Source organism: Anabas testudineus, chromosome 7 (assembly GCF_900324465.2).
Source record: "Anabas testudineus chromosome 7, fAnaTes1.2, whole genome shotgun sequence".
NCBI lineage: Eukaryota > Metazoa > Chordata > Actinopteri > Anabantiformes > Anabantidae > Anabas > Anabas testudineus.
Genome location: NC_046616.1, coordinates 18,453,575 through 18,972,860, shown reverse-complemented (window position 1 = coordinate 18,972,860; position 519,286 = coordinate 18,453,575). Strand labels below are relative to the sequence as shown.

At 40.4% G+C, this 519,286-nt stretch overlaps 16 protein-coding genes across 38 annotated transcripts; 6 read left to right on the top strand and 10 right to left on the bottom strand.

The window, feature by feature from the left end:
- Positions 1 to 5,365: 5,365 nt before the first annotated feature.
- On the bottom strand, positions 5,366 to 11,582 carry zgc:66479 (uncharacterized protein LOC327541 homolog). 2 transcript variants are annotated; one of them, XM_026366942.1, is made up of 5 exons: positions 11,018 to 11,582; positions 9,497 to 9,984; positions 9,022 to 9,184; positions 7,423 to 8,167; positions 5,366 to 7,328 (listed from the first exon to the last, which is right to left on the bottom strand). In XM_026366942.1, coding segments are annotated over exons 1-5 (1,680 nt in total). In that variant the 5' UTR covers positions 11,300 to 11,582; the 3' UTR covers positions 5,366 to 7,326. The 2 variants fall into 2 exon arrangements, with proteins under 2 accessions (XP_026222727.1, XP_026222728.1); XM_026366943.1 differs by having other exon boundaries at positions 9,497 to 9,981.
- A 972-nt stretch (positions 11,583 to 12,554) lies between these two features.
- Positions 12,555 to 28,379, bottom strand: LOC113167203 (immunoglobulin-like and fibronectin type III domain-containing protein 1). The gene is made up of 26 exons (XM_026367623.1): positions 28,376 to 28,379; positions 25,712 to 25,771; positions 23,082 to 23,204; positions 22,806 to 22,945; positions 22,560 to 22,659; positions 22,370 to 22,412; positions 22,089 to 22,260; positions 21,634 to 21,781; positions 20,867 to 21,139; positions 20,314 to 20,739; positions 19,726 to 19,842; positions 19,258 to 19,386; positions 19,135 to 19,173; positions 18,888 to 19,004; positions 18,497 to 18,621; positions 16,807 to 16,948; positions 16,402 to 16,695; positions 15,477 to 15,773; positions 14,669 to 14,848; positions 14,446 to 14,574; positions 14,045 to 14,353; positions 13,821 to 13,906; positions 13,514 to 13,706; positions 13,131 to 13,427; positions 12,716 to 13,042; positions 12,555 to 12,614 (listed from the first exon to the last, which is right to left on the bottom strand). Exons 1-26 carry the CDS (start codon positions 28,377 to 28,379, stop codon positions 12,610 to 12,612), a joined length of 4,275 nt encoding a protein of 1,424 aa, XP_026223408.1. The 3' UTR covers positions 12,555 to 12,609.
- A 34,407-nt stretch (positions 28,380 to 62,786) lies between these two features.
- Positions 62,787 to 164,694, bottom strand: LOC113167544 (metabotropic glutamate receptor 4). Its single transcript, XM_026368250.1, is given in 11 exon segments — positions 62,787 to 63,610; positions 66,926 to 67,172; positions 71,909 to 72,241; positions 72,243 to 72,845; positions 74,558 to 74,694; positions 79,921 to 80,121; positions 87,981 to 88,121; positions 88,579 to 88,733; positions 91,301 to 91,436; positions 113,447 to 113,663; positions 163,836 to 164,694. Coding segments are annotated over 11 exon segments (2,775 nt in total). The 5' UTR covers positions 164,391 to 164,694; the 3' UTR covers positions 62,787 to 63,560.
- A 58,252-nt stretch (positions 164,695 to 222,946) lies between these two features.
- On the top strand, positions 222,947 to 229,619 carry hmga1a (high mobility group AT-hook 1a). 2 transcript variants are annotated; one of them, XM_026368364.1, is made up of 5 exons: positions 222,947 to 223,082; positions 224,148 to 224,266; positions 225,214 to 225,294; positions 226,276 to 226,332; positions 227,178 to 229,619. In XM_026368364.1, exons 2-5 carry the CDS (start codon positions 224,168 to 224,170, stop codon positions 227,259 to 227,261), a joined length of 321 nt encoding a protein of 106 aa, XP_026224149.1. In that variant the 5' UTR covers positions 222,947 to 223,082; positions 224,148 to 224,167; the 3' UTR covers positions 227,262 to 229,619. The 2 variants fall into 2 exon arrangements, with proteins under 2 accessions (XP_026224149.1, XP_026224150.1); XM_026368365.1 differs by lacking the exon at positions 222,947 to 223,082 and adding an exon at positions 223,221 to 223,340.
- On the bottom strand, positions 228,036 to 233,495 carry smim29 (small integral membrane protein 29). The gene is made up of 5 exons (XM_026368366.1): positions 233,416 to 233,495; positions 232,613 to 232,914; positions 232,463 to 232,488; positions 232,253 to 232,355; positions 228,036 to 231,245 (listed from the first exon to the last, which is right to left on the bottom strand). Exons 2-5 carry the CDS (start codon positions 232,718 to 232,720, stop codon positions 231,177 to 231,179), a joined length of 306 nt encoding a protein of 101 aa, XP_026224151.1. The 5' UTR covers positions 232,721 to 232,914; positions 233,416 to 233,495; the 3' UTR covers positions 228,036 to 231,176.
- A 7,559-nt stretch (positions 233,496 to 241,054) lies between these two features.
- On the top strand, positions 241,055 to 266,873 carry LOC113166878 (protein kinase C and casein kinase substrate in neurons protein 1). Of its 4 annotated transcripts, none has more exons than XM_026367065.1 (11): positions 241,055 to 241,190; positions 247,378 to 247,448; positions 257,723 to 257,852; positions 260,334 to 260,490; positions 260,683 to 260,918; positions 261,088 to 261,243; positions 262,143 to 262,318; positions 263,228 to 263,348; positions 263,469 to 263,575; positions 263,737 to 263,933; positions 264,931 to 266,873. In XM_026367065.1, exons 3-11 carry the CDS (start codon positions 257,793 to 257,795, stop codon positions 265,038 to 265,040), a joined length of 1,320 nt encoding a protein of 439 aa, XP_026222850.1. In that variant the 5' UTR covers positions 241,055 to 241,190; positions 247,378 to 247,448; positions 257,723 to 257,792; the 3' UTR covers positions 265,041 to 266,873. The 4 variants fall into 4 exon arrangements, with proteins under 4 accessions (XP_026222850.1, XP_026222855.1, XP_026222851.1 ...); XM_026367066.1 differs by lacking the exon at positions 241,055 to 241,190 and adding an exon at positions 241,213 to 241,368 and having other exon boundaries at positions 264,931 to 265,040; XM_026367070.1 differs by lacking the exon at positions 257,723 to 257,852 and having other exon boundaries at positions 241,130 to 241,190.
- Positions 266,874 to 267,915: 1,042 nt separating this feature from the next.
- LOC113167713 (SAM pointed domain-containing Ets transcription factor) lies at positions 267,916 to 275,059 on the bottom strand. 2 transcript variants are annotated; one of them, XM_026368525.1, is made up of 6 exons: positions 274,861 to 275,059; positions 271,419 to 271,845; positions 269,385 to 269,582; positions 269,178 to 269,222; positions 268,906 to 269,043; positions 267,916 to 268,654 (listed from the first exon to the last, which is right to left on the bottom strand). In XM_026368525.1, the coding sequence occupies exons 2-6, from the start codon at positions 271,825 to 271,827 to the stop codon at positions 268,476 to 268,478; spliced, it is 969 nt and encodes a 322-aa protein (XP_026224310.1). In that variant the 5' UTR covers positions 271,828 to 271,845; positions 274,861 to 275,059; the 3' UTR covers positions 267,916 to 268,475. The 2 variants fall into 2 exon arrangements, with proteins under 2 accessions (XP_026224310.1, XP_026224311.1); XM_026368526.1 differs by having other exon boundaries at positions 268,906 to 269,040.
- Positions 275,060 to 277,030: 1,971 nt separating this feature from the next.
- LOC113167714 (inflammation and lipid regulator with UBA-like and NBR1-like domains) lies at positions 277,031 to 283,358 on the bottom strand. Its single transcript, XM_026368527.1, has 5 exons — positions 283,102 to 283,358; positions 281,510 to 281,664; positions 281,206 to 281,403; positions 280,186 to 280,514; positions 277,031 to 279,241 (listed from the first exon to the last, which is right to left on the bottom strand). The coding sequence occupies exons 1-5, from the start codon at positions 283,257 to 283,259 to the stop codon at positions 279,206 to 279,208; spliced, it is 876 nt and encodes a 291-aa protein (XP_026224312.1). The 5' UTR covers positions 283,260 to 283,358; the 3' UTR covers positions 277,031 to 279,205.
- A 711-nt stretch (positions 283,359 to 284,069) lies between these two features.
- uhrf1bp1 (UHRF1 binding protein 1) lies at positions 284,070 to 302,475 on the top strand. The gene is made up of 21 exons (XM_026367413.1): positions 284,070 to 284,289; positions 286,353 to 286,515; positions 288,368 to 288,406; positions 288,624 to 288,715; positions 288,823 to 289,012; positions 289,355 to 289,495; positions 289,635 to 289,805; positions 291,383 to 291,563; positions 291,679 to 291,765; positions 292,435 to 292,605; positions 293,099 to 293,223; positions 294,387 to 294,528; positions 294,908 to 295,101; positions 295,206 to 296,428; positions 296,562 to 296,746; positions 296,828 to 296,967; positions 297,135 to 297,285; positions 297,678 to 297,943; positions 298,228 to 298,336; positions 298,508 to 298,599; positions 299,145 to 302,475. Exons 1-21 carry the CDS (start codon positions 284,246 to 284,248, stop codon positions 299,259 to 299,261), a joined length of 4,023 nt encoding a protein of 1,340 aa, XP_026223198.1. The 5' UTR covers positions 284,070 to 284,245; the 3' UTR covers positions 299,262 to 302,475.
- Positions 302,476 to 302,516: 41 nt separating this feature from the next.
- On the bottom strand, positions 302,517 to 305,223 carry taf11 (TAF11 RNA polymerase II, TATA box binding protein (TBP)-associated factor). Of its 2 annotated transcripts, none has more exons than XM_026367428.1 (6): positions 305,112 to 305,223; positions 304,035 to 304,207; positions 303,523 to 303,653; positions 303,339 to 303,426; positions 303,142 to 303,238; positions 302,517 to 303,005 (listed from the first exon to the last, which is right to left on the bottom strand). In XM_026367428.1, exons 2-6 carry the CDS (start codon positions 304,200 to 304,202, stop codon positions 302,875 to 302,877), a joined length of 615 nt encoding a protein of 204 aa, XP_026223213.1. In that variant the 5' UTR covers positions 304,203 to 304,207; positions 305,112 to 305,223; the 3' UTR covers positions 302,517 to 302,874. The 2 variants fall into 2 exon arrangements, with proteins under 2 accessions (XP_026223213.1, XP_026223212.1); XM_026367427.1 differs by lacking the exon at positions 305,112 to 305,223 and adding an exon at positions 304,435 to 304,969.
- Positions 305,224 to 305,402: 179 nt separating this feature from the next.
- LOC113167063 (ankyrin repeat and SAM domain-containing protein 1A) lies at positions 305,403 to 357,011 on the top strand. 10 transcript variants are annotated; one of them, XM_026367424.1, is made up of 29 exons: positions 305,403 to 305,942; positions 316,035 to 316,115; positions 316,219 to 316,375; positions 317,408 to 317,470; positions 325,464 to 325,760; positions 326,448 to 326,523; positions 326,640 to 326,741; positions 326,836 to 326,919; positions 327,057 to 327,226; positions 327,488 to 327,550; positions 327,911 to 328,040; positions 328,775 to 328,818; positions 329,446 to 329,533; positions 332,683 to 333,176; positions 339,503 to 339,546; positions 340,530 to 340,542; positions 340,834 to 340,903; positions 343,726 to 343,841; positions 349,004 to 349,102; positions 349,541 to 349,687; positions 350,059 to 350,166; positions 350,341 to 350,511; positions 350,604 to 350,741; positions 350,830 to 350,901; positions 351,012 to 351,098; positions 351,625 to 351,762; positions 352,813 to 352,995; positions 353,332 to 353,430; positions 354,087 to 355,418. In XM_026367424.1, exons 1-29 carry the CDS (start codon positions 305,755 to 305,757, stop codon positions 354,201 to 354,203), a joined length of 3,639 nt encoding a protein of 1,212 aa, XP_026223209.1. In that variant the 5' UTR covers positions 305,403 to 305,754; the 3' UTR covers positions 354,204 to 355,418. The 10 variants fall into 10 exon arrangements, with proteins under 10 accessions (XP_026223209.1, XP_026223202.1, XP_026223201.1 ...); XM_026367418.1 differs by lacking the exons at positions 340,530 to 340,542; positions 353,332 to 353,430 and adding an exon at positions 355,450 to 357,011 and having other exon boundaries at positions 305,408 to 305,942; positions 339,503 to 339,559; positions 354,087 to 354,181; XM_026367417.1 differs by lacking the exons at positions 340,530 to 340,542; positions 353,332 to 353,430 and having other exon boundaries at positions 305,406 to 305,942; positions 327,488 to 327,538; positions 339,503 to 339,559; positions 354,087 to 355,417.
- Positions 357,012 to 358,420: 1,409 nt separating this feature from the next.
- LOC113167064 (specifically androgen-regulated gene protein-like) lies at positions 358,421 to 365,115 on the top strand. 2 transcript variants are annotated; one of them, XM_026367425.2, is made up of 4 exons: positions 358,421 to 358,629; positions 362,053 to 362,240; positions 362,749 to 362,911; positions 363,289 to 365,115. In XM_026367425.2, exons 2-4 carry the CDS (start codon positions 362,136 to 362,138, stop codon positions 364,794 to 364,796), a joined length of 1,776 nt encoding a protein of 591 aa, XP_026223210.1. In that variant the 5' UTR covers positions 358,421 to 358,629; positions 362,053 to 362,135; the 3' UTR covers positions 364,797 to 365,115. The 2 variants fall into 2 exon arrangements, with proteins under 2 accessions (XP_026223210.1, XP_026223211.1); XM_026367426.2 differs by having other exon boundaries at positions 358,421 to 362,240.
- An 8,012-nt stretch (positions 365,116 to 373,127) lies between these two features.
- scube3 (signal peptide, CUB domain, EGF-like 3) lies at positions 373,128 to 436,320 on the top strand. Of its 2 annotated transcripts, XM_026369006.1 has the most exons (23): positions 373,128 to 373,516; positions 388,325 to 388,447; positions 391,363 to 391,488; positions 399,260 to 399,394; positions 409,397 to 409,543; positions 410,752 to 410,868; positions 415,356 to 415,403; positions 419,696 to 419,812; positions 421,242 to 421,364; positions 425,407 to 425,523; positions 429,043 to 429,165; positions 429,303 to 429,419; positions 429,531 to 429,626; positions 429,762 to 429,878; positions 430,269 to 430,430; positions 430,542 to 430,745; positions 431,242 to 431,403; positions 431,501 to 431,668; positions 431,748 to 431,909; positions 431,993 to 432,190; positions 432,310 to 432,462; positions 433,152 to 433,231; positions 433,492 to 436,320. In XM_026369006.1, exons 1-23 carry the CDS (start codon positions 373,417 to 373,419, stop codon positions 433,642 to 433,644), a joined length of 3,048 nt encoding a protein of 1,015 aa, XP_026224791.1. In that variant the 5' UTR covers positions 373,128 to 373,416; the 3' UTR covers positions 433,645 to 436,320. The 2 variants fall into 2 exon arrangements, with proteins under 2 accessions (XP_026224791.1, XP_026224792.1); XM_026369007.1 differs by lacking the exon at positions 415,356 to 415,403.
- A 6-nt stretch (positions 436,321 to 436,326) lies between these two features.
- LOC113167993 (C4b-binding protein alpha chain-like) lies at positions 436,327 to 440,455 on the bottom strand. 2 transcript variants are annotated; one of them, XM_026369010.1, is made up of 11 exons: positions 440,335 to 440,455; positions 440,007 to 440,204; positions 439,124 to 439,223; positions 438,970 to 439,043; positions 438,311 to 438,535; positions 438,007 to 438,201; positions 437,362 to 437,458; positions 437,206 to 437,279; positions 436,939 to 437,118; positions 436,652 to 436,837; positions 436,327 to 436,568 (listed from the first exon to the last, which is right to left on the bottom strand). In XM_026369010.1, exons 1-11 carry the CDS (start codon positions 440,387 to 440,389, stop codon positions 436,522 to 436,524), a joined length of 1,431 nt encoding a protein of 476 aa, XP_026224795.1. In that variant the 5' UTR covers positions 440,390 to 440,455; the 3' UTR covers positions 436,327 to 436,521. The 2 variants fall into 2 exon arrangements, with proteins under 2 accessions (XP_026224795.1, XP_026224796.1); XM_026369011.1 differs by having other exon boundaries at positions 438,007 to 438,198.
- A 2,765-nt stretch (positions 440,456 to 443,220) lies between these two features.
- LOC113167992 (6-phosphofructo-2-kinase/fructose-2,6-bisphosphatase 2-like) lies at positions 443,221 to 453,491 on the bottom strand. Of its 2 annotated transcripts, none has more exons than XM_026369008.1 (17): positions 453,353 to 453,491; positions 452,146 to 452,325; positions 451,205 to 451,330; positions 450,779 to 450,875; positions 450,557 to 450,623; positions 450,401 to 450,475; positions 450,246 to 450,302; positions 450,007 to 450,131; positions 449,116 to 449,323; positions 448,344 to 448,490; positions 448,154 to 448,258; positions 447,905 to 448,034; positions 446,925 to 446,987; positions 446,772 to 446,836; positions 445,454 to 445,654; positions 444,868 to 444,935; positions 443,221 to 444,775 (listed from the first exon to the last, which is right to left on the bottom strand). In XM_026369008.1, exons 2-16 carry the CDS (start codon positions 452,234 to 452,236, stop codon positions 444,873 to 444,875), a joined length of 1,620 nt encoding a protein of 539 aa, XP_026224793.1. In that variant the 5' UTR covers positions 452,237 to 452,325; positions 453,353 to 453,491; the 3' UTR covers positions 443,221 to 444,775; positions 444,868 to 444,872. The 2 variants fall into 2 exon arrangements, with proteins under 2 accessions (XP_026224793.1, XP_026224794.1); XM_026369009.1 differs by having other exon boundaries at positions 443,221 to 444,777; positions 444,872 to 444,935.
- A 2,849-nt stretch (positions 453,492 to 456,340) lies between these two features.
- dlgap4a (discs, large (Drosophila) homolog-associated protein 4a) lies at positions 456,341 to 478,679 on the bottom strand. 3 transcript variants are annotated; one of them, XM_026368409.1, is made up of 11 exons: positions 477,426 to 478,679; positions 476,804 to 477,039; positions 476,330 to 476,407; positions 475,596 to 475,743; positions 474,280 to 474,526; positions 463,372 to 463,799; positions 463,186 to 463,283; positions 462,046 to 462,479; positions 460,000 to 460,091; positions 459,437 to 459,589; positions 456,341 to 458,741 (listed from the first exon to the last, which is right to left on the bottom strand). In XM_026368409.1, the coding sequence occupies exons 1-11, from the start codon at positions 478,629 to 478,631 to the stop codon at positions 458,517 to 458,519; spliced, it is 3,345 nt and encodes a 1,114-aa protein (XP_026224194.1). In that variant the 5' UTR covers positions 478,632 to 478,679; the 3' UTR covers positions 456,341 to 458,516. The 3 variants fall into 3 exon arrangements, with proteins under 3 accessions (XP_026224194.1, XP_026224192.1, XP_026224193.1); XM_026368407.1 differs by lacking the exon at positions 476,330 to 476,407 and having other exon boundaries at positions 477,414 to 478,678; XM_026368408.1 differs by lacking the exon at positions 476,330 to 476,407 and having other exon boundaries at positions 477,426 to 478,678.
- Positions 478,680 to 519,286: the final 40,607 nt, after the last annotated feature.

Genomic DNA, 519,286 nt, shown 5'->3' with positions numbered 1-519,286 from the left:
GTCATCAGACTTCATCAGTGTGATTACTAGAGGCCTTTGCAGATTGTGAGGGGAGGACAGTCTCATTCTGTTACCTTTAGCAAAGCCAGACTAGTCGTCTCCCCAGGTCAAGTCCTTAGCTGTGTATGTGATGCATTGAGGCCGCTCTGTGCAGATGTCTATGGGGTGCCAAGCAGAGCAAGGGTCCACAAAAAAAAAAATCAAATTTAAATTGAAAAATTCAACACAGAGTGCACAGTGCAATACCCTTGGTTTATTGCTGCAGTGCCATTTTGACTTTTATGCTAAACTTCCCAAAATGCCTGCTGGCTGCAACTCCATGTTTACCACACAGAAATGAGAAAGTAGCATCAATCTTCTCATAAACCTCTTGGCAAGAAGGAAGCGCACTTCCTAAATGTCAAACTATTCCTTTAAACAACCCCCCTCTGCACCGGTGGGCTTATTACTATCTTCCTTTTATAGTGAGGTTCGCAGCACCTCTCTGTTCCTAAACTCACTCATCCCTGCTCCGAGCAAACAGACGGAAAGATAGGACTGAAAAAAGGTGAAGTAAGAAAAAATACTGAGTAAAAGAAATGATTCTTTGGCAAAGACCTTTTAAAGACACGATCTGGGTTTCATTTTAGTGCCAGTGAGCAACCATCCGCACCTAGTGTTGATGTAGAGGTGCATTTATTTGCATCTTGAGCTCTTATTAAGTAGATGTAGAGAGCTGTTTTGTGTTTGTGCATCAGAGATTCACTGTGTGGGCTTTTATGACAAGTGGTTTGAGATAGAAGTTCCAAAAATCTGAATTGGCTACAGTAACCATCTTATATATACAGTATATTTATAATCCAGCCTTCTTCAAAGACCATCTGTGGAGAATAGGACTTGGTAACAGTGAACAACGCTGGCGCTGGTGTTGGAGATTTTTATTAAGAGTTGATCCCAGCTGGAGTTCCCCCAGTCTGATCCTCAGCTTTAGTTTTAGGACTTTCCATATGGGATATTAAACTCATATATTGTGGTAAACACATAACTGGCTATTGAAGTGTTGCAGTAATGTGGATGAGCAGGTCGAACTACCAGCAGCATCCTGCTACTTCATGTAATGAATAAAGTGAACTGAAGTAGAAAAACTGGATGCGAAAGCAGTCTTGCTAAAACGATCTGTGTTTGTTCATTCGCTCTTTTAGTAATATCATCAATAACCATCCCCACTAATCTTAGGAGATGCTGAATTTCTGACTCGCTCTGCACCTGTCGTCTTTTCTCCACTGCTGAAGGGAAATGTGAAAAATCTGTTGTGATCATCACGGAGTCACACAGAGGTCGGCTGTAGTGATGGGCAGCCTGTCGTGCTTCTGATGAAATCTCGCTGCTTGGTATGATTATCACAGACCGATATAGGTTGCTCAGTAACTCTAAGAGACTCTCAGGTTACTCAGACATCTCTGTTTCAGATTCCACCGTGGGGGACAGCTGAACTGCTGAATTGGAGTCAGCTCACCGCTTTCCATTCATGCTGCCACACAAGTACGACATCTGTAATCATCTTTAATGTTGTAAAACTCACCTGTCATTAGTTAATAATCTCTCTGTCGTAAACAAATGAGTGATATAAACAACATCAGTAGCAGATTGCACCCAGTAAGTTATTGAAGTTAGGGATGAGGTTCAGGATCGGGTCCATAGGTAGTTTCAGTATCAGTTTAGAAGGTGAAAGAAAAACAGGTCAATCCCTCTGAATCCAAGGCTAAAAGAGCAAAGCACAGAGCGTCTCGGTTTTGCCCAATATGGTATGGAATGCTGAGACACCTCAGCCATGTGATGTGAAGAAGCAAAGCGACTCAGAGGGATCGGGGAGGGTTGGGTCGGCCTCCTACGCTGCCTTTCACTGAGATATTAACCAGCCCAGCTAGTTAAAAGAACCTCTGAAGACACATTTCACATCTACGATTGCAGCACATCTCAAAATGTTGCATCAGAGCGGGACTGGCTTTGAGGGACTCGTAGCTTTCGGGTGAAGCAGAAGTAGAATGTGAAACAATGGTGCTAATGAACTTTGATTTATACACAGCAGTGAAATGTTAGTGGCAGCTGTGAAGTCTTTACTGTTGACATGCATTTTTCATAATAAAAAAAATCTAGTACATCCTAGTTGTGCTTATACAAAGAAATCTTGGAATTTTAAACAACAGTTAACATCAAGTGACCTGTAAACACTAAGTTATGGGTCAAACTCGGCTTGAAAAACAAGTTAGAAAATCCTTTGGCTCCATCTAGTGGCACTAAGGGAAACAGTGAGACTATCACCAACTGTGCATGTTCTTGTTTTCCACATACCTCTGATGCCATGTACTTTGAACCTTCGCCATCACAGCAGCGTCGTAGCTGTTGTTGCTCTGTGGCAGAGTTCACCTGCGCTGTGTCCTCGATGGGGTTTTGATTTTCATCTCTCTGCCACCTCTCACCAACTGCACATACAGTATGGGATCAGTACAGTACAGAGTACTCCTTGATTATCACAGATAATGTTAATCCTAAATATCCCCAGTCCTCTTTAACAGCTGAAAAGAGGCCTAAATTCAACCACAAGAAAACATAAGAAATAAAATGCTTCTCTTACCTCTGAACGAGTTGTTGTAGTAGGGCAGGCCACGGGATCCAGCAGCAGGCGAAAATGAAAAGCTGGATACTGGAGACTCTGTGAGCGTTTCTAACCAGGGTTCAATGTTTCCCTGCTGCGCACGCATAAGATAAAAATACAACATACAGATAAACCACAAAAACCCTCCAAAGCCATGTTTCAGTTCCTAAATTCATGTATGAATAAATCTCTGTCCAGAACACCTCGTCGAGTTTGCTCCACTTTGGCCTGGTCTCTGTTTCTGTGCACTCTTTCGGGCTGATCTTCACTCTCCTCTCGTCTGTCAAGCCTTTCTTCAGACAGAGCCTGTCATCCAGAGTGAGTCCTTCCTCTGTCTGTCTGTCTTGAGGCGACAGGCTGTTCGTCCTCTGTGCCTCTTTCAAGTCTGTCAGAGTCACTCCCTACGAGAAGGACATACAGCTTCATATCTGCCAGCATGTACCGAACGACACAATTAATATTTATTTACTTTGCTTCTTACCTGTGTTGACCTGCGGGTCTGTCGGGCATGACGGGACTTCGCTTTCCTCTGAGACTCTGCCTCCTCATCTCTGACAGGGGTCAGATACAACCTGGGTAAAATATATAGGACAAATGCAGCAATCAGAAACAAGCAGTCTCAAAAGTGTAAGACAGTAAGACAGCACTGAATGTGTAGATTTGTGTTGGAAAGCAGCTGGACCCACTTTTCAACAGTTTGTATTTTGACCACTAGAGAAACTTTGTTGTCCTGTAACTGTACAGTGACAGGCTGGTTCTCCCAAAAGCTTATTTTCCCAAGGGAAACTATATAGAACAGGACATTCATGTGTCTATCCAACTATACTCCCACTGAAATATCTGTCTTTCTGGCAGTTGCTGCTGCTTAATACAGCATATTAATAAAGTGAATTCATTAAATGCGAAACACTTCCAGTATGTTGGCCGACTGTGTGGGAAAAAGGTCCAAAATCAATTTCCCGTGCTTCTTGCTGTGTATCTTTAATTGGGAGCTCGTGTCAAATCAGAAGGCGTAACATCCAGTTTCTTCCTGCATTATTTTCCAGTCTGTTATCAGACTCTTGAAAGAAAGACAACAAATGAAGTGAGAAGCTCTGAAGTGCAGCGTGCATTGTGACTTTAAGATTTGAGCACAATATCCGCCAGTGGACCAGGCAGAAAGGGCTGAACAAGCATCCGAGGGGAGGCTTATGTTTTACTCAGAGCTGCCCCCCCATCCACTTCCCCCCTCGCCTTCAGCTATAGGCTTTTTACTGCTATTGATCTCTCACTTGTGTCATCACCATGATGCCTTACTGAGAGTCAGCGGGCTGGTCAGCAGCACACTTTGCAATATGGACTCCATGACTGTGCACAGTCCTGAAGACTGAGACCAGAAACTACACCACACAATGATCCACCACACACATGCTTAAAGGTTCTATTAACTAAGTAAGGAATACAAAACAACAACTGATGTCTATATGTCACCCACCCACAATTAGACAACAATGAAACCTCCACCTCACATACAACAAAATACTGCTTTCAAGCTACAGAAGAAAATGTTATAAGAAAAAAATATAATATAAACTAATTCCTAAGAATAATCTTTAGCCTTTAGCCAGTAATTCCAAATGCACATAAAGCAGCTAATCAAGTAGATCAAAGACCCGAAGTAACAACCTCAAAGCTCATATTACATCCATTCAAAAAGGCCTGCAGCACCTGCACAGAGCATGGTTACTACATTAAGATGACAAACACAAAGACTTAGAGCTCCACCGCACAGAAAATAGGTGAAATAAGAATTCACACACAGCCTAATGACTGCTTGGCTCTGAAACCTACCTGGGAACAAATGCTTGCATGGTCCCTGTAGAAGGTCAGAAACCGAGGCACTGAGCCACTGCAGCAGTGATGAGAGCGAGAGGCTGGACGAAACGATTCTGTAGAGTGCAGAGGGAGACAGAGAGAGAGAGAGAGAGAGAGAGAGAGACCTCCTGTCTGTCTCAGTGATGCACACGCCATCAGTTTACACTTTCTGTAGACACACTTGAGTTCAGCTGCAAAAACACACAAGATGCAAACACATTTCTACTAATGCGAGAGCAACCAAATAATTATTTTGCTACATTATTTATAGGACTGCACCCAGTGTTGCTGCAGATGAATATAATTCTGGCCAAATAACAATAAAGGGATTGAATTATCTTTCTATTTGCAGAAGCCCTGATCGGTTAACTGATCCTTGTTCTGGGAGTATATTGCAGAATAAAATGCAATATGGGGATGATCATTTTCATCACTGACTCACACACAAACTCAGTCTACTTCAGCACGCTCCAGGCAAAAGAGCACCTCAATGTGTCATCTGATTGATGAATATCCACCTAAATGTCTTTAAAGTTATTTCTTTGTTGAACTGATTTGAAATCTGTATTGGTTGTAACACTGCATGTTTTAGAGTAATTATTACAATAAATACATGTCTAGTTGTTAAAGGTAACCACACACTGCACAGTGTTTTCCCATCACACTATAAAGGATGATGCTGACAACTTCCTGTATTTTTTGTTACTGTCAATCACCATAAAGAAAACTAGACACGACTTGGGGCTCATGTGTTCCTATAGAACGGATGTACATCTTTTAAAAGTGGTGACACTCACATTTCAAACCTCAGGAAACAGGAATAAACTGCAACCACTGAAGCACAGAATCAAGAATAGAAAAGTGAAAGAACCAGGTTTTATTTTATAAATATGAGAGAAGTGTCACACTGACAGTAACCAATGCCTTGACAAGACAGTACATTTTGTAAAAGTGAGCTTTAGTAAAAAAACAACGTACAGTGATGTCCAAAAGGCTTATTATACTCCCTCATCAGAAATATATGGCTTCATAGGCTCATAACAATATATGTGTGTATTTAATGTGTGTACTGTATGTCACAACCTGAACTCAGCAGCAGTTCAGGATGTTCAGCCTTATCTGAGGATTCACATTACATCAGTTCTCTTCAAAGCATTTCAAAGACATTTCTCTCTGTTGGTTTCTTATATTGCCAGACATGTTCGGCAGGATTGAGGTCAGGTGACTGTAGAATCAAGAAACAGCTACAAAACTAACTGCGAGTTGTCTGAATTAGCTGGGTTCAAACACTCAAACTACAACTCATTTGTAGTTTGTGCAATCTGTTAAAATCAGATGTCTGTTGCTGCTTTGGGTTAGAATCACTTGATTTATTCAGTCTAGTTTGATTATTGCTGCAGAAGAGTTTGTTATTCATCAAGAAAACTCTAATAACTACAAACTATTGTTTTCAGTTCATGCATAGAATACATGTGGTTATTTGTTACAGCACCAGAGGATCAGAACTAAATAGAGGCTTTTTTAATAAAACGTATCAAAGTGGTAGAACAGTGCTGATCTAACCATGCCAGGTGGTGCTTTCACGCTTTGACACCTCACTGTACAGCATCTACAATACGACAGGTGTGCTCTGCCTGGCTGGAATTGTTATCAGATTAAAAAGTGCAAAAAGACAAAGAGCAAAACTACATAATGCAAACCCTCAGCATCACTGGAAAAATACACTTAAAAAAGACACCTTCATTTATTGCTAATTTTACATTGAAGATTTGATTTTATTAAACATATGCACTCACTGGCCACACACCTCATGACTGCAGAGATGGGAGAATCTGCCAGCACAGCGACCTGAGCGGCTCTCATCAACCAGACGTTTGTGATCGAGCAGCCACACAGCCTGCTTGGAGTTTGCCAAAAGGTCTCTGAGAGACTGAGGGACACGATTCTCCGGGCTGGGAAATGTTCTCCGAGGACACTGCTCCACCACCTGGCTAATAACTTCCCTACAGCGAAGTGAAGGCATGTGGCTCAAAGACAAGACAAAACTTGTAGAGACCTCTTTAAAGTACTGAATGAATGATCTCAATACATTTTGAAATGTGAGGTATACATTTTTGTGACTGAGATAATTGTCTCCCTCCAGTACCTTTTCTCTACGTTTATTAAATCTACAACAGAGTATAGTGCAAAGAATGAAGGTGTCTGTGTACATAGTAAAAAATCCTACCAACTACAGTTTGTCCTATACTTCAAAACATACACCAGTTATTCCTGTTTCTCACCTAAGATATGATTTTTTCTCTTCTGCTTACTCTTTGGTTGGCTGTTTTTCTTGTGTACACAACAGGGATACGACTGTCCTACTATTTCTTTTCCTTTTTTAACATCACCTAAACTCAGCATACATTTCAGCCAGTGACAAAAAGAAACACGTTTTAATGCCACCATGACATTCATTATGGCTTCAGGTGCATTGATAAACACATCACAGGCTTTTAGTTTTCCAGTTTAGTACAGGACCTGACCTAAAAAATAAAGTAAATTATGAAGAGTAGAAGATGCTCTGTAGAAAGAAAGTCATTCTTTTATGGATTAAGGCTTTTGAGGTTACTATTGGCAGCTAAAACCTGAATTACTTATTTCTAAACCGAACCAGTTTTCTCACATTTTGAGATTGAATTCACCTGATTACATCTGCCTTTCAAAGAGCAGTCACAGAATTAATACAGCGCTCACAAAGTATAATGCCTTTCTACAGTATTTGTCATGTAGGCAGTGACTTTCTCCTTGGAGGATGTGTCTGGTGCAGAAAAAAAATCCTTTTCTGGTGACATCAACTCTGCAAAACAAAAAAGAAAATATTAGTAGGAATAAAAATTGATTAAGTTGTTTCCGCTGCTGTGATGTTCATTCACCCTTTGTTTATCACTTACAATCGTCCTCTGGTGAAGCATCAGTTTCTGTAGGCTCCTCTTCTTCCTGCCATTCTGTTTCACCTTCCTCAACACCAAGTTCGTCTTCCAGCAGAGGCTCCTCCTTATCTTCCTCAGATGCATTCTCCTCCTCTTCTTTGTGGTTGTTTTCTTCAGGGAGCGACTCCTCCTCGACGTTTTCTCCTTCAGGTGCCTCCTCCTCCTCCTCCTCCTCCTCCTCCTCTGGTTGGCCGTCTTCTTCTACCTCCTCTGCGTCGTGGCTCTCCACCTCAAGTGGTGACTCCTCCTCAACTTGCTCTCCTTCAGATGCCATCTCCTCCTCTGGTTGGGTCTCCTCTTCTGCCTCCTGTGTTTCCAGTAGCTCCTCTTCTGCTTTGTGGCTCTCCTCTTCAAGCGGCGACTCCTCCTCATCTTCCTCTCCTTCAGACTCCTCCTCCTCAGATACCTCTTCTTCTGTCTGCGCCGTGTCCACTTCCTCGTTTTCTGACGAGGCAATCGACTGATCATTTTCTGCGTGATCCTCCTTTACTGCTTCCACCTCCTCCACAGGAGCAGCTTCTTCTCCCACAGTGTCTTCCTGTTTGATGGGAGCTTCATCCTCTTCTGCCTCTTCTTGCTCGTTTTCCTCTCCCACATCAGTAGCAAGTGTCTCTTCTTCAGTTGATGCAGCTGCTGCGTCCTGATCTGTGGGAGTGTCATCTGTCTGTTGCACAGGCTCACCAAGAGTTTCTGTTTCCCCCACCAGCTGAGACAAGAAATACAATGAAATGCATTAGGTCATACGAGACTGGAGTCTGGACTCTAAATCATTTACTGGTCCTGTTTTAATTTATGGGATGTATTCTGACAGAATATAAGGATTTGAATCAGGGTATGATCATTTTCATATAAACTGAAAGTTAATCCATCAGAGAATCCATGCCAAGCTATTAGCTCCTTTTAATTAATGAGATGAAAATCTCATTATGGTTCCCTACGGGCACACGGTGAACAGAAATAGTTATATAGGTACGTGTGCACTGGAAGTGTGTGCACGTGTGTTAAGGCATGTGGGTTCTGTCATACAGTAAATGTACTGTGTGATTACAAACACCCAGAAAGGTACATCCAAGTGTTAAGAGTCTTTGTCCTACATATCTGATATGGAAATATGTTTCAGTGTAGTTCAGCTCTGTGTGTGTGTGTGTGTGTGTGTGTGTGTGTGTGTGTGTGTGTTCACTGATTGAAGTAGGGTTTGTGCTGTGGCCACTGTCAGACAGTTGGACAAAGACTCGACCAATCAGAGCATTGTAGGTTTAAGGGATTAAGGATGTCAATGTCGTTTTCCTGCAAAGCCTGCTCACACAGTTGTCCGCGTTGTTTTGAGTCCAAGTGCAGGAATAACAGCTCTTAACTTGACTTTGATCAATGTGAAAAAGCTAACTGCTCCTAGCAGCTGCAGCTTTCATGTCATTCTGCCATTGGCGGGACAAGTATGTCACTCACTACTGAAGAGCGAGGGAGAAACACTACAGAGTAACTGTTGGGATGAATGAATGTAGTGAAACTAAATGAGAACTCAGTTTGATAACCGGGCACAAGGTGACGTGTGTTAATTACCTGCGTAACCTGCTTCTGTATGTTCTCCAGCTGAGCCTTGAGCTCAGAGTGAAGACTGTGGGCTGCTGAGTTCTGTTCCTGCAGACTCTGACGCACCGTATCAAGCTGCTCCTCAAGGCCGGCCTGGAGAAGACCCTGGGACTGTTCCTTCTCAAGCAACTCCCTGAGAGACAGAGTGAGAGTTTCAGAAATGATCCCTCTCAAAGTACGGTTTCTGTGATTACTAAGTAGATGTTACTTCATGACGTTACTTTCTTTAAATATGACAAAAGGCCAGAGAAACACATTTGCATTATTTATATGAGCTTCATAGAGTGCAGAACGTACATGCAAAGCTCCAAACCCTGAGGTGATTCCACAATCTGTGGCCTAACGTAACACAGAGACAGCCAGAAGCAGCCGACAGCGAACAAAACGTTATGGGTCAGAAGAAGTGAGACATTTTCTCCACTGCAGCTTTTTTTGGGACACCCACCTGACAGTGGCCACCTCCAGTGTGTTGGCCTCCAGCTGGCTCTGATATGTGTCCAGCTGCTTCTTCAGCCTCAGCACCCCTGCGGTCTGTCCATCCAGAGTGGCGCTCAGTGCGGCGAGCTGCCCATCTCTCTCCTCCAGCTTGGATTGTGCTTCTCCCAGGTTCCCTGTTAAGACGTCAACCTTCCGGGATAGTTCGCCACTCACTGTGGCCAGACGCTCCAACTGAATCCGAACATCGTCAAACTCTTCGCTCTTTCCCCTCAGCATGGTCTGGAGCTGGCTCACTTGCTCCAGAGACACGGTGGCTTGCTGCATCTCTGCCAGGCGGGCTTTCATCTCCGTGTGGAGCGACAGCACCTGAGCAGGGAGGTCAGACGTCTTGAGCTGCTCGGCCGTAGCCAGGGCCATGCTCACCTGTTTCTGAGCCAGTGCAGAAGACTCTTCCAGGGCATTTAAACGGCTCTCCAGGTTCTCCGAATTGTGCTGCTGCAACAAGACACACAGGAGTGACGCTGAGTCCAGAAGTTAAATGAACTAAATACTGCAGTGGAATTAAGTTGCACATGGAAATAAAGGAACATCCCTCCTCTAACATTCATCTTGCAACTGCTGCGGCTAATTTAACGCACGAGTCACAAAAACTGTTCGCACAGGAAATACTTCCCCAACAAGACTGAGCTGGCAGAATTCATAGCGAGCAGTTCTCATGCAAAGTTTTTTTTTTTTTTCCTCCACATTAAATCGCCTCAACGGAAGGAGCTGCAGGAGACAGGGAAGGAGTGAGAGGAGTGGATCGGTTTAGGTTGAGTACTTTTAAAATCTTGCCCGTCTCCTTAGAACGGCCTTATCTGAACGTAGCCCGAGGCAGCAACAAGCCTCATTTTTGCCTGAACATAACAGGGTCAGTTCCTTCATGTGGATACATAAAGCTATAAATCGGACTCGTTCTTAAAGTGACCAGACACACTTTACAAACAACTACACTCTATGGTGTCGTTTCATTACTTTCTGCTCTCCTACAGCCTATGCGATGGCCTCTGAAGAGCCTCTGAACTGGTGTTCAGTATCAAAATCACAGGCTATATTTAGCCTTGGCACACCACTGTCTTGTTTATTATTATTTCCACAGCATCCTCTGCACAGTTCTGGGACCTTTTTCCCTTGACTCCTTTTTTAAACACACGTGTGTCACAGATTCCTTTTTTTTTTTTAATAATGACATTTTCTGCATTTGAGCAGCAAAAGTCAAAGCTGCTGCAATTGTAGGTCACGAATAATCCCCATTACAAACGTCAGCAGCTGTGTGCATGATAGAAATAGCAACGTTTTGTGTTCACTCCAGTGAGGCTCTTGGCATTTTGAAATCTGATAGAGGCCTGCAGTCCTCAACCTTCCTTACTTGACACTGGCAATGTGCACTTCTGACATGTGGTGAGGCCTTTTCTTACTGAGTGCATGTGTTTGTATGAACTATCATGTGCAGATGGGTCCTGGGCTGCTCATTCTATGGATTTCTTACCTTTCCACCGGACTGTCGCAGTTCTTCGTGGGCAGTCTGCAGCTTCACCATCTTCATCTGCATGCCCGTGAGGTTGTCTGTTAAGTAGGTTAAAGTTTGGTGCTGCTGGAAACAGAACCATGCGCCCGTCGCACCTCCAATTCCAATCACTAGAAATAAAACCAGTACGAGCGCGGGGTTCCTCCCCCCCGAGCGGGCTTGAGACTCAGTAGCTTCATTTTTGTCGAAAAAGTTCTCCTCCTGTTTGTGGTTGCTTTTCCCTTTCCGATGCTTGGCAGTCATGTTTTTTTCTTTTTTTTTTTAGCCAAAGGACAAAATGTTCTCGTCAGGCGCAGAGGTGATATTCACGGAGCCTCTGGTTCCAAAGCCCGGACCGTGGCGTGAGCGCTGATTGACTTCAGATGGCTGCTGTGAGTGGCGGCTCGGCACGGCACGGCTCGGCCTGGTTTCAATCGCCGGACGCTAAAGTCCAGAGAGGCTGCAGCGGGTTCTTGATGAAGAGGTAGAGCAGGAGATGAAAAGGGAGGCGTGGACCGTAGGTAGTGCGTGCGTCCATTCAGGAAGAGCCAGGAGGAGTGTGTGTGTGTGTGGGGGTGGGGGGGGGGACGGGCTCGGGCTCCATGTGCGCTGCGGTCATCTAACGGAGAGACTGCTCGTCCGGTGGAGGGCAGCTGTGCGCCGTCCTGCTGCTGCTGCTGACCCAGGGCGGCGGTCGCGTTTTCTCCTCCCAGGCTACACTGGATTAAAGTGGGGTGACTTCACTGGGCTGGTGTTATGAATTTATAATGAGCTTATCAATAAATGAACGCTTCCTACTGTAGTGGAGCGTCACTGTCCTCCAGTGGCGTGCGTAAAGTTTCCATTTTAGGTCACAGCTGTTCCATTATCCATTTAACTTGTACATTTACACTTCCTCTCTCCCTCTATACCATCAAACATCCCAGACTTGAAGTGTGAGGTTGCATTTCTGGATGCAGCAGCAGCCTGTGTTAAGTAACATTGGTATTCCAGGGTAGTCCCAAGCCCATGCAGCTATAGGGCCCACTCATCATGGCTGCAGGACGGTTTCTCAAAGGTCATCAACATTCAGCAGTGGTTTCTGACCTTGGCCTTAAGGCACTGAGATTTCCCGGAGTCTCTGCAACTTTTCTCAATACAATGTACTGTAAAAAAAAAGAGATTCCTTGCAATCTTGCATTCAATTTTATCTTTATCTTAGCTTTTGAACAGTGGTACTTGAATATTTCATATATTTTCATATTTTGCCTCTGTCACAACCTTTTAAAGCCTGTTGCAAGCATCAAACTCTAAATTTGCTTATATGAACCCATTTCTATTACATTTTAGAAAAACTCCAAAGCTTTATGGGGTTTGTATATTACGACAAACTCATTTTCAAACCTTGCAAGAACATTTTATTTGTGAAATAATAGTATTTTTTTTTATCCAGTAGCAGTTCAATATTTTATCTTTTTCTTATTGCAACTGTTTTATTACATCCAAGCAGCACAACCACAGCAATTTAAACATCCTGTATGAGATATCTAAGCATTAATATAAATATAGCTTGAAGTGTGGTGTCCTTAGTTTCTTCATTCTGCAGAAGAAAAATAAAAAACAAATAATAAAAGATTTTTTGTCCTCACCTGATGTTTTTTTTTTTTTTTTAATGAATGTGCATCTGTGTTTCTCTCTCACCTCTGACATTAAGGACAGTGGAGCACTCAGCTCGTCCCAGGGCGTTCTCTGCGGTGACGAAATACTCTCCCATGTCCCTGAGGCCCACGCGGAGGATTAACATGGTGCACACTCCACAGGTGTTGGAGATGTAGTAATTGGTGTTAGTGTTTAAACTGATGTGATTTCGATACCAGGTGATACGAGGTCTGGGATTTCCCTGCACTGCGCAGCTCATATAGCACTCATAGCCTTTGGGTGCAGTGTGAACCTTCAAAGGTACAATGAAGGTTGGAGCACACCTCAAATCACAGTCCTCTCTGGTGGCTACATTTACCACAAACTTGTCTACAAGAGAGGAAACACAGGAAGATTATATGATTCCTAAATAAGTGACTATTTGGTCTTTGTGCTCATTTGAGATGCACAGTCATACCTCTCTTCTTCTCCACCCCCCAGGTTGGTGACTCAGAGGGCGCAGATATGCCCATGTCATTTTTGGCATAGACTCGGAAATGATATTCCCTCCCATGCATGATATTACAGACTGTAAACTTGTTATTGAAGAGTCTGTCAGCCACTGTGGTCCATGTCTGTTTGGTAGAGTCCAGTTTGGACACCGTGTAGTGGAGGCGGTCATCGCGCTTCTCATCAGGAGAAGGTTCCCAGATTACTGTCACTGTGCCGGGCACGTTCTCCTCCAGTTCTACAGGTCCAGGAGGTTTGGGATCATCTGTAAAGTCAGTCAGTTTTAGTGTCCTCAGAACCATTAACAGATGTGTGTGAAATTACAGAAGCAAGTCCTTCTTTTTCTTTTACCTGTGACCCTGACCTCTGTGCTGAATGTCTCCTGTCCGGCAAGATTCTTCACCAAAATGGAGTAGATGCCAGAATCAGAGCGCTCAGAGGAGGGGATCAATAGCTGAGACGAGCCATCAGAGTTACTTATCGTAACTCTCTTTGTCACCGGCATGTTGTCCTTTAGCCAAATAATATCTGGCCGCGGAGATGCCTGGTAAAAAGTAATAATTTGAGTATTTGAGGCGTCGTGTCTTAGAAATGTTTGTGCTTTTTTCTGCTACAGTTTGACAAAACACGGGGTTGTCTGAGCAAGTACTAATCTCACCTCAAAATTCATTCTGATCCTGACAGAGTTTCCTGCCCTCACCACCATGAAACTCTTCTTCTTGTGGTTTGTGAACTTTGGCCTCACTAACGTAATGGACAAAAACAAGTATAATAGAGAAATTGATTATGTTGTATGAGACTAAACATTTTAACCATTAAATGATGCCATTCTTCTAAATGTCCAGCAACCAACAACATATTCTCTCTGAAGCGATGACATACCAGGTGAGGGCATAGCAATGACATATTTGTCCAGCTCCTCCGGCGCGCTCTCTCCTCCATCATTAGTTGCAATCACTCTCACCCAATACGTGTTCATGGACTTGAGGCCTTTCACACTGAAGGTTGTAGTGATGACAGGAGTGCTATTACAGCGGGTCCATTCAATACTATCTGACTGCAGGATTTCAATGAAATATCCTTTTGCTTCGTCCTGTATGTCAGGCTTCTCCTCAGGTTTGGTCCAAGTCAAGACCAAGTGGCTGTAGGATGTTTCTGTCACCTTCAGTCCTGTAACTTTACCAGGAGGCTCTGGGGTAAAAATGAAGTAAGTCTTAACACTAAAAATCTTGAATCTAGTGTATAAAGTTGAACGTAGCATGAAAAATAGTTGCAACACTTACTCTTGGGATCCCGTGCAACAACAAACTCTGAGGGGTTGCTGAATTCACCAGCTCCAGAGAGGTTTATTGCAGTAACTCTGAATTCATATTCCATACCAGCCACGACATCCTTTACTGCATATTTGTTCTCTGGAGGTAATTTTAGAGAAAGAGCAACAACAAAACATCACTATTATGGTCGACAGTGCTGGTTGTTTTAATGAAGGTACACATAAATGCAGACCTTTTATTAGTTCATCCATGGCATTGACAACAGTCCAGAGGTTACTTCCCTTTTTGCGTCTCTCCAAAATATAGCCCAGGATACGTGACCCTCCTTTGTTGTTTGGTGGAGCCCAGGACATGTGGATGCAATCATCATAGGCATTAACCACCTTTGGAGGTGCTGGTGGGCCAGGAAAAGCTGAAGAATGCATTAAAAAAACATATTAATGATAAGGACTACACTTGTAGAGAGATTGACCTTCACTTGTGTACTGCAGTTTGAGACTCTATTGCAATTTAGATTGCTAATCTATACATGAATTAGTTAATTAATTAATTTCTTATTCCTCACATGCTCTGTGAAAAGGGGTGTGTAAGATTGGACAGGAGAGGGTAGGCTGATGACGTACAGCAGGGGGCAGCAGTCAAATATACATTATTTCACAGAACAGAAAGAAAAGCACAGATGTAAAAAATAAAGTGAGGTTGTTCAATAGAGAACTGCAAATGATTGTTAAATAAAGGAGCTTGATCTTGTTGTTACTGATGTTTGTCCTTTTGTGTATTGCCCCTTCATAACACTCGATTTATTCCAGATCCAGACAATTTGGTAACAATTTGTGGTTGTACATAGAAAAGAAGAAGAAGGAGCTGGAACAGGACAGTAGATAAACAGTGTGGTTTATCTACCCAGTTCATTTATCGATTAGTGTTCCCCAACTACAGTAACACTGAATGCTTGATAAGTCGAGTTCATCCTGGTATTCATCCTCTTTATTTATGTTGTATATTGGTTGGAAACACTGAAACTGTAAAGTTTGGCTCACCTAATGTACCAGCCTGCATTTCATCAGTCTCCATCGCTTCACTTGTACCCTCTGCAGTCACTGCTCTGATCCGGTAACAGTATTTGCGGCCATGGTCGATGTCTGTATCATGGTAGCTGGGCACACCTTGGGTTTCTCCTATCTTCTTCCAGGTGTTTCGTCCCACTTGCTGACGCTCCAGTGTGTACTTAATCACCGGTGAGCCCCCGTCATCCTTTGGTGGCCTCCACTTAAAATCAATACATGTAGCTGAGTTCTCTATCACCTCTGCAGGACCCAGGGGTGGAGTGGGTTTATCTGCAACATCCCAAAATTATGCATAAAGTTTGAAAAAAATGTCTTAACTGCATATAAGTGACAGCTGCATTTGTAAACATGTTACCCCTCTGAGGCTGGCAGTGATGGCAGACGTTTGCATGCAATAACTTTTGTCAGTCTCTGAAGTGTATTTTTATAACCTGTCACATTATCACTACCTGCCTCAAGATGAACACAAATAATACACCGTTCTTCTAGATTTAGAAATATAAAAATGTGACAGCTGCATTTTAAAAAAAAACACAAACAAACAAAAAAATCTAATCTGTCTAGGCACAGATGGGCTGAATGAAATGTGAAGCGCTCTTTTCCTAGTAGACAGCAGGCTGGCCTGGTTTATAGCATTAAATGAATGAGCTAGAATCACTGAAGGACATTGCTGTTTGCTGATCTTGAGAGCTTAGACTACTGTAGAATGTATTACTATAGAGCCCACTGCACAAACCACATCGTTTTAATTTTATAAAGATAAGATAAGATTTGTTGTGAAGGAGAAAGTTGGGTTGTTAAGTCTTACACTTTTTTTATTGTTGTGATATGCATATATAGAGCTTAAGAAATCTTTGTGATACTATATCTTCCAAGTTCTGCTTGTTCATTCACTCACCCAGCACAATTAGGTGGGAAATTGCTTCAGTGAAGCCATGTTCGTTCTTGAGCTTGACCTTGATCTCGCCTGTGTCCTTCCTCTGGCACCTGGTCAGGAGCAAGCGGCTGTGACTTGCAGATGTCTCTATCTTTACATTGTTGTTGTCTTGGAGCTGTTCTCCCTCTCTGTACCACTGAATCCTAATAGGTTTATGGCCAAGAAAATGGAGTCTAAAGATGGCGTTGTGTCCAACTTTAACTGTCACAGGCTCACTGAAAGAGCTGAGGTATTCAGGGTCAAACCTGGGGGGATCTAAACAAAAGGAAATCATTTTAATGAAGGAATATATTCAGCTGTGGTCTGTCCTGATACATTTTATCCTGCATTGTATCAAATATCATTATTGTTATCAAATTCTCAAACCTTTGATGTTGACCATTGCTTCCGTTTTACGACCGTCTGCTTCAAAACGGTATTTCCCAGTGTGCTCTTCTTCACACTTGATTATGACTAATTTATGGATTGCACCATCTTTAATGATAAGGAAGTTGTCATCGGGGTGTATCTGATAGAAAAGGGGACGGCCAGATGAAAATGAATTATGCAAAAACAAAGCTAAGTCACTGAAATCAAAAACACTGAACCTAATCAGGGATATTGCCGTATGTGGATTTCTGGGTTCTTTCATCCATCAGACCTGTTTTACTCAGTTGAAATGAACTCTCTGGTGTGTCAGATCTGATTCCTGTGTTTTGTAGTGTGGAAACAAAAAAGGCCAACCTGTCATTTGAGCATACACTTCAAATCTAAACTACTATTAAATCCATGTGTTGGTGGTGAACTAAACACATAATTGTTTTCTGTTTGTTAAACATAATAAAGTGAAAAGAAGATAGAGTAAATCACAGGTGTGTTGAACTAGTGCTTCTTTTCTTTCATTTAAAATTCTGGCCAAAAATGAACCACCAAATACTTCTTCCAGTGTTTTTAAGAGTTTAGTCTAATTCACACTGAAAGGTACAGTACATGGCCTCGGGTACATAGCTTGTGTGGTAAAGTTTAGGTTGCTTTAGGAAGTGCAGATAATGATTTGAATTTATATTTATGTTATATATTTATACTTTATTCTGGACTAAATACTGAAGTGCTTCCTTGTGAACTTTATCCAGAAACTAGGGCAATAAGGTTAATGTTGGTGTAACCGAGGTTATTATTTTAGAGCTCTGAATTTCACAGTGTTCCTAAACGCATCATGAACAGGTTAGCACTAGATGCTCTCTGGAGTACTGCAGTGGACCACATAAGTCAGACAGGTGTGTGAGCAGAAAAAACATCGTTCACAGTTAGAAAAGTCAAGTAGGACATTCTTGACTGGACATTTGCTGCACTAGAGTTAATAGAGCTGGAGCTGCCGGTGAGAAGAGTTACTGAATGTAACTGAATTGAAAGAGACGAGAGAGAAAAACACCGAAGGGCGGTCCTCTCAATTAAGAGGATTATCCAGGTGAGTTAGCTTCAAACTAGCTGGTTAGCACAGGTAACTTTATTCTAGTAGAGCTAAAGTGTGTGTTTTGTTCTTTCGAATACATTTCAGAGTAAAACCAGTCAGGATATGAGAACATTTGTGTTAGACGAAGTGTTTGTAATGATTAATAAACTCATTAGCCGCTAGGTTCTGCTGGCTAATTGAGGCCTACAAGCTAAGTGACTGCTACATGTTTAGCAGCTACTTTAACTCTGGTAAAACATGTAACATCTCTTTTATGTGTCAGAATTGTTATATGTGATGTAAAAATGGTTAAAGTAGATGTGTTGTTGTAAATTTGGTGTAGAAAAGGAAACATGACAGCTGTGTTTTATGTATATGTATATATATTTAATTGTAGTATTGTATATTATTTAAAGGCTGTTGGAGGCTGAAGTAAGGTTTTTGACTGTTTGATAACTGTTCTGCACACTTTTGTGCAGGCTGGTTTTTTATTTTGAGGGACAATTCTTCTGCTGTCGTGGAGCTGCAGTCTCATCTGGACTCCAAGGTCATCACTCCAAGGCGGTGGTAGGAATCAAATTAAAAGACACTCACTTCCAGGGAAATTCACCCTTTTATTCTAACCTTTTTTCCATCTCTGAACCAGGTTCCATTGCAGTCTTCACCGCTCAGCTTACATGTTAACTCAGCAGTCTCATCAATGATGGCACTGACATCAGATAATCCACAGATGAACTGGACACCTGGATCTAACATACACAACATTGTACAGTCAGAGCGATCTTTGATAGTGACTAACTTGCAACTCATATTATAGCCAAAAACAAATCTGTGTCACCATGTTGGGAAGAATACGTCAAAAAGTGCAATTATATTAAATGACCGCTATCTTTTTAAATGGTTGGAACAAATTGGTCCGTCACTCAGTTACTGGATCAATGGGAAGATAATTCAATTCAATTTTCCTAATTAATTCAGTCTTCTTACTGGAGTGACTTGCTGTCATGGCACTTACCAGTTACCAGATCTTCTATTAGTGGACCTTGCCTTTTACGCCTTGTGTGTGTGGCAGGGCCAGTGACATCTTCAGTCTCATTGCACTCAACGTGGTCTTTGGAACATTTGTTTTCATCTTCATCAGATTAACAAACAGAACAAAATCCTAGTTTTAGCTACAGAGTTAATAAAATTAGTTCAGTCTCAAAAGGAGCACAGAGTAGATGCATATCTAAGTGACTTAATAGTTCATAACACATGCATACTTGAGAGATAAGCCAGAGCTCCTATTTCTGCCTCTATGTCTACAAGAACATACATGTTTGACAAAAGAATAAAAAACATCATTAACCATCAATGCAGCAATGCACCACTAGTGGTCTCATTACCTTTATCTGCTGTAACATTGACCTGCTGTTGGTTTTGCTTTGAGCAACTTTGATGTTTGACCTGGCCAGTAAAGTCATTGCTTCCATCACTGTCACTAGCTTCATTGGCACTTTCTTGTTCATGTGGATCTGTTAGAGCAACATAATTTAGGTTATACACACTGCACACAGTGAATATACCAAACATTATTTCAATATAGCTTTCTTTAATAAAATTAACGAATTTTATACATAATAAAAACTAGAACATTGTGTTTGTATGCCTCCTCTAACCAGTGACATTATAGTTTAAACAAAAGTCTTTCCAGACTCCATCAGTGAGTTGAATTGTACCATATAATTGTATGTACCATTTTTTTCTGTTTCCACTGTCAGTACTGTAGAGTATATGCGGGATGGCTTGTACAACGGCAGCTGTAGCACACTGCTTCAGTGCAAAATATACACTAGAATACTTTTGCTTCTTACCATTCAAACAATGTGTTCTTTTGGCCTTCTTTGTGTGCCTGGAGCGCCTGCCAGACGCCGTGGAGGTTTTTTCCTCACAATCAGTCACTTCCTCACCAGCACTTGCATTGCCAGACGCTGCATAGACACAACACACACAAACAAAAACTAATAATGTAAATAAGTATTTATGTTAACCGAGGAATAACGTCTACATGTTATCTCACCAATTACTGGTCTTTCTGGACCATGAGTTTATGTATGAGATCATACAATAAATACATAAATGAATTCTAGTGTTAATTAAAATAAAATATTCTTTGATAATATTAATAATTCTTTTAAATAATACATTCATGTCTACCTGTAGGGGGAGTTTGCATTTGCCAGAGACGCACTCTGTCCTATCTGTTGTTAATGAGACATCAGGCGATCAAGTTTGTCAAGTTGTTCTGTCTGTACTGTCTGTATCTAACTTCACCACTTCAGTAACTTAACAAGTTAAGTGTCTGCAAGTCTGCATATTTTGATCACAACCACAAATTGGGAACACAAACTACTCACTGGAGTGTTGACGGTGTAAATGTGTTTCCTACAGATTGACTTTACCTGTTACCTTGTCAGAATCCACTTGATCAGATTTGCTGTGTTTCTTGTTCTGGGAGTTATCTGTGTTCACTGGTACTGTGTCGTCTCCTCGTGACTTTTTAATAATTGCTGTTTCCTGGCTCCCCACCTGCTCAGATATGGCACCGGATTTTGCTGCCTCAAAATTCTCTTTTACTGATCCAGCATTTCTATCCGGTCCAGTGACGGGAGTTTTTTCACCATCTCTTCCACCAGCGGTTAACGTCTTCTCTTCATTCAGTTGTCCTGTTTCGTGCTTTGCTTTTACAGCTGCTAAAATCTTCTCCATCTCTTTCTGGTTTTTTATTTGTTGCTCTCTGGCCACTTTCTCAAGGTCGATCTGTTCTCGACCTGCCATGGTAGTTTTGCGAAGTTTCTTCTTACCAGCATATGTGGGGTCGCTCTCAGCTTACATGTAAAACACAACATGTGTTACTTGAATCACATTTACATATGTAAAACATTATTCATACATTAGGACTATTGTTAATCATTAACAAATTCATATTTTCTGCACTGTACTGTTAAGTATTACCTTCAACAACTAGCCAGGCACCACAAGATGTAATGCCAGCTACAGCTGAATAGATGCCTTTATCCAACTGTTTGCAGTCCTTGATCAGTAGCCTGTGGATCAGTTTGTGGTCTGACACAGTAATGCTGTATTTTTCTCCATCCTCCAAGACTCTGCCCTTTCCCATCCATGTCATTTTGGGCAGTGGGTGTGTCAGGACACACTCAAAAAGGGCATCTTCTCCTTCTTGGACTTTAATCTCCTGAATTTTGATAACAAAGTCCACATTGGAAACTAAAAGAAGCATGCATGAGAAGAATAAATGTTAGGTGTGCATGCATTGTTAAACCCACCACATAGGGTGTGTATCACATTAGGAATGGAAAAAAGTAAACACACATTCCTGAAAACTACAATATGCAACTTTTGGGAATTAGCATGAGACTTGAAATCAGTCCACCCAGATCATCAAATATTGATGCAGTGCCAAAACCCATGGGAATATCTCTGTACAGCTTTCAGTGTGTGCTGTGACTATGTGTCATGCGAGATCATGACAGCACCTCTCAACATTAAGACAAGTGATGGATCATTTCTCTAAAAGTAATATTTAAAAAAAAGTTCCATAGTGTAGCTTTAAATCATGTTAACCTTTTTTCCCATAAGCCAGGAAAGGAATTTAAATTTGAGAACTGTACAGTATGGAACTTTTCATTCAGTATTGAGATTGGACACATTTAATTAATGATTTTTTAATTTTCAGTTTGAGTTTCTATTCATGAACTTACGTTTAAATTCGGTCAGAATGTCGTTGACCTCTTTGGCATCAACCTGATTCATCCCTTTGTCCTTCTGTGACAAGCCTTTGATACTAAAATCATTCATCCCCCCAAGACTGTGTTTCTCATTTGCATTTTCATAGGGAATCGCACCATTCTGTAAGGTACACAAGAGAAGTTACAAACAAAATAAAACTTTGAAACTGCTTAGAAACAAAAGCAAACAAAAGGATAACAAATTTCACACAGAATTTGGACATGTCAGAAAGTAAATATAGTGCACTATGCAAATAGGAAGTGACTGGACATAACCATTCTCATACATCGCAGCTGAAGAGGTCTTAATCGGTTTCACTGCGATTGGGTAAATATTTAGATGGAACGTCGGCATGAACATGGCAAATGTTTTCAGTGAAAATGACAGATTCAAGTGACAAATTCACCATAGCTTGTTGTTGTCATACCTTACTCTTACTTTGCATTCTCTCCTTCCTCTTCTCTTCCAGTTTCTTGAGAATCGAATTTAAGTCTCCAACTCCATATTCAGTACAGATGCGCTCATAGTCTTTCCTGTCAGCATTCAGCATCGCATCCCAGAATTTTTCTTCAGTCTGTCCATCTGCTCTGTCAGTTTTACTAAAGAGATTACAGTATTGAGAAGTATTTTCTGGCTGTTATAATAAAATAAAATACACCCAAGAAATGTATGGATAGGTATTTTAACACATTTTTAATATCTGCTTACCTTTTCCTCAACAATTTTCTAAAATCTGATGGATTTGTTGAAGCTGAAATCAAATTCAATTCAGGCTTTTGAATGTTACACGGTAGTTGTAGATATGGGAAAACTATCAAAGTCACTAAAGATGAAAAGCACAATCAAGACACGTTCAGAATCCAGTTTAGAAATGTGCTGAGCACAAACAAATCCTTACCATCAGTCACATTCAGTGATGCTGTGCAGACAGCTTTGCCATATTCGTTCACAGCACAGCACTTGTATATATCTATTTCATCAGCAGATACTCTATAAATCTAGAAATACAAACATGCACACTTTGAATAGATTCAAACAACACATGGAACAATTCAATCATACCAATTTTACATCATTTTCAATGTAAAAGGATGAGAATGAAGAAGAATCATGTATTTTTACAGCATGTGAACTCATCATTCACCTCTAATACGAACTCCCCGGTTGATTCATCATATTTACTCAAAAATTTGTCCTTATTGGAAATATTTCCTTTAGCTCGCCTCCATGACACCTCTGGTTTTGGATCACCCTTAACCACGGCCTTAAAAACTGCTGATTTCCCTATTGAACATATGGAAAGCATTGCAGATTTATTATAATAGTTCAATTCATAATTGTATAGCACTCATAAGGAGTGCTGTAAAATTGAAACCTTTATTCCTTCTGTGACAGTTCATTGTCATACGATGAAACCCACCTTCCTCGATGGTTACTGGCATCGGTTTGCACTGGAAATCTGGGGTGCTTTTCCCTTCTGGTATGTTTATCACATACTGCGTGATAATCACTCCAGGAGTATTAGATCTTCTGCGGATGGCCGCTAAATCCCAAAAAACAAAACAAAAACAACAAGAACAAAACACAGCATCATTCGATTATGAGCATGGCAAAGTACTTTACAACACAAAAATAAACCAAGTGCATTAAGCTACAGATAAGTGCAAACACATGTTCAGACACAGAATTGCTGCTTTTGCTAAGATTCAATAGGTAAATAATTTTTTTATTTTTATTTTTTTGCTACCAGCAGAGGTCAGGAATATCAAGCTTATTGGTGGTAATGCTTCATAAACTCTCCTCCAAAAGTATTGGAACAATGAGGCCAGTTCCTTTATTTTTGCTGTAGACTGAAAACATTTGGGTTTGACATCAATAGTTGAATATGAGACAGAATATCAACGTTTTAGCTTTTATTTCCATACAACCATACAACATACGTCCGATATGCAACTTAGAAGATAGCACCTTTGGATTGAACCCACCCATTCTTCATGTTGGCAGAGCCATTGGAACATGTGACTGACAGGTGTGTTTTGTTGTCCAGGTGTGTCCTAATTGTCCCTATGTCCCTAAAATTAGCACTGAATGTCTACGCTCAGTTTCAGATTTGGGTTTTCCCTGTTTAGATTGCATTTTATGTTAATAACTGTATCCAACTTGAAAACCTGAGAGCTGTCAATTGGAAAGGAAACAAACAATTACAACAACAAGCTGTGAGAAGATGGAAAATCAATCAGCGCCATTGTAGAAACATTCTCCATAGGCAGTACAACCATTTAATAAATGCAGTCTGAACAGGCGAACCCCAAATCTGAAACTGGCCGTAGACATTCAGTGCTAATTTTAATAATCAATGTATTAGGACACACCTGGACAACAAAACACACCTGTCAGTCACATGTTCCAATGGCTCTGCCGACATGAAAAGTGGGTGGGTTCAATCCAAAGGTGCTATCTTCTAAGCTGAGTGTTGGATCCAGACATAATAAAACAGATAATAAAAGCTGAAATGTTGATCTTTTTTCTCACGTTCATCTTTTGATGTCAAACCCAAACGTTCTCAGTCTACAGTAAATATAAAAGAAATTGTCTCACTGTTCCACCTCTTTAAGTGTTTCTGTAGTTTTGCAGAGAAAATAATGCAAAACAATCCTGTGAATGCTGTTGAGCATCCACAGGATTGTTTTCCTAATCTTTCTTATATATTATTATTCCTCCGTACGTTTTTCGGCGCGTAACTACTTCAGCATACTTTGAGCTACAGAAATCATTCAGACGGCTGAAGAGTCCACTTGGATCTCTCGCTCCTGTGACCACAATTTTCAGTCCTCAAACGTCAAATTCTCACTAGTGGTTCATTAAAGTCTTGGCTCTCATGTGGTTTAGTTTTTATGACCATATCTGTTGTAGTTTTGCTGATAAAAGCCTGTTTGTAAAAGCTCCAAATCAGTTTTCACAGTGAAAATCTTGGCGGTTCAAGTTTCCCGCCTCTCCCCTACAGTCTCCGTGGCAACAGCTGTGTCGGGTCACGTGACCAGGGCTGTTTATAAATCAGCGTCAGACACTTGTACAGGCTCGTGTGTAGTTAGCCTGTTTATGCTAGCGGCTCTTTGCTAACCTGCTTCAGTTTCTTCTACTCTTTTTAACTAAACATTTAACTTTACCTTTAACTGTTTAGATAAATTCAGCTATGTTTTATTAACTTCAACAAATCTATTTCAGCTTTTTTTAAGTTAACATTCAGCTGTTTTATCTTCTTCTTCATATGTTTATCTCTGTTAAAACACTTCCTGTTTCTCTTCATCAACTTTCAGCAGTTCTTCATGAATCGATTCAGCGTTTCAGCATTCACAGTGTATTTTCTTCAGGAAATGCTTTATCTAGTTATAAGTTGTTGCTGTTGTGGCACCTGCATGAATGTGCACAGATGCTCTCTCTTTGGAGATGTTCATATGGAGTCTTTTACTCCTGGAGTATTGGCTGAAGTGTGTTATTACCAACGTTGTTATGAACCGTCAACACAATGAATATATTTTCTGTAAGTCATCTAATTGATTAGTATATGAATTGTTTTAGCTCCTGTACACTCATTCAGTAGTTGAATGAACTGCACACATTTTCACTCAGGCATTTCAAACAGCAGTGCATAAAATCCACGCTGATCCTCTTCCTACCTGCTTTACTGCTGAACATTTTCTTATCAAGCTTTAGATGCGCAAAGATAGAGGATCACACGCAAGTCGATGAAGAGCAACATTAATCCAGGGATTAATGATTATTGTGACAAGGACAGAAATAGGAGAACCAGCACCCTGTCAAACATGTAGCTGAGGGCAACAAGGTATTAAATAGATAATTCAGGTTATCAACACAAAGCTTTGACAGGTCACAAGCGGGCACAGTATTCAATAATACCTAATGTATTATTCAGTATTTATTCCATTATTCATACTAATGGATATAATTTAACATTGTCTTCACACAGTACTGGATACCTCCAATTGTTCTCTGTTTGTCTAGCAGAAAATAACAGAGTTTTCATTTTACCTGTCTTGTTCCCAGACACCTCATTAAAATGTTGAATATATTGATGGACGAGGGAGAAATCTGCAAAAAGAAATGACACGGGATCAGTTAGATGTACTAGTAAGTGCATGATATAGATAGATGGATATGGAGTACATGTCCAGCAGAGGCTGTTTATTAGTTACCTTGGTGAAATTGCAAACTTTATTTTATATGTGCATATCATCCAAAATAGAGAATGTGAGAGAAAGACTGTCAGTAGTAATTCACAGAGGACCTGAAATAAACAATGGGCAGAGAAGCTGGAAGTGGAAAAGGAAAGCTCACAGAGGCCTGAATAAACTTGAGCCCTGAGAAGGTCACATTAAAGGGCATCAGCCTTAATCCATGGTTGTTTTCTTCTCATCCTGCGTTTATCACTGAAGCCTGAGAGCGATGAGCTTTAAATTGGCTGTTGACGTGCCTGTGAGTTGGGTAAACTGCCATGAATTTTATAAGCTAATAGAGATACTATAAAATGTGAAGTTTGCATATTATTACATTTTACAGATGTTGAGTTTATAATTTCTTTAACAAAAAACAAAACAAAGTTTGAGCTGACGGCATTAAAAATACGCCACCGAGATGTTTTAACACTTTAAGAAGCCTAGGCATATTTAAGCCTGCCGTAACTTTTGTGGCTATTTGGTGACAAAGGAAACAAGTTGTGAAAACAGCATTGACAAAAATTGAATTATTACACATAATCAGAATTAATAGAGCAGTTTTCTGTAGTCTCAGCACTAGTCAGACATTCATTGATTATTAACAAAAGATGCAAACATTTTACAAACTTTAATTTTCCATATCAAAGCTACAATTAGTGTAATGTTAAAACCTTGACAGCACTTAAAGTTTCTAAGTTACTAAATTGCTTTAAAGCTAATATCTGATATAGCAGTCTGCTGGTATATAGTGTACAACATTGATTGCTTTTCTACCCTGTATTTGTTTGCTTCAGTAATATGTTATGTTTTGACACGAATAGTAGCAGCAGCTCATTTTCTGCCACTTTAGGTGATGAATTAACCCGCACAGTTTATTGTATACAATACAGTAATTACATTGGATTGCTCATGTCGAAGGCTAATGTAGACTTTACAGGTAATTAAAGATAATAATCATTGCAGATAATAGGGTATATATTAATGCCTTGTGTAATCATTCCAGTTTTTTTCTTTTTAATAAAACAGTACCACAGAGCCTAGTTTTCTTTGATTACACAGAGGATTGTGTGATTCATTGTTTTTTAAGTACAAATACATGCAATGTATCAATAACTTTTTAAATGCGACCATTAAAAAAATTACGAACACTAACAAACTATATGTTTTAACATAGTGTTGGATATTTTGGCAGGGAAAAACAGGTGTATGTTGTATTGCAAGATCTGATATTTTAGTGGACAAGAATACTGAAATTCAGTATTTTTTATATACTAAAATTCTGTATTTTTGATCCTAAAAGAGTTGCATTCTTAAACATCTTTGTTATAGTATGATGGGCTAAAACTGACATTTTGTCAAATGAAATGTTTACAGCATTACAGCATTTATCCAGACCATTGTGTCCAAAACAGCCTCCTGTTGTAGTTTTTATTTAATGATAAAACAAACATTATCTCATGAAAATAAAAACTGTCTGCAAAATCAATTGCAATCTTTATGCTAGAAATATTTCAGGATTATTAAGTGTTGATAATGGCAAGAACTCAGATTTAAACACTCGCACAGTGAAAATACTCTTACTGATTACTTGATATACAGGCTCATAGGAGGCATTGCTGGTGGCTCAACGGGTAGATTATTGGCCTTAGATACAGAAGGTTTGGGGTTCAAAACCCTGTCAGAGACACCAGGTGTGTCCTTGAGCAAGATGCTCCCTGGGCGCTGTATGTAGCTGCCCACTGCTCCCCCCAGGGGACCAATTTCATCTGTAACATGTAAATGCGACAAATAAAGGCTGTTTCTTCTCTTCTTCTTCTACTATGATATGGTAACAGCAAATCAAATTTTTACTCTTTAGAGTCATATGATAAAGTTGTGCAAATGTAAAATAAAAGTAATAAAGCTTGCTTTAATTAAATTTATTATTATCTTATTGTTTAGGAACTGTTCATTGCATGAATGTAGACTGAAAATAATAAAATGGTGCAATACCATAATCTCTCAAGTTTCAAAACTAACTGTGTTTGCTACTGTGTGCTGTTTTGTGACATATAATCTTTGCAATAGATGAACACCAGGGAACATTGTTGAGCCCATAATTATAAATTAGGAGGAGGTAAAAACGTGACATTTAAAAAAACAGAGGAATTTGAATACTGTACTGTGTCTGCTGGGGGTCCTTGACCTGTTCCACATTTTGGCACGATGTAAAAGGATGACCTGCAAATAAAATGGGAATATAATCATTAGGACAAATCATACAATGTTTCTTTGCATTATAAATAAATATGTATTTGTACATACATTTATATGTATTTATTTCTACAGTGTAAGAACATTAGATATTTTTTATAGAATAAAAGAATATACATGTATTAAAATCACGTCATGGTGGTAGATAGTATATAATTTAACCTGGAAAAGGCCAAGATTCACTATTAGGAAAAACTGGATTGGCAATGCTCTGTTTTGACTTTACCCATGCTGCTTGAGAACCAGAATAGACAGAATGTGATAGAAAACTTTTTGTGTACCCATCAGTTTCCTTCAAATACTCTGTAAACCACTGATCACACAAAATCTTGCTATTGTGCCATCAGCTAGAGCTGTCAACTATCTATCCACCCACCCATCCATACATAGATATATACACCTAACCAGGGTTGTTGTACCTACCAATGCTTTCAGGCTTATGTTTGGAGCAGAGTCAAAAGGTTAACCTTTTACGTTGATTATGACTTAGAGGTTGTCCGTTCCTGGGCGTTACATGCAGTGTACATACATCAATTTATGTATAGAATCAATGTACCTCCTGTGTGAGGAAGGGGTACAGTTGATTAAATCAGTTTCTGTCATTTAAAAGATTAAGTTTAGCAGATATTCAGTTCTTTGTTCTCTGAAGCTGGCATCAAATTTATTCGTAAAGGTCGGTGATAGTTTGTGTCTATGTATAAAAAAATTTCTTTCAAGATTCTTTACATTAAGATATTCAATACAGATCTTAGGCTTAAAAACCTATATATTGAGATACTGAAAGCTAGACACATGTTGAGAGTTGGACAGTTCCCAAGATATAGTTAGCTGCAATCCTACTATAATGTAATTAGTAGTTATTCTGAAAGAACTGCAGACTATTTATTGCTGCTCTGAGATTCTTAGAAGTCACATGCTCAAAATGTATCTGATGTCAAGCCACCTTGTGTTTTATCAGCTTGAGAATAGAACTTTTCATACACCACCAAACCTACAGTGCAGAAAATCAACTCTTTGATCTGGTTTTCCTTCCAGTGCAATTCTTTGTTCGCCCTTAAGCACCCTGTAAACTCTCCAGTTCTACTTCTGTCATTTCATAAACTGTAATCCATCTTGATCTCATAAAGAAGTGCAGGGCTAACCCACTGTCAGGATGTACCCTTGGTCATACACAGACACAAACAAAGAGTGGTTTACCTGCTTACAGCTTTGTCTTCACTCCCACTGCGTCTCTGAGACTTGTTTATCCGTCTGCTATAAACTTGCTGCCTCCTGGGTTTTGTTGAAGATTAAAAATCCTTTGGAAAGACCCGTTTGATTTTGCTGCCTGCACGTTTGTTCCTAGACAGTGACTGTAAAGGAGAGACTTCTTCTATTTAGGCAGATGGCTGTTCAAAGCAGGTGGGTTATTATTAAGGGGGAGTGGGCTGGGGGTTTGGGGGGCACTGGATGAGGTAAGGAGGGATGAATAGCCAGAGGAGGAAAGGAAGGGCTACCAATGTCAAGTTAGTGGTGGCATTGGCTTTCCTCTCACTGCAATATTCTCAGTCTCACTGGTGACTGGCAGGTAACCTGGCAAAGACGGAGATCTGTCTGGACAATGAAACTGATAAAAGAATGTGTTTGGGAGTCATACTCTCATTGAAATTCAAGGTGATATGAAATATTCACTGATAATGGATTGAACCTCACCCCATAAGTGTAGATGCCATGTTGTTAACAAGGTAGTCAGCCTGTCCCCTTGTCTGTAGTGCACTTCTCAAATTACCAAACATTGCATAATCAAGGTTATGGCATTTCTGTGGTACTCTTCATCATGCCTTTGAGGCGGTTGTGACTTTGGAGATCAAATGGAAAAACCAGACATTGATGCGAGGTCAATTACCAGAAAATCCATTACATAACTTATGTGTATGTTCTTGCTTTAAAATGTGTAATGTATATCTCTTGTAATGCATAAGCAAACATTGACTTTGGCAAAGTTTGTTTTTGCAGTTGCTAATATAATTTCCTTAGGAGAAGTAACTATGTTTAATTCCTGTTATATTCTCACCATGGAAACCTGTTTTTTTTTTTTTTGCCAGTATGGCTCCTTAAATGTCTGTCAGCCTGTTGGTTCACTGGTCCACTGGGTTACCACTTTATCTCAGAAACTACTGTACTAAGGAATTGCTGAATGGTGATGATTGCCATTAGGCATGTTACATACATTGATAGTAACCAGAAGCTGATTTGTAATAACATTGGCATCTTTTTATCTAGCGCCAGCAAAAACATTTCCACACTAACAATATGTTCATGACTGAATACCTGCTAAACTAATACCCAAACTTTCTTGGTAATCTGTACTTTAAGATAAGTGAACAACATAGTACTTGGCGAGCTACTCTACAACTAAAGAGTAGTAGTTCCGAGTACTTTGTAAAAACAAATATATATTTTTTTAAATAGCAATAATCAGTAATCACTGTACGACTGAGATAATATATTAATATTTAGTTTTATTACTTGTTTAATTATATGAATTACTACTCAACACATTATGCAGTTAGCATGATAACTCATACAAGCATACACCAATCTAAATGATAGCATCTCACTATGCTAATAAGACAAAGTATAGCTTAGGCTGATAAATAATAGGGAAATATGGGCTTCCAGCATGTCGGATATACAGGACAGCCAGAGAATCTACTAGCACTAGATCCAGATGGTGCCAGTGTCCTGTCATGCTTGTCCTTCCACATGCAGTACCTGTAATACATCTCAATTGGCTCTTGAGCATGCCTGAGCTCACATAAACCAGCTGGATTAGGAATTAAACCCCCTCAGCCTGTCCTCCTTATATTGATGAAATGTCATGCTGCATAGCTTTCATTCCAGTCATGGGGAACCACAGAAAGCCACCACCAAGGTGCTAACTAGACAGCCTTGCCTGCTTCTCTGTAGTATGGATTGCTCTTCTGAGGGAAACCTCAACACTACATCAGCTGAGGCCCTGCCAGTCACACTTCAATAAGAAAAAACGTATCTAGACAAGTGATCAGGGTTTTCGAGTGGCTGTAACTCAAAGTGGCAAGATTAAAAAAAAAAAAAAAAAGTCAGTGGTATCAATGTAAAACTGACCCATAATTCCACACTAGAGGAAAAAAAAGTTCAAATAAACAATGTTTGTTCTTGCATTCTTTGAACGCCTCACCAGAGCTGTTCGTGCAGCAGTGACTGCAGCATTAATAAAGTATCTATAATTGATTGCAATTACCCTACCATCATCATATGTTTTTTTTTCAGCCTTGTCGAAGGTTAAGGATGGTAGCTCTCTCACCATATGCCCTTACTGTGCTGTGACAGCTTTCAGCTCTCATTTTAAGAGAATAGTGTGCCATGGCCCACTGTCCCGGGAACCATTGAGGATCTAAGTGAGTTTAAGTTGATTCTGTGCTGCCTTAAGTTTTTGGTCAGATTTCATTTGCAGCTAGACTAACCATGTACTGCACACTTTCTTTCATATGCTGTAGTTGGTTGTAACGTTAGCCGTACATGCTACCAACTAAACTCGTCTAAAACTCTGTATGTTTAAGTGTGGTGTATGAGCCCATGACAGGAATATTTGACTGCTTCTTCATATTGGAAATTAGTGAAAATAAGGCTTCATTAATTATTACTAATCCATAATAATAATAATAATCTCACATTGGATCTTGATGAACAAATTATTCCAGCTGTGTTCAAAGTCACACTGAAAACCAATTTCAAAAGTTTAAATCTCAGGCTCACTGAAGATCTCTTCTTGAAGAAACTCATAATATAACTTAGAAATGTGGATGAGCCCCACATGCCTGTATACACTCAAGCAATGGCTGGGCATTCCTATGATTCCTTATGAGTTGGTGTGGGGTTCGGGGGGGATCTCCTCCCAGACCTGGATCACAGCATCACAGCTGCTCTACAGTCTGTGGTGGTACTTGGTGGTGTTTGATGCACTAATACATAGTGTCCCATCCATCCATTATTCCCTAATTACTGTTCCTGCTAAGGACTGCAGGAATGCTGGAACCAATCCCAGTTTTTATTGGGCGAGTGACAGGGTACATCCTGCACTGGAAGCCAGCCTATCACAGGGCTGACATATAGAGACAGATAACCTTTACACCTAGGGGCAATTCAGAGTCACCAGTTAGCTTAACTGCATATATTTGGACTGTGAGAGGAAGCTAGAGTACCCAAAGAAAAACCCCTGCAGGCAAGCATGGGGAGGGCATGCAAACTCAGTAGCCTGCTAGAGGTCATTTTATAGTGCTTTTGGAGTGATCCTCTTACTCCTCCTTGCACAAATGAGCAGATACTGTTCATGCTGCTGGGATTTGGCTCTTCTACAGCCCTGTCCACTTGGTGTAATGGCTGGTGTGCTGGTATTTCCTGCATGCTCTTGAGACTGTGCTAGGTGACACAACACATTTTCTTGCAACTGCACATATGGATAGGCTATCTTAGAGTGACTGGACTACCCGTGTCACCTGACTGAGCTGCAGGTTCTGTGTCATACTATCAGTAGTAATAAGGTCACTGGCAAAGACAACATTTGAGAAGAATCAGTTAGGAAGGATGAGTAAAGAACATTTGTCTGTGTCCACAACATGCATAACCATTCTTTTTTTTTAGTTAGATGTTATACTGTGATGATTAAGTGTTCCCTTCATTTTTTGAGCAGTGCAGATTTTTGCACAACATAATTGTCACATGTAAACAATTTATATTTTTGCTGGATTTATACGTAGGCAGCAGATTTTCTCCTTTTCATACATCATAATGTTCTATTAAGTTATGGACTTTTGCAATATCTGTGACATTTGTAACAAGAGCGTATAGTAGATAACTCTAGATTACACACAAAGAAATCATGCTTACATCAGGTTTATCCCATTTTTTTTATTTCAGACTGAGTTCTCATTCTGTAAATGATTAGTGTGATCTGACATGTTTTTCAGATTTCATTCCTATGGAGCATGTCTGCTCAGAGAGCTGTGATAGCTTTAACATATCCGGTTCCTGTCATATTGCAGTGCTGATTGTCGATCAATGGCTATAAATCACACCAAGCTCATATATATGAAAGCAACAAAGGTGCTGTGATTCTGGCACTTGTGATTCTGGCACGCATTTGTTTTATTGACATCTGCCCATAAGGGAATTGCAACATGGGGTGCTATATATTGCCATTTTAGGCATTTTCTAAGGAAGGTGCTGGGTGTGCCATGTATTCTGGGCTTCAGACCAGAGCATCTGAGGCATCTTTGCTCAGTAATGAAAAGCTATTTTTGATGAGATTACTAACAACAAGGGTGTCTGGTGTCCACAACAGAAAAGGCTGAACACTGCTTTGATTTGAACAGCTAGTGGAGCTGAAATCAGGACACAAACAGTTTTCTATGCCCTAGTATGAAATAATGCAACAATTGACACTGAGGTTTTTATCAAAGTCTGAATTTGACATGTACTAGAAATGTGTATCTTCAGTATGCCATTGATTATGATTTTTTTTAAATAAAATAAATTTTGGAATGATTTAAAAAAATAAACTCAAGGATCAGCATGAATTTGTATATTGGACTTACAAAGTGAGGACATTTTTGCCGGTCCTCACAATCAGAAGGGTGTTGAAAGAGCAATTGCATGGTAAAGACTATGTTTTAGGGTTAGAATAAGGTTTTGGTAAAGTTTAGGGTGAAGCAGTTAGTGGTGATGGTTAGGGTTAGGGTAGGGCAGTACATGTGAGAAATTAAAAATTGTAACAGAGTAGATTAGCGTGGCCTACGTGCTAGTAGGGGGCTAGGGAATGCATAATGTCAATGAGTGTCCTCACAATGACTGCCATACAAAGTGTGTGTGTGTACCCTGCTTTGCCCACTGACAGCTGAGAGAGGCTCCAGCACTCCCATGACCCTTAAGATGACAAGTGGTCAGGATAATGGGTGGATAATGGATGGATTTGTGGGCTCCCAGAATGTCCTGGAGTGGTTGGATGGCTGCTAAATTGCTTAAAAACTATGCAATGCAATTCCCTGAAGTTATGCATGAAAGCAGTGGTAAACTGTTTTGGTATACATGGACTGTTGCGGATCTAAAACTTGAAGCTTGAAATAGTTAAAACTGAAGACACCCAAGATAAATTGTGAAAGATTGAGCCACTCTCTCTCTTTATTAATTGGTAATAATCATTTATATGTAATCCCATCATAAGAATAGCTAAATGCTAAAAAGCTACATGTACACAAAGAACTAAAAGACACAATAAAATCCAAAATTTTAGGCAAGTTCTGTACTGTATTCAACACATTCAAAGTGGTGGTGAGAGAACTCATTAACATGCAATATTGTGAGATGTGAGGAATAAAAGGCCTCCATCTCTCAGACTGGGTAGCTCCCTGCCACGAATTGCATTCTAAATCCTCATCATATCTTCCTGGTGGCCCATCTCCATCCTCATTACTCACAGCTCCAGAGACTCTAAGCTTGATTAATTTTACTCACTGACAAATAATCTGTGTGCTTTAAATGCTCAAGCTCTGGCACTCTGATTATTGCCTGTATGCTCCCTCGGTATATACTTAAGAGCTGACCAATCACAACGAAACGGTACATACTGGGTACCTGAGAGCTTATATTGAATGGCACTCAATGCAATTCCCCTTTGCAAAAAAAAGGATTTGTCTAAGAGGTGGCCCTACCCCTCATACAGCTAGGATTAACACCATGCCACAGTGATATCAAAGAGCGTGAGATTGATATAAACATGGCAGAGTCTTTGGATACCATACTGAGCTCATAGTCTCACCACACAGAGTCTGGATTGTCACTGTATTGCTAAACATTATTTTTTTTCCGTCTGCAGCTGCCTCTGCACAAATTACTTTCTACAAGTAGAACATGCTACAAAAATAACTTAATAAAATCTTGCACCTGCCTCCATGCACAATCTGTGTTGAGACCACCTAAATACAGTGGTGCAAATGATAGTACCATCTCTTTTAATTCTACTTTTTGTGTGTGTGTGTGTGTGTGTTGATTGCTGATCATAGAAGGTCTTATTATTAGGCACATACAACCTGTGTTATTATTAAACAAAAATGGGTTGAAAAATTTTTCAAATGGGTTCAGATTGGGACTTCGACTGGGCCATTTCAAAACCTGGATTCTTTTATTTTTTAGCCATTATGAAAACTCATCCACACAAACCGTACTTGTTCAATCTTCTTCTAATTATGTACTGAACATGCTCTGTGAGGTCTGTAAGGTCTGAGATGTACAGTGCATCCAAACTGTACAATCGAGAGGGAAGGGCATCAAACACAATGGTCACTCTGAGAGAACTCCAGTGTTTCTCTGTGGAAAGAGGAGAACCTTCCTGCAGTACTCTGCCAATCAGATCTGTACTGTATGGTGGAGTGGCCAGACGGAAACCTCTCCTCAGTAACAGGCACTTGACAGCTGAAGTTTGCCAAAAGGAACCTGAAGGACTTTGGGAATATCCCTGAGTGGCTCAGCCAGAGCCCAGACTTGAACCCGATTGAACATCTCTGGAGAGATCTGAAAATGGCTGTGCACCAACGCTCCCTATCCAACCTGATGGAGCTTGAGAGATACTGCAAAGAAGAATAGGAGACACTGCCCAAAAGCAGGTGTTCCAAGCTTGTAGCATTATACTCAAAAAGACTTGAGGCTGTAATTGGTGTAAAAGGTGCTTCAACAAGGTCTTGAGCAAAGGCTGTTAACACATATGTACATGTTTTTTTTTTTCTTTTTCTTTTATAAATTTGCAAAGATTTCAAAGAAACGTCCTTTATGTTGTGATTATGGGGAATTTTTTGTAGAATTTTGAGGAAAATAATGAATTTAATCTATTTTGGAAAAAAGCTGTAACATGACAGAAGTTATGTGAATATTTTTATTGATGTGATGTAGTCCTTTTTTATTTTTAATTTTTATTGTACTTCTGAACTGTGCTGACCGTGGGATGTGAACATGCTGGAAAATCCACTCCTGGGAAGACCCATTGCTATGCTCGCTCTATATCTTGCCATGTAAATCCGGGTTGGGCTTTTTTCTGTGTACATTCCACAAGATGGCAGTAGACTTCCTTCATTTGCATTGATAGTGACATTTAAACCAGTGTTTCCTTTTCAGAGTGCAAAATGTAAATCAGTACTTTCTTTTAATTTTTTTAAACATTGAATTCTGAGGAAGATTTATTTATGTAGTTATCAAACAATGCCACATATGATATTTTTGACATTACAGTTTATGATCAGTGGACTTTTCTTTTTTTGAGTGGAGTTTATTGCATCAACAGGTGAAACTGAAAATAAATGGAATTGGGCCACTGCTAGAAAAAGGTAATAAATCTCATAAAATTTGTTTTATCTATTTGAGAATTCAATAATTTTTGCTGAATGAGAATGGCACTGTATGATGATACAGCAAGTCTTAGTAAGATAAAGTGAAAATGACTGAGTAATGTGAGCCATTCTTTAATTGTTACCCAACAACTGTTAATTTGTAAATGGATGAATACCTTAAAACCACCTTAATGTCACACATAATTTGAATCCATCACAAAACTACTTTTAAGGGTCAGTAACAACAACTAACTAAATACTCATGAGAACTGAGCAAATGATGTAAGCGTAAATGCTCCTGCACATACCTGGTAAGAGTATGTATGAAATGTCAGTCACATTCTTTAAAATCTGTCTACATGGGAAACTTTTGTCATTTGTCAAGAGGACTGGCCTCCATTGGCTTACCTGAGTCCTCATTGTTGCATCTGTTGCTGTCTCAATGCTAATATCTTTCTGAGGGAGCAACTCAAAACTTGTCAGCTAAAGTAAAATCACATTTATTCTCTCCCGTTCTCAGCACTCAGCAACTTTCTGTGGAGAGGTGTTTGCCCTTTGTGTTCATTTGAAACCCCAGTCTGTCTTCTGTCCCTGCTGTTGTATGAGACATCTGTACAGCATTTATGACCCAGAGTGGTCAACATTTTTATTTTAAGCATTTGACTGTTTCTTAGACATAACAAGAGAGTTGATGGCTCATGGAAAATGGACATTTATGCACTTTGAAAATCATATTTTTTTTATCTATACATTATTAATTATACAATTATTAAATACGTAATTATACTAATATTATCTTGCAACCCAAGGTAACACCATCTCTTAAGATGGAACATCTTTTAGATGTTATTTATCATAAAGACTATAACATATTCATTTTCTTTTTTATTGAGATATACAGTGTGTGTGTGTATATAATTAATATACTGTATTACATGGTGGTGTAGTTGCTACTAGTGTTGCCTCACAGCTTCCTCTCACAATCCAAAGACATGTAGTTAGATTAACTGTGAATAGTTGTCTGTCACTATATGGTAGGCGGGGGGGTTGCTAGAAGGAGGTAACTGATGCAGTGACATTTACGATTCCTATAAAAACTGGAAGATGAGGGTTTCAAAATACTGCTCAAAGTAGTTGATCTGACCAGTCACAAATATTTTTCCAAAAATAGTCATTCCACTCTTAAGTACTGTAAATATTTTTACATTTGTGGTTGTAACGTGGCAAAATGTGGAAAAGTTCTGGGGGCATGAAAACCTGCAAATACAGTATAGTTCTTGTATTGTAATAACAATAAGCATGGCCAATAGTAGAGTTTAGTTTTTTTTGCTCTGAGCATTAAAAGTTTGAGTTGTGATCAAACTAGTGATATTGTTGCTGGTAATGTCTGGTGTCTGTGGCTCTACGCCTCAGCAAGTCCTCGTCCATCAACCACCAGAACACGCTTCAGAGAGACTATGATACTTAACCATCCACTTAACAAGATGGCACAGCAGCAGCAATTTAGAAAGGGGGGATGAGAGTGCCTATCAGTCTTTGAACTACTGCTCAACTGCATTGCAGCAGAAGACCCACTTAATACAGAATGTGGCTGAAGCCATATGATATTATGAGGCCATAGGTTGAACATCTAAAAGCTCTACTGGCGGATCTATATTGTAGTTACTGCAATATACATTACATTTTTAACGTGCAGGTACACAATAAGAAATAAGAAAATCACAGATTGTGCATCAGTTTCTTTTGATTCATTGTTTATTAGTCATACTTTAATGAAAAGGAGAAGAAAAGTGACCTGGAAAATTGCACTACCGCCAACCCCATCCCCCACCAACTGTATGCTTTAGAGACCACATTTGAAATGTCGAACTAAAGGTCATAGTAAAGTAACGTAGGTGATTGCAAATTGATTTTTTTTTTCAAATCAATTTCTTCATTTATCACATAGGTGAGCTACAGCCACCCTGCCATTATAGTCTATGTTCCCTTTTATCTTGCAGTTTTTGATTTACCATGGAATTATTTTTGACACAATTCAGCACTTTTCAGTTATCACAATGTACAGAAGGTTAGATTGAAAAACAATGAATCTGACAAGGACACACCTCAGGACAAATTGACATCCGTATTGTCTTCATTTTTTTTTTGTCTGCCAAAATACCAAACCAGTGAAACAAAACAGTTTCACCAGTACCATCACCACCTTTCCCCTGCTCATCTGTTCCTGTCATGGGTCACAAGGACTGAACCGATCTAACACTTTCTAATCAAGCGGTCACCCTTTATCATCTCCTACTGACAGCTTTAAGTAGCTATAAATAAGCGTGGGCCAAGCTTCTCATTTGTCATGTGAGGCCTTGCTTGCTGTATATCTCCCCCTTTAGAGACCATAGCTCTTCTTTACAGCTCCTGCCTTAAGTAGGCAATGCTGCGGAATGACAGCAACAAATAATCCTGTGATAATAATGGGCCTTTCCTCCTCAGTGATGATGAAAGAAACCCCTCATAAAAATACCCTTTTAAGCTCTCATTTTATTAAACAACAGAGCCTCCATTAGCATCACTGTATTTATTTTGTTGTGGGTCGCTGTGGAAAATTTCCAGCCTGCCAGGACAGAAAAAAAAAAAGTAATTACATTTAATCTGTCACTCTGCCTTACTGGAGACATTTCTTATGAGTACAGATTCTCTTTTTTTCCTCAAAGTTTCTTACTCTGATAGGTAAATTAAAAAATGTAGCCTCTCATAAGTAATGACCAACAAAATGGTATTTGGATGATAATAATACTAAACGGGTCAAGTCCAGATAAAAAGCATGTCATTCCATTATTTATGGACCTAACTTCAATCAGCTTGCCATACTTTGCACCATAGGATTGTGTGTTTTTTGTGTAATGGAATTTAGGGACCAGCCGTTAGACATGATCAGTGAGAAGGTCCAAGATGTTGCCTCTGTGGTCATGCATCCTCAAACAAAGTGTCATACAATGGTTCAATGTATTTTAATTCCTTGTGTGGAGTTTGTCTATTCTGAAATACTGTGAAATGATTATGGGTTAAAATTATGATTATTGATTATTGAGCTTTACTCATCTCACATAATATATGGTAATGCTGTGATGAAACACAGAGCGTTAACTGTGTGTCGTACGGAGCGACAAGCTGAAACTGACCCAGCCGGTGGATAGTGTGATACAATGCACATCAGAAAAAGAGTCAAGTACGAAAAGTGGCAAAATTCTTAATTTTACTAAACTCATAAGTCAGATGTCAGAGAACATCTGGGCATGTTGTGGTTTTGTTTGTTTGTTTGTTTGTTTGTTTGTTTGTTTGTTTAAATGGCATGATTATGAGAAACCGGCTCATGTATTGTTACATGGCTACATGTTATTGATATGTGAATGAAATGCAGGCAACTTTCAATAGGAAAGATTTTGCACAATATTAAACTACATGTGACATTGTAGTGATGGTGTGTGGCCTGAAACCAACTCATCAGCTTTAGATTTTCTTTTTTTTACCACTACTGTCTGTGTTTTGTGCTTGATAGAGTTCCTGATCAATATTAATTACTTAGCGACAGCTGGCAGTGGAAGATTGCATGTGGTCTGGATACATACACATTTCATGCTGGAGCCAGAAACGCAAATTACATTACTGTTACAAAAGTGATGCTGCTTTTAGCATCACTGTTACTTGTTTGGACCTCTGCTCTAAAGATATTGTTTACTTTGAAAATGTGACCTGTATATTGTGGACACAATGAGCACGATCATTGGGGGCGGCAGTGACCTGACTCCCACTGATACGTACTTAAAAACATGACACTGAACCGCCAGATTGTTCAAAATAAGCACTGGTCACAAGCCTGGCAAAGGGTGGCAACGTGTAAAAACCTTTGTCAAATCGATGTGTGGATCAGCCGACCTCCTGTGGCTACTCTTAACAGAATAAGCCGAAATAGAAGTATAACACAAACTGCATCACATTAATCATGTAAGTGGGGTGTGGGATAGTACAACCTCATGTTTAGGTAAAGTGGCAAAGGCTGCCATGACGAGGAAGTCATCCGTCATACCCTGGAGCTCCACTGCACCATTGGCGCCATCTTTTATGTTTATTGCTTGCCACGGACTCTGCATACTGTATGCTAGATACATTGCTTTGTATGATAACACACACACACACACACACACACACATTTCTTCGCATATTTCTCCAGCAACTATCAGAAACTAAAACTGGAAAAAAAAAAAAAGAGGAGAAAAAATGCAGAAAAATTTAATATTGAGGACTTCAAAAACCCCACACTTCCTCATAGCCTACCAGGAGTAACTGTTTGTTTTTTTATATTTTCGTCAATATATTTAATATTTCTTGCTGTATTTATGAAAGAGAGGCTTTCTACTAATACAATAATATATTACCTAAGTAAATAAAGGCCCATGCTGATAAATATGCCCTTTAGATCTGTTTATGTGGCAGAACATATAGTTCTAGGATTTGACTTTTGTTATTAATCACAAGTATAATAAGAAAGAAAATCTAATCATGAAGGATTGTGATTAATGTAAAAGCTCTTTCCCTTGTGTATTTTTTTTCTCAGTGGTTGATTTGATGTATTTTTGTGGGCATGCTCTTGAAGGCATGCAGCAGTCCTTGTGAGGTTGTCTGATGTTTGATAAAATGTGTGTACATATGAAATTATGCCTGTTCTAGTGTTTGAGTCAACTCTTGTACCACGTTTTGTACGTTTTAGTCTTTCTGACATGCTTTTTGCGTCCTGTGGATAGTATGTGGCCTGTTAGTGTGCATTATTAGTGATGCTACCTTGATTTACCTTGAAAAAGATCATTAGTGTTTGACGTTGATCCCAACATATCACATTAGTAAACAGTGGAAAATTGGTTTGCGCCCCTGTTTTTCTTATTTTTGCGCTACATCAGCCAGACAGAAACTAGATATTGTGCATTAACTCAAGCTGTCCTTTTGAATTTAACGTTGAGTTAAGTGAACAAATTGATCACTTTAAAACACAACATATCAAATATCAAATAAAGAGAAGCCACATTTCCCTAAATGAGAAAAGAGAAAGCCGGGTATTTAGTTAGAATTATAAAATTGTGACCCTTTCCACTGGGTACAAAGGAGAAAGTAGCAGTTTGCAGAAGGAGCTTGTCAGACACTGGCTCTTTGGAGATGAGCCATGGCTGTGCCGATGTGATCACTGATAATCACTGCACAGTGCATGCTGGTTAGCTTTCTGTCCAACTTGATTCTGACTTAATGTTACAAAAAATAAGGAATGATAACCTCACACAAGACACTATATTTGCTCCCCACTGACTGCAGTACAACAGTGACACTTTTCATGTCATGTTATGAAACCTGTGCTGTATGTGATTAAATAAAAAACAAAACAGCTAATTTGAGCTCATCAAGATCATATGTGCTCTGGATGTCTGAACACCTTAAGACTTATTTCTTTAAAACAAAAAAACAAAGCATTTCAAACTGGAGAACTGATTATAATTAAACATTTATACTGTGTATTGAGAGAATAGATAATTGGGTATAGTTTGTTCGTGTTGGATGTTAATGAAACTGCCGCCTTCGAACACAAAACGGTTGATTTACTATAACTGCCTGCATATATTTAGTTGCTACAGTACCACATACAGATTACTTTGTACCACAGTGTGCAATATATTCCCTGGCTTTGATTGCTCTATTCCCCTGGGAGGTTTGTTTTTGTGCAGGATGCCTTCCTAACTGGACCGACAGGCTAGGAAGTATGGAAGTAAATGAGTAATAAGTTGAGTGGGTGGGTGAACTGTGATCTTCAATATCTTGGCAAGAGGAGAGTCTAATATAACTGCAGACTTTCCTCTGAGAAAGGGTGTTTTACACCTGATATCAAAATCTTAAAGGCAAACCATGGAGGTCTCCTGTTGTGTTAACATACAGTAGACACTGTTGGTTGTTACTAAATTACTGATCAGTAGATTATGATAGAACGTAACAGAACACTAAGTGTGAGTCAGTGGTTCATAGTAAAATTCAAAAAGTCCTCCTCACATTTAATAGATAGCATGTTGGATTTCTGCAGCGGAGCTTAAATGAATTCTGATTGCACTTCACATTCTGGCAGACAAATGCCCCCCCCCCCCCAATCTGTGGGTCAGGTGAATACATCCTTCAGAATAAATCGACAGAAATGATATGCTCCTGCCAGTCAGTGAGAGCACTTCAGAAGCACCAGGGGAATGTGTTTTGTGGCCTCCCTGTCACTTAAAGTGGATGCCTCCTCTAAAGCCCATTTACCTCTTATCTTGGTGTGATGGGTTTGACTGCAGACCTAGCTTCAGCAGATTCAGTTAGTTAACTTACTTGCTGGAGCTTGATGTTGACTTATATTTATGTTGTCAAACCTAATGTAGCTGATGTTGAAGCAACACAATGATAAGAGTCAAATTCATCAAGGAATACTCTTCAATTACCTTAAATTTAGAGTTGCACCAAAATGTCTTAAGTAATTTACCAATACTATACCAAAAAATTAAAGTGATTCTAAATGAATCAAGTAAGTGTCAGTGATTATCTTACATTACTGAGAAGGGACACTTTCGACACCTACATATATTACCATGAAATGGTCTCATAAGGTTTTTTTAAATTAATACCAACACTTGCTGGACATCTTTACACAATTATTAGACTCTATGAGATTTTTCAAGGGGTACGGTGAAACAACTTATGGTTGTGATGAAGGTTATAACTAATTTAATGGGAAACAAATCAGTGTGCATTAAAGTGGGAGCTTTACAGACGTGTGGTAAACGAACTTCCTTTAACTATATAAATAAAGAGATCAGTTTGGAACTCATTGGACCCTCAGTTGTTAAGTTAATAGATCAATTGCCACCTGTGCTGCAGAAGTTAAAGTGCAAACAACTTTGAAGATATTAAGCTTGCTTTATCTGTCAGTGAATATCAATTAAATAAATTGCAGATATTTTTCATGCACTCTGCACTTAGTGATACATGAAGGTGAATTTGTTCTTGCCACTGCTACAGGTCACAGAATATGGTGTTAACGGCTCTAGGTTTGTGGTGATAAGGATTAGTTTTAGGTTAAAGATAAAAAAGGCAGATTAAATATAGGTTTGGAGTATTTTACTTGGAACATGAAACCTAGTGGCACCACCTCGGAACCTATTCCTAATAAGCTCTAATGACTTTGACATACATTTATTTGTTTGTACTAGCTTTTGTGAAGGTTGCTTAAAAAAAAACTAAATCGCCATTATACTGCACTGCATTCAGTCAACTTGAAACAATGTTCATTTTAGATTTCTATTTCACAGGGAGGTGGGATATTATGTTGTTTTGACCAGTGGCAAGTATCTAGCTCACTCAAGATAAGACTTAAATGGTGCCAAGAGGTAAATTCACTTACACGTTTGTAAAAAGCTGAAACTTGTAGTGAACGACAGCAAAATTTAGGTTTTGAATGAAGGGTGGTGACTAATAGTATTTTTACACTGTGGTACTGCTACTGATCTACTCTATACACTATAGCCCTTTTGAGACATGGCATGTGTAACATTGTTGTCTTCATCAGTGGGTTGAAGTGATGACTTTCTGTTGTTCCCTCTGTCCATAACATCCATTACATTATTTTAGTTTTGTCATCAATCCTGTGTGTTTGATTAAAAACACTCTGAGTTCCTTTTTCCCTTTTTCAGTGCAACAAATTAACTGATGTGCGCACTGCGAGGAGTTTTGAATTTCACATCAAGTGCAGAATTAAATTCTTTCAAAGCCTGCATGTCACATAATCTGGCTGACATACAAATCTCAATGAATAGATTTATGAGGGCCTTTACTGTTTTGTTTTTTTTGTATTGACTGGAACTGGACATTTCCTCTGATATTTCTTTGCGTTAGATGATTACTGCTGCTGGACACTGACTTTCTTTCTTTTCACTCTGCATCAACAATGTTTCCTCTGATAGTGACTTCAAAAATTAATCACATTTGTTAGGATTTGCATTTCAATTTCAAGTCAGAAAAAGATGGCTTAAGCGACCCAACTGTCCATTTTATTTGTAGCCTTTATATTTAACAATTTATTTGAAACAGTCGGATTGTTCACATGTTTTCTCACTGACTTTCTGACCTCACTTTTTCACTTTTTTCACTTTCTCACTTGAGAGAGCCTAAGTTAATTTTAGTTTTAGGTAATATCCCTGGTGCCTACGTGTTATTGTGACTGCAGGCAGTTTAGACTTGTGATGCTCTCTCACACACAGACACCAATTCTTACTTCCTACTGTTGTTTCACGTGTATGTAGGGTAGTGATAAAAACAAAACACACAAAAAAGAAAAGAAAAGTAATAAGGGCCTATTAGCAATTTACACTGGTTTGCTTAGTTATAAAACAAAGTTGCACTGTCTTCAAAAATGATTCTGTTTTTTCCATACTACTTTAGAAGTGTTGCTGTTTTAGAAGTGTTTGCTCATCTGTTGTGACAATGCAATACACAAAATTCCTACTTGAGATGTCGGCATTCATGTTGCTAATCCTGTTTTTCCGGTTCAAATTAATTTATTCAGAGACTATGATCTTTTGATCCCACCCAGTGTGTCTGATTTTGCAGAAATGCAATAGATTTGTTAAATAAATGTAGCCACATTATTGTTTTGTAAAAGACAAACAAACAAACAAATAAAAACCTGACAATAACAGCCCTTGGTAAAGTGTCTTAAATTGATGGATCACTGTTTTTCCCACTCTACATAGATATTTTAAGAAGTAGGGATCATGGTCAGTCCATCAACAGACAGCAACCAGAAACACTATTTCTATCTGCATTCTGGCTGTATAATGTAATGAAAGGGAACTTGGATGCGTCTGTGCAGCAGATTATGTCTGCTGAGTAAACCTGCAACAAGTGCAGTGTGAACAGAAAAGCTCAGAATAAAACAGCCCAATTCAACTTGTGATAAAACACCACCTCTAAATAATTGAGGAGCTTCACATTGAGTAAGACCACTTTGGCAATCCGACTTTAAATATTTAGTTTGATATTTTTAAGTTTTGGTATATTCTCTCACTTGAATTAAACTACATCCTGCCTCATTTGCATTGAAATAATAAAAAAAAAAGTCTTACTACATGAATAGATGCTTTTAATTTGATGTGTTTGTTGTCACATTTGAGACCATTATAGTGGTAAAATAACTTAAAACAATGCATAGGCTTGAAAGTTAGAAATGCTTGTCCTCCATCACAGTCTTCTTAGTAGCATTTAAACCTTTGCAGGAAAGTGCTTTGAAATTCCAAGCCATCATATCACTAAAAAATGATTGAAAGCAATATCTCTGTAATTTTTCAATATGTGAATACATTTCTGCTGATTGAACAGCTATTAAATTATATTGAATTAACCTTCTACAGTAGACACAAACTAGAAGGTGGCTGTTTTAATTTAATTTAAGTGAAAGTTCCATACCTGTAAAAATAAAGCTGATCAAATGCCAATCCTTATGTGCTGTACTTTTTTAAATTTATATTTTGGGGCATTGTGCCTTTATTTGATAGTATTAGTAAGGAGGCATAAAATGTGCAAACTGCCAGTTGCCGTCTGTTTGTTTTGGCACAAGAACACAAGAAATTGTATTCTTGCTGGATTTGCAGTTTTGTCTCCTGCCAGAACTTCAGATCAACTAGTCGTTGAGTGTGTTGCTTATACTCGTTCGTAAGATGTGTGCCAGCTTGGTGGACGCTAGTTTTCATGTCTCTTAACTTGATTGTGCACTCGGAAGCTGTAGTATTTTGGTAAAATTTAAGAACTTGAGAACATTTGTGGAAAATGAATCAAAACAGTGTTTGTAACAAGAAAGATACCTGCAAAGAAATAGAAGCACATCAGTGGTTCCAAACATTGACGTTTTGGCATCAAAATATTTTCGATGTTTTTCCCAGAGCTTTATGTATTTACTCCTGCTTCTGTGCAAGTATCCTACTGGATCTCTCTTGATTGTTGTCTAAGTTTAAAAAGGCGTCTTGCGCAGTTGATTGACTTTGAATCAGGAGATAGAGTCGTTGCCTTTTTCCCTAATTGTGAAATAGGTAGAAAAGCATTAAGCACTGTACAAGGCTGGTCCTAAATATTTGAGTGTCCATTAAATAGGTAATAGGTAATTAATCAGTTTTCACTTTTGATATTCAGAAATTCTTTTGAAACTATGTAACCATTAATCATTGTATCATTAAAACGTAGAGATGCATTTCAACTTGGGTGCCAAACACCTCACTCTCACACCCTGGCCTCTAAAGGGAAGCCAGAATGCTTAAGGCTCAAGCTGCGTGGGAACACAACAATTACAAGACAAAGGTAGAGTACCAAATATGCCATTTGATCTGGGACAATCATGGTGGCACAACTCACATGAATAAAAATAGAGCAGTATTTGAAATAAACAACAAAAGTCTACTCTGACCCACTTGCATGGTGAAAGCAGAACAGTGATCACTAGCCTAAACTGGAATTTGCAGCCAAACATTGCCTTTGCATTGCAGAAGCTGGCACTGTCAGAGTGCATTTTTTTCAAAGGCTGCCACATTGTGAACAAGAAGTGTGCTTTACCGGTAATGTGGACACGCTACTCTTCCTAGGAGAAAGTAGGAAGACTGTAGAGGACAAGCTTTGGTTTATTTGGTTAGTGGAAAGAATTGTTTGTTAAAATGTGTGTGCTGCTGTTATATCTGCCACCAACCTTGTTTTGTTTTCCTGTGTGTAAGGCTATTCATTAATTTCTATTCAGTCTGACTGTGTATTGAAATGTGCATGCAGCTATTATAACAGTGCCAAGTGGGGTACCTACCTAGATTTATTTATTACAGCTAATTTTGTTTAGTATAAACCCTTCAGCCACCCTGAAGTGCTGGAGTCCTAAAAACAGTGTTCGGGATAGCCCCAGTACTTTAACAGCAATTATTGTAGTAGTTATGTCCAGTATATACAATATTCATAATTCTAGTTATTTATATTAGTAATATTAGGATAATTATTAATATTGTACTGCTATTACTTTTTATTGATTAAAAAAAAACAATACTTTTTGTTATAGCCTTGGATTTTACCTGTGAAGACTGCAGTTGTTGTTCAACAAAATAAATCAAAATGAAAAACAGAAAGCTGTTGATGGGAGAAAAAAACATTGTGAATGTGAGGAAAGAAGGAAAATAATCATATTGCAGAAAATATTTGACATAGACAACACAGCAAATTAGATTGTACTGTAAATTGTTAATTTCTGATTTACAGTAATTCATGGTGGGGATCACTTAACAGAATCACTTTGGTAGCATACAGAACTATTTGTCTGCTAATTTACAGAGAAATCTTTCAAAAATAAATGAGGAGCTTAATCATACAACAAGGCAGTGATCAGTGATTCTGCCAGTGAAAGGCTTCAGAATGGCCAAATGTCTAAACCCAGCTCAACATACATTTCACCTTCTGATGATGAGGCTGAAGGGAAAAACCTCCCAGAATAAACAATCCCTGTAGTATAGCACACAGGCTATAAGCTGCACATGTGCACACTGCCTCTGACACATGGCTAGCTCACTTTGCCTTCAACTCACCCTCTACACCGTTCCTGATGTGTGCAATGGAAATTTGTTTGTCCACATTTTCCGCTTACAGCAAACTTATCATCTTATTCACATTCCAACATAGGTTAAGTAACCAGATAACACCGGTACGTAAAGGCACTGAATGCATTTTTTTTTTTTTCGTGTCTCTAAAATACTGCTCTGTTTCCATTCACATTAGCTGTGCCACGTGATAGGTCCGTTTTCTAAGGTCTTAAACTTTACATTGTAAAGTTGAGATAACTTTTGCTGTTATTTGGCACTATATAAATGTATTGAATTAATGGCATATTCGTTTCCACCCTAACTGTGGTGAGTGGGAGGAAAGTCAGGCTTTCAAGCTGAAAAAGATGTGTTGAATGTATTTCAACATTTTTGGAGCACAATTATAGTTAAATTATTACTGGGGTCTTACATTTAGTTGGAAAAAAATCAAATATCATAATTAAGAACTGGATATGTGGACAGGTACCTGCTTCATTGTTTAACTGAGATTCTTGAAAGACCCATAGCCAATAATTTATGTGTAATAATTAATCTTGTGAATACTTGTGAAATAACTCCTAGCTGAGGAATTGTGTCAGTTCTTTATAATAAAAATAAGTCCATATTGTGTATTGTAGTGTATAATTTGTTAACACACACCAAACAGCAAGGGCCATTCTAGATAATGTTACTGACATTTGTAATGAAAAATCTTTATTTTTTGGCACTGGACAGTTCTTAACCCAGTTTTTGTAGTTTAGTCTCCTTAGATGTTTTCTTTGCTTGATTCATGCCAATAATGTGAACCTTCTGAAACATCTTTCTCCATGACCACAGGATGTGTCTTCATACATGGTTGTTTAAGAAATGAGAAGCTACTCACTGCATCAGTTAGACTTAAATAACTTGTTACTTACAACAACTTGCTTAATTTTGTTTTACATTCTTCCAGTCCTACAACACAGACTGTATCAAATCTTTTTATTCTCATCGTCTTCTTAGAATTGTTCAATTTTTTCCAAGTAAAATCAACTTTTCATTGATAAGTTTAATCTAAAACATACTGTGTCATGTCAATATGTGTGCTCTTTATGAGCCTGTTTAACTATGAATTATTAAGTCATGTGAAATCAAATCAACATCATAATAATATTGAATTGTTACAAGACATATCCAACAGCATGTACGTCAGTCAAAATGCTGCATTGTTGAGCTCATTTTAGATGTTTAACAAATTATTTGCCAAAGCCTTTTTACATGCTCCAGTTTTGTTTCTTGACAGTTCACAAACAGTTTTTGGCTTAATACCCAAAATAGTGTGCTGTGATAAAAACGTATTATGAATAGAATAGCTTTAAGGCAAAGCCCCCTGTGTTAGGAAATGTCTCTGTGCTCTGAGAATGAGGTCAGCCCAGATATGAGGGCTGCATCATGTCAATGTGCTAACCAGGTAGAACACAGTAATATTGTTAAGGTTACTCAGGGTTGTTAGGGTTGTTACTTGGCAGTCATAAGGAGCTCTGTGATGTTCTTCTTTCTTGTTTACCTTTCCTCCTTTCTTCTCCACACTTTCACAGCAGAGAGTAAATGGTTATTCATCCCAGACCAAATTCTCAGATGTATCACTAGATGTCAGAATGATAGGAACTATCATTGTTAATGTGGTGTTAAGGCCATAAAATATAGGCACATTTTACATATTTAATGCATAATACATGACATGTTGTCATTGATTGTGGAAAAAGTGTATGTAAATAAATGTAAAAGGTTTTTTCTATTAGTGTTTGCCAAAATAAAGCTCCATTGAAATGTGATATTCAATATCAAATAAATTGCAGGAAGTCCTCCCATGAGCTTTCCTAAATGACTAAATCTACAGAGAGTTGGAGCAGATGGTTTATAGCTAAACAGAGATATCACAGCATGAATATACAACCATTTTATTGGGGCTGCCGAAATGATAGTAAGGGGAGGAGAGCTGTATTGTTCAGCCAGACCAAAGGACAAGAAGTCCAGAGAGCCAGTTTTTCATCCTGTCTTGTGGCACTGTGCACCAGCAGGTTCATAATAGCTCTGCTTAATGAGGGCTATGATATACCTCCACCACTTTATTGGCAGGACTTGGATCCTTTCCCTGTGCGGAAAAGCATTATTCACAATAAAAGAAGGGGTGTCTCCAAACAAACCTAATGCACTGCATATGTAAGGGCCGAAGAAAGTTACCACATATATGAAAATAGCAACATGAAATTCAATTTACTCTGCCCTTCTTATATACCGTGAAATGAAAAAAAAAAAAAAGTAAGGTGCTGGGTGGGCTGCTGAGTGGCTCATTTGGCTTGGAATAAATAATCTGACCATGCCATGCATAAAATCATACAAATATCACAGTGAAGGCAAGTGGTCTGTAATATGTTCACAAATGTGTTTCAGATTACTTTTCTGTATGAACTCATAAGACACACATTCACAAAGTTAAAGAAGAGAAACACATCTCAGTGTGCATGTTAGTGATGGTTTACTCAACCTACAGTCCTTTATACAGAAATGCATTTTAAAGTTCACGTGGAAGAGATGAGGCGTCATCAGTCTTGGAGACAACAAGTTAAGGAAAAAAACAAAGGGTGACATTTGTATTAAAAATGTGATAATGGCCAGTTTGGGTCCACTGGCATAAATTAATATTTTCTTTATTGATTGTCCAAATAAGCCATGTGTACGGCTATTTTCAGCTGATTCTACAGCAGGTTCCTATGCTTTTGTACGCTTAGCTTTACTTGGACTTGTGTGTCTTAATTTCTTGCTGTGCTGTCTTAAGCCCCAGGTGGCAGTCCTCTTGTGTGCCATTGTGGGATGTATTTGATTTTACATCATGTGGTGAGACATTTCATCTTTTCATCTTTCCTGGAGTTCAGGGCCAAGACAGGCTTTGCAAACACACACTAATCCACCAGAAGCTACACAACACACTCCAAAGCTTCCTGATCTTTCATTTCCTTTCTGAACAACAATAAATATGATTTTTTCTTCTGATGACAGATGAGGCCTTCCGGAAAAGACTGAAATCCACTTTCTATTTCTTTTGTTCAGGTTCTTTTTTAATTCATTGCTAATTAACATGCTGTCTATAATCAGGTAAGTGTGTACAGCTTGACAATTGTCTTACATTAATTAAATGTTTCACACAAGTGCTTGTGTCATGTGTTGATGACCTCATCTTTGTTTACTATCGACTGAAAGTTTTCTCTGCTGAGTTAGAATAAAGATTTAGACATTAGACTGCATCTGATGGTATTATGCCATTAATATTAACTGCAGATATCCTATACTGTTCCTACACTGCAGCCCTGCTGTGCTCTTAGGTGACTAAGATAAATCATCAGATAAACCCGAGTCTGACTGCTTTTTTAAATCTGGAATTGTGATTTAGACACAAAACTGTGGCAATTCAGTTTTTAACTATTTAACTAAGAGCAGTTTCTAATTAGGAGACTCTAAAATGTCTCATTTCCTGTGTGAAGAGTTATGTTGCCACTGGCAGTGATTTCTTCTGCTTTTATTAACTGCTTAAAAGGATTAGGTTGTAGCTTATCAGCATGAAATTAGAAGATCAGATCTCTTAAGGTTTGCTTTTGTCACTGTGTGTAATTTCAGTATGCGGAGCTACTACACATGCATGAATGATGAGTATATACACAAAAAACGCACAGTTCTGGGAATAGATTTATGCCGACCCAGCAGAGAAGATTCTTGTCATGGTAATTCTTGTCAGCATAAGAAAGGTCAGTCACTGTGTTCTGTGTTGACACAGTATGGTGATTATGGCAGCTTTACTCCAACTGCAAAAATGCACTGACGATTAATCTCCTGGGTAGGTTTGTATTCTTCTGATAGATATGTCAGTATAGCACAGACAGGACAGGTGGCAGACAGAAATGCAAACTGTTCCACTGGATGAAGGCCATGCAACTTAAATACAAGCTGTTGCGTGCTGACAGTGAATAACTGCTTCATATACAGAAACATTATTGTGGCAAACAGCAACACCGCAGGAGGAATTTTGGCCATAGGCACTTTTTCATTTTTCTTTTTGTTTCCATTTTTATTTCTCGGCGTATTCATTTCCTATAATCATTTCATTTGCTCTCAAATGAAAAAGCGCACTTTTGCTGATGAAAGTTTGGGCCATTCACTGCTCCCCTTGGTAAGTGAATTACTTACCACAAAGACAAATGGGCAGCCATGGCAGCAGATGCTCTGCTGAGGAATGGTATAGTGTTATTGGATGTTTATTGGAACAAGAGTAAAAGAGCGAGAGATTGAAAGGCGAGGGCACTCCGAGTAATTCTACACAGTACTGCTTTTTAATTTTCATTCCAATGCAATTCACCAAGCAGTAGTGATCAATAGCTGATTTCCCTGACAATGAGTTCACATCAAAGCATTGTTGAACTTGACACATCATAAAGGCATCACGAGGAATTATGTTTCGGGGGAGAAGAAGAATGTTGATTGGAAAAAAAAACACTTGAATGTATTGCCCAGCTGTATTGAGACTGCAAGATTGCCAAAAACCTTCTGTTACATTTTTGCTGGATTATTTTTCTTTGTTTTTTCCCCCCTCTCACTCTGAAGAGTCAAGACCCACATTTCATGGGAAAATGAGGAATGATAAACATAAATGCTTAGATTAACTTGTTACTGTAAATGCAGTATTTCTTATTTTTTCATCATTAAACATTAGATGCCGGGAAAGTGACAAATTGAGGCACTAGGGTTATTTCATTAGACAGATGATAGAGGATGTTAATTCCAGTGTCTGCCATTATGAAAAATATCATCCAATTTCCCAATGTAATTACTCGCATCTAAATCTACTTGAACAAAACAGCCCTCATATTTGTAAATTTCAGTATTTGTACTTTTCTTCTATTGTCATATGACGTGACTCATTATTTTAGCAAATGAAAAACAGAGGAGCTATCTATACCCTCTTAATAAAATTTAAATGTAGTACTGATGAAAAGTAAAACAAAGTTAGCTTCAGGACTTTTTTGACTTAGACAACTTGTGTTTCATAGGAGTAAGATTCAGGGGAATGCGGTCTCTAATCAACACTGCACTCACCGTACACTTGATCCCTTTGGATGTATTCAAGACACATTGATGAAGGTCAAGTTGCCATTTTGTTTCAGCGTGAATGGGAGGAACTGGGGATTGAACCCTGTGATTAGTGGATGAGTTGTTCCTATATTAAGTCTCTATATTAAATCATTTCAACAGTAACATAATCCACCTTACTTATTATTCAGGTGTTTTTTTCTTTCTTTTTGTACAACATACTACATTATTATGATGGCTGGTTACCACAGAAATTACTATTCAGCCAGAGCACAGACTCATTTCTATGTGGGTGAATTTTTATACAACTTGGAAAAACTTTAATCAACCAAACCCCTTAGATGTTAGATAGAAAATGGCTGCCTTACAATGGCTTAGATTGTGTAGTGGAAGGTTGTCAGTGACATGACGTGATAGCAGAAGCTTGCTGACGAATGGGGCAAAGTGTGATGTTTAAATTTGAACAGGACAGTTTTCCGCTCTATATCCATCCTTTGTACAGTATATACCACCTGAGGTTGTCTGGTAGAGCCGGGTTTTCTATGACATCTCAAGCAATATGGACGCACCACAACCTTCATGCTGTGATCCAAATGGTTGGAGGCTGCTCATTAATATAGACAGGGTTTTTATAAGCATGTCGGTCGGCTAAATTATTCAGAGGGTTCAGGGAAACGTATGGGCTGGCCTCCTCAGAATCACAGCTAAGTGCACATGCAAACGCATTTTGTGGGGTAGGTGCGGCGGAGGAAGGACAGAGAATCTGGTGTGTGGAGGAAGATTAACGGTACAGAGTCATGACAGTACTAAATCATGAGCTGCAGTAATGTCACCATGGTAGTAACAAGCATACAGGATAGACACGCACACAGACACACACACATCAAGTAACTACTACTTGTAATATGAAAAAGACAGACAAAATGTATGTGTACATGTGCTGCATACAGATCATTTGAATGTATAAAGACTATATATAGCATACTGTATGTTGTATACTGGCTGGTTTAACATGAGATACTGTAAATGTGTATGGTTGATATAAAAGGACAGAACAAACAGCTGTGGAGCTTAAAATATCAGTGAGAATATTTCAGAACTCCTGTGCGGACGTTTGATTGGCTGATGATTGATTATTTTCTTGCAGGTGACAGCCTACTGCACATGTGCAAACACAGACACCAGCGTGTGTCTATAAACGACTTTTCATCCATGTGCCATCAACAGAAATGCACAGACGGTAGCTTACACACACATATGTTCATACTTGGAGATGAATGAGGGGCTTCATCATGCGGTCAGGTCCATTAAGTCATCCTGTCGGTGTGGGCATGCTGTCATTACTGTGCAAGGACTGATGGTAATGTACACATGACTTTGTCCTTGTGTGTGAAAGGGGGTTTGATAATATTTCATCAAATTTGGATCATGTTAAAATACTTTGATTAAATCAGAATCAAATATAGAATATTGAATCTTTTTGGGTGGTAGTCGGCTTGGAGATTATGCTGTTATGCAAGGGTGTAGGGTTTTGCACCATTTATTTATCCCTGCCCTGTGACATCCATTAACCTGTCCTGACTCATTTTTTTATGTTAGGGGGAAATTGTATTTGGACTGACAGCTATGCTACAGCTGCAGATGCTGCAGAAGCTAAAGTGAAAGCAACAAAATGGAAAGAAAATTTGTTGTACTTCAATATTCAGCTAATACAAACTGAATAACTATTAGATTTTTCTGCATTTAACGTCACCTCTAGGAGAAACTACTACAGCTACTTAACATCGTGCCACTATTTGTTGTGGGCGTCCTTCTGCAAGTAATGCACTTTGCATATATTTCATTTACTTTTATATCCACAAGAGACAGTTTTATTAGGAGCTGGCAGTAGCATGTGTTTGGATATGTCCTCATGTTTTGCAGATTGCTTCAGTGTCAGAGTAACGTTTGGGACAAACTCACTGAAAATACTCTAAATACCATATGTAAAAAAGCCCTGACTAACTTTTCTAGACAACTCATTAAATGAGTTCTGGTGGTAGATGACCATACAATTCCTCAAATGACCTATACTGTTTTTGTTTTTACTATGTATGACTTTAAGTTCACAGATTCCATATTATCACTTCAACTGCTGATATAATATCCACCTTTAAAGACAGATGAGGAGCTTTACTTTGTTGATGTTTGTGTCTGCAATTTTAAAGAGGCAGCCCACTGTGGTGTTGATGGAATATTTATCTTTCCTCAATGGGGTTCATTATGCTGTTATGCAGTTTAAGATTATTTGAGGTCCTGGAAAAGGTTGCCATTATGCACAATGATTTTCTTCCCGGGTGATATAAATGTTTGTACTAGATATGCTCTCATTTGAATTTCAATTATCAGATCCTAGTGTAGAGACTATTTCTATCAGATTGTTTGATTGAGCATGTCCATAAACTCTTCAACCTGCTCGGAATAATCACGGTACAGTTGTTGTAGAAACAAAATGCATGCAAAAATACATCATGTTATCTTAAGATACACAAGAGCTTTAAACATTCATAAAGATGCAGACTGAGGCCCTTGTTCAAACAAAGTGAACAACCTCTTCTTGCGCTGGGGCAGGCATTTTGGGATATGCATAAACTACTAATGGCTTCACGATGAGCAGCTTGAGTAGCTCTTTATTTTTATGTTTTTTGTGGTGGTGCTGATGGTTTACCCTTAACTGTGCCCTCAAAAATTTCAGGTTACAGCTACTGTTTTAACTACATAGATACACACACACACACACACACACACACAGTACTGCTTCTTGATTTCATGTTATGTGATTTAATCAAAGCAAACACTGTGAATGGCCATCAGTAATAGCTCTGTGCTGTAGCATGGCACGTTTCAAACTGGAGCCTGCTGATCCATGACACATGTGTTGTATTGCCTTCAGGTGCCTTAGGAGATTTGATGCAATATTCTGGATCTCAGTACAGTGTTTTCACTGACATTTCTGTTACAGACACATTAAATGTTAGATTCCAGATGCTGATCATTATTCTCATAATTTCGGATACGCTGTTGACAGAATCACTAAAGGATAATCATGGTCAGATGAGTGATGTGCCATAACATTGTTTATGTTCATGTTCATGTTCATCATTCTTAGGGTTCTGACCAAAATAGGAAAACATCACTTTGCTCTGTCACATTGGAATGAAACACTGTTTGCACCTCTCCTTCCAAATACCAAACAGATGGTCATTTCACTAGCAGAAAGAAGACTGATCAATATAGGACAGGAATCTAATTGTAATAATAATAAAAAAAATGGATGATGTTAAAGAATTACATTCTGCTAATAACATCAATAACATATTCATTATTTCCATTAAAATCATTATTTCGAACTCTGACAACGTCAGCATGTCCTGTTCTTTTGCTATATTTCCTATTCAGACTAATTTCATGTGTGTTTCCTTGGAAAACAATAAAATATCTAAGTTATCCCAAACTTTTAAGCGGTAGTATATGTATGTACAAAATGTGTACACACTGGCAAAAATAAGATATATTAATTATGTTGGAGACATTTCAGAATGATTTAATAAAAAAAATAAAATGATACAAAAAATAAAACTGGAAAATAAATTTAACAGGTGTATTTTGGAACATGTAAATAGATATGGAAACTATATGAACATTAAACATTCATCAGAAAATAGGGCCTTGCATGTCAAAGGGCTAGTTCCAACTGGCCTAGTTTTATTTTCTTTGTCATTAGAGGTTTACAGCCTTCTAGCTCCATCACTGAGAGTAAACCCCTGTCAGTTCCAGCGTTAGTTGACAGAAGCTACATCAGTCATACCGAGTGAGACACATGCGCGCACAGTTCAGATTAATGGAACGCCACATTCAGCTGTTGGGACAACCTGAGAATATGTGGAAGAAAAGGGGACAACAAGGGGACAGTCCAAGAATTTTTGACCCCGTTTGTACATCACACTTTACTTTATGATGCACCAGATTCCAACATGAGTATATTAAGTCTACACTCACTACAGCCAGGGCATCTGAGTATGTGTCTTTTCCACATTCGGAAAGAAACAAACACCTCCACCACATTTTCTCCTGAGGAAAAAATAAAATACCCACTCGGTTGTTAGAGCAGCTGAGTGAAAATATTAAACTAATATTTCAAATGTGGAAACCTTTATTTTTTTGTTTTCAGTGTGTATTCCCTAAATGATCTAATGAACAGTACTTATTCATTTGCACAATGGGAGTGTCAGCGTGGTAATAGTACATTTAATGGGGAAATATTGAAAAGATGTGGCATTTTCTTGGTAATTTGTGGGAAATGATAGGGCGAACAATGCATCCTGGGCTTATAGACCATACATAAAATATGGATTAGGAAATTCCACTTTTAGATATTGCAGTGTTCACTGTGTGAGCAGCCTAGTGTAGCTACAGTGGCAACTAGGGGTAACAGAGGTTTAGAAACCATTTGGAAACACTCCAGCAGTCCCTATATTCATTTTTTACATAAATGGCAACTAAACATTTACCATAACTAACTAATCCAAATATAAAGTCTACTAATTTGACCACCTCTCACAGTTTTTCATTCAGTGATTGTAACTGACTCAGGCACGATCGTTAACATGGTATGTCACTTCACAACAAGTGGTTGTAGATGGCAGGCGGGTCGTAACCCCCATCTCTGTCGAGGGCAGGCCGCTCATGTGGGTGGCTGTACTGCAAAGGAAATTCAATGATTTGGAAAATTTCTTATATCCATCCCTCAACGTGTTTTTCAGTTCAGGTGTTTTTTTTCTCTCTCTTTAAGTCGTTGCTGACCAGAATATTGATTCACTATTAACTGGACTTTCCAGATACAGGTGTTTTTATACTACAGTCATTGAAACTCATTCACCGCACTCAGCTGATCTCCATTTAACAAACTGATGATTAATGTTATGAGAGTAGAGCATGAAAATAAAGTCAGCTGCAATGTTACAATAACACTGTTTTAACCATGTTTGAGGCAGTTCTAAAATAAATGCAAATTCTGAATCACATGAAGATTCAAACAGAGGAGTCATGAGTAGGCATGTCAGTAGCTGGTGAGCTTTAACTATTTCCCTTTGTCTGAATATTGGTCCCCGAACCTTTTGGTAAAGCTGTGTGAGAAAAACACCTCTTTGCCTTCAAAGCATATATTATTGGTTAAATTGTTATGACTGATGACAAATGACCTCTTACAGATTCCTAATGAATGTGCACATATACCCAATGGTGGTTATCAGACAGCACACAGACAGCATGAGGAAGAGCTAAGAGTTATATTTATAATTTGGGCTACCTTTTTCTAAAGACGTCTTGCATCATCAGCGCTTGGGGGGCCCTCTTGCAGTCACTGTGACTCTGCACCTGCTTGACAAGAAAATCAGTTTCCTGTGGTGGGAATTTACTACAGCTGAGTTCATCCTGAGCCATGAAAAAAAATGACAATATGCCATGCCAATGATGTAAAGTATTAAAAGAGATAGATGTTGCAAATTTAGCCTCGCTGACAATTAGTTCCAGCCACCAAATATGGTTTCCCAAAAAAAAAAAAGCATTTATGTAGCCTTGAAAGTGATTTACACACCACAATTAATCATGTCTTTAAAATTATTGGACATGACCTCTAGAAAGAGATAAAAAAAAAGTAAAGTAAATGGTTTACTGACAGATATTTATTTTCCTACCAGATTGTCTGATCTGCTGTATGGGTGTGGTCTGGTTTAATACAATGTACAGTCAATTTTACAGTTTCCTGTGTGACCTAAGACACAATATGCGTCTTTACAATTAACTAAACAATAATCTTTCCCTAACAGTAACCAAAATGCTGTGTAAACCTAACCCTAACCAGACAGATGGATGAATGGACAATCACTCTGGTTCGTCTCTGGTTTGATAATCTAGGTCAGTGTTATTCTTAAGAGACAGGTTTGCACTGGGACACATTCAATAGCAAATGGTCCCATGGTAGCAACTAACACAGTATTTTTTGTATAATAAATTTACTTAGACCATAAAACTTCATATTTGCAAAACTCTGATTTCCTAGCCGAGCTTAAAAAGTAGAGAAGTCAATCTTGTTTATTCTCTTTATGCTCAAGTACTTAGACAGAAGCCTCCCTTGAGTAGAAGACATATAAATTGCTTACACTTTGTCAATAAGTATTTAAAGGACTATGTGACAAAAATGCAACATGTTACCTGTTTGTTTAGAACCCCAAACACTTTGTCTGGTACAACAGGTACTACACATCACCTGTCTAATAGTATCCCTACAATGGACAACTTTAATCATTTCTGAGTGAGATTACCTTTAATAGATGCACTGCACAGCTGTTCATTGGGCAGTGTCCCACTGCCACTGTGCCTGTCAGAAGAAGACAATACAGACACATGGATTTAGTATAAACCACTGTTTTGTTGATTATTCAGGGCCGGTGATTCACTTCACCTAGGTGGCAATTTTCACCCTGCACTAAATTATCCATAAAAATTTTAAGTAGCTGAGTTTTTTTATTTATTTTATTTCTCTTAATTGTGTAAGCTTTGACTGATAGTGTGCTATTTTATGTTGCAGATATAGCAGATTGTATAGATCAGAATTAAACCATGTTCACGTTGTGGACCCCCTGATTATTGGTGATACTGTATACTTTATATTAGTCATTCTGTGCTATATTTGTCCAGTGATCATGTTTCATTATTGCCTCTGCATAGGACTTCATGTGTTAAGACGTCCGAGCTAAACTGTACCCTAGGTCTTGCCCATGTGACTTTCCAGTGTAGTATTTTTGACTGATGGCAAAATCCATTTTCATCCAGCTCCTGGACAGGTTCCCCTCCTGGCAAATCACACAATTTTATGATTGAGCAGTGAAAATTATGGGATGGAAAATTCTGATTCTTTCAGGAGATATAAAGAAAGCATTCTGGGCTCAGGGTCCCTGTGAGATGTTGTATGTATGATCTGAATGTGACTTCACAATTTTTAGAAATCATGTTGATAAATTAAACGCCAGTCTGAAGGGTACACACATAGTGTGACCTAAATGTGTAATTCTATAGAAGCCGAAACATAAACATTATTCTTTTATAATAGATTTGGTCTGCACATTCCTAGTTATTTAGGTATTTCTTTAACTACAGTGATTATTAATTATTCATGCAGTACATTACATTTATGACTTTATATATTGTGGAAAATGATCAAATCTGAAATATTTTATGTGGCTAAAGTGTTTCAAATCTGGGAGATCACATTTTAGAAACTAATATCTTGTGGTAGTTTCTATGAAATATACATTGACAAGCACACAGCATGCCTGTGCCTCACATACAGTGTCAATTTCAGGATTACAGTGGTGGATTATAGATAATGAAATTAATACTACTAATAATTAGTATTTGGTCTTTATGTGGAAAAAAAATTCTTTGCTCTTTTGCTAATATTAAGGTCATTTTAAAAAAATGAACTGCTTATGAAACATGCTAGTAACGAAGAAGCATCAACAAATCATTAGCAAAACAGTCTTTTATTAGAAATATCTTGTATAAAAATGAACATGCTCTACACATTTTAATTTTTTTCTATAGATAATTCATAAATATCCAGGCACTGTAATTCTTTTTTATCTTTCTTTTTTATAATAATTCAGTACATAAAGCAGACATAATCAATCCATTTTAATAACGTACATTAACTTGCCATTTAATTTCAGTCAGCACGTACATATTCTATTTTGTAACACAGACAAAGTGTTTTAGAAAAATAAAAAGGAGGAGTTTGTGGCAAAAAAGCAGTAAATGATCATATTCACGAACACAAACAATCTCACAAACGATACTTTATCAAATGATGAGAAAACAACATTTGCGGCAACACCTTAGACGTTTGTTGAAGCTGAGAGAATCTTCAATTAAACCAAAATGTCAGTTATTTATAATCCTCTGCAGTAGTTTTCCTTCTGGACATTAAACCTCTCTCTCAAATTGTTCACGTGTTCTGATTTTTCGACATGCAACATACAGATTTTTGCATTGCTGAGGATAACATTAAATGAGACAAATTCCAGAGTTACTGTTTATGACGAATCCTTTTTAACGACTGGAGACGTAGGAAATGTAGGTCGCACACGTAATTATAAATTTTACATTTAGTCCTTTCTGTATGTTTGAACAAAGTCACTTGAAAGGTAATGGATGAAAACACAAACATGAAGGATCCATGGAAAGGATCACAGGAGTAGTATAATGGCTATGAGGCACAGAATGAAGGCACTGGCCCTTACTTATCAAGGAGCTATACGTCCTCCTGTTTGATGTCAAAATGAAAGGTTGTCAGTGTTATTTTTGTGTGGAGTCATTGTCATCATTTACTATACTGTAATAATGGATTGCTGACAGGCTTCAAAACAAAACAAAACAAAACAAAAAATGAACTGCATATACTAAATGTAACTGTAGACTTTAGTGTTGATTCTCAGCTGGATCCACATTATGTGTCAGTCTGCATGGGCTTGTGGAGATTACCTAAATATAACATAAGCCATACTGAGCCTGTTGAAGGGCAGCACACTGCTTAGGAAATGCTGTGCATGTCATCCACCTAATTATCTTTGAACATTTTTGGTGTTCCATGAAACTGAGCTTGCAACTTCTCCAAATGGGTCTTCATGCTGAGTAGCTACATGAGCCTAATTTTCTACCCAAAATACTATTAAAATGCTCATTAATCATTTCTACTGCAGCCTCAAATTTCAGGGCACAGAAGAGGAAAAAAAATATACGAAGAAAACTTTTTGCAAGACGCATCCTAACCCTAACCCATATTACAGGTCGTCTCCGTGTTATAAAATTCTCCAATCATCCACATCATAATTAAACATTAAAGTGATGTGTGATTAAACATACTGATGTGGTTATTTATTCCTTCCTTTGTTCAAGTCTACTCTTTGTTTAAAGACAATAAACTATAGCAGCAGTGATATTATTGCTCCACTGCAATATAAATTAAATATGTATTTTTAAAAGGTCAAAGTTCCACATCCAACACAGAAACACACAATACATGAATGTGTAATATGGAGACAACTTTGGCATAATTGCATAATTAAGAGCTGCACCAGAGCTGCACCTTTAATATTGACTGGGTTGAAAGTTAAACAGATTTTAGAGCATTTGGGATTTCTGTACACTGATTCAACTGCTTGGCTTTTGCGAAGGCTCCAACAAGCGCATGATAAGTAAGGGCCAATAAATCTTGAATGTTTAAAGTATGCGTCGTCAAGTCTCGAAGTCCTGGCTGACATTTATGGAGTGTGGTGTAAACCATAAAGGTACGGCTCCCTGTGTGTTTATTCAGCAGAGGGTAACCCAGCGGGTAATGATCCAAAATGACATCTCCACTGTCAGTGACGACCATGACAAATGTTGCATTCCATTGACGTTGACAACACAGCACAGTACACGTGATGCTCCCACAAGCATGCTCTGGGACTGTACACTAGGTTTGCCAAGATGATGGCATCATTATTATTATGAAACATTTATTTAAAAAAAGAGGGGGTGGGGGGGCATAAAAAAAACTGGGATGACCCACTGCTTGATTTTCAGTTAGCTCATGTAGGAATACGTAATGTACTGTGGTAAGGCATGTACAATTTGAAGAATACTGCAGCTTTCAACAATAATACCTGTAACCAAAAAAAATAATGACTTCGACTGCATTATAGTTAAGCAAGATCAGAACAATTTTCCCCTCGTTTTTGTTGAATCGAGACAAACTGTTCAGCCTCAGAGAGAACTGAAACTGTGTGCTATACACTTCAGAAGGAAAACATACTGTAGGCTCCAGGTGGTTCACTCAACCTGCATCTAGGAACATCACTGTTCAATGCTCGCTCATGCCTCAGAAAGGGTGGGAAGAGGAAAATTAACTGTCCAATCTCCCAAACATCTCACATCCTCCTGCTGCAAATCTACTAATTTCTCTACTAAATTTGGCGTTCAAGCCTTTACCTGATTCTCTAGAAAAATATGACATCCTTTCTCTTTACCGAGTGACAAATTCCCATCTTTCCACCCCCGGTCCTCTCTGCTGTAGCAGCTTGGAAGTCCTCCAGATTTTCCCAGAATCAGGTGATTTCTCCTCAGACAGACCGTTGCTCCGCTTCCCTCGTCTGTGTCTGTTTTAGATGGCATGGTTACTGTAGCTTATGTATGTCTGCTTGGAGGCCAACGCTGTCAGAGAAGGTGTGGGAGACAGAAGGAAACGGTTATAAAGGCAAAGCATGACATTTTAATGGGCGTGAAACTGTAGTCTTTCAAAGCTCACGGAGTCCAAATTAATAGGAGGTTCTATTTATGGATGGTTTCTTTACATGAGTGCAGATGGAAGCAATCATAATAGCAGGGTGTTATCATATAAAACTGTATTTGCAGGAATAGCATTGCCCTGATCATCGCATTTAAATGGAATTGAATAGATTTTTCTTTTTTCTTTTTTTTATTTACCAAGTTACTGTTCTGTCAACAGTGAAAGAAGTCACACAACCTGTCAGATGTCAAAATTACATCTTCAAATGGACTAATTTGTCCTTCCAACCCCATGTTTGAGCGACACGAATATTAAACAGAGAAAGCCTCACACTTGAAATGCTGGAACCATAGAATATTTGACGTCTTTCCTCAAGAAATTGGCTTTTTTTTTTAATTTGCTGCCAATTGACTAATCAAGTCCTGAAATCGATTATACACAAAAAAACTGTTAATAGCTGCCAGTGAATCACTGATTATACAGTAAATAGTAACATTGCAGATATTTTAACCACATATCACCAGTGAAATACTCGTCGAAACAATGATGCAGTCAGAATCAGTGGCTGCAGCATTGGTCATTACAGTACCTGCTATTACAGCATTCATGACAGTAAAGAAATCTCTGCATTAATGTTTTCCTCACAGCTGACTATTTAAAGTCACCGAGCAGATCACAGCATTGGTATAAATAGTAATCATTCAAGTGCAAGTCTTTCACCACATGCAAAGACCTGACATTTCTCTGTGCACCAAGCAAAGCATGCAGCAGTCAGTGTATTATTGTTGTGTATTGTCAAAGGGATTAGATGTAAGATGCTCTCAAGACAGTCTGTGATCTGTCTCGGCACTTAAGGTGTTGCCACATGTTATGGAATTTCATATCAACTGCGAATAAAACACATGAGAAAGGTGACCACAGGGTAAACAACAGTGACCGGTAACAAGCCCAAACTGCTGGCCAAACATAACCGCCAAGGGATACAGTACCTGCGTATATGCGTGCAGTCATGCCAGCCTGCACGCACGTCTGCGCGCAAACGCCAGTGTGCCCTGTGTGTCACTTTTTGAAATAAAATTGATCCTCAGCAAGCATGCTTAGTGGCGGTAAGCACACTACCAATCTGCCAATCTGCCCACGGCAACCCTGGCTGATTGAATATGTCAGAGGGGATGAATCCAATCAGAAGACAGCTGAAAGCCAGCGTTGGGGCAAAAGTGCTGCAGAGGAGAGATGTGTAATGTTTGTATATATTTGTCAGTGCAGTGTTGGGCGTGTGGATGGGGGCGGTATTCTCGCCATTTCATCCAAAGCATCTCTTCCAACAGAAGCATTGATAAATGAACCTTATTTGAATATTTATGTGCTGTGAGGCCAAGATAAAGAATAGATGGTCTAGAAAGAATTGGAGTTGGCAGACCCATCTGTCTTTTCCTGTTCACTCTTATTGTTGTTGTTGTCCCATTACCACAAATTCCTCCTTTTGTCAACAGGGAAACAAATTACAGGGGACACATGGCTATCGCTTGTCTCCTTCATTCAGGCAGAGTGGTGTCATCTTCCTACATCTTCCCACACATTTTACCATGCTGATTGGCCATTTTACAGCACCGCACGACAGTATTGTTTATCCAAGTTAATGTGTGTTGGTCAAGGGTGGATTTGTGAGGGCGTGTTGACTGTCTTGTGCCGTTCAGGGTGCTGTATTGTAGCCAGGGGCAGCCAGGATGCTTTGTGCATAGTATATTCAGGCACGGGTGTTGTAGTGAACATTAACAGAAATGAACCGGAACAAAATTGTTCATAGATGATAAAAGGACAAAATCATTGTCTAATCATTTTACCTGAGAGTCTAAAGTCCCTCAAAAGGCTCCCCTCCCTCAACACAGTCTGACACATAAGCACAAAGAGCAGTTGTTAGATTCACAGTTCAAAGCAGAGGGTGACAATCAGCACCTATAAATGGGTTTTATAATAGGATAATATATAACAACATCAGTCTGTGGACTAAAGGCACATGTCTAAGTGTGGGGACAGGCCTTTTAGTTCTAATACCTATCTTACTATACAGTTCAGCTTGTCAGAGTATAAAATCAGGACTTTGCGTAATCAGAATATGTGGGGTTACGTGATTGGATTTAAGTCGCCCCCACACAGGGACTGCCTACTGATACTCTTTATCTTGGTGATTGAAATGTCCTCCTCTCCGACACTGAGCTAGTGTGCCAGTGTTTTTTGTCCCTTTCAAAATCAGAATTGTGTGGGCACCCTGTCACACCTCTCAGTTTGGTGAGAGTTAGTGAGAATGGAACTGTGCTTCTCCCCCATGTATTCAAAATGCACGATTACCCTGGTGAACCAAGGATATTTGTTTTGTTGCATATTTTATTCTCAGTATTGAACACAACTGCATTTAAAATATAATTGAACCCTTCTTGATTTAAGAAAGTATATATGTTGTAAACAAGCTTTAGTTTGGGCTTTCATTGGGCATTCATATAATGTGCCTAAAATAAAAACACAAAACAACATTAGACAATTCTGATCTTTCATTTCTTTATTGAGAACAACCATAAAAACCTCATAGTGCTACTGGAAAAAGTATTCAAACCCTTGGAATAATGACCTCAAACTTTTTTTAAATGTGTGCGAGTCCACAATAAAATGACTTCAGAAAAAACGAAATCCACCTTTTTGAGTGGCCAGGTCAGAGCCCAGACCTCAACCCAATAGAGAAGCTATGAAACAGCTTTAAGAGAGTCACACATACGAGACGTCTAAAGATTATGACAGAGATAAAACAGTTCTGCAGGAAGGATGGGTTAAAATTCATCCTGAACAATGTGCAGGTCTGATTAACAGCACTACAGGGTTGTTCCCAGACATGAAAGATCAGATTTGGTTTGTGGTATTATTTTAAGTACATCATATTTGTTAATACTCTTGACTTAGATGAAGATCAGATCACAGTTAATGAGAAATGAATGCAGAAAACCACGAAATTTCACATACTTTTTCTTGCCACTGTAACTCATTTCCTGAACTGCTGAAGTGCAAAATAACACTGCAATCAATTATGTTCACCTAAAAGGATTCATTACCTTCAAGTAGACATGTATTCTATAACTGCCATAGTTTTACACAGCAACAGCTCATTACATCCGCATTAAAATCCCCTCTTGTTTAACGTCTTATTTCATCTTTTCTCTCTTTATTGTTTCATCAGGCCTGATACCAACCTTGTGTTTCAAGACTTTCACAGAGTTCAGACTTGGCCTCTCCGTTGGGCCTCAGGCCGCCTTTAGGGTTGAACTTGTTGGACATAGTGGCTGCAGTGACCACAGCCTTCAGGCTACGCTTGCGCTTCGGTACGTTCTGCTCTGGATGGAAGAGAATAACGTAGACCTTGGGCATGTAGAGCATTCCCAGAGAGACCGAAGCACTGAGATTTACGGAGATGGTCAGGGTTGTGGTCTGGATATACATCTGTGTTAAGAAGGGGACAGTGGAGACAAAAACAGAATTATTACTGAGTTAGGAACATCATTGAGTGGAGTTTTAGAATAATGGCATTTGTGGCTAGCAGAAGTTAACATTTTGTGTAAATCACCGCTTGAGTTAAGTTTGCACAGCACACAGTAGTCAATTATCCTCACATAACACGACATGGTGTTGACTTACAGCACCCTTTATTCATATTTTGTGTTTTTGTCTGCCGGGGTTTGAACTCCTGAGCTCTGCTTCCATTGCTGTTTGTCTGTTTATGACATACAGTACAACCAATGGCGCTGCTCCCTCGATGGCTGTCTATTTAATCTGCATATAGATGTTTTCACCCTTAGGTTTTACACAATAGCATAAGGATTGTGTATTCTTTGAAGCCAGTGACAGCTGCAACTCACAGCTGGGTAGCACATTTTGCTAGAGGCAACAACTGCAGAGCAGAGAGAAACATCCTACAGCGTATTACAAGTGCCTGCCAGTGATTTTTCATTTATGATAATCATCCTAGAGCACATAGAGTCCATCTCTAATTTGCTGATGAAGGGAATGTGATGAGTCAGTGCAGGGGCTGCAGAAAACATTGTAGCTACATTGTTTGATATTGACATTGAAATATAATATTATTTGTGCATTAATTAAATGTGCACAGACCGAATACAGAAAATAAAATAGAAGCGGGCTCACTTTAAGTTAAAGTTGCAGTCTCATGAAGAAAAAATTAAAACCAAAATAAAGAATTGTTTCAAGGTTAGTCTCTTCACAGTACTCTTTAGGTAAATGTTAATATTAAACACTATTCTGTGTATTGTGTAGGTGTATCATTTCAAATTGCATATTTTCTGTAGGAGTTTTCAGTTGCATCCTTTTAGCTCTCTTCTGTTCAGGTAGGACATTGTTTTGTAAGGCACTCCGAAAGTTCAATTAGAAAAGTGAAGTTGTACAAAATGAACCAAATATATAACCTGACTGTCATATATGTTGATGTAATAAACAACTACAAGGGCTTGCACAAATTAAACCCTCTGAATACCATGTCGGTTGAGAAGAAAAAAGATGTTACAAAATGGAAGTGATAGGGCATTGTATTGCACCACACTGCAAGCACCACATGAGCATTTCTTGGTGATAGAGGGGGAGTGTTGTAATCTCCTGAGAAGATTACACATGGCCTGGGGTGAGTACGGAACAATATTGCTGACCCTCTGGAGTACAGAGTGGAGTCACTCTGTGAGGAGAGCCAAGACCCTTGTCCACTTCCATCCGCCCCGGTGACATGAATTTTCCCTGACACACCGGTATGATTGCCAATCTGTTCCATCGGCACAGGGAAGAACAGGGCTGGGTACAGAAACCTCAGTTTCTGCCATAGTGGGTTGAACTATTATGAAGTTTCTTTGAAGCAAGACTATTACTTTTGGAATTAGGCATCAAATCTGTTCCGGACGACTGACAGAGCTCTCTCTGCCTATACACAAAACCTATACACATTCTTCTTAGTGTTTTCAAATCATACCTACAAATGTTGGCTTAATGTTCCTAATAAAGTCATGTGTATTCTCTATTTTTTTATTGAAAAGATTTGACATGCCACTGAAGAAAAGCAAACATGTAAAGAGTGAAATTAATAAACTGCGTGTGGCTACATTGATTTTAAGGTCCTGGTATTCTGCAGGCTGTTTCACTGTCACACTGTGACACTGTGTCACTAATGTGATATGATGTGTGAATTATTATTAGTCACACATGTGCTTTTCTTACTATGACTATGTCAAAATCTAATCAAAATAACAGCCGATGTTTTGGCTTGTGACGAGGGGAAAGCTCAGGTGTATTAAATAACTTTATATATGACTACATTTCACTTAGACAGTTCCAGGGTGCTAATATTTTGCATACTGCCTCAGTGGCACGGCTTGCTGGGGCTTTTAAATGAACTGAAATTCATGTCAACTCTGCTAGTTTGCCAGCAGGTTTGCTTTTATGCCTCAGCTTCTCGTCTTTGTCTCTGCTCTCTGTGTTGGTGTTCGACCGAGGGCAGGGCTCAGCTCCTCCACAGTGGACAACAGAGAGGCAGTGGAGGAGAGCATGACATTGGGTGAAGTGAAACATATTAGCTGACAACAACTGTGCTTGTTATTGTACATGCAATGACTGCTTTGCAAGCAGGAGCAATATATCAAGATCCCTGTTAAAAAAAATAATTTCCCAAAAAGTGATATGCTCAGCTTTATGTGCAGCCTTATAATTTCCACCAGTATATGTTAACCCTAGAGAGCTTGTTAAGCTAATAGCTGACTGCAATCAAGCAACTAAAAGAAAAGCTACTGTATGGAGCCTGTTCAGCCTAATTTGCCTCATATCTTGCTACTGAGCTAGTTTGTATGGACTTCCTGTTTACTTCCCAGTTTACCCATTTTTACTTTTTTATTTAGAAATGGAAAATCAAGATGCTGAGTTACAGTAAACGCTGACATTGTTACAAGTTGTCACAAATAAGTCAGTGTATAGGAAATGCTGTAATTCTGTCCTGAATTGATTTACAATTTTTAATAAGCATTTGTAATTTTTCAATTACATTTCGTAAAACAACAAATGGGAATATGAAATCCTAATCACACTCATTGCTACTGCTGATGCTCTCACTAGCTCAGTGTGCAAAACATTCATCATTCAAACTTATTATCACATATCACATATTCTTACTTTAAGCCACTTTCTTATTATTAACATTTTAAAAATGTAGGTATCTATGTAAATGTAGGAGACTGATTCACCTGAAAATAAATGTAATAGAGCTCTGATATATAAATGGGATTGGAAATTGAATAAGTATTTTAGTAAAACACAGATAGTTGCATTTTCCTGGACTATGGACTAATATTTAATGACATATAGAAAGCACTTAATAAATAAGGTACTTTGAGTACAAAGTGCTTTTGGGTTTGATTGAATCCTTGTCAGATTCGTTAGATTTGATTGTCCTTGTTAGAGTGATCATATGATCATATCTCGGCTGCTTGTGTCATCTGGGGCTATATTTACATGTATGGGGTTCTTGAGCTGTGGGCCACACTTTAGACACGTGTACATGCCTCCTCATAACTTGAGTGACGCTATGTTAAACCAGCTGACAGAATATTCATTTCGGCCTGTTGTGTCCTGCCAACAACTTAAAAAGAGTTTGACAATCTTATAGTATTCGGCAGCAGCCCTCCTGCCTGTTCCTGCTAAAGGGATTTGACCAAAACTACAGAGTCAAACAAACATGTGTGACAAATAGGATCTAATGAATTCTAGAGTTGCAGCGTTGTGAGTTGTTCTGCTGTGTTTTCTGTGCTGTTAAAGCAAACAGGAGTTAAAGCATGACCAAAACCTCAGCATTTTGTTCTTCATTCTTTTCTTCCTGAACCTCCTGACACATTTTTGTAACTTTGTAGGCAAGTTGATACTCAAATCAACTCAACAAAAAAAGGTAGATCAGTGTTCCAGATGTTGTATTGTGTTTATCCAATGTTAATGAGCAGCAGTACTAGTATTTGTACAATGCAGGAATGATACTCACTAGTAATTGATTTACTACGACTATATATTTTTTCAAGCTGTTAGACCATTTGAATATACCGTGCCCTTTTTTGGTGGTATAAATATCCCTAACAATTATTGAAAAATCAGAATATGATATATGATAAATGTACGTGTGCAATCACTCTAGGTTGTTACAAGATTTATATGGACAGGGAACAGGAACAAATATTGATGGGAACATAGAAACGAGTGAGGAAGTCAACCTTTACCACCAATAGAACTAGCAGCCACACTCACATCAAAGCCTCTCGTGTGAACATTAACATCAAACCCCCAGTGGCAGTTGCTCCTGTGTACCTTTTCAGTCATTACTCCACATGGTAGGGGATCACAACGAAGCAGGGACACAGTCTGTGCAATTTCATGTTTTTTAGCGAAAGACCTGATGCCAGTTAGAGCTGTGGAATAAGTGTGTTTCTAATGAAAGTGGTTGTGTGTTGCCTCAGCTTTGCACAGAAGACAGAGGAAATGTGGAAGAACAGCTTTACAGACTGCCACTGCAGCTGACATGTAGTCTAGCCACATGGTACAGGTTTACACGAGTGTAGCAAGCATAAAGATTACCATGTTGGTTGGAAAGAGTATCAAATTATTGATTACCATTCCCATATAGTGCATCTAAAATAAATAGTTTGGCCGTTTGAAGATAGTGTGCATCTGTGCTGAGGAACCTCAAAATTAGTATTTGTAAGAGGTAATTTGTGACTCACTTTAGTTTGACAAAAACAGCCACAGTAATGTTATGTGTCTTCACAAACACACATTATCTTTGTCTGTGTGCGTGAATGTGGAGTGATGGACTCCTCTGTATACCCATCAAATGAAGCTGAATCAAAAACACACGTAGAAACACAATTAAAGAAAACATATCCAATCTAGCTTGAGATGCTGATTCTGTGCGGCAAACATGAGGGCATTTTGTTCAAATTGGGGTGAGCACGAAATGAACCCCAAATGAAAAACATGCACAAGTGAATGTAATTGACTTGTTTCCATTACCATTAATTGACTCGCTCCAAGTACAATTGGTGAAAGCTTAGTGAGTGCATTATCATCTGTGGGCAGATCCAAAATAATTGAAAGAATGAGGTACACTTTTTATACTTCCAACACATTTCAAATGGAACATTTACCTTTTCTGCTGATTGTGAGGTCCCAAAGAAGATGGGGATGAAGGCCAGCCAAACAATGCAGGTGGTGTACATAGTGAAGCCAATGGGCTTGGCCTCGTTGAATGTCTCAGGAACTCCTCTGGTCTTGATGGCATAAACTGTGCAAGTGACCATCAGCAGCATGCTGTAACCCAGCAGACAGATGAGGGACAGGTCTGATATATCGCATTTCAGAACACCACGGGCCATTTCGGGATTGGTTGTACGCTGGTCCTCATAGTTGATGATTGCCTGTGATGGGTCAACTCCAAACCAGATGCACACTCCAAGGAGCTGCACTGATATCAGGCTGAACTGTGATGACTAACTGGGAGGCTGGGGAGATGAATCGAGGTGCACTGACCGACATCTTGCCCTGCTCAAAAATCCTGTAGATCCGATTAGTCTTGGTGAGAAGTGCTGCATAGCTTATACTCATACCTAGGCCCAGGAAAATCCTTCGCAGTGAGCATACGACCACGTCAGGAGTGGAGATCATGAGGAATGTCGTAGCATAGCACAGAAAGATGCCCGTCAGCAGCACATAGCTCAGTTCTCTACCTGATGCCTTAACAATGGGTGTATCATTGTAGCGGATAAAGGTGACAACCACTAGCAGAGTTGCCATGATGCCCAGGACAGCGATGAGAACAGGGAATACTGCCCACGGGGAGCTCCACTCTAACTTCACAATAGGAATGGGGACGCAACCAGTGTGGTTATCATTAGGTCGCAAATCAAAGCGGCACATCTTGCAGGTGAACGTATCTGCCTGATACTGGTAACCATCGCAGTTCTCACAGTGCCAACAACATGGAATTCCCTTCACTATCTTCTTGCGCTGGCCAGGACGGCAGGGGTGGCTGCAAATAGAGGTGGGCACTTCTTGTGTTCCACCAGGCCACTGCATCTCATTGATCTGGAGGTAAAAGTATAAGAGAGAAGAAGAATTCAGTTACTCTGTTTTATTGCACCAAGACAAGTTCATATTCTTACTTTTAAACTACTAGCTTTTAGGTGCTCGTATAGCAAAAGCATTAACACAATTTCCTACATATTGTTTCACTAGTAACAGACTGAACAACGCTCTACATAATGCATGAGGACACAATTCAATTAACACTTGAAAGATTTGTTTACACACTGAACTGCATTGCAGAGAACTGTAAATGGGATATTTACCACATGAAAGCAGTATTTGTTTTTTTTAAGTCAAGTAATCGTTGTGTAAACTCATTGAATTTTAACTCGTCAGGAAATTACTTTGCTGTTTAATTACGTCCAAGGAGTGTTACACTTACTCAAGCAAAGATAAGTAAATAGACTGTAGCTTCCTGGTACAGTATAGTACTGGAATGATAGTATAATGCAGTATCATGTCCCTGTGCTGTTACGTGGATGTAAATTATTTTTATTACAAGGCAGTTTGCTTAGCACAGTCTTTATTAAGCAAAATAGGCTGTGGAAAGGGATCAGGAATATTCAATTATTCAAATAAACATCTGGATGGTTTAGATGATTAGTTTTCTGTCAGAAAAATCTCAGTAAGGCATTCTTGATTGTCCTTGGGGGTCTCTGTGAAGCTGGTAAGTCTGTGTGCAGCAGTAGCTCAGGACCATAATGTCTACAACAATCTAATATAACTACCGTATGTGCATCGACCAAATAAGAACACCTGGGGGGCTCGTGTATAAATAATGCATGCACATTATTCATTTCAAAGTTTGGCATTTAAAACACAGGATTTTGTATGTTAAAAGATGCAACACTGCAGATTCTGTGCTTCACGTACCTCTTCACGTATGTTAAAGAGGTAACTGTAACTTGGTGATGGCAAATGTCAAATTAAGTTTAAAGTGGAAAGATATATATAATAGTATTCAAGTACATCCATTTGTAGATTGTTTGTCTAGATAGTCTTCTTGTGCAGAACAAACTAAAAAAGTTTGATTGGTTTTTATTAGAAGCTCTAGTCCACGCCTACAAACTAATTTTCTTAAGGCTCCAGGTATGCTAGCATCTCACTACAGTTAGTTTTTTTGAATTATTCCACACGGTTCACATACTTTTTCCTCTATTGCTGTGAGGTTTTTATGGTTGATTTCAATAAAGACATGGAAGATCTGAATTTTTTTGTGTTATTATTTTAGGCACATCATATTTGTTAATGCTCTTGACTTAGCTGAAGATCAGATCACTTTTTATGACAAATTAATGCAGAAAACCCTCAAATTCCATCACATACTTTTTCTTGCCACTGAATATATAAGTAATATTCTAAGTGCTGTAAAAGTCACATGGCTGCCTGTTAAGGGACTGCTTTGGCAATGAACAAGTGTAATAAACTAAGAGACAAAGCATATTTTAGGATGGTGTCAATGTGCTTGCAGTTTGTCTTGTAAATAACCAGACTCGATGTTCGAACATTTCGCTTTCCAGTTGGTGAAGTTGCAGATTGTAATTTCCTTTCCATATGGTTTCTGTACTTTGTTGTTGAAACTAAATGAGTTGAATTAGTGTCCAAATACAGGATGTCTGATGATGAATCACTTGGCTGACTCTCAAGAACTCATATTGCGCATGCTAATGTAGCATATAATCTTCCAGACATATTTTAACTGATACTCATACGTCTAAGTGGAGCTGATCTGTCCAGTGGCCGATGATCTTGTATTCTGTTGTGTTATTCATGATCTGGTATTGGTAGATTTCATAGCGACCGGGAGCATCTCCATTCACGTTGAAAACCACCGGGGTTCCAGCAATTCCTGAAGAGAAATAGACATACACATAAATTATTTTATAATGAAAGAAGGCAACTTATTGTTGAAATCCACTGTTGAACAGAATTATACAAACTCAAGCTTTTATTTTCATAATGTGTTGAGAAGAAATGAGGCTGCAAGGGAACTTCAAGTCTGTGCCATTATAGTGTTAATGATGGGAGCAAAATCAGTGTTGACAGCCATGTTGTCCTGGTCCTTTGAGGAAGGCCAGGGCTGCTGTCTGTTCATGTTCCCATATCATTTCACACTCCTTCATTCCTCTTATTGCCCCATTGCTTGTTATCCGCAAAGTTTCCACTCGGTGTGCTAACGAATGACAGCACTGATTTTTATTACCACTTTGAGGTCTCTCTCACCCCTCTGCCTCCCATTTCTGCCCGTTTCTCCAGCTTCACAACTTGTTATAAAACTGTGGTGTGAAGGACTGAGGATTCACAGATTTTGTGATGAGAGCCCACCACAGAGCAAAGAGCTATTTATAGTATCCCCATTTCTGTTTGCTCCTGCTAAATATGCTTTCACTGCATGGATATGATCCCTTAATACTCAGCAATTCTATAGGATGTAAAAATAGCCTTGGTCAACTTCGAGATTAAAAGTTTTTTTGGATTACCCATAGTCAATTTTTGGATGTTGTGTACCATAGAGTCTAGAACTCCTGCATTTTAGGAGATAGTTGCTCATGTCCTAAAAGTATTGTCTGAAATAAAAATAACAAACAATTACAGTATTTACCTGAGTGGTTTGTTTCCAATAATAGGTCCCAGTATCGATTACTGATTGTTGTTTGAACTTGTGAGTCAGAGTTGGAAACCTGTGATTCAGGCTTTCAGATGAGACCTTTTTTCTTCTTTATGTAAATGTGTGTCAGAGTTCTGATCAAAAGGATTTCATTTTATTAGCAGCATCCTGCTTCATTATCTAGACGGCATGTCCAAGTAAGCAAGGTAGTCATACGCAATTATGAAAATGTTCTTGCTCATCTCTGTAGTTTTCATGCATAACCAGCAAATATTAACAAATTGCCTCTTTAATAACTAATTTAGATGTTTTAGTAAAACACTGCACAAGACACTGTAAGTTCGTTTACTACTATCAGCTGTAGTTCTGCTTAGCTGCACCAAAAATGAAGTGTTTCCAGTCAAATTGTCTGTTAATTTAACACAATTGTGCCATGATGAATTCATTAGTTGTGCATGAGACTACTTGTCAAAGCCTTGAGTAATAAACAAAGTGTACTTCGGAGATGACAGAGGAAATATGTAAAGACACTGTATTATTACTAATATGCAATTAAAAATCAGAAGAATACGTACAACAAATTAAGTTATGATAATGACTGTACTTTGTTTTTTTGCTTTTCAGAAATTAACAATAGTTACTACTGTGTATCTCTTCCCAGCGCCAGCTACTTCAGCTTCCCCCCCACAGTTCAAAGATAAGCAGTCAGGCTAATTGGTGACTTCAAATTGCTCTTATGGGTGAATGTGAGTGCGACTTGTTCTCTGTCTCTGTATGTCAGCCCTGTGATAGACTGGTGACATGACCAGAGTGTACTCTGCCTCTCACCCAAAGACAGCTAGGATTGGCTCCAGTATTCTACAATCCTTAACAGAAAAAGTGATATTTTACTAATTGATAATGCATTAGAACAAAACAGTAATTTCCAGTATGTCATAGGTACTGTTAATAAAAAAAGACCCTTCAACTCCATTAAAAAGCCATTAGTCAGAGTTATCCATTTGTAACTAATTTCTTTACAGATGTAAATAACCAATCAATACAAAGGTATAAATAATAATCAAAATAGGATTTAGTTTTTTGGTGCTGAACTTGATGTGGAGGTGGCTTTAGTACAGGAATTGGTGGCAAACTCTATTTGCTACCATCCTACAAACAATACATTAAAAAAAGGCAAAATGAAAGAAATCATTTTAAAAATATAGAGATTCAGAGTTGTCAGAGACATTTATTTATTTTTGGAGATAGAACTTTATACTGTATGCATTTAATCTCTGAGTTGGACATTTGGAAGGACCTGTCCTGGGGTTGATTAACTTTTCAGCTTTTCCTTTTATGACTAAATGCAACCTTGCATGACATGCAACCAGACACCCATTGTAAAACATCTGCCTTGCCAAAAACTTAATAACTGCTATGTTTGAATCACTCTAGCATATACAGCAATCAGCTACAACAAGAAAACCACCCTGGTGGTTGCACTGTGTCCTGACACCTGCAATGTGCTTTGTAAAACAAAATGAGCTCATTTAAAAAGACATTAAGTACCAGTGAGTATCCTGATGCAGCAGTAATTCCCTGCAGCATCACTGGGATTACATTTTCAATCCCATAATAGCTGATAACTATCTGCCACAATAACATCAACAGTGACCTCTCGATAGTATGGATAGCACAATTTTACCAGTAGAGGAAGTCCTGAATCCCTGACGTTTTAATAGGAAGTCTGTCCTCTACTCTGAATCTACCACGTCCTGAATGTTGCTGTGTAGCCACGTTTTCATTTCACTTTGCACAGTCCATCATACTCACACTCCAATCTCCAGTAGTTCCTGGAGACTGTAGCTGAATTTCACGGCATAAAAAGTGCTTTTCTTTTTTAACAAATTACGGCAGTTGTGGAAATTTAGTCCGCAAGAGGCTGCTGCGTCTACTCTTCTACAATAACTGGTCAGGTTTCCTATTTCCTTTAGTCAGCATGGATGCCTATAGACTATTTCCCTATAGACATTTCTGTTATTTTCCTACAAAGCTTTTAAATGCTCGGTGGTGAAGCAAGCCATTATTCTGGTAAAATATAGCATTGATTTTTTTCAGTTATCCCTGTTGTAAACCTAGTGAGATAATTTAATACCAACAATGTACAGGTGCATAAGGTATTGAAGTATAATTTTTAAAATGCAGATGAATGTATTACTGCACTACTAACAACTATGACTTCAGCATATAACTCATATATAACCCAAAATATTTTCTTTTCTTTTTTTTCTTTTTTTTACTATGCAAGCAGGACTGACCTGCTTGCAAACTTCTGCGAATCCCTTTCAGTATACATTAGGCATGAAAAACTAACTGCTGCAAAACTGAGTCACGTTAACCTTTATCATCCACAAAAATAAAGGTTATGTTGACTACATAAAAAAAGAAAAACAGCTCATCCATACTTAAATCTTATTTTGATACTGTGTTGTATCACCTCTCTAATACTGCTTGGCATAAATATCAAACCAAACCAATGCTGAAGGCACGCTATTACTCAAGGAGTAGCCACCAACATTTATCCATGTTGGTGCCAAACTCCTGCGGAGACTGTAGACTGCTATGTAACTTTAATTATTAACAAGTCCAGTATGTCATCCATACTAGGAATCACATTCCAAACTGGCACCTACACGCTTTCCTGGTCTGACAACCTTATCTTAATGTCAGTACTATATTACTGACTGTTGCTGCTGCATATAATCAATGTTCTGATTTCCCTCATATGTCCTGTTACAAACAGCGGTGATTTAGTTCTATTATTTCTATATTATTTTATATGTTGTGGCTAAAGTTGTAGCTGTGCTGTAATGCACGCCTAATCTGCACCACAGGATAGAGACCACACTTTCTAACTTTAGCTAAAGGTTAGTACAATGATTTGCTTAATAGTATTAAACTTCACCTTTATAATGAATACTTGGTTAAGGCTGGGAAAGTTGCAGTTAGAAAAATCTAATCTTGGCTGTTGTTAGGATGTAGGAAGCAAACAGCTACCTCACGTGTGTACCTGTAAGTCACATGCTTCATTGATCCATCCACCCATCCATCCATCCATGCATCCATCCATGCATCCCAACATCTTCTCTACAAGATTTTAGGTCTGAATAACAGTGTGCTTATTCTGATTTAAATCGCATGGTACTCATATTGGTAAATAAGCTCTGGATTCTGCAGGCGAGTGCATTCCCTCATGCAGAAGTTCTTCTGTTCTTCTAATTTACTGTAAATTATTCCTGGCATGTACTTGCTGTGCCCCTCACCTAAAGATCCCACTGTATAATCTTCATACAGATAAATGTATCCTTTACTGTGTAATCATCTGCGCGGGTGGATTGGGTCTGAGACTGTGCCAAACCACTCTTGTTGCATTATACTTGATTGCATGAACACTCTGACCCTGTACACATCTGACATGCAATTAGCGCAAGTAACTATGAACGCTGACCTAAGTTAGACCCTGTTTCGCTTACATTTTTATTATGTCTTCATAAAACATTGGAATAAATTTGTGCACACGTCGCTTTCATGACCTCATCATGTATGCATGTTTTCTTGTACGTGTAGGCCTATAATTAATCCTAAAAGTTTCAAAGAGCTTACAGTACTTTGTGTTGCTTTTGAAGAGTAATGCACACGTTCATAGTGTAAATAATACTTCTTTTCTAACTTGAAGTTTATACAAACTTTAGCTGGATATTTTATTATGTTCATTTTCTTTAGCACTTTTTTCAATATGATTTCCTTATCTCTGTTTTTTGAGTCGGCCCCGTGCCCCCTACACAGAAGAACCCAGAATTACTACAACTACTTTATTGGAGATCAACCAACCACATCAACACATGTGCAGATAGGTTAGCCCCTGGCTCAACCTCTGTCCTCCATGATGCCACTCAACTATGTACATCTCCTCGCCCCATCGACTCTTTCAGTTTTAACTTGGCGGTTTGTGAACTTCAAGCCGAGATGTGTTGGAATGGGCAATTTAATGCAGAAAAGGCAGAAAATCTCGTAGAGCAGCTCATTAACTATTGTAAAACGTATTGTTCTGTCTCTGATTGTCAGAGACCCTCCTACAGATGCTGGAAGTAATTTACATTACATTCTGATAATTGCAGATCACTGTATAGTCACACAGCCTCTGCATGAGCATGTTGGTGAACTCGAAAATAGGACATGACAGTTGCTTCAGATAGCACCTCACAGATGAAATGACAGATATCCAAGCAAGCAAGTACTGTACAAAATGAAATAATTTCTTATGATGCCAAATACAGTATGTGTTTCAGAATACGGAGTGGAACTGATGGTAAAAGTATTTTCTGGTTCTTGTTGTCTTTTAATAACTATAGTGAAATCAGTTAATGATAGTTTGTTCTTTATACGTGGTATACATCAGCGTTTCTGAGTGAAAATAGAAATACAAACCAGTGAAGTTGACATTGCGGATGTACTTGAGTAGCAGTGTCCCGTTAATGGTGTCCATCTTGGAGCAGAGGCCAACTTTTCCAGGACAGAGATCTTTGTGCATGTTGTGCAGAGCATGAGCCATGGCATAAACAGCATCAATCACAAACTGGACCTTCCCTTCCTGTTCGTAGGAAGAATCTTTCCCGATCCGCTCATGGTCTAAAAGAAAACATTAACACAGGAATTACAAGTCAAGAAAATGATGCTCTGCATGGGGCTAACGTATTGAATTCATTTAAACTAAAGAAAAAAAAACTTGATAAGAACAGAATAATTCATTTGGTTTAGCTTGAAGTATGTTCCCCTGCTGTGTTTTACTGGCTGAGTCACTAGAATATTTTCAAAGAATTACATAATATTCTGAACAAAAAGGTGCTCTCCAATCAATCACAAACGTATGAATGAAACAATGATTGCTTGATGTGTAAAATGGAGCAAATGATAGCCTTTCAAGAAGCCTGATTACTCTATTATGAATCAATCTTCTTTCTCACGATGTTTAATTTATTTAGAGATTGGCGTTGAATTGTGCATGTTAACCACAGATTTTATGCTGTTTCCTCTAGACATCAATCACAGAATCTCCTTCCACAAAGTCCAAATGGCTGCACGCGCAGCCTTTCTCATTATGTTCTGTCGATCACTGATTAGAGCCACTCCAGGTTTTTTCAGCAACACTCTTCTGGCTCCTGTATCCAAGTCTTTCGTCAGTACAGCTAACAGCCTTTGCAGTAATGCATAGCAGCTTGCAAACATCTACGATTATTTAAACAGGGTTAAACCAAGCAAAACACACGTGAAATATATGATTTCCTAGTGTTTATCCCCATAAAGTCATGTGGCGCCTCGCACCCATTAATCAAGAGCACAGAGCATGAAAGAGCTGTGTTGGAGGAGTGGAAGACACTGTTAGACGGGCCTTATCATTCCAGAGCATTAATGTAATTACTTATGACAGGTGTATATTCTAGGCGGGGTTGTTCTTATGCTTTGAAAAAGTGTTAATCACTAAGCAGGTTTCAATTAGCGGCTTAATCCGTCTGTTGGCCAGTGCCCTAGGTTGAGTGACAGCGGGATACCATTACTGCTTTAAACAATGTACGAAACTGCTACAAGTTTGAACCTTTTAAAAGTAGAAATATCCTTTGAAAGCCTGCTGCAGCGTGTTTGTTTAGTTGTGTTCAAGCCTAATAGAAGTGCAGTATAAAATGCAGTAAATAAAGTAAAGACCTGTTAATAACTGCACAATGTCACTTGTGTTATCAGCTAATAGGAGGCACTGATGGAGGGAACGCCTTGTTTACATAGTTATGGATTACATTATGTACGTACTTGTAAATAAAGCTATCTGTGCCCACCTGTGCCAAAGTTACTTTTATTGTCATTATTTTCCCAAAATAGCAAAATGGGTGACAAACTCGCATAGATCTCCCACCTTGTTCTTTCCTGGGTTTTAGTGCTGCTACAGCTGTGATGAAGAGAGCTGAGTAAACACAGACAGTCCAAATATGCTTTAACCATCTTTTACTTACAACCCATTTGAACACTGCCTTTCTTTCCCTGCAGTGCTCTGCTCATTTCCCTCCATGAATGCAAGAGGATTGCAGACTGATTCGTAGAACCTGAAATGAGTTGTCTCCAGCCTTCAGTGTGACAGAAAAGTGTTTTGAGAGACACTTAACGCTTTTAAAAGCGTGTGAATTACAAGCGCTGCAAATGAATCCCCCAGAGGAAATATGATATATTTTGTAATCAGAGACGTGCAAGACAAGTGATGGTTGACGGCACAGATAACATTTGGCGCTTTTTTATTCATAGTGACAATGTCTTAAGAGCTTATTAAAATCAAACCAAAAATACTGACAGCCTGTAATGGACGTTCATTTGCATCGTCTTGGTAGACAGTCTGTCAGTCTGCTTCCCAGTGCTTTGAAGGTTCATGCACTTTTTACAATAATTAAATCCCTTGATTTTGAACTCTGCTCAGCTTGTGGCGTGTGTGTTTGGAAATTGGGGCGATTTGCACTACATCACCCTATTTTGTATGCACCGCCAAAGAATGGCATAAAATATTAACTCTGAATTAAAACTCATGTTAATGACACACAACGTAGAAAAGCAGAAACCTGACCATAATCAATTTGCTGCCCTGATGGGTGTGTTTAGAGGATGTTATTACTGAAGAGCTCTTACTGCTTTGTAATAATTATGCATAAATATATCATTTATACATGCTTACTGTCATCAGGGGAGCAGTATTTTGCCTGTGGGCCTTTTTCATTTTAGTCGTCTAACTGCTGTTAACACTGCTGCTTTGTCCTTTTTACTGCATCGTTCACATAAGTTTGTGGCAAGATGAGAGCAACACAGCACGGTGTAAACAGTGCACACTGGTCAGATAAGAAAGGATCGAGCCGTTGATAAAGGGGAATCATGCCTTGTTTGCACGTGTTGTAAGACGTCCACTGCAGCCATTTCTTATCTCAGCAGAGACACTTGGCTTTAACAAGTGCTAGATTTAAACAGAGAGTTTTTGTTTGCATTATCTATATGCTCCCTCAGTATTTGCTTGCTTAGAGGAGGCAATTTAACATCAGTGACAAGGCTCTGAATGTTTAAGGAGCTCGAATATTGCCAGTTATTCTATAAATGTGTGCTACTGGCAAAGTGGAGCTGGTAGTCTGTCTCTTTAGTGGCTGTCACAGCTTTTCTCCTCTTTAATGTATCTCTCTTTCAACCAGTCTTTCTTCCTCTCTCTCTCTCTCTTTCTTTTACACAAATACACAGACTCTGAGCTCATTAATAGCCCAGTTTGTCAGTGGATTGCACTGCCATGGAGATCCGAGTTGCACATTTGGGTTTTTCTTTAATTCAGCATTTTTTCTGTGTTTAGCATTGACTTCTCTTCCTGAAAGCAAGGTTTGCCACCAATGGGGCAATGGGGTAGCATTAGGATTGTAGTTTGTGATGTGTGTATATTGGTGTTTCATTGTGCATTTTACCAGTCCCCATCTTTTCCACGTTGCATTACCACTTTTAGGACATGTGAGGCGGCTTGCAGACCAGGAAAGATGGATGGAATGAAGAAAACTGTTTGTTTGAGATGGATTCTTTCATCTACCAAAACTTGTTATTGATATCGTGGCTATTTCCCAAATATATTTACAATAAATAGAAAATGCACAAATGACTGTGGAGAATCAGTGGAGAAATATAACAAACACAGATTCCACACAGGCATACTGCATGATACAGTTGAGCAATTAACATTTAGGTATGCGCTGTGGTGTGTTTCAATGTGACATGCAGGCCCAGTTGATCATGACTTTGCATCGAGGTTTGTTGTTGGGTGACAGGAACGTCATTCACAAAGACTGCTCAGGTGGCTGGTGTTTTAAGAGGCACAACGGATTAAGATAACATCTCCATTTAGATTTATGGGTAAGACATAATAAAACTGAACTCCAGGATGTTTTTTGTCAACGAGTAGATTAATTCTTGCTGTCATCTATCGGGGAAGTAAAATAACAAAATAATCTTTGGTCATTTTGATATGACAGTTAATTAATTAGCTTTTTTTCCCATTTAGTGATAACTGTATAATTTAAGTAATAGCATAAATAATTTCCTAACTATATTCTTCACAGATGTCAAATTTGTATGTATAAGCTTGGATCTCTTAGTTCTTGTGGGTGGATAAATCTTAGTGTTTTTGATGTTTAGTTTTTTACAGATATTATGTTGCCATAACTCTTTGAAAAAACTCCACATATCCATATTTAGACACACACTATGTTTAAACCATTCCTTCGTTTTAAGCACGGCTTCACTTGCTGATAGATTAGGAGAATACAACTAGTAACTGGATGTTAAAATGTGCTAAAGTAAGATTGGCCGATGTGAATAAAGATAAAACCGTGCTACTGAGTCTCTTTTTCTGAGCTCTAGGAGCTTCCATCAAAGGTAAACCTTGTGATTCTGAAAGAACGCGAACATGATGCACTAAGCTCCAGGTCACACTGTATGCTCCTCCTTGCAGTATTGGAGGCAAATTGTTTCTTTTTTGCTCATCTTTCATTCTAGATAAAGAGGTGCAAAAAAAATTATTTCATTACTCATACACTGTGATTTCCGTTTTTGTGTGGCTAAAAATGTTTAGAAATGCTTTCTGTTCAACTAATGTCCTTAGATGATTGCTCAGACTGGGTGGTTATTTTCATGGTCAGGCATATCTCATTTTGATCTACCGTAGTGGGTCACTGTAGGGGAGGTAACAATGTACACGGCCCACATTTCATAATAATGAATCATACAGTGTTCACAATTCAATGTAGCCACAATATTTTTAAGACATTAGAAAAAAAGTGCAGATCCTTGTTATCCTGTAGACATTTAGCATGTAGAGTAACCATGTTGTGACAGATCATTCTTCTTTCTTATTATGCCACATTACCATGATTCCAATTATTTCCACTTCAGCTCATTGAACAAAAAATGATACTGTATCAGAAAATATTCAATAATAAGTGTTAATAAAAGAGCACTAAGAGTCAGTGCAGTGGCTCTTTGGTTAAATGTGCTGTAGGTTTCTAAAATAATCTCCGGATGTAGCCTTAGTGAGAGGTGTGACAAACTTTGGTTGACAACCGTTACAAAACCCCGCCATTTCCTTACTCAGATAAAGAAGAGTGGGCATCATCACCGAGGTGACAAAAATAGACCACACTGCTTCTCATTACTGCTTCCAGAGATATGGTCAGTCAGATGAAGTGAACTTGTTTTTGCAGCTGGGCAGCAGATGAGTTACAGCCTTCATTGTCAGAAATGCCTATATACTGTATGAGAGTAGTGAAACTTGTTTTATCCTTTGTCCAAGCTTTGACATGTGTATCATATCTTGAGAGAGTCAAAGGCCTGTCAAACATTGCTTAATCGCACTTGATGTTTTCTAGTGTCCTTGATGTTTTCAGTAAGCAATGGACATCAGCCAATTGAGCAGGCACAGAGGCATGTACTCTTGTCTGGTAGCCTTGATGACTCATGTCTGCAGGGATGCAAAGGAAGAGAGTGACTCAAGCCAGTTTTGCTTCACTCAGACTGTGAACTTCAACATGTGCTGAGATGACGTCAGCAAGAAGCATTGCACCTGCAGAGGCTGTTACCTTGGCCAACAGCCCAGTTAGACAGAAAACGTTAATTATAGGAAACACTGCATGACATAGTGGGACTCTTGGCAAATGACTCTACTGACTACTCGACTTTCTAATATATTAATACTGTATATTAGAAACTGAAATGTTATCTATCTGAATGTTATGTTATGTTTGGAAAACTTGGTGATATACAAGAAAAGCAATACTCTACTGTTCTTACTAGGGACATTTGAGGACTGGAGTTTGTCTGCTCCCTGCATAGTAATAATGACTGATGTGTCTGTCGATCCACATCATTTCTGACCAATGCAATTCTGATGAGAAAGAAAATCTCATGGTTCTGTGCAATGTCTTTCCATTATTACCAATTTGTCTGTCTTTTCACCATCTCAGGTCCTATACCAGCCAGTTCTTGTTCATTCTGCTCTGCAAAACAGAATCATTCTTTATGGTTCAGTAGTGTGAAACTGTGATGTGCATTGAATGATCCAGGCAGATCAGATACTTAGCCTAAGTGTTATTGGATTCTACACAGCAAACATTTTAGATTAGAAGCAGTAAGTAACTTCTGAAGTCCTTATCAGGTCTGCTGTAATTAGTTCCTGTAACCCATTGTTTCTGGGGTTTGCACATATTCTGAACGAAACTTTTTTTTAAAAATCTGTTGTTTGCAATGACTGCATCAAGCCTGTGACCCATCACCAAACTGAGCTTAGACATTCTGTGCTATTTATTATTTGAATAATCAATGTAATAGGACATGTCTGGTCATTAAAACACACCTGTCAGTCACATGTTCCAATACTTTTCAAACAAAAAGTTCTATCTATTAAGTTGTGTATCGGATCCAGAAAAAAACAGAAAATAAGTGTTGATCTTTTGTCTCATATTTATCTTTTGATGTCAAACACAAATGTTTTCAGTCTACCACTGTAATTTTAAATTACATGTGATGCAGAAACAGAAAGTTTGACTGGGACAAAAATAATAAGGTGAGTCATGAGGAAACAATCCATTAGTTTCACAGTATGTATAAAGTCACCTGTTAATATAAAGTGTAGTTATACCTAACATTTTTTATGTTTATATATTCAGTTGATGCAGCTACCTTTTGTTTTAAAAGATGTAAAGAATTACAGAGGCAGCGTTTAGTGTGCTTTGTTGCATTCATACAAAGTAGTAAAACAACCTGTTGTTTAGGGGTGACAGAGTAGAGTGTAAACCTTAGCCTCTGGGGCAGCAAATACAATCACGCTGGTGTGAGAGCAGCAGTGGGATATGAATTATACATATGTACTCTGTGTTGTTTTCCTGCACTCTTGTGTCTGAGTCCTAGTAGATGACCTGCTACCCCCCTACTGTTATGGTACATAAATCAGTTGCTTGTGACTTGTACTGTGTGATTAAAAGCTTTGATATCACACAAATAGAATAATTACATGCCCATCTAATCATGTTAGTACTTCAAGAAGATCATTTTCCATTCCCTCCTGGCTGTTTGGTTATTATTAGGAGCTGAGTGTTATCAGCTTATTTTCTATACAGTAAATGTGTACACATAACTGTTTACATGTGGGCTTTAGGTTTAAGTGAGTTCTACGCAATACAGCATTAGTATGACTAACAAACACCAAATGTAGGGGTGCATAGTTGTGCTCACAAATGAAAAAAATGAGAAGGATGGTGATTTGACATTACTAGCAAAAGGCTCTGAGGGACTTGACTGCCTGTACAAATGGCCTGTGTACCAGAGGTTACTTAAGATAAAATGCCTATTGGCTGGATAGTGTAGTGGTAACATCACTGCCCTCCATGCAGGAGACCAGGGTTTAAATCCTGGATGTGGCCCACCTCCAACAGGGGTCCTTAGGTAAGGTTCTTACTCACCCCATAAATTAGTTTAGAGTAGTGTGTGTCAAATATGGAATATGGTGATAATCATGCTGGTTCTTGTTTTGCCTCTAATGAAAGTGCAGTCAGAAATGTTGGACTCTTCTTAAACTTTGCTCAATTAAAGAAGAAAAGAGGTATGTTTATGTGCGGTCCTTCTGCCTATGCTTTTTTATCATAATCCTTCAAAAATCCTACTAATATTGTAGTGACAAGATTAGCAAGAGTGCTTGCTTCGCTGCTCCAGGCAGATACAAGGCTCAATGCATAGCAACACGTTGGTTTCATGGCAACATGTTTTCAGTGTCTGATGCTGATGGGGCATCAAGGGAAATTCTGTGACTTTCAAGTGTTGCATCTAATACTGCTTTGTGTATTCTCATTTAAATTCAAATACTGTACATCTAGTGTGCCTGACCATCCTATACTGTAGGCTGGTGGACATTTTTCAGTAACAGACAACCGTCAACTTTTCCAGTGCTGAATTTTCCATATATTATATATATATATTATTTTCCAATAAATATAGATGTATGAACAATGAACTGGCTATAAATGGTTCAGATGCCCTCTTAAAGCCAGTCAGTCTGGAGTACCTGAAAAGCAGTGTTGCACTGCACAGCTGGGTGGAAGATAGGCCTGCAGAATCTACTGGTTTTAATGACTGAAAGCTTGTTTCTAATGGGCTGATTTGATTTACTATTGATTATGTTTTGGCACATGTGGCGGCATGCTAATGTTGCAAACCAAGCAAGCCAATAAATGCTGCTTTCTCTGAGACATAACTGGAGATTATTATTCTTCACTTATCTACAGCCATTACATTTAACCTAAAGAAGTGTGATTGTTTTGTCTTTGATGAAAAATTCACCTACGCATACCAAGTACACACACACAGCAGGCCCAATCAATACTATGTCATGCACTGCTTTCCACTTGACCAGGTGCATTCTTTACTGTTAAATGTAGACTCACTTGTGCATTTTCTGATACCAGATCCTTTCTTCACAGCGTGCCGACTGAGCTTGCATTGGAAGTTATTCTCCCAAAACTCTGCAAACCAGATATTCCTCCTGTTGTTCTCTAACGTCCGGCTGATGAAGTAGCGATCGAAACCTAAAACAAATAAGGGACAGATGCTGTTAAAATTTAGGGTTTAAGGTTTTGCATTTTACAGTTACAGTTTTTTATTTTAAAGTTGTGCTCTGTCAGGTTAAAGCTACAGTATGCAGCTTCAGCTAGTGCTGCTACCCAGCCCTCCCTGTTCCGCAGTGCTGTGCTAAAATCTGCTAATGCTCAACCACACTCTCCCCAACACTTTATGCTTTTAAAAAAAAAAAAAAAAAAAACTCCTGGAAACTTGACACGTAAAACATTAACATAAGGAAGAAATGCAATAAATATTTTTTTAAAAGTGCATATAGGTACGATACAGTCAGAAATGATTTAAATTCTTAACAGTAAGTTTGGTAAATGTGGTAGGAAGATGTGATTAGTGGAAACATATTAATTGTTGTGACAGTTAGGAAGCACATTTTTAACTCTACATTCTGTAAGGTAAAGTTACGAATACCTTTGATAGACTGTCGTTTGGGTAGTATGGTGACAGCACCTTCTGCCATTTCCTCCTGGTTCAGGATTGGGGCGATTTTGGACCCCCAACTGTCTGAACCTACCCAGATGAAGTGTCCTGTTTGATTGGCCTTCTTGGCTGCTTGGAGGAGCCGTCTATGGGATAAAGAAAGGGAGCAATGCACAAATGCACTATTTAATGTTATGTTGTCACTATAGTCCATATATTTTTATACAGTTTATGCACAATTCAGAGGCAAGTCACCTATTAAAAGTTATTCCCATTTAAATACACCCTTAAGAGGAATTGTAGCTGCCATTCAGCTGACTCCATGCCTAGAATTTTCTGTTCTGAGTCCAGGCAAAGTTGCACTGAGGTACTGTAGTAGAATTGAAAAACCGCCATAGAAACTCTGTCCATTTCCAGTATAGTGGAGTTCTCCCAGGCTGTGGCAGAATGACACCCTTGCCACATTTGTCCAGGCTTGTTGCCAGTGGAAGTAAGTTTGGGGAGTCGTAAAAAACTACCATCAAGCTCTGCTGCAGCAGCAGAGCTACATCAAGAAAGCTTGAGCACAGCAACATAAAATTTAAACACAGCAACCTGCCATGTGAAACTATGCCAATCTTTTTATGGCCCCAATAGATGCTACAGCAAAAAAATAAATAAATACCAAGCATCGTGTTGTACACAACATCAGCTATTTACATGGCAGATACGACTATATTGCATAGGACTTTGTAGATGCATTAAGAACAACAATGTATTCTTGTAGAATGATTTGTACTGTTTTGTAAAACTTGAAGTCGGCAAACAGTGAGTCATCCAACTAACTTTGTGACTTTTTACCTTAGTTTTATGACCAGAAGGATTTGTGCTTGGTAATGGTAATGAGTTTCCCTAAAGTCTGGCTTGGAGAAAAGTATGTGCCCCATGTAGGAAAAATGAAGAATTACTTTTTCTCACTGTCAGAAGATTACATAAGAGAGACATGACTAGACAGGCTGACAACCTAGATATAAAAATAATACAATGGTGTTGTGTCAGGGTCTTGGATAGATGTCTGTATTTCCCTTCAACATTGACAGACTGGGCTCAGTTTCCAGCTCGCATTTAGTTCTTTATTGTGAGTAAAAGTGTATACTGTATGCTACACTTAAATATTGCTATAATATAATTTAAGATGGAAGATATTAACTGTGAAGGCTCTAAATGTTTCTTTTATTTTGTGTTAATCTGCCACAACTCAACCAATAACATTTCCAGATGATGCAAAGGTCACAATTAGGTGTTATTATAACTTAGGTGGAGGAATTACATGTTCACATAATTAAAGTACAAAACAAACAATTACATTTTTAACTTTAATTAAGTCTATTAAAATGTCTTTTAATTGTATTTATTTATTTATTTCGTATTAGTCTTCATCTCTCTAAATGTCAGCAAATCACAGGTTTTCCTTCCTGCAGAGCAAACACAATAACCTAGAAAGTAAACACAAACCTTCTGGCTGGATTATGAAAGGCTAACCCAAAAACAATAATTGCCTTATTCTCTATAACACTGAGATGAGGCAGTATTTTTTATATAATTGGTTAAATATAACATTAAGGACTCAAACAAAATGAGTCATTTTCAGATAAATGTATATGTGGCCAGACGTTGGTTCTTATTAGGCTGCTGCCAGCTAACACCGGTGAGGTTTAAGGATAGAGCAGGCATGCAGGGTTGAAATCCCTCTGGCTTTTCTGTAATTACTACATATCCAGACTATTACACATTATCAACACTGGATTAAGTCAATGAGCAGGGGGACCCTGGCCCTGGTCATCAGCAAGAGACGGCCCCAAATCACTGCCCACTTCCACTTGGAACACACTGACCTACTAACTGGTTGCTTGGAAACATTGTCCTTTACAAAGCCACAACAGGGCCTTGTCTGTTGAGTCAGCCTCCAGCTAATTAATTAATTGTTAATGCAAACTATCAACCTTAATTGTAAATAAGAAATTAGATTTAAAAACATGCATGTTCCCACAGGAAAAACAGGGACATTGTTCATACTTTTCGTAGTATAGCTAGATACACACAGCTGACTAGATGCCACACACAACCTCAACATAAAAATAACCACAGGAAACACAATCACAGTGACCTACGTCACATAATTTCTGTTGAAGACATACAGATGTTCTGATACATTTTAAATAAAATGTAGAAAAGTGTTCATTCTGTACAATTTTGGAATAACCATGACCTGGATGACTCTTCACAGATGTTGCACAGGCATCAAAAGGAAATCCTTAAGTCCAGCTACCTCATAAATGTAATCAAAGTACAGTATTTATAGTAAATACCCAGTTTCTTTTTTATCACTAGCAGTTATATCACTAGCCAACACCGTTTTCCAATGTTCTGCTACTTCATTTTCTGAAATATACAGTATGTGACAATGTCTTTGTTAAGCTTGAGGATATGTGAAGTAAATGTACACCCAAATATAAACATATTTGCCATTAGTTACTTCTCTCATGAGGCATTTGTGACAGTTTAACATTAGCTTTAAAGGCACTCTGATGTTGTGGTCTCCTGAAAGCTTTTCTGTTTACAATTAAGGGACTTAAAAAGCAGGTAAATATCAGTAAGGCAGTATCCAAGCATGGCTGAAAAAAAAGTCCGGTTAGTGGTTAATTAACAGTCAATATGATTCTACTGCACCCACCTGATGTCATCCTCATTGGCAAAGATAATGACTACTCGGGCATTCGGATTCTCACTCAGTCTGCGAATGATCTTGTCAAACTCTCCAGCTCGTGGTTCTCGTGGTATTTTCACTGACTGTGAAATGCACAGACCACCTGATTGGAAGACAAGAACAGAAACATTTTCATATTAAATAGATATAAGATTAATAATGAAAAAAAGCTGTTTCTTCTATAAAATTTGCAACAGATCTCATTAGCAGATATTTTAATTTAGCTGCATATTAGTGATACTAGTAACTCTTAATCAAAACTATATAGTAATAGCTACAGAAGACTTTTTTTTCTATAACCTCTGCAGCACTTTTAAATGTGTAAAAGTATAATAATTCACAGCACGAGGGATGCAAAGTTAAAAAATAATAATTTCTTGGTCCATGAGGGGCAACTTTGAGACATGGAGACCCATCAGTTCAGTGAGGCCAAGGGTATTTGGAAGTATTGCAGTAAGTATTACTAGTACGTTTTGTAATTAATAACGGGTTAAATTAGGTTACAAGTCTTTTTTCTTATTGTACAAGTTGTTTGCTTTGGGTTAAGTATATAAACTATTACTAAATTGTTTTGCCTTAATGATGAATAATCTTTGGAAGAGAGGCAGAATGAATTTACAATTTAATCAGTCAATGAATGAAGTGCTGGTAAACCTGTAGTATAGACCAGCGTAACTAATTACTTAAGGTTAGCTTGTCAGGCAGTGGGCAGCTGAAATGCTACGCTCATAGTAATTCCCTACAGACCCGATTAAAGAATCCTCACTCTCTTTGAGATTCTCTCTAGAGAACACAAGTACAAAGTCAGCAGGGGACGGCCCCTGGGTACCAAAAAGCTAAGACTTTTTAATTCCCAATGGAGCATTTCAGGATAACCATTTTGTCACTGTGCCAAAATGCCACAGAGAATATGTGCATGCTAATGAATTCCTCTTTCATGACCCAGTACAAAGCCAGCCCGATGAACAATCAATGCAGCAATAATACCCTCTAGTTCAGTTCATGGCAGCCAGGCTCACACCATAAAACAAAGCCTGGCCACAGCTCAGATAATAATAGGTGAGGAAAGTGGATATATGAGTGAAGAAAGAGGGGTGCCACTGAATGAAACCTTATATTAGGCTGCTTTGGATACAAAAATGTACTTCCGGTTAAGTCAGTGAGAGGCTTCAATGACCTGCACTTTTAGATTACACGCACAGGGTTTCTTGTGCTTTTCAACTTAGTAACTTTTCCCCTAGAAAGGCTCTGTGTGTGTGTTTTCTGTGGTCATGCATGTGACAGCTAAAGCACAGTTCTGGCGTATGCGTTCACTTGGCTGGTTAATGGATTAGGAGTTCTCCACTGGAAGAAAATACTAATTCCTTTGCGTGTTGTTGTTGTGCACTGTTGGGGGATGTTTTCTTTCTGCTCTCACGAGGGACTCATGAAACTCTTAGTTTACACGTTTTGCCACTGCTAAAAGTAAAACTAGACATAGTTAACACAGATTTCCTAATTAAAGAAAATGCATTCGCAAACTTTCCAATAATGGTAGCAAATAACGAATAAACCAAAATAAGGTGAAAAAACAGGATTTCTAATAAAAAAAACTATTAGGAGGCAAAAGTTGAAGGGTGTGCGTGCTAATTGTGGGAATTGACATGAAGCACAAGCACGAGTCCAGTTCCAAAATAACAAGACAGAGATGAAGTATCTCTCTGCACAGCTTCATGAACCTGTGTGTGCATAAAACTGTATGTATTTGCATTCTGTAGCTGTGATTTTGGATGTGCTAGTGGAACTTTTCAAGGTTTAGAACAAGTAAAATTAAATATATGCAAGTAAAGCATTTCACAGTTGCCAATATTTTTGTAACTTTCTACACTCTGCGTGCTTCTGATTGTTGAGTCATTGATTAAACTGAAGCAGAGGTTTATCTTTCTAGCTCTCTGTGTCATTACACTTACAGTACCCATACAGGCACAGGGGAAATTTAGCGGCGGCACAGCAGCAACACTCTGCTCTCAGAGACTCTATCAATCATTAGATTCTAGGTCTTTGCCTCAATGGTATTTCAGCCCCCCATTCCCTCAACATCTGCTGCAGGTATGTGGAAGCAGAGCACTTTCTTCTCTTCTCACATCGCTGGCAGCAGGCTGCGGCATTGCCTAACCCTCTGGAGATAATAGGGAGAGGGCCAGGGGATGTGAACCCTACCCCTGTAAGATGAAGCACATTCAGCAAAGCCCTCCAAGTGCCTGGTTTTGTACCTCACTTTGTAGTAGGATAGACACGGCAGTTTGTTTTATTGGTAACACCAACCATTCATCCACTGCATCTGTCCATCCATTCCTCTTACAGTATAGGATAATCACATAAGGTGCCCACTCTCTATCGGCTTCAAGCATGATTTCTTCCCAGAAAGTTGTTCACATGCCAAAATGTCTTTCTTGTGTGGATTCAAAAGTACCAATCTGTTCCAAAATATCAGTTTCATTAACTAATTGGCTTTTAATTGGTCTTAGTAATTATAGGGGGTGCCCATTACATATTCTGTATTAATTGTAGCTAATAAAACAAGTCTTCCTAGATTAAATTTTATTATTGAACTAGGTGCAATCAGGGAGATCCTCCACTCACTCCTTCTTGTCTGACTTCCCCCACACTCAGTCTGACCACTGTCTCGTGCCTGTAATGTTACTTTGTAAACACAGGACCACACAGTGAGAGACAATTGCAAAGCAATTAATTACAGGATCAGGCCTGAAGAACCCCTTTATGATTTGTGTCTCGAGAGAAACACAGGATTATCTGTTGATTAATTATAGTTATACATTCAAATTACACGAAATGATCTCTGTAGACAAACAATCAGTGGCTTGTGCAAAACTAAACTGAACAACTGTTGTGCTTTATTCCAGGCAAGTTAAACATGTAGCAATCATTTAATCTCCGCATTTAGCAAAGTGATTTTCCTTATGACCTGTTGCATTGTACCACAATTCCCAAATTCTACCTGTATATTAAAGTATGGAAGTGCAAAGTCATATAATAAAGTGCAGCAGCCCATATTTTGCAGCAACTGCTGAAAACTTCTCGTGAAGTTCACGTGACGTTCTCTACTCATTCTGTACTACTCTTCACATCTGAGCCATGTCTAAAAACCCTGTCTCAAAATATCTATTGCTGAGGAGACCGCAGGCCTTCTCTCGTGTTTTCCATTGTCAGCCCTAATCTCTGCTTTTCTAATAGTTCAGAACACTAATATTCCTTCTCGTTTGACACCCGTGGGAAAGACAGTGCTGCCATAAACATTAAATATTTCCTGACACTGTTCCTGATTGCAATACAGCTTCTTTGCTTAAAGTGCAGTAGTGCAGAAGCACACAAAATACTCCCAAGTGGGCATTGTGGTGAAGGTGGAGATATAAAAATAGCCCGTTTATTGGGATGCCCTTTGTGGAAATACTGAAGCAGTCTTAATTTGTAGCTGGAGAACGTCGAATGCCTTAAAAATACAGAGAACTAAATCTAAACTTATGTGGCTTCTGCAGTACTGATAGTCTGTCATTTGCCATTGCTAAACACTTGAACAACTGACACTTCAACACTAAATTAAAACATCATCAAGCTGCAGCTTCTGTTTCACAGTAGCAAATTGTTAAGCAACAGAAAGAATCAGTTAATAATTAGAAAGCCTGCATGAGCCACACAGAACCGTGAATTCCCATCATCTCTTTTGAACAGCAGTGTTGTTCCATCAGTACATTGATAGTTATGTCTGGCTGCTGACCAGTGGTCTGATGTTGAGAGTGACAATGTTCACCCTCAGTAGTGGGATCACATTATAAGGTACACAGGTGAGCTCAAAGTGATGAAAAATATCAGGAAATAAATGTATGGGTATCCACTAAATACTTTAGGGACACTCCACAGTGAGTCTGCTGCAACTAAAATGATTTACAGAAATCAGTTGATCACAGGCTTTTAATAAACTGGCAACCTGTCCAGTGTTTTGTGCTTTTAGCCCAGTGCATGATGATACATGATCAGGCCCCCGACAGAGAGAAAAAAAAAGGTTGGATGGATTGACTTTGGGAAGAAAATCAATAGTACAGGTAAAATAATGTCTGTCCCAGGTAACAAAATGTTAGATGCTAGATTATCTGCAGGAGGTACAGTGGTGAGAAAAAGTATGTGAAAGCTAATAGGAATCAGGTGTTAGCGTACCTGAAAGATAATTATTTTGAAGGTGTGGACTACAGCTACTTTGACTGACAAAAAAACAATCAAACATTTTTAGTTTGCTTTGCACAAGAAGAATATGTGAGCCATGCCTCACAAGAAGGAGTTTTCAGAGGATGTATGATCAAAAATAATTGATTTACATAAAACTTAGTTTTATGTAAATTAGTTACACTGTGTTTTCAAAGACTTTCACCAGTCACTAACAGTTAGGTGACAATCTATAAATGGAGACACTTTGGGCCTGTGGCTACTCTAGCAAGAAGTGGGCGGTCAGCCAAAATGACCCCAAGAGCACAACAAACACTCATTAATGAGGTAAAGAAACAACCCAGAGTGACAGACAAAGATTTGAAGGCATCATTGAAACTGGCTAACATCTGTGTTCATGAGTCTACAGTAGGTAAAACACTGAACAAGCAGGGTGTCTATGACAGGACACCATGAAGGAAGCTGCTGCTGACTAAAAAGGAAATTGCTAAATGTTCTTTTGTTTACTAAGATTGAAATATTTGGAAAGAACACTACATCTGGCATAAAAAAGGCACAGTGGTTGGGAAGAAGATGAATTCCCAAGCGTATCAAAAACTTCTTCAGGATAATGTGAGAATGTACGTCAGCTGAAACTAGAGAAGTTGGGTGACGTAACAGGACAATGACCCAAAACACACAACAGAATGACTTTAGAGAAACAAAATCCACTTTTTGTAGTGGCCAAGTCAGAGCCCAGACTTCAACCCAAAAGAGATGCTATAGAACGACTTGAAAAGAGCAACAAACGAGATGTCCAAAGAATAAGACAGAGCTAAAGCAGTTCTGCAGGAAGAATGAACGAAATTCCTCCTGAACAATGTGCAGGTCTGATCCACAGCTACAGGAAGCAGCTGGTTATTGCTGCCAAGGGTAGGATTCCAAGGGTTCAAATACTTTTTCCACTAGCCCTATGAGGTTTTTATGGTTGTTTCCAATAAAGATATGAAATACTAGAATTTTTGTGTTGTATGTATTTGTGTTATTATTTTAGGCACATTATATTTATTGATACTTTTGATGAAGCTCACAGATCACATTTTATGACAAATTAATGCAGAAAACCATGAAGTTCACATGCTTTTTCTTGTCACTGTATGGTCGGTTTTTCCTCCTTTTATCAGACATACCTGTGAATGAGTTGGTGTGAACTACTAGCAGGCAAAATACTGAAAGAGTGCACTGAAATCATTAGGAAAACTGACTTTGGTTCAGTGCCCTGTTCCAGCAACCACCTGCTAAAGTGTCCAGGAGCAAGACACTAAATCCCCCATAGTCCCATGGGCTCTGTTCTGTAGCTGGCACTGTGCTCTCACCTCACTGTGTTGGGCTGAGGGGATAAAAGGGAACACATTTCTCCTCAGGGGATCAATTACAATGTAACAGGGCATTATAATTATTACTAATGCTGAGCCACAAAGATAACCCAAACTACCAAATTTCATCTAGGCCTCATGTTCCTCCTGCTTTCAACATGATGGAAACACAATACAAATGAACAAGCTACCAACAAACTAGTTGGTAGAGATTCAATTTTATTTGAACTGAACATGAATCGTTGAAATAGATAGGAGAAGAGGAATGTCCCCAATTCCCTCTATGTATTTTTAACAGTTTGTCTCAATTATGCCAAATATTTGAGTCAACTTTCACATATGCTTACCTAATTTGATCAAATAGGTCTTCGCACAGCAAATGGAAATTGTGTATCTACTGTGTATCTTCATTTAAAATTTATTTCTAACACATGGTGTATTTTCTGCACATCCTCAACAACCTTATCAGTGACTTGCTGAGTCTACAGGTTAATACTGGAGAGCAGATTTGTGCATCGTGGTGAGATGGGTTCACCGCTGTGTACTGCTGGGAAGATGAGACTGAACTGTGGTTTAAAGAGAGTCAGGTTTCTCCTGTTGGATATCACTGAGCAGCATACAGTCACATTCTCTCTTGTTGGCTTTGCTCTGCTAGTGTAAATAAATATCTGTACTGGAGAGTAGGGAAAGCTTAAAAAGGCTTAAATTATGGAGGGAAATGTTTTAATATTTCAATGTACAGTAACTTACTGTGTTCAGTCCGTCTTGAGAATTTGAATTTATGGCTTTTTATTGTGCTGGCTTTGAATTTTAGTGTGTTTTTTTCACTGTATTCTGTGCTGTCTGTCTCAATATCTACATAATAATTATAGTTTCAGTTGAAATTAGTATAATAAAAAGTAACAATCATACAGCACAAATTAATCAACCTACAAAATATCGCCTTTCATTTGGGTTTAAACCAAATACTATATTAAGGCATGTATTTTCTTTAACGTGTAATGAAAGCAATTAGTGTAGATAGCATGGAAAAACTCCATGGCTCTTTGTTTATTTTATTTTTTCTAACACTAACTGTGTGTTTCCTCTGTAGCCTGGATTTGCTGTGTTGTTGAAAGTGATGCTGCTGAATATTTGGTTTTCAAAGGAGCACTAGATGAAACAAAATGATAGGAAGCAATTTTCCAGCTTGCTGTGCAGTCTTTTATAATAGGTTTCAAATGTACTCATGGGGAGATGCTCTGATGTAAATAAGAAAGACTTCTGCATGGTGATGTGTGAAATAAGATTGGATTAAAGAAGACTGTGATTACTGTGATGCGTCTACTTATCATTATTTCAAGACAAATGCCACTCTAGGCCAGGCCTGTATGTTAGGATGAAATTAGGTCATGTGTGAATTGATACGAATGACAAATATTTATAGAACTACTCTAAGTAGTGTATTGTATATTTAGTTGAACCTCCAACCTTCAAAACATGTAACATAACAAAGCACTGACAAATAATCCTGGTTGTAATCATTAATATGAAAGGCCTAAAGCAGTCCTCAATCAAAACTGTGTTTAAACCTATATGTCATGAATCCAGGACTCAGGCTGTTCAAAGACGACATATTATTATATCTTTATGTAAAGTTTATGCTGCAGAGCACAGGGGAAGACAAGTCACTGACTCATTAGAAATTACATTTTTTATGTAGTCCCCATCAGTACAGTAGTTTCAAGCTGACTTAAGCACAATATCCGGGATATGAAACACATTTAGACATAGGGAACATAGGTTTATACACAACACAGTTAGCATTAAGGACTGCTCTAAAGCATGTTACATGACATGGGGTCCTTCTAACTGAGTCTGTGTTTTTTTTGTTAAAATTTCCTAGAACCATTAAATTTTACAAAGACACACCATCGCTGGTATATATTTAGTGAACAGTTTTTGCACTTTATGACAGTTTGATACTGTCATAATGAGCTGTAGTCGCAGATAAACTAAAAAAAAAAATCTAAAACTGACGTTGTGCAGCATCTCATTTTTTAAAAGCCCAAATAGTCCCGTACAACTGATTTACTGTTCCTCTGACACCAAAGATTCCCTGGTGTCATGTTCTATTGTTGCAGAGGCCACTGTGCAAATTAGGATACAAGGTAGCATGTCAAGTTGATGCTTCCTCTGCTCAGACCTACTGGACAAGAACATTTTTGAATGCAGGTGATTATCCAGTGGCACACCTGGTACTGTTTTGAAAAATGTATTTCCTTAAGAGCTGAGGCAATTAATTTGAGACTGATAACTTGCTATGTTTACAAAGGGGAGTTCCAAAAGTCCACTAGCATTAATGAAAATACAGTATAACTCCCCAGTTTTTTGTCCTTATTTATACTTCCTCTGAATAATTGCTAGCTTCAGTGTATTTCTTTTGGGGGGTGAGGGTCCCATTGATCAAAAGGTTAATCCCAGAAGCAGCAGGGAGTAACCTTTATTTTTTAACTAGACCACTTCCGGTCTGACTTAGTTGACGGGTTTTGTACTGCTTAAAAAATTTAATGAAAATAACCAAGAAAAAGAACCAAGAGCACTTCTTTGTTGGCATCAGAGAAATTAACTTGTGGACACACACCACATTATGGTCGAAAATTCAAAATGTAATTTAAAAACTATATGAGAAAGAGAGAGGGTACTGGAGCTGGAACTCCGATCGTATAATCAATCTTAAAAAACGTAGAAATGAAGCAAGTACAGTGCCACAGAAGTTTCTGATCTCTGGACTAGCTGTTAAATTGAGTGTTTTGAAGTGCAAGGGTCTAATCTTAGGTCTGTGTAACCAAACAAAATCCACTCCTGCTCATATTGATGACTCTTCCAACAATCTCTGAAAGTATATATATAAGTCCACAACAGGACACAAGTATTGTTGCACTCTGGCCTCAAAGTTGATGGATCAACTGAAAGTATTTGTTGGCATGGCTATTTTTCTTAAGCCAAATGGCAACAGATCCTCGTATGGCGTCTGTCAGCAAATCTGCTCTGATGTCAGCATGCTGTACTGTAGGTCCCAGAGGGAAATTGACCCACACCCTATTTATCCCTATAAGGGATGCAGGAAAAACTCCTAGAGGGTAAGAGGGCAGCAGCAACGTATCATTTTAGTTTGTACATTATTATTCATCCCACATTTGTCTCACTGTGGAGCCACTGCATGCTGTAATCATGCCGTGCTTCATCTGAAATGCATTTTTATTGAAAAACAAACATGTTTATTATATAAATTGATAGACTGTAATGAGCAAACACAATGTGTGATTGAAACACAGGACTAATATTTGCTGATATTACGCTGCCGTACACCTGTATAGATATTTTATTTAAACAGTTCTGAGCTGTGGGAGTCATTTACAACATTAAAAATGTCTACACTGTATTTCACTATGTAAATATATACATACATACAGCCAAACATTGATTCTGCTTATTGCCTACTATGACATACATTAAAATGATTATTTTAAGTGCAAATGATCTGTGTGTCCATCCAACACTCCCCTTTTTTTTCAGTAGCTGTGTTGTTCTGAACTATGTTAACACAATGTTTTCTTAAAATGTGTCAATTTGACCTGTTGATGCATCATTTTAATAATAAATTCTATATTCTACAGTAAAATTGAGCAATTTTGCCAAACAGTTTTTGAGATGTTGTTTATTCAGTTGCCACATCTTGAATAACAAATCCACTATACATGACAAAATGTTCTGGGGCAACTGTAAATTAGATTTAAAAATGACTGAATGAATTCTCATTGCAAATAATTTATAAATCAAAAGCAGACCTCTAAGCACTGTGAAATGAGCTTTTCTGCACTGTGGTGAAATAATTCACCTGACAAAACATTTTCTCTTAACAAGGAGAATTCACATAGCGAGGCTCTTGAGATGAAAATGTTAAACCTTAGCGTGAGAGTGTAAAGTGTGTACTGCTTGCTCTCATGAGGCACAGTAAACATTAATGGTGCTGTCTAATCAAGTGTTGGCAAGGCTGAAGAGCTTGCAGCAGCAACAGCAGGCCTTGAGGGTACACGTTCTCACATTGTCAAGGAGCTGCTGAAAACATCACCGCAACTGCACTTGATGTTAGACATCCCTTGGCACATCACAATAGTTTCTTTTTGTTTTTGTATTTAAGTGTTATCATGCCATTGAATAATGAGTTATCAGTCATTGTCATGCCCATAGCTATGGTTTGGTAAGTCACATACTATCGACTGACATAGTTCCTATAATTGAGATGTGTGGGGAGATTGGAGCCAACCATGTATTATTAAATTACATAGTGGAGTTTGATAATTACCTAGCATGTAGACCAGGTACCTACTAGTACACAGTTTTTCCACACACTTCGGATATGTAATAGAGTCTATAAAGTGAAAGTGACAGAAATCAAGTAGTGCTGCAACAGTTATATTGAAAGCCAAAGAGCTTGTGATTTGCCTTTTTTTCCAGTGTTTGCTGTTTTATATCAAGTTTTATATCACCTGTCCGAATTTAAAAGTGCATGCAAAGAGCACACTACATGTTTACTAGCACAGTGCATGCTAGGCCAACACTGCTTACTGTAAATGTATTTTTGGGAGTATATATGAGTGCTGTTCTGTATGGCTGCAAAACTGCTGGTGTGCAATTTTAATGACATAAGTAATCGTTGCACAGGTTGGCACCTGTACACACACACACACACACACACACACACACACACAAACTACAAAACAAAGGAAGTGGAAATTAAAAAAAAAAAGAATATTGCACTTTTTTGATTTGTTGAGTCCTGAAGCAGGAGGAGCAGCTGTTAAAGCCCTTTGAAGGATTTTGACATGTTGGGCTAGGGAGACACAAACTCCTCCTTTTGGTCCTCTCTTCTTTTTTTATTAATTCTTTTTTTTTTTCTTTATAGGAGAAAGTAATTAGGCACAAATCAGCAACAAAATGTACCCTCAGGTTCCAAGTGATTAAAAAGTGTAATTAAAGAAAAGGAAAGGTGATGTAACACAGGGGTAAATATGTCACGCCCCAACTTTTTTAGGTGCGCTGCAGGCATAAAGTTCAAAATGATCTTATATTTACAAAATACCATAAGTTGCTCAGTGAAAACTAATTGTCAGTTAAATAAAAGGTCAAACTAATTAACAAATCATAGAGACTAGTTTTTATAGAATTTTAGGAAAAAGGCCCAACTTTTTTTGAAATTGGGTTTTTATAAAAAAAAATGTTTCTACACTGAAAATTTTGATTTTAAAATTGTGCATCTAACAGGTGCTTAAAGTTAGGCAATCAAAACTGGAAAATTATCTGGGCTTGCAAGTAGAAGTAGCATTTCAATCACTTAATTCAAGTGTATGTAACAGAATACCTGTCTACCCATACTTGTTTCCAAAGTGTGCCAGGTTCACAGCTACCTAGAGGTTAACCCAGTTCATGATAAAATGTCTTCACCTTTAATATTGTCTCTGGCAGCCCCCAGGACAGCATCATACAAAGGCCAAACTAGCCACAACTCCAAGATTCAGCAAAGAATAATCCTCTAATGAATTCTCACTTTTGTACTGAAACAGTAATAAATGCCTCTGCCAAGGTTAAATATTCACAGGAAGCACTGGCATTACTTTATTAACTTAACAGTATACAAACACATGTCTTACTTGCTCATTTTGCAGATTATCTAGCCTCCTAATCACATTTCATCACAAAAATTAATCCAATGTAATGGAAACAAAGGATTAGACAGGATAACTCAAAAGAGTTAAAATGTGTGTTCTAAGTGATATGGTGTCATGTAGTTCTGGCAAATCTTTGGCATGATAGATATAAAGCACCTTATGCAAATAGAAGATCTATGTCAGGTTTTGACAATTATTCTCCCTCTGCACACATACCTAAGCTAAAACCCTTCACAGATTTTCAAAATGTGGGGATGTTCCCGGTGGTTGAAAGTCGAATAAGTAGCTACAAAAGTGTAGTTGGGACAGTTTAAAGACATTAAATGATTTGTGAAGTGGTCAAACAAGGTAATGAAAAGTGGGTGCACAGACTGCTAAATGGATAGACTAGCATATTAGTATAACTGGAGTGAAATTACAAAAAGGATAGGAAAGTACATCAAAATGAAATTTTTCTTCTCATATTTTTTAAAGACATAACAAATGCTAAATATGTATTATCCATTGAGCATTTCCACATAGTTAACTGCTCTCCTGATAGGTTGCCTTAAAGTAGAATAAATAACGTCAGCTAGTGAACAGTGTTGGTACTGGGTAAAGTACCTCGATACAGGTGGATGCACAGTCAAAGTAAATTTCCCTAATGTCTCTCTTAACCCTCAGAAGCCTAACACAACATTCATCAGGACTCAATGAGGCCTGAAGCAGGAGGAGCAGCTGTTTAAGCCCTGACAGGGATTTCCTGTGTTTGACATGTTGAGCCAGAGGGACATGAACTCCTCCTTTCCTTCTGTCCTCTCATTTTCTTTATTCATTCCCTCTTCCTTTCTTTCTTTCTGACAAAGTATGATAAGAGTAATTAGACACTGTATTTATTGAATGTTCATTTTTTTTGTAATCATGGCTTAGTAAATAATGACATGAAGTCAATCAGTTATACAGCTGTAAATACACAGTTAACTGTGCCATAGCTTGGGTGAGCATTCCTATGTTATATGACCTGCAGCGTGTGTTATATCATGTTGTCGTAAATGCTGGGTCTCATGACAAGCAATACCATTCCCGAGCCCTAGCCTGCAGAACCTTTAAACTGAACTAGCATCCTTTAAAACAGTCTTACCTTCAAGTCAGTCTCATACCTACATATTATCTATAGAGGCTAATGTATGTGACTATCCACACTGTTATGGATGGTGGCTTCATTTAAATGCCATGACCCATTCAACACTACAGCTGCTCACTCTTCTTATCTAGCTCCACGGGTTCTAAGGGCACGGTAAGTCCCAGTGATTACTTACAGTACTATGGTGAGCCACCGAAGTCTATTTTGTGCCACCATTGTTCCACAGAAACTATTAGTTATATCAGAAAATGACCTTTGTGTGAACAAGTGCACCATGAACATCTTCTTTAATTCTGTTGTTACCCGAATATAGAGCAGGTATTGGGCAAATCTGCATTGTATTTGGTTGAGCTGAAGTTGCTGACTCAGCTGGCTTGTAAGCTGTTTCTTTCCAGCTCAGCTCACCAATGGTCACAGCCTACAATGAATGCCAAGTAATTCATTTAAGTCACTACAGGATTAATTACCTGTCTTACAAACTAACATAACATGGTGTCAAACTAAGTTTGTGTGCTAGTGCAGTCCTATCAGGTTATATGAGTTGACCTGTGACACCACTATACTGCTTTGTCCTTCTTACTGGATTACCTTCAAAAATATGAGAACTTTGTGGTTTGTTTGTTTTCTACTTCGACTTTTTGAGTTTGCTCCACACAAGAAGAAGACACTTATGTGAGCCGTGTCTCGCCAAAAGAAGCTTTCAGAGGATCTATGATTAAGAACTGATGATTTACATAAAGCTGAAAAAAGTTATTTTAAAGTAATTTTAAAGACAGTCGCAAGTCTACAATCCACAAATGGAGACACTTTGGGACTGTGGCTTCTCTACCAAGAAGTGGGTCAAAATGACCCCAAGAGCACAACAAACACTCATCAGCGAGGTCAAGAAACAAACCAGAGTCAAAGCCAAATATCTGGAGGCATCATTGAATGTGGCAACATAACAGTTATTAATTCTAAGGGTTCACATACTTTTCCACTTGCACTATCAAGTTTATGAGAAGTTCAAGTTTATGGTTGTTCTAAATAAAGACATGAAAGATCAGAATTTTATTTTGTATTTTTACTTTAGGTACATTATATTTGTTAATATTCTTGCCTTAGATGAAGATCAGATCATGTTTTATGATAAAAAAAAATGCAGAAAATCACAAACTTTCTTGCCACTGTATATTATATATCATAATCTCACTTACTTACTAAGTAATATCCTGTTTGTATTGCTCATATAAAACATTTCAAAATATTACTGAGAACCTCTCCAGACAACATTTTCCTCTTGCCGTTTCAGGTTAATGAGTATTCAAATCATTCCTCTTGACATTTCCCTCATGACAAAGGGTGCAGCACGCAACTCTCATTTCTAACATTTGCATAATCTCCCTGTCATCCCCATGCTGGTATGTGCTGTCTTTGCCTTTCTCCTTCTACTGCTTCAACTGTCATCTAAGAAAAAAAAAACCTGATTAATTACAATTTAAAATTATGCACCTGGGTAATCTTACATGGCAATATCTGCATGTCAGTGTCCACATCTGGGTAAAGGAAAGCACGACATTTTAAATTGTTATACAGACATTTAAGGTTTCTTTTTATAGATCTACTCAATGTAAATTTTTCTAATACTTTCATTTCAAAGAGTGTCACCACCTGACTCCATAAAATCCACTAAATTTAATCACATAAGGGATATAATAGGAATAAAATGTGTACAATTTCCACTGAAAAGGAAAGGTGAGACCAAAATGACACACAGCGTCAACCTTCATTACTGCAGAGAACCACAGACTCTCTAATAAGGACACTGGGTGCACAGAAGCTTTTCAGGGAGAAACACAAACAGAAATCTACTGAGGGAGCACAGACTTGTGCATCAAGGACAGTTTTTCAAGGGTAGCAACCAAAAGACACCATACCGAAAAACAGTTTTATCCCTCTTCTGCGTGTAATCATCTTCCATAATGACACTCCAGCCTTAATCCCAAGGGGAGGTCTGATAGATGTTATACACTGGGAAAGAACTAAATAAAAATACAGCCTTTAGAAAACAGTTCTGTGTCTTGAAGATGGAATGTTTCAGTGACAGTCAAACAACTGCAATGAAACGATGTCTGACGTATTGCCATTTGATAAACTGTCATGATGATGACATTATTCAGCATGCCTACATTCAGGGGCTGACACACTTGGGAGACCATGCAAAAAGGGTCTTTATGTAAAGCTTGCATGGTCTTGCATTAAACATTCATGCCTCCCTTTCCTTTCCTGCCTCTTCATCGCTGAGACTTCTTTTGGCTCTGTTGTGTCCTTTCCCACTGAAAACAAACCAGTGAATAGGCAAGAATTGTCCTCTTCTGACTATACTAAAATTTGTGATTTGTGAATATACTGTGTTTGGTAAGACTAACTGAATGACCTCCTTAAACATTGTGAAATAACCACACAATACCCCTTACACTGTACAATAAATTATGCAGTGGTTACAAGATGGTACAAGAGTATAGTAGGAGCTGTTAGCTTTGGCTGTGGCTTTCATGCCTAATGGATGGTCAGCTGACTAGTCCCTGAATATCTCAGCAACGCACACCATGGAATTTAGAGATAAGATGAATCCTAATTATTTCAGTGCTTTAGTTTTTGATTATACAACACAACAGTTCCACATCAAGGTAGGTTTGATGCGGGTGTTCATGTTCCCCAGAGGATGCATCCTAATGACTTTGCTGATCTGCTGACCTTTCTGCTCTAACCATCTGTACCAGCGGTAATTTATACTGAGTGCACGTTTGGTGGCCAACGTGCACTTCACACGGTAGCTAAGACACCATGTTATTATAACGTAACATATGGTTGCTACTCCTTTAAATATACAGCTGCAGTCATTTCAGCTTAACGGGAAAAACAAATAGCAAGACTACAAGCAAACAAAACCAAATGAGCAGTTGTAAGACAGTTAAATATGATATGTATACAACACCTTAAGTAAGTAAAAACTTGTTTTTTTCCTCTTGGCAGATTTCATGTCCTCATTGTAACTGCAGGAGGCCTGCTTTTTTATTCATAGTATATAAGATTATTTCTTATCAAGGACACATTTGAGTTGAGGTTGGCAAAACAAGTCCAGTGGAAAACTTAGCTGAAAAAAAGTGCATCATGATTTAACTTTAAAAAAAAACGAACTGATATGTTCTCATTTGTCTCCACTGAAGAGCTTTTTTCATAAAGCTGTTCTCGTTGTTTACAGGTGTGAAAGGAGCGAACACCTGACAGTGAATGTGCATCACAGCATTCGTGTACGGAAACCAGTTCCTGAAAGAACAGCAAACTTGCAGAAGACCTTCTATCAGAAACACCATCTGGACTATCCTCAACACCACAGAGTTCTCTTGAGTTTGAACATTTATGCAACAAGTGTGCTGTTTTTCAACTGTACAAAACTATTATTCTTGATTTTCTTGATTCTTTGTTGTCTTAATGTTTTCTCACCCTTTTCAGCTTGAGTTCAGCTCTTACAGAAACACTAAAGGTTATTTGCAACCTCCTCTGAGATATCGACTGCCCCAGTGTCAAACTGTTTCCGCTTCATGGTACCGATACTCAGGTGCAGCCAGTCAGATCACATGCTGTGTGATTTTTCCAGTTTAATTCTGTTTCCACTTGAAAGCCCACTGGGCTGGGATCAAATGATATCAGATTCTCTTGCCAGAGGGGTCTTGTGTCATCTTACATCTATTGCAACACTTCAGCAACTACACCACCACCCCAACCCTCCCTGAAAAACCCTACATACCCACATACCAATGGCAAGTATATTGAATTTGCCATATTGCAATCTGCACCATTTTTCCAGAAATCAAATGACCATACAGTAAAACTATATGCCTCTTTGAATGAACACACCACTGAAGTACATTTAGTCTTTTAGTCTCCCACACTGTGGGAGAAATTTGAATGTTTATCATCCAGCGAGCTTAAACAGAGGCATTCAACTGCAGGGCTCTGTGAGGCCAAAGATCACATTAAAAATGAAATAATATCATTTATAAGTTTAAAACTAGCTAGAGACTCACCAGATATATAGCAGTGTCATCGCACTGCAGTGTGCTGGGATAAAGTAGGTTATAGATCCTTACAAACATGGACTGAGGGCTAACACATCAGTCTTTATAGTGGTAGAAATATAAAAATATTCTCAAAGATAAATTCCTCTAAGTTTAACTGAGATTGAATTTTTCCCATGTATGGTGCAAAAATTATAATGATGTAATATACGGTATATTGTATGTATTTAAAGAGGATAAAACTCTGTGGTATCTCACACCACTCTTAATACAAAGGGCCCCATTTTCCTAAAACCATTTATGTCATTAAGGAATAAGACTAACACTGAGGAAAATTGCATAAGAAATACATTTCCATGAATGCATGCATTTCATCTGCAGGGTGAAAGGAGCTCCTGTTCACTATCTTCCATCAGGCAAAATATCTGTTCAAATGTTGATTTAGATGCTCGATCTGTTCGATGAACCTTACATTCAGTAATGATCTGTGTCTGTCATCTAATGTTACTGGGTTTTATACTGAATTAATTCACTCCACAGCATGGCAAGCAAGGCCAACTAGTGGGACTAGTTGGTTATCTGCCTGTGTTGCTGTGATATCGCACATAGGTGTTTTGCTTTCCAATGATGCAGGTATCACACCAATTAAGTATAAAGATTATTTCTGTTGATACTGTAGCTCTCAAAATGACACACAATTATGCATTTAAAGGATTTATGCATGAACACACATTTTATTTGAATAAAAGAAAGATTTAAGTGACCTTAGCAGAGAAGTTACAGTTTGTTTTTAAGATGTTGATATTGCTATTGATATGCTGTTTTCTATCTGTGGCAGAAATTCAAAAGCTGGTAAGCTGGTTAAATAAACCTAGAGAGTTATCTTTGCCCACTGCAGCATACACAAATCTGCCATTCAAAGCTAAAATCAACTTTCATCCGCACAGAGCAGCACAGCAAAAGCAGGGCAACTGTGACATTAGGTGGGTGCGACTGCTGCTCAGTATGGCCTTTGGCTGGTTAATGAGATAGAACATTTGGCCAGTTCGGATCTGGCTGTTTTATTATGTGAGCAGACAACTGCAGAACCCATTTAGCAGCCAAATACCTGTGGGTTTGATTTTGACAGAGCTGCCTGCTTGTCCCGTGTGTCTCTCTTGTATAATCAATCAAAGCCTGAACTAGAGGAAAGACATGGGAATCAAACAACACTTCACCCTATAGAAAACAGATGTAGAAATGTTTTGCAAAAAAATCGCTCGTCGTGAGATTTAAATGACTGTAGATGGTCTAACTCGACAGTTATTTTGTCAAAAATTCTCATTGCAGCGTTTGTCTCTAAGCAATGATTTTGCTTGCGTGGTTGACAGTTTTTGCCTGACATGCTGTTTGTTACTGGCAGGTGGTTAAATCAAGTGACAGTGAAATTTGAGAAGGTGTTCAAAAAGCACGACTTGGGTCAAAATGTGTTTCCTCTATCGTGCTCACTAGAGTTTTCTGAACACATACAGTACAAATGGCTTGTAGGAACCCCATCAAATGTCTTTTAAACCAGATGTTTGATGTTCTGTGCTGAGATAAACCTAGAACTGCTCTGTCTAAAGTGCATGTTTGTCTTGACACCTCTTTAGTCGAAGTGACATTTGATAAATGTCCTTCAAACCTGGCAGAAATTAGACTCTAGTAATTACCTTAATTAAACTGAGGCATCACTCAGATGGTTGCTTTCGAACTACTATTGTGCTACTGCATAATTATTTATTTCGTCTACATCAGCAGACAATAAGAAAATATTTTAAACTTACTGTTTTAAAATATAGGTTTTGAAGATTAAAAGAAAATTGGCGAGTTTGCATTTTAGTCATTTGATTTAGTTTGTGTTACAGCAAATGAAATATAGTGTGGGTGTGTATATACAGTGGCTTGTAAAAGTATTCATACCCCTGGAACTTTTCCACATTTTCTCACATTATGACCACAAACATAAATATATTTTACTGGAATGTTATGTGAAAGACCAACACAAAGTTGCCTACAATTGTGAAGTAGAAAGAAAATTATACATGAGTTTATTTATTTTTTACAAATAAAAAACTGAAAAGTGCAGTGTGCAAAAGTATTCAGTGCCCCTGAGTCAACACTTTGTGGAACCCCCTTTTGCTGCAATTACAGCTGCAAGTCTTTTGGGGTATGTCTCCACCAGCTTTGCACATCTAGAGACTGAAATCTTTGTCCATTCTACTTTTACAAGCTGTACATAAACAGTGGCAAGAAAAAAATGTGAACTTTTTAGAATTTCATGGTTTTAACCATTCATTTGTAATAAAATGTGACCTGATCTATTAACAAATGTAATGTGCCTAAAATACTAACAAAAACAAAATTCTAATCTTTCATGCCTCAACTGAAATCAACCATAAAAACCTCACAGTGATTGTGGAAAAAGTATGTGAACCCTTTAAATAATGAGTCCAACAAAGCTTTGACAGTGCTTATGTGAGCCATGCCTCCCTAAAAGAAGCTTTCAGAAAATCAGTGATCAAAAACTTAACATAAAGGTGGAAAGGGTTACAAAGTGATGTCAAAGACTTCAGAAATTCAGAAAGTCTACAGTTAGGCAAACAATCTGCAAATGTGCATCAGCTGAAATTAGAAGTTGGGTGATGCAACAGGACAATAAACGAAAACACAGAAGTGTCCACAACAGAATGGTATGAGAATAAACAAAATGTGCCTTTTGAAGTGGCCCAGACCTCAACCCAACAAAGATGCTATGGAACAGCTGGAAGAGAGCCACACTCATAAGACATCCACATATTATGACTGAACTAAAGAAGTTCTGCAGGAAGAATGAGCTAAAATTCCTCCTGAATGATGTGCAGGTCTGATCCACAGTTACAGGAAGCGCCTGGTTGAGGTTATTGCTGCCAAGGTGGGGTCAACCAGTTATTAATTCCAATGGTCCACATACTATTTCCACTATCACTATGAGGGTTTTATTCTAAATAAAGACATAAAAGATCTGATTTGATCTGATTTGTTGTTGTCATTGTATATATACATTTTATGATAAAGTAATGCACAAAAAACATGACATTCCAAAAGGTTCACATACTTTTTCTTGCCACTGTACAGCTCATCACTCTGGGGTTTCACTTGAGTGTTTGCTTTCTTTATGCCATATATGCTACAGAATATTAGTATATTACAAAGCTGTATTTTTCTACCACACTGGCAACAGCTCTTGTGGATGTACCTGCACAGATACTGCTGCTCCAGAGTTTCGTTTTTTTGTAGCAGTTTCCTCAGCCGTTTGATACCCTACAGTACGCAGGTGTGAAATTCTAACTGTAACACAACACATCATTAGACAAAGCTGTTTTAAATTTAGCCTGAAAGGTCTAAGTTAGAGAACATAGCATCGTAAATCTGTGTACAGTTTTCTGAAGGACAACAAAAAGCTTTGGATTATAATTTTATTTGCAGTGTGTTAAGTTCAATGTCAACACAACTCGCTGTCCAAACCATCATGCTAAGTGATCATGAGATTGCCCGGATGCTTAGAAAACCTTTTTAATTACCCCAGGTGGAATATTGAATTGTGATGTGATATCAACAAATGCACTCTAGCACAACCCCTCCGCTCCTCCCAGAAAGTACAAGATCTCTGTAGCTGAAAGTTGAAAAAGTTTGCAGGGCTTTAAGCATTTATGACTCAGTGAGGACTTGATGTAGTGAAATGCTGCGCTGGGTGTGGGTAGGAATTGGGGGCACCTTCAGGGATTCTTCACCCAGCTCAAAGTGAGACATTTTGAGCATAAGAAAACAGCAAATGCAGAAACATCTGTGTGTTTCTGTGAGTTCAGAGCAAAAAAAAAAAGAGTCAATAAAAAAATGCACAAGGTTGTGTTTACATTTGTTTATCACTAAAAAGCATTATATATTCCCTGCCCTTAAGGACTAGCAAAATGTTTGCATATTTTTCCTTTCTGACAGAAGTCTTTTATTTTGACATTTTGAAAGCTCACTTCTTGGTACATTACAGTCACCAACTTAATAATTTTTGTTCCACCTTTCAGATACTTACCTCTGTGTAAACTGTTTTATTTTCATAAAGCAAAGGTTCAGAAATTGCCAGAAGTAGAGGGAATCACATCGACACCAACAAACAGACTTTTAATATCAGATCTTAGGAAAGAGATTCAGTTGAGAGGAACTTGGCAAACACCCATTTAAATGATAACTCCAACCTCTACATGTACATGATATAAAACCAATGCTATCTTCAACAAACACAGAGGTGTTTTTCTCTTTCTGTCTCTCTCATATCAAAATATAGAAATGATTTATGCAAAGTTAGAGCTTAATGTGTTTAAAGTAGAAAAATGCATTAACATGGGTTTTTGAGTTGTGGGATTTTACATTTTTTTATGGACTGTAATTAGCATAGCTGCAAATAAGCAGCTGATCTGTGAAGACTGGGGGCCTCTGCACGAGTAATCTGCTGCTGGTGCCTCTCCAGTACAACTGATGATGGGCAGCAGCTTAGAGCTGGCCGGGAAAAAAGGGACGCAGTGGCACAGAGAGTACTGGACATGTCGGTAGTGATTACATTCTGCTTCAGAAAGGGTCAGAGGTCAGGCTGAGCATGTGCTGCCAGCTTCCTGCACCAAACTGACTGTACAATGCCATTTTCTCCAGTTGTGCTCTGGGCTACCTCTGCAGCCTTACTTTCACACTGCCACAACTTATCAATATTTGAGAATGTAACACCCTCAATGCATCTACTGTATGCACCTATGTAGTCGGTACTGTAGCACCTGCTCCTCAGAGCTTGACGCTTGCTTCGAAGTGAGATCTCAGTAACTGTAACAGTAAACTGTAACAGTTGCTTAGCATTATGTTTTGTACATATAACAGACTGTCAAATAATGATGTAGGACGAAAACAGCACAGACAGATGTCTACTCATTTTGTCATGTTGCAAATGTAATTGCTAATATGATTTAATACAAAAATTGCCACAGTGGCTCATGGTCCACACATTATTTTGGCAAGTAAGGCATCTAGGTTTTACACTGCATGCCCTGGACAGCATGGGGGTTCAGTGTTTTTCCTAGGGACACTTTAACATACGGCCAGTCTGGAATCAGGCCACAGACCACCTACTGTAGAGTGGACGGGCGACCACTCTAAGTGTCCCACAGCTTCGCCCACAAATACAAAACTTGGTGATGAACACTCATACTCATTTTATTCAAGTGTAAGTGAAGGTTTATGTTTAACATAAAACAAGTAAGATCCTTGAGCAACAAATAGACCAACCACGCTGCTTTCTAAATAACAGCTCTCAGGTTAAATTCAAATGCAGCATTAAGCATAATCACGAAGCACTGGAGATGTCTGTATTTCCCACTATGTATTATTTACATAATGAGGTTGCTTATTATACTGTATGGTTTTGTTTTGTTTCTGTCTTTTGTTTTTTTTTAAGATTCACATTAGAGAACCTGAATCATCATTACTCATAGGGAAACACTTTCAGTTTCAGTTCACAACATGAGAGCCATACAGCGAGACAGACTGTTACATCAGTCTAAATAAACTCTAGGACACTTTCAGTAAATGTCAGATGGAAGACTCACCATCCTCTCGAGACTTTTGGATAAATGCATCCACCCCACTTTCTCCATAGTTTCCCTCTGAGGCTACAGTAGAGACATAGTTCCAGCGCATGGCTTTGACAATGTCCACCATGGCCTGGGCCTGGTAGGTGTCTGGAGGCACCACCCGGGAGAAGAAGTCATAGCGGGTGTTGTCACTGAGCTCTGGAGCTGTGGAGGCATAGCTCACTTGAGGGATCTGTAAGAGAGGAAGACAGAGAAATGTTATTACACTTAATGAAATGTGTTAATTATACATGTTGTGTGTAAATTAATATCATATACTGTGGGAATGTTCTTCACTGTTTCACGTGCAAATACTTGATTATAATATGACACCTAACATCTGCTGAAATCTCTTAACTGCTGCTTGGTGATTTTGCTGTTGCTTTAAATAGTCCTGATCGTCACAGGCTTAGCTACAGTTCTTTATGAGAAGTATTTTCCTCACCAGTCAACCTGCACTAATCTGTTCATGAATTCACACTTCTCTCTGTGTAACATAATGTGAGATGTGTTCGGTGTTGGAAAACAACATGACTGTGTCACACTATAAATGTAATAGAGCTTAGAACAGAAGTAGAGCACAATGCATTTAGGTCAAATGTTGGTTACTTCGATGGTAACTGAAAGTCAGTCAAACTTGCTGAACTGCCTGGAATTGCTTCAGATAATCTCGAGTTAGTCATTGAATGAAACTACAGTATACTTCTGGTAAACCTGTTTTAAAACGCTGAGATGTAGAAACAGCTAAAGCTGCCGAGTCCAATTTTCAGAGTTCTGCTTGTGTTCACAAGCAGCTGTTGGAAAAAGATTTAACTCTGTCTGTTCTTAGTTTCACCGTAGAAGTCTTTTCAGAAGCTGTCTCTAGCAGAAAACCCTTAGTTGGTGTAAGCTCAACTTTTGCTTGCGCAAGTTGTTTCAGATTTATGTCTGTCAATGCCTCTGTGATCATGCCATAGCTTCGACGCTGCACAGTTTGGAAGTTAACTGACCAGATTTGATGGCATTCAGTAATGTGTTTCATGGTTTAACTTCAAATACGGACACCCTTTTTTCGCTGATGTATACATTTTTGTCCTCATCGCTGATAGATTTGAGCAGATGTACATGAGTAGTGCGGTTTGACTACATCAGTGTCAGTAAGTGAAAATCTTCTAATGTGCATGAACCAGCCCAGTATTATCGTAGAGTCGTCTTGTCCTTAGGCCACCCCTGCCTTTAAGAGGTTTTACTCCAAGAAATCATTTGAATGATAATGCACAGCGGAGGACTGAGTCTACTGCGATATTATTATAAACACATAAAGATGATTAATACTATTTTCCATTTGACAAATACTCTCACCCTTGTGCATCCCTGCTAACCTAGAAAGGAGTGCAGATAAAGGTGTAAGACAAAAAACACAAGGGTAGTATGTATATTTGAGCGTGCTTTGTAGTGTACCTGCCAACAGTCCTACTTTACCAATATTTGCTCCACTAACTGCAGACAAACTGCTGCGGAGGTGATATTGTCCCTTTTCTCTCTCCTTCACTTCACACAGCGGAGGCTTTTGATGTGGTCAGCTGGAGCGCTGCACTGAACCTACTGCTTCTGTTCTCCCTGCTTGTCGCTGCAGCCCGTGTCAGAAGCACAGCTGTTCAATCTGTATCCATGACCTACAGCTCCTAACAACTCATGCGCTGCCACGCTGGCTTTCTTTTGGCCACAAGAAGTCACTTGGTAAAGGCAGAGCCAGGATCAGCGAGAATAGGACTTGGATTAATGTTGTAGATGTGGCCTTGTGCCTGTTATTGTAGTATTTTTGCCCTGTTTAATATATATATATATATATATATATATATAGGAGAGTAGCTAGTGATTTGTGATGTGACAAACATGCCAATAAAAGGCAGCCTTGTTAACCTGATTCTCTTTCAAAGAAGAGAAGAGCCAGAAAAGGAAAATCCATGTCTGCAGTAGAGGACCATTTTGTATGTCAGTCTCTTTGACTGTCCCAGGCCGTCACATTGCTCACACAGCCTCACTGCATCTGAAGCCTTGTTTTGAGCTGGAATAGCTTGTGCACTGCCGCATGAACTGCGAGCACTGAATGACATCCATGTTGGAGGTTGACATGCTCCTGTGGGATGCTCTTAGAGACACAGACCTTGACGGAGTCTGTGGCATGTGTTGAGTCTGCACCCTGCGGGCCGGTGGCGGTCAGCTGACTTGCTGACTTAACACCCAGCACTAGCAGGAGGCTAATGTACACCTGACCCCTGAAGTTTGCTCACTTTTTGTCGTCTTTGACAGCAGACTTAACTTTTCTTTCACTTGCATCTGTGTTTCTCTCCTACATGCAATGTAAGTGTGAACCTGCTTTATTTTTCCCTCACACTCCTTTGACGTCATGAGGCGGGATCTCGCAATCTGAAATTAAAGTGTTGAGCAAAGGTGTTTGGTAGGTGTTAATAAAGTCTAATTTTAGTTCAGTTCAATGTTCTTGCACACAGCAGCGCAGGGAACATTCGGCTTTTAGCTGTGCACCTACAGTTCACTCCTCAGTTTCTGTGTCAGAGTGATAGGTGTGTTTGCATTTGTTAATTTTGCAAATGCAATGTGTTCTTTGGAATAAAAGGTGATAACATGTATAAATTGACACTGTGTCACCTATCAGATTTATTTAAGCTTACTGACTGAACAGTGTCTGAGGAAATACATTAAAATTGGATTGGAAAAATTTTTTGGTAGCCAGAAAAAACTAGTAGTGATTTCAACAATATCTAACTGATGGTACACCCCTGATTTTAAATGCACCTCTTTTTTATGTTTGAAATTTTGCTGCCGTCATGTATTGTGGTGCTGCCATGAGGTGTCTAGTCTTATATCTGCCAAATAAGTGGGATCTGCAGTGAAGCTACCCTGTGTTGTATTTTTCACCTGAGGGATTTTCGCTGCTGTAACAATCACACAATTTCAGCATTCTGTCAAGAACCGGGACAGGCAGAGCTTATCATGTTTGTGTCTGCGAGATTTCCTGGCCGCTGGACTACAGCAATAGTCCTAAACAGTGTGCTTTCTCTAATAGTACAGTCACTTCTTAGCAATTGACTCAAGAAATTAAATTCCTCCTCTGATCTCCCTTTAGAGAATCAAAAGAAACAGGGATTGGGAAGAAAAATAAAGACGTGATGTGAAAAGAGAATGTGCCATATGCAAGAATATCTTGGCAGGGGTTTGACGTATGAAAACTGCACTGTGAGGCTAAATCCAGGATGGCTCACTGTACAAGCAGCCACATTCAGTGGTAAAGACCTTTGGTTGTTTGAAATGATGTTCTCATTGCTCCTTTGTGTGTGTACTCTTAACATCTGTTCAGCCGTCGACTAAAGCAGCTGAGCTTCCTCTCCTCTGATGTGAGCGCTTTGTGACCCAGTCACTTCACACAGATCGTACCAATGCAGTGTGTTTCTCCCTCATGTTTATAGAGCTGCTTTTCTCTGCACACCCCCAACCCCAACACTATCCATTTAATTTCTAATGGACTTGGGAAATATGCTTAATTGCTGTGATGTGAGTCTCAAGCAGATTTCTGATGCAGATTTAATGTTCAGATCACTTGCTTTAAATAACTGTGCCTTTTTAAAAATTCAATGAGCTCATTTGGCACTGCATCAGTGCGGGAGTAATGATGCTCATTAGAACTGTACAGAAATATTATACATCTGTACTGTTTGCTTAGGAAGAAAAATCAAAAGTGTAAGTCAGGACAGGGAAATGTTTCAGTAAATACTGCAAATATATTCGAAGTATATTTTTAATCTGTGAAAACAGAAAAAGTTTTTCATGAACTAAGTCATGTTAATCTAACTGAGAGTTACGCACAACTTGCTGTTTGTGAGGGATGATATTTCGTCTAAAATAATAATTACCCCTGACATTATCCAAATATAATAACTCGGTGTTCTGTTAACCCCTTTCCCAAACTGTAACGATCCACTTACAACTTACAAATTGAGTGAACAGGTGATTCCCCCGAGCCCTTCACCTGTAAGTCTCCCTGGATGAAAGCTGTACAAGTCACCCCATTAATGCTGCTGTAGCTTCTAATTGACAGTGTTATGCCTGTTTCTTTATGTAGTTACACATGCTCTCGCTGGAGCCCTGCGGAGCCAAACGGCAGCACCTTCAGGCACACTGTGTAGTCTTCACCGTTCAATTAAGCAGCAGCTGAAAATAACAGTCGATTTTGTCCAAGGTGAGGCCTCCAGTCAGTCAGTCAGTCAGTCAGTCAGTCAGTCGCTGTAGTGTCCACTTTCATTCTCACCCAGGAAAGTCACACAGGGCTCTTCCTGGCATACTGATTGATCAAACCATTGTGTTGTTGAGAATAGTTATGTGCTCCCTTATATCAGCCACTCAACAGTTTCGGTGTTCTTGTCATTAAGACACCTCACTTTGCCAAGTTAAAAAAAAAAAAAACGGGGGTGTTTTCTCTACAGCTTGGCTTGACGCTGTGACTAGCTGCAGAACCAATCTGCTGAGTCATAAAGCATGTTGAGACCTCTCCACCCATTGTTACTCAGATCAATATTGTGAGAATAAAGTGAACAATGCAAGCTCCACACACACACACACACACACACACACACACACACACACTTTGGCCAGAGACTAAAGTCTGATCTTCCTTTCTGCGAGATACAGCTGGAACTTATTTTGTGTTTTTCAAGATTTTTCTACTTTTGTCAGGCAATATTGCTTTTGACCTACCACATAATGTACAGTGCAGTACAGCCATTTAACTGCAAAGAGGATCAGGGCGCTGAACAGATGCTGGGACCCTATATTTGCTGAATTATACAGAATAAACAAAGCTTTCAGCCTTGTTTGTGGGTATTTGCTCTTTAAAATATGAATCAGCATGTGAATAGCTTTATAGTATAATGGTATTCCAGTGAGTCAGACAAAGATGTGTTAATCTTTGCTGTCAGCATTTGGATTTCTACAATATAATTATTGATCAGTAACAAGCCAACTGTAGTGCATGGCATGAAATATCCAGGCTGTAGCCACTGATCCTGACTGGATTACATCTAGCAGTGACAGATTGCCATCTCACAGCACTTGTTCTGGAGAGGCCATCATAAATTGCAATTAATGAAATATTGATAACTATTATATGATATTTGTTAAAATATGCTTATTAAAATAGTGATCCGAATCAACAGAAAGGTAACTGGCACAAGAGCCAACTGACCCTCCCTGCAGTCATCAGGGCAGCTGGCTAGCAGCTCAGTGTCAGGGGGTCTACATACCTCAACTTTTGGTTTTTCTTGCAAGATTTAATCCGTTATAGTATCTGTATACTCTAAAGCCCTGGACAGTTAGAAAGTGTCAGACATTACTGTCCACAAAATGCACTTATTGTTCTCAAAGGATGGAAGCAAAACAGAGACATTAAGAGCCGTGTTAAAACTCTTTGGCGCTGCTCCCAGCTCCAGTTCAGGGAGAATCCACTGACAACTCTCCCAAAGCTTGACAGCTCTATACATGAAAAATGGAAATGCATGTCTGAAGGAGTTTCTCTCCTGTTTTCTCAAAAGTGCACGATATTTACTACCAGTCTATTATACTATAGTATCTAACAATATTCTGTACAGTACATCAGTATAAAAACGTGTAGAAGTCTTCATATGCAGTATAGGCTACTGTATATTAAACATGTATTAGAAAGTGAATGGTGAATAAGGTTGTGATTTTGGTCACTATGCCTTTGAAACACACCTTTACGTGAAGTTGATGTACCTGCACATGCAGTATGTAGAGGAAAATGAGAACACGTTGGGATTTGGATTCAAAAATAAATTATGAAAGTATTTGTATAAATGCATTTGAAATTACAAAGCAAGTTTTTTTTTCCTGCTAAAAACCTTTGTGAGCAAGCTTATCGCTAACAGTTTTATGTCTTTGATGCAGCAAAGTCTTTGAAACCAAGTTTGACGTTGAACTTTAATATTCAACTTTTATATTACAAAACGTAGTTCATAGGAACCCAGGCATGCAAACATAGTATCAAACAGAGCCAGGATTAAAGGAGGAATGGACTGCTGCTCTTTATGTAGTAAGACAGTCCAGCCTGACAAGCCAAAAAAAAAAAAAAAAACTCGGATCCAACAAGCCACTCTCATAGGCGGCTTTCTTATGTGTTTCATAAATATAACAAGGAAAACTAAAAATAATGTGCTCCATCTCATTGCCTCATTCTGCCTTTGGCACCAATGCTATTTAGATCTGTAAGTGTGACAGTCATGTTTGCATGGCACGAGGTTATGGCAGATGTTACTAGATTCTCTATGTTAAATAAAAAAACATTCTTATTTATAAAGACTTTTCTGAATTCTCTCACATGCTCAATGCGTTGGGATTCAAGCAAGATGTTTTTGTGAATTGATAGTAAAGCAGGAAAAAAGTTCACATAGAGAATGATCCATTATTAAATAAGACACAGTTTTACAGGACATTTTTCATTTCCTGTTTTCCCTTTCAGCTTTACATTAATGTAAATTGCTTCCCTGTGCTTTTCTTGCTTTTATCACATCATGAGTAACTATATGTTTTTCCCTTGCCTTCATTCCTGTGTGAATTATGTATGCTATAATGAATTTGGAAGTAGTCGAAAGCTGTATTTTACATTTAAAAAGCACTATAAAGAAAATATGTGCTGTGGTTCAGTTAATAACTGTCAAGATCGTTTCAGGCACAGATTAGTCTCTGTGAACAAAAGTAAAAGGGAAGCAGAGTGTATGGCTTTAAATATGAGTTGAAATGTTTTACTGCACATTATAAGCCTCTGAATCCAAATTTTAAAAAGCATTTTGTGCAGTTTCATTATCAGTAATTGTTGTTTTTCACTGTTTATTTTACGGATTATTGTCCCTGAATTAAAAGTTAAATTTGTTTATTTCCATGTGAGAGTACAGTATGAGGTAACTGATTAATGAAGTCATGTTGGGTATGCTCCACTTCTTTTTTCAACCACCCAAACAACAGCTTCACTGATTTCACTGTGAAACATCCCCGGGTCTCTTCCACTCCAGCGTTCCAGCACTTGATTTACAAGTTTTGCACTTCTGAAAGCCCAGGGTGAGATATGATGTACAAGCCAGTTTACACCACTGTTTTTGTCATTGTTCGTTTATTCAGTTGTACACTCATACACATACACACACCGATCGTGGTGCAGAACAGTAGCCAGGAGCCATTTCTGCAGTGTTACATTTTGCATAAATCCTTGTATCTCTGGAAAAAGAGAACAGACAGGCAATACTAGGTAAGAATTTGTTTCCTGTTCTTCCAGGGGTGGTCTGTTCCATTTCATTTTCAACCTTTTGTCACATATAGGCAGTTTGTTTTTCACCCTTTGCCTTAGTGGAAAACTAAACAAAGCTAAATTGAGTATGTTGTGGGCCCTGACACTTAACTGGTCTGGAGAATTCTCTATAATGTGTCTTACATAGGCTGGTTATTCTGTTTGTTAAGCTGTGGTAATCATTAATTTGAGCAGTGGCAACTGTGATTAATTATCTCATTACAAATTGAATCATTACTTGTGTTAAACATGCAAATGATCTCAACTAAAGGTCGAGAATATTTGTGATTAATGAGTCCCTGCATAAACAACAATGTACCTGTTTACCATGAATGTTTGAAAGGAAGTTGTATAAAGTACAATTAATAGTTAAGTTATGTTATTGAATATCAGTAAGCCTGACTGGCATTTGGGAGAGTCGTGGGAGATGATTAATAAATGTTAAATATAACAAAACGCCTGGATGTAACAGGATGGACATCAACTATTGTATTCAGCATCCATGAATTGGTGCCCTTCTCGCTCTCCCCCTATACGCAACAGACATTTGCTACTGCAACAGTTCGAAAGGCCTTGATGAAGGTAAAATGAGGAACATTTTAGTCGTGTCTTGGGATATGAATGAAAGATTTAATATTTCTGAGGAACATTCAAAATGAGGACTCCATGTACGAATACTTTATTCATCAATTTAAGCCAATCTTAAAAGTGTCTCAGACATCCTGAGATCACTGGTCCACAAAGCGTCAATAGTACACTCTAGTAAGTAAACCCTGCCAGGGTGGTCTGACGGTGCTACACCAGAAGCAGCTGGGAATTGGACCGATGACGCTGCAGCAGTGACTGTTGTGTGTTTTTTTCCTCTAGGCCAGTTCTTTCTATAATGATATGCCTGGTTCATTCTTCTGTATGACTGATTTATGACCTAAAACAAATCCAGTCCAGGCCAGTTCATTAAAGCTTATGCATTTGGGCTTCTAGTTGGTCGGCAGCAGACGTAAACATTATATGCAGGCACAAACATTTCTTGACAGACAGCCGTGATACAGGTAAAAACTGATAGCAGACTGAGAAGATGGAGCTAATTAAAAATAATGAGTTCACAACAAATCAGATTTTCCTGAGCGTATACCATAAACTGATGGGAAATATCATGTTGAAAATAAAGAAATGTGTCTCCTGCACATTCAGGCTCATTCACAGGGTTTCATGTTTTTAATGCAGCTTATTTAACCAGTACCACGATAAGCATGACGTCTAATCTGAACTATTTTTTCTCTTACTCTTTTTGTTGATAGAATGCAGGAGATACTTTATGTGTCTAACTTTCCACATAGTGCCGGCTAAGGGCAAAATAACCTGGTTAGTTTAGTTGTGACTGTAAACTAATCAAGGAACCCATAGTGGCACTGTGCAGTAGACATCTTTCTATGTCAAAAAACATGTTCCAATATTACAAATAATCATTCACAGGGTATTTTTTCCTATCATGTCTCTGCGTGTGTTGACACAGTGTGTCAGAAGGGAGGAAATTATTATATATGAGCTACTGTAACTCTTGTCATAATTTAGATTTGATAAGTGCTGGGTTCATCTTGGAGTGAATGAATACTTTTGGAAAAAAGAAGAAAATTCCTCTCCCTGTTCTGCGATTGGTAGGAGAATGGGTGGAAACTCACTCAAGGGGCTCTATTGTCCAGCAGTTCTATGTTGTCTAAGAGGATCTTAAGATGAACAGAACAGGTTGCTTAGAGGAGTGCTTGAAGCAAACAACATGGAAAGTAAAGTGTATTGATTACCACCTAGAATGACAGTGAAGGGTGTTTTCCTTTAACTTGTGAAGGTAGATAGAGTTTGAGGTAGAAGCATTGCACAGAGAAACACCACAAAGGGTTTTTGATTCTATTCTACATACAAGATGAATTTCTACAACACTGGTCAATTAATCCCTGGGAGGAAAGGGCACTCTCTGTGTTTAGTGTCTTATAAAGCATATTCTGTTTCTACTTGGTTGTCTTTGTAATTACTTGTGGTTCATAGCTTTAAAATGGTTATTTCACGTGAATTGCAGCCACCATGCATTTATGGTATGTGGTTTGGAGCTCATCTTTTAAATCTTTTAAATGTTTTGGTAGTTTTGCTATTGTATAATGTACTTATGTATATAGTTAGTATATTGTTTTGAATGTTGAATGCTGTCCATTGCAGGACAAATTCCTAACATAATGGAAATAAAGATGCAATAAAGTGACTTGACTTTTCATGATCTCATTTCTATGGGTGTAGCAAACACTGCTTGCAAATACTGTTTTAACGGACATGTTCAATAGTAATGCAGTCAGTCTTATAAATTTATTTAATGTAGAAATTAATAACTTCTGATACGTCGACCGATAGTAATAAGTTAAAGAAATACACTATGGCAGATACTGTCCAACATTTTTTTTCTCCACTAATACATCTGTTAACATGAGATGATGGACTCCATAAATAACTTAGAATTCCATTTTGTCTTTAGTAAAGTGACAACATTTATCTTATCTAGAGTGGATAAAACATCACAATCTAAAGTGACTGGGAATTCAGATAAGTATTCCCTGCAGGTGGACCACAGGGAGCCACTTCCAAAATTAGACTTCATCAGCTCCATTTACAGGCGGTATGTCCCAAATCTTTTCACCACTTCTCCTTCCTTCATTCCCTCGCCATTAGACATCCTGCTTCAGGAATCAAGTCAGGCGAGACAAAGTAGGGAGAGAGAGAGAGAGAGAGAGAGAGAGAGACTGTGGTAACTTACTGTAGCTGCTTTAGCATGAAAGAGGAGATGTCAATTAATGATGACTGTGCTTCTAAGGAGCCTCGGAAAGAAACATTTTATTGAGTATATATTAAGGTAAGTTCCCAGCAACTTTCAAGCCACTCAACCATGAAAGTTAAAGTGGAAACTTATAACTTATATGGAAATGCATTTCAACAAAAATAACACCTTGTTGCAACTAAAATATTCCCAGGATTTCTTAATGCAGTATTTATTATTTTGGGTACTTTGTCCTGATTACACATGGTTGTTGATGGATACATGTACTGTAGACCCTCCGGTGTGTCATTTTTATAGATATAGTCTTTAGATCATTTAATATTACACTGTTATAGAATCAGGTATGTGAAAATGTCAACAAGCTGAAGAGGAATGTGAAAGAATCACATTGGTTTTGATCAAAAGTTGCCATTCACGATTGGACTTTACTGACTGATTCTCTATAAAAATGTGTCATAATGGAATTATAAGAAATCTACACAAAGAGAATCAGTATGGTAACATGGCTGCTCAAAATAACTGGATGTCTGAGGGGGTGTTAATCCACATGTGAGTGGATGATCTTTTCATCATCTTTTATGCACACAGTGGGGAAACTGTGCTAGGCTTAGGTTAGCCTATGTGGGTTAGGGAGACACACCCTGTAGAGGTTGCCTATGAAGTTCGTTTTGGAGTCAAGTGCTATTAAAGCTATAAAATTTTCAATATCTGTACAGCCTTAAATAAACTTCCATTCAGTCCACTTATGGTACATTTATAACATCGCTGCCAGCCGCCCCTTTGCTTCGGCGCTGCTACTTCAAAGTGATTTTCATTGCAAATTTAAGCTCTATCTTGCTTGTTCCCAACCTCTTATACCCGTGACCCCCACCCCAACCACCACAACAGGTCAAACTAAACTCCTACTGCACCCACGCTCACTGATTCGAGCCTTAACAGGCAGTACTGAGGTCAGATATAACAGATGAGGGGTCCTATATTTTCTGTGTTGATCTCATCATAAATGGATGTGAAAGACATGCCGTGTGCTCCAACTTTTACTTAAAGAGAACAAGCAATGCACTGTAGGCATGATCTAATCCTAATCATATAAATGTGAAAACACTTACTCCAGGCAACTTCCTGCATGTTTAATCATTATATTAATTGTGTTTGTTTTGCACGGCAGTAACCTAAAACCTTTTGCAATTTGGGAGTTTTCTCAAGAGAATGTTTTTCTCTGCTGGGTGAATTCATTAAGTGAACATATTTCTAGACAATATGGGCCTTTTTTACATTTTGAATGTGTCTTCATAGGAATTTGTAGGGAATTGTAGTGCAAAAAGATGAAATAAATCTTAATCCATGACACTGTTTAAATTTAAATAATCTGTGTTAACAAACCTTAACTAACAGAGGTCTTCATGGGCCTAAAACTTGAGACCTGACCCAAACTGACCCGTGAAAAGCCAACCCAGACCCAACACCAATAAATTCATTTTCAAAAAGGAGCAGACCTGATCCAAGCACCGCCGGACCCGACCCAAATATAATGAGGCCCGATCCAAAGTGCAGTAAACCTGAATAGACCTGAACAGAGAGTGGAGACAAACACTAGCAGCACTGAGACACTATCAATTAATTAACCAGCAGCCGTGGTGGAGAAGAGCAGCTTTATAGCCTAATAATGGTAACACAGTGCTACATGCAGGCACGGGTCCATTCAGTACCTGGACATATTGAGGCACAGAACCAAGACCTGAGAGACCCAACCTGACCTGATTACACTGAGGAGAGTTTGGTCCTTATTCAGGACCCCAGTTGGGTCTCAGGTCTTCAGAACCAAATCCTCTATTAGCTACTACCCAGACCACAGTGTTATTTTAACAATAGTAACTATTATATGCTTATGATGTCATTCCACTTTTCCCTGTCCTTTGTTAACATATAAACCAGGTTCCTGTGAAATCCTCCAGAGATGCCGAACAGATGAACTAGAAGTCTATTGATTCAAATGGCTTCTCTGGTGTTTCTGGCAGTTTCTTCTTCCTTAAATGTCAGTTTAAAGACAGTTTTATGGCTGCATGGAAGTTACCCATCCTCACTTATCATTTTACCCACTCTACTGTGCAATATTACAGTAGTATTGGATCTTTGACGACTTTATTTTCTTATTATATCGATTTCTTTATGATTGTGTGAGCACAAATTACTTCGTCCTGTAATACTCCCATGATTTTATTTATTGAATAGTAAATTACATTTTTTTATGTTGTGTTCAGTTTGTATATGTACTATAAATGCTACGTGTAAGGAACTTTAAATTCATGATGTAGTTCTTATCTGAACATCAGAATTATACATTCAAAATTATGATCAAAATGAATATACAGCAATTGCAGCTTTAAATCGTCTTGAGTAATTCTCTACAAGGTTGATACCAGTCTTCCTCACAGGGTCGGAATATTTTCTGAAGCCACTGTATGTTAAGAGTCACCATCATCTGACACCTGACCTAATTTCTCTGCTCCTGTGTTTCCCACACATATACGGGTCACCCAAGTATATTGGGCCATTGGGCCAACGCTATCTGTAATCTATTAACAAAATGACTGTGCCTGTAAGTTACTTGTTTTCTGCTTAAAATGTCAAACATTGCATAAACTGCATGCACCAACATACAGGTATCAGCTCCATGTTTTGCTGATTGGCTACTGGTTAAGGAAATTACTTAAAATGTGCAGTCTTACTGAGAAATATTATGATGTTGGCAACAAACTACGGCTAAGGTTAGGGCTAAGCAACTAAAATACATGCCGTGGCACACTGCTTCCTCCATTGTCACTGCAACGTATAATGCAGTAATGGTTATGGTTGTGTTTTCTTTAACTAAGGTTCATATTAAAATGTTATTCTCCAGCAAAATCCTAATTGCTGCTCGAATTCTTTCAGTGTTCCCCCAACGAGCAGCCTCCTCTTAGCCAAATCTAACTGTTCAGCCATTAGCTATAAATAGTCAGCTTCTTGACATAAGTGTGCCTGGCCTGGGAACTGCCTACTAAAACCACACTGTCCAAAAACAAACTCTGACTTTGTGTTTATCTTCTCCTTCTCTGCCTTTTGAATGAACATCTGTGTTGTTCACATCATGTCTAATCTCTGTAGATTAAAAGAGTAGGATGATTAGTGTTTTCCTTTTGGTGTTTTTCTGTGACAGCTCTTTGTTGCTGGTAATGAACAGAAGCAGTATGTACTCACTATCTACTGTTACAGTAAGGAAAGCCAACATCACTGGCCTCAGACACTTGAAAACGTAAAACGAAACATGATTAATTTTCTTTCTGTCATGCAGATAACATAACAAACCATGATGAGCATTTCTGTTTATAACTCAGCATGTTATGGCAGGATACTGGTTGCTGCTTTTCTATTAGTAATTAAATAACAACCAACCACCACCCAAGTGATTATACAATAATATATATTATAATGTTAACCATTAGACACTCCCGAAATACAGAAATGCAACAGCTAATGTTAAGTAAGTCTTATGCACGCATCATTTGAATGGGAAACGATAGGTCATCTAACTTTGGTCCTAGTTTCTATAGTCATTTGAGCTATAATAGGCTAATCAGGTGTTTTTAAAAGAGTCCTGTTGCATAAACGTCAACAAAAACGAGGTAAAAAGAAGGATAGTTGATGTTAATACACAACACAGCAGGCGGCAAGCCCTTTACAGAGTGTTTATGTCATGTTCAGGTTCATACCTGATTACTGCAATTAACAGACTATTGTCTAATCAAAGGATAACACATACAGCCAAAGAGAAACACACTGTTCAGAATGTGAGGACAGGAACAAATCCATGTTAAATTCTTATATATGCACCACTATTTATCTGAAAGACTGTTTTATCTGTGTGTTCTTTTACTGATAGTACTGCTCTGCATTAAGCAAACTCACAAAAATCTGATAACTGCAGTGCAAAAATCAAGACAGCTGACTGAACACAGTCGGTCATTGTGGGGAATAGAAAAAATATCAGACAAATACAGTAAAGCTTATATTTATGTGCAGAATGATCAATATTGAATACAGTAAATCAACAATGAAATGGATCTAACATACTCCCAGCTGCTTTGAACAAAGAACCATTGACCAGTGGCCAGTGTATATATTCAGGTTATTGTGTTATAGCTATATAATTTATCGTTCAGCATCAACAAAGCAGTTGCTGTATCTCAGATTAATTCTGGGCACTGGCAAATTGTATAAAACTAGCAACGTTAAATGCGAGGATCAGATATTACTGCTGTTGGGCAGGGAAATACTTTTTTGTGTTCTTTATACGCTCCTCTGAAACTTGCAAATACCAACAAATGATCTACCTTTCTACAGATGAACCCTTCACACCTCCGGGGTTTTTCAATTCAGGCAAAACACACTGGCTCAGCAAAAATCATCCGAGATATGGCTGTAAATAAGAAAGTGATGCAGAAACATGGAGGAGGGGTGAGTTGTGATGGGCAGGCACAACCCTCTACTTACAAGACAGTTCATTAAACACCTTTCACAGCCACCATGGCAATGCGCCCGGAATGACAAGCACAATATAAGTTCATGCAGGTCAAGGGGCCAACCTACTATAGAAGTCCACTGATAAATGCTGACACAGGAGCAGAGTGTGAACAGCCACAAACAAAGCAACTTGGGGTTATCGGAGTCACTTACTGCACTACATTTATCAAGTGACCACTTTATCGCCACTGGAAACCATCTGTTCCTCCACCTCCTCCCTAGAACTTATCACTGATCAATTGAGTTGAAGGACAACAATTAAGGAGCATATTATGAGTATCCATTGTGGAGTGTTGTGGGCAGTGTGCTTTAGCCACTGAGATAAGTTTGGCTTTCCATTTTCCACAGCAGGATCCAAAATGTTGACACATTGTGAACACTATCATGGGATAATTTCAATTTGTCTGAAGCGAAAACATAAAAATAAGAGGGTCATCTGTCTTATGCACTCCTTACAGCGTTCATCACGACGTGGTAATTAATTGACCTCTTTCTAATGAGAATTCACATGACTGTAATTTCTAGTGTAGCAAATGTAGCCGTATAGATAAGCCGTCTGCAAATGTTGATGGACTTTTTGTGGGGCATACCACTGACAGAGAGGCAAATTAATGACCTCCCAGGAGAGAAGGACTGGTGTATGGGGAGGCTTATAAATAGAGCGATGGCGTGATGGAACGTCTGTGATAGCTGTGTGCGACTCCCTCTGATTCTAGACAGCCCACCAAGAGTGGAAAAAAACAACACATCCTCTGCTTTGGCTGAAGCAAATACTCCATATATTTCTATAGCAGTAGTTAAAACTTAGTCTTCCTTAAAAACCTTAAGGTTACAAAATAGTCTTATACTGGTCCTCCTCAAAATTGCTTTCAGACTCTTTGGCGACACATGTCAGTGGTAGATATCTGTCTTTATTATCTTTTATTAGTTTTGGCCAGGTTCTGTTTATTAGCAACCCCAATTTTGGGCAAAGTCCACACTTCACACAGCTCAGTTTGCATTTAAATGAACTACACTTTTACACATTAGTAAAAGCTCATGAGAAAGAATTCCAGCCTGAGCAATTTTAGCCTCGTGACAAATCAATATACTTCATATTAGAGGATGGAGACATGGGGACTGGCGGTTAATAGGAATATGAAGTAAGTCTCTTTAAGTACCTTTGTACCCTGTGTGCTCAACAGGACTAAGTGGTCCCTGAAGAAAGGTTATCACATTAACTTTTCTGTACCTCCTTTGATGGGTAATAGCTTAAAAGCTTTTAGCAATATCTTCCAACCATTATTAACAGGTGTTGGTCAAGGTCCCGGCATTCATTAAAAAAAATCCAGTTGCTATATCCCCTTTCTAATATTCAATTAGTCATCAGGATGACTAGAAACAAATCGTCGGGCTTCATGAACTGAAGTAACTGTTTTAATTAGGGGAAAAGAACATTTAAAAAGGCTGCTTTAAACAAATGGGATTATTTTTCTCCTGTGTTGATGTTTCGCTGAATTTGTTGTTTTCTTCCTCTGCATTCAGATCCAAGAAAGCTCTTCTTACTCTGCTTCTAGATTCACCGATCTGTCCTTATTTGAGTTGAAGCAGCACACTGGAAATTAGAGTCAAGTTAGAGCAGGAGTCAGCGATTGATATGAAATAGGTGTCACTTATTTCATTTCTGGGTGTCAGGGAGCAAAATGGGTTTGTCTTTGGTGTATGTTCTTTGCTATGCAGTAGCTATTTTTCTCTGTGGTTGTGTCACATAAAAGTATCTGTATTACAGCAAATAATTACTTTCAGTCTAACATGTAGCAACACGCTAGTGGACACTGAGCTCTCTAGAGGTTTGTGAGATGTTGGTGGAGCTTGTTAATCGGAATACCTGCAATGTAGCAGAAGTAGTAAGTAACTAAGTACATTACTCAAGTACTATACTTACAGTAAACACAGTTACTAGATTATTTCTAGTAACTGTGTTTCTACTTTTACTTTCACTTCACTACATTCATTTTCACATCATTTGTTACCACTTACTTTTTGCACCTTTACCGACTGATGTTTTTGTTCTACAGTTTGTAGTTAACAACACATCTTAGTCATAATTTTCACCTTTGTCAAACAAATCTGGACTAGACTTCTACATTTGTGTTATGAAAATGATCAAATGTAATATTATTTCAAATACACTGTTTTGTAGATGAATACTTTTGCTTTTTTACGTTCAGTTTCATTCAGAGGTTGTATCATAATACTTTTACTTGAGTAGAAAAAATCAAGGGTACTTGTACTTGTGGAGTATTTTTCTGTGCAAGTACTTGTACTTTTACTTGAGCAGTACGTTTGTGTAGTTTATATACTAGTGCAATGCAGCATGAGGAGGTTTGAAACAGTTTTCAAGTGCTAAGTTATGAGATTGTTGCGTAATCAGTCACAAATCCTGTGTCATAGCAAACTGCAGCATCTGTACCTACAGTAGAATATCGGGGACGGAAAAACACTAATTAAAGCCTTGTTCACTTTGATTAAACACTGTTCTGTCAGATATTTACTTGCCTAATATTGGAATGGATGGAGGCTGGCATGAAGCACTTGCAAGTCATTAAACATGACCTTTGCTTCAGACTGGAATCAATCACTTCAAAGTCACAGCCCTGTCTTATCAATACTTTACCAAAGGAATGTGCGATACATTAGGGGATATTTGCTGTTTTATAAGGATAACATCTCACTACCAAACAGCTCAATAGTGGCTCTCATTGTTCTGCTTTAGTTAATGGATGACATACAAACAATACAGTAGAGGCTTGTGTGTGATCAGTGAGGGAGATGACGCACATATAGTTCTCCCATGGTGCTGGTCCCTCTGTCAATAACATGCAATTCAAAGAAGTGTCTAAGGTGCATGTGGGCAGCCTGAGACAAAGCACACATGAAGGATTATCAAACCCACAAAACTGCAGTGAGTGTTGTTTACTTTAATGATTTTTGGTTATGTATACAGATGATTACATAGTGTGGGACCTGCATTTGATAATAACAAAATATGGCAAACAGGAGGTAGGCTCGGTTTGATATCTATAATTTCAAAAGCAGGGTTATTAACCACCAATGTTTTCATGAAAGCTAGGGCGATCATTGTGTTTGGATTACTGATTACGTGTCAAAAGCAGAAGCAAACAATAAATCTGCAACAGAAATAAGGATGTATAATCCTGCTGGTCTTTTACATCTCGCTGATCCATAATGGAAGAGACCTTCGTATGAACCTTTGAACATTTTCCTCTCCTATTCATTCCACACAACTACACTTCAGCTAGTAATATCCCTTCATATGGTAATTGACCATTCATAAACATTATTTATCATGGAGCTGCATTGGGAAATTGCAATTTGAGAAAATCCTTCTCTGAAAAATCTGTTTCTATTGTACGAGTTTGTTGAGCCACAGCCACTGAGTTGGAACCTCAGTTAACGTTTCTACTGCATCTGTGACATCTGAGGACAACAAAGCTACATTTTTAAGATTTTATCAAATCAACAGTTCAAGGAAATTAAATTTAGCAGAATTTACTTTATTTATTTACAACCTGATAATATGTTATTATAAACTATAAAGTTAAATGGAACAAAATCTGGTTTTGTGAATATGCAGCTAGCCTCCACGTCACTGTGCCTCAGCCCAGTGCCTGATTCATGTTTGTTGATCACTGGCCAAGTAGTTAGACTTTATAGAAACTGTCTGATCACATTAAATCTCTACAGCTGGCAGTGTGCAGAAATTAGGTGTTTTTCTTAAGCAAAGTAAGTGGAGTCCCCAGGTTATGTAACTCAGTCAGGGAGACATCATCTCAATTAAATCCCTGTACCTATACATGCCTAAACAACCTATATGAGAGTATCCACTCCATGCATGTCTCAGCCACCCATTTTTCAGTCCGAATTACCCCTCTGTGATGGAGCACATCACTTCCATTTTCACCAAGCGACTTTCTATACCAGGAGTGTGATGGCTCACATTTAAGCTCTGTATCTAGGAGTCTATTTGTTCCCCACTTATAGTGCATTCAACACTCTATTTGAAACCTCAAGTAAGTATTGCAACCAAAGAATAACTATACACTTCACCCCCATTCTTTCCAAGCTGTTCTCAAAAATAGTTTCATATTTTCCATAGTTATTTTACAAAACACCAACAAAAAAACAAAACAAAAACTGACCAAGCAGGCACACATCTTCAGTGTTCTGGGACAACATTTGCCACGCACCACTCACTTGTCATCAATGAGAACACTGAAAGAGCTTCAGCACTTCGGGAGTCTTGCAAACGGAGGGCTCCTTAATCGATACACTCCCATGGTTCTGTTTTCCCTAGGGGCCTAATATGCTTGTGTGCTGAGATGCTCAAAGCGTTGCTCGTGTGCAGCAGCAGTACAACAGCAGTCTGTCTTGATCCTGTCAGGCAGCAGATGATGCCGTCCTTGGCCGTGCTGTTATCTCATGCACTGAAAACCATATGTTTTGTGCATGGTCTGTGACATTGAACGTAAGAATAGACGCACTAAAACAAGCTACATTTAATTTACTGTATCGCTTACTTATCAAGAATAATTGTCCCTATTTAGTTTGAGAACAGCATCTGCAAACAGTGGAAATGAGGTGGTTCCCTTACGCACTTTTTCAATCTAACCTTAAAGTGACCTTAATCACTCTGACTGTTGTGTCGTTGTTTATGAAGTGATAAAGGCGAGCGCGAGGGAGGTATACAGAGTTGGAGAGAGTGCGAGCGCTGTAAGCCTGTGGTCAGAGAGATCCCTCTACAGCTACAAAGAGCGATGACATGTTTGATTACATTTCTGTTTGATTGAGTTTAGTGCTCCCTTAAGCTAGCTTGGAGAAAATGAGATTTCCCCTCCCCAAAATATTACCCTGCATCTCTCATCCAAGCCATCCATCAAGGTCCTATATAGTTTACCACTTTGCCAATTTTCCTGATCCCATCAGGCACTCTCTGCATTACCTTCTCTCCCACATACTGCACTCATCTGACCAAAAGAAGCCACCAAGACCTAATAATGATAAAATTCTGATTATTATTATTATTGAAAGCTTGTGTAATTCTTGAGGCAAGCCCATGCCACGATACCAGCTCTCCGTCGCCGAATAAACACATCTCTTTAATTATTTACATAGCAACATAAATTTCAGTCGAAACAATCGGCTCTGTGCGCTTAAAGCTCCGCAGGAATGCATGCTGCTGGGTTGCGGTAATACATTACATCTACACTGTGTAGCAGCGATGTGTCACAGCGTGAATGTGGCACCCTACCACCAACAAATGGCGAGAAATACCACATGCCACTCATTCTTGCTGCTATCTATCATTAAAATGAGGAAGAAACTGTCACAACAAATGCTGAAGGAAGAAAAATGTGCTGAATTATTATTATTATTATTTTTGCTTTATTTGTACTTTTACTTGTGATCTGTTAAGTGAAGGAAACAAAGCGATGACGCTTACATTTCCTTTGATTGCGTCAGGCTGTATGTACAGTATGTGCTCTCAATCTGTCAGCCTTATTGTAGATATTCATCTGTCCCTCATCACACGGCTGCAGACTGGAGGACACTGAACAGGTGAAATACTCCACTGATTATATCCCGCTCATGTGTATTCATTGATAGTAGAGTTCAACACATCTCTTTGTGTTTCATCATGGTGTTTAAACTATGCTCATCTGAGGTTGACCCTCACATGGAGCTATAAGTGGAGATCAGCACTCCCTCATGTACCTGGATCTCACAGAAATGCCAGTAATAATTATCAAAAGGACAATCTGCACCCTGTTATTTTTTACTTTACCTCGCTTCTGCAACATTGTGCTCTCACAGCACAAGAGGATGTGCTGTATCGTTGTTATACATTTGCCATTTGATTGATTTTGATTTGATCGTTTTGTCTAACTACAATTTATTGTCCCATAAAATTATTTACTCTCTCTTGTAGACAGTTTTTAATCACATCCACTTCAGTGGTTACTATTATTCAATTCTTTGGAGACCAAATGGGCAACTAATTAAAGAAGAAAAGAAGAAAAGATTAAAACTCGGAGGAGGATGTAGAAACCATATTATTTTCTTTGACATTGTGCTTCTGTTAATTTGACTCATGGAGATTTGCATTTTATCATAGCACAACCTCTTTCCTAAATTTAAGTGGATTAAATGGAAATATTCAGCAGTGGTGTATGTTTTTGCTTATATCTGCAGCCTAGCATCTAATCTCTGCAGTGTTGCCAGGTCCTTACTTCACTATACACTCTGTTGTCTTTAACCTGATGCGTCTCTCTCCACCCATAAAGCCGGATGCTGCTGGTTACCCTCACATGAAGGACGTACATAAAAAACACATTAGTCTGGGTTATGGGTTTCTGTTCTGTGTGCTACTGCAGGCGGTGTGGAAATCATTTTGACATTTAGCCTTCAAAGATTTTCTTCATAAGGACGAAAAGGACAGAAAAATATTTTGCCCTGCTCACTATCAAACGAGGAACCCGTGGAGAAATAGTAAATAATTGTGTTTACCAATTAAGGCACAAATTGCAAACAAAGCAGAAAATACAAATATGCATTCTGCATAGACACCATATATTGTAGTAACGCTGAAGGTGATCTCTCACTGACCGGTCTTTTCACCACTGTTGGCTGTGATCTTCTTGTAGGGTAGTGCAGCTCCCTTACCTCCCTTCAGCAACATCCTTTGATCAAGCCTCAACTGAGGCTCCTTGGCTCTTTGCTAGAGATGCTCACAGATTGCCATCATATACAAACTCCCTCTGGACTACTTGGGTAGGGGATTTGATTAGCTTATCGTCTGTGCGGAGGCAGCACTGCAGGTTAGTGTAATTATGCCTCAGTGCACCAACAGCATCACCTGACATCTGTGAAAAACAATGACATGCAGCTAACATGCTTTGGTATAATGTTTCCACCACCACTGACATCCAGTGTTCATACACAATACTTTTAATTAGCCTGCTTTATTCATAAATACCACCGACATTTATTCCAGCAAACCTTTGGGCAGAAAACAGCTCAAGTGAATATTATTTCAAAAGAATCTTCTTCAGTGTATCCAGTTCCTATTCTGTTACTTTACACTTCTGCTGAGCCAAAATAGCACACAGAAGACAGGCTGGGTAAACAAATGACTACAAATTATGCAATCTATCAATTCAAGAGGGAAATACCAAGCTGGCAAATCCAAATGGAAGCCATTAGTTTGCAGCGATCAGAGCCTTTGAATACCTCCGACATAGACGACCTGCTGGAATGTAGTCAGCAACTGTTCTATTAATATCCGCTATGATGACACCTGCCACGAAGATGCAGTGATCAAGGTCGTGGTGCCTACAGGTATTTGGTGTAATCTGTTATTAAGTCACTTATTGGGACCATTAGCTCTTTGCTGTTTATCTAACTAGCCATCCATCCATTATCCTAAACGTTTCCTCTCTTATGAATTGTAGGGGTGATCGAGCCAATCCCAGCTGTCTTTGGGTGAGAGGCGGTGTGCACCCTGGACAGGTCACCAGTCTGTCACAGTGCTGACATACAGAGACGGACAAACATTCACACTCACATTCACAGCTATGAGCAGGTTAGTGTCACCAGTTAACCTAAATGCATGACTGTCACTATATAGTGCACTTCGTACATGGGCAGTTCACCAGTTTATAGTGGTGTCCAAATGTTGAGTGAGAATTATCATAGCACACTAAAAGTATCCCACAATGCAACACTAAAATGCAGTCTGCTCTCAACCTCACAATGCACTGCTCAACCCATTTTAAAGTTACACTGATTATGGCCATAACTGATCATTTCAGCTGCGTTGAATCCAATTAGTCGTTCATAAACTGATTATACACCACTTGAATGAATGTATAGGAGTATTTATGCTGTAGCAGTATAAATAAATAGCATAAGCAGTGTAAGTTAACATATGGTTTAGCAAACATTTAAAGGAGTCCTTATTGTCTAGCTGCACAAATGCTAAAAAATATGCTAAACTAATCACTTCACTACAGGTGTACAAATACTGCCTTAGCAGTGAAGGTGTGCTTGAATACTACATCTTTCACAGTACAATGTCTTAAATCACCTGAGTCACATACAGGAAAAAAAAAAGTGAGCTCATCTAATTAAGAGTGAGCATCCACATTTTAGAAGATAAAACAGAAAAATGAAGGGTGCATTATTTTTTGTCTGAGTGAGCGTTAATTAAAACCGCTCCATGAGCTCACATTTGGATCCCTCAGAGCATCACATCCAGCACAGACCACAAAAATAACTATCTACCATCACCCAGAAATCATCCTAACTGTATGTCTCGAATGTCTCCAGGGCTTTGCTGTTCAGTATCCAGTTCACCATTTTGAGCTCCTCATATAACTGCGCTCCTATTTTCTTTCCACATTGTTTGATTTAATTATGTTATCTATATTTGTCTTGTCTGGATTTTTGTGTGTGCGCTGCAGAAGAAAGACTCTGTTAAAGTAGGGCACCTCTCTCATTAGACTCTTCCAGTTTAAAAAAAAACTACAAGAGGGTTTTGCACTTCATTATCATTCTTACCAACAAGAAAGTACTCTTCCTTTTTTCTCAGTGATTAAGCAGGTCCTTTCTGGCTCGGTGTATTTAACTGCACCACTTTCAGCTGGTTGTTTTGGAGCCATTAGTGGAGGTGGAGACAAAAGTGGAGCTAACATTTAAACAAAAATGGTTCGCATTTACCACCGTCACACTGCCTCTCTCGGTGGGAGCTTCCAGCAATTTCTTTACCGCTCAAGATGCAGTCCCTCATCCGTTCAATTTATAAGAACAAACACAAGTGACACGAGCTGTAATTACAATACACAAGATTCCAATTTAATCTGTGGTTACTTATTTAATGAGCAAACTGTTGGCATGAGCAAAGTAAACAGAGACTCCCTTGTGAATGATTTTGAGACCTAAAGAGTTATATGAAAAGAGAGAAACAAGGAAAAGAGAGAATTTTAATGAGATTAAACACTTGAGGATTTAGATGTGAGAGTGTTGACTAGTGTTTCAATATAGCTTTGGCGAAGGGATGTTTTTTTTTTTTTTTGGTAGCATGGGGTAATCCTAGATGCCCTCTAAAGATATCTGTTTTTGCATCGACCAGTGGCACAGGCAGAGACATTCCTGCAGCCCCGGCTTTTATAGTTGTTCTATGTGGGAGTGATAAGATGGCCCGGCTGTGCGATTGCTGTTTTATTTTTTCAACAAACAATATGAATTTCACTTAAGAATGACACTGAGGTTATCCAACATACGCTGTACAATATACCAGATGGAAGAAATGCATGTTTTGGAATATTAAGGTTAATATTGTTAAAAGGAATTAGTTCCTTTATGTTTTTTGATTCAACCTCTTTAGACAATGGTGAGTTTAGATGAATATCAAATTGTCAGTCCATATGTAGATCACTCCATATGTTGAGATAAGGAAATAAGAAGAAGCACAGAAGCTGAAAGCGTTTTGGTTTGTGTGGCGTTCAATTTTGATGGTCACTGAAACGCTCAGTGGCGTTCACCTACTGTGACTGTGTGGGTACTCTGAACACGTTGCTGCAATAAAGTCAGGGAAATGATTGGTTTGTTGTATATCGGGGCAATTCTGGATGTCGTCTTTAGATTTCTCCCTTTTAACTGGGCAGGGGTGAGCCACATGGAGACGTTTCTGCAGCCAGAGGTTTTTCCAGTTACTCTATGTGGGTCTGATACTTCACACAGCAGCACCCAGGGCCAGAGAGACTGGCTGCTTGATCAAAGCAACACTGTCAAACTGGGCTCCATGTCATCTGCCCCCACAGCCTCTAAATGATGGGAGGAGCAGGGCCACTGCACTGGTGTATAAAAGGTTTACATCTCGACTCTACCACAGATTTAAATTCCAGCACCGGCAGCATGCTGAGTCAAAGAATTGCCTGAGTAGCAGTTGCTGTTATCTGAACTTTGGTAATACCCCTGTGACTGTGACTTAAAATGTATCATCCACTTTCTTTTTTTCTTTTTCACATTTTTTCATCATCATACTGTGTCATAAGGTCTCACACAGCAAATTTTTAGATAGGAATTTCCCTGGGGCAAACAATATGAAGAACATGTATTCATTTCCTTTTGATATGCTATCTGAGTGACACATCCTGTTGTAAGAGGGTAAGTACTGTAGAAAAAGAAAATGATACACAAAACATACAATGTCATCTACTGCAGTAAAATAAAGACAGTCATTATAGTAGCTTTGAGTCTGATTACTCACAAAAGTCCAAGATGTCTTCAAGCATGAGAACTTGTATTTAGTTTCATCACGCAAACAACATCCACCGTGAAGTTACTGTAGTTTTACAGTTTGCAGAGAATTTTAGGATTAGCCAAAAAAAATAATCCATTCAGCCGTTGTCCGGTGCACCGAAAATGCCTCATTATAGAGAGGTCAGAGGAGAATAGCAAGACCTTTGCTATCAGTTCAGTTATTAAGTATTCAAGCAAGAGTGCAGTACAGTAGTCTGCACAGAGTAAGTTCAAGTCAGAACACACATGCACGGCACTGTTTGGAAGTTTACAATTCCCAACTCAGCAGTGTCAGCTGCATCGCTAACTACCAACTGACTAACTGCTGTGCAGCTGATGCAGATTCTGAGTGGCAGCTCGAGATTGGTTTTTGGTGTGCCACTACTATTCTACTAGTTTATGGCACGTCTGTGACACTGTCATGTGCTGGTTCTCACCGTCGTACTGGCTTATGATAATTAGTGTTGATTGTGATATGTTGCTGCTGCGTGCCACATAAAAGTTGTAAGCCACTTAGTGTATGTTCCACTGACACTGCAACTTTACATCATCAGTTACTGCATAAAACTGTAGCTAATACAACTAAATACAGGAATTTAGTGGATTCAAGTCATCTGTTCTCATAAAACCATCATCAGCATATGAGCAGGCATGGAAACATGATGAGTGTGTCTTCAGTACACATGTAAATCTGCCAGTATGAGTGATAAGCCATTTATTATTTGTACACAACAGCATATATCAGTCAGCAATATCATAAGTGGTTTATGACAGTGGGACATGAGTGACACACTTCTACCATAAGGGGGTGGACTAACTACAACAGCATACCAATAACCAACTTTTCCATCTGGGTGCTGCTGAAACATTGGCCACAGTCCAGGATTTTAAAAGGATACCTGCAGCAGAATAACGTGCAATATCATTAACAACCCTGCCCAGGGCTGTGTTTTAGTGCAGCCCTCCTCATAATGTAAGAGAAATGTCAGACGCAGCTACAAAGAATGCATAAACTGAGGGGGGGAAAGTTGGTGATTCAGAGTTAATACTTCGCAATACTTGTACAGGCCCAAGTCTCTAAGTAAATAGTTAACACAGTCTGGTTTATTACCACCAACATTACCACCACCATTTATTGTAGCCAGTAAGTGTATAACAAATCTGTCCTTTGTCTTCTTTCTCAACGTGTTACATGTTACTCTCCACGGAGATGAGTAACTTACTTACCACTGGGCTAGCAGGTGCTCTAGCTCCATCATTGCTGACTCAGCCACCCCCAGAAACCCTCAGGAAGCAAATGATGTGTGTCATGATGAGGAGCATTTTGTGTTCTTTGACTAATTTCCTGAAATCACTATATATTTGCATTTTGCCCTGAAATTAGACTTTACTTAACGGCGCATCATCACCCAAAAGCTCTCTAAACATGCCTTGTGCAGTCTCCTTATTTCAAAGCAGGACTTTTTTACGACGAGGCGAAACAGGATGTGTGGATGTATTTGCGGATGTAGAATCAGCTGAAGTCAGCACTAACCAAGATCCATGTGGAACATATCCATCACCCGGTGGAACCCACATCAACTTGTGTGTTAAAGTTATAGTACATGAGGTGAACTGAGTGAAAGCTGTGGATTTGTCAAAATTCTGTCTTTTCACCTTTGAATTTTTGAAGCAGTCCTTAACTCACAGACCGACTTGTTCTCAATAGAATTCATTATTCGTAATCATCCGTTTAAGGTTATATTATTTAACAGCAATAAATTGTTTTTCCATTGCATTCATATTTGAGTACTCTCACATGATTAGGAACGTTTCGCCTTTCTTCAGTAAACTGTAAACTTGTTGTTTGATTAATTGATTTAGATGAAGAGATTTACTTCCTCCCAGCTGGTAAAGAGTGCACTGGGGAGCGGAGCAAAACAAACAATAGCTCCACTGATATTTCTGCTGAAGGGTAGAGAATATAAATCCCTCCCTAGAAATGCATGACTGCGCATTCATTTTCAAATCATAATTCAACAGCGCTTGCATTTGTTGAACATTGCTCTACACTCATCAATAATGCCAAGGGAAACATTAATTTATGGAAATGAGATGATTATCTGTGTAGGTACAAGTCAATGTGTTTTTTTAATCGAACTTCCTTCAAACTTTGCAGATAGATTTTTCCCATTTATCTGCTGACAGTTATTGCAATTTGAATTCAGTGTCCTTGCTACAGTGGAGGTGTCACAGGAAATATAATTTTTGTTGCACAAACACTTCAACGCCCACTGTATTTGTGTCCTATTATTGAAACAGCAGTAAACTATTTTTGTCACAACGTACTGAGTGTTCGCCAACCTCAGTTCAGATGCTGCTACTCAAAAACGGGGAAAACAAATGTCAATTCTTGCCTTTCGTTAGGCCCTGCAGGTGCTCATCAGTGTCACCATTACAATGTTTCTGGGCTTTTGGCCAAAATACAAGAAAAAAGACTGACTTCTGTCTCTTTCTAAGATCAGTGCAGAGTTAGGAATGCTGAAATTACTTTTATATTATCCCTGAAAAATGGGGTTTTTAACAATTCTTGTTAAAAACCAGTGAACTTCATTCTTTTTCAGAAAAATCAGCCAGTCCACATTTGTTTTGAAGAATTAAAGCAGCACTTAGAATTTTTTTTTTTTTTGCATTTTCAGAGTCTGAAAGTTTTATTCTTTCATTATCTGCATGTTTTCATTAGCCAGCTACTTGCTGTACGTCTGTTGACTTTCCTTTCAGAATTTCTAAGCTTGTCGTTTTAGCCCCAGGTGTGTAAACAGTGATGAAATCATGTCGAGTTCTGTGAAATTAGTTTTTTTTATCATGCCCCACAGTGTCCCACCCTCTCAAATGCTTAAGACTCCTCAAGATCTCAAGAACCTATTGTGTCTAGCAGGCATTTATAGTAGACTGACTTTTTTCAGCACAGTAGCCTATGGAAGACTGCAGATGTAGTTATTTCTGGTCTGGTCTCCAAATGCAGATGGTTACATGATTTCTGTTTTCTCAGAAGCACTGATGAGTAGAGACTCCATGTTTAATCAGATGGTTATATTACACAACAACAGATAAGTGCAGCTTTCCACAATGTTATTGACCTTTGTGACACCAGTGTTTACTACTGTTTTAATAATACGTCATAAACTGTGCAGGTGTAGTTTTTGCACAAAACATAATTCTTTATTTGGTAAAAAAAAAAAAAAAAAAAAAAAAAGAATCTAACACGCTGATTGTAAATGGCAAACCTGGTGAACATTATTGAAATGTTAGCATAGTCATTTTTAGCATGTTAGCATTATGACATCACTTCACTCAAAGCACAGCTGTGCCTGAGTACAGCCTCACAGAGTGCCCGGTAATGAGCGTTTTGGTTACAACACCGGTGCAAATACTAATTTGTGTTAGTGCCCAAAACAACATTATTGTCAATTATTACCCATTTCTTGGGTGCATGCAAAAAGTTTGTCTGACTGCAGTATTCCACTTGACTTTTAGCATAATATTTCCACTTTTTCCTTTGCTATAGTGCACATGACAAGAAGAAGAGCAAAAACAAACAAAGTTAGCCAGGTGGCACAGATAAACAAAAAAAAAAAAAAAAAAAGAAGGAAAAATTAAAGCATTACTGAAATCTTTTTTCATAAAAAAACAATCAACTCCTGTTAGTGTTTGCTGCTGGGCCCTAGTGAAGCAAACATTAGCTCCAGTGCTGGTGCCAGTGCAGCAGAGGTGGTGTGTGTGCTGCCATGCCAACAGATGCCCAGAGCCGAGGGCAGGTATACTTCAGAGCGATGGTAATAAAGATGAGGAGGATGACGAGCTGCATGAAAACACGATAAATGACACCATATCAATTCATGTTCAATGTGAAGTGTGATTCATTTTCTCAGGCTGGGTGTACAGCTCCAGTGTCTGTGTGCAGCTGTTGCTGTGCACCTTTGGTCCTTTTATCCACACACTGCTCATCCTAAACTTAAAGGTAATGAAAGTTTGAAGCAAAAACACCAGCACGCTGTCAGTTTCCAAACAGCTGTCTCGCAGCATTGCCTTCCAAATTGATTTATACTGTAGATCATTTCAGGAGCACAACCCCCTTCATTACAGAGCCATTACAAGAACATGTTCTCCACTTACACAGATGTCCCCAAGTAAAACACACTAGTGATTTTCTTCTATAGGTTTATACTTAGCCAGTCAATTAAGTGTACACAGGCAACTGTCTCTGCCAAAATATTCAATCTGGGACAACCAATTGTAATTTTCACCACAGCACAGTTATATGATTCCAATGTTATTAACATATTCTGCGGTTTTAGAGGTCATTCACCCTGTGTTGTTTCATTTTCTGTACTTTTTCTGTAGGGTTTCCATAAACACAAACAAATCCACAGAGGTAAGTTGAAAAAAGGAACTCATCATAACCTCTAATGGCAGAAGCACAGAGGTGTAAGCATTGAAAAGCACTCGCTGCTTACTGATGCTACTTACTACTGTCGCCCTTGGCAGCAACAGCCCTCACTATCTGAAAACGATGTTATCAGGAGGCTACAGTCACTGTTTGAGGTGGCGGTTTGAAGTTTGGGGGGAAACCAACCTTATCATGACGTGAGGTTTTCCATCTGACGCAGGCATGCGACCATATCAGCGCGCATCCTGGGACCACTATCTGTTCTATGTGCATTCACATTTAATTCATGACGGAGCAGATCTACTAAATAAATCTAAATCACAGTTTGCATTTGAATAGAAAACTAACCCCCACCTACCCACACACCATGAACATATACTCTGTTTGGGAAGCAAGAGAAAGATTTGAATGTATTATATTTCATCTGATTCATTCAACAGGGTATCCATTCCTTTTGATCGTATCAACACACATAACATTCACAAATTTCCTTAAGCATGTGTCTGCTGATGAATCGATGAGTATAGTATATTTAAAAATTGGATCTATTATTCATGAGACTACAGTCACTTGGGTTTCTGCTGGAAGTGAACTAAATCAGACTGCAAGTTTATTAAATCCATAATTAGAACAAGGGTAAAGACCATGCCAAGACATTACATCCTATTAATAATCAAATGCTGTGCCTGAATTATGTTGTTCGCTGTGTAGTGGATGAGTGTAAGGATATGTTTCGCAGTCACAGTGGCACACACACACACACACACACACACACACACACACACACACACACACACACACACACACAGTCTGTCTGCTGTTGGAACTACTAGGTGCTGTATTGTTGGTGACAAGGATGTCAATGCTAATTAGGAGCAAATGGCTAATTACGTCCTTGTTGTTCTACCTTTATGCTATCGGGAGGTTTTGTGTTTGTTTTGTGTTTTTTCAGCGCCCAAAGCAAACTACATTTTCTCTGTCTACATTTCTCAGTGAAGTGGCAATGACTGATACATTAAAGCTGGCTGGATTTCCTAAAAGCTTTACACAAAGCAGTGATGAGAAGTACCCACTCCATGTGTCCACAGCGAGTGGTTCAAATGTTCAGAAGTGAGGCTAAAGAGTTAAAGATCAATGGTACCTGCCATAAGCCTAGTTTTACTCAGAGAGGTATACACCGGTTTATGATCGTGGCTGTTAAGTTTACACCAATTCCCCTCTAACTCCAAAAGTGTTGGTGCTCTATTGGCCTGAATGATCAGCTACGTGAGAATCTGTGCTGTCAGATTATAAAGACCTCCTCAGTGGCTTTTTTTAATATGATTTGTGAGTGTAGGAGCAAATACTGAATGCTGAATGATTGCTGTGTTCTGCCTGAACAAATTCAATGCTCCATTTCACTCAAACTGTTGAATTTGGCAGAAAAGGCTTTGCTCTTCAAGATACCTCCCTGATGAATCCAAGCAGCCAGCGTGAGACTGTGAGCAAAACAAAACAAAACGGTTCTGTCTCTTGATTTCTCCTGAACAACAGAGTCACAGTATTTCATATTCAGCTAATGTAGGGGGGACGAGCATGGCGTCATTCACCTCGGATGCTTTTATGAATCATTTCTTACTTGAGGTATGAACTCAGAAGTCATGCTGCATAACCTCAGATGGCACGAGGTGTTGCACAAAAGCCAAGTCATGCAATCATATTGATCTTAACATTTTCAATGTTACTCATTAATGATACTGCAGCTATTTAGTTTTGCAGGGACTCAAAAAGTTCACTATCAGTTGTAGAATGGGTAATTGGGTAGTTTTAGTTTAGTTTAGTTCATTTAGTGTGTTCTGTCTTTTTGTTTTTGAAGATGAAATATTGGCATTGAATTCTGTAGAATGATACCCACAGTTGGTATCATTCATAGGTTAACTAAGGGTTTGACAACTGCCTTTTGTAGTCAGGAGACATCTTTATTTCCAAAAATTCTTTTGGCAGTGAAGGCCGTGGTGTCTAATGAGTTCCAATTGTTGATCCTTGATGTTTAAGATCCAGTGCATTTTTGGCTCGCGACAGAAGCAGCAGGATAATGAGTCGTTTCCGAGGCCCGAAGCAGGAATTCACCACTGAGTTGGACCTTAGTATAATGAAAGGCCACTGGCTTGAGTTTGGACCTCTCTTTGGCTCCTTGGTGTCGCCGCAGATACTGGCAGCAGCTTAATGAGTTAAAGCGGCATGTGCGAACATAAAAGCAAGGAGCAAAAACCAGAAACAGCAGGACCCGCAAGAAGTACCAGCAGGGTTAGTGTGCGCTGGCAGATTTGTAAAGAATATCCCATTTATTTAATTGAAATGGGTGATTGGTGAGTCATCTGACGGATGCGTGCACAACTTCTGTGTTCAGCCTTTCAAGGATCCAGTGGCACAGCACATGTTTTAAGTCAGAGTTAATGGTGGTAGTGATTTCCTGCCTCACTTCATTCAGTAACGATCCCAGTCAGCTACCAAGCAGTGAGCTTCTGTCCTGTTGTGTTAATCAGTTCAGCATTAATGGTAGCTTTCCATTTCCTTAATTCAAGCTCACATACTGTATATACTGTATCCTGTTTACCTTTTCATTCAGTGAGACTTAGCGAGTCCTCTAGTTTATTTGTCATGCAAGGCTGCAAGGCTTAAATCCCTTTGCCGGCTATGTACTTTCCTCTCTTTACCATAAGTTTAGGTATGTGTATGAATTTCTAACAGGAAAATAATATAGCTGCATATATAGAGATTTTAATATAGCCAAATTTTTTTTCATTGATATTAAATTGTATGTATATCTACTCAGCACTAATTCTGCTAACATCAGCCATGAGATGGACATGAGGCCAATCACCCACAAGCTCAGCATGGTCTTTGTGTGGGCTGATAGATAGATAGATAGATAGATAGATAGATAGATAGATAGATAGATAGATAGATAGATAGATAGATAGATAGATAGATAGATGCTATTGATGAGAAAAGAGTATTTCATCAACAAAGCCACAGAATGAAAGCTGACAGCTAGCAGTTAGATGACACCGTGCCACTTTTCACCTGAGACATGGGAGCAATTTATGCATCTTAGGATTTCAGGAAGCATCAATAAGAATAAGATCTCACTAAGCATCTCATTATTGTTTCAGTATTGTTTCATCTTTGGATCTGTTCCCTCCTTAAGGTCTCTTTTTCAAACTCATGGCTGAGAGATGACGCCAGACATCAGTAAAGGCTTGTGACAGAATTTGCACTGAGGGAAGCAGTCGAAATCAGAGTACATCTACTGGAAAGTTGCACATTTCTGTATTTTGTTGAGAAAAAAAAAAAAAAGATCCACTGACATGTTTGTGAAAATGTTGTGTTACACTTGAAATAGGATCTGGGATCTGCCTGTAAATAGCAGAGAAATAAGTGCGAGTAAGTTGAGTAAACAGACATGAGTCAGAGATGAGGTGCAGAAACCTGCTTGTCATTTGTTTCAGGGGTATTCACGGGCCAGCAGCTGTTCTTGTGAATGTCACTTTCAAAGTATCAAAACAAACAAAAACATTATTCCAAGCACCAAAACATATGTTGTATATTAAATATAGAATAATAACTAAAGTCGTGACTGAATTTTTGGCAGGTAGTGTGAAGTATATAATGCCAGCCAACAGTACATTTTTTATTAAATGCTGGTGCACCTGGCTGCATTTTACAGGCAAAATGTCCCCATATGCTTGCAGCCAAAAAGTTAAATCCTCCCTGGCCAGACTGTTACTCCACCGTTCTTCCACACCCTCAGGATTGCCAGTGTTGTTGCTCTAAATTATACTCACACTGGACCGCTATGCCAGGGGGCATATCAGTAACGGTCTAACTCGCCAGTGGAATAACACAGGCCTCACATAGAGACAAAGAAACTCTAAAATATGCAGTTCTTTCTCAAGCATGATATCACTGGCACCAGCACTCTAATCCATTACCCTAGACGCCTACACTGGAAGGGATCTGTGGATGCCTGATAAACACAAACAGAAACAAAGCCCGAAGACTCTGCCCACATTTTACTGTATGTTTTCCTTGCCATTATTGCTCAGTGGTTTAGTAGGAGGAGGTAGAATACATGCCATTTTTTACAACCACTTTTTTTTTTTTTTTGCTTGAAACAATTTAGGGGGTTACGCGACCCTAGGAAGCCATTTCACGGGCTACTTCAGCACTTCAGGGGAGGTTTAGGACTTGCAGGTGGCTTCAGTGAGTATGACGCCCTTTCCTCACCGCGCCACTAGAGCCTCTCCATCTCTTCAGACCCATTCACTTTCTTTCTCCCTCTTTTGTGCTGTTTTATTTCCCTAACCTTCTTTTCTGACAAATCATTCCTCAAAGATAACCTCAAGCGACAAACAACTGGGAGTCTTCCTGTTCTCCAAGGCAGCTAATTATCTGACCACTTCATAATTGGTCAAGAGCCATTACAAATAGCTAATAAAACTGGAAGTTGATAATTACTGTTCTGTCGTGGAGTGTCGGTAAATGAGGGATAGTTGTGGTTTGGAGCTGAGAGGAGGGGGTTGGAGTTCCCGGCTAAGGAGCGAAAGCTAATTAGATCTGGTCTCCCCGAGCTCTGTCTGACAGGTCTGAGTGTCTCAGTCTTCTGGAATAAATGGGAACAGGTGTTGACTCGAGTAGAGTGGAGCACATTTTTGTGTTGTGCACTCTTGTGCCATCGTTTCTCCTAGCGTTTTCTTCAAACGGTGTGTGTTGTTGTGTGTCATTTTATGGATTCAACAGGACCTCAGAACACATCCTGTTTTATTAATATACACCACACAACCTCCACTGAATGATTGCACTCAGAGTATGAACGCTGATATTTTTATGATGCTCTCTTTCATGGTGTAAGAAATGACATCAATTTCTTTTCATTTCCTCTTTGACTATAACCACACACACACACACACACACAAAACATGAAATATGCATAACATGACAAAAACACAACTTTATTACAGTGCATGTTGGCAGAAAAGCCAAAAAAGCCAAAATTATATTGAATTAGGCTTGGTGCTAGGGATTAATGGTGGTCCCTCCTTCAATACCCACAGCACAGGTTTTGATTTATAGTTTGGTGACTGATTTCTCTGTTTTGTATCATATGCAATCAGGCCACATCTTGCTTTAATTATATTCCCTAAAGTAACTGTGTTTCCATTCTGCGTATTTCCGTCACTTCGTAATTCATCGTAGTTACTGTGCAGTACGCACATTGCCGTACACAGTAAGTGGTCACACATCCATATTCTGCAAGTCTAGTGCCATACAGTTACATGCTATCATTTACTTTGTGGTACTAGTGAAGCCCCCTGGCTGTGGTGTTGCTGCTGCCATTAACATCTATATGCTAAATGTATTGTATGTGCTGTGTATGACGTTTCTAGGAGAACAGGGTACTGTAGCTAGCAAACAACAGTTTAATATGATACAAGTAAATCAACAAAATTACAGAAGAGAAAGATGTAAATATTGTGCTATGAACAGCTGTTCTCAACCCATTATGCTACATATGGTTATTTTTTATTTTAGGAACAGAAGACAGAGTTTTTGATTAGACTGTCAGTGTCTTTGTGTTTTGTAATTTGTGTTTCAGCTGCAACACATCCAGCATTCAGCTCCGATTAAAGTTGATAGCAGACCACATTCACTAGACTTCAACATTGTCTGAACCTTATTTCAGCTCCTGCACACAACCGAACTTCAAAAGTGATTTTCCAATTTATTTTCATTCTGTTCAGTTTCTTTTAGATTCCCTCTTCTGTTCATCCACTTAAAGTCAATTTTGTGTCCCTTTGCTTTCTGCCACTTCTTAGAAGTAGAAAATGACTTATGGCTGCTCATTAATAACTATATTTGCCACAGGAACAAAGTGGGCTCCAAAGTCTGACTGTTATCAGCTAACAAGTACAAAATCTTTAGCTGTAGAAAATACACTGAGTTGTATCATCCTGGTTGTTCAATTCAGTAGAGAATGAAAGGACGTGTGGTTTACGTGTATGTTGATCACCTCCTAACAATTTGTAAAATAAAAATAAAAAATCCTGATAGTTAGTTAGTTAGAGTAATGACATGAATTCAAGAAAAGTCCGTTTATATGTCATGACATAAGAACCTCGTGAAATCAATTCGCTCCGGCATGCTTTTCTCGTTTTCACTAAACCTGTCACGTCCACGAGGAGTCCTCAGACCTTGACAGCATTCACAACCTCATTTTAATGCAGACATGTGGATCCCTGGGCAGTGCAGACACACTAATATGTAGTGTGGTGATAGGACTGACAATAGGTTGCAACTTGTTGGGGGTTTTCTGCCCGTTTGCTTCTAAATAAGTTGATAGTGGATGGTGGTTAAAGCGTAAGTGGTTCACTGATGGAAGTTCAGTCCATTTTAATGTGTTCCTTTGTGTTTATAAAACAGCTTCTACAGGACTGGACAGCGTAACAATTTATTATGTGAAATGTGACTTCATTTCTGCAGCTCAGCATCCACTGATGAGGCCTGGGTTCATATTGTTGTTTGGTGGTGTGTTTTACAGGTACAGGTTTTTCCACTGATGTTATTTTTCAATGCAATTTACAGTAGTTATGCACAAGAGGTCTGGAGTCCGGAGCATCCTGTTAGCCAACACATATCACGCAACAGCAATAGGTAATAATTGTTGATATATGAAAAATTAGGAGTCAAGATGTAAGATTTCTGATATTTTCCATCTTGGTCATTGCTCTTTAGAATTTAGCTGTGTAAACAGTCTGGTCAGCGCAAAAGAGACTGACAAATCCACAGCGCCACTGAATAATTCAAAGCACTCTGCCAGCCATTCATCCTGCCAGCTTTTAAAGCCTCTGACTCTGCTATCGATCTGTGTGCTTTGGCTGTGCATTGGATGTGTATTGAATGACCAAAATCAAATGAACAAGATTGTTGAAAAGAATAAAAAAAAAAAAAGTTTTAAGCTTTTAAACTGATACAGGAAAAAATAAAAAATAAACATTTAAAGATGATTAAATCTCTCCAATAAGAAGTTTCTTGACCGAAACTTATGTAGAACATCTGTTGTCATTCAGTAACTCGAAAATGAATCTAGGGTAGGTTTTTATCTGTCCTTTCAATATTATGGGATTTGAATCCCCTCTGAATACTTGAATATCCCTTACGTACTGGAAGGCAACTGATTAGCACCACTTAATTATCTATTACAAAGCTATTAAGAAACTATCCCTGAATAAAAAAGGGGTTATTTCACTGAAGAAGTGAATTAAAAGTTAAAACAGGTAAATTTAAACTAGTTTCTGGCCAGCACCTTTAAATCAAATACTGCAACACAGGACACTTCACAGACTTCCTAAATTAAAGAACTGTCTCTAAGTGTTTGGTGCAGTATGATGAACATTGTGTGTCTGTGCAGTGTCTGGGGTGTCCTTATCTTCCATGTTCTAAAGTGTTTTAATTGTAAACAACTAACTGTGCCGAACTGCACAAAAGGTAATGCAGATTACATTTTCATTTGCATAGATTGCTTAATCAAATCAGAACAAATCCCACAGAGACCGATGCAATAGAATTTCTTGGCAGCAGTGTCTCAGCAGTTCAAACACTGATGTAAACAAATGTGTGTGTGTGTGTGTGTGTGTGGGGGGGGTGATCTGCTCTCATTAGTTTACTCAAATGACTTGAACAAAAAGGTATAATCTCAATTTTAACTGTGCTCTTTTCCATCTCTTCCCCCCTTCGCTTGTGTCTTTCCATCATGAATTACATCAAGGTCAACCTACATATACTGTACAACGTATCTGGGACTCAGAGAGCAAAAGAAAAGCCCTCCTCTCTGCAAAACCCCAATAGCTGGTTTTTAAATATTTCAAAACTCCTTTTTACAGCTTAACTTGCAGAAAAGAGAAGTGGGGCGGTGAAAAGCATTGATAGTACATGCAGTGTGCAGCGGTTAGGAGACAACGGAGTGGGCTAAGTGAATGTGCCTGCAGTTTCTCCTGCTCAAAATCAAGCCGTGCCTAGCTAATGTCTGTAAGCAGTGCAGACCGATTGCCTGAGTGTTTCAATCTAGTCATTCCTGTTTGCGCTTTGACAATGATGCTAACCGACAGCTAACTTCTCCGTGTGTAAGCAAACCGGGCTTTTCACCTAGGGCGGATCTTTGAAGTTTAGGACCTGCAAATGGAAGTAAGAAACATTGGTGTCATACTTTTGATGCGGCTTTTACGAAGACTGACGGCAGCATGAAATATTTATAACAATAAGTAAATTTGCTGAAAATCCTAAAACTCTAGACAGTTGTAGCTCTGCTTTAAAGTTCCAACAGATTCATTACTTTAACAAAACTGTGGCAGCTCACGGTTGACGCCTGCTCCTAATGATTCCAGCTGACGTCTGAAATCTGCCAGATACACTGAGATTAGCTGATGACATTGCACAGCACTTTTAATGGATGACTGTTAAAGGCTACATGCTGTTCTGATATCCACTACAGCAGCAAATTATGCACATGTGCACCTACTGTACCTTATATTTCCCAATCTGAGGCTAAATCACAAGCTGTGTATGATGCGTCTACTTCCAGCAACTGTGACATATTATCAAATACACTTACACAAATACACTAGAAATTACATAAGTTTTGGGGAGAGATTTTCCTGAGTAGTCAGGAATCTTTAGAAAGGCGTCTTTTTCCTATTGTTGCTGTCACGTATAGAGAACATAAAGGGAATTTGATCATTTGCCCACATGTCACATGCAATCCACATCATTTATTATGCAACACTAAATTACTGGGAGACCTATTCATGCATGAAGCACATGTGATTAATGTGCGGAGCATTCGCCAAAACAATTAGTCTGCCGCATCTTGTTTACCATTTAAAAATGCTGCTGTTAACTTCACTGAGCTATGTCCACTGGATTCATGGCTGCTTTAAGAGCTATTTTCCCATCATTCCTCTTGTAGATGCAACATTAACATCCTTTTGGCTGAACAATGCTATCTTTTGTGCTTTTAGAACATTTACCAAAGATGAGATAAAAGCTTAAAAAAAAAAATAGAAAAAACAACACTATGCCGCAGCTGCAGAATTACTGAACGTGTCTATGTTGCCATTGATGCCTCCATTAACACCAACTAGTTGATTAACTGCGAAAACAGTACACAGACAGGTAAAATTCACTGAGTCGATGCTAATGGCTTTTACTCAACACTGTCACTGTCTGCACAGGCAACCTGTTTTAGAGAAGACAAGTGACTGGCCAGATGCATTTGCTTTTGTAATATAACAACTGATTTTGTTATTAAAATTTTTTTTTTTCCCTTTACATGGTTCAAATTGCGGCTAATTCCATGGATTCAAACTGAATTAGATAATTGATGTAAACCATGTTATCCTCCTTATCCGGCTATGACCTTTATCCTGCGCATCTGATCCACCATGAGAAAACACAACAGATTAAACCCCAAGTTTCCTCAGGGTTTATCTGCAGAACTCAGAGCCTACTAAGTACCATTAAAACTAATTTCTGTTTATGTAAAAGTGAGTTTCACCCTCACAATGGGCATAATTACCTCCTGTCTTTAATTGAATATAATTATCTAAAGCTATCCCCCTGCTTAGCTTCTTAATTGCTTATATTGAGGAATATTTCAGTTTTACTGTAAGAGCTATTCAACGGGAGCTATTTCTCATTTACATGAAATACGTGTTTTAACGGGTCTTTCGTTTTTAGTTTTTATTTTGCACGCACCAGAAGTCACATCTTGCCCACAGTACAGTATATAGTGCATCAGGTTTTTTTTATTCATAATGAATAGAGGAGAAATAACGTTACAATTAAGACAAGATTAGCTTCAACTGCTCTATTGTATTCATGTTTTCCAAATCAAACTAAAGGAATTAATACTTTAAGCGAATTTATGTTTCTCCTGAGTCATATAACACACTGGCTGACACGTTGGAAACTCCGTTAAATGTATCAGTGGTATTTGTATTCAAAACACATCAATGATAAAACTAATAGAAAGTTTAATTGGTTACGTTCATTCACAGATATTGATTTCCACCACTTAAATTGTCTTGTCATTTCATAAAGGCGCAACACCTTCAGATGACTTTGCCTCCATTCTCTTCACTCTATCCAGCGTTAATGCTGCTCGGATTTTGAATAATGGTCATGCTCCAGCTGGGTCAGCAGGATCTTGTGGGTTTACAATCTGTACTGTTGACTTTGCCATGTCATTGAAGCACATACAGTAAATCTGGAGTCAAACAAAAGACAGGATGTTGTAATATTAAGAGTAGTAAATCCTCTCACTGATTTAGAAAGTCATGCAGGATGAAGGAAGGAATGTGACATTGTTAATGTGATTAAAGTGCCACTCTGTTGACATTTCATTTACTACGAATCAGCAGTGTTGTGAACTGTCTGTGCAAATGGCTCAAAACGCTGCTAAGGGTAAAGATCATGTTGCAATTTACAGAGTCGCTTCTGAGGAGCCTAATACAGTAGACATTACCAATCACAGATGATATGACCTATGAAATTACTAAAAGTAGTGTGATGTGAAAAAACCTCAACGACCCCAGAGCTCCTGGAGTCAAATCTGTAAATCCTGTACACAGTTGGATGTGAGCAGACAAGGATTATAAAATCTCAAAAAGAAAAGGCTAAACAACATTCACAGACAATAGAGCAGCTTAGAATAATTTTCAAGAACATTATACACACAACATGTTTACATTTCTTAAAAGGAAAGACTATACCAATTCATATTTACTCTTTCTCTAACACAACTAGTACCGTACTAGTAATGGCTGGAGGAAGGCGTAGTTGGACAGTCCAGCCCCACCTACATCAATGCTATGTTCAGGATCTATGGGGAATTTCGGATGCTTGTCAATTTCCAATGTATTTCATCATAGCATCAGGCATTTTGTAAGATCTAAATTGTCAATATAACCCATTACTAATCGTTTTACAGGTAAATTAAAGGAAGTCGAAGGAGCATAACCTTTAGCTCCGTCCTACTCACTTTATTGATTTGAGTGTGTGCAACTCAAGAGTTTCATGCAAGAGCTACAGTAAAGAGCTCAAACATTTAATCACGACAAAAACCTATGGTATTCATTTGTGTCCAGCTTCTGAACTGAAGATCATTCAACGTGAAATGAGTGTTTACCTGCAGCTCTCCTCTCTGTGTTGGTCAGGCAGCTGCTGACAGGATTTTTTTAGAATTAAAATTATGCTCAACAATAACAGGCAGATTAGCTTGGCATGCACTGGTTAATTTACATTAGAATGTAATGACCAAATATAACTGTGTTCTAAGACTACAGATACAATACTGAAAGGAAGGTGTGGGGTTATTAAATAGTAGTTATTTCTCCCAGTAACTTTGAGAGAACAGTTTCAACCTGCAGTGGGAAAGGTGTTTAATAAAATTATATGTCCAGGCAACAAATTCTTGAATTGAACCCCTGCAAATCTGAATACAATGATTTTAAGTGATTTTTTTTATTGACGACATGAAGAATGATAAATTGTTGCACCACACTGCAGCACATAATGACCAGAGACCCACAGTGGCCGATTTAACTTACTTAGCGTACTCAGATACACAGACTTAAGTTGTAATGTTTTAGCAACTAGCATATAGTTTAGTCGACTGGTTCATAAAGAGATTTAAATTTTTAGACTGCTGTTGCAAGGCAGAGTTAATCCCTCTTATGCAGTGACCCAAATAAAACTGAGATCGTCCACTTAAGAAAACAAAAGCATCAATAGTTAAAATGGAAAATGATCCAAAACGAGATAGAGTCTTGTTCATTCTTGCGCTACAACAAGTTTCTATAAAAGTCTGCAAAGTAAGTGAATGTCATCTTTCAAAACGAAGCATCAGATGAGAAAACACAAACAGCATGTGTTGTTTTAGTTCATAATTCCACAGAACAAGGTATTGTTGGTTTTATTATTGATATTATTAAGACTCTTAGATTCCACATTCCCACATAAAGTTCCTGGTGGATAGCCATGAGAGAGAAAATTATCATCTGTAATGTAGTGCAACTAAGATAAGATGACCTACATGATTTGTTACATCAGAGGGCAAATTGCATGTTTAGCTGTGTAATAAACAGTATTATATGAGACAGATCAGCAGTGACTAAGATAAAGCACCTCAGGATACAAAACACTGCTTCAACGTGAAACACAAAATGCTGGTTCCTAAGGAACAAGATTTCACAAAGGATCTGTAGCTAAGCGGCCTCATGAGAAGCGACTATTATTCTTTTTTACAACTATTCTTATTAATTTTACTGTCAGAACTGGTAAACACAGCTACTGTACATAGGAAGTCTGTTTCAATCTGTGCCATGGGTAGAAAGATTATAGAGCATTTTAAGCATTCACACCAACTCCACATAATCATAGTTTGAATTGCTGTACCATTTCATAACAATCATTTAGAAAATTATCCTCAGAGAAGGAGGACAGAGATTTTTACAATTTGCTGCTGTTATGTAAGCACAAAATGTGGCTGTTGTCATACAGACAGAAAATATTACCCCACATAAACTGAATATTTGAGCTAGAAACTGGGACAAATTGTGACATATTCAGCTTAAATGTTAAAAAAATCACCATGTCACTTTAAAAACAAAAATCAATGCCAACATGTTCCAGTTCTTCTGAGACCTTTTGATTGAATGTAGTCAATATAGTCAAAAGCTCTCACATTATGTCAGTGTCCTGGACTTTTATCTTTAGCACCACCAATATTTTAACATTTTCATTTAATATGTTAGTGCTGTATAGGTTCAACAAATAGTACTGGCAACATTAGCATTGCTAAAATAGCAATCATTATATTTGCTAAGGGTAGTATTGTCATTATGAGCGTGTTAGTGACTTTTATCCTGTTCTTCTATGGCAAATTACATTGCTTGGACAATTTACTGAATATGGCCTAGAGAAAGGAGCACGAGCCCCACAATCACAACAGTCTTTGCTCACATGAGTTGCGACATATTGAAGAATATTAAATTGTCTCTTTACAATACCATACTGTTTAACAAAAAAGCTAAATCACAGTGTTGAAAGTATTGAATCAGCTTCCCCCAGCACTATTTCTTGCAACATTATTAGTTGAATGTTCTATTTTCATGGTAAATCCCAACTGCCTCTGACCAGAAAGTGAGTCCCTTTGTGTGACACAGCAGTGACTCATGGGAGCCTCCGTGTTGTCTCATGTGCTTGAAGGCTGGATAATGTCCAAGCTACTTAGCCTAAGGGCGGCCAAACTTTCTGTTTCTGTCCCCGCTGCAGGGTAGGCTGAGGATATCGACTGGCATTCGGCTGACAGAACAATTCCTTTAGGATCTCGGGCAACTTTGTGGTGGCTGTATGAAAATTTTATTATATTGACCTTTTCTTGTTTATATTTATTAGCAAGGAGAAGTGCACAGAAGCTGCAGAGCTGAAATTAATAAATAACTGGCTCCCTCTCTCTCTCTCTCTCTCTTTCTCTCTCTTTCTGTTCTGTTTGAGCTACTGGCAGATTTTTTATTTATAAAGCCATTCTAGTCTAATCTCCCTGGCATTCATTTTCCAATCATAATCTTAGATTACATGGGGCATACAGTACCTGCTATCTGCCCCCAGCATACGGACAGACAGAGATACTTTGAATTTGCAGAGGGAAATTGGATACTCCAGACTAAATGCAAGGTTAAATAAAGAAGGTGATAACGAACTGCATTTTCAGTTCACTGATTTTTTTTTCACCAGCTGACACTGTCATTTTGTCAAGTTACCAAAAAATAAAAAATAAATAAATAAAAGCCACTCTCCCACAATCAATACGGAAGCTGTCATGGCACCATTGATTACTTTTAATTTAAGTCTGTTTGAGCTACTCAAGGTTTTCTGTTTTCTCTTCTCAGGCTTCAAACCTTTCTTCAAATCTGAGTAAATTTTAAGGAGCACAGCCCCACACAGCAGGACAGTGATGGATTGGTGGGTTGATGGCAAGATTATGCAGGTGAGACAGCTGCAAGCCTTTAAGCCCACACTCTTTTCAAGGAAACCGTGTGATGGCTGTGTTCTGTTTGTTGGATTCTGTCGTGAAGAGTTTTGAAGTTTTTTGTTGTTGTTTAGTTTTGTTTGTTTGTTTGTTTTACTTTCATTAAAAAGTCAAGTAAGGTACCAGCTGCACATCTAAAGTTTGAAACTGGTGTAGTGACAGCTCTGACACAGACAACATCAGCAAACCTCGTTGGTGTTTAGGTTGTACTCTTTGCTGTCCCTCTTGGCTTTGAGAATTTCACAGCAGTGCTCAACAGAAAGAAATTACACATTTAAAAAAGGAAAAGACATTTTCCCCTCCTGCCAGCATTCCCTCAGTAGGCCTGCCACTGCACACTAATTAAATGCCAGAAATTAATTTGAGTGAAACCTAACATATCCAGAAAGAATGCACAGGAGGAGACCGTCGCTCAGTAGCTTTTTGTCACTGTGCTGGGTGATTATAAGTAGTGGTTCAGATTGCCTGCAGAGGGATTTGCAAAAGGCAGTAGAAAGGGGATAAAATAGTGCCAAGAATAAAAGGCAAGGTTCTAGGCAGCCTTCAATCATGACTGTCTAGGGAATTGACCATTTGAGCTTGGGTGGGCAAAGTGAGTTGAGTTTGAACTAATCCTGAACTAAAGCAGAGCGGTTCCTCTGGATCTACAGAATGGTACTCTAGATGGGGGACGGCTGCAGTCTTGGGTTAAGACGCTGCACGCTTCAGCTTGATTGATTTGGTCTGCTCAGCTGTAAAAGTCAGGTTGAGGGGCACAGATAATACAGTGGAAAGACCACTGGTCTGTGAACACACTGAAAACAATTGCTTACTGTTTTTAAGGCATTTGCTTGTTTCGCTTTCCTGTTTATTTGTGTTGGTTGGACTTTCCGAGTGTGGGGATTTAAGCGAGTACATGGGATTTATTGGGCACGGGTAGTTGGGTTTCAGGGAACGGGCTATGTGAATGAACTAATGTAGCGTAGTGTGTTCAAATTGCTCACAGCATGGGAGTGAGCCCAGTGAAATTCAAGTCTGCTGTCCAGAACTATTTCTCCTCAATTACCACCCAGTTCCAGGTTGAGGTTAAGGTGACTGGGCACACAATGTCCAGGTGTGATAAAGTACTAACAAGTTGTAGTCACGCTAGACTCTAGGGAGTCGAAATCCTGCTGAAATAGACCAACTACTACAAAGTTTGCTCTCCTTATATATTGATTATCACAACATAAATAGGGCAGTGTAGTAGTTGTCTAACTAACCACACTTCTTTTAAGGTTAAACTTTTACCATCAGCTGTGTCTGTCAACAGAGTGGATATTTGTATGTAGTGGCAAAACCACTCAAATGATCATCAATTTGCAGTCAAACTCATATTTATTAAGCACATTAGCATCTCACAGGTCATCATTTTAGTTTTACAGTCTGCAATTTAACTGGTCCCATCTCAGATACAATACAGATACACATTGTTTTGCCGCAGCCCATAATAGCTCAGTTAGAAATAAGTGGGTGAACATAGTGGAGGATTTAGCAGCTAAAGAGTCCAATATTTCCCTCTGAAATCAATGGAGACCCAAGCTGACCTAAAAGAAAGGCGTCTATCTGACGTCCATTCACGTGACATCTATTTCTCAGAGTAGGTAAAATAGGGAACTGATGCCTAACATACTGAAATCCAATTTTCTTTACTTCAAAAAGGAACGGTCCCACATTATATCTATTTGACCCTTTCAAACTGATCTTTATAGATTCAGTAGCAACATTTGCCATACAACATTTTTATTCTCGTCTAACAGTGATGTAAAGTGATAACACTCATGGCTAGATGAACAGATCAACCATTAACAAGCACAAGTAAAAAGCAGCTGTGTGCATATTTTTGAGAGCCTCTAAAGCTTTCAGTGTGTCTTCACTGTGGGCTGATGGGGTAATCCAATAAGAGCGCTGTCTCAACACAGTGAAATGCTGGAGAGTGCCTGAGGGCTTCTTCCTCTGTCTCTAATGAGAGAGGAGAGAGGTGGAGGCAAGGTCTCTGCTTCACAGAAAGCACAAAAGGCAACTAGTTAACCCTCTTCTTTCTGTATACCTAACTACTACCTCAACTCAACTCGCTTCCTTCCTTCTCCACAGTTCCGAGCTCAGTTCTCCTCAGAGGAAAGACTTGTCCTGCAGACTGACTGTGCCTGCTTGTACCTAATTTAGAGAGCTGCCGTGTGGAAGTTGCCCAAGCTACCCTACTCTTTGTCTGAAAGCATATTATTGTCTCAGTATGTCAGCTTCGAAACCTGAAACACAGAGTATGCTCCTGCAGTTTTGAGCTGCTGCAGAAATATCTCTCAAGCCAGCCAGTGTAGCTGTTTTCAGGAATGTGTAAGAGACACAATCAAAAGCCTGTGGCTTTAATTACACATGATCTGTCTTGAGTATCATAAGCAAACCAACCACTAATTACTTCAAGTACTGGTGCACTTTGCTCCTGCTTGTATAGCAATATAAAGACCTGACTGATGAAAACAGACAAAGAGCTGGACCTAGTGATGAGGGTATGCAGAGAGGGAGCTTTCAACCCCAATCCCTGGGCGTAAATTACGTAACAATATAGTAAAATATTCATGACACACCATGGGGATGGTATCCTGCCTGCTCTGAAGTGCTGAGCAAACACTTCTTGCTCAGCCACTTTAAGACCGTGAGGAGGATAAGGAAAAGCCCAAAAGTGAGGAGCTGAAAAACAATTGCAAGCATGAAGCCAATTACAGCTTCCAGTACAGTCAGAAAACAGATTCTTGTCTGATGAGGATGGCAAACAGCGGGAGTCCCAAAATGACATTGGTGGTATACTATGTTTACTGTAGATTGCATGCTTTCATGCATGTGCATTAAATAATCCATTAGGGACTGTATGGCTTGCCAACACATGAACTGTATTATAGGCAAAAGAAGGCTCACTGTCACTATTTAGTTTTACCCAGAAGCTCAGGTGAGGACAAAGAAATAGGTTGAAAGAGGCCAGGCCTGACTTTTGAAGTCATTAGAGAGAAGTAGTGAGCAGTGAAACCTTCCTAGCTACTCGAGGGAGCCCTACTTATGGTTTTATGCGACTTTAATGATGGAGAAGCGAGCCGGAACCCGCCGAGCCATGCCACGTGAGAGTACAATGTTAGCTTTACTTATCAGTCAATAGCCTCATGGCAAGCACAGAGGATTACATTTAATTGCAGCAGAGTGATTTGTGATGGATTTTGCTGACTTTTACATTCTGACATTTCACAGTGGTAAATTCAAATAGTGTGCACGTTCTCCTTTAACCTGAATCATCTTCTTCTACTTCAGTTATTGATTACCTGCATTTCCCACAATGCAGTTTAACTGCAAAGAAGGATTATTTTGTTTCCAAGTCACCGGAAGCTCCTGCTTTTCCAGGGAGGTGAGAGAAAACAAAAGCTTAATACCTAATACTCTACAGCTGCAGTTTACATTTCACCAGAGATAAAGGCTCTCGGAAAGAGTCACTCCTAAAATGATGGATACAATTAACAAATTGATTCATTTTTATCCATACAAACCAAATTCCCACCTTAATTAAGAACACTGAAGTGGTGCATTTACGAAATGAAAAAAAATGCAGTTAAATAAATTAAAATATCACTAATGAAAGTCACTAAAACAAAGGATAGGATTTGTAGAGATGATGAACTAACATCAAATTAAATTAATTTTGTTTGCAAGAAAATTTAATTCTGAAGAGAAAATTATAGAAACCAGCACAATTCAACAAAAACCAGGAATGATGTGCATCTGGTGCACTACACGAAATTGAAATACTGCACCAGTACAGGGATTACCTCATGCATATGCAATATCATTTTGTGACTCGCTGTAATATTAATATTATTAACAATTCTAAAGCTTGTATATTCTTTTCACCTGGGGCTACTTCCAGGCCCCGTACAAATCACATTTCCATGGCTTCTTGTTTCCCTATCAGTGTGATTCATAAAAAAATTGTTCCGCCTGTCAAGTGCAAAACAGATTGGGTGATTAAAGCCTTTTAAAGCCTCCCAGCTCGTCACAATGTTTATTTGAAAACCTACAGGGAAACATGATGCTTTAAGAGAGATTGCCACCATTGCTGCTAAAACAGTTCTTTTCTCTTCATCTAATCTGCATTAGTGGTAAGATTAGGGAAACCAACACTGACTGAAAAGACAGACCTCTTTGCCTCGTCTGTTACGTATTTTATATTCTGTTCAGTGACACTGTGAGGTGTCCATTGGTGAAAGGCTTGTGTGATCCGTGCAAAAAGATTGACACATTAACTTAAATTTCTCCTACATCTGCCAGAGACAGGTTTTCCAAATATTACAGTGCATGTCTCTTGTCATGATATGTGCTTTTTAGCACTGTAGCATTCTTGTGTGTCCCTCAGTGGGATTCGCTAGTTGTGCTCAAGGTCCTGTCAACGCGGCTGTTCAACCCCACTGGTCTGATACCTTTAAGGCCACTGTCCATCAAAAAAGATTCCTGCTTGCTTTGACCTGATCCCAGAGGGTGAATAATTTGAGCACCCTTTTAGTCCATCTGAGACCAGTGACAATCTGAGTAGCACCACACAAATCTCATTTCTTGCCCAACAACACAGAGTCTTGGATAGTGCAGCTCTAAAGGAAAAGCTTAAATAATTTGTCCCCACTGAAGGATTTGGCATGCTGTTCCAAACAGACAACTCGCTGGCAAAATCCTGCTCAGACAGAGGCTTGCCAATTAGCTGTGTGAAGACATCTCACAAGACTGTGAGTGGACAGGCCCTCCTCTGGCGGTTCATGTGCCCTTCACATGGAGTCTGGCAGCATTAAGAGCCCTGTGTGGTGGAACAGTTGGAGTTGGAGGAAAAATAGTGGCAGTAATCCCAAGTTTTTAGGGCCTCTCTTGAAACATCATTAGCGATGTCATGGGAAGGTGTATGCAATCAGTCTGCACCAGGAGTGTTGTTGGATGGGAGCTGAACCTGCTTGAGGTTCTTCAAGACATCTCCCCTGTCATCTGAAAGGCTTCTTCAGTTCTAACTGACCGGTGATGGTTTCCAGTCACTTCACCTTAGTGGAGTGTTGAACACCTGGGGAAGGGATGTGAAGACTGCCTTGATAAGGTGCAGTAGGACACCTCCTCTGTTTGACATAGATTGCTACCATTATTTTTATGATTTTAAGTCTAGTTGTCATCAGTGGTTACTTATGACCATTACATGATATGTGCAACTGAGAATTTCCTTAGACCTGTACAGTGTTGCTGTACCTGCCAACCTCTGCCATAGCAAAAAGGCTGACTATGAACTGGTAGTCATTCTCAGTGCATAGCAGTAAAACAGAGCGAGCAGGGGAAAAGACATATTGACAAGTGTGATGATGTGCTGAGGCAGTGTACTGACCAACATGTACTCGTATGTATGCCCATGTGTGCATCAGTGTTCAGAGCAATGAGACAGTTCCTTTTTGAGATACACATCACCAACCTCCTATTTGCTCAGTGGCAAAGAAAATAAGAATGTGCATTCCCATGATTCAGAAGTATGTACAACAGGCCTGTGCACAGCGATAGAAAAGGAGAGATGCCTCCTTTGAGTCAGAAAGACCATCCATCACTTTCCCAAACAGCAGCATAGATGTAGGAGTGCAGAATTTATTATGGTTGACTTGTGACATGTCAGTCTGGTTTATGACGTGGCATATTGTACTATTCACCTTTATGCCCTGAGCTTAGTAGTTAGTCAGCCTTAGAATTGCAACAGACAAGTGAGACATTGTTGAATCAATGTCACAGCAGGTGATTCAAGCCTCATCTTCTCTGGAACCTTTTAAAAGATGAAGCCTGTGTGAATAGGAAAAGGCTACATATTGTATTCCTCACAACGCTTATTTGAACACCAGTGGAAGATCAGACCATGTTCTCTGCCTTTCTACTTGTTGCCTAAATGGATTTAGGGTAGTGAAACATCTTACTTTATCTTTAGCCCCTGTAGGGTTTAACAGACTCATAGTCATTGACTGTACTTGCATCTTTGTAGTGAGTATATGCATTTAAAAAAGTAGTCAAGCATGAGGAGCTCATAGGGTTACAATACATAAGCAGTATCTTTCTGTGTTGCATAAATATTTGAGTAAATATTGGGATATTGTAAGAAGAAGACAATCTTTGCTGACAAAGTCCTGGTGCTCAGTAGTTTGGTTGTGGACTGTGGTTTTGACTTGACAATACTGAGCAGGTATTACCTAGGTCCTGTTATAAATTGTTTATATTGTGCTCTGATTTTCACATTATATCAGTATCCGGTGAGCCACGTGCAGAAGCTCATTCTGCACACTATATTCAATAGCAGTGTAATGAGCCCATGGTGCCATGCATGGATTCCCTGAATTAATTAGAAGAAGGTAGCACTGAGGACTCTAGGCAAATGAATGTCGTTAGTAAGGAAAATGATGGTGTGATGATCAGTGCCAGATTTTCTGGACAGTGGGAATAAATGTCTGAAATGAATGTGATTTAAGTTTCTAAGGAAAATAAAAAGGTCAACAGCAAGACAATAAGAACATGGCCTGGGAAATGCTGAAAAAGACTGAGTATACAGTATTTCTGTCATTGTGTGGGTTTGTTCATCCAGTAAAGTGAACTGGTGACATTCACATGGTGTACGAGGACAAAGTAAAGTAAGAACTTAGTGCTGTGGAAGAAACTGACCTTGAAGAGACGCAAAATGTTGGCTACCATGATTGACACAGAGCTGGCAGATGCACCAATCACTCCCACCACTCTCTCAGGCTTAGTGATGATGGGCGGCCCTCCGCTGAGACACTTGACATCAGTCGAGTCTTTCTCAATCAGTGCCTGAACAAATGTCAGCGACTGTTCCAGAGCGTGGGTGTCCCGGGAGCAGGTGTCCAGGATGCGTGCCCCCAGAGATATATTAGGCAGTAGCTCATTGTCATTATTGATACGATCCAGGGCAAATAACATGGCCTCCAGCCTATGGATCCCTTTCTCTTTCTTCAGCTCCCCACAGGCTTTGCCATCGTTCCCTCTCGCGTGCACTGGGAACAGCCCACCCAGAGATATGTCCCCATCAATGCGTATTGAATTGAGGTGAGTGTGGCCTGGCATTTTGGGTTTGGCTGCCAGGGCGATCAAGAAATAACAAGAAAGAAGCAAAACCCAGCAGCAGACACCTCTGTGGCAGCCAGTCCAACCTCTCTCAAAGCCTCCTTGCAGAGTCATAATGAAAGGCCAAATCCGCATCCAAATACAAATTCAGGTCCTTTGAAAATGAAAGCAGTGTGCACACATATAACCACACACACATACAAATGTCCTGAAGGTTAGCTGCAGTATTTTTCAGAGCACTGTCATCTTCAGAAGTCTCTTCTCATGGTTCCTAGCTTTGACACAAACTCAGTAATGCTAATTACATATGCAGCCTTGCTTTATTTATCTCTTCCACTTTCCCGGTTCCTCTATGTTTCAACTCTTTTCCTGCACCTGTGAGTGATGGCTACAAGCATTAACTAAACAGTACAGGGTGAGCTGCAACAGAGGCCGCAGAGAGTTTCTTCACAAAGCAATAACAAAAAGACATTTGCCTCTCTTCTGTGCTTCTCCCAAACCACTTGGGTGCATTTAGTTTTTCCTCCCGGTCCTCCAAGCAGGCAGAAAATCACGGAATGACCCAGTGGGCTCCACTGCAGGCTCCTGCAAAGAAAGGAGAGTTGTGTGAGATACTAAAGAAACAGTAGAAAGAGCTACTTCTGGAAATGAAAGTTCAAATTGAATCACATTAATCTGATTTCAACATTAGTGTTTATGCAGGGGTTTGCCTTTTAATAGTCTTGAACACAGTTAAAGTTTGGCCTTCTTTATGTAAGCACCGACACGGCCGCACTTAGATCAGTGCATACAATACAAGCTCTGTTGCCATGTTCTCTATATTTTAATTGAAATCAAATTTAGAACTGCACAGCATGTTTGCACAGGAAAGTCAGTTCCAGTCTGGTTTCTGGATCAAGTAGAAATAAAACCTAGACCCAGCAGTCTGCACAGGAAATCTGTTCTGTGTTGCACCCCATCCCTCAGCTGCTTTCAGAGCACTGCAATGAATTATTTCTATGTGCCTTGAGCATAACTGATTCGCTGCTGCTTGGCACCTTTCCATGGACTTCATAACCACACACGACTCTGCAGATGCAGATTGTCTCTAGTGTTTGACCAAGAGGTTATGAAATATAGTGCTAAATTAAGAGCCCAGGATTTTGATAATCAAAATCCTCGAGAATATATGTGCTCTTAGCACATCTGAACCATTGTACTGTGGTCTCTCAGATCCATTGTATCACCAGCAGAACTGGATAGTCTGTGTGTGTGCGTGTGTTTGCATATGTGTGTGCATTCCCTCAATAGTAGACCAGCTTCCTCCACAGTGCCAGACTAATAGAGCGGTGGATCCCAGGCACAGTGGGAGAAGGCAGCAGCTCTCCCTGTCTCGCTCTCTCGATTGACCATCAAACACACACACACACACACACATATCTGTCAGTTTTACTTCATGCTGCTTTTGTATGCTAACATACAGGCTCCTGCTGTGCTGTAACAGAGGACACAAAGGGCAAAAAGTCATTCAGGATCAGGAAGTTGTGTTATATTGCAGCAGCTGTCAAACCTACTACTATGGTGCATCTTATATAGCATCTAATGTTAAGTACCGAAAGTACAGTAAAGTATATATTATTGTTATTGTCATTTCATATCAAGAAATTCTCCATGACTCATGAATTATACCCAGCTCAGCTATCCCCTAGTCACATGTGTTCCTGTGTTTTTTTTTTACTTTGCCCATCAAATCAAATAATAAAGATGCCCTGCTCTAACACTGCACAGTGGCCCGTCTTGTGTCGCTTCCCCCATCCTGCTGGGAGGATCTCAAGGAGATATTTATATCACCCTCCACAGATCATCCAACTAAAACACAGCATCCATAATGGATGAAGACCTACCAGTCACGGCAAAACATCTCGTTCTAGGGGAAACCCTAGAAGAGAGGGGGGAAAGGAAGAGACTTGATCTTTTGTAGAAAAGCAAACTCTTGGTTGATTGGTGTATATTGTTTTTAACTAATAGTTGCACATATGTTTACAAAAAGTGAAATGATCCATGTTGCATGAAAAGAGTAGCATTTACCAGCATTGTGTGGTCCCAGAATAACTTTTTAATTTGACAACGTGGATGCGTTTCTGTTTGTGGGCATAGGTAATAATGTTGTATGATAATATTCCATGTGATTATCATCCAGGCCTCAAAATTAAGCAGAAGAGCTGCAGGCAAAGACCGTGTTCATTGTTTGAAATCAGCTCGTTCTTCATCGTTGCTATTACAAACTAATGAAGCCACAAGTGGGATAATCACAGTGCACCGCTGAACAAAACAACCAGATAAATGTGTTGAGCGCTGGACAACACTCTGGTAAATTGAGTCAAGTTTCAAGAATAAGTCTCGACATCTCAGAGGCGAAGCGGACAGCAGTGCCTGTTCACTGTCATCACTCTGCAACACTGACTGTACAGTGGCAGCTTTACCAGATGTTCAGTCACAAGGCCCAGATGGGCAGCTCAGATAAACATCAGCTGTCTGCAGAGTATGTGAGTTAGGGGAAATTGCAATATCCACACCGCAGTCGTTTCCCCTCACAGTGAGGAGCGCCAGTTTCCTCTGCACTTGACCACAGTCTTCTGCAGCGCTGAACTATCAATAGATTTCTCTCCGGGTTTCACCGAGGAATACATTTTTGAATGACAAACATTACTGGAGCGTTTCTACAGTTGAAGAGACAACGACTACTTTGATGTCTGCATTTGTGTACATCCTCATGGTTCAATGACTGTGAGCCATTCTGCTAAAGTTAAAAGTCGACTTCACCTTCACACTTTTCAACCCAGGAACAACAGGCAGCGGGTTACCTCACCGAAGTCAACCTTTAATGAAATCACTGTTAAAAACTGCAGATGAAACCATCTAAATGAATAATGTTCAGTTCATCTAGAAATTACAAACTTTAATTTGACTTAAAGCAAAGTGAAGGTGAACATGTGGTTGAGCAGGTCATTTCCCTCTCTGTGCAATTGCTATTAAAAAGCCACTGGTAAAACATGATGTTTAATAGCTGCCATCAAATGATAATTGCAGCACCTTATGATTACATTTTTTGAGGATTTTTAGAATCTGTCTTGCTAATTGTTTCTGGGGCAAATTCGTATCCGTTGAGTTCTCTTTCTAATAAAGGCTCTTTTTTTCAGCAGCACCACACACACTCTGACATTTTAATTGAGTACAATTTACTTAAATATGTTACAAGCATGAAAAAGTTTAATGCCCACCGGGGAGTTGCAATTGGGGATTTAACTACTTTAAATAATTAAAGTATGGGAGAGCCTGTGAAACAATTCAGAAAAGTACAAATCATTTCTCTGCCAAATGATCAAAGATTGCTGACAGCAAATTCGGAAATTTAAATCAGCTACTGGCTACGTGCCAGACTGCTTCTGAGGCAATTCATGCAATTCATTCACTGACAGCTACCTCCCTATAAAAAGATGTTGTATCGGTGTTTAAACCCAGCGTGGTTTAAGGCTCAGCTTGGGATGCTATACAATATCAACATTGTATATAAGAAAATACATCACGGTGATTATAACAGACACATCCACTACAAGGACACCGTCCCACATTCATTCACATTCATGCACATGTGAAAGACATCTCAGGTGTTTTTTATAGCATGTAGGCCGTCTTTAGTGCTGGTGTTTGCAGTAAAAGCTGTATTGAATTGCTCAGTTAGTGTTGCCTATTGAACAAGCGTTTCGATAAAGACTAGAAAAGCCCACAGCTGATATCTGCGTCCACAGAGATCTTATAATGTGTCCATTCAAAACATTTTCATGTCTTTATTTACATTTCAGAAATACTAAACAATCTGAACTGTCAGTGCTGGTGCTACAAGTGTACACCTTTTTAATTTTGATTTGATGGTGTCATATTTTGCTGTTTCTTACATTCTCTCACAATTTAGAAGCAAAACACAGCAAAGAAATCCAGCAGGACACAGCCCTTCAATTTTATATCTTGTCATCTCTGCAATGACATGCGTCCTGCTAATAAGTCCGTCAGAGTGGAGCCGGGCGCCTGTCTGACAGTGATGTCCTAATCCGACAGGGAACTGCTGTTTTGGCCGTTATGCTTCAGCAGAGGAGATACTTAGGCCCAAAAGGCCAATATGATCACAGTGGAAAATGGAGATAAAGTCCTCAGTATAGGAAGTAAGACTCATGTCTGTCTATTATGTTTTTGTAGCTTTTCACCATGATGTAGCTTTTTCTTGTGCGTGATAATGTGCTATATAAACGTACGAGCATGTGGGAACAGGGATAGAACCAGTGCAACCAGATTCTGAGCATCTGCCCGTTTTAAAGTTACTGTCAATTTAAAAATCCAGAAATCCATCACGGGAGGGGGGCTGTACTGTTCAGTAGTCTCTGCGTGATTTCTCTGCAACACTGACAGTTTCTGTGTCAGTTTCTGCTGAGATACAAAAGAAACAGGAGCTTAATTATTATTGACGTCAAGCTGATGCTTGTGACTATTGTTTTTAAACAATAAAGGCATCACAGGAAAGAAAATTGTCCTCATTGCCAAAGAGTAGTGACAGATCCTCTAAATGGAGTGAGTCACCGGCTATGGTATTTAATAGGAATGCGGTTTACTTACACCTCAGTAAATTGTAGGAGGAGATACTGTAATGCAGCCTGTAGCATGTTAGAGATCCCTCATTATCATGTGCTATGTTTTAAAACCACAGCCTGTGCTTGTGCACATTTTAACAAACTGGCACCATTAAAAGTATCTATAATTATCTATTAGCAGGTCTCATTTGCATGGAAGTATAGACATCACTGGATTACTTTGATCCTGTAAAAAAAACTAAACTCTCACTTTCAGGCAAGTCTCAAGGTGTAAAAATCAGCTTTATTCTGATCTCTAAGCAGATCTAAAGATATGTCTTTGCTTGATGGACATCAAATATGAGGATCATCTAAAAGTAAAAGTCACACTTAATAAAGAAATGTGTGCATTATGTCTTTGAGTTCAGATGTGACTGGGTTATGACTGAGAAGAGTACAAACTCTGATGCAAATTGAAGCCATCGGGCACTAAGGTTTTTAATACTTTAATTGCCTTTCATGTCACGCAGTATCTTAGCCTCCTGTGCCTCCCCTTGGAGGAGCAGTAGAGCACCTCTGTGCCAGACAATGGGATGATCTGAGATGAAACATAGTTTTCTTTTAAGAGTACAGAGTAACCTTTGTGGCAAATGTTACACAAATCACCATGGATAGATCACATTGTGACTCAGTGTCACATTAATTTTGAGTGAAATGTTCCTTGTGAGATGAGTCAGATTCAAGGTAGCGGAGACAAAAACAAGGGTAGAAGGGTGCAGGCGGATGCTTGAAAATGCTTGAAAGAAATGGAGAGCAGGGGGGAGTGTGCACAAAGCTTCATTATATGCATTGTAACTCTATATACCAGGCTATCTGCATTCATTCCCTCTCTGTAGCAGACATCAGACACCCCCCTCAAAGCTAACTCTCCTTTTCTTCATTACCCTCTCCCCCCTCTCCAGGACACTGTCCATTAGCTCTCTCCAGCAGAAGTGGAGATATTTGGGTCGATTGATATTCGCTCATTATCACTTTTTTCATGCTAAATGCAAATTCCATTAACAAACAGTCTGCGTTGGTGCCCTGGGCTAACAGAGAAGATGATTCAAGACTTCTGTGGAGAGCTGTGAAAATATAGAATGACACACAAAAAAAAATCTTTAAAGAGGTCGTAGAGGCAAAATAATGACATTAAACTTTCCCAAGCCTATTTCTCTTGTGTTCTAATCATGTGCTGTCGTTGTTATTGTAAATGTTCCTAAATGTGATTCTTTTCTTTTCTTTATTTTTATTTCTAAATGAATCAATAGAAGCTGCATGCTGGCAGATGAAACTTCTTTATTATCCCTACAGCTCAAGACAATAGAAATGATTTGCAGAATCGAACTGGTTAATTTCAGTGTTGCAGCAGTTACATAAATGTCTCTTATCTTCTGTACAGAATGTGCTATATGATGTAACCTCTGCTAGATGTAGTTTTAAACCGCTGTATATAAAATGTGAATTATATATAGACTAATCCTACAACGCTCCTCCAAGTGCCAATATGTGCACAATTAATGGAAGCCAGATAAAGGGTGGAGGAACAATAGGACTTTGTACTGGTGTTTGCTTTATTCCGAATTCAAGACTGATTTTTTTTTTTTTTGTGAGAGAGAGAGAGCGAGAAAGATAAGAAATATGTGAATGAGAGCCAGTCAAGCAATGAAAAAGAGACACTAGCCGAGGCTATGTGTGTGTCCCACTTTGCTTGAACTAATTTTTCATGTCTCACCACAGTTTACAACATCAACATACAGAAAGCACCCTTTGCGCTTTGCTGCTGAAGAGCCATGTTTGTAAGTGCTTGAATCGGTATGTCCTAAATGTGGCAAACGACGCAGATGTAAGGAAGGGACAGTATGAAGACTTTGAAATCGAAAAGCTTGGCTGAAATGAGTTCAAGCTGCAGAAATGTGTTATTATTCGTGTTATGATTATTATGCTGTGTTAATTTATATATTTTTAATTAGTTTTAGAGTATTTACAAGTCAAATGAACCACTCAAGTTCACCCTTCGGAAACATTTCACCTTACATGCACAAAGTGGAAAATACATTTCTATATAAATATGTGAAGAAAACAACAGCAGAGTTAAAGGCAGCGCTAAACATCTTTTGTGTCTGCTGCACTGAAATCTAACAGGGGAGGACTGTGGCAGCTGCCATGTAAAGCACTTTCTGAATCCAATAAATCTCTCCCCAAGAGCTGCACCCTAATAGTAATAGCTGGCTAACAGTGCTGAGCACATTTCAGAGTGTGCAGGGGAGATAGTTTTGTCACAGAAAGCAAATGCTCCAAGTGCACCTCCCTCGGTGGTGACAATAGGGGGGCAAAGACGTATTTGTGAGGAATCACATATTTCAAATCACACATTCAGCTTCTAAGTATAGCCCGGGTTTATCTGCGCTCCTGGAGACAGAAGCTATGAATACCACAACCCTCTGGTTGCTGCCACGCTGTCAAAGAGGGTTTCAATGTTGAGGCATGCTTGAATGGATAAAGTGGAATTTTTATCATGAGAACACCACCTTTCACTTCTCGTGTGCGTTCCTACATACAGACGTGGGATGCAGAGGGAAGCTGACTGTTCCTGAAGCTCTCAAAGGAAACATTATGTTTGAAGAGATGAAGGAAGAAGAACGAGAGCATCAGAAGCTCCCAAATCTTTCTTGAAAAGTCTGTGTATCAGAAAGTGATGTGTGACTGTCTCCACCAGTCCCAGCTTTAAAATGAGGTCCAAGTGCTCAACAGGGGGATCGTGACAGGAAGCAGCATGTTGACAGTGTCTGTGTCTGGTAGAACTCTGGTTGGTATTTCTACTTTGTACCAAAGATTTATTTTGAAGACTTTGTGAGTACAAGGAAACAGAGTTTTATCAATTTCAAAAGGCACAGCTCAGTATCCCTGCCATGATTTCATTGTCGAACACCTGGACCTTGTTTCCGTTGGCACTCTCATTGGTGGATATAATGATGCATCGCTTGCTGAGGGAGTGTGTGTTTGTGCAGGGCGAGCACCAAACCAGCACGGTGCTGGTTTGTGTCGGTTTCCAAACCGTTTACATTTGGCTCGCAAAGCGGCGCATGCAGTCAGTGACAACGCATTACCATGTGAGGCATTACACACAAGATAAAACAATTATCTTTGCCAACATTTTCCCACCGAGTCCTACCTGCCACACTTTAATCATTCCGTTTGTTTGTCATACAGTGGGGACTGATTGTAATCCCTGCCACTCTTTCTAAGTGAGTCTCTCCACCCCTGTCACTACACGGTATGGGGCATGCTGGCAGGGCCAAATGGAGCGCACCCCGAGTGATTTAAATAAGTGTCAGGAGGTCACAGTAGCAGGGCCTTAATGACAGGTTTCTCGTCCCCAGCGCACAAAGCAAAGCACAGATGCTCTTGTTTCGTTTGTCCTTTGCACAAAAGCTCAGCTCTCAGGAATTTGAATCTCTACCCTGTTATGTTCATTGCTTATTAGTCATGTTTGTCAGTTTTACTGTTTGCTTTTTCTCCAGGTTCATTGCTTCCAGTGATTCCATTCATTTTTCATGTTCTTATATAACCATATTTTATTTTACGGTTCCTAGAATACTTGCACTTGGTCTGTCAGTATTTTACCATGTAGCAAACCTAATCGCCCAAAATGAAGTGAAATGAAAGTGACTGAAGAAGAACTTCCACAAACATCCTAACATTTACACATTAAACACATTTACCTGTTTTATGTCCAGTTGCAATATACATATGTTCAGTTAACAATCATGAGACAAAGGAATGAATGTATTTTTATTGAAGTTGTTTGTTTGTCTGTAATCTAATTTCTGCCAGGTAACTAACTGATTAATTCACCAGTTTCACGTTTAAACTCTTGAATAACCTTCCCACTATGAAGTTAATAAAAGGTCCAGTGCAGGAAATGATGATCATCATCTTTGTTAGTAGAGTATTGCAAAAGGCAGGTGTGACATGAGACAAGTCAAGTTAAATTGGAAAATATCCTTTTTTGCCTTCACTTTCACCAGTAATATCCAGGAGTTTCTGCTGGTTGCTGAGCAACTAATCCTAACCAAGAAATGTAACCCATTGTGAAACAGTTTTTTTTTATTTATTTTTTGCGCGGATTATAAAAAACAAGATATAACATGTTAATTAGTGAGCCTTTGAGGTGCTGGAAGCAGGTTTTGAAGTTAGTTCTTTCCATGTTTTCAGTCTTTGTGCTAAACTAATCCCAGCCTCCTCCTTTTGATGGTCACCCTCCCCTTTTTTTATGGTGTGAGATTATGGACCTCAAAAGAATTTTAAAAAATGTATAAAACATTGCCTGTGAGCATAATCCATGCAGCGGTTCCTTTTTTTTAAAAAAAATCATTCAACATATAAATGAGCACAACTACTGAGTGTGTACAAATGTAGTTTTTTTTTTTAAACTGGGTTGTTACAACCATCCCCAAGAAGCTAAAGCACTCTTTCACAATGCGCTCACCAATTGCATTGTACTGTGGTACAGTAACTCCAGCACTATGTTGTGTAATTGCGCATTGATGTTGAGCTGCTTCAGCATCGGGCCACACACTTCTGAGCTCAAATCAAAGGTCCCTGTCAACATCACAACCAGCACCCTCGCAGGCACACTCACTTCCTCGTGCTGTCATCTTTTCTTTTTAGTGGTATCATTACTAAAAAAAAAAAAACTAGAGAGCAGAGCCGGGCTTGCTTAATGCTATCTGCCAACACTGAAATCTCTCCTCTATTTTGCCATTCATCTCTTCTTAGAGGGATCTCTCCAGCTTCAAAGTGGACCCAGCCAGCCTTTGGTCCAATGACATGGATTTAATCCCCACACTAAAGATTTTATAAAAGTGATTTTTTTTTTTTCTTAATCTTGTCAAATGTGCATACTGGGCAGGCTGGGGTTTAAAGAGCATGTTATGAGTCTGCCAAGAGGAGTGAAACTGCAAGTTAAATCTAAGAGTACTAGCAGTGAATCAAAGGGTATTATAGGTTGTAAGCTTTGCATCATTGCTAATTAGGATGCCAGTGTGTGCTTATTCAATTCTGCCACTTCTTTTTCTTCCTGCTCCAAGCTGCATTGTGTAATTCCTGTCAGAAAGTGTCCTTCAAACCAAAAGGGGGGTAGAGTGCTGCAGGAAATAAAACAAACAAAAAAAAAACGTCTAATGAATATTACAGCGGACGGTATCATTCAACTGAGCATGGAATAGAGACAAACCGCAAAAGCATCAAAAGCTAGTTTAAGATTTAGTAGATCCTTGGCATTGTCCTTCATGCAGCCCTTCCCTCACCATTTTCTGTCTAATTGATGTTTTCGTAGCAGCCGTTGCCTGTACTCAGTTGACGACTTGATGTTGATGTGGAGGGGTTGTCCTTTTCATTTACTGTTTTATGATCCTGCTATTGTGTCGTTGTTCAAGGCCATAACTATGATTAACGGCTATGCAAATATACTCCACTTGACTTTGTGAGCGCACAATCTGAAATTTGACCTTATGAGAGCTTTCCGGTCGAAGAAGTCACAATGCATACGTCTTTGTGACAGTGGCCCTGAGCTTAGCCACAGGACTACTGCCATCACAGTAGTACACTCTAGGTTGCCTTTCAGAGGCAGTTGAATTAGTGACAGTGAGACGTGATTGAAGGTGTTAATGAACCAAATGAGGCGTGATGACGGACTGTCCAGCCGTCGATCAATCCCACCACAGATCAGTGTCCGGAGCTAGGTCGTCTAATACAGACCATATGTTGTGTTTTTTCTCAAATGCTGCTGTTTGATTGAAAGATACGTTAAAACAACAAACTATTAATTAAAAAATGCCACAAATTCTGTGGTTTCAGCTTCTCAAATATGAACATTTGCTGGTTTTCTTTGGCTTTTGCGATGAAGTATAAGCACAAGCAAATTGAACGTCTTTGGGATTTGGGCTGTTGATCAGGCAAAACAAGCTGTCTGAAGACTTCAGAAACTGGAAATAATCTGCAGCTCAATCAACTACGTAACAAATAATTAGTTGCAGCAGACTTAGATCTTGGTTTTTGCTTGTCTGTTTCCGCAGCTCGCCATAAAAAGATTTGGTTTGCAGCGAGGAATTAAATACATAGATCACATAAATGTATCCATGCACCCATGAGTAGATGTGCACTACACCAGTAATTTATAGTTACAAACAACAATGCTATAGAAAAATAGAAAAAAAAGAAAAATATTAAAAACCCTAAGGCTGAATTGACTCATCGCCCCCATCCCCCATCGACTGCAATAACATAGGAGGCATGTCTTCCACGTCAATACAGACTAACAGTAGGTACTCTGGTCACATATTCGAGTCCATGGTTCTTCCTATATAGACTCTCTGCTGTTAAATCCCTCTGTCAGAACTTTTTTGTCTCACAAGCATCATTTTCCCATGAATAAAAAGGCATTTTAATTTGGGAGTCCTTTGACACACTTGAAATTTGAAAAGCTATGATTCTCCTTTCTCTCCTTCTCTCTCCCTCTCTCCCCCTCGCTCGCTCTCGCTCTGCAGTATCCATATTTACAGGCTCACTGTGTGCATCTTGGGTTTTCCACAATTGAATACAACCCATTAATTATTCACCCCTCCCTGCTTTATCACAGCCTCCTTAGTTCTCTTTATCTCTCCCCTCAGTTTCTTTCATTGAATTCTCAGCACCAGATAGTGGGAGAATGCAAACCCCTCTTTGTAGCAAAGCTTAGCATAACCCAACCTAAATTTGTGTAAGGCGGCCCTTTAAGTGAAGCGTGGGACCTGATAATTGATCCTTTCATCTGTCTTGTTAATTCTTGGATCAAAGGAGATGAAACAGAGCATGAAAGGGACAGGCCACGACTAAGAGTTGGACGCCTAGCAGCCCCACAACACCGCCATCTGTGCTCGGAGATCAAGGTGGTATTTTTGTAAAAACTGTCTGCTTCGTGTTCCTTTTTGACATTACAACAACCCTCTCACACACTGTCCCCAAAGATGCTGAAATACTGTTTCGGCAAACCCCTGTACACGTGTCCGGGCCTTGCGTGTGCCTCTGCAGTCATCTTCTATACTGTGGCTAAATTAAAAAAATTTGTTCTAGTAATTGTGCTTAAAAATTAATGCAGATTTTGAGAGCCGGTCTACTGCTAGCATTCATCATGTCCTGACAGCCAGCTTCGCCAGGAAGATTAAGCATTCATCCTCAGCACCAGAGGAAAGTAGGGACGATCCCAGATGAGAAACAGGGTCATTAACTTGAGGCTCCTTAGTGGAAAAAGGTGTCTGATTGAGCAATTGAGATTTTGTGATAAAAAAGAAAAGATTTGAAAAAGGCTAAAGACGTATCTGAGTATCTTTGTAAAATATAGGACATCTGGATACTGGGCAAAACTGTAGTGAAGTAGTGACACATTATTAGTCCTACTCTGATCTTTTGGTTCTGGATGAACAAACAAAAGCTGATCACTAAGCCCCTTGGGTGCAGTCTGTGTGCTAATCTAAGGTGCATTCGAAAAAGACTGTGCAGCAGGTCTAACTTTGCACTGAAGTCAACTTATTTAGAAGATTAGCTGCTAAAGAGGAAAATGATGACACTTTCACTGTGAAGTACTTGCAGTTTTCCACTTTGGAGGAGACAAGTATTCAAATTAATACAGGATTTCACAAGCGCTACACCCGAGTTTGCTCTCAGACATTTACCTTGTTCCTTCTTTTTCTAAAATCTGTTGCTCTGCCAGAAACTTTTTAGTTTGAGTACTAAGCAAAAACGAATGCGTCCTTGTTGATAAAAATATCTACAGGAGACATATTGCAGTGATATTTCAACAACTTAATTTGTTCTATCCGTCCAATTTGTGCCTCAGTAGTGTGATTATGAACCATGACATGATATAAATGTACCTATGAACAATGGCATAATTGTTAATACTAAGAAAATCAGGATTTCAGTTTCTTTCTCCCACTCTGAGAGTGAGATGATGATGAGATGACTTTTTAGGACATGTCACTCACTGGTTTCCCACTTCAGCGCATGACCACTTGTGCTTAATGGAGTCAAGCCAGAAGCACGGCCCCAGGCAAATGAACTGGGGTCTTAATAGTGGTGCATAGGCTTTGCCGGTGACTGTATGTGATGTGGTTTTTCACATGTGTACTCAAACTTTCCAGAATCTGTGCCTTAAATAGATAGATAGATATCTGAATCCACAATTTACTTATTACAGTATGGTAGATCATCTCTGTTTTTGGGTGTGCATAGATCGACTGAGGTGCACCGAACTGTTGCTGCAGACTCTCACAGTTGTATCCAGTCACAGCTAGTGGCTGCTCTGTGTACTTAGTTTTATCTGCTGGTCACTGCATCCCACAGGAGCTGTTGCCTTTGGCTTGCTTCTCATACTACTGTATGTCTGAAAGTAAAACCTTGACAAAACTGACACTGGTAATGGCACTGAACCACAGAACAATGGACAACAGGACCTGTAAAATAAGTGTAGCACATGTTGCTTGTAGCGATTGTCACTTTTTCAATAAATACTTTCGTAGTGTTTTACTTAGAAACTCAAATATAACAAGCAGATACTTACCCTGCATTAGACTTATACTAATGCTAAACCGTGTCAGCATTTCCAGGAACTGTGTCTTAATCGAAATACTAGCTAATTATTTGGAAATTAGGACAATAATAACAACCAGCAATAAAAAAAATACTGTAGATTCATGGGAACTAAAATTTCTTTGCTGAAATTCTGTAACATATATATGCACCTCATGTCTTGTTGCTAATAAAGGTTCTGTCAAGCTTCGTCTATCTTTGCCAGGGGGCTGCTTTGCATTGCCACTGAATAATTGTACAGGTCTCCCTTGTTAGCTCTGCAAAGCTCCCCGGACTTGACACAAGGCATCACAGCAAGAGAACAAGGGTCACCACCACTAGACATATCATTAATCACAAAATCTGGGGGTTTTAGCCTGGGATTATCTGTCCCTAAGGGGTCTGAGTCAGTTATGGAGTCCCACGTAGGTGCTGCAGCTAGAGGGAAATGTCAGTCTGGTGGTGCCTGATAGACTCTGCCCTGGTTGAGGCAATCTGCAGAGAGGATGAAAGAGCTGGAACATTGATTTCAGTTCAAGAAGCAGGTGGGAGGAAAAGGGAATAGAAGGGAGTCAGAAAGACCTTCAAACTAGCCGTCTGCACCCAGTTAAGGGAAATGTAGTCAACTAAAGTGTGGCAATACGCGTGTTGCTGCAGAAAGAAGTCAAGATGATTGAGGTTGCTTAATCTTTTTATCATTACTTTTCCCCTTTTTCGTCCATTCACTCGTCACTGAAATGAAGAGAAGCAATAGTAAAACACATATAATGTGTACAGTACATCCCTCTCCTTTGTCAAACTATTTCTGTAGAATCCAACACTACTACAGCATCCACCTAATCACAACAATTAATTTCCGAGCTACTTTATTAAAACACACTCTACAGTTTTCTCTCAAGGTGCTAGTTTTCGACAAATTATGTCCCTTAATGTTTGGAAATACTGACTGACATTCACAAAGATACAGTGTTTAAAGCGTCACATTTCTGCGCCTCCATTGTCTGAATCCACTCTGTTGTATAAGGCGGTTTGCTGCCTGGGGCCTTCTGAGCACATTTGATGAGTGTCTGGGATAAGGAGAACAGGTGCCCGGTTTTCTGACCCCACATCTCTAAAGAGAGGGCGGTCAACTGCCCCCAAGGCTGTTGTCTTAACCTGCGTGATTAATGCATTAACTACGTGCATTAACGAGACGGCAGGTCTTTGAGCACATCACAACTCTCACATTGCTGCTGCATTATTAATGCCAGCACAAAGAGCCTGTTTAATGAGCCAGAAATCTCTCAGTGGATGTTGATTAGGCATGCGATTGGTGTAAAGGCTCACCCTCTGGAATGTATCTACATTTCAGGCGGTTTGATACTTTCTATTACGAGTATGTATGTATTTTTTTTGCAATTTTAACCATTATCAAGCTAAGTTTGAGACAGAGGAAAGCCACGGGGGATGACATGTGATAAATGGTCTGGGTCACATTAGATCACCAAAGCCCCAGTTAAATGCTCCATTAACTTTGATTTGTATCTAAATGTAAATGTTTTCTCTTGAGTTATGCAGATTAGCTGTAGAACTAAGGTAGCTAAAGGTAACTAAATCCATGACGCTGGCTTCTGGTTGTCTTGGTAGGTACAGATCACTCCATGTTGGGAACACCCCAAACAAAACATGGCTGTTTTGGCAATGCTCTGACTGTCTGATGCTCTGAGTCATCTAGTCATCGCTATTTGGCCCTTGTCAAAGTCACTCAGATCCTTACACCTACTCATTTTTCCTGCTTCCAACACATTAGCTTCAAGAACTGACTGTTCATTGGCTCCCTAACGTATCCCACCCCTTCACGGGACCCATTGTAATGAGTCGATCAGTGTTATTCACTTCACACATCACTGGTTTTAATACTGTGGCTGACTGTTGCATATTGTTTTTCACATCTTGCACTACAACATAAGGCTAATACTGAAATTATTGAAAGTCCAAACCTTTTTTTTTTTACTGTAAATTGTTTTTTTTTATTATTGAAATAGTCTGCACTTTGAATATCCCTTATGAGTTTTATAGAAAAGTGCACACGGGTCATTTTTTTAATAGACTGATGGGGCTAAATGTGTGCCAGATGATTTGTTTAGATCTAATAGAAACTGTTTGTGTGTGTCCTGCATTTATAGCTTTTAGCCACACTGTGCAATTCCTGAATCTGCAGCAATCCATTTTCCATCTGATTAGAACAAGATAGGTTTGTTTCCTCTGCTGTCACACAGTCTTTTTATGATGATGTATCTCTGGTCACGACGCTTACTGGCCACTTTATTAGGCACACTTCTACAATGTTTTGCGAGGTTATAATTTGCAAGTTTACAGTTTTTGTGTCAGACTGTCAGAAAGGTGCTAATTTTACTACAGTACATTATAATGTATTTACATTATATATATTTACATTCTTGTGATCAGAATCGGTGATGGAGTTGTAGCAGAGTTCACTATATGAAGAGGCATTTCTAATGTTTAGGCCACTTATTTATGTAGGGAAAGCAGATGTCATGGCAGAGCTGCTGTATTGGATTACATTAGACTGTGCAGATGAAGCTTGCCTAATAAAGTGGCCAGTGAGTGTACATGGCCTGCAGCAAATGTGGCTGTTTTATCACTATTTTCTGATGACAAAGGACAAGTGAAACAAGTAGATAATCTTTGCTCCTGTTAGGTTAGTAAAACATGATCACAGCAAGGCCAAAACGTGTCTGCTGTTTCAATTTCTGCAGCCTTGGCAGGAAAGGAGAGGGGAGGGAGGCATAGTAATCACTGTCATTGACCGACATATCTGTTTCACAGGGCAGGATGCAGGTCTCCACTTGTCTTTCACAAGGAAACCTAATGGTGTACTCATGTTATTGAACATCACAGTGTTATTTCTTGTTTAATTACACTGATTCGAACACACGGCCGCGACTCTTTTCCCAGGTTTAAATTGTGGTTTGTGAAATTCCAAATCCCCCCAGAGTCCCTGCAAATTATCCCTTCACTTCTTAAAATGATCTGAATGTTTTTGCTACAGCGTATTAGCATATTTTTTGTCAAGCAAAACAATTTAGCAGCATCTGTGCGATGATGCAATGGCTTTGAGTGGAGAACAGCAACCCCTTTCTAGGGAGAACATTCCAGTACAATTCAGCAAATGAATTCACGAAGCAACAATTACTTTGACGGGCTCTTATTATTCTTTCAAGCAGCAGCAATGTTGCGACAAAGGTATCAATTAAAAAACGCTCTCCTTAAAGACGAGGCTACATTTCCGAACACCTCTAATTACAAGAGAGAATAAACCTGTTCTATCTGTGATGTTCCTATTAAAGGTCCGTGCTGCTGTAACGGCTGTCAGGGTTAGAAAGGTTTCCACATTACAGTAATCACTTTAATTTCCCCGCATAATCAGCATAATCAGAAGCCGCCACAGTTTTTGTGCTACAAAGCTGAAGAAAAAGAGGACCTCTGCTAGTGTCAAGCAATTCTTTGTCGTTGACGTGGCACAGCATCAACACTTGATGAATGTAGAAATTTATAGACAAAGACAGTGACAACCTGCAGCACATTTGTGTGTTCTCAATTCTGTAAAAAATGTCTTTCCCTGCATTTTTCTCCAGCACTTTATTGATGGTCTACTGGTAGCGCTGAAAGTCTGAGTCAAGACGGGCACAATGACAAAAGAGAAAACGCTCCGAGCGTTGTTGTTCATCTCTTTGAAGTGAGGTTGCCTAGTGATTCTCAGTTCTTAATGGTTTCTCTTGTCCTTAAGCATATGGACCGCAGTTATTTTTTCCTCTTTTGTCACTTTCCACTGGACACTGGAATCTCACCATCAATCTCAGTGACTGCAGCAGATGGATCGGCCATCCTGTGGCAGGCACAAACAAACACAAACACTAAATGCTTGCCCAGTCAACCAGCATACCTGATGGAATTGCAGGTTTAGAAAACTGTGCGTGTGTGTTTGTGTGTCAGACAATCCTGTCTCCTAGAGATTACGTTTATATACATAACTGAACAGGATTAATAAGTACATTTTATAGGAAACACAATTGAGACAAAGTGGCCTTTTCTGTTACTGTTTTAAGTTGCATTGTTGTCAACTATGCAGATATATCTATAATGTAAAATCAACACAGGCGTTTTTGTTCCACCCAAATTTTGCGATTTTGCAGTTCGACATTCACTTAGTATCACCACACTAGAAAACCTTTTCTAGTTATGTTTAGGAACTAACAGGACTCGGTTGTGGTTAAAAAAAACATCATAGACAGAGAAAGTTCATATTGATATTGCTCCATTTATTTCTGCTTTTGTGGGTCCAGCTCCACTGTTGCTTTTGTGTCTACACAGGAGGCATTCAGGTGCAGTACACAGTGTAGGTCACCTATATTTGAAAAGCACTCAGAACCAATACACAATCACTGTCTTTATGTGAACAAATGCAGGAAAATAGACTTGACCGCACACAGCACAAATGACACGTGAACCAACACGCGGGCTATGTAGACAACTGAATAGATTATAATTAGGGGTGAATCAGTTCTGTGACATTCACGGCTGTAAAACGTGGCTTAGGCACATTCTGCGAAGACAAAGCACTAAGAAGGATGTACAAAGAGGGATGCGCCGAGGAAAAATGACATGATAAACACTTTTGAGATTAGCAGGAATGGCTTCTGAGTGTCTGACGCAGGGCTGGGTCAAATAAAAAATGCTCTTGCTACTATTTTGTTCATTTAAAGTCCAGCGCGCTTAGTTTTTTGGACTTTTGGACTGTATAATCATTTATTAATTATTATTGAGCGAGACAGCTCTGACTACTACTAGTTAAAAGAACACCTGGGCCCTCAGAGCCCAGGCCTACCCACCACAGTGTACAAATAGGATACAGATGCAGCTGAGTGAGTGTATCTTGCTAATATTGATGTCTGTATTGTGTTTTTTTAATAGCTTTGTCAGATGTATACTTCTATAAAAAGAAATTTAAAAACAGCTTCAGAAAGAGTTTTCAGCTGGGAGAACCTGGGGCCCAGCTGGAGGTAGCATTAGCTGCTTAGACAAGCATTACTCGTCTGGCGTTGGCTGCTCTCCTCAGTAACTTGACTGTCAGCACTGTTCTTAGAAATCATTCATTTAGTTTTTCAATTAGCTTGTAAAGATCAGTTTTTCAAACACTGCTTTCCCCTCCCCTAAAATTTCATGTGGCTCAGATCTGTTGTTCTGTATCTCTGAGTTTAGGAACATCGAGTTCATCCAAATGAAGATTACAGTGCATTTACCATAATGTCACATCAAGGCCTGTGTTACATCAACAGCAGGTGAATACAGTAAAAGTGCTGAACAGACATTGGTAATCTAATACTATGTAACATGTACTGCACTGTAGCTATTGATTGAACTGCTTCCTGTCTGTGTATCTGTTTTCAAAAAAAATCCTATGTTGGTTAATGCCCAAAGGAGTTGGAAATCTGGTTTAAACCATGGAACATACATTCAGCATCTGCTCCCCCTCCACGGAGACCAGAAACCCTCTGTGACGCTTTAATGTTTCACCAGATCCGATCTTAGCATTTACTAGAAGAAACCACATGCACTGAGCATGGGGATGCTGCAGCAGACGGATGCTCTCTTAAAAGACTTCGGATGCAGCGGGAGTCTAGCATTGCATGCCATAACATTACAGACATGGCTTTCTGGTTATCAGCATACTGACATTTGACAGTAGAAGTGAGAAGAGCAGAGAGCTAATGTGCTCACAGTGACATTTCCCTGTGGACATGTCAGATGAACTCTCGTAACCGCTTTTGCTTTTCTCATCTCTAAGAGCGCCGCTGGAGTGAGGGTCAGGTCACTTCTTCCTTATCTGTCACAGAGACACAAGAGGATGGAAATTGGCAGACACTGACAAGAAAAGTATTCTCTTGGTGTTTGCACTGTGTTCTTATGGATCCACTGCGTTCTTTCGCTAGAGAGCTTTTAAATGACTCACATTGGGAGCACAGAAAACCTTTTTTTTTTTTTTTTTGTATGCATACAAACTGTGTCAACAAACGATAAAAACACAGTTTGATCAAGTTACTCTTTCAAGAAGTTCTCTGTTGTCAACAAAGTGAAAGAGCACAGAATGTAATTTCTTGTGCTTTACCAAGCGTCAGTGAAGCAAGAAGCTTTGACCCAGAAAATGAAATATCCGCACCCCCTGCAAAAGCACTGTTACTGTCTTTGAGTGACGTCACAGGTTCCAACACGGGTGTCGAAGTGTGCTGGTTTCAGGCCAAGAATCGGAGCCGGTGGTGAAATTCGGAAGAACTGACAGTGAAATCAACTCAAATCCTAGGTAATTTGAAGGTAATATAAAGATAATAGCGAGGCCCTCGTGCCCTCATAATGTGAAGAATGGTTGAGAGTCGGTTAGAGGGCTTTTATTGATCTTTGGATATTGTTAAAGAAAGGAGAAAAAAGGCTGCACACCAGGCTGGAGAGTTCAAAAATTGGAGTAGATTGTATACAAAGATGATATTTGTGGTTGATCTTCATCTCATTAGGGATGAGTTTGTAAGTCTCACTCAATAAATCAATGCTATTACACCATTAACACTGTTCGGCTTCAATTAATCTCATTACCGTAGGATGTGCACACCTCGTGAACCAATGAGGCAGCATTAATGGACGGAACAGCGTTCTCTGGTGTTGTTGGAATCGCAAATCTCACACACACACACACACACACACGTCTGCGTCATCAATCAGTGTATTTTTGCAGGCTTGCTGCTATACTTTAGGTGACAAATTATATATGACAGTGAAGGATGCGACTCATTTTCACCACCTCCTAACATAAAACTGATACAAGTGTAATGACACGTTTAGTGTATTGTCACAAACAAAAGTACAATCTTGAGCGCGCTGTGAAAGTTTTCATCTCAGCAGTTTGTGCAGTTATGTTATGTGGAGACACTTGTGCTATGTGGATAACATTAATATTGAAATGATAATGACAGTGACTGAATTTAAATTACTTACATGTTGCCTACACTTGAACTTACAGAGATGGATCTTTATGATGTGTCATCAGTATCAATTGGCCCTATTTACACTTTATTTATGTGTCTGTCTGTATAAAATCCAAATGATTTGTTTTCACTTCATGTCTCTTATTGCAATGCATTTTGGCATTTCACGCAAATCTCAGTCACTTCCCTCCAGATTGTGATATGAATTATGGGTCTTTGAACAGATCCGGCTTTTGTGGCTTTAAAGAACGGCTCGTCTCATTATCCCAAAATCGCTGTTCAGTATTCAAGTTCTTGAAGATGTTTTACCTTCTTTCCGGAAGCTTCATCCGTTCTGACTGACTGGCTGGAAACGCAGGCTCGTAAACCCTGTGGAGTGACCGAGTCGTTAGCACTCGATGGTCAGCTGTTGTTCCACCTGGCTTTCATGTGTGTCTCTGTGACCACCTGAGACGCAGTGTGACCGACTGTGAAACCGCCTGGGTGGTGATGAAAGAACTGCAATGTAAGTGGGTGATAGATTATGCCTGAGACCACCTCCTCTGTTTAATGAGTCATTCAATCTTGCAGTAAATGGCTTCCTTCGCACCTCGTTTGAACCAGTTGTCTTCCCTGTCCAGAATATGAACATTGCTCACATGTTTAAAGGAGTGGGCCTGGTCTGTGCCACAGAGCAGACAGGAAGCCTGTGCACCAGATGCATTTGTTGTGCAGAGGTGTGGTGATGTTTATTTGAGCTTAGGAACATGAGCACTATGAAACAATAAGAAAACAATGTTTTCTTTCTGATTAATTTCTTTGTTCTTGCTAACGTCGCTCCCTCTCTCCAGTCACTGTTTAGCTCTCTTGTTGAGTCAAGTAGAAGGGGTCAGTGGTGCGTTCACTGGGCAAATTATAATGTGCAATTTCCACCTCTTGTGACTGGCTAATTCTCACAGTTCAAATAAACACGACAAGTGAATTTAGAGCTGGTGAGAGTGAAATTAGGGGACAGTGTTAAAAGGAAAGTCCAGCTTGTCCTGAAACTTAAGTCTGGACAAATGTTTTTGTCTCATTGCACCAATGAAATCCACCATGGTGCTGAATGGAGAAGTCCAAAAGAGTACTCACACTCACACACACACGCAGCTCTGTGTGTGACCAAATGTGTAAAAATCGCTGCAGACATTGTGATGTCGCTTTAATGAGATGGAGAGGAACAAAGGCTGATTTCAGTGTAATTTCCGAGTCACTTTAGGTGCCATTATTAGAAGGGAGAGACACAGTAAGTAGCTATTTCCACAGGCTGCTTCCTGATGTAGTTACTCTTTGGAGGGGTAAACATTACAGATGTGTCTTGGTGAGACAAATGCATTTTTTTTTTTCTCCTTTGTACACAGTTTGTCACTCCATTAGTGTTTTTTGTATCTCATGGCTATCTTATCCAACCAAGAAGTAGGGAAGTATCGATTATATATTTTTTCCCATTGTGTGTCAGTGCTTACCCCGTCTTTGGCGTGATTGCCCATTCTCTATAACAGGAAGTGCTCTGATTAGGACTTGTTTGCCCGGATGCATCTTAACAAAAGGTGGAACATAGCTACCTGGAACTAGCATGCTTTGTAAGATTTATGAAGAGCTCTAACACAGTACGAGCCACCTTTAGAGAAACATAGGAAATGCCACAGTAAACTGACTTTCCCAGTTCATACGTTAGAGATAAACAAACCTCCTCACTGAGATAAAAGTTCTTGACTTTGCTCAGTCACCCTGAGAACTTTTCCTAAATCATCTCTAAGCTTGAACTGCCTGCTCAAAGTTTTTATGCTAAAGAGCTCTGTGAGAGAATTTTCTGACTGTTTGTGAATACGACCCCAAGTGATTTGACTAATTACCTCCTCCTCTCTCCTCACGTCTTCATCCCCTCAGTGAAATCACCAGGTATAATCTGAACACTCCCTGCCCTTCATGGCACATGACATGCCTGGATTAGGCTCTTTGTCATCATGTTTCTAGCTGCAGGAATGTTCGTGTGCTCAAAAAACCAAACTGTTCAAAGAAGTGGAAAAAGGATCCCCTGGGACCTGCGCCGAAAAGTCTGTAACACCGCTGCTTTGGAGTTCCACACTATGCATTCTCGTTGCATACCGTGTCGCAAAGCGCGCATCGCTGACGAGCTCCGTTTCTTTAATATTTGATATTTCCTATGGGGGTCTACTGTGTGATGATCAAAGATGGAGACAACCTTGAAATGCCTCCCTTAATTTACTCCTAGGCTGTATAAGTGAGAGAAAGTAGGCTAAAATTGGGGACGATAAAAAGAGATTTTGCATTAAAGTGGAGGGAGAGGAGGGGCATGAAATGGGGAAGAGAGTGAGTTGTGTCTTAAGCAGTGGGAGGAGGATTCACAACCTCAGACCCTATACTGACAACTAATTAAAGCTGTTAGGCGATTATTTGTCACTTTTGAGTTCTGTTAGTAGTGGTTAAGCAGCACATTGTGTCTTTGCTTTGAATCCAATTTAAAAGGTTTCGTTCTCCCTCCTTATTAAAGCAAAAGCACATTTCTCTGACACACATTACTACATCCTTGCACCAGTAACTCCAGGGTCCAATTTGGAGTTTATTTTACCTTTTTAAATCGAGGTTAATTTGCACATATTGACAGAATTTGAACTGCGTTTCCATTCACTTCTACTCCAACATAGGTTAAAATAGCTCCTGCTGTAAAAAAGGTCAAGTCAGTGTAGGTGCACTGCACATAGGAAGACTTTAGTTAAATCAATATCTCAATAAGAAATAAATAACCTCTTGACTTGGCCAAATACTAGCAGAATCCTTTTGCTGATTTTTGCCATTAGGGAACATCAGATCGACTTGTTTTGTCTGACTTCACACTTTTAACACTGTGAACCCTTTTGAGACATTAAATACATAACATTGCTGGCTTCATTATTCTGTTAATGTGATGACTTTATGAGATTCTCCAGGTGTCTTTTACAATTTGACATCATAACAAAATTATTATTTGCTCGCATCTATGGAAAGTGCTTGACAGTAAATGCAGTTATTCATCCATGCATCTATGTATGCATGAGTGAAGAGAGATTGCACTATATGGAAAGAGACAGCTGGTCTGACTGTATTGCAAGGGTTTTGTAACCTCCTATGCTCAGGCTGCACTGTGAGGGGAAAATCGTTTTTAGAATTTGTTTGATTTCAAATTAGAAGATTCACAGAACAACACAAAAATTAGCTCCATCAATCCACTATCTGTATCTGTTTATCCTGTTAAGGTTTGTGGGGGACCTGGACTGGGCAAGAGGCATTGACAGATTGACAGTCTATCAAAGGGTGAACATCATTCACGCTCACATGCGCATCTACTGACAATTTAGAGTCACCGTTTAATTTAACTGTATGCCTTTGGATTGTGGGAGGAAACCAGAGTACCTGATGGAAACCCAAACAAGCACAGGGACAGCATACACACACAGAATTTGCATGAAGTCTTAAGTGAGCAGTGTAAAAATGAGCTCAACTGGACATTTGCAGATTCAATGCATTATTTTTTTGATACTAAATAACTCTTAAACTTACTAAATCAATCTCAAATGATCTCAAATATATATTAATACCAGGTACCAAGTGAGGGGTTATCCTGACATTTTTGTTCAGAGCAGCTTCACTCGTCTGACATATGCTGCCATACAGTACCACTGCAGAGCTGTGTGTAGTGGTATGTTTGAGCTTCCTTCAAGAAAAAAAGCCTCCAGCAGTTTGCAGGATGATGGGGGGGAGGGGGGGACGGTCAGCTTTACACACTGCGCTGTAGAGTATCTCATAAAGGTTTCATGTGGTTGTGTTTGTGGAGTTCACAGGAGCGATTTGACTTCATCTAGGTGCTGCACTGTGCACAGAGATACTGTCATCTTAGATGATTGGAGCATTACAAGGGAAGAGTATGCCCAACATTAATCCCACTTTGTGTTGTAAAATGCCTCATAATCTTTGGCAGTTGGGCTGCACTGCTAAACAATCAATCCGACTCAACTGCTGCCCAGACCATCATAGATCCAGCTCGTGTTTTAACATTAGCCAACATTCTGTGCATTGTGGGTTAAAATCGTTGTTTGGGGTTTTTGTCATTTTAATCCCAGTGGGATTCATGTTTTTTTTTTTTTTTTCTCGTACTCCTTAATGATCCAAATGTTGTGCTTCATGCAACATGTTATCCATCCACACACATTGGTTGTTGAACAGTTTCCAAATGGCTGCCATTTTTGTTTATACTGTACCAGAGAAGCCCTGTTCAAAGTCTGTGCTATTTAGGGCCCAGTTTTATAAGCGTCATTAACTTTCCTGTTAAATCAGTGCGCTTTAACTCTCAGTAAATTAGTCTATTTTTATTCTCTTCCATTATAGCAAACTGGAGAAAAACATTACAGTACAATCACTAGTATGACGAATATATGGTTTTGAATTGTGGATAAGAGGAAGGCTCTGTTGTCAGAGCAATATTAGAACATTTTAGAACTCATGATCATTGTCATCCTCAGTAATTATTATTGTATCCATATTAGTACTATGCTATATATTGGTTTACTGCATGTCATTTACTGAGTGGTGAAGGGCAGATAGTGTGAGCTGGATTAGATCGAACTTGTGTTTGAAAATACATAAATTCATGTCTATGAAATCTACAAAAAATTCCAAAAAAGGTTAGATGTGCTAATCTATGCAGTATTTACTTTACGCTCACTGGCACTAACTAAATGTTGGAATGAGTGACAGCTACAGTATTTTCAAACTCCTTTTTGCTTACTCGTTTCACAGTTACACAGTGAATAAATGAATGTATCAGCCCGGGCTATAAATGGAGCAAACAGACGACAGAAGCGAAAGAAAGAGAAAGAGCGCGCGAGAGAGAGAGAGAGAGAAAAAGGCAAAACAGATATCTGCTTATTCTGTCTTTAGGCTTTTATAACCACCACGGCAAATAGGTACAGCTCTCCGAAAAGCCAGATTCAATCCATTAAACTGGCAGTTGGGTGAACTCTGTACAGCCCTCAGTGCTTCAAAGCAAAATATATATCCTGATGCTCTCTCAAGGCCGTGATCCCACTCCTGGAGTAAGGAGCTGTTACTTATCTTACAATTCTTGAAGTAAGGTGAAGATGTGGGCTGTCCCATTTACAAATAACACAAAACATCGGATTAGCAAATGCTGGGGCCTAACCAGATTAATGTAATTAGAATGTTAGACACTAAAGACGTGGCAAAGCATGACTCGACAGAGAAACTCTATTATTACATGATAATTGCAGAACAAATCCTGTGGATATTCATAATCACTTTGTTGGTGTCAGAACGCTCAATGTTAATTTGAAACAGAGAGATTGGTTTAAAAAGTGCAAGAACAAGATAAGACAGCAGTTTTCTTCAGACGAAACATCAAGGTTCTGCCCAAAATAGAACATGACACGAGACCCTGAAGAGCGCTTGTGGTTGAAGGTTTAACTGCCCTGCCATTTTTAATCACTGTAGGCGTCTGGGTGGAGACAGGCGACAGACTGGCTTGGGCTCACATTGCCCTGTCACTGCTCCCAGCGAACCATTCAAGATGACAAGTGTCACTGTGCCATCCTGAGATGTTTCCCAGAAACCACAGCCCAACCGCCCACAGGAAGATACTGAACTTTGGTCTTTTCTGCAGGCTCTTCATTGTAAAGGTCAGTAGATAAGCAGGAATAGACGAGCACTTCATATCTCCCCCTTAAGTAGCCCTTAAACCTGTGGTGTGCTTCACTGTAGCTTTTTATCCAAATAAAAGTCGTCTCTTGCTTCTTGTCAGGATGCTGTATCCACTCGTGATCATTCAATCTTGTATAAAGTTTTTGGGATTAACAGAGCAGACATTTACACTGTGTGCTCTTCCTTATAACCCTAGGTTCTCTTTCTTGGCACTCGCTCAGAGAACAGAGCGGGGTCCCTTGTGTCGGCACAACCCCTGGCGACAAGCCTCATTACATAACCACTGGCACAAAGTGAAATATGCAGCAAATCCACAACAGTGAAGAAGCAGATAGTGTCGCAGTGAAAGATCGCTTTGATATGCCAACATTCAGTTGCAACATTCAGTGAGATGTATTTTAAAAGTGCGAGAGATGCTTATGCAACAGCTGTTTCATTTACACCATGTGCTTTCATATGGTTGTTTCTGTTTTTCGGCACCAATCTGCATTTGAAAGTAAGCCTTTTGTTGAATGCAGCACATTTACACTACATTGACATTAACCCCTTAATAGGCAGGAACACAGAAACAAGGAGGACAATGAAATAATTATGGTCTAAATAAGCTATATTTGTGATTTCTTTCCACTGAATGTGAATAAAGACGTTATGTATAAATTGATTTTAGTCTGGTGCTGCATCCTCACTTTGACCCATTGCATTTAATCTTCTCTGAATAGTTGAGTAATTGACAAATATACTCTAAAAGGATTCAGACTCTGATGATGAATTATTTGTAGTTAGTTAACAGAATTTTGAACAGAACATGTCAAGAATTATATTTAACAAAGGCTGCTGTTAAAATATTAATTTTTTTTATTAACAAATAATATGGTCCTTATTTATTCAGTAATATTAGTCTGTACAATATGGAAAGATTATTTAAAAAATCCAATCTATTACAATTTACTAGAGGCAAAATTAACATCTTCAAATGTGCTATTTTTATTCTCCGACAGGGCAAAAACATACTCTTTTAAAAAGATATAAAGCTGAGAAGAACATCAGAATCTCATAATGTACTTGTAAAGCTGAAAGTACAGGACTCACAGGATGGTTGAAAGTAGTTTGTTTTTTAGTTGATACTGTATCAGCTTATTGTTCTTAGCTGCAATAAAAAAATTAAATTAAATAAATCAATATTTCAACATTATTCTACTTAAAGTAATCAAAGTCTGTCTGAAGGTTTTTCGGGATTGGTGCTGTATAAAGGGAAAAGTAGCATGAAGCCATTTGTAGTTGACCTGAAGACAACTGTTATCAGCCAAGGTGTATTGTGGGTAACGTAGGCACCAGGTTTTGAGGAGGAAGAATGTGTGTAACAAAACAGACAATATACCTAATGAAAGTATTTCATTCTTTTCTTTATCCATTGTCACTCAACAATGTTACACTGTTGTACAAAAGTACAATAATAAATAGATGGAGTAGGTTTAACCACATCTCCGAGCTTTAGGCTATGATTTGAACAATTAGTGCCCTTTTCATTTGAGATCAAGATGAAACTCTCAGATCTTTGTTTGTTAATTAGCACAGCTGCCTCAAAGGACCAGGCCTGTTGAATCAAGCTAATTATCAGTCCGTGCCCCATGAAGTACACGAGTGACAAAAAAACAAGGCGGCATGTGCAGTAGAAGGAGTTACAGGTGACAAACTGATTTTGGTAAATCCACAAAACGGTTATATCTTCATCATCATGCATATAAGGTGATCTCAGACTCATCATCCTAGCTGCACAATAAAAAGCACCATAGTAGCTGAGAGACACATCTTGAGTAGCTACAAAGGTCAGGCAATAAGCCATTTCTATAGAGAACCCTTTTTAGCAACAGCAGATGAGTAACAAGAAAAAACAGCGTTCATATTGTGTCCTGTGATGATTGCATCTGACTAATTAAAGTACTGTGTAAGAGTTACAAAATTAATTAAAGGATTGTTGCCATCTTACCAGCACTGTTCTGTAGTGACAATACAAGAGAGCAGGAAGCAAATAAAAAAAAAAAATCATAACAGCAAAAGGACAGTGAGAGTTGTCATTCAGATGGATCATGACCTCTAAATTGAGTTTAAGTGTTTTACATAAAAACATCTTTGGATACTCTGAACTCTTCAGTTCCATTATAAGTGCAATTTATTGTCTAACAGCTTTGGCGAGTTATGCATGTGGTCCTCCAGGGGCTCGCTCTGCTGCTGTTATCTTTCAAAGAGCAGTAAGTGTTATTACCCCTGCAGATGAGACAAAAAATAATGACCTAAATCTGGGAAAGACCTTTGATAGTAAAGTACAAAGCTTGGAAAGGTAAGGAGAGGAGAGAGGCACAGTGCCAGCCTTTCCTTTTTTTCAGCTAGAAGCTCACAGAGGAAGTGTCAATCTGTCAGAGGGTGGATATAATCTTCTACATAGTGACGCATGGAGCGATCACGGTGCCCTGTTACCGGTAGTCCTTGTCGTTGATTAAGGCTTTTCATCCTCCATTGGGCTTAGCTCTGGGCCGCTCGCACTTTGTCTTGTGACATGCATAATTTCCTCCTCACAGTCTCCCCATCTAGATAGGGAGCTAATAGAAACTCTCTCCAGATCCGCTCCTAATGAAGACAGATCCGCAGATGGCCAAGCAGTCTCATTTATATTTCTAGTTTATCAACTTGTTTTTAAGTGGATTAGGCATGTTTCATGGGTGGGAAATGCAAGTGTGTAAAAATTGTTTACAAAGGGATTTTACAGAGCATTTTTTTCATTTAAGCCACATCATTGCCAGATTGTTGTAGATATTCACTATAATAGTTCAGGTTTGTCAGGCTCAGGAGATGGTAAGTGTAGATGGTATGTGTAATATCTAGCAGTAAGGTTGCAGATTACAGCCATCTGTCATAGTGTTTTGTTGGGTTTGTCCATTCTGGGCTACTGTAGAAGCATGGTGGCACAACATGGTGGTCTTCATCAAAGGGGGCCTGCTTTCTATGAAAGCTTCATTTGAAGCTAAAGAAAATGTAACAGTGAAGTATTATTTTCAGGTTGTTACACACTAATGAAAAGATAATAATGAATACTGTATTCCATTTGTGCTATTAGATCCCTCTAAGTATTACACACTGCCCCTTTAACCTGCTAATCATATCATCTCTAGTGGACGTACATGAATTAAGTATTTGAAATAAGAAACCCAATTCCAAATGTAAAACAGAACTTTTTTTAGCTTGCATTTCAGGGAGGCAGTGACGAGGGTCCAGAGACTGCTGTCTGTCAGGATCAGAGAGGGAAAGGAGGCCTACAGATGTGGCATGAGGACCATCACTGGCTACAAGTCCAGCAGTCAGGTGACCTAGGTGACTGTGGACCAGGCCAACAAATGTAATATTTCCCCGTACCTGAGTCCTCAAGGACTACAGACCAGTGGCCCTGACCTCACATAATATGAAGGCTTATCAGCCCAAACTTGGAGTGGACAATGCCATCAAACATCCTCTCCATCGCACTTACACCCTCTGGACAAGCCCGGGGGCTTAGTGAGGATCATGTTCTTTGATTTCTCCAGTGCATTAGACACCATCCGGCCTGCACTGCTGGGAGAGAAATTAAAAGACATGCAGGTTAGCACTCCCCTACAGGGGGAGAAGGTGGAGGTCGTATCTAAGTACAAATACCTGGGAGTGTACTCATCAGCACTGTACTGTACTGTACACTGTACACCACCCACTGCACAGTGTGCTACTGGACAGAGGAGCACGTTGAGCCAGAGACTGATCAACTTTAAGTGCTCCACAGAACGCCACAGGAGGTCCTTTCTACCTGTGGCCATCCATCTTTACAACTGACAGTTTCTTGTCATATATCTGTTGTCATTCCACCCTGGACTATAATTATTGACCCATTTTCATTCATCTATTTTCATCCATCTAAATATTCTGTATATATACTGAGTTCTCTGTTGGTTGTGGTTCCCTTTCTTTCTGTCTGAGTTGAGAGCAACTGTAACAAGGCAAAACTATTTCCCTCTGGGATTAATAAAGTTATTTTAATCTTGAATCTTCATTTTAATCATCTGGAAACTTGTGTGTGTTGTAATTTGTTTTGTTTTTTCTCTGTGGGCTGACAGCATAAACCAGCATGAGAAATGCTGAAACAAAGCATCTAATAGCAGTTCACAGGGACTATAGAGTGTAGGTGGTTGATGGAACAATATATAAGATAAAGTATAAGGTGAAAATCCCACACCGGTTACCTCTGAGCTCGGCATTTTTCTCCTTTGAGGTTGTGTGTTTTCATTACTGCAGCAGCTGACCTCAACCAGACTGACATTAGCTTCTAATGATCCTGTGCATCCCACTCAAAAGGCTTGAGGGACCAGACCAGTCTCTCTGGCAGAGCCCCTGGCTTATGGGGTTTGTTAACCAATACTATCATAATAATTCCACTTTGGTCATTTCTTAAACATTTGTTGTTATTATGATGCCACATTTGTTTCCTGTACAAATAAAAATGCCAGTTATATTACTTTTTCCGACTGCTCAAAAGCCTGCAGACATTTGATCAAACCAAAAGTTAAGTTTCGGTTTGATTATCCAACAGCTGATTGATCCGACACTCGATGGCTTCTTTTCAGCTCTTTTTATATATTTCAACTTGCAATTTCATTAGAAAACACTCAAGGGCAAAATAATAAAAATGTCTAAATGCAAATGAATATAAAATACTCGATAAAATATGAGGCTGTATCTGGTCTAAGAAGTGCTTTAATCCTCCCTGGATCGCTGTCAAATTGTGCTGAACTGTGCACAGTGGGACATTAGACTATTCTTTAAAAGGGAGGGCCTCCAGGTCTTATTCATAAATGTTCAATGATCTGTGATTGGAGCGGATGTGAAAAGGGTTTGACTTCATTTAGATGGGCATGAAGACACTTCAATTTGTTTAACTGGGAGTGTGTTGGTCTTATTAGCTCTGAATCATGGGAGATTGTGTTGTAAACAATATGCTGCAAAGAGGCTTCAGTGTCTCACAGCTGCATTCACCAGAACAAATGACTCACATGAGATGACTTTCCATATCACTGCATAAAGGGCTACATATTAGTATATTTAACCCTGAATAAAAGACGTGATCTGAGCTCAATCTTTGGCGTCATCAATGTAAAGCTACAGGTGAAAAAGTGTCAGGAATAATAACTCTCAGGTCATATTACAGAGTCATTGCTCACAGGTTTGGGTTTTGTTTTGTCAGATTTGGCTGCTTAATATCCTTCAGTTATTTACATTAGACATGCTAATATAGAAACTTTAGGTTTAGTTTAATTTTTCAAGTTATTATTTATTTTTACTATATAAATCCAAAGTGTAAACTGTAGAGCGACCATCATTAAACAACATAATATAATATTATTTAGTCAAATGCTGGGGCTTGCAACCTCTCATTTTTAGTTCTCCTAGTTGTCACATTGCATGATCATAGACGCTGGAAAGCTATGATTTATTTTGTACCTTGTGGGCAAATAGAGTGGTCTAAATTCCAATAAACATCCAAGCTAGTGCCATTACATGCAGCCCAACAACTCTGTTGGTGGAGATTATTCCAAAATCCAACCCTGTGGTCATTTGTGTGAAGTGCAACTTTACAGGAAGTGTGCTGTGTGGAAGTGGGCTCGGTGGATGCTAAACCCTGCAAACACATTAACATCAAAGAAAACGAAGCAATATGCATACATTAAACATCGCCCACTGATCTTCAGTTATCGCTGCTGCCTCCGTTTGTGCACAGGGACTGTCGCCGCACAAGGTGTAAAATTACACAGGAAGTAATCTTGAAGTCCTTTAAAAAAAAAAAATCCATAAAATGGAAAATCATGATATGACTTCCTGACGAAGCTTCAGAAATGGCTCCCCTCCTCCTCCCAATTGAAACAATGCTGCAGGATAGCAGAAGGGAAATGGCACAAAATGCATAACAGTGCAATGAATGTATAGGGTTTAATAGATTGTGAAAATGGCAGATGACAGGAACATTTCATTAGAGAAGCTGAATCAAGCCCTTATGTGTGGCTGATGTTGCGCTCTAATACACAGTGATGAAACACTGTTAGAGTGCCCACACAGTGCACCTGGGAGGATGGCCTTTTGTTCATACTATCCCCTTAGTTAGAAGCTCCAAGTGTTGTAGCTAAAACAGCTATTTCTGGATCCAGATTCAGGTTGATCAAGTACCTGAACTAGTCATAGTCAAAAAAAGAAACTCTCCTGGAATCTTCTACCCTCTTCTGTTTTATTAGTTTGAAGAGATGTTTAAATCATTAAGGTTGTCATTCATCCAAATGGCTGACTGTCACAGTTCATATGCAGGGTAACTGGGATAGGATCCAAATGCAGATACTAAGGAAGAGAGGGTTTAATTAATGGCACTTCACTAGAATAAATGGTTGGAAAAAAAAAGACTTATGGCTGACAGGAATAAGACGGGCAGAAGTAAGCGAGACCTGACACGAAGGTGATGAGAATATGGATATTTAGGAATAGATGGATTCCTGTGGTGAATGTTCAAAACAGACATTACAGGACTTCAGAAGATTCTATATCTATTTATTTCACAAAATCATCTTTTTGTGACGCACGCAGACAAAACCGAAGTACTCGTCTGGGTTTCATGATCACGTAGAAGCCAGATCACAGTCTGTCGAGCATTATCTGTTATATACAAGCATGTATTGATATTTTGAACCTGAGCATGTCCTGGAAAACAAGACTGCTGAGTGTAGTGAACACTACCAAGATAAGGAATTTGGAATAACTGCCTTTGATGGCATTCGCAATTAAAATGCCATATATTATTATTACAGCCTACAGTATGTTGGTGGTACGACTAGAGCTAAATCTAGCGGAACAACCCGATATATCAAATGCTCTGGATGCCATGTACTAATATTTCTCTACATGGGTAAGACATCCAGAGAAGAACTGCCTGAGGCCGTGTATCAGTGCTGCTGCTGTGTGTGTGTGTGTGTGCATGTGTGTTTGTGCGTGCTTCACGCTGTCAAGTTATGAAGCAGCCGGGGTCTAAAATACTGTTTGTATTGACTAAAGGAAATCTACAGAGCCTTCATTACAGCCACACTGTAAACAAAGACTGGACACCGTGTATAAGTCAGCAAGGAGTCCGAGGTGACTTGAATCATGAAACAAATATGGCTTGTTGAAGATAGTGTCCACGGCTGTCTCTGTTCACACAGGGGATACTCTCTCTTGTGTAGGAAATACTCTTAAGCCCATACTGGTTTGGTTTCACCAAAGTAACCACAGCCACTTCAGCAACTTTTCAAACACATTACTGTAACTAGAGCACGTATTTTATTTATAAGTGTATCTGATGTTTAGAGAACCATTATAATATGTTTATTTGTCAGTTTTCAAGAGTTAGATCAAGACTTCTCTTGTGTATGCAATGTAATTATGAAGCTAAAGCCAGAAGCTGGCTAATGTAGCTCAGCACAAAGACCACGGACAGGTAAACACAGCCAGCCTGGTTCTGCCCAAAGTTAAGAAATCCACCAGCCAGCATCTGTGAGGCGCACTACATATACATTGCGTCTTTGTTGTCTAATCCATACAAAGTACCTAAAAAGGGGTTATGTGGCAGATAATTTGTCTATATCTATGGCCAGGACCAGTGGATGAGCTAAGACAAGCTCTGTAGTAGCACTAGTAGAAAACAGAAGAGCATCACTTTAGGGCTTAAGTCTTGTGAACGTGCTGTGAAATGCTGATAGAGATCTTGTCATAATGTAAAACTGTGATATGTTTTTGATTTACTATTTATCGTCACTACATGTTACATATTTCTGCATGTTTTATTAACTTCCTCCTTCGATTTTTATGTTTTTTTCTGTTGTCAAGAGATGGTGGTTGTTGCTCGGGCATCCCACCACATCCAGCTCAGCGTGTCTGCGTGTGAGTAACCGCTCTTTCAATTCCCCACTTACAGGTGTCAGACATGAAAGCAGGGAGTGGTAGACGTGGTATCCCCATATCGCGGCCTCTGCATGAGTAATCAGGGCTTTGTAAATACAGGCATCTCATTACCAGGGAGCTGAAGTGTGGTACTGAGGAAGAGGGCAAGGGCAATGACAAGGATTCACTGAGTAATGCGTACTTACAGACCAGCAAACCATTAAGCGGACCTGCGGTGCACCTAGAAGTCCTACAAGCCCATTATAAAGCAAAACACAACCATGTGAGACAACTGAAGCCTCTAATGGCAGTCTCCCTTTACATTTTAATGTTGTTAAACACAACTCTGTGGATAGTGTTGAAGAGCGCAATATTATTGCTACGCTGAACTGCTGGCAAACAGTGCACAACATGCTGAATAAGACGTTATCGTGCAGGATTTCATTTATATTTTGTGCATTCTAATTGATTGAATGTGTTACTTGAGCTCATTTGTGCCAGCCACTCAACAGTGACCTGAGGTAACTTGCATGTACTCCTGTAGAGTCGATATGTTAATGCATTTTGCTCAGAAACGATGTCCTAATGCTTCCCCATATTTATCCGGAGCTTCCTCTTGTGCTTCGTTCATATTTGATTGTGGACACTGTGGACTAAAGCAAAACAAGGATGGCATGGGATTGCAATTAATCATGTCCAGAGTCTGCCAACAAAGATTCCTATATTGGTCTTTGAACTAGTCTAGCTTATAGCATGAACCTGTCTTGCGTCTATCTTCCTTCAAGGCACTGGCAGCCTAATGAGAAAATCTGATCTGAATGGTGGATCTATAAGCATTTACTGTAGAGCAGAACGAGAGCACAACAAGATTACCGTCTGGTTCACAATGTTTTGTACAGGATTTGCAATGTTTTGCTTTTTCAAACCCAACCCGTTTTTATTCTAAAAAAAAAAAAACTCTGTATAACTCTGTATCTGAATTTTCTAAATCAGTGCGAAAAAAGCTCAACCATCCCATCCAACTGCACATATAATTGAATATTTCAATGTGGCCCTTTATTTGGAGCCAGTCACTGTAGCACACAAATTGCAATCAAGGCCAGGAATAGTGCTCAGGGAGCCGGGTGGCTGTTGACTGCAGGATTTAGGAACTCGGCTGTGCTTTCCATTGCTGCTGGCAAGAGGTTTTTGCCAGGCGCTGGTGTGCAGAACAAGAACTAATCTGGAGTGGTCTGTTGCAGCTAAAAGAAACTGGCCCTGAAGTCATGCATTATGGGAAAATTGGGGATAATTTCTCCCTCTAATTTCTACAATTTTCTGCTATAGACCAGCGCAGAACATTTACACTGAATTTTGGGTTTTATCAAAGGTTGTGTTTTTTAACAACTACCACTGCTCAGTGGATCTAGTTCACACTGAATCACATCATATTTTCATTATGACATCGCCTTATGTTACAAATTATTAAATTAAGCAGGGAAACTCTTTCTGTGTGTGCACGTGTGCGTAAATCCACAAAAACTACACACTGTAACACACACAAACACAGATACACATTTTCGGGCTGAAGATGATTTTTGATTTTGTTTTCAAAGCACTACTCGAGTAACTACTTAAGTTAGATCACTTACTTCATTAGCGTGAAGATGGACTATCCTGTTCGTGTTGCTACAGAGCCTGACTTTCCCAGGGGTGAAGGTTGGGCTGTTGGCCGGGACAACCGACTGTTTAACTTTAAGTTAAATTCACATCTCATAGTGACATTTAACATGGATTTCTTTCAACCTTTCCTAGCCTTAACCAAGTGGTTATTACTGTAACCATGACGAAGAAGCCCGAGGCCACCTTCAAAAAGAGTCTCACTATGTGTGAAAAAAAGTGCATCCAATCCCTTTCACTTCAGCAGGGGAGTGCGTTTAACACTGCTGGGAGGGGGGGGCAGCAAAAAGATATAAAGAAATAAAGAAAGCTGCATTATTCGTGTTTTTACTGAACAACTAGTGGTAATATGTACATATATGCAGTTAAATATACACACTCAAACAAAGCCGGGGCAGTGGCATGTTTACCATTACATCACATTTCCCTTGAATTACACTCTTTAATAATTTGGGACCTACAGATTGAAATGGGCCCATTCTGCTGCAACAAGCTGAAATGTGGACTTGCCTGTTTCATTCATGGTGGTTTTCTCGTGCAGCGCTTCCTGAGCGCTCAAACGTACAATCAGCAGTGTTTTCCGCCCATGGCCTTGATTTCACCCTGATTTTCCTGGAGTCATGGGATCTTTTCACAATATTATGGACTGTAAATGGTGAGAGCCCATATATAATATTCTTTTTGAACTGTCAGCTCTCACACGAGGTTTAGCACAAAGCAGTGAATCACAACCCATCTTTGCTTTCAAAGCCTGAGCCTCTGTTGAATGCTCCTTTTACACCCAACCGTGACACCGTCACCTTTTACCAATTTCCTGGTATTTTTGGAAAATATCCAGACCAATGTTATTTGAATATTTTATAAATCTTTCTGTTTTATTTTGCGTGTTTCCCATCTTTTTAAAACAGTTTTACAGGTATCAGTCTCTAAATTTGCAATCCAATTAAAAGTGGGTAAAAAAACAACTTTTCTGGAACTAGGGTTAGTACATGTAACAACAAAACACGATAGGGGTTTTACTGTGTGTACTTAAGCCTGAAGGTACTGTAAAGCAACTGACACATTCATTTTGCGATGCCAGCAGCGTGTTTAATATTAATGTCCACCCAAAGCGGCTGCCATAACAACCAAAGTGTGATGTTGAAGTTGCTTATTTAGCACTAACATATGGTATCACAGCTAATTATGTCCTGTAATAAATCCTATTAACCGCACACAGTTTGCTTCGTACGGCCTGAAATCCTAACAAATATCCTCTATTAATGTTGTTTGGATTTTTTTATGGTGGAAATTCAAGCTGAATTACAGCATTCCCCTGTGAAAATACACTTCAGTGTGACACTAATCAACGAATCTGTCAATTACACAGCTAAAGCAGCGCCCAAGGAAGAGCGATGTGCCATATTTTGGAAACTTTCCATGTCTGTGACTAAACGATTCACAACTGTTCAGAACTGAGCCACTGAACCAGGAAATCAAGATGATAAAATGAATGCGTTGTTGATGACATTTGTAGCAGCTGACGGCAAAACTACGAAAAAAATGATCATCAATTTAGTTAAAAATTCACTATTTTGACTTTATTAAATGAAATGATTAAAACATCTTGGGTGATTAAATATTATGATCGTGCTTGATGAAGAAAATATGTTCATAATTGAAAGAAGCAGAACAGCTATACAGCATTTTTTTAATATCACTTACATGACTCTGTTTGCCAAATCAAACCCTGCCTGGGTTCTAACAGATGTATAAGTGATATGGATCCATTATGCTCTCAAGTCATTTAAATGAACGCTGCTTGTCAATAAGCAGTAATTCAATAATAATTGAATTACTTCAAATGTTAGTTGAAGAGAGTTTTGCTGAGGACAGCACGTGTTATCATCACCTTTGGCAGGAACAAAGATTAATTTGACACCTTGTCAAATGTGTCTCCTTCATGAGGAACTCTATTGCAGAGATGAAAAGATTATTTGCTCCATTGTTTGTGTTGTAAATCTTGTAAATTAACCAGAGTGCCAGTGGATGTCATCTCTGATTAGTGTCAACAGGCCTCTAATGAAGATGTTCAACCTGTAGGCGTGTTGCAGCTCCCATGCACTGACAGAGTTTACTCACAGCATGGTGGGTTTCCACAGGAGCATTTGGACAAACACAAAGTCAAGACTGAAAACTTCCGAAGCCTGCAGTAAAACTCCTTTGGCGAAAGACGCATATGGCAGAAATGACTACGCCTTAAAAAGAGATGAGAAGCTTGTTAAAGGATCACAGAGAAGAAGAATCAGCGATTTTCGAAAATAGGATTGTGTTGAGAGTGTGAAGAATGGATCTGCTGTTGTTTTGGAGATCGTCAGAGTGTGGTCAGCACAGCAAGGCCACACAGACGGCCCCCCCGATGAACAGATGGAGAGCCAGGAGGAGAAAGCAAAGGAGGTGATGCACAATGTGGACTCTCCGTGATCATGAAGCAGTGATAAGGAACAACAGAGAAACGGATAGCTAAAAACCCGTCCAACACACCGTGAAAAACGACTCTGTCTGTCTGCCTGTCCGTCTGTCTCCACTGCTGGATGCCTGTGAATTTCAGCACTGACGTATGCTCTCGCTTTAGCTCAGCGTGAAAAGGGAAAAGGAAGAGAAGCCGGCAGAGGCGCATAATTGAAAAACAAGAGATGGAGGAGGTGACAGTAAACACATCCTGAGTAGCATCGTCAGGTTTGGAACAGATGACAGTACAAAGGAAATCGGACTTGTGCCATTAGAAACCGAGAATCCTGCAGGTAGCTGTAGGTTCTTAAGTGTTCATTTAGCCCCTAGTAGTAGTCCAGGTTTCTATGTGATGCAATCATTTTTGGAGCTGATAGCAAGTGCTTTTTTCCTTCTAGGTCATCACTTCCTCCCAGGCAACACACAAAACCCACCTCCGGTCTACGGGCAGGAGTCTAACCCCACCAAACAAAACACAGGCATTTAACTGGTGGAGCTCTGGTTGTCAGTGTGTGAAGAAGATGAGATGTGATACGTGAAGGGTACCTGAAGCTAAACATAAATGCTGAAATCAAATGTTGTCAAAGTAAGATGAAAGAGAACCAATGTGCTGTGATGAAGGCCACAAAGTCAGACAAGTGTTTGTTTCCTCTGAAACAAGCGTCACATGTACATTTGCACCAATAAACTGATCATTTCCACTGCAGCTCATAAGGTAAGAGCTCAACAGTCCACATGACTTCTCACCAGAGCTAATTTCTCTGCAGAGACACAGAGTAGGGTACTGTGAAGGCTGAGAAAACATGTTTTCTCCTGGATAATCACTAATGCACACTGGTGGTGATTTACACTCCAGACAGTGTGATATACAATAGCTCGACGGGTACAGACTGGCTGGAGGATCGGTGCTGCAAAGACTCCCTGAGCCTGCTTCTCACTGTGACAACGAACGCATGAATAGCTAAAGGAAAGCAAATGTGCCGTGGGAATGAAGGGTTCTGATTGGTATTTCAAAGCACTTGTTTCATCGCTTCAGATCCAATTGCCTGGTTTTCCAAAAATCAAAAGATTCCAATTACATTTTTAGTGGATCTGTGCAGCGTTTCTGTGCGGTTGCAGCTGTTTTGAAGACGTGTTTGGGGACAGTCTGATTGGTCTTTAAAGAGCAATCATTTAAGAGTTTAATGTCTCCCTGTGGTGGGCTGTTCTCTGCTGTTGGGGATTTTTTTTTGTTTGTTTGTTTGTTTGTTTGTTGTCTTCATCAAATGGAGTTTTAAATGAAGAGGTATCACCTCAAATTAAAACATTTTCACTAAGTGTGATCCAGTGAGGCAGTTAAAGTAGATGTGGATGTTGGACTCAGGAGACGTGTAAAGGATTTTAAAATGGAACTTAAAGCTGCAGCAACAACACAGGCTGCCATAAAAAAAGGGGAAGTGTAATTAGACTAAATCCTTTCCACCCCTGTCTGCCACTAAAATCTTCAGGATAGCCTGTGCAAACAGATTTGGTCCCCCCCTAATGCAGAAGAAGATTCTTAGCACAGTTCCCCCTCAGATTGGAACAAACCCGTATTCAACAGCCGCACATTCAGCACAAATACGATCAGCAATTAAACCATTCTCTGACAGTGATGCGTAATCAAGTGAGGCGTCACCAAACCATATGACCCACCAGGGCGTCGTGGCTCACTTGAAAATGATTAAATGCGGGGATGGATTGTTTCATACAAGCAACCCGGCAAAAGCGCACAGGTCTCAAGTCTCAAGAAGGGGCACCTGGGAGCCCTGCGTCCGCTGTCTCAAGTGAAATGCACGAGTTTTAAACGCGCGTCTTCATCTGTGCGCTCATTAGACCTATACACTGCTCGGATCTGCTACTGTGGCGGACAACAGCGAGCCAAGTGGAGCGGAAAGGAGAGAGGGGCTAGCAGAGGGGGCTCCCATAGATGGAGCTGATGAAGGGCTTCATTGTATTAAGTCCCCCCCCCTATCAGCTCCAAGGGAAACGTCAGCCTCAGTCCTGCTCCCAAAGCCTTTCTGCTGAGGTGATTCATCTGTTGAGCCTGTGATCGGAGAGGGCCCACAGCCCCCCAGATCTGGATTAACAGTTCAATACGCACACACACCAGTATTCACAGGGAGCGGGTTTGTAAAGTCAGTATGTGTGATTGAGCCCAGCCAAACACCCCGGGAGCAGACATGGACAACTGTAATCGTTCCCACTCTTTGCAGTGATGAAAACAAGCTTTTAAAAAGCAGCCCAACGTGCCCCCGAGTATGTTAATAGACAGAATATGATGTTTGTGCAGCATGCTCTCACGCACAAGGCACAGCACACAGCTGCGTAACTCCGCGATGCACGACCGTACCACTCCTAAACCCCGCTGATGTTAATGTGACAGAGTAGAAGAAAAGAAGCGCTCTTACTTTTAAATCCTCCTGATGGGGATGAGCCCAAAGTGGCGAAAATGACCGGGCTCCAGTTATTATTCTGTTTTTTTTTTTTTCCCTCTCTGCGTCTTCGTTTGGCTGCGCCGGCTCCGGTCAGCTCTGGAGTCGCCTGCTGTTGGAACGCTGCTCGTCAGACGCGCCACACAGCTCAGATTCAAAAAAGAAGAAGAAGAAGAAGAAGAAGAGAAGGTGTGGGACAAGTCGATAAATTGCCGGTACGATTTCTCTGCTGTGTTGCCAAGTTGTGGGCAAACAAAGCGCCCTGCGCGGCTGTGGTGTTACTCCCAGACCCGACGACTGAACAAATCTCCCGTTTCTCCACCAACTCCGCGGCGCAGACGCTGTCCAGTAGCGAGTGGTGCTGAATGAGACTCCAGGGGTTGCAGCGATTTCCTACTTTTCTTCCTCTCCTGCTTCTTCTGTTTGACTGCACAAATCTTCCCTCCCACCGGCGCAAGATGGGAAAATTGTGTCTCCTTCTTCTTTCTTTCTGTTATTTTTTTATTTTTTTATTTTTTTTAAGCGCCTACAAATGACATGCTCACCAAAGGCACGCTTTGTCTAGCACTGACATGACACTGCTGGGAACGCATTCCACAACAACAACACACACACACACACACACACACACACACACACACACACAAAACGGGAACAGGAGCTGCGTAAAATCGGTGATATCAAAATGAGCTGCATTTTAAAAGCAGATTAATAAATTAACCCGAGGTCGAGAATCTAAGATTAAGACAAAATAAAGAAAGAAAACACACAAAAACACTCGTGATTGTAAAACGTGGAGTGGTCATTTCAAGAGTTTTGTCATCGGGCACAGCCGGTGGATGAAGAAACGGGTGTGAAAGAGTGTTTGGTGTCATGATACGTTGCAGAGATCACAGCCTGCAGCTGTTAGGATGGGGGGGTAAAGCTCTATCTGCTGGCCCCGGCCTCTCCCAGTACATCTGCATTACAATCACACACACACACACACACACACACACACACACACACACTACGTGTATCATGTACTATCCAGAAATGCTTTAACACGCACTCAATAGACTGACAGTAACGCATCTGTGCCTCGCTGAGGTCTTCCAACAGAATCACATACGATCTGTGTCTTCTGCTCTGAAGTCCTGGCTGTTCTACTTGATCCTTTATGGAGATGAATGTTATCAGTCGAGGTTTGAGTTAAACAACCCGTTTGGAGGGGGGTGGAGGAGGGGGGGGGGGGTCTTTCCTCCAGGTCTAGGCCAGGCTCAGTCAGTGTGGTCCAGATTCACGCACGCACTGAATTTCATTCTTAAGGCGCCGACTAGCGCATCTCTGCGCGCACTGCCGCCGCTCCTCGCCGGAGCTGGAGAGCAGCATTTTTCCAAGTCCCGCAGCAGGAACCGAATCCAGGAGGCGCCCGCTCGCGCACGCACGTACGCACGCACGCACGTCTCCCTCTGGACGTTTATGTAGTGCTCACTGTTCAATGATTACCTCGGATCATCCCGCGGGTAATTTCAACCTGTTCGCTGGGATCGCTTTTCTTTATGTGTTTATCGTTGCCGAGCTGATTGCAGTTATTGATTCATCAGTCTAATCAGTTGCGCCGCACACTCACTGGAATGAACGAGCGGAGCAGATCCAGCTGCTGCCTTCAAGAGCTGCACTTTAATCTGGGCTCGGTTAGTTGCAACACCAAACATGTATGTAGACTAACTAACTAACTTCAGGTTGCCAGGTTGTGGAAATGGCACAGAGCGGTGAAAGGCCTACCAGCCCTCTGTTGCCTTTTGTCTTGTTAGTATAACTGTGTCCGTTTGCTCGTTTTTGTTTCTTTTGGCACAGTTTCATGCTTCTTCCTCTAATATCCCCCCTTTACTGTCTGTATTTTGTGTCATTGTGAATCTGCTGTTGAATTAAAACACTAAGCAGACAGGGCAGGTTTCATCCTGGAGGAGAATTTCTCCACAACCCAACAACCCTAAAAGTCATTGACTGAATGGATAAATCATCTGACTGCTGTATAAAGCATTAGTAAATGATTTATTAACCATTAACAAACCCATTCATTACAGCTCGTAAACCTTTCATATTGTGCCCTTTGGTACCAGCATATCAAAAGTCATGAGTTTTTCCGTGGATGCCTGTAGCTACGTGAGCTGTTGGTGCACATTCTCTTGCAATGTGCACCAACCAGCTGCACATTACAAGAGACCACTGCTAACAGTGACTGTGTTTATTTCTCTGTTTACTGCACCACAGCCCGTTGTGGATTACTGTCGGTGTAATATATGAAGTGAATAAGGTTCGCTTCAATTAGTTTTTGATTTTATCTCTCTCAGAATCAATAAATTATACAAAAATGCACTCTGGAAACTGTAATCCTGTAAAAGCGCTCAAACTGCAAACACACACACACACACACACACAACTGTTTTTCTACATATCTAGCTCAGCCCATTAAAGCACAAACATCCCATCACCTAAAGCATCTAGTTACAGTAGTATGTACGGGTATTACTGTGGCCACAGTGGAAACACACTGTGATAAACAACCTTGGATAGCCTCGTGGTTTTTTTTTTTTTTTCCTCTCTGCTTGTTAGTGCAAAATTCATGAGAAAGTGTCAAATGCGAAGAGCTTGTCAGCAGTTATTCTCCTAAATCACTGAAATAGCTGTTCCTGTGTGTCTTACATGGTAGCATGGTTTTGCTGTTGCCACGCATGTTCCCAGCTAATTTCATTTCCATATTGTTGAGCTATCTTACAGCGCTGGTTTCAACACACAGAGACAAAAATCACAAAACCTCGACTGTGTCACAAAACGCCGGAGGAACGGCCAGACTTTTAATTGTGTAGGTGTTATGTCTGAGACTCAGCCACGTATTTTTTTCTCACCCTTTGACTGCAACAGTTGCTGGCTTGATGTATTTCTTTTTCCCCCCTCAGAGCATTCGCACTTTGAAAAATAATGTATAGCACAATGAGAGAGTCTGGAAGTGTTGATGATAATAACATTTTATACATTTCACAACACAAAGTGGATCTCACCTTAATAACGTAATGCTCCACCGTCTTAATTATTGAACTGATAAAGGCAGAGGCCGGATTAATAAATGATCTCAGCTGCATTAAAAGTCTATCTGTTCTCACCTTGGACAGTCACATGAGCTCGGGGGTCTGTGAATTATTCTGTTCCTCTCGAGCCACGATCCATCCAATTGGGCGGGCAGCGGGATTTGATTAGCTCTCCTGTAGTGCTGCAGTGGCAGAAGCAGGATCCACATATTCATTCAGTCTCTGTAAATGCAGAGTCACGCCCTTGTTTAAAAGCCAAATAACAAATCAAAATGAATTGGGCTCTGGTATGTCTTTGGAATAAAACTGGTAATTACTGGGTGGGGTGTAATGTTGTTCACAGTGGCTAGAAACTCTTACAGAGCAGACGAGGTGCTGTGATTTGTAGGCATTCAGTATTCCTGCTCGTATTTATGGCTATATCCTGCCAGGATGGTGATGCAGTGCAGGCTGAGGCAACCAGGCTGCTAACAGGGCTCCTAATGAAAGCATCGAGAGACCTGCAAGTCAGCATACCACAACAAATACGTCTTCAACGGAGCCTCATCAGTTTTCCATAAACCTGACAAGCGTTTCACGGTGCTCAGAATGAGAGTTTTATGAGGTTTTTCCATAAATCACATATTCAAAGCACAGGTGAAAAATGTTTACAAATAGATGAAAGTCAGGAACAAGTCTCACAACACCTTCTTATGATTTATAAAACCGAAAGAGTCACTGATTATACTTTAATGCTTTATTTTTGTATTTGGGGTTTCATTATAAATGATATTGTGAGTCAGACCACACCACTGCAAAGAGTTACTGATCCAGTTCTGTGCTGAAGTGCTGAAGCTGCTGAAACAGTTTCCTGTACATTTTTCCCATGCTTATATGCTTTCTTTAACACATTCTAGATGTACATGTCTCCTCTCTATACTTATCTTTACACGTGTGTTCACACTTACTGTACTGTCCTTTCGTGGAAGGTGCAAGTGACACATTCAAGGCTGCAAAAAATAAATAATAACCACCTAGAAGTCTAGTTAATCGCTGTAAACAGAGCTGGCGGTTGGGCGGCACTGTGCAAACAGCAGATGAAAGTATCCATCTGTGACTGCACCTTACTGTAATCACAGATGGATCAGAAACTGTGCTACATGTTACATGATGCAAACAGAAACGAATGTCGCCGCTGACAAACATTAGGAAAAGTTGACAGGTTGTGTTGCAGTGTGTCTGTTTCTCCCTCTCTTTTTTTTTTAAGTGGTGGTACAGGCTACATTAGCAGCAAGCTGGGACAGCCAGTTTGAGCTCCGGGACCCGGGAGCAGAGTTCTGGGCAGTGGGCCACGGATCTGTCTGGCCCACTGTCCTGCCTGGCAACACCGCAGCTCTCCACAGATGTGAATGTACCTGCAGGTGGCCTTCACAACATTAAGCATTGCTTAACACTACAGTAACCTCTCCGATCTCGTAGACTTTTATTAGTGCTGATGTGTGTGTGTGTGTATGTGTGTGTGTGTGTGTGTGTGGGCTCCAATGTTTCTTGTTTCAGCATGAACAATTGACACTTATTATTATTCCATTTTTGTGCATACCTATTGACGAAATCCACCAGAGTGTGTGCTGCAAAAGTCATTCAACCTTTACAAATAATGCATAGCCTCGCAGCGAACCACTGAGGTGCTGCATTATTATGACTACTGAGCTGTTGGATCTGGCTGCAAATAACACTGAAATAATTCGTTCTACAGTCTTTCAGGTCTGTCTTTGACTGAAGTCAGGTGTTCAAACGAACTCTGGAAGTTGTTTTTGCTTGATCAATCATTTGTCATGCCCACCCTGACCAGTAAAAGATCCCATTTGAAATTTCAGTGTAAGATGAAGAACCAGATCTACAGTCCTCATTTTGTGCATAAATGTACTCCAAATATTATCTGAGGCTAATGTGAGACTTTAACAGTCTCAGTTAGACAGATCAAGGAAGGATAATTCTCTTACTGCACTTCCCCAGGCAGTGTTTCCATGCTGAGCTCCACTGGAGGGCTAGTAATACATACATATCATAGAGTTTCACACTTTTCACAACTTTAAAAGCTGCCCACTTGATTTGTGTAAGTCAGAGAGATGAAGTATTAACTCGAGGTACACGTTTGAATGTCTTTACACAGGATGAGGGCCATAGAGTGTGTGCTATTTTAAAACAGCGCTGTCATCCATGCACACAGTTTATTACAGTCCATAGTTAGGTGCTATTGTTGTGTGACGGAAGTAAGCATAGGGAGGAGGGCAGGACTTTGACACATGGACATTATTCATATCCATTTTAAACCAATAGTCATTATTAATTATCCTAACCATAGCCTCAAATGTGTGTTTATTATTGCCAACTGTTATCTGTACACTATCTCAACCATTTTTACTTAACTTAAATTATACATAGCTACAACTTCTTGCCTTTAAAGATTTTTGCATCAGTAATGGGATTATTTCACAAATACTAGCTCTAGTGCTTGTGATTCGAGCAGGTCCATGTATGTTTTATTTATTACCCCATTTGGTTTATAATTCCCTTTTCTTCCCACAGCGTGCAGCAAAGAATGTGAGGTTTGTGTCTGTTGCCATTCATTACAAGTACAAAATGTTTGGAAGGATTTTTACAGGGCCTGGACCTACCAATCAATCACACAAACCCAACACTTGTAAGAGCATAATGCACCAAAATGAAGCACAACCAATACCGAGTACAGAACAGAAAGATGGAAGATAAGTAAGAAGAGTGGGAATAACACCTAAGATGGTCCATGTTAAACACGCTGAAGCCGTTAAACTCAAGGTATAGAACAAATACAGCACATTTGCTTGAGATAAATTCACAGTTTTGTTATTCTGCTTGTTAGCAGACTCTTTGGGAAAAAGATATATTTATATATTTATTCTCGCCCAGAGTTGCATACATTTTTCTCCAAGATCTTGTATCAATGGTGGAAGAGTCGGACCACTGCAAAAAGCCCCCCCCCACCCCCAGCACATCCCAGAGATTCTCAATGGTTTTAAGGTCTGGACTCTAATTACCGTCCATGCAGTAATTATCCTACTGGCTTAGTTAAATCCAGGTGTTGGATTTTTTTTTTTTTTTTTTTTGGGACGTACAGTCTACTTCTTCATTGTTTCTAGTTGGACAAAATTCCTGAAGGACTACTGGCTGCTGTGAGTTTTGAAAACATTTTGTGCCTTTCAAACAATCTTAATTCTGCAAAGGGAACATTAACATGACATATAAAAATGAAGTAGTGCAATGGAAAATGTAATGGCAGAGAGGGAATTGAGGGGAGATTGTCAGTGATAAATCAACATACGCATGCAGTTCACTAAAATACTACCAGTCTAAGTTAGGAATAATTGGCCTGTAGTCTAAATGACCAGTTTGATTAGCAGTAAAATGGTTGCAGAGAAACTAAATTTACAAATTGACAACTACGAGACAGCAAAAATAAAAAAAAGGAGCCTTTTGATAATGTTTCAAAAAAACCTGTGGAGAGTAAATTCAAGGTTTGTGTTAAATCCTGTGGCTTGGGAGTAAATTCAGAGGGAAGTGAAGGCTGTTTCCCCCTAGATATGTGTTTTCCCCTCAGGTTAATCTGAACCTAACCACTATTCTCACTCTAACCAGCTACCTCTGGCTGATCCCACGCCCTGGGAACTCACAGTTACCATCTGACAAAACGCCAGTTTAACTGCAGCTGCTGCTGTTGCTATACGCTTTTCAATTTGCAGTCAAGGATGAATGCAGTATAGGGTTAGAAAACACACTTCCACAAAGTCATAATGGCTTATATGCATTTCACTGACACCCTCACTGTTTTGAAAATAAGCAGCTGCTGGCAACCTGCAGAATTAGCCTTTATAGATGATATTTTATGCAGCACACATCCTTGCATTGCAAACCTTTTATTTAAACCCCACACCAGCTTTCATAAACATTATTCTGTGAATTCTGGCAGCTAGCATGATGCATATTCCAGCGAGGCAGCTAGTAGCAGAACTCAAGTTAATCAGGAATTAATCAAGGCCATACACAAAAATGAACTCCACAGGTAGAGAGAGCTGAACCGCGTGCATTCAGAGAAATAAACTGACAGCACAGTGGTAAACTAGCATTAGACTAATGTTAGCATAAAAAACTGCCATGATCTTTACTGCGATATTTAATCCTTCCAGCATGTTCTGGTTCTGCCCCATGGTTTTCTACAAGTTGGAGGTTCACCTCCAACAGAAGTCTCCCAGGAAGCATCCTGATCAGATGCTCCATCCGTCTCAACTGGCTTCTTTAAACATGTCACAGGTTTCCAAACTAATATGCACGTCAAACATAGTCTTAGCAACACTTAATAATAATACAGTAAAGTAAAAGTGTTACCTTTCTTACTTTACTTTAGTAAAACCAGTCACAGTCTTCATGAACTCCACATTTCTGACCAGATTGCGCATAATTACCAAACAGCAAATCTGCCGTCAAAGTGAACAGGAACACTTTCTTTTTGGCGTTATGAACATTTTCTAGTCTTCCGTGATTTGTGCAGTTTCAGGCACAAACACGGCTTTTCATGTTAATCTCTTCGTAATCATCGATCCAATCAATTATCTTTCACCACACACTTGCACCACACCTCACTTCACGCTGACATAGTTCAGGTGATGCGTCATGAAATCTGAACATCGGTGACCAAACTAAAATCCCTTTTATCAGAGCTATGATAAACACAGCTATAGTGCAAATGCTAATTAACACAGAGCAGCAGTTCTGGTCAAAAGTGATTTAAATAAAGCAGCAATCTGAGTTGCAGGTTGAAAAACTGTTTTGCACTTTTCTCTCACATCAATCCCTTTACTTATGCAAAGAAGCTGATTCCAACTCTTTTTCAATGCATTGTAATGCATTAACACAGCCACATGGCCTCAAGAAAGTAAATAATGATAAACCTTGGCCAAAATTACATTCAGGTCTAGTCTGTGCATCATCCAAAACAGCAAGGATCTTACTAAAAAGTGTATGAGCAGCCTGGTAAGCAATTAAAAAAGTTTTTTTCAAGGATTTTGTAGATTAGAGTAGTTTCTTTATTTATCCTCTTTGTGTGTGTGTGTGTGTGTGTGTGTGTGTGTGTGTGTGTGTGTGTGTGTGTGTGTGTGTGATTTCAACAGTTAACCAACTTCTGTCTTAAGGCAACAAAACATAAATCTAAAACTCAACTAAGCTAAGCTGAGGGGCCCCCTGTCGCCCGACTCCATGCTGAGCTAAACTACCCAGCTGCTGGCTACAGCTCCACATTTAACAGACAGTGAGAAAGAAAGCAAAAATCAAAATAGAGTCCCCTCCAACAGTATTGAAATGTCAAGGATGACTTTAATGAGCAAACTTTTGTTTTGAAATGAACTGACTTTTACCTTCCCATATGTGTTTTTTCCTCATCCTCTCCTTTATCCATTGTCACGGTTTATCTAGGATGAGGATGTTGCCTGCCACACATTGTTTGCATGTAATTCAATTCAGAGAAATGTTTGCAGCTGCGGCTGCAGTGTCATTGTTACACACCGAGACACCCTATCTGGGAAAAGCCACCAAACCGCCTTTACAATCGCAGCGTGCAGGATAAGTCATGTTTGGTTTTAATCCCCAGAAGCAGCTGCAGTTGGAACATAACTACAATGCATTTTTATAGCAGATGAACCTGTGTCGTGTGGGAGAGAAGATGAACCACAAAAATATTTACACACCAATATGATGTTTATTCAACAGGATTATCAATGGCTAGCTACAGAAAAGAGCTTTTGAGGTTAAATTAGTGAAGTATACAAAGATTTAGCTACTGTCAAAATGCAAATGGGTGTTTAGGTTGCAGCATGCAAATCCTACTGCAACCTAAAATCATGCAAAGAAGTATCCTCTTGGACAAAGAAGATTTTTAAACATAGTTATATTTTGATCCGAACATTAAAAAGTACATTGTGCATTCCAGCTTATCTTAATTGCTTTTGCTTATGATAATTCTCAACAGTCCATCAAAACTTCACCACCTTTCCTGTTGCAGTGTTGTTGAGGGTAACACAATTTGTGGGTGCTTCCATTAGGATTTTAAAAACAGCTAAACAGTGTTGGTGTTCGCCAGATAAACATGCAAACTGCCCTGAGACAAGAAAAGGTCAACGTGCAAGATATTTAATGGTGAAATTGTTTATAGATTAATAAACAGAGTCCTTACTTCTGTTGGTGCCAGACAGGATGTAACCATCTCCATGTCTAGCTATCAACTGAAGGCATTGTGAGTTGACATCGTTTAAAAGTCACAACCTGTCACAAATTAATAATGTATGAAATGAAAACCCATGCAAGTTTCTGTGAGGGCGTCTGCAAGTGTTTCATCAAACCATTTTTCATTTTGTGACCTGGGTTTTGCTTTCTGCTCCTGTTTTATGTCATTATTTTACATAGGTCATAGTCATGTAGAGGTGAAAGTGGGGAAGTGGTACTGTATAATGAAACAGTACTTATTTAATTTCATATTTGATTTCATTATTGGGTACTTCATTTATTGGCAAAGTCTATCTACAAGAAGAAATGAAATATATCCATCAGTTTATTTTAACAGCAAACCACTCAGATCACCGTATGCCTTGACATTTTGATATTTGTGCTGTTGGATTTATTATGTGTGTATTTTGTTTTAGGCTAGTGGGTGTTTTCAAACTCTAATTAGCGCAGCTGTTCTTTTGTCTAGTATAAATAGAAGCCGGGATACGTAGCATCTGCAGCTTGTGTTCGGCTTTAAAAAAGGCCAGCTTCACCAAAGAGGAGCTGTAATGTTAACTTTGTTATCATGTGGTCCTGATAATCTACATTTACAGCATTATAAAGGACTGTCCAATAATAGCCACTTCACTCTCTGCCTCCACCTTCTCTGATTGTCTGAACACCCACTGATAATTCTGCCTCTATACCCTCAGTACCCCCTGTTCTGTATTTGTGAAGCTTTTCAAACTAAAAGCAAAGCGATAGCTCAACATAAAGACTGGAAACTCCAACTTTAACAATAATAATAATAATAATAATAATAATAATAATAATCAGGTTACTGAATAGATTTGATTCTGCAGCTACATGTGGCATCAGATTAAATGTAAAGTAATTTCCAGGCTCTTTAGTTCAAATAATCACATCAACAAAGCAAAGTAATAATAATGGAAAATACTGATGAAAAGTCAAAACAACTTCAGAACAAATGCACATACATATGTAGAAATACTGCATCTTGTAATAAATACCAGAGAATCTGCTAAAAAGGGGAATATTTCACATAGTTTAACTTTGAATCTGACCTTTAAACTGAGGTGGCTTGGAAATGTCACATTTTTGCCTTTGTGGAACGAGCTCTACTGTACACACACTGGAAATAGAAAGAGCAGGGTGATGATCTTCTGCACTCTCTTGAATGAAGATTGGAGAAGAGTCAACAGTGGCTTGGCACTCTTCAATCTCCAATTCAAGAAACCCTCCTCCAATTACTTCCTCGTCTCTCCTTTGCTCTATTCTCATTTGTTACATCCTCTGTGACCTTTCAATTGGATGTGGCAGCAGTCAAACGTCAGTGTGAGCATTTCATTGATAGAAGGATGGAGGTCATTACCAGCAGTTGTCCTGGAGAGGACTTTAATCCCAGAGAAAGCTAAGGCCAGACTCCGGCCGCTGGACTTGGCTTGATTACTGACTGCTCCTAATTGGCTCCTTGTATGGGCTGTGATGCAAGCAGGATGTGACACAAAAGGCTAGACTTCCTCTGCTGTCTGCCCTTTGTGTCAGTCCCATTAACCTTTCCCTTCCACCTTCTCCTCTGCCTTTTTGTGTTCAATTAAAGGCACTCTTTAAATGAGCCGGAGTAGTAAGACTAAGAACTGTGTCATGGACCATGTAAAAGGAAATAATTGCACCTTAAATTACTATTCCAGGCAGACTTGACGTGCGAGAGGTGAAAATCTGTTGATAATTGTATTTAGATAGTTGGAGCTTAGCTTTCTAAGTTTGAATGGTTTATGTATGTCTGAAATGTATGTACGTGAATGTGTTTGTTCATGTGAGAGGACACGTGGATCACGCATTAGATGTTGACTTAATTACATGCTGTATGTCAGCAAAATGGTAAAACAAAAAGTTCCAACAATAATTTTTTACATTCAAAGGGAACAATATGCTAAAATCAGCAGTGTAAAGCCAGGCTTGGTGTTCATTCTTTGTGATATTGTGCGCTTTTGTGTGTATTGCCGGTACTGTGTAATTAATCATACTACCTAACTGCATTCACAGGGCTCCCTTTGGTTAATTGGACTGCAGCTGCAGACTGGACCAAGAGATGATTTATTCAGCAGGCAGGTGGAATGCCACTCTGCACCACCGTCCTTCTAGCTACCCAGGATGGATGGCTAACTCCCCATCCTCCTCCATCCTTCAGGTCAATCGACTCTGAGGGCACATTTACAAGGCAAGCCTTAGGGTGACAAAAGGAAAGGCACGCCGGAATCAATATTACCCCTTTTCTCCGTATTCAAGGCTTATACTGGTAAGAATAAGAGAACAGATACAGCTATTGACCATCTGTAGAAAGTTTAACAAGTGAACTTCCTCACAGTGACTGCTGGCAAGAAAAAACAAATACCAGAGCCATCCAAAGGTGAGGCCCCCGCCCTCCCCACCTCATGGGTCTCCGTTTCATTTAGCGGCTGTGCTGTGCTGCTTCGGCAGACCTGGTGGTAACTACATCATTTCTGACTTGCTTGCCAGCCGAGCCACTGTGCCAAGCTTCTTACAGCGTTTATCTGAGCTTAGGATTACCAGGTCCCATAGAAAAAGAGTGGTCAAGTCCTGTACAAGTAGAGTAACTAGCTGTGAAGAGTCCTAATTGAATCTATTAGTAAAGCAAATGCAAAAGCCCAGAGCACTTGAAACCGTCAGACTCATTTTAAAAACCAATTTAAGTGGAGATGCGTAGCTTTCCCTTAAGATAAGGGTGAAATCTGCAACTATTTTGCCAGGAATGTCAGACATCTATCATATACTGTAATTAGTTGCCTATATAGTTCTAATTACATCTTCTCATTCGTTCATTCCCTATTCAAACCTTACGAGACATTTCACAGATAATCAGTCAGATTGGAGAATGGAGCCTCTAATCTACAGAAGCAAGCTCCATACATCAACATTAGGATTATACCTCCTCTTGCAGTAGTTTGTTTCACTGCTGCTGGCGTACCATTACCCTGAGATAACCACACTTTAATAGTTAATGCAGCTGTGGGGGCCCCTCTGCATTACAAATGGGCCCATCCGTCTCACCTAGACCCCCGCGGGTGGCAGCGCCACAGTCTATCTTCAGCAACTCTAATCATTCATCAATAGACGAGCTATCTGACACCAGCTTACATAAGATACTGAACACTGCGACGTGGTCAAGGCCAGAGACGGACATCCTGGTGTCAGAGAGGGGATCTGTCAACTGATATTACTCTAGACACTGCTATGTGACTGACAACAGCTGGATTGCAGGCTCCAAGTGTACTGTGCATATCTAAGAGCTCCCGTTGTCGAGCCTGTCTAGACACTGAATGAAGCCAAAAGATTCATGTGTTATTTACCTCTATATAGTATAAATTGCATCAAATGATGTCACTTGGGTTAGTTGAGTTAAAAAATTAAGTAGACTTTGTGCTAATTATGAAGTTTAATACTAGATTGCTGCTGCTCCTTTCAATGCCATTCTGGTGCAAAGATAATGTATAAACAAGATGGGATGAACATCAACAATCTTTGTTATTCTTAAAATGCCACTGTCTGGCCACTTTCTCATACAAATTGTGTTTACTCTGGCGGAAAGGCAAGAGTGCCCTCTTTCCAATTTGCCTGACAGGGCCAGTCACAATGCAATCAATAAGGCAGATGTTGAAGTGACTTAACTCTGCAGCTGAGCCTGTGTTGTAGGGGACTTTGTAAACCTTTTATCTCCAACTGTAAAGCCTAGCTTGTATTTGTTGTGGTGGTCATCACATCAGCACTCTGCCAAGAGAATCCATTCCCAGTGGAAATAAAATAACAGTGATAAAACTGAGCACAGATCGCCTCTATAAGTAACCAGCACAGATGTAGCCCAAGCCAGCCATGCTCTCCAGGGACTACAGCTGCCACACACGGATGTGACAGGCCCAAAATGGCTAGGCGGGTCCCTTCCCTTTTGATCAATCAGGTAAGACATGGTGGGGTAGCGTGAATTCTAAAACTCCAGATGCACCGTCACCAAGGTGACTCTCATCTTTTACCCCTCCCAGCTGCTGTGAACATACGCTCGTCTGTCAGGGTGACAGAGCTCCTTTGCTTTCTCTGCTTTAGTTGAATTCATACCTGATGAGGGTCAGCTGAATTTAGTGGTGGTTTTATTCAGCTGACTCTTAACATGGAGAATGTGGACTCTGCTCTATATATTATGGAAATGAATGAGGAAATGCAGGGCCTCCTGCATAATGGCGTCCCTGGGTATAGCCTTAATTGTATATTAACACGTTTGAAAATCAACTGGACTGCTGCAAATTCACTGCATTTATTCCTCTGTGACAGCAAACAGGGCAAACCTCAGATTCAGGAGAGAAATCAATGCTGAATGGATTTCCTCTGAGTAAGACTACCCTCTGCTGGACCTGATCGCAGGATGTGCTTGGCTGGCAGCACACATTGGCGTAAAAACAACAGCCGAGGTGTGTTGTGACACAGCAGCAGCACTTCAGCTGCGATGTCTCCAGGGAGAGTCTGTTCACGGTGAAACGAGGAGAAGAGGTGCTACTTCCTCCTCCATGTAAATAAGCAGTAAATAGTGTTTCAGACAGAAACACGCTCTGTCTCAATATACAACTGCTGTTCATATGCGAGAATGCCCACATGATGGTGCCATTTCTCAAAGATATCACTTGGTGTTGGTTTCAGTTTCACTAAATCTGATCTCTGTCTGCCACCTATTGGTAAAGAAAGAAGGCCACAATTAAACATACTGTACATCTATCAATACTGATAGCACATAGTCTTTAGGACGTGAAAATGCTCAAACTTAAATACACACTTGGTTTAATGATTAAAGGTGTGTAGAATTATATATAACCATATAAATGTGTTCAGTTTAATACAAAATGTTGCAACCAAGATTAGGTTGAAGAGCGTTGCACTGTAGCTGACCCTGTCCTCTGATCTGGCAATCATGTGATAGTATTGAGTTGGCTGGATGTCATTAAAATCATTTAATGAATCATGAGAAAAACAAAATATCGGCAACACTCGAATTCAGATTTGATTCCCAGTCCTAAAAGACATAAAGAGAGGTCTATTGGCATGTGAAGGCTGTTGTTGCCAAAGGAAGTTTCAAATATGGCACTGTTTTCACCCTGCGAAATTTCACAGGATTGAGTCACAGTATGACTGATGCACCCGCTGGATCTCTGTCTAAAAAATCTCAGGATGTGGATATGAAACTATTTGAAAGGGAGAGTGGAGAGTTGACTCAGTGACCAATGAATGGAGGTGAAATTAGGTAGTGTAACAACTCCTGTAATTCCCTTCATAAAGGAGCATTACATAAATACAGTGCTGTGTTCACTAAACAAGGAGTATGCGCTGCTTCCTGTGTTTGTGTGAGTCAGATACTACTCATGAGCAGACTGAATCAGCTGGGCCCCAACCCCCGCCCACTAACCTCCATCCGCCCCCTCGCAAGAAGTATAAAAGACACCCACACACATATTCTCATCTCCGCCCACCATCCGCCTTTCAACTGCTCCCACACTTTTCCTCTCCCCTCCCGATGGATTTTCTCTCTGTCCCTCTCTCTCACTCCTTTCTGCCATTCCCCCCCCCACCCTTCATGGAGGATGTGAGTGGCGTGTGTGTATGTGTGTGTTAGTCATGTTCAGGCTCATCCAGGGCCAACAGCAGCACAAGCAAGGGGGAAACCCAGGCACAAGCAGGAATAGGATGTTTTGTCCACATCTGTTAGTTGGTTTGGCTGCAGCACTGCGGTTTACGCAGCGCCTAAAAATGGATTGTAGAATGAGCTAGAGTGTGTGCCGGAGGGGAAGACGGATGAGCATATAGGAGGAGGGAAACAAGGGTGGGGGGATGGGGGAGCATGCCAAAGTGGGCCAAGACCCCCCCAGTGGTTAATAGGATTCTGTCTGCCCTGAGCTTCTGCAGAGTTCACGACTCTGACGAGGGCATCTGATGTGGAAGTGCTGGTCTCATGTTAGATTTGATTAACATTTAAATTCAAACGGCTCACCAGTTTGTGTGTGTGCATTTTGTTGTGCCACAGGTACAGAAAAAATACATGACGCATTTAGGACTGTGACCAGGCACCGTGTTTTTACCATGACCTAGATCTGTAAATTTACCAACCAATGTGTGAAACGCATATTTTATTCCATAAGAGTCTTGCAACTGAGGCGGGATACGCTGAATTTCACAAAACAGTTCACAGAATTTTACCAAAGTTTGCACATTTTTATGAAATGCTTACTATGTTGTTGCTCAAGAGAAGTTCAAGTGCATTCTGTAAAATGTAGTCAGTGTTTGAAAGTCATATGGAAAAAAGCATTTTGTACTGGAATGATTTCCTCCATCTGTACAGTGAAAGTGATTTTTGCACCATTTTACTTATTGGGGATCATCAAAATTAGGCAAATAAATATATGGTGAGAAGTGCTGCAGGAGGGAGATAGAAGAGTTGGAGAATCATGGTCTCAAATTTACACTCAAATTAGCTGTGATCGGTAAAGCCCATGTTTCCAGTTTATTAGGTTCAGCTAATTGAAACGTGTCATGATAGTGATAATGTTCCATCTGGCTCTATTTTGTTTTCACACCACATTAAATTGGTGTTGATTCGGTGGTCATTAACTAAATAACAGAACCTCTCTGTAAAATGCACAGTTAGATTAGCTCATAGAGTTTAATCAACACCTTTCTAAATATTGATGAAGGGAGCATTAATTGCAGTTCTCTTGTCGTGTACTGTCCAGTCCCCTCATTGGTCTCCAGGTGGTGCCAGTGGTTGAGAGGTACAATTCCTCTCACACACACACACACACACACAGTGGACCTATTTCCCTGTCTCCATCTCCATGCTGAGTGGTTGGGTATGGCAGAGATGTGTGAGGGTGTGGGGGATGGGACTGAAGTAGTTGTGGAAGATAGGGAGGAAGGAAGTGAATAGAGTGAGAAACGGGGAGGGAAGGGGTGGCATGCAAGGCAAGCACATGCTGAGCAGAACATTGGACTCACTGAGAAAGGCGCTCTCTCCATTCATACTCTATCCAATCCCCTTTTCACCAAACTTCCACTCGTCTCATAATGTGCATACAGTATAATGATATCTGCACCGTATCTGCAGTTGGCAAAAGTTTGGAGACGACAAAGTAATCCAGCGCATTTGCAGTTGGTTATTCGAGCTCTGTCGTGACAAAACAGATGGAGAGGTGAGACACGCTCAGACGACAGCAGACGGTTCGTTGTGACCACTTTCGGGGCCACTCTACTCTCAGTATCTGTTCTCAATTGCAGAGTAGAGGACCCATCAACTGCAGATGGGTAGTTCATTTACATCAGAAACCTTTGTGCGAAAGTACCAGTAGGTGGTTTGATTAGAGCAGTTTGGAGAGCCTCTCTACCATCCTCTGCATCCACCACACCCATCCAATAGACATCGGGGTTATTTTAAATGCAAAACTGGCCACAGCAACACCTGAAGGGATCACCCATGTCTGTATGAGTTAAATAGGCAGCGGCGTTTGCAGCTTAATGCAAACTTGAATAAACTTTTACTGAGATCACGCGTCCTACAGCTGAAATCACATTAAAGAAAGACATGAAAACAGGATTATAGGTTTGATCTAGTCATATCAATTTTGTGCTTTAAATGTTGTATTTCTTTCTTCCTTGTTTGTTGGCTGAAACTATTTTAACTCCATTTAAAAAAAATATGAAAATGAAATGCAAAATGATTTCCTTTCTTAAGTCAGTCAATGTTCCTGAGTGGAACTGCCCCCTTCCTTTTTATATTTTTTATTTTTATGTATATAGGTGTCAGCACTGCACCAAAATAAGTATAAGGGGTTGGGAGATTCATTTTTATTTCTAATTTCTCTCAAGTATTGTTTTTTTTTAACCAGAAAGTCACAGGTGGTATAAGACAAAAAAAGGTTTCTGCAGTAATAATGTAAATACAGAAAAAGAGAGAGGGAACAAATGAAACTAGTAGAAATGCTCATAAAAAAAAAAGAACTAGTATAGTTTTAAGAGTAAATACCAGTAAATACCAGTAATGCTGCACAGCACAACATAATAAAATACCAAAGCACTTTTACTGAGGTAAGATTATGTAGACATCCCAGCACCACACCTAAAGGCTCCGTGTTTTACCCACACTTGTATTTGCTCGTCTTTCAAGCTTGTCATTCATCACGTGTATGAAAAATCACACTAATCCCCGTGAAACAATGATCAGTGGGGAAAATATTTACTTCACCAGCAGAGCTTTGAGTGATTCATTTGGGGGATTTCAGTCCATACCTCTGTCCCACTACACTTCAGTGAACTGTGTTAACTGTATCTCACAGCTATCATTATCAGTCACAGTCCAACTGGGGGTTTGACATATAAAACACGTGGTGAGGTTTTAAAAGATGGTTTGAACAGATATTAGATTGATAAATAATAGCTTAATGAAGTTACCTCATAATTTAATCCTGAATAATAATTCCAATGGTGTCAGACTTTGAACAGGCTCGTGTTTACAAAGGATGAGGTCATCATTTTTACCCAACACAACTTCTACACATGTTTTTGGGGGATAGTGAAAATAAAAAGGACCCACTAGTTTGATGGTGGCTGTGTGGTGGTGGCGGGGGTGGAGGGGGGCTCTCTCATTCTGAGGGTGGCCCATTTATCATATCTCCGCCCTCCAGTGTTTCAGCTCCCATGAGGGCGGCTCTTTAAATTGCCCCAGAACTCCTGGCTGCCGCCTTTTCCCCCTTTATCTGCAGGAGACAAGACACGCGTGCCATTCATAGGACGTGCTTGGAATAAACTTCTCAACCTGCTGGTAAAAGTATTTCTAATCTTTTTTTTTTCCATCTCTTAAAAAAAAAAAAAAAAAACATTATCGTTCTTATCTAATTCCTAATTGTTGTTGAGCTCTGCATGAGCTGGGATTTTAAAGGGGCGGGCTGTGTGCTGTCTGACGAATACAAGCTGGAGCCCGTAGATCAGTGCGAGGCTCTTTAACCGGGTACAGCCAGCCAGGCTTAAAGGAAACATTTGGGCTTACATTTAGAGCAGAGGTTACAGCCGAGCGATAAAGGTGAGTGCAAATATGAGCACTGCGAGGGAGGGAAACTTTGCATGCTCGATTACAAGTGGATGATACTGAGCTGGGGGCTCCGGCGAGAGGAGGCTGCACGCTCCCACCGTGAAGCCGTCTTTTGTTGCTGTGGCCCGGGCTTTCAACGAACCCGCTCACCTCGCTCGCTTGCATTTCATGTGCCTGTTAAAAAAAATATATATATATATATATATTTTATAGATAATATATATGTGTATGTGCGCTTGTATGCGTGCGTCTTGGTGCAGGAGAGCGGTCGAGCCTGCAGATCGCAGCCAGCACACAGCAGTCATTGTGTCTGTCTGTCGGCGGAGAGCTCTCCATGGCTCCGGCGTGCAGACACGCTGTGAGACGAGCTCCGTGTGCAGGCCCGAGCCCGACGAGCCGCAGCCGCAGCAGCGGGCCTCGAAACGCGGTCGGTGCGGGGAGACAAGCGTCGGGATCAGTAGACATTTAGTGCACATTAGTGCGGCCTCAGACCGCCTACAGAGTCCCAGCAATAATCATGCGAGCCGGTTCTGTGTCAAGCCCTGTATGTGTGTGTGTGTGTGTGTGTGGCAACGTCGTCTGCGTAATAGAGCGCACATGAGACCGAAATAGACCTGGAAACAAGCGCGGATTAATAGTCAGACCAGTTACCAGTGTGCAGCAAGCTCAGTCCTTTTCTATTTGCTTGGTTATTGGTGATAAACGAGTCTTTGCTGAGTGTGTGTGTGTGTGTGTGCGTGTGCACGAACTCGACGCCCCGGCTTGCAGCGAGCCTGACCAGTGTGATTTATTTCCTAGGTCTGTGAAGCTAAGCAAACATGAGCGACAAGGGGACAGTGTCACCGAAAGAGAAGGAGGCAACAGAGAAGAGGGGGCGTGGAAGACCCCGCAAGCAGCCCCAGGTGAAGACCTCTGACGTAAGTAAAGCAGCGTTTTATTCTTACTTATGATGCGCGCAGCGTGTGTGTGTGTGTGTGTGTGTGTCACCATATCAGGCTTGTGTGTCATGGAATATCACCCCCTGTCACAGCATGCGTACGAGTGTAAGATCAGCCCAACAAAGCAGACCACTGCCTAACATCTGTTCCAGCTGATGCTCTAGTAGATATTATTGCAGCTGAGGGGCTCATGCCTATCCATGTCATAAGCCCCAGGTGAAATGAAGAGTCAACATGGAGCTGCAGTGAGCCCCTGTGACCATCCGTTCACCCTCTTATCTGTGTAAATGTCTACAACAAACTACCGGTGTGTAAGCAACCTGTAACCCAAACCTCTTTAAACTGCCCCCCCCCCCCCCCATCCCCTCCTCCTCCTTCTCCTCTCTTCACGACACCACTTCATCTCGTCACGTAACGGATGACATAGCAGAGTCAAAGCCCAGGCCGGCTCACACAGCTATCGCTCAGCACGGTGTGTTTTTAAGTATTGAATTGCTTGGTTGCTATGAGCTGCAGTTGTAAACACGCCGCAAGTGGAATAGGAAACGACGCAGCCATGACACGGCTTACAACCACTAACTGTCACATCAACAGGGCATCTCGTGTGAAGCTGATTGTGGAGGTGGAGGTGGGGGTGAGGATGGCTCACGTGCTTCAGCCGGCAGCTTTTATTGGGTTATGTTTTTGTCTTGACATCTCAACTGTGCATTTGTTATTGTTCTTTCCATAGTTTGTTTCCGCATCAGACAAGCGGCACCCTGTGGTTTCGACCACCTGCCAGCACTGTACAGTACACGTCACGTAGTCGTATATGAGAGTGCAGCATGTTATGCTGTTAACCTGTGCTCATCTTATTTTGGAGGAAGTTATAATCCTCGACTAACTAGCTGATAGTGGTGTGCTAACTTCCACTCTTGATTTGTCAGGAACCAAGTGGATCCCCTACTCCAAAGAGGCCAAGAGGACGGCCGAAGGGCAGCAAAAACAAGACCACGGGCAAGAGCAAAGTAAGTCGCTGTCTGCGTGCTTTTTGTTTTGATCCGATTTTTCAACAGCAGCTAATGTGCATCCTGAGACGGGCACGGCTTCTTGATGACTCTGCACATGTCCTCGTCCACTCTAGCTTTGCTCGCGCTTCCCTTCTCTAACCCCTGATTCCTTTTGGTGGATGAGTATTTTAACGGTAGCTAACCTCATCCTCTTAAAAGGATGTCCTGCTGTTACTTGTGATATATTGGTTGGCTGCAATTTAGCCGCTTCCCCTCCTGGTGTCAGAAATAGCCTGGCTTGGGTTTCCCATTGCAAAGACCTTGGTTTACTGCTTTATTATTCTTTTTCTTTCTTTTCTCTTTTTTTTTTTTTTTTTTTTTTTTGAGTGATGCTCACTCTGTACTTCCTGTCCTCCAGCTTCCTGCAGCTTGTCATGCACAGTGCGGTGCAGGTGCAGAGGCCGCAAGACTGTTCCAAGCTGACACTAAGCACCCCTCCGCCCCCACCCAACACACAGCCCTAGTTCTTCTCTGCCTGTCGTCTCCATAGCAACAACTGATTTTTCTCCCTGGCCCCAACCCTCCAGCTCCCCCTTGCGCACTGTCTTCACTGCTGTGTATGGGAAAGAGAGAGTACAACACACATACATGTACGATATAGGTTTAGCAGCGAGGGCCAAGCTACAGCGGGTTTATGTCTCTGCTCAGTTCCACCAGCTGTCTCTGATCCTCAGACCAGGTGGCCAGCGAACTGGAGTGCCCTGTGTGCAGTTCCTGTCGGCCTTCCAGATAATAGCCAATGAACCCAATGCCCCCTTTCCATCTGTCTAATTGCAGAGATAGTGCTGCCACCTGCAGGCTGCTAGAGGCAGAGTAATATGGTTTGTTTACAGCACACGGTTTGCACTCAAGTCTGATCAGATAAGCAGGTCACTGTGCAAGAAATGCATTGTCTGGCTGCACCCAGAGTCCTATTAACCTAGAGTTTTTCTTTCACAGAAGGCGGCAGCAGCCCCATCTGCAGGGGGAAAAGGAAGAGGAAGACCTAAGAAGGAGGTAAGAGTCCTTGGTCGTCAGTGCTCATATTTGTTAAACCGTTCCCCTCGCAATTGAATTATGATTGGTATGACCGTCTGCAGGGCAAAATTGCATTTTCCTAATTCCCCTGCTCGCCTCACTCCATTTTCCCTCATTGCCGCTATTTTGGGTCTCGTGCGTTAATTTGAGAGCAGCGTCTTGTCACAAGATCTCGTTGTGCAGAGAGAAATTGGAACCTGCCTGATGATGACGTTGATGATCTCCTCAGGATTCATATAGTTTGTAACTGACTGCATGTATTGGTAGGAAAGCATAATGAAATTCACAGGCCATATTCAGTTGGTTTAAAAAAAAAAAAAAAAAAAAAAAACAGGGAGGAAATTGCGGTCTTGTAGTAACATTCAGTCATGTGCAGGAGTGGTTTGGGCATACGCTGAGAAGACGTCTGGATAGCGTTAGTCATAGAGGGCAATGACCCAAAGTTACCCTCCTAACTAGCCCTCTCAATTTTATGAATGAACATCTTGGGCAGCAGCAGCAGTAGTGAGTGAGTGAGCGAGGAGGAAAAGCAGGAGAGCTAAAAAGCAGGATGTGTCATTGTGACTCACCACTCTTATGAATCACTTTTCACTACTGATGGCTCACCCTTCCCCTGGGTGTTCTTCATGCCGCAGTGGTTCATCAAAGAGATTTATAATAACATTTATTTTTTTTCATGTTGGTACTTGGGGTTGTTAAAAGTAAAAACAGTCACGTTGAGACATGAATCATAGGCGGCTATTGTTGCTGAGTGTTGAAGAGGCATTTTCCTTGTGGGTGTAGTCATGGCCTGACTTCTTTTTGTCCCCCCCCCCCCATTGCAGGAGAAGGAAGAAAAGGTGTCCCAGGAATCATCTGAAGAAGAAGATGAAGAAGAAGAAGAGGAGGAGGAGGAAGAGGACCAGTAATTCACAACGCATGCTACCTCACTCAACATACTGACTTACTGTTAACCAGAACTGGGCTTTATCTCAAACACCAGTGCCACCACATGACCACTGTTCACGACAAAGCCCTCTTTGCCAAAATGAGGGTCAACACCGTACATATATCATGCAACAGCACTGGATAGAACGATGGACCTTGCTCAAGCATAGATCTAAGAATTACATGAAAGGTAACAGCCCTTTTCTCTACCTGTCATAGTATCACAAGTCTCATACTGGACAAAGGTGTGCTCTAAGGAGCCTTGAGGTTTCAGTTTTCCCCTAAAGATGGTTTGGACATTTCCTTTGCTTACTGTTATGTGTTGTACCTGCATCTGAGATGGTAGGGCATATAGATTTTTCTCCATGTTTTGTACTGGACAAAGGTGAATTTTACTTGCAGTTTTTTGTGTGTGTGCGCGTGTGTTTGTATGGCTATCATTGTGAGGACCAGCATGAATTTTTTAACCATTGGCGTGAGGACATTTTAGTGTTTAAAAGAGCAATTTTGGGGTTAAGACTTAGGGTTAGAATTAGGTTTGGTAAAGTTCAGCAGTTAGTTGTGATGGTTGGGGTAAGGCAGTACATGTGATAAATTAAAACTGAAACAGTAGATTAACATGGACTATGCGACAGTAGAGGGCTAGAGAATGAATTCTGTAAATGAGTCTTCACACTGACTGCCATACAAAAATGTGTGTGATTGCAGTGTGGTTAACCTATCCTTAGGTAACTACTGTTTTTTTTTTTTTGTTGTTTTTTTTTCCCCTGTCTTTCCCCTCATGTTTAATCGGCATAACTGATCTCATCCCGTGTCACCAGTAGAGAAGAATCACCTTTATCACCTTTTCCTCCCTTGTGTCGGACTAGATTTAGTTGTACGTCACAAACTTCCTTCTCGGTCCTTGGCGTGTTGAGGGGAAATGTAAAGCGTATCGTTTAGTAATCAGAACAGTCTGATTTGACTTACTGTTTTCCTCCTTCGGGTTACATACATTATTAAAAGAATTACATGAGTGTGCTGCTTTTCATGTTGTAATAAACTCAACTTTTCTGTTTTTTTTTTTTTTTTTTGTTAGTTTTTTTTTAAATGTGTGTTTTTAAAAGATAGGTTTGGCAGAACTCTAGGCTGAGAGCATCAGTGTTGTATCTTCAGGGAGCTTTTACAAATGCTGTTACATTAGCGTCAGTCTTCATAAGGTCCTCAGTTTCCAAGCGCTTGCTCAATCACTCGTAAGGCAAACTGCAATTGGTCAAACAATAAGTTTGATTGTAATAACGGATAGTTGGTGGCACTACTGTCCAACAGGGCTGTGCAGTTTTTATTTTGTTTTGTTTCCCCCCCTCCATTCCATCCCGCTCTCACAAATTCACCTAGCCTAGCTCGATCCTTCTGTCCCCACTTAGTACAGTAATATACTGTTTTTGTTTGTTTTTGAAGTCTTTTGAAGATATGTGTTGAATGACGTCTGCTACAGGAAAAAAAAAGGTGTTTGTGTATTTCTAAGTGTCAGGGAACCTGCGGTCACAGTCCACTTAACTGGGTTTTTCCACACACCTAAGCTGCTACAACCTCAGTTACGAAACCCGGAAAACTGCAAACAGGCGATACAAGGCCTGGAATTTCATACCTCACTCAACAGCTTACTTTACCTTGTAATTGCATTGAACTGGTTTTCTGTTTTTAAAAATTGTAACCTCTGGTATGAGTTGGAAAGATGTCGTTATTACAAAGGTTTTGTTTAGTTTTTTTTTTTTGTTGTCTGACTGTAATAAGGTATACAAGATGTCAAGTGTGTGTTTGTGTGTGCATATGCAACACGTCTTGGCTCGTTCATAACCGGAGCTTGCAGACAGGTTGGATTTTTTTCTTTTTTTAAATGTGTGAAGCAAGTCAGGGAGACCTGTCAGCTTGACAACTGTGTTCGCTGACTGTGGTAGATTAGCAGGTGTGTTTTTATCCTTTAAAAAAATTCTTCTGGTGCACTGAAATGTTGGTTCAGATTTTCATGGACAAATGTATGTGTGTGTGTTATGTGATAGACTGGGCGCTCTTTCCACCTAACTGTTCTGTTGGCTACTGTGTGTCTGGCACTACACGACACACATCCGCCCATCAACATGCTCATGCAGTGGTCACTTCATGTTTCCTTCAACTACTCTCGACCATATCGGTGTCATTCTGCATAACATCATCTTTCATTTATATGCTGTAAACTCAACAGGACGGGATCATTCTTTTTAATGTACACCGTATATAAATGTACAATGTCTATATTTCTATGGTGCCCTACAACGATTTGTATCAGAAATGGTCAATAAAGATACCTTTCTTTGTCAGTTTCAGGTCACTTTTGTATGTCCATAACGGTCTAAAGGAAATGACAACTGAAGCACAAAGACAATTTACATCTTCCATTATTATCAGCCTTTTTTCTTTTTTTCTTTTCTTAAAGCAACAATATTACAACAATCTGAAAAGCAAAACATAATGCTGACAAACTCACACACTCAACGTTTACATCAGTAGTTTATCCCCCATGTGCAACCTCAACTAGAAGCCTTACACAAGAGGTTCGCCAGTGTAAATCCTTATCATGATCAGATATTTGTACAGTTTTAAATTGTGAATGTGTCTTCTTCACAAACTGATCCAGTATCCAGGCAATGCATAGAAACCAGTGAGATGTAAAAATGACTGGGGGGAAGCACTGAGCAGCATGTTGCAGATACAAATGTTTCCAGGTCCAGAACAGGCCACAGGAAAGACAAAAAAAAAAAAAAAAAACTTGTACGAACCTATTTTCATTGTGAAGAATCTCTAGATGACACAGCTAATATAATTATTAAGTGCAGTTCCCACTTAAAGACAAGCTTAAACAGCTCTGTTGTTCTGAGTTTATATTCACAACTCAAAGGCAAATAAAGGTCAGGAAAGGTTACAATTCATTTAAAAAAGCAAGGTTTCCTGAGTGCTGGAGACAGTCAGACCTATGGCATTCATCTGAACAGATTCTTGGAGCTGGAGGTACTTTTGCGCTGGTGCCATGTCTTACAGACAGGACATAGTTAGTGAACTAGTCACTACTTATTTCGGGGATGAGAGGAGGGAGGTTGGTGTTATTTACTTTCATATCTGCCTTTTCATGCCATTGATAAGAGTCATAGGATTTGGCTAAACCACAAAAAAAGATCCAGATCATCGAGCAGCTTGTTAAGCTGTAAGAGCAAATTAAAACCAAAAGAGCGTGTGTTTAACTTTTATAATCAATATGAAACCCAACTTACATTTACCAGTTAAAACTCTGTTTGGAAGTGATATTTCACAACTGAGGGCTAACAGTACTTCTCCAAAGAAGCCATATTTGTTTTTAATGTACTGTACACATCCTCCACACAACAACCGGTCCAGGTAATGATCACCAACCATCTCACAGCAGGAGTGATGAAGTTTAACTAGTGCAGAACATTCAGAGTCTTACCGCAGCCCCTAAATTACAGTCTGTACAAATGCCTACTGCAACCCACAGGAACATAACTGCTTGCCACATGTCGCCCACAACAACATTACATATGTAAACAAGAGTAAACCTACAAGAACCTGTACCTTCAGATACAGCTCACTCACTGAATACCAGTAAAACGATTTGAATAAATTATTTCAAATAAATATGTCTTTAGGCACAAGTGATTGGCATCAAAACCTCATAAATGAAGAGTCACTCTGACAGTAAATAAAACAGGAAAAAGAAAAAATGCTGACTGTTGTTGATGTATTCAAAGCTAACAGTAGCACAGAGGGAAAAAAAACAGTGTGCATGACTTTGAATACGACTGATCTCTGTGGCTGAAAGTCGTCTCCACACTGACAACGTTTGATGCCTCAGTTTAGTACCATTATGCATTGACATCTTTGGTCAGGAGAGGGCGTCGCTGTTGATAATTTCTGGCCCACCCTTGTACAATCTGGGGATTAGAAAAAATGCAAGGAAAAACATGTGTAAGCACATTTTAGTACTGCGTAAAGTTGTTGTATAATAAAGATTACCATACCAAACATTTATCACTGGAACAACTTTCTACCACAAACATGGAGAAAACAGCAAAAAAGATTATGTGATTATTAGTAGACATGTAGAAAGCAGAAGTCTCATAAAACCTCAACCAAAACAACCAATCACTAAGTGGTATGATTTGGGTAAAGCTGTCCTTAAATAACACCCTCATTAACCACTACAGAACCTGTTATGATAGTATTGCTTTTCCGTTTTCAAGATGAAGAGCACGTTGCCCATGATCTGTAGTGCCACCTAGTGCTTCTAATGGTTTTGTGCATGCTGTTTTTACACTGCAATTAAAGAGCTATTCAGCTATTATCAACTATTATATAACAAACAAATCATCAATAGAAGGAAAGGACTGAATCATGTTTAACATCTATCTGATTACTGAAGAGATCCCACAGCTAATCAGTAACTGCCATGGTGAGTGAGCCAAGCAACACACATGTGACTATTTTACTGTGCTACAAACTATTTTTACAACTTGCAGCCATGTTGACAGTGCAGTGGCAAGAGGGGTCCTTAGGCAAAACCTCTTTATGCCTACCATGGCCTTGTATCTTGGCCCATACTTGTAAGTCGCTTTGGATAAAAGTGTCCGCCAAATGACTAAATGTCAATGTTTCTGTGTAGACGAGGAAGTAGCTAACCATTTGAGGAACTGTCGTTCTGTGAGTGAATGGTGCAACCACATGCAACCACACAGTCGAAAAAAATGCACTGTGAGGAAGCAAGGAACCAACAGACAAATCCTCAGGCTGTCTTTTGTGGAGATAGTGGTCATTTATGTCAAGATTTGGTTGTGCATGTCCTAACCTTTGGAAATATCACACATTTTTAACACACATTTCCCATATTAACATAATAATGCTGTCTAAATTATGATTTGGTTACCAAACTCTGGAAACATACCCTTGTGTCCTCCTCTCTCCACATTTCTTGTTCAGCTTCATTAAGCTCCTCAGAAGGATCATATGAGTAAACAGGCAACAGCTGATGGCGTAGTCTGTCAATTCTGAGAGGCAAAACAAAAGAACCTAAACTGTGATTTACTTTATTACACAGAGACACAGAAATGAGAAACATTTTTTCTGATTTTTTGACATAATGCTAAAGGCTTACCTCCTTCTCTTACGAATATACATGACCTGAAACAGATAAAGGAGTACAACTAGGTCTTTGTGCATTTAAATTCATGAGTTGATATGAGTTCAGCTTTTCATAAACGTTGTCTAAATCAAACCATGCCATCCAACACAACTAGCAACTTACCACAGCTGCAGCTATTCCAGTAACAGTGATCAGGAGAAATGGCACCAACACATAGCTGACTGCCACATCTCCATCTATGATGGCAGGGGGCTGAGTAGTGCTGTTCATTGCATATATTCAGGAAATGCAGGGGGCCCAGGGGGCTGCTTGTGCCGAGCCTTTACAAGCAGCAAACCCCCTCCCTATAGAAGACACTGTGCAGCGGCTCTCTCCTCGAACTAACCCCTTGTTGTTTATGCCTCATCCTTGTCGTTCATGTGACTTGCACATGGTATCACTCCCCTCCCTAATCAGCGCGAAATCTGTGGGAACACGGGATGGGAAAAAATGCACAATTGAAGGCATATGTGTGGTCACACATTGGTAGATGACTTACTAGAAAGCACCGAGCAGTTAGCATCTATGCTGGTTTTGTTTCTCAGGTAAATCTAACATGACGATTTAACGCCACAGTTCGTTTGCGTCAGTGTCTTTTAACATTAGCGCACTTGATGCAAGTTCCTAAAACTGACTATCGTCCTCCGTGCACTAGCCACCTAACCTTAATATAAAATAACCGCCGTTATCAATGACCATTTCTATCTTACACCTCCACATAAAGTCTGCGGACTTTAAGTCAGTGCTGCAGTGTAAACAAAGCTAAGTTACCGTTAGCTGGCGCTAGTTGGTAGATGACAGCGCCACTGACAAGTTGTTTTATTGCACAAACAAGCTGAAACACGTCATTTGCATCGAAACGAAGTCGACTTCCAACGACCTACAACAGACATGTTTTTATGAAATTGAATTATGTTTTCACTTACTGAGAGACGTACAACACCTCCACTTAGACTGATGCTGTCCGTCGTTTACAAACAGCTTCCTCTTCCGGGCAGCAGCGACAACATCACTTCCGGATCTGAATCCTTCAGAATAAAAGCGTCACGACACAAAGTGGTGTTTGGAGCTATTTTGTGTTTTGAGTCGGATGGTCAGAGATAAGTCAGGGTGAGTAAAAGTCGGACTCAAACAGTGTTTCAGATGATAATGGTTCACTCCACTCAGTTTGGATGATGGATGATTATAGCTCATTTCATTGCTAAAGACAGCACCAATGACTAACTAACATATTCCAACAACAACCCTTTCCCCAAAATTAGCCTCAGACTTAAAACAGCCAAATAACACCTGTGATGACATCCCAGCACTCTTTTGAATTTTGCTTTATTTTATATTTGTGCTACAAGACATTAACAGACTCATCGTCAAAACATTCAATCACATTACAGCAGGTGGAGCAAGGAAGCAAGGTGGAGAAGAGCTGCCTGATAGTTTTCCTCTTTTGCTTTTTTCTCTCACTGGACTCACCGACACCTGCAAATCAAAGGTATAACCAGTGCTGTAGCAAACGTCAAAGCAATGATTATAATTTTGAGTGGAAAGACACGGCACTTTGACATGTAGGAGTGAACATTACCTACCAGGCATGTGCGGGGGATCGATGATGTTGGAGGCTTGTTTCAAAGTGGAGTCAGGAGATTCAGTCTCCAGTTCGTTTGGAGAAACCAACAGGATGCTCTCAATGTCAGAGGCTACAGCGAGGCTTGTTTGAACACTGTCACTGATGGACTCCAATCTAAGGTCTCCCTTGTTGGCCTTCTCCTTCTGCTCAGCCTGTGAACTACACAAATTGTCAATCACACTAGATCTAAAGAGTGAAGTGTGAGTTTGAGGAGGCCAACATAATAAATGGACATCACTTAAACGTTTGGTGTGTGACGTGGTGTATTGTTTGCAAAAAGGGAGAAATTTTATACATGGTGTTATAGTTTCAAATTAAATGATCTTTACAAGTATATTTATATACAAATTCAACTTACTTCTACTTTCTTCAGTATCTGAATTTAATGCAACCTTATACTTCTACTCCAGTACATTTCAAAGGGGTTATACTTTTTACTCCACTAAATTTAAAATGATAGCTTCCATTACTACTGTAGTTACTTTTCAGATTATAATTATTTAATATGAACTGAAGGGCAATACATTGTCACCAAGCCAAACACATTGCAGTACGTCTCAGCTCTTATAGTCATACCTGAATAAACTATTTCAGTAGTTCTGACACGGTTAAACGAGTAGTAGCCAGTGCAGCCTAATTGTTTTCTGAGAAATTGTAACAATCAACATACTTTTCATAACTTTAAGTAAGAACTTTATTTGTGTGATGTTGGTAGGTTAATGTTACCACTACCTGCTGTTTCTCACATATTGTGAATGTGCTGTGGGCACTCAACTATGACTGAGTGACTTAACCAAAAACTGACTTCTAATAACTGCATTGTACTTTATTTGCCTAGATAGTTGCAATATTACCAAATAGGAGATGTAGGTGACAACTAGACATTAATATTTGAAAGTCTGACCTAATTGGAACCGTATTTACATAGAAAAGCAACAAAGATCTTAATTTTACATAAGGAAACTTTTAGTCTATCTGCTTTTTAACAGGCTAGAGCACAAGTTCAATAAACAAAAGAGCTGGGTATATTTCTGTATGTTATTTTGTTTATTGTTAGTACATGTAAGATTGTCAGCATAATGCCAAAAGTAACACCAAAAGTAACAAAGTAAAAGACTTCCCCAGTCTGATTCCAGTAACTATTACTATTAACATACTTTAGCTGAGTAAAGGCTCTGATCTACTGTACCTGCTGTTCACTGTTGTGAAGTAGAAGTAGGAGTAGAAGTTAGCATAAAGTGGATATAATCGAGTAAAGTATGGCATTATAATTTTTTTGGATCTTGGACAACTAATCTTGTGTAAAGCTATGATGTTACAATAGGTGTTTTAGAACCTTTTTATTGATCCTCATCTAAGGCATTGATTGTATCACTAGAGGAAATTAATTTACCTCATGTCACTGCTCTGTTTGCTGGCTCCTTCCCTCTGCATGGTTTTCTGAGCTGACTTAACAATGATGACACCAGGAGCCAGTTTTATGGGACATCCAGGGGAGGCTTCACATCTATGACAAAACATACATGTACACTTTCAGAGTCATCCTCAAATTCTAAACTGTACAAGTCACTCCAGCTGGTAATGCTTTTTGCCAATTGTAGGAATGGTATGTCTGAGCACACACTTACAGAGATCTGTTGCTTAGGCTGAAGTAGATTCCCATTATGAATGGATGGGCCAGGATTTTGCTTGGTGTAATCCTCTTTCTGGGAATAATCTGAAGCATTTCCTTCAATAGTTCAACAGAAGCACTGCTATCAGCAGCCTCTGCTCTGCTTTCCTGGTTAGGGATATTTCTCTAAATTTGGAAACGATAGATTCAGTTGAAAGTAAACCAAAATTTTGTGGGTTGATCAGCAGACAGTACTTACTTGACAACGTACCATGTTTATCTCATCCAGAGAGGACAGTCGATGTCTCCTGGTGTCTTCTGGCTTGATGCCTGTTTCCCTATAAAACTCCAGTGGAGTCTGTAACAAGAACAAATCCACTTGAGGCATTTTAGTATTTTTTCTTATTATTCTTAGTTATATTAACAATAAGTTCAGGGCATAAGGCTATACCTTGAACGTCCAGTGCTTGATCAAGCCATACTTGCGACTTTTGCGGTAGAACAACCCTGTATAATATCCTTTGTTCAAAAGTCCCTTAGGAGGTTCACCAAGAAGTTCAACAATGAAACGTAGCTGGACACAAAACATTACACGGTTTAAATGACTACTCTGTAACTGTGCAGAAATGTGACTGTAAAATAGGTACTTACCACATCATATTTATTTGTCCCTGGAAAAAGTATAAAGCCAAGGAGCATCTGGGCCATCAACGAGCCAAGAGACCAAATGTCAATGGCCTCAGTAAATGGGAGGCCTAAGAGGATTTCAGGAGACCTGAATTTGGGAGAACAGTAAAACAGAAGATGAAAAACATTCATTAAGTTTTAAAGCATGGAAATACAAAGACATCACTGCAACCTGCATGTAGAACAGTGAATGCAGCAACTTAACAACCCATTTCCAAAAAGGTTGGATGGTTGGTTGGGTGAAATATGACAGCAGAATACTTTTGGTTGGAAATAGTACAAAGTCTTTCATTAACAAATGAGAAAAATTGCTTTAAATTTTGAAACTGAAGAACCAACATTCCTGATACAGTGCTGTAAAAAGTATTTACGCCCTTTCTGTTTGTTTGTTTGTTTGTTTTTTGTCACTTAAATGATTCAGATTATTAAACAAAGTATAATATTAGACAAAGATAACCCAAGTAATCTATCTATCATCTATTAAGGGAAAAAAAATCCAAACCTGCTTGGCCTTATGTGAAATAGATATTTTCCCCAAAACATAATAATTGGTTGTTCCACCCTTTGCGGCAACAACTGCAATGAAGTATTGCAGAAAACCTTAATTTTACCACACAGAATCCATGGTTCCATTAACAATGACAAGTCGTCCAGGTCCTGAATCTTCAAAACAGCCCCAGATCATCACATTACCACCACCACGTGTGACTGTTGGTATGAGCTTCTTTTTATGAAATGCTGTGTTAGTTTTTTGCCAGATATAACTGTATGCTCATTCCAGAAAGTTAAACTTTTGTCTCATCAGTCCACTGAATATTTGGCGATAATCAAGTGTTTTTTTGTGATCTTTGTGATTTTTCTGTTTAGCAGTGGCTTTCGCCTTAAAACTCTCTCATGTATGCCATTTATTCCCAGTCTCTTTTCTTTTGTTGAATCATGAACACTGAACTTAACTGAGGCAAGTGAGGCCTGCAGTTCTTTAGATAGTACTGTGGGTTTTGTGACCTCCTGCATGAGTCATTGTTGTGCTCTTGGAGTAATTTTGGTGGGAAGGTTCACCGCTGCTCCAAGTTTTCTCCATTTGTTGGTCATGGCTCTCATTGTGGTCCCCAATCCTTAGAAATGGCTCTACAACCCTTTCATTACTTTATTTTTCTTCTGTTATTTTAGATCACAACAGGTGCTGCTTTTTGAGATCTTTTAGTAAGCTTCTTTTTGCAGCTTCCATTGAAATAATTTATTGATTGAATAGGTCAATAGGTAGAGTGGCCTGCATTTTGTATTTACTTGAATTATCTTTGTGTAATATTAATTTGTGTATTATTTATTTGATGATCTGAATCATTATTTTCAATAAGAGTTTCAAATTTTGCCTCTTCAGACCGGAGGACCACCATACAGTTTTTGTGATGCTTTTGAGAAATTAGAGAGTTTTGATTTTTGGATACAACTCGCTGGCAGTGGTTATCAGAGGTGTTCCTGAGCACATGCAGTGATTTCCACTAAAGAATTGTGTCTGTATGTCATGCAGTGTCACCTGGGGGCCTTAAGATTTTAGGCCATTTGCTATAATACAAATGTCTCACCTATGACAAAGTGGCTGAACAATTAGTCCACGTCTGGCTTCAACTTTAAAAAGAGTGAGGCCAAAGTCAATGAGCCTCACCCTGAATGGCTGCTTCTGATGATTCACCAGCATGATGTTATCCAGTTTTAAATCTGTATGGATCAGACCAACACTTTTCATGGCATTTAATGCCGTGGCCACCTGCAAGTACAGTCAGTCACAGAAAATGAAGGGTCTGCCACAGCACATTAGAAATAGAGCTTCCAACTGTCCTTTCTATGTGGTCCTTACATCTTTTATGATGGTCCTTATGCCATGAAGAGGCAGAGGAGCCCATTTTCTTTTGCACATGTAATCATGGACACTAATATCCAGGTTTTCAAATACCATGAAGGTCCTGTCGAGCCTGTGGAACCAGTTATAGCATCTGACGATGTTAGATTTATCAGGGTCCAAACATCTGAGCTTTTCCAGAATCATGATCTGCGGGGAAATTACATGTTTTAAACAGATTTGTCATCAATGCAAGGCAACGTGCTTACTAAAAACGTATCTCTGAATTGTGATAATTAAACGTATCCCACCTCCCTTATGTTTTTTATCTTTGAGTGGCTGTGTTTTAAAACCTTTACAGCCACAATGTCTTCAGTGTCCTGTTTTAAACATTTGATCACATGTCCGTAGCACCCCTGTCCCAGATCTTCAAGGAATGTGTAGTTTTCTGAGATTAAATGTATCGGGTAATGGCTCTCCATTTCTGCAAAGGAAAAACTGGAAGTGGTGAATATTGTTCTTGCACTCATACCAAAATTAACGTTAATTTACATATCATTAACAAATATTTCCAATCAGTTAATAACATGTTTCCATCTATAAAAATCAACTAAACTATATTTATATATATTATATGTACCTATATATATATATATATATATATACCTTTTTTTCTGCATCATATATTCATATATAAAGTATATTTAACTTATATATATATATATATATATATATATATATATATATATATATATATATATATATATATATATATATATATATATATATTACAATAAATAAATAAATAAATAAACAATTTCCAGTAAATTTTGGACATTTTCTCAAATGCAGTGTTTTCACTGTGTTTTGGAAAAATAAACGTATTTATGATTAAATGCCTTTTGTCAGTGTGCTGTTGGCATCAAACTCTGAGTTTAGTGATATTTACAAACCACAATCAAGCTGCAATTATCTAATCACAGACTTATTTATTGTGGCTTTTCAGAAAAATTCTGGTCATGGGGTTCGTACACTGAGGTGTTAATGTGCATGTTTCATTTGTCATTACACTTGTAGTTGTGAGTTACAGAGTCACTCAACCTCAGAAACTTATGTATAAAGGATCGATTAAAGCAGCAGCTTTACCTGTATCATCTGCAGAGTGTTTAAAGTGGTTTACCTGTTGTTTTTGGTCCACCTGTCTTGAAGACTGGCTCAGTTCAGAGGGTCTTCTCTTGTCCAGTAGTTAGGAGAGGAGTGATGCATGTCCAGACTCCATGTAGGAGAACGTATTGACCAAACGTCTGTATGATGTCACAATGGCCTGTTCTAGAAGAGTTACCTCTGTAGACATTCAACAGCTCTGCATTCAGAACCACACTATTTCTTGGTATCTGTTTAATGATCTAAGTTTGCCATCACTAATCAACTATTGGATAGTTTGATAGTTTTCAAACTCTTTAAAAATGTGAGAGGCACAAGCTAAAAAGAATCCAATGTGGAGTTTGTGTGTTTTCCTCGTAGAATATGAACCTGTGAATAAAAGGCTAACTGCATGTAAGATAAATGTAGAACAGCAACAAGTTTAAAATGTTCCTCTGTCACGTGAAGCAGATGTGTCAAGTACCATTAAGGAAAAGGTCAACCACCTCATAATTGTCCCTAGCTACAGTACATGAGTACATTGACTATAAGACACAGCAACAAATGGGTGGTGAATAAAAGACACAATTTCCCCTTCATTTGAACTGGCTTTGCCTTTTTTATTCCTTTCATTTCGAGGAGATGTGTTTAGAGCGTTCCTCAGGTTCAGCTACAGTGTTTTTTCACTTCCCACCTTTGTCCACTAGAGATCACTAAACAGCTGTGAATTGACTACAAGAAGCAACTGGAAAAGGTAACTTCACACAACTTCCTTTCAGGTTTCTGGATTCACTTATAGCAGCTTCACATGTTCAGTTAAACGTATTGTCTGTCGCCTCTGGTTAGTTACTAGATCACAATATTAGCTGTAGGCTCCTTCGTCAGTGTTTTTTATTTATTTTATTTAGTGTGCTTGTGCAAACTGAATTGAAGATGGCAGCTTTCATGGAGGATTTACACACTTTGGATGAGCAAAATGAATGTGTACTCATTATTATGTTTCTGTCGCCTCATTGCTCTCTTATTCTGTCTTATTTTACAGAGATGAGAGAACACTTTGGTACAAAATGGAAGAACTGGACAAGGTGAGCAGATCTGTGTGTGTTTAAATACATAATAATAAAGGGGAATACTGAAAAGCTCTGCCAGGTAGCATGAGGACAAAACCCCCCCCAAACAAACCTCACCTCTCCCCCTTGCAGTGTAGTGCAATGTGGGCGTGATTGACAAGATTGTGGGGGGGGAGGGGGGGTGACGCCTCTTCATCCCATTCGCTCTCCTCATTGGCTGGAAAGTGGAAGTCACCCTTGGGGCTCTCCCCTCTTCAGGAACTTTCGTAATATTTTAAAAATGCTGTATTATTAATAATGGAAAAAAATATTTTCTACTCATCCAGACTCATCCACACAAGACTCCCCTGCTAATGAAACCTTAAGAATACAAATAACCCACTCCTACGTGCACATGGCGACACATCTAGCAAATCTATTCTTAAACACACGTGGCCAATGATGTGAAGCATATTTAAAAACATTTATATTTTTGAGTTGAATTCTCACACTCTTTTCTATTTTCTATTCCTGTCATCCATTGAAAGGAAATCGCTGGGCCATCCCCCCGACGCGCGCCTGTGCCGTGGAGCTCCCCCTTGCTGCGTACATCGTGATCTAGTGGATGCAGAGTCTTGCGGAGAAACGCAGGGTCACCTTCTGTCATTGCAAGGGGAAATACTGAATTATTTTTGCAGCACAGGCGATTGGTGTAGTGGTCCACCTCAGCAGCGGCAGCATCTCTGGTAAGTCGGCGTGTGTGGATGTGTGTGTGTCTGCTCGGTGTTGATGCCTCATTGCAGCAGTGGGAACAGAAGCTCAGCATCGCTTTTAGCAAACGGCGACGCGGGGATAAAGGAATCTGACACCATTTCCCATGGTTTGGATAATGTCTCATCCCCTCTCCGCTGCGTAACCGACCAAGTACTGCAGATTCATTAGTAACACCGTAGATAGAGCAGCTTTTGAATTATGCATACGTCATTTTATATTGTGTACTGTTGTTTGCACACGCCGATGCTGAAGAGGACGATCATGCATGATCTTGGGTTACGTTGCTATCGCAGACTGTTTGCTTTGGCTTTGCACAGTCTCCCTTACTTCCTTTTACATTGTAGGACGATGCAAGGTGTTGTTTTTGTCATGCAGGGCTCTCACCTGCCCTGGCAGGATTAGCAAAATTGACCTCGGTGCACCAGCTGTACTGGTGATGCAAAGTGTTCATCTGCTTAAATCTGCTTTTCTCAGCACAGACACTGTCAGTACGTTATTCTACATCGCCAGTGCGCTGTAGGATGTGGAGCTAGTGGCCCAGGCTGTGTAGGGATTGCCATTTTATGTTCCTTTTCCGTGCGCCAAATGGGTAAACAAGAGTGGGAATTTGAGAAGCGTCGACCAAAGACGTAGCTGTTGTTTATCTACATCTACATGATGCATTCTTACGGGATAAAACCGGCGGAGAGGAGTCAGGAATCGCCCTGCTCTGTATGTGAGGATTTCTTGGTGAAATGGACGCGAATACTAATGAGAGCGCTCCGCTCCGGTGTTATGTAATTGGTTGTCACAGCGCAGCGAGACGCGTCATTGTGTTGTTTCTTTTTTTTTTTTTCTGCCTGACAAACCAGCAGCGCCACAGGAGGAGGAGGAGGAGGAGGAGGAGCGTCCTGTTTTCTACATGGGATTAGGTGCATGTGGTCCTTTTAATCATTCATCAAATCTGCTCCCGAGCTGAAATGCATCCAGGCTTAGAGCTGACCAAGTATCTCATAATCACATTTGCGCGTTTAGCGGCAGAAAAGCTGGGATGATGATGATGATGATGATGATGATGATGCTGTGTCAGGTGCTGGTTAGCGGTAGATCTCAAAGCCCGCGGCTCCCACCTTCTACTGAAACGTCCTCTCGTGTCTAAAGGCATAACGCATTCTCCCCATGGAGGACGCATGAAGGGCTGTAACGTGTCTCCACATCAAACCCCGGAACTTTTTCCCTCACGCGGTGGTGACGCTGCAAACGACAGGCAGGTCCGCCTCGGTTTGTTTTGGAGCTGTCCGTGGTGCTGAAGCCTCCGTTTGCTGGAGTGCGTGTCTGTCAGCAGCCAAGGTGCCCCAAGAGAGGCCGACACGAGGCAGCAGAGGAGAGCTGGTCATACTGTCAGGGGGGGTAATTCAATTGTGTCGAATTCAAGAGTGCCTGCTATTTATTAGCAGCCTCCTAAATGTGAAGCCAAGTTGGAAGAGCCTCACCAGGAACTGCCCAATATTTTGGCAAAGGGAGAGTAGTGTAAGGTTTTTTATTATAATCCTTTCTTCACAAAACGTATAATAAATCTTCAAATAATCTCTATATATCTTCATATTTCCTCCAAGTGGGGAAACCCACATGCCACAGCTTATTTAAGCCTAAATCTGGAAGTACTGAGATCACCTTAATATCAAACATCAATAGTTTTTTTTGTCTGTGGCACCAAGCTGACATTGGGCAGATTTATAATCTTGTTTACTCCTTCTTTGATAAGAGAGTTCCAATCGTTCCACAGTTGTACCTCTTTCTGTGTACAGTGTGCTTGTCCCTGCAGTATCCGCGTGCCTCCGTCGTCGAGAGAGTTTTTCTTTCAGACAGATTAGAAATTCAAGAAATAGAACAAATGTAGAGGCTTCCACAGAGCTCACTGCATGTTACTGCTCACGCTTTGTGGCAGGTATAAAAATGCCGTGCGGGCCCAGCTGACTCTGATTTTGGATCGAGATGAGAATAGGAAACCATATAAGTGACTTTAAAACAGGAGAGCGGTCTCTCCCAGGAAGCCACGCGCCCACCCACAGGGCATTAGGGGTCACTGAGTGGGTCGATGAGGGTGACGTTATTATTTGCCAGGTCATCAAAGTCACCAGATCTTAACTGAGCTGAACGACTATAGTCGTTTTTTAGACATTATCACTATCGTCAAATCACATTATGAGAGAATATCCTTCAGCAGAATCCCTCCACTGGAGTCCACAGACGTGGAGAATCTGTGCCACTCTGCACAGAACCTGCTCTGGTGGCTCATGCTGGCCCAACAGCTCATCAAGAAGACTGTCCTCCCTCTGTGTTTGGACTTTTACTTTTTGTATTTCTCTGCTTTTTCAAATTTTGCTTTGGCAGCCTCTGAGGAGCTGGGGAGGTTTAAAAAGCCAGAATTGAATTATGGTGTGCTCTCGTGCAGCCACTGCCTCTATCTGTGGTTATCTTCACAGAACAGTTGTGACATGTGAATGTTTATGTAGGGCCTTAGTAAAAGTGAAAGTGTATTTGTTTCAAGCAACGTTTTTTAGTGGTTTTTAATCCACCTTCTCTTCAGTTTGGTTTCTTTTTGCCTTGTGTCCAAAATAACTGACAGAGGATTAATAGGAGCGTGGGATTTGTGGGAAGCATTACAGTTCAAGCTGTTGTCACTTGGTCGCTTGTTCTTATTTGTAATGTGAGAAATCTAAAGTATAAGTGATAGATGAAAATCTAAATATTAAGTGCATCAAACTCTGATTTGAGCATCCAATCTAATTTACTTATTATTAACTGTGGCTGTGGTTTAAAATAAGCTTTGGTTAGAACTGATTCTCTCCATATATCTCCAGATGAGATATATGGAGATGCTTGCTAACGTGTGTGTGTTGCAACGTGCGAAATAATGAGGCTGTTTTCCTTTTTCAAAACCCTCCCTAGTGTGGCTGCAGATGAAAGGGTTAAAGGCTGTTGTTCCTTTGTTAACATGGGACAGAGTGGTGTCTGAAGAGGTGTGAAAAAAAGACGCAATGTAAGAAGGGAGAATCTGAAGGGCAGTCGGAGTGCCTCGTTTCTCTCAGTGCAGAGGAAACACACACGCGGAGGGGAAGACTCTTTACTTGGTTGAAGATTTTTCACATTGGAGTTGATTAAAAACATCCACGGCGCCTTTCATACCACTGAAAGAATCTTTATTTTGTTGTTCTGTGAATCTGCTTCCCACACTATTTTAAATTAAACCCAGGGAGATTCACAATTCTGCTATTCGTATTCTTTTTATGAAATGTTTATGGAATAATCATTTTACCAGATGCATTAACGAGTGTCTTTCTACTCACACGTGTTTCACTTCGTAGAGCAGCATGATGGAGGATTACGTTCGCCGGTGCCGTTTATGCAGTTTCACTGCAACATGTCAGGGTTTGCAGACCCTGAATCATCATGTAGCTGCGTCTCGACCTCAGTCAGAGCATTGAGCTTTTGGGCAATTTAAAATGGAGTCCCATTCTGCCAGCTGAGAGTAGTCATCACGCACTGGAGTTCGGACCAATACTGGTGGGAATCCTTAAACATAACAATCAACGGGTTTTGTTTATACATTAATTGTGCACCAGTGATTGTACCTGCAGTTTCAGGTCGCCGCTTTGAACACTAGAGGGTGTGTTCCCCATGGACATATTCCATGCGTGTGTGGAGAGACACCGTCTGTTGTAGTTTCTAGTAAAGCTCCACATCTGCAACTAACCATTATTTTCAATTTGTGTCATTTAGACTGACGACAGTTTTACAGATTACAGAGTGACGTGTTCAAGGGAGTTTCACCTGACCAGCAGTCTACAACTCATAAATATCCATTTATTACTATTCAAGATGCAGAAAGGTAAACAAATAATCGCATTTGCAAAGGTAGAATCACACATTTGTTTTGTTTTTTTATATGATTACAGTCACAGATGAAAAACACCAATAGCATAAAACGATCATGACTCAGCATGTTAACGTGACTTTGTGCCAGACTCACTTGGATGTGGCAGCAGCCATATAGTCGTCAGATGGTGCCCACATCTCAACATGCTTCATATCGTGGGTGGGCTACTTTGTCGTGATTCTGCCTCTCGAGCCAGCCGTCCTTTATCTTAACTGATTACCCTGTGCATTGGGTGCAGGAGCACGTGAGAGAATGGCTGCACCCGGATGCAGTCACGCTACATAAATGACTAAAGCACAAGCTTATTCATATACAAATGACACTTCTGAAGGCAGATTAGGCTGAACTGAACTCACGTGACCTCGTCAACGCTCCACGCCGAATGTCTAAGTACAAAAGACGAGACAAAATGGCCGTATGATGATATGAGTGTGACGCTGATGCTAGAGCAGCAACTAATGATACATTTCTTTATTATGCCCGTCACATTTTCCCAGAGCCCAAACTGACATCTTCATACTTGTGGTTTCTTTCCAGCAGTCTTGGATCCAAAAATATTCCATTTACAGGGATAGAAAACAAACAGGCATGTTTGCTTGATGATTAACAATGATTCAGGTTTGTCTCAATTTAATCTAGCTATTTTATATGTAGAGCATGAAGGCTCAGTCCATGTGTTATCAAACTGCCGAGTGTGAGATTGAGTTAAGATCTCCTTTCTTTTTATGTTTATATTATGTAAATTAAGCACAGAAAACCTCCAGCCAGGAATGAAAATGCAGAAAAGGAGCACTGTGATCCTTTCAATTCATGTGAACATACTGCTAAGCATATCTGAAACAATCATAGTATCAAGGTGTTAATGGTGCTGTTGTTTTTATTTTATACAGTGGCAAGAAAAAGTATGTGAATTGCAAGTTCATGGTTTTCTGCATTAATTTGTGATAAAATGTGATCTGATCTTTATCTAAGTCAAGAGTATCAACAAATATAATGTGCCTAAAATAATAACACAAAAATAATTTGGATCTATTATGTCTTTATTGAGAACAACCATAAAAACCTCATAGTGCTAGTGAAAAAAGTATGTGAACCCTTGGAAATAATAACTGATTGAGGTCTGGGCTCTGACTTGGCCCCTTCAAAAGGCACATTTTGATTTCTGAAGCCATTCTGTTGTGTGTTTTGGGTCATTGTCCTGTTACGTCACCAAACTTCTACAGAGTTTCAGCTGATGTACAGACATTCTCACATTATCCTGAATGTTTATACACTTGGGAATTCATCTTCCCCCCAATCCCTGCAAGCTGGCCAGGGCCTGATGCAGCAAAGCAGGTCCAAATCATGATGTTTCCTCCACCATACTGTACAGTTGGGATGATGTTTTCATGATGTTATGCAGTGACCTTTTCACACCAGATGTAGTGCTGTGTGTTTTGTGCAAATAGTTCAGATCTTAGTTTCATCAGTCCACAAAACATTTTGTGGACGTGAAGTGTCAGTACTGTTGACTCAGATGAAGATCAGATCACATTTTATGACAAATTAATGCAAGAAAACCATGAAATTCCAAAGGATTCACATCGTTTTTGTTGCCACTCTATACTATTAGATACATCTCATATACCTTCCAGCTATGTGGCTCTTTAAAGTTTTGTTTTGTAGTGTGGGAGAACAGTACAGCATGTGTTGGACTTTTTGTTTTGTGTGGGCTGCATACTGTTAAAATGTGGTACGTGTTAGCGACAGATGAAAGATTCCACCTTTTTAATATCATACAGTATATGCACAGTGCTGGATGTGTGCATTATCTCTTGCCGCAGGCAGTTTCCTGGCTTCTTACATCAGTGTAATACATTGTCTACTGCCACACATTCACACCAGAAATGCGACTTTTGAATGTGAATTGACTATATAGCTCATTTTGTTAGTAATTGTGCTTATATTCATTTTGCACAGCAGCTGGTGTATTAGTAAAACTGCTATAAAGAAACTGAAGCAGCTGTTATAATTAAATATTCCAGTTTTAACAGTTTCAAAGTTGAATGATCTATTCTTGATTGGGACTATTGAAAATGAAATTTGACTAATCTCTTTGTATCTTTGTTTCTCTGAAGATAAAGAAGTTATTTGACACTTTGAGCTGATTACAATTTATAGCAATTTAGCAACGCTTTGTTCTAATTTTTACTTGACCCTAAAAGGACTGATCAGTACATCTGATGTTTTTCTTTCTACAGGTGATCTCCTGCAGGGGACCAACAGCTCTCTCTCAGGTTTATGGAAACCTGACCTCCCACTGGTGGAGAAGGTGAGTTGTCCCTGTCCTCCAAAATATCGATGTTTCTGTTTTCTTTGTTGTGTCTGGCATTGCACAGGTTTGTCTGGTTGGAGCACAGACCCAATACACTTATTAAGGGCCTTTTGTAATGTTTAATGCTAAACACACAACTTACAGTAGACACACTCAAAATGAATGAATAAATAAAAAATAATAGTTAGATCAATTAGATCTAAGCTGATCTGACTGTTAGGATTGACAAAGATCTTTGGAATATAGTTATCAGATCTTTGTCAATAGTTTTAATATTTCATAAGGGTGTCCCAGTTTGAGCTAAGTGGAGATGGGGCCCAACGTGTTGCACATTTGTGGCTTTCATATTGGATTGATCTTAATGAGAACTACAGAACATGCATAAGCATGTACTGCACAACTAACATAATATACTGTGAGGGATTACAGTGCTGCTATGAGGCTGCATTTCAGCTTTCTAGCTTCTCCGGTAGATCGTATCCGCAGATCTGTAGTCTCTCAGGTGGCGATATCATTTGGACTCTCTTATATAGTTATATATTTTTTGCTTTTAGAGGAGATTATCTCAGAATTGACTTTCATTATCTCCCTAAAAGTAGCTTTAGCTGTCTCACAGGGAGGGAACGATGACACTGGTGGTTATTGATTTCCGTGTTTGATGTCTTTGTTTGTGTGCATTATGATAGAAGCACGCTGCAGCGGGGCGTGTGAGCAGCTTGATGAGCACAGACTGTTTGGTGTTTGTATATGCAAGAAGGCTCATCAGAACATGATGGTCCAGTTTAGTCACGTTACTCCGGGGATCCTTACAGTTTGGACTAGAAGAGGAAGCTGGGTCAGGCAAATATAGCCTGAGAGTGTTTACTGACAAATAGGAACTTAGGAGCCCACAAGGAAGCACAGCTACAAAGAAAAAATACCATCATCACTAGGTGCAGTATCTATTAGTCTTGTCCAGACTCTAATTTGTGACCTACTTTCTGTCCATTTAGATCTTTAGAAAACCACTAAACTTATCATAACATGAAATATGTGACTGGGGGACAAACCAGACCATCACACGGTTTCACTTCACAATCAGAAAACATGACACCTGTTGTTTTTTCAGTGCGACTTGATTGGATGTTGATCCTGCAGTAACATTTAATATCAAAAATACTGAAAAGTAAAACTAATCCTTATTATTTAGTTCATTTATTGAACTGAGCCGCACTCTGCCGCGTGGCCTAAAAAAGAAAATTAGAAAGTGGGATGGTGTTAATATCTTAAAGGCAGATTTGGAGTTAATCACTGCTTATTCCCGGTGCCTGCTGAGGAGGTCGCCTAAGCTTTCTTTGCTTATCTTCCGGCTAGTTAGCCAATACTTCCATTGAAACATTTACACTCGCTGATTAGCTTATTGATTTGCTTTCCGTCTTTATTTAACAACTACCAGTACTAGTTTGGCTCAGGCTTATCAGTCCCTCACTCTGCAGGCCAAATTGGCACTTTCACTTGTCAAGACTGCTTTAAATAAATACTACTTGTGCCAATTCGAGCGGACGTAAATTTAATGTTTTTATAATGAGCTTTTGCTGGCTGTATTGTTACTGGATAAAATCTGATCAGGCGTTGGCTTTCAGGTCTTGCATGTTTGCTGTAAATTGACTCGCATTGCAAACGTAGTCCTGGTCCAGCTTTTTGCAGCACAGATGTGATTTGAGTCTTCTGCTCAGTCATTCGGTACACAGTTGGCCTTATGACTATTCAGTTTGTGGATCTCTAAGCTGACTTAGTGTGTGTGTGTGTTAGCTGGAATTTGGAGCTTGTGGATGCCAGGTTATGTGCCGTACTGTCTTTGTTGGCCCTGTGGCTTTTCTACTAAAACCACCATGAGGTTTTCATTGGAGGATTTTGTAACAGTTATGTTTCCTTTAAGATGGATTGTAATTATGGCTTCTCTGACTTTTTTCCTTTGTCATCAAATTGCCCAATGCTGAAAAAAACAAATGACAGACAGTACAAGTGTCAGTGGTACTTATCGTCAGCATTAGTTTGAAAATGTCAGCCTGCTTACACACCAAACGAAAATACAGTAATTAATACAGCATTTTAACTCCCTTCATTATAGTGAGGATGTTAGCATGTTGCCATTATCATGTAGCTCAAACAACCGCTGCACCAAAGTACAACAACACAGAGCTGCTTTTATATCTTTTCAAAATGCAGAATAATTATGCAGATAATTATGAAAGACTTCTCATTTTACCATGCAGTCCCTCCTCTCTTCCCCCTCGTGCACCAACAAAAGTTCTGCAATGGATAAGGGTAGAAACATTTAAAAAACATAATAATATAAATAAAAATATCATCTAATTTAGTTTTAAATATTGAGATACATTGTATATGTTTTTAGTTAAAACAGCGAGTTGCACCATTGACCATCACCTTCCGCTCTTTCCACACACACATGTTTTTGATGCCCATCAGTATTCAGTGCAGCATCGGGCAGCTAGACAATAAGACAGCAGAAAGCTGGTGTGTTTGAAGAGCACATTCTCAGACTCGTTCATTTACTGCCTCCCTTCCTCTGCGCCCACCGTCTGCCTGGACATCAGGAAAAACTGGACTGGAACCTCCGTCCTCTACGCTCCATCTCACAGCCACTTCTGCATGTCTGCAGTTCATTCCTTCATCACCACCCATCACAATATCCCTGTCTCCCCCTTTCCTCTGCTCTGCTGTGCATCTCTGCCGCTACTCTCTCTCTCTCTCTCTCTCTGCCCTCCCCCAGCCATTTTCTCCCTGTCTTCATCACACTGTCACTAGGAGGCTTGTGGCAAGAGGTTTGATCGTTACATAACCACTGCAGCAGCGCTCGGGACACTGTTAAATCACAACTTGGTGTGTGTGTGTGTACATTTAGATGCTGCCTATTGTGAAATTTATATTTCCACTTAACAACCAAGTTCAGGGGTTTATATAGAAAGGGTTTCTTTCAGTAGTTTCTTTCCGTCTCTCTCTTTGTGTCTGTGTCCATCTGTTTGTATCCAGCTGTCCAGGATCTCTCACGGTTTATCTCTTCTTGATGGAGGATTTTTCACAAAGAGGATAGTACTTTGTGAAGATATGCTGGCACGGGTGTTTGGGCAGGATGCATGTACATAAGCAGACAGAGAAAATGTCTCATTTCTCCTGTGCACTGGAAATGCTTCAAGTTATGTCTGCACAGCCCAGTTTTTACTAATGCTGTGCACAAGTGTCAAGCCTTTCCAGCCACTCATGTCACTGTTGAATAACATACTCAGCGAAAAAGTGTTTGCTGTGCTGAACTTAAAGAGTTTACAGTAAAGAACAGCAACTGTAAACCTTTCCTGTGTTAGGTAAGTTAGGTTGGATAGAAGTGACATAACAGAGAGGATGTGCAGAGGAGGTGAAGTGTGAAATCACACAGGAGTAAAGTAGCCCAAATTTAAAAGGTAAGCCTTATTTTAGTTCAGTTTCATATTTTAGCTTGAGCTATATTGTATTGACAGTGAAGTGATTAGGATGCATTCATGCCCACACAGTACTTTTCCCATTCACAGAAAGGCAGCAGGCAAAGAGTTTAAACTAAAAAGAGATCAAGTTCACTTTATTTTTCAGTCTGTTGTGGTAGCATGCATTTGTAGTCTCTATGTGTTCTTAGTGTTCTCTGTGCCGTTGTCCATCTGATTTATTATTCATTGTGTCAGGATTTTGTTTTTGTTTGTCTTTTCCGGGGGTATAAGAATAAGAATCATAATAAACTTGAGAATGATATATCAAACCATCACGCCAATTAAAGTAGAGAGAAAAAAAAGCATGAAATTAAGATAAAAAAAGACCAATCCATCAAGCACTTGAAACGTGGGCAGTAAAATCTTCATTAAATGAATTCTAAAATGAACTTTTAATCAGTGAAAGAAAGCTAAAGCAGGACTAGAGAGCTCTTGCCTATTTTCATTTAGTTGAGAGCTTGGCAGCTGCATGAAGGTGACAGTTTGTTTTGTTGGTTTAACCTTGAACACAATGAATTCAAGAAGGGACGTGACCTTGTACAACTGTCAGGATGCCCCTTTTTCATTTTGTTATATATTAGTCTGTATAAAACCAGATTGTGGAGAGCGACGCTGTGCACACACTCTTTTATAGGTTGTCATATGAGAGGCAGCTGATGATGTGTCAGCATCTACTCTGCTCCCTCCCTACCAGCTCCATATGACCTGTTGATGACCACGATCCCCGACCTCCCCGTGGTGTCAGGGGGGGGGAAAGAAAGAACATTTTCCTACAGAAAATCAATGGAGCATAACATTAATGCTGCTGTTATTTAGTTAAATCGTAGTGCTAATAAATTGTTGGTTGGTCTGTTGTGCTGGGACTGTTGAGCAGTGCCGCACCTGCTGACTCACACAGTCACACAAAATAGATATTGATTAAAAACGGGCTATGGGGAGGGACCCCACACACATGAAGAATAAACAGTGATGCAGAAACTTGATTCTTGTGCAGCAACCCAGGGCATCTCTGGGGGCCTTGATGATCAGATAGCTGAGTCATCCTGCGCTTGTCTGCTTCAAATCATGACCCACGGAGTTAGCCTGCACAGGCAAAGGCCCCGATCGACTGGGCTGCTACATTGTAATATCTAGCAGCTGCAATCAAACAGACGGAGGAAATATTCCCTCGCCAAATAGAGGCATTACAGATCTGAATGAAATCTGTGTTTGGGCAATAGCTGTGCTGATGTTGGTGAGACGCAGTTATTTGGAGAATGCCCGATGATTGTGGTTGACAGATTGAATGTGACATATTGATGCTGTAGGTGATAAGAGACAGGTGTGCCGTGACCTCGGTGGGATTAGGAAGTCTCGCCCTCATCAATTTGTGTGTGACAGTTTATCGCTCAGTGACATTTTGCATTTATACATTCTGCTTTTTCTACTCAGAGACTCTGTTCACCACTGCAATATTCTCCAGACAGCAGTGTTGGTGGGTTTTCTTAAGTAGACGCTGCTGAAGACATTGAGGTTTAGATCAAAAGATCGATATGAGACCAAAGTTCAGCTTGCTTTCTCCTGGTTAGATTTCTTAAACAGCATAGAACGGAGCACCTTTTGTATCAGAACGCCAAGGTTTTAAGAGAGCAGAAGTATTGGAACGGATTTAAGTAGATCCAACTTGTTTGTAATAACTGCATCAAGCCAATGAGTCTGTTACAGTTACAGCTGGTTTCCTCTTTTCATATATTTTACTGCAGCCTCCTCCAGGTATTGTTTGTTTTCGGGGGTTTCTTCTCTTCAGTTTCACCTTCAGCTGGTGCAAAACATTTTTTGAGTTGGGTTAAGGTTTGGTGATCGACTTGACCAGTCAAAAACCCCCTCAGATGAAGTCTGTGTTGAGTTGGTTGAGCTCTAGTTTGATTCTGAACATTGTCTTGCTGCAGGATGAATGTTCCACCCAATTAGTTTAGATATACTTCTCTGTAATTTAGCAGACAAAGTGTGTTTGTACTCTCCTGGATTCATTCTGCTGATACTGATAATGATTAGTGAGCCTGGCTATGTTGTTATGATTACCAAACAAACTGCCTTACAGCTGCTACCATGGTTGTAGTATGACTCTTAATCAAGTTTACTCTAAAAATAGACAATTTCATGAACATGCAAGAACCACTCAGGTAGCACATGCCTCTTCTAGACTTTACTGGAGCTGTCTATTAACAGATAGAGACCAATAGAGGTTCAGCTGGTGGTGAGCTGATGTAGGGGAGAGAAAAGATGAGAGGTTGTTTTTCTTTTTCCAAATTCTATTGCAGACTTCCCATCTGGACCAACATGTCACTTCAGATTTGACTGTCCCATGTGAATACATTTCATGCCCAGGCGAACAGTGAAGAGGGCTCACGGGCATGACATTACACATTCAGCTGATAAATGCACGACCACCATCACCTTCCTTTCTATCTCTATGGCTCCATTTAAATTAAGTTTCTCTGCTATAAAATATATATTATATATAATATAAAACTTCTTTCTTTTGTCGACTTCCACTCTAATGACCAGGTTGGCTACGTGCGCTTTCCACAGAGACTTCCCACAAGTCCACCGTGAGATGGGCAGCTGGCGTTGCATCATGGAGCCGGCCTTCTTGCTCTTGTCTCAAACATCAGTCACATGTCCGGCTTCATGACGTCCTTGACTGTTGTGGTTTGTGTTAAGTCTGTACAAGGCAGCTCCGTCTCCTGGCAACGTCCAACCAGCGTGCTTATATCGCGCTATGCCGTGAGATGAATCACATCTCTGTCCTGATGTGTTCAGCTGGACCTTTGGCTCTTTCTGTTCCACTCGGGAACCGTCCAGCTGTCTGACCGACTCCACGTTACATCCCGAGCTTGCTGCATCTTCTCCCAGCCTTCTCCTGTGCAGCTTGTCCCTTCCTCCATCTCTATCACAATCTTGCCTCCTCTTCTCCAACCTGCCACTGTTGTCTTTCCCTGTCACTCTCTCCTTGCTACAGTATGTTTCAGTGAAAGACCTCCCTGTGGCTCCCTGCTTGTGCGTCTTCTTTTACTCAGTCAGTAGAAGAGGATGGCATGCTGGGCTTTATCAGACAGAACGAAGAGACAGCCAGAAGGCGTCGTAAACTAACTGAAGATCAAAACACCCGCACAGGGAGAGTTTCTACTCATTAAATTTGAAAAGTCGTATTAAATACAAGTGCAGTCATAGCTGTTTTTTACTACCATACATTACCAGAGACGAGAACAAAACTCACTACAGTATACAAGGCTTTGGTCAGCAGCTTTGTCTTTAAATTGCTATTGTCTGATCAGTGAGCTTGGTAATGTGCTGGAGTAAAGGTAGTTCATCTCTCTGAAATCGTCTTACTGTAATAAGCTTACAGGTTTGTTGTGGTTCCCATTCAGTGCTTTAAAAGCTTTGTCAACACTAGACCATCTGACTTTGTTAGGGCTGCGTTCATTAGGCACCCGCAGTATTTCGTTGCATCGTGTTGCTGTGAGCTCAGTGCCTCGCAAGCCAGCAGTGCATGTGTAGTCTTTATAAAACATAACGATAAAACAAGCTCTAATGCACCAACGTGGTCTCTTGCAGCTGAACTATACCGTCCATACATAACTTCATAATTACAGTTTCACGCTGGTCTTCCTACTTGTTGTCTCTCTGCCGCCCTCATCCTATCTGCTCCTGTGCTCTTCTTCCCGGCCAGCACCCTCCCCCTTTAAAGCTACTCAAGTGGCACACTGCAGGATTATCCCTCAGCTTCTGAGACATGCTAGTTTGGTCAGACTTATCGTCCTCACTGGGTTCACTTTGGCCACAGAGGTCAAGGCTGCAAAAATAAAAATTGCAGTTGCGTTCATTTGTCATTAAAAGTACCAACTATAGCGGACGTATTTGGATTACAGGATCAAACATCAAGGAGTGGGTTTTGAAGGGGTTTCACATTTCTGAGATAGTTTTTTTCTTTTCATTTACAATGATGGAGACATTGATGGTAAGTGAACGCGCTGCAGAATGTTTAGTTATTCACTAGTGTGCAAAACTTTGAATTGGTGCATTTTGACAGCGTCTGATAACAAAACAGTCTGAGCAACCACAATAGACCTCTGAAAGACCTTCATTTACAGCAGCAAGTGTTTTTAGTTAATGATGGGGCTGTTTAAAACTGAAGGATACACTCACGTTTAGTCTTTTTTTCATTATAAACAGGCCTGTTTTCTTATTCTTATTGACTCTGGTAAACATGGAGCAGTGCTAGGTACAGTCTTCACTGTAGACTTCCATCACCAGTTAATACACTGGGGAATGTGAGGTGTGTTCACAGTCGCTGAAGTGGATTGACCTCAATAACTGCAGAATAAGCCCCTCTCCTGGATGCTTACCATTCCCACCCCCCACTGTTATCTATCACATAGGACACACAACACTTTCCCACAGTGTGCACTAACTGTGACTTTCTTTTGGATGTATTCTCTTTCTACTGCGCTACCAAACCAACCAAAGCTTGTGACACTTCTGTTCACACAGTTCTTAGAAATAAACAAGTCTGGCTAATCAATTCAAGAGAAATGTTTGGTGCACTATCTGGGAATGATTTGGTTTATCCAAACGCTTTCTAGATATCATCAGATGCTGGTTTAAGTGTGTCCGTTTTGGCTAAATGTTTTGTTATGTGCTGGGATTCTGACATCGTGTGGGAGCTTAAATGACTTTGATGTCACCAGGTGTTGCAGACACAGGCCAAGAAACTTATTGGACGGCTGAGCTGATGAGCAGGTAGCTGGACCAATGTTGGTTTGTTGCTGGGATTAAGAAATGCTACTTTAGGGGAGCTTAACCTTTCAGTTGCACCGGATTTTCTTGCAACACATACATTAGTTGAGGATTTGTTATAAAAAGTTTTTTTGTATTGGAGTATTGTTGTGAATAGTAACAGCTCACACAGTTGGCATTTGTGTCAAACACTGTACAGCTCACATGGAGGAGTAGACCACAAAGAGAACATTGCGTATTTATTCTGAAAGTCTTAGAGACGTCTTTTCAGAGAAAATGAAGAATTTTGAGAAAAATACTTTGCTGCTGACCCCAGTGCAACTGAGAGGCTCAAGCAGGTTCTTAGTCAGACGTCGACAGTAAAATAGATAAATGATGAAATATTTCTTTGGTATTTTGTGTAGCGCAGCACAGAGTGCCGTCCTGAAATAGCCACTGACTGTTACGAGCCACGCAGACTGGTGAAGTGGCTGGTGGCAGTAACCACCACCAATAAGCCTTTGATAAAATACATCTCTGCAGAATCTGTCAGCTCTATGCAGAAACCGTGGCTGAATTGCATTTAAATTGCTTGTTGTGCAGTTGAAACCAGAACCAGTCCCACTGGATACAAATGTTCCACAGATAACAGTTTGATAAGTATGAAAAAACAGAACGTTGTTGCAGAAGCTGCTACTAAAAAAATACTTTCATGAGATGACCTTGTAGTTTCACGACTCCTCTTTTTCTCACAAAGACAAATACATTGTTTATGTCGCAGGAAAGTGAGGTCAGGCCAGTTCAAATGGAGCCTAACGCTGGATGCAAGACAGGTAATGACTCATTCTGGGGACGAAGGATGTTGCTGGAATTAAGTTGAAGGATGAAGCATGGAGGTCGCTGGTAATATTTGAACAAAATGCTGCCTGTGATGCAGCACACTCCAGAGTGCCAACTCAGCTTATAATCTCAAATGGCCCCGAGTCATCCTTCATCTGCACTGCCCTGTACCAACGCTTCATTTAGACTTTGCATACTAAGAATCAATCAGTCACACTGTGCCCTTCATAGCATGTTGCAAAAGTCTTTATCATTTTAATTAAAATCTCTAATAAATGTTCATTTAGCACCGTGTGCACAAGTAGATAATAACCATAATCAACTGGATTTAATTATAAAGACCAAGTAACCATGTCACAGCAGGAATATTATCAACAAAGTCGCATTTTTATTAGTCACATACATGGTCACACACATTGCACGGTCATATTGGTTGTTGCAATGCAATGAAGAGCTCCGTGTGAAAGGAAGGACATTAGTCATGTGCGCAGGAATCCAACAAAATGGATTAGGAGTTCAATACCAATATAGCATCTAGCAGTCTCTTCTGTTTTAACCTAGGTGGTTAGAAATCGACCACATGTCAAACAAATAAATATAAATCACCTTAAATGCTGGAGGAAATCCAGCAAGAATTGTATTCTGTGAGCTTTTCAAAGTAATAGGCTAAACCACCCCATTAGAGGATCTATAGGTGTATAAATAAGCATGCTGATCTTGTTTCATTGTGTGTGCTTATGTGTGTCTGTGACATTTCTGGGCTGCGGACTTTGTGATGTGTAGAATGCGTGTTGCTGAGCAATCTTTCAGATGTAACGCGTCAAAGTGAGGATTTGCGCTGCAGAAGGATTCGGGGTCAGAGCGGTGTGATTCTCCATTTTTCTGTGGCGTCTTTTTTTAGGACACGCTGGGGTCATGGCGTTGTATGCGTGGCGGAGGAAACTATATATATCTCCTTATTCTAAACGTTTCAAATAGAAGCCGTTACCCTGAACGTTTGCTCTAGTTGGCAGGGAAAATTGTCATGTTGGTGTTCATCACTGTCACGCAGAGGCCCGCTCCGTGTCTGCTCACACACACACATGCACTGTTTTCTTTCTGGATTTGTGTAATGTTACTGTCTCACGTTGTTGTTGTTCTGTTTGTGTCCTTCAGTGCATGAGGAACCCAGCTCTGCTGCAGAGGACAGGTTTAGTCATTAGAGTGCTTTGCCACATCCAGGAAAATGTCTGGCTCCTACGATGAAAGTGTTGGTGCTGACGACACCATGGACAGCTTCTGGGAGGTAAAGACACACCACCATGTCCATTCCAGTTTCCACCTGAAACACATACCAATGGTTTCTCCTCGTCTTATATTGATACAAGAGTGGATTTAATATTCTCGTGAAATAAAGTTCTTGAAATAATCTAGAATATAAAACATAATAATATATAATATAATATATATAATAATAATATCATACCGGTTGGACAGATTCTGAAAAGGAAAATGTGTTTAGAAATAAAAAAGAAACTAATTTAAAGAGCAAGGACAGTCAACAACAGTTCAACGTTCCTTAATGGTACAGTCCATGATATCACATGTGATGATAATTGTAAACAAATCCACAGCCCCCTTCAGGCAGGGTTGCAAATCAACATGCCCCCAAAAATTCATGAACACACGTTGCTATAGCAACATCAGCCAAGAGCCAATCCAATTACACGATCGCATGAGATGCCATTATCAAACCAAACCACGTAACACAATGCCATTCAGAGTAAGGAAATGTACGCGTAAACAGGTGAGCAGCCAGAGTTTGGCATACCTGCAGCTGTTACCGTCACACAGCTAATCAGAGACACACCATCAGACTACAGCTGCTGTAGACAGCGCCACAAAAACAGAGCACAACGAGCAGGTTAGTTGAATGTCCATGGTAAGCAGAGTAACTGTTTCTGACCTGTGCAGCAGACACAGAGCTCTTTGCTCTTGCTGTGTATTTCATGGTTGCACTGAAAACACCTCTGCCACGTTTCTCATTCTCTCTGTTGCTACCTGTGCTCATGTGCTGGTTAGCTATAACCGCCCAGCTGACTCGTGTTGCTTTTTCACCATGTACATGATAAAATTGTGATAAAGCCTATTGTGCCCAGAAATCAAATAACAGGTCTAAGGATTAGAATGATTAAAAAAAATAGAGATACTCATAATTAGTCAGTCAGTTACTCCGGATTAGAGTATGAGCTACAACATGAAATTAATTGGACTGTGACTCCAGGTATTAGTAGTTAGACATATTTACAGTTACAATTACAAGTTTTTTTCATATTTTGTACCAATCCAGGTCCTTTTCGTTGAATTAGCTGAACTAAGTTCATAGTAAGAAAACAAGCTTAGGCAGGGAAATTAAGTCAGTGGACCTCATTTAATTACAATCACTTTTTTTTAGGAGAATGTTCTGTTGTTTGTGTGCATTGTAAATCATGTTCGCTGCAGACTGACTTATTACAGACAACAAACATCATACAAACACCATCCATCTTCACTTGTGCTGATATACATGCGTGTGCGAGCGTTAAACTCACCCAGTTCGCGTTAATGAATTCCCTCAGCACAGAGACTTCTTTGTATCGTGGCTCTTATGCACAGAGACACACACAAAGAGCCTCAGTCATCGGTTGCTCTGAGGCGGCCTTTCACCACATGCACCTGCCTATAGCGTCTGTATACTAGCAACACAGCTCAGACCTCCTCAGCTTTTGGTAAAATGCACGAAACATGCTTCGTTCTCAGTTATGTTTGATACAACTAAGCTGAGAAGCACAACACAGCTGGACATAACCTTGACACATTCGCCACAGTGTTGAAGTATGGTGCACAACACAAGAGCTCAGGTGTGTTTTCATATGAAGAAACAGTCCACCAGTGTGTTGTTGTTGGTGGTGGTGTGACTTGGCAGTCTGTCACAAAGGCCACAACTCATACCGTCACACACCTGTCTCACTGCCTCCTGCAGCTCTCTCATCTCAACCAGTAACCAGAAATGCATGCTCATGTCAGAGCCAATCACAGTGCAGCTCTGCATCCAGCAAACACATCTGATTTGTTCTCCGTGAGCTGCGCCTGAATGGTGATGTATATGACTGCGTGTATATATTTATATATATATATATATATATATATATATATATATATATATATACACGCACACACACGCACTCTGTAGTTTGTATATATTCTTGTCTGCCTCACCGTCTATCCCTGAGAATCTATCTGCCTGCATTACACCACTCAAGGGGATTAAAGCAGTCACAGTTAGTGCACACACACAAATAGATATACATAGTCACACACAGACACAAACACAGGCCCATGTTATTGCATAACTACACATGCACAGGCACGAGCAACCCCCCCGCCCCACTACCCTCTCTTCATCATGCACCATGAGCTCACGCCTCCTGCAGGCACTAAAGAGGCGGAGCCACACAGCCTGGCATGGCTTTTTTTTTTTTTTAAGGATGTCTTCTTTAAGGAGGTCTAAAAGGAAAGGTTGTAAATATACATTTAACAGAGAAAGGAGGCAGCTATGTTTGAAGGAGCATGGTAAAAAATATATAACGTTGATATCAACATTTTATAAGATATTTCAGAGATACTGCAACAAATTAAATGATAGTAAGTAAATTATAACTAAAACATGCAAAAACTAAACACGTGTATTTTTTGTTTGTGATATGCCGTCCCACGTGCTAATCTATCTGTTTCTCTTTGTTCTCAGGTGGGGAACTACAAACGTGCTGTCAAGAGATTTGATGACGGCCATCGGCTCTGCAATGACCTTATGAGCTGCCTGCAGGAGCGGGCCAAGATAGAAAAAAGCTACGGTGATCAGCTAACTGCCTGGTCCAAGAGATGGAGACAGCTCATTGAAAAAGGTCAGTTATCAGAAAAGAGTCAATAAAATAAACGTCTCTGCAAATCAATGTCTTATACACTGTCTTTCAATTTGTCAAAGCTCAGTTTACACAGTTCAAGCTTTGCTTTCTGACTAAGCACTGACTGAGTATAAACACAGCAATATTGCCCCTAATGTTTTTTTTTAAATGAATCATTTTCCGGACTCCCAGGCCCACAGTACGGTTCTGTCGAGAGAGCCTGGTTGGCTGTGATGACCGAGGCAGAGAAGGTGAGTGAGCTGCACCAAGATGTGAAGAACAACCTGATGAACGACGACGTCGAGAAAGTGAAGAACTGGCAGAAGGAAGCGTATCACAAGCAAATGATCGGAGGCTTTAAAGAGGCCAAAGAGGCAGAGGAAGGCTTCAAGAAGGCTCAGAAACCATGGGCCAAAAAGCTCAAGGAGGTGAGGGTCATGGAGTCAAATTCAGTCAGACTTGAAGTAGCTTGAAGACACTAGCTGGTTCAGTCTTTTAACTTAAATAGCAAATATATATGGACCCTTATGCACCTTTGGTCAAATCAGGTTGTACATGTTTTTGAGAATATGAAATTCTGTGTGTTTGGACATACAGATGGAGACGGCTAAGAAGGCGTACCACATGGCTTGCAAGGAGGAGAAGCTGGCTGCAGCCCGAGAGGCCAACGGCAAGACCGAAGCGTCTGTCACACCAGACCAGCAGAAGAAACTCCACGAGAAGGTGGACAAATGCAAACAGGATGTGCAGAAGGTGAGAGGAAGACTGCAAACCAAGGAAAGAAGAAACCAATAGCCTACATACAAAACATTCAATTCAATTCAATTTTATTTGTATTGTGCCAAATCACAACAAAAGTCATATTAAGACACTTTGCAGTGTTATATATAACTGTATACAGAATGATATAGAAAACCAAACAGCCCCACTCCAGCAGCACTAGGCGAACCAGGCTCAGGGTGGGCGGCCATCTGCCTCGACCGGTTGGGGTGAGGGGAAAGCAGAGAGGGAATAGAACAGCAGGCAACAAAAAACAATAACAACAAGCTGCAAAAACACAGTGCAGGTCGGTAGGAGCTGTAACTGCACTCTGGAGATATACCGAGGATACCTGCAGAGGACTACAGAGAGAGGGAGACAGAGAGGAGGAAACACAGCTACAGGGGAGAGAGAGAACACAAAGTTAATGACATGCAACGGTAGCATTTGAATGAATAGACGAGAGGAGAGGCAGTGAAGGGTGCTCCCCCAGCAGACTAATGTATAGCAGCGTAATTACGAGATGGTTCAGAGTCACCTGATCCATCTCTAACTATAAGCTTTATCAAAAAGGAAAGTTTTAAGCCTAGTCTTAAATTTAGAGAGGGTGTCTGCCTCCCGAATCTGAACCGCGAGCTGGGAACGTGTTGTTCTAGTTGTGGTTGTACACACACAGTGAGTGTTTCATCTTGGTTTATCTTGCTGATCCCTTCAGAGATGAGTTGCAGTGCAAACCCGAAAGGTCTGGGCATATGTGTTTAGGATCAGTTTGCTGATCCGTGTCAAGTTACAAATGAACAAGCCAGATATTAAAACAAGACAAATAATAATTAAATCACTGGTTCTCTGTGGCTAGTTGATTTGCCTCTGCCTTGTTCTGTCTTTTGTCTCAGGCTAAAGAAAAGTATGAGAAGTCTCTGGAGGAGCTGAACAAATGCACCCCACAGTACATGGAGAGCATGGAGCAGGTGTTTGACCAGTGCCAGCAGCATGAAGTCAAGAGGCTGACCTTCCTCAAGGAGGCCTTGCTGGACATTAAACGGCATCTTAACCTCACCGAGAACCAAAGGTTTGTCAAGCTGAAGGAGCATGTTTTCTTTATGTCCCACAGAGCTGCTGTTTCAGGATCACTAACTGTGTTTTCAGCAGTTTCAGTTCATTGAAATATCTTTATAAAGTACCGTCTTGCTGCAGTATGGTTAATGACTTCCTGGAGCATGTTTGCATAGCTTTTAATCAGAAGTAATCACATTGCAGATGGACTGAAAATAGACGATAGTTTGATTTGTTGTGTCACGTTCAGTGCAGGTCTCTGCAGTTCGATTAATCTCTACACACTTACCAACCAGCCGTGCATTTTTCATTAGCGCTCAGACTTGCAGCACTAATTAATTGATGAATCAGTCAGTGACGTTTCTGCCAAACTGAATTTTGTTCAGAGTCAACACTCATATATTCAACATATATTCTTGATTATATTTTAACCTGCAGGTTACAAAAATTAAAACGTTTATATTAGAACTACCAACTAAACATAAAATTAAACTTGCTGGTTTTGATTCAAGGCCAAACAAATTGTACTTGCTTTTTTCTGAATGTAATATTTTTCTTCCTGCATTGATATGAACCTGATGGAACTCTACACATATTTATTTGTCCTGTATTTTTAGGTATTTTATTAAACCACAAGGTGAATATGGTTTTTTTTATTCATTCAACATTGCAGGGACTTAGAAAAACTATAGCAACATAACCTTTTCCAGAATCCAGGATTATATGGGGCATGTACTTCAGCTGTTGACGGCTTCAGCTGGAGCAGAAAACTCAAAAAGACATTTGAGTCCTGTCTCGACCCAGTGGATCTGTCTCAACCCAGAATTTTAACTACACTGTAGGTTCTGGTGCCAAATTGGCAGCACCCCCAGGTCCCTTCTGGCACTTTCATTGTCACTGTTTGTCCCACTTTTCCTTTCCTCAGCTATGGCACAATATACAGAGAACTGGAGCGCACGATCCTAGCTGCAAACACACAAGAGGACCTCAAGTGGTTCAGCAACAACCATGGACCGGGGATGCATATGAACTGGCCTGCATTTGAGGTACAACATCAAACCTTTATAAAAAAATATTTACAATTATTAAATTATTGTAATTTTTTTATTTTATTCACATTTTTTATTCTGCTTTTATTTATTTTTTTCTTTCATTTTCCTAATCAGGAATATAACCCAGAGCAGGCCAGTGCTCCTCCAAAGAAGAAGAAACCAGATGGAGCCCCACCCACTCCGAGCACTGACCATGTGGCTCCACCTGGTGACCGTAGTAGGTTAGTTCAGGGAATCACTTTGAATCACATCAATCACATCTCATCATGCCTTTTTTTTTTTTCTAAACAAACACCACAAACCTGTTGGTTTCTCAATACTTATCTATGCCTTATGGGCCACTTGACATCAGATCTTACTCTGCCTTTTTCCTGTTCCTCAGCGTGAGCAGCTATGATAAGAACCAAGCTTACTCGACTGAGTGGTCTGATGATGAGCAGCCTGCTGCGTACTCCGGCAACGAAAATGGTGGGAACGGGAACTCATTCGAAGATGATTCCAGCACTGGGAAGGGGGTCCGCGTGCGTGCTCTCTATGACTATGAAGGCCAGGAACAGGATGAGCTCTCCTTCAAAGCAGGTAATTGGAAGAGTCCAGATGACACAGGAGATGATGATGTTCTCCTACATCACAGGGAGTAAGCACACGTGTGTTCATCGATCTGTTAATTAATCCACTGGGATGTTGTTAGCAGGGGTTTTGGGACAAGATGACAAGCTGTAGCATGACACAGGTGGTTTGAAATTACCAATATTCTGTCTTGATTTGTATTGTGGAGCTGCCTTCCTCCATAGATGATAGCAGTGATTAGTCGACAATAGCTACATAGAAAACAAATTACAGCCACTTGCCACCAATTAACACAAGCTCTTTGGGGGGGTTCTTCTAGAGTGCTTTAGAGTCCCACACAGTGACATGAATAGCAATTTAAAGACAGACAAGCTTTAAATAAGTAGTGAGGAAGCTCCAGCTGTACAGTGCGTCTTGTTTCCTCATAGCGTATACCGTAGACATGCTATTTTTATCCACGCAGTTTCAGGTAAGGTGTAATCTCAGGTTATCAGGTGGTAAATCCCTGGAGGCAAGACTAATTTACTTCACCTCGACTGGGGTTTGAACTGTTCCCTGACAGCAGAAATAACATACGGTCTAGTACGATAGTATAGTAAAAGGAATGGTTCATTTTTTAGAAATACACCAATTCGTATTTGTGTGCTTTGCCCTACTGTAGATGGAAAGATCAATTTACCAGCAGGTGGTTAGCTGGCTTAGCACAGAGACTCCAAACTGAGACAAACACTAATCTGATTTGGTCCAAAGGCAACAAAATCTACCTGTCAGCCCCCTTAAAGCTCATTAATGAACTCTTTTTTAATCCATGTTATAAATGTAAAAATGACAGGCTTGTGATGGTTACTTCCCTGACTGTTTCCTGACAGGTCAGAACATGGTAACTAGTGAGCGTTATAGGTGCTTATCTCTGATTTACATGAGTACACAAAAATGTCGTCATTATACATTGATTGTATTTGGCACAGACCAGCATGTTGATTAAGGAGTGGGGTCTCCTTCACAGGTGATGAACTGACCAAGACTGAAGATGAAGATGAGCAAGGCTGGTGTAGAGGTCGTTTGGACAACGGCCGAGAGGGACTGTACCCGGCCAATTACGTTGAGCCAATCTAGTCACATTACTGGACAAGGACATGCCATTGGAGGCAGCGTGAACTGTCCCATCCAATTGCACCGCACATAGCCAGAGACTTAAGAGCAACACATCCCTTGCCCAACAGATGCGCCAAGCAGTCTTGCCTAAATAAAAACTTAGTAACCTAAAAGGCGATATATCGATATAATCTATTTTATCCAGCATTTGGGGGTGGGTGGACTTACACATTTAAAAACAGGAGCAGCAATTATTCCAGTATATACACAGTCAACTATAACGTCGAGTGCAGGAACACATTGCTTCTCTGTGTAGCTGTATTTAACATATGATGCAGCTTATTTAAACTTGCAGTATACTGCAGTCTGTTCTGTTGAAAATGGGAAGATAATATAATCAGTTATACCCATTGGACAAAGGTGAGCTTCTCTAACCTGCATTGTGTATATACAGTGTGATGCCATTTTTGTGTAGCATTTTTAATGCTGTGTGTGGTTAGTCGTCATTCTTTCATTGGGAATGCTGTGTAGCGTTACACAGAATTCGCAGAAATAACACAAACAGTATCCTCCTTTTCTTTTCTTTTCTTTTCTTTCTTTTTTTAATTTTTTTTTTCGTGTGTGTGTGTGTGATTTTGGTCCAGCCCCTTCTCTATTGTGTGCAGTGCTATGTGTTTATAACTGTTTCTAAACTTGCATAGCAGCATGCGCTATGCAACAACTTGCATTCCCTGAATCCCGCAGCCTTGCGTGGGCTACAACTTGATGCAAAACTTCGACCACAAATGCAGAGTTCACATTTGAGCATCACGTGCTTCTGGACATGCACATGCTTCTGTTTTCATGAGGAGAAGCCTGTTGACGAACTGACTTTATGTGTGTTTGATTTTGTTTGTTTATTTGTTTTTTTCTTTCTTAGCATCACAAATCCTTTGACAATATCATCTTCATGAATCTTTCATGGAAAGAATACACCGTTTCTGCAGCTTTCATTCTTGGTTCAGTAATTCAGGTCACATTTTTATCCACTACTGCTAACAAGAAACATGAGTGACACATTCCCTCAGTCAGACCAAGTCATCTTCTTGAGATTGCTGCCACTGCAGTATAAAATGAGGGGTTTTGAACAATGCCTGCACTGGGCACCTTTCTTCCAGCGAAGGGAGCCAATGGCGGCATGTCAATGAGTCACTGTGCTACAGACTGTAGTCTGAAGATGGAAGCCTCTCCAACAGGACATGAATGTAGTAGTATTTGGGCTTGAATGAGGGCATGTTGTCTAAACATGGTACTCTCTAGTCATTTAAAGCCCTAAAAAAACTTAGCAAAAAGTACCAGTTACAGTTTATGGCCCGTTTACCTGCTGAGCCAAAGAATGATCCAATACCATCAACGATCTGTTTTATCTCCATGCAATAACTTCACATATCACATGTGAAACAGCTTCAGTGAAGATCAACTTGTAGCTGTCTCCCTGTCCACAAAAACGTCAACTGTCTACAAAACACTGTGCAATGCCACAGGGGAAACATCTGTCACTAGCACGTTAAGATGATTCTCGCACACTACATTACATGGTTATTTTTGAAATCTTATAGAAATTAACAGCAGGTACTGCGTGTATCAGATGTTGATTAGTGAGTTATCTTGCTCCAGGTTGCACTTACATTTCTGATTAGACAGGACTGAGGCTTTTTATAACTTTGTTGTCCTAAAGGTTTTTCAATTTCACCAGACAGACAACAGTCAGATGTGTTTAGCTCTGTGTCTGGAACAGGATTTGACAGGTTTGGGTCTCACACATGAGGAGAAACACATCACCAGCTCACAAGTTGTGTCTTAGGGTAAAGCTGTCCAGCATAGCAAAAAGAACTCCTATCATCAGACTGTCCCAAGATGCGTGTATGCACACTCACACACACACACACACACACACACATATATATATATATATATATAAACATAAACACACATGCATTAAACACCTAATATACACAGCACACACAGGTTCAGACATTACCAGGTTACTATTTTGGGGAAAACATCGGGAAAACATCATCCAGTGTGTATGAGTTGTGTAAATGTAAAAGAAAAAAATGTAAAAAAAAAAAAAAAAAATGCAAGTGATTGACTATTAAGACAAAATGTAGTGTTATACATGTAAATGTGTTTCATTAAAATAACACCAATGGAAAACATATTAAGTAATAGGTACCATATTGTATGAATTTCATTGCAATGGAATTGTCAGTGTACCATAAAAGCGTGATGTTATCCCACGCTGTCAGATTTGTATATGATGATGTAATTTAAAGATTATATTCTATTGTAACTGTACAACTGTGTTGAGTTGAAAATGAGACCTAACCATGTTGAGGCAGTAAAAAGGTGTAAATGTAAATGCTTTTTTATGTTGATGATCTCTTCCTTATGCACACAGGGGACAGCAGCTCACGTTGTGGAAACCCTATACTAGCAGTATAGAAGATGTATGTTCATAGTTAGTGATGTACTTTTATCTCCTAACTGGTGTAGTGCCTGTTCATCTTGATGTAACAAGACGTTAATTTAAATATGCATAAAGATGATTATGATCACAGATAATAATGACGATAGTGATGAAAAACCTGAATCAAATTTGTTGTGATGGTGTCAATATTGCAATTCTGGTTTGAAAGGGAAACAAGTTTGTTGGAAAAAAAAAAAAGAAAGTTAGTGTCTGTGTGTTTCTTATGCATGGACGGCAAATGTGACTTGTGATTACAAGCGACAAGACAAGTAACTGTTTGTGATTTTAACGATAAAACACTTGGTAGAGATTAATTGCTTTATTACCCCAAAGGAAAGACATATAATTATTAATTATGAAGGCATTAAATATTTTAGTATTGCTCTGCAATAATCTTAACTTAGAAAAGAACAGGTGTCATTGGTAAAAAAGAAAAAAAAAAACGGGAGAATTATAAAATATTATTTGTCTTTCTTGCTTCGAGTTCAATAAGAAAATCGACCCCAGGCTCACGTGTAGCTAAAACTAGCTGTTAGCTTAGCATAAAGACTGGAAACTAAGGAAAACAACTAGCCTGCTGGTCATAATTGTATGGATCTCCATTAACTGTCTGCAAGAAAGTGAAAAGGCACGTTTCCCTTTTCTTTTAAATGTTCCCATAATCAGAAGACAAAGCAAGCATCACGGCAGAATGCAATTTCAAATGTGGGTATCAAAGACAACTAAGAAACAAATACAGTAAAATCAAATCCATTTTTAAGAATTAAAAAGTAGAGAGTGAAATTATAATAGGCAGGAGTGCATGTTTTAGTAGGCAGTCTTTACATTTGAAATGAAAAATTAAATACAATGAATGATCCTCAGAGTTCATGTTACTTCCACTGTATGTCCAGCATATCTTTGGTTCCTCCTTGACTCATACTCCTCTGATCAGCTGATTCTCTTCATTACACGGGGTTGACGAACTGGTACACCAGCCTGCGGGACACATCGGGCTTTCGAATGATGCCCTTCTTGTAGTACTGACGTATAGAGCGACTCAGTTTGTCATAGTTCATAGCGGGCCGGTTCTTCCTGATGCCCCATAGCCTGGCAACGTGAGCTGAGTCTTCTATTTTGAAAATTCCTTATGACAGAAGTAATCAAAAAATTTAGTCAGATTAAGCTGTGAGGCCAATGAAGGGGTGTGCAGCCACGCTACCAGCTCGCTGAGGCTGCAGGTGGGACAGTGATGGGAGATAACAGCAATCCATCCAATAGTTGCTGGGACATTTAAATTAGACTAATTTAAAAAATAACATTTGCAGTCACCTACATGGACCCAAACCGCTGGTGTGCTATAATGTCACCTGCTTTCTGCAGGGTGACCCAACATACCTTTTTCTTTGTTGAGCCAGCGGATGCAGCGGCTGTAGTTATGTGGCTTGAGGAGCAGCTCGCGGAGGAACTGCCACAGGTGGATGGGCTGACTGGGGTAGTTAGACATCACATCTGACCAGGAATCGTCATCCACTGCTGACATAGACAAGATTTCCAGAAACCAGATGGCACTGCATCAATCCAGTTGTCAGTGGTTTTAATTGCAGTTTTGTTATACTCAGAAAGCTATATAAAAAAAAAGCACCTTATTATTATAACCAATAACTTACTAGACTTAGTGTCTTCTGGTGGGCAGCGCTCCTTCATGGCTGCAGCTAAAGAAACAAACAAGAAATAAAGAACGAATCCAGCAGGAGCGGCAAACTGGCTTTACATTTGGCCACACTGCATTTGCTACACAAGCAGCCTTTCCTAATTTCCTAACATTACAGCAGCTTTGATGTAGGTTCATTTCCCAGTGTTTCTGTTGTTCTTACTAGATCTCCATATGTCCAGATGAGCATACAGCGTGTCTCCAAACTGCGAAGAGTGCTGTCTGAAGTCTGCTTCTGTCATGGAGCACAGATCTCTCCCGGTCAGCTCCTGAAACATGGTGCTGACCTGGGGCAGCCTGTACAGGTGCTCGGTCCAGAGCAGCCACTTCTGAACATGCACACAGCTCCAGTCCAAGGGGTCTGAAGATGAAAACAAGAGAGACAAGGGATTTCAACTATTTAACTCTCTCCATATCTGAGTTTCAGAAGAACAACAGTTATGTTTACCCTCATTTTCTTTTTTTGTCATGTCCATTTTTAAATATGGGACAATCCCTATTTGCTGAGGATGCTGAAATTAGGTGTTTCAGTGTTATTTAGAGAAGTTTAAGTCATGTAGTTTACTGTCCATTTATTACTTAGAGGATCAAATGTCTTTAGTTATTGCTGCTTGATGGATACAATTACAATTCTACTTTCACCATCTTTTGTATTCAGAGTGGTAATTCTGATAAAGGAATTGTCGGGCACTCTTTTAAAAAATCTCTTGCCAAGTTGCTTCTGTTTTATCTGTAGCCCAAATTGTCATTGCCCTCAGCTGACAAACCCGCCAGTAATGCCTGAGGTGAGGGAGCGCCCAACCACCCATGGTTTTTAGGTAACTGAAAGATCTTGAATGTAACCCGTGAACGCCCACTCTTGCCAGATAGACCTGGTGATTAAGTGATCCAAAGCTCTAAACATGTTGTGTGGATTTTTTCTCTGATACTGTAATCTGTCAAAATCATAACTAATTTGTAGCAATGCAAACATGACAACATCAGGTCAGTGTGTTTAGTGATAGATACAGAAAAAAGAAGAGTATATGAACCTTTTAGAATTTCATGGTTTTCTGTATTAATTTCTCATAAAATATCTGATCTGATCTTCCTCTTATTCAAGAGTATTAATAAATATGATGTGGCTTAAATAATAACACATAATAATAATAATAACAATTCTGATTTTTAACGTCTTTGATTGAGAACAAGCATAAAAACCTCATAGTGATAGTGGAAAACGTTTGTAAACCCTTGGAATAATGACCTCAAAAAAGCCAAATTTGGAGTCAGGCATTAGAATACGTGGAAGACAATTTGTTAGGAGTTGTGGACTAGAGCTACTTCAACTGACAAAAACAACTTAAACTTTTTAAATTTGCTCTGCACAAGAAGAAGATGCTTATGTTAGCCATGCCTCACCAAAAGGAGCTTTCAGAGCTCAATTGACGAATTACAAAAAGCTGGAAAGGGTTTTAAAGTGAAATTCACCAGTCTACAGTTGGCAAACAGTCAATAAGCTGCTGCTTATTAAAAAGAACATTAGCGAACACCTGAAGTTTTCCAAAGAGCACACTGACACTGCACAGCAGTATCAGCTAAATGTTTTGTGGACTGATGAAACGAAGATTGACCTATTTGGAAAGAACACACAGCACTACATCTGGCATAAAAAGGGAACAGCATATCATCATGAAAACATCATCCGAACTCTAAAGTATGGTGGAGGAAATGTCATGATTTGGGCCTGCTTTGCTGCATCAAGGCATGGCCAGCTTGTAGTGATTGAGGGGAAGGTGCTAAAACTTTGTCGAAGTTGGGTTTAACTATGATACAACATGTTTTAAACATGCTATAAATATTAATGTCGCCTAAGTTAGAGTTAAGAAAGAAGACTGTTGTAACAAAAGCAAATAATCCCAAACAGTGTATCATTTCACGGTAGTGGAAAAAGCTTCAGTTCACAAGAAGTCAAAATGATCTTGTGTCAACACAACAGTTTGCACACAGTGGGCAGGGCCTCAGATGTTCACCAAGTGTCAGTTGTGTCACTGTAGATGATGATGTGTGAGCAAACAAACAGCTACTGGCTGTCTCAAGGTTTGTTTTATCACTCTACCATTTCTGCTGACGCATTCTGCAGAAGTGTTTCTTATTTAAATGTGTCTCTGTCTGAAAAAACATCAAGTTTTATTCTTTGAGTTTTATTCTTTCATACCTGGTGAAATGTTGAGCAGCTTGCAGGCCGTGTCAATATCCTTCAGCACCTCTCCCACCACCATTGTCTGGACTTGCTCGAGAGAGCATTCCTCCACCTGACCCTCCATGTCTCCGGAGGCTTGGCTGGTTGCAGGTGGGCTCAACTCTGGAGTCCTGGAGGGAAGAGCGCTGGAAGGGGGGGCCTCTGTCATCCTCAGCACCCAGGGGTGCTCCTCTGCGGCTAATTTGTCATAGCGGGGGAGGTAGACCCCTGGCCAGCTGAGCTCAGTGAGCCCCAACAAACTGCGAGGCGGTTTGATGTCCTCCACCTCATCCCTCCAGGCCTTCCTGGCATCAGTGTGAGGATGAGTGATGTAGAGGGGCGAGTGAGCGCCGCAACCCATGTGTTCACAGCCTGGACTCCCCATGCTCAGGCTCCTTTGACGCTACAAGAAAGAAGGACTGTTTTCACATGAATGTTGTCATAGGTCATAACAGATTTACACCCTACATGACATTTTCAACAGTGACATTGTCTTATGAGACAGAGTGGCATTGACGCTGAGCTGAAACCATTCCCAAATGCCCAATATTTAAACAGTAGCAATCCTAAAGTAAACGTGACATTTGTTCTATACTATTTACTCTGCTGGGACTTACTTTGAAATAAGGCATGAGTCTTTTCTGATAAACCAAATACAACCGTTCTGAGAGTTAAATTAACATAGGCTGTTGTTTGTGTTTCAATACTGTTTCATTTAATGCAAAACGTCTGTTTTTCATCCACAATCGGTAGAATTCGTTACAGATTTGCTCGTCAATCTACGTGGCTGGAAATATTCAGGTCAAGCAGGGTTAGACTGAGTGAAATTCTGACCTTTCCTTCTTCTGTTGTCAACATCATTCAATAAAATGACAATGCAATCTACTCCACCTAATAGATGTAAATATAGATAACGAAAGGACGATCAAAGCCGTTAGAAACTCTATAACTAAAAATGAATATGTTTGTCAGTTTTAATGGGTAAAGAGTTGTGTGACTGCTATCACCACATGACAGTGCCTCGCAAGTACAGCAGGTCGACAAAACAGATCAGATATTAAGAGCAAAACAAGGATTAATAGAAGCATAAAAAACGAGCCAGTAACTGGAACATATTCATCATCATATGAGTAAGTGAACAGCTCACCACGCTGGGAGTGGTGCTTTGTGATAGATAAAGCAATTTTGATGTAATCTTACAAAACTGTGGTTTATACAACTTATAACTTTATACTTAATTAACGTTGCTACTTTGATTCAGTTGCTGTGAATGCCGACTACTGAAAAACTGGACAAATGGTAGAGGCAAGTAGACTGATCAGGTGACCAGTCCTCAGGTCAGAAGAATTTCAAAACAGCACCACATGGTGTGAGGTGGCGTGATAAGACACAAGGCAGGTGTTTTGTTAAGAAAACAAAGCCCAAGGTAAAGAACACTGAACTGAACCAGAGACATAAAATAGGTAGTTGTGTGTGTATATAATCAAAGTTCAAAGTTACACACGATCGCAGGAAGAAAAATGCAAAGACATGAACTTAATAAAAGGAAGCATCTCATTTGTTTGTGGAAACCAAGCTATTAATAGTTGATCATTAATAATGTTATTTAGGCATCTTTGAAGGAAAAGAAACATTTAATCAATGTTTTATCTAAACTTTATTTGTAAAAGTGTCTTATCATCAGAGTTGTGATTATTTGTATATAATGTGGCAAGATACAATAATACTGTTACAGTATTGTTAATTCTTTAGCAGTGTAAAAAACTGGTAACTTATCCATCTTTTTTCTGTGTGTGTGTGTGTTGTGCACTGCTGCAGTGAAAGCAGCACGCTCATGAAAACAAGCCTGTTATTTGTAGACTTGTATTTAGTGCTCTGTTAACACCTTGTTAGACTGCAGCCAAACTGATATGAGAGGCATTTAGTCGATATAGTCAGTCATGCATTCCACGGTTCTTTGGACAAAAGGATAGGTGTATGATAACACACCTTTATGAGCTGTTCCGCATCTGTTCCTGCAAAATGTCGAAGTCTGTTAGTTTGCGTGTGTCCATATGAACCTAAGTGCATGCGTGTGTGTGTTTCTACTACTTACCCACTTTAAAATATCAGAAAAACAACATATATAAAATGTACATTGTAGTCTAAGTGTTACATTTACAGTTTATAGGAGAAGCTACTAGGGTGAGTCCAGAAACATTTCGACCTTACAAGAAGGAAGTCCAGTTGTCATTACTCAACTTCCAGATGTTTATAGTTCATGTTAAACTCTGCAATATTAGAAAGTACATCACTTTGTATAATATTTGTTTGTGGTCTAGATGTTATATGGAGAAAGCAAATTCAGTATTTAAACCATTATTAGATGGAGCACAAGGACAGAAACGTTGTCACTGGAATTGTTAGTAATAGTAGTAGTGTTGAGGTCAGTGTAGTATAGTGAGTAGGAGCAGTGCCACAGTACTGTACTACAGTACACAGTGGTGTTAACGTCCACTATAACATTAACACCACCAGGTGGATTTAATGTTGTGGCAGATAAACGTCACTTTAAAGTAGATTTCTTAAGCAATGTACTTTCTGCTAATATTTATTTATTTCAGAGTTAGCTTCATTAGTAATAGGTTGCTTGTTAAAATAATTGTAGTTATTATTGTATTTATATTATTGAGTTATATTAATAATAGTTTCTACATATTTTATAGATAATAATAATAAAAAAATACATACATAAAACATCTAAATGCTTCATTAACTGTACCAGTATCAATAAACCAATAACACAATAAAACATAAGTAGGATATTTATTTGTAGTGGGGTGTTCTTAGAAAGGCCTCTTCACAGCAGACATCTTGGTGTGACAGGAAAACCACAGGTGATATTTGATATAATTAAGGATGGTTCCGTCTTCCAGTAGACCATGATAGTGTCACAGTTTGTGCAAGACCAGGATCCTGAAAACAGCTAAATGGAATTCAACCATTTACACCTGTGTTTTTCCTGCTTTATATGGTCGTGTATGTACAGCCAATGCCAAGACACTACAGAAGCTTATTTTATTGCCAATCCCAATATTGTCAATAAATATCTAAAATGATGAATGAAATAATCATTATTAGAGTTTACAATGGCACAATAAAATTACCAGCCACTCAACTGTGAGCATCACTGTGTTGCCTCTGTACAAGCTGTTTCCCCCTGACTGTTAGGTCCCAGTGGCTAAGATGGGTTACATCTGTCAAAATGAGGATTTAGACAAGAGCACCTTACACTTCTCCACAGTATTGATTAGGTTAAAAAAAAACTAAAAACACAAGTGCACACTCCTGCTACTGGTTGAAGTGGCAGGAGTGTTAGTAGTAGGTAGTGTTGTGTGCTCATAGTAATGGAAGAATAATAATGGAAGTAATTTCTTACCTTGTGAGTGTTTGGACAAACTGGACTTTCCAAAGCTGAGCTTAATCTCAACCTTTCCTCTGTCTTAGTTTATGCGTGGACCAATGTCCAGATCCTCCTGGAAGCTCGTCTCTCAGGTGTATGATGTGCAGTTCCTAGTTTCTTTCTCCTACAAGCCCCGAGAACTGGATCACTCCAGAGACCTTGTTATCACTATTGGCCCCAGCAGCATGAGTTTGACTTATTTGGGACACAGTACCTTTGTGACATATCAATTCTGAAAGAAAGGGTGTGTCCCAGTGAGGGAGGGTGCTGAAAGTAGCTACTTAATAATGACTTGGGGCAGTATTCACCTGGAGAGTTCCTTAAGTAAACAAAACTAGAGAGTCTTAACAGCCTGGGGGGGAATCTAACCTCGAGAACAGCCACTTTTTGAAAGATAATAGTCGAGCTTTGTGAAGCTGAGACACAGGTTAAATCAAACGGTGCCTGATCAAATCGACTAAGGTAATCATGTCAAAGTTCACCACTCTGTGTAGGAAATAATTCACGCTCAGTCTGGTGTTAATCTACAGCACAAGTCACAAATCATGTAGAACCAAAGAACCAGGAAACCTAACTCTTTCAAGCCAAGTGCAACGTGTGACTGAAACAAGCCCCTGTCAGGTTGCTGCACCATTAGAAGATGAACACATTGATTGCATATAGCAGTTTACACACACAGTTAAGCGAACTGGAAGAGAATTGTTATGGTAAGAAAATCATCTTCTAGTGACTGTGACATATAGAGGATAACGTTTGTCATGTGTCAGTATTATCTGAATTGATTGATAATGAATATGTTGTGTGGTTATGACAGACTGTAGTATGATATGTGGAGTCTACAGAATTACATCTGTCAAATTTCAGAGCTCTTCCAGGGGAAATGAAGAGTTACAGTTGTAATAAGATACTGCAGTAAGTGTTGAAAACTGTTACTGGAGAAGTTGAATAACTGGTATATGAAGAGAATACAAGCGAGACTGCAGAGAGGGAAAGAGAAAGTGTGTGTAAATGTTTGCTTAAACTAAACAGTCATGTTTGTGCTGTTGTGTTGAAATATTCTAAAGAGCTGCTGTATGTGTATCCACCCAAAGACACTAAATTATCGTTAAAGCTCTTTTTAAAAAGTGGCAGAATTACAGCTTTAGCAGCGGAAGACACGCACACATCTGTATGATCAGGCTGAGAAAGTTCAAATGACCCAGTCAAGCTGTGAGGGGCTAGTGCCTGAAAGAACAACTACCACATCAACAGAGTTTGGCTCAGAGTGAGTCACTCAGCGGCTAACTTTGCATTTACTGTGCTACCTTCATATTTCTTTTGTGCCGAGCTCTGACGCGTTTACATGAAACAGTCAAACTGTGCAGATGACAAGTGTTGCTCTGTGTCCAACAGACTGCTGCTACACAGACACAATAGACCCTAAGAAACAAGGACAGACAGGGACCAGGGACGGAGGAGCTGCAAGCACAATTTGACCAGTAACCTCCAGGCTAACATGTAATTTAAACCCCCCCCCCTCGAAGGGAGAGGAATAAAAGACTCCTCTGACGACCCTGCTATGTACTTACTGCTGTGTATTATTTGAACATGGCCTGTTTATTTCAGATTTAAATTGTATCTAAAGTTGCTGTTTCTTTTCATGAACCCTTAATGAAAAACTGTTCCCATCGCATCCCATTTATAAAATGATGTATTTATTAACATGCTTTTGTGCGTCGTGAACAGCTAATGGATAAAAGTAAAAAGAAGGAAAATGGCATGTCATTCAAAGCAGCGGTCCACGTTAGCGTGGATAAATCAACAAAACGTACTTACTAAGGTCATGTGGCACCTGAATTTCCCCGTCGGAGGATCAATAAAATATTAGCATATCAAATCCAGGTAACTATACAGCAAACACATCAACAGATTCACAGCAGTTGACAGGAACATTTGGTCTAGCTGCTATTACAAATGCAAACAGATGGCAGTTTGCTAGATTTAAAAGAAACTGTTTTAATGTCTAAAAAACATGGGATGTCAAGTGTCAGCCATGTCTAACAACTAATAGTAGTTCAAAATATGAAAACAAAAACAAATCAAACCAAAACTGACGATAAGGAAAAGAAGAAAGTCCACGTAGAAATGACAAAGGTTGGTGTTAAAATCTGTGTCTTGACTTTTATTCAAGTTTGCACACTCCAAACAACCATAGACAACATGATGCAAAGTCCAAGACGTTTAGTTTTCAGTGATAATTTAATCATATAAACATTCATCAAACATACAGGAACAAAGCTTTCATCTGTTTGCACTTCCTCTCGCTCATTAATGTGCTGTCTAGTGCCAACTGATTCAGTCTGCAATCTGGCCAGCGGAAACTAAGAACAAAACCCACTCAGCACTTGATGAATTGACACTGACAACCAAGAGAAACATTTATCATTGACGTTTTACACAGGAGATGCACACCATTCTGCGAAACAGCAAGTAGCCCAGAGATCCTCACAACATGTTGTAGTATCGGCTGGTATCATCATGTTGTAAAAGCTCAGCAGCCCTGGAGCTTACACTTGGCATGTTAATGAAAAGGGTGTTTACCTGATGAGGTGGTCTACGACACTGACTGTGGGTGACAGATAAAATCACAGAGTTGATAAACCCTTCAGGACTTAACTGTACTTGCGGAGGAGGAAAGTACGCACAGGCCTTCTGATAGAGGTCGCTTTACTCAGTGCAAAGATCAGCCTGTTAGTGCAAGTGAATCCTCAGCAAGGGAAAGATGATTCTCTCTCTCTCTCTCTCTTTTTTTTACCGGTGTGGTTAAATTTGCATCTTAAATGACCAGTGTGTTTAAAATGTTTGTCTGAGATAAATGAGAACATCAGCAGATCTGAAAGTGGAACATCCCAACCATAATTTTAACAATAGGTCACATTAACAAAACTGCCAGTTTGTTGCAAAAATACAATGTACAACCTTTAGGTAAATTAATATATTTCCAAAAACACTATCTTCTTCTACATTCATCAGTTACATTCTTTTACATGATAAAAGCAGGTCCAAGACGGCTTTAAAATAAAAATTTAGACCAAGGTGACAAGAAAACATCATATGAAGGTATGTCTTTACTGCTGTACGTATGGCTTGAATTCAATGTCCTATGGCATAAGGTACATGAATCCTTTCATTAAAATTTTATTTTGATATAATTTTATCGCAAGCATGTAAAAATAAACAAAACCTTACATCCAGACAATGACCAATAATGGATATTATACTAGTATTCCTCTAATATTTTAGAAATGTGTGTTTCTTTATTTTTTAACGGCCAAAAATGGCTCTACTTAATTTAAGAGAATGCATGAAGAAACCTTCACTGTACTTCACTGTCTTTGAATTTTTATGGCAAATAGGTTTCAGTCCTACTTCAACTTACTGTAAGCAGATTAAAAAACATCCTGTGACTACACAAGGTAGAAGAAAATAAAATTGTTGGTTCTAAATTCTAGCTTTAGAAAATGTTTCTGTACAATAACGTGATCTAGACTAAAACTTAACCAAATCATAAGAGCCACACTGTAAATAAGATTTCTATAAGTGAGATCTTATCTTCTTCTTGTTAGAGTGATGGCTGACTCCCTCCTGTGGAGGACAAATGCACTGCTCCTAAAATTGTAGCTACTATGACTGCATGGAAATCACTGCCCATAATGCACAAGCAATGTTGACAATCTGACTAGTCTTTAAATTAGCTTCAGACTGATTTCTAGAGAATGCTGTGATTCCCCTTCTCTAAATGTGCACACTAAAAGATTAAGCTGAAAGTAAATTATGATATTCAGTGGTTTGGACACCATTATTAGAGAAAAGGTTCAGAAAACCAAATCAGTATATGACCAAGAGTCAGACCAGAAACTGGAGAATCAGTTGGCAAAGTAAATGGCTTTTCCTCCAAAGTCTCTCTTTGAGGTTGCACAATGCATGTGTATGCAAAATATTACAAATACACACTCCTGTCATTGTTTCATTTGCACTCTGACAGCAAAAAAAAAAAAAAATATATCACTGAAGGAAAAAAATAAATCACTCAAAAGACTCATTAGCACTCATTTTTAACTTAGCATTCACACACGTGCATACAGTGGTGTGGGATGTTGATTGAGCTGCATGTTGGAGCATTGACCTCTGGTTTCTTAAAGTGTAGCTGGAATTTGCATAAAGTGTTTGTGAATCTCCACACTCACCACCAGCTACTAATAAAGCCGCTTCTTTTTGTTATTGGTGTGACAGACTCCAGAGGTACGGTTTAGTGCTGCTCCACTGTGACAAGTCCCATGATTTAAGAGTGCCCAAATGGATAGGGCTCCTGTATACCCTGTAGGCACAGAGGGTTAAACGATTAAAAACATATCACGGCCGCAAGATGTATACAACACTGGCTAAATAAGAACATTGTACTGTCTCAGATTTGTACATACTCCAAGTATAGACTTTTGTCCAGGGAAATATTTATCTGTAGGGCTGAAATAAGCAGATTTGATTAGTTTAGATAAACTATTTTTATTAGATTTAACTCTTTCAAGAAGAATTCCCAAATATTTCCGATTTGATGCTTTTCTTTGTATTATATGATTAATACCCAATTTATGTAAACATTTGGGGTTAACATTTGTGTTAGAAACACATCTTTATATAATGCAATTGTACATATTTGTTTTTAAGCTATGTTAGCCATGTATGGTCTACTCACCACTGTGGTCCTAGTACTATCCAAGTACTTTGCAGAGGTACTTCACAATTACTACACAGACTATAATGAATTTTCGAACTCTTCAAAAAACTAATCCCCTGACTCTTTCTTTATAGCCACCATATGGATCAAAGTGAAATATTTTGACACCTATTGAATGGACTGCTGTGACGTTTGCTGTGTTGATATTCAAGATGCCTAGGGGATACGTTCTTGATTAGTGTTCCCTGATTTTTCATGTAGCATGATAATCTGGTCAAATGTTTTATTTGCTCAATACTGTAAACCATAAACAAGATCCTGAAAACTTTATGAACTATTCATGTACATTACTTGCTTAACATCAGCATTTTAGCTGTGTTAAAACATGTTAGCATGTTTGTTAAAGTAGACTCAAAGTACTATTGTCTAATTACAGCTCCACAAAGCCACTAGTGTGGCAGCAGAGTCTTTCTTGGTCTTGTTTGCTGATGTAAATGTAAAGAATTAACTTTACTACAGCTGCATACTAGCCTCAATCCAGACTCACTGGTTTGCAGCATCTCCTTGCAACATGCTATATATCTTACCTGGCTACAAGAGATTACTGACAGATTGTTTTGTAGACGATTTGCAACTATATCCACAGAGTTGTGTGAAAGTCCATTCTGATCTTGCTGTAGCTGGTTAGGGCTTCCCTGCCAATGTTGCTCTGTGACTCGATGAGGACTATCATCACGGAGGCTGTTGTTGTTGCTGCTGTTGGGGCACTTGCTTTTCTCTGGTGAGGCAAAGGGGTTGTAACCTCCTTCGACGCTGCGATGTGGCTGCGTGTTGAACTCGGCTTGGAAAGAGGAGAGCTGCTGCGTGACGCCCAGGAGGCCTCCAACTTCCACACTCAGGATCACCCAAATCACATCTGTCAAGAGAACCGAACCGGTGTTCTTATTGTTAATTATGTACAGTAAGTAAGGTTGAAGGCAAAACAAAGGCATTGCACCTTTAAGAGTTAAACCAGAAAAACAGTAGTTCAACCAAAAAAACAAATCATTATTTTAGAGAACCAGGTCTTGATCATGTGAAACTGAGCACATCACAGATAGCTTAAAGATTTTGTCACTCTTAAAGCTGGGACTAGAACTAGGACTAGGAAATAAAGGGGTTTAGGTGACGAATTATGAAAGTGAACAACTAAATAAAATATTAAGTATCATTTTTAATTGAGTATATCGCTGCTGCTTAACTTGTAAGTGGGAATGTCTTAAGGGACTTCCTGTAGAGATCCATTACACATGTTTCATATGCTGAAAGATATTAATCTATGAAATTAATGACTCTTAATATAGTTTGTGGGTCTTAATAGACTGGCCGTCTAATTTAATAAATGCATATACAATTATGTAGCACTTTACACATCTTGAATAATGACTCTTAGTCTGCTGCTACTACAGTATTTTATCTCTGACCAACTAATTAGTCTTCTTTTTAGACAAATCTATTTAGAGGCCAATTGTTCCTACATACATTGTAATGTATGTGTCTGTCAATTAATTTTGAAAATGAAAAACTTTCAGTGCATTTTTCATCGTATGGTATCTAGCTGTTCTTACCTCCATAGTAAAGTCCAGTAGCTGTGCACATTCTCCACTGACCCTGATACATACCAGGGGACACTGGGCTGTGCATCTGCACACTAACATCAGTCATTTCCTGGGGGTCTAGAGACCGTACCATCACCATGTTTACATGACCAAATTGATCTCCTCCAACATACTTGAGACAAACCCCAGGAGGCCACGACTCTGTACCTGGAGGACACACAAACAACTATGCTGAACTATGCTGAAATCATCGTTGTTGTTTTTTTTGGTTGTTGTTGTTTTCAGGTCTGTATCACCATGTCGGCAGACTTACCTGTGTTTTGTATCCTCCAAGTCTTTGTGAAAGGTGTGTCAGGTGGAACTGATTCACCCTCACCTATTGTCACATCCTTTACAAAGGACATGCATGGTGCACTGATGTTGGGACTCTCAAAGTCATAGTAGGCTCCAATGGCTGCCTGTAAATTCCTAGGACAACAGAAGGCAGAAATACAGGTGATCTATCGTAAATAGCAACTGTCAAAACAATTCCTGTCAGTTTCTTTAGGCCTGTCAAAGCAACATTCTTTTAAATAATGACAGCTATCCATTTGGCTTTGAAAGCTACACCTGCTTTTAAAAGAACAATTAAAAGAAAAATCCTGCCCAATGAAAGGAAATACTGATTACCTTCAGATCATAATATTATTTCGCTTATTTGAGAAATCTAAAATTTATTTTGGCCATATTATGTTATCACATTTTAAGTGAACAACTGAGATGTCTGCAGAGGATTTCAGAGTGCTTCCCCTGGCGTGCTGCTCATCCATAAAACAGCACTTTTTATTTTTAGAAGGCACAGTGCAGAGCAGCTCTTGCACGACACCACGTGATTCTACTATAGCCTGCACTGCTCGTAGACACTGCCCCGCTTACCTCCCATAGATCTGCATTAGTTTGCTTAATTCTAACTTTGCGCAGAGGATTTTCCTGAAGGAAGATTTCAGGATGACCTTTGCCCCCCCCTGGCATGTTTGTCGTTTTGCACACGGGGGAACTGCACTGTTTACTGTTTTTAAAACATGCGTCAATATACAACATAAGTGCGGTTCATGAAGTGTTCTCCGTACATTTTGTCCACGCACAGGAGAGGTAAAGATTCACCAGACTTGCACAACCCCTGTGTGAGCTTTGAGCTGGTTAGACTCCCCGGAGCTGGGCTTCTGCGCTATTACGTAATAAACTGTAACTTAGCGACCCCCAACTGTGCTTGTTTGGTCAAAGAGGAAAACTACAAAGCATTACGTCAATTTGTCTGTCGCAAACAAAAGCGGGGTGCGTCTAAAACGCTCACATCTTAGCAAAACAGAAGGAGCACATTGTAGACTGTGTGGAAATTATTCAGCACTTTAAATAAGCGTGACAAGTTGATAACTAACGAGCTAGCTAGGTAACGCTAGCTCTGGGGTGACTGCAGCTACGGCAGCTAACCTAACTAACCTACAACTACTGTCAGCAGCCTGTACCACGAATAACACATTAGGTCCATGACAAATAAGGTTAATAAGCTTTAATCGATGTATTATAATGTAATGTAACCTTTTTCACATATGCAAATTCCGCTGAGCTACCATCCGCTGTGTTGCAGAGAGGCGATCAAAAGTGACTCAGCTAACGTTAACGTTAGTTACGTTACTACAGCGTCGTTAGCGTTAGCTGTCACTGCTCCCACGTTTACACAGCTAGCCGTCCCGATGTGTCCCACTGCAGGATAACACCCCCTATTAGTTGCTTTCTTTTTCCTGTAAAAATTATCTTAGCACGTCAACAGCCCAATTTCAACAGAGCTGACTCGTTAGTCCACTGTAACCTTGTGTTTTATCTAACATGAACCGCCCAGCAGGCCAGACGAGTCCCCGAGCTCACCAGTTGGTCATGTCCAGAAAGAAAGCGCATCCGGCGGGGTTTAGCTGAAACCCGAGGAGCCTCTGAAATTCCGATATCAGGATGTCTTTGTCTGTTGTACCCATGCAGCTGAATTTCTGCATGAGCTCCTGGTCGAGGTCCAGGTCCATGCCCTCCATCACGGATCTACCCGGACAGAGACGGGGGCTTCACTTCTAATTTAGTCCGAGGCCTCGACTTGTCATAACAAACTCGACAGGGCCGACTGCGCATGTCACATGATTGTACCTTAGCTCCACTCATGCAGCTGCAGGAGACCACAACACACTGAGCACCACTGTAGATTGTACTGCCTGAATAATACTGTAGTAATAAGATGGACCCAGCTGTCTTGCTGCGAAATCATAAAAAAACAACTCTTGTTAAAGTAAGATTTTACAGTTCACGTCTTTTTTTTTTAATATACAGACTGGCTTGCACAGCCACGTGTCGTCAAAGCTTTACATAGTAAATTATGTGATTTTAGGCTCTGAAGCACAGACTTAAACATCTGCTTATAACCAGATGTTCTGCTTGTTCCCTGCTTACAGTATCTGCCATGTTGGATCCATGTGCAGCTCTGGCTGTGTGTCAAAAACACTTCAAATCATTTGCTGTAAAGTTGGGTTATCAAACTTCTTTCATTTATTTTGCAGTAATTCACAAAACATTGAAGTAATTTAATTGTCAATAAGTTTGACCATTATTTTCTTTAACAGCCAGCACATTATTAACTTTAAGAAAACAGTGACAAAGCACACGTTGAGTTGACCAATAGTATAACTTAACATAACAGATAATGCATGTAGATTCACGATGCTAGCCTGAAAAGACTAGTGCAACACTGGACTTCAGCTGAGCACCCACTCGTTTCTCCCAGCTGATGGCAGCATTGTGTCATCAGAGCTGCAGTGTTTTCTCGTTAAGTGTGTGTGAGTGTGTGTGTGTGTGAGTGTGTTTGCGGGAGTCAGCTGCTGTCCGGTGTTTAGCGAGGTACCGTTTGCGGCTAACAAGATGCACACAGCTAGCGTTGGTGCTGTGCACAATATAGAGCTACCTGCGAGCTAGTGTGTGTCGTTTTAAAAGGGGAAAGTGTTGTCGCCGCACGACGCTAACGTTAGCACAAATGGCCGGGATTATTAAAAAGCAAATCCTGAAACATTTATCAAGGTAAGTGGCTAGCATCTTTTGACTTTATGTTAGCCAGTTAGCACAGCTACATGATGGTTTTAATGCTACCCACTATAACATAGCAAGCGCTAGTTTTCCAGTGTTTGTGGTCTAGTTACATGTAACTACACGGATTTCCACACTGGTTGCCATCTTAACGCTGTTAATACTGGAATAAACACAGGAGAATTACGTTTGGAGGCTGCACAGAGACCGTGAACGCAGCGAAGCTCTCATCCTGAACGAGGATGAAGACGGCAAGCTGCTTCTCCACGTTTATGTAGTTTATGTGTGTTTTTAATAACACAACACACCGATATAAACGATAATAAAGTCGCCTTGTTACGTTGTTTGGAAAGCTGATATATTAGATTATTTGGCATATCACCCCCATCACTGTTGAAAGAGCTGTGCCCATGATGAAGTCCCTGCTTTGTTCTTTTTAACATTATTAATTTACATTGTTAAGGCCTAAACTGGTCAAATGTACTCTATCGTTTTGATAAAACACAGTATTACCACAAGAGTGTCTCCTCAGGCAGAAAGAACGGGAATAATATTTCCAGACAAGGGCAAATACAGAGAGCTATTTGAGCTTTTACAGATTTTTCCTGAAAAAAGGTGCATACCACTGTTTATGAATGCATTATATTGTCAGCTGAGGTCAGACTAGTCTGTAGTAGTCATTTCTGGCACCTGCAGATAATGTGATCCAGTCACTTTCCACTCAGAGCTGTCTTCAGCTTTGTCCCCACACCTGTCCTCCTTCCTCAGTATGTTTTTTTTACCTATTTTGCTTTTATTGAGGCAGAATTGGTTGTATTTGGTGTTACTGTCAGTTTGAACATTGCCGGTGAAGAGCTGAAAATGTTGAAATGTGTCTGAAAGGTCTCTCTCACACAGCTAGATGGGATAAAGGTTAAAGTTGATCACGGGCCAGTATGATAGGGTTGCGCTACAACCGAGGTTTTATTTTCTACTATTGTTCTCCTCCTGAAATGATAAAACGTTATAGCTAGTGGATACATACTATGATGGTAGACACGTAAGCATGTTAATATAGTGGGTTGAAAGTAGGAAAAAGCTTTATATGCATGTCTCTTTTTACTTATCACGTATTGTGCAATTGACTGACTCAGTATGGTATTCTCAGTAGTAAGATGCAGGAAGATAACAAGGTCATTGTATTAGTTTTAATTCAGGCCTTCTTGCAGCACGTCTCTGTTAAAGACAAGAACGTATCCATTAGATGATGTCATACATTGTATGTTTTTTTTCTTCAAGGCTGATCGTACTAATCACTTAAAACGGGTTTGGTATTGGTTAATTGTAAAACCAAATATTTGTGATTATGGCCAAGTTTGTACAATAGCTTCTTTCTTGCGTTTGATAAGCTTTGGTATTACTGTACTCTTTAAACCACACTAATGTTGTACAGCAGAGTCAAAGCGATATCAGACATGTGAACTGGCTCTACACGTCTAGCTTGACTGATTAAAGGCCTTGAAAAGTATGGGAGTTAACATAAAAATTTTAGAAAAGCACAGTGCATTCAAAAAAAAAAAAAGATTAGACATCATTTTGTTGCTCTATATGAAGAAGGTTAAACTAGCTCATCAGATGTATCACGTACACTGTGTTGAGAAATTGGGCCACTTGCACCTCTTAGTTATTGTCACAGGGATTTGAATATGTCAGAACAGTTTTCATTGATGTGACATCAACTACTTAGCAAATCACTTTTCTCCCACTCCTGTTATATTCACTATGTTTTGCTTTAGCTCATTTCCTGGCTGGGAGATCTTGCTACATTAGTACCCCTAACCTAGTTGGGTGAGCGCAGCTGTGTGTCTCGAGGAAGGAGGCTGCTATGGTTTCTCAGGATGACTCATTCAGTTGCAATACTTCAGACACACTGAAGTAAGCTGCATAATTCATTTTTGTCTTCCACATCATCAGTGACGTATGCAGGTGTTTCCCTGATGAAAGTAACATGAAACTCCCCTTTTAAATATAGGTATATTTCCACCCTAATGCATTTTATCTGGTTCCCTTTTCTTTAGGTTTACCAAGAATTTGTCCCCGGACAAGATCAATCTGAGCACATTGAAGGGGGAGGGACAGCTGTCTAACCTTGAGCTCGATGAAGAAGTTCTGCAGAATATGCTTGACCTGCCTACCTGGCTGGCTGTCACTCGGGTCTATTGCAACAAAGCTGCCATCAGGGTATGTTACTCACTAGCCAAACCTGACTGTGCTGCTAGTCAGGGGAGACTCCTTTTTCTTAAAAGACTACTGAAACACAAAGCTGGCACAGAAAAGCTGTATGGCATCATCTCGATTTAGGACTTCTCTCAAAGTTCATTTTCAAACTCAACTAAGATTTTCTGCTCGGTAATGTCAGAGTTTTTACTTGTCAAATTCAGAGTTCATAGAACCATCAGAGGAAATGAGCAGTAGCCGAACCACATAGATAAGATCCTTTAGACCAGCACTGGTTGTTCATAATAGAAAGGCATGTCACGATTCAGAGGGACACAAAGGGCCAGAGGCAGGAATGATTCTGAGATACACTGGCTCGTGTGCAGTGAGCTTGTGTTCTACATTTATAAGAAAATGACTTTAAAGTTTAAAGTTAAAAGATAGTGATGTTTATATTATCATTATTAAACTGTATTCTACTGAAAACATAAATGGTTAGGTCTTTAAATCTCTGTGAAAGAATGCATTAAAGTAGAAAACCAACATTCCTTCTCTAATTTCGCTGTACAACGTACAATGACAATGAAGTTATTCTTATTCTTTATTATAGGACAGTATTACACCTTCACATTTTGAAAACTTTTCAACATATTTTACAAATTTTAGCAAATGTGTTCAAAATCAAAAACTCAGTTCATGCTACTGGAATAAAGTCAGGACACAGAATTTTCAACTAATATTCTACACAATGTTCTGACATGTTTCTGTAAGAAGAGAACAGAACAGAAATTATTTAGCCTTTTTATCTGTCTTTTAATATTGAGGTTTGTGGTTTTGCCACGAGTCAACACAGTGACTGTTGACGTTGCAACTTTCTGTCTTTATCACATTTTCAGAAACGTCCCAGGCTACAAATATCCTGCATGTTACATTGGACTATACCAAGTAACTAAACCCTCCTAATATTGTTAGGTCCCCATACACAGTGCTGTTTATTAGTTGTTTTTTAAGTAGTATCAGTGAATGCAAATGATACACAACTGCAGTTGTTCTGCAGCAAACAGTAATCACAAAGAGCTGTCAGCTTTCATCACAGCTCAACAGCTCAGGACTACCTGAAGCTAAATGCAAACAAAATAGTTTTGTCAATGTCCTATACATGTAGTAATACAGGAATTACCAGCCCATGTGGTTCATTAGCCAAAAATGTTGCCAAGCACCGCAAATACCTTGGGGTTCTTTATGACAGTATTCCCATTTTGGATACATGTGTCAAACCAGTGGAGGAGTTACTTTCATTTTAGCTTAAAAAGTATTAGAATCAAAGGCAGTAGTTCCTCCTGAAAGCTTGAAAGCCATTTATGCATTCCAGCCATTCATTTACTATCGTATCCCATGTGTAGACTACCATAGCAAATGTTCTTACATTTCTTAACAGTCATTTGCACTTTTCAATTGCTAATGTACTCATGTTCCTAAGTCAAGGCTGAAGATTTTGACGAAGGTCCTTGTGTCAATGGTTCCACTTAAAACCAACCAGAGAAAAGGGTTTTGTGTTTTTTATACATTGTCCTTAGTAATTACTTTGTGAGCTGTTAGATTGCAAATGTAATATTCATTTTATAGTTTTTCTTTATTTGCCTTTGTGCAGTCATGAATTCACATCTTGTTTTTTTCCTAAATTCGTGGTGTTGTAATTTGGTACATTTGTAATTACTGTATTGTTGTTATTATTGTTATAGCATAGAAGCTACCATTGTAGCCCCTGCTTCCTGTTGCTAACTGTGCCCTTGTGCCCAGTGAATGATAAACAGTGCAGAATGCTGTAGCTTGTGTTTGTGACTGACTCTGTTGCCCTTGCTGACTTTCATTTCAGATACAATGGACAAAGTTGAAAACTAGCCCCATCTGTCTGGTAAGAACTATGTTATTTACTTCTCTTTTTTATCCAGTAATAACCAAACTTTGGAATTACTTTACTCTAGCAGTGTGCTGTTTTGTTATTTTACAGTTTTGTTGTCCTGCTCCATAGGTTGGGTTTTTTGTGCTGTTATCATTAGTAAATGTTATAGTACTTCTGTGTTTATACTTGCTCAACAGTATGCTGAGTATTAGCTTTGTCCTTTGTGCAGTTCTTGGATAAGGTAGAGGTGGAGATGAGGACATGTGAAGAGCCTCGGCCACCCAATGGCCCCTCTCCTATAGCGATTACAGCAGGCCAGAGGTAAGGCTGCAGAAATTTTGAGTTACTGTTATACTGGACTCCTTCATTTGGCATGTACGCACATGGTTGATTTTGTCGTGGATCATGTTTACATCGTGTATTTACAGTGAGTACGGCTTTGCTGAGAAAGTGGTGGAAGGCATGTCTGTTAGGATCAACTCCATTACCATCAAGGTGCAGGCTCGCGCCTTTCACGCTTCCTTTGAACTCTGGCAGCTACAGGGCAACAGCCTCAACCCCAAATGGCAGCGCAGTGACCTCCGCTACACCCGCATCACTGACCCAAAGAGAGGAGAGGTACAGTGTAGCAGAAGTCTGAAAGTCATATGTAATATGTTCATCTCTAGCTAAATACAGTTACAGGCATGAAGTAAACGATTAATCAAGCCAGTTGTTGTTTATTCTTTATTAGCTGCAAGAACTTGGGATCTTGTAATCCAGTTAAAAGGAAATGAGTCTGTTCCTTTTTTTTCCTGTGTGTCTTAATAAGAAGCATTAACCTTGCAACACTGGCACCAGTGATTTCATATAAGTGTAGGAACATAGTGTGTTTTATTATCTCATTGTTTCTTTGTGACGGATCACAGCTGCAAGGATTATTATTATTGTTTATATTTCTTATGTTATTATTTCAATCAGGTGCTGACATTCAAAGAAATTAACTGGCAGACTCTACGAATTGAGGCAGATGCCATTGAGAGCGATGATCAGGACCTCGGTAGCACCCCATTACGTCTCATCACCAACCAGGGACGGATTCGCATAGCTCTGAAGCGCAGAGTAAGACAGCGTTTCTACCATTCATTTACTGATATTTTATTGAATTAATCACAAAACAAATGTGAACACACACACACACACACACACACACACACACTTGATTAATCTCCAGTCTTCAATTCTTCTATGTTCTGTCTAGATAAAGGACTGTAATGTGTTGGCATCCAAGCTGCTATTCATTCTGGACGACCTGTTGTGGGTGCTGACAGACTCGCAACTTAAAGCTATCATCCATTACGCCAAATCTCTCAGTGAGGCCATGGAGAAATCGGCCCAGCAGCGGAAGAGCATGACTGCTGAATCCCTGCAGGTCCTGACTCCTCTCTGTGTGAATCAGTGTGAACAAGAATATTACATGTTATTTTATTTTAACCACAAAAAGGAGCAGTGTCAGCTTTGAACCAAAGAAAGCCTTAAACCTTTTCTACACTTTTTATGAACATTAGAGCATGCTTTCAATTAAGGGTTAGATACTAACACCTTTAGCCGAATCTGGCATGTATAATAAATCTAGTGAATCATTCCAAATATTATCTGGTAACAGATCAAGGCTATACACTGCATGCTAATATTTCGTCTGACCGCCTTTGGGTTTGATTACAGCACGCATTCACTGTTGCATCATTTCAAGCTCCTGCAATGTTACAACATTTATGCTCCCTGAACTACTTTTTCACAATTTGAATCGTGGCATTGTCATCTTGGAATATTGGAAGAAAAACCCCATTGATGAAATAACCTGGTCATTCAGTATATTCAGGAAGTCAGCTGACCTCATTCTTTGGTCACATAACGTTGCTGAACCTAGATCTGACCAACTGCAGCAACCCCAGATCATAGCACTGCCCCCACAGGCTTGTACAGTAGGTACTAGGCTTGACGGGTGCATCACTTCACTCGCCTCTCTTCTTACCATGATGCTCCCATCACTCTGGAACAGGGTAAATCTGGACTCACATCAGACCACGTGACCTTCTTCCATTGGACAGTTCTTAACCCAGTTGTAGTAGTTTAATCAATCTCCTTAGATGTTTTCTTTGCTTGATTCATGCCAATAATTTGACCCTTCTGAAACAGATCACCATCTTTTCCACAACCACAGGATGTGTCTTTAGACATAGTTGTTTAACAAATGAAAAGCTACTCAGTGCATCAGTTGTGGTTAAATAACTTGTTGAAAGCTGAAAAATAATTATCCATGCAGAAATGATCTTACCTGTTTGCTTTAAGTGAAATCCTTGTGGTGATTTTGTTTGGATGGGCAGTGTATAATTGGTATAGCATCATAGAGGAAATAAGCCATGGTCACAGCACAGAGATAAGATCCTTTAGACCAGCACTGTTTGCTGATAATAGAGAGGCAAGTCATGATTCACAGGGACACAAATGGCCAGAGGCTACAGTGATGCTGAGATACACTGGCTGGTGCACATCAAGCTTGTGTTTCCAAATAAGACCAATAATACCACAAATATAGGAAAATGTGTTTCAAATGAAATGTCACTAATGATATTAATATTCTTCTTGTTGTTATTGAAGCATATTCTACAAATAGCATAGATATTTTAACTCCTTAATCTCAATTAAGAGTTTCCTTAAGGGTAGCTTTTTTTCCCTAATTATAATAATATATGAAGGAAATTGTTTTTATATAATATGTCAGAAGACAGATTTCAGATTTGTCATGCAGTTAGACATTAGTTCAGTATTTTCCCCTGATGACCCCAAGATTCAAGAAATTGATTTAAAGACAATCTGGATTTGTTTTCTGTTTTCTGTTTTATGTTTTATCCCCTATGACATTTCTGTTGCAGGATAGTTTTTTATTTTTTTTTACTTTTTCAAATCTCTTGGTAATTTAGCTGTTGTCCCTCTTGTGTGTTTTAGACTGCTCCTCCATCTCCTGGCATCCACAGTCTGTGGACGGAGCCCCCACCTGCTTCTACTGGCACCACGAGCAACTTGAGTCAATACTTTGATCTCTTCGATGTGAAAGAGTCTTCTTACCACACCTTCATATCTCGCTTGGACTTACACATATGCAACGATAGTTCATCAGTGGATGAAGGTTCGTTGGGAACAACTCATCAAGTAGTCTTGTCTGTCTGAATGTGTATTCTGTTTTACTTTATGATAGTAACTGTGAAGGTGGTTTTTAACAGCAGTAATGTGATATTGTACAGATGAGCCTCCACCACCGGGCCTGCAAGGTGCCATGCAGCTGACCTTCAGGAAGCTGGGTTTTGACTACTACCCTGTCCACAGACCTGGTGAGTGTGATGGCTTTCTGTGACCACAAGTTGACTGCAGTTTAACCCGAGGCTTTGTACTGCTCCCACTGAAACCACAGAATTCATTCAGGACCAGCTGTTAGGAGGATTACTATTCAAGCAGACTAATGGCTTGGGATTGTGTGCCCAGTGCTATTATTCTTTGTGGAATTCCTGATGTGGTGAATGTAGAGCAACAGATTTACTCCTGATGCACACTATGGTGAATTAAACATTTTGTGGTATGGCACTGTTTGCAATATCCCGGTTTTCTGCATAAGATGGTCGTGGAATATGATCTGATCTTTACCAAAGTCCCATATTTTAACAAATACTCTGTTTAGAAGTTGGTAAAACACAAACAGTCTTGATCTTGAACATACATTCAGAGATGGTGGAAAAAGCAACAGCTACAGTGTTTAGCTTTGCAGTTTTATTGATGTCATCTGTTGTAATTTAATTTAGGTCAGATTTAGAAAATCTTTATGCTGTGTTGATTTTTTTTTTCCTAAAAGGTTGTGTCATGAGTAAATGTCATTTTTGTTGTTTATTTGTTTTTTAATCACATATCTGAAATAGTTTTTGTCGTTACTTAGAGACCTAAACAAGTGAATGAACATCAGCGAGTCATTTCTAAATTAGTGTTGATACCTCTCTTATTGTATATAGCTGATGGATGCCGACACTGGGAACGCCACAGTGGAGCCATGGAGGCTCAGGCTCAATGGGCTGGGAAACTGCTGCAGGAGTACCAGAGGAGAGCAGAGGCGTCTGGGTTCCCAGAGCCAGAGACTGAGGGGCCCCAGCCAACCAAGGTCTCCCCAGCAAAAACAGTTCAAGGTAGAAATTTAGAAGTAACATAAAGGTTTAGCTATCTAGACTATGATTTATCTATCGAGGTCACTGAGGAGAGAAAGTTTTACAGATGTACTAAACTATGAAATAGATGTCAGAAGTTGTAGCTTCACAAAACACCAAACTAGGAACTCGGTCAGTAGTTAAAGGGATAAACATGTTGACACATTCAACATCTGAACCAACATTATTAAAAAGTCTTAAAATGCTAAGACAGCTTACACAATATCATTACAAAACCTATTTACCCCCTTCCCCAAAACCAACTGTTACATAGCATTGATAATAAAGGCAATAACAATCAACAAAGGGCTCAGGAAGAGTAGCAATAGCATCTATACTTTAAAGATACTTTATCTATTACTGCTGAGAAAGTATGATCTGTAAAAACATCAGCGTGTTGATCTGATGAGCTTGTGTAGAATCAAGCTGTTTTAGCTTGTCTCTGACTGTTTTCTCTTCTATCCACGTACTCTAGAAGGACAGTCCAGTCCCAAGCCAAATCCCTGCGAGAAGGAGCAGACAGCTCCTTCAGGATCATCACTGAAGAGGCTACGCTCTAGCTGTGTGGTTGTCAGGATAGATGACGTGGACATTCACCAGGCAAGTGTTTATCGTCATGTGATTTAATTTAGCTGCTCTAACAGAAGCTTTACGCTTCAACAGATAGACTTCAGTAGATGCTATCAGGAAGTACCTCCGTTAAGCTTAGAAGTCACCTTAATATCTAGAAATTTTAGTTGTGACAGCTTATATTGCAGGATTATTATTGCTATTGAAGCTGGAGCCTATTCACCTTCATCCACGTAAGAAGGAATCATACAACAGACAAAATATAACGTTCCATATTCTTACCTCTTAAAAAAATTACAGAAAAACAGAATCATATTCCAGATGTGACTACCACTGGATTAAATACATTGCAGCATAGGACGTATGATTATGTGATTAGTTATAAGCATACTTATAACACTAAATATACTGTAGCTACATAGTAGTTTCCATTCAAAGATATGCATATCATGTATATAAATCAGTCACAAAGCTACTGACCACAGAGAGTGAAGATAGAGCAAGAGTGAACGTGAACAACAGTTTGACAGACTATCATCCTTGGAGGCAAATGCCTTACAGAGGGAGGTATTTCAGATCAGCCATCTGATATGTTTTATCAGATCATTAGCATGAAATTGTTCCTCTGGGGACTTGTAGAAATAGATATTAGGTTGTTTACTTGTGTAATAATTGTGGTGTTAAAATCACAATGATATTCAGCAGAAAAGGAAAAATCCTCATATTTAAGCAAAGTAAGTAAAATGAATACTGTAGCAGTAACTCAATAAGAACAGAGTTATGTCACTTCACTTGACTGCTTCAGTGCCTTTCATCTGACATAGGGAAACCCCCTGCCACTTCACATTACCCTGTCACACTGGTTTTTACTTTAGACAGTTATGGTTTCTTACAGTGAAACAATGTAAGATTTTCAGGGTTATATCAAGTTTAAGAATGTGCACTTCCTCAAATCATAGAAGAGGCATTCAAGGGAAATTCTGTACATCTATGTCTTCACATTCAGTGTGTGACAGGAAGTCATCCATGTTCATAGTCATGCTTTAGTTCTCTGAAATGTCTACTTTGTTTAATTATTGATTACATTTGTTTGTTTGTTTGTTTGTGTTTGTATCTTGCCTTGTGTTACAAGACTGGAAATTCTAATCCTATATTCATAAGTGATATTTCCACCACTGTGCTTGAACACGCAGGTCTCCACAAGGGGTCGTCACAAAAAGAAGTCCCAGTCTTTATTATCCTGTAACCGGAAAACTCTGCATCTGCCAGATAACATACCAGCAATTCACCTGCAATTTACTGAATATTACTTTCCGGACAACTCCAGCTTATCAGGTAGCGTGCAATTGTTTGTAATATGTAGTTTGTGTCTTGTTGAAATTAGGAGAAATGAATGTGAGCTTTACGCACATATTGTGCTCTAAAATGTTTTTATAAGTATGTACAGCACCATCACAGTGTCATATTTAGTATATCAATACAAACCAGTTTATGTGCTTCTGCCTTGTTACATTTACAGGAGAGAAATCTTACGTAATAGCAACCTTGAGCATAATATTTTTATTTATTATGTATATGTGTTGATTCAATTTAGCAGCATTGAATGTAAAGGTGGAATTTATTCTTTGCTGCTTATTCATATTCCGATTGTTTATGTTCTTGTTGTGTTACAAATTATGAGAAAGTCTTTTTCATTACTTTTTCGTTCCTCCAGTGCCCACCTCAAATCTGTATGCCCAGTTAAACAGTCTCCAGCTGTTTGTGGACCCTGCCAGTGTGCTGTGGATTAGTTTGTTTTCCAGGGGTCTGCTGCAGACTCTGGACCAGGTCAAAGCTTTCTACCATTTGCAAGACAGTAGCAAGGCTGAAGAGCATGTAGACATCCGCATGGATGCATCTCATCTCAAGGTAAATACACTACTATATTAACAGTGCATGTTGTTGCTCATTCTTTATCTCTAAAAGAATTGGAAATTGTTTGTTTATTTATTTTTTTTCATTCCTATCTGTAGATGGTAATTCCCCTGGATTCTTCCATACTGGACCATCCAGAGCGTCCACAGTCCCTGTCTGTCATAGTACCCCAGATGGTTGTCAGCAACACTCACTACTGCCCTCATGGCTCCAGAGCTGACCTCAGTGCTATCTACGAGAAATTCGCCAGCTGCTCTTTCTTCCAGTCTATATCACCCTGCCCATTCCCCAGAGACCAGAGTGCCTTCCACCCCATTCCCTCCACCTTTCTCCATCACTCTCAAAAGACAGAGCCTCAACCTCTGGACGCAAAGCAGTTCCGATCCCAGGATGTCTGGTCTCTCAGTCTGTCCCGTGTAACTCTAGGTTTTGATGGAGCTCGCAGATTCCCCAAAGGCAGAACCCAGCCTTTTGTTGAGCCCTTTGCCATGTCTGTGTGGCTGTGTCAGCCCTCTGCTTTTAAAAGTGGGTCGTCGTCTTCCTCCTCCAGTCCCAGTAAAGTTCAGGAGGTTTCCCCAGAGCAAGAAGGAGCATCACTCGCCTCTGTCCACTTCCTGGCCCATGTCATCACTCCAGTGAAGATGTGGCTCAACCACTACCAGTATGTAGCCCTGCTGAGGATGAAGGATTCAATGACTCGACTGGCGGCAGAGTTGGGCCGTGATCTACGAGATGTCAGACAGACGGATGGGCACAAGACCAAACCTGCTACTGTTTGTGTTGCCCTTATTGTGGACTCTACAGAACTGGGTATCCTGTTGCCACCGGTATCCTCTGAGCCAGAGGAAGAGGTCCCCCCTACCCCAGAGACAGACAGCCCTAGCATAACAGACTCTGATATTTCCCCAACTCACCACTCTTCAGATGTGGTTCTGGGAGACAGTGGGTTGGAGAACGGCATCTCCTCCAATAGTGCTGCTGTCACTGCATTTAATCAGGATGAACAAGATGGGATGGTGGAGGAAGCATGTGAGGCAGTGGAGGAAGGGCTGAAGGGGGATAGTTTGACAACACAGGAGGACACAACTGTCCTCTCACCTCCCCTCTCACCTGGACACTCCCTAGTCCTCTCCCGTGGACCGTCCAACTTCAGCCTGGAAGGAGAACTGTCAAGTGCCATTAATGTCACCAAGGACGTGACCAAAGATGCCATTAGTGCCTCGCTGGACCTGACCAAAGGGGCGTTTTCAATAACAAAAGACGCCTTCAGCATGCTGAGTCGTGGCTCTGGCATGAGCAAATTGTTCAGTCCACAGGCAAAGTAAGTGCAAGTGCTCTCCTGCTGAGCTGTTGGCTGCATAATAGGGTTAGTGTGACTGGAACCCATACTGTGCACCACATGCTTTTACTGGCTGTTCCTTAACAGCTTTGTGTGTGTTTGTGTGTGTTCATAGGGAACAGGTCCAGCGTTCAGAAGAGTCCTCCCCCTCTGTGACTACCAGCCTGCGCTATCAGTCCATGAAGCCATCGGCTTCTCAGCATTCTTTTGATAGTGCTATTTTGGACGGCAGCCTGCCTGACGAAAACCTCTCTGTGGAGAGTGATGTCAGCGAGAATTTTGTGGTCCTCATGGACTCAGGTGCTTGGAATACAACCAGGTTTCCAGATTCCTATGAGATACTCTGGTGGCATCTACTGTAACTTTGTGTCATGTTTATAGAGTCAGGTACGGAGTCCATGCGTCCCAACAACACTCCAGCAGGCAGCAGAGCCAGTCCAGCCCCAGGGACAGACGGAGGCTCATCAGCAGAACTCAGCAGCTCCCTGTCCCAAAGTACTGAAGACATGTCTCAGGATATGGTGAGTTTCTGTGCCACGGATAGGTTACATTTATTTGTACAGTTACATTATTTTCAGAACAAATAAAAACATCATATATTTCATTATAATATTTCAAATAATTTAAGTAATTGTCAAATTTAACTGTGGTTTACTTATGTCTTCACTGATATGTCCTGTTGTTATAGTCCTCAGTGTTATTATTGATCCTGAGTGGAGTGGCCTGTACCATGGAAGTAAAGGGAGAAGACCAAGTGGTGGCTGTGGTAGCGCAGAATCTGAGCCCTGTACACATGGGAACTGTCAGGGTATCTGACCTGCTGGCTGGTCTCGTACAAGGTAACCTGAGTAACTGAACATTTCTGATAAGCAAATGCACAAAAAAGCAGGCTGCAGATCTTTTCCAGATATATGATATATACATAAAGTTACACAAATTACAACAAAATATTTTGTTAAATTAATCATCGATTTATTATAATTCTTCCTCTCTTGCTAAAATATGTAAAACTATTACTTACTTTTCATTACAGAAATACTTTTAAAACATCTAAGATGTCACTTTCTTCATTGAGTCAATTGTCAGTATACCTACACTAGAGCTTATTTTTGTTTTGTTTTTTAGAGTTAGCATAATTGGCTCCAAATTAAAATACAATTCAGTCTGTAAAACTAACGAGTTTCCAACAGGTTGCAGTTTAAAGTGCTGTTTCTTCATTGTGTTTCTGCAGCTCCAGCTAGACCAGTTCCGAAGCAGGATAGGTGGGATAAAAACTGCTCTCCGGTGATATGCATGCGAGCAGAAACAGGTCCATCTGCAGCCCGACACTCTGTTCTGGCTGAGTCTTCGGGCTTACTGGACATACGAGTGCAGGACTGCCAAGCAGAGTTGTTAGCGTCCACAGTGACTAACATTGGGCCTTTCCTGGAAGATGAATTCAGTGTTGATGGTCCGCCAATGAAGTTACACATGAACAACATCACCATTACTTTGAAGGTTGGTTGGTAATGCTGTCTGGATTTGTGGTGAACTCATTTTAGTTTCATTACTTAATACACACACTTGTAAGGACTATTCCCCTGTAAATCCATTATCACCGTTTACAGAACGACCACAACCATTGTTTTATTGCTTATTTATGTGTGGATAAGTTCAGGCTTGCAATGTGTATATGAAGACAGTTCTAGAGTAAAAGGTTTGAAGCAACAATGGGTAGTTTTTGTTGTGGCACAGTATGTGGTCATATGTGAAGTGATCCCTTCTTGTTCTGTTTTCATTAGGATGATGGCCCTAGAATCTATCCTACAGCCCCCCAGCCCGTCCCAGCCACATTTATTGTAGATCAGCTTCTCCTTGAACGCGGTGATGATGGCATCATGAGGCTCAAAGGTGGGTTTTCTTGAATTTCCCGTGCCATAACAAATTCAGTGCTTGTCTGTATTGTGGGCACAAACAAATATCACCCAAACATCCTGAACCGTAAAATCACAGCTGTTCAAGCTTCAGAAACTCAGAAAGATGAACAGAAAGTGATCTTCACCAGTTCCTTTGTCGTTGCAGCTGAAGGTAAAAACCCCAAATCCTCAACAGGTGTCCCTGCGGCCGACCCAGCCAACACACACAGTATCTCCTCTGGTCAACAGCACAGTGAGGTAAGAGAGATCTAGCCAAGGCCATAACCGGGATTTTATAAATACTTAGTTCATGACATGCTAAACTGAGGCCTCAATTTGCAGCTGGAGATTGATGTAGTTACTGAATCCTACAGCTCTTAAGTGTAAAATCAAGATAATAAATGCAAACTCAGTAGCTCACGTTGTATAAATCACGAAACTGTGTAAAGCTCTATCTTATACTTTCACTGGGCTTGAAGTGAAAATTTTTATTGGTCAGACAAACATTAAAAGCACATCCGAGCTAGATTCACGTGCGTGTGCTCATGTTAACTCCAGTATAAACACAGTTACCTGCTGTCTTAAACACGGCTGGGGCACTGGTGTCCTGTTACTGGTCAGCTCTAAGAAAGACGAAGCAGAGGTGTGTCTAAGTATACAAGATTGTGTAATGGTATTGTAATTACACCTGTTGTTGTCAATCACAACCTGATATCCACCCTCTTGGTGTGTAGCACCTAGCCAAAGTGTTTTACTTTAACTGCTTATGCTGTTGGAACTAACCAATAATCCTGCTGTTACAGAGACAGACCCTTGAGTTACAGCTCTCAGACGCCCAGGCTGCCCTAACCCAGGCCCTCAGTGACAGAGAGCGCCTCCTTCTGGAAGTCAGGAAGTACGACCCCACGTTTACTCTCTGAGCCTCTTTCTCTTACACCCCTGATCCTTCAGTATCACTGCTCCTGCTGGGGTCTGCCGTGATCACATGAATCAGGCTGAATGTCAGGAACCAGCAAGACTCACCAGAGGCATATTGGGACATCGGACTTCTTTGAAAAAAGAAGTTGTGCTTAGATCACTTCCCACTTGCTGCATGACACTGTTCCTGACATGAGTCCCTGTAACATTTACTAAAGGGGGAACTAACTTATAGGTACATTACTGGTACTACCTTTGTCTGATAGTCTATATATTCCTCACTTACACTTCACTTCACACAGATCTTCCCTGCTAATTCTTATTTAGTGTGGACAGGGAACACGTGTGGTTTTGGTGTTTACTATAAAGCATGCAGGGGTAAATATCAAAGCTTTAGTTCTCAATTATTTCACAGTTCTTTGTGTTACAGAAATGTTAACTCTAAGCACATTACAAAACCACCTCTTTACATTTGCTGACACTGCCACACAGCTGCCAGTCCATCAGTCACTTCTACAAAATACAACTTAATGTCAAGCATGCTTTGTGAACAGTGCTGATTTACACATGGCACATATGCAGATAGTCATGAAGCTAAATAGCCTTTGTAGTGTAGAACACTTGTGTTAGGTGACAAATACAATAGATCTGTGTTTTTATTTCACTTCAAAAAATTATTAAGTATTATCAGCTGTTAGTCGTTAAAAGGTAGGAAAAACAATGCACTTTTAAAAAGAAGAAAACAGAATTATGGATGCATGTTTCTACCTTAGTTGCTTTATCAACAGGGTGAAGTGGTTACACACTCTTATCAGGCTCTCTGCGTTCGCAAACAGTGAGCTGTATCATTCTCCAGTGTTCACTTACTCTTTTTGAGTTATGAAATGTTGATCAACGTTGTTTTGCACTGTGGAAAAATGTGCTCTGCAGTTGGATGTCTACTCAAAAAATGACACGCCCTTCGATCTGTGCCTGGGCTGTGGAGAGCACATTGCACGGTACCTTCAGTATTGTGACTGTATTAGCCGTTTCACTCTAACTCTGTGAGTATTGGAGTCATACCAGCTACCAGAGAATTAATACTTGATCTCCTAAAACTTGTTTTGTAGCTCGCTGGGAAACAACTCAGACTGCTAGTGTTATTACCTCTGTTAAATGTGTCATGTTTAGTAGTTTGAACATCATCAACCTAAAGCTTATGTCAGTTTTTTTAATTGTGAATATTTATTTAGATTTGTCAGTGTTTTTTTTTGTTCGTTTGTTTGTTTTGTTTTGTTTTTTTGTTTTTTTTTTGGTAGCCCAGATTGACTAGACTTTATTGAAGCCATATGAATCAAAGAAAGTGACATTTTAAAAAAAGTTCTGGTACTGATAATGTATGCACAGTGTTTTATGTTTGTTACAGATCCACTACAGAAAATAATATGTTTCAGTATTTTTAATCCTGACTTGAGGCAGAGTTGATTTTAGGCCACTTTCCTTCATCTGTGCATAAATCTGGTTTTAGTGAAATGATGGTTTTAATTTGTCCATCAAGACACTCTTCAAGAGTGTAACGTTGTGTTTACTGCTTTCATTAAAACAAAAAAAACTCTGTCAGCTACATTTTATGTACAACTGAGAATCCATTGTAATGGCTGCGGAACTGTTGGAGCTAAAGAGATCTTGATGTGTAATTGGGAGACCTCTGCTGGCAGTGACTCGCCACAGCACTCCCTGTTCAAAATATTATTTACCATTTATTTTCTTTGTGCTCTGTTTGCTTCGCAAGCTACAAGTGTCAGATTTGCATCTTTGATGAGGAATGCAAAATCTTTAAGCAATAGAAAGACGGCTTTAGTTTAACCAAAAACATGACGAAGAGCAGTAACACTACACATTTGAATTCTTCTTAGGATTATAAATATCAAAGAAAGTGATTTACATGTCTCACATGTTTTAATATTTCTCTTCTCAAATGCATGTGGACTCAGATCTTTAGTACATTTGTCAGTGTACTAAAGCAGAGACATTGCCCTTCGACCTCAGCATCACTTACAGTTGAAATTGGTGTCTGTGTTTTCTGCATGGTCTTAGTAGGCAAAGATATGGTGGTACGAAAACTGAATGTCCCACGCTGGATGTAACATGTAGCTGTAAAGTCTGCCTAGTTTCCCTCTCCTTAGTGTTAAAGGGCGACTTTACCAATTTTAATCTATTAGTTCTAGTTTGGGGAGTGCATGTATATCAATGATATTAAACTATCCCTCTGCTTCTGGCTGGATAACTCCTCTGGATTACATTATCTGGTGGAGTTTTTCAGTTCAGACAGCATTCATACACATGTAATCCTTAAAGTAGAACCATAGAAAGCAAGTTGAAAATTAGTGTAGTTGCCCTTCAAGTAGCATTGCAAATCTGCTGTCAAACTGGTGCTCTGGGTTCCATCTGTTGAAACACTGCAACTTCTGCAACTTCCTTTGCACTCCAGAGCAAAAGAAGTTGCCATGCAAAAAGACAAGATGGACAGAGTGAAAAAAAAAGACTTCACTTTAAGGTGTGTGGCGTTTTCTCTAGACGCATGTACTGGAGTGATGTATACAGTAGTTTATGCCTTGTGAATTACTAACACTTGGGTGGTAAATTCACTGGAAATTGCACTTGTTTTAATGTAAATCACTTTAAGGGTTTGCAGGAGTCATTGTGAAATCTTCCTAAGTGATGCAAATGTTAAACAGTATTTTTTGTTGTGTAGAATTGCATTGAATTTTGTATTGTCTTTATCACTTCATTGAGACTAATATAACATTGGTTCTGTGAACCAAACCTAGTATGTGGAAAATATTTTAAAAGTGAAAGAATAAATGGCTATTTGCTGAACACATTTCTGATATGCCTTCCTTTTGTTATGCCATCAAAGCTACAACGAAGGCCTGTACATAAATATAATTTATCTGATTGAATATAGAAGTGACAGTTAGCTGTTGAAAAAAAGATACTATCATCACTCAATCTTCACCTCCACTTTAATTTATTCTATCTTGTCTGCCTTTATTTGTTTTACCCTTGTTATTGTCACAGTTTTGTATTCTTTAACTCTGTATTCCCCCTGACCTGTTTTATTCTGTCTACACCTGACATCAAGACAAATTCCTAGTGCTGTAGAGTGTTCTTTACTGTACCTGGCAATAAACTGTTTATGATCTTTGACCAACCACAGTTACTTTAAACTAGTGTTTAAATTGCAACAAAATCTAAAGATTTGAGAAACTTTGTTGTAGGATATTACAAAAAAGCACTTTTTTATTTTTTCAGATTTCCCAAGTATAAAACTTTATTTACAACAATAATACATTAATACAATTCTACACTATCTGAACTGTGCATTGCATCAAGCAGAATTTAGCTGGACTATCAGAAGTGAAGTGGCAGTTCTACTTTTCTGCTGCAACAAAGGGGATTTTATCTCACAACTGTCTTCACCATCCTTCAATACTACAGTCAATATTGACATTGGTCAGTAAGAGGACAAGCATGCCTGCTTGGCTGTAGCATGCCTACAGTGGTTTCATGTTTTCCACATGTGAAGGCACTGCTCAGGAAGTAGCCTTGTCATTCTTTTAAAACATAGGTGCCTCAGTGAAAGAGAATGTTTTTGTACTTGGTGTTGGGAATCTGATCTCTACTCTTCAGCCTCCTCACTGCTTCCCTCATGTGTTTGGGTTGAAGAGGTGGTGTATCTCCCCACTTCTCACAAACGTCCAATGCTGGGAAGACAGAGACAGACCAAACTATAGTAAAACGTTCCAACTGTAGAGTCAGTGGACCAAATAAAAAAAGCACCTGATGTGTTTATGTATAGAATTATTTTATCTGAACTTTCTGTGCACTTCTGCCACTCACCTTCCTCAACAATTTCCCCAGCAAAAACCTTGGCAATACCAGACATCGCAATCACCACATTCTGGGACACTGATGATCCTGTTATGGACTGAATCAGCTAGAAAATGTTTAAAGAAAAAAAAAAAAAAAAGATATCAAACTAATGTAATAGCTCTAGAGATGTAAAAACACACTGTCAATGTTCATAAACTACCCACCCTCTTAATAGAAGCTTTAGGAAAAGCAGAACGTCTGTACATCTCATAGCGATTTAGCTGCTCTTCGGAAAATGATGACACCAAAACCCTAGAGTAGTAAATACAGTTTAGAAGGATGAGAAATGGAGCAAATGGTTTCAATAATCAGAATAATCTACCATTTGGTCAAATATTTCTGTCTTACTGCATCTTCTGTATTTCATCCTCATCGACCTTATGGCGCTTCTCCTTTTTCTTCTCTGGTTCCACTTTCAGTCTTTTGGCAGAAGGTTGGCCAGATGTTCCTTCTTCTTCATCTTCTCCAGCTGCTGTTTGCTTCACAGTGGAAGACAAAGCTTTGTTACAGCCACCAAAAACAATGAGATGTTCTTTTGAAAACCACATAAACATATTAATTTTGCTGTGATGTTCAATTTGTACACTAGTTTAACGCAGTATTTATTAATGTTGCTTTGCGCCACAAAAAAAAAAAACGTTTTTCTACTGTATGTATGTATGTATGTATGTAAAAGCAGTATGGTTTTGGTAACATTTAAGATGTGAGGGAGAAGGAGTTCATCTTTCTCAAAATATAGCATTATTTAATCCAGTATTTAAAAAGAAATATGTGGGGGAAAGCTCTGACGTGGTCCATTAAACCTTTGTTATGAACCCCACTTCCCACTGGAGCTACAGAAGTGAAGCTCCTAGACTCACTGATTTAACCTCCTGTTTGGGATGATCTTGCGAGGACGACTCTTTGTTGTCGTCTGCAGCTCTTGCTGCGACAGGCGCATCTTCGGTTTCCTCTGATTTAGGATGCTCCTCTGTAGCAGTTGTCCTCTCGGGTGTATCGTCAGCTTTAATCCGGGCAGGGTCGGCCATAATCACTTTAAAAACATTGGCAGATATGTCACGAAAAATATCAACGATGCAGTTAATGAACCTAGTGTAGTTACCATTACATCATCATTTGACTTCTATAACGTTACTTAGTAGTACGATGTGAAGCATCAACAAATACTATGTAATAACGTATAATATATGTGATATGTACTAATTGTCACATCTGTGCCAAAAACCTTGATCAAACTGCTGAAATACAACATGTACCTACCTTCTCTGCAGCCAGGCGTCAACAAAGCTAAGCTACCAAGCTAACGGTGGAAGAACACTAACGCTAGCTCTCCAGTAGCTACTAGTTACTAATGAAGCTTGTAGTAAAGCTGCTAACACATTGCGCATTTGTAAATAAACTACTGCTTGCCTTTGACGAACTTAAGGTGAATACAATATAAGTGTTTCCTTCGAATAGGTAAGTGGTAGCAACACAAATGCCAGTTTGCAGTTAGCATACAACCCATATTTCCGCTTCCGTTTTGTACGAACTTTATTGACATTGCTAGCGAGGTAAAAAATGTTGAGCAATACTTTTAGCAGCAAAAGAGTCGGAGGCGGAATCAAAATGTAATAAAGCAATATATGAGCTCAGCTTTGATGTAATCACGCTTTACTTTAAGTATTGTCATGTTATGTTACTATTTCTTTTACTCCATTTCAGTTCAGAGAGAAACAGATTTAGTTATAGTGCAGCTATTCTATAAAATACAATGATTATGTATTATACATAAAGTGGTTGAAATCAGATCACATTCCTTTACACAAGCAGTTCGTTGGCTATTTTGCTATATATTTAAAAAATACAGTGGTATATTTAACAGCTATCACAACAATAACAGTTTGGATAATAATCCTCCCTGGTGTTACTCTAGGTTAACCAACTCAGCTTGTCACCTGATAATTTCTCCTGAAATGTTTCACCCTTACGGAAAGTTAAACAGGTTTGCGAGCAGAGCTGGCAACAATTCAACAGCCCTTCCTTGTGGTTGATGATTAGTGGGGAATCCGACGGGCACGCTAGACGGGAGAGGAGCGCAGACGCGTCAAGCGCTGGATAGGTCTAATCCCTGCCTGGCGGCTCCTATCGCGGGCGCCATCTTGCTCGGACCCATCCACCTCCCTTCTCAAGCAGCTAGGGCGGGGGAGCTAGGGTTTGTAGTGTGTGTGTGTGTGTGTGTGAAGGGTTTCGGATTGGAGATGCAGAAAGAAAGGGCAGTTTCGAGGAAGTGACGGACGAGGCACAGAGGACTGGTCAGAGGAAGTTTACTCGATGTTGGTGCTGCGCTGCTGAGCCAAACTTTTCCCCCTTCAGCGCCAGCGGCACCGTGGATCGGGACAGACGGATCCACCGGCGCTGGGAGCTTTTGTTTCCTCGCCACCCTCAGCTGTACTGAGGAATAACCTGAGACCGGGGGGGAAAAAAGAGGGTTTCGCAGAGGAATTTCACTCCCGCAGCCAAACCCATCTTTTCCTTCTCTTCCCCTCGCCTCCTTCGTGTGTGTGTGTGTGTGTGTGTGTTTTTTTTCTGGGATCCGTGATGGGGAAGGAGCAGGAGCTCCTCGAAGCGGCGCGCACTGGGAACCTGGCCGCGGTGGAGAAGCTTTTATCCGGGAGACGACAATCGGCTGGCACCGGGAGCGGATCATCTGGAAGCGGTGGAAGCGGCAACAGCAGCGGCGGCGGCGGCCACGGCGCCTCCTCTCATCCGCTCTCCAGCCTGCTCAGGTAGCGTTAACCTTCGAGTCTGGAAAAGGGGAAGAGGATATGTGAGAACGGGAGAGAGAGAGAGAGAGAGAGAGACACTAACGCTGCCCTTGTTAAACGCCGCCTCAGGATTAACCGCTGTGTACCGTGATGTTTGATTTGTAATATTGCTGGCTGGTTACACAGAGTAGTGTTTCTTTGCATTGCCAAACAATCACAGCGCAGCAGCAGCAGAGGCACGCTTCTTTGTTAGCTCCCAGCTTTGTGTGCCCAGCTCTGCTGTAATGTGCATAGAGGTTGCAAAGGCAGTTCTGCAGCTAAACCTGACAAATGTGCATCACAGTTGCCTGTGCTCCCTTTAAAGCTGGCAGCTATGTATTCTTAATGGATTACATACAGTCCACAGAGAAAGCCAGTTGTCACAGCCATACTCTGTGATGTGGGTTTTCACAACCCTAAAACACTTGCCATACAAGGTCAAAAATATTTAGCTGCTCTGTTAAGGATTTGCTTGTTGCCAGTGCTCACTCTTCTTTCATTAGTTCTGATTTTACAAAATCAAAAGGCAGCCCACAGTCCATATAGACGGTACCTGTCACCCATGCCCACATGACATCTGTTGGCAGTCTGTAGCCCGTGTGTAGATGATCATGATTAAATGCCTCATATGAATTACTACTTTTACAGAACAGGACACATTAGTCTGAAATGAAAGATATCGAGGCATTAGTAATAGGCCAGTGTCTCCATAGATCATGGTGACTCATTATGATAATGAAAGATTGCATCAAATTCCTCTCTGTATTAAGAAGAGGCAGCTTGGCCAGGCCTTCCTTTGACATCCTATCCCTGTAACTTTGTGCAGATGTGGACTACTGGTTAATATTAAATAACAGGATCAGATAAATTCAGATTTATATAACAACAGTGCAGTTGAATATCGTTGTTTTGAAATGTATTGTGCTGTATGCAAAGCTTTGACCTGCCGAGAAGTAAAGAACAGCTTCGTTGGTGCGCCGCCTTTTAAAACCTAGATGTATGCACTATAGCTTACAAACTTGCAGAGATGAAACGCACCGCCTGCTTAAGCGGTGCATGTCAGAAGCACCCTCATTATAATGCTGAGCACACGCAGGTGAACCTCTGTCAATCAAAACATAATATTGCTCCTCTGGGAGCCCAGTGCCAGGCACCTTCATCTGAAGTGCAAGTGTTACGGTGGAGCTCGAGGTGATGCATCACTGTGTTACTCAGTGCAGACTGCACAATGTACTCAAGGTAATTACATTAAACCCTTCTAATCGGAAATCCAATTCAGAGATGTCAAGCAGTCGAGGCTGACTACGGATCTGTGGGTGGACTGAAGATCTCGTTGTGTCATCTGTTCTGACTTGAGCAATCAATGTTTGGCAATGATATGTAGCTCTGGGAAATTATTGGCTAGACTTTTTAGAAAATGAATAAAGTAGTGGTGCGTAGACTTAAAAAGCCTGTTCCCCGTGGCCATCTTGTAGAAAAGGCTCTCAAAATAGAACAAGTTGCAACATTATTGACCGCAGGTCAGCCTGTGGGAGTGATGCTGTATGACATTTGATTTAGTTTGCAAAATGAAAATGTCAATACCTTTAGGAGCATCACAGTAAATTTCTACAGTGACTGTGTTTTGTGTGTGTGTGTTTGTGTGTTTGTATTTGCCTTTATCCAGATCTCTTTGTAACTTATTCATCATCTGTTGCAAAAAAAGTGTAGGCCTGTAATCCTGTCAAAGGAGATTTGATCTGCAGGGAGGATGACTTTCCTCCGTAAATTTTCGCCTCTGTTGGTTGTATTGTCAGCATGTAGTAATGGATTTGTGTTATGTTCACTCCTGTTGTATTACACTTTATTACAAGCACATTGACTTCTACTTGTGCATAAAAACTCCTTCAGAATTAAAATCGCTCTGTAGCCTAATCAGTCATCGAGTTGCACTTGTATCTGCTGCTTATAGCAGAACATTGAGATGTCTATCAAATACACGATATATTTGATAATAACTACCTGTTTATTGTATAGAATGAAACTACAGGCTATAAAGTAAGTTAGCCTAAATGAGTTCATTACTATTATTTGAAGGTGTATTGTGTATGTGTTTTTTTACGTTCTTGCTCTGGAATGGGACGCATGTCAAGACTTGCCGTGTTGTTGTTACCAGGCAGTGTTACAGCACTGCTCGTCGGAATGTGTGCTTTCCTAGGAGGCTGCATCCCAGTGGTTGCCATGGAATAGACACTGACCCCGGCATGTTTAACACCGCCGCCGCCCCAAACATTTGTTCCGGGGTGCTTCATTAACACCAAAATGAGCTGGGCAGGGCTTCTTTAAGTTGTAGGGTCATGGTGTAACCTTCACAGCTACAGCACAACACTGCTCCAGCTCTACTCTACTGCACAGTGGCTGTAGTTTGGTTGATGCAAAAGGAAACTTGTTGTGTTGGTGGTTTATTGGGCTTACTGCTTGTGGACCATACACTGGGCTGTTTTAGGGTTTTTTTTTTTAGGGAATGCATTTATGTTAATTTCATCAGTACTGTAGTTTCTGCTTTAGCCCCATGACCTGTATTGATCCCAGAGGCCTACCGGAAGAATTCTTTACTAGCATTTCCTGCCCCAGGTTGTCCAAACACAGGCAGCTGCTGTGGTCAGACCGGAGGGAAGACAAGTGTCTGGCAGGGAGAGTGCCTGCCCACTGAGGGGAAATTAACAGAGGAATGCATGGAGTTCTGGACAGACGCTCTGAGAGCTTAGCCAGATGAGGGCTTGTCTCCCAGATCCACAGCCATGTCTTTTGTCCCCCTGACAAAGCTTAGAGTGATGGCTTTTCATATTCATATCAGTTTCGAAAGACCACTACAGGACTTTTCTATACTTTTTAGTTACACAAAGAAAATTGAGCTGTCATTTGGATACAGTCGGACCACCTATTTAGAGAAGACCACTCATTTAGGCTAGTGTTCCCTATTGCTGTGGATTGAAACAAGTGGGGCTGTTGAAGTTCACGATAAACGTCCCAAAGTGCTTGTGAATTATGATTTTTATGTAACATGTTTTTCCCTTTCTAAATGTTAGCGAGGAAGGCATTTTTATCAACACGAAGACTCGGTTAGCATTTTAAGAGGCTTGGGCACAACTCCAGATCATTCCAACCCATTACATCCACGATTTCAGGCTCATCCCGAGCAGACACATGCTGTCAGAGTGGTGCTGGCTGAGAAAATATCTGCTGCAGAATAACTAGCACATACTGTCCTTATAAAAGCAGAACTCCCAGAAGCATCTCTGTTATTTGTATCTGTGTGAATGTACAGTAGAAATCACTGAGCGTGAAGGTGCACTGTAGCATTGTCTGCAGATCACAGGATCACAGGGGGAATCTGACACCCTCAGTCCTTAGCTGTGTTTTACAGTAGCTATCAGAGTTCATGCAAACGGTCTCAACCTCTGCTTGTGCAGTGCTATCAAGGCAGCTTCTATCACTTTCACAGCGATGACAAGGACCTTAGATCACTTCTAGGTAGCTAAAAGTTGGCAAAACCGCAAGCTGAGCTGTCGCATTTCATAAACTGTTGACCTGTGAACTGATGGAAACTGTAGCTGGTTCACCCCGGGAGGGAGCAGTGGTAGCTGGGAAATCTAACACCAGCATGTTAGCATTCCTGGAGCATCTGAGGTCGGGATGCTCTGCTCTGTGCATTATGTTTACAGCCCATGTTTGTGTAGTCTGAGAAAGCAGGCAGAGGGGTACTTTCTAGCAGTGATGAACTCCGCATCACTGTGTGTGTGTGTGTGTGTGTGTGTGTGTGTGTGTGTGTGTGTGTGTGTGTGTGTGTGTGTGTGTGTGTGTGTGTGTGTGTGTGTGTGTGTGTGTGTGTGGGGAGAGCAGAAAATACTACAAAAATATTATAGTTTCTTTATAGTGTTAAAGTTGATTTTAGTCTTTCAACAATCTTTTGAGCTTTTAAACTGAACCACACCTTTGTAGCTCATGAAAGAGGAGTTGGGTGAAATAGAAAATGCCACTCGTACGGATTTCAAGCAGTAATAATAACCATAAACAATAATCATCGTCATCAGCATTGTTTAAATACTGCAGCACTACTCACAATACAGCGAACAGTGGCTGTTAGAGTTCCCATCTCTCTGTGCTTCCTGTATTAAAAGGGAAAAACTGTGGCAGACTCTTGTTTGTATTTGTTTGTGTAAACTCTGTTTCACCCTCTGTCACAGAAAACCTAACAACAAATAGACAAATAGAGAAGATAAGGCTGCTGAAGCTGAGCCGGATCTCTGTGTGCACTGGCTGTTTTTTTTTTTTTTTTGCACCATTTATAGGAAGAGCTACCACCAGGACCAGAAATGTTGGACCCACCTTCTCGTCCTGTGCAGGTCTACATGTGTTAGCTGAGTGTTAGCAGCCCCCCCGACACAGACATTTCTGTCCGTCTGACTGGCTGGCTGGCATGTTTCTTTCTCTCTTAGAGTCTGCTGCTCTCAGCAGTCTTACTGCCCACCTGCTGGGCCCACGCCAACCTCCACCCCACCTCCAGACTTCAAACGCGTTGCACTTGGAGCCAGAGTAATGGCACTGCCATCAGTACGTTCATGCAGGAAACAAATTAGCCCAGATTTCAGCAAGCTGTGTAATCGAAACAAAGTGTTCTGGACTGGATTAGCCTTAGCATGACTAAGCAGATTGTCAACAAAGCGTGACTGTGAAACACAGCTATTTACACATGTAGCACATCATCACTTAGATGTGAAAGTGTTGCTTATTCATGTTTTACAGTCACAAAAACTGAACTTTAAAATCACTTATTTATGAATTTTTAAACAACCCGAAAATCCTTAAATCTGCAAACTAGATCGATAGATCGCCCAGAGTCTAGCTGAACCTAAGTGAAACACTAAGATCTGTGTTGTTGTTCAGTGGCATCTGCAGTGAAGTCAGTGTGGGAAATGTCAGCCTGCTGGAAGATGAGTTGTTTTCCTTCTTTTCTTCTATTCATCCCACCTTTTCAGACTGCCACCAGTGTTTTTCATGCCCCTCATTTCGATTCTTCCTCAGCTTAGTGCAGTGCTCTGGTCGCAGACTGTGAGCATGCACAGTTTATTCACACCTCCTGTTGCAACACAGTTGTTCTGTGAAATGCTCACTATGGTGTGTTTATGAGCCATGAAGACTCAATCAGGCTGCGTTAAGGCTGTGTATTACAACTGACTTAGCAAGAGAGCTACCTTATTGTCTTTATTTCAGCAATTTCTGTTTTGGCACTGGCACAGTTTCTGTTTACTGTAGCATTAAAACATGTTCCATTTACTTTGCTAAAATGTTTGTTGTCACACACATCCAAACTGATTAAGGCTGGAAATTTGATTATATATATTTTCTCTTTAATAATTTTTCATAATAATCATTGAAAGCACATGCCAGCACTGTGGCCCTATGGCCGGTTTGTTTGTCTGTCACTTCTTTACAACATAATTTGAACTTCTGAATCCCAGGATCTCTGGTCACCTCCAATAACCCGAGCCCCATCTTCTGTTGCAATTTTCACTGTGTCAAGTAACATTCCCATCAGCCTTTAGTTTGATATTATTAGCATATGTTAACACACAAAAGGGCTAAGCAGGGCATTTGAACTATTATACCCGTGTACCCGTGATAGCATTGTTATTGTGAACATGTTGACGTGCTATTGTTGGTATTGAGCTGTCACAGAATGGCTGAGGAGTCATAGTGTTGCTTTGCTTTGTGTAACAGTTGTGCCACTCCCAATGTAATATGGGCTCATCAAAAATGATAGTAAATCAAGGCCCAACAATCGGTCAGGTATTTCTATTCTAAGGTTATTTTAAGACATGTTGATAGCTCAGTCATACATTTAAAGATTCGCTAAATGATCAGTTTCACGATTCAGTTGTGGCTGTTTTAGTCTAATACAGTATGTTTGACAGGGATCTCAGCTCATTAGGTGAGTGGCTGTAGTGCTCAGCAGGCCTGCAGAAGAAGACGCTCAGGTTGGCTGTTTGGCAGTGGGATGTCTGGTTTCAGCACCCACCAGCAGTATGCATAATTAAACTCAATTTTCCTGACGGTGGCTGACACGCGCCAGTCACTTCTGGGCTCAGTGCCCTGGGCTAGACTAATCCCTGGCAATGTGGTCGCACTGCTAATGGTCTGCAGGACAAATCTGTTTATTTGACACCAGGTTCACTCTCACCTGGGCTCATTTGCCTAAACATACTCTGGGATTTTTTGACTTGCCTTCCTCCCCAGGGCTCCATAAAGAAACATGCAGTGCCTTCCAAAAGTATTGGAATTACACATAATATTTATCTGTGGTGCATCAATCAGAATTTCATGTTTTATTACCTGTTGTTATTTTTTATCTAGATACAATAAACAACCTATCCTGTACAAGATCACCTGCATTTGAAGTAAACAAAAGTATTGCAGCAGATACTTAATATTTGCTGGCATTGGTTTCATCGTGCCTGTGACTGCACCAAGTTGTTGGTTTCTTCTTTTGTTACGATTTTCCAGGCTTTCACTGCAGCCTCCTTCACTTGTTGTTTGTTTTGGGGGATTACTACTGCCCTTTAGTTTCTGCGTCTGTTTTCAGCTGTTGTTTTCCTTGGCCAGCCTGTTCTGTGCATGCTGCTCAGAACACCACATCTTTCTGTATTGTTGTATTGGCTACGCTCAATGTTTGCCTCTGATTGACTTTCCCTCTTTTTTCAGCTTCGTAATTGCTGGCTTTTTTTTTTGAGAGCTCTCTGGTTTTCATGTTGTTTAATCCCTTTTAACAACAAATGGAATCCTAGTCTACGATAAAAGTCAAGTTTAAGAGCATTTGTTTAATTATTTATCTTAAAATATTTTGCATTGTAGTGAATCTTTCAAATTTTTATTCTTAATCTTAAACCTAAATGTCTTCAGTGTCCAGCAAACACAAATGGATTGAAGTTGCTGTTCCAATACTTTTGAATGGGACTGTATATCGTGACTTTTGATGCACAACTGCGTGAAATGGGTGGAATAGAAAGTGTTGTTAAAATAATCAACATACAGATCAAATCATCAGTACAGATGGGATTTATTCTAACTGTCAGATAAATTTAAATACATCGACTAGTTACTGGGTATGAGGCAGTGCTAAAAGCCTAACTCTGGGGACTTCTCTTCTGTACATTTAATATCTGAGCTCTGTGACATTTGGACTTCAGAAAAAGCATTTATTCTTGATTAAGCCTATATATTTCGTAAGTGATCATGTTTTTAACTGTCTTCATGTGTGACTAACATCAGCAGAATAATATAGAGAATACATAAAAAAGGGAAAATAGTATTATCCTTCCTCCTCTCATACTAGCCAAGCTTTATACAACACAGAATTACAGCCCCCCAGAATCTCTTTCAAACTTCAGCCTCATCCCACTGATATTCCCTCAGGGAAATTAAGGATTAGCTCAGGCTTTCAAACAGGAATTCCTCAGTCAGTTCCCATGAATGTGCCCCCTCCCAAACCAAATCAACTCTGTTTTGCCCATTGCCCTGCTATGGGGCTAAGCCCCGGCCCGCAGTTAGGTTGGTTGTGAGCCGTAGTAAGAGGATGAAGTGGATTGTCGAGCACCACTCTGACTCATGCCCCTGTGTGCCATGCTGCCAAAATGCTCCGAGGACGTAACACTTGGACTCCACTTAAAGCTGCTGCTGCTGCCGGCATCTCGGCTTATAGAAAAATTATATACTTTCGACGGTGGAAGAAAGCGTGGCAACATCTTCATTCCATCAGCACGGAGATGATTTTGAAAGGTTCAATTAACACTCGTATCCCAGAGTAGAGCTGTAATACAAACCACACGGTGACATAATATTATGGTTTATGAAGCATTATGCCCCTGCTGGGTTTGCTTTGATCATGTGGCTCACGTGGCACAATGTTTGTGTTTCTGAGTGGGACTTTTAGAATTTCCGGCAATGACACATCGGAGCCAAGAACCACTGCACAGAACCAACGTGCAAAGGCATCTTACATTTGACACTTTATTGTAGATCTTCTAAAAAAACAACCAATGATTTTAAACGTGAAAGGGAAATCTTGCAAGGTGTCTCCCGATATCACAGTGGATTTTCCTCCTGCACCACATATTTATTTGTTATTAGGAAAGATAATGTCCAACATTCTGGACAAATTAACTTTACAGACACACAAGAGAGGCTCATAATTCTGTTGCACTGAGTAAATGTCCTGTTAATTATGCGCTCAGTCCCATGACATGCCTTCTTGCCTTACTCTGGTAATCGTTACTGCCCTGTGCCTGATTCGGTTAAATTCTCCAGCCACAGTCGCTGCTCTGTTCATATTTATCTTAATTTGTTTATGGGGTTTTGGCTGTAAGCTGTTACATAACTCTTTTATCTAGGACAGCAACTAGAGGTCTGTTTCTGTCTCCGTTTTTCCCTTTTCATGTGTTCAGTGGCAAGGCAGGGTTGCTGTCCTCTGTATTAAGAATTTAGTTACTGGTTCTGGAGGAATGGGGAAGAAATGTGTGTGTGCAGTAGAAGTGGCATAATCATAACACACACATTTTGATAGAAATATATCAATCCCCAGCATTTCCTCCCAACACATTTCCCACTTAAGTGTTTCCTCCATGCACACCCTGCCTTTCATGTCCCATGTCTTCATAGCTGCCTGACTTGGTAAGATGAGATCCAGAAGGCTTGCTGTTAGAAATAAACACTCTTAGGTTATGACTAGTTGAGTGGTGCATCTCTGTGTGTGTGCTCTGTCAGGCCCATTGTTCTGCAGGCTGTAGAGCCCTCCAAGATACTTATTTAATGAGACGGCTCTGACTGTGTAATTGCAGGCTGCTCTGAGAGCTATTATGGGAGATGTATTTTAGGGGGGCAAAACAACCATTACTGCAACAAAATCGAGCCATGTGTGAAGCAAAGTCACACAGTTGCAGTGAAGCTGATGCGAGGAGACCGTGCCTCTCCTTCTACACACTGATTATGTCATGGATCAATACATATTGTGTCTGTGAGTGAGTTTAGCTGCGGGACCTCGTGCTCTTTTTTTTTTTTTTTTGATATGACTGATCCACTTCTTCCTGCTAGAATTCTCTTCAAAGCTTCATTCACAGACTATAACTGCCTGCATCAAGAATCCAGTAATAATTTATGAAGCTATCAAACCGTCCAATCCCTAGCTTGCTTTGTTTTTTTAGACAGTCCTCTATAATATATCAAAAGCAAATCAGATTTCTCTTCTCTTATATTTTTTAAAACATACTTTCCATTCATGATTGATTCTCTGTGAGGCCCAAGCGTTTTGCTCCCATTCTCTTTCTGTATGGTAAATGACTCCGGCCTGGGGTTTTTTTTTTTTTTGGTTCACTAGTTGTGGGATTTCCTTTTCTTATGACTTATTTAGGATGTGTGTTAAGGTCTTTCAGAAAGCCTCACATCCCAGTCCTGGCACTCTATCTCACCAGACATCCTTTAGGTTTTTAAATTTCTCTCTCCGTCCCTCTTCGCCACCCCCTCTATCATCGTTCTCTTTTCTCTTCACCACAGAGCTCTTTGCAAATGAAAAGGAACTAACCAATCTGAGCTGACAGCTGAGTTCAGCTCACTTGAATGAGAGCTAACTGACCTAACTTTATTTTACCCCTTCAGTGCAAGTTGGCTCTAACCCGGTACTTTGGTTATTGTCTCTTACACAACCTAAAAGAAGCCTGTACTACCTGGCTCCAAATAATCAGGCTTCGGTTACATTGCTACTCTAAACGAGACATAATTAGCTCATCTCAGTTGTAGTGATAACATTTCTTTTCCTTCCTTGTTTTCTGGTTTGACGCTGCCACTGCTGCTGGCCCTGTGCTTCTTCATTCACGTCATCTCACATGTGTGTGTGTTTGAGGTTGGAGCCCTGAGATAGCAATCACTCACACCCGCAGAGACTTTACAGAGGGATACACGCTGTTTGCTTGGTGTGCGTGTGTCTGTGTTGTGTTCTTGCCTGAGTTAGAGAAGTCTCATAACGATCCTCTCTTCTCTTAACAGTATCTGGAGAGGCCCCAATGTGAATTGTGTGGACAGCACTGGATACACCCCCCTCCACCACGCAGCCCTAAATGGACACAGGTAGAGGCTGTTCGCTAAGGTCTTGTTCATTTATAATAATTATAATATTGTGGTTAAACTCTTGGTATTTCTTCACCTGCCCCATACCTTGATTCATCTGCAGCAAGGTGGTGGAGGCGCTGCTACGAAACGAGGCCTTGACCAACATCGCGGACAACAAGGGCTGCTACCCTCTCCATCTGGCCGCATGGAAGGGAGACGAACACATCGTCAAACTGCTTATTCACCAAGGACCTTCGCATCCCAAACTCAACGAGCAGGTCTGGAACTACATTTTGTCAGTGTCCTGTGTGTGCACTTTACTTATTTGGTTACACTATTACTGTTCCTGTTTAGTCATAGTTATCATGCCTATAATATCTTGAGTTGCGAAATGACATCTCTTCTAAACTGATTTGTTCTCTGGTATTTTCCTAGAGCTTTTATTAAGCAAAAACAATTTTAATTTTGCAATTCCAGAACACTTGCTGACCTCTAGTAGCTTTGTAATGACCTCTCCAATTAGTCAGCAGCTGTAGGAAGTCACTCATGTTTCCACTAGTTAAGAAATCATTTTTTGAAACAAAATGCACAGTGAACACCTTTTGAAATATTCACGTATCAGCAGGCACATTAGGACAATGTAAAAGTTCTAATCCCAGAACACTAAGTATTGCAGCACATTCGCTGACCTAAGCACAGATTCTAATGACCCTGTCGTTGTAGGAAGTTGCTCATTTCGCCACTTGGTTAAATTAAGTTATAGGAAGCACCTTTTGACGGGAACTTCGAGTTCAGCATGGCATGATCTATATTTGAACAAGTTGAATGTCAAAAGGAAAATGACTGAGTGCTTTAACCTTAATGCATCATGACTTTTACTGTGTTAATGTGCTTTGACGCCATGCTAGTGTGAAAAATGCTTGTTCTCTCTAACCATTTTAACAGTTTTAACTCCTATGTCTGACATTTGATTTGGTTGCTTACTGCACAGACATCCTCCAGACTGGCATCATCTCTGGCCTGTCCTGTTTTGGGATTAGGAGAAATGACCCATTATGAGCAGCACACATGTAGTCAAAACCAGTAATTCTCATCCAACAGCAAGAGACGTCTACCAGGCGTAGAAATATCTTTGTCTCATTCTGTGTCATTTCTCCCTATTCATGACATCTGATTGATTGTTAACATTAACTCAACTCTAATTTGTTTTCTCCTTTTTATTTAGTTTGACTCATTTGTGATCATCATTTATTCGTTCATTGCTTGTCTGAACCAAAACCATCGGCCTATCTTCTCCTTCTCCCTCCCAGAGCTGTGTAGACCATAAAGAGTTCAAACGCTGTGGGCCCTTTGACCCCTATATTAATGCCAAGGTGTGTAAACAGTGCTGCTGAAACAACATTTCCTTTTAAAGTGCTTGTTGCTTTACTGCTGTGTTGGCTTGCTTTGCTTGGGTTTGAATTGTAGCTTCTGCTTGCTGCTGCAGAGATATGGGGAGACTGTGTTAAGATAGATAGATACATAAGTGACACTGCATTATAGTGTTGCATCCACAGCAAATGTTCATCACTACATGTTACACATCTGCATTACCAGCCTTGTGGTCAGAAAAAGAAGTTTTGGCTTTAAGTTTAGTAAAAGTCTGTCCACTTTGGGCTGCAATAGTATTTGTGATTCTCGCTGTGTCTGTTTTTTCTCCTCTGAGTGAAATTTGGTTGCAACCTGAAGCAGTACAGTTGTTGTTGGCATTATACAGCCACCGGTGGGAAATAATATTGACCAATACAAACTACACTATCAATTAAAGCAACAACAACAAATGTGGCATTAAAGAAAACATCAATAGTGGTTGAAAGATGGAGTAACTCATTTATAAAAGCTGCTTCCAGGATATATCACTGTATGCTCAGATATAGGTAGATTAGGTAGTGCTACAAGCTGGATGCTGAGAATGGTTTAATAGTTGTTTTTAATTACTGGATACATGGTTTACGCTATAAAGGAATCACAACAAATGGTAATTATACATTATCTATGTCTATTCTTGTAGCAACACCAAACCCAGAGTACTCAATGTGTCTGCAGTAATTGGTTGACCTACAAGTAATTTGGTCTATAAAATCATCAAAGTATTATTTTTATTTGATATGAGTTCTGCTGCTTTGGTAATAAAATAAATCCAATAATAAGTAAAAGTAATAAATAAAATAGCATTTTTACAGAAAACATTTCAAAATGATAGCAAAAGGAGACTAATAACAGTGATCAGATAATTTAGGCAGAAAAAACTGTCTGAACATAAGTATTTGGGCATTTACACATTTTAAATTATAATAATATATATGACATTACGAGCCTATTCACCTTTAATTCAGTAGGTTTACTTGGGCACATTTACTATGATGTAGATATAACTGGCTCACAAGGAATTGGACTCATCAAAATCATCAAGGTTTGGGTATAAAGGCTTTGGACTGTAGACATTAGCAGACACTGAGTATTTCCTGGTGATGTTCTCCCAGGCCTTTGCTGCAGCCGTGGGGTCTCTGTCTACTGTTGGTCTGGTCTTGAGCCACTGGAATGCTGCTCAACCAGACTGAGAACAGGTGACTGACTTGACCAGTCGAGCATATTCCACCTCTTTGTCCTGAAAAGCTCTTTGGTTTCTCTGGGCTCATGTTCAGGATTGTTGTCCTGCTAAATGATCACATGATCGTGTGTGTGTGTGTGTGTGTGTGTGTGTGTACCTCTGCATTCATCCTGTTGATTCTGTTAAATGCAGTGATATCATTAATAAATTCCAGTGTGCCAGTTCCACTAGGAGTCTTTTATGTCCAGGCCATAACAGAACTGCCAACTATCTTTGATGGATGAGGTGGTATGCTTTGTGTCATACGCTGTTCCTCTTTACCTCACACTTTTCCTCTTGCTACTGTTTTGATACACTCAGTGTTTGATTCTGACAAACCAGCCACCTTGGTCTCAGATAGATTTACTGTATCTTTTATTATCTTCTTTACTTGCATAGTCACCTCTTTACTCATCATATTTACAGAGAGCTCCACCTCAATCTAAAAACCTCAAACAACTCTGAGCTACTTGGGAGCTCCTTTTGTGCATGAAATATTATTGAAACAACACAGCCACGCAGGAAGCATTTACTGGGCAAGTATCATCTTACTTTGGGCACTAAAATCTCTCACGATGTACTGATGTGAACTTACTCTAATTAAAAAGTGAAAGTAGTATCCATTATGCATCACATGGAATACATGCTGTATCTCTCTATGTTTCATTTTGAGCACCCTGCTCATCGCATTCGGCTGTGCAGGGAAGACCCAGCCACAGTCTGTCTCTGTGAAGAGGAGCTGCAGAGCTGGCAGTGTCTCAGACAGTGTCACCCTCGCAGTTAGTGCAGTGAGCAGTGTGAATGCGTTGGCCCGCTCCATGATTGCATTTACGACAGACAGAGCTGGAAACCCACCCAGGCCTGCAGATAAAGCTGAGCACTATTTTTGAACATTGTGACATTTCCCCTGGACTAATCTGCTTAGCGTTGTGATTGGAAGGCCTGGCTTCCTTTAATGCTGCTGTATATTAGAGCTGGAATTGTCTTGCACGGGGTGCATTTGTCTTACTTTCTTTTTTGGTCTCTTTTGAATAATTTAACATATAGTCGTGTGGTCTGTCTTAAAGTAAATACCTTCGGGACAGCTTGGGGGTCACTATCAGGTCATGAGGCTGAATAATTGACGCCTTATTTTGAATAAATTAAAAACATGGATGGTGTGTGAAGGCTTTTGCCCTGGTTGTGGTCATGGTTGATGGCATCATGTGACCAAGTGTGCACGGCACTTCCTGCTTTAACATCTCATCACAGTTCAGGACCAGAGAGCCCTCCCATGAGGAGGACGAGGATGGGAGGTTTTTAGTGTAGCAGTCTCTTTAAATCAGTGTCAGAGCGAGATTTCCATGCCATGCTCGTCCGTGCGAGTGTGTAAATGGGTGTATTTGCCCCTCCTCATCCTCCCCCCTCTTCCCACCTCTCACTTGTGAGCTTGCGTTGCTGAGGAGAGGGAGAGGTGGGATGTTGTCATAGTAACAGTGTCACGGCTTAGTGGTTGTTCAGTGGCAGTGAGTGACCCAGTGCGGAGTGAGCTAGCTAGACATGAAAGGTGTGAGATGAGGCTTCAAAGAGGGCCCGGGAATGGAACGTCAGTGGTCTCTGACAGGGACACTCAGAGGATCACCCTGTACTGCTTCCCGTTCTGTTACTGTGGTCCAGGAAGCCAGACAAACAGACATACAGTCCTGTCAGTGGGTTGTTCTTAGATGATGTTTCAAATGCCTCAGCTACTAAACACAGGATCTGGACTAAATGCACCGTGTGAATGCTGAGGTTACACACACTCAGCACATACTGTTCTACAGTTCTAGGCATGTTGTTGACTCTGCAGCTACAGAGTTTGCAGAAAATGAATTGGACACTACTTTGATAATCAGTTTCTCTGTTGTTTTCATTCTGGATTAGAGCGGATACCAGAAGTCCACAAGCCTCAAAATTATTTACACGGCAAACGGCAACAAATAAGCTTAAGATATACATGGAATAATATGTAGCATGATTGCTTGAAACATTATCAAATAAATGAATACCTGCAACTGGAGGAATTTACCCAGGCTTCACATTTCATCAGTTTAAACAGGAAAAATCAGAGGTGTGGCATTAAATAAAAATAGAGGTGAATAATTTTGGATTAATTTTGAATAACTTTGGACAGATATACTTTTATATATAGACTGGGTATGGATCATCTGTCTTTCTGTCCAGCTTACTTTGCAGTATCTCAGAGGGAAAAGATCCTGCTGGCAGCAGAATAAGTCATTTCTTTAGACTTAGGACTTCACCTCATTATCAAGTGGAGCACAGTTTCCCCTCCTCAGGGCACAGCACTCGCAGTCTGCCAGCATATTCATTTATCCCCTCTGTCTGCCACTTCAGTGTCCAGCTCCTACATCAGCAACACATCATGCCCCCGCCCCTGTCCTTCTGCTCTCTGCTCGTCCTCCTGGACTTGTTCTTGTCTCTGCCGTACTAAGAAATGGTAAAGCCATGTTTAAAGAGCCCTTAAAGGGACACTATGTTGGTTAACAGGACAGTCAGGAGTTCAGCATTGTCATGCGTTCACATTTGCAAATTTCAGGGTGTGTCTTCTGTATCTGCTTTGTCTATTGTCATCGGAGGAGGACAGATTCAGAGCAGAGATGGTATCTACTGTAAGATATGGAAGTCTTTCAAGGTTTGTAGCTGTGTTTGGAAGGTGTGTCCTATTTAATCAAGTGAAATCTGATGGGGAAAACTAATCTTTCCTGTAAAAGGGAGGAAAAAGTCGACTGTGCGGAGAATTACAATCTATGGCAGGAAGCCAGTTAGACATTCATCTCATTACAGGACTGCCGGGCCTGTTTACTCTGGAATGTGTGACAGTCTCCAAATGAAAATCCATTATAAAACTCAGCGTTTATACTGTGCTTTCTGTGATGCTAATGGAAAGAACACTTTAGGAATTTAGACTGAGCACATACTTTTGCCAAATGTATAAGTAGATACTGCGTGTTTATGTGTATACACAGTATCCCAGAGAACAAGGTGACATTGTTATGTCCAGCCAAAACTCCTAAACCTCAAGGCATTTCATTTTTTAGAAAATGAATACATTAAAAGGTGCATAAAAATTGATGACACTTACCGTTTTATACTGTAGTCTCAGTTTATTGGATATAACTCTTTCTGGGTGAACTCGGCATGATATAGTTCAGAAACCCTATTTTAGTGTGTGACATCCATGATTTGTATGAATGCACAGTGGGATTTTAGAATGTGATGGTGGACGTGGGCATGCAGCGAGCATGGGCAGCCCTTTGGCACACTAGCCACAACAGCTGCTCAGCCCACCCCTCCTCCACCACCCACCACTACTACTACCACTACCAGAGGCCAGGGTGACGTAACCGCTGCCTTACACCGCCGCCAGCCAGCACGTCACGTGACAGAGGTCGCTAGTCGAGCCGTGTTACCATCTCCAAGCCCCAGGTTGCGAGAATCATAACATCCGCTGTTCCCTCTGTCACCGCGCTTCTCATTTCGCCCCCTGTCACAATCCACTGCAGCGCGAACACAATAGAGTGTAATCTCCACTTGTTCCTGGTTAGTGCGGGGTTTAGCAATCAGCTGCAGACACCAGTGGCGATCTTAATCTCTTCTTGTTTCACATGCACAGAGATGTAAATCAGAATAAGGTCTTAATTTGGTCTGCAGCTGCACAGCAGAGACAGAAGTTTCATAAGAAAACATGCACTGTCCAGGATGTCTTGACTGTACTCTCTTTCTCGGTGAGGCTGCTAATATCCTTCAGAGCCTTGTCTTGTTTGTACATGATTATTTGACTGCTTATGTAGCCTGTGTTGGTACAGTGGAGATAAGGCTGATTCATGCCGGGACCAACTTAGTCCTTCTCATATAAGAACTTACAAGTGTTGCACCGAAAATCACCAATGAATTCAGTGTATGAATGTTTGAACTGCTGCAGGGCTATCAGTCCGTTCAAATTCTTTTCAAAAACTAGGGTTCACATAGTTTACATCATGTTTTCCCTTTTAATCGCTTTAACGAGTGAATTTTATTGTCTCACATTTAATATACAAACAATCCTGTGTCTGCAGTTGTTTTTAAGTTGTGGCTCCTGTATCCATTAACTTGACTTGCCATGGATGAGTGCAGATGTTTCCAAAATCACACCAGTTGTGCAGGCAAGGGCCCGCAAATAGATATATTTAGAAGATTGGATCATTTTCCACAATAAACAACTGGATAAGGCTTATTTGTCTGATTGGATTCCCTTTATTTAGTTTTAGGACACCACAGTCAAACCACACGTGAATGAAGACCACTGTGTGAATAACATGTTTAGCACTGTTTTTCTCAAAGCAGGCGAGGCTTGATGTCGTGCTGTTGCTTGTTTCCTATCTGTGAGTCAAGCGGTGGGTCAGCTGTGTTTAATGCGATCAGATGCCAGCTGACACATACAGCAGTATAGAGCGCTGACCGCCACACTGGCCGGGGCGGCGCTTCCCGTTAACGTGGTCATAAGAACTGAATATAAGGTATATGTGCTGGTGCACTGTTTCGTTTTCACAAGTGTCTACTGCATTTTCATGCATGTTTGAAGAAGTGAATCATATTGATGTAATCATAGCAGCTATGTTTGCTCGCTGAAGTCATCCGAATACTTCGAGTAAGTCTCTGTTTAAAAAAAAAAAAAAAAAAACTGACAAATGCTTGATGATGCGTCACAGATGGGGAAAAAAAAGCATGCTCATTTTATGTGCAATCTGGCCTTTTCTCTGTTAGTGTGCATAAGTGCATACATGTGAGCTTGTTATGAGCTAGAAAAAGGAGAACCAAGTATTCAAATCCCAAATCCAATTAAGGAAACCACCCAGAAAGCAAAAACCGAGGGCCTTTTGATTTTCTCCTTTGAGACCGCCTGTTTAAACCATCTTTTTTTTTTTTTTTTTTTTCATTTGTTTTGTTCAGTTTAGTTCAGAGTGTTTTTTTCCCCCTTCGCCAGCCTCTGTGCCCACTCTTTTGATAGGCAGGTGTCGTTTTGTTTTCCCGAGCGCCACCTCCGCTCTCTCTCCGCACAAGCTGTGACCTGCCAGTGTAGTACAATAGTCGCACTCTCTTTCTGTCCCGCTCTCTGTCCAACAATGAAGGAGACACACTACCTGCTGATCCCATCTGGCTCCAGGTCTTTGTGAAAGGACTACTGGCACCTGTCTAAAACTGCCCTCCACATGATGCCTCGTCTTCAGTGGCACAGCTGGCACGTTCCTGTGGGAATCGCCCAACCCGGGCATCATGTATGTCCATGTGGGTTTCTCTTACCAGCTGTCAGGCCTTTCTAGGCGCCTTGTTGTGTCTGGAATGACTCTCGGCGCATGTGGCTCCACAGTAGCAGGCAGTTTCTGCCACACCCATCTTTACACAATATTCTAACAGAGCCAAGAAGCTGTAGGGTTATACAGGCTTCATGTGTTTGCAATTCTATCACAAGTTGAGAAATAAGGATCACTGATTGTAATCTTCTTCTGCACGCCGTTCACAGGCAGGATTTTTAATATTTGTTTATGCTTAGTTTTTCTTTTATACTGTTGGATGCAGCTAGATACAACTCTGCAGATCAGTCTTAATTATAATGATTCTGAAGTACTTTGAATTACTACTATTAGTAGTCTGCATTGGTCAAGAGTATATTCCCACTGCATGTCTCACTTCACATCTTGGACTGTAGGGTTTGCCCCCTTCTGGCAGTTTGTGGTAGCAACCATCAGAAGCTCTGTTTTCTTTCAGGCATTGATCTTGTTGCTGATCCAATAGGCACCACTTTATTAAACTGTAATTACTGTAATGGTTGCTGGCCTGTTAACATGTTTACCTATAAATACATTTTTTAACAATTCCAAATATCAGGCTGCAAAAATGAGCTCATACTCACATTAGTACCGGATGAATTATTATAATCTGAAATAATTATATTATAATCTTGTTAGGTGTTTATTAGGGTTGAATTATTTTCCCATGTTAAACAAAAATGAATGAGAAAAATGAATTGACAAATGAATACACAATATTGTAGGTGCACTCTTAGTTACTGTTCTTGCTTTTCTTTATTGTCTTGCTGTCTTTCTTTTTCAGTCTAATACAGTCACACTCTTACTCATCCTGCTGACAAAGACTTTACCACGTTACAACATGTGGAAATGCAACACTGATCTCCGTAATCATCCTAAACACATGAAACCCCCTCTATGACTCTGGCTGTTTGTGTGCTCTGAAGTGAGCAACAATTACTGGAACGGTTCATCTTGACAGGATAAGACTAATGGTCCAGGTCTTTACTTACTATACAATGCCATTGTCATGTCTCTGCTAATTCTCCACCTGCCTGGGTGTTTATAACCCTCTGCTTGTGTCGCGCTGCCTGTTGCCTCTTCCAACATTCATTAATCCATGCATGCGTCTGCCAGTCCTCCACCCAGGCCAACGCCTTTCTAACTTTTCCAGATATTCCCCCTCAGGCTCCACCACGGTTGGTGCTTTTCATAACCTCTTCTTGTGGCGGGCTCTTTGCTCACTGGTTTACACTCATGGTGACTCCACTGAATCACCTAATCTTCATTAGCAGACATGATTCATGTCATGTCCCCGCTCTTCTGTTCTTCTTTATTATCCCTGTGCTGTTCTCTGAATCTATGTTGTCATTTTCCTGTGCTACTTCTCACACATTTATCTGCACCCGACAGAACAATGACAATGAGACGCCGCTGCACTGTGCTGCTCAGTATGGCCACTCGCAGGTGGTGCGGCTGCTGCTGGAGGAGCTGACAGACCCCACCATGAGGAACAACAAGTTTGAGACCCCACTGGACCTAGCTGCACTGTACGGCCGCCTGGAGGTAGTCAAGCTTTTGCTCAATGCCCACCCCAACCTGCTCAGTTGTAACACCAAGAAACACACGCCGCTGCATCTGGCCTCTCGGAACGGACACCTGTCTGTGGTGGAGGTGCTGCTGGATGCTGGCATGGACATTAATTATGAGGTGCGTTTGAGTCTGCAGTGTATTTGTAAAGACAGAACGCACATGTGTATGCACCTAAACATTTCAGTTTGTAAGTATTTCTTAATGACTGTCATGGCCAAAATCATGTTGGGTAACTTAATCTGTCCTTGCAGCACTTCCTCTCACTACTTCCTACTAAAGCTGTGAGATTAAATGTAAAACTCCTAAGCTGTGAGTTTGCAAAAGGAACTGCTGTGGTATTAAAGCAGAGCTGGCCTTGCTCCCCCTGGTGGCCCCTGTGGCTCTGACTTTGTACCAAACTGTGCCATCCGTCTGTCTGGAGATACGTTTCCATTTACTGTGTCCTCCTTTTCCTCTGGATCAAGCATGTGGCGACTATCCAGTGTCCTCCAGGCCTTGCATCCTGCAGGTTTCAATTAGCATGGCCCTGTGAGCTAGAAAATGATCTGCTTTGATTCTTCAACCACATAATTGTCAGTGGAGAAGTAGACCAAGTGGTGGGCATAAATCTGGCAGTTGGCATATCGTACTAAAATGTGGGTCCTGGAAGAGGACTGCTGTGGATTTAACTAAGTCTGATCCTTCTGGCTAAAGTAGAAGGAAATAACTTGACTTCTCATAGTAGTCATATTTGGGTCATATAGCCGTGTTTCGTTTCGTCTAAACTCTGTCTTTGTGACTTTGGATTTTTTTTTTTCTGCTCAGACAGAGAAAGGCAGTGCCCTCCATGAAGCAGCCTTGTTTGGGAAGACGGATGTGGTGCAGAAACTTCTCAGTGCAGGTCAGACCTCAACTCTTAATCGACTCTGCCTCTGTGAGAATAATTTAATTAGCAAAAAACCTGCACATACCTCTTGGCCAGTGTCTGTACCGACCGTTCCTGTCGTTTTTCATCAGGTGTCGATGTGAACATCCTTGACCGGAAGGGACTGACAGCGCTGGACATTGTCAAGGACATGCCCTCCCAGAAGAGCAGAGAGATAGCTGCTCTTATCTTAGGTAAAGAATGAATGTGAAAACGGTGAGCTGTGGTAGGAAGCGTCCTTTTGATCTGACATGAGCTGTGATACAGTCACCTGTTTGCCTATTGCAGGTCACATGAGTGGAAAACATGACATTAACCTCCCCCCTCCACCAGTCCCTCCACCTCAGGAGAGTCCCATCCCGCAGAAAAAAGGTAAGTCTCAGACAGATATCTCAGCTCAGTGTTTGTGTTGTAGTAGCAGCAATACAGCTAGAAAAGAGTGTCATTCAGTCTTTTGCTTTTCCGCTAAAAACGTAGTTTGTTCATCTGTCTTTTGACCTGTGTCGTAGGTGAGCTGGAGAAAGTCAGTGAGTTGATCTCGGGGTTGGCCCCAGGGCCTGAGGAGGAGAGCCCATATGAGGCTCTGTTTGAAGCCACCTCTTGCCACTCTCTGGACAGCCTAACCAGCGGAAAGTCCTCCGACAGAGACTCTGGACGGCCAGATAGTGAAGCTGGAAAGGTTAGCAGCAGCTTAAGTGCAACCCACAATCAAACTCGAACGCATGGCAAGATGGTTTCACAGGTTTTTATAAGAGATGACACACAGAACTCCCACTAGAGGGTGGTAGTGGTCTTCTCCCCACATGACTTTGTCACAAACCCCTTCAGCTTTTTGTCTCTTGTGGTACAACGTGGGTTTGCATTTCAATTTGATGGTGCAGTGAAATATTGAAATAACAACCAGATATTTATTACATCGTATTTTCTTTACCATTTGCAGAAAGATCGCCAGCACCACTCAACACATCCTGGTGCTGCTCATGAAGAAGAGGTGAGCTCAGAGGTGAGAAGCTAAGACCACATGGTTCGTAAGTGGAGTGACTTCTCTTCCACTGAAGAAGCGAGGCCCTTTTAGCTGCGACCCCATTGTTCTGTTCATGGGAGCTGCTCAAATTAAATGACTTTGTAATAAATATTAATCTGAGAGCAGCGTGGGAGACAGGTGGAGTGGAAAAGGAGTGAAAACCAAATCGGACCGTTTATGTGACCATGAAGATGCATCACTGAAACATTTTTTCAGATCTTCATTGAAGGAGACATTTGGTTCATAGAATAGAAACAACTTTTGTGAATGCAGTATGAGCTTTTTCTACCTTCGTTCCCTAAACTTTCTCCTTGCTTCTGTGGGTTTTTTCCCCTGCAGGCTCTGTATACTAACAGCAGTATTGATGAGCGAGGCGAGCCCGTAGGAGAGGAAGATCACACATATGAGTTGTTGCTGACTGCACAAACTAAAGTCCCACCACTCAGCCAGGAGTCCCAATCTCACAAAGGTAATACTTTGTTTGTATTATAATGGCAATAGCAATAAGATGAGAAGTATTTTTTTTTCAATAATTAGCTCTTTGCATTTTTTCCACAAAATACTTCTTCTTTGTCTAAAACTACAAAACCTAACTTTGTTTTGCCCAGCAGCAGAGCCTACACACACACACGATCAACCCTTCTTTAGTAGTGGCTGGTGAATGGCACCTCATGTAATTGTATTAAATAGGATTGAATTAGGAGGTCATTGTGATCCCTAGCTGTTGATGTAGATGTTTTAAAACCAACCCCTCAAGCCTTCCGTCTTACTCAGCTTCACTAGCGCCATTGGAAAATGTCACCAAGCTGAAGTGTTGCAGTTTAATCACTGATGTCATCGTGCCTCGCCCATGTGTATAAGTGATGATGTTAGAACGGGGGGGCTCTTAACTGTTTGTCTTCTTCCTCTCTTGAGTTAGACAGAAACGTTAAGCGATTAGTTTTAAAACCGCTTTTTCATGTCGAGGTAACCAGTGCTGTTCCAATGACAGGGAGATTAATCTGAAGTCATTGTGACTTGGAGCCCTATAATGTTGTCATGCATAATACATGATTCTATTATGCATTACTTTCACATTCTTATAGCATAATGGCTATCCTGACAGTCAGAACTGGAGATATATTGAAATGTTGAGTAATTGAATTCGGAAAAGACTGAGATAACCATTTATTCTGCCCTAACTCATGTTTTCTTTTTCATTAGATGAGAACACCACTGTACAGTCTTCCAATAGTGTCCTACCTCAGGTATCTATGACGTTCCTCCTTTCATCCTTCTCATATATTCACATTTTAAGTGAAGACATTCTTCACTTCCACCAGCTTCAATTTCAGCTGCATATCTAGAGCTTGACCATAGCAGGTTATATAACCATGATGATTTTCTCCTCACAGTCAGAGATTGAGTCATATGTCAGCACACGGCAGAAGTCTGAAAATCAGAAACTGGATGTCTGTTAAATCTTATTTTATTTATATTTATGTTTATATATATTTCTACTCATCCAGTTAGCAGATGTTATTATTGCAGCTGACAAGCCACAGTCCCACCTGCTGCCCACAATATCTCCTCACATCTTTTATTTCAAGCTGCTATTGGATTAGCTGTGCTTCTCAGCTGCCTAATGATAATATATGACCACTGGGGTGTCCTCTGTGCTCTGAGCTGTGCCACATCCTGGCTGGTGTAGGCAAACCTGCCTCTATCCCTATCATGCAGACAGTCAGTGGATAATTATTCTGGAATATTAATTGGCTAACTGAACTGAGATTTAGCAGATTTTGAGCTAAATGCTCACAGAAAATGTTTGGGAGGTTTGTTTTGACTGGCATGGGAGAGTAAACTAATTTCTCCTCTGTTCTGTTTCCCTTTAGCGAAAAACCACTGCCCCAAATGACCTCAGAGCCCCAAGCAAGACAAAAGACACCCTGCAACCCCCTGGACGGGTGGACCCACGGGCAGGTGAGTTTGAGTAAATGTTAGTGGCCCAATAAGGCACAACAACTGTTGCTGGTAATGCAGTGTGGGTAACAGAAGACGCACTGGACATTTTCAGACTTGAAAATCACAAGTCAAGCATGTCACTGAAATGCAAGAAATGCATTTGAGTTTGCTGGGTGAGAGGGGCCGACTTGGATTAGTGCTGTCAGGGAATGCATGATTGGCATTCTCAAGCAGCAGAGCGGATTTGGCTTGTCGGGAGAGGCTGATTGACATTCCCTGGCAAGTGGGCAAGACTCATTTCATTGCCAATATGAAGCAGGACTCTTGATCAGATTGTGACATTCCTATCTCAGATCTTAAAGCTGGATATGTCACCCAGTCAAGCATGCGGTCGAGGTGACGAGCATGGCCTCTGGGTTTTTTTTTTGAAGACACATATACAGATATCTTTACTGAATATTTATTTTTGTATAGTAGTCGGCATGGTTTGGATGATTTAATGGTGCTTACAGGACTAACTAACTATTTTACTTAAGATGTGCTTGTTGAATTCTTCGCTTTAGTCCACACATGTCATAACATCGTGATGTAACTTCAAATGATTTCTTTATATGACCCTTAGGTTAAATAAAACGTTAAAATTGATGTTTCGTGTATTACAAAAGCAGCACTTGTATTTGCGGAACATGTGTACTGCTCAAGAAGTGTGAGCGAGTCAGCTGATGTTGTGGTGAGTGAGGGAAATGTGAACACAGAAGGCCCATTATTTTCCCTTCTCCTTGTATATTGTCCTTAATGACTGTCGAGCTATACCCTCCTTCCTACCTCTTAAAACCACAAAAACCACCAAAGTGTGGCTCTCTAGAAGAAAACCCTCTCTGTCATCTTATTAATAGTTTTTTTTCTTTCACATCAGCAAGTGAAAGGCATAGTTCCCTTTTTTCTGTGTGACGTAAACCAGGACAGCTGACTGGGCCCATGTGGAAATGGTTTTCATTGTGACTGAGGTGATGTGAGGTCGGATTTCTTTCCCCTGTGTGGACAGACTGGGAGCAGATGTCCACATACACAAGACACATATCCGTCTTGAGGATATATGGTATGCTCAGCACTTTCAGGGTGTTTATCATCTGACATAAACACGCTGCTGTTCTCAGCAGTAATATAGTATTTCCCACAATTGCCCCAATAGATTCCCAGCTCTGTGTAGCGTTTTAAAGTTTTTTACAATTCTACATGTGTTTTTCATTTATTATTTTCATTTTGTCTTTAATATTGTTACTGCAACGATAAAGAGTTTAAAGTCTATGCTGTTCCCCACTATAGTTTGTGCATGTGCTGGTAAAATGGCCTTCAGGTTCTTGTTGACTTTCTGCAGTGTATGACCCAGAGTTAAAAATGCCTTTGAACAGAATATCTGCACTAAAAGCAGAGCCGAGTTTCCACGGGCAGAGCATGAACTGACTTTGGACTATGCAGATGGAGTGACAGCCAGCACCAGCACTGCAGTGTCTGCAAAACAAACATGACGTCATTAGCAAGATACGGAGTTCCAGCAGTGCCAAATGAGATACTCCCACTACTGTGGCGAAGTCACCAACACATTAGAGCTGCGCTAACATCCTTTTGTTTCTCTATGTATTTATAACCATAGAACTATATGAGCTTGGGGTGCTGCGGTCTAGTCAAGGGTTAACACTGTTTGAGATTGTTGGAACCACATTGATGTGCTCATAGGGCGTTCACACACCCTGGCTGCCAAGAAGAGGGTGGGCGTTTGGCTGTAGTTCTGACATATTCTTGCAGTAGACTTACTCACCCCTCACACAAACGCCCACATACTTTTTCCCCCTAGATGTTTCTGTGTTCAAATTATGAAAAGTTAGTTTAGGGTGTTGTTTGGCACGCGCTCTTATTGCAAATTACGCCTGACGTGGTAATTGAGCAGTTATTGGTGAACTCAGAGTGTGTTTGTGTGAGATGAGTGGGGAGATTAAACCACTTTTGTACTGTAGATATCACTCTGTCTTCCTCTGCTCTTTTGAGGTTTCCCCTCTTTAATCAGCAGGTTGATAACACGACTGGATCAGCTGCATGAAACTATTTTGTGAAGGGCAAATAAAGTGTTGCAACAGGTACTCTTCCTGTGGTGTCACTGCCCCAGATTCCCTGTCACCAAACACCCTGACCTTGTCACCCTGGCAGAGAAGGTCCACACATACACATACACACCACATACACACTCCTTGACCATGTGCCACTGGGCTAATTATCAGGAGCCTGGCTGCGGGAAGATAGGAGCGATTCGAATTTCCATTCCTGAGCCACCATTAGGGTCTAGAATTAGAAACCAGAAAATACAGAGGACTGCTGGTCACACGGCAGACAACAGCACGCATCCCTGCAGCGTAAAGGAGGGCGACCGCAGAACTGGACACAGGCTGGTCGTCTTCATAAAAGCCAAAGCGTGTGACAGCATCCACCATCAAGCTGTGACTGATTTGTTTGTGGAAAAGAAGCTTAGGGGAGAGGGAGGGAGGAAAATCTAATTGCTTTTAATTGCACTTGCTGTTCTGTCTCATTAAGGAGTTGTTTTCGTTGAAGAAGGCAGCGAATGTAAGTTTTTCTCCTCGTAGCGATATTTAACAACTGTCTGTTGTTTATCCTGGTGTCTGTGTTGTATCTCTGTGGTAGGTGCGTGTTATTTGTACATGCTTTTGCAAGTAGGGGGAATTCTTAATGTTGTGTAATTTTGGGGGAAAAAAGGACTTACCAGACAAAACTGTGTGTGTGTGTGTGTGTGTATGCGTGTGTGTGGGTGAGATGAGGTTAGTCACAAGAGACTAGCTTTGAGTCCCTGTTACAAAACACATGCAGTCAGGCAGCAGCAGATAGATGTCAGATGGCTGCAAGCTGGGTTTGGAATTCTGTTATTTCTCCAGCCAACCTACGCCTTCTCCCTGCTCCATCTCTTCTCACTGCCTGTTTTGTTTTCTCTCCGTCACTCCTGGTAGGAAACAATTACAGATCTGTTTTAGGAGTTGTGGGTGGTTTCTTATTAAGCCCTGCACTAAGTCTCCGTCCCTCAGTTAGAAGTCTACTTCCCAGCCCTCACAAACTACTCCCTTTCTTCACTGACTTTGTTTGTTCCCTTTCTCTTTCCCTAGATAACACGCAGCGCAGCAAGGATCAGGGAGCAGACGTCCCAGAGCAGTTCACTGGTCTCTTGCACGGATCCTCTCCCGTCTTCGACTGCCGTGAGGAGCCCTTCAGGGTTCCAGGTGTTCCCCCACCCAGCCAGGGCCAGCCAGAATCAACGAAACCTGCCAAAGTAAAACAGGAAGTACCAGCAGCTGCACCACCAACTAACCGTCCCAGTATGGCAGCCATCCTGACAGACTGTGATCCAAAAGCAATTTATGCAACTGTGAACAAGGAGCCCAGGGACTTGGGGGCTGGAGCAATGGCTGCCGTTAGGATGCGCCCTCCTGGGGACCTGAAGCTGGCACGCAGCCTCTCAAAGTCTGACTCGGACTTGCTTGTGTCACCCCCTAGTGAGGAGGAAGGAGGACTGGGAAATCGTAGTGAGTCTGTTTCTAACTGTAGCACTGACAAGAAGAGGCTTGAGAAATCTCCATCTTTCACCTCAGAATGGGACGAGGTAAGTGTTGAGCTGAATCCCACTGCTGATCCTACCTGAACCTTTTAGGGCTTTAGATTTACTTAGACTTAACTATAAGTGAACCAATTCACCAGAAAATCAGGACATCAGGTGTGCTGACACCGGGTGGGGACGAACACATCGTGTTAGACAGTGCACTTCGATTGGTGTTATGTTTATTATCAGTGTGGATATAAGTAACCAAATATACACCCCTCCATTCAGCACTTTAATGCTTTGTGTGGCATGTAGATAAAAAGCTGAGTCAAGCCACAGTGAGACGAGATTAGAGAAGACAATAAGACTCCTCCGGATGTCATCCGGATGAGTTTTTCATCTGAAGTAGGCATAGATACCCTGTCCACCCCTGTATACAAAATAAAATACAATTTAACTAGGTATATACATGAACTTCCTAAACTTCAACCATGGGACAAAAATCAGTGAAGTCTCCCTCTCAGTCAGCATACTTTTAACATAATATTAACTTTGGCATACATACAGTAGTGGTATATATATACGATGAATGAGGTAAATGTCAGAGAAGCCTGAACAATTAACATAGTTTTCTCTTTATGCTCTTTCACCATTTTTCTACGGCAATCCTCTTATTGTTGGCAGGATTAATTAGATCCTCTAAGCTTCTCAATTAAGTTAAAGCTTAAGCTATCCTCGTCTAGCTTACCCACTAGTGTTATTCAGATTTGTTTCTGGCGTCGAGTGCAGTGCGGTCTATGAGAGGAGAGATGACCTGTGCGCTGCACTTACAATCTCAGACCATCTAGAGCAAATCGTGGGCTCAGATAACACTGATGCTTTCTCTCTCTCTCTCTCTCTCCGCATTGAGGCGATCATATTGCTTTCTTAGTGCTCCTTTACCGTCACTATGAGCTGGTATCAAAGCTGCTTTGAGGCCGATATGTTGGCTGCTGTGGGCTTAGGTTTGTATGCGGGTGGGTTACCGTCCAGTTCTGCTTGATCATGTCACTAACCTTTCCAGTATTTGGAGGCAGGCAGATAAAGCCTGAACTGAAGACGTGATTCTGTAGAAGAAAATTCAATAAAACACCAGATATCTCTATAAAATCTGAGGTTTTTGAAGTAGTACCACTGAAACAATTAATTAACTATGGTGAGCTGACATTTTGTTGCCTTTGTCACCGTTTTTGGTCGCGCACCGCTCAGAGCAACCTGAACCTGAGTTATGCATGCTTGTTGCAGTATTTTCCATGGCCATATATTCCTCAGTAAACTTTATTATGAGGCTGTTTCTCTAATAGGCTCTTTTACTCGTGTCTACTGCGAGTGTCACTTACATGGTACTGTAAACTAGACCAGATGTATTGATGTCACTGCAGTTCTGTGCTGAGTGATAGAGGCTGTGGTTTAGGAGAAGGTCTTTGAAAATCCTTTTGTGCACGACAGCAGATTGACCTGATGTGTTTGTTCTGTCCAAATAATCAGAGGGACTGGAAAACAAGAATTCATACAGTAGCTAGTCAAAGTTGAAAATACTCTTCTGGCCTGAAGGCATGGCACAATAGCTTGGAAGCCTGATGGATTAATTCCTGTGTACGCTCATTTTCATGTTGAGCTTTTATATCTGTGAGCTAAAGATGAGGTGTTTGTCTAAAGTTACCAACAAAAACTGACTTTTGTATGTCTGTGTGTACAGTCTGTGGATACTATGCATTAAGCTTCTAGTGTGCAGCACAGTACAACACCATGTTACAGCTTATTCTGTTGGCTTCTTAGGATTTCTAAACCTGGACATTTTAGTCAGTAGGAAGTAATCTATAGTTATCATGTAATACCTACCTGTATATCTCTAGATATGAGCAGGCAGTCTTGATGGAGATTCTTTTTTTAAAAGCATTGAGACCAGGATATATAGAAACAGGCACATTTCACAGTAGGAAAATCGACCTGTCAGTGAATCCGTACAGGTTTTTGATCCTGTGGTGTAATAAAATTAAAGGGAAGATCTTGAGCCCTCGAGCATTTGTATTATGCTTTCTGACCCTCTGCTTGGTGGCAGGGCACGACGCAGTCTAATTATCCAGTTTAACGTACGCCTCACCTCCTCTGCGCTGCACCTGACGGATGTGGCCTCTGAGAGCGTGATAGGATTAAGGCTGCCATGACATTACTTGGTTATTGGAGATTGCTGCTCTTCCCCGCTGCTCTCGGCAGCCTGTAATAATCCTGGAGTTCTTCTCTTGTCTTCTCCCTGGTGCTTCTGCACAGATTAACTGAATAGACCGAGCATGATAATCAATGTTGTTGTTAAAAAAAAAAAACGAAAAAACTGCGAGGTAAAACCAAGGCTATCACTGTTCTACCATGACCTCCCACGTGGCAGGAGAACAGGTTGTGCTATTGGCGTCTAACTGAAGCAGAGATCTTTTCAGGGACAGGAAGATACGCTTCGAGGCAGCAGCCTCATTTACTGTATGCGCCAGATTGGTGCATGTTACGGTGTGAAATGGCCATCTTTGAGATCATGTGAATATCTTAAGGCTTCTTTCAAATCTTAAAGTGGGCTCTTGGCAAAGAGCACCACGTTTCAGTCTTATTTATCATTCATCCCATGGCAGTGCATTTTGTGTGCCCCTCTGTCTGTTGGCCACATAACAAAAGTGTTTTGAGGCTATAATAACAATGCGGTTGACCTTGAAAGTGTATAATCTTGCTGTCATTGCCAGCGTTGTCAGTACTAGTGCAGAATAAGAAGTGAACCATATATACCTCTTGCTGAGTGTATAGAGCGGGTTCGTGTGTGAAGCAGCCTGTCGGCTAGACCAATAGATCTCACATTCATGTGAGACAGCTAGAGTGAAAACTGGAAATGTACAAACGCTAAGCTGCAGTGTACAAAGAGCTGCTGCAGTGGTTAAGCCCACCTTTTCTAATGGAAATTATTGAATGATGTGGCACTATTCTTCAAAACAAGACTTGACGTTGTCGGTTCAGTTGATAGTGGGGGGAGGTTTATTGGAAGCTTGTAGCTTTACCTTTTAAAGGCAATTTCTTTTGTCCAGTTTAGGGACATCACTTAATATAAAGGAACTCAGGTCTGTTTCTCCTCACTTGAATAGTGATTCAGATGTCTGGGAGTTCTGTGCTGAAAGCGAAAAGCCCCGAATGACCGGTTCTGGTTCTCCTTCTCCTTTCATGGAATAGCATTAGCTTGAAATGGAAATATTCACACTGCCGGAGTAAATGAGAGGACTGTGTGGGGAAAGTAGTTAAAGTTTGATTGGGTGTAACCTGGCCTGCACTTTCTTTAATGCTGTCCCCTGCAGACTGAAAACTCCTGTCTCTATTCGTTCTCTCCCTCCCCCATCTCCTCGCTCTCTCGTACCTCTCCATCTAGTTGCTCTACTGAGGTGTGTTACGACATTTGGCCGAGGTGGCTCAGAACATTACCAGACCGACCCCTCACACACACACACACACACACACACTTCCCTTTAAAACCAGATTTTTCATCTTTTAATCTGCTTTGCTAAATATTCCACTTCGCACCCTGTTCCCCTTTCTTTCTCACTCTTCCTCTCTTTTCCTTTTCTTCACACGGGCTGCACACCCTTGGATACACACAAGGAGATTTGACTTGCATGAAGTCTTGGCCTGTGCATCTCTCCATTTCAGCAGCTCGGTGTGTGTGTGTGTGTGTTCTGTGCTGTTCTAGTGTGTGCTGGTGTGTAAGGCGCATGCTAATGCGAGGCAGTCTCGCCTCCTTGGGATCAGAGTGAAGATGACAATCCAGGGGGTACAGTATTGTGTGGACCAGCAAACTGAGCTCCACAGATGGGATGAGAGGAAGGGAGACACACCGAGCTGTAGACAGAGACAGGAGGAGAGGGCCGCCATCCGCAGCCCCTCTTCACTTTGAACTTTATTTTTCAATTGCACTCCACAGTTCCAGTAGCTGCCATGAAACCAGCTTTTGTGAGTATTGATTCCCTTACAGGCAGCAGCTCCACGGGAGACTAATTAATCTTGTCTGTCCACTATGAATGAATTGGATGAGAAAATAATTGATGCTTTCTAGCATTTCTGTGGATATTTTATTTCTTGTTTGATTAGTATGCACTTAATGAAGCTTGTTGCTTCACTTGCTAAATGCAACCAAATAAAAACCGGGAGAAATGTGAGCCTGTTATGTTGTCTTCCTACTTTTGAGTATTTCAGTAAAAAGTTAATCCTTTGTGGCACTTTAAGCTCTTTCAGCATTTCTTTGTGGTTCTTTGTCTTCTTGTTTTGCCATGTTCCTAAACTCCTTGTGGATTTGGGGCAGCTTTTATTTTCCGTGCCCTTGTGGATTGTTATGGAGAGGTTTCATGTATTTTGACCTGCACAGATCAAGCCAACATGTGGGCGTGTGTCATGGCCTTGTGCAGCAAGCAGGGGAAAATCTTTTCTCTAATCCCCAGCAGGAGGACAACACAGCGGACCCACGGGGGGGCTGAGACATGCAGCAACTGCTTAGTTTTCTGACAAAGTGTTGGAGTTGAGTAGAAGGGACATTGCTAAACACAGGCATGACATTGGACTATTTCAGGAAAATGTAGATGACACTGCTGACAGTGCTTTGTCCCACTGTGGCATTGAGGTGTTGGCACCTGCTTTAGACGAAGGTGTGTTTGTGTTCCCCTTGATGCCATCTCCTACTCCACTGTTTTCATCCAACCTTGTTTTTAGTGCCAGCTTGCCAATTTGAGACCAGTGGCCTAGACACACTCTCTCTGCAGGAGGCGTTAGTTTCGCCCTGAATGAGCTCTGCCAGGCGCGCTTTTAGCACACCCACAGCCGTCCTCTTTGAGCTTCGGCGGTGTATTATTCAAGATTGTGAAGGCTGTGAATGAAAAACACTTCATGTTTTTAAATCCTGTAAAAATAGAAGTCAAGATCTGCTCAGTCACCCTGGTGCAGCAGGATAAATGGGTTTGTGTCTTTAATCTCACCCTGACTGTTTCATGTCTGTTTCATCACTGCTAGCTGCCCAGCTGTTGACTTCCACTCTGCCACTGACTTCTGACCTTCTTCTTTGTATCTCCATACTCACTGTGAGCTCCTTTCACAATGGACGCCTCCTCATTCCCCCTTTTTAAAAACTCTCTTTCTTCTATTAATGCTCACAGCACCGAGCTTCTTAGTCCTCGACCATGAAATTCAGAGCCTTTTGCTAGTTGCGGATGTGTTTTACCTTGAGGAAATCATTGGGCTGTGTCCCCTGATAAGAATATATTTACCCAGCCCCACACTATATCACACCTTCCTTTCACGGTAGCTGCTTCTAAATCTCATTGGACCAGCTAGTATTCTTTTTCCATTATACTGGACAACTAAAGCTGATACACCAAGCCCTCTCGAATCCATCCATACACATATTTGCATTGTGATTAAATAAAAGAAAAGGCTTTGGGACACTGACCATACCCGCAGTGTGAGTGTGCTTAAAATGCAACCAGTCATCTCTTAAATGCAGTGCAGTGTGAGGAAAACCATCCTGAGGTTGTTGCAGATGCAGCAGTAAGAGGCAGAATCATACAACCTCTGCTTCAAAATTTGAAAGTATGTTGTCTTATCACCTGAGAGCCACAAAATAACCTTGGTATGTCAAATCACCACTCCTTATTGTCCTCGGTCTGCTCATTGCTCAGGAGTGACGCTACTGACAGGAGCATTGTCCTTCCTGTCGTACAGACCTCGGGCCACTCTATGAGACAAGAGCGCTGATCTCATCTTGTTATCACAGGAGTTACAACAGCTCTGTGTTCAAGTGGGATTGGTACATATTCGACACCTGATTAAACTGCTGGCAATGGAAACGGGCCTTCCTAAAGAAATTGTTGAATACAAAATGTGTTTATTTACTGTTCTGTATTATTTGCAGTAAAAAGAAAGCCTTGTTGATTTTAATAGTTTTATATCGACTGTATCTGTACAGAGATGCTTTTATACAAACAGTAGAAACTAGAGTTTTTGCTGACTCAGTTTGGGCTTTGCTCAGTTAGGAGAAATGCTGCCAGTTCACCATCAATGTTGCTGTTTGACGACTGATGCAGTGAACATGTGGTGCTGATAGATGGAGGTTGTGTGACTAATCTACCATCTGGTCAATACGCAGGATTCTAATCAACAGTATGGGGAAGTAACATTAGGCAGATGGATAACTAAAATAATATGGTCCTCGCAGTGCCCTTTGTCTCGCACGTCTTTCTTTGTTTTTATAATAGCTCTGACACAGGTTAGCCGACACAGTTGGTAACGCAGTTGCACTGAAGGAAGGCAAATCAAAATCCTGAATTCTCTCTCAGCAGACACAGACGACATCTGCCGCCACAAAACCACGAAGATCTAAGTTCTTTGACACCGTAAGACGTACATCTTCATATAAAAACACTCCTGGCTCTTTTGGGGCTCGAATCTCTCCTTATCTTTTGCATTCCTCGTGGAGCTACATGGGATTGTTTTTTGGGCCTAGACAACTCTTTGGAACAAGCATGTCTGGAGGCTTTTCTTTTACTGTGAACTATGCACAGTCTGATGTCGGCACATTTCAATAGATGCATCTTTCTGCAAAGTCAGATTTCTCTCTCTGCTCCTCTGACAGACATTTATCTTTTAATTTAATATCATTTCACTACAAAATATTCACACAGTGAGTAATGAGAGCCAAATAAATTAAGGTCTCCTGACGGCATTTAATAGATAACCTGTCTGCAGACAGAAAGAAGGAGGACCACAGAGTCACATAAATGTACCAAAACGTCCAATGGATTTGTTTATAATATGGGCACTTTAAAGAGAATAAAGAGTATTGTGATTGCATTTGTCCATACAATACATGTGTTTGACACTTGGACATCAGTAACTGTGCTTGATAACGCTCACATGCATTCCTTAGTGATGCATGAAATTATTACAAGAAAACATGGGAATCTGGGCTCTTTTCAGTTTGTCGTCTTTCTTTTCAGTTCCTCTGTCTATTTAACAACTTTTCTGTGTGTGTGTGTGTCTGTGTGTGTCTGTGTGTGTCTGTGTGTGTCTGTGTGTGTCTGTGTGTGTGTGTGTGTGTGTGTCTGTGTGTGTCTGTGTTTTCAGTTGCCTGGAGGTTTAAAAAAAAAAAAGCCTTATTGGAGCAAACATCATGTCACTGTCACATTTTTTTTTCTCTGAGAGCTTTATAAATACATGAAAGATGTGATTCACCTACACTGTTTCTTCTCCCGTTACCTCCTGTAGATTGTTGTACACTGTTTCTTTTAGCTTAACTCCCCTTTAATGCAGGAGACCAGCGTGTTGTTGTAAACCTGTATTGAGCTGCTGCTACCTGCAGCCAAGCAGCAGTAACTCTGTCAGTATGAGACCATAGGATTTACTGTGATGCCGTGGCCATAAATAAAGCATAAAGACAATCAGCCACGGCACAGTTGCTTAAGATGCCCTTCAAAATCTTTATTTGTGTCTCTTGCTTCAGGTACAGTACTGTTGATGCTGTTGTTTGCTTTTGCAGGGTGCCTGTAACATTTGGTGGTTTATTTATTAATGGCATGGGGGGGCATTTCTCTGGTGAGTGGTGGATACGAAGTTGCGATGGCTTCTCCAGGTTTTTATCTCCTTCTCTCTTTTGTGTTCTCATCCTCAGATCGAGAAGATCATGACACTGATCGGTGCGGGCATAGATTTTTCCAGAGATCAGCACTATGCTACACCAGGTATAGTATGATTTCGAATGGTCATGTATGTAAATGTAACATGTGTTACGTGCTGTACTCTGCCTTTATTAGCTCGTATTGATTTGACCTATTTTTACTCTCTAACAGATTTCCCCACTGTTGCATTAGTCATTTTTTTGTGAAGGTCTGAACATAAGAACCCTAAAATACCCACATGGCAGATTTAGACTACATTTCTTTGGCTTCATTTCCCCAAAGCCTTTTAATGGCCTTTCTAAGAATCTGATGCATGGTGGTTTATGAAACAATGGCTGCCTTGCACAGCTGTCTTGTTGCACATGTACCTACTTCATCAGACCTCCTTCGATCTTCTTTGTAACTGTCCTCCAAGATATGATGATGCATATTAGGAGAGCCCAGAGGAAATCAAACAGGTGCTTGGGTGACATGGCCAGTGAAGTGAGCAATGCGACAACAAATTGTGATTCAGTTTACAACTAGATAGAACTGGAAACAGAAGTACAATGCAGGTTGGTCTGCTTTGCTGCCACAGATGAGGAGAGGAATGTGTAAGGAGAAGCAGAGGACAGTATTTAGATGTGGCGCTGTAATGCCATGTCTTTGTGTTATGGATTCTGTAGCCGCTCTGCTGTTATTCTTCAGGCTTTTCAAAAGCCTGTCGTCGGGGTTGATAGATGGCGCCTGGGGACTGTGTAGCTTTAACCTGAACAATCGACTCCTTCCCTCCAGCTTTCCCCGCTCACATCAGTCAACATCTACCTCCTGTTTATTTTTTGCTTATACCACAATTTTGTAAATGTAGCCAATAGAACGGATCTGCTGTACCTTAGCAAGAAGCTCCTTAGCTTTTTACTCTAGCCCACTTCTCTGTTAAGCCCTGCACTGGAATGAGCTGTTTAAATATTAACCACTATATATGTCAGGGGATGAGCTCACTTTGCCTCGTAGAGCCGAGGAAAGTTGAGACCACTGCAGTAAAGTAATTAGCACCCCGTATCTGTATATCTGTATATACTTTTCAGCTCTGTCTCAGTGAAGCTGGACCATGAAGAGACTTGCTGGGGAGCAGCCTCTCTGTTTGATGCACAAGCCGCATCATTTTTTTTTTTCTTCTGCTCTCTCATTCAGTCCACTGTCTGCCCCTTCTCAGTACTGACTAGTGAGCTGTGAAGTCTCTAGCTCAATGGCTCTGTGCCTGCAAGAGACTTTTTCTCCTCACTACTGATAGACTTGTACATCAGAGAAAAAGAGATGGTAGAAGAGGGAGAGGGAGACCTAATGAGTGTGAGATAAGAGAAGAGCGAGATACAGAAGCTGCATAAACAGTAGCTCGCACTGACAAAGAGCCGCCACCTGCAGTGTTTCAGAGAAAGAAAGAAAGAGAGGGAGGGAGGAGAGGGAGGAGAGGGGAGGAAGCTATGAGGGAAGAGAGGGAGAGAGTAAGGGATGACAGAGGAATCGCAGGCAGCAGTGTTATGAGCAGCAAGGACAATGGCAGGACAACACCTCGGCATCAGGAGGATTAGATGGCTCATTCTTCTGCCCAAAGTGGACTACAGGAGCTTTTTGTAGAAAGTGGCTTCTGCTGGACTTCACTGCCTCTCACAGACGGTACCAGAGTGAGGAGAGGCTGTCGTAGCACTCCCTTTTCTTCGGAGGAGTTCAGTCTGGGGGCGCTGCTATTACTAAAGTGATTTTTGAAGTAGCTGATTGGATCATTGAGTGTTTTGTTGTTGTTGTTGTTTGTTTTTTGAGTGACCAAAACTGGGACTGATGACACAGAAATGTTCTCAGAAGCAGGATTGGGTTTGTAGCAGATTGAATAGTTTATTATTCGACTGTCAAAGGAACGAAGCCTTTACACTGTGCAGTATTTCAGGTTATGATGTCTGCTTGTTAGTGTTCAATGTTAGACATATTGGTGATATGTAACTATGTGATACCCGGTTAACTTTTAACTGTGGTCAAGGTGCTGTTATAAATTCAAGAGTTAATTGTAACTACACCAAATTTCATTGTGTGGTAGTCGACTCTTACACTAGACAAATGGGTATCTTTTGCTTTGAAAGTTAAAACATAAGTCACATGTTGGGAGTAGAGGCAATCACACGTGCTTGTGCAGCTCCGGCTGCTGACGGCCGTCAGTGAAGCTTCTGCTGGTGATCAGTCTGTTCAGCTTGTTGCGTGTGTCGTGTTCCAGGTTTATATTAACCCCTCCACAGTTTCCTGCTGCTGTCCGTGTGAACAGTGTTTTCTCAGGTAGATTCTTGTCCTGACAGTTTATGGTGGATTATACTGGGTCTGTTTTTCAGAAATGGGACCATTTGATAATTCACTCACTTTAGATTAATTTCCTGCTTTTTTCAGCAAGTTTCCAAAAAACTCTCCACTCGGCTGAAACGAGTTTGGCTCTTTTTACTTTTTTTTTTTATTGATTTTTTTTTTTTTGGACAGAAAATTCTACCTCCTGACATGGGATATTTTAATAGATTTTTTCTTCTTCTACCTTTTCTCTATTTTTGGGATGTATCTGACTGACTATAGCTAAGAACTTTGTGGATATTAGCTGGTAGTTAACCAGCTTATATCCATTTTAGCGCCTCCTTCACCCCGAACATCAGGGCTACTTCAGTCAATATTTGGTAACTGTGGTTCGGCCCCCGCTGCCGTGTGGGAGCTGACACCCTGTGCACACGGGACACTGTCTCCTCCGGCTTCCTGTTGCTGGTGCGCTCGGCTCTGCTGGCCGAGAATGATGTGGCAATGCCACGTCTCATCCTCAGAGTGCCGCTGCTACCGGCTGAAAGGTTTCTCCCTCCTGAAGCGCTTTCCCCTGTCAGCAGGTACCGCAGGCCGGCTGCTGGACCAGTCCGTGGGAGACTGGCTGGAGCACGTGGGGCTGCCACAGTATGAGAACAAGCTGATGGCCAGTGGTTTCGATGACCTCCACTTCATGGTGAGTCCCTCACTTCTTTTAAGTAATGTCTAAATCTACCTACCTGCTCTTGTTTGACGTCTCTTCTTTAGCCACTTACTCCTTCTTAACTCCAGAGTGTTTCTTTGTGCTTTAATCCATTCGATGCCGTCCTTCATTACCAGTAATTCTATGTGGTTTCAGCACATAACTAACCATGTCATATTTCACCACATGCTTTATTCACAACATTCAGGACTTGATTCATTCAGGACTTGAGTTGAGGATTCATTGACGTCTGCTCCATTTCCATGTCCGTTCAATTCACAATTTGCAGTTTGATCTGTGCCGTGAAATATTTTACATCTTTGACATCCTGATTGTGTAGTGGATCAGGTTTACCGTGCACTTTCAGACAGCCAGACAGTCTGTCTCCAGCTCAGGAGGCTGCTGTCAGGGCCTCTCACTTACAGTCTGTCAGCCTTCTGCCTGAGAAGCAGCTGATGCCCGCCCAGACTGGAGGAGCGTCTCAATGAGCAATGCGATGCTGTTGCCAAGCTGACAAGTTTTATAGAGCCCACAGTGTGCGACGCCACCATGAGTTGGCTCTGTTGCCTTTGTCAGTAATGAGAAGTGATGGAGGAGAGAATGAGAGACTCGCAGACTGAGGCAGTGGGCATGTGGGAAATTAGACTGCCTTCTTACCATACGTGTCGAGTACGAAATCTCGTTTCATCTTCCATCAGGTTGATGCACCTTCACTTTAACGGACAAAGAACCACATGTTCACATGTTTTCAGGTTTCTGATTTGTTTCAGCCATAACACACTTCTACAAACATGTGTTATCAGAATCAGACTTTGATATTAAAAGACCCGGATTTCCCTCCTTTAAAGAAGACGTGACCTCACACGATTGTAATCACATTGTGCCTTTCAAATGAGGTTAAAGGTTCACTTACTTTGACCACACACACATAGTTAAACTTATGAACTATGTTTTGTCTCATTTGTTTAATTGGGTTCCATTTATCTAGATTTTAAAGACATTTAAAAAGGAAATTCCATAGAGTTTGTGCATATATTTTAAGCACCACAGTACGCCTGACTAATTTCAGTATACAGTGATACTTGGATGAAGAATATTTAATCTACTTTACATAACCTTAGAATACAGCATTCCTCTATTTATCTGACACCCGGTGTCATCAACACCCCTGTTTAAGTCTGCGTTGAAGCCTCTGAAGTTGCTCTCTGGGTCTAATCTTCCTACTGCCTTTTAGTCTTTCACACTCTCTTTCTTTAGCCCTAAATCTTCCCCTTTTTCGAAGCGAGGAGCTGGCAATATTTCTATCTATAAACGCGGCTTACAGACCACCTGGCTTTCTGAAATCACTAGGGGATTTGGGGGAAAAAAATATGTAACCTTTAAAAAACGGCATGTCCTTCCCTCAGCAAATATTGACCTTTTACGAATCACAGTTTGGAAATGAGAATTACCTTTCGAGTCGGCCTTTCTTCGCTAAACTTATCTAACTATGTTTAATGTGCTCTTGTAGATCAGCGTATGTAGAACAGGAACAGCCTGTATGTCATTGTCTGAGTTACCAGACAGATACTGTATGTGTGAATAGTTTTATTAGCATCCAACATAATGCCTGGACAGTGTGTCTGGTCCATCCAATGTGTCAGCTCTGATCTAAACGGCATTACATGAACACATAGACACTGATATTGCAGGTAATTCAGAATGTCTACAGAGTCATGGCTGAGTGAAATCTAATTAAGAATCTAATATTGTGACAGCTTCTCCTCTGGCTCGGCTGCTACAATAGACTGTCAAGAAGTCGGAGTCATTTGCAGCATGGTCATCAACAAATGCAAAACATTGTGATTCTGGGCGTCTTTCTGTGGGTATAACAAACATTGAAAAACGCTCTTTGAGAAACAGCACGTCTGCTGAAGTCAGTGTGCAGTGATAGCACTAATTAAACAGTGTTTACTTTGCCAGTCAGACTGCTGTGATCTCTGTGCACCCTGCAGGCTCGCGCCACAAGTGGATCAATAAGAGCAGTGATTGCCTCGTGTTCGAGCACAGAGGCAGAGACAAGCCTCTTCTGAAACCAATTAGATGCTTTTTATCGACTCATGGAGCAAATGTCCCGATGAAGCGAGCTCTGCACAGCCGTGCCGCTCTCCAGTCCCGACAAGTGGCGCTCACTGAAACGAAACAGCTCCTTTTCTATTTCGGCTCCACTTCTAAGTAAGGCTTCTGGTGGCTGTGACAGTGTCAGCTGACTGAGCTCCAAGTTCCTTTGTATTCAAAGCAACAGCGTCTCTATGACTTTGAGATAGTATTCACGGGCCTAGCTAGAGAAGAGCAAAGTATTTCAAAGTTTTCAGTCATCGGAGGAGACTATAATGGAACTAATAACTTTGTACGAGACCTTAATTTGAATCAGATTGGTAAAGTTGAGAGAAACAGATCCCACATCTCATCCCAGCAGTGTCCATTTTTATTTTTACCTACAACGCTGGCTTCTTTAAATGACGACTAAGTGGTTAAACTGTAAGTAGTCAATGCCTCCAAAGCCTGCAGACAAATTGAAATTTCAGCATTTCAACAATCAAGAATTGGGAATGGAGGTTTTGATTCTTCTATTGTGCTAATGATGGAGATATGTTCTTATCCATTTAGCCATTTCCAAAACATCTGTAATAGATTACCTTTATAAACGTTTACTATCATGTCGTCTTTGCACAGTTTCGTCACAGTCTTTCTTTAAATGCCTTTGAGGCCTTATGACAGCCTGTTAAGAAGAACAAACTGTGACTTTGATTGCTTCTGGTTAGCTGTCCTCTAAGCGGTCAGGATGAGTGATCCATGTCCTGCAGTCCCCGGCCTGAAATCAGAGTGCTTTAAAACCAGAGGGACCGCTGTGGCTGTTCTCTGGATACGCTGAGAGAGCAGCAGCATTTTAATGAGAGGGCCGGGGAAAGCAGAGATGAATGAGCCACACAAGCACAGACACAAAACCACCTAGCTTACACTAGTCTAGATGTATTCCTTTCACCCAAGCTGTGCTGATGTCAGCTTTTTCACACCTATTGAGTCTAAGTACAAAGCCTGTAGAACCGTATCAATCAGAAATTCCTACGACACTAGATTTCAAAGTCTTTGTCTGGGGATAAATGCTTTATGAAGATGTAGCAGAGGTAAATGTAATATTGATGTTGTTGTGTAGGAAATGAGAATATTATCAACTCGCATGCCTTTCAGAGACGCAGTAATTCCTTACACGCATCTTTTCCTCTATAATTGAACCCTGATAAAAGTGTTTGCCTTGAGTAGGGTTTACTTTCATTAGCAAAATGTGTATCAAGGCTATAACCTACATTAATTTTCATTACTAAGTAATGAATGAATTGTCTTATCTCAAGGTGACATCTTCAGATTATTTGTTTTGACTAGCCAACAGTCCAAAAGAAAAATATACAGTTTCCTATAATGTGTGACAGGGCATCAAATCCTCATATTAAAAAGCTACAAACAAATGATGTACTCGGTGGTGAAAAAAATGAAATGATTAATAAGCTATCAAAGCAGTTAAGAGCTTTCAAATTACTGAAAAAATAAATGACTAATTTGTTCAGTGTCGACCTATGGGCTTTGCCATTTATTACTGATTAATTAAACAATGGCTCCTTTGGTCTATAAAATGTGATTAAAATCCAAAAAGGCTCCACCACACAGCTTGTTTTGTCTGAAAAAATATTTTATATTCAGAAACCGTTAGGATTTAGCAAATGTTTTGCATTTCTGCTCGATAAATGCCTTAAACAGTTAATCAGTTATTCACAATATTGGTTGGTTGTGAGTCAGATAGTCGATCAATGTACTGATGTCATCATTCTTCACATTGGACATGTTACAAAAACATCTTGACAAGTGGAAAAATGTCAGTATTTAATGTTTTTAAAATGCCCATAAAATACACTGAAAACACTTAAGATGAAGTACCTGAATTAAAGCACATCTTCCTAAAAGGTAACAAGTGCAGAAAACAAACCCAGCGAATGTGAGCAAAGACTGTGGAGCCAGTTCGTTGGATCTTTACTTCCCCCCACAGAGCCATTTATCAGTTAATCTCAGTGGGACAGTAATGCAATGATCCATGCGCTGTGGAAAGTGCTTTTATCCATCCAGCTCCACAAATAGTATCAATCCACAGCCGAGCAGGCAGTGATCATTGTGTTGCTTCACAGGGATAATGGCCCTTAAGATGTCAGTTTAGTGTGAAGTATTAAGAGCACAGAGGAAATGCAGTATATCATGATGTCCTGTGCTGACGTATGAGCTCTAACTAACGTGAGTCACAACAGCAGGGACTGATATAACTTATTAACAAGAGTTCAGGAAATTTTGCTCTAATGTTTCTTATCTGATGTCTTCTTTTTTCTTCTTAAAGTCTCCACAGGCCGCTCATAACCACCTTGAATCTTATATTGTATACAGTATAATTATTAACACTAGATGATCTTCTGTGGAAGTAACACGTTGGATATTGAGTATTTAGAAGATGCACTCTTCTTTTTTCACCGGTCCTCAGGCTGTGAGACCAACACATGAGCTAACAGCACACTGTGGTGAATTGCCTTCTTTTTACATGTCAGGGCGTTTAGATTCATTTCTTGTTGCAGCATGCAGCCACAGTCAGTTATCGATAAACTGCTCTTCTGCCGCTCCATCACGTCGCTGACTGCTCTGCAATGCTGACATTGATTTATTGCGCCTTTCTCCATTATCCTTTACCTGCCACACAATCTCAAATCTGATACTGTGTGTAACCAAAGATGGGTTTGGGTCATCATTCACACACATCGCTGCCTCTCCCCTCTCCCACACATATACATCTCATTTAAGGGAATATTGACGTGGTCCTGTGCTACAGTCACTAGGTTGGGTCCCAGGGAGGAGTTTGATGATCTCACTCAAGAGTAATTGACCTTTTTTCTGCAGCACTAGCTTTACTTCTGATCAATACTCACGCAGCGCTTCAAGCTTTTGTCTTGACATCTGTGTTTGAGAATTTCCTAGATGATTAGAAGATGGCGTATATGGAGATTTAATCATATGACTTGATCACTTTGTAAACGCCATCACAGGTACAGATATTCAAGTAACGCCATTATTTCTTTCAATAGGGGAACAATGTAATGGAGGACCAGGACCTGAGAGAGATTGGAATCACGGACCCAAGCCACAGAAAGAAGATCCTACATGCAGCACGTTCATTTCCAAAGGTGACAAATCCCTGACTCCTGCTTTAGTACTTATCTCAGCATAGATAACCCACATTTGATGTCTTGCATTGCCTCTGGTGCCAATACTGAAGGCAGTAGAGCAAAGTAACTAAGTACATCTTCCCACACACTGTACACTGTTAGTACAGTTCAATTTGAAATACTTTTACTTGAGTATTTTCATTTAACGTTACTTATATCTACACTCTACCTCACTACAGGTCTTGATCTAACATAACAAATATATCATGAGCTCATAAAACGCATCAAACTTCTTCCACTAGAGCTGTAGTGACAATGTAACCTATTCTGTTCATTCCTTCAAATCACTTACCACAATATCAGTAAAGTAGTCAAGAAGGTAAAATAATTTAAAATCCACATAGGCAGTGCCATTGTTTCTAACCCTTAAAGCATCAATGATTTCTGCTCATGCAGGTGAAAGGGCTGGGCTGTGACGGCAGCAGCTCCCTGGCCTCGTGGCTGGAGAATCTGGGACTCAGCGGGTACTTACAAAACTTCCTGGCTAACGGCTACTGCTCCCTGGACTGTGTCAAGAACCTGTGGGAGCTGGAGATTGTCAACGTGAGTCACAGTGAAGGACACGACCACTTAGGAGTATAAGAGAATGAAGTTTTGTTCCCGGTGTGTCCCAGACACTAGTTCCCCGTGGATGCAGAGAAGTGCTTTCCATTGCTTCAGCTGTTTGAGGGGCATAAATGTCAGAAAGCGTTTCTGCTTTGAGAGAGCTAAATACTTCAACAACCATTATTACTTGCTTAGACACATATCAGGACACATCCAGGTGACACTATCTAAAGGAAGCTAAGTGGTAAAACAGATACACCAATCAGAACAGCAGTGTCTGGTGTCTCTTGCTAAGCTTTTGCTTTCTAGCACTTCAGACTCCTTAAGTGCTTCTGTACATGTTCAGTAATGATTTTCTCTTCATCCAGGTGCTGAAGATCTGCTTACTTGGTCACAGGAAACGCATCATTGCTTCCATAGCAGAGAGGCCCTATGAAGAGCCCCCAGTAAAGCCTCCTCGTTTGTCTCAGATCAGGGTAAGAACTCACAGCCCCCTGCGCTGTTTTACTCTCAGGTCAGCTTTGAAATGACACGTGATATTATGGGGTGGAGGGGACTTTGATGGCATTTATAGTATCATGTTGTTTAGACAGTCACTGTTCACACATTCATCCTCCAACAACTAACTGTGTTCATCTCTGTCTCTCCAGTGCCAAGAACTGCCTGGATCCCAGGGCTCATCTCCCCTCAGTCAGTTTGAGTCCTACACCGGACGCTCAATGGACCCTCTGCTGCCTGTAGAGGAGACGGGGAGGAAAAAAGTGCACGATACCGACTATGACGTGACCCAGAAATATCGCAGCGAGCGACACAAACCTCATGTATGTGATAGCTCCAACTTCAACAGTACAGTATCTGCCATGAGTCTTTGATAATAATATATATTTTTATATATTTTTTATTTTTTTTAAAGGATCGATATGAAGAACAGCATCGAGAGCCCCGTCTGACTCTACGGCCACCCAGTCTGGCAGCCCCATATGCCCCCGTCCAGAACTGGCATCACCAACCTGAGAAACTCATCTTTGAATCTTGCAACTATGAAGCCAGTGTACGTTTACAACTTTCTCCTTGATAAAGGAAATACTGTTTTCATGAACATGAACACTAAGTTTTACTTCTGTCATATTCCCTTTTAGTATCTGGGTTCCATGCTTATTAAGGATCTACGTGGTACTGAGTCCACGCAGGATGCTTGTGCCAAAATGCGGGTATGTTCTTCTCCCATCTCAGGGGACAAACAAGACATTCTGCCTGTAGTATGAGTGAACTATGAATCACATCAGTGTAATTTCTGCTTGTTTATTTATTTTCCTTCCAGAGGTCAACCGAACAAATGAAAAAAGTCCCAACCATCGTCCTTTCGATCACCTATAAGGGTGTGAAGTTCATTGATGCAGCCTTTAAGGTTAGCCACGACACACACTCCAATGCATGGTGTGAATGTTCACTTTTTGCACTCTGCATCTCTTTGGAGTCACAACATACATTCATCTGAACCCAAATAGCAGCTCTTTTGCTTATGTAACGCGTTCAAGTGATGCGTATGAACCTGTTAAAGCCCCGCTCTTCCTTTTCTGCGTTTGTAAATGTCATGCCTGCAAGTTTATGTCAGACTCTTTTATGTTTGGATTCGCTGACATAGAGCAGTTCTGCTCATATTGACATTTATTTGATGCTAATAAAACAGGACTTTGAAAGGTTGCTTTAGAAGGTGCACTTTTCCGCGATGCCTGTAAAACCCAAATTACCAACTCAGTGTCTCCTCTTTACTTGCTGTCTCTTGTCATCCCGTATAATTAAGTATTATTAATTAGTTTGTGACAAAGCTCTGAATGTGTTGTGATAATACCACTAACCAAAGTGGTCATTTCAGCCCTGCATATTCCCATCACTCATACTATATTCTTATTCTGCCTCTCTTCTTGATGTAGAACATCATTGCAGAGCATGAGATCCGAAATATTTCGTGTGCAGCCCAGGACCCAGAGGACCTGTGCACATTTGCCTACATCACCAAGGACTTGCAGACCAGCCACCACTACTGCCATGTGTTCAGCACAGTAGACGTGGTAAGGTTTAGTTTGACATTTCTTCTTTTTGAATTATAAGATGAATGTACTAGAAGATACATTTTCTAGTGATACTGTAAAAATTTAACTCCGTCCATACTGACAAGGTGTGACAGGCTTCAAGATCTTTATCTCCTGAGTATCGTGAGTGCACCACCTCTTCAAGGTGTCACGTTTCAGTTGGGGTCGATTGCCTCCTCATAGACACAGTGCAGCTCTGCCCATGATAACTAGCCCTCCATTAAGTACCCTTTCCATATCACAGGTCTGATGATTATATTGCTAATCTGCTTCATAATGCAGCCAGGGTCATTACAGACTAGAATCATCTTAACAACAGTTTCCTCTGGGTTACTGTGGCTCTCTGAGCTCTGGGATGTTCTCTGTGGGGTTGGAACAAAGGGCTGCCACCTCAACAGTAAGTGCTAATGCAGCTAGATAAGCATCAAAGACCACAACAACCATGAGATGTAATCATGTACTAAAACTGTACTAAACAGGCCGGCGGTATACTAAACGCAGTCCTCACATGACAAAGAAGGGACACGGAGCTCATCTTGTCTCTCACAGCATGGCACGCAGTAAACAGATGAAGGATGAGTGATATGCAGACAGGGCTTTTCATAGATCTGTGTCTGTTCAAATGATGCAGTGCTCCCACCATAGGATGGCGTTTTTCAAACGCCATGAAGTTTTAATCCTCTCCCCTCAATGTGAGCCGTTTGTTTGTATTTGGAAGCTGTCACTTTATAACAAAAGAATGCAGCAGCACCAGCTTTAATACTGAGCCACAGCGGATGTATCCAGTTCAGGTACTGAGGGGAGCTGCTTGCTGCTGCACAATCCACCAGAGATTACTGCCACTTCTCTATGCTATGCAGTTTTGTTTTGAAGAAGTTTGAGGGGAAAAGAAACTGTGTTACCTTTTGCTGTCTCTCTGCAGTCTGTGTATCATGTTGTTCTCTGAGCAGAAAACACAACTATGAAACCCTGAGTCCAGAATATCTACAAAGCCTGCCTGCTCTTCTTCCCTTGTCTCTTTCTCATTAGAATCTGACCTATGAGATTATACTGACATTGGGTCAGGCATTTGAGGTGGCTTATCAGCTGGCTCTGCAGGCCCAGAGGACCAAACAGCACCAGAACCTCCCAGTGGTGCCTGGGTCAGAAGTCATCGAGACCAAGTCCAGCCGACCTGTACCCAAACCGCGAGGCAGTGTGCGGAAGTCAGCGGTAAGACGGAGAAACATACAATCATAATGACAGCATACATATGCAGTATGAACATTTTGTTGAACACAGTTTATAAGGGGAGCAAAGACTATATAATAACAACCATAAAAACCTCATAGTGCCAAATATATATACACAAATGTTCAACCGTTTTAATTAGCTGTAGATTTGCTGAGCACTAATGCATTTTTTACACTTGACTCCTTCAGTCAGTATCAATTTCTCACTCTTGAATTCTCTCTCTACCTCCGTCTCCTCTGTCTTTTTCACTCCTTCTCCGTCTCCGTCTCCCTGTCTGACTCCTTCTCTCCGCCTGGTGGTGTTTATGTCTCCCAGGACTCTCCTCCTCTCGACAGTGGATGCTGTTACTCTCACACCTGCACCACCCACTGTCCCTCATTCCTATCGCCGCGCTCTGCTAACCCTGCTGTCCAGGTCCTGCCTTCTCATCCTGTCCCATCTACATCCTCCTCCTTCTTATTCTTTGTCCTCATACTGTTTTCTTCTTTCTCCATTACACTGAATATATGTTATTTTTTTGAGTTATGTAAAAAATGAACAAATATTACTTTTGACTTGGGCGCCCTCTTGTGACGGTTTTGTGATAAGACAAAAAAAAATTCCATCACAGAGAACCCGCTTCTAGTGCCTGGTCTCAGTGCAAGTAAGTGAACCATAATAACTTGGGGAAACGTTATAGAGTTAATTGAGCTTGAACATTGATTGTTGACCTTGAGAACAATATAACAGAATAGCAAATAGCAATTAATATTAAAAGAACCTTGGCGTCACATTGCTTAGTCAGCTGCAGTTTCCAAGAATAGGAATGAGTCTTAAGTTCAACCTTCAAATCAACATGGACCAGAAATGTAACATTCCATGAAAAGTGACATAAAGTCAGTCAGATAAGTCGGTTAATAAACCTGTCTCAGCATCAGCTGTTGTAGCCAAACTCAATTATCCAGAAGACTTCCAATCCAGTAGAACTTCTAATATTTCTCAGTTTCATTATTCTCGTCTCAGATATGGTTTCTGTAATGATAATGGTGATGTGAGACAAGAAGTTTGATTCCCTCTGTTTGTACTTCCAGGGTGGTGTTGTGGACCATGAGGCGGATGCTCATTCCCAGGGCGGCGCCACGTGGCTCGTGGACCCCAAGGAATCCAAGCGCACTATAAGCACTAAGTACGAAACCACCATATTCTGAGTGGACCCCTCTCCCTAATGAATTCTCCGCTTAGGCCTGGTCTCACCCCTCTTCCCCGCCACCCCCCACCCCTTCCGTGTGCCTTTCACTGTGACTGTCTCTTTCTCTCTGGGCTGGGACCTCTGCCCTCCCCCGTCTCCCTTCAGCCATCACCTGTGTCCTGACGACAGTTAACATCGTGCTTTGTTCATTCTTTATCCTAATCCTCCATTTGACTCTTAGTGCTCGTCGGCATCATCCGGCCTCTTCTTGCTGGTATCACTCACATTACCGGCCTGCCGCTCCCCTTCACTGTTACTCTCCTTTCTGTTTACCCTGTTCGCTTCCCGAACTCTGTGTACAATGCTCATTCTCTCCCTGTCGACATCCCACTATATCTTGGCGATGAGCTCATTTCTTTTTTTCTTGGTGCTTTTCCTGCTCTATTAGGCGATGGCCACTCTGAGACTTTTCACTCTACTCTTTCAACTCCTGACCCCTCCGAGTGGTGAGAAAATCTGATTTGCCACAGTCCACCATCCGTCCCACCTGGATGGACATATTTCCTGAGGAAACTGAGAAAATGTCCCTGTAATTCTATGCATCACTTGGACTTTAGCAGACGGTTTCTCTTCAGTGGGATGCGTGGGATAATGTTACACAGCTTGCACATGATTAAAGCAAGGTGGGGAGGTTCACTCTTGATTGGTCTGCTCAAAGCCAAAGGAGGTTACGATCCTAGCACTGTGATAAGGTTCTTTTGGAGCTAATAAAATAAGCATTTAAGAGGGTTCTAAGGGGAAACTGTGTGAAAATAGGGCCCAGAGGCTAATATGGACCTGCATGCTTATGGTCCCAATGGTCTAAGACTGACATGCCCTCCACTGTCTCTCAGTCAGAGCACCAGGATTTAAAAAATTCTGCTTCTTCTGAATGAACTAACTTTATCTGAGCGCTTTTTCCAACTCAACAAGTGCATTTTCCTCTGTCCCTGTCTCTTTCTTTTCTTGTTCTTCACATCAAATGCCTTCTATGTTCACAATATCAGCATTGCCTTCGGTTTTTGCCAATCACACCAGATTAATATTTAACATGTGCTGGTGAAAGGAGTTAATCATTATAAATGAGGCAATCCATCACCACCATTCTGTTTGAGTTCATTAGTGCTGTGTTATTTTTTGCTTAATTTTAACCTTACTGCTTTGTGTTTGTGTCTGTGTCTGTGTCTGTGTCTGTGTCTGTGTGTCCCCCACTCCCCTTACTTTAGCTGAACACTGTGGCCAATACCATCCTGTAAGAAAGGACATGAATGAGGCCTTTTGCATGGTGGATAAGATGTTTTGTTGGATAAGTGACCCACCGCACGCAGCAGATCACATCACCGGTCGGATCATGCTCGCAGCTCACCACAGTATCACACAGGGGTCTGGAGACAGACAGACATGCAGGCAGACAGACCTAAATCTCCATCAGTTCATCCGACCTCACTGACGTCATCTCTCTACATACACCAACTCATCCATTCCTCTTCAGCAGAATGTGGGGCTGTCCCAGTCAGATCTATTTGTTATGCATTTCCTATATGGGAAATAGGACGTGAATCCCCTCGACAGAGAGGGATCCGCTACATTACTATTTCAGAAATGTACAAGTAGGTTTCAACGCAGTGTTTGTAGTTAAAGAGGAAGTTACTGAGATGATAAATATTTGTACCAGTCGTCACACTATAGGTACAGAAGTCTTTCTTGGATAATTCGTCCTGGATCCTAACAGTGTAACATCTCTTCATAATCATCAGCATCTCATCCACAACATTACATGTGTAGCTGATAAATGATGTAATCTTGCATGGAGAGGAACCTTCTAACCAAACATAAAGGACAGAGGAACTGACATTACAAAGACTGTTTTACAATAATATAACAAGGGGCGGCTTTTATATGATTTGAAAAGGTTATTTTTCTCTCTTTTTTTTTTTTTTTTATTTTTTTATTTTGTTGTCGTTGTTAGTTTTTAATTGTTTTATTTTAGGACAGTGACATGTCCTAATGCTGGAACCGGATCAGGTACGATCTACTGCAGTTCTCTCTCTCCTTTGTTCACTTAATCTAGACAAGATTATTCACCAAACCTGCCATGCAGGCTGGTACGTCTTTAGATCTTAGCTGCCAAACAGAACAATACGGCACAGCATGTTTCTTGTAGCTAACTCCCAGTATGTTGACTGTTAATGGTACTTTTTGGTCAAATGATGTGTTTATGAGTACGTAGTCAGGTCGTTTTGTTTTAACTGTTGTATATGTACATTGTCAGGCCAGTACAAGAACTCTATGGTACACTGTCTTCAGCTCGCTGGTGACGGCACCTTCGGCCAACAGCCTGGTCCCGTTTTGCTTTTGCACTTTGCTATGGATCAGGAGAAATATTTTGGGACTAATCTGACGACAACAATGTTGAGAATGATATTGTACATGAATCTAGTGGTCTGTATTTTGATACTTGAATGATTTTTGCTTTTATAGATATCTATATATATATATATATCTCTCTCTATATATATATATAATGTATATGTATGTATGTACGTATGTAATTTTTGACGTTTGTCAAAAGAGAGAAAAGGACTATGTCCTGTAAAGTTAAACATATCGTAAATAAATTCCCTGTGATTTAAAAAAAAAACCAACAAACAAAAAAAAAAGGCTGAGAAAACAATAACTGAGAAGAGGGACCTCACTTTAGGGGAAAATGTAAATAATCTTGGGCTTCCAGTCTTTTTTATGATTATTTTTCATAACTACAACTAATAAATGGCGCAATTGAAAAAAAGCTGTTCCTGTTGACTCTTTCTTTGTCCGGTGTTTGATGTTCTTTAAGGTTATCATAGGACTGCTTTCAGAGCGGCTTGAATTTTCAGAGAGCAAATGAGGTCGGCAAGATGTGTCAGGATGAAACGTATGGTGTCCACTCCACCCTCCGCGGTCATGTCATAAAGCTTTCACTGCTAAAGGATGGACGGCTGCTCCTCAGAGCCGGCGCAGATGTTACATAGTACAGGAGATAAAAGCAGGGACCTCCAGACACACAAGCAGGCAGTATAACATCATCACATCCTTTCCTGTCAGTCTAGACGAGACAGGTTACAGTGATTGTGTATCACTTATACCTAAACTATAACAAACATGTATCTCTGTGCATTAAAGGTCCATTACAAGCACAACATGATTTTTGTTGGAAGGTTTTTTTTTTTTAGTAAGGAAATAAGTTCCTTTAAATTGTAGTCGCCTCACAAATGAGGGTTAAATTCCATTTAATTCTACAATCAACTGTGATCAACAGATATTTTTCTACTAATGTTTCATTCCAGTGAACCTAAAGCCCTCTCTTTAGCAACTAAGTCGGCTTTTGGCACAGAGTTAAAAGATATATTTACACTCTAGGTGTAAATATGTGTTATCTAATTCTCCCTTATCTGATTTTCTTCAATGTCTGATAGGAACTGCATGGAGTTACTGGCCTAATAACCATAAACATATTGCTGTGTTTATTTTTGGAAAACAGAAAGTTATTATGCTATTATTAAAGTTATTATGCTGTTCTTACATCGTAGTATCCCCTACAACCCAAAATAACTTATTGCATTAGGCTGCCCATTACAACTTCTGCAAGAGCCAAATTACATTTTAATCAGAGCTTTGATACAATGATGTAATTACTGCTAGTATGGGAGAAAATGTGCTTCTTGAAATATGATGCCATTGGTTATAATAAAAACATCAACAGCACAAGAGCTCAGATGAGGAAATAAGTTTTCACATCAGCATCATGATTTCCATATGCAACAGGAGTGCTGGCTGCTCTTCCTGGAAAACAGATCGGCTTGTTGAGCACTGATTGAGAGACCGATAGGTGCAAATATGGGCCCAAGTTCATAAACTGCAGCATGCACCAACAGACGCAGAGGCTTCAGCCAACCTTATTTCAATTCAGTTTTATTTGTATAATCACAACAGAAGTCATCTGAAGGCACTTTACAGTGTTACTTGCTTATTTTCTTGCAGGATTGATTTGATATGTGCCACACACATTCAAGGTCCCACTCCAGGTCTTTACACACTTCATGTGCAGCCTGTGACTCTGTGTTTATGTGTTGACACCTTCGGGGTACCGCCCACTTCCCTGCTGTCCTTCCCATTGGCTGACTGGCTCACCTGGCTGCAGTCGCTTCCCCACCTGGTTCCTCCACTCACTTCCTCTCCAAGTTGTTGTGCTTGCAGCTGCTGGAGAGGAGCGAGGCGCAGCGGTGATATGTGGTGATATGGACTGAGCTCTGGAAACTCTTTCTCTCCGATTGTGTGTGTGTGTGTGTGTATGTGTTTTTTTTTTTTCTTAAATCAGCCCAGATGTGGGAGTTTAAGGCGACTTCTTTACTTCTCTAACAGCTCAGGTGAGTTATCAGGAAACCATTTATTTGGAAGTGAGTGTGTAAACAGAGCAGATACAAGTTATAAGAAAAATGTTTAGTTGACTTTTTCTAGTTTAGAATGGTGTGTGTGCGTGTGTGTGTGTGTGTGTGTGTGTGTGTGTGTGTGTGTTTAGAACAAAACTTTGACCTCAGTCATGCTTCCAAGCTTTTATTTAACTTTTTTTTTCTTCTTCTAAATATTCCACATATGAGCAGCATTACTAAATGAGATTTCATGCTTTTATTTATTTTTTTCTCCAGAGATGACACATTCATCAAAAGTGTGTAATCGCTGAATATTTAGTGGCTTAGTGAGTGGACATTTGGGGAGGGAACGGACAAATATTTGCACAAATGTCAATACTGGTCATTTCAGTGGGACGAGCTGCCAAGCTAAACATTAATCTGATATTTTAGTTCACTCCAGCAGGTTGTGATTTGCACAACCAGGTGTTCACCATGAACTTTTGTTTACTATTAATCATTAAACCAGTTCTCTGAATGGCTGCCCTTGAACACATATTTCAGTTTTTTTTTTTTCTTCCCTTTCCTTGTGAACACACTGTAATTTGCCACCGCAGCCCGTGAATGACGGCCTGCCGCATACTGCTCAGCTGTTCCCTCAGCAGACACTTTAATGACACAGAGTGGACGCTCTGCTCCATAGCTGAAAGGCTTCATCTGCTGAATTGTAATTCAAGTGGAACGCCCAGTCACATCGGCGTGTTTGGCTGAATTTAAGAGCTGTCTTTAAGAAAAAAAAAAAAAAAAGGGGAAGCAAGCAAAGTGACATTCCTTTCACTATTAAATCCTGACTCGGCCGTGGGCGTAGCGAGCTTCTGCACTGCTGCCCTGCAGGTTTGTTGTCTCCATCAGGTTTGAGAGGTGTTGGCTGATGAAGCGTGGACATTAGTCTGTGCTGATGGGAATGGGTTGATGAGCGAGAGAGTAATTAGCAGCTATTAGATGCTTTCTCTGGGAGGCTCGTGGGTTTGTCAGTCAGGTTTTGTTGACACCAAACATGTGAATGTGGGTGTTGGTGATCTTTGTTTTGTTTTGCTGACCTTGCTATGTGTTCTTATCATAAGGTCAGAATATCAGTGTTCATTACCAGCGGTTCCCAACCCACGGGTCACACCACAAGCTGTATCTGAAGGATCACACAGTGGCTGAAAAAAAAACAAGGCATTCATCGAACTCGTAGCTCAAATTCACGTGTCACTAAGTGAAAGCTGTTTATTTTAAGTTGGTATGAGGCAGTAGATCAAAAGGAAGAATGTTAAGCCAAAACGCATCATGTAAATGAAATGTTCCTGCTTTATTAATTCAATTTAATTACCTTGTGTCTGAGTCCTCTTTCCACTTTCTGTGTATTCATTCTTTTTGACTTATGTTGACTCTAACAAATACTTAGATCTGCGTCTTTAATGCTGAGTCATGTAAACTCCTCCGGGTCACTTAAACCTCCAAATGCCCAGGAATAATAAAATATAGCGAGGACGTGTGACCTCGGTGACCTCAGTGGTCGCTGCAGCTCTGAATAAAACTTTTCAAGCAGTCCTTTAGAGGAAACATCAGAAGCTGCTCCCGTGTTTGTAGAAATATGTCTTGTATCACCCATAATTGAAATTTGAACTGTCCTGTGCTGGCAGCAGGGTCCTTTTGTTTATGAATGAATCAGTGTCTGTGCCCGGGTCATCCTCAGAGGAACTTCGTGTCTCAGTAATTACAGTGATAACTCACACCCTTCTCTCAGCGTTGGGCTTTAGAAACCGCGAGTCATCAGGGAGGCTAATTCACAGACAAACAGTGACACTGACTCACAAAGGGAAACTTTTAGTTTGTGGCTCTTATGTGTTTAGTCAAATGTTCTCTGAGAGAAGAAAATAACAAAGTTTGCTTTGCTCTGCTTTCACGAACACACCTGAACCTGATTGTGCAGCTGTGGCTAAGTGATGAATCATTCATGGAAGCTTTTGTCTTGGGATACAACATAACGCATTTGTGTGACCTAGTTAACCAAAATCTACCAGAGAGTTTGAACTTAAGTTGTTCAAATGTTCTCTCTTTGTCTCAACCAGTGTTTATTGTTGGTGGTATTTGACCTCTTCTCTACATCTATCATCTGTTAGTGAGGATTTGGAACATGCTTGTATCCCTTCAGCAGACGAGGAGACAGTAATATTCCCACAGGCCTGAGCTGTCAGTAGTAATCTACACAAGATAATAGGCAGGAAACACGAGGAAGCAGTGTAGCGCTGCAGCATCAGACGGCATATCGATTAGCCTCACGCAGACTGTAGGCTCCACGGTATGTCGTGCATGTTCACAGACAAAGGTGAGCATGTCTCCTGTTTGGTGAATCATAGTGATCGGAATTTGTTTTACTTTCTCCACCCTGTTTATAGAAATAAAGATATAGGGTAAACGTTAGAAACACCTTCTGGGTATAATTCAGAACGGTCCAACAGCACCATCGAGCACATCTTCAAGAGAGGATTGAATGTTGGCATGGACTTTCAGCTACAGTAGGTGTACCTCATGAACTGCCTTCTGAGCGTACGTGCGGCCTCTTGTCTGTTGCAGCAGATGTTGCTACTGCTGTTAATATAATAATATCACTTCAAATGGGATTTAGTTGAGGTTCTGTTAGCACAGTATCTTAGGGCTGCCACTAGCAGTTACTTTTTCACACATTACGCTGCAGGTTAGTTTCTCAAAGTAATAGTTTTCTTTTTTCTTTAAGAGGCCAGAACATGGTCCAAATGGCAAACACAGTTCCCCTGTAGTATATAAGTATAATTGACTTTTTCTTAATAAAGAAATAACACAAAATTGCAAGAGATATTGACCTAGTTTATGAATTAATTACATAGCTAAAGACTGTCCTGTAGATGACGGCATACAATAGAAAACTGAACCTGGAAACGGGGTCATCGTGCATGATAGAGCTCTATAACTATAAACATTAGCATCTCACAAACATCCATCTTCATGTTAATCTCTTCATTTTCTTCCAGGCCATGTCTCATGTGTAAATAAAATCTCTACTAATTGATCCATTAATTTATTTAATGACTCGATTAGCATAACTGAATGTGTTTCATACATCACAGTAACTGTGACGGGACATTCGGCAGCTCAAAGGCCTGTTGTTCTCTTGATACAAGAGTTATAGCATTATGAAGATCATTTAGCTATCAACGTTAATACGTGGCCTTTATTTATCACACTAATGGAGCAACTTGACATTAATAGTTGTTGCTGTTTTGTTTGCTAATTTTCTAACCTATTTCAGCCTCAGTCTATGGTATGTTTGGTCATTTTGTGTCATCAATTGATAAATGTTTCATAAATATTCTATCTGTGCCACCTGTGGAAATGTCATATTGGTTTTCTCCTCAGCCCTTCAGAGATTTTTTCCTTGGTGAGAGAATTAAAATAGGACTGTAGAGCCCAGGTCTTGCCTTCATCGTCTTCCCTGTGCAATGCCGAAGAATGACGCGTGGCATAGTGGAGTTGCCATTGGATCCCTGAGCAATATGGACAGTGCTGGGAGCTGCGACAGTGTAATCAGCATGAACTCAACCTGTGTGAGTGCTGCCTTTCAGTCGTCTTTCCCACTGACTCTGTTGCTTGACACAGTTAGCTCACCGTGACACTAGTTCTGTCCTTGGTTGATGGGGAAACAAAGAACTGAGATTTGTTCAACAGGCTGAAATGATGCCTGTGTGGATGTTTAGAGTCAGACGAAACTAATATTTTGAAGGTGATCTACTCTCAATTCCTCAGAAAGTGGCTTTTAACAGTCCCAGTCAGAGCTGCAAACGTCTTTAAAGACAGCAAGAGGGGAGAAGAATTCATTATTTGAATAAATTATCCTGACAGGTTGATGTAGAAAGAAAGATGAGGGCAGAAGTGATTGTTCCCTTGTGGCTGTTTGAACATTAAACACTTTTGACCTATGCTTCCTATTCTGTCTCCCATGTGTCATGTTTAGGGTAAATAGAGGACAGGGATTCCTTTAGAGTTGAGACTTCCTGTCAAAATTCAGTCATTTTTTAAAATACATCTGTAACAGGTGTCTTCTTTTGTGCACAGAGTGAAGACAGCATGGAGCACCTATCTGCAGAGGAGAGGGCATGTCTCATGTATCTGGAGGAAACCATTGAGGCACTGGAGATGCAGGAGGACAGCGGCTTATCCAGTGATGAACCAGAACCTGGGGTACAGGCTCAAAGAACGGCTGGGACGAGAGTAAATGGTGGGGCCATTTATTATTCTTCTGGAAGAATTGACTGAAATGTGTATGTGAAAATACTAAATCACTGTACATTAGCTTCTGTAATGACTCACAAGGGTTGCTGTAACCTTTGACGTCCAGCCGTGAAGACTATAGTGTTTCAGTGTCTCTGAAATGTTTATTGTAAACTGTTTACTGGAATTCAGAGGAGACAATTATGACCTCGTCTTCGTTGCAGTTTGGTATAGTAGCCTGTTGGGGGAGGAGTAGTTGGGCAGCTTTTATTGTGTTTCTTGTGTGTGGAGCGGAAATGCTTAAGACTGTTCATCAGTTCTTTTCTGAACGTTTTCTTGCTTGATTAAGAATCTCATACATTGTTCATTTGTTTTCTTTCTTAGACTTTTCCAGTTTGAAGTCTGGACGAGCTGAGCATCACTTGCCGAGTCAAGTCTCTGAGCCGCAGTCCTCTACGGTTTCTGCAGCAAATAGGAAAGATGCCATTTCACTGGAACAAAAACACAAACCCTCAGTCAGTGAATCGGTTTCTGGTTCTAAAAGCACCTCATCAGCGGCTCCAACTAAAATTTTGTGCGTATCTTTGGATAGAGATGGAAAACCTAAGATTGTTCCAAGTAACACGAATAGCGCAGGTCAGTCCTTTGAGGAACCTGAAATAGATCTGGGTCTGATTCCCCCTCCATCAGACTTTATGGATGATCCAAGTCCTCCTGCACAGCCGGAGAAATTAAAAGCCCTTCATCCATCTTTAGGGAAATCTACCAACAATCCAGGAGCAACTGTTGACTTGGAGCGGCTACGTCAGAGGGCCTCAGCTAAGAGAACGTCGGAGAGCTGCTCCGGGACCCAGGAAAATTCACCTGAAGTTTCTCTGAGTCAACTGGCGGTCACCTATGGTCCCCATATGGGCCCCCCTCCTGAGGCTGCTGCGCTCAGAAGTCCACCTGTTGTGGCCCCTAAGCCCAAAATTTTTCCTGCCAAAATTAGTTTGAAGTCACACAAGGTATCGACGGACTCTGAAACCAACTCAGGACATTCAGTCCCCACTAGCAGCGACCGGGTGCTGATGGACCCACAGAGGGTCCGCCTCGAGGCTCTCCGAAAGCTGGGCCTGCTTAAAAGTGATGAGACTGATTCAGGTCCTTCACTGAGCCCTAAACAATCTCCTAAATCTAGAAGGTCATGGGCAGCTCCTCCTTCTCCAGTCATCCCAGGAGCTCCACACACACCCCCCTTGACACCATCTAGCATCCATGGCAACAGCCCACCTAGTGCCTCTGTCCCTCCGCAGCCTCTTGTTGCTGTGGCACCATCACTTAATTTTACAGCTCCACCGGCCCAGTTGAGTTCGGACATTCTCCCCGTACCTGCTGCTTTCAGCGACCCTGTCGAACCTCAGCTGTTTGATGACAAACCTCCTGCTGTCAAAGATGTTTCCAAAGTTAATGCCCTGGTGAATACGCCTCCTCTCACCCCTCCTGCCCTGACCAAGCAGGTAACCCCACCCAAGATAATAGGTGTCAAATCGGCCACACTGGAGCGCTCTGGCCTGGATCTAAGCAGCTACATGGCTGCTCAAGGCTCAGATGAGGCCAGTCGGGGTGACGAGAACCCCAGTCAGCTGCGTAATAGTCGGCCACGACCGGCCTCTCTGGGGAGCAGGAACAACTTTTCAAGTGCTCAGGGCGAGGATTTGCAGGCACGCCATGCCAGCAGCAAAGAACCAGACTCACGAAGGTCCCTGCCTGCCCAGACTGCCTTCCAGCACTCCGGAGAGTCTCAGAAGCTGCCTCGATCACAAGGCATCAGCGTATTGATCAGGCCTCGTGCAGAAAACGGAGAGGACCGTCGCAAGGCCCTGAAGAAGCTGGGGCTGCTCAGAGACTAATGCATCACTGCTGCATGTTACACCTCGTCTAGCTATCATGGACTCACGTCAGATGTCATATTTAATACATGATGGATAAAGGCATCACAGACGTTTCAGGAAGTAGCTTATATACGTATTTATGCATTTTCCATTGTATTGCATTAAGATAGTGTCACCAGAGACTGCCTCACATGACTTGAAACCTGTCATCCTCACACTTGCATCCACTTGTTACTTATATTTTAAAGCCTGATGTACAGCGATTTCTCATTCAACTAATCAAGACTCACAGTTCTGGTTGTGTTTGTAAATTAAATACTGTTACTCCTAAGAGCAATGGTGACTTATTTTGTTATATGATCCATCATGTGATCTACAGGTATGACCCACAGCACACAAACACCTCCTAATGTTCAAATCTTTCATCACAATCAGAGTATTGCTAGAACCTCGCTGAACGCAACTCAAAGCACATGTTCAGTGGCCACTTTGTGATACCAATCTGAAACATGTCGTATGCAGGGCTGCATAGTGACGCACACTCCAGCACTCACAAGTACTGGCGTACTAGCTGCTATGTGGAGTGTCTCTGTGGCTATGTCTGCTGTACGTGAGCTGACTGAACAACTTTTTATTCCAAGAAATGTTAGAATTGTTTACAGCACCCTGTCCATACATTGCCCACATGTCATTTGTTTTACTCTGGTGAAAGGTACACCCTCACGTGTCCAGGCTCAAACTGAGGCTCCAGTTCGCTGACTGAGCTTCAGCGCCTGCACATATCTGATGCGAAGGGCAGAGAACTAGTGTAACCTGTTTTCTCACCTCCTAGTTTTATGCAACACATTTGCTGTACAAGATGGCACATTTACAAGCAAAGGGGGATGTCTGAGAAAGCATTTAATCACTGCTGCAGGCTTTTAGAGACACATAGCATTGCTCTTTCCTGTAATTTGCCATTTCGTTTGCCTACTGCTGCGAAAATTAAGCTTAATTTGAAAGGACTTTTGCACAGGCATTTCCACAAAATCCACTGTTTAATAAGGTCATACACATGAAACAGGCACATCAACTCTGAATGGCTCTGATGGTGTCATTTCATAATTCACATAGTGCACACCTTTTTTTTTTCTTTGGCCCTTTTGTTGTCTTGATCACACCCAAGACGTTTTCTCAGCAGGCATTTGATCCATCTAATTTTCATCGTGATATCTAAAAATAGAATATGTTTCATATTCTCATTTTCATTTCTCATGTTTTTTTTAGATGTTTAACACAAAATTTAAATAACTAATACTATTTACAAAAAAAATCCATTCAACTTTCAAAGTAGCCAAATCAGATCTGATCAGAACTTCATACTAGTGCTAATGCAGGAGAAGAGGAAGCAGCTACTTGCTCCACTCCAACACAGACTGCTTTGTGCTCCTCTGACATGTTGGTATGTGAGCTATCTTTCCCTTACACCTGCTCTGTCACTGCCCAGCTGCCAGTAGACTTGACTGACAAAGACTCGGAGACAGCCTGTCACTTTCATTGTTACTATCATACCCATCAGCGATCAGCTGCTGTGAATAACACACCATTACAGTCTGTAGACCTTTCCTGATTTCCTGCATTCTCTGCTTGAAGGAGTTGGAAAGAGATAGTAAGGACTTTATCATTACCATTACCATTGTCCTACTCCAGTAGAACAAAGCATTTCCTACAATGTGGAAAGTAGATTAGAAAAGTAATCTTCAATATATATCCAATATTTAATTCCAATAGTTCATTGGGGTTCAAAGAAATGTTAATAACAAAATACGTCCAGATCCCACAGGTGACAGCAAAGTTAGGATCTCTAGACAAGTGCTGGAGAAAATGTGGACTACAAACAAATTCACTGTCTGATATATATATATGTATATATTTTAATATATACATATATATAATATAATGCTGAACAATAGACGCAGCTTGATCTGAAATTATTACTGTGTACAAGGTGCCAGTAGAGCTGTGTAGAGTATAAGAGCTAATTATCAGACTTGCTGGCCTTTTATGAACTGACACCTAATAATAATACAACATACTGTATCTCACTAACCTGGAGAAAACAACATCAAGGTAAATTACAGGTCCAGTTACAAGGACACTTTGAGAAACTATACATACTATTGCATTACATAGATATTGAACATTTTCCCTGCTAACTCCCTGATCACAGTATCATTGTTTTTGCTCTTTTAGAACCTGGTTTGGTGCAGCAACCAGCACCAGGTCCATCAAGTATGTGTAAAAATCAAGGTAAATGCTGAATCCATGGCCACTAGTGACCTCCTTAACACTAATAACTTTCTTAGACAATGAAGGAATGAAAAAAAAAGCATTGCTCGACCACTAGAGGGCAGTCCAGATTCGTGTGTGTGTGTGTGTGTGTGTGTGTGTGTGTGTGTTTATCAGTACAACCAGACTTTTCGACAGAGCTGCTGGCTCATAAAAGTTGCATGTGCTAATAATGTGCGTACATGAACATCACATGCTGATACATATAAAGCAAATAGACTCAACAAGAGCAATGTGGAAAACATTTCTCCTGCTACATATTACAACAGACATAGATCCAAAGATAGTGGAAGGAGGAAAAAGACTATGGAAAGTGGTGGCTTCATGCCAGCCAGGTGATAAAGTAACTAACAGATGTGCTTGTTTGTATATTGTTTATATTTCCCTGAAGATGATTATTATGAAAAAGCTCTTATCCTGCTAATTTATTACTCACATGAGCTCACAACAGTGGACGACTGGATTTTATAAGCCATAATTGTGGATCAAGTACATTTAGTGAGGTTTTACATCCACTAATTCTTAATCAAGAGCAAAAAAAAATGCTTCATCAATCACCCAGACAAAAGCTGGGAAAGAGTAACAAGTCAGCTTTTTTCTGAATTTTTTCTGAATTTCTCTCAAAGAGAAACGTGACACACAGATTCGTTCACTGCCAAAAATGCAATAATAGTAATAAAGAACTCAAATCAGTGACTTTTACTCAATATCCATTTTATTTGCTCCACATTTCCAAGTCTTTTTGAAGCTCTGTCAGTGAAAATGTTGAAAGGTTTGCGGATTTCGCCTCTGCAACATTTAATTCGATTAATTAATTACAATGAATCCACTTTTTTTTTCCTGTACCGCTTATGGGGCAGATTAGGTTTGACCCAGCTTGAATTTGAAATCTGCAGTTTTCCTTTTTTTCCCAAACAAGATCATGTCTTGTTCCTTCCAAAGGAAATGATTCAGGTCGGAGTATTAGCAAAGAATGTAAGAGCTGGATGTGGGTGATTTTCTGGAAGGCTTTACTCATCAAAGTGTAACAGTGACCCCGGAGCGTAATCATTACTTGTGTCTTTCATGGTTTGAATAGGACCTGAAATTTGGAGTTTCACTAGTTAGAGTCCACACTCATGTAGATGTTCTAATATTTTAGTATCTTCTGACACACATACAGCATGAGCTGAACCTCCCCAAAGCTCCTTAGAGGCAACTCCCTGGTGTCAGTAGCTGCAGCAGGTAGACCTAGCTGCTGCACTATAAGGCTAGACAGTGAGCTCATGGGACTTCCCCACTGTCCTGGTCCTGTTCTGTTCTTACCTACTTACACGCAGCCTGTCTGAAAGGGGGCTGCAACCGAAAGCTTTGTCCCTTTCTTCCACATACGAGTTGATTGGAGAAGATTAGAGGAGAGGAGACGACGTGGCAGAGAGCCGCTGCTGAGTGTGCTGGGGTTTAAGCATGCCCGGCCCAGTTCTGTGTCATCAAAAGAGTTCAAATAATATATAATAATATACTTTAAACATATGGGTATTATCTCTGTGTGAATGTGTGAATGTGTGTGCGCGCCCTCAGATTGGCAGTAAGTACTGTTATATAATTTGGTTCCATGATGATGATTGATACTTTGAATGATACAGACTCATCAGTAAGGATTAAACTTGGGATCTTAACAGGACACAGTCTCGCTCTCTGATCTTGATGAGTCCACTTGATTACAGGTAGAGACACACACACACACACACACACACAGCAGACAGAGTACGCGCACAGGCCTGTATCGCCTCCAGCACCCGCATGCTCGCTCACACAGCTCACAAGCCTGTCCGTATCTTCTCTACCTTCTTCAGGTAACATGCATGAGACTAAAGGAAAAACAACACGTCATAACCCAGAGCTCGGGGGTAATGTGGCGGTTGGACTCATTAGAAGGTTTGAAGTCATGCGGCATCTCCGGCGGTGCAACACAACTTACATCTTGTGCCACTCGGGTCATTTCATCCACATTGCTTCTGGTGCTATATTGGACAGGCAAGGATCAGCCTTTCACTGAGTCACGCTGTGTGTGAAACCTCTGTTTGATCCCACTTGATAACATTTCTTTTCCATTTAACTCTCTCTCTCTCTCTCTCTCTCTTGCCTGCTCTTGCTCCCTGTTAGTGCCAGTAACTGAGGCTGTGGTCAGAAGGCATTCCTGGGGCAAGCCCACAGCCTTCGCCTGCACTAAAGTGTGGAGCTCTGCAAGCCACTCTGCTCCCCTGTGGTGCTGGCATGGTGAAGACCAGGAGACCCCGCTGAGCCTGCGGTGGTGTTGGTAACCTTGCATATGAAGCTCCTGCAGAGAGAGAGGGGCGAAAGAAGGGAAGAAAGAGGGAAAAAGTTCGGAGCTCGGAGCATTTTCATACATAAATCTTTCAGACAATTGGGGGAGCATAAATGTCAAGCTGGAAGGAGAAGGTAAATGAGGAGCTGAGGTGTTGTGTCCCTGTGTATGACCATCTGGAGGAGAACATTAGACTCTCTGCAGGGCTTCTATCACCTCAGTTCATTAGCATGCAGTATAGTACAGTGGTGACTCTCACAGACGCCTCTGAACATGCATCCATCTTGCATTTATCTTACAGCAACAGATGTTGCAGCATTGTTTGACTTTGGTTTTTAAGAGTCAAAATTTTAAGTACATTGTACCAACACTGCGGAAAAGCAAACGGTTGCCACATTTTCTTGCCTTCTGATTTATGAGGAGTGGAAAATTTGGAGTTTCGAAACTGTTGAATGTGGTCTGTCTCTGAGAGTCATAAATTTTTCACATACATCCATCACGCCTCAACTCTTTCAAAGAAAAAGTTACAAAGTGATGCTACCTTTAAATGTGGTAATATTAAAAAAAAAAACAACTGTTCAGTGTTAACAATTCACTGCAGGTTGTGGTCTTTCACTCTGCAGCAGACATGCATATTGCACCAATACTGTCACTTTCTGTGTTTATATTATAATATTTTTTCATATGACGTATCATCTATGAAAGATTCACCTTTGCCACTCTCCCACTGTAACCAGTGTATAGCCTATAGTGGAAGTCCTTTTGTAAGCAGGGTTTTTGTTTTTGGTGCTTACATCAGATGACTATTATAAAGCTTTCATCAGTTTTCCTGTAAACAGTTACCGACTGTTAGTTCTCATACCTGAGGATTTGATTGATCTGTAATTTGAACAGCTGGTGAAGTTTATTCCTTCAACATAATCACATCAACAGGGCTTTTTTATTTAACACATTCACCTCAGTGTGCTTGTTTTTATATAACAGGGATGTGGAGCTGCATAAAGCCTTCACTTGACCTTGGAGTAAAAATGATATGCAGTTGACATATGAAATAATAACTATAGATTTTTACATAAGTTTTGCAACTTAGCACTTAAATATGTCAGATGATCTTTTAGCTCCACTCAGTGAACGAGCCTACAGGTGGTCTAACCGCGAATGTTTGATCAGACTTTTATTAAAAACGACAGCATTTATAGCTAACAAACAGTTTAATGACCACATTAATCTTCCATCTGTGAGATAAAACAGGCGTCATCTCGTCAGTGATGCACCGACGACCCAATGAAAAGGCGCGTGCACCAGGCAACTCCTCTTTACCCAAAGTCCTTTTCATGACGAGTGTCATAAATTAAACATAGACTTGGCTTCCCCTGTGTGTCTGTTGGTGTAAAAATAGCTCGGTTCGGTGCACACTGTGATGCCCGTGCAGAGCCCTCGGTCTTTAATGAAGTGTTGCCATGAAAAGTGTGCTGATCCTCCAGTGTGACTTGTACTCACGCTCTGTAGCAACCGTTTTCTGACTTTCTCAGACTCCCCGAGTGACTCTGAGCTCATTTGGTTATACAAGTGCTCACAATTACCCAGAGATTTGGACACAGGGACATGGGATATTTCCATATCCCTGATGGATGTTATTTTAATTACACTGAACTGCTTGACTTTGTGCTGCGGATTAACATGTTTTTTTCTTCTTCTGTGGAAGTGAATGGGGGATTCTGAGAAGGTTATTGTCTTATTTATGGAGTCCCCTAGTCTCTGCCAAAGCATGAGGCTAGCATGAGAAATCCTATTAAATTACACTGTTTATGAAATATCTGTCTTTGAATCGAAGGCAGATCTTTAAAGTGCAGGTAATTACAAAATCCAGATAAGATACAAGATAATGAAAAAGAATCCCCTCCTTTTGCTGGCATCCCGCCATTTCAAATAGTGTGTGGTTCACATTTTGTGCATCATCTGAAGAACGGAGGGTTGTTATCTCCAATCAGCTTCATTTTGGGGCCTTAATTATATTTGATTGAAAAAAAAAAAAATACACATGGGAGCAGGCGAGATAATTATAGTGTAGAATCTGCCCCTACTTTGAAACACAAACATAAATGCATCAACACAGCTGATTAATTTGGGTGATAATGCGGGAGGAGATAGCAGGTGTGGGGATACAGATGCTTTCCCTCTGCAGGATGCTTCCTGAAAACAAATGTTTCATATGTCATTGACAGGGAAAGGTGGCACAGTGGCTCGGTGGGTTCTGCTAATGTGGGAGAGGCCTGTTTTGATTCATGTAGCACCTTTGGCCTCATTCCTCTTCAGGTCTTGGGGGGCAAAGGTGGGCATGCTGTACCTCGGGATGAGTGATTTGCCAGAATGGATGATGATGATTGAGAAGCATCCCTACCTCTATTCAACTTCACAACTCTTAGCATGCTGATAATATTTCATCTTCATCTGGTTTCGGTAACGATTGGCGTGATTCCTTTTTCCAATATGCCTCAAATATAACCAAGTGAATCACAGAATTACTGATTTCTGTCACCTGGCAGGGATTTAGATATTCAACGCCAGGTGCAAAAAATCAGGGATGGAAACGTTGCAGCGGAGCTGATTCTCGTGCAGGGAAAAACTCAATTCTCAGTAGTGCTGAACGAATAATGTGTTGTTGTTATGGCTTTGGAACCAGATGACAAAAAATATCATTTGTATCCAGGCTTTTTTTTTTTGTTTTGTTTTGTTTTTGGTGCCTATATCAGATGACTATTATAAAGCTTTCATCAGTGTTCCTGTAAACAGTTACCGACTGTTAGTTCTCATACCTGAGGATTTGATTGATCTCTAATTTGAACAGCTGGTGAAGTTTATTCCTTCAACATAATCACATCAACAGGGCTTTTTTATTTCACACATCCACCTCAGTGTGCTTGTTTTTATATAACAGGGATGTGGAGCTGCTTGGAGCCTTCACTTGACCTTGGAATAAGAATGACATGCAGTTGAAGTGTGAAATAATAGCCGTAGATTTTCAAGTTTTACAATTGGGTGCTTGAACATGTCAGATGATCTTTTAGCTCCAGCTACAGGCAGATAGGATATAAATGATTTGAATGTTGTTTTCACCTCCACTTTTATTTTACAGTCTTTTAGATTAAACGTCCTGCAGCTAATGTTTGTGTCTTGATCCGACTTTTATTAGAGGTGACAGCGTTTATTGCTGACGGGGCCATTTAATGACAGCATTAATGTTCCATCTGAGAGATAAAACAGGGATCACTGCAGCCTGTTGCAGACACGACCAGTCGGTTCACTCGGACAGGATGAACCCGAGTCTCACACAGATTCCTGGAGAACAGAATGCAATCTCCAGGCTATTACTTTTCCCATCGGAGTCATTTAGAAATCCATCCACTCTCTTGTCCCCCCCACCCCACCCCTTTCCAGCCATTACTTTTACCACGCCGGCGTGACGGGCCACTTTATTCTCTTTTTTGCACAGGTGACACCGGCTCGACAGTCCACGTGTATGTGTGTGTGTGTGTGTGTGTGTGTGTGTGTGTGTGCATTCCTACAGAAACTAACGAGGAAACCGTGAGAGAGGGATCAGCGGAGGCGTCCGGAGCGCAGCGCGGACGCGTCTTCTTCTTCTTCTCTCCTCCCTTTTCATGGCCCCCGCCGCTGCACTCCATCTCTCTCTCTCTCTCTCTCTCTCTCTCTCTCACACACTCTCTCTCTCTTTCCTCCTTTCTTAAATTGACATTGGTCTGGCTCGAAACATGATAACAGAAAAGCCTTCCTCCGCTCCGCGCTGTCGGGCCATCCTCAACTGCGCACACTTGAAACTCAAATAAGCAGGCGTAAAGAGGAAAAAGGATCGCTCAGTATCCTGTCAGCGGGTGCTCAGGGGGAATAACAAGAGACCTTTATACCACACACACTCCCTCGTATGTGCTCTCGCGCATCGTAGCTCTTAGAAAGTGCTAGTGTTCAACTACAGTGGAGGTTACCATGCATATGAACGCTTTAATACGCGCCAGCTTTGGATTTGTAGGTTTCTGCCTGGTCGCCTTTGTCCAACAGTCAGCATCAGGAAGTAAAACCACTCAAGGTAAGTTTTCACGCCAGCAGAGCTTTTATTTTCCTCACAGTGGCTGAGAAATTTACAGATTTCGTTTGGTTGGGACTGTTGGGTAATTGATTGATAAATGCTCTGGACGCGTTTGGGAAGGTGACGCGAGATCAATTGTTTAATTTAACGGAACTTGGATCAATGTGTGTTAAGTGAGACTCAGAGCATTTTTGAAATGTGGAGGTTAAAAGTGAAGTCTCTGATCTATCAATGAATCTGTATTCCCAGTTTAATCCGAGCAGGCTCCTCCTGTCTGTTCAGCGTCTATCGCTTCTTTTTCTGGTCCATATGCTCGGCTCTTTATGTTCATGCAGGTTGGCCAAGACAAAAGAAAGGAGACACAAAGAGGCTTCAATAAAGTTTCACTGAGAGTTTGCTGATACATTTAAAGCACTTGTCTTTGAACTTCAAACAGCATCAGCAGTGTGAACAGTTATGTTTCATAGCCAGCCCTGCAGGTAATTGTAGTGAGACTACCAAGAGGTATTTGTCACAGTCCAGACAAGTATTTGACACCAACCTGTAACACACACACGGAGGAGTCTCTGTCTGTCAGACACTGCAGCTACAGTGCTGTCCTGCCCAGTGTGCTGCCCTCTTGTTCTCAAGTCTGGGGGGAGAAATTATTCACACCAGACAAGGGCAGGCTGAATCAAAACGCTGGCACTTTACAGGAACAGCACAGACAGGGTGCTAGACCCTCGGCTTCTCCCACAGAGAAGGTGGTCCCACGACTTGATTTTTGTCACAATGCAAACGCCGAGTGAGAGCTGCCAGGAGCATCTGCATGCAAAGACACATCATGGGTTCTGTGTGAGTGTTGATTGTGGTTGGTGATGTTTCGCACACACAAAAAGACATCTCTCGGGCGGTCGACAAGGCAAAAAGAGAAAGGGGGTGGGTGACTATTTTGCATCCTGGGTGGTCTGCCCCCACTTGTGGGAAAACTCAATATTTACATTTTGCAATTAGAACTACTTTTTTCTTGCTTTATTTTCCACAACATCGATTACACACTTCCTTGTGGTGTGGAATGCTGCTGTGTGAGAGTCGATCTGTAATGGCATGCACCTGTTTGTTGGTCAGCGAGTGAGACGCCGAGGACGACCACTTGATAGGTTTCTTCTCCGGTTCCTGTTTATCGGTGCAAGGCAAGCAGCTGTGCACTGACACATCATCTGTATCTGGCCCTCAAGTCATTTGCGAGCATATTTTGTGTCAAACTGAAAATAAATATTGTGTTTGATGTTGGTGGCAACTCTGTGGCACTGACAAGTCTGCAAGCTGGGAGCAATTTAGAAAAATGCAGAATTGGAGAGATTAACAATGAGGAAAAATGCACAATTTGTCAGGCCAATATTTATTCAACGCAGATGTTGCCGACAAGAGTCTTTGTCTTTCATCAGTGTCAGTTTAATCATGGCACTGTGTCTCAGGCATCAGTCAGTACTCTAGGAAAAAAGAGTGAATGAGCAGTGGAATGAGGGAGGGAAGATTTGAGGATGTGGCGGACAGAATGACAAAGAAAGGGGGGAAAAATGAGACCGGGGAAGCAGGAGAGATTAAGGGTGAAGAGGCAGATAGTGAGGGAGGAGGTTTCTCAGTGAGCGTGGAGCAGCAACAAGCGAGGAGAAGGAGAAGGAGAGAGGGGAGCCATAGACGTCATGGCAAATCACTTTTCCCTCGAACAGAGTCAGGAGACCTTCGCTAATGTAGCAGCACCAAGGCAACGGTTGGTGTGGGGCTGACATGCTGCTGTAGCTGGCTCTGTTGGTGTAACCTCTGCTCCGGGACCTCGGGGTCTAAAGACACAGGGCTGCCTGAGCAGGGAGGAAGGCCAAACCCAGGCCCAGACACACTGTGGGAACCGAGCGGTCTTGGCAGTAAGACACCCAAGTGGTAGGGAGGCTTACCTAGAGATGTTGCCTGATTCTCCACTGGAGGTGGAAGGGCCGAAGAAATCCCCTTTGCCACCCACCCGCCGACCCCCAACACTCACTCACTCCTTTCCTTTTTCACCCAACTCTTGCTTTGTTTGCTTTGTCCTCGCTTCCTTTCCTTTTGCACTAAATGAAGTAGCCCTGCTTCACTCTGTCGACTGCACTACTCTCACTGTGTCAGAAAACTTTCTGCTAGCCGGCGTGCTATTTTTATTTTTGCAACAAACACAATGTGCACAGCTCCCTTTCGCCCCCTTCACCACTTTCTCCAGTTCTGTCCACCCCAGTTTCGTTAGTTGCTGTTAGTCGGCTGGATATGCAGCAGCTCTGTGTGAGCATGCATGTGTCGGTGTATAATTGTGCATAATTGGCACAACAAGAGAGTGCATGGACAGTATCTGTGGTAATTATGGCAAATCTTTGAAACTGTATACAAAGCCACATAAAAAAAGACCTTTTAAATAGGGCTTTTATTTCTGCTTATCCCTTTGGCCTTGAACTTCCCTGAGCATTTGCAGTTTATTGGAAGTGTTAGCAGAAAGAAGGAGGGGGGGGCGCAAAAGACAGACAGACTGACTGACTGCGCCACGGTCTTCCCTGAGCATGTCTAGTCATCTGGGTTGAACATTTTGACACCACTTTGGCATTAATCTTTCCCCACCTTCGCTCTTCTTTCTCAGACTGTGTGGTTTCTGCACTACCCCTGAGCCCACGACAAGCTCCTGCCATGCTATTTGTTGAGCTGTTACACTTATCCCCTCTGAGACTGGATGTGCCTTAAAACAAGCAGACGCAAAAGTCCCCATTTGCCTGCCAAGGTACTGGAGCACAATTTTTTGGCAAAGTAATTTTTAACAGCCGGCAAATGGAAGATGTATTCAGGTCAGCTGGGAAAACAAAGTCCTTTTCTCTCCTTGTCAGGATGCTTTGTGACTTTGAGAAGATAAGGACGTTACAGATCAGGACATTGTGCTTTGAAACACTTACTGACCAGAATGGCATGTCACCTTTTAATTCATCCTGTCTGTTACTCAATATTCAAGCCCAATTAAACTACTCCTAACCTTTTTTTTTTTTTTATTCAAACAGAAAGTACTCTCCTGTGAAGAGCTGAGTTTGTTTCAGTCAGTCTTTTCCCTCTGCAGCTGGCATCCAGTGTCAGATAGCAGTGTTCTCGTTATGATCAGAGTGACTGAGGCAGGTTGAGCCTCGAGGTAGCCCTTGGTCATTTGCGGATGAGTGGGTGGAGGAGATCAATCCAGCTTCACTTTACCACTCGGCAGACACACTCAGAAAGCATCTGTCTGACAAGTGGCGCTCCAGTATCACTGTACATGTTGTTACAGAGCAGCCGAGAGAGCAGAGGAATTATTATCTTGGCATTACTTGAGTGGTGAAAACGCTTGATAACAATTTTGTCCAAGAGCAGAATGACTCACCAAGAGACGACTTTGATCTGCGGGTGTGTTGTGAGGACAAGTGAACGTGTGCAACTGCACTGAGTAATATTAGACTCGATATTAATGATTGCACTTAGCAGGCAGAAGTACTTTCACTTTGCAGAATGAGGGTCCAGTGTAGATGGAAGATCCTTTAAAAACAGGGAGGGGTTCAGGTTTATTGTGGCTAGTTTTTTTTAATTTGTATTCAGTACCTTCAGTGTGGTCAATATGCAGCTTGGTACAAATATTTCAGTTTAGTTTCAGGGCAGACGAGCAGCTCGAGCACCATGTAAAGTTGCAGCTGCCTGGCCTACTGCAAGATGTAACCCAAGGCGATTCAGCGGGTCTGCTTCTTGTACATTGCTCACTTTCATGCTCGCCTCTGGAGCTGTACAAGATGTAAAAGATATTTTCAGATGGTGTCAGAAATGTTGCCCTGAAGAAATCGGACTTCTCCGCTCAAGGCCTCTAAACAAGAATTTCGATAACTGCAGTTACCAAATGATTAACATTTAATCAATCTCTTTTCCCCCGGTCATTTTGTCTTAACAAGACCTGAATATTTAGAAAATAGTTTTCTTTGTACACGGAGGAGAAGTTACCATTTCACTCTGGTGCAGGATCCAGGATTAACTTTTGATGCCACACTTAAAAGGCATGACTATCTTATTTTAGCTCAAATACTGAAACAATGGGAACGCCTATCCTGGCTCTGTCACAGTATAACAGTATAGCAGCACCATACATCACTAATTAACACATAATATTTAGTTTGATTAATCCACTATCTTCCCGGGGTGTCTGCTTGTTGCTTGGAAACAGCTCAGAGCCGAGAAATACATTAACACTTTGTTTTTTTTTTTGCACGGATTAAACACAAATGAGGTAGTGAGTTTTACTGTTGTTACCTCTGGACGGAGCCACACTAGCTGTTTCCAGTCTTTATGCTAAGCTAAGCTAACCAGCAGCTGACTGATGCTTTGCATTTAACAGCAAAATGCAACATGTTGTCCCTCTTGTCATCTACCTCTGTAATGCAAAGCAAATAAGTGCATTTTCTACACTGTCCTAAATATTTTGAATGCAGTATGAATGGGAGGATCAAAGCAAAGCACAATCAGAACCTGTGGACACTGCAGATACCCTGTTGCTCCCCAGAGAGCCCATCAGCTGTGGAGATCCCTCTGTCATGTAACCTTTTCTCCCTCCATGCAACAGGAAATCACTTTATCAGCAGCTAGCGAGGCCCCTGTGACCACTATTTGTCACCTCATTTGGAACGGTTGCAGGGCTGACAAATCTGGAGATTTCAGGTGCGGAGGAGAGGTAAAAAAAAATGTAGTTTAAATTGCCCAAACTTTTAAGAAAGAACATTTAAGCCCTCACACTCAGGAGAAAGGACTGCAGAGCTTGATTGGAGCTTGTTCATTTATCAAGGCTTTAATCGGAACAATATGTTCCAAATAAGGCTTGTGATGCTTCTCCCAACTGTGGCATTGTGGTTCAAATGAGAAAACTCTCTCTCCTGCTCCCATCTCCTGCTCTCTTTCCCTCGCACCCTGTCACTGGCCTTTGTTCTCTGTGCAGATGCGGCGCTGTGCTGACAACATCCCTGTTGATTTCGGGGGAGGATAGAGTCAGTGTTGACGGCGCTCTGACCCCACAGTCTTAGACTCACCTCCAGAGCCCCCTTTACAAGTACTGATGGCTTGCTGTGGAACCTCAGTGCTGTCCCTTGGCCATCTGCAGAGGTCTTAGATCATTAATCCTCTCACCCCCCTCCACCACAGAGTCCACATTTGTTTTTCTGTTCCATTACTCACTGATTAGGGACACTGTGATTGAGGAAAAGATATCAATGGGACTGTCTCAGTGTCTGTACTTTCTTAGGCTTGTGGCTGACTCTACAACATGCTTCCTCCTCTCTTGGTCTCTTCCCCGCTCTGTCCTGTGACCTTTTGGCTGAATAATAGGGCTGCGTCTCTCTTTGAGAGTTTGGGGGGGGTCAGTGAGGGACATCATTAGGCTGGTCTGCAGTGGTCAGCGTTGTCGGAGGGGGTTGGGGGTCAGAGAGAGCGTTGTTTACAGACTGTGTGTGTTTACATTCCTGATGGTGAGCGCCAGCTTTAGAGACTGCTGGAAGTGAAAGGAAATGCTCTTATTCTGCTTAGTAATGGAAAAATCCAACCCAATACATCAAGGAATCCAGATGAAAAAAGCCCAGTTATTTATTTGGTGGGTTCTGGCTGTTGCATTTTGGGCAGAAAGAGAGATGACTTCACTGATGAATTTGAGACTTCCTCAGTGGACGGAGGCATGGGAAAAACTGTGTGACCCTGTGCAGCATTTAATCACCCCTGTTGAAGTTCAGATATATACTTATTGCAGACTGTAATAGCTCATACTTCTGTTTCAACTCATTATAATCATACATCATAGACATTAAGGGTTGCGACTGATTGTCTTTATTGATTTTGATATTAAATCTACTGACTATTATATATATTATTTGTTCTTTAAAAGGTCAGTGAATAGCGAAAAATACCCTCAAATGTCTTGTTTGGTCCAAAAACCAAAGATACTCTTTGGTACACTTTTTTTTATTTCTTTTATTTAAGATGATTCATAGTGAATAATTTCTGTAGAAGTCACACAGGGGGTAAATAGAATTAGAAATTTAACACCATCCACACGATCAAGATGCATAATGTTCAAGGAGAGTAGGAACATTTGTCTGAGCATTTTCATCTCTTTTCTTTTTAATTGCAAAAAGTGTCAACACGGTATTATTTATAGAATTATTCAAGCTTGCTTCAAGACCAGGCATGACATAGTGCTGCAGCAACCCAACCCAAGTTTTGAATAAAAATATGCAACAGGGTGACAGTTTGTATAGTGACTACAGAAGAATGTTTACTGCACTATAACTGCATGTAATCTACTGCAGTTTTCAGCAGAAATAATACCAATATTGTAATATCATATCGATCATAGCACACTTAATAGCATCCTTTTTTGGTCATACTGTACATGATAGAAATATTATGGGTTTGCACTGCTGAGTGTATAAAACAAAAATCTATAAATGAAAAATATGAATCTGAAAAGACTCATAGAAAAGAATAGATGGTGAGTAACCTCAAACTCAATTGCTGTATTTAGGTAAAACATTTCGGAGCATTCTCCTTTTACTTTACTGTAGGTTATAATTAGAAAATTAATAAACCTTTACTTGAGTTTGTGTATTTCTACTACCTCTGAGAGAATAAAAACTCGTTTGACTCTGATTCACACACAGTCAAAATATTTGAAAATCTAGTGGCCGAGTGCAGATCACCGGAAATAATCTCACCGGTTAATTATCTGTATTCTGTTTTTTCTGTTTGCAATGTTTGCGTGCAAGTAGTCGTGCTGTCTCTCAGCATTTAACTGAAACATATATCCAGTCTGCCCTGAGCTTTAGTAGTTAATGCCTGCTTCACAGCTTACACAGAGAACCATTCACTTTATACCTCAGTTTGGCAGGAAACAACTAAAAATATCACACTTGTGCTGTAATTGCTACATTGCCATCTTTATAGTTGGTACTGTATCTGGCTAAAGCAACCACCAATGAATGTAATTGCTGTGTGCAGAGGGGAGAGTGTCATGTCAGTTAGCTCTGGTTGTATAAATATAAGGTATACAGCTGGACTAAGTGCCACCCTTCCCACATATAAAATATGCTGCACGAGGCCAAGAAGTCATTAACAGTGAAGGACAAGAAGGGGAAAAAATCTCTTGAAAGATACAAATGATTTTCTTGTCACTTCAGCTACTAATGGGAAACAAGTTATGCTCAATTATTCGGTTTGGTATGTACTCTTACTTACTGTCGAGTGTGTCATGTCAGTCACTCTCTGTGCTCTCTTAGTATTACTCTATGATTCACTTAATTGCTGTAATAAGTGTTTTCCTTTTGGAGGTGGTCCGGAGGTCTGTGAGTCATAGTCTATTAAGGCCACACATGCTAAAGGAAAGGCCAGAACCAGATGCTTGGTCTATGATCAAAATCTAAGCGAATGGTTATTATTTATTCGCAGCGCTTGAGCTTCCTCGAGATGTTTTATAAATGACATGACTCTTGCTCTTTACTGTGCAGCCTCTTGGCTCGTCACTGTCGGCATCTGTTTTGTTGAAAAGACCATATTAAATGTTCACGAAGGCGTTAACAGATAGAAGAAGCGGATACAAAGATCAGGGTTGTTTTAATCAATCTGTTGTAATAGGGACATCCCAAATCCCACACATCAGTTTTACTGTATAGTAGTGCCTGTGTAGTGAGACAATAGAAAGTTAGGCCATTATTTGGAACTGATGAAGCTGAGCAAAATGTTTTAAGTTGTACAAAATCTGCTGTCCACCAAAATGACAAATGTAAAATTTAGTTCAATTGATAAAGTCGAAGAGACGCTACACTCCCCTCAAAAATGTTTACAACACTTCAGCTTTCATTTCACTTTCATTTTACCTACATGTGGATTCGATAAACAACTTTCTATCTGGTAAGTTGTTTGTGCACCTTTTGTTTGAACCCACCCATTTTTCATGTGATCAGAAGTATTGGAACATGTGACTGTTTTGTTCTGTTTTGTTGTTCAGGTGTGTCCTAATACGTTGATTATTGAGACAATAAATAAAACTGAATGTCTACGCTCAGTTTCAGATTTAGGTTTTGCCTGTTCAGACTGCATTTATAGTTAACATTAAAACCAGACAGCTGTCTATTGGCGGACTAAAAAAAAAAAGCTTCCAAAAGCTGAGAGAAGATGGAAAATCAATCAGAGTCATTGCACAAACATTAGCCGTAGCCTGTACAACCATTTGGAAAGTCCTTAATAATAAAGAAAGTACTGGAACAAATGATGACTGAGGAAAACAACAGCAGTTCAGAACAGAAACATTGTGAGAGCTGTAAAGAAAAAACCCTAAAACAACTGCTAGTGACATCAGTGACAACCTCCAGAGGGCAGGAGTGAAGGTGTCACAATCTGCTTCATGAACGAAAGTACAAAGGCGACTCCAGAAGATGCAAACCACTCATTAGCAAGAAGAACAGGAAGGCCAGGCTGGAAATGGCCAATAAGTACCTAAATGAGCTTCAACAAGTTTTACTGGACTGATGAGTCAAAGATGAAGCTTTACCAAAGTGATGGAAAATTGAATGTTTGGAGAAAAAACGAATCTGCTCATGACCCCAAACATACAAAGCTCATCTGTGAAGCACAGTCATGTCATGGCTTGGGCTGCACGGCTTCTTCTGGGACAGGCTCATTAATCTTCATTGATGATGTAACACATGATGGCAGCAGCAGAACTTAAACTTATTCACTTTAATCTATTTTTATTCCACACGTTTCACTACTTTTGCTCACATGAATCTTTATTAAAAATAAATGAACTGGCCTCACTGTTCCAATACTTTCAGTCTCATAAACACTGAATCCTACATAATCCCATAGTTCAGTACAACAGCATCTTGAATTCTAAATGACACCCCTTTTCAGACAGTGTGGCTTTAATTTGTAAAACAGACTTTCTGTCAAAAACTCCTCAAAGATTACTTTAATATGACAAATTGCCTTCATCTAGTCATTTGTTTTCACCTTTTTGACAGTTACCTCCCTGATTAGAAGCAGTATTAATGTGGCTCCAACAGGTACACATGTGTAGTATAAGGGATACTGAGTGGACGTAATAAAAAGGAAATAGCGAGTAGGTATAAACGAGGAAAAGACATCAACACAGTTAATGTCTTTCGTCATGTTAACAAGACGTTGCTCTCCTCAAACTCAGCCTGCATGTTCCTGTTCATTTTGCTGTCGCCCTCAGATTAATCTGAGGCTTCATGGTTAGTGGACATAAGCAGGGAGGGACCTGGGGGTTTTGAAGTTGTGATCACAGTTCTTGAAAGCACAGTATCAGTCAGTGGTCATGATTCCTAAACATTCGGAGTGTGTGAAGGATGAGTGTAAATATCCCGAATGGAAGCAGTTGATATTTTTATTCACAGCTTTTTAGAGCCGTGCTGGACAGCCAACAGTGTGTCCCTTCATTAGTTGAAGGGGATCTGGGCCGGAGGGGGGGATAAGATGCTAAATTCTGTGTTAATGTTGATGTCTGCATTTCATCGAAACCACTTTTTTGGGAGGTTAGTCAGTCTTATGCTCTGATACACGAGACACACACCAACACACACAAAAGAAATCGACATGTAGCATTATGGCTGAATGTAGGTAAAGTCCCCCTCCACTCTGAAATGTGCTTTACATATTGATGCTTCTCGTGGATGCTGGAGCTTCACTGTGCAGAGTCATGTATGTGTGACATGTTGACACTAGAAAGCTGTTTTTACTTTCATTTTCTGAAAAAAGAAAAAGAGAGTTTGTCTCCATCTGAATAGTTCTTGATATGTTTTGTACAGGAATTATTTTGTGACACGTGTTTGGAAGCGAGTCGTACCGTGGTCCAGCATGCAACAAAAACATGATATGGAAAATTGCAGTTTTCGGTGCATGTGCAGTGAAAATTGTGTCCAGCAGTTTAACTTTTGAAATAAACAGTATTTGCATGTTTAAAAATTCAGGATATTCTGATGTGGGAGACAGAGAGAAGTCTAAGCAAAGTGGGTAACATATGTTGTACAATACAGACACATTTAGTGCTGGACAGGATTTGCTTGCAGTAATTTGACTGAACCCAAGGTCATACAGAGGAAATTGGACCAAACCTGTTGCTTGGCTTTACAACAAACAGAAGTTGTTTATGAGCATCATCATATGGACCATTTACAACAAATGTGTTTGTATAGTACAGAATTTTGACTCTACTGCTCTGTACCTAAAGTAATTATCCTGACCTTAACCCCATCCTGCTCAACCACAACCCTAAGTATAGTGTAAGAGTGGTTCTAAGATGGGTAATTACAATACTTGTTCCTTTGTAATTATACACAGGATGACAAACACTGATCCGAAGAACACCTTTTTTATGGACTTGAACCCATCGCTCTCTGTCCTTTGCTGCAAGTAGCTCATGAATATAAAGAATTTTGTTTTGTTGTGCTGTGCCGTTCTATCAGGACAGCGCTGTTTCATTTACTTTATCACTCCGACTGAATGAATGCATCACTTGATTCGTATTTGTGACTATTGTTTGGGAGCTAGCAGCAGGCAGTGCAAGTAAGACTACACCTATGGGTGTCCCAGCTCCACTTAGTCTATTTCTGTATCTGAAGGAAAGGTGATGGGTTGGAGGTGGGGAGGGTTGGGGCAAAGCAAACAGTGAGGGTCTCAGCACTCAAAGTAAACATTACCCTATGTTTGAACTACACACCTTCGGCCCTACAGTTCTCCCACACACTCGCACTCTCCCTACTGAGTCTAATTCCTGCTAACACACCCTCTAGCCGGCCCAGCTAAATACACTGCTTATCCCGGGCCTTCCCATAAATCAGGGAGGAAAAGCACCTCTGACAAGGTCTCACCTCCACAGCCAAAGGCCCTTACAGCAGCTCTGACTTACATGTGGGGACTGGTTTGGTATAAATGGACTAATGGCTTTTCAGAGTAACTTTCCTAATCACCACCTCCAAGGATACAAGGATGTTTTATCTGGCAAATTGAATCCAATTATAACAAATCCCATTTATTTCCACACCTAGCCCTGCAACCTTTCTCCCTCCACCCTTCAAACATTTGAACACACAGCAAGTTTTAGCGAGCGTACAATAGAGCACCAAGGGAGTTGATTTAGGGAGAGAGAAAACATATTTTATTATTTTACAACCTGGTTTCATCAAACAAAAATCATTGAATTTACTATTCTGAGAATGTCAGTGGGTTTAAGGACAGACTCAAGCTATTTGTGGCTTTAATATGCTCAAGTGCATAAACCAGAGGAGAGCTACAGCAGCAGCCGTATTTAAAATGACACATTCCCTCGAGGAAACTGTTTAAACATCTGAGCATTGCCCAACAGCTCTTTCTTCTTTGGTTTTTGTTGTTTTCACTCAGTGTATTCATCCTTGTCTCGAAGCACCGACTTCATCTTCTTCTGCCTTAACTTGTTCCCAACAACTGTGATCCCTCAACACAAAAGGAAAAAAAAAACTCTCAATGAAAAACACAATTTGTTCATCTTGGACATGAGTCAATTACCAGGGAGGCATTACTTAACATATTTTGTTCTCAAGGAGCGTCTTCTGGACTGAAGGATGTATTGAGTCTGACATGTTTATTTCCATGGCAAAAACAGTTTGGGACCAACACATTCAGCTTTTGTTGTTCGTGTGTTCATTGGAAACGTCCCCAGTAATTTTTATGGTCGGATTTTCTTTAAACAATTCTTTGACAGACATGGATGATTGTAGTTTTGGAGCCAGAACTTAGTTTAGTTTGTATTTATTTCATTTTGTGGAGCTCACACCAAATACAATACTGGAGCGCCATGTGTTCATCACAATTTACTGGTCTCTTTGTGGCATCACACAGAAGTGAAACGTTCTATGTAATATACAGTGTGCATGAAGAAGCAGCTCTGTTGCAGGTTTGCCAGCTTTCACAGACTGGTTGGATGGACATTTTTGAGCAGGGTGCAGGTTTTGCAGGGGTTAGTTACATAATTACACTGGTTTAGGTGGTTTTCCCAAACATAGAGGCAGTTTTGTTTATTTTAAAACCCTCGATGCTCTGCAAGCTGCTCTCAGCCATCATTAAAAGCTTCACTGAAGTTATTATGCATCATAACATTACAGTTATTTACTTAAAATTAGAGATGCATAAAGCCCAGTATCATCCAAATGAGTTGGATGAACATTTGCCTGAGAGATAATTCTCAGTTTTCTTATGCATTATTAATGTTTCTATATGTTTATATGTAGCCTTTAATTTCTCCTATGTTAAAAAGATATTGGGTTAACCTTTCAGTCCCTGTGTTATGTTCTCCCTCTCTGAATTGGATTTACAGTTTCTGACTGTTTAACAAGTGGGTGAGCCTGAGATTGTGTGTTTGTTTGTATGTGTCTCAAAGTAAAAGTGTGGCAACCTTGCGGGAAGATTAAGCGAACTGATGCTCCACACGGGAACATTAATAACAAGATGAAAAGAGGGATTCTTTGAGTTTCTGTCATGATGAATACAAATTACCACACAGACATGGCACCAAGAGAACCTGGCAGTAAAACAGATATTTTGTGGTGATTAATATCGTCTCTATTGAAAAACACTTCCTCATTCGACCTCTCTCGCTGTGATCCTGGAAGACAGGGCTGGGCTGATCCTGAGCAGAATTCTTATTGTTCTCACATACTATAAATCAGCACCGAGCTCGGGGAGTTCTTGCATTGCTAAATAACTTAATATAAACTTTGCAGGAAAGCTAAAGTGCACAGAGTGCTGAGGTCATTACGTCACGTCATGTGTAAATTAATGCAATTAATTTTATTGTTAGTGGGTTGAGTCTTGAGCAGGTCTCATGCTAGCTCTAGCTCAGGCTGCTCATTTTGGCTTTAAATCACCATGTGTTGGTTTCGTCCACGTTTGTCACCAGCATTGTCTCTTAATGTTGATTTCCCAGTCATTCAGCTGTAATGTCTGCCGCTGGCAGCACTGCCGCTCGGGCGTGCTGCCAATCAGGGCAGTGGCCCTTTTCCACAAAAACAACCAATATAAAAGAGGTGCCAGTAAGACACCTTGAACTGCGAACAGCGCCCTTTATTAGTTTTATTTGTGTGATGTCATTCTGATGTAAAGTCAATGGCCCTAGTGAGAACGAGCAGATAGGACCAGTGGAGGACAGACTGACATGTCTGAACTAGCTGCGACTCACCTCTGTCAAGCCGTGACCTTTTTGTCTGCAGTGGTCAAGGGCCTACGGAAAAGCCATTCAACAACTGAAATACTCAAACTACTAATCCAAGTTAGATTTACTGCTGTGTAAGGTTCTGTTACAGAACCCGATATTTTGGTCTCCCTTCGGCTTTCTGTGCAATTGTGAGTTGTATGTGTGGTGAAGTTATGATTTAAGATTTCATCAAGCATCACTGGAAAACTCTGCAGACTATTTACTGAAATAAATTCAGTCATGTCATAGCAGGGAAAGTATGGGACGCCAGACTCGCAGTTTCGTGTTCTTATTGGATTAATACCAGCTTAATAAAACTGCTATTGTGGTCTTTCCTCGCTCAGCCTGAAGGCAGTGTAATGGGTATTTCTGATTTGAGTTTGGAGCAGTCTGCAGTGTCATTGTCCTCAGTTCCACAGCAGACTTCATGTCCTCCGGCTACAGGCAGATATAGCCAATATGTTAAGCTCAGGGTAATCCTAAACACCTGGGCTCGTTAACTGGGATTTGGTGGGATTAGAGGCTCCATGAGGCAAACCTGATCATGCTCTTGGTTAAATCCATTTCCATTCTTATCTCTCCACATTCCCTCCTTTATAATTCAAACTCAATCCACAGCAGCCACCGTTTTCACTGAGCTATTTCATCTGTGGCCGTAGCACTTCACGTTTAGCCGGACCGAAACAAGATTCCTCTTCCATTGAGGTTCTTACTGATTTTAAATTATTGAAAGTGAAAATAAGGCAACAAGTGCAGCTATAGTTGGAGATTATTTTTTATATATATATATTTTTGGGATGGTTTCAGCCATGCTATAGCAGCGTGGTTTTAGGGATGGTAATGGTTTTATGGTTTGTTCACCAGTTGGGTTCAGACTGAAATATCTGAAAATATTTGATGGATCATTGTTCTTGTACCTCAAATCACACTGTGTGTAAGTCCAGCCTCACGGCACGGCTGTAGACTTTTAGTGTTGTTTTCATTTTCAGTCCACTGAAGGCTGCTAGACAAAAGCGATTTATTTTTTTTTTAGATTTCTTGTATTTTTGAGGAGACAGAGAGAAAGGGGGTGACTTCCATCAAAGGTCTGGTTTGGTGCCATCACTGACCACGGGTGCCCCAAGACACCATTGTTTTGTTTTGTTTTTCTTTTTTCTTCCATTTGTTATTTAATTAATAAAATTCATTTTCAAGATTAATATTTTCAGTTAAAGGTCACGGAGGCACATTTGGACTGTTATGTGTGTATTTAATCATGATTACAAAGAAAAAGCTATTTGTCATTTTGGAACAATTAGTGTTGAACATGGCACCAGTTTACTCAAGTGTATCCTCAGAACATGTACCTCAGTATGATTCATGTTAATATTTACACCTTTTTTTATATTTACTCTGAGTGATCAAATGTAGCTGAATCACTTACAGAGTTTGACATTTAAAACAATCTATACTTTTTGTAACATAGGATCAAGAACACTTCAGCTTCACCAACTAACCGTTTCCTCCCTCTTCCTCCTCTGTAGATGTGGACGAGTGTGCAGAGGCTCTTGACAACTGCAGCATCGATGCCATTTGCCAGAACACCCTGAAGTCATACAAATGTATCTGCAAGTCAGGCTATAAAGGGGACGGCAAACATTGTGAGGGTAAGTTCTTATTGGTTTAGGAGGCACAGATTTTTGCTCCCTTCTTTGGGAGCATGGCGCAGATTTTCACAGTCCATTGAAGTCAAAGCCACATTTCTCATGTTGATTTACCTTATCTCGATGAACGCAAGGCCCTGGGCCAGTGACAGGCTTGATAAGAGCTTCTGTCTCACTCAACATAACTCATTAGCTTTAAGAATCTCCTGAAGAGGTAGGCAAGATGAGGGAGCAAGTGACGGATAGAGGAAAGGGAAAGCCAGGTGCAGAGTGCTCCTTTGTGACAAGATGAAATGAAGCAGTAAATTTCCTACACATGTTAGAGGAGAGAATTAAGATAGCGGCTGAAATGGCAGTCGGAGGCCCAGCCAAACAGTCAAGTATGTTTCCACAGCAGAGGCTTGCCTCATAGACTGACACAAATCTGTTTTTCCAGTCTTATTCAGTGTGCTACAAGCCTCTGGGTCATTATACTCACCAATTTGTATCAGTATTTTTACAAAGCTGTATTTCACCGTGTCATTTTTGTCCTTACTATTATTATTCTTTCATTTACTCGACCAAGTGTTTTTCATGTCCTTCTGCCTCTAGGTCATAGAGTTAGCTTTTTTTTTTATTTTTTTTATTTTTTGAACTGAGGGTTAGCTGATGGTTCCTCAAAGCTGATTCACTTATTAAATAAAAAAGAAATCAAAAGCAATGTTAATAAAAAGGTAAAATATAAATAAATTAATGAAGAGTGTTTGGTATCTAATGTTGTAACCTTGCAAGCACCTGTTATATAGAAAAATGCAGCAGAACACAAAAATACAATGAAGAAGAAAAAGGATTCTCGTGTTTCAAATCAAGTGGAGGTCCTGCTGCTCTACTGAATGCTCATTACCACTTCAACAGCTCCTCCAGTCTTCTTCTCTGTACAGAAACTCGTGTCCATCACGTTAGTCAGAGGCTTCAGTGATTGTAATAAACACTGCGCAATGTAAGCTGTAGCTGATGCTGATATTTTTCAGTATGAGCTGAAACATGTTGAGTGATGTTGTTATCGTGGGACGGTCTTGATTTGTCCTGCGATATTTTTTATGATTGGTACGAAAATAGGTTTTTCTGACAGGTTTTAACCCATAACCATAACATCACCTACTAAAATACATGTTAGCAGGATTTTTGAGGGTCATTCTTTCTTTTTTCTTATTTCATTGCAAATTACTATTATTATTATTATTATTATTATTATTATTGGCTTGTTGCATTTAAAATTAATGATGGAGCAGGAGGGGAGATTCTTTGTGCTTTATCATCTTTGAAAAAAATTCAATGATTTAGTTACAAAGTCCTGGTCTTTCTGTCCCTGAAAAGCTCTAATACATGGTTCTTGTTAGAGTCTTGTCTGTACATTAAGCCAAAAACTATTATTCTTAATATTACATCTATTATACTTTATCCTGAGAATTAAATGTGTGATTGGTTGTTTATTATAAACACTTGTCCAAAAGACAAATCCACATCTGTTAGATATAAAGAGACAAATCTTTGGCGTTGACTTGGTAAGATGTGCCAGGCACTGAACAAAAACAAATTTGGAGCTATTGGAGGAGAATCACTTTTGTGTTAACATGTGGTGGGTGTTTCAGGTTTGAAGCAGAGTAGGAAAAGAGATGGCTGATTGTTTGCTGTGATCAGGGAATGACAGAGATGTGTGGGAAGTGGAGAAGCAGAGAGCAGGAGAGGTTTTTCTTTTTTTATTGTTTCAGTCCCATCCCTCTGCTGTCAAGTCCAATTAAGCCCTGAGTGAGGCAGACTCAAAGAGGAGCTGAACCGCCGGGATCATCGGCCCTAAATGGGCCAGTAAGTGCTGAGTGGTAGCGTGCTGTGTTCATAATCCACCTTAGTACAGGCCCCTTGGCCATCATCATAACCATGGCAGACAACTCCACTCAGGCTGTCATACAGATCTGCAGTCTCTCTTTAGCTTTCTGCCGCTGCTCTCTCGTCTTATGTGTCAGATTTCTGAGATTTTAGCTACTAGGACTGACGAGGACTAGATTGATATATTGGGCTGATTTACCTGTTTACGGCTCTCAGTCATCAGTGGTGCGAGTACTAATGCATTGGGTATTCCTCTCTGATTGCATACTTTTAATAGTTCCCATATTAGACAGACTTTTGTTTCAGATGCTTTTACTTCGTGCCAACAGTAAAATCTGAAGGAAAAAGGAAACATCAGTGAGATTTTGGCCTATACCCAAGTTACGCCAGTAACAGGTGAACTAACTAATTACCCCAGCTGTCGTCTCATCCCAGTTTACCTCATAAGAGCTCTTATGAAAGTAGAGATGGAACAAAACAGGTCATTTATATCTAACTCTAACATGGTCCCAAGTGGCTTGATTGCAAAGTAATTGCACTCAGATCTAACATTTGCTTATTTGCTTTTCTGTTGAATGTCTAGTTGGCTTAGCTTAGTTCAGCGTTGAAATCCACCTCTAAAGCTCAACAATCAACATTATGATATCTAGTTTAATGCCACAATGTGTGATTTTGTATGGTTTTATTTATGGAAATATATTTTTTTCCCTGAGGGCAGCGTTCCAAAACCCGGCACACGATTGTCCCACACCTACGTAAAACCACATGATCTTGTTTTTACACTGTTGGATTAAATGCCAAACATGTACTGCACCCTGTTGAGCTGTTGCTTTATGTTTAATAGACAGATATGAAAGTGGTTTCAGTTCTCTGGCTACATGTGTATTTCTCTGAGAGAACGCAAATAAGCATATTTCCCAAAACCTTAAGCTCTTAGTTAATAGCTTTTGCGCCAATATTCCTGATGTTGGATTTTGATTGTTCCAAGTTGTTGAAATACCTCCTCATCACCCTGTTTTTGTTTTTGTTTTGTTTTTTTTGTCTCTCTGCAGATGTTGACGAGTGTGCAACTGAATACAACGGCGGCTGTGTCCATGAGTGCATGAACATCCCAGGGAATTACAGGTGCACATGCTATGATGGATTCCGCTTGGCACATGACGGACACAATTGTCTAGGTGAGTGTGTGATATGTGAGGGCGTGTGTTAAATGTTTTTTTTCCTCTAAGTGTTCTGCAGCTGGGTTAATTATGCAGGAGAAAGTTGTTACACGGGGCTTTTGTCAGGAGAATGTATACATTAGACTGCATGTGTCAAATCTCAAACTCAGCCTGACATAGCCCATGTGTTTGCATAAATTCTTCTCCCTGCATGTATATTGTCACATCATGGATGGTAATATATGTTCCAAGTCTTAAATGAATTATTCTCCTGCATCCGATTAGCAATTGCTTACTTTCAGAGAGGAGGTTGTCTCCAAATGTGTTTTCACAAAAGGAAAAACAAGACCTTTTTAAAAAAAATAAGTAAAATAAAAAGAGGTGAATTTATGAAGCTCTTGAGCTGAGTGCTGAGTGAGCCGTCAGTACTTTCCCATGGTTTAATATTTCACCCGTGTGCCATTCATATTAGCTTCAGAGAGAACATATTCTACTTAAAGGTTTATGAAGTGAAGGGGGAAAAAACACTTCCTGCTGTTGGGAGCTGTTTAGCACAGACATCATCCACCAGCACAACCCACCTATTCTTTCTGCCTGTTCTCCCCCATGAACCCATTTTATGTTCATGTTCCTGTTTTTTTTTTTTTTTGTGAAGGCCCCTTGTAAGACCCTGCTGCTCCTGAGAAACCGTATCATTCTTGGTAACAATGTCAGCATGATGCATTTCACTTGATATCAAAAGCTGGCTGGAGAAACGCAACAGTCGTCTTGCTAGAGCGGATTTCACATTCAGATGAAGTGATGACAGGAAATCTTATCAGCACTTAACAATGATTCATTGTGAAAGTGCCTTTACATGCAGGCACACGGGGCGACACACTCATATCAGTCCCATGTTTATTTGTTGAACCGCATGTGATGCTGGAATTAAGCTGCACTGGAATGAAAAACACTCGCATCTTTAGATCAATAATAAACCTGTTGTGACTTGACAATGCCTCCATGTCTCAGATCGACTTTCTTTCATTCTTGCTGTATTTTTGTCCTTCTCTCGTCTTCCCTTTCCCCTCTGTGTAAAGGAAGGCTATTTTCCAAGTCATTTAGTAATGGCGTTCAGTTGTGCGTGGATCATTTGCTGTGCTGTGGATCAGCTCTTGCCTTGCGTGCAGGTGTGTAATCGCGATACATGGCTGTGCTGCTGCTGCTGTGGCATCAAACGGAGCTGCATCTATCAATCCCTTTGATATGATTTGTCATAGTGAAACACACACAAACATGCAGACAGCTTTCAAGTCTATTCTTCTCCTACCGTGTTTTTTTCTGACCTATATGCAAGAGGGCAGAGACTTTTCTGAAAGGCTGCAGACTTGTCAGAAATTTTCTATAAGGGAATCGATCCATTTAATTATTAAATGAGCAAATATTCTTTAATCTCAGTGTAGCAGATGGAACATGTTGAATGGTAAATATGCAGCTGTAAAGTACAAATCCAGCTCTTGCCTTGTGACCTGAAAGGACTCATTTTGTTGAGAATTTAACTCATGCTAATGCCCCTGCTCTGCAGTGCTAAGGGAATAATCCTCAGCGCAAATACAAGAAAGGAGAGGAAAAGGTAGAGCTGAGGTTTCACGTTAAGACCCCAGCTTCCTCTTCCAGGTTTAAGCTCCTTTTTGGCCCATGAGAAAAGATTAGCCCTCATGGCCTTGGAGTGGAGAGCCTATGCAGCTGGTTGCCAGACAAGGTCAAACCCTCAGAGTCCTTATAGACCAGATGTGCCTGAGGCTGCAGAGCAGGAGACATTCACCTGATCCTCAAAGGTTCACACCAAGTTTAAAGTCTGAGATCTTTAAAGGTGCTTCTCTTTGAATGTTGTTTTTTCACAAAGCTCTGGTGATGTTGATTTTATTTCTTTTTCATGGCAACACTGCAGTATAAGTTCCCAGTGCAACCTAGATTCCTGCTCTGAGTCCTCGGAGACTTTTCTTCAGCTCGTAGCAACTGGCCCCATGACGGCCCAGGAAGAAGAGTTAGGCCAGCTCACGTGCATCCTTGTCGATGTCTTCTTTGTTTGCTCACCGCTGCACATGCCACACGGCTCCTTGTAATTGGATGGTGTTGGCAGCATAATGACATTGGGTGGTGGCAGAAGGCGGTGGAGCATGAAGCAGAACGCTGCGTCGTGTGCCTCGCTGGGGATACTTTGGCTTCTGAGGTCTCCCCTGTCTGCCCTAAACCCCACAAAGATGTCAGGGAGTCAGCAAGGTGGAAGCAATGCAATATCACAGCACACTGCTCCTGTCTGTGCGGAGTGAGACGTCACTCACTGTATAATTTACCTCATAGGGAGCTATTGTACCGTCTCAAAACTCACAGAGAAGAGAAGAAGTGAAGCATATAAGAACTTGATTACATCTTCTACAACTGGTACTGTTATTATCTCACAAAGGTGAGAGAGGGATGGTATTTAATCGCCACACCTCTTACAAGGCTAGGCTGTGAAGGATTTTTCAAGTCTTAGGAAAAACAGAGGAATCAATGTCAATTTAATCCAAAACACACATCCTCTTTACAATGAAAACCAGATGCAGGAAGGCTATTAGTTCCCCTCTGTAGCACCACCGTCCCCACATTTATGACCTATGTGTTTTGGTTGAGGTCCTACAGAAACCCAAATACCATCCTATCATTTCTAGTTCGTTAAACTCCCTCTAGTAGTTTAATATCATAAGCATCTGCACAAATACTCCCTGTCCTTATAACCACAAATCACAACAATTGACTTCTATCTGGAGCTAAAAGACACAAATAAAGTGGAAATTCCTCAATCTCATGCAGTCTGACTGCGGGTCTCTGGGAGAAACAAAGGAAGGCTTCAAATAGACATTACAGATGTTCCACCGAGCACCACCAAGTTGTAAAGGATAGACTTTTGTCATTGCCTTGTTTATTTCTATTCATCATTTTCTGCTCTGTCAGTCTGGACATGTTGCTCCCCGTTGCCAAAGAATTGATTCGGCACTCCACACACATACGCAGCTTAAGAGGCCAGGGTTCCTTTGATTTCTATTGACCAACACTGATTTGGTTTGTATTGATTCAGCAGAGCTCAATTCCCTGCTCAATCTATAGGGAAATGATTGCCCTTTTGCTTTAACCTTCCTCAAAGACGTTGCATGATCTGTAACACAAAAGCAATGTCATTACAGCTTTGAAATTGGCTTTTGAAGAAAAGCATTGAATTAGCGGATAAGAAAAGGTTGTGTCACTTAACACCGTTTTGTCAATTTATTAGTGACATTGTGTGTGTTTTGTTTTTGTTTTTGTTTTTTTTTTTTGTCTACAAGACTGTCCCCCAGAAATTTTTGGTAGAAAGGCGTTATCTGTCATCTACCTCAAAGTCTCTGTGTTGTCGCCTGGCTGAGCCGGTATCTCTGATTTGTAGTCCTTGGGGATCCTGCTGCAAGGTTGGCTAATCAAACAGGAGGTCTCAGACGGATGTATTATTGACCAGGTTCTGATGGGGAATAGTAGTCATCAAAGAGTGTCACACTGATTTGCTCTGCGGCTTTTTAAATGCTTTCCTTTTAAGTGCATTGGCTCTTCTGAGGCAGTGATGATAACCTCTGCACCCCTCCCTTTTTTTTTGTAGAAAATGTTTGAATGTGACCACCTGAATAAGGAGCCTGTAACTACCACATTTAACTCCATAATATGTAGGACTGGGTCAGGGCTATGATGACCTGGTCAACTACTCTCCCATAGCGCTAACCCTCCTCACATTTCCTTATGCAAATACAAATACCCTGTGCTTTCACCAATGTGCAGTCACTTTGCTTTTGTTGTCACATACACGGATCGAGTTTGGACAAGAGAGTCTCTCCATAGTTCAAAGGAGTGGAGCTGGAGTGATGAGTTAAAGAATGGATTTGAAATTGATGCTTTAGCTGGCTCCTGAAGACTATATCAACACACTCTCTCCCTCTCCTCTCTCTGGATTGTTCAGTCCCATCCACCATGAAATGAACAATTCCAGCTGAGCCCACTTGCAAGCCTTAGGGGGAAACTCAAGCCTGAGATTGGGCTTACGGATGTAAGCATGTAGCAGACTGGGAGCCGTCAGACGTCAGCACAGGGCCTCTTGTCTCCTTGGCATAGGGCTGTCCACCCAAAGTTATTCTGGGGTTTTGTTTAAAATACTTCCAGACTTGTTTTGGAGGAACAGAGAAATACCATTTAGCATGATCATAGGTCATAGTTTTTTCATTTAGGAAAGAACTCATCAAGAGATTGGATGTGGAGTCGATGTCTGTACTTATTTACCAAAATGGTTACCTGGGAGACAGGCCCAAAGTCGAAGAAGTCTGAGTTCAATCAAAGCTGTATTAGCTGTGTTTATGTAATAGCATAAAAATCAAGCCTCACTGCTGATTTAAGAATGAAATGCAACAGTAAACAGAGATTTTATTCATGTTTGCTTAGCAGATGTGAATCAGTTAGCTGTATTAAACACAGTGGTTCAGGCACACAGGAAGCACTGGAACTAATAAATGTTCAAAGCTAAATACTCTCAGTGTATCAATGCATCAACTTCCAGCCTGCAACAGCCTCCCACACTTCTGTGATTTAAGAGAGTGTGTGTTCTGCAGATGAGAGGTCAGGACATCCTGCAACATATCATTTCATCCACTGAGCACTCGGTTGTCCTCTCGCACCAGGCTCAAACCTGGTGCCAGGCTTACTGTTCAGGCAAGTGCTTGCAGAAACATGCTGTGTCAGATAGAGGAAAATCTTGGATGTATATGCCACTCCTTTCCTTACTGATGCGGAGGGGATCCAAACTGGTGCCTGTTGTGTGTCGGAGCAACATAGTTGGCCCCTGCAGTCCCCCCTGAGGAACTGTTTTGCTGCACATGGGCCTGATTAGCTACCTTATTAAAGAGTGTGTGCTTCCTCCAGTCTTGTAAATGAAGTGCCCAGAGAGGCCAGTGCGTTTCTGTCCACTCACCTCCTTGTCTCTGGTCTGTCTAGGTCACAGAGACACTTCTGTGTGATCCAGACAGAAGCCAGACAGTGGGATGGATGCACGGACGGCTTTGATGACAAACAGCAGTAGTTTTTCACTCCCTCCCCCTGCATCAAAACCACTTTGGGTGAGCAATAAATGCCCCCAAAGTCATTGAACTTGAGCGGAGAGTAAAAGAGCTGAGCATTTCTCCAGTATAAGTGTTTGGGAGTTTCTGTAAGGCAACCACCATGTTTACATGGCTCTAAAGCTCTGCGCACGGCCAAATGTTATATATACAGTCAAGGCTATCTGAGAAACCAGCGGACATGGCCTCCGCAAACACAGCCAATCTCCTAATCTCTCTCCGTTTGAACCTTCCTTTTCCCTTCGTCTTCTCGAGTGAAGCAGGGATAGACCAGAGACGTGTCTCATTTTTCACAAGTGAGGTAGCCCTTTAAACTTGATTAAGACTTTTTTTTTTCCGTCCTCTCAAGAGAATTATAAAAAAAATGTTTTAAGTCCAAATAACATGAGCACTTCTTCTGGTCTATGCCAGAACCCCTTTCCGCTTGGAAATATTTGCTTTGGACACCAGCCTTGCCCAGCACACAACACAGGCAATTATGGGAGCTATTTAAACAGGAGAGATCTACTGACAGGCGACGCCTCATTTGAAGGGATGAAGGAATCAGGAAATGAAACCTTCATTGATGTGCTGAGGATATGGAAAGAGAATCCCCAAAGGGACTCTGAGGCTGGTTGTATATCTCATGGGTATTTTGTGCAAGCGTTGAGGACGGTTGTATTTGTGTAGCCTTTACATGTTTGAATTTTTGGGGTGTGTGTGTGTGTGTGTGTGTGTGTGTGAAGGCGAGAGTGAGAAAGAGGGAGTTTATGCGTTAGTTAGAATGTTTTTGACTTGTGGAGTTTGGGTTGTTTGGTGTCTCCTAACAGTTTATCTGTAAAGGTGCAGCTGTAGGTAGCTGGCAGCTTTTGTCAGCTCAAAGGTCTTCACTCTGCTGGTGCCGCTTTCATGATGGAGAGATGAAACCACGTGGCCAACACCAAAGCAGCCACACAGCTGAAAGAAAACCCGACCAACCTCTCTTTACAGTGGCTTACTGTAAAGTTTAAATGTTAACTTTGCTGGACTTTTTTTTTTTTTTCCTGTGTGCACTGCTTCACCTGGCTGCAGAGTGATGCTTTTCCCGGCTACCTCAACTGACATGACACATCGTTTTTACAGGAAAGAGACGGTTGTGCTGATGAGACGGACTTGGCGACCCGATGAGGGTCATGAGTGCTACCTGCCTGTGACCTACTTATCAACCCCAGAGGTCTCTTTCTAGTCAGGTGCTACTTTGTGAGCACTGTGTGTGTGTTTGGGCACTGGGCTTACTCACATCTTGACTTGAATTCACATCTCTGTATGTCTGTGTGGAAAGAGAAGAAAGAAGAGGACAGAGTGAAGTTTAATTTCAATCTCTGCTGGGCTGAGAATTCCCCAGAAAGGAAACTTAATCTAGAGGCCTTCTCAGACTGGACAAATAGACAGTAAATTAGTTTTGCATGACGGTTTATTAAAAAAAAAAAAAAAAAAAGTCTTGTGTATACAGCAGATTATTGATGCATCAAGGAGAGGGATGGATAAAGTTCCAGTGTGGTCAGTTGTGAAAGAGTCCAGATCTCTGGGGGAAGAGAGAATATGGAGTGTCACAGTGTAGTCATGCAGAAGGGAGGCCCGTGCTGCTGAGCTCTGCAGCATGCCAGACAAATACATGCAGGAAAAAATGACATTGTGCAAGATCTTGTGCAAATATCTCAAAAGATTAATAGACCTTCTGCTGCTGTTCATTTGTTTTTGTTTTTCTGTGAAGTCAAACTATGAGTTGGGGAAAAAAATACGTTATTAGGGGGAGAACGGCTCCAAATGCACCGTTTCATTATGGGCAGAAAAGACTGCAGCAACTTTCATTTGTGGTCAGCTTTCCTTTCTCTCCCTGTAGCAGAATGAGGATGAGGCCCCAGGCGACACCTTTGTAAATGCGCTGTATCCACTCGAGGTGGTTTCACATGGTTTCCTGTTGCCTCACATTCACTCCCGTTTCCATCTCCACTTTTCCCTCCCCCTCCTCCTCTTTCCTCCCTCCCGCTCCCTGCATTCCTCCCGTCACGGGGCTGACAGACACTCGTCATCAGCAGGTACTCTGGCCCGAGTGGATCAGGTTTCCCACTTGCCAGGGGATTGTGCTGCATGTGCATTTTTATGGCTTAGTGCTGCACAGTTGGAGGTTTTCAGTGCAACTCTGGTGTGATGCCATGTCAGATAACCATTAAGACAGGGCTGGCCTCTTCAGAAACCTGAACACAAACCCCGCTGTATTTTTTATAAATATAACATCTGAACATGTTTTTAATGTCATATAGTTTCTCTTTGTATGACATTTACACTTTAACCACACTGTTTGTAAGCTACTAAATCATTGAAACACCTCAACAATTGTCAGAAGAAAAAAGTTGGTTCAGAAACTTTTGATCTCATTTTCTACACCTAAGCAATATCTTTTGCTATCCTTACTTTTACTGAGGTAATTCAAGTTTAAATTGATTGAGTTTATTTGTGTTCCTGTCATCCGCGTCTGACTCTGATTTACAGCCACTTATCCATTTAATAGGCTACAATTTGATCCCAGACAACCTTCAGACAAACAGCAATCTATGTAGCATTTGTCCTGTCTTGAAGTGATCTTATTAATTTGGTTTTGTGCGTCTGTCTCCTGGCAGATGTGGATGAGTGCTCAGAAGGCAACGGCGGATGCCAACAGATTTGTGTCAACATGATGGGCAGCTACGAGTGCCGCTGCAGAGAAGGGTTCCTCCTGAGTGACAACCAGCATACCTGTATCCAAAGGCCTAAAGGTTAATCACACACACACACACACACACACACACACACACACACACACACACACACACACACACAAAGTACGTAAGTAACTAAGTACATTTACAAGTACTGTACTTAAGTAGAAGTTTTAGTTTAGGGTTTACGTTACTCGTCTTACTTTTAGGGAGGTTTTGTGCTCTAGTACATTTCTTTGGCAGCTCTGTTTTCTAGTTACTGTACTTTGCAGATGCAGATTCTCAATACAAAGTACAATTAACAGATAAATTGTGGTATGCTATTATAAATTAGCAACCTGTTAGCAGTTATAGTTGGCTCCACCTTTACCAGCTGTTTTTATCCTACATCAACTTGCTAGTTGATACAACACATATTTTTATTCCTTATTTTTTCACTAATAGCATACTTTTCACTTATAGAAGTTTTTTTAAAGATATGTTTACTTGTTTAAAAGGTTTAGTTTCACTGCTGTGTTGCCTTCAGCATTTGCTTCTTTATTTCTACTAACTAAAAGGTCAGTTTCTGAATAGAAGACATTAAGTGAATGTTGGATGATTTTTCAAATGAAATTCTCAGAAATAAGGTTTTTGAAGTTGTTCTCACGTTGAATCTGTACATTCATTAAACTAAACAAAGCCCGAACAAGGTTTCTGCAGAAAGGCACATGTGGAACAAATCAGGACTAGACTTGAACATTCACGACATCAACAGCATCGGTAGTGTTTAAACATCAATGTACAGTGGCAAGAAAAAGTATGTGAACCTTTTGATATTTCATAGTTTTCTGCATTAATTTGTGATAAAATGTGATCTGATCTTCATCTAAGTCAAGAGTATTAACAAATATAATAATACAAAATAAATTCTGATCTTTCATGTCTTTATTGAGAACAACCATAAAACCTCACAGTGATTGTGGAAAAACAAATTGTTTACAAAGTGAAATTCACCAGTCTACAGTTTGACAAACAATCTAGAAATGGAGACACTTTAAGACTGTGGCTACTCTACCAAGTCGTGGGCGGTCAGTCAAAATGACTCCAAGAGCACAACAAACACTCATCAATGAGGTCAAGAAACAACCCAGAGTGAAAGCCAAAGATTTGAAGCCATCATTGGAACTGGTTAACATCTGTGTTCATGAGTCTACAGTAGGTAAAACATTGAACTAGCAGGGTGTCTATGACAGGACACCATGAAGGAAGCTGCTGCTTATTAAAAAGAACATTACTGCAGTTTGCAACCAACCACATTTTTACTTTTATTACATTGATTCTGCCAAGTCTTTTAATACAGTTTACAGTATTTTGTGTAGTGGTGTAACTGCGGATTATGTTTTAGACAGGTAGTTGCAGTTTAACTTGACTGTTAAGTTTGTGTACTTGTTCCAGTTCTGATCCTAACCTAAATCCAGAACTAGGTGTACTATAGAACTAGTCATCACCAAGATAGCTATGCATATACACATTGATGATTTATGGAAAATAGCAGGATGAATGTTTTTCAGTGGTAGTGAATTGAGTCCTTATGTAACTTGCAAATGTTCAGGTCCAGGCATTTTTGAATAACATGATGAGTTGTGCAGATTAAACTCAGAATGGGACCGGCCCTGACAGGCCTAAATAAAAGGTGAACAAAGGTAAGGCCCTCAAGTCTGAAGGGGAGAAAAAAGTGGGATAAATCTCTTTCTGTTTTCCACCCACCCTTTTAAATTGAACCAATCTAGTGCTTGGCAGCTTTTTAAGGTATCGCTGGTATGAGAGTGGCCTGCAGGGGACTGTGAGCAGAGAAAACAATTAAAGATGTAGCCTGGGGGAGACACACCTGTTGTTTATAGAGAATTCCTGTGGGATGGAGACGTGATAGGAGACGATACGGAGCAAACCCGCTCTCAGGCTTACTCATCAGACACAGGAGCACATAATATCACAGTTATATTTAAAGCAAAGTAAGCTGTCAGGAATGTCGGTCTGTTGAGCACATTGTCTTGTAGCAGTTTTCTTCAGTGGCTGAATTTTACAAGTCTATGAAACAACAGCACAGTAGTTACTTGTACTTTGTACCAGATGCGCTTTAGTTTGTTAAAAGCACATAAGAAATACACATTCCTCCAAATGCTCAGGTTGAAGGGTGAAGAGCTGTAATACAATTGCCAACAGACGTATATTGGTGGAAAGTGAGGGCTTTTATTTCTACCACTTAGCAGTATTTTGCACAAAACCTGCTGGATTATAGAATCTGCTAATGTCAAGTCTATATTCAATTTGGCTATTGGAAAATGTTCTGGTTTACCTGTGAGCAAATGAAATGTTACATTACTCTTTGCTACTAATTATTTCTGTCAAAGGCGCTGTTAAACAACTCCTCCCTTGCACCAACATGTTGCATCTTTTGTATGTAAAATATGTTCAATAAGAAAACGAGTCAAGTCTAATCAGGCAGCTGCTGTTAGATCTACTGATCATCTTGCACCAAGCTTTGCCTCAGCCACTGCACACAATCATTCAGGTTTCAACCTGAGGCGCGTGGTTCCCACTCACCAACTCCTTGGTTTTGCTCTGCTGTGTAGTGCTGGTTGTTTGTCACACTTATCGTGTCTCTGTTCTTCTTTTAGTCCATTTCTCCACAGTCCTAAATCCCAGATTCAGAGAAAACGAATTGCTGTTACCACTATCAGAAAACACATTTATTCGTGGAGTAATTATTCGACTGTCTGTAGACCTTTTGGTTCCTGGAGATTGCAGCAGGGCTTCTCATTCAGCCACCTTGTACAGTACATCAGGATCCTGTTGGCTCTTGGTTGCTTCCTTCCTCTTCTTTGGTAAATAACTGCTGGTGCTGGGACTCATTGGGCTTGTGATGTTCCTAAGTCCCATGGATGGTGAACCAAGGATGTTGGAAGTCTGGTTTATGAGATCAGTCTGGCCTAGTGAACTGTCAATGTTTACATTTCATAAACGCAGTGTTATTTGAGTGGAGTGAAAAGCTGGCTCATGTGTTTCAGAGCACTACTACTGGATCAGTTCTGACAGAAGCAGAGTGTGAGCACTGGCCTTTTCTTGCCAGGTTCCGCTTGTCTCTTTTACTTCCTTTCTCCTCTTTCTTGACAAATGCCCTCAGTTCCTGTTAATCCATTTTCACATTAAACTGACTTTATTGCTTCCAGCAGAGACCCACTTGGATCCAGAGATTAAACTTCTTTAACTCGTTAGGTATCAGACATGTCACTGTTTCATTATTTTTAAAAGGCTAACGGACAGAACATCGACTCACTTGCTTATTATTACTGCACTTATTACAACAATGTGTGTCTAGAGGAAGATGGTTATACTAAAGAAGCTGCTCTGCCAAGTTATTGGATAATAAGGCTGCAGAATTGTTACAAATATCACTCTGTTACTAAAAAAAAAAACTATGCACTACTGGTTCTGGAAAAAGAAAATCATTGAGGAAATTAAAAACGGATCTAATATTTCAGGTGAGTCTCTTTAAACGCAGCCCTTCATTGATTCTGCCAAGTCTTTTCTTTAAGAGTAAAGCCTGGGGTACAGTTTGCTGTGGAGCTTTATTGTTCTCCTTAATAAGACATCAGCTTTCTATTTCTTTCATTAATGGGTCAGGTGTTCCCTAGGCAACCCCTGTGAGTCTTTTGGGGGACAGTGGAGAGCTGGTCACTGCAGCGCCGGGTGCTACCAGTCTGTTTCCCCTGCTGGTAGGAAGCCCTTGTTAGCAGTGAGCCTGTGCCAATTAGGCAGCAGCGGTCCGCCAACCTCTCAGCTAATGACAAGGCTGCTGCAGGCCTGTCTCTTATTAGACCTGCCCCCCTCCCCTCCTGTGTAAGAGAAACTCCAGCCAAATGAAGACTCCGTAGTCTAGCTGGCCAAAATGTAACAGCTCATTTATTATCCCCAAATATTTCTCCTAGTCAGAAAAAAAAATCCTTTGAAAGGCCAGCCAAGGTGCTCAGTGGTTGATAGGAATGCCATTTAGGTCAAGAAGGGTTCCACTGCTTTACATCTGATTTATTGTCTCTTTTATATAGGAGGATAACAGGGACGTATGTGTGTGAGACGGGATCCAGCACATTGGAATTCAGGAATTTCAGCTCAGTCAACCCACACGTCCATAATTTTAGTCCTCCACATCTTGGAATAGCCACAGGGCAATTAGCTTAAGTGTGCACTGATGGACTGTTATGTAAGTCACATATAGTTACTTATGTATTCAGTCTTTTTGTCTGCAACTCAAAAGAAACATGATTCTGTGATTTGAGAGTCAAATCATGAGCTCTGCAGAATTTTATTGGGAGACTACAGCTCAGCAAGTTGAGCACAGCACCAGCACAAGTTCAAGGAGGGATGTAACTTTTAACAAGGAGTTGAGTCCTCTGGATCAGACTTCCTTCATTCTGGGAGACAATATGACGAACGTGTGGCAGACTTTGGAAGAAAAGCCGCATATATCAGCGCCGAATCTAAATGTTCAAACCCGCCTGATGATTACATTATGGTCTGAAACTCATTGCAGGGAGCGCATTGATTACATAAACCCTGAGGTCTTTACATTTCATTGCTGCTGTAAATCTGTTAATAGGCCCCTGCACTCGTGTCTCCGAGGTGCACAATCACAAACCAATAAACATAAATTAACACTAAGAGAAGTTTGTCTAAGAAGGAAGTCTATTATGCTAAATATGCTATATCATTAATTTTTTTTCAACAACATTTGTTCAGTTTTTTCACTCACTTTGCTGAGGATATAAACAGAGATCTAGCTCTTTTACTTTACAGTAGGTCTTGTCGTGTCAGGAAATGTTTACCTTGTCAGTGAAAACCTCTTCCTGAGCTTTCATTAGCTTCCCCAACAGGTTGGTAGCCCTTGTAAAGCGAACCTCTTCTGTCTCTCTCACTCTCTCTTAATCAAATTCAAATATGAACACAGTAGACTTAATGGACATAATCACACAAACACACTTACACACACACCCGTGCACACAACTCAATAATTTTCAATTTATCCGTGCTGGAGGCACATTCTGTTATGACGTTTACTCGCAGACTGTGGCATAGCAAATTCAGGATATGTGTGTCTCGTGCCGAGCAGAATTACAACATTGTAAGACATTTTACAATCAAAGCTTTAATAAAAGGCCACATCATATCCTGAGATAGCTTTGCTCTTCAGCAATGACATTCCTTCTGTATGAAATCAGGCACAGGGTCATTGAACCCTGTTTTATTGTTGTTTTGTTCTCTTATGGATGAAATAGCCAGCTTTCTTACAGTGTGACATCCTTTTAGCACACTGTTGTACATTTTCATTTCATGGAGTAATGCACTGCTAAAGAGCATTACTTCACTTTAGTGTTTAGTATTGCTAGGAATAATGTATAACTGCAGTATATGGGGAATTATATTGGTTTTTATGTATGTTCATGTATTGTTCCATGTGTTTGTCCCACTGTGCCTCCGTCCACATGGCTCATGCATGTTCCACTTGTTGGTTCTCAGCAGGCCTGCGTGCCTGGATGTGCCTTGGTCCCATAACTGTTTTTACAAGTGCAGAAGTCACTGCTCCATTGCTCTGCAGCCCAACTGTATAACCAGGCTCTTTTACTATTATAGGGATGTGAAGTGAAGGGAACGCCTTGTGCTCCCATTGCTACCAAGTCTCATCTCTCAGTCCAGCAGCAGAGTTGAAGACATAATGGACATTTTCTCTTATATCTTCTTCTGGTCAACCTGCCTTATCTGTCCTCTACTCGCGCTTTCCTAGATTGTCTTCCCTCATCCTCCCTCCTTTTCTAGACTTTCACAGGACCCCCCCATACTCCCCCATCCTTGAACAAATATACATCATGGCTTGGGCTTCACAAAATGTTGGCTGCCTTGCCACTAAATTCTCTGTACTTCATTTGAGCCAGGCATCCCCTTTGCTCATGGGTTTGTTGAAGGCCATCTCTAAGCTGGTCAGCCCAGCATGCTGCTGCAGATTGCCAGAGTGCCAGTGGGGTTTTTCCACTAACACTTGGCTGTCATGACTTTAACCAGAGCACCAGACTGCACTCTGCAGAGACAGATGCCTTCTTCAGCTGTGTCTCCCTCTGATTTTGGAAAGAATACAGGCCTGTAATAACGTACTGTAGCTCATATCTTTTGTATCTCCGTATTAAAGAAAGCCAGCAGCCTGGATATGCTCTGATGCTGTGCTGTCTGTTCTGTTGGGAGGATGCTTGGCTCCTTTGGGAATGCACAGTGAGGTGACCTTGATAGAATGAGAGGGAGTGTAGGGGAGAGTGCCAATATCCCCAGCAGGTGCTGCACAACTGTCTGTGACACAGACGGGCAGATAAATGCACTTGCAACATGCATACATTATGCAAATATTCCTGTATGTTAATTCAAATAACCTTATATCCATGCACACAGATGGTCCTCGCAATATAGAAATGTGTGCACCATTGTCAATACACACCATGTAATAGATCACTATCGATTATCTGTTGCCCGACTACTTCTACTACTACTACTCCTTACCAGAAGCACTCAGCACATTATTTCACTTAAGCTGTATTTAAGTTTAGACTTGGTAACTGTATATGTTACTTTTCAATCCCAGGAGCACAATATACTATTAAAAGTATTTGGCATTAAGCACTTTGGCAGCGACATGCATTCATCCAGAATGCTGTCTTTTTCCATTCTCTGGTTGTTTATGCTTTCAATGGCTCCCATCTATAAAGGGGAGTGAAATGAACAGTCTCAACAAGGCCTTTGGGAGCTGAAGGAAATTGGTGCTCGCAGACCAAACAGTAGCACTTGGATGGATTCTCCCCTGCTCTCTATGATGGAGTCAGTGGGGAAGAGCTACTTCTTTGACCGGCTGGCTTCCCCATTACTCTGTCTGACCATCTGCATCCCAGCTCAGCCCAGCCCAATCCAGTTCAGCGCCTATCCCATTATCCTTTCCATGCGCCGACATTTTTATCCTCCTATTAAAACTTTTAAGGGCCCATTATCTAAGAGGAAGGAATGTTGCTTTAATAGTGTGGTGGCTCCATGCTTAGGCCCCTTCTTTTCTGTTTGTACCCAACCAACACTTGCAGCCTGATTATTGTTCTCCAGCCAGTGTCAAGCAAAGAGGGGACCATCTCACCTCTTAGACATATGACAGCAGCCAGCACGGACCATGAGCCCCCTTTTCACTGCCCCAAGCACTCAGAGCAGACTATAAACCCTTGGCATGCCCTCCACTACTTCAGGCCCATTGTTTCAGTCTCTCCACTACATGGTTTTCAGGTTTTAAAGAGCCTGGGCTGCTGTGTAGAGAACTTGTGGCCTTTTGTTCGAGGATCACAGAAGTTGGCATCTTAGCTGGAGCACCCACGTTAACTTTTCTTCTTTCTGCACAGTTCCTCATGTCATGCTAAAACAACTACAGTTTTTTGTTTTTTTTTTTTCGCCGGCAGATCAGAAGGCAAACTTTACAGAGCCTCCAGCTACTGTGCATAGCATGCGGTCCAGCAGAATCCTTTTTTGTAAGATATATTTATTTTACTGTGTCGGCATATGGTGTGTTCTCTGTAGATTCTTTAAAACTAGTAAAAGCTGGTCTGGGTCTAAGAGAGCTGAAGAAACAACCCTCTTCATTTGTAGCTTACAGGGTGTAGAGTTTAAATTGCACACCAGTGATTTGGGCTCCTATCAATCTCGCCACAGGGGCTATCCTTGCAGACTTAGTTGCCCATCAGTAAATCCTTATGTACCTTCAATTTCTTCCCCCGTCATCCTGACCTGCTCGTTTTCAACCGTGTGATGTGACCTGCACTTAATGTCAGGTCCTGCAGGCACCGAGGCTGAGCTCACATATTAAGTTGAACTTCGACTGACTCAATGACAGGCTCTCAAATCGATTTTTCTTCAAGAGATCAAAAACTGCTTACCATGGTCTCTTTAACTCCACAGTTAATGCTGTTATTTCTCCATACTGTTATTTCTAGGTAAGAAAAGGAAAAGTAAACACTGGAAGTTGCACAACGAGAACTTATTGGACTGAGTATACTACATATTGAGGGTGTATTAGTTGAGTCAAACAGACTGTGTTCGCTGTGTTCATAAGTATTTGGCTGTTTATTTTTGGCCAGCCCTATTCTAAGCTAAGCTAACTCACTGCTTGATATAGATTTATATGTAGTGTGCACATGTAGAATTGACATTGATCTTCTCATGAAAGTCTCAACAAGGAGGCATATCATTTGCCAAAGTCTTGAGCTGTTACATTAGGAATCATACGATTATTTCCACATAAAACAAAGGATTTACTGGCTTCAACTGCAACATCATGTCCTAGTGTTGGGCACAAAGTTAATTCCCCTTTTCACTGCAAATGCAGTAGTTTTGCACTGTTGCACTGTGAGAAAAGCCATATCTGAGCTGGTTTTCCCCTCTGTAGCTATTTGAAAAGACTTTTATTTTCTGTCCAGTTCTTTGCCTGTGAAATGATCTTTTATAGTTTTTATGTGTTTTTAGTTTAATACATATAAAGTTATGTTGTCTGTGGTGGCATATTGTTTTAGTTGATAATGGCACACATGATGTAGAAGTTCCCATCCACCTACCTGTAAAAGCACGTTCTTCTTACTGTTTCCCATCATTTACTGATAATAAAAACTGGTGGGTTTTGGCAGCTGCACACAGTAGATGATAGCTGGGCCTAGCCTGGAGAATAGGGCCATTGTGTCAACACTTTGGCTTTTATTGGTCCTCAGAGAGATGAAGGTCCAGGTTCTAGCCTCAGTCTGACATATTATTGATGGATGGGTCTGTAACATTTGGGTAGAAGGGCTGCATAAAAAAAGAGAGTGTAATGACTTTTGGGATGCATAATACAACCTTAGCAAATAATCTGTTGTCCAGTGGGAATAGTTAGTTGGAAATTGTATCCTCTGCTTTCTGTAAAACTCAGATTGCTTACCTCTAGTCGTAATAGTCCTCGAGGCAAGTGCATAGAAACTATGACAGTACACGGTTGTCAAGATTGACGCACTACATTTGGACTTAAGTGGAAGAGTGTGCAAGGTTATATGAGCTTTACTAGGTGTTGACACTTCCACACACATATGCAAATACTTACATTTATAGCAAAAACGTGGGCTAATTAAGAAAGTTAGACCTCCAAACACCCTTCAGTGTGACAGCAGATTTAATGAGACATTAATGGAGATGTCTTCTTGCTCGCTGCCTCTCTGTTCGCCAGAAGAGAAGGAAAAGAGATCTGTTTGGTTTTTAATGAGCCAGAGAGTTGGGGCTTGTCAGTGCATCTGTAGTGGTGGCAGGGTTTCACAAAGAATAAGTCAATTATCAGCCTCCTCCTGCAAAGACAGCAGTATTATTACAGTACAGAGCAAAGCAGAGGAAGCACATACTGCATGTGCATGGTCTCAAGCCATGGAACTGCATGCCGGGAGTCCATTGTACCCCATCGTCAAGCATTTTAACATCACACAGACATTATGCATCTTTGTAGGCCTATTTAGTAAAGCTTTGAATAATATGTTTTTAATCACATTCTGACACCTTTATTTTAGTGCAATCCCTTTTGAACTCAGCCTCTGTAGGATTCTGTGTGTGTGTGTGTGTGTGTGTTCATTCCTCTTTTCTTTGCTTTATGGGGGATTACCTCAATTAAAATTACAGGTCTATGGGATCAGCGCCTGCTGGGAGTTTTATCCTTTCTCTAGGCAGCCTCTTTTTAATAGACTGAAATGAGCGAACATGCTTTAACTTGTGCTTGAATCTTTGTAAAGGGGGTTCTGGGCCTGTCACTCACCAGCAGCAGGCATACATGTAACTGAGGGTCAAAACGTATGGCAAGCATTTAATGTGATTGTGTGAACTGTGACTAATTTAAAACCAAACTCTAAATTTACTGAATGACCTAGGAATTAAAAAAACACATGTAATCTGTGTGCCACTTAAGACATAAACCCCCTCTCCCCTTGCTGTTTTCCTTCACAGTGCAATCAGAAGGCGCAAAGGAAGGACCCACGTGCATGGACAAGAATCATGGCTGTGCACACATCTGTAGGGAAACACAGAAGGGTGGCATCTCCTGTGAGTGCCGACCTGGATTCCAGCTCACCCGTAACATGAAGGACTGCAAATGTAAGTCATATCAAATATTAAATATAGTTTGCTTATGTGAAAGACACACTCACAAACATACACACGCACGAAGGAGGATTTATAGGCTCCTTGTGAAAAGGTGACCGGGGTTAGGAACCCGCCGATGATGGATAATTGCACTCATTCCACAAATGCCTTCCGACAGATTTGAAGTTGGCTACTGACATTTAAGTTACATTACCAAGCCGTGACTAATCTTCTGAACAGTCCTCGTAAAGAAAAACATAGGAGTGATCATTTATACAACCAGGGCAAGTAGGGAGGTTACTCGAAGGGGACTGCGCTGATGGACAACGCACACTTCCTGTTGCTGTGCAACGGAGATCATCCTGTCAGAGCTGGGGCCAGGGCTGATGGGGGATTTGTCTGTGTTTGGATAAGGATTGGAGAAGTGTTATTTTATAGTTTTTCTCTGACAGCCCAGGAAAAGGGCAAAAGGCGCTGGGATGGTAAGGTGCAGACAGAATGGCGGTGGAAAGCTCAGCTTGTGCGTGCTCTTTTTCAGTCTGTCATCACAGGTGTGTTAAAAGTACCAGAGTTAATGCTCCCTTCACCCGCCAGCACATAAATGTATTTGCACTTAAAGAGTTGCGCGCACACACATACGCACACACACAGCTGCACTCCTCCTCACATCATTTATGTGTTACTGACATGCTGTGCATATAAGAAATGTCATGAATTGCTTTTGTCCAGATTTAATGAAATGCATTAAAATGAAAACTGTCATAGTTTGTGGGCTGATGCTCTCAGCGAGGAAGTTAGTTCAGCCTGTTGCTCAAGGCAACCTCACTGGATCTTGGAGAATTTAAAATGTGACCTCTCATTTCCTGTGCCACTCCAATGTAATTCTTGAGTCGGAAGGATAAGATTGGGTCTAAGGAGTAATAAATGAATAAACCATGACAGTGATTAAGTTAATTAACATAGATTCACCACTTGAGGTCGTGAATATGTAAATGATGCCCTTCTTCACATTATGCTACACAGATTTTGACCTTAATCTAAGCCCAGTTGTACACAACTTTTAATAAGGAGCAAAAATGTTTTGTTAGTTCAGCTATTTGAGGAACTCACCATCATACTGTAGAAGGCTCTATGTACTGTACAGCATATGTATCATCAAATGCAGCTTGAGAGTTTATTGTCCTGCATGTACAGTTTGTTAACCATGTATCCTTCGATAGTGACGTGCAACTATGGTAATGGGGGCTGCCAGCACATCTGCGAGGAGACTGACCATGGCCCCAAGTGTTCGTGCCACATGAAGTTCGTCCTACACAGCGACGGAAAGACTTGTGTAGGTGAGTCATCTCACCTGAATACAACTACCAAAGGCAAGAAATAATGGTTTTTGAACGAGAAAATGTGGATCGACCGATGATAATTTCAGCGCCAGTTTCTTACAGCAGATTTCATTAAATTTGAAATTAGTTTTATAATGATAAGTTGAATCACAGGCCTTGTTAAAGTAACTGTCCGCCTGAGCCTTTTCTCTTGATCTGTGACATACAAGGACAAAAGGCTACCAACCAATGTGCTTTCCCCTCGGCTGCTGCTCCAGTAACCCCTCAGTCCCCGCATCTGCTTTGGCTTCTCTCGAGCACTGCAACAGCTCTGTCTATTCCTCTCTGGTTCTCAGCCATGCAGTCAAACCACACCCTCTATTAGTCCTTGGGTCAATTCCTCCACTGCTTCCCATTGGGAATTAACTCACACACCTGACCTCACCTTCTACTGGCATTTATCAGTGTTTGTCTCAGTTGACTTAAGTCGAGTAAAAATCTTTCAGCTACTCAGGCTTATTGAACCGTTGTGAAGGGCACTTTTCCATCAGATGGGACCTACAGGAGCAGAAGAGTCAAAGCACAGGTCTTGATAAATCTGTGCAGATCGCATTTAGCAATGCAGAATTGCACATTTCATTCAACGATCACAGAACATTAGCACTGAATTTGGTCAAGTGTAAATTTGAGGCTGACCATTACTGCAGACAGAACTTTATTTTATTTGCAAATTTAACCAGTTTATCATTAATAGTTTAATGGTATGATTCCATTTAAAGCAATTTAACCAGCATTTTTTCAGCAGAAGCTTTATTGATTGTTAAATGTTGACAAAGGGTTTTTAATGTCAGGAAGACAAACATAGTAAAAGAATTAACGCTAGAAGTGCCTGGTGAGGTGGTTGTTGGGTTTCGGTGGCTGTTAGAGGGAGAGTTTGGTTTGGGTTGTAGCTCAGTGTATCTGGATCCCCTTTATTACTGCAACCCTGATGGGAGCCAGACCCATGTCAAGGTCTGGTCAGCCAACCTGTCATTACTGTTGAACCCTGCTAGGCCAGATGGATGCCACAAAGTTGACCACAACCAAATTATATGTCTTAGTCTTTCTTATTCCCCAGGCAGAGCAAATGTACATTCGATGTGCCAGATTAGGAAGCAGTTAGACAGTTAAAATCTCTGATTTCCCCCACAGAGTCTGGGCTTACAGAGTTGGGGGGAGGGCTGCTCTGCGGTCAAGATGTGGGTGCTTCGTGTCCCAGACACTCTGAGTTAATAAAATCTCCATAAAACAAACTATCTGCCAAATGAACCACTGACAGCAGAATGAGTGACAAGAAGGTTGGAGGACTTTCAGAAAGGCACGATTACTCTAGACTAAGACTAACTCAGAGTCATTTAGGCTAAAACTTGTGTTTACAAGGCCAGGTTTTAGTACAATACCATTATCCCTCTGAAAATTTTTTTTATTATAGATATGCCTTTCTCCTTATTTTAATTTTTATGTATTTCAAGACTTAAATGTTAAACTGTATTCTAATCCCAAATTAAGTTTCAAATAATCTTAAATATCACAAATGAGATAAAAGTGGCTTGCTGGATTTGGATTTGTACGCACTGCCTGCATGGCACATGCATAATTGCCCCTCAGCTGCTGCGTTCAGAAATAGTGAATGATGTACGAAGTGTTGATGGTAACCCTAGCAACCACATGAAATGAAAATATACCCCCTCTTTAGCCTCAGTATTGATTTGAGAACATTTGTGATTCATGGAGTCCCTGTATACCTTAACCAAAGGGATCATGGTGCACAATTACATAACAGCATTTGCTTTGTTGGTGGCTGCCTCGTTAGTGCGGTGGGCTCTTTCAGTATGCTGCAGCTTCGCTGTCCAATCCATCTTGTCGGGTGTTTCATATGCATTCTGCTGCTATTTCATTTATTTTCTGGCGTCTCTCCTCACCCAGGCTTGGTCATGCATCTTCTAATAATACACCACATGCTTTTGGAAATGTTGGTTCTTTATCCTTCCTATCTCACCTCTGTTGATACTCTGTATAAGGGGGTGGGAACTTTAGTGTCAGGAAGGCTTGAATGGATTGCACCCGTGGACCGTTCTCTCTCATACATGCAAACACACGCACATTTTTTAAAGATATCTGTTCAATCGCTCACTCATACTTTAAAGTCAGGCTTTTGACTGAAACAAAACCATGTTTATTTTTGCATAAAATGTCTGTGTATGTTCAGATATCAGAAGGGAGCAGCCATCATGTGGAAGCATTCACGCCGTTAGCGCAGCAAATCATAAACATTCACAAATAGCAGGCAGATGCAGACATGCTCAGGTGTTCAGTCATCTGAAGAGTTTGCCATACTATGCAAGACACACACACACACACGTGCGCACTCGCACACAAGATGCACTTTATAATGCAAACTGAAAGCTTTACAAACAATCACAAAAACATGCAGTACATATCCAGCATGCATGCATCACATGCATGTAAACACGTAACATAAACACACTGCTCTCTTTTCGGGTGGTCTGTGCATTCACGCTGATGTGTCAAGATGCATCTTACAGTGCTCTGTTCTCTGACTGCTGCGACTTATTGTTTCTGGATGCTGCATGTTGGGTTTGGGACAGGTTGGTCCAACCATGGCACTCGATGTGAAATGTGCATGCTTTGTGGTGTTACCGTCCCTGTTACTGTCAGAACGGAGCACAGTTGCTCCTTCATGTAGCAACTAAAACGAGCTCTAGCCCCAAGTTGAAGGAGATTTTTAGTTTAAAATAATGTTTCTTGAAGCAAATTGTGCACAGGTAAACACTTACTTACAACTTCGTAATTCAAATTTACATTTTGTCAATATTACTTAAAGGACCAATTTATCACCCGAGCTGTATAATGGGTGAGTGTGCATTGTCTGCATACTAAAATATGTGCCTGTAGTTGAATAGAAATGTAAAGCCACATATGCATAAAGTGGACTGCGGAAAACGGATTCGCTGGGCCAATTTCGCTTGTAGGATTTCTTGAGTTTAAGGTCAGTAAATTAAAAGTTATAATTTGACATAAATTATACAGTAGGTAAAAACAAGAAGACAGTAATGCTTTTTGAAATAGGTTTAGTGACAGCACATAAATTTTATGGCTAAGCCACTGAGTGTTTGGAGACTTGACAACCTAACAACATTAATTCTGAAATGATCTGACCATAAAAGACACCGTAAAGTGCAGATAGGAATCTTGCTGTCCATGTCTTTCAGCTTGCAGCACTAACCACCACTTGCTCTGTCTGTCAAGGCCTTAATGTTCATACTAACTAGCAAAATCCTAATCTCCCAAACAGACCAGAAATAAAAAAAAAAAGCACTTTGTGCCGTGTGTTGTTTTCGTTTGCATGACTGCATGCTGAGAGGTAACACTTTTGCCTTGAAATGTCACCCTTTTAATTTCAGATGAGGACCTGTCGTCATTAGCTAGGATTTGGAAAATCACTGCAGTTTGCTTTGTTGTTATCAGTGAGAGACAACAACATAATAATGTCATTGCCTTATTTCATTATAACCTCCTGCGTGCATAAATAGATTTTAATTATTTGTTTAATTCAGGTAAGATGATCGCTTCTCATCCATTCTGTGCACATTATTCCCAGCCCCTAGATATCTTTGGTGAATTATGGACTCGTCTTCTGGTTATTTGTTTCACTGAACTAAAACTGAACTGCTACTCAGCATTCATAACTCAGTGAATCACATGGATTCACAGCTTTAGAGTATGATATGTGGGATTCCTCAAGGTTTCAGTGCTGGGTCCACTGCTTTTGTACATAAAGGATATTTGTAAAAGGTAAGATTTGTAAAACAATAAAATATATATATTATTTGTCGGTGATACGATGAGACTCTATTTAGTAGAGGGGAGCATGTGCAAGGACTTTGGCGTATAGTGGAGAAAGAGACAAATATATAAACGGTTTGATGATAATAAATAATCCTTAAATCACAAGAAAACTAAATGTATAATATTTAATAACGGACTCCATACATTTGAAAAATAAACCATACCAAAAATCTAAATATTCAGCTTAAAATAACTGATGCTGAAAGGTGTCAACAACACATAAATCATGTCTGTTTTATGTCATATAAATCATGACTAATACTGTATGAAGCTAGATTCATTTTATACATTATAGTGTTCCCACATAATCCCATACATGGCATATATGGGCAAATGCATTCAAAACAATCAGGCCAATGTTTTAAAACCCTATTCTCAACTCTCAGAAATGTGAAGCGAATAACTGGAAGTCCATAATTCACAGAAGATATCATAGCCAGGAATAAGAAGGGTATTCATTATACCATATGAGAACAGTTCTAGTCACATGCTCATGATTTGCACAGCACAAAAATGCTGCACGGTTCAAGTGTACGAAGAACTAAAGTGGTGTTTTTACAATGTGTGCGTGTGTGTGGGTGTGCGTGTGCATGCAGGGGAGAGGAGTGTCCCGTCCCAGGCAGCCCCACAGCTGTTCCCTAATGGTAAATATGTTTTCCTATGACTCCTCTCTCTGGGGGTCTGTGGGTGTGGGGAGTAGAGGAAGCTAACCTAGCAGACATTGATCAGGCCCTTCCGCTCCCCACAGGGGCATCATCGCTCCCCAGACCTTCCTCTTCCTTACGTGAATGCACTCTCAACAACAACCCGCCTGTCTGTGTCAAACTACACCTTTTTCTGAACGGAGCTGTTAACAGGGAGCTTCTGACCAGCTTCACACACGATATCATGTTGTAAACCCTTATATGATACATTATTAAAACTTTAACCAGTGGTTACAACCTTTTCCACTTGTAACCCCTTAAAACAAAGCAGTGTCTAGTTGTGAAGTTGTTAGCTGCTCAGAGAGGTATTTCTTCTAAAAAGGATTTCATTTTAAGGGCCACTTTAACTTCCTTAAACTTCAGATGATGCCATCTGAAGGAGTTCTGGTTGACCAAAGCCGTAACCTCTGTAGTATGAGCTTACCAGATGTCAACAGCTTCTCCCGATGATGTGTTCTGGAGGAGCTTTTGAGCTAGAAGCAGGGATTTATTTTAATTTAGGGAAGGCAGAAGGGAGTTTTTATATCATTCATATACTGTATATGAATGTACTCCTTAAATTAAGCTCATAGCCAGATAGAAATGAGCGGTCCCCCTGTAAATGATTCACTGATTATTTCATGACGAAAGCAAACAGGAGCAAAAAGTAGTTAAAGTGTATAAAGATACATTACGTAAAAATTGGTGATTTATTTATTTACCTTACCCCATTATTCATGGAGTGGCCTGAACCCCAGGTGGGAAACTAACTGAACATATGTATAGTTGTATTACACTCACACACAGTGCTTTTAATCTTTAATTTACAATTCTGTATTCATTAGAAAGCAAGACTTTGATTTGCAATGAAATCTTAATTAATTACCTAAGTAAAGGAGTTGACTGCTTCTTCCTCCACTGCAGTTTGATTGATCTACTGAATAAGGATGAATAAGCACAAAAGTACACAGTACAGTGCAGCAGCCTTTGTCAGAAACCCGTAAAGCCATCAGTTTCACTGTAATCTCTCTCAAGAGGCAGACCAAAGGCTTAGATTTTATTTATGTTTTGAGATGACTGAAATGAGCAAAATAAAGCTTGCGCCGCTTCAAACGCTCAGACAGGGTGTTCCTAAACTCTATTATCACAGCCTATTAGCTTGGGCGAGGGAGCCAATAATGTGTCTATAATTCAGCATGACTTCGCACAAAAGATAAAGAATCCCTCATAACATGTTCTTTCATACGCATGTCCTAAAACGGTGGAAATAATCAATTGCGGCAAGTAAATTCGAGTCATTTTTCTTCTATTCTGTGGCCCAAACTCATTTGTTTCACCACATTTGCAGTAAAAATGAACAACGGAGCGCGCGCGTGGAGGAGAAACATATTGAAAGTTTTCATGTTGATGATATCGCTAATGCAAACCAGCCCAATTTTCAGGGTGAGCTGTCTTTTAATAACTACGGCAAAGATGCCAGGAAAAATAAACTCATAAATCTGGGAGGATGTATCAAACCTTGATACATCAAAGAGATTTACGATTTAATTATACCATGTAAGAAACTGAGGGAGGAGGCTTGTTCTCGGAGGAGTAGCTCGTTCAAGGTAAGAAGTGAAACAATAGTGTTTTAAGTTACAAGTTGTTACTACTGTAAGTACATGAACAGTGAGTTCTCCACATGCTACAGTATAACAGCCTGACCTAGTTCAGGATTTTGTGTCCTACTTTCTTTTCTTTCCTTTTTTTTTCCTCTCAGAAATAGAAACATTAGGAACAAGAGACATGTTTTGCATCCTGCTATATCAGGTTTGTCTCCCGATTTCCTGTTTTAACGTACCCTTACGGAAACCAGCGTTGAAGACTGCTCTCCTGCGAGAGCACGAGCAGACTGTTCTTTGCGGTTTTATTTTCTTATTGTGTGGCTTTATGTTATTGAGAGAGCATTCACGTCCCAGTTTTAGTCGGGTTTTATTTTACTATTATCATTTTGTTTTTGTCTGATAACCCCTGCACCTTCTGAGTAACTTTACTTTGGCTGCATGTTTGCTGTTTGGTCAAGAGAAAGCACAATTTTCACTTCACCACTCCCAGTGATCGGCACTCAGGGAACCTCTGCTTTGTGTCTTTTTGCGAATTCTGTCCAATTACCCATTGACGCACTTTGTTTGCAGTCGTCATAAATGGCTGATGACAAGTTGCCTGTGGCGGCTTGTCAACAGTTCTGATGTAAGTCAAGAAGTGCTGCAGCTAGAAATCCTGTGGCTTCTGTTTAAATCTTATGTACACTGTCTGAAGCTCTCTGTATGAAACGTATACTGCGGAGGCTCAAAATGAGACCAAACACCCTACACATCACATTGGAGAGTATTTACAAAAGTCTGCCCGCTGTTACTGTAATTGTAAGTCCCAACCTGGTGCACTGTATATGTGGCTGGTGTGCAACCAGAACACACAAACCCGCACACACATACCAGAGCGTGTGTCTCTTCCCTGTCTTTGCAAAACCATAATGTCAGAAATATTTATTTGCTCTCTTTACACATGATCATTACTGTTTGGTGAGGAGGCTGCCTGACTAAGCATTTTGGAGGCATGCCCTAACACCGTCTGATCGTCTCATCTGCCAGCTGTCTCTGTATCCCGAATCCACTAATCTAACAAGGATGCACTTACTGCAAAGTGGAGATCTACTTTTAGTATTGCTATAGTTTACGTTATTTATTTAAAGTTGCATTCTGTCTTTTCAAACGTTGTCATGTTAGACTGAAAGTATTTGACTGTCTAAATAGAGCCTGACCTTTTAAAGCAAATATTCTTAAAACGATTTAAGTTGTTCAGGGAATCTGCCTCACAGACCATGAGAAGATATGTATGTGTCAACAAAGAGTAGCAGCAGCCAGACGTTTAGAGAAAAAAAAAAAAAAAAAGACTGTTGAACATATCCAGGAGAATATAAAAGGGGATCACGTTTATAGCTTTGGTTAAAAAAGGACAAAAACATTAAAACTCTGCATTAATATTTACTTGAACGTCATCCCGGTGTATTTATGCATCATGTTCAGCCTTTAGCAACAACATCACCTGAACAGTTTTAAGGTGTTGTGTATGAAACAGCTATAAAACATTAAACGACATTACTGTGAGCACCCATTTTACTGTGATACATAATAATTGAGTTTTTATTATTATTATTATTCTTCGAGAGAAGGAGCTTTAGAAAGTTTCATTATGGCTGCTGCAGGCAGAGCAGATTTAGATTTAAGTGAAGAGGATTAGGTGTTTCCCCAAAGGGATCCTCAGTCTCTAAATAAAATTTAAAAAAAAAACCTAGTGCAGCTGCATTCCCTCTTTAGTATCAGTGTGTTAGCTGCGTCTTTGCCAGCGTTAGCAGCCTACAGCCCATTAGATAGAAGTGTGGTGGCCAGGTACCGTACGGCAAGTGATTGTTCCAGGTCGCACTTTTTTTAATTTTATTTTGAAGAGTGTGTATGTGGCTTTCTGTAAAGCTGCTGCCAAACTGTTAAGGCACACGCTGGTCTCCGCATTATGTGGGGACAATTTTCTCCTGTACTGCTGCTTATAATGAAAGTCTCTGTGAAATTTGTCACTGTCTAGAGAAGAGACCTCAGCTATCCTGTCTTGACTGACTACTCTCTTTTTTTTTTTTTTTTTTTTCAAATCCGACTAGCCAACACGGGGGCTGAAATTGCTTTTTTATCCCTAAAATGTCTAGAAGGTTTTGTCAAAACCAGGCAAACGTGGCGGTTTTGTCTGCATCTGTCTGGAAGTCAAACCTGTAGACAGATGTCCTAAATGGAGGTTGTAATTCACCTTGACCAAAAAGAAGCAAACATGCGCGCGCACACACACACACACACACACGCATAGAGAAGACATGTAAAACCCTCTATTTTGGCTGTGTTATAATTCTTTCCTAAAGCCTGTCTCCTTTCATTATTCACAGACATCTCCTCAGTTCCCTCACTGTTCAGGTGCTGCACTTATCACTCGCTTCTCTCGTCTTTATTTCCTCTTTTTCACTGAACACCTAGCTCGACGTATTTCTCATTTTTCTCCCTTGTTTGACACGCAAAATGAATTATGTATATAACAATGTGGCTTCTAATTTTGACTGTTACACCAGCATTAATGTATTCTGTTTGGATGGCTAGAAAGAAGTAGGTCAAGAAAGCATCTCCTATGTATTTTTCTAGGGCTTTGTCTGACTGTGAGTGCTTGTGTCCCTGCAGAGACCTGTGCAGTGAACAATGGCGGCTGTGATAGCACATGTCATGATTCAGTGACAGGAGTCCGCTGCAGCTGTCCTGTTGGCTTCACTCTGCAGCCAGACCGCAAGACCTGCAAAGGTAAAGCGTCACCTTCGGATCCAGACAGCATTCAACCTGCACCTGTCCAGCTGTCACCAAATTAATCTCCCTCTTGTCACGTTGCCAGGAACGCTGGAGATTCTCTCTCCACCTGGAGCTCGCAAGAATGATTATATATATAGTCATTTACGCTGTTCCCACTCTCCCCATTAGCCCTTTTTCCAACCTGCTAGGTCGATTTTCTCTTTATAAACTGCACTATTGTTGTTTTGCATCCACATGTGCTCTTACAGTGTATGTACCGTCAATTCCAGACTACTTTCTGCCTTTCAGCAGCACAGTTTGAGCAATATTTTGTCATGCCACTGGTTTTCTTGACAGTTTTTCCGCTGCATTGTCATCATGTCAACGTGCATACCGTAGCAGCTTTTTTACATTATGTCCATTACAGTCAATTCCAAAATTTACCAAGAATTCTATTAGGGGAACAGAGGCAACACAAATGGCACCGACAGCCAAGAAGGCGATGATTTTGGAGCGAATGAGGACAATCTGTTTTGAGAAAAGGAAGGATAGGGATCCTGCTGCTTTTCTACAGCACATGATGTTACACTAACAACTATGACAGCAGTACGTTGGCTTATATTAGTTTGGTTTAGAGGGGAAACAAGAGGAAAACAAAGTCTGGCAGCACCGGCACAATGTGCAGGGACTCGCTGCAGGCCAGACACTTCTTCAGAGCGGACATGGAGCAAGGAAGGGATTATTTTATTTCCTTTGTAATGCATTTATTTCAACCAGATGATGAAGACTCCCTCAAGAGACAGACGCCTCATTTGTGATGATGATCCAGAATGAATCACAGCCGCTTATCACGGCAGAGCACCATTAAATGTAGGGATGATATATTGATTGGGTATTGGCTACAGAAATGCAAACCAGAGTCATCGGAAGGAGAAGGACAATGAAGATTTAGAGGCCTCGCTGCCATGAGGTTTTATTGTGTGAGAGCCCAGCTCATGCAGCCCATTACAGCCACATGCATACTGATTTTAGTCCTGAGGGCCACTAAGGAAATCCCGGCAGCTCATTTCCAGTGTCTGCAAGACTGCCATACCAGTACAGCCTTAACAGTCTAGCTCTCCCTGCTTTAACCCACTGTTCAGGTTTTATAAAGTTTTGTTAAAGCTGCTTTAATAAGTGTTTTTGTTTTAACAACAGATCACACAGCTACTTGTCTGTGAGGGAGCTCACTCTCTGTTTCAGCTCATGTTGTGCCTCGCTGCCTTTAACTTTACTGTTTAGTGAAGCGGTCTGCTGTGTTCAGTAACAAAGCTTAAAGGAACTGTGCCAAGTGGCCGAAAAATATGTTTTGTCTGTTTGAATTTCATTTTGTCCGTTTTTTTTGTGTGTGTGTGTGATGTGTGATTTGATGTGTTCACTATTCACGATGTCTCTCTGTTCCCAGACATTGACGAGTGCCGCCTAAACAACGGAGGGTGTGATCATGTGTGTCGAAACACAGTGGGCAGCTTTGAGTGCAGCTGCAAGAAAGGCTACAAACTGCTGACCAATGAGAGAACTTGTCAAGGTAGGTAGGCTATTTGACCCCTTTTTGCCACTAATTCACTCCCCCACATCGTGTCCTGAACACATTCTGAGCCTCTTAAAAGCAGACCTTAAATAGATTTGAATGGAAATGGAATGGTTAACCAAAAACACGGTCTCCCTCAAGGCTGCAGAGAAACCAAACCAGGCCTCTCTGGCTTGTTTGTCAGTTAGATTTGGTGGCAGCCATCGCTCAGCAGGAGCCGGAGGACTAGCTGCAGAACAAATAAAGAGTTCACCATGGCCGAACACAGGTGTGGGGAATTAGAGCTCCAGCTCTACAACCTCTGGTTCTCAGATGAATCCAGCCACTAAAGAAACATCTGGTGAAAGAAGACAGGCAGGCTAGAACTGTGGAGCCGAGCTCAGCGTCTCTCCGAGTGGAAAAACAGATGACATGCTATTTTTTTTATTCTCTTTTCTTTATTGATGTGGTCAATCAATATCCAGCCTGCTACACATCAGTGCCATGCAATGGGTTTAGAATTGCTGCACTGAATAACATCACTCTGTACACAGTACATAAACATCACATGTGGTCAGTGAATGTGGTATTGCAGCCACTTTCTTGTCACTCCATATCTATTTTGTTGGGATGCCTTTCTCTCATTATTTGGAGCCAAACAATGCAAAGTTTATTTTGCCAAAATAACATTCGATAACTGAGAAAATGTGGTCTGTGCGTGTAGGAATGTAAATCAGTGCTTGTTTTCCGTGGCACCATGCCTTTACCAACTTACCCATGTGCTGTTTGGGTGCACAGGGGCAACTTTGGAACAGTATCGTCCTTGTTTGGTGCCGCATGTTTTGTCTGGAGAGCGAAGCGGTGATAAAGTTCACCTTCTGTTGAGTGAGGCGTCGCCAGGCTCACACACTACTGAGTCACCTGTCTACTCTTTATCCTCTCTTCTCATTCCTTCCATTTTTCGTACCTGTGGGATGAGAGCTAGACAAAATTCAGTAAACGAATCTCGATAAAGGTTTCTCAGTGGTTGACCCTGGTGTTACTTGCAAACCTGTGATAGAAGGAGTAATTTTTTTTCAAGGTTTCTTTGTTCTATTGTGAAATAAATGTGAGTTTATGAGATTTGCAAATGATTGCATTGTGTTTTCATGCGGATTTCACACAGCGTCCTAACTTTTTGCAATTTGGGGGTTCTGTGAAACCTCCTCTGGCTGAAGTGTCCATATTTTAAAAGAAGTTTATAAGCATGAATTTCTCTTTAACACATGAAAGCCTCTGAGCACAAACTCAACATAACCCCGATCGCATCTCTGTGACCATCAGAGGGCTTATTTTCTAAGTGCTGACAAGTTCCTACAGAGCTGCAGAAGACATCTGTTTGCACGTGGTGCTCTTCGTGTGTGCGATCTGTGGACATTTAGAGAGGATTTTATTCTAATGAAATAAAATATCTTAACCTCGTCTCACCTATGAGCAAAGATCCAATGCTCCTGCAGTAAATTCACAGTAATTGTACTGTAGTTTTGTCTGTAGATGCTGGTGCTTGGTGTTGTGTCACGGTGCTCTGTGACATCAGTGACACTTAAATAGACATTTGCTGTCTCCACGAGGTGTTGAGATGTGTAAACTGAACTCTGGGTTTATCTTGGTTTAAACAGTCATGGTGTTTCCCTGCTGTCAGTGGACCATGGCCTCTGAGTCAGGATGGGGCATGTCTGCTGAGCTCCTGTCAGCATTCCTCTGCCCTCAACACCCTCTAAAGTTGCTTTCTCATCTCCTTCTCACTCACCTAATCCACATGAGGGCACTCAGGGAGATGTTCATCAGACCTTGTGTTCTCTGCAGTATGATAGAGCTCTTATCTGTTTTGTATAAACAGCAGTGACCTTTTTTTCGTGTCAGTCAACCTCATTTGCCTCCCTAAAATCCTATTTTGAGCAAGTGATGAACTGCGAGAGGTGGAAATACTGATTTGTATTTTCCATCTTGCTCTTTCAGTCATTGCAAGGCAGCAATATAACTGTTCTCACATAATCTTTCCACGGTCCCCTTGCGCGTACAACACCTCAAGATGCAGCCTTGCCCACCCACCGCATACTTCACCTTAACTGCCTGATAAATAAAGGCTGTAAGGGTCCCATATGTCTGCACACATCTACTGCGCAACATGGCACAACACAAAAAAAACGATATAATGATAAGTTGCAGATTGACTTCTGGTGTCATTTATTGCAGCATTTGTTGAGTGGTAAACTCAGCTGCCACGCCTAATTCCCAGAGGGTGTTAAATCTCTCGCTTAAAAATTCTGCTTAAAGAGAGAAAAAGTGTGCTGAGCATAGTTTATATTTAATGTGCCCAAAATGAACACTTTTGCAATGCTTGGTGCTGCAGTATGTGCCAGCCCATGCTGCTCTCATCTACCACACTGTTCTGAAGCTCCTGGGGCCACAAGTGGGGACCAACAGCGAGGACTGTTCTAGTTGTTCTAGTAGGATTTCGGCTTCGTATTCTTCGTGGTCACTTTTGATGATCTCGGCATTAAATCAATACACCCGGTTCTGAGATATCATTTTTGTTTGCGAGCTGTCCAACCTAAATTAACCCAATCAAACCCAATTTTTGGAAATCTATTTGTCTACAACAGATGAGGTGTAGTTGAGTCATGTCTGCATCTATTAAACATTTAGAGGTTTTTCACACTTTTGAACTTTGGGAATCTGTGGATCTCCTTCAGAGCTCGAGTGCTCTTTTGTAAATTGAATTTGCTTACTGCTTTTAATCTCAGCACTTTTTCATCTTTTTGGTGCTCTCACAACACGCCTGCCAAGTACTAACCTCAATGACTGTCATTACCAGTCTGCACAGAGTTCAGCTGCACTATCCATGAGGGATTATGCCCATTGTGACTATGTGGATCTCTGATTCAGTATTATGGACGTTTGCAAGATTTGTGCAGACATTTAGACTGTCTTTGAGGTAACCCATTATTTAACTGAACTAACTCCTGTAATTGCTGTGAAATACCTGCATCATCTGTTTGATGGTGGCTGGCGCTGCCTCATAACCCAGAGGAGGATCAGATGTTGTGGATGAAAGCATGATACTCCTGAGAAATCTTTGGGAACCATTCTTAAATTAAACAATTAGACATCCAGCAAAGTTGTAGTACATCCCCATTTTTCTCCCAGCATGTGCTGCCTGGGCTTGACACAGGTTATTGCTGACATCAAAGGAAACCTTGATCGTAATAAAACCAAATGTCATCCATCTCCTGTAGCTTCATGTATCAATCCGTACCGTCTTTGAGCCCTTGACATTTTAAAGACTTATCAGGATGTACGTGTAAGAGAGCTTAGACAGAGAGGCTACCGACAAGCAGGGAGGACCTGACGCCATGCAGATCTACAATGACAAGACTGAAGTGGTCAGAAGCAGCAGAGACTTTGAAAACGTGTATCTTCTAATTTGCATTTGCACTGTGACATTTTTGTCTAAATACTACAGCAAGCACTGGTTTTTACTGATTGTACTGATTAGCCAACATGTGGCATCCATATCTCCAAACAAAAGAGTGAGAAGTCACATTATTGGGTTTTGAAATGATCCTGGGACAACTATGGTACGGTTAGGAGGAGAGAAAAGGGAAAGTGATTGGCAGGTCGTCTGTGGGGAGAAATAAACCCTTCAGCTCCTATTATAAAGTGAAGAACAGACTTTCTTTTGACTCCCGCTGCAGCCTTTACTGCATTTCAGAAATACTTAGAAAATTCCATTTCAGTGCATCGAAATGGAAAACTGCGTGACTGCAGGAGGTCAAGCGCTATAGCAAACAGCAAACAGAAGACGTCTGCTTTTCGAAAGGCACCTTTTGTTGTTGTTGTTGTGACATGTGATTTGACCCATCGCAATGGATACAATAGAAAATAGGAAACCGGGAACGATGCTATGATAGGAGGGAGAGGAGAGTCCTGTTTTCAAAAATCTAAAATCTTTTTTCTTTTTGGTGATTTATCAAACTGTTTGAGAAGTTTCTAACCATGTTTCTTTTTGTCTACGCAGACATTGACGAGTGCTCTTTTGACCGTGCCTGTGACCACTCTTGTGTCAACTCTGCCGGCAGTTTCCAGTGCCTTTGTCATAAAGGCTATGTCCTCTATGGCCTGGCACACTGCGGAGGTGAGTCTGCATGTCGATTCCCCTCGTGTCTCTCGATGTAGAACTTCTGTCCATCGCGCTCCCTCCCACACCTCTTTGCTAATCCTCCATTAGTTGCTCTTAAGTTTGACAGGAAAACCACAGCTACGCTAGAAATGGATTATTAATGGTAATTTAAATGTCTGCTGACAACTTACATAAAGGACCTTTACATAAATGACAGGGACTTTTAACTGGTGAAGTAAATCATTCCATATAATTTAAATGCAGATTAATTTCAAAGCATGCTTTAGACTTCATGTTTGGTTTCCTGCTTTTCAGAGTCCCTAGAGGATGCAGTATATCCAAATTTCCTTTCATCAAGCACCACAATGAGGCTGGCATTCGTGTTTAGTGTCTCCTCCACGGCTCTGTGTATCACCATGACGTTTGGTACAGTAGATACATTAGCCCCATGCTGAACATCAGCGTTGTAACTGTGAGCCGGATGATATCAGTACAGGCTCTTGTTAACATAATGTGGGAAAATGAACTCCACCAGTTCACTTAAAACTTTGTGTTATTTTAATTCCAGCATCTGAGACTGTACCTTCACAACAGCGACTGATTTAATTAAAGCAAGTGTGAGGTTGATACAAGGACACGTCCTGACATGCAGCTGCATAAAAACTAAATGTAACTAAAAGCTCATTCTGATGGATTACCTATATTTAGACATGTTTAAAACTCTGCAGTCTGATTTTGAAACGGACTTAGCTGAATGAACTGAAAACAGGTGGCTGCCTGGAAGGCAGGAAATCAATCTAAGAACTTACGCTACACTTGGCAGCAATGCGAAGTGTAGACGATTTGTGCTGTAGTTAATGGACTACATGAAAAGCCACAGTTATAGTCCTTCAAAGTGGAGTATGACCATGTCCATCAAACATTAGCAGGTACCTACTGCACTCTGGTGTGGAACAGATAACAGAAACAGTCTTTGGTGTCAGGATGAGGTGTGCGGGGGCGCGTCAGATCTGCCTGGCAGGCAGCAAGAGGCCCGCCAGAGCACATCAGGGTGTTGCGGCAGCCCTTTGATGGAGTGTGTATCACCAGTTAGAATCTGCTGCTGTCTCCAGCGCTTCGGGGCCTCGCGGTGGTTGTGAAACAGACAGAGCGAGGAAAGCATATGCACTCGAAATACACAGATTTGCAGTGATGTGTTGTGTGTTTTTGTGTTTGTAGTTTGACAGGTTTACTGATCAGGAATGTTGCAACAGAATGTAGAAGGAGGAATGTCAGCGAGCCCAGAGAGCAGTAATGTGTACAAGTACTGTATGTGATCACAGCACTGCAGTAGTTAGACTTCAAAAATAAAAACTGACATGCCCTAAGGAAGACCTTTGTTGGTTTCCTGCCTGAATCTATGTTCAGTCTGTGCAATCTAATGTACTTAAACACGCCTTTTTAAAAATAGTTTCTCGTTATGAAAGTGCTTTTATAGTTTGATGCAATCTGTTAAATTTCCTAGCTGTAAATGTTGTTTCTTCTTCTAAACTAACAAGTTCATGGGATCCAGTCCACTCATCTGCAGTTTTATCAGCTGCCAGCTCTAAAAGGGACTAAAAGCAGCCGAATTGGATTTGTAAAGCTTTTTATACACATGATGGACTGTGATCAGGCTACGCTGAGCCGCAAAGAAGAGACGATGGTCAGGAGTAAATGACTCTCTATACCATTGTTGAGAGAGCCGGTGATGAATGATCCCCCCCCCCCTCGCTTTTCATCGACGTTGTCGGAACTGTTAGATAACCCCCGAGATTTATGGCACTCTATGTTGTACTTTCCTCACTCCCTGCCATAACCAAGGTTATGTTATTCCCTATGTGGTTTATCAACCGAAATATAGCTGCCACACAACCCAGAAAGCTGTGCTCAGTGTTTAACAATAGACTCACCCTAAACAAACCTAATTAGGTCAGTGACCCGCTGTCAAGCATTGTGCCTAGGCCTGTCAACATTCCTCCCAAGTGAGAGTATATCCAGCCATTCTCCCTCTCAGTTAGCAAAACAATCCACTCATTTTTTGCTTATCTGGTAAGAAAACAGTGCAGTTGTGACTAAATACTTAGTTTTTTTTACCTCATTTGATCCAGCTTGCATTGACCCCAACAGAAATGCTCTTTACCGACAAATGTATCGAAAACAAATCTAAGAAAAGGAAGAGATCTAAGCCTTACACAGACACACACACACACACACACACACAGAGTTTGATATCTGAATTAAAAAAAGTGAATTGGGATTATAAGATATAGAGTCCGAACTTCCCCCATGTGAAAACTCTCCACTTTAAAACTCACATTATGATGTTGTTTGGACTGGGAGTTTCTGACATTGATGCAAACACACATAACTGATTAAAATTTAAAGACGGTGACATTTCCATGAACTCCTCGACTCATTCCAAAATCGCTTTTCGTGACACGAGCATTGGTTGAGTCTAAATGTCAAATTGTTGTTTTTTTTGTTTGTGTGTGTGTGTGTGTGTGTGTGTGTGTGTGTGTGTGTGTGTGTGTGTGTTTGCGTCCTTTTCTTTCTTGGTGCTTCTAGGCTCCGTTTTCAAAGAAAAAGACTAAAATGATCTAAGGAAAGGTCAAAATGCATCTATTTGGTTACATTTCAAGTATGGGTGGAACAAAAGAGACAAAACAACAGTTGCTGGCAGATGAGCTCTGCTTCCATCAGATTCTGATTAGAGTTCTTTGTCCTTTAAATTGAGTGCTTTGATGCGGGGGGATAAGCAGCGCATCTCTCACAACATTTCCAGGCAGCTCTGGCTACACATCAGCACAGCGCTCTTGATGAAGTCATCATCTTCTTCTGGGAGCGCAGCGGCACGCACACTGTTTTTATTCAGGGTGAATAATTGAATGAGACAAGGAAGAGCATTTCATATCAGCAAGCCAGATCATCAATCACTGCCATCATGTCCGTCTCTTTGACGGTGTCTCCACCACCGGCCCGCCAGATCCTCAGCTCTGAGCTAATTTTCTGTCTGGCGTCAATTGTAGCCAGCTTACTCTGGATCCCGGGTGCCTTTGAGTGGTTGAACTTAGCATTTGTTTGAAAAGGTGATGGTGGAATTTACTGCTCACCGCAAGTCGTCCTCACTGAAGAGCAGAGACGTTTTGACCATGAAATTGAACGCGGCGACATCAGAAGGAGGAATCACTTCTGTTTACATGCAAACACATTAATCTTCCCAGAATTTGACTCTGACAGGATGAACTGGACTGCCCTTACAGCAACTCGTCATTCACAGCTGTACTGTTTCTTAATGAGTCTGTTTCTCTTTTCATTTTATTCAACAAAATTGGCTCCAGATTGTTTCGGACTGACCACTTTGTTTCTCAATGTTTCTGATGTCCTCTTTGCCAGTGAAAAGCCTTTTCTTCTCTCATGTAAAAAAATATTTTATCCTTGTTAGAGGTTTAAATGAGTTATTTCAGTGCTGCATATTTCCTTAAAATGTCTACATGCTAACATATGTCTTCACAGACATCGATGAATGCAGTATAAATCGTGGGGGGTGCAAATATGGCTGCATAAACACTCTGGGAAGCTACGAGTGTACCTGTCCACCAGGCTACAAGCTGCACTGGAACAAAAAAGACTGTATTGGTATGTAGCAGCACTGCCCCCCTGTGGTTAATTCATGAACATACACTCAAAGCACATCATCACCCTCACATAGGTCTACCTGTGATTTCTCTATTGTCAACAGTATGTGATTCAGTGTGGCTTTTATTTTCTCTCAGAGCTAGTGAAATGTCCTATTGGACTTGTCGCTCCAAAGGCTACTCTGACCTGTAGCAAGACTGGCAAGAAAGAGAGCTGCTCCCTCACCTGTGCCTCTAAGGCCCACTATCTAGCAGGTATGTTCCTCCCAACGAGACTACACTCTTAAAACAATGCACATCAGCCCCTTAAACTCAAAGTTAAAAAACATTTTCACACCTGTTTTGTTTACTTGTGACCTTTTGCAGAGTCTGACAACAGCTACTCAGTCAGTTGTGGGATCCCCATCCTCAGAGGGAAGTCTCCTGCCCGGCTCAACTCCAGCAGCAGTCAGAGCTGCATAGGTTCGCTGCTGTCTTGATTCTTATAATAAAACGCTTTTCAGGCACATTATTAAAACAATATGTCAATCGTTGCTACACACACACATGTGAGGTGTTCGGTGTGCTCCTACCGACTGCTGCTGTGTTTGTCTGTAGAGACTTTGGCCCCTCCAGTGAAGCAGACGGCTTCTTTTAAGATTAAAAACGCTAAATGCCACCTGCACCCTAAATTGAGTGGCCGAACTGAGGACAGGGGACGGACACTAGGACCAGGTCAGTCTTTTTGTGTGTGTGTGTGCACCTGTTGATTAATGTGTAGAAATGTGATGTAGAGTGGAAACATCCAGATGATCAGCAGATAATGTATCTGCAGCTTTATTTCATTTAGTTGACTTAACGAGCCTTTTGGTTCTGGCAACATTACAGACAGTGAGACTATTTATGAACAAACTGATTAGTTGAATAATGAAGAAACTAATTAGCAAAGTAATCAAAATGAAACAATTAATTAGTTTTTTGTTTTTCAGCTCATCAGTCAGGACCAAAAATAGCCAGCAACGATTTGTCTGCTACCCTTTAACCAGGACACTGTAACTCTTAACTCTTTTAATGATATCCTATACCATATTGCCTCACAAACAGTGTGATATAATGTAACCTTAGGTGGTGGACAGCCCTGCAGCAACTGCCTGGTGACATTTGTCAACCTCAAATGTGACTCCTCCAAGAAAGCTAAAGGGCGACGTGCACGTAACCCCTCTAACAAAGAGGTGACGCGCATCACTTTGGAGCTGGAGGCTGAAGTCAAACCTGGAGACACTACAGGTCAGTCATGTCGTTGTGCATGTATAGTACACCCTACAGTATATGTTTCATTAACACTTGGAGCCATAATTATGTTTTAATGATTTCTTTGATTTGTTGACGTATACCCAGGAAGTTGTAATCTCAGCTGTTTGAGACAGCGTATGGAGAAACAAGTCAAGACGTATATCAAGGCTCTGAAGAAGTCCATCAACCAGGAGCGCTTCCTGATCAGAGTTGCTGGTTTGGAATATGAGGTTGCCCAAAAACTTCCCCAGGTTGCTCCCATTCAGGAGAACTGTGGTCCAGGCTGGGAGAGGGACAATGGCCGATGTGGTAAGACTGGAGATCAGGATCAGGAGTGTGAGATCAGCTGTTTTACTGTGTGGTTACATACATTAGATTTGGAAACCATAGAAACCATTGTAGACCCTCAGTGTCCACATTATGAGGAAAACCAATATAGTCTGCAGCAATCCAGATTAGTTGTTCTGCCATAAAGTACACTCCCACTGAAGTGACAGTGTTAGTGCTGCACAGGACCTCATCATGATCAGAGGCCTTTTTAATACTCTGTCACCCTGGTGTGAATGCAAATGAGAACATATCTCAAACCGCTGCAGCTATGAACATGTAATCGAATCATAATGAGCTTCGTGAAGATAGATGTTAAGTCTGAGCTATATTTGGATTGCATTAAATTGCACAGGTGTATGTGATGAAGTGGACACAGAGTCACCTGTTCAGGTGCATTGACCAGAAAACTAGTGATTGAAACTGATAACAGTGAACTGTGTCATCTGTGATTGGAGCACTGTGGATATTCTCTCAGTCAGATGCTTGTCTGGGTCGTACTACCATGGTGAGCAGGAGCGCTGTGTCCCATGTCCACCTGGCACTTTCCAGGAGAAAGAGGGGCAGCTGGCCTGCGACCTCTGCCCTGGCAGTGATGGCCACGGGCCTGTGGGGGCGAGAAACATCTCCTCCTGTGCAGGTAGAGTAGCCTACAGCAGACAACATGCATTTGTGGTCCAGTAAAGCACTGGTGCTCTTAGTAAAACTCCTCTCTGTGTCCTACAAATCACATTCAGGCCAGTGTCCAACAGGGTCTTTCTCAAGCGACGGGTTCAAACCTTGTCAGATGTGCCCACAGGGCACCTACCAGCCGGATTTGGGACGCACCCTGTGCTTTCCCTGTGGTGGAGGACTGAGCACGAAGCGGGAAGGTGCAAGTTCCTTCCATGACTGTGAAGTCAAAGGTCAGCTTCATATTCTTTTCAAAATATACTTGAAGTATGTTCAAAAGCTTTCTCACTAATGCGTCGCTTTGATTTGTAGTTCAGTGCTCTCCAGGCCATTACTACAACACAACAGTACACCGGTGTATCCGCTGCCCAGTGGGGACATATCAGACAGAGTTTAGACAGAACTATTGTATTTCATGCCCTGGGAACACCACCACTGACTTTGATGGTGCCACAAGTGTCTCACAATGCAAGAGTGAGTATGAAAATGGCTGTTTTGTGTTTTCCGATTTCTTAAACACAAGCTGGAATCTGATTTGTTTGTTTCTGTGTGTCTAGACAGGCAATGTGGTGGAGAGATGGGTGAGTTCATGGGTTACATTGAGTCACCTAACTATCCCGGTAATTACCCCGCTAACGTGGAGTGTATTTGGAACATCAACCCACCCAGCAAGCGCAAGATCCTAATCGTGGTGCCAGAGATTTTCCTGCCCTCAGAGGATGAGTGTGGGGATGTTTTGGTTATGAGGAAGAATTGTGAGTGCTGCTATTTCCGTTTTTTGTTTCTTTGGTATTTATTTTTTTTATACACACAAACACATGTGAGGTTCGCAAGAAAAACCCAGTCAACATTGTCCTTCCTGTGCCCCTGCAAGGGTCAGCTACATCCATCACCACCTATGAGACGTGTCAGACGTACGAGCGGCCTATCGCCTTCACCGCTCGCTCCAGACGTCTCTGGATCAATTTCAAGTCCAATGAGGCCAACAGTGCCAGGGGCTTTCAGATCCCCTACGTTACTTATGATGGTATGTGGCATGTTCATTTATCACACCAGCTGGTTTCTACTATCAGCTGTTTACATAAATTACACACCTGGTGTGGTCTGACTAGTAGCTTATGGTTGCTAATGTAGACTATACTGCTGTGTAACTGACCTTACTGAGTGATCTGGCTATTTGACATGCACCATTTACATTTACGTAAAAACAAAAAACAAACAAAGGAAAAACACTAAAAACCTTTTCTTCGGAGAGCTTCAGAGCTCTGGAAAAGCTAGTTGACTACAAGATGTGTTCATAAGCTCCAGAAAAGGTCACTACATAAACACACTCTTCACACTCCAGGTGCTCCAACTCCCTATTATAACCATTACATTGAAGAAAAAGATATTGCTGCTAAATATTACTACAACTGAAGATTATTTTCATTAGCACTGAAACAGAAATCTCAGAGATGAATGTTTTTTTTAAAAAACAACCTGGGTTTCTCAAGGCAGGAGGAAGTGAGGATGTTATTCTACAGCTGTTGTCCTTAAATGTCCTATTAAGTGACAGTAAACTGGATCAAAAGACGTTTCTCAATATAGGCATCAGTTATTTATTCATCTTCTGTTTTTACACACCCGAGTATTATATCGTTTCACCATCTAAGCCTGTTTCGAAATGTTGTTTTTTCCTTTTCTGATGACTAATTATTACTGTGTTTACGAATTCAGAGGACTACGAGCAGCTGGTAGAGGACATAGTGAGAGACGGAAGACTTTACGCCTCGGAAAACCATCAAGAAATCCTCAAGGTTGGTTACTTATTCATACTGTCTGAACGTCTTGTTGGTACAGAAGAGACCAACACATACTAAACAAAGCAGTTGCTAACATAATAATTGTCTTATGAGTCAGACGGTACATTAATGTTGAAGATATTTAATAATGCCGTCATCACGCACACTCAGATGTTTTTTCTTGCATTGTGCAACAGGTTGATAAATGTAATTAATACAGTGATTTAAAGACGTGTCTCAGCGGAGAGGTGACGGCTGTTTGCTCTTCCCTACAGGATAAAAAACTGATTAAGACTCTTTTTGATGTGCTGGCTCACCCAAACAACTACTTTAAATACACCACTCGGGAGTCCAACGAGATGCTTCCTCGCTCCTTCATACGTCTCATAAGCAGCAAAGTCTCAGCTTTTCTGCGACCATACAAGTAAAAGACCGCACAGCTGCCGACGCACCGGATCGCCACCCTCCCCGACATCCCCCCCCCCCTCCACCTTACAGGCCGCATCCGCAAATCTCACAGGGCTTAAAAAAAAAAAGACACAAGACATACTAAGTTTACCCTCTCTTATTTTCACGTAGGCTTTGACAATAAATACTATGCAGGCCTGAGAAATACTGAACATGAATTGTGTTTTAAGGTTTTTGTTTCAGGTTCTATTCAGTGCTGGTCTGCAGTCCTGGGCTTAAACATTTAGTGGGGATGTAGAGTATGTGAGTGGGTTTGGTTTCTATTGTGTTGTGCAATGAAACCACAAAAACAATGCCTATTTCAGACAGTAGGAGTGACGTTTTGTGTGTGGCTTGAGCTTGATGGAGCTTGTCATTGTATTTGCTTAAATGAGCGGTCTGAGTCCCAGCCCTAACTCCTACCATTAAGTATGACTGTATGTGTTGTGTAAGTGTTGTGTAACCCTGGTTCCATCTTCAATATCTGTGTGCTGTCCTTGAGAAGGAGCAGTTGTTAAATTCATGTGCCAGCTGCGTTCCACGTCATTCGAAGCCTTACTATATTTGAGCTCTTAGAGCAGCTTCCAAATTTTTTTGATTTTTTTTTTTTTTTTTTTTTTTTTTTTTACTGTTAAAACAGTTTATCTACGTTTCGTTCCATCTGTCTAGATTTTACTGGCATTTTTTCAATCTTCAGCTCATTTCTCTTGCTCTTTCTCAACTCATAAAGCAACTAGGAGGTGGTTTATCATTCCAGGAACACAGTGGACATTTGGGAGATGAATAACAAACTAATAATCGAGAGCAACAGGAACGAGATAACATGCTGTTTAGTGGAACAGCGAGAGAGAGAGAGAGAGATAAATGTCTCTGAGGGACATGATGTTTGCTGCTTCTTATAAAAGGTCACTTTAATTCTTCATTCTCATATTGTCTTTCTTATGTACTCGACACACAAACAGTCTATAGGTGTAAACAAAAAGAAGCTCAGAAGTCCTTTAGGTTGAGGTGATAAACTCACATTGCTCGTCTGTGTGACCACCAGTTTTGTCATGTTTTTATTTCACTCTTGTAAATAATGGAAATAAGTTAGACAAGGCGTGGATTCTTTAATCCTGATTTGCTTTTGGATCCTCCACTCACAAAAAACAAAAAACAAAAAAAAAAAACTTTTTGTGCCCCAGATGTTTCACTCATCTCAAATCCAAAAACAGCCCTGTTCACCCCACCCCCACCACACCCCACTTACATCTTGTTCCATGAACACAGTTTTTCCAAATCCACCCAACAAGGGCAGGTCATGTTTTGTGCACTAGACTCCAAACCTGTCACCCTACTTTTTTTTTTTTTTTTTTTTTTTTGTAGTACAAAGTGCAATGAATGAAAATTCACACCCTAATTTTGGCTACACCCTACCGTGACCCGTAACCGAGCTTGTGAAATGTGTTCTGGATTCATTATAACAAATATTTCAGTCACTAAAGGCTCCTCTGTTACTGAAAAATATTAAGTCTGTTAGAATGTAATTAAAAGAAAATGTGAGTTTGTGATATGTAAAAACGCATAGATTAAAAAAAAAAAACAACCAAAACAGGGTAAATTATTTAAAACTTAGGAAGACTAACTCTTTGCTTATTGTGAGGATCTGCCAAAAAGTCAAAAATAGAGTTCTGATGGAAAATACGCTCGTTCGCTTTCTTGCCAAGACTTGAAAAGAAGATTGATACCACTCTGTGTGTGTGTGTGTGTGTGTGTGTGTGTGTGTGTGTGCCGTAAATATGACTTTGTGTCCAAGTACAAAATCCCAAGTGTAAAAGTTGTTTTTTCTGACTGGATGGAGTGACCTCACAGTGATGACAAGAGAGACTTGGCAAGAAAGCGAATGAGTGCATTTCCCACAATTGCTGGGGCTAATGCTTTAAAGCAAGTCGTGGCCACCACCCAACCAGAAAGATATTAAAACGAGTCAGTGTGATTACCAGTATGAAATGACTGTTTCGGGGAAAGACGTCCCCACTCATGTAACTAAATACATTTAAAAAATAAGGGGAAGGTACAATTCATCAATTACAAGTATCAAAGTACCTGAACTGCAGGACGACAAAGGGAATTTGACCACATTGTCAAACATGAGGGCAGCGCTGGGCCAAAGCATGAAGAACTGATGTCACTTAACACTAACTTCAGACAGATCATTTACATTTCTAACCATGTAGACACCATCACGCAGCGTCCTACGGCCCACATGTCCTCATTCACCAAAACTCCCCCTCTTATTAGAGTCTGCTTCTTTCCTGCAACATAGGGTTTTATTTTTTTGTTTTCTTTTCAGTTTTTTTTTTTTATTTGTTGCCTTTTAATGAGAGTTTGCTATGATGTATCATAGAGTTGATAATGATATTTGCACTTGAATTGTTATTGCTCATGTAAAGAAAAATGTCTGGATTTTGTATTGTCTTTTTAAATGAATGGAATTGGTGTTCTTATTTTTCTTGTAGCTTGTTTGTTCATGAAATGCTCACTCACAGTTTAGTTTATAGAGATGAGACACATACCATTATCAACTGTAAAAAAAAAAATATGTACAGAGGTGAATGAAACAAGTTTGTACTTGTTGCTGCCCCAAACACTTATCAAAATAAACATACTGTACTTCAGCTTCACTTCAAACAAACTTTAATGTCTGTATAATGAGGTTATAAAAGATTTGTGCAAATAAGAAAATATATTATTACTGCATTATTAAGAATTTAAAGAATAATGATTTTTAGGAGGAGCACATTGTTAGTTTAGCTTAAGAGAACCTTAGTTTCAACCTCCCACCACTCGCTGCTGTTGAATGGTTTAATCAAGGTGAATTAAGAACGGTTTCGACCAGTGTACGGGTTCCTCCAGACGTGATGTGCTAAAGGGAGGGGAAACATATTGTAAAATCCAGTTCAAGTAAAACTATAATTGTTCATATACAGCCAAGAGTTATTTACTTACGTCTTGTTCTGCACTTAGGGAGTTCAGGGAGCCACTGGCCATAGATTCCACAAGTAATCGTGCGTGGACCAGTCAGGACGTACCCTTGGCGACACTCCACTGATACAGTGTCCCTGAACTGAAACTTGCCATTTCTAGGGCCCCTCCAGAAGCCGTTGGCCACATTTGGAGATGGACATGCAGCTTCTGTGAGGGGAAAAAAAGAGAAAAGAAAACATTTCTTTAATTTTGGGATTGCTGTTTCACTTATAGCATCTAGGACCTGGGTCCTTAATAGCATTGAGGACCTGTGCATTGAGGAGGAGGTGCGCTCCATGTCCCATCTTTAGTACACCATATCTCCCTTTTTCCAATAATGGTTCCGTCAAGACACCGGTAGCGAACCGCAGTCCTGTATGTGTACGGTAGCTCGTGAAGGCCTTCTATCACTGCATTTGGCACTTTGGGAGGCTCTCCACACACCACATCTGGGGGAGATACAGTGGGTTTAAATTGACTATACAGAGTGAGGGTTATGAAAAACCACCTAGCTAAATGTTTGTAGTTCAGTGCACCTTCGCATTCAGGAACACGTCCATCCCAGCCGTCAACCATGCAGTTTCTGGTTCCCTGCCCTACAAGAACATACCTGGTGACAGGTCACATGTATGTCAAAATAAAACATAACAAACAGCATAGAGTCAGGATTTTCTTTTTCCGTTTTTGCTTACCCTTCATCACAGACAGCTGTGGCCTTGTCTCCAAACTGTACTCCAGTATACATAAACTGCCCATTCAGAATCTCTCCTGCTGAACCACACAACTTTCCTTTTGGGGATGAAAAAGCAAAGTTAGGAATTTGACCAACCAGACATTATGACTTTGTAAAATTCAGTGCTTGTCAGCAGTGGCGAGCAACAACAACAAAAAGCCTCTATTCATACTGATGTTTTTATTATTCTATATTAATTTCACTTAAGAAATGAACATGGTTTACTTTTTTTTTGACCACAGATTAGAAGTTAGGTCATTATAATAGGCAGCCTCCCAATCCCAGCTGAGATGCCTGCAGCTGAGACATCAGTTTGTATTTAAGGTTCTCCTCTCCATACCATGCAGCTGAGCAGATATGATTTCCACACTGACTGATGAGCTGTATTCAACCTTTAAGCCCTGACATGCAAGTGTCCTTAAGTTAAAAAGACAAAACAGTGGAGCAAGGTAAACATGCACTACAGCATTCTCTGGAAAACAGATTAAAAGGCAAAGCAGACATGTATAAACGATTCCAGATCGTCCTGCAGCTCTACTGTGCAATAAGCACTTAGACAGCTTCACACAAAGACTTGAGTGTAAAGAAATACACCAGTTCTTACGTTCACATTTCAGAGGCAGTCGTGTCCACGTTCCATCTTTGCACGTGCGGGACCTTCTGCCGCCTGCTGAAACGTATCCCACATCACACACATACTGAACTCTGTCACCAGAAGCAAAGGTTCTCATTGTGATGTACTTGTCAGCGAGGTTCATGTTGGGGTTGTGGTCTGCTGGAGGCACGCCGCACGCACCTGCTGGATGGAGAGACAAGTGTCTGATTACATACACAAACTTTTAAAGGCCTAGTTTTACTGACATGGTGACAATCAGCTACATATCTAACCAGCACAAATCGAAACGTACCAGGACTGTCCAACATCTCTGTAGTTTTCTCAGGTGAGGGCAGGCAGCGAGGGGGGTCAGGCTGCCACTTGCCATCAGAACCACAAGTGATCTGCTTTGCTCCATCCAGCTGGAACCCCTGACCGCAGGTGACGGTCACATTGTCTCCCACCCGGTAAACGGAAACATTTCCGCCACTGGTCACAGAGTTGGCCACCGCAGGAGTGGAGCAGGTGGTCTCTCCCTCTGATGAGAAAATAGATCTCACTCATTAACAGGGATTTAACTATTTAATCAAATAATATAAGCTCATATGTTTTGAATATATAGGATCAGCTAGCTAATTAACTATTAGCTGTCTTTGTTAAATAAAGAATATAAAATATTTCTAAGTAAATGTAGTGGTCTTTGAAGTATGAAGCAGAATGGAAAAACGTGACTTTCTTATTTTATTTATCTGACTTTATACTGAACCATGCACTACGTCACCTACATATTGGAAAATATGCTGAAATTGATTCAGGGATTAAACAAAATACCTTCAGTGTGTGTCACATCCTAGGAGTAGTAGTAGTAGTAGTAGTTTCAGCATTACACAACCCTGCTCACCTTAATATCACTTCTCAGGGCTAGACCAATCACAGTGAACAGAATATGAACGGCTTTACGAGAGAACCCACCTTCACAAGTTGGGAAATCCCCAGTCCAGACAGATTTCTTGCATATCATATAGTTCAGTCCTTTCAGCGTGTATCTGTTAACATGAACACAAGTCAAACACAAGTTCCCACTCTTGTTCTTTGTGTTACTTGAGCCTCGTTAGGCACAACTTACCCCTCATTGCATACAGCATAGACCTTTTCCCCAATTAATGAATTGCCTTCGTAAATGAACTGGCCATTAGGCAGATCCCCAGCGTTGCCACATGATCTCTCTGGAAGACATCAGATTATGGTCACAACAGGAAACTATGGTGAAATTTAAGAAGTCACAACAAACACAGAGGATTTTCCACTGTTTTGTGAGACACATAAAATATTTGATATGTTAAACTGTGGTGGAGTTTTTATGGGGAGGTGACTGCTGTGCTTCAGAAATGTTATTTAAATTCTAACATGTGTAAGTAAGAAATTAAAAGCTGTTATTTACTAGTGTTTAATACAAAGTATGTCAATCTATTTTAAATGGCCGCTCTTCCTCAGTTCACAACGAGACAACTCCCCTTCATAATGGATCAATGTTTCCGTATTTACATATTTTCCTAAAAGCGGAGGCCAGCATGGGGGGGTCAGTGTCAGTGTCAGGGCTTTTAAAGACACCTGCAGGGACAATCCCAGATCTACACATAGTTAGAAGACAAAGGGTGTGGACTGGACCTTTTTAAAAGTTTTATTCATGACACACCAAATCAGTAAAACCCATGTGCTGCTATATTTCATTCTAAATTTCCTGGTAGACAGATTTTTTTTTTTTTTTTTTTAAAGCATATTGTACTTTCTTTAAATTGTAATAAGCACATTAAACCAAACACACGTTTCACACGTGGCCACTAGAGGACGCACCGCTGCTTCTGAGCTGCTGAAACTTGAATTCAATCCAAATCCCGGATTAGTTCTGCAATGTCTGACCGAAACCTGCGACCTGCTGGAAACAACAGCAGCAACCTGTGAAGGTCTCTGTGCCTGTTGCACTGTTGAACTGGGGGAAACGTACTTACTCTCGCACTTCAGACTCAGTTTGCTCCACTGGCCGTGGACGCACTGCACAGCCCTGCTGCCTCTGGATGGAGTGAAGTCCTCTGCGCAGTTATAATAAACCTTGTCTCCATCGCTGAACGTCTGTCTGCTGGTGAACTTCTTGTCCAGACTGGTGTGAGGATATTCAGACGGTGCCGGACATTTCTTTGGCACTCGAGCTATGTTATTATTATTATTTTTTTTAAAATAAGATTAACAACCATCAGTCAAAATATAAAATCCCAAACTCCCTTTAATATTACCAATAATATTATTTTTTATTATTATTATTTGTTTGTTTTAATTTACCTGAAGCCAATAAGGCAAAGGATAAGACCAGGACATTCCAGCCGACGCTCCTCATGTTTGTCGTCTGTGTCGTTCAGTGCAAAAACAAGTGATGCAGTAGCAACAGGAGGATCACATCAAGTAATTTATAGAGGAGGGAGGAGTAAGAGCAGCTCAGGACAGGGCATTGTTTCAAAGAAAGAAAAGAACCACTGGGTGTCTTATCAAATGTTTTAAAGTCATGACCTGACTTTGTGTCAAAAATGAACAATGTAGGTGACAATATATAAAGTACACTTCCAGTGTGGGAGATGGGCACAGAATCTACATTCCTTCTTTCAAGCAGTCTGAGTCTGGACACATTAACGTAGTATCTTCCAACATTTAAATAACATTTTTTGGTCAAAATATTCACTGTAACTTTAAAACACATCAATTTCACTTGACCGATTCAGACCTAGTTTTAGTATCACATGAAACCAAGGAATGTGGATTTTGGCCTCTGTGATTAAAGGGTGTGTTGGGACGGCATTTTTAAATCTCCAGTCTGAGCAGGAGAAACGATTACAGCAGGAAATCTCCTGAGGGCACTCCTGAGATGTTGCATTCACAAGAATGACCTTTGATGACTTTAATAGTATTCCTCACCTATTTACTAAACAGTTCCCGTCTCTTGACTCAGCCACAGAGCTCTGCATCTTTGAGCCAAGTTGTTTTCCTACTTATTTTAAACTTCACAGAGAACTGGTTGCATTTCCTGTAGTGGTGGCCGCAGTCATTCCAGAGCATCCCCAACGTAACTTTTAGTCACCATGACTGTGACTCAGCACACACTGACTTTTTACGTTTACTTTTAGTCATTTCTTTACGCTTAACCAAAGAAAACTCCAACTCAGAAACAACCTGGGAAAATCTTGAGGTTCAGTGTTTTCCCAACTCGACACTCGGGGCAGGAGGAGCCGGGGATCGACTGCTGACGCTCCAGTTAGTAGACAACTTGCTCAATCTCCTGAACCACAGCTGTGGTTCACCTTTGGGAACATAAGCTAAGCCAAAAAGTTCAGTGTTTAATGAAAACTTTAATCTATTATCTGTTATGTGCACTATGTAATGTCATATGTATGTAACACATAGCCAAGAGAAGAATATAACACTGAGTTAGATGTTTTTGAGACATTTTATCTCACAGGGCTGAAATAGCTGGGGAAAGGCCAAGGCTGCGTCTTGGCATACTTATTCACTTGCAGCACAAACTCAAGTCATGAGATTACTTAGAAACTGTAAACTGAAATTAAAACTAGGGACAATAACACACGCTGGAGATGTGGTGAAAAAAAGTGGAGATCCTTGTGCATCTGATATATTTCTAGGTAAAGTAAAAAAAATAAGATTGTCTTTGTATAAAAAGACATTTAGCACGACTGCGTTGTGTTTATTTCAGTATGTAACGACCTGTCACATCATGAAGTCACTGTAGAAAATGATTTACAGTCCTACCCTTATCTACTCTACTCTAATATGCTTTAGATTTTAATTTAAATGAAGTCAACAGCCAAGACTCGGTATCAATCTACGCTCACTAACTCATAATGAGGCTTTCTGAATTACTTGTATATTAAAACTAGAATTAACACATTGTGGTTGTCTGCCTTCCACAACCAGTCAAGTAGCAGTTTAGATTTTTATATCTGTCAATAATAAGTTTATGCATGAGTTGTGCCATAACTAAATAAAAAAATCTTTCCAGGCAATTCATACATGAATCAAGAATGGGACATACATGAAGTCACACTGACCTTTTCTTTGTCCATTAAAATCTAACGTGTTCGTTCTTGACAGACAACCTGAAATGATGTGAATAGTAGATGATGTGGCTATAAGGGGGTTATGTGTCTGTCAAAACTGCAGTGTAAACAAAATAATAATAAATAAATAATTACTTGATACTTTCATACACCTTAAGGAAATTCTCATTGACAGGCAGCTCCTTTGAAACACCAGGGTTTTGGGGTTCAGTGCCTTCTCCTGGAACGCTGGCCAGGAACAAAGGGCAACCGGGAGCCGAAGCACCAGCCTTTGTGGTTCATAGATGATTGACCTATGAACTCAGCCGCTGCAACACTGCACATAAATTAAATGTTCAATGTTCAAAAAACACTGCACAGTGTGTAAATGTATGTTCATTTCACCTCTGCCCTTCCTGTTTTCGACTGTGATTCTACACGCTGTAAAGTAGGTAAATGTTGTCTGACTACTGACTTTCTGCACATGTTTACACTCCTCAATGACAAAGCAGCCCTGCCTGAACATCATAAACTAAATCTCAGCCACAAACCTCACTGTGGCTCAAACCTTGATGGTCTGACGGGACCTTGGTTCACTTATAAACAGAAACGTAATCTAGAGAGAATTGGGGACTTGTTAACAGAAGCATATTCTCATGTTTGGGTTTTACACATTTCTTTAGTATTTTAATACAAATACTAAAAGTAATTAATACTTTCTCTTCAAATATCTCATAATATATTTTTGTTTAACATCTGAAATCAATTTAAACTAATCAATGCTTTTTAAAAAAAATCTAAATAAGTCATTAAAAGGATAATTTCAGGCCTCAAAGCAACTTGCTGATTAAAATGTCTGAAATAAAAGTGATTTGTCCTGTTCCTTCTCTATTTCCCTGATGATGCAGTTCAGCAGTTGTTAATAGTGAATTACTTCCATTTAAATCATGTTGCATCATGTGAGTTAGTGAGTGTAGCCAAAGAACAGAATTCAGGACTTTTCACTGTGTGTGTGTTTGTGTGTGTGTGTTCCTCACAAACGACACCATTTAATAATAATGATATAATTTCCTCTGTTGCACCTGTTGAAGAAATATTACATAATAAAATAATGATAATGATATGAAAATAATGTTGCTTTATTTTTAAAAAAATCATTAACAATTTTATTCGTGTAACACAGCATCTTACCATAAACATCTCTCTCACAACTCTAGATGTGGCTTCGGAAAATGTGTGCAACAAACTAGGTGGTGACATTAGAGGGTCTGGCCCTTTATGGACAGTATTACTCACTCGAAGTCAAAATAAGAAATAAAAAACAGCAAAAGCAGCATCAAATTTATTTAATGATAAAATATATACATAATAGTTTGTAATTTTTAAGACAGTCAAATGTTTTGCTAATAACCTTTATGCATATTATCCATTTTATATACTAAAATAATTCAATTTTAATTGGTTACTATTGTTACAGTCTTACATTCCTTTAAATAAAATAACTTTTCTAAAAATAAGGGATAAAAGTCATCTGAAAACATTATCATGGCATCACTTAACAGTTACGAGGAAAGATCCAGTGTATTTGAAATATCTCACCACTTTCATGGAATTCAAATGTGACCAGCTTTACATGATCATATAAAGAGACCGAATATGTTAAAGCCATTTGAGTACAAGGAAAACCACATAAACAGGCATTACATAAAAGTGAGATCATCATATCATCACGGAGGAAAAGCTGAGAAACAACGTAGCTGCCGCACGTTTTACAGGGATAAATAACACATTTCAACACCCATTGCAAACAATGGTATTTAAAATGCTTAAATTTAAGACACTTCTGGTCAGATCACCAGAGGATTTGCATTTGCATAACAAATTAAGGCCATGCATGGCTTTGTTGAAGAGAAGCTTTCTCTTACAATAAAACTAAAGGGAAGTGCTTCCTCTGAGCTGCACAATTCATAATCAATCATCTAATACAGCATATTTTGACTGTAGGCTATAGTATGTGAAGTGTGCCACTAACTAATTTTACATTTTAGTTTTTACATACTACAAATGTTCATTGTATACAGTATCCAACAAAACTGAGTGCACCACTGTGCATCATTCCAACTTTAAATGGTTAAATTAAATGTAACCATCTTAAATAATTATATTATTTTAACAGAACATTCTTTGGTCAGATGAAACAGACAAAATGAGTCAGGACCAAATGGGGTACAGTGCAGTGGCTGCATATTGTTGACTGTGCAACATGAAATTAGCATCCATACTGTAAATGCACTATGAAATGCTTCATTTCATGTTTGTTTCAAATGTTTCATTCCAATACTCAATGTGTCAAATGTGGGAACTATGAATCAAGTGAGTAATATTTCTGCCAATATAAGAGAGGCATGCAAAGTTTAACATAAAATAAAAGAAAAGACTAGAATCTCACAAACGAATGTAGTACGGATGATGCTAGTTTTGTTGTATAGTGTATGTGTCATATGGCTCAAAGCTCAATTTTGAGGAGTGCTGTGCAAAAACATTTAGTTCATGCTCACAAAAACCAGATACTTCAGTATAGACACGGTGAGTAATACAGTGTTTAAGGATGCGATGGCTGAAGATGGTTGAGGTTTTACAGCTGTCCTCATTGGTGTTACATTCATTTGGAGTTACGCCTGGGATAAATGACAAAGTGAAGGTATGAGATGTTTTAGAGTGAACAGTGCAGGTTTCCTGCATGACTGATATGAGGAAAGGGCTGAAATACCTCTTTTAGTTCTTCTCTAACTCCGTACAGTCGTCTGTGTCGGCTGCAGTGAAACCGTTCAAAGAGTCCTGGACGCAGAGGAAAGTTGGAGACAGTTGGCGGAGAGAAAGCAACAGAGGAATGAGGTGTTTGTTTTGACTGGCACTGACTGAACTCAAGCTAATTTTAAAATCTGAGGTCAGCAGCCAGAGTGAAGCACTCTCTTTCTGCTCACTCCCAGTTTCTGAAGCACCGTAAATCTAATAGTAATAAAAGGTCACTCTGTGGGCAGAAACACTGGCAAAGACATTTACACGCTATTTGTAAAGGGGACTTTCTGTTTGTAAAAGCTCCAGACTCTAAAAACAAATATTTTGGCTCAACAAATAAAATCTAAACATCTGGTGAAGTTAGTTAGTTAATTAATAATAATAATAATTGATACTTTATTAATCCTCTTGGGGAAATTCTTGTGGACAGGTAGCTGCATCTTATGGGTTCAAAGTTCAGTGTCTTGTCCAAGGACACTTGGACATGTGTCTTTTACTGTCAAGTCTCTTAATCATGTCATATACATTATTATTATTAGACAAAGTACTATACTGACCTCGCTTTGAAGAAACTCCGCCCCCTCAGATGCCTCAGAGAACTGCATGCTGGGTAACGCAGGGGCCTGGGACATGCGGGCATGTGGAGGGTTGCCCATGCTGTAAAGACGAGGTCGTTTTAGCTGGTCTTGGCTGGACAGCGGCGTGAAGCTGTTCCGTCTGAGGAAAGCTGGCAACACAACATCTGGTCGGACTTTATTCTGCCGGGTGAAGATCAAACACACAAGGTAGAGTGAGTAACAAGTGTATTATGTTGTACTAATTAAACGTCTCCTTAGTGTGAAATCACTGTGTCTCATGTGAGCGACTGTGAGGAGACAAATTAATAAAAACAGCAACTCAGACAAACAGCCATAAATATAGCAGACAGGATCTTTAACAAGATGTTTCTCAGTAAATGTGTTTATGTGTTAACACCCACTCTGTCTGGAACTTGAGGTTGAAATTCTTGACACTAATTAGCACAAACATTACAGATTTGGGTGCTAATTTATTAATCATTTTATTTATTTATTTCATTTCCGTGTTCATTCTACCATTAGTAGTGAGACACAGATCTCTCCCAATATGATCTCTGTAAACCCAATCATTGATTGCCTTTCTGATGTTTTAATGATGACGGTGATTGAGGTACTACTGCTGAGATTTCCAAGTACATTTATGATATGACATGATATTACCGGTGCCAAAAGGTTACACGTAACGACAGGGATGTCATTTTTTTTTTAAACATTACAACCATCAGTGAAAATTTGCCTTTCTTTGCGGTTCTTTATGATGCTGGGGATAGCGGTTGCTTAGCTTAGCTTAGCATAAAGACTAGAAACAAAGAAAAACAGGTAGTTCACTCCAAAGAGCTGTGGGAGGCCGTTTTAATGGCGCCACAGTGGTGTAGTAGTTAGCACTGTAGCATCACAGCAAGAAGGACCTGGGTGCACATCCACGTGTCTGTGTTTGTTTTCTCCAGGTACTCTGGATCCTCCCACAGACCAAAGACATGCAATTAGAGACTTGGATGTTAAATGGTGACTCTAAACTGCCCTGAGATGTGAATGGTAGTCTTTATATGTTGGCCCTGTGACAAATTGGTGACCTGGCCAGGGTGCGCCCTGAACAAGATGTATAAACCAGAACAAGTGTAAACCTTGGATGAAGTATGAATATTATCACTTATGAGATGTAGTCATGAACTAAACATGGATATCTGATGCTTCAGAACTAAAACAGCACTGTGTAATTTGCATGCACTGCAATGTGCACTACACTGAAATGGCAGCATGTGTATGACATAAAATAACCAAAAGGTCAGAAGCTTACTAGTGGTCTGTCTCTGTGAGTGTTGACAGCCTCCACCTTTAGGTTAAACATGTCCACTTTACAACCTAGAAAAGAGACAGGAGAAAAATATGTCATAGGCCAGCAAAGGAAAATGTTAGGTTTAGTTGACATATGAACAGTGTAGTGACTTACCATAAGCCACAGGGGTGAGTTTTAGGACAGTGTGCAGGGGACACTTCAAGTAAGGCAGATCATCTGTGCCAAGAAAAACAAGATGACTTGTGAGAGTTTCTGTGCTGTGGTTCTAACCTTAAAGTGTGGATGTTTCTACAGACAGCTGTGCAGCACATGCTACTCTTTAAAAGGCACAGTACATGTTGTTAAGTCTGTAGTGCTGCATGTCCCAAAAGGAGGGCACAACAGAATAACATGCCAGTCTGGGCTGCACCCACACAGGCCTGTTTAACTGCGGTTTAGCCTTTAAACACAAGTGCAGCCATGACCACTTCCTTTGCTGATGAAACTCTTCGTCTGCCCTATGTCCAATTATGGTTCTGAGCAGCATTTTTCCACTCTAACCACCCTGTTATTATTAAGGTGCACACATTTTTAAAAGCACACACATTTTTCCCCCAGTGTATTTAGTGTCAGTTAATATTTTAATCAAATTATTTTCACTTTTTTTTGCCTATCTACATAATTTTGATATAAAGGTTCACTGTGATATGACAAGCCTGAAAGAACCTTGTGTTACTTACTGGAATCAGTAAATTATGGCTAATGTCATTAGAGATATCATTTCTGAAAGAGTCTATTTCAAATACGTATTCTGACTGATGTGGAGCTCACTCTAAAGACCTGCTGAGATACAGCACTCACATAACAAGCTACTAACCTAAGCTTATGCCTAATCCTCTTATATAAGTCAAGGCTATATGCACTTCCAGAACAAGGTCAGATCAAGGCCAATGAAATTTTAAATAACAATCCACTCGTTTGATTTCTGTGGAACTGATTTACAGTACAGTATCACTTGAATTAAAATAATCATATTAGCTTTTAATAAATGATAAGTTCAATTGCTGGCAGAGGAATCAACTGCATGAGGTAAATATCTTTATAATGTAAGGTGTTGTCTTGGTGCATATGTAGTTTCTGTTCATGCATCTAACCTGCACTCTTATCCAGGAAATAGGCCAGCAAGCAGCGCATGACAGCCTGATGACAGATGACCAGAACGTTGCCCTGTCGCTCCAGCTCCATGATGACTGGCTCCAGCCGCTGAACCAAGTCTTGGTAGGACTAGAGAGATGGGAAAGCCACATGTTAAGTGTAATGACACAGATGTGACCAAAAACCTCATAAATCCTAAACTAAGGAAAATTCTCACAAACAAAACCCCTCAAACGAAGAGCTTTTACCTCTCCTCCAGGGTAGCGGTAGTGATACTTGTCCTGGTCCCTCATGGCAAACTCCTCTGGGTACTTCTCCTCAATCATCTTATAGGTCATCTCTTCACACACTCCCTGCAACACAAATAAATAAGAACACTCAAAAACTACAGGCCCGCGTTGTGTGTGCGTCATGTCCATGGTACTATGGAGAACGTACAGCATCTATTTCATTAAGGATCTTCCACTGCTCATAAGGAACACCAAGCTCCTCTGCCGTCTGAATGGTGCGTCTCAGTTGACTTGTCCAAACCTTCAGGTCTGACAGACGGTGCTCTTCCACAAAACCTTTCAGAGCTGCTGCAAACTGACAAAGAGAACATATAGGAGTGATGTATATGTTGGAGAATTGACAGCTAAACACAGAGTTTAAACAGCAAATTAAACAAAGTAATCTGTGCCATAAGTGCCCTGACATCTGCTGATTTATAGCAGCAGGATTTTACTGAATCCATGTGGCTGGATTTATGCTAGTAAATGTCCACTGCAATGCGTTACCTGGACTGAATTGTATTTCAATTTGTCCACGTCAGTACAGTATTTAAAAAGGACTGATTCAACATTAGAGCAAATATAATTTCTTTGCTTTCTTGCTGGGAGTTGGATAACAGATAGATAACAACAGTTAGACAAAACTACACTACATATTCTGATGCTGTTCTCTATATGTGAGGCTACCACTGGTTGGCTGTTTACCGGCACATAACCTTTATATTTTCAGTTCAGGTTGTCATCTTCAGAAGCAGGCCGACCAAGATTACAGCTTGTATAGTCTGAACAACAATTTCCTGAACTAAAATCACTGGGGGGAGTTTTCACTAGATATTTAAAGTGATATTTTAACATAGAGAAGGCAAAGGGTGGTTTCAAACCATTCATGTATTGTACTCCCCAAACTAGTGAAAAATCTGTGACGTCGGCCTTTAAAGCACCTGCTTCCCTCCCTCCGACAGTTCAGAGTCTCCCCCGATGAGTCCCTCTATATTATGTTGGCTCTCGCCGTGCCGACAGAGGTAGATGGAATGGGAGTGTACATGGATGTTCATGAGGTAGTAGACAATTTTACTCTGGATGTAGTCCTGCACCCTGTTGACCAAGAAACGTTGGCCGACATTTATGATCTGGATAAAGGACAGGTTCCTGCAGAGCACATGGAAACAAGCACAACAAAAAGTGAGTCAACAACTAGAGACCTTGATAAAATAAGGAAAGGATATCTTGTCCTTCTGGTGTAGTCTAAATATCCTGATATGTCATCCATCACATGCTGCAAAACATTTTGTATCAGCAGCTGGTTAACTGTGACAGAGTTCAGGGAGATCAGCAAACCATCATCTCTACAGATATCAAAAGTTATGTTTGGTTTGGTTTGAGCTACTATTTACACAAATACACGTATGACGCAGTTTTGGTTCTGTTCAGTTGATTAATAAGGAAACCAAACAAACCAACTACAGTTTAGAGATTTACATTTAGTCATTTAGCAGATGCTTTTATCCAAAGCGACTTACAAGTGAAGATCAAGGCAAGCAAACAAAATCTAAGACATGTAGTTAATGACCACATATCTGAGCCTAATTATTTTTCCACATTTTGAATTTCCCATATATCAGCTCCACAAATCAAAGGTCAACAAATACCAGACATTACATTAGAGATATTACACATGAATGCCTGTTTCCACCTGCTGGATGATTCCTGTAAGTACATGTTTTAGCAACACAAAGGCCAAGGACAACACTGGAACAATTACATTGGATTAGTGATGAGAAGCATTAAACAACATCAAGGCAAAAAAAAAACACAAAAAAAAAAGTTCTTACTTGTCATGTTCATCTGGATCTAATGGTTGGTAAGTCACTTTATAACATTCTATTCTCTTCAGAAAGTCCTCCATGACACTTTCTCTGTTCCTTTCAGGGTAATCTGGACTGGACACCTTCACTTCCTTTGTGAAAGAGATATTTGTAGAGCTGATTCATGCTGACGTATAACAGTTCAAGGACAAACGTGAGCTCTGCAGGAGTATTTATTCACTTTTAGTGAGCATATAAGTATTTACCATGATGTTTTCAGCGATGACATCTGGGTCGTCACATATTGATTCCACAAAAAACACCTACAATAAAAGACACAAGAAATGTATAATCCGTGTAAAAACATACTATATGAACAACAATTGTGCCAAGATGATTAACTCATCAATATAAATCTGACCTTGTATGCGTTGTCTTTTGCAAAATTAAGGATGAGTTCCCTCCTCTCTCTGGTGGTGTTGGTGGCATCAAATACCTAACAGACAGCATAGGGTCTTCAGGCCAAATTGTATATAATTTAACAACAGAGAATATAAACACTGTTTAGTCTTCATACAGCGATCTGGCCTCCCTCCTCACTGAGATAGGCCTTCACATCCTGCAGTGCCACTAGAGCGCACTGTCTGTGGAAACACAATTAGAAAAATTGGTCTGGAAAGCAGTCTTACAAAAGCTTTAAATTGCCTATTTAAATATATCTTCAAGTGTGGCCCTGTTGTTTATAAATCAGTCAACTACACCATAGGAGGTAAACGTGAAGAGGAGCTCTCTTACTCACTTTCTAATTCCCATTGCTTCTTCATTGTCGTGTCTGAAGAAATCGTAGGATTTGTACGACTTCACTGCATCTCTCCTGTAAACCCCAAGGTTGAATACTGCAGGACAACCGATGGAGGGGGACAGAAAAAGATGTGCAAACACAGCGAAATGCATTACTGTACTGTAAGTGCTATGTATAGCTCAACTGCATCCACCAAACCAGTTCTTCTGCATTCATGAGAACTGGCATAAACATAACTGCAAATTAAGCTTTGCCTTAAGCACAAGATTTGAAGTACTGTAGTATCTGTGAATGCCAAAATAATTTCTTTGTATATTCAACTTCCCATTTCAGAGATCGCAAAGGCCCTGAACCTAATTTCAAACTGTCTCTTACTGGGTTCATTTCCTGTGTAAAACTCAAATGTGTTGCTTCTGCACTGACCCTTAGTCGGTACTCCAATCCAGTTGAGGTAACGTGTCAGCTTCTTGGACATGTAGGTCTTCCCTCTAGCAGGCAACCCAATCATTACTATCACGGTCGGAGAATTGGTCATGTAGGACGCCCAAGCTGCAGTTTGCATTCACCACAATCATGCATACACACACGCAAACACAATCAGAGTTCAGTTATTGCTTCACTTGTAAAACCAACACTGAAATGTCCTATCTGTCATTAAAGGGCATTTATATGTATGCTGTATAACAGTAACAATCCAGCGTGACCTCTGCTGTGTTCCTTTCAGCTGATCTTTTCTGTTTCTCAACTGCTGGCTAATGTTAAGTCCTAGGACTTAGTAACCAAATTCAGTAATCCGCCGTAACCTTGTCTGCTGGAACATGAAGTGGAAAATATTCCAACATTTCTTTCCTCCTTTTGTCTCTGGCGAGACCAGACTTGACTACAAACAGATCTCGTAGCAACTTTGAGTCCCAGCAGGCAGCAACAGTTCTGTGTTCAATACATATTTTCAATCCATAGCATATTTTTCATTAAATATATTCCGTGACATTTGACTGTGAAATATAAATGAAGATGAACTGTGATATTTCTACTGTCTGGCTCAATGACTAAGAGTTGACCTTGCTAATTACTGTATTACTCTTCTTCAAAAGGTATGTGTGTGTGGGCAGGTGACTTTGCCTTTCCACATTCTACACATTGCTTACATGACATTTAACAGTCGGTGTCTGTTGAAACGTTATCAACTGATAACTAGAGAATATGATTACAAAACCATTACAGCAAAATGTTACTGCACCATTTTGATTATGTGCTAGTTAAGGTGCACAGAGTTCAATCATTAATACAGAACAGGTCGGTGCCTCGGGTAATGTGTCAACGTTTCACCCTCAGTGCATGTAGACGAAAAACAAACCACTCACAGCACTTCTTCTCATGGGACCTGAGGTCTGTCCTTTTGGGCTCTGCTGAGCCGTCTGAAGCAGCTGCAGGTCTCTGTTGCCTGGCAGCCATGACGAGCCTGATGTGTCTCTGACTGTCCTGTCACAGTTTATCCAGGGGCAGCAGGTGATGGCCACTGGTGAGATATGTTCAGTGTCTCTCTGGTGAGGATGTAATATGTAATATGTTTAGTTTATTAGAAAAAGTGGCAGCTTGTCATGTCATACACAAAACAAACAAACAAAAGTACTCCACCCCTATTTATAGAAAAGTGCAGCAATGTCATTTTGGTTTTGTATACAACATTCTTGGATTTGCAATAGAACGTGTATTTATCTTGGTAAGCATAGGTCAGTAAGTGATATGTTTCTGTTTAAGTATGGCCACAGTGATTCTTCCATAGGCTGAGATTCGGGGGGTCTAAGCACGATCACGTTTTTCCTGTATGAGCACCGAGCAACTCCCGCCCTTATGCACATGCACTTGACAAAGGTCAAGTGTTTGGTGGTGGTTGCCTGAAGAATGCATTTCCTGGTCTTGGCTTCAGTGTAGTCTGGATGAATGAAAAAGGTGGGCAGGGCTGGTCACAGGGGGTTTGATTACAGCAGAGAAACAATGGTAAAATAAAAAGAGAAGGATTCCTTTCCATTTACAGCCCAAGCCTGTTTGTAGTTTCAGCAGTTGACTATACAAAAAAAGGAAGGTACCTGGTGTATCACTATGTAAATGGGATTAAAGCTGAACTGACAGCAAGCTTCTGCAAAAAGTAGTTCACTACACCCCAGCACTGATCTATTAGTCCTTGATGCTCTAATTAAGTTAAAAAACTGCATCATTCACTGTTACACACTGAATGATGCAGCAGGAAGACAGAAACATATCACTTACTGACCTATGCTTACCAAGATAAACACTAATAAATAAAAAAACAGCAAATATTGAAACTAAAGAAATTCAAACCACTGCATTATCAGGTATCAATTACCAAACAGCTTCAAGTACATTTCAGTGTAATTAGGTCAAAGCAGTGGACTGAAGGTAAAGTAGCAGTTTAACATTGGAGGAGCTGCGTCTTCCTGCTGCATCATTCACTGTGTAACGAGCCCTGTAGGCCTGCAAACTTCTGCACTTGTTCACTTTACGAGGTGACGAGGTTTCTAAAAGAAAACGCTGACACAGGAAACTTACCACAAATGAGCAAGTGGACGGTGAAATGTGTTTTCCTTCTTTACTACGATGCCAGCACCACCACCACCACTCCGCCTTCGCCTTCACCCGAGACTCCTTCCTCCTCCAGGAGGTTTTAGCTCCGCCCCTTTCGGCGTCTGCAGCTGCCGGAAGTTGGTTTGCCAAGTTCAAGGGGACAACAAGCGCTTCCTGATGTGTTTTTCAAAATAAAACCCTCTAACTCGAGCACCCTGTGGAGTATTTAGAGAAATCTATGAATCACTCCACACAGACATAGAACATCAGACTGCTCCTTCATTCTCCTTCACTTGGCGCTAATCTTCAACTCGGCCTCTCATTTTAACACCTTAATTAGTTATAGATTTGCTTCTATTTTTTCTGTGTCCAGTAATTAATATACAGAAAACCATAGACAAAAAAAATCTGACATAGATCAACTGGGCTACAACAAACAATTATAAAACAACATACAAACTCAACTGGCAGAAAAGTTAGGATGATGTATAAAATATAAATAAAAGAGAAAGCAATGATTTACTCATCATTTCAAAACCCATTTGATTGTGCATTGGTTACAAAGAGAACACAACAAATAATTAAGTCATACACTTATTTTTATTATTGTGAGGTGAATGGTCTGTCCAAATGCCTAAAAGCTCATTTTAAACTTTCTTGTATTACTTTCTCATTAGAGCAGATGTCATTTCAGAGGACCCCCTAACAATTCTCACACATGTTAACAGCTGAACATATGCATCTTTAGTGGTTATTGGGATAATGCCATGTTTAATTAGATATCACTCAAACAGCTGTTATGCTTTCACAATGAAGCTTGCATAGCGACAAACTATTATAGAAAGGTATTTTCTGCATTGTTGCTAAATCTGCACTAAGGTATACCACAAGTATATAAGGTAGAAAAAGGCATTTTTCTGTCCTCTACACTACAGAAGTAGCAAAACATCCCACAATAATCAACTGCAGTAATAGTTCACAATGCAGGTTTTGTTCAGTCTAATGTCTGATGCTGATCTTTGAGTATAAACTGTTGTTTCATACTGGATACTTATTTAGTTAAGTCTCTCTCATATCCTTAGTTTATCAGCAAGATAACTACTGTAAGCATAGCTAGAATAAATAAATGTATCAATATAAATTGATAAATGCCTATAAAAATAAATAAATTATACAATTTGTGAATAGTTACACGGTTTATTTAGCTGGCAATAATAAGTGATTAATAAGGCTAATTCCTTAAAAATTCAGTGCTGCACATAAAAACATACATTTCAGGCTTCTTGACCCTGCCCAGGCGGGAGCACAAGTCACCTCACTACTACTGTCTGCAATAATGTACTGAATCACTTTTAAGAATAACCCTGCAGCAAGCTACTTAGGCAGCAGTGAAATTTCTTTTCCTAAGTTAATCTTTCCAAAAATATGACAATGTCAACATGTCTTACACTCATACATTTTCCATAAAACACTGCCACAAAGAATCCTTCATGCATATGGAGATAATGTATACACTACATTATTCTGAGGGGACACGATCTTCCCCTTTGAACTTAGTGTTCTTTAGTGACGTGAATGGATTACTGGACTGTAGAAGTGAGTCTACACAATCCAGTCAAGTTGTTCCACACCAACAACGGAAAGAAACATTTCTTTATGAATAGATTTTGTGCTCTGGGCCATTGTTATGTTGACAGGAAAGGCAAACGCATGCTGTAATGTAAAATATATAGGTCATATATTTATGTATATGGAGTAATTTTTTATGTGACAATGTACTAAGCTGGACCAAATGAAAGTGTTTTACTGACCCTTATTTTATTTTAAGATATAAAACAATAAAAACAACTGTGCACAAAAAAGAAACAAAAGTGGCTTTGGGATCACAAAGAGAGGTGTTCTGGAAACTATTTTTCTGTCCCAGATCCATGAACAACAACAAATAGAATTGAGGTAATTTGTTTGAACATATCTCCAAGGAAAAACATACATGCATAAAAAAAAATGTGTGGCATCCCCCTTTAATTCTACAGCTTATTTCATACAGAAAATATGCCACATGACTCGATTCAAACACAATTCTTTATTCTCTTCAAAGAAACTAGCCTCACAGTGTCTAACTAATACACCAGAACATTAAACAACCCTTCGTCTGTAAGATATGTGCTTATTTTGTAAGATAATGTTTGTCAGTACAAGATAATCTGATACTATGTAGTTTTTGCTCATTTTTCTAGCTGGATCTCTGAGAGGACAGATGCCAAGAGTGGATGAGTAGTCAGACAGAGATGGTTATTATTCTCAGCGAGTTTCTTCACCCATCAAACATGCACAATGACCTACTTTTTTCAGAGTCCAACCAGCAAAGGCTATGTCTCCGACAATTCTGTGAATTAAAAAAAATTAAATAAAATCACTTGACCAGAGAATATTGCCTCATCCACATGGAGGTTGAATAGCACATCCACATAATCTGGCTCCACAGTTGCTCCTTCTGCCCATCCTTTGTCCATTTTGTAGCCCTTTGAAACTCACTAAGTACTGGTAAACAAACTGTCTGAAGATCCCTGATCAGGTCACGCTCTGTCTTAAAGTTCAGTACAGTATGTGGGCAAATAAAGGGATCCAGCTCTCTAGTGGTACGAAAAAAGGAAGCGGACTCTCCACCGTTTGTCACAGTTAATAAACGCTTACGTACAAGTACATACCCTGAATGCCTTACACAAGTTGTATAGTTTCAGATCATTTGCAAGACCCATTTAAAGGAGTACTGAAAATTCAATGGCAAGGATCTTTGTATATTTTTCTATGTAAGAAGGCCATGCTTTTTGAGATTACACAGTAATAATAAAAAAGACTAACCTAATGCTTCTGGTTTATTTGTGTGTAATATTAACTTGTCAGCTAATATTACCATCACATTATGGATGAGTGTTAAATAAAGAAAAGACCGCAAGAATGATGACCAGGACATGTAGCAAAGGGATGTTTAATGATTTCCTTGGACAATGAAATGCACATGTCCATTGTTGATGTCATACAAATAAGAGAATAAGAAAAATCGACAACTTGGTGTTGTGTCAGCATTCCCAGTTCAACTTCATCTCTTGTTTGATGTTAGCGATTCGAAATGGAGAAGAACAAGATGTCTGGAGTGTCACACAAGGACTGACCAGTAGGGGGAGAGCCAGCTCTTATTAAAAAACTACAAAACTAGTGAGTCAACCTACCTACAATTCCACTCATGAACCGTTTGCACGTGAAATTAAATCCAGCGTCATGAGTTTACACAGAGACGAGGCATAGTGTATCTGGAGTGAGCTGATGGAAATACAAACTTAGCTGAGAATGCGCACACAGACTTCTGAATTCATGAGCAGATTAAATTAAATAACCACTTTAAATAAGAGTTTTATCAAAACAACGGTAAAAAGTTTGTGATCACTGCCGTCTTGGCACAAATTGAAATCCCCCGCAGCACCATTAATTATTATAACTACAGAAGTCAAGACATGTTTAGGTTGACTTCAGTTTGAATGAACACCACGTCAAAAAATAAAAATAAAAAAAGTACCACAATTTTTTAATTCTTAACAAAAGGGTGGGAGTTCAAGCTGCTCGAAAGTGGAGCGAGGGAGATGGCAGGTTTTAAATTAAGCCTGTAGTTAGGTGAAGGTATTGCTCAAGAACACAGAGTATGTCTGGAATTAAAATATTTGGCAACGGCTCTGAGCATTTGGCCAATTCATCTGACTTTGTATAATAAATAATTCATAGTGGTTTCTACTGTTGAGTTTGAGTGTTCAACCTGAGATTTTAGTTCTATCAATGACAGTTGGTTCATAGCAAAAATAAACATTCATCCTTCATATTAAGAAAGTCTAGTTGGACTTAAATAATTTAAGACTGGGTACCTACTGCATTGCTCGCTCTAATATGATTTTATTATTGCTATGCTATTCCATTTCCTTTCCAGTAGCAAGTAAACCCCCACCCTATCACATGTAGTCTAGCTGAATGGGAATGCCATATCAAACAGTGAATGTCTTGGTCCCCTACATCCCACAAGGATGCAGTGAAAATCAGAATGATCAGGCAAACGAAAGGTGGGGAACAACTTGATCTGAGGTGAATGGAAAGTGCAGTGATCAAGTCAATATGAGCTGCAAATGCATACATTTCATACATTCTTCTGTAGCTCACTGGCTGGACAGTCATTTCTCACATCTCTTCACAGAAAAAAACAAAACAAAACAAACTTAAGACTTTAAGAATGGGTATTCACAGACACAGACAGTGACGTGTGTGTTTGTGAAAAGGAGATGAAGAGAGCGGTTGAGTGAACGATTGCATCAAGTGCTAATATATAATGACAGTACATGTACTCGATCTATTAAAAAAAACTACTTGGTACTGAACACGGACCTCTTTCTAACAAATAATCTGGTATACAACATTTACAAAATTAACATTGTAATAGTGTGATATTTATAATAATATATATTTATATATATATATATATATATATGCTACTGCCTTCCTCTGGTTCTCTGCATTTTAAACCTCTGAGTACATTAACGCCATCTTATAATTCTCACACACCACACCCGACGAGTGGCAGCCTAATACAAATAGAGAACAGGAAGACTCTGTGGACAGTGAGTACACCTGCATGTGTGTCCTGAGTGTGTGTAGATGGTAGCTCAGCTCATAACCAGGCAGTCACAACTTGCCGGGAGACTCAGCAGTGAAGGGAGTTTTAAAGAGAGTAAACTTCTGGGATAACAAGATTCTTCAGCTCACAAGGTACAGGGTGTCCTTATCCAAGATACTTGCACATTTAAGAGAGTCTTGATATACTTTAGGAGATAATTATTATAATGTCAATAATAACAATAATAATATTAAACATCTGTCAAGGTTATTTCTGTCCCATGGCAGCAGGATGAAGATCTGCATTATTGTGGATTGTTTTGGTGCCCTGTGATCCCCACGTTTCTCCTGTCATCAACTGTGCTGCAGCGAGGGGTCGGCCTCTGTGCATCCGTTGTACGCCTGTGTGTTTCGTCTCAGATCTGTCTGTGTGTTTGTGTCAATCAAAGTCTGAAGTGATTGAGGATTTTCCTCGATGATCGGTGCTGGTTTGCTCTCAGAGGCGGGTTTGGGCCTCCGGGACGTAAATTTCAATGCTGTCTGCACTTTCTGTGGCGGAGTTCTGTCGTACTGATGCCGCACGCTTGGCGGCCATCAAACGTTTCCTGGCTTCTTGCCGTTGTTTGTCCACAGCCGAGTCCACACTCCTGTCCTTCCCCGTTGACAGTTTGGGCTTAGACTGTTTCTTTGGCACAGATGATGGAAGCTGCTTGTTTTCATCCTGAGAAAATCATGTTAAAAGGAAGATAATTAAAGTACAGTGTGGCACAAGCTGAGAACACAACCACCACTGGTGCAGATATACTTGTTGCAAGCATTTATGTAGCTACTAAACTGAGTTCTTTAATACTGGGCATGTGTTCACCTGATACAATTAACTGTAAATCTTCAATAAATATGCATCTAACACGTTAAATTAACAGCTGAATGTAAACGACTTCTTAATCTGACAAAAAACATGTTTCATTAACTACTTGACTGGAGGTCCTGGTTTAAAATTAACACATTCAAGGCAGCTTAAATCATTGACACCGTATGAATTAAACATTAACTATGAGAATGGGACTTCTGAAATTGATATACCAGGATCACTAGAGTGAAGTAGAGTGAAGATATCCCACTCTGCTGGACTTACAGAAACAAAGGTCACTTGTACAGAAGAGTTACAGAGTGGAGCATCTTCTCTTATGAACCATCTTTGGCTGCATACAACAAAGCATTTTAACCAACAAGCCACCCACAGGAAGAGAAGCTGGTTTGTACACTGCTTTATGTTAATATGAATTAAAAACCTGAATTTAGTGAATCAGTGCATTTTGTCAACTACAGTATCAGAACTTGCTCATTTGACGCAATTATTTTTCACATGCATACACAACTTTAGTATAATGACTGCTGTCTGGCACCAAACATCACCTTCTTCTCTGATTTTTCAGGAAGCTGCCAGTTGTTGGCTTTCAGTTGGTATAATTCATCAAACTTCATACTGATGTCTTCTATTGAGAGTTGTAGCAGATCCCAGAACCCTGCGAGGTCCTGTGCTGTTGGTCGTGGGTTGGCATTCACATTCTAGAAAGGAAAGGAAAGAAAAGGAAAGGAAAGGAAAGGAAAGGAAAGGAAAGGAAAGGAAAGGAACCAAACAGTACAGAGAAGCAGACATTTGACACCAATCAATTTTGAGAGATTATTAAATTTCAGCAATATTATTGTGATGTCTGACAGGAGGAACAGCAGATAACTGAGTTAACTACACTGAGTGATGCTCTGATCTGACTAGATAAATATTTAATTATTTCATGTTCCTGTTTTCTTCTATAAATGTAATGCAATAGGAAAACATGCAAGTCAGTATCTCTAGGACAAACAACACTGGCAGTACAAAGACAAACTGGATGAACTAAGAATTTGAGAAGCTAACAAAAACATCTAGTAAAGTATTTTAAGACAGCGACTCAATAGAGTGTAATGGAGCCACTCACCAAGTTCTCATTACATAGTCCCCTGAACTGCTCAAACTTCTGGGACATGAGGAGCTGAGCGCTGCCTACTGCACTGCGGATGGTCCCCAACACTACAAAAAGAGAGGGGAACAAGATAAATTGTCAACAAGCCGACACGAATGAACGGAGAAATAAGAGACCAATTCTAAGCTAGAAAAAGAAAAAATATGCAAAAAAGGGTTGAAAGAGGGCTGCTACTTTGACTTCCACAGAGATCCAGTATATTAGGGGTTAGAGAGTTACATAAAGACATAGGATGGGGAGACTATTTTTGTGTAGAAATAAAATATTTATGATTACATTTACTATTTAACAATCTGTGACAGTAAATGATTTCCTTAGAAGTAACCTATTAACTCCATCTCATGGAGGACAACTAATGACTCTTTACTCAGCTCTTTTCTGTCTAATATTTGCATGTTGAAATGAAAATTCATAATTCAGGTCTACAGAGAGCAATCTGACGGCAACTCTGCAGCTAGTCAGCTTCTTGCTCATTCATATTTAAGACACTGCCGAGATGGATCTGCCTAAAAGCCTGAGTGGTATTCTGGGAGATGAGAAAGTGAAAAGACTCTGCTGTGGCTCTATTACAGCCAAGACAAAGGTAATACTCACTAATTAATCGTGTTACTGTGACTCAATGCTGTAATGACTTTGTCATGCATTGTTTTCATTGTCCTTAGACAACATGGATGCAGCCTGGCCTAATGCCCTGTCAGTGAACCCCACTAACAGGGAAGTCCATCTGATTCTTTGTATCAATTATCTGACAAGGCATTCACTGTGCTCTTTAGTCCATTTACATTATGACTCTATTTTATGTCTCCCTATTATCTTCTATTTCAAAGCACTTTGTGATATCTGATCTAGATCTTAAGTGTATATAAAAATATGTAACTTTCTTTCTCAAGAGAGTTTTGGTTTTGAAGACTTAAAATCTTAACAAGACATCATTATGAGAACTTTAAAATCTAATTTGCCATCTAATTCTAGGGCAGACTGGTTAGTGGTGTAAATATTCAGGACAGATGGAAATATGTTCTTTTTGGCCAGATATTGATGCATGTGTATCTCTAAGACAAATATGTATTGTTCACATATAGGCCTAGCTATGTTAGTAAGCAGTCTATTCATATACCACCAACATGCTCTGTCTGTTGTGACAATGACAGCTACATTGAAATTAGCAGTGCTTCTTGTTTCATTAAAGCCACAGGAAAAGGTGTCTCAGGCAATTTCAACAAATAATCACACAGATCTAGAGTCAAAGCATTTCTAATCCCTCAGCAGTTAGGCCAGTGAATGATCTGTAGAAGAAGTGTGAATAAGAGCCTGTGAAGATTATAAAATTGTTGTCTCGTGCCCAATTCATGAAGAAAGTATTTACAGCTCTTAGCTTTTTCCACATTTTTTGTTACAGCCTTATTCCAAGATGGATTAAACAAATGTTTCATTCGAGTCCACCAGAGAAAAATTCAGTTGATTGAACATGATTTGGAAAGGCATACACCTATCTACATAAAGGTCCCACAGTTGTAGAAAAATCAAGGATGTTCGACTGAAACAGGATGCACCAGAGCTCTGGTTGTTATTTTTAATAAATCTGTCATTAGGGATATTGTTTGTAGAATCTTGAGGAAAATAATTAATTTAATCCATTTTGGAAAAAGGCTGTAACATAAAAAAAATGTGGAAAAGGTTAAGTACAAATAAAAAATACTTTCTGGATGCACCAGTACATTAGTTTATGAATAGCTCTTAAGTTGCTACTGTTAGATCAGCTGTTATTGCTTTATTTAAAACACTAAAGTTTCAGCTTCACATGCATTACCACATGCCCGACCCCGATTTGCATGTAGCCTGGGAAAACCAAGACATATTACAATCAGATTTGTACCCTGGACAACAGAGATGCATCCTATTTAAAGCAAAACTGTTTTAAAATGCAGTTAGTTTTTTTATGTGGATACAAAGCTGTAACAGGACCTCAATGTTTTGACTTCATGTGATTCAGTCCCTTACCCTCCTCTGAGAGCTTGTTGTCTTTGGTCTCCTGCTCCATCTGTTGACACCAGCCCTCCATGCGGCCAGTTTCCGCCTGCAGCAGCTTCAGAAACCAGTTACCATCTCGGAGGCAAGCTGGTGTGCCGGATTGAGCAGCATCTCCATGAGAGCTGCAGTTTCCACTCTCTAGGCTGGGGTCTGGTGGTGGCAGCGAAGACGGGTCTAAAGCCGGGTCCAGGGTCTCAGGTGAGTTGGGTATCCTGGACAGGGCCAAGGTGTGTTTAAGGGGCTGCTGTTCCATGGCTTTGTCCTGTTCATTGGGCGTGGTGGCATTATCTGTTTGACTGTTGGTGCAGATGGTTGTGTTGTTTTCTGTTGGTGCTGCATCCTGGGGCTCCTGAGGCTCACTCTCTGTATTTTGTCTGGAGGCCATGCTGCTGTCCCGGCTGAGACTGCAGAAACATGAATAAACATCAGATACTGACAGTTCAAAAAAATAAGACAACAAAGTGGTGTGTCAAACATATTCCACACTAACAGTTTGAGGTCAGTTTGTTATAACTGACAGGACTTAATATCAGCTGATGGTGCAATCTTCTACTGCAAAGAAAATACACCATACAGAGGATGTGGGAGCGAGGGAATTAGCAGCAAATAAGGTATACGACATAAAAGCTTAATGAAGTGCTGGCTTCAGATATAACAAACCGGAGAAAAGGAAGCTGGCTGTCAAATATTGTGGAATTGATGGTGATTTAGGGAAATTACAATGCACTGCACAAGTTTAAATGGCCTTTTTTTCCCCACTATGTTTAGTTCACTACAGTCAAAATATGAGTAAAAGGACATCAGAGTGTTGGGTGACTATATTGCCAGGTTGAATAACAGTCACTTGCTGCTGTGCAGGCTGCAAATTCACCAGCAACAAAGGCAAAATAACAATGCTGTGAGTATGCAGTTATGAAGGGAAAAGCAGAACTACATCGGATTCAGAAACACAGTGCCAGGCAGTACAGTCAAAATCAATAAAGGTTAATATCCTGTATGGTAACAATCGATCTCTTATCCATCTTTGAGGAGACTGAAATGCACAAACTATGAAACACTTAGTGCTGACTTTCCATTAATTGTTAATGGCAAATGGGAGTGAATACTCACGGCCTGCCGTTCTCCACTTGAACACCAATTGACTGAAATTTTAGGGGTGTAGCCAAAGGAAGTGGCTCGTCTCTTGGAATTGGTTGGGGGCAATCCACCTAAATAATCATTGACAAGAGACAACTGTTGGCTATCATTTTCTTTTAGCATCAATGTATTACTCTACAAAAGCAGACACATGTTTACCTGAATTCCGATAGAGGACAGCTTCCTCTTGGGTATAGCTGGGGGCTGCTCTAGGGTGACACCAATGCTCACGGTGTCATTTTGGGGCTGGACAGATGTGGAAGTGGTGGCAGTGGTGACAGTGATGGTGGGAGGGAGGTCACGAGGGGCTGGAACAGGAGGTGCAGAGCCTGCGGTGGGTGCAGGGGTTGCAGCAGGGACAGTAGCTTGCAGAGGCTGTGTTCCTTTAGCCAAACTGCCCGTGCGGATGCTACAAAGGCTGTCAGAGGAGTTGCTGCGCCCTGACTGGCTGTTGGCCTCACTGCCGTGGTCCTGCTGGTCAAGGTATATGTCTTGGGCTGACTCTGTGCTGCTCTGCAGCGTGACTGAGATGAGTGGCTTGGAGGTGGTGCGGGGTGGGACTGGAGGAGGGCCTTTTTTATTGCTGACTGCTGACAGAAAGAGAAAAGATAAAAGAAAACAGAGCCTGAAACCTGATCTTTTTCATTTAAGACATCTCAAATAAATAATGCTAAAAAATAAAATAAACAAAACAAGCAGCAAAATAAATGTAAGGAAGCTGGGCCTTATCAAACCATAAACAATATCTATCTGAAAAAGTAACCTGCACTTTGCCCTTACTGCTGCCTCTATTAGGCTTCATTTAATGCTCCCTCTGTGCTTCCTGTAAAGCTGCTAGTGATTTTGTTCCACTGACGTCAGTATTTGTCTGGGGATCTTCCTTTACATGCCACACCTTCAGAGTCCTTTGCTCTACGGATTGTGACAGGACAACTCTTTCTGCTGAAAGGCCTGTTCAGTCCAAAGGTTCCATCAACAAATGGAACCATAGCAGAAACTAAAATGATTTTGTTCTTTGGGCACTTTATTCTATACATTTTCTCACACATCTGAAGAACTGTGAGAATTAGGTGAACAACACCACCAATTTATTCTGTCCTTTTATATACTTGATGCTGCATGACATGTTTCAGTGGATGTTATGAATAGATGAAAACAAGATATAAAGTGATCTGCTGAGTGTTTGATGGGTATTTATTCCCGCTTGAACCATCAAACTATTAGCATTTTTAATGCTCTTTCCTTACTTTGCTCTCTCTAGCTGTCAGCCCATGCACTCAGCTTATTCAAATATGTTTGACCACACTTTGCTCACATAGACTTCAACCACTGAAAAGGCCAGAAGAGAGGCTTTGTTGTGACCTGATATGAACATGGAAATGATGGTTTAGTTCCTCGTTCATCTGCATAAAACTCTCTGTTTTGCAAGCTTCTTTTTTTCTTTTTTTTTTTATTAATTACAACCATTGAACTTGTAATGACACATTTATAATGAGTTCAGTTTATTGTTTAGTAGTTTGGCATACAACTTTATTGTCCTTACTCTGTCTGACTTGAAAACACAGTACACTACCAGCTCAGAGTTATTTAGACACATATGGACAGAGCTGGAACATTATCAGCTAAAGTCCCAGATATTTACTCCAAGAGACAGTTGAGAATAAAACAGAAATAAAAGACCAGTGACTTCTCGGCTTACTGTACATTTGTCAAGTGCCATGAAATCTGACTCCAAATTGGTGCTTTAAATTTTTCTTTTTTTCACAAATTAAATGAATACTGTAAAAACAAAACAGTTATGCACCTATTACCCAAGGACTTGCATGGATGGTCAATAACCAGCATGGCCACTCTGACCAGTCACAGGCTACTAAGCACCAAGCTGTGATGCACTGTGTACACTGACAACTTGATTAAGGCCAGCATACATTTTTCCCATGCTGATCCCCATTCATTCATACTTAAAACCACCATATGTTGTTAATTTTATTGGTAAACAGTGCATGATCCCTATTTTATTTAACTTGGAGCAGAGTCATTCAAGTCCACACAGTGTAAACTGCTTTACATTTTCACTTTCTGACACCAACTTATTTTTTATATGATTCAATCTCTTAACAGATACTACAAAATAGGCCTGAAAGTGAATTACTAGTGAACATCAACTTTCTGACTCAGGGACAGGGAATGGGACTGGCGCCTCTTTTCCTGTCTTCATTCTGAGTGAAGGGTTGCGGTGGATGATACAGAATTAACTACAGTACAAAAACATGAGACACTAAAAAAAAAAAAAAAAAACCCACAGACTTTCACCAAGAATAGGGGGTGGAGGGGTGTGGGTGGTTTTGTGTAGATGGTATTTAACCAGCTGGCTAACATCACTAGAATAAGAAACATACAACAAATACTTTTGCCCAATTATAGAATTTACTGACACATAATGGATAAAAAATCTTTAAAATAAGCTTTGCAAGAAGGTAATTCTGGCTCACCACGTGGGATCAATAAGGAAAATGTAGCGTTTATTCTCTCTGGTAGCAGTTTCAATCTAAATAGCAACATAACGCCCTGTAATTCTGAGGGCACAGCATTTCCGTCATCAGCCAGTGACTCACTGCACTGGTAAAGCCCTCATTAAATCCCACTAACATACACAAACATGGCTGAGGAATCCACTGCATGTATGAGTCGCTTATACAGCCCTTGACTGAATGCAAATCTATCCAAACAACAACAACAGGACATTTATTTTGAAAGAACAAGATACTTCTTGTAGTAACCATAGCACAGATGCACTGAATTCCCAAAGTAAAATTATGTGTTCTCTAATGCACCAAGTGCCTACACGTGTCTCCCATTTGGTGGGTCTACAAGCCTGCAGTGTGCCTCCTACAGACACAGAGCTATAAATTTGATCATAAACAATTTTTCCTCTGGGATTAATAAAGTTTTTTGAGTCTTGAATTTATACTGTAATGGTTCATCTCCGCCAAGTCAAATAACCTTTAACTGTTAAACAATACACATGCAATTCTTACTCTGCTTTACAATGGCACGATTTATGACCAACAACAAATAGGCACCGTTTATCGACATTAAGTAACAGGAAAGTGGGCTAATTGCAGATTATTTGCAGCTCTGGCAAAGAGTACAATCCATTTTTCTGTCCTAGTGCATAATATGGTACGATAGCCACATATGACCCACACCTGTACTGCCAAGTGGCGATTAGGAAATGGATAAGTTGCCCCGGCTCTGAATTCACTGAGGCAGGGGCAAGAAAACTTACTTCTTCAGACCTGTAAATGCCAACCTGTCAATCATCAGGTCTTCCTTTACAATAAAGGCATGACCACAGAATGTATGAACCCGGTTACAATGTTTAACATATACAATTTAAGGTATTTCCCTTATGACACTTTCTATCACTTTTTCTTACACAAACTAATCAAAGTTGCTGCTGCAATTCATAAGAATTCTGTCATATTGTCAATATGACAACTAACAAATAATAAAATACCATTCCTTGCATTACTGATGCACCAAATTTGTCATCAACAAGGACTTACAGTTGACAGATTGTTCATAAGGCCCCATCCCAATCATGCCATACAGTATCCTCACATAATACAGTAAGACTGTTTGCCACTGGGTTTGCCACGACAGTTCTAGTTGTAGTCTGTAAGTAAAGAATTATACGCTTTTCAGTTCAAGTTCAGTAGAATTCTTAGGTTCATTTTAATAACAGATTGAGTGAGAGCAAAAAAATGAGCATACATGACTGCTTTTGCCATAAGCACCACTACTACTACTACTACTACTACTACTACTACTACTACTACTACTACTACTACTACTACTACTACTACTACTACTACTACTACTACTACTACTACTACTACTACTACTACTACTACTACTACAAGGACTGCTAGCTTCATTTCCATTTTAGGTGATGCGTTTAGAGTTCTGGTTTGGGATTTAAGGCGTCATAATTACTGCTATGATTATTCCTATGGGTTTCAGACCGATTCAACTTTACTAATTGGGCTACAGCATGAACATCGGTGACAGTGTGGTTCCACATTCAAGGTGGATTTTGTGTCTCTGAAGCCATTTTGTATTAGATTTACTCTGATGTTTAGCATCATTGTTCTGCTACATCAGCAAGCTTCTTTGGAGCTCCAACTTGCAGCAAGCCACCCTAACATTATCCTGTAGCCTTGACACCTTGACAAATACATTTGGGAGTTCATTCTCCACTCAACAATATATAAATATATAATCTCTCAAAGATCACTCTGTTACCATTTCTAGCCTATATGCAAATCAACTCTTGACTGTAGATCGTTTGAGATCTCTTTTTGGCTAGGCATAACTTACATCAGCCGACAGTGCTTGTGAATAAGCACAACCTGTCAAGAAGAACACGAACACAATACTGTTCGTTTTATAAATCACACCTCCATCCTCGTTTCACTGACTGGACTCCAGTTTACATTTAATGATATCACACCATCTGTATATTTAAAAGGTGTGTTCAATAAAGGAAGTCCAAGTAATCTAGCCAACCCTATACCTTGCTGGAGATGCTCTTTGGTCATTCTTATCCACTGTATGCTGATATACTTAAAACCGCCTGTGGTTCTTAGTCTGACCTGCTGCACTGGGGCATAAGTCTGGACTGTAGCCTAATCAGATGATATAAAGACACATGGCAAGTGTCTCTGAGGTCAGAGCTACTTTTCAATGCTGTGTACCTGAGATGACTTTGACTTAATTTGCATAGGAAGAGACATACAGTACTTTTGGAAAAAGCCATCACCAAGGTTAAAGAAATGCCACTATGGATGAATGATATGTCTTTTCTTTGAAAGCCCTGCAAAAAGTCCACACAGGCATTAGTTTGACTTTTACAAACTACAGGCTCAATATTTAGGGTAAAACCAGTATAACATTAATCAGGATTTTGTCTACATAGTTCCTATCAAACTGCAACTCAAACTACATGATCAAGTTTCAAAGAAGTAACTTGCAATTACTTTCAACGTGAATTAATATGCCAACTCTTTTATTACTAACTTCATCTATGAAATAAAAAAAAAAATATTCAAAAATGCCTATTTAAATTTTCTAACTAAACAAACATGATGGGAGAAATAAAATCTCAGAAATTAGATTAAGGGAAATTGATATTTTTGTTAATCTATGAACTCGTCATTTAAACTACTATATAAGGGTAAAACTTCTTTTTTTTTTTTTTTTAAATAGACCATTCTATTTAAATGCTATCATAATATAATCCACAAAGTATCCATCTATATTTAGAAACTATTTGTTCAACAGCTGGTAATTCATTGTGGTCCTTACATTACAGTCTGATCAGGTAAACTAATAGGAATCCTGTCTGCTGCTGAAACTACAACCCCTTTGCTTATTCAGTCGAGAGATTACCTCACCGATAGAAGTTAGAGGAAGAGTGTGTAATACTATGAAAGATGACTCACAGTCTATCCATGGCAATGCACAGACACACCATGTCTTGTGTAATATGTTGCTGGATACAATGGACACACCTTGTGGCTACAATTAAGCTTCAAGTCAGTGTGTCTAATGATACCCTCAAGCTGTTTGCAGAATGCCAAACTGTGAAGCACCAAAACTAAATAATTTACTTTGCATTAGTTAAAATAAAATACAAAAACGTCACATAAATTCTAAGTATAAAAGCGGGACATGGGTGATGTTATCGTTAGTGTTTTACTATGATCTTACATTTCCTTTTGTATACATATCCTTCTTGTGTCAGGTGGTCCCTATAAAAGCCCTGTGAAATGTCCTAACTGCTGAACTGCAAAGCAATACACTGGGCAGGAAGCTGATAAATTATTGACTGTGTCGTCAGGTCTCAACACAGAAGGCAGTTGACTACTGAATAAAAATGGCAAATGAAGCAGTGTCTCAAATAACCACTACAGTTCAGGTAAAAACTGAGAATGCTGGTTTCAAGACATCGATGTGATCTATCTGCTGTATGTCAGTAAAACAGAAACAATTAAATGATGATGAAATACCTTTTTCTAACACGTTTGACCTTAAATGATTCTTTGACCTGGTTAGGAGAAATCAACCAGACAAATCACTATATGAAGCAGAACGAAGTGTCAGTTTTGCCTTTGCAGATGAACAGATAGTTGAGCTTATCGTGATTCATTACTTCCTCCATGCCTCTGAGCTCACATCACTGTCACATGTTGAGTGTGGGCCAAGTGAGAAGAATCAAATAATACCCCTTTTACTCATCACAACTAAAGTTAATACAAAGGATCGAGAGATAAATTACACACACTTTCAGTTCATGTTGAAATAATGTGCCTTCCACATGGAAATCCGTCGATTACTTTAGGTCTTAATGAATGATCTGTGCCGGCAAATTGCCATTCAAACGCCTCTAAATCAAATACATTGCCACAGTAAACTCATTTCTAAGTAAACCACAGACCGCAGTAACCGATGTTCGTTAGCCATCTGTCCAGCTTAACACATGTTAACGGTGTGTTTGGCCGGGCTAGCCGGGTGCTGAGCTGTCCGTATTCGGCTGCTGACGCCTCAGCTACCATTAGCTTGTGCTAACAGCCAGTAACCGCTCATTACGGTGCTACCACACAGGGCATTTAACGCTGAGAAACGATAGCCAGAGGCATTATATAGTGGAGGTCTAAGCGAGCCAACAAAGGCAGGTTGCTACCGGCAGATTTCTCCCCCACCTTACCTCCAGCCAAACAACAGCAGCCACATTACGGTCTAACGTTACCAGCCTGGCTGCTTGCTAACAACTCGTATTAAGCTTTCAACCCCTTTCTTCATCCACGTTAGCTTCACACCACACCATTAGCTCACGTTAGCGTGCTGTTGCTAGCGTGTCGACAAGCAACTGACAGCCCGGACATTAACGTCCAGTATTAGAGAAAAGCGACAAAAATCTTACTATATCGTAGAAGAGTCGGGAATCCTTATTTTCGGTCGATTCATTAAATGCAGACAAGACGCAGACAGGCTACGGAGTCCTGCCCTAAGACACACAGCGGCGCTGCGAAGAAAAGATTTGTAGTACACGCCCTTGACGACGAGGATTGGAGTCCACGTTTTATCCGCTCGCCGCTCTCTGCAGCTGATTGGACAGATCTGGTCCTCGAGCTCATCGAGCATCAACGCGATTGGCTGGAAGCTCAGCGTAGGTGTGTTTCGTGATGTCACTGACGCCGCGGGAACAGGTCAGTCTAGACATAAAGAATTAGCATGGAGTGGATCTATTGTGACCGGCTGTCACCCACACAATGGAGGGATTAATACGAGGGGTGCTCTTCTCCAGCTGTAGTAAAAGAAAGCCAGTCCCTGTTAAAACAAGATATCTCAATGAAAAATAAATCAATAAAAATAAAAAGAGCAAATGGGGTTTTAAAAGCAGGGGAGAGTCTAGACATTTTTTTAATGGGGTGGCCAGACTGGGCCACAGGCTCAAGTGTGTCAGGGTGGAAAAGTTAAGAAATTAGTTAAAAGGTGTAAAATAATAAACTGGGTTCTAATTGTAATAACATAATAATGTGTTTATATGTAATAAATTGTTTGATGCAAACAAATCTAAATATCATATTCTATGCATTCTTTTTATTCCAAATTGATCAATAATCAACAGATATAATAAATGATTGAGGAAAAATAATAAATGATTGGGGGAAGGTAAAACTCCATCCATAATGTACATACATAATCCACTAAAGTTAATAACTATACATTATTACATTAGGTTTATCTTTATCTTTATCAGCTACCACAGGTACTCATCTTCTATCTTGTGGCCATGCTTGAAAAGAAGCCTGCATAACAATCGAGCTTTAATATTTTAATTGTTTTAGGTTATATAGTGGTAAGCCTTTTTCATGTGTTTTGTGAAGTTGGATTTATTTTCTAACACACAGAAAATTACACAGACACATTAATAATTTTGTTTGTTTTAGCTAAGGAAATATGTGTTTTATACAAAACTGTGACTCTAGTGTTTATATTTGACTGACTGCAATGACTGATAATGATTGTTAATTTGATGTAATTTATGCTTTGGAGTACTAGTGCTAACTTTGCAACATCTTCGCAAAGTTAGGATTCAATACACATAACCTACCGATAGCAATACCAGAAAATGGCTGTCAGTTGGTTAACAATACATTATAGTGGCAGCAAATTTAATTTGCTTGAGGCATTCATTAAATATAAATATAGGCTTTTCATATGTGAAATTTTAATACAACAAGACATACAGCATGAGGCAGCAATACACGGTATGCAAAGGTTTGGGCAAATGACATATTTTGTAGATTTTTGAAGTGAAAATAATTAATTACCACTCCAGCAAACAGGCATTAAAATGAGTCTTTCTTCAAATGCTTTTATTTCATGAACTTAAACCAAAAACAGCAAGTGATAATGTTTGGGTAAAAATTAATACTAACAGCCAGCAACTGCTCATTATCATCAAATATCATCCTGCACTCAGTAAAGAAAGTGAACCTGAAAAGATGCTAGTTTACAGCACAATGACTCCATTTCAAAACTGACCATAACCTACACACGTCGTAACTTTTGGCACGGCCCTCACAGTCTACTGACTTGAACATACACTGTCCGTCCAAAAACAAAGTCAACACCTTGATTTAACTAAGACAATAGGTAAAAGCCTCCCATGGGATAATTACTGCATGGATGACTACCTCACAGCTGGCAACAAGTTATTTAACCCCAACTGATGCAGTAAATAGCTTCACATTTCTCAAATAACCATGTTGGAAGACACATCCTGTGGTCATGGAAAAGATATTTTCATATTTCAGAAGGGTCAAAATTAAGGATCAAATTGTTGGCATGCATCAAGCAAAGAAAACATCTAAAGAGATTGATGAACTACTAAAACTGGGTTAAGAACTGTCCAATGAAAGAAGGTCATGTAGTCTGATGAGTCCAGATTTACCCTGTTCCAGAGTGACGGGTGCATCAGAGTAAGAAAAGAGGCGAGTGAAGCGATGGACCCATCATGCCTAGCGTCCTACTGTACAAGCCTGTGGGGGCAGTGCCATGATCTGGGGTTGCTTCAGTTGTTCAGATCTAGGTTCAGCAAAGTTATGAGGTCAGCTGACTTCCTGAATATATGAAATGACCAGGTTTTTCCATCAATGAATTTTTTCTTCCCTGATGACACAGACTTATTTCAAGATGATAATACCAGGATTTATTGACCTCCAACTGTGAAAGAGTGGTTCATAGAGTATCACAGATCATTTTCACACATGGATTGGCCACCACAGAGTTCAGATCACTGCCCTCCATTGGGGAGACTGGGGTTCAAATCCCAGCTGTGGCGGTCCAACTCTCCCATCGTCGATACAAGATCTTGGCGAAAAATTAATAAACCTCTGGACGAGAATAAATGTTGTGACATTGCAGAAGCTTATCGAAATGATGCCACGGCAAATTCATGCTGTAAACAAAGTTAACTGTGGTCCAACAAAATGAGTGACCATTTTTGGACGGTCAGTGTAGCTGAATGCCGTCTGTGCAATAACTCAGTGATCTGCAGGAAGAGTGGGTGAAAATGACTTGATCAAGAATAGAAAGACTCTCAGCTGTGTACATGAAGGGGAGGTTACTAAGCACTGACTAAGGTCAAAGTTACTTTTTTCTTTCTCTTCTATAAGCCAATAAAATAACATGTAACAATGCAATACCATTTGGAGAAAGACTCTTTTATAATGTATGTTTGCTACAGGAATGTTTGATGTTGCTTCTTTTTACTTATTTTCTTCATAATGCAACAAAATATTATGAAGAAGATATGCCCAAATGCAACTAACAACTGATATGATTAGCAAGCTCTTTATATTACAGAATTACATAACCATTTGATCATCTTTCATATTTTCTTGTAAAGTATAATGAACTTATGAGCATGTGTACTACTGTAAAGGAAAATTCCACATTACTTTTCATTTACGAAATGTCACTAATCCATCTCTTTTTATTATTAGATAATTCTCTAATTTTATTCAATAGTTACAGTACAAACGCCTCTCTCAGGAAATGTAATTCATGCAGTTCACGTCATGTGCAGTGTTTCTAAGAGACCACGTCACTTCAACACTGCAGGGTTTAAAAGGATCTCTTAAAATAGCTACTTCCAGTGTAACTGATTAGGAAAAAAATATATTGCACTGAGTCATCAGGTAATCTCTGACATTTCTCTTAAACCCAAAAATAGTTTCACTGTGAATTCACCTTGCAGCATTTGTGGTACTGTTCATATACTTCTTTTAAACAGAGACTTAAACAGCATTGTACCTCTACAACATGGTAATTCTTGGTGGAGACATTATTACACATGGTGCCCTAAAAACAAAGCATTTTTGATTTTGAAATGTAATTGAACATTTCAAAGAGTTTGTCGTAAACTCTTAAACATTCAGATTCAAAGTAAAATTTTCTTCTGAACAACGTCTATTCATTGAAAGAAAAACACACGTGACATCAGCAGATGGAGCCAAAAATGTTATATTTTTTGGATTATAATAGTCCTTTTTTTTTTTTTTTAAGTCAGTGCAGTGTCTGATCTGGCGCAGCACCTTCAGAGCTTTTCAGACTGTGCATTTATTTACTCATAGAGAAATGTTTTGCATCCCTATTGCTGTCTGGATATCTTGCCATGGACTTTGACTGTTAAAACCACAGATGGAGCAACTTGTCACTAAAAGTCCTTATTGAGAATAAAATGTAACCAACTGATGGAGACACAACCCTGTTCATGAGGTTAAATAAAATAGAACTTAATTTGATCCCTTTGGAGAGATACTTGTACCTGTTTGTATACAGACGTGTATGTGTTCATTACATTTTATGCAAACTAAACATACAAAGCTAAGTAAAATAGCGATGTAGGTTCTCCCTTTCAGCTAATATTTTTAAAAATCAAAGACTATCTTCTACAGCTCTTTCCCGCCATGTCCTATCACAGATACTCACTGGTGTTGGAGCTGTAGCTGTAGCCTGTAGTGGTGGGTGGTGGTGAGTCTGAGTCCACAGATGCTGTATCTTCATCCTGGGAACAGCCCGCCTGGATGGCCCGCAGGTAGCTGTGGCTGCGCGACCGGAAGCACGTAGGCGCAGGCAGATCCAGAGCTTCCACTGCCTGCGATTCCCCCTCACAGTAAGGTACAGAGTGCCCACAGCCCTGCCCGCATACCTGAAAGAACGTGTGCATACTCACACGCTGAGGGCAGAGGGCAGACTGAGAAAAATGCAATCTCTAGAAAAAGTACTTTTACTTAACTAACTACAAGTGCCAGTCCAACAAAAAACAGAAGGCATTCAGGCATTTAAAGTGGAAATCAACTAATAGCATCTTATGGCGATCTGAAACATTTAGCACAGGACAAGAACCCCCATGAACAATGGGCATTCTTTTTTGTGAAGGGATACAAGCCAAAAATGTTAGAAGCTACTACTCTAATCTTTAACAATGCAATAATGGTGTTTCTGTCAAGGCCATTCTCAAACTATTTTATGCAGCAAGTTACTTAAAATAGCTTTGTTTCAGTTGTTTTTTTGTTGCAGGGATTTGCATTGTATGATGGGCATAAGCGGCAACACCATCTGAAATGTCTGAACAAGCAACATCAAAAGAAGTCATACAAGTGACCAGTGGCAGCTATTTTTATGTTTGGCGTGTTAGTAGCAAATATGAAAGTGTTGTGGGTGGTTCATAAGCATGACTAACAACCCCTCAAAATCAACTCCCTCCAAATTTTGCAGTTTACCATCCACAAATCCTTTACTCTGATTTACTTAACTGTCTTTGCAAAGGAAAGTGGATCCCTACGTCTTTGTTTGAGTAATGTTACAGTTACCATCTACAGGCTCAGACTGATTTCATTATTCTCCTTCAAAAGGCTATTTTCATTAGTCTGCTGTGTGATTCTGCATCCTGTTGATGAAGATATATAACAAGCTCCCACAGGTTGATACTGAGGTATATGCACCACTTTGACGCACTCAAGCATTTTTTTCCCACCATCTTATTCTTGGCTCATTTATTCACATACCAGCTTTCAGCAGTCTCAGCAGGCATTACAAACATTTGAATAAATATTCTCTGCCAGTAGCTTCACCCTGGGTTGACTATAATAATAACAATAATATTTATGATATATGTAGAAAAAAAAGTATTTCTGTCATGAAAATATTACACACTACAATGCCTCAGATTAGCAGACACATTTAATAATACTCAATTACTACCAAGCTACAGCAATAGTGACACATTTGATAGGTAGACATACCTGAGTGCCTGAGCCTCTGCCCAATGTGCCAGAGCATTGGCTGAAATCGTTGTTCCTGTGCCGCGGAGGGGCCTCCAATGGGCTCACCAGGCAGTCTAAGTTATCCAGGCTCCGATTAGTCGACAGCTCTTTCAGGGATGGCAGGGAGCTGTGGAGCGAATTTAATAATCAGCCTCTCACTAGTCAGATGTTGAAATAAGTGAGGACTGTGTTTAATTGATGATATCCAGGAGAAACTTTAAATTACACTCCAAAAAGTTCCCCTGGGTATTTTAAAATTAAATACATTTGAGATTTGTGGATAGTGATTTAGTGTGTGCTAGGGTTTAAAATAGCAGCACAGAGGAAACAATAATTTATGAGCAAAGCTGCTGAATATGATTTTATAGATTTAGTTTTTGATTGATTTAGGACATTTTTTGAGAGGTTTCCTCTGGTCTGACTTGCCCCTTTGGCATCTGGCGTTAGTGAAAATGTGTGTGTGCAATAATAGGCAGGCTGTGAAGGAGTGATTTGCATGGAAAATTTGCATGTTGTGAAATTAGGGCTTGAAGAAGCAGGTAAGAGGACAGTACTAACACACCACTCACGGTGCCTGCATGGTGAGACATGGAACGGGGGGCAGAGAGGAACCGTACTGCGAGGGTTGGGGCCAAAAAGGTGGGTGGGTAGTGGTGGTAGGGCAAGTGAGGGTGGGTGGATGGCCACACTGCCTGCCTACAGATGACACTGACCTCAGATGCTGCATAGAGCATGCACTTTGCAGAGGAGACCACAGATAATCCTCCCGCATGAGAGCGTAGCAACGAGGCCTGTCCGTGTGGATGTAGGGGTAGAACACATGGCAAAGTTTCACCTCCTATTGCTTTTGTAACAAATAAAGATGACACTGTATGTCGTTTCTTGTCCCCTCTCATTAGGCTGCAGCCAAAAAGCGTCCACTGACTTGTTTTCACTAAGTGCTGCTGCACATTCAGACAATTATGTGTGACAAGATGCTGCCACCTGCTGTCTACCTCTGGGGACATGAGCAAAATGTACCTTCCCACAATGTGAACAACAAATTTTCACAACTTTCAGTTGCTATTTCTTTTTTAGTGAATGTAAAATAAAAGAGCTCAAATTCAGCTGTGTTAAAACAATGAACATGATAATTAAGGTCACAATTCCAGGAGGGTGAGGTCGATTCTCTGTGTTGTGGCACTCACTTGCGTGGAGGTGGTGGCGGCTGTTGCTCACTCAGAGAGTGCTGGGTGGCCTTCAGGTAACTCTGGCGACGGGCTGCAGATTTTGGGGAAGGCTTGGGGCTTCCCTCAGAGTCCTCACTGTCTTCTAAGTCACCCATTGCTTTCACATAGCTGCCACTGCGCATCCTTCGACAGGGGATCTCAGTTCCTCTGGCCCTCCCGCGCCCTAAAGTTCCTGCCCAGTCCCCTAGTGGGACCTGGATTATGGTAAAACAAACATATTAACATGTATATGTACCGTCATTTGTAAGGTATAGATTACAGGTATAACCCTTAAACACTATAGGAATTTCATGGTTTATAAATAATCAGTAAGACTATGGGCATGTGCAGCAATATGCCTAAAAAAGAAAATACAACTGGGATGAAATGTCACAATTTGTAGGAAAATATATAAACAATAAACGTAAAGCATACATGATAAACAGAAGAGTCAATGTAATTAAAGTATAAGGCAACGTAGGAAGTGCCCAGCAGTGCTAAAAGTGAATCAATAAAACCTACAAACGTCATAGAAATAATAGCTATTCATGCAAACTTACAAAGAATGATGATGAAGATGAATACTCACTGGCCCTCCTACCTGAAGGAACTGATGTGCTAAGTCTTGGTGGCATGACTTTGATTTAAGCAGGGTCCTGTTGACTGTAGCAGAGCCCTTCTGCAACACTTGCCTGGCCTGACTGAGGGTGAGGGTGGACCAAGAGCCCCTCTTCACCAAGGTATCATCCTTGCTTTCCCTAATTCTTCCTTCCTCTTCCTTGGATCCTACCTGTGTCGCTGGGCATGCCAGGAACTTGAGGTCACTGCTGCTTTTAGAGGTCTTGAGAGTATGTGCAGAAATGGTGTTGTAGCCCTGTGGAATATGTCTGGGAGCAGCCTGGCTGTCTGACACCGCTCTGCCAAGAGTCATCATGCTCAGTGGGTTGCGGTAACCTACAGCAATAGTGCCAGCTTTGGTAGTATCAGTGTCCAGGGCGTCATCTGAGCTCCAGAGACCTAGAGCATTGGGCCTAGCTCTCTGCTTTGGCCCCTCTGTTTTAGCCCTGTCTTTACTCTTGCTCCTGCGGGTTGGTCTCCCACCATCCTCACCAGCCCCTGTGGTGACAGCCAATCCCCCAGCAGAGCGCCCATTTATGCTGCCTTTAATTGCAGAGTTTTCCAACGATTGGGACTTGGCAAATAGCTTCTGCACAGAATGCATCAGGTGGCGTATGCGACCTGGACTCTCACTGCGTTGCTTTGACATACGCCCTCTATGAAACTGCAGAGTACTGAAGCCATCACGCTGTAGAGGCAGATGCCTCTCTAGCTGGTCCAAAAGGCTGGAAGGTAAGCGGTTCATCTTGGCTGCTGCTGCAGAGGAGATGGTTGCTGATCCACTGGTGATCATAGGAGCACCGGTAAGACCCAGACCCAAACCCATACCCATAGACAATGAGGTGGATAATGGACCTGCCCTGCCGCTCTGCCCTACTCCACCACCAGTCATACAGCCCTGTGAGCAGTCGACCTGCTCAGTCTGGGAGGTGAAGTGCAGACGCGGGAAGGTACTGCTGTTGGACATCTGGCTGAAAGGTAGCAGACAGTCTGGGGTCAGGGTGGTGGGACTGGTGGGGGCGCACTGATGGAGATGGGGGTCCAGGGTGCCATAGTGGTTTATGGTGGGGCTCAACAGAAAGGAGCCATGAGGGTCAGAGGTCAATGGACAGAGAGGCTTCTGTGGGCATCCTGCTGGTTCACATGAGTCAGAGAGGTGACGACTGCGGTTTGCTCCTAAGCCTTTCATGGTGGCTGAGGTGTCGTCCTTAGAACACAACTCCTATCAGAATGAATCTAAAGTCCTGAGCGGCTCATTCTGCAACGACAGACACAGAAATTAACAATTAAACATGCAAGTCGAATGGTGCTGCTATTGAGTGCATGTATTGTTATAGCTGATAGCTGTGTGACTAAAATAACTTTACTTAACATAATTTTAGGCTTTTTTTCTGTTATATTTTAGTTGTTTTTGCTGATTAACTAGTTTTTATGGTGGTTGATTCTCTCAGGAATGTTTAATAAGATGTGCCAGTGATCGTCCCTTTTTGTAGATTATAGTTAACAGTGCATAACAGTAAAACAGCCATTTGTGAAGACTATAAAGCCTCAGAGGGGGGGTTCTACAGCTATACTTAAAGATAATGAACACATTAGAGTTAGAGCCCATTTAGAAGTGTTTCTCTTGGTGTGTCCTTGGATTTTCAGAACGGTAATTAGTCTTTAAAGAAAAAAAAAAAAGACATTATAGACTCTGCTGTGTGGTGCATTTGTGAACAAAAGAGCCACGGTCTTCTACACCAAGTGCAGTTATAAGTTGATTGACACAACAAACCACCAGGTGGTGCACCGGTAGCAGCTGTACAATGACAGTTTGGCTTTGGGGGTAACACACACAAACACAAGTACATTTAAATTACTCTTAAAAAAACACATGTTAAAGTTGAACTTTGTATATATCTTGATAAATGAGACTGTGTGATAAAAAAAGTTTTAATTACATGTTTGTGCTTTAGGTTGTTAAAACATTGTCTATTAATCTGCCGCTATGCAAACAAAACAGCAATGTCAGGAGGGTGAAAAGACAAACAGACTAAACACATAATATCACCATCAAATAGGACAGTATATTCTGTTTAGTGCATGTAGATTTCCACCATAGCAGGAAGCCAGAGAGCCAAAAGCCCAATCTAAGACATCACAGTGATGTATGGCCTGGAGCTGCTCCACTGACAATGCATATGAGAACGGTTTTGTGACTCATACATGTAAATGAGCTTCATATTTAAGAAGCGATATTTGTTCCAACGCAGGAAATGAACCCTCATTTCCACAAATCATTTTTGGTACTTTGCCGTCCTCTTCAATCTACTTACTGTGGGATAAACTGTGATTCCTTTCTATTCGAACCATTGGGAACAATAAATCTTCCCTAATGCTCGCTAAAAACAGAAGACGTATGGGGCAAAGGCAAACATTGCATAGCTGAATTCCACTAGCACTTATATTAGATACAAGCAGAAATAAATTTTACATCAAATCTGATAAACCTTAACTCAGCTGCCCTGTTATTTATAGAGTGTATATTTTCATTTAGCTGTGTAGGAAGACTTCATTGTTTGTAGATAGAATTTTGTATAATAGATCATCAGAGAGCTGACAGTGGATGACAGCACTGATGTATAGCTATTGGTAATCTTTTTCAGTCACTCAGCACTGGTCTGGCTACTGCAAAGGACAGAATTATTGAACACAAACACAAAATCTGAGCAAATGAGGGAAATAGAGATATTTAAGGGGCGGCTGCCACATGCTCTTCTATCACAGGCCTACTCATTCTCAAAGCTCACTATGAACAGACAGTAATACTGCAACAAGGTTATGAAAACTCATAATTCACACAGCAGAAATCCATGCTGCATTAAATTCACTCCAACAGATGCTGTCTGTATCACATTGGAGTGACTCACCGATCAGTCAATGGTAAGAGCCCTCTCCCACAGCAAGCATGAAATCTTGCCTGGGAGCTGAATATGGGATGTTAACTGCACACATTTTCATTCCACTGTGTTGGTTTGCCACTTCTTACGTCTCTCTGACCTCCCATACACTCTCCGCAGCGCGAGAGCGGCCGCTTATCTGAGTCAGTGTTCCTAGGCGGGCACAGCAGTGTGCTGACAAATACACCAGCGTTTTACAACAGCGCAGCCTGCTGTAATTCATCAACCCGAGCAGAATGTAACCCCACGTGTTCACGTCCTGTAGGTGCCACCGCTGACAAACTGACACACACCTACACACTGACACATACGTAAACGTGCTCACCTACCCTCCGACAAATCCCTCTCGGGTGTTGAGCATAACAGGGGCAAGATGAGACAGAAATAATCCTCACAGTTCCTGTAATTCTGCTACAGGTTCAATGTGTGTGTGTGTCTGTCTGTGTGATGGGGCCCAGCAGGGCACGAGGTGAACAAACCCTTGGATTGCATGTGAAGCTAGCAAATGCAGTATGTGTCTCTGCGCCACACTGTGGGGATTGTCTTAGAGAATCTTGTACATTAACTGAGTGACAGGACTGTTACGCCTCTTTCACCGGTAGCTACACATGTCTGTCTGCGTGCTACACATCCACCAGTGTAGCCTCACATGACCTCATAAGCAAGGGCCAAAATTGGTTGTAATACTTATGTCATGTGGCGAGTGATCTCAACGTTTCTTGTGTATTCTGCTGCTGCAAGGGTCATCTGGAGGCTAACAGCTCATGCAAGTATTTGTCTGGGTGTATAAAAGGTGAAGTCATAGCCACCATTAAATTATTGTGGCTGGAAGTATGCATGGGGTCAAACATTAGAACATGTCAGTGACAAATTTTCGCAGTGAAATAATGAATACTGTTTTTATAGGATAAAAAATCCTACACAAAATCCTCCTAAGAACAAGACCAAAACTCTGTGTCTTTTTCCAGGGAGAGTCAGGGGAGGTCAGAAGAATTGTGCTGCACTCAGGCCTAAAAACTAGATCCTGTACATTAACTGTACAGAAAATACACTACAGTTGCCTCTTTGTACAGTATGTACCTCAGTGTTTATTGTATATTTATTAAACTAAACTTAAACTTAAGTTCGAGTGAATCTTAAATAGTGGACTGAAAATTCCAACATGTTCTCTCTACTGCATTGTGCTGCAACGTTTGAATGGTTTTTAACAATTTCAAAGTCCAAACCTGTTTTAAATGTTCATATTTGCTGTGTTTCCTCTGTGCTACTGAAGTTGACTTTACCACTAGGGGGAAGTGTGAACAACGTGCAAATCTCAGTCCGGTTTGGTCACTCACATTTGAGCTCTGTTGTAGACTTCACTAACTCTTCAGGTAGACGTGTGGCTATTACGTAGCTAAACATGCCAGCCGCATGTTTAACTGTCGCTGACTCTGTACGTCTGCTGTTCCATATGTACACATATGAGTACACTGGGTTCAGTGTTAAGTTGAAAACGGCTGCTGTAAAAGATCCAACAGAGAGTTCCTACACAGTTGTTATTTACTGTACCACAGTACCAAGTGAAAGAGAAGTACTTACTACTCGGGGAAAGTGAGCCAATTAACTGAATGAACATCTGCTTTTTCCCCTCTGATAATTTCAAGTTTTGATTTCACTTAATCTGTTCTCAAATTTGTCCTCTTGTATCATATTTCATAAAACACTTCCACTATATGACTCCAGGGGCCGCTTAAATCATCCGGCTAGCAGCACCATTCAATTGAAAGATACAGGAACAGTGACAGGGTACCTATTTCAAATCATAAGATGAAGTTCCCTCACATCAATTTATAAATGTGTCATTAAGAGATGAAATGTCACATTAGGAGATAGGGAAGAGAATTACTTCTGATTCAAAATACACTACAGTAAGTATTGATCCAACTGCTTGTCTTATGACTATAAATTAAAATTGGACAGAGACCTCTGATCACTGTTAAAGATTTAAAACCAGATAACAACAAACAACATAAATGTTACTTAGGTTATTCAAGTATATTCAATAATGGCACTTTTCCAAGTACCTTGTTATTATGTAATGTTTCTAGAGTTTGCTCAGGAAGAAACAAAAGTTTATATGGGAAATGGTGTAAAATGCTTCAGACTCTGCAGTGATACACTGGACTGGACTTAACAGCGCTTCTCTTAGCAGGCACATTTTCTAAAGTTGCTTTCAGAACGTCAATAAGCTCTTGTCCTTTATCCCTCTGCTGTCTGTCTGCTTTCTTAGCTTTTATTTTTGTACCAATCTTATTGACAATTCCACTTGTTTGTTTTTATCTATTGATTAATCTATTTGTTACTGAATAGTTTTTAATGTGGTATTTTATTAATGTCCTGGTGGGATCATGTGATTGAGTGAAAGCTGCACTTACAGGGATAAATAAAGTAGTATTGTACTGAATTGAATTAACTGTGATTAGCACACAAGAAGTTGGCTTTAACTTCCTCTTGAAAACAATAATTTAGTTTCAAAACTTTAATTTATTAAAAATGCTGTTACTTAAATAAAAGAGCACAAACAGCAAATGATTTGCAGTGGTTTACTGTGGTTAACTTGACTAAGTTAAAGTGTAAAAACTGTTTTGCTTTAGTGCTGTCAAAAAGAAAATATTTTACAATATATTTTACATATTTTTTACAATACATTTTTATACAGAAGTTGCAGTTAAACAATTGGGAATGGTGGGAAAACAATCTTTGATATAGCATCCAGGGCCAGTGAAATTCTTGCTTCTTTATCAAAGCCCCAATCATTGGCCGACTGGGACATGATGTCACATAGTCCAATGCTGACATACTGCCTCTGTTTGATCTGCACGAGGCCTGCTAACAAGCAGAACCAAGAGTTGCTGGGCTGTGTCAAACAGAACCACCATGCAGGCCTGTAATAAATGTCTCCTGTAGCTGGGCACTTCCCCTCCTGCCTGCAGTGATGAGCAGCGGGAGGAGAGGGACAGTGAAGAAAGAGAGAGTTATTGATCCAGATCTTGCTCCTTGCTTTAAGGGTGAATATACAGCTGCTGGGTATTGGATTTCGCAGTCTCCTTCAATAATCACCTTTTTTTTTTCTCACTTGTTCTCTCGGTCATCCACTCTCTTTCAGCCCCACATTCAGTACTGTATACTCCAATCTAGTGTAATTACAGACTACATGCAAAAAAACAACCCATGTTTTGTAGCTGTGACTTTTCTTATGCTGTTATACTGTTACACAGTCATCATGGGGAAGACTCATTTCCGATCTTACGTTTGATGATCAATGAAAACATACAAAGAACACTATTAATACTTTAAATGAGCCAACACCAGCCACTCTGTACAATGTCTAGAGAAAATCTACAAATACAATGTTTCAGTCACAAAGTTATGTCGCTGGTTCTTTCTGTGGCTAAAGTAAGTGTTGGTCTTTACTGATGTAAGTGTTATTCTCTGCTGCCTTGGAGAAAACAAAGAGACACTTTTGATCAGCCCAATACCAGTTTTCATTGTAATAATAAATGTGATGCATGCTGTTATATGGCCTCACAGCTAGCTCTGTAGCCATGAATGCTTCCAGGCTCTTATTGTAGTAATCTTAATCACCGTTCCCATTCATTCTATACGATGATCTGGTGTATTGCTGCTTATGCATCTCTCTCTTTTTTTTTTTCACATTACGCAAATCAGATGCAATGTGTTAATTTGCTTTAAAAATGCTAGGGACATATTTTGTTTATTTGTTTCTCATTTTAGTGCTAAGCTAAGCTAACAGCTGTTCACAGCAGGCTCATGTACACCACGCCGGTGTGGCTCATTCCTATAAGCATATTGCCCTTAAAATGTCAACCCATTCCCTTAAACTGACCAAAACTTGCAAGGTCAATAAGTGCACAACTACTACACTCAAATAACACTCTCCCCTTTTTTTCTTTTGTTTGTGTGTTGCTGAAAAGGTCAAGTCCATAACCAGAAGGGGTGAACATCACATGTACAAATATGCGTTACGCAACGAGAGTTCTTCCTGTTTTAGGTGTAGGGATGATGCATTCCCAAACACCTGCATATCTCATTCAGCGACTTGCTAGTCAGGGAACTTTATTGATGGCATGCAAGCAAGCGTTCTACATCTAAAAAGCATCTTCCTTTCACATTGTTGAACATGAGCGATGTTGCTCTTAAAATGTGAAGCCTGCTGAAATATTTAAAACCAGGAGCATTTGGCATTCATATCAGTCTCATCAGTGCTTTGCCCATTAAAGTCCCAATGCACAGCTCTCCATGAGTTACCACTGAACGCCTTAAAGAGAGGTTGCACATTCCCCTTGGGACATTTACCATCCTCACCTGGACAATACTGCCGCTGGTTCCTTTCTGCATGTTTTCACATACAACATTTTGTTCCAGCGCTCTGCCTGACTGCAGGCTCTTAAGTATTGAATGTGAGGGTTAATTTAAATTTAAAAAATGGCTGTGATCCCAACATTGGCTTTGTGAACAGCCATGACATTTCGACATGTGTAAACCACTAATATAACATGCTAGAAAGACTAGCCATTTAACAAGATGACGGCAAGAGGAAAAAAAAAAACATGCAGATGAATGTGTGCATGTCTGTGTTTCTCTCTTCATAAAGTAAACTATAACAGCAGCTGTAGGGTGGGAGTTGAGTGCTGTGAACTTCCCTTCCCGATAAAGTGACTTTGACACTGTATTGGTCTCAGGCAAAGCAAGACATAATGCACCCAATAAGCTGCACGTGTTAACCTCTGCAGTCATGTGCTGTTGTGTCATGCATGCTAAGCATGCACAGCCCAGTGTCTACACTGTACACACTACCCATACATTCAGCACAGCCTCCAGCCCCTGGGGAGTTATTGCATGCCGTTGGTTAGTAGCTGGCTGGGTGAATCCTCCACCAGAGCTCGTTTAAAATGCTGTTAAAGCTTTAATAGTCCTGGGGGCTCAGGCTTAAGACAGAAAAAACTTCAACATACTCTGGAAACAGAAAGGCATAACAGGCTATATTTTGCCATAGGAAGTATAGTACAATTGCTTTATTTAAGTTTTGTTTGTGTTTTAATCTAATGTGATGTCGGGCACGTTACTCTGCACTCTGTACAACTGCATCTTTCGCGCCATAGGGATTTCTAACCCATTTTTGACCTATTGAAGTTAATCTTTGCAGGCTGGATTAAATTTGTCCATTTGATCGTGATCAGTCTCATTCAGTGCTAGCTGACTCCCAGAGCAGGATGCTGCAGGATAGTGACCAATGATACTTATTGTTTGTGTCAACTCAGAAAATAAACTTTATGGATTATTTTCTTCATGAAGACAAGTAGGATTCCTGGCAATCAATGTGAGACCAATCTGGAGAGCATTAGTTCTAAAAAAAAATCTTAAAAATATGGCCTGAAAGTTGATGTACTGTGTATTCTTCAAATACTGTATAAAGAGCAACATATTTCTGAAACGGAGGGTTTCAGTTGCATTACCATAAGCCACAACAGCTTTGGCTACATCATATTCCAGCTGTCATACTAAACGGATTTCTGAGATAGTCTCACGTAAATCCTATGGGAGGCAAGATCAGGCCAGGAGCACAGCAGCTGTCCCTAGCTGCTCAAATTGGCCCCGGCACTAAAAAACAAGATGATATTAATATGCTGTTTTGCTCTTGTAGTGTGAAGGGATTAGCGCATCCAACAGTATGAGGATTTAGGATTCAATGTGTACTGCACATGACCGTGAAATAATTTCGCCAAGCCCTCACCCTGACCACCAGCACTCATCACTTTCCTGCTGCAGCCCCCAAATTGCAGAGCTGGAGAAGCTACCAATGAATTATCTGCACTGCAACATATTTTATGTTGGTGGGGTCACTGGAAGAAAACGACTCCCCGCACTGCCAGTATCTCTTGCTGTCCCTTTGCACATGCAATTTGTTTAGTATGGTAATAGCTCATGCCTGTATGTGTCATTGTTGCTGCCCTGAAAAAAAAAAATGCTTCTGGACTACTGAATGAGTTTTTGTCTTTCTTGGGGTAATTTAGTGCAGAGTAAATGTAATTGGTTTGTGACAAATGGAGAGGGTTTTCATCAAGTTTGGACACCGTGTTCACCTTTAATTCATCCATATGGAAGTGCATATTGCCAGCAGAGGTCAGCACAAAGATAATTGCAGTAGAGAACAGTCAACCCACTTTCCATATGTTCTGTAACAAAGTCGTGTGACTCTGTTGCATTTAGGGAGAAAGAGGTTACTAAAATACTCTTGCTGCAACATTTTCTGAACACTTCGAAAACAGGTATTTTTATAAATTGATTGCTATCGGTGGAAGAGACACACTATTTTTCACCAGCATTAATAGCAGGCTAGTGATGGGACCCTGAGGATGAAGATTAAGCAGGAAGGGCGTTGGTCACAGGACAGGATGGGGGCTACAGAGGCACAATAACCAAAGTGCTTGTATGTTTTCTTTGGGTTCAAACATTATTTTTTTATGAAAGTGGATGGAAAATGTACTTGTCATATTTAAGCTCTTTCTCCTTAAGGTGCTGTATTGTCATCTCCAGCCAAACAATTACTTCCAGCCATCTTCTATGTGGGCCACCAGACCCAACTGACTAGAAAAGGAGACAGGGGCACTAAACAGCTCACAGTCAACATCTGTTCTTTGTCACCGGGCAGAGGTGTGTTGAACTTCCTCCTTCCCAAGCATCTGACACGTCCTTGTGAGAAGTGGAGGGATGTCGAGGCACAATGTGCCTGGAATATTTCTGGTAAAACTATGACGGCTGATTAGCTGCAGTTTCATCATCTTTGAGTAATCCTCAGATCTTGTGCTGTGCACCCTGTAGACACCTGTTAACTGGCAGCCAGTGAAGTGATCATGGACAGAAGGTGACATGCTAAATAGACTGCTTCACCAAAGTGGACAGTGAACGTTTCACTGATTATGCACTGTAACTCCATCTTGGGAGAGATCTGGGAGCATTGGTGCTGCTGCTGCCATCTCACTGCTGGCAAAGTGCAGCATGCGCTGCTCTCCAACTGGTGTGTGATCCCATGTGTGTTTGACACCAAGGGACATGAAGCAGAGTAAATGCAGTAATGCAGATAAACGGCGGTAACCAAGACGGGGCATGATGGGCAGCGTTTAGCTTGTGGAGTGTCAGACTAATTTATCCTTGACTATGCTGCCATCTTGGAGATGAGATGAGTGGCTAAGCCCATGGGGTTAACGAAGTGAAAATAGAACATCTATCTGCTGGGATGGCTTTGTAGATGCTATACTTTAAGCTTGTAACAGCTCTTGGTTACATTTATCATACACACATTTTTGTTCCTTCTATAAGTAAGAAATGTATTGAGGTTCATATTGTTTTTCATTGTAGATTTTATGGCTAGACACAATGCATTGGTAACAGCAGAAGAAGAAGCCTAAAAATATAATTCAAAGTGTGTCACACACCAGCTTGACTCATCTTCAGTCCCAGATACATATAAATATATATATTTTCACAGCTCATGATGTGCTTGCAAACACACTAGGATTATAGTACAGTAGTGTCTACTTCCCTAGTGATAAAGGGAAGGGCTGTTACATTTTGAAAGAAAAATCCTCCTATAATTAAAGCTTCAAGAACACAAGAGAGAAGAATAAACCGGACTAGCAGAGAAATAATCCAAACAATAAAAATGTAGATTTTACTTTTGACATCTTATAACAATAGTACAATGTACAGTTCAATAATGGAGGGTAATAGCCAGAGCACAAACAATGCACACACCCGCACACACACACACACACACACACACACACACACACACACACACACACACACACAGTAGCATTTCAGTCACCTTTATATGTTTAATACTACATTACCCAGAAGCCTATGGGCTGTTACCATGGCAACAGCACTTGTCAAGGTTTCTAAGTCAAGAGTCTTTGACAAGTGGATAGATACTGTAGCCGCAGCTTGTGCATTACTTACTAGAATCACAGAGATAACCAGCCGATAACCTATCAATCAATATACTGACATGTAAATATCCGGTTTGGCGACACTTACTCTAGTTCTTTAAGTAATCCCAGAATCCTTTAAGACTCTACTAACCATCTGGACAAATACATTTCCATTTCTCACATAATACAACTTCAGAAACTGTCTAAACTAGTGCTTGTTTAATAGAAAATGTTATTTAACAACTATACAGAGTTTGGGAGTGTTGTCAAAAGACTTCACAGATTTAGAGAGTGTGGCCATGTATTTATTTTTTATTTTACTGGCACCTTGTTTCTGTGACACCAGTGTGATGTGATAGAGGCACAAGGTGATTGCTGGTTGAAATCCATGCCAGTGCCATTAATTGTTACGCAGTCTATGGTTTTCTGAGAAAATAATAAAAATTATTATTAAACCAAAAAAATATTTCTCCTTTTTAATTGTATGTTTTTTTTTTCTTAAAGCAGGAAGTGGGTTATTTCCAGATTTGACAGATATAGCATACTATGTACATCAAATGTTATTAGGACTTAGGAATCTAAACGAACAACAGACCAATGCAAAGGTTTTTTTCTTTTTACTGAATTTGTAACCAGATGGTCCAGTACAGTAGTTCTTCATAGAAAAGCAGAGGGGAAGTGAGAGTCCATCCCTGTGGAGCTGTTTAACGTTGTACGACAGAGTGTTGAGCTTCGCCTGTCTCCTGGGTACCCTTGTCTCGCTGGGCACACACACAGAGCTCTGAGCTGTTGGTAAGTGTGTGTGGGCCACAGGATCACAGCAATCATTAAAATGCTGGCTGCTGGACCTGGGTATCAATTTCGCTTCTTCGTGTTTTTTAACATGAAGAAAAAAGAACATGACAATAAGCTGAACCTTAAACCTTGAGCCTTGAAAAACAAACACAGCAGGGAGTTAAATCACATTACCACTGAAACATTTTGAACCGGCCCAGACATCTGGATGAGCTGACGTCACTAAGAGACTGAAGAGGTTTCATTTGATCCTCTGAACTGCCCATAAGTGTGACCTTTGTAGGTCAGCTTAATGTCGGTGAGCTGCTGCAATTTTTCAGCTGCAGTTTCCCATTTTTCTCCAGTTCAAACTGATGTTGGATGAGTCTCACTACCTGCCAGACGGCACAGTATATTCCCTGTATTCCTTGATTAGAGTGCTTGTTTAGGATTTTTGTGTTTTGTTTTATATCTGGACATAAATTGGCCAGGTCTAATAGATACATGAGCTGGGACCCCTAGACCAGAGCCTCTGTTTCCATGTACAAGATAGAATATGACCAAAAAGATAGACAGACAGAAGAATCACAAAGAAACATGAAGCAAGTACAAATAAATCTGAACAGCTAAAAGGTGGCTGAAGAGCTGCAATACAAACACAAAACAGTCTCCAGGAGACAGACAACCAAAAAGACATCTCTTTTAATCTGTAGCTGGTGTTGTTATGTAGGTGGCGTGGGGGGCCTTCTACTCGGCTGTGCCCAGGGGCCCGTTGTCTTATACAGTAATCCATCCATGTATCTGGATATCAGTGAACTAACAGCATTAAGCACTTCTAAGTGTTATTTTGATCACAGCAGTGAACTGCAGATAGTGATTTTACTTCTCCATAATTATTTGTTTTTAAGAGATACAGTATGATGCAGGTATAGAAGGTAAGAGGGCAGAAGGTTAGATGAAGGTATAGAACTAAAATGTGGAACAATAATCTCTTTTGTTGTTTGGGAATGCTCTGCCTTTTTTATATATACAGAAAGAAAACAATACAATGTTGGAGAATATATGAAAATATAATTTATATATGTTTCTATATATATTTCTTTATTTCAGTGATCAAAGTAAAGACAAATAATAACTGGCAGATGACAGTGTCAAGACTGTGCACAACAAAAAAACAGTAGCACACAACAGTGAGCACCAGTCAATGTGTGTAAATATTGGATATTTCCTCTAATCCATGCATCATTTCTTTCTCTGTGATTCTATGACGGACACTGATATCAGACATTCCCATCATTGTCATTGAGTCTTAAGGCTCATTGCAGAAGTGTGTTACTGATTCTCACATTGTCACCACCACTAACAGCCACGGGATTGTGTGGTCGAGTCACAATGCTCATGACAACAATGACAAATGCTTGGCTCACTCTGCGCTCCAAGCATCGCATTATCACAAAGCAATTGTACCAGCAAAGCTCGGCCTTGACATCAGTATTCTGCTTCTCCCTCAGAACAAAAATAAATTACAAAGGCCTCCAAATATGCAGAACGTTTTATTTAGCAAAGAATGCCACTAAAAACTCTCCAAATGTGCATCTAAAGCTCCTCAGAGATTTAGATTTTTATGAAGGTTATCCATCTGTCGCTGCATTTGTGCGCCTTCTGTTCTTTACATAGAAAGTAGTGTCATGTTGACAGAACAATGAAAAAGCTACCTGGATAAATTCATTCTCTGAGTATGGGATGGTTGTAATCATGGAGGCAAATAGTATTTTCCTTAAAGCAGTTAATCAATATATTTACTGTACAGCATATTAACAATGGGTCACATGACTACTACTATGTGAAAGAGGTTTTTAGTTAACGCACATCAGACATGCAGTACATCTTATGTCACCTTCAAAACAGTAACAGCAGCTGAGTATTGATGTGCTTTTGTGCATTACTTTACCGTGGAAAAGGGGGCTGCAGAGAAACACACCTCAATCAGCGGTTCCTCTCAGCTCTACTGACCTTTATACAGCAGACTTCAGCTTCATTGCTTTGATTTTACGTCTCACGATTCTCCTGCACACATTCACAGATTTTGCAGCAAAGTTTTTGGCTGCAACACTTTTCAGCTGTTTTCGAGCTCGGGAAGCTCTTAGCACCAAACAGCAGACAACAAAGTTAGTGACGAGCAGTGGAACATTTAGCAGCTAAAGAGCCAGAATTTCTATCAGAGGTTGGTAGAGACCGAAAAACAGAGATGAAAGGAGAGCGAATATTTTTCCATAATGTATGTCGATGCTGTTCCACATTTGCAGATTGTGTAAAAGGTGTCAAAAGTCAAACTGGCATTAATTGATTTTTGAAGCGGTGGCAGACATATTAGCAAACTGCTGGTTATAGGACGCCCAGGACACATGGCACAACATTAGAATTCATTTGGAGCTGTGGCATTAGCTACCCTGACGAACATAAGTGGACATACTTTATTCCTTTCCCTCGTAGCTCTGGTGTGGCCACTCTTGAGAGATGTTTCTGGCTCTTTCGCTGCTAAATGTGTCAACAAAATGACAACCTAAACACTATGCTTGTCTGTGGGGTGTTTGTGCAGTTAGTGTATCAGTGGGCATTCGAGTTGCCTCCTTTTAGCTGAAAACGGTCGAGTGCTGCGGCTGAAAACAACACCGATGAGAGCTGTGAGAGTAAAAGTAAAAAGTTAAAGTTAAAAAACATAACAATGAGCCAAACAATGTTAAAACAATACATGCTGCTGCGAGGAACCACAGTAATAGGCTAAATTCTCAGTGCATTGTCAGGGCACCATCGACTACTGCAGCTTTAATATCAATAGTTTGCTTTCCGATTGTGCCAAGAAAGGAAATTACCCTTGAAGAAATAACTCCATCAAGACATAAATAGATTTTAGAGTGCTGCTGGTTTCTGGGGTCAGTAGAAGCAACAGTATATGAACCTCCAAGGATTGTAACAAAGACAACTACTACAAGTATCAGCTGCATAGTGATAATTAGGCAAACGCAAAAGCACTTAAACACTAAAATACCACTGGTGTGATCCGTCCAGTTAGCATGTGTTCAGAATGTCAGTAAATAAGGTTTAAATGGCAGAGTGACCGAGTGACCCAGCATTTGTTCAGATGAGCGCTAAACCTATAACTGATGAACAGGCTGCATTTTCTCAGAGTCACTCTACAGGAAGGACGCTCATTTACTAGATGGATAGGGTGGTTTATTGCCTGCCACCTTACTTCCTTCTCTCTCAACATGCCCTCATCTCCTCCCTCTCTCTTTATCTCCTCCTCCCTTTCTCTCTCCACCGGTCGTCTCCATTTTGTCACGCACACAAACACATACTGTAAATTCGCAAACACTCTTTGTCTGCTCTCCTTATACCCACACACACACACACTCTCTCTCTCACACACACACACACACACACTCTCACACACACCCAATCTTCTTCTGGCCCTTGTGGTGATTGTTTTGCTGAAGGACAATGAGACTCTCTTCTAACCTTTTTAACACCTCCACTAGCACCACACTGGTGTTCAGTCATGCAGCATTGTTCATCAGCAGAACAGAGAAGCGAGAGAAAGGAAGAAGCATACAGAAACTATAAGTCCAGGCTCTTGATTTTAACTAGGGCTGCAGCCATTATTAATTAATCTGTCGACCATAGATTAAATGTAGTGGTGAGAGAGTGAAATGAGTGGGGCTACTAGGCAGCGTTTCAGTGTTTTATATTATTCTACTTAGTAACTGCTGTACCAATGTTAGTATTAGACCTCATGGTTATAACCAGAGCATTTTGATGAGTAACACTAATTGTAAACAGAGGTTTTATCAACTTTAACCATTTAGTTTGAAAATAGTGAGAAATCCATATGACAATTTCTGTTCAAAGTGGCATCTTCATACCAACACTTTTTCCTGTAATAAACAGCTCAAACCCCCCAAAAAGTTGTTTTGATAATATATGGGAATATGGAAACCTGTGTACAGGTAAAGGCCACCCTATAGCACAAGTCCTATAAACAAAGCTGTTGCATATGTCAACTTATTCATATTGTATTCAGATTTCATGCCCTACAAAGAGGTGATGATGCGACAAACACATGGTTGCACAGATGTGGCAGTGGGTGCCACCGAGCTCATTGCCCCACGCTGACCTGTGAGAGGTCAAGGGCAACAAGTGATGAGTATGTTCTTGACCCTGAAGAAATAATACAGCAACCATACACTATCATGTGTTCGACCCTCCCCTTTGGTCTCCTTCCATCTGCAGCAGTACACGCTCTGACTCACCAGCTGCTCTCACAGAACACAGCGACGAAACAATGCAGGTTTTGTTTTCTTTTTGTTCAGCCTGTTTGATGTCAAAAGAGGCACGAGGTAGCAGACGGGAGCACTTTTGAAACCAGGGCCCTTCTCAAACCTTAGTGATGAAGCGAATCGACTGACACAAAGCTGGTCCTACATTAGCGCGCCTTCTCTGCTGGTGAATCTCGCCAGCATTGTACGTCGATAGATGCTATTCCTGCAGAGGGACCATTAATAGTGTGGTGATCATCATCGATTTCCCCCAGGTAATCATCATTTCTCACATTTTAGACATCCGAGGATTTAATGCAGCATTACAAATGGCTTTCTGATTAATAGGAAAAATGCTTGAAGCAGGCACCAAACACAGAGGCCATTCTCAAAAGATCTGTGGCGCTGCTGCTTTGCCAGGACAACCCGTCTTTGTCCCCTTTGCACAGAGTCAAATATACAGCTGGTGCAAAGCAGCAGAGGGTTGTGGCCTGGACCAGGGTTGCAAATTTCACCAGAGCAGAGGAACAGGATGTTTGGTATCTGTGGCTATTTACACTTTCCATAAAGTCCCTTGATAAGTCATGTAAATCACAATCACAGCACTAGCATGTTGATTTTTAGCGCACATAATATCTCTGATATTTATCATCGTATTTGAACGGCTAAGCATTTGCCAATAAGCAGCAAACTATAGTTATTAATCCCAGTCATAAAGTATAACGGGAACTGATGGAAAAATCCATTTTCAGTTTTTCAGTTATTTGGTTATAAACCAAAGTTTTCAGACAATGACAACTAAATGACTTAAGCTGAAGCAATTCATCGGATTTCGTGCAGCTATTGGAGATAACAACATTTCATATATGAACACTGGTATTAAATGATTCACATACAGTAGCGCTGTGATTTGTGCAGCTCAGCCTACAAAGAAATGCTCTAATTCACACAAGCACCAGAGGTCAGGACCCTGGACAGCTCCATTAACCCCAGCCCCTCTGCCAATCAGCTCAAGGAAAATGTCCGTCAGCATGGCATCAGGCGGCTTTGGAGCTATAGCTATTAAGTGAGAAGAGATCTTTAACGGCAGTCCGTGGAGCCTAAATCTCAGCTCATATGCTGCTTCATCTCGTGTCACATGCTTTTTCTAGCCGTATCTCATTTGCGCCTTTGGGTTGATGGGTGAAAGGTCACAGTATTTTGTCTCCTCATCACACTCGCGATAACACTGAAATCCTACATGTTTTCCCTCTAATCTCTCAGGGATACATTTTAACTAAATTAACAACTGCGCTTGCGTCATTACATTTTATATACATTCGACTTCAAGTGAGATCAATTAACTTTCAACCAAAGTGCAAAAATAGCAGTGTGAACACAGTCAGCAGTTAGAGAAGCTGGTTTGATTAAAGGATGTACATTATGTCCACTTAACAGTCCATTATTCAGATAGATTCACTCATGAATAATAAGGTGTTTATTGACTTTTCTTAATTAAATAATGGATCCCCCTACAGCAGAGACATGCCATTCAGACTCAGAGATGTGCCGCTGTATCTACAGGAATTTATTGTGACTTGTCTTTCACAATATATTCAGAACATCAACATCAACATCAAATCTCGGACTCTACTCTGTAAGTATGAGAAATTTATGTTGTGGTGAAGCAAAACAACAGACAATAACAAAAACGCCATTTTCAAGTGAATGATACCAATAACAATGGAAACAGAGGGAAACTGCCGGCCTGGATCTGTTCAAGACAACAATATTTGCATGAGTAACCATTCAGGATTTTGCATATCATTCTCATTTGCATGCTCTATACATTACACCTCCTCTACAACTCCTTTGAATCCATTGGATCCCAGTAGTGCGGATGAGAGGCTTTTTTTTCTCAGTGATACGTGGCTGAACTTAAAACATGGTGGTACTACCATGCTACTACCAAACAGTTCAGCATTATTATAAAGTATGTGTGTAAAAATGTATGTAAAAACTGGAGAAGTGGACCAGGAGCAACAGTCAGGATTTCACATGTTGGCACAGAACAGGACAAGCATGTATGAATAGACTCTCTAGTTCTTTTCCAACCTTTCAAGACGTTTTCCCTTGTCGATGTCTGAATCTGTGACTTTCAAGGCAGGGGAAGAATGGAAAAGTACAGCAAAGCAGAGAAGAGCGAGGCAGACCAACGTAGAGAAAAGGAATTTATGTGAAAGATTTTGAGGTTGAGATTGAAAATGCATGAAGGCAAAAAAAAAAAAGGCTTAGCTCAACTCAAAATCGTTTGGCTATTTTTATAACAGCCAGATTTCCAAGGAGATGTTTTTTTTTTTTTTTTTTACCAAAACTCATTTGAATACATTACACAAACTAAGAATATTTGAAACAGAATGGCTGAGGAGACACAAGAAGGAGGACTTGTGTCTCCTGAGCAGTTTACCCAATAGACATAAGCAACTCTCAGTCACATTTCACATTTATGAAAATGTCATTTAAGATGATGGCAAGTGTACTATAAAAAAAAAAAAGATCTCTAATAGAAAGCCATAACTCTATGGCTTTCTATTGCATCTCAGACAACTGAGGGTGTCTCAAAATGGACAAAGCATCTACTGTCTATGAACATCTGAGCCAACATGGTCACAGCACAGACAAAAAAAGAGATTAAAGGTCATCCAGGAATCAGCTGAAAGAACATCTGGCAGCAGAGGAAGAACTGCTGAACTGCTGCAACATCTAAAATCAATTTCATAAGACCAACAAGAACTGCTGCATAGTTGGTAATGTAAAGTATTTGATTTTAGTTGCTTAACTCAAAGGCCAAACTAACCATGGAGTTGATATTCATGTTGGCGCTTTAGGAGGGGTATAAGGTCATATTTTAGGGAGAGACTGGTTTGGCTTTTTTGTTAAAATATAATGTAATATTATTTACATTTGATCGATTTTTGCACAGATTACACATTCACAAACTTCTGCTTTATAGGAACAAAATAAATGTGGAAAAATAAGCAGTAAACAAAAAACAAAATTTTTTAATGGCAATTAAAATACAATGTGCCCTTATTAACGAACCACCTTATGGTACAAATATACAAGCTTACAAGAATGCTGAAGATCATCCTACAGATGGCTATTTATGTCAATCACACGTCCCTTGTCTTGCAGGTCCTAGCAGTAAGTAGAGAGTCTTTAAATGATCCTTTCCCATATATGATCTATTGTTAACCAATCTTCACTAGAAATTCACTCAAACTATGTTTATGTCCACCAATGTGTAGCCAGATGGTAAATTAAACAGAATATACAGTTATGTCCATAAAAAAAAGAACTATTATTACTATTATTTTACTATTCCAAGTGGAAAATCACTGTAATTACTGTAATAGGTTTGATTTTCTCAGTAATTACATTAATTACTGTCTTAGTACGGCGAAGGCATGTCCAAGTAATTATATTAACATTTCAAACGTGTTTGATATGCTGTCATTTAAATTAAAAAACTTATTTTTATTTTTTATTCAATTACTACATTTCAGATGTGCACTGTAGCCAACTTGCCAGGAGATTGTATCAAAAATTCCGACTTTGTAATTGTTGGTTGCAATTTCATTAAAAGTCAAACAATTATTGGGTAATAGTTCAGTAATTATCAGCATGTAATTAACCAGATCAGCCAGGCTGCAAGACGGCATGATCATGTGATTTGTGAGGCAGTGAATTTTCCTGTGCTACACTGAGCTCACATGATAGTCGCACTATCAGATTGAGGAATACTGGGAAATGCAGATGAGCATCAGGGGTCTGTTCTAAACTGGTGTCTTGCCCGGGGAAACAACAGGTGGTTCACCTCCTGAAGCCAGACCTGAGATGGGAGCAAGTTAAAGAGAGGCTTGGAGAGGAACTCAATGAAGTTTATAGGAAACATCAGCCAACCTCAGCCTGCATCCCTAAAAAGGGAGGTCAGAGGTCGTTCTCCTTTTATCAGGACATTCGGCTGGGACAGGCTGGGAAAGCTTGTGCCAGCACACTGGAAAGGATGCAGTTCCTCAAGTTTGCTTCTGTGTTTTTTTGCAGATGATAAAATTCTGCTGGCTTCATTCAACCATTTCTTTCAGCATTCACTGGGGCAGTTGGCAGCGAAGTGTGAAGCAGCTGCAATGAGAGTCAGCGACTTGAAGTCTGAGGGCATTGTTCTCTACCAAAAAGCAGTTGAGTGTGAATTTAAATATCTTGGAGTCTTGTTCACGGCGGAGGGTAAAATGAAATATGGGATTGACAGGTGGATTAGCGCAGCGTCGGACATAATGTATGTGTTGTACCGCACCATAAGGTCAGTTTACCAGTCCATCTGTGTTCCAACCTTCACCTGGGATCATAAGCTCCCATATGACACATATTTCTCTTAGAGAAACCTACCTGGGAAAAACTTCCATACAAGTGAAGTAACTCCCTTTTTAGATGCTAAATCATTACTGGAGGCTGACATGCTGCTCTCACTCTCTGACACTGGGCTTGTGTCCTTGTTTTCCACACAAGGGAACATAAATGTGGCATGTGTCATTGTATCACAATATGAAATGGCACTGTTTTTTTATCATGTAAAAATGTAGGTTGGTGTTATTGTGGACGGTATGATATGGCACACCTCTAGTATAAGAGCAGAATTGACTGTGGCACCAAGTCTGTGACACATACAGAAAGAAATGCTGTTAAAACTGAGAGCAGGAACATGACAAAAATATGCTTTAAACGGTGCCCATTTGCTATCCTAACTTTCCATTACTTTAGTACAATGACACTAAATTGAAGTAATTTATATACTAGTTACCGTTCTAGCCCACTGAATGAATTATACATAATCTGAAGTGGCCATCTGATTTAATTCCAAAACTATACTTGCTTTTTCAACTGAAAAGTGCTTTAATTACAGTATCTGCAAACTCTGTATTTACTTGAGGTCACAAACTTACAACAAAGACACGACAACATAGCCTCGCTCATCTCCCAGTCCTCCCCAGCACAACGTCTTCTCACTTCTCCATTTTCATATGAATTATTCATAGCAGTAGAGATAAGGAATTATGTAAAAGAAGCAGCACATAAATCTCTGTGGTTAGGAATAGTTAATCAGAGCATCCCAAGGGGAGGTGATAGTGCCGTGGAGTATGCAGTCGAGACGGTTTCTCACAGTAACTTTTTTTTCTGTCTTTACAACTCACTGTGTCTGTTCGTGTGTGTGGTCCAGGTGAGCTGGTGAAGGGGAAAATCGCTCTGCATCATAGTTAAAAATGTAAACTTAATCCAACTGACTTGTTAATGGGAATTAACACTTCACTGTAGATTACAGCCCATAAATTATTAAATCCTTTTATTGACTTTGGTTTGTCAGTATACAGTGGCAAGAAAAAGTATGTGAAACTTTTTACAATTTAATGGTTTTCTGCATTATTTTTGCCATAAAACATGATCTGAACTTCATCTAAGTATTTTTTCTGTTATTACTTTAGGCACATTATATTTGTTTTTTTATGACATATTCATACAGAATAATATAAAATTCCCAAAGGTTCACAGACTTTTCTTGCCACTTTATGTACAGTATAGTACAGAAGGAAGAAATGTTAATATAATCTAAAATGGTACAGTGGTGAATACCTGCTGCATATTTCAACCTGTTGTGACATTTCCTTACACTTCACAGAGGTGTGACTTTAAAACGTGTGTTCACCAAATGTTGCAACCCGCAGTCTTTCCATTCACATATAAAGACACCAGCTGCACGTTGACCTCTGTGATCCTATCTGCTCTGGGAAATACAGTATCTCTCTGCAGAGACGAATTACGTTGACCTAGTGTGACACGGGTTACTGGAGCAAAATGAGTGTCAAAATGTGACAAATCTTGCTGAGCCCTTGGTTTCCAAGTCCTCTTTGTTCATTTTCACCTCCATACTAAAAAGGAATTCTGTCACAAGAGGCGGTGTAGTGCGGTGAGCGATGTGTCTGATTTAACAATGACACAAAGGCTGATCTGTTTTAGCTGGGAAAAGACTGTGCCGCCTATAGATACATCTTATAACATCAAAATATTATTGGGAGCATTAGTGATACTGATGGTTGCCATACTAATTTAACAGAGCATGAAACTTGGTGGAAATTGTATGCCTGGCAATACCCCGAGGAGCTTACGCAGCCAAGCCAGAGACACGGGCTCTGTGCAGACAGAAATGGGTGTGAATGGAGATCTGTTCTGACTCACTGGCCCTGATGTGTGAGGCCACTGTAAGCACAGGCCTGTTGGGTCGTAAGCAGAGATTGCTCCACATTGGACTGGTGTTAATTATAGGGCCATAGGCTTTGCCAAGTCTATTTGTAATGATGATTTTTCTGGAAGGCAGAGAACACCGTTGTTTTTATTTGGAAATGTACCACATCCCACAAAAAACTGCAAAAACAAGTGCTTTCCCATGCAGGATGTGTCATCCTGTGTTTTTCAATCTAGGATAGATGTAAATGTAGATGGATGCAACGCCATTTGTGCACTACACTGTCATTCACCTAGGTAAAGTTATCAGTAAACTATAGACTTGGAGCCATCTCCAGTTAGATTTAAATTATTTACAGCATAGACTTTTTCTTTATGTTCCCCAAAATAATTTCAGTCAAAAATATTCCCTGAAAAAAAAAGGCTGAACCAGAAATGGGAAAGTACATGATGGTGTGGGGCCTCGGACCATTAAGGTTTTACTTAAGTGCAAACAGTCTCTGCACGCCACATGAGTCATCTTGGCTTTTTGTAGAGACGCTGAAAATGAAACTGAACGATTTTTACTGTTACAACAATAGCAAAAAGCAAATAGTCTCAGATATGAGGTGAAGCAATACAAAAGGGCCACCTAGTTCTTCCTCGGGTTTCTTGATCTACCTCTACTTCTATCACCTGTCTGCTGCTGGAGCCTAAAGTGCAGAAAAGTGATCTCTTCAGACAGTGAAGCTGTACAGACTGATATGTCGCATGGTGAGATGTGAATACTCACAGAAGAAGTCCTGCTGTATCCAACTTTACCTCCTACAATCTCAGTAGTAGACCACATTCACTCAGGTTGTTGGCTCAGTGTTTGTGTTAGAAAAATCTTAAAAACAGTGGAATAATTAAAGATAGTTCGACTTCAACACCTACAGTATATCAGTACAGTATGTTGTTAGGCAACAATAAGGTGTAGTAAATACCAGCATTGTGGTAATTTGCAGAGTGAGGTGAACAGCCAAAGTGTTGCCTGGAGTTAGATGCTGTCCACACAACAGCAGGTCCAGTATAATTACTATTGTAACTGGGGGCAGGACTATCAATTATAGGGTCCACCAGTGAAACCACAATAAAATGCAGCTGTGGCTTCCATGAGCAGTGCAAATGCTAACACCCAGGATGTTTGCTTTGTGGGTTCATTTGGTGACAGCGACTTCAGAAAGCCGGCTCAGGCTTTAACAACATCTCTCACCAGTGAGCTAAAATACAGCACATCTCACAACAATCTACCTAAGTGCTGCAGCAAGTGTATTCACTCTTACACACAGACACACTCTTTATCTTTGCTGCTGCTGCTGCATAAATGCTTCCTCATGTTCTCCTCCTCTTTCATCTCATTGTCTTTCTCTCACCCTCCCATCACTGGGAGCACAACACAAAATGGAAAAAAAAAAAGTGCTGACTGTGAAAGGGATGACGCAGTAAACATAGCTGCTCTGAATATCTAAATTAAAAGCGGCCTTGTGTATCGTTTGAATTATTCATAAGGGGAAACTGGTTGCAGCTGCTACTACAGGGCAAGAGAAAATCTCTCAGTTACAGTTACAGGCTGATGGATTACTCCTTTTAGCTTAGTAAAGTGTCAAATTAGTGCTTTAAAAGTATTTAGGCGCATAGGTGAATTCGTTTTGCAAGCGCTGTGTAGAAAATAACTCTCCAACATTAATGAGATACTCCAAAAGCAGCAGCTGTAAATGGGCCGACATCCAGTAACCCACCACAGACTATAACAGACCAATAATCCTTGACCATGTAGGCAAAGTTTAAATGCATCACATTAAACCAGCAAAGTCAGAAACAGCACATACACCTGATACTTGGGTTCGAGTATTCGAAATCAGAGCCCACAACAATGTTTGAAAAGTAACATTTACAATTTTATAAACCAGCTTTATTGATGAAATTGCTGGTTTGTCAGTTGACCCACCGCTTTCAGACTGAAATATGTTAACAACCAGTGAATTGATTGCTAAATGTGATACAGCAACACCACGAGGTTCGTGTTTGTGTTTTTTAGAAAGTTATGAGAGAAAGTTTTAGCAACTATTGCACATACTATGAAATTTACTATGGTTTATGGCCAAATACGTGTAGAAGTAATAACATTCCCATCAGATGCAGCTGTATTTTGTATTTCGAGCTGTGGAGGTTACAAATGTTACCATGCCAAACAAGAATATTGGCTTTGTCACTATACAGTATGATGTCATTATGTTCTCATGTTGACATTAACATACTAATCATATCACAGTGTGTGTGTGTGTGTGTGTGTGTGAGTATGTTGTTATGGACTCTTAGTCTTATTACATAATGGGACAAAATACAGTCACATGGTGTTGCTTGCATTTCAGAGACAAACACCACACTATGAAATACTATGAAAAAACACTTTAACTGTACTCACTTGATTCAACGAATGCAAATAAAGCAAGCTATGACATATTTCTTTCTTCTGATTATAACAGTGGGACTGCTGCTTATATCTCAGACAAAACACATATGGCACGGTGTCAAACAGTGCAAATATAAAGCTTTTAAGTGCTGCCTTGTGCTCATTAGCATAAGTAGTGAATGGCAGGGACTGTGGCAGCTCTTTAGAAGACAGATAACCTCCTGCAATGACAAGCCTTGAACTTCACTTCTCCAAAGGATACGGGAGAGACAGAGGCAGTGATCTCAGCTGCCGTCTGAATGAGGGCACCTGGTGTGGGCTGTTGTTCTATCAACCCCTCCCACTGAGCCTTTAAATCTCATCCACTTCACCAGCGTCACGTCTTCACTTAGATAATGAATTATGGATCCCAGCCAGGGTGATATTCAATATTAGATGAACTGCATATCTTCATTTGGTGACAGTGCCACTGCCGCCATAAGGGACAATCCCTTCTCAGCTGCATGAACCCAGATACAGAGGAAAAGCTCATTACTATCCATATTCATGATGGGACTTATGCAGTCTGCGTATGCTGTGTGCATGTGTCCTTTTGTTGTCCTCATGCAGTGTAAGTACCTTAAACGTGCGTGTATGCTGTGTGTTTATATAAGTGAGTGATGGGTTTCTTTCAGAATTGGGAGATTAGAAGGTTTGTTTGACTCTGCAGCCAGCATGTTAATTCTTCATGCTCATGCTTCATGCAATTCGTCTTGCTCTTTCTAAATGGGGAGAGGGAGATAGAAGTCACTATAGTCACTACAGAATGCACGAGACCGTTGTTCCTTCTGCCTGAATACACATGAGTGGCCAGACTGATCTTTAGCCTGCCTCTTTCTGCGCTGAAAAAGACTAAGATGCTGAACAAAGACATGTATAGTACATTTAGAAGAACATGGGCCAGTCGTCTGTCTGAAGGTTCAGTGGAGCGTTAAAAAAAAAACACAGTGACGAGTGACCTTCCACTGCTGAGCCAGCACTTTAGACTCCACTGTAGATGTTATAGCGACATACCGATCGCACTGCTGCTTGTGTTCGTTCTTCTCTACATTTAGGCCGTTAATACACTGGCTAAAAATATTTGCCATTTCAAAGACTAACACTGTGTTGCATTAAACCTCATAACTTCAGCTGCATGAGTTGTATGGCAGCACCACCATGAAAATCCCTGCAAATATTTTGCTTATGTAAGAGAAAAAAGTAAAAAGGGCCCTCCAACCAGTTTGAGATGTCAAGGTCAATTTACGCTCCTCTGTTCCACTAGTGTTTGTAACTCAATGCACATTCAGCATTTTTCTTACCATTTTTTTTTTCTAAAATAATTAACCAGTTCCTGAAGTTTGCTCCTTATTCTTAGACGAAAAACATTCAGAAGGTGAAATTTCCATGATTTTACTAAACTTGAAGACTTTAAGTTCTAAATCTTCATATAACCATAACAAGGCTTACAATCACAGATACTAGGGAGCTATTCCCCTTGTTCAAATCACTCCTCCACACCCTTCCACCTCCTCCCTCCACCTTTCTTTCTGCGGATATCTTTGCAGGCTTCTTCATAAACAAGGTGGCTGCCATCAGCTCCACCTGTGAGTTGTATTGAACAGATGAAGACACCTCCAACAGCCCATCACTCTCTTCATTCTCTGTGCTGACTGAAAACAACACGCCCACTCTCCTCCTCTCAAACCATCATACCTACTGTCCCCTGGATCCCATCATCTCCACATCCACAAGCAATTACACAAATCATTAAATCATCTAGCCAAAACCAAAACTGGGCATCAATGGTACAGTTTAGGTGTAGCTGGCTCAGGTCCTACCTATCTCGGTGAACCATCACGGTACCTTAGCAGGGACAAGCTGTCATCTCTACAGGTCGCCAGTCTACCACGGGTCTGACATACAGACACAGGCGATGACTCACATTCACACCAATGGCCAACTTAGAGTCTCCTCTCAGAGTTAAATAAATAGCGAGGTTTGAACAGAATATATGGAGTGTGTGTCTGAATGATTCAATGCATATCCTAGATCAGCAAGCTCAGTATGATACAATACTTGGTAGAAAGGTTAAACCACCTAAATTTCACATGAAACAGTCTGTAAAGGCTAGATGATAACTGACTTAACCTCTGCACAGTCAAACCAACCTTTGACTGCAGCAGTCATCTCCCTTGTGGCCATCAAGGAAGAATGTACGTAAGATTTCAAAGCTAGACATTAAACATAATGACTAAATGGGATGTTTTAAAGATGACATAGTCGAGTACGTTGGGAGATTAGAAGGATAATTATGCCTATTGCAGTATTTTTCAATTCTAACATGGCTTTCATATGGATGGCGTTGAAGCCCTCTTGGTAGTATATTAAAATGCATTATGTATAAAGGCCAGGATATACAGGACAAACAGAGCCCCTATATATATATTTGCCCATAACAATGCATAAGGCCATGTTTGGTGACAAAGCATTGTCCTTGGATGCTCAGCTGCACTTTGCTGCAATCTATTTGAGCAGACCTCCTTGCTGTCATGCTGCAGTAGTGCAGTTTACTCATTATCTTGTGTCATGTGACAGCATCTCTGAATCATTTGGCCCTGGGAGCTGAAGCAAAAGGGGAAAAAACTCACAGCCGCCACTAAACTCAGATGACAGGAAAGCGAGCAATAACAATGTCCTTGTCTCTCCACGGATTACATAAGAAATTCTACCGATGTCAATCATGCACTAATAGGCACTGTCCTCCAGAGACTTTATCTCTGTAGAAAAATAGGTACAGAGTGTAAGGCAGCGCACAGAGTTTGCTCGGCAGATGCGAGTATGCATGATTGTGTGTGTGTGTGTGTGTGTGTGTATACACAGTAACTACATTTAGAGTCTCTTTATTATAATTTAGATATATTAACACTGTCAGCACAATAAAGGTGGTCTATTCTTATCTCCTCCTTGCACGACAGAACCTTTAAACAGACTCTCAAATCCTCGGCTAAAGCCTCATGTGTCAAAATAAGCCCAGACTAAATTTCAACACCTTTCATTTGTCATGGATTTGAGGCTGTTTGTCAAGAGTTAAAGAGAGAAAACAGAGAAGTGCAGGGGTGCTTCAGCGACAACACGCCAAAACAGCTGTTATGATACGTGAGCTTAGAAGATCAACATAACAAAAGTGGAAATAACGTGTTGAAGTCATGTCAGGACAATGGGAAATGAAATCAGATACTGTAGCAAGGTTAACTTGATGCTGTATGTTACTTTAAGGGTTTCCAAGGGTCACAAACAAAGACTTAAATACTAAACCCACAGGGGACAAGCAACTGTTTAACCATCCGTGTTTCTCCGATCATCTTTAATCAGGGCTGGATAATAAGGTGACAACAGACCATAGACTGTTTATCCTATAATTAAATGTATATACAGTCGATGTAACAGACCCAATGAGCCACCAAGTGAGACAGACACTCTTCAGTGCCAACAGCTTAGTAACATCAAGCCACTGTACAGGTATCGTTCTGATCAGTTACACCAACGTTTGTGGTTCAACAATGGCAGGAAGCTGGAAGAGGCTCCAGGTTCAAAGGTCACAAGCATAATTGAAGAAACACTGAATTTCTTTTTAACAAACAGACATAAGAATAGAATAAAAAAACAGAAAGAAATACAACAGAAGTAGATCTAACAAATGCCTCTAGTGTAACAGCATGAACTACTGATGACTCAAAGGAAGACACAATGGTGAAATGGCAGCTATCTCCCAACTACTGTAGTCTCACCTGAAGTGTGTAATGCTAGAGGACGTTTGGAGCCTCCAAAACAAGCCTTAATGATTTCCTGTGGGTTTACCATTTGTACTTGGCTTTGGAATAACTTCCACCTGCAGTGAGAGTCTGTGAAATCACTAAATAATACTGCACAGCAGGTGCATTGGTGATTAGATTAAATATGATCCCCACGCTTGGAGAAGATTGTCTCTAATGTCATCAGGAAAACAATCTAAAGGATTTAAATGCATTGTCAATCACTAACACAGCGTATATTGTATTTATTATTTTGGTTGTTTGGTATTATGGTCATAAAAAGGTAAAGATGGACGCTAAAAACAACACATCCACTCTCTTTTAAACAAAGAGATGGTATTGGTGTGACCGATGTTACCAATAAACATTTTTTGTTAATATATACTGTATTTATTTTACGCTATAATTTGTTGTGCCATCCATCCACGTGAACCTGCTCCAGAAAAACTTTGAGGGAATAAATGGTTGTAGAATAAATAGGTGGCTGTACTGTATGTTAACTAAGCGTCGTCAAACATAACTGCACACATATTGGTTGTTATTTGCTGCTGTTAGAAAGTCATATTTTACAGGACAGTCTTCTCTTTAGGCTAGTTTGGCTCTTTCATTTAAATGAGAAAGAAAAAAGGATGGGCCTTACTATGCTGCTTATTTTTCTATTAATCAAGCAAGCAGAGGTTTTTTTTTCGCTGTTTGTGATGCTGTCACATGTAGTCTACAGCCTATTAGTGGAATAATTCTCTTGCAAAAATGTCCATTTAGCAGAAGTATCCAGAGAGAGATCAAACTAAAATAAATGTGATTTTTCTATCATTTATCCATCCAGCATGTTTATCAGCAAGCTCAACAGTCTGCCGCTGCATTTAAAGTATAAAGGCAGTATTATTTAGTATTTTTGGTTTACAGCTATTTCCCTCCACTGACAACGCTGAATATACTTTAAATTCACCACAATGATCAAATATGCTGTTCATACTGTATATGGCTATTCACACGTTTTCAATAGATTGCCACAGAGACATACTGTAGGTGATGTTAGTGTTGTGGCTCCGATGACAATGTTGACTTGGCATTATTAGAGGAGGTGAAGCCTACTGTCTTTGATAAACTCCTGACTTTTCATCTAGCATCGTCATTGGGTCAAAATTCCACTTTGGGGACATTTGCTTAAATAACTGATGCTGTATTTTGTCTTTCAAAGACAGTCACCAGACAACAGCTGATGGCCACAATCTGGTTTCATTAAGTCACTATGAGACTCCACTTACAGGATAGACTCTCCCACCACTTGACCACTCAGCCACACTTACCACGCTCACTATCTGTCCTTGTACTAAAGACAAGCCCCCTCTGATCAAATGTCTGCCAAGGGGCTTCTAGAGGACAACACCCGCGAGACAGCTCCAGACTTCTTATTGATCTGACAGTGAGATCAAGCCTGAGTGGCCAGCCTGAAGTCTGAATCACCGCTTCTACGGCCACATGAACTACATGCAACATTCATCATGTCAGCAGACATGATGAATAGAGCAGAATTCATATACTTGAGGGTGAAACTCTGTTAAACTGATCAATTTTCCACAGCAACATTTACGTATGAGACCTTATTCAATATCACTGACAAAGTGACAAAGGGCTTATGCCATTAAAGCCTAGATTGCATCGCACATAAATCTTGCTCAAAGCACTGATATGAACGTCCTCTAAAACACTTAGAGTTTACTGTTATCTCGAGGTTGTGGCTGTGTGCATGAGTGTGTATCCATTTCAGGTGAGCCAGGCCCTGGAGTATCAGCTGCAGCCATACACTTCTCATTACTCCAGTCATCCTACTGTGAGCACTCCATCACACATAGCCATCATGCTGCTGTCAGGCCAGCTGCACCAAAACACACACACACACACACACACACACGCAGAAGGAGCATTTGGTAACACAGCTCATCACCAAGCCTTTGACGCTGAGAGCAACTGTCAGGAATAAGATCAACTGCATCAGTAATTCATTAGAGAAATCTTAATCACTAAATTGATGAATAGTTGCTCCTTGTCCACCCATTCCCCTCACTGGATTACTGTCTGCACTGCTGAGTTATAGCTTCAAGAGGGAATATTAAACACTAACTGGACAGAGAGCGACATCGTAATCAATACAAATCACCTGTACATTATATCCCGTGTTAGAGACACTGCAGGGCAGTGTTTATGACAGGGATTATTATTAGTACATTCTCATCAAATGGTCAACTCATTGTTACCAGTTAATTTATGAATTACACCATCCATCCAAAAATAAATGAATAAAAAAACACACACTCTAATATTTTGTTGGACCTTTAGCTTTGATTACAGCACGGATTCACCGTGGCATCATTTCAATAAGCTTCTGCAATGTCACAACATTTATTCCCGTCCAGAGTTGCATTCATTTTCACCAAGATCTTGTTGATGATGGGAGAGTCGGACCAGTTGTATGTTGTTTGAGGTAAAACCACATAAAGGGAATTTCAGATATGGCAGATTTATGAAGTCCCAGTGACAAACGCACACGACTATGCAGTTTCCCTGAGCTCTACTGTGTGTTTTAGCACTGTTCATCATTTTGTTTTGGCTTTACAACCTGTAACTCACCAGTGTTGTTTCTAGATGTAGCAGGGAGCTGTTTTCAATGTAAAAAGCCTCTGATAAAGCCGCTGTACCTGTCACTGTTCAGCACATAGCACGAGATTGGCACAGTCTGTGACGGCAGCAGGTAAACAAAGTGGAGCAGTTTGCAGTTGAAAACACGGATATTTCCACCAAGAGTTGTTTGAAACACAAACTATGCCATAACCGTAATGTGAGCTATCTTGTTATAGCATCCAAATGTGAGTAAAACGGGGAAGACTTTTTGTCGCTGTGACACTAATGCACTGCTGTACAGAACAGAGCTAAGAGATCAAATATTCTACTGTGACTCCAAATGAATTTTAATGTAATACTTTACAATATCTGCTGCATTTGTAAATAACATGTTACAAGGCAGTATTATAATAATTTGGTACCATTCAATCTACTGCAGAATAAAACACATACACCTCACCTTTAATACTTTGCTGTTATCTTAGTTATATTATATATGCACTATAAAACTAATTCTTTTGACTTTGACGTTTGGAAAGATTTCAGCCTGTGCTACGAAGTGGTTTTATTTTTGTGAGGCTCAACTTATCAAAGAGGTCAAAACAATATCTACAGTCACTCCTAGTATGAAATATGTATTAATGTTAAAGTGTATGGTGCACATAAAGTGATGAAATACAAATTTCATGGATTCAACTTATCATTTTGGTGCGTGACTTAAATGACCAACAAGTGATTTCATTAGGTGACATCAGGTCCCTTCCTTTTAAAGCTAGACATAAAGCAAGAGCTGGAGCTTTTCCATTACTTTAGCTGTTTTTATAGGCTTTGGCAATGTCATCTGACATTAAGACCACACAGGGTCACCCTGAGCCTTTCATGAGCTTAAAGTGAGATGTGATATTAACGGTATTACAAACCAGAGAATAATGAGAAACCATTTCTCTGACTCTGATACAAATAATCAAAGAAAAGAAAAAGCTGTGCTGGAATCTGTTAAACCAATAATCTGACAGCTATTGTTACTGCACTTATTCCACATTTGGGCTTTGGTCGTGTTTATGGCCCCCTTGTACAGAAAATAAAGAGCAGGCCATTTTTTGCTTTCAGTAGCTGAATGTGCTGCTGTTAGAATACTAACGAAAGTAATTTAGTGTATGTGCTCTGTAATGTGTAGGAAACATGTAGTGTTTGCAAGTAAAAGGAACTGAAATGTAAATATATTGTATATGTATTTAGATTAACATGTAAATCTATTTGAAACGCTCAAACAGTTAAGAAGAAAGTACTGAGTAACTCCAGAGTCTGACTGCCATGAATAATCTCTGACATCAGCACCGCTTGCTGATTACATCAAATTACATGCTGACGGCTGGATAGTTAAAAGGTAATGACTGAGATGTACTTTTGAAACTTAAAATGCACCGACTGTAAATCCTGCAGAGCTTTCTGCTGATGAGCAGATTTACTGCAACTAGACATCAACCAGTTATGGTTAACAGATAAGTACCATAACTGGTCATATATGAAGATGCAATTATCTGTTGTGGACTTTGCGACAATGTTATGTTTGCAAGGTGACTTCGTCATCGAAAGTTTTACTAAAAGGGAACAAAAGAAAGGTTGTTCTGTTTGTTGTGTCACTGATGGTCTCGGTCAGCTGGGTTCACGTACCGCTGGGATGAGAGCAGCCATATGTCACGGGGAATTAAAAATAATGTTCACTATTAGCATTCCAAACAGCAAACGCATAAATAATGCAAAAGTTACAATTTCTTTGTTCAAGGATACATCACTCAGAACCAAAGCTCAGCATTTTGGGCGCCAGCGTGCCTTGAGAGGTGTTTGATAATGAAATGTTGAATACTAATCCTGAACCACATGTTGAGCCGGGAGGGACTTGATCCCAGAACAAAGAAGCTCAATCAATAGAGGATGTGTCCCATGGAAGAAACCCAGTCAGAACATTGATGATTTTTAGTATTGAGTATTGATTTTCTTTTACATCCTATAATAAAAAACACTTATAAGAACAACATCAGAAGGTCTCAACGCCCAGCTACACTCTTACAGTTACACCTGTCATATAGGTCACTGGTATAGCCTGCTCGCTTTTCACCAGTGTGTGTGCAAAGACAAGCGCTAATTATAACGTGACCTATAAGTATATCTAATCATAGTCTGAGTCATGGTCATAGTGGAATCACCACCAATGTCCACTTACCAAGCTGTAACTACCATTCCTTGGGCTGACATTTCCTCTGTAGGGTGCAATACACTCACCTGTTTGTCCGAGCCTGCTTTGCCTTTAAGGCTTCAGCTTGTGAAAAATGAGCCTGTCCCACCCTTTCCACCCCCACGAGCCACTAACACCACTCACTTCAAGCCCAGGCCTCCCTAATTTTTAAATACATTTTACATTAGGTGTTTACTTTCACCATTTCCTCCAAGCTGCCGTTACCAGCAAGAAGAGGGCAGAGCGTTACACCTTACTGTTTATCAAAAATTACATTAATTACAGCTTCAGTGAAAGGAAAGCGTGAAGCGGAGCTTCAGTACGACAGACTCTGTGCCAGGCACAGACAAGGGCACAGACAAGGAGAAACAGTTAACAGGAAAAAGCAGATAAATAAGGAGCATTTAGAAATCTGCTAGGAGAGAATGAAATCTAAAAACGTAAACAGATACATGTAGGAGTAGCTTAGACAAGTACAATAGTACAGGATGAACAAGAGTAAGTTAGAGTTGAGGCTGCTGCTCCACAGACCTGTCACGCCTTGAGGTACGGGCCTCTTATCTAGCAGGAGCAAAAGCATTATCAGAACACCGGGACAACGTGTCAATATGTCTTACTGCGAGTACTTGAGAAACAAAACCGGTAGGTCTCAGTCATGCCTAGAAAAACTGTGACTCCTGCAGAGTGCGTTACAAGGAGCAGGTGGAGGTGGGAGGTGGGGGGGGGGGGGGGGGGTCTAAGAAACCATGACGACTGAAATGTGATGCCTCAAAGTTAGATTCAGTGGGAAATGGTAAACCTCACAGCGGGACGCCGGCGCAATCGCGGCACAACAAAGTGAAGCATTGTCTACCAATTTACGTCGTATTGCATCAATGGGGACGCAAAGCAAAGCTCTAATAATAACAAATGTTATCTGTGATTTCTTGTGGCATGGCAGTACATGAATAGATGAGCCAGTGCTGCGGAGACTAAAACAGAATATTACATAATCAGGTGACTTTGCAAAGGCAGTTTCATCTTATTGTTTCACTGACTGAATGAAGGCCAGGAGTGATGACATAGCAGCGGGGAGTGAGAGGAGAGTTTATCCTCTGGCCTTGAAGAGGGACAAAGGACAATGGCTCTGAGTGCACAGAGGAGGAATATAAATACATCGCTTTGTTCAGCTCTTTTCCATTCTTATACAATTATCCCTTCCTTCCATTCACTGCCAGTATAAACCCCATTCTGCTTTATGGCTTTGAACACTGGGACGACCAAAAAGGAGAATTTGAAAGCCTGTTAGGTTCAGGCTGAGATCCCAGTGAAGGTCCTGATTAAGGCCAAGAAGCCTGTCTGACAGTAAATCAAGACAGAGCTGCTCTTCAAATAGTTTGGTGCAATAAGACAAAGATCGTGTGCATTTGATTTCTTGCTTGACAGATTTAAGTATTCAGTATTCAGAAAGTGCTGAAGTATGTTCAGACAGTCTCTGACAGCTTCTGGTGTGGCCGGACAGCATCCTCAACAAACTAGTTTGATTGCATCATTTCTGCGCAACTCGGGTCTCAGGTTCTACGGGACAAGTCCAAGTCAAGTTTTCGTAGGTAAACTGTAGATCGTTCAGCTCACGGACTGATAAATGATGCTGCATTTGAGCATTTTCCTTTGGTGCTTTCAGTTTGCAGAGCTGAAATCAGGTCTATTCAAAATTTACTCGTTTACTTTTTATTGCTGTGGAATTTTATAAAGTCATGAAACATAAAACCTAAGTATTAACTTAATCATTTTCAGTAGGCTTCCCATGGTTCTAACTCCTCCAGATGACGTCATTTGCAGGAGTTTCTCAGTTCAGCTAATGTCACCTGGAGGAGTTCTGGAGGAGCAGTTTGACTAAGCCTCCAACCTCTATAGTATGAGTAACAAGATGACATTATCTGAACTGAATCAGTTCAAATCTAGCTTCAAATATTTTCTGACAACTTCTCCTGATGATGTCATCCGGAGGTGTTTTCATACCAACAGGAGCCTCAAAGCATCTCTTCTCCAGTGTACTCACTTTTTTGCCTTCACCAGGGCGATGCTAATCTGCTGTCTGAGATGCCTTAATATTGGTGTACTTACACACGCGAGAGTGGTATCGGCCTCATCAAACTCTCAGCAAGGAAGGAAATGAATTTCCCAAGATGCAAATTATTCCTTTACATTTAAGTAAGTCCTCAGTTCTGTGTATCAATTCCAACTCGCGTCTCAGGTCCACTGCTCTGGCTGCACCACTTTCATCAGAAACATCACTGTGATGTGTGACATGGGCCAGCAGGTGGTTGCATGTATTAGGAAATGTGGCAAAGTAGCGACTTGAATGGCATCTTCCTAAGGACACTGGTGCCTTCCTATCCAGGACATTTTCTATCATACAATGATCTGAGATCGACAGCTTCAGGTTTTCCCAGCTGGTTTGTTTTTTTCTTCTCTTCCTGTTCAAACGCTTTCCATATTTTCTCTTCGCTTCTTCAAAGGCTTAGCCTGTCTCGCAGACATCTGTTTTGGTATTGGATCTTATACGTGATGTCATTTTTCTTCTCAGTGTCAGATTTGTCCTTGGATTGTACTGTTTTAAAAAAAAGGTGGTAAATCTACAGCCAGAATAAACAAACAAACCTGCTCGGCTTCCAGCTACTGGATGTGTAGTCCAAAACTGTAACTAAACCCTGTCCAACTAAAACTATATCAAAAATTGCTACAAAAATAGGAAAAATACACTGTGGAGTTATTTCATAACCACAGGTCAGCTTTCTGCAGCTGCATACTTGGCAACTGCATTACACTGAAGCCAGAATATATTGGTCCAGTGAACGCTGTCTTCACTGCTTCTCACCCATTTAAAATGCTTTTTTTTTCAGCCCTTCAGTCATCATTGATTATTCTAACACAGGATTTATGTTTGCTTTTATTAGAGGTGATAATAATGGCCTTTTTATGTCCCCTGTTCCCTACACATCCATGTGAAACATGCTTTCCTGTTCTGTGCATTCAAACAAACACATTTCCTTTGCTCTAACGAAGACATTAAGCTTCAAACCCTTGTCCACATTTCAGTGATCCTTGGGAGGAGACAAAGCAGGCAGCCTCACGTCGGCCATCCAGGTACAATGCGGCAGGAAGGCAAGCAGCTATACTACAGTAGTGGCATGGCAGGTTCAGCTGAAGGAGAGGCACTGACACCCATACTAATGAGGCTCTACGCATCGCAGTGACCAAGCGTATGCAGGAGGATCAGGCAGAAACAATCATACAGCTACCAGGGAGCATATTGCCTCGTGGAGCCCCCTCCCTCGTGGCACCATTCAGCAGAAAAAGTTATTTGCTCTCTTCTTTTTCCATCTCCATCCTCTCAATCCTCTCAACATTTGAAACATTTTGACAGCTCTATTGCACACTAAGTGACGACAACACAGCACCAACCATGATGCACAGATCTCGTTACCGCAGGAACGTGCTACACGAATGTACTGTTGTACAATTGAAATTGAATACATCACTTTATTCAGTAGCAGAATTGCTACAGTTATTAGGGTTTCATGTTGTGGTAGATCAGGGTTGGTGTGAGACAGCAGCTTCCTGAAAATGGGCCTGTGTAGCTGCACACTGGTCAGAGTGGCCATGCTGGCCCCTGTTCACCACCACCAAGTGGTTTAATGATGTGCATACAACAATAGATGCATATTTATGTGTATTGGCTGGAAGGCAAAACCTATTTAAGAAAGTCACCTGTAAAATGAATAGATTTGGTGCAGATCAAATGTTCATCTTGATCCAGTGTACTGTATACAAAGAGAAGTGCAGTTACTTCATCACACTTGATGGATGAATGAAATATGTCCATATCTTTTTGGCTGATGTTCTTTCGAGCAAGATAGATTTATTTTACAGGTGCTATTGACTGCTGTGTTGACTGATGCTTGGATTTGAGGCTGTTTGTCGTAAATATCGCAAAAACTGTGACTGCGAAAATCGTGTGACTAATACATGACACAGAAACTGTCACTAAATAAATCTTTTCGGGGAGCAACAATTTGTAGCACCAATCTGTTTAATATGATTATTTGAATAAGGAACTTAAAGCGTCTCTGCATAATGAAGAATACACATGAAGAATGGCACCTACTTTAAGTATATGCTTTAGTAAAACATATCAATTAAAATAGAAAAGAGGAGGATTAGATGGAGAAACAAAGAGTTAAAAGAAACAAGAAGCATTGACCTTTGTAAGACCTTACAATTCTCCAGATCACCCCCAACCGATTAATAAAGAGTTGGATTGCTTTCTGATGACAGACAGATGCTCTCAGTGCAGGTGGTGAATCTGGGACTGGTTCATTAGTCATCAGGCAGCTCCTGGTGCTCCACTGTGCATGCTCCTATAACTATACACTACTGAAGCATTCCAGAGGAAGTCAGCTCCTTTATCCAGTACAGCACGATCCAGTCATGCTTCCAGATATGATGCCTTTGGGAAAGAGTGGAACTGCATTACATCTCCGAGTCATCCAGGATTCGCCCTGCAGCAGCCTGCAAGGCTCAAGAGCTGCCCCATTACCTGCCAGTCTTCAGGAACAGCTGTCTCACTCCGGATGTGAATTATGCAACAGTGGTGTTTACAATGTAGGCAGTAGGCACTGTAGAAACACAAACAAGGACGCATAACCCGAGTGAGGTGAGGACAGAGGCTGTTCTTTAACTGTTCCCGCTGTCTTAGAAAGACAGCGATTTATAACAGTCAACATAAGGTGACCTGCTAATCAACTGACGCTTCATGAACAAGGCAAGAAATGGAAGAAACACACAGGCTGCTGTGTGACTGTACACACACACACACACACACACACACACACACACCACAACAACAACAGCATCAACAACACAAGACAGCACACAGGAGCTGCAGAAGTCATTTTCTTTGCCTGTGTTGCTAATCCTGCCGCAGTGACTGAGCAACACGAGTTTCTGTATTACATCACATCTTCTCTCTAAATTCAGCACTGCTGCCCATTGGCCCATGGTAATGAACAAGGAACAAAACATTCTACCAGGGAGCGTGGTCACTAACTGGTTTTGCCTCCTAAATTTCTTTTGTTATACAACTTATAAAAGCTCATCACATAATAAATGTTTATGGTAAGTCTGACAAGTTCTCATGCAGCTCTGTGTTAGTTGCAAACATCCACGTGACCGTGTGCTACTTAGACACAACAACCTCCACTTTGTAAATGTGCAGTGAAAAACTATGTAGGTAGCAAAGTGGAGCATAAAAATGAAGGAAGCCGTCAGATGTGCTGAAGATGTGAATATGTTTCCATGCAAATCTCTTGCAATGCTAATCACAGAGATAAAAGGAAAAGCACTAGGTAGTGTATAAACTTTGGAGGGATTTATATGTGAGGGATTAACAGAATAAAATATTATGTTAAGCAAAATGAAACATTCTCAGGCTGATATAGTCCATGGTACAAAGAAGAGAATACTGCTTTCTGTGTACTGTAAGCTACTGGTGGTACAAGTTATAATGTGGTACTGTATATACAGTATGTGGTTAGTATTTAATACAGTACATTAACTGCATCCAGGCTGAGTGACTGGGCACTTTAAAAATCAAATAAAAAAAATATATAGTAGCACACCTCGTGTCCGGTGGCAAACTATTCTATTAAGCTTGAAGGTTATAGTGAGGGTGAGTGATCATGAGAGTGTTTGTATGCAGCGGTCCTGGGGGACGTGTTGCATCTATCTGTGAAAAGAGAGACAGGCTTCAAATTGCCTCCCCGCTGAGGATGACATAGTGCACTATCACTTCCAGCTACAGTCGAAGTTTGTGTGTGTGTGTGTGTGTGTGTGGGATGAGGGGGATGAGGGTGTGTGATGTCACAAGGCTGAATGTTGTTCTTGACTCTTTGTGGCCCTGACAGTGAAGGGGCTGTGTGGGTGCGCTTGAGAGTCTCTCCTGACCAAACAGGGCTGCTAGTTACTAAAGTAGTAAATATGGCAAGGGAGCAGCAAAAAGACTTCAACAGCAACAAAGCCAAAGCGCAGCAGACTATCAAACCACAAACGCGGATTAACATAATGGACGTTTGCAACGGGAAATGCGTTTTGAGAGAAACATAAAGCCACCTGAATGATGTGGTTTATCAACACAATGAGGACATTTCCTCATTGTTTTAGTTTCTTGGCGCGCAGCGTTACTATTTGGATTCATCATTCTCGCTGCACCGTTTCTGGTTGCCACAGAAAGCTGTTTTCAGCAACAAAAAAGCTCCAGTAAAGCAACACACACACACACACACTTAGCAACTGCTGTTATCATATAACACAATATGTTTACTGTATTGTTTCCCAAAATTTAACTCGAGTGCGCTTGTTGTTTAAACTATCCCCCACACGGGGCTCAGAAACTGCCTCAGTGCTGTAGTCCTACTATCCACCTTAGTGGGCTCTGATGTAAGTTGCAGTAGTTTTCATGAGTTGCACGTATTGTTTGTGGTTTCCAACTGAAAGTTATGATCTCCCCACAGTTTTCTAACTTCTCTGTTATCTCAAGCTATGACAGCGGCTTCACATTATTATGCAAGATCTTGACACAGTGCACAGGCAGGATTAAGTCAAAGTGAAGCCATGGTGTGATTTCCCAGTCTCCAACTCAAGCTTAGCTTAATCTGCAGTTCACAAAGGGCTGCAATATTCCTTCCTGAAATCCTACACTCAAATGAGGAAGTGCTTGTACATACACTATGCAAGTGGACATGCACGTGTGTCGGGGAAAGTGCACATCAACCCCTTGCAGGTTGATTCATTACATTACTAGTTAATGTGGGCTGTGAATGCTAGTTGAAATGATGTAATGTTTTCTGTCAGGTGTTGAGCTTGGTGCTGCCTGAACATGGTGAGACAGATGCACATTGTGCGTACCCTCCATGCACAGTGCTTTTGTTTCTTGAGTGTTTTTTGATAAATAATTTAATGGCACTAGGATACTGACTGTGGGGTTACTGCTGTGGCAGAACAGAAATATTAACATAGTAAAGGTCTGTGTCCTGCTTGAGAAATAGCATTTTTCAGCTCAGCATCAACAGTCTAAGGTTTAACGTGGGTTTGAAACAGTTCATCACAAAGGTGTGAGGAACTCTCACAGTCCAGATGTTATTCTTTCAATATGTCATATGGCCAGTCCAGGGAAAGGCTGGTAACTGAAATGTAACACGGGTAAAAAAAGTAATGTCCATCTCAGACCTGCAACGGTTTGTATTTTTATTAACAGTGAACATGATCATTATGTAAACTTATCCAGCATTTAAAGTTGGAAGTGGATCAAGTCGAACTACTAACCCTGAACCCTCCTCCCGGTTCCTTCCAGCTATATGTCAAGTTGTCCTTGGAAAAGACACTAAAGCCCGTCATCTATTTGCAGCTTTCCAATCACATTTCCCCAGATTAGTAAAGTACGCCATTATTATTATAGTCTTATCAATGTGAATGGATTATGTGCAAACTAAGACTGCTTTCCTATATAGTTGCTTCAAAGTACTCAACTGATAAACATTAGTTGACCAAAAAACAGTCAGCAAAACAATACAACACTAATTTACTTTAAATATATATATTGCAGAGGAGTAATGGAGCTGTGGCCATACGCTTTCAACTCTATCACAATCTAACCAGCTCCTTTTGCGGTGACCTGCTGATGTGTGGAAACAAAGAGGAGTGAGGTCTGGTCAGTTTTGCAATTATTTTTGACTTACTCCTTAATTAAAATAATACAGCTTTGTCTAGTTGCACTGTAACAGCTCCTATGTTGTTTTCAGCTCCAGGATTGTTGTTGTTGTCTAGCATTAAACTGCACTTTCAATAATAATAACAAGTGTTGAGTGTTGATCAATGAGGCTTCAAAGGACCATTTTAAAAATGTTAGAATTGTCCACTAAGGAAATGTTGGTGCAGAATAGTCCAATACTGATGGTTGATTGTAAAGCCGTGAGTTGTATATATTTCTAACAGACTGACTTACTCAATACATTAAAAATGTGATCACAGGCACACAAATGTGTCAGATAGTTTACTTATTTGTATTGACACTTGGGACCCTGAGACTGGGTCCGGGTCAGGGCTTGGTTTGAGTGAATGTAATCGCTCGCATGAGCCAGTAGGCAGACATCCCATGGTGTTAATCTTCAGAGGGCTCAGATCTGCTCTCTGACTCCCTATGAAAAGCCCATGGTCTGTTCATGCTCTTTTGCAGTGAACCGACGCATAAAAATTACAGCAAAGAAAACCGATAACTAGTCAGCATGTAAAAAATGAAAGTAATGATGACAAAACCGGTTTAACTCGGCATTGCTGCAGGATGTTTGGGGTAGGAATCAATCTTTTACTCAGTACAAGCT

Coding starts and splice junctions, on each gene's coding strand:
- LOC113167992 (XM_026369008.1), bottom strand. CDS start 452,236: ATGGCTGCCAGGCAACAGAGACCTGCAGCTGCTTCAGACGGCTCAGCA. Junction 450,624..450,778: donor GAAGCAATGGGAATTAGAAA/GTGAGTAAGAGA, acceptor GTGTTTCCACAG/ACAGTGCGCTCTAGTGGCAC. Junction 445,655..446,771: donor CTCACAGAGACAGACCACTA/GTAAGCTTCTGA, acceptor TTCACCCGGCAG/AATAAAGTCCGACCAGATGT.
- LOC113167713 (XM_026368525.1), bottom strand. CDS start 271,827: ATGGGGAGTCCAGGCTGTGAACACATGGGTTGCGGCGCTCACTCGCCC. Junction 269,583..271,418: donor GCTGCTCAACATTTCACCAG/GTATGAAAGAAT, acceptor TTTCATCTTCAG/ACCCCTTGGACTGGAGCTGT. Junction 268,655..268,905: donor CTGGCTCAACAAAGAAAAAG/GTATGTTGGGTC, acceptor TTCTGTCATAAG/GAATTTTCAAAATAGAAGAC.
- uhrf1bp1 (XM_026367413.1), top strand. CDS start 284,246: ATGGCCGGGATTATTAAAAAGCAAATCCTGAAACATTTATCAAG. Junction 293,224..294,386: donor ATGACGTGGACATTCACCAG/GCAAGTGTTTAT, acceptor TTGAACACGCAG/GTCTCCACAAGGGGTCGTCA. Junction 298,337..298,507: donor TGGCATCATGAGGCTCAAAG/GTGGGTTTTCTT, acceptor TTGTCGTTGCAG/CTGAAGGTAAAAACCCCAAA.
- scube3 (XM_026369006.1), top strand. CDS start 373,417: ATGCATATGAACGCTTTAATACGCGCCAGCTTTGGATTTGTAGGTTTC. Junction 410,869..415,355: donor CGACGGAAAGACTTGTGTAG/GTGAGTCATCTC, acceptor GTGTGCATGCAG/GGGAGAGGAGTGTCCCGTCC. Junction 421,365..425,406: donor CAATGAGAGAACTTGTCAAG/GTAGGTAGGCTA, acceptor TTGTCTACGCAG/ACATTGACGAGTGCTCTTTT.
- LOC113167993 (XM_026369010.1), bottom strand. CDS start 440,389: ATGAGGAGCGTCGGCTGGAATGTCCTGGTCTTATCCTTTGCCTTATTG. Junction 439,224..440,006: donor ACTGAGTCTGAAGTGCGAGA/GTAAGTACGTTT, acceptor GATGTCTTCCAG/AGAGATCATGTGGCAACGCT. Junction 436,569..436,651: donor CCCTAAGTGCAGAACAAGAC/GTAAGTAAATAA, acceptor CCCTCCCTTTAG/CACATCACGTCTGGAGGAAC.
- smim29 (XM_026368366.1), bottom strand. CDS start 232,720: ATGAACAGCACTACTCAGCCCCCTGCCATCATAGATGGAGATGTGGCA. Junction 232,356..232,462: donor TATATTCGTAAGAGAAGGAG/GTAAGCCTTTAG, acceptor TTTGCCTCTCAG/AATTGACAGACTACGCCATC. Junction 231,246..232,252: donor GGAGAGAGGAGGACACAAGG/GTATGTTTCCAG, acceptor TCTAATCCCCAG/ATTGTACAAGGGTGGGCCAG.
- LOC113167714 (XM_026368527.1), bottom strand. CDS start 283,259: ATGGAGGGCATGGACCTGGACCTCGACCAGGAGCTCATGCAGAAATTC. Junction 281,665..283,101: donor TTTCTGGACATGACCAACTG/GTGAGCTCGGGG, acceptor CTGTTGTCCTAG/GAATTTACAGGCAGCCATTG. Junction 281,404..281,509: donor TTGGAGGATACAAAACACAG/GTAAGTCTGCCG, acceptor TGTGTCCTCCAG/GTACAGAGTCGTGGCCTCCT.
- LOC113166878 (XM_026367065.1), top strand. CDS start 257,793: ATGTCTGGCTCCTACGATGAAAGTGTTGGTGCTGACGACACCATGGAC. Junction 263,349..263,468: donor TGAACTGGCCTGCATTTGAG/GTACAACATCAA, acceptor TTTCCTAATCAG/GAATATAACCCAGAGCAGGC. Junction 263,934..264,930: donor TGAGCTCTCCTTCAAAGCAG/GTAATTGGAAGA, acceptor TCTCCTTCACAG/GTGATGAACTGACCAAGACT.
- dlgap4a (XM_026368409.1), bottom strand. CDS start 478,631: ATGAAAGGCTTAGGAGCAAACCGCAGTCGTCACCTCTCTGACTCATGT. Junction 463,800..474,279: donor CAGCTACAGCTCCAACACCA/GTGAGTATCTGT, acceptor TTCTGTCAGCAG/TCAGCAATAAAAAAGGCCCT. Junction 458,742..459,436: donor CTGAAAAATCAGAGAAGAAG/GTGATGTTTGGT, acceptor TGATTTTCTCAG/GATGAAAACAAGCAGCTTCC.
- zgc:66479 (XM_026366942.1), bottom strand. CDS start 11,299: ATGACTGCCAAGCATCGGAAAGGGAAAAGCAACCACAAACAGGAGGAG. Junction 9,985..11,017: donor TGCGACAGTCCGGTGGAAAG/GTAAGAAATCCA, acceptor GTCTTGTTGCAG/CAGCACAATTCGGAGAACCT. Junction 9,185..9,496: donor CTGGAGGTGGCCACTGTCAG/GTGGGTGTCCCA, acceptor TCTGTCTCTCAG/GGAGTTGCTTGAGAAGGAAC.
- LOC113167064 (XM_026367425.2), top strand. CDS start 362,136: ATGCCGAAGAATGACGCGTGGCATAGTGGAGTTGCCATTGGATCCCTG. Junction 362,241..362,748: donor TCAGCATGAACTCAACCTGT/GTGAGTGCTGCC, acceptor TTTTGTGCACAG/AGTGAAGACAGCATGGAGCA. Junction 362,912..363,288: donor GGCTGGGACGAGAGTAAATG/GTGGGGCCATTT, acceptor TTTCTTTCTTAG/ACTTTTCCAGTTTGAAGTCT.
- LOC113167203 (XM_026367623.1), bottom strand. Junction 19,005..19,134: donor AGCTCTGGCTTATCTCTCAA/GTATGCATGTGT, acceptor AATCTGATGAAG/ATGAAAACAAATGTTCCAAA. Junction 18,622..18,887: donor AATAGAAGATCTGGTAACTG/GTAAGTGCCATG, acceptor TGTGTATGTTAG/ATCCAGGTGTCCAGTTCATC.
- hmga1a (XM_026368364.1), top strand. CDS start 224,168: ATGAGCGACAAGGGGACAGTGTCACCGAAAGAGAAGGAGGCAACAGAG. Junction 224,267..225,213: donor CCCAGGTGAAGACCTCTGAC/GTAAGTAAAGCA, acceptor TTGATTTGTCAG/GAACCAAGTGGATCCCCTAC. Junction 226,333..227,177: donor GAGGAAGACCTAAGAAGGAG/GTAAGAGTCCTT, acceptor CCCCCATTGCAG/GAGAAGGAAGAAAAGGTGTC.
- taf11 (XM_026367428.1), bottom strand. CDS start 304,202: ATGGCCGACCCTGCCCGGATTAAAGCTGACGATACACCCGAGAGGACA. Junction 303,654..304,034: donor CCAAACAGGAGGTTAAATCA/GTGAGTCTAGGA, acceptor TCCACTGTGAAG/CAAACAGCAGCTGGAGAAGA. Junction 303,239..303,338: donor CTAAAGCTTCTATTAAGAGG/GTGGGTAGTTTA, acceptor AACATTTTCTAG/CTGATTCAGTCCATAACAGG.
- LOC113167063 (XM_026367424.1), top strand. CDS start 305,755: ATGGGGAAGGAGCAGGAGCTCCTCGAAGCGGCGCGCACTGGGAACCTG. Junction 327,227..327,487: donor CAGATAGTGAAGCTGGAAAG/GTTAGCAGCAGC, acceptor TACCATTTGCAG/AAAGATCGCCAGCACCACTC. Junction 327,551..327,910: donor AAGAAGAGGTGAGCTCAGAG/GTGAGAAGCTAA, acceptor TTTCCCCTGCAG/GCTCTGTATACTAACAGCAG.